We start from the raw sequence: 576,716 nt of genomic DNA on the forward strand, positions 1-576,716 counted from the left end.
TATATAAATTATTTGAGTTATTCAATATCTTTTCGTCTATCCCTCATCTCCATCATGTGTTCATCTCCGTCTGCTTTCTAGAGGTTTCAATTTCATTACTCTTTTCGGCTACTTATGGCCTGATATTCTTTGAGCCTTACCTTACTATCGTTTTCATTTATTTTGTTGTTAAAATTTGTCCACTATAACTTTTCCCATTCGTCACGATTCATTTTCAAACAAATTAAGTCAAACATAAAGTGAAACGTAGGCCGATTTGTGTAGTATATAGTATACAGTATACAAAATGTATATACACATCGACGTTCGTTCCACTTTATGTTTTGACTTAATTTGTTTCAAAATGAATCGTGACGCATGGGAAAAGTTGTAGCGGACGAACAATATCGAACATTCTACTATTTGAAGACATCTTCTCATTACGACGAATTTCAACCGTTTTTATCTTATTTCGTATTTTTTTGTCATTGGCCATACCTCTGCTCCGTATAAGTCAATGTTTTTCACGATGCTGTGAAAGATTGTTAATTTTTTGTTTTCTTGAGTGAGCACGTTATTACATATCAATACATGAAGTGCTTCTTTAGCTTGCTTCTTTCAAGCTATCTTCATTTCTATATTTCGTAGACATGTACAATCTCTTATACTATATTATCGAACCTGAATTCATATTAAAAGTCTGGTAATTCTTGACAGTCTCGTCTTCTAAGCTTAAGTTTAGTCGGAAGCTTTTACGAGTATACAAGGGTACATTATATATATTTTTTACGAGCGTGCAAAAATGTCTACTTTCGCGCACGCGTTTTAGTTTAGAAAGTTTTACTTTTCCCCACGCGTTTTACTTTTCCGCACGCGTTTAGATATTTTAATATGGCTTTAAAATAATTATAATACATGTAGTAAACTAATATTTAGATATTATTTACTATTTTATTTCAAATGTATCTTATTGTGTTCCGGTTTTAATGAAATTAACCCGACAACTCGATGAAATAAAATTATTTTGACATAATATTAGAAAGTCAAATCGGTAGACAACAGTCGTTTTGAATCATCGTCATGGAAACCAAGATCGTCGTCATGCTAACTAATTATATTGAAAATTTGGTTGTGACAACCTTGTCAAAGAATTAATTTGTGTATTTATTTTCATATTGATTAAATTAGTTGATTAAGATTTGGTCATTTTTTAAAGACTCATAGAAAAAATATTGGTCCTAACTCTTGCAGAAAGTCTCTTTTCCGCACTAGACTGCTTGCCGAACTCCCGCTTCGCGTCGTTCGGCAAACTGCACTCGCGTGCTGAAAAGTATAACTTTCTGAATTTGTTAGGAAAATAACTATTATTATTAATCTTTTTATTTATTAATATTCGTATTAAAAAATTGTATTAAGGTGATACAGTAGCGATCAACAGGTAGCAAAAACGCGTTCCAAGATTGCGGCTGTAATTTTGAATATTTTTTTCGAGATATTTGGCACACATATTCGTAATATAATAAAGAATGGCGGTACAGAGCCCAATTTGAAAATATATTAATATGTGGAAATTACTCTGTAATTAAATACAATATTAAAAAAACGAGCCTGTACCGCCATTAAGAAGAACAAAAAAATAGACTTTCTTCAAATAAATTTTTTTTATCCGATGCCTAGATTTTGTGTCATTTTGGAACTACTAATTAAATAAAAAATTTTAGTAGTTCCAAAATGACACAAAATCTAGGCATCGGATAAAAAAGTTTATTTGAAGAAAGCGTATTTTTTTGTTCTTCTTAATGGCGGTACAGGCTCGTTTTTTTAATATCATATTTAATTACAGATTTAATTTCCACATATTAATATATTTCTCAAATTGGGCTCTGTACCGCCATTCTTTATTATATTACGGATACGTGTGCCAAATATCTCAAAAAAATATTCAAAATTACTACCACAATCTTGGAACGCGTTTTCGCTACCTGTTGATCGCTACTGTTTCCTCTTAAGTTATTTTATTTTATAATGCTTTTATAACTTATAACATTTCTTTATTTTAGTGTTTTGTGACCTTATTTTTAATGTTTGTGTCATATTGTCCTACGTAGTTCTTTCTTGGGTACACTGTCATACACTTTTTCCAAATTTATGAAAGTCATCTATCTTTCAATGTTTTTCTCTTTGTTTTTCGCGATGGCTTGTCTCATAATAAATTTATGGCCGAGGTATGATCTATCTGGCATTTCGGAATCCAGATTGTCCTTCACTGTATTTTTGCATAATATGTTATCTAGGTCCCTACACATTCTCTCTCAGTATTCGCTCTTCTCCAGTCGTGTTATGTGCTTCACCTGTTTCTTATGGGTAACGCATTCATCTCGTGATTTTAAAGTGTTATCTTTAATTCAGTTATGTAATGCATCTTTTTGTTTTTTATTCAACCTATTTTGATTACATAACTCTAAATTTGTATAAGTTTTATAATATAGGCTTTCCAATTCCTCGTTACTTTGATTATTGTCTTTTTGATGTTTTTGCTTGTATTTCAATTGTCTCAATACCAAACCATAATTACTTACCCATTCTGTCTGTCTGTATATGAATTTGTGTGTTATGGGCTTGTTAGTTCTTCTCATTATTAGATCAATATCACAGGTCCACATGAATTTTGAGTCTGAGTTTTATACTTCTGATTTTGATTACTTATGCCTAACTAAAGAAAGAAAAAATATTTTTATCTAATAAATTTTGCTTTTGTACTTACCAGAACAAAAGGACACGGTAGAAACCTCTGTCAAATGCTCTGAAACTTTGGGTTCTGGTAGTCCTTGACGTGTAGAATAAAAGACTCAATGGTCCCGTAGCTCCAAAAAATTACGGTCTTGATATAAGCCTCTGAAGTTATACAGTGAGAACGTTTGAGTTGGAATAAATCAGTCATTTTCTCCAGAATGGGCGACTCTGGAGATAAATTTCGAATCAGGTCGATTGTTATTTTTAAATTATGTTTTGGCATGTATATCATACTAGTGACGTCATTCATTTGGGCGTGATGACGCAATCGATGATTTTTTTAAATAAGAATAGGGGTCGTGTGATAGCTCATTCGAAAAGTTATATAATTCTCTATTCAATAATATAAAAAATAACATAAATATTTATACAGGGTGCGCAAAAAATGTTTTTGAATTGAATTAGTTGAGATAAAAAGAAGAATGTATGTAATTTATTTAATGCAATATACATTTTACTGCTGTCAGAAAACAGAAAAAATGTTAATTTGAGAAATAAACAATGCTTCTCGCTTAAATTAAATGTTCAAACTACTAAGAGGCAGGTGGGTGGCAGTTTTAATATTGAATTTAAGCGAAAAACAATATATGTTTTCCGCAAATCGCCAGGAAATTTTGACATTCCTGTCAAAATTTCTTGAAGAAAAAGTCAGGACTTCCTTACTGTAAGGAAATGTCATTTCCTTACTGTAAGGAAATGATATTTCCGTACAGTTGTTAGTGTTCTATTTATAAGCGTCAAGTTTGACAATTCAACCTCAATACGTTTCCATAGTAACCCAAGTAATTTTATTAGGAATTTCAAAGCACCATTTATTTGGGAATAAAATTATCGCGTTTTTTTTTAATCAATCAATATCTGTCGAATTTTAAACGATTTGCGGAAAAATAGTATGTTTACCTCGTAGGAAAAGCCACATTCCTGGACTCTGTGTTGCTAAGTCTCGGCTTGCGCCTCGACTTAGCAATCTTCACAGTCGTCCAGGAATGTTAAGCTTTTCCTACCCGGTAAACAATGTACTATTATCAAATAAACATTTTTTTCTGTTTTCGGACAACAATAAAATGTATTTCGAATTAAATAAATTATATATTTTCTTCTTTTTGAATCAACTAATTTAATTAAAAAAAAAATTTTGGGCACCCTGTATAAATAATTATGTTAATGTTTATATTAACCCTTAACTGGTGACCATGCGTCTCACAGACTCCGCATGTTTATTAACGCGTCTGCGTTTCTCGCCACAAATACGTAGCAACCTGTAATTCGGTGTACCTTCCTAGCTTTTAGAGTATATTCGAATGTGTTAATGAGGGGTACCTCGCTTGTCCCGTTTTCGAAATATTTACGTCTCGGAGTCTACTAGACGCAAGGTCACTACTAGTGTTATTTTAATATGGAGAGTTTTCGTAAAGCTGTAAGAGTATTAGACGATGATTTCGAAGAAGTATGCACAAAATGGTATAATGAGGCGAACAGTGACATTACTGATGATGATGTGGAAGAAGAATATTATATAGAAAGTGATGAAATTTGTATAAATTGTACCGGGGTAGAATAGATTTTTAACGTTTTTTTGTGATTTGCAGGTTTTGTGCAGAATTGCAATTATGTTGTTTTTACAAATTTTTTATATAAAATGGACCTATTGTTAAACATACATATATTATATTTGTTTGTATATGTTTAATTTTTTTTGGAATATGACTTTATAAATTTTGTGTTATAAAACATGTTACTATTTTTTCTGTTTTTGTTATAAGTCCTACAGCTTGATTTTTTTCTTTTTGGCTAAATAAAAATGACGTTACAATATTGTTTTATTATTAAAAACTCTTTTATTGCATTTTTTAAGGGCCAGCTTGACAAAAACAGCTTTTTTTAGCCAGGAGTCTGCTAGACTCATGGTCACCATTTATGTAATTAAAAATAGGGTCACCAGTTAAGGGTTAACGAATAGAGTATGAGCTATCACACGATCCCTATTCTTATTTAAAAAATCATCGATTACGTCATCACGCCCAGATGTATGACGTCACTAGTATGATATATATGCCAAAAAATTATAATTTAAAAATAAAAATCGTCCTGATTCGGAATTTATCTCCAGAGTCGCCCATTTTTGAGAAAATGGCTAATTTATTCCAACTCCAACGTCCTCACTGTATAATTTCAGATGCTTATATCTTAAAACAATGATTTTTTGGAGCTATGGATACATTGAGTCTTTTGTTCTACACATCAAGGACTACCAGAACCCAAAGTTTCAAAACATTTGACAGAGAACCACTTCCCATATGGTTTCTACTGGGTCTTTTATACTTTTATGAAAAATCTCTATTTTTTTTATTTAAATTATTTTAAAAGTAAACAAATTTAAACTTATATAAATATTATTATTAACTTTAATTATCTTTCTCTTTAGGTACCGTCTCCTCTAAGGAGGTTGGTAACCATCACAGCTACTTTCACTTTTGAGATTGCAGCTCTGAACAAGTCGACGGAACTGCAATTATACCACTTTCTCAGATTGTTAAGCCAGGAAATAAGTCTTCTTTCGATACTTCGTTTCCCTGTATTTTTCCCTGCATTATAGTTTGTAACAACATATATTTATCCGCTCTTATAATGTGGCCGAGATACTGTAATTTTCTTATCTTAATCGTATTCATAATTTCCTTATCCTGTTTCACCTTTCTGAGGACCTCCACATTTGTTATTGTATTTACCCAACTTATTTTTAATATTCTTCGGTAGGTCCCCATTTCGAGAAGGCATTTGATAAAGTCCCACATGGAAAACTAATCGATATCCTAAAAACATCAGGACTCCATGATAAGGATATAAGACTCGTCTCAAACTTATGTCTCCAACAAAAAGCAACAGTTCGATTCGAAAATGAACTGTCCGAAATCCTCACAGTCGAAAAAGAAGTTAGACAGGGTTGCATACTGTCACCAGCATTATTTATCATATACTCTGAAAACATCTTTAGAGAAGCCTTGAACGGATCAGAAGATGGTATTGCAGTAAATGGACAACTTATAAATAATATTAGATATGCAGACGATACAGTATTGCTGACAGATAGTGCGCAGGGACTCCAAAGGATCATGGATAATGTTGTAGAAGCATGTAACAAATACGGCCTAAAACTAACTGTAAGAAGACAAAAATAATGATCATTAGTAAAAACACAAACATAAACGCCCAAATTACCGTAAACAATACACCCCCTAGAGAGAGTACAGAAAATGTGCTATCTGGGCTGCAACATTAAGAATACCTGTGATCATAGCTACGAAATAAAAACTCGTATTCTTACGAGTAATTATTATAATTCTTAGATGTTACGTCTTTGGTGTCCTCTACGGAGTTGAAAGCTGGACCCTGACAGAAGATGCCATAAAACTGTTAGAGGCGTTTGAAATGTGGTGCTACCGACGTATGTTGAGAGTCTCATACTATACACCACACAACTAATATAACTATCCTCCGGAGGCTAAGAAAAGATAAAGAAATAATTAACACCGTAAAGAACAGAAAATTGGCTTACTTCGGCCACTTATAGTAAATGGACAACTTATAAATAATATTAGATATGCAGACGATACAGTATTGCTGACAGATAGTGCGCAGGGTCTCCATAGGATCATGGATAATGTTGTAGAAGCATGTAACAAATACGGCCTAAAACTAACTGTAAGAAGACAAAAATAATGATCATTAGTAAAAACACAAACATAAACGCCCAAATTACCGTAAACAATACACCCCTAGAGAGAGTACAGAAAATATGCTATCTGGGCTGCAACATTAAGAATACCTGTGATCATAGCTACGAAATAAAAACTCGTATTCTTACGAGTAATTATTATAATTCTTAGATGTTACGTCTTTGGTGTCCTCTACGAAGTTGAAAGCTGGACCCTGACAGAAGATGCCATAAAACTGTTAGAGGCGTTTGAAATGTGGTGCTACCGACGCGACGTATGTTGAGAGTCTCATACTATACACCACACAACTAATATAACTATCCTCCGGAGGCTAAGAAAAGATAAAGAAATAATTAACACCGTAAAGAACAGAAAATTGGCTTACTTCGGCCACATTATACGTAATGAAAAATACCGACTGCTACAGTTGATTCTACAAGGCAATATTGAGTGTAGGAGAAGCCCTGTAGACGTAGACGTATATCCTGGCTAGCCAATCTTAGAAAGTAGACTGGTCTAACGTCAACTGATCTATTTCGAGCTGCCGTAAATAGAATACGATGGGCCAATGTGGTCGCCAACATCTTTAGAAGATAGGCACTTTTAGAAGAAGGTCCCCATCTCGAATGCTTTAAGTCGATCGCTTATTTCTTTCTTTGAGGTCCAGGCCTCCACCCCATGCAGCAGCACCGAAAACACATAATATGAACGTAGAATTCGTATTTTGAGTTGCAGACTGTCTCTACTGCATAAAACTCTTCTAAACTTTAATTATATTAGACGGCATATAAAAACCCGTAAATACAAATAAAACTATAAAAATGAACAGTTCTGGTATTTCTATTGTGTAAGCAAGGACTGAAATGTACCGATAGAAAAGGTTGATAAATGAAGGAATCCATAGAATGGTTAATACCTAGGAACCTGGATTTCAGACAATAATGTTAAAATAACAGAAATAAGAGCCAGTATAGAAATAACAAGAAATGCGTTCGTAAAAATGAAAACAATTATCTGCAACAAAGACCTTATATTAGAACTGAGAGTAAGAGCTTTGAGATGCTACGTGTTTTCGATACTCCAATATGGACTTGAAAACTGGAAATTGAAACAAGGACACATAAATAAGCTACAGTTATTTGAAATTGTGTGTTACAGAAGGATGCTTAGAATAGCATGGGACACAGAAGAAAACGAACACGGAAGTATTTCGAGAAATGAGCAAAGTATACGAAAGAAGAAACGCAATAAAAATAAGAAAATTACAATATCTGGGACACGTAATGAGGGGACAGCGATAGAAAATGCTAAGACTGATAATATAGTGAAATATAACAAGAGGAAGGGGTATAGGAACAAAGAGTGGGTTGTGGCTGAAAAACTTACCCATTAACGCCCAAATTATTTTATTTTTTTGGATTTTTAACGTAATTTTTTATTTCGTAATATATTTTGAGGTACAAAATGATGTCCTATCAAAGTTTTTGTTTTTTATTTTCAAGTTTTTGAAAAAACAACTGTCCTCATTTGAGGACGCTGGGCTCAAATACTATGAAATTAAAGATAAAATTTAGTTTAGCAAAACAAGTTTGTATAGTAGTTTTTCAAATTATATTCATATTATAATATATACTATGGAGTTAAAAAATGTTTATATAAATCCTGTATTTTTTTATGAAATTGTTCAAAACAAATCGACACGCAAAGCGCTGCGTTACATTTCTGGCAATATAATTGCGGTTTCGACCTACAGTTTCGATTTTGATATATTCGTTGTTTTTGTCGTTTTGCAAAAATGTGGTTTCTACTATCATATCTAATGTCTTAGAGATATTGCTTCTTGATATACTTGGAAGACTAAACGGACGACCTTTGCTTATTGTTACGTCATGTCCAATTTTTAGATATGAATAGCTTTTTGTCGCCTAAATTCTTTGATGGATATATTTTTCCCTTATGTATCATGTTGTATAGCACGCACACATTTACGATAGCCATATCTATCATTCGTGTAATAAGACACCAATACCATTTTTTTCCTCTTACAGATATATAGTGTTTTTCTTACAACCAGTCATGGCGATCCACGCCACGCGTCTATTGGAAATAGCGGATAGTTGGGAAACTTGTACTTTCTTTTTCTCCTTTTTACTCCATTGTTGAACTTGGTTGGTGAGAAAAACCGTATCATAATTGGTTCCAATAGAAACACATTTACTGTATTGTTAAAGCACCAGTCATATGCACCTCAAGACTTCTGTTCTAGGTAATTTTATTGTTTGGTAGGACATTTTGCGGTTCCGTTTTCCTATAATAATTTTCTCTAATAAATATTTTTTTCTTATCCTAGAATCGAAGAAATTAATTAGTTACTAAAAATGCCAATGTAGACTTTTTACACAAAATATATGAATTTGTTCAGCTTCCTCATTTGAGGACGCATATTACTCTCATAATTTGTTTTTACATTTTTTTACTGGGTAGTTATTTTTGTATTTTTTTGTGCAAGTTGTGGATCTAACCTAATGAAAAATACAAATTTTTGAACTTACCTTTGTATATAAAAAACTTATGCACACCGATGTAAGTATAGTTCAGTAAACTTATAAATCGCACTTTTCGCCTTGGGCTAGTATTTCGTCAACTAAAAAGAAAGCATGAATACATGCAAGTACGTCTACGGTAGTGCTGCTACTAAACCTCTGATGTAGGCAATCACAAAAGATTCACTCAGAAATTGTTTTATCCCCACCTAAACAAACCGTCCACAAACGAGGACGCTGGGCGCTAATTGGTTAAGGGACTGGTTTAAATGCAGTTCCATAGAACTCTTCAGTAGAGCGGTAGATAGAATAAAGATCGAGATGATGATATCCAACCTCCTATTGGGAGACGGCACTTAAAGAATAAGAATTATTATTTCTCCTTCTTTGTCCCTGCACATCATTGCACTTCGTTTTATTTAAACATTTCTGCTTTTGATGAGTTTCTGATAGAATTTTATGGCTTTTTCTGATAGTTGTGTCCTCGGTTGTTGTGGCAGTGGATTTGTCATCAAATTATTGTCTTTTATTTTCAACGAAAACTAGTACGGTAGTTTTTTAATCTCGATTTGTTAAGCAAAGTATAGGTTATTTATATTTGAGTTTGACACTTCGTGAATGTCAAACTAAATTTTAAATGTAAGTATTAATAAAATATCAATGACATTTGATAGTGAATTTAATTATTATATAAAATAAATAAGATGTTCAAAAATAAAATTTGAGTATATTTTAAAAGCAATAATTTATTTTTATTAACAGCTTTAAAAAGTTTATAAAAGTATGCGGCCTCCCCTTTAATGATAAATGAACTGTTCCATTTGTTATAAAATAAAAATTGTTATTATAGTCTGTTCGCTAAACTCGACACAACTGGCTAGTGATTTTAGTAGGTATTTTTTTTGTTTTTCCGAATTTTGCAAAATTGGCAAAATTACTAATTTTTTAGTATTTATTAACTATTTAGTAATTATTTTTTTTGCCAAATTGGCAAAATTATTGACTAAAATCACTAGCCAGTTATGTCTGAGTTTAGCGAACCGACTATATGAAATAATATTGTTTTGAATAAAAATTTATGGTCTGATATGTGCAATTACATCCTTCTAATGGGAAAAAATATTTGAAAATTTTTCTCAAATTATGGATACCAACAACATTTTTATTTATAACTCTTTTCTTTTTAATGTGACGAAGAAAAGTTATTCTTCATAAAAAGCTCTTCATGTTCTAATATTTATGATGCAACCATCATATATAAAATTTTATTAATTTTATACGAGGTATGTAAAAAAATATGAATTTGGATCAAGAGTCAAGTACCTTTATAGTTCATAACATTTAAATTAGAATGATATAATTGCACATTAAACCATAATTATTAATTCTAAACAACTTTTTATAATAGCAATTTTCCATATTATGAATTAAAATACGTAAATATGATTATGCTCGCATTTTCAGCTTGTTTTTTCTAACAGTAATGTCACAAACTGCATCCATTGCTTTTGTAGTTATCCTTTCCAAAGTAAAGTTGCCTATTCCAACTTGATTGCATCTTTATTTTACACTGTTTCATGTTTTATATTATTAAGAATCATATTATTAGGCTTCATCTTATTAATTTTCATATTATTTTAGAACCTGTTAAGCTTCGCTTTTTCTATTTTTTAAGGTGACTGTAGCTTCCTCCGTAGGTATGTTGGTCGTACACTAACACACCTACGGTCTGTGATATTAGGGTCTTCAAGCATTAATATACCAAATTGGTTGAGATATACAATTAAAATTTTTGAACTTGGCTGAATAAGTCAAAAATACACATTTGTGTTATTCCTTTCATCCGTACAACTGTTATTACGACCTTTCCTCTTTTTTCATTCATTTTCAGATATTTCAAGATTCCTATAATCAATAAAACCATTCATCTTGTTGAAAAGTAAAACATCAGGAATTATACGAAAATCTGAATATATTTATATATTTTATATATCACGCCAGCTCAAAACTTTAAAATATAGTTTCAAATTCGAGTTAATAAATTGATTTTCGGTATCCCGAATCTTCCATAGTATCCGATAAAAAAAGCTGCAGTGGAAGCAATTTTTCATACAGTCCCCTCGAAAAATGAACACACAAAGCGTCGAGCTGACAGTGCGTGAGAGACAAAATTTATTGTTACTAGAAAATTATTATTAAAACGAAATAAAGGAAAACGTACACAGTAAAAATACTTCTACTATTCTACTATTTTTCTCTATAGTAGTTATTAATTTTTTGTCAGTTTGTTTTAGGCGCAATATTTATTCTTCTTTACGTGTCATCTCCGCGACGAAGGTTGGCAATCATCATTGCTATTCTAACTTTTGCCGCTACAGCCAGAAAGAGTTCGGTTGGGCTGCATCCAAACCATTCTCTGAGATTTCTCAGCCAGGACCTTTTTCTTCTACCTAGAAAGATTCCTTGAATCTTTCCCTGCAATATTAATTTTAGGAGCTCATATCTATCACCACATGTTATATGACCCAAGTAATGTATTTTTATTATTTTGATTGAATCCAGTATCTCCCTGCTGGGGAAACTGATTCTATTCTTCTTAGAATTTCTTCATTGGTTATTCTGTCTGTCCAGGAGATTCTCAGCACCCTTCGATATGTGCACATTCCAAATGCTTCCAACCTATTGAGATATTGTTTATTAAGGGTCCATGTCTTCACTCCATACAAAAGAACAGAAATTACATAACATAACATTAACTCTACTATATAATATTTTTCGGTCCGGTGCTTTTTAAATGAATTTTTTTCGAATCCTGCGAAAACTGATAAATATTTTGAAAAATTTAAAGAATGAAAGATTAGATTATCACCGAGGGGCGTAAGACTTAAATGAGATATTTGAAGTTAAAAATCACACTGAATTTTCTGTGCTTTTTGACCCCTGTAACTTATTAAAATAAACATTAAAGAAGTTTTCAGAGACTTAGTTGTAAAGAAGTATTTCATTTTGCGTTGAATTTTTTTAAAAATACTACTTATATTAAATTCCATTCTACTGCATCAATTTACATGATATTTTCACGGTAAGTACGGGATAGCTCAAGAAGTCTACCCTTTATGCTATGCCGCTTTTTATCTTGGTGGTGGTTCCCACCCCTCCTAGGGGAATATTTGTTGGTCGAAATAACTACGGAAGTGGCTACAAATCCTAATTCTAAGCAAAAAGTCTTCTATATTTTTTTAACCCTAACATTTTTTGAGTTATTCTTGATTAAAAATTTGCCATTTTCATTGAAAAATGACACCTTTTCGGACAGTTGTTTGCGAACACCTTAAAAATTATGACTCTAACGAAAAAAACTGTATAAAACATTTTTGTAGCTTATGAAAAACCAAAGAGATTCATTTCTTCATAAATCTAGTTATAATACAAAAGAGATAAGGTAGGCGAAAAAAGATTTTTTGTGCATGCTCAAATCGGTATGTTCGACTTAAAATACCAGGGAAATGGTTAATTTTAGAGGTATAATGCTACCAGTAACTTTTGTAGTGCTTTAAAATACCTTTAAAACGAGCACTGTTGAATGTCGATTACATTTACACTAATGGTGCAAAAAATATTGATGACTAAGTTATTTAAGGAAAAATGAGAAGTATACTTAATCTCTACAATACATTTCCTTCTACAATACCTTTTATTATTGTTATTTATATGTTCAAAAAGTTGGACGGGTATAAAATGCATGGTTTTAAAAAAAAATAAGATCAAATTATAAAGCGCATTTAAGATTTTCTTAAAAATCATCCTTTTTTCAATGTAACTCGAAAATGATAAGAGATACGTCAAAAAGATACAGTACAAAAACGTAGGGTTTTTTTAGCTAACAATTTTGTTTTTTCTAACTATTTTTGTGGTACATGTAAAAAAGGAAGATTTTTAAGAAAATTTTAAAAAATTCTCTCTATAATTTGATCTTATTCTTTTAAATCCATGCATTTTGAACCCGTCTAACCTTTTGAACATAGAAATAACACTATAGTAAAAGGTATTATAGAAGTAAAACGATGCATTTAAATCTGGTGGATGAGGGTTAAATACACTTCGCGTTTTATCTTAAAATAGATTAGTTATAATTTTTTGCACCTTACCTGGCTTAGTTTGAATGTAACCGACATTTAAGAGTGCTTGTTTTAAAGACCTTTTCAAGTACTACAAAACGTATTCGTAGCATTATACCCCTAAAATTGACCACTTCTTTGTTATTTTTTAAGTTGAATACACCGATTTGAGCAAGCACAAAAAAAATCTTTTTTACCCACCATAATATGTCTTTTTGTACCAAAACTAAAAGATTTATAAAGAAATGCATATCTTTATAGAAACCACGAATAGGCGTAACCAGTCTCGTTAGAGGTTTTATTTCTCCGGAAATAAAACTTCGAATTGTTTTAAGCAGATGTCGCTCCGGCATCTATATCGATTTATTTGATGAAATTCGGTAAATTGGAAGGCTGGATTTGTTCCAATTCGTTCAGAGGTAGCCATATATACCCCTCTGAAGATCTCTAATGAGAGTGAAACGTACGTAGGGGCGTTTATGATCCTCTCTGAACAAACTAAAATATAAAATGAGGCGCTCAGAGCAACAGTGGGCTAACCCCAAAAACGAAGTTTTGAGATAAATGCAATCTTTCCATTCGAATTTCCATTACGCTTATGGGATGGCGCTACAAATTATATAGCACCATTTATCCAAACATAGAGGTAGGCTGTGTAGACTCTTGTTAATCCGAAGATTTTTTTTATTTCAATTAACGTGTCTCGGCTGCTGCGGCCATTGATAAAAGGAACATTACAATAACCCTAAATAATGTAAATAATGCTAATAATAAGTTAAATTTACAGTAGGTGGTATACTTTACAATGTTTAAGGAACTCTATCACATTACACAATTTGTTTTTAGAGTTTAAAATAGTACACAAATTTCCATGGATGCCATATTTGGTCCGTCCTGATGCGTAGTGGTTGCACTCCACAAGTAAGTGCAGTACACTTAATCGAGTGTTGCAGTGTTGGCAGTTCGGAGGTTCTTCGGAACCATCAAGAATCCATGGGTTAGGCGGGTGTGCCCAATTCTAAGCCTTCTGATGATGGTCTTCGGTTTTCTTTCCATTTTCACCAGTCTAGGTCCTAAAATGCTTGGTTGGATGGTCTTTAATTGGGTAGTGCACTTGCTCCACTTATTTTGTCACATTGATGGTTTTTGGTTTCAGTTGTTATGTCTTGAAACAACTGAATATTTTCATCTGTAATCCAAAGATTTAATGTTGCTACTTTTATTGATATATCAATCTAAAAATAATCAATTTGTGGCTTAGGCCATTGTTGCTCTGAGCGCCTCAAATGGCTTTTAATTTCGTTTTACAGCTAATTATTAAAAATAAAAAGAAATACTTAAAATGATTTTAAATTTTAATTGTTTTATTTTATTTTGTAAATGGAGTAAAATTTTTGAATTTTACAAATGTCTTATTACTACTGTTTGAAAAAAGCCCAGTGAAAATATACATCATTTTGAACGTGCCTCAGAACGAATAAAAACGGATTTAGGATCAATTTGGGGTGGATTTGATATGAGAATTTCTGATTAAATTGCGATTTTATGTGTCCGACAATATATATTTCGATTTTATGGAAATTAGTCGCTTTCATTTCATCTGGGATTGTTTAGACCCGATGAACTTTGAAAATATTCAAAATTGGGAAACTTTACATTAAATTTAAGGGTGCTTAACGCTATATGTATTCGCAATAATTATGAATTTTTTCCCGAATCTTACTCTCAATAAAGATTTTAAAAGAGCTTAATTTTTGAAAAAATTAATTAATTTTCGGGTATAATATCACAAGAGAGTGAGAATAAATTGAAAATAATGCGACAGTTTTTCGAAAATTTGTTGTCTGGCAATAGACACAAGAGCCCGCAGGGCTCGAGACAATGACAACAAATTTGAGTAAAAATGAAGCATTATTTTCTTACTTATTCTTACTGTCGTATGCTATTCGTAAGATTATTTTTGAATACGTATATTATGGATATTTTCTTAAATGTGACAGTTGTCAAAACTAGGAAACTGGTTGCCATTAAACAGAAACAATCTACTTAAAAAAATTCTATCTGTAATTTTCTGCAGTAGATAATTCTCAGTAGTAATTGCACAAGAGCTCTGAAATTATTGAATTTTTCCCGAGTGACACTTTGACAGTTTTAATTTCACGAGCCGAAGACGAGTGTAATTATGTCAAAGTGTCACGAGAGCAAAAATTATATATTAATTTCAGAGGTCGAGTGCAATTTGTTGCGATTATTTCATGAATAAAACTGTTCAAAACCAAAATTTTATTGTAATTTATTTATGTATGTACCATTAAACACACAGTTTTTATAAATATTTGACGATTGAAAGTCATCACTTTTATAATTTTTAAAACATTAATTGTCATTAATGTCACTGAATGTATTTTTTCGTAGCAACGAAGGGCATCTGACGTAATATACTTAACGACGGGAGATTATCAAAAATTATCGATTTAATTCAGATTTCTGTAGCTTTCTATTGGTCAGAATCTCCTATGAATGAAATAATCAGTATAATTTTAATCTGATTGGACAGAATTAAACACGTGATCAAATATCTTACTATACGATTGGAAATTAAAATCATTAAAAAATAATCGGAAGATTTATGTGCAAATTTAGTTAGTGCAAAACTTACAATGTCTCTATATTTAAAGTTTTAGAAGATATGTTCTTTATTTGTACGGGAGCAAAGTATGCTAAATTTGCAGTCACTCGAGCGTTATGGGAACCTATTGGGTTGTGATTCTTAGGTCCTAAAACTAAAAAAAGTTATGTAAAATTTTTCATTTTAGTGGAGACTTTCCATTTTTTAATTTCATGTTCCATTTCCAACAATCGTTTTTTCCGATTAAAGCGCCATCTATCCATAATTCGAAAAATGTCTCGAATAAAAATGCTTATTTTTACGTAAATAATTAAAATCTTCAATAAAATTTTGGGGTCCCCCACCTCACCTCCCCCATATCTCCTCCGTGGGGGGTCGTGTTTGGTATGGTATTCATGGACTTTTTCAGTGCGTCACAAATGATAGAAAAAAAGGTAAGCCCGCGATAATATACATTTATAACAATTATTCTAACATGACATTTTAGTTAAATCTGACAGTTGTCATATTTTATTTGCAATTTGGCATAAAAACAAATCAGTTGTGTTTATTGCATTTATAAAATGGTATTTTCTTTGATTTGTATAGTCTTATAAATTGTACAGATTGCATTCGTAGATATATTATATAATTCGTAAATAATTTTTTTTTATTATAGCGCAAACTTTATATCTATCCACAACTAGAATAAACGTTATAAATTTCGTAATCACGAACTTGCCTTTTTTCTGTCACATAAAATTTAACGCGTTAGAAAGAAAACGAAGAACAATGATGCACTGAAAGATGCCTATGAGAAAAAGAATACCATTCGATAGATTTTCTAAAAACACTTTGAAAGTTATTTTGCAGTTTTTCTATCTGATGTTCATTTTGCGAAATATCGCGGAGTTTGTATTTAAAATTTTAAATTTACCCCCCACCCCTCTCCGTGGGGATCATGTTTAGTACCATTCGATAGATTTTTAAAAAATATTGAAGACGCATTTTTTAGTTTTTCGATCTGATGTTAATTTCGCGAAATATTCGCTTTTTTTTGTGAAACTTTTTGACTCAACTATTCCCTTACGCCCCGCTGAAATCGTCAGATTTTTGAAATTAACACTCTTTTGCATGTACTTAACTTGGGTCTAGGACATTTCGCCGTCGCCGTTTCGCCGTCGCCATTTCGCCGTCGCCGTTTCGCCGTCGAGCCATTTCGCCGTCGCCTTTTCGCCGTCGAGCCATTTCGCCGTCGCCATTACTTGTATATAAGTTTTGAATGGTTTTCGAACGATTATATTTCGAACACTTTTGCATAATGAAGTTTTTTATTTTTGATACAGTAAAAACAATTGAAATTGAAATCCCTTTTCTCAATATTATTTATTTCCGGGAATCTGATAATAGTCATATTTTTAATACTGTAAATATTTTATTTTTCAGACGAAAACAATGTATAGTTGAATACGAAAATATAACTTGGTTTAACTACCAACATCAGCATTTTATTTACACTGACATTTAGTATAAAAAAAGTTAGTATGTTATCACGTTCTTACGTTAGTATTTAATTATGCTAACTAACGGGATGTTTAGGTCTCTATCACTAGCAGAGGGCAGATCATGCTATGGTGCGGAGAATTTTTGATTTGTTTTTCTGGATTATTTTTGTATTTGATTTGCTGGTACAACTCCATATTTCGATTCCGTACGTCCATGTAGGTCTGATGACTGTTTTATAAATTAGCAATTATTTATATCATTAGAAAGTTGCAATGGTGGTTTGTGGAGGGGTTGGTAAATCTGATGTGTAAAGTACATATACAAGTACAAAGTAATGGACCAAGTATACTACCTTTTGGAACTCCTGACTGAATATGGTTACGGTTTGATAGTTCAACGTCCACTTAAGTTTCAAATTTTCTTTGATTTATAAAGTAATCCTGGGTGCCATACCTTATCAAATGACTGGCTGATGTCCAGAAAGGCTGCTGTGCAATATTCTTTATTGTCCAAGTTTCTGTTATTTGATATGCGTTGGCATTGGTGAAATGTAGAATGAGCTTGTGGGGATCAAAATTGATGTTTTGGGATCCAGTTTTGGAATTCTAGATCTCTTATAATTATTTTAAGTAACAGCTGTTCAAGTAGTTTTTGATATTATGAGCAGTATACTTATTGGGCGTTATGATGAAACATCCGTTAAAGCTTTACCAGGTTTCCGTATTATAATTATTACTTGTGCTATTTTAATGATAGAATTGGAAACAAAGGAATATATATTTTTAATGCATATCTAAACGGATCGAACTTGCCGACTCATGCTAAAGAACATTAAATATGTTGTTAAATATGAATAATGACCAATCCAGCTCTCGTTTTGTTTAACGACCAGTAAGCTGCTGACGTAATATACGGTGGGCAATTTTCATAAAATCGTTTAGAAAAGCGCTCGTTAACTCTGCTCTGTAGATAATCGTGGATTATATATTCGAAACCAGATTTAAAATTAGTTTAAGCACCTTATGTGCTTCTCATAATAAAGTTGCGTAGTAAAATGAAAAAGGTCTATTTATTTCTATATTTTGTTACTTATAGGCCTGGATCCATCGTAGCAAAAAATAGTATATTAATAGCAAGCTTAAAATGTGTTAATAGCGTAACGGTATCTAGACATCCTCACAAGTTTATGATTGTGAAATCTAGCAAGTTTTTTTTTAAGTTTATGCAATAGAAAACTTTATACAGTGCTAGTCAAAAGTCCGTACCCCCCCTCTTATCTTTTGAACGGTTATAGCTATAATAGTGAAATTTGGAGGGAGGAAATAAACGGACGTAAGCTTCTTAACTAGTCATGACAGTTGACGTAACAGTGACCGATCACTTTACAGCGCCACTGTGACAGATAATTTTAAATGGGACCTTATGGCAAGTGATACCTCGTTTCAAAGGTATTGAAAATACCTATTTAGTCATACTAATTTTGTTTGAGTTTAAGCTAATTTTGATGAATAAATGAAATAAATATAAAATTGTAGTTTCGCATTTAATTAAAAAAATTCAAAATTCCGCCTATGATTACTTGTCAAAAAGGTTGACGTTGACGTAAAAACTACTAGAGAATTGAAAAACCTCATCTTTTTGACAAAAAAACCCATAGGCGGACATTTGAATTTTTATTAATTAAATGCGCAAGTACAATATTATATTTATTTACTTTTTTCACCAAAATCAAAATCAACCTAAACCCAAAAAAATTAGTATAACTGAATAGGTATTTTGAATACCTTTCAAATGAGGTATCACTTGCCATAAAGTCCCATTTAAAATTATCGGTCACAGTGGCTCTGTAACGTCATCTGTCACTATTACGCCACCTGTCATGACTAGTTAAGAAGCTTACCTCCGTTTATTTCCTCCCTCCAAATTTCACTATTATAGGTATAACCGATCAAAAGATACGAGGGGGGTACGGACTTTTGACTAGCACTGTATAATATATGAAAAAAATTTTGTCCGACAAATATTTTAATAATTTCGATATGTAGAACATGTCAAATGTCAGTAGTTATGTTGGTGGTAAATAGCAGTCTGATTCTTTTTCTGAATAATTTTTCTACGGGTAAAGGTTAAAAAGCTATTCTAATTATTTATAAGTTAACAAAAAATAGACATGTGTTTGCAAACTAATTTTACACTTTTTAAAATTACATTTTTTTAAATTAAGTTATTAGTATAAATATTCTTCTTTCATAAACTGTTCGAAGTATTACTGTAACCTCATAATTTTCTGACTTATAGTGTTGTAAAAAAAATGAATTTGGGATAAACAAATTCAATATCTTTAGAATTATTTGACTAATTGCTTTAAATTTTAAAATATAATTTAAGCACAAGAAGTCTCGGCATTGCGTGTAATAAGAATGTTCTAACTTAACTTTTACATAAGTTATGAACATTTATAAAATCTCAAAATTTATGACTTAGTTTGCAATTTCCGAAGCAAAAAATAAGGATAGACATATTCAGCGAACGCCATATTTAAGTTTTTTATATAATTTATGAGCTTCCTATTCTCTTTGTTTAGAATTCTTCACTTTTCAGTAATAGACGAAAAAAGCAAAAATTTACCGTTTATTTATCTTAATTTTTGTAACTATGTATGTAATCAACATCGGCTACAGGAAACATTATATATTATAGTCCGTCCGCTATAACTTTTCCCATGCGGTACGATTCATTTTCAGTAGTAATAACCCAAGGACATTGATAATTGTTCGAAAAAATTTTATAACAGATTTCGAAAGCTTGTTGCTTGGATACAGACCGACGCCGTAGGCGGAGGTCTGTTGCCTGTAAGCAACAAGCTTGAGAAAATTGTTAAAAAATTTTTGAGCATTTATCAATGTTCGAGGGTTATTCGGATAGAAAATTTTTTGCTGGTTATGAAAAAAAATACAGAGCAGAAACAATTTATTTAAATGTGCAATTAACAAAGGAACAATTAGAAAAATTTAATGAAGATCCAGACATGTTAGTTTCTATAACTGATGAAGATGTATTTCCACTACGCATGCTGTTAGTAATTTTATTATGATGTTCTTCGTCAATGTTCAAGTACGGTTTTATTGAGTTGGGATTGTTATGCCCCGTCATTTTTATAAGCTCTTGCTCTTGAACACCACTTTTGGCCAACCAACTGACCGCGGTCGATCTATTGGAGTGATTAGTAATTTTTTTTCCTTGGTTTTCAAGCCAATCGCTTCGGCAAACGTTTTTGTCCAATTTTGAATCATATTTTTTCCAATGGGCATATTATCATACCAATGATCATTTTCGGTTTTCCAGTAACGATTTGTTCTTAGGAATAATCTATCCGTTTTAATATTTGGGCCTCTTTTTGATAACAATTTTTTAAATAATCTGACAGGACATACGTTACTGTCGTTGTTTTCTATTAAAAATTTGCTGTCACTACACCTTCTTGAACCACCTTGGCAAGTATTAAAAATAAACATAAATACATAAACGCTTTCCATACAAATTTTTTACTGTAAACAGTATTCTTTGGTATATTTGATTCGATAATTTCATTAATATTCTCATCAGTATTACAACCAAATCGTGACATTTTGAAATATTGAATATTTGAAATGTCAAAATCGAAATGAAACGAAATGTAGGTATCCATAGCTACATGATTGAGTGAAAACAGCCCATGGGATCTGTTTTCAGTATAATGTTGGTTTTATTGGTTGTATTCAATCAGATGACCACAAATTAATTGATTTCATTGGATTTCTAATTGAGCAAAAAATTTTCAATCAAATTAAGTCAAAACAGAAAGTGAAACGTACGCCGATGTGTGTAGTATATAGTATACAGTATACAAAATTTATATACACATCGACGTTCGCTTCAATTTATATTTTGACTTAATTTGATTGAAAATGAATCGTACCGCATTGGAAAAGTTAAAGCAGACTGACATAGGTTATTAATATACAGGGTGTCCCAGACTAATTTAGCCACGCTATATCTCTTAAACGAATAGAGATTTTCCAATGGGACAAAAACTGATATATTCTACTTGTAATACACTTTAATATGTCGTAGAAAAAATCATCCCCTAAATATTCATCCCTTAGTTACAAACCCTAACTTTAATTTTTTTAATAGCACCCTGTATATTTTTTAATAATTTTGAGTGTGGTATTTTATCGTCTATTCAACACATTTTTTAAAAATAAAATCCGTTCGTAAATAACGAAGAAACTATCAGTTTATTTTTGTTAATTGTGTGTCCCAGACTAAATTATCCAGGCTATATTTCTTAAACGAATAGAGATTTTCGAATGAGACAAAAATTGATCTATTCCATTTGTAATACACTTTCATATGGCGTAGAAAAAATTCATCCAATAAATATTCATCCCTAACTTACAGGGTGATATTTAAAATAAAATAAAGTTAGGGGTTGTAACTAAGGGATGAATATTTAGGGGATAATTCTTTTCTACGCCATATTAAAGTGTATTACAAATGTAATAGATCAGTTTTTGTCCCATTCGAAAATCTCTATTCGTTTAAGAAATATAGCCTGGATAAATTAGTCTGGGACACATAATTAACAAAACTAAACTGATATTTTCTTGGTTATTTACGAACAGATTTTATTTTCAAAAAATGTGTTGAATAGACGATAGAAGACCACATCCAAAACTATAAAAAATATACAGGGTGCTATTAAAAAAATTAAAGTTAGGGGTTGTAACTAAGGGATGAATATTTAGGGGATGATTTTTTTCTACGCAATATTAAAGTGTATTACAAGTAGGATAGACCACTTTTTGTCCCATTCGAAAATCTCTATTCGTTTAAGAGATATAGCGTGGCTAAATTAGTCTGGGACACCCTGTAGATGTCCATACTACTCAAAAAATTTGGTTTCGGCCTGTGGGGGATGTGTAACGAGAAAAATCTTATTTCTCTGGACTATCGGATCTTGGAGCTTTTTCGTTCTTCAGTATGTTTTTGGCCCTCTTTCGATAGTTCTACACCAAGATAGACGAGTATATCCTCTCCATGTCCTTCCTCTTAATGTATGTTTAGTATATTTTTGAAACATTCTTGTCATGTTGGGAGCTGCTCCTCTGTCTGTAAAATGCTATTTGACTGTTGTCTATTCCTTTTCGTTTCTTCATATTGCTGTTGTTAGTATTTCCTTTTTTTCTCTCTAATTAATTTTCTTTTTTCTCGTCGTGATATTGAAGCATAATGTTTGGCTTTTTCTGTCTGTCTTGTAGTTTTTCTTTGCATACTGGTAAAGAAATTTAAAAATATATGAAACACAAAAGGAAGTATCAATAATTCACAAATGTGGTCTAGAGGTAACAAAGTACTCAAATCTAAGAATGTACCACAAAATTTATTAGATAGTAAAATATTTTTTTTTTATATGAAAACTTGCAAATTTACAATGTACTCTGTACAAAGGAGTATTAAGTAAAACTGTTAAATTATGTAATGTTTTTTAGGTGTTGCCGGCCAGTGCCGGTTTACCTTATTCACCACTGTATTCACTAACACAAATGTCACTCACACAAGTTTTCTGGCCACTGTCTCTTGAGTCTCCGAACTGGTAATGGACGATTGGAAAGCGTGGAAATCAGCTCGTTGTTGTGAATACTTCTTTTTCTATGTTTGCTCGCATGCAGTCCTATTACGTCATTTATGAATGGTATTTTTAAGTCCTCATGTAGTGTTTGGTTCGAAATATATCAGGGTTTATTTGCAACGATTCTTAAAGTTTTTGGTTGGTATGTCTGCAGAATTTTGGTGTTTGATTGTTTCGTTCATCCCCATAGTTCAATCCCGTAGGTCCATATAAGTGTTAGTAGTATTTTGTATATTGCCAGTTTGTTTTATATGGATAATTGTGATCTTCTACCAAGAAGCCAATTCATTTGTCTGGTTTTTATTTGAAGTTGTTGTTTTTAGCTTTAATGTGCGCTTTCCCTGTTAGTTTCTGATCCAGGTGAATACATAAATATTTGACTTCGGTCTTCACTGGGATAACTTGGTGGTTTATTGTAACATATGGACAATTTACATGTCTGTTCGTAAATGTTATGTGAGTCGATTTTTCGTGAATTACTTTGATTTTCCATTCTTGGAGCCAGTTTTTTAATTGAGCTAAATGTGTTTGTAGCTTGTTAGAAGCCACTACTGGATTATGGTCAAGCGCAATTATTGCTGTATCATCGACAAACGTGGCGATAGTTGTTTCGTTGGTAGTTGGTATATCAGCAGTGTATAATAAGTACAAAAATGGTCCCAAAACACTTCCTTGGGGTATCCTTGCCCTTGTGAGTTGGTAGCTTCTGTTATCTTTTTCCATTTTGACATCGAAATGTCTGTCGGAAAGGTATGATTTTAGAAGTAAGTAAATCTGACTCGGCATGTTTGTTTTTAGTTTGTATAACAGCCCTTGGTGCCAAGTTAAATATTAAAATCTTTATTGGACCCATTTCAGCTTAACATGAGCCATCATCAGTAAAATACAGGAAAATACGTCATAAAGTGACCCAACAGGAAGGAGAAAAAAGCGATTAAGCCCGGATAACAAATTGTACGTACACAATAATTTAAAATACCATTTCTTAAACCATTTTTTACATAGTATCTTTCGTATTTTTATATAGGCTTAATCGCTTCTTTCTCCTTCCTGTTGGGTCAACATGTGATGTATTTTCCCGTACTTTGCTGATGATGGCTCATGTTGATCTGGAACGCGTCCAATAAGGATTTTAATATTTAACTTTTTAATAAATTTTGCGGTACATTCTTGGAGTTAGTTACTTTGTTAAATATATGAACATATGTTAAATATATTCTGAGACGTAAACAATGCATTGATTTTTGTTTAGTTTTTTAAATGTTTCTCCCAAATTATAAAGTTGACGATGTTTTTTACATTTTATTAGAGTCTTCTCGATGATTGAAGAAAACAAAAATTAAAAGTTAAATTGATATTTTGCTCAAAACAACAAAGGATGGCCCTTTTGATGCGCTAAAAATATATCGATTCATCCCTACAAAAGGGTAAACTTTTGCATCGCGATCAACACGAACAAATTAATTTGTTGCCTTTGGCGGGCCAATTTATCAAAACCTATTTACAAATAAGCAATTAAGTTATCGTCGAAAAGGGGCGGAAAGCTGGAAACCCGGGAAATATCCTCGACGGATGTTTCCAGATTAAGTATGCGAAGTCACGCTATGTTTTTATAATTTATTACTTTCCATCGAAATATTGCAATGTAGGCTTATTCCTCAAGAAAATTCCGAAGAAAATTTCACTTTAAATGACAAATGACAAATACTACAGCAAAAGATTTTAAATTTTAATTATTTTTTTAGCATTTTAGAAATGTGTTAGTATTGAACAAAAGGTACAAATGTAAGCAAAAATATACCAACACCGGATACCAGATATACATACATGAGAGGAGAACTGGGTTTCTGAAAACTACGTAAGGCTAATGAAGGATATATATCAGGAAGCGTGCATCAAAGTATAGACCTGTATCGGATTGACCGAAAGTTTCCTCCTGACGGTTGTTTTGCGTCAAGGCTCTTCGCTGAGTCCCTACCTTTTTATTTTTGTTCTGGAGGGACTGGCAAAGAAGGTAAGGGTAAAGGTTCCTTGGTTAATGCTCTTTGCTAATGATATCGTGTTAGTAGAGGAGATGAGAGAATGGAGTAGAAGTTGGAGGATTGGAGAAGTACTAATGAAGAGGTCGAAAATGGAGCATATCGCGTTGGGAGGAACGAGAATATCTGGAGACACAGAATTGCTTGTTAAAAATAGTTAAAAACCTTGGCGAAAAATGGGACACTAGATCGAGAAATTGCCCACAAAATACTGGCTGGTTGTTTTAACTGGAAGGAGAATGAGCGGGATAAATTTTGATCGAGAAATCGAGGAAGGGATGAAAGGAAAGATATACAAGAGGGTAGTGACACCTGCGTTGGTGTACGGAGATTAAGGGCCGGTATTTCAACAGCTACTTAAGCTTTTGCTTAGCTAAGCCTGTGTCAAAAGTTAAGGAGAACCTTAAGCTGTGTGCCGTATTTCCATCATTTCCTTAACTAAACTGGCCAAGTTAATTGGTTTGGCACCTCCGAATACGTCAAAATGCCAGAACTAACTGTTCTGAGGTAAAAACCACTACTGTTGACATTTAATTTTATCTTATCATTTGTATCTGTCTCATTTTTACTTCACTTAATTTTGGGTACATGATAAATGTGTTGTCAGTATATTATTGTCTATATTTTCTCTGGTTATATGTTTTATTGTTATTTGGCATAAGCAATAGAAGATCCGTCTTTGTAATTTTGTTTATTGGATATATTCCTGAAAATGTCAAATTGGAATGTAAGTTTACTTTTGTAAAATAAATACCAAGCATTGTAGAAATAAATAATTTTCTTGTGCCTACACCTTCCAAATGGAGTAGGAATTTTATTTTAATAATCGTTCATAATTAATCCAATAATAACTGAAAAGTTGGTTTTCAAAATTACTTTATAATTATTAATCTATAGAAATAACCTCAAAAAACAGAAAACAAATTTTAAGCAAAGACTTAAACCAACTCCCGCGCGAGCTTAAAATTATTTGGTTTAAGCATATGCTTAAGCCTCAAATTGAAGTGAAAATACAGGCATATAAGCTTAACCCCAGGCTTAAAGTAAGCTTCGGCTTAAATGCGGTTGGAAATATCGGCCTTAAGTGTAGTCTATCAAGAAGATTCAGGAAAATAAGATGGAGGTAGCTGAAATGAATATGTTATAGATAGAGGATGCTGGGTAAGACTGGAAGGGACAGGATCAGGTTCGACTTGATTAGGAAAGAGCCAAAGTGATTACAGTCTCAAAACGATTCAAGAATAAAGACTTTAATGGTTCATGTCCAATAAAGTCATGTCATATATATAAATACAAAATAACTACGTGGGATAAAGTACACACAACCGAACTTATATGAAATCACCATGTATTTCAATAGTATACTGTACAACAAGACAGAAAAAAGACATATTTCTCACGAGCGCAGCACGAGCCGAGACACAAGGCGAGTGCCGCAAATCAAGCGAGAGAGAAATATGTCATTTTCTCTCGTGTTGTACACTGTACTTTTTCTATGGATGCGTTTGTGTCAAGAGTTCAAATTTCAAAATTAAATAATTTAGGTGCTTTTAGGTATATTATATGCCTAAATTGAAATAAAATACATATATACACATAGGTATTTAATATTCTTAATATTTATATACTTTATTTATTTAAAATTATAATTCACAGTTGAATGGTCTTAAAAGGTAATTTTTGATAAGTTTTGACAAGTTTGAACACATTTTATTTGACAAAAATAATTGTGTTTGTATTGGGCATGTTACCATGGAAATGGCGATCCTATGTATGTAAACCGGCGGTGAACCCGTGAGAGAAATATTTCTCACTGCAATGGCCGACTTTTCTCACTGTCTGAGAAATTGTTCGCTTTGAATGTATGTAAGTAGTGAGAGAAGTTGCACATTCTATAGCATCCATAGAAAAAGTAATATTTATTTCAAAAATTAATAACAATTTTCAATTTCATTGCAACAGAAACTACAACCGCGTTATATTGTAGTATAATCAGATAGTGCAGCAAGCACCTCTATCGGTTTCGAAACTTATTAGTCTCTCATCAGGAGGCACATATGCTGCTCTCTCTGACCAAATCAGGACAAACCCCGGCATGCAGTTACGCATTGCAACGAACGAAATGGCAGGGATGCCTTAGTGGCAAATGCTAGCAAATGACTAAGTTTTCAATGTAATAGCACATAAAATAATATTAAAAATATTACTCTACATTCCACCAGACTGAAAACAATGGGAACCTTCTCTTCTCTGGTCACATCCCGAGGCATTAGAAGCCTCGGAGGAAACAGTAGCGGCGACAGAACACAACCCTGTCTTACTCCTCTCTTTATATAAATATTCTCGGATTCTTGTTCTTCTATCTTTATATTGGCCTTTTGATTCCAATACAGATTAATCATAATTCGTAAATCTCGTCTGTCTATATCTCTGTTTTTCAATAATTCTATTAGTTTTTCATCATGTCGGACCCTGTCGAACGCTTCTTCGAAGTCGATGAAACAGGAATAAATATCCAGGTTCATATCTAAGCATCTTTGAGAGAGGACATTAAACGCAAAGAATGCCTCTCTTGTTCCAAGTCCTTTGCGGAACCCAAATTGGGTATCATCCATATCATCTTCTAGCTTTCTGTATAATCTTCCATGAATCACCTTCAGAAATATTTTGAGGTTATGGCTTATTAGTGATATTGTCCTGTAGTCCGAACAATCTTTGGCATATATATTGTTTTTGGTATTGTTACAAAGGTGGACACCAACCATTCCTGAGGGATTTTTCCGGTTTTATATACTTCATTAAACAGATCCAGTAGTACAGGTAGAGTGTTATTGTCTAATCATTTCAGTAATTCTGCAGGTATTTCGTCTAAACCTACAGTTTTTATGTTTTTTGCATTTTGTACTGGTAGTGGTCCATACAACAATAAAACAGGTAAGAGTAAACATCGAAAACCGAATCATTTGATTTCCTAACAACTACAGCAACTAATAAAAACACTATATGAATTGCAAATACTCAAACGTTTTCGACTATAAACAAAGTGTACTCAAACAAAAGCCTCAATCGTTTTGGCCAAAACAGTATATATCAAAATGCAGCTACATGCATTTAATGACATATACATGTATCAAACACAACAATACTAACCGTACTACAACACATGCACTCACTATAACATAAAATAAAAACTTTAAAAAGCAGGAGTTCGAAGCGATGCACGCAAAAAATGAAGGGAAATAATGTAACAGAGAGGTCCTGGCTGGTTTAGAATGTCGTTAATATTCACGCAAAACGTGTAGTTACGGTTAAAATGTAGTTATACTCCAGGGAAATAAGGCAAAAATATACCATGTTCGGGACACTTGACCAGCCAGGTTTCAAATGGGTTTTTTGCGTACTATATATTTGTTATAATAAATTAATTTATTTATAAGAAAATAAAACTACATATTTTTTCCAGTTGTAGGCTATTTTCAGATAAACTTAAAAGTAGAATTAGAGAGTATAGTAATAGTTTTTGTGAAGTAGTTGTTGCATAATAGAAACTAATTTCTAAATAATCTAAACAATTTTAAAATAAACATTAATTTTCAAATTTTTCTTAAGGGCGTAGTTGCAAAATTCCGCGTCGATGTGTTCTAAATCCATTCATTTTTTTCGAATGGTGAAAAAACTAATAAGTATTTTTGAAATATTTAAACACAGAATGAAAGATTGTATTATTACCGACGGCCGAAAGTCCATTAGACTAACCAAAAAGTTATTTTAAAGATATATTTGAAATTGAAAATCACACTAAATTTTCTCTCTTCTTGTTCACCCCATAACTTATGATACCGTTCTATAATAAACATTATAGAGGTTTTCAGGGAATTTCGGCCCTCAGTAATAATGCAATCATTCATTTTGCGTTTAAATTTTTTAAAAATACTTATTAGTTTTCTCAGGATTCGAAAAAAGTTAAGACAGTCGAACCCGCTTATTGGAATAGCCTTCATGACAAGCAAAATTATTCCTATACCCGGAATATTCTAATAACCGGTCATTGGTGGCTAGTAGAAACGTTTCGGTACCTCAAATTTTTGTTCCTTAAACCGGGATATTCCTATAACCGGTATTCTAATTAGCGGGTTCGACTGTACATTTAAAACATATTGGCTCGAAATTTTGCGCCTATGCCCATATTATAATATATCTTGTATATGTAATATTATAACATAATTTAATAAGGTTAAATATTAATCGCTGAGACAGACGACGGTCTCCTAAGATTAAGACACATCTTCAATACAACAGCCAAGAAATACAATATCATATAGACAAGGCGAAAATGGCGCGTTCGTTGGGAAAAATATTCCCATGAGATTTTTTTGCATAATTACATTCGTGAGACATCCCAGAATAAGGTTCAAGAAGTCGCCCACGTGAAAAGTGGGCCAAATTTTTTTTAACAATTTTTTTAATCAAATTGCAAAAATCAATACTTTTTGCCCGGACAAATTTTTGTAGGTTTTTTGGATCATTATGGATAAAAAAGGTCTCATATAATTTTTCTCTAAAGTTAATGGTTTTCGAGTTATAAACAATTTAAAATTGAAATAAAAAAAAATTGAAAAAATCTAACACATCCTCAAAGAAAAGCGTGGCGCGTGTTCATCAAATAAACGGTTTTCGCCCCACGCTTTTCTTTAACGAATCTGTTAGATTTTTTTAATTTCTTTTTATTTTTTGCTTTTTAGTTGATTTTTTTATAATATTTTTAATTTTAGTCACTAGTAACTAAAGAAAAGCGTTTCTTAAATTTTTTTTTTTTCATATTTTTTTATTTTTTACTTTTTAGTCTTACACTTTTCAATCATTAAAATATATCGTCATGTTTATTAAAATATATGTATAAAACATATATGATGCACTAACATGAAAAGTAGTCGGAATCGACCAAAATTTTGAAACTTTATTGTTTATTAACGAAGCATAACGTAAACAATTAACGTAAAAAGTGAAATTATGTATTGTTTATATCATTAGCTATACAATTTGTAAAAGTTTCAAGTTTTTACATTGTAAAAAAAAGAGAATTTAAGCGTTTTCCATTGAAATCGTTTTATTTTGTTTGAATAATTAATAAACACGAAAAATTTTTTTTATTGACTATTCCTGTATTGTTCCCGCGAATGCATATGTCTGCAAATTTTCATTCATTTGCATTGAAGAAAAGACAGTCAAATTAACGTCTAAAGATTGACGCAAACTATTGAACTAAATAAAAGCGTTTAAAAACGAAAAATGGCGATTTTCAAGGCTTAATAACTCGGTTAAAAGTTATTATTATGAAAGTCAGAAAGTGACTAATAAATCAAAGTTTAATGGCCCCCCTACAAGATCCTGAAGACATTTTTGCCATTATTTTATTACTAAGCTGTTACTTTTAAGTAATAATCTTGAGCGCCATGCACGTGATAGCCGGCCGTAAATTCTGAGTGCGAGAGAGATGCCACTCCGGAAGTCCAATTGTGCATCTTACTTGCACTCACATTTACGGCCGCCTATCTCGTGCATGGCGCTTATTATTGAGTGGCGGCGGAATATACTGGCGTCTGATCGGCCTATGGACGAGCAGTATGGCAAGGGATAAGGGCTTGCGGCTTGGTGATACTCCTCCATAGATCCCTACCGAAGGGCGTTGATGCCTGAAAACGGTGTATATAATATATGTTTTAGGATTATTTGTCAATAAGATACTACTTTTACCAAAATGAAAACAGTTTTATGCGGAAGAGAGCTAAGTTTAAATCTTAAAATTCGCCTGATGAGATGTTACGTGATGTCAGTTCTTTTCTATGGAATGGAAGCTTAGACACTGAAAAAGATCGATACAAGGAAAATAGAAGCATTCAAGATGTGGATGTACCGCAGGATACTGAGAATATCGTGGACAGAGAGAGTGACAAACATGGAAGTGTTGCGAAGGATGCAGAAAGAAAAAGAACTTGCGCTTACTATTAAAAAGTGCAAACTGCAATACTTGGGACATATAATGAGGGGACAAAAGTACCAGCTACTACAATTAATTATTCAGGGAAAAATAATAGGTAAAAGATCCATTGGCAGAAGAAAACATTCATGGTTGAAGAATTTAAGAGATTGGTACAAGGGCAGCAGCTGCCAATTATTTAGATCTACGGTATCAAAAATACGCATAGCCTTGATGATAGCCAAACTTCGGAACGAGGACGGCACCTGAAGAAGAAGAAGTCAATAAGATATGATTTTAAACAACTATCAACAGGTAATTTTCCGAAAATACATGTGAATATTTTAGTAAGTTTACATTATATGGACTAAACTGGAAAAGGCTCTCTATTCCGTTAAGTAATAATTTTTAAGACAAAACATCTTCAATTCAACGCCATTGTTATTGTATTGTTTATAGCATAGCAGTGAACCCAGTCTTCTTTCTTTTTAAAAAACTGTGCAACCATGTAACTTAATTTTCTATATTCATAAATAATACAGTGATGAGCGCGCTAATAACCGGCAAAATAACGCAATAGATGGAAAACACATTTAGTTGTGAGATAAAAAGGTATTAAACTAGCGAAGGTAGGAGATTTAGCAATAAAAACCTATAAACTTACATTATATTTATTGTTTCCCACTTTTAGACGTATCAGAGGAGTAGTAAAACTGTCAACTAACGCTGTCACTGTCACCGTAGTAGTTTCCAAACTCGTCCGATACGTCTAAAGGTGGGAAACAATAAGTAGAATGTAAATTTATAGGTTTTTATCGCTAAATCTTCTACCTCCACTAGTTTCATTTCTTTTTCTCTCACACATTAATGTGTTTTCCATCTTTTGCGTTATTTTGTCGGTTATTAGCGCGGTCATCACTGTATTATTTATGAATATAGAAAAATAAGTTACATGGTTGGCCAGTTTTTTAAAAAGGAAGAGGACTGGGTTCACTGCTATGCTCTAAACAATAACAATTGCGTTGAATAGAAGATGTATTGTCTTAAAAATTATTACTTAACGGAATGAAGCGCCTTGTCTAGTTTAGTCCATATAATGCAAACTTACTAAAATATTCACAAGTATTTTCGGTAAATTATCTGTTGATAGTATGTAGTTGTTTAAAATCATATTTTATTAACAAATTATCCTAAAACATAATATGGATAAATTATATCGTTTTTCTGACGCTTTTCCGTCTATATATATTCCATATTCTAAATTTTCCAACGACCCTTCACGGCCATCCCAGTTTTTGTTGTTGAAAGCCGTTATTCAATTGTTTTTGGATGGCCCTGTCAGCCAGCGCGCCTAAGTAGAGGGAATTGATTTAAGAGGTTGGTGACACGGGTCTGGGTAAGCAAATTGCGTATATTATTCATATGCATGTTACGTATCTATTGAACGATATTCAGGGATGTGTAAAGAAAGGTACATAATATAATTAAATACAGTGTGGGCCAAAGAAAAGGGTCCACCTCGATATGTGGCAGTATTTATTAGATTTTAAGGAAACGAAAACATAGGTCGATTTTTAATCTAAGGGGGACATATTCTTACGGTACATAAATCTGTCATTTGTCAACCCCCTCCCTTCCACTTCCTTCACCCCTTACTTTTAAATAGGAAATAGGGGTGGTGTTTGCGTGCTCATTTAAAAGGTTATTCAATTCAGTATTTAGTGATATCAATATTGACATAATTATTTATACAGGGTGTCCAAGAAAAATTATTTTGAATTAAATTAGTTGACACAAAAAGAAGAATGCATGTAATTTATTTGAGTCAAATTTTTATTTAATTTAAAAGGTTATTTAATTCTCTATTCAGTAATAAAAAAGTTAAAATGATTACTTATACAGGGTGTGCAACAAATTTTTCTTTTTTTTTGTAAATTAATTTAATAAAAAGTTTTTTTGTACACACTGTATAAAAAATTTATATTACTATTTATATTTATATTACTGAATAGACAATTAAATAACCTTTCAAATGAGCTATCACACAATACTCTTACTTAAAAAAATAATCGATTACGTCATCACGCCCAGATGGATGACGTCACTAGTATTGCATATATGCCATAAAGTCCTAATTTAAAAATAAAAATCGACCTGTCTGATGATTTCTCTTCGAATTCGCCTTTTCTCGAGAGAATGAATTAATGCAAACTCATACGTCCCCACTTATACTACAATGTCGCGTCTGCTAGATTAGCAATAAAAAACAAAGGTTTTTTTCGATATTGTATTGCAAATAAATCTTTGGGATTTTACCAATCGATGTTTAAAGAATATCTTTTCAGTTGAATGTCCGATTCAGGGTTAAAAATGGCCGATTTCGCAATTTTTAAATTTTTTAATCGCTTATATGTCAAAAACTAATAACCTAAGAGAAAAGTCACTAAAGACCTTTTCTGTTTGGAATGATTCAAAAAACCTAAAAAAAATTATTCGATGCAAACAAAATAATTTTAGGAAAAAACCCTAATCTTTCCCCTCGCCTCGCAAGGTCTTATGCTGTTCAGAATCACCTGTCACTGTACACATTTCTTCTAAATGACTTACCCAAACACATACTTATATTTAATCCTTACTGGAGATAGTTTATTTTACCCCTAAACTATGCACTTTTCGATTCACCTGGTAGATACACGTGCAGGGCTGATGCCTGCCATGTCGTGGTTTTTAACCTTGGTGTGCTATGAGTTATCACTAGGTACACAAATTCCTAGGCTTACTGGAAGACCGTTAGTCGGAGGGTTCTAGCTCTTAGACTACATATTATTCTTTTGCACAATGCACGATGTTTTCACAAACACTGATACTTTAGAAATGTATGTACGTGTTTTTTATGTAGACTACTAGATGGCACTACATATTTTTTTAAATTGAAATATTTTGTGTGTCTGTCCGCTACGAGGTTTTCAAACTTAATAAGCAAAAAGGTATTTTCCTAAAAAAATAACATACGTGGTTTTCAATTTACAACGGCGATATTGTAGCGCTGGTTGTTAATGCGCACAACTTGTGTTATGACATCTCGTATTTACAAACCGAATGATAATATTCGTGTAAACTAGGCCATAGGGCCATAGGGTGTCGGCATATTGGTATAATAAATCATCTTAGTTTATTTTACTCGTAGAGCGAAAATTACTTCACTCATTTCTATTTTAATTCAATCAAATATCAAGCGGTCTCTGATATTGCAAGCGAGATGCGTTCTGGGAATTAATTAAAGCCGATGTACAGGATGTTGAATGCAACCCTTGCGTGGACATATATGGTAATTTCCAGTTAATTAACCAATAGACAGTTGTAATTACAGCCATAGACATCTCAATTGGCGCACAATCGTTGTAGTTGCTATGCACGTAATAATTATTTTTCTTTAATCTTTATTAAATCTCTACTAATTATTTAGTACAATGTAACATTGTTCTCTTTTACTTATTACTTTATTTTATTTATAGTTTTTAGATTAACATGATTATATCTTTAATTTTGAAGTGATTTTACTTCTTATAGCTAGGTATAGCTGTATGGTTTTTTCGGATGAAAACGTTTTTTTTTACGACTACATAAAATACGTATACCGAGTGATGAATCACCAAACGGGCCATAGGAAACTCAATGGAAAATTCCTAGGTGTTGAATTTCTGCTTCCCTACTTATTTTACATCTCAAGTCATAAGATATGTCATCTTTAAAAAGCAATGTGGAATCCTATTAATTATTCTGTTTCTGTCTTCCTAATGCTATCCTTACTTCAACAGTTATATTATTATTATGGGTCAAGTGATTCCCATTTAGCTATTTTTTGTATTGCTTGAGCGATATTGTGCAATATCTTTAATCATCACAGATATAAATCTATAAATTATGTTATTAAAATTAATTTTGAAGCTTTCAATTTTTGGCATTTAATTTTTCTGGGATTCTTTAATATTATGATTCCGTTACCTACAGTGATATTTTTGTCATATACATAATTTATTTAAACATAATTTCTCCAAAAACTACCAATACAGTCAAAGTGCATTTACCCCACTACTGCTTAAGTAGATATTCCTTTTCATACTAGGATCCCAACTAAGGCCTGCCTTGTTAACCACTATAAATATTAATGCTGTTATCCTTTTTCAAAGAAACATATTAGTCCAGGAACCGAAGCTTTTCACCTCGCAATTTTTACAGAGTGGATCGATTTGCTTGAAAATTTGAGAATAAGTAGTATGTAGTCCAAGGATCAAAATCTATATGATGCCAAAAGGCGCTTTTACCATGAGGGTGGTTGCCACCCCGTCTCGTGGGTGGAAATTTTTTATTATATTTTGACCGCAAATGTTGGTAAAAACATTAATTCTAAGCAAAAAACGTTCTATACATTTTTTTGATAAAATTAAATTTTCGATATTGAATTTTTTTATTTATTGAATTTTTCGATATTTATTCGCTATTGAAAGTGTTAGTTTTATATGGAAAAAATCAAATGTTTTTAGTAAGTTTTCTGCTAATAACTCAAAAAGTTTTTGTTTTATGAAAACAACTTTTCTTAATAAAAATGTACCTTTAAAAAAATAAACAAAACGGTTTTTTAAATTTTCTATTAGACCAATAGTAATCGAGCTATACTTTATTATATGTTACCTCTTCTTCGTCAAATGCTAAATATTGTAGTTTCAAAGTCAAAAGACGGGAAAATTATCTATTTTTAGAGGATAACTTACAGAAACTAATTTAAAGCATTTAAAAAGATCTATTTGCAAAAATAAAAAGTGTCTAGCTCAAAAATTAAGTGACTTATAATGAAAAGAATGTCAGTCCCTATTTTTTCAGCGAAAAAGTGATCGGAAACAACCCCCTAATTACCACCCTAATTAAAATTAGTCATCGACCTTATTCGTTCTTCTATATTTATGTATGATTAACGGATTCTAGAAGAATAACCAACTTAGGATCATTAGTTTTAAAAAATGTATTTAAGAGCGAAAAACGAATTTCTGTAGTTTGGTAAAAAAATGACCTTTTCTTCAGAATAGAAAGAAAATTTGTTGCTTATTTAATTCTCAAGAATTTGGTTTGCAAGGATTTTTTCTACAGAAAAAAATAAGTGAGCAATTGACAATTAAAACTTGTACTAACATGCAAAAACCACCTTTACCAACCCTTTCATAGTCGCCTCTTTTTGCGACTGAGGGTTTTAAAAGGATTTAATATTAATAGCCTTATACTTATAGATCTTGTAATAGCGTACAAAATTCTTTTTTGCCAAACTTTCTAAGATAAAAAATAAAAAAGTTACGGTTAAAAAACCAATATATTGTTTTGAAAAAAAAATGGAGAAATCCCGTTGGAAGCATAGTAATGTAAGTAAATATACATACGCATACATTGATTTATGCTCGACTCATGGAACTATGTAACACATACGAATATATTTCAGCAATTAGGGGTAGTTTTCACCCTTAAAAATGACCTTTCAAAAGGTCGAAATAGTTAATAAATATAGTTAGAGTATTAGACAATCAATATGTAATGCATCTGTACAAATTTCACCCTTTTTCAGCTTTCTTATAGGTTTTAGTAATAAGGGGTAGTTCCTTAAAAAATAAAAAACGCCCTTCGTCACAATATAGATTTTGAAGTAGAGCGTATGATGAACTCAATTCCAAATTTTCATGCAAGTAGATCCATTCTGTAAAAATTGCGAGGTTTTGTCCTATTTTAAGCTTCATTACTTGGAATATGTCGTATGAGATTTGTTTAAACTTCGGATGACCAAGGGGGTAAATTTTGACCCCAATGCATGTTTTTATTTAATAAATTCAGAAATATTTCCAATTTTAAACTCATTATTTTATTTTTGACTTTTATACCATTCTAGATATTCTCATATTTTTTAATTAAAAAAATTTCCCATATTTTACGAGAAAAAAAATTTTCTGAATTTGGGGTCAAAGACGAACTTCCTTGACTTTCCATGTTACAATTTTATATTAAGTAAACACCGTCTATTGCAATATTGAAAAAAAATTGTTTAAACCTGTTGCGACGTAAGGTAGTGTAAGTGAATAATTTAAAAAATTTTAGTTTTAAGTTCAGAATGATGATTCCTGTTTTTGTTTAGTAATTAACCTTCGGATGACCAAGCGGGAGAAATTGTGACCCCAGCGTATGTTTTTCTTTAAGAAATTAAAAAGAATTTTCAATTTTTATCTCATTTTTTTATTTGACTTTAATATCATTCCAGATATCTTCATATTCCTCATATTTTGAAATAAAAAAAATTTATTATATTTTATGAATAAAAAATATATTCTGAATTTGATGTTTAGTAAAATACCATCTATTATGTGTAATTCCAAGTAGTTTTACGCTAATGGCGTCGACTTTGCAAAGTAACAAGACACTTACTCAACATATACACTACACATGACACTAATACCCATGTTGTGACTGGCTGAATGACAGAAAGTCCATGCCATAAAAAAATAAAAAGAAGCCTTCATTTTTTGTTAATTGTCATTTTTGACATTTTTGACCTGGGGTCATTAAACATTTAAATTCATTAAACTCTCATGCAAAAATCAGTCTGCTATTTGTCACCTGTCATAATTCCTGTTATTTTTGATATGTTCTACGTGTTCCACTCATTGAAATGCCAAGTTTGTGATAAATAGCAGTCTAGTTTTTGAAGGATAGTTTAATGAAAGGACCGTGATGAAAGGGTAACAAATTAATTGGAAGTTCTGTCCGACAAAATACATGGGACAGTTTCGTAGTCTGACGTTCCAAATTTTTAACCTGTTCCACAATTAAAACTTCCCCTGTTCCAGTGTTCCCATACATCAAAGTTTGTCCGAATAGACACCCTTAAGCTAATAAAAAATTTTCAGCTTGCTATTAATCAATTTTTTTTCATACGCGGGATCCAGACCTATTATCATTTATTGATACAATAGCAACATTAAAATTGCGAATACATTATTGTATTTCTTAAAACAACTTAAGTTTTTTGTCAATTGTCATTTTTATCTGGGGGTCGTTTTTTACCCCCGTTGGTCATCCGTGTAACAGAAAAAGTTTGCTCATCGGAAGGTTAATTGGAAGGCATCTTTGGACTAGAAAGGAATGATTAGCAAATAGATCTACAAATAATTTTATTACTACCTTATTTCACCAATCGGTGTACACCGTAATTAAGTAATTCCTGTCTCTATTTCTCGAAGAGTTCTTTCACAACCCTTTGTACTTTTTTGTTCGACTAAAAAATGAATTTATTTTAACGCATTTTTTAGTGACCCAGAAATGCGAAAATCGCAAGCCAGTAGATCAAGACTATAGGGTGGATAATCTAATATCTTAGAGGCTGGATGCTCTGACTTCTTCGTTGTAGATTTCCTGTTACTACTTTGGCAACATGCAGCCGAGCATTGTCGTGCTGTTTTCGTCTTATGGCTTTATGAAGCTTGTTCAAACTTCGGCCTGCAGAAAATGATAACTTGGCTGCAGAAGGTTGTACTGAACTTATTTGGTGGCAAAGACAAAGATTTCTTGGTCATCTGACAAAAATCGAGAAGTCCATTGCCCACAAACTTTGCTATAACTCAGTTTTTATAAGTAAGATACTGCAGACAGATCGTATAGGTACTGACACAAACATTTTCTAAACTTATTCTGATTAAATTCGACGATTTTCTCTAATCAATCCTTCCACTAAGCTACATTCCTTACTGTTGATACAGTACTCATATCAATGCACCTGGTCATGGCTTATCATTCCACTCCGTTTTTTCACTTCCAATTTTTAAACACCATTTCTGGACAAATGGAGATGCAAACAATGCAGATTGAAATCAGCCAATTGGCTGCAATTAAGCAGGCAAGAAAACAATGGTTAAAAGAATAATGCGCAGAAATAAATGAATACCAGAAAATACATCAGAGTTTTAAAACACATAAAAATATTAAATAATTAACTCAGATCAACAGAAAAAGAAAACCGGGAATACTAAAAGATACAGATGAAAAACTTTTGTTGAGCACTAAAGATAGTGATGATGATATTCAACCTCCGATTGGAAGACGGCAATTAACGAAGAAGAATTATTGATTGCAAACCTTCAGGATTCAAATGGATTTTTACCAACAAACACCATATTTTAGTTACAATATTAAAAATACAGGCAAATGCAAATAATATAATGAACTGATCAGTGTGGCGTTTTCAAACATACCTAACATGGCAAAAAATCAAATATGTGATTTTAATTATTTCCAAAGCTAACCTGACCAAAGATGCATTTCATTTGAACATATATGTTGAGATATTGCAGATATTTTTCAATTTGTTACACAAGTTATTTGGTCAATTCCGGAATACGTTGTAATCAATATAGTCAAGACGATAAAAATGCAGTGATGAGCGCGCTAACAACCGGCAAAATAGCGAAAAAGATGGAAAATATAAAACATTGCGAAACAAAAAGAGATGAAACTAGTGAAAATGGAAATTATCGTTATAAACCTGTAAGTTAACATTACATTACATAGTTTCCCACCTTTAGACGTAGCAGAGGAATATGACAATAACTGTCAATGTGACAGTAGAATTTTATAAAATACCCCTGTCACAGACGTCTAAAGGTGGGAAACTATGTAATGTAATGTTAATTTATACGTTTATAACGATCATTTTCATCTCCACTACTTTCATCTCTTTTTGTTTCGCAATGTATTATATTTTCCATCTTATGCGCTATTTTGCCGGTTATTAGCGCGTTTATCACGTATATTAGAACCAATAGAAAAGGCAGTTATACCTCTAATAACAGCTTTTCTCTGTCACTCTTTTAAATTAAAGGCGATTTTAACCCTTAAGTATGTACTAACATCTTAAATAAATGACGTAAACACTAACTAACCGCCTGACAGACGGGTTTAACATTTTAGTGGTAATTTTTGTTTTTGTTAAATATTTTAATGCAAAAAAATATCTCGATAACTTACTGAAAGTATTGTTTAGCTAAAAAAACATAGTAATTAATTAATCTAGTTTTTCTGTATTTATTAAAATAAAAAATATTATAACAAGAATGGAAGGATTGTTTGTGTATCTTTTTACTCCTGAAAAAAAGTGTGATAAAAATTAAACAAATTAAAGAATCTTACTAAAAATTTATAATCGAGTTAAACAAAGAGTAAGAAAAATGAAAATAAAAAGGTTTTTAACCTTTGTCTAGCGGTATAATTGTACACCGGTAACAGACGGCATAGGTACAATTGTAGCCGCGTTTAAACGACCCCTGTTATCTATCGTAAATTATTGAAATTACTGCAACAATAAACTTCGTAAGTGTCGTAAACAAATTCTAGGAAGAGCATTGTATTGTATTTTAATTGGAGACAAAATAGTAGATTTCATCCACATTTAGTTATTTGGTTTTTGTCAATACGTGTACTTATACTTAAAAATTATCATGAGTAATAATGATTATAAATTTAGTTCACCGAAATGTCGACAACAGAGATATACATAGAATAGAATCAACAAAGAAAACTTGTGAGATATGTGGAATATGGAGTCTCTGCTACTAATATGTGCAGCAATGTCTCGTGATCGTTTCTCATGCTAAGATTTATAAGATTTGACAACGAAAATACCCGCCAATATCGCAAAAAAGCCGATAAGGCTGCACTCATACGAGATACCTGGACAATCCTGAATAAAAATGTGCACCAAGACTACAAACCATCAAAATACATAACCATAGATGAACAACTGTTTCCGTCTAGAGGCCGCACACAATTTACAAAATATATATCTTGTAATCCATCAAATCCCATACAAATTCACCTTTATATTTGAAAAACAGCAAATGGTTCCCGACAATTTAATGTTGGCAAAAGAACAGTTTTGGATCTGGTCACGCCTTCTAAAGATTCTGGGCGAAATATGATCACAGATAACTTTTTACCAGTTTTGAACTAGCTAGAGAATTCATGTCACATGAAGTTAGTGGGTTCAATTAGAAAAATAAGAGATTTCTACTCATTGATATGCAAGCAAGCAAGAAAATAGCTATTTTTTCATACAATCATGAATGCTCTTATTTGTCAAAGAAAAACAAAGCAGTAGTGTTACTCTCGTCCATGCATATAACAGGACAAGTAGCCGGAAATAAGTATTAGAGTAAAACTAAAGGGATGTTGATACCATGGATAAAACGCTGGGTGAGTATACGGTCAAACGTCTAACATTGCTTTGGCTCTTGGCCTTTTTTTATAATATGATTGACGTCACTGGCCTAGCATCCTACATTATATCGAGATCGTGAGCACAATCCATTACAAAAAACAAAGGACCAACGCAAGAAGATTTTGAAGGATCTTTTTAAAGATCTTTGTCTTGCTGTAGATACTCTTGCTCAAGCATCTCACAGCATTCGTGGATACTCTCCAATAACCGGAAGTTGCCATGTTTGTCAAAACGAACGGAAAAACAACCTAAAATGAGAAAAAGTTGTGTAGTATGTTTTCTACCTATGTGCGACACACATTATTCACATGTATGTGTTGCGAAAATCCTTACTAACATTCATTTTGGTATTTTGGTTCAAATAAACTATCATTTAAATGCAAAATGTATTGATATATTATAACATTCATTTAAAAAAAATACAAGGTACAAATGTACCTATGCCGTCGTTTATGGGGGTAGGAAAAATTTAAGCCACCTGCTGGAAACGGAATAAAGATTTCTTTATTATATTTGGCTGACGTAATCTACTGGATAAATGTATAGATGTCACAAAATTTCAAGTCTCTATCTCTTTAACAAAAAAAATTATCACAATTTGAAAACTCAAAAGTTACAATTGTACCTATGCCGCCCGACGAAGTTTAAAAAATGTTAAAACAAAAAAACCTGACAGGTACTATAGTTAGTACAGTCTAGCAATGGTAGTCAGTGGCAATATTTTCATCACAAATTGATTCTACTTCGCTTATGTCGTCTTCTACCTCATCAAACCTTTTCAAAAGAGTTTCCTCAGGGTCTTTATTCCCTTATTTGATGTTTTTGGCGAACTGGGGCACATTATGTGTAATGACAAACACTAACACCCCGTCTATTAGACGGAAATCACATTTTGAGACTAAATATCTTTCGAATAACAACCCGCAGCAAATTGCCGAATTCAATACTACTAAAGAACAACCCAACTTGAAAAGTCATAAACGGGTGACCTTCAAAATTTTCTAGGAAGGGAAATATCCCACTTTTGACAAGCGATGTAGTCTGAGAGACGGGGTGTTAGTACTTAAGGGTTAAACACTTTTGGACTGAAAAGATATCTAATTTTCAAGACAACACGCCAAAAAAGGTATTTTTAGAGTTTGAATAAAAGTTAGTCATGAGATATCGTCTGATTAAATCTTTGTTTCCCGCCGTACCATAATCTGTAATATAAATAAATATTTTTTCATAATAATGAAAAGTTATAGGTATATTATTATATCTAATCATAAAATTAAGTTGAAGAATGTTTTTGAACTTACAAAGCACTCATAGACAAAAATAAAGGAAGAAAATTGGAAAAATACCGTGAATTTTGTGATTATAGTGCTGGCTTATCCAATTGAGGTATTTTTGTATGCGAATGAGTTTTTAACTTTTGTGTTCCTGGTAAGCCACTTTGTTGAAATTTTGACATATATTATAAAGTCAAATTCTATTCCAAAAAAATCATAGTTTTAAAATTTCCTTTAGTTTTTGTTTCAAAGACTGCATTTCAAAATTTATTTTTTATTTCCAATTGAACTCTATATCTCCCTGCTGCACAATTTTAAACTGACCTGATGACTGTTTGAAATTGGCCCAATTATTAAAACGCCCGAAAACGCAACTGTTTCCCACTCAATTACAGACACTTCCATAAAATTTCATCCGTCATCAATTCTTGTTTCCGAATTCATAGTCAATCCTTCATCAGGTTTAACAAATTTTTAACCCAAAATACTGAAAATTTCAAAGAAATTAATTATTACGTAATTAATAATAATTGACGAAACTAAAAGCGCATTCCAAAAATGTCCAATGCAATCGGATCTGCTTACTAGAATACCGATTATAGAAATATCCCGGATTTAGGAATATAAATTTAAGATCCCGTACTTCTTTATAAATGTATCCGTTTATAGGAATACAATTTTATAAAATAATGCCGCTTAACACGTGTTACGGGTTAAAAGTCGCTAAGCAACTAGAAACGATTCTTATAAATAAGATTGTCATAATTTTTGCTTTATTGTCACAAGTACTGGCCTAAACAATTATAAAAATCAGGCTTCTATATTGTCTTGAACATTAGCTGCTATCAAGCCATTTTTAAGTCCGAAATCATATAGAAAATCAGGCATGAAGTAGGCTTTAGGTATACATTGCTACCTGTCTAGTAAGTGTCATCTCTTTGTCTTTACCTGTCTAGTGTCATATCTTGTTCACTTTTGATTTACACTTCATGAGGACAAGTTAGTGTTGTCCTATGAAACTCCTTGAGGATATTTAATCAGAAGTAATCCAGATAACTAATTAAGAAATATTCAATTTGATGAAGTTGAAGATTGTCTTGCTCAGCAAGGATTTAAAATATCTGGATATTTAGGTCCTCAAGACCTTTCTTTTTGGCCATACGCTATCATTTCAGGCCAACAATTTTTCTTTCTCTCCAATTCATTTTGATGTTGTGAGTTTTTTTTAAACACCCTTGTCCAGGGTCGATATTTATATAACCTGTATATCTGTGAAGTATCCAAGTATATAAATGCAGTACGACATCATCCACGTGTATAACATCGACGGAAAAAACATAAGGTAGGATCAAACCAATACTTCTCTTAAAAGAACGTTGTTTTGCCTGTCTAAGCCACCACACCATACAGCAGTCTGACAAATATCTCGGTTTTGTATTTTTTTTCTTGTAAATAGTACCTAAATATAATATTACATAGTTTTAAGAATTATAATATGGGTGTACGCTGAAAAGAATATTCTTAGAGGCAAATATAAACTTTAGTTGAGCTTTTTACCTTTTCCTTTTGGTTTTTTCTTATATTTTCAATTAAGATTAATATGAATTTTTTTAGTTTTGGTTAATAAGAATAAATAGTTTGTGAATTCTCCGATTTTTTTGATTTCTTATTATTATTTTTTTTGTTTGGTAGAAAATAAAACTAGTTATTTACCTTCGCATACCTTCAATAAAAACCGGTAACATCGGCGAAGAGTAACATTTGGCGCTCCAACGTAAAATTTTTTGTTATTATTTATTTTATAAAGCATTGAGTATTATTACATATTATTATTTAACAGTTATAAAGATATACACTGCTGTACATAACTATTATTAGGCATAAAATTTCTGATTTTTGATATGGCATAGTGGCATAATAGTAATTATTGTTAGGTACATATTTCACAGATATTTTGATACACACTGCTGTACATAAATATTATTAGGCATAAAATTTTTGATTTTTGATATGGCATAGTGGCTTAATATTAATTATTATTACATATTACACAGATATTTTGATATACACTGCTGTACACAAATATTATTAGGCACAATATTTTTGATTTTTGTGCTTTGTGGACACTTTCTTGATTTCTTGCAAATAAATAGTTAATTTTATTCCTTTATTTCCAATATACAGGGTGGCTCAAAATTATTGCACCTCATAAAATATATATTGCATAGTATTTTATCGGTTTTAGTGTTCGGATTTAACCCAATAGTTGTGTATTGACTTACTACTAGCTCGCATAACTTAAAGTAGTAGTTGAAGTTATTTTTTTTGTTTTTTGTAAGCTCGCATAACTTAAAGTAGTAGTTGAAGTTATTTTTTTTTTGTTTTTTGTAACATTGGGTAAGGGTTGCGTGTTGCCATTTCACGCAAAAATATTTAAGAATAGGATACTATAATATATTGTTGAGATTTTTTTTTGTCTTTACTTTATACTTCATCTCTTATTTTATCATATTTTTTTATCTCTAACCGAGATAGGGTTTTATTTTATTCTTTTTCGGTTTACTTAATATGGAGGTTAATAGACTTTTGGATGATGAACTCAGTTATGAGTTATCAATAAGAAGTTTACCAATTGATGCAAATGTACACACGAAAAGGGCTACGTTGAGAGAAGCTCTTAAAGCAGAAAGAGAGGGACAAAGAGATTCTCCTAAGGTGGTTAATATAGACCCATCTTTTGAGTTTTCGTTGTGCTCAGGGAAACTTAGCGATCTGGAAGAAGGTATAGAACATTTTAATGAACAGAACAGAACTAATGAATTTAAAAGAATTAGTTCTCGTCTAACACATGTTAAACTTAGACTTAACAGACTTCAATGCAACGAAAAACAGGAAGCTCAAAGGAATCAACTATTAGATTGGCACAAACGGTTACTATTAGAAGTCAACAGGATTTATGAGAGCTTTGGGAAAGATAATCAAGTAGAGCACATCTCACTTTTGGATACTTCAGTTCCATTGTTGCCTGAAATTGTTCATTCCGGGTCTCATGAATGTGGTTTGGTAAATTCAGAATCCTTAGCTGAAGAGCATCCTATTGAAGCTGCACTGTTTGGAGCTACTAATAGTTCACCAACTGCAGGCAATAGAGTTTCATTCTTAAGGCAGGTTTTTGAAGAAAATCAACATGATAGCACGATACAACCACAAGTACATTCTCAAAGACGTTCTAGTTCTCAGATGGTTTTAAGCAGAATGTCAGATGGGAATCAAGAGTATATGTCCAGTGTTATAAATAGACCACTTAATTCAAGTAGAGAAATGAATTCTTCTGAAAATCACAATAGGCATACGGAACCACAAACTGATACAAGATTATCAAGGCACAATTTTAATAATGGAAGTAGTGCAACAGTACCTACAAGGGAGATTGATAATACTTTAGCTCGACATTTTAATCTGGAAACACCTTCATCTAACTTCAACAGTAAAATAATGGATTCGCTAGATTTCTTAAAGCATGATGTTCAGAACGTTGATATAAGTAGATGGAGATTACAATATGATGGAATCTCGAGCGTTACTAGTTTTCTAGAAAGAGTGGAGGAACTCAGAGTTTCAAGGGGAGTATCTAAAGAGAGACTACTTCGTTCGGCTCCAGAACTTTTTACCAAAGACGCCTTACTCTGGTACAGAATGGGAAATTTTACATCGTGGGATAATCTGGTCCAGGAACTTAGGTCTGCTTTCCAGCCCCATGACTATGAGAATTCCTTATGGGAGGAAATCCGAAGAAGAACACAGGGCTCACAGGAACGAGTTATAAACTATATTTCAGTCATGGAAAATCTATTCAAGAAACTATTGATCCCCCCTAACGAAGAAGAAAGACTGAATATCATTCGTAGGAATATGCTTCCTTATATTCAGCAGGGCTTGGCTTTAACAAAAATTAGCAACATCAGTGATCTTTGTTCATTAGCCAAGGCTATGGAAGCAATGGAAACAAGGATTCGACAATTTTGCCCTCCTCCTTCAAGCACCAGACTTTTGGTAGAACCTGAATTAGCTTATAGAAAGCCGTCAACTCCTATTTTTACGAGTCCGGTTACAACACCTGTGTTTACAGAAGAAGTTGCAAATAGCGATAAATCTGAACATTTGAATAAGGGTACATGCTTTAATTGTGGATCTGAGGGACACAAGTTTAAAAATTGTAACCAGCCTAAGAAGTTCTTCTGTTATAAATGTGGATGCAACAATGTGACAACGAAAAACTGTCCCAGATGTTCAAAAAACGCAGCTTCTCTCCCTCGGTAAGTCGGACGAGTGGAGTGGAATGTAAATCAACTCCGACAACTGATAATACAGCGGTCCTTGAATACATTTTAGCCCATGCTGAAGGTTATCAACGACCATACTTGAGTGTCTCAATTCTTGGAAAGGATATACTTGGATTATTGGATAGTGGAGCATCACGAACCATTCTTGGAAAATCTGGTTGGGATGTGTTTAAAGACATTTGCCCATTAAATGAAGATAACAAGAAATCATGTATAGTTGCTTCAGGTGATTCATGTGAAAGTATAAGATCTATTACTGTACCAGTACGGTTAAGAGATCGGGTTCGTGTTTTGAATATTCTAGTTATCCCATCCCTTGTTTCTTCGCTTATTTTAGGTATTGACTTTTGGTCAGCTATGGGGATAGTCCCAGACCTTTTTAAGGGAGAATGGTTTTTTAACCGTGAAGAAGAGTTAAATAGTGTATTAATTTCTGGAATCCAGGACTTTGATTCATTAAATAAAGAACAATGTGATCAATTACAAAAGATTGTAGATAAAGCGTTTTAGGAATGACATCTCAAGAGACAGGATGTATAAAGGGCGTGGAGCATGTGATACATACCAATTCACCACCCATTAAACAAAGGTACTACCCATTGTCACCAGCTCTACAAAAGGTAGTTAATACCGAACTGGACCAAATGTTAGAAAAAGGCATAGTAGAACCTTCAACCTCACCGTGGTCGTCGCCCATAGTCATGGTACAAAAGAATGACAAATGGAGATTTTGTGTTAACTATAGAAAGTTAAATGCGGTAAGCGTTCCGGATGCATATCCAATTCCTTATGTGTCATCTATTCTAGATAAACTTCGAGATGCACGATATTTAACTACCTTGGATGTCAAATCAGCATATTGGCAAATAAATGTAGCTATGGAATCTAGACCTTTAACTGCTTTCACAGTGCCTAATAGAGGTTTATTTCAGTTTCGTCGTATGCCTTTTGGGCTACATTCAGCTCCTGCTACATGGCAGCGTGCAATTGACAATATTTTAGGTCCCGAATTAGACAGTTATGTTTTTGTATATCTTGATGATATAATTATTTGTACATCAACGTTTGAGCAGCATTTAAAAGTTTTAGAGACAGTATTTCAGCGTTTAACCGACGCTGGTGTTACTCTTAATAGGGAGAAGTGTTTAATATGTCGTTCAGAATTGAAGTATTTAGGCTACGTAGTAAATAAATCTGGATTACTTGTCGATCCAGAAAAGGTAGAAGCAATACTGGGAATACCGACACCGAGAACTGTTCAGGCTATTCGTCGGATTGTAGGTATGGCATCATGGTATAGGAGATTTATTCCATCATTTAGTACTTTTGTCTCACCGCTTACTCAACTTACTCGAAAAAATGTACAATTCGTTTGGAATAAGACATGCGAGGACGCCCTGAATAAGGTTAAAGAATATTTAGTTTCGGCACCCATTTTGGCGTGTCCAGATTTTTCTTTACCATTTATAGTAGAGACAGATGCAAGTGAATATGGATTGGGGGCTGTTCTTTCTCAAAAACATGGAGATGAAGAACACGTCATAGCTTACTTGAGTCGATCACTGACAAAAACCGAGAGGAAGTATTCTAATACAGAAAAAGAATGTCTCGCCGTTTTATTTGCTGTAGAGAAACTAAGGCCATACTTAGAAGCTACTAAATTTGTAGTTATTACAGACCATTTTAGTTTAAAGTGGTTGTTTTCCATTAAAGACCCCATAGGCAGAATTGCTCGTTGGGCTCTGCGTTTGCAGGCATATGACTTTGAAGTCATACACCTGAAAGGAAAAGATCATCTAGTGCCTGACGCACTATCTCGTGCAGTTCCTTGCATAAATGCTTTGGATGTAGACTGTTCTACTTCTACACAGGTCAGTTTAGACCGATGGTACTTGGGTACGATTTCCAAGGTCAACAAATTTCCTAGAAACTATCCACTTTGGAGGATAGAGGGAGGAAAACTTTTGAAGAATATAAAACCGCGATACCCTGAACTAGCTTCATCAGAGTGGGTAACGGTTGTTCCAAGGGAACAAAGACTAAACCTTATAAGAGATCATCATGATCCTCCAACTTATGGACACCTTGGCGTTTCAAAAACATTTGGAAGACTTAGTCAAAAATATTATTGGCCAAAGATGCGATCAGATATAGGACGCTATATAAAGAACTGTACAACATGTCAACGGATAAAACCAGAACAGCAACGTCCTAGAGGTCAATTGTTATCTCAGCAGCCGACTGCCAGTCATCCATGGACTCTCATCAGTATAGACTTAGTTGGACCTTTACCTAGGACCACTTCAGGATTTTCGTATATTTTCACCGTGTTAGATTGCTTTTCCAAATTTATTTTAGCTTTCCCGATTAGAGCAGCGACATCAGCCAACATAGTTAAGTTGCTAGAAAATGAGGTGTTTCTAGTCTATGGTATACCAGAGAGAATTTTATTGGATAATGGAGCACAATTTCGTGGCCATATATTCCAACAACTTGTCTCAAACTATGGTATTGAATTAAAGTTTACAGCACTATACCATCCACAAGCTAATCCCGTGGAAAGAGTTCATAGAGTAATAAAAACTATGTTGACGGCCTATGTCTCTCAAAATCAAAGACACTGGGATCTTCTTTTGCCGAAGATTACATGTGCCTTGCGGTGTTCGGTTCATGAAGTCACTGGAGTGTCACCGAACCTTATTAATTTCGGTAGGGAAATCAATGTGAATGGCAATAAAAATAGACATGAGTCTGAACAAGGTCAGTATAATATCGGAACAAGGAAGGAATCTCTGGATAAACTGTTTTCTGATGTTCGGAAGAAACTTAAGTCAGCGTATGAAAAAAGTAAAGTTCCATATAATCTGCGAAGAAGAACAGAAACATATAAAGTGGGGGACATGGTTTGGAGAAGAAATTTCGTTCAGTCTGATGCTACAAGATATTTCAGCGCAAAATTGGCCCAAAAGTTTGTAGGACCATTTAGTATTAATAAAGTGGTCTCCCCATGGAGTTATGAACTTGTTGATGAAAATGGCTCTCATGCAGGAACCTGGAATGCAAAAGATTTGAAACCGGTTACTCAGGACAGTGAGGTTAAGGACATTAAGTCTAAACCTCCTGATGTGGAAGTATAGAGTTACAATGTGTTGAAAATTTTATTGTAAGATTTTGTTATCTTTACAAGTTTTTGTTTTATTTTTTTTTTTATTTTGTTTTTTTATTTTTGTTTTATTTTTATTTTGTTTTGTACCGTTAGGACTTAAAAGTTTCTTTGAAACATTTTGCAAGTAAGGGTGGGGTTGTTACGGGTTAAAAGTCGCTAAGCAACTAGAAACGATTCTTATAAATAAGATTGTCATAATTTTTGCTTTATTGTCACAAGTACTGGCCTAAACAATTATAAAAATCAGGCTTCTATATTATCTTGAACATTAGCTGCTATCAAGCCATTTTTAAGTCCGAAATCATATAGAAAATCAGGCATGAAGTAGGCTTTAGGTATACATTGCTACCTGTCTAATAAGTGTCATTTCTTTGTCTTTACCTGTCTAGTGTCATATCTTGTTCACTTTTGATTTACACTTCATGAGGACAAGTTAGTGTTGTCCTATGAAACTCCTTGAGGATATTTAATCAGAAGTAATTCAGATAACTAATTAAGAAATATTCAATTTGATGAAGTTGAAGATTGTCTTGCTCAGCAAGGATTTAAAATATCTGGATATTTAGGTCCTCAAGACCTTTCTTTTTGGCCATACGCTATCATTTCAGGCCAACAATTTTTCTTTCTCTCCAATTCATTTTGATGTTGTGAGTTTTTTTTAAACACCCTTGTCCAGGGTCGATATTTATATAACCTGGATATCTGTGAAGTATCCAAGTATATAAATGCAGTACGACATCATCCACGTGTATAACATCGACGGAAAAAACATAAGGTAGGATCAAACCAATACTTCTCTTAAAAGAACGTTGTTTTGCCTGTCTAAGCCACCACACCATACAGCAGTCTGACAAATATCTCGGTTTTGTATTTTTTTTCTTGTAAATAGTACCTAAATATAATATTACATAGTTTTAAGAATTATAATATGGGTGTACGCTGAAAAGAATATTCTTAGAGGCAAATATAAACTTTAGTTGAGCTTTTTACCTTTTCCTTTTGGTTTTTTTCTATATTTTCAATTAAGATTAATATGAATTTTTTTAGTTTTGGTTAATAAGAATAAATAGTTTGTGAATTCTCCGATTTTTTTGATTTCTTATTATTATTTTTTTTGTTTGGTAGAAAATAAAACTAGTTATTTACCTTCGCATACCTTCAATAAAAACCGGTAACATCGGCGAAGAGTAACACACGTTGACGGACAGTGCGTCAAATGTATAAGCAAGTGTTGTGACACTATATGTATTTTGCAAAGTAGAATAGGGGAAAATGCAACGTCTATTTATAGACGTTGTGTCACATTACATCAATGGAAATTAGACGTTCTGTCCGTCAACGTGTTAATAAGTAAATATTCTCTCAGCTGCGGCTGACAAATAGGCGAGCGGCACCTAACCCTAAAATGATGTTATACCGACCACAAAAATCAACTTTCAGGTGAAGGGCGATTTTTCGTCATTCTTTATGTTTTCGAGTCGTCGCTGAATCCAAATATGAAGTTTATTTTCATCTAAAATTGGTAGAACATGTTCAAAAATCAAATTTTATGCAAAAATGCGAAAAATCAATTTAATATATTTTTCAATTTTAGCTCGCTGTATCATTGGTTGCTGCAAATATTTCCTTTAGAAAATTTGATTTTATTACCTTTGAAGTATTTAGATTACAGTGATAATTATCCGATATGTTTAAACAAATTAAAAGAAGATTTGTTAAAATTTGAACATTTTATCGTCAGATTTCGTTAGTTTCAGGTTTACTTAAATGTTGGCTAACACACTTTTTATTTTATAATCTGTACCAACAAAATAATAAAGCATAAGTCATGAAGAGGTTATCTGGAAAATTTCAATTTAGAATATTGAATAGAAAAACAGTTATGTGACTTTATAGACGAGTGTCACTTCCCCACTTAAAAAACGCTTATTTCTCGAGATACTGACCATGGTGTGGTTAATGGGTAATTTTGGTCATACTTTATGTTTTTGATGGTGCTGTAAACGAAAATGAAGTTTATTTTGAATTTTGTGAGGGAACATTGTTAAAATCGCAATCTTACCCTAAAAATAAAAAAATGGAATCACGTTTTTCTTAAAAAATTACACCATTTTTTTTCTATATAACATTATCTTCTTTGTACTCTATATTTTAACATACACTTGATTAAAAAGTTAAATTTCAAATTTTGTCACACAACTTTTGCGATTAAACTTTGCAATTCAGGAATCTTCACCTTTTATTTTAAAACATTCATACCTTTTATTATAATAAGACTCTAATATTAAACAGATTCCATTGTCTTCAGAAAGGCGAGAAATACATATACAGTCGAACCCGCTTATTAGAGTACCGGTTATAGGAATATCCCAGTTAATGGAATATCAATTCGAGGTCCCGAAACGTTTCCATTTACCCTCTAATAAATTTATCCGTTTATTTGAATGTGGTTTAGTAAAGTAATACCGCATATTAGAATAATTTTCTGAGGTCAACGAATAAATTTTTACGTACAATTTCCTAAAAATTTAAAATTTGCCTGGTTTAATGATTTGTCGATAAGAGCTTCGAAAGCCTGATCTTTTGTATTATTACGGTCTGTCAGGTACCTAAAAACACTTTATTACTGTGTTATGAGTAAACGCTCCTTTCTCACAAAAAATTCAATCGCTCGCCAACAAGGTCATAAAATAATTTCATTTGTCTACAAATTTCTATAGGTACACATTGCCACCCATTTGGCTGTTTTTAGAAACAGCATTTTTCTATAATATTATTTATTACCAATAGTTGATCGTTTGTTCGGAAGTCTTTTCTAAAACCCAATTCCAATTTATTTTCTAATCGTTTTATTATTATTTCTGTAAATAGATTTTAAATTTTTTTTGACATAATAAGACCTAAAACCAGCTTGCCACCAATGATCGGTTATTAGAATATCCCGCTTATAAGAATATTTTTGCTTGGCACGAAGGCTATTCCAATAAGCGGGTTCGACTGTATACTATAAAAATTTCAGCAAAAATATTGAAAGAACATAGTTGTAGTGAGTTAAACGCAAAAAACGTAATTTCATTTTCATTTTTGGTGTAAAATTGCGATTTTTACAATGTTTCTCAACATAAACTTCAAAATAAACCTAATTTTCATTTTCAGCATCATCAAAAACATAAAGTATGACCAAAATTAGCTATTTATCGCACCACTATCTCGAGAAATAAACATTTTTTAAGTGGAGGACTGCCACTTGTCTATAAAGTAACATAACTTTTTCCTATTGCATATTTTGACTTAGTTTTTAATAAAATTTGTTCATAACTTAGGTTTTAATGTCGTGTTGGTTAAAGTTATAAACTAAAAGTTTGTCACCCAACTTTTTTAAGTACATGAAACTAACGAAATCTGACGACAAAATGTTTTAAAATTAACAACTCCTCTTATAATTTTTTTAAACATTTCGGACAAATTTGATTATTATCTAAATACATTAAAGATGATACAGTACAATTTTCAAAACGAAATGTTTACGGCGACCAAATATAGAGCGAGTTAAATTTGAAAAATCATTCACCGACATCGAAAATATAAAGGGTGACCAAAATTTGCCATTCACCTATCATGGTCGCTTTTTAGATTTCTAATCCTCAAATTACGGGTGTGTCGCTCGCCTGTAAAGAATTTATTACATTGTTATGAGTACCAATTCAAGCCGTCCCCGAAACATCCACAAGTCATAAAGTACTTTTTTGTCTATCTGAAAATTTCTATTTGCCAGCCACTTCGTTATCTGTTAATAAATTTTTAGACACAGTTAATTTAAAATTCAGTCAGTGTTTGCGAGCGAATCATGGCATGGTTAAATTTATCGTAATTTAAAAGAAGATGTTGATGTAACTGAATACGCGAAACAATTTAAGTACAGTAAAATGAAAATTGCTAAAACGTTTGAAATTCCACAAGCTCCGGTCAGCAATATTTTAAAAAACCAAGACAGTTTTATCAGAGGATGGTGAGTTAATTCAAAATGAACCCAAAAAATGAAAACGCTTTGGGAAAGATTTAGATGTCGAACATGAAAGATCAGCCGACTGTTTTACTGAGAAGATGCCCCGAGATATTCCTATCAGAGCACCATTGTCATTGCTCGTGTACTTGAAATGAAGTCTATCAAAGAAGAAATATCCAATTCACCTAGAAGTATGACCATGGCCACCAGCAAGGGGGATCAGGGAGGGTCCGCCGACCCCCTGGATAATTACAGCTTAAGATAAAACAAGGTTATTGATAAAGGACCCCGCACAAACCTTATGGAAAATAGGTCCCAGTGGATTTCGTTCATACTTTGGGAAAATACTCTTTGAAGCATCCTGATAAAAAGTTCTCATGGGCACAACTAAATCGTATGAAGGATTTTCAAGATATAGAGCTCCAAACTCGGAAAATTATAAGATTAACGGGGTATTCCAATTCCGTGAGTTACTGGTTATTTGGCAACATTTAGAAGTTTGGATCAAGGAAAAGTACTAGTAGTAAGGATTTTTTCCTGGCTATCCAATGGCGACCTTTACATTGACCTTGACCTTCAACGGACGTCATCTTCTAGAGTTTCGATGGTTTTAGGCATTAAATTGATATAAACAGATTACGCATGGGTTTTTGCTATCGCAAAACACGAATATGCCATCAGAATTGCCCTCCGGATGACGTGGTGTCCAGGGCTACTGCAACGGACGTCATCTTCTAGAGTTTCAATGGTTTTTGGCATTTAATTGGTGTAAACGAATTGCTGGAGGGATTTTTGAAGTCGCTAAACACGAATATGCCACCAGAACCAACTCTCGGAGCACCTGGTTTCCAAGGTCAATGAAAGGGGCTCCTGGAGTTTTGAGACTCTTTGGTACTACATTGATGCAAACGGATTAATTATAGGTTTTTGGTATTGCTGAACACGAATACGTGATCACATTGTGCCGTAGGCACAACGTGATTCGTGGGTGGGATCTGATAGTGTATGCATGTTCAGCAACCCCAAAAAGCTAAGAGTAATCCATTTAATTCCTCCGAAACTCCAGAATATAACCTGTCTTAGGCACCAGGTTCTTCTGTGTCTGTGCTGATCACGTATTCGTGTTCAGCAACCCCAAAAACCTATAACTAATCCGTTTGCATTAATGTAGTACCAAAGACCCTCGAAACTCCAGGAGCCCCTTTCATTGACCTTGGAAATCAGGTGCTACGGGAGTCGGTTCTGGTGGCTTATTCGTGTATAGCGACCTCAAAAAACCCTCCAGTAATTCATGGGCATCAATTAAATGCCGAAAACCATCGAAATTCTAGAAGATGACGTCCCTTGCAGAAGCCGTGGCCACCATGTCATCCAGAGGGAAATTCTGATGGCATATTCGTGTTTAGCGATCCCAAAAACCCATGAGTAATCTGTTTATATCAATTGAATGCCGAAAACCCTCGAAACTCTAGAAGATGACGTCCGTTGAAGGTCAAGGTCAAAGTAAAGTTCGCCATTGGATAGCCAGGAAAAAATCATAGACTACTAGTACTTTTCCTTGATCCAAACTTCTACATGTTGCCAAATAACCAGTAACTCACAGAATTGAAATACCCCGTGAATCTTATAATTTTCCGAGTTTGGGCCTCTATATCTTGAAAATCCTTCATACGATTGAGTTGTGCCCATGAGAACTTTTTATCAGGATGCTTCAAAGGGTATTTTCCCAAAGTATGATCGAAATCCACTGAGACCTATTTTCCATAAGGTTTGTGCGGGGTCCTTTGGTCAAGATCAAAGGAGATTAAAGTTTTTATTTACCGATTAATCTTTTTTTTTGTATTATATATGATTATTAAAATATAAATTTTTCTTGTTCTTTCATTCATTTCTATAATCGAAAAGTGACTTAAAGATTTTGGCCCATCCTAATTTTTTTTCTGGCGGCGGCCCTGATTATGACGAACGCATAGAAAATGATCCCAGCGCATTAAATCAACCCTAATGGGCGTCCCGTCCAACGAAGATTAAGAAGACATCTTTCATGTGCTCTGCTTATCAGATATTCTGATTTTTTACTTCTCCTCTCCTCCTTTCCTATCCATAGTATTGTTAGGTAGTGTAATTCTGTATAGTAGTTAAGGTTCCCAAACCCAACCTTGGATAAGTAAAATCAAACTGTCACTGGACAGTTTTCCAAAAAGAAAACAAACAAAGAAGAATTTCGTCCCGAATTTTTCATTGGCCCACAATATCATTGGTGCAATAAAAATGACATTTTTAATTAACTAATATTTGACGTTTTGAGTTTCGCTCATTAAATCGTTCTTAAAATAGAAATAGTTATTTTCCTAACTAGTGCGGAAAGTGATACTTTCACGCACGAGACTGCCGTTGGCCAGAACGACGCCATAGCTGAGTTCGGGCAAGCAGTCGAGTGCAGGGAAGGCACTTTCCGCATGAGTTAGGACCAATATTTTTTCTAGGGCCGTACGTTTGGAAAAAGCCACAAAAAATACAGTCGTATCAATTTTTATTTAGGAGTGAAAATACACAAATTAGTTCTCTGACAAGGTTGTCAAAACCAAACTTTCAATATAATGGGTTGCCACGACGACGATATTGGTTTCCATAACGACGATTTAGAACCATTGTAATTGTCTACTGATTTGACTTTTAAATATTATGTCAAAATAGTTTTATTTCATCGAATTATTGCGTTAATTTAATTAAAACATGAACAGAATAAGATACCTTTGAAATAAATTAGTAAATAATACCTAAATATTAGTTTATTGGATGTGTTATAGTATATTATAATGCCATATTAGAAGGTATTCTACTTTACTTTCACGCACGCCGTGCGGGAATGTGCAACTTTCGGAAACGAAATGTGTGCTAGAAAGTCGCTGTTTAAGCACGGCCGTAGAAAAAAGAAATTATTCTGAAAAATTCTGAAAAGATTTTAAAACATGATTTTTTAGGTTATATATTTATTTTCAAATAAATAAAAAAAATTTAACGACACATTGCTATGGTCCAGAAGATTGAGACCAATTTACAATTTAAAATATATGAATCATAAATAGGAGAGCGGGGAGAAATGAGAACCATCTAAGGAAATATTTTTATTTAAACCATAATGTTAGTCTTTAAACAAATATAGAAATTTATATAGGAAGGTTTATATGCATAGTTTTGTTATGTGTGACATTTTTAAGACAAAGCTAATTTATAATAGAATTTATTTTAAAAAATAAAAAATTAGGATTTGGCTCGCATTACCCCATCTTAATATGGGTAATGAGAGCCATCAGTTACATTAATAGTAAAATAAAGATAATTTCTAACAAAACTGAACAAAAATGATAAAAAACTCTAATTCTGCTTGTCCATTTTGTGGTGATGAAGCAAAGATCTGCGGTTTTGATTATCCTTTAGGGATTTTATCATCTTTTTGTTTGCTCCATTTGCTATCCAATTGTTTGGTATTACCACATTGTACCACCATCTTAGTATTGCACCACTTTACACTTTACATTATTACTACCACCTTGGTAAAACTATTGTATTTACCACAGTGGGATAAAAGGAACCATAGTGGTTCTCATTACTCCAAGGTGTATTTTTTTGAAAATGTTTTAAATAAAAAAACAGCATAATTTAACGAAAAATCAGATGTGATGCAATAAAACTACGCACTTTTATGAATCTACAGTGATAAACTAATTTGTATGGCTAGAACAATATTACACAATTTCACTCAACTCTAGCGAACAGTTTAAAACGAACTGATTTAAATAATCGCAATACCTAAGCCATCACAAATAAGCCATCATAACTCAAGATCAACCTTAGAGATCGTTCAGCAGATTAAGGCATTCCAATCGCTAAAAATAAGGTGGCTTCCATTACCCACTGGCACTCAATACCCTCATCTCCCCTATTTTTCATTGTTTGAAAAGAAATACATAACCTAATTTTCTACCAAAGTTGGTCTATAAGGGCAGAATATATTCTAATATACTTGGCAGGAAAAAAATAACAAAATGCACTAAAGCGATTTTCCCCATATCGGTTTTTCTATGCACTAAAATACATTTTCCGCCATAAATTCCCTCTCGCTTTTATGTGCAATTTTAGTATCGCAGGTACTAAAATAAAATGTCATAACTGTATGGACTAATGCTTTTCTTAATACCAAAACACAGTTTTAATATTCACTTTACATCGATCTAACAGCCGTATAAAAACTTTAATCTTCTTAATGGTGTTTTGCTTAGACCATCTCTTACGTAACAACAGATGATATAAAATTTATTAAGTGTAATCAATTAAGACCCCGGCTATAAAAGTCTATTTTTCGTTATATATGAATACAGCGTCCGTTTTGCAGCTTTCCGTTCCTCTTCATTATTTATCTTTGCTAAAAATAGTTTAAGCTCCATTGACCAAAAAACACTTTATCGGAGAATACATCATTTCCTAATGCAACGCTGACCTGAATTATAGAGATCTATCAAATTGCGCAATGTAATTAATATTTTTTGAGTTCTAATCAAATAATACACCATTTGTATGTTATTAAATAACTTTTTTGTCTACAGTCCGTCTAATATACTGTTATGCTCTGTATTTTCTCTCTGTTATGAGATTGATCAGCATATTATTAATTAAATTAATTAATTAGTTATTTTAAGAGCAAACAGTAGCGATCAACAGGTAGCAACAAACGCGTTCCAAGATTGCGGCTCTAATTTTGAATATTTTGTCGAGATATTTGGCACACATATTCGTAATGAATGGAATACAGAGCCCAATTTCAGAAGTATGTTAGTATGTAGAAATTACTCTATAACTAAATCAAATATTGAAAAAAGGAGCCTGTACCGCCATTAAGAAAAACAAAAAATACACTTTCTTCAAATATACTTTTTTATCCCGTGCCTAGATTTTGTGCCACATTGGAACTACTAAAAATTGATTTTTTTATAACAAGAAATCTAACGCCACTGACTTGGCAACATTTCGCGCCTATGTGTATAAAAATTATTGTTTTTGATAGTGTAAATGTCACTGTCAGTGTCGAATTATCGACGCACTGTTGCCTCACTTTTGAAAGTTCGCAGAACTTTCGCAATCTTGGACCGCGTTTGTTGCTACCTGTTGATTGCTACCGTGTGCTCTTAATTGCTACTCATGGAAACAAAAACAAAATTTAATAAAAACTTTCCAATAAAAAAATGTTCTCAGGGCTAATTGATTTTAATGTATCACCTTTAGTTTGTGGCTTCTAATATTTCTCGTTGCTTACTTTATCCAGGGCAAAGCAGGGAAAATAAATATACTCAAAATCATATAAATTTTATAAATAATATTTATCTATATACCATACCATAAATATAAGGTTCAAAATGTATGCTAAAATTTTATTCTGTTGTAAAATTTTCTTATCTAATAAATTCATCTTTAATTCTACTATCTCATTTTTTATTAACAAAATGTCATTTAAATGATTCGTTAGACTGTTCTTATTATTATAAAAAAGAAATTTATTTTCACCTTTTAAATAGATTACTTATATCTTCTATGAATTTATGAAGGAATAAATTATTTTGTAAAACTGTTAAACTGACAAAAAACAAATATGTTATATAATATACAACAACTCTCTCCTTTTCACAAATAATCTGACTAACCTTTTTTATCTTCTTTACTCCTTCTCATAGATTGTGTTGTCCTCGGTTCTCCCACACGTGCTCCTCGGATGCTGCTACAGTCTTCCTCCTCCTTCACTTTTTAAATAGATCACTTAGATCTTCTATGAATTTATGAACGAATAAATTATGCTGTAAAACTGTTCAGGTGACAAAAAACAAATATGGTATGTAATATAAAACAACTGTAACATTTTTTTTCACAAATAATCTAACAAAACTTTTCTATCTTCTTTACTTCTTCTCATGGATTGTATTGTCCTCGGTTCTCCCACAACGTGCTTCTCTGATGCTGCTGCTGTTCTTCTCCTTCAAACTGTTTCAAAAACAAAAAATAGCATTCGCTCGAAATCTCTCCTCTATTTAGTCTCCGACTCGATAGAACCAATATCAATCTTTATAATTCCAAGATTTTTCTCTCAGCTCGATATCTTGTACAAAATTGATACAAACCGGCTACTTGTTCCAGACAGAAAACTAGAATCTATTCGGACACGAGGAGATTGTACTTCTCGACTCGATCACGATTTCTTCTCAACAGGAAACTTTACACCAACGGCACTTTACACAAAATTACTATTTTTCAAACCGGACTGTTCCTTCCGATCTTCTTACACAGTAACTCTTTTTCAAAATTGGAAAGAAATCCTTTGTAAAAGGTATAAAATGTTTTTATTAAAAATTCCTTAAAAGGGCTACATCACAACAAAACGTTTTCGATTTTTATAAAAAATCATCATCAGTGTTCGATCTAAAAATAAGTATAACCGATTTAATGAATTCTTGCATTCCAGAATGCTAGAATGCTAGAATGCAAGGAAAGAGACCGGTTGGGAAGCCACGAAAGCGCTGGGAAGACACAGTAAACAGCGACGCACAAGCCCTTTTAGGTGTCCGTGTATGGAGAAGACCAGCCACAGACATGCAAGGGTGGAGGCAAAAAATAAAGGAGGCCAAGGCTCAATTTGGGCTGTAGTGCCGTAGAAGAAGAAGAAGATTTAATGAATATAAAGTTATTATTTAAATTTTGACAAAGGTTAGAGCAAGTTGGTTATACTTACAAACTGGATGCTAGCTGAGCCACAAAAGAAAAATATCTGGGTAAAAACCCTTTACATAAAATATAGATGCCTTAAAAGTGCATACTTCAATAAAAAGGCCTGTGATGGTCACATGGCAAACAGGATAATGCCCTAAGGTAAAGTATACAGGTTTCCCAACACGTGGGATCCAAATTGAGTTGATCACATTTCAATGACTCTTTTTCCTTCATCAATCTGAGAATCAACCAATCTGTTCTCCCTCCATCCGTCTCTTCGCCAATCACAAGCATTGTCTCTACACATTACATCCCTACTTTTAATTCTTAATAACAACTAGTGTTGAATACAAATTATCTGTCTTATCAAATTTCCAGGAGATATTAAAATTAAATGTGTTCTTATATCCTAGAAAAAAACGCTATATTCTAAAACTAAACAAGTTGTTTACCGTCGTTTTCTTTCTAGGAAGACATTTAGAAACATTCTATTGTCTATTCCAAAGCGACACATTAACTTTCTAAAACCGACCATAATTTAGTTCATTGTTTAATTTGTATAAGTCCGTTCGTAGAATCTTTATTACTAAACATTTCCTCTTTCCATGAAACACTGCTTACGGCTAAATTTTATTATTTACAAATTTTGGCTATATACAGAGCGGTGAAATTTTACGATCTCGTGGTCTTTGACATAAAATTAATTCTCTAAATTCTCTCCATAAAAAATTATTTAACAATACTTACCGTTGCACGTCATTATCTACGTCAGAGATCAAAGTTGACATTGTTGCCCAACTACAAAAAAATTTTAAATTCATTTTAAATCAAATATATCACATAATTTTTGCGAAGTGGATTATACAACAAAGCAAATTAATATTCAATGTAAATAAATAAAAATGTTAGAAATAGAAAACAAGAATTAAGTTATAATCTTACGTTAAACTAAATAATAAAAACAGTAAATATACTAAAACAAATATTTATACCTAGTAAAGAATAAAAACAAATCTGAGGTGTCAATACTGCAACTTTCAAATAAATGTTACCAATTTTTGCCAAAATGTCACCTTCGTTCGATTACAATTACAGTGTTTTCCGAACAAATGTGCTTTATAACAACGCTTTATAATCCATTTATACAAATTAAATGAAACATATTATTGTGTATTTCTTTAAGTTAGCATTAATAGAAATCTTCAAATATTATTTCTACGCGTATATATTAAAATATGTCCAGTGGCTGTAAGTCCAGTGTACTCTGCAAAATGATTCTAAGAAAGAACACACCTACCGCCTAAATAGTTCGTGTTGGTATCATGTGACTTCACGGGCTATGACGCGGATGACGTGCAACGGTAAGTATATTAGACGTAGTATACAGTGCGTCCATAAAGTAACGCATAAATTCATTATTTCGTAAATCGGCAACATTAACGAAAAATCCCGAAACAGGTCGATTTTTATTTTTAAATTCCGATTTTTTGGCATATATATCGTACTAGTGACGTCATCCATCTGGGCATGATGACGTAATCGATGTTTTTTTTAAATGAGAATATGGGCCATGTGATAGCTTATTTGAAAGGGTATTCAATTCTCTATTCACTAATATAAACATTGACATATTTATTTATACAAGGTGTTCAAAGAAACATTTTTTAATTAAAATAATTGAGACAAAAAGAAGAATGTATGTAATTTATTTAATTCAAAATACGTTTTACTGTTGTCATAAAACAGGAAATAAATGTTTATTTGACAAATAAATATTGTTTTTCGCACAAATTCCATGTTAAAGCTGCCACCAACCTGTCTCTTGGCAGTTTGAACATTTCGTTTAAACGAAAATCAATGTTTATTTGTCAAATAAAATTTTTTTCTCTTTACTGACAGTAGTAAAATGCATTTTGAATTAAAATGAATTACATATATTCTTCTTTTTGTCTCACTTATTTTAATTAAAAAATGGTTTTTTGAACACCCTGTACAAATAATTATGTAAATGTTTATATTATTGGATAGAGAATTGAATACCCTTTCAAATGAGCTATCACATGACCCCCGTTCCTATTTAAAAAAAATCATCGATTACATCATCACGCCCAGACGGATGACGTCACTAGTACGATATATATGCCAAAAAATCGTGATTTAAAAATAGAAATCGACCTGTTTCGGGATTTTTCCTTAAAGTCGCCGGTTTACGAAATAACGAATTTATGCGTTACTTTATGGACGCACTGTATGTATATAATTATTGCTTCTGTATAAAAGAAGAATGTATAAAACAATAATAGAAAGTATTGGGTTGTACGACGCTGAACTCTGGGAAATCAACCAAAAAAACATGTCAAAAATCAAGGCGATGGAAATGAACTATTAGAGACGATGTTGCCGACTCACTAGACTTGATAGGGTGAGAAACGAAGATATTAGGAGACAAATGGAAATCGATCTAGATATAATAGACACAATCGAAGCCAAAAGACTTAACTGGTATGGACACCTTCAGAGAATGCCTGAAAATAGATGGCAGAAAAAAATAGAAAAATGGACTCCACCCACAAGAAGAAAACGAGGTAGACCAAGACGATCCTGGAGAGAAGATGTCGAAGATGCAATGACCGCCAGAGACTTAAAAACTGAAGATTGCCTCGACAGAAATCGCTGGAGATTAGGATGCGAGAAGCGGCGACAGCTGTAGAAGACTCGCTTATTATTTATATATTATTGCTTCTGTCTCTAGATGATATATCAAATTTGAGTAATCAGGGTTTGAAAAACTAAAATGAAGGAAGGACATGACATGGCAGCTAAGAACATTTAAATATTCACTACAATGAGATAAAGTCTTAAACTTTTCTCAATTTTTTACCACTTTCCAGAAATCCAAAAGATAAGTTTGCTGCAGTTTCGCAACTTTTCATCTTCTTCTTCCACAGCTCTTTTATTTTCAGGGGTCACTGTTCCTTACTCTACTCTTCTTCGCTACTTATTTAACATTTCCCTCTCAAGTCCTCTGTCACAGAGCCCTTCCATCTTCCCCTCAGTTTTTCTCTACCTCTCTTTTCATCAACTCCTAACAACTCTATTCTTCGTCCCACATAGTTTCCATTTCTACATCTGACGTGACCAAACCATTGCAATCTCTGTTCTTGAATCTCTTTTGAGACTGTACTCATCCCAGATATTTCTCTAGTCAAGTTGTTCCTGATCGTGGCCCTTCTTAGGGATGGAAAAAACCTACCCGTTTTAACCCAAAACCGGGTTTTTTGCTTTGCAATAACCGGTTTTACCGGTTGTTTTTTTGTCCCGGTTATAACCGGTTTTTTCTTTTTAAAGTAATAACCGGTGAAAAACCGGAGAAGTTATTATACCTCTGAAAAAAATAATGAATTCGAAAAAAAGAGATTGTTTTAAATTCATTAATATTCTTGATTTTTTTAATGTTTGTATTAGGTAATGACTCTTACACTCACTGAAATATGTTTAAGAAATGTGATGCAAAATTGGGCATTTTGATGATATTGAAAATAAGCAGGTCTGTTGGATTGGAGAATCCTATTAAAAATACATATAAAGTATCAATCAGCTGTGCAGTGTCAGTAGTGTGCAGTCAAGTTAGTTATAAATGCTATACATCAGAGGTTCTCAATCTGTGGTACATGTACCACTGGTGGTACCTATCATTATTGGCGGTGGTACACAAAACACAGAAAAAATTAAAATAGTAGTACTTAGTAAGTATTGATAATACAATTTAAAACCATAGGTGGTACCAAAAATAATAAAAATAACTGTAGGTGGTACATCACTCAAAAAGGTTGAGAACCGCTGCTATACATCATCATCATCATCATTTGCCTCTACAACTCTATGTGAGTCTTGGCCGCGTTTACTATTTCCCTCCATTGTTGTCGGTCCTGAGCAGCTATTTCCCATTGCTGTACTCCCATTTTGCGTAGATCGCTGGCTACTGCGTCCTTCCATCTCTTTCTTGGGCGACCAACTGACCTTTTTCCATCGGGCCTTTCCCAGAATGTGGCGTTTAGAAGTCTTTCGTCACTTGATCTTAGTACGTGACCCGCCCACCGTATTCTGTTTGATTTAATGTAGCGAACTATGTTTTCATCTCCGTATATTGTCTGGAGTTCATCATTTTGTCTTCTTCTCCATTCTCCTGTTGTCTCTTCTCTGCAAGGCCCATAGATAGTCCGCAGTATCTTTCTTTCAAGTACCAGTAATTTTGTTGTTTCCCGCTGATTCAGAGTCCACGTTTCGCTTCCATACGTTATTGTGGGACGAATTATTGTCTTATATACTCTTATTTTTGCTGGTCTTGAGAGTATTTTTGATTTAAGTAGGGTCCTTAATGAGTAATATGCCCTGTTTCCTGCAATAATCCTGGCTGCCATGTCCTTTTCATAGTTATTTTCAGATATAATGCTATACACTATAGTCTAATTTACTTCATATTACTTTTATATTCTTATAAATAGGTATATAACTTGACTACCTTTTGTAAGTTTCAATTATTTGGTTTAGTTAGACCCAAAATATTCATTGCGTTAGTATTTTACATTATTTGAACTCTAAAATATGGCTTGCAAATTTTAGAATCCTCGAAGGTGTAACCAGAGACGGTACCCATTATTTTTAATCTGATGGAATGTAGAGTAATATTTTTAATATTATTTTATGTGCTATTAGATTGAAAACTTAGTCTTTTGCTAGCAGTTGCCGCTAGGGCATTGTTATTCATTTTTGATCTAAAATATTTGTTCTCCAATCTAATTTCTCCGCCTATATTGGAAACTGGTATCTGCTTTTAAAAATAGCTGCTGACATCCGAGTACCGAAACCAAGTACATTAGCTTGTTTCTATCTCTCTAATCAACCCTAAACATCTATCCTTGGATATGGAACATTTTGCATCCATTTTGACCCGTCGTGTTTCTTCGGGGCATCTGATCATCGCAGTTGTGGCCTTTCCCCTTTTCGTTTGTGGTTCCACGATCTCCAATGCATAATCATCTTAGTCCATCTTCCACTCTTCTGCTTTAGGGTATGTCCGGCGAACTTTTGATGACTGGTTTCTATTTTCGATCCCAATTGGCTAGTTTGAACTTCCAGTTCCACTTTCCCTATCCCACTGCGCAATACCCAATGCACGCCGACGCCGTTTATACAGTATGTCCCTGTAAGTTGTATCCATATGGAAAACTTTTTTATTATTAACTTTACGAAAAAAAGTTTTTTTATTCTTTATAAAAAGCTCTGCATGGTCCAAAACCCAAGATTCAACCATCAGATATCAAATTTTATGAATGTTATACGAGGTATGTCAAAAAGTTTGAATTTCACTCAAGAGTAAAGTAGCTTTATTTTTCACAATATTGAAAATTGCTATTATGAAAATGGTTTGGAATTAAAAACTATATTCTATTATGCAATTACATTCTTCTAATTGAAAAAAAATTTGAAAAATTATGGATAGGATAACTAACATTATTTTCATTAATTTCGTTTCTGATAATTCTTTTATTATTAATTTTACGAAAAAAAGTTATTCTTATTAAAAAGTTCTGGATGGTCTAAAACCTAAAATACAACCATCTTATATCAAATTTTATCAATTTTATACGAGGTATGCCAAAGAAGGTAAATTTAGATCAAAAGTAAAGTACCTTTATAGTTCAGAATATTTCAATTAGAAGGATATAATTACATACTGAAACAAAGTTTTTAATTCTAAATAACTTTTCATAATAACAATTTTCGATATTGTGAAAAATAAATGTATTTTACTCTTGAGCGAAATTCATATTTTTTGACATACCTCGTATAAAATTGATAAAATTTTACATAAGATGGTTGTATTTTAGGTTTTAGACTATGCAGAATTTTTTATTAAGAATCACTTTTTTCGTAAAACTAATAATAAAAGAGTTATCTGAATTAAAATAACTGAAAATAATGTTAGTTATCCATAATTTTTCAAAAAAAAATTTTTGAATTAGAAGGATATAATTGCATACTAGAATAGAGTTTTTAATTCCAAACAACTTTTCATAATAGCAATTTTCAATATTGTGAAAAATAAAGCTACTTTACTCTTGCGTGAAATTCAAACTTTTTGACATGCCTCGTATAATATTCAAAAAAATTGATATTTGATGGTTAAATCTTAGGTTATGGATCATGCAGAGCTTTTTATGAGGAATCAATTTTTTCGTAAAATTATTAACAAAAAAGTTTTCCATACGGATACAACTTACAGGGACATACTCTATATCAATTGAATATATTGGTATCGATTCGAATGGAGTATCGCATACTAAAATGCAATTTATTGTAACGTTGTAGCCTATTGGGTATTGGATGTTATTAAAAAAAACCGAAAACCGGTTTTTGGAATAACCGGTGTTTTTGACAGAAAATAACCGTTACGTTAAACCGTAAGTAAAAAAAAAACGGTATAACCAAAAACCGGTGTTTTGTCAACAGCCGCTATCCCTAGCCCTTCTAGTTTTATCCAACATCAACCGTACCATTTTGATTTCAGCTACCTCTATCTTCTTTTCTTGAATCTTTTTTACAGATCACACTTCATCGCAGTACACCAACTCAGACCAAATCACACTCTTGTATTCACTTTTCTTTCGCTCTTTCACTTCGATCAGAGAGCTTCGCGCTCATTCACTTCCAGTTAAACCAACGAGTCTGCACCCTGTGGGGAATTTCTCAATTTAGTGTTGTAATACGTCAAATTTCATCTAGTTGGAATTTTTTTTTGTATAACACCTGTACGATGCTTAATACACTGCTATCTGGTCACAAATGACCAATTATCAGTTATTCTCTGACGTAACTTAATAAACAACAAATATTTAAATCTAAGGGTTTACCCTATGGCTTACTCTTATTTTATTTACTAACTAATGCACTACAACTAACATGCAATTACATCACAGAACTATGCTCTGCTTTATAAACTAAACTAAACTGTTACACATTTACACTAACTCAAATGGTTTTGTCTTATGAGTCTTCTCTTTAGTTCAGTGTTCAAGAAGCTGGATTGCCTCGACATTCACATGACTATGCAGCCTCTGCTCGTGACATGCTACTGTTCTCTTGATTACTTTGGTTACAGTTTCCATACCCAGGTCCTTGTGGAGGTTGCTGTTACGAATATACTAAGGAGAACAATGTTCCTCAATACTTTGTTTTGTAATCTCTGGATAATATTATGTAGGTTACTAGCTTTAGTACAGCCCAAGAGTTGGCACCCATATACCCATACTGGCCTCAGTACTTATTTATAAATGGATAACTTATTATGAATGGATCATGTTTAGTTGGAAAATGAAAACAGAATTGGCAGAAGAGGTCATTATGTCAGAAAGGGATGAATATTTTGGCTGCATATGGAATGGCTCCGTTACTCAGAATTGGTGGAGATGTGGGGTGGTTCTTTACAGGATGGTGATTTACATTTTATTACTAGATTGGGGATAGATGATATATTGAAATGACAATAGAAATACTAATTAATATGAAATGACATTCGAAATACTGAATAAAATATTGGGCGCCATTATTTTACAAAGAAAATAGAAGACAAAGAAAAAACACTTTAGAAAAATAACTCAAATTAAAATTAAAACAAGACAAATATATATCACAAAATATATATAAATTTATTTAAAGATAATATATGTAAAGATAAATATAAACTACTGTAATGCATTCTTAGGGTGTGCTCACTACGGAGACCAAAGGATTGTATCCTCGCTCCGACCCTCGCTCCCTGGTATTTATATTCGTGAATTCTCGCATATAAAATAATGTATTTATTTCACATAGCGATAAAAACTATATTATCGATCGCTATGTAAAATAAATACATTATTGTAAATGCTAGAATTCACGAATATAAATACCAGGGAGCGAGGGTCGGAGCGAGGATACATTCCTTTGGTCTCCGTAGTGAGCACACCGTTACTCAGCTGATCAAAGAGAAAGGATGTCAGATAAATAATAACTAAATATTATTACACATGAATCAAATCTATTAAAAAATAAAAATAATAAAATAGAAAAATAATATGGATAGGTCTGGATCCCGCGTGTGAAAAAAAAGTTGATTAATAGCAAGCTGAAAATTTGTTAATAGCTTAAGGGTGTCTAGTCGGGCAAACTTTGATATATAGGAACACTGGAACAGGGGAAGTTTTATTGTGGAACAGGTTAAAAATTTGGAACGGTCAGACCACGAAAACGTCACATGTTGTCCGACAGAACTACCAGTTGATTTGTTACCCTTTCATTAAACTCTCATGCAAAAATCAGGCTGCTATTTATCACCAAATGGGAATTATAATGAGTGGAACACGTAGAATATGTAAAATGACAGGAATTATGACAGGTGATAAATAGCAGTCTGATTTTTGTATGAGAGTTTAATGAAAGGGTATCAAATCAATTGGAAGTTCTGTCGGACAAAATACATGTGACATTTTCGTGGTCTGACCGTTCCAAATTTTTAACCTGTTCCACAATTAAAACTTTCCCTGTTCCAGTGTTCCCATATATCAAATTTTGTCCGACTAGACACCTTTAGGCAATTAACAAATTTTCAGCTTGCTATTAATCAACTTTTTTTTTCATAAGCGGGATCCAGACCTAGGACCTATTTCTGCTTTTACAATTATAAAAGTCCGTCCAATTATTACATAATCGTCCTGTCCTTGATTCTTTGAAGATGTCCAAGTCACTTCACTAATCACTTAACTTGCCATTTAACAAAAATATAGATAGTACAATTTTGATTATCTTCATGAAAATTTCCAGCAAAATTTAAAAAGAAATACAATCGAACTTACTATGTTGGCCTTTCCACAAACTTTGCTTAACAAATTCAGATTAAGATTTGAGTTGACATTTAGGTGTGTCGGCATAAAAGAAATATTTTAAGAAGGATTATGACGTCATATTTTAGATTTTGAAGTCGGTTATCTCGAAGATGATTAGAGATATCAAAATGCCGTTTCAGATTTGGATTCAGAAGACAAAACTACGTGAGAATCCATCGGTAAATCGGGTCTAAGTATTGCAGGAGCGCCGACGCACGAACGAACTAACGAACAGACTTTGCGAATTCATAAACGAAAAGTTTTGGTTAGTCCAGGAACCGAAGATTTTCACCTCGCAGTTTTTACAAAATTGATCGATTTGCTTGAAAATTTGAGAATAAGTAGTGGATGGTCCAAGAATGAAAATCTATATGATGCCGAAAGGTGCGTTTACGATGGGGGTGGCTGCGACCCCATCTTGGGGTGAAAATTTTTTATTATGTTTTGACCGCAAAAGTTGATAAAAACCTTTATTTAGGCAAAAAATGTTCTACATATTTTTTTGATAAAATTAATATTTTTCGATTTATTCGCTATCGAAAGTGTTAGTTTTATATCGAAAAAATCAATGTTTTTCGAGATTATACTCATTTACGATTTACTCAATTTTTGCCGTAGAAAAATGCTTTTCAAACCAAGTTGTTGGGAATTAAATAACCTACAATTTCATATTTAATTTTTTTTTCGTATCTCGGATGCTAATCTTTCTATTCTGAAGAAAATGGCATTTTTTTACCAAATTACAAAAATTCGTTATTCGCTCTTAACTACAGTTTTTTAAAAAATAATTATTCTAAGCCAGTCATACTTCTGTTATCTATTACTAATACAAAAATAAAGAAGTATGGATAAGGCCAATGACTAAAAACACCGCTAACTTACATTATTATGCTTCCAATTGGATTTCTCCCTTTTTTTTTCAAAAAAATATATTGATCTTTTAACCGTAACTTTTTTATTTTTTATCCTAGAAACTTTGTTAAAACAGAATTTTGTAGGTTTCTACAATATCTATAAGGCTATTAATATTATATCTATTTAAAATCCTCAGTCACAAAAAGAGGTCACTGCAAAAGGGTTGGTAAAGGTGGTTTTTGCAGGTTATTATAAGTTTTAATTGTCAATAGTTCACTAAATTTTTGCCATAGAAAAAATTTTTGCTATCCTCGTTCTTGGGAATTAAATAAGCTACAATTTTATATTTAAATATTTTTTCATATCTCCGATGCTAATCTTTCTATTCTGAAGAAAATGGTATTTTTAACCAAACTAAAAAAATTCGTTATTCGCTTTTAACTCCATTTTTTTTAAACTGATCATTCTAAGCCGGTCTAACCTAGAACCTACTAATAATACATAAATATAGGAGACCAAATAAGGTCAATAACTAATTTTAATTAGGGTGTTAAGTAGGGGGAAGTTTCCGATAACTTTTTCGCTGAAAAAAATTGGGACTGACATTATTTTCATAATAAGTCACTTAATTTTTGCGCAAAAGACTGTTTTTTTATTTCTGTAGATAGATATTTTTAAATAATTTAAATTAGTTTGAACAAGTTATCCTCGAAAAATGCAGTTTTCCCATATTTTGAGTTTGAAACTACGATATTTAGCATTTGACGAAGAAGAGCTAACATAAAATAAAATATAACTCGATTACTATTAATCTTAAAGAAAATTAAAAAAAAAACTGTTTTGTTTATTTTTTCAAAAGGTACATTTTTGTTAAGCAAAGTTGTTTTGATAAAAAAAACTTTTTGAGTTATCAGCAGAAAACTGATTAAAAACATTGATTTTTGCGATATAAAACTAACACTTTCGATAGCGAACAAATCGAAAACTATTAACGTTATCAAAAAAATGTATAAAACGTTTTTTGCTTAGAATGAATGTTTTTACCAACTCTTGCTGTCAAAATAAAATTAAAATTTCCACCCACGAGATGGGGTGGCAACCACCCCCGTGATAAAAGCGCCTCTCGGCATGATATAGATTCTGATCCTTGGACTATCCACTATTTATCCTCAAATTTTCAACCAAATCGATTTCTTCTGTAAAAATTGCGAGGTTTCGGCCTATTTTAAGCTTCATTACTTGGACTATTTGTGTAAAACCAAATTTCTAATAATTTTGATTTACACTAAAACATCTAATCTTACTTGTTAATTTATTTTACACAAGTATGTCAAAAACAGTATATCTACGTTGTTTATTGTATGTGTATTAGTAAACGTACCACAAAACAAAGGTCAAATACGCGAAACTCACTAACTAGAGGCTCAACACTCGCTCCAGCTTTGAGAAAGTCTGAATTTAATTAAACCAAAATGAATATCGAAGTTATTAGCAGAGCGTTCTAAACTCTCGTCAATTCAACCAAAACGGTTTAACTTTATTATTATTATAGGAACAAGGTACGAAGGTTCAAGGGTGATAATAGTTACCCTATGACATCATTATAGCCCTCCGAATTCAAACCCTTGTGGTTTAATTTCGTACACCTGTCAAAGACAGTTGGTTGTGATATAAATTTTAGCCGAAAATGAAAAATGATTGGGATGTCTCGTCTGATATTCAAAACCTTCTAATTCGGGATGACTCATAAATATTTTTTTCACTTACAGATTTCACTATTTGCAATATAATTTCAATAACTACACATATAAATAAATGTCGTGATACTATATTATTAGAATTAAAATGTTTTTTTATAATTAAAATAATTTTATAAAAAAAACGTTGTTATAATGCAATTTTGTCATCAACTATTATAAATGGGAAATAAGCCACAATTTTACTAAAAAAATGATTTTATTAACGTTTCGACCTCCACATCGGATATCTTTGTCAAAATACAAAATATTAATAAATTAAACAAAAATGTTGTTGCTTCTTGTTTGTTGGTTGTTAAAAAAATTTTTTCTAATAATTTAATTTAATCTGACTCATCTATATCGGCAATTCAGACATATATTATATATTTTAAAGTGATATTGAAATGATATTGCCAATATTTATGAATTGCATTCCTGAGACGACTTTACTGAAAGATAGTTCATTCGATTACATGAAATCAACTCCAACCCAAGAATATCTGTCACAAAAAAATCATAGCATGTGATATGTCTTTAAAAAGACAACCACATGCAACGGTGGTAGTAAAATTCTCGTGCTAGAGATTCCATAGTAAATCACGAGGAAAAACCAGGAAAAAAGCTTGTGATATTATCCCACATCGTAAGTATTTGGTCTTACATTTAGTTTACTCTCAAAACTAATACCAAATTCTGACTTTAATAAATATATGTTATTTTAAATTATAAATAATATTAATAATACATAGATATATAAATAATACTAAAATATAAAATGTGTACTATACTCGATAGGTTATTGACGTACTAATCATGGTATTTTCTTTCTATTGCCTTCCTCTTTCAGTATGAATTAACACATCCTACTGCATTCTACCGAGTAATTTGCGATACATTTGGTTTTATTTAGCATAATTAGAGCCGCTTCTGTGATTTTTCTCTTTTTACCATCTGTTTCTTTCAGAACTATACTGGAATCCCTCCACTGAACTCTATGTTCATTTTCCTATGCGTGTTGACATATTTGAGTTCTATCAAACTCTCTATTTTTAATATAAGAGTGATTTTCACTTATTCTAACAGTTTTTCCTGGTTTTTCCTCGTGATTTAATATAGAATCTCTAGAATGAAAATTTTACTGTCACCGTTGCATGTGGTTGTCTTTTTAAAGACAGATCATGATTTTTTGTGACGAATATTCTTGGGTTGTTTGATTTCATGTAATCGAATGAACTATCTTTCAGTAAAGTCGTCCCAGGAACGCAACTTATAAATATTGGCAATATCATTTTAAAGTCTTCTACTTTAATGTATGATATATGTCTAAATTGCCGATGGAGATGAGTCAGATTAAATTAAATTATTAGAAGATTTTTTTACTAAGCAATAACAACTTTTTTGTTTAATTTATTAATATTTTTCATTTTGACAACGAAATCCGATGTGGACTCGAAACGTTAATAAAATCATTTTTTTAGAATAGTTAATTAGAAAAATGCCACAAGGAAATATCTTCAGAAGAACAATGTTGTCACTTATTCCCAACTAAAATAGTAAATTGATATGACAAAGTATTATTTTGTAAAATTAAAATAATAATTCTTCTGATTTATGAATTTTATTCACGTTTTAAAGATTTTTTGCAGGCACTGTATAACCCCTGCGGCTAAACAATACCATAATCTTTACTCAAAAGGGTCTACACACAATAATGATAATCTTTACAAAGTTAATAAAATGCAAAAATCAGAAAAATTATTATTTTACAAATTAATACTTTGGCATAATCAATTTACTATTTTGGTTAGGAATAAGCGCCGAAATTAAATTATTCCCAGCTAGAATATTAAATTGATATATTCTTCTTTACGTACCATCTCCGCGACAAAAGTTGGCAATCCTCATTGCTATTCTAACTTTTGACACTACAGCCCGAGAGAGTTCAGTTGAACTGCAACCAAGCCATTCTCTGAGATTTCTCAGTCAGGACATTTTTTTTCTACCTATGCTGCGCCTTCCTTGAATATTTCCCTACATTATTAATTTTAGGAGTTCATATCTGTCACCACGTGCTATTTGACCCAAGTATTTCAGTTTTCTTATTTAGATGAAATTCAGTATCTCCCTGCAGATCTCTATTCTTCTTAGTACTCCTTCATTGGTTATTCTGTCTATCCAGGAGATTCTCAGCATTCTTCGATATGTCCACATTTCAAATGCCTCCAATCTATTGAGATATTGTTTATTAAGAGTCCATGTCTCCACACCATACAAATGAACTGAAAATACATAACACTTTAGTACTTGTTTTCTAAGAGTTATGCTGAGATCTCTACTACATAATATCTGTTTCATATTATTGAGTACACTTCTAGCCTTTTCTATTCTAACTCTGATTTCTTTGGAATAACCGTTTTATGTCTAGTTGCACAAACATATCTTAGGATTAAGACGTGCCTTAAGCTCAGCTTTGTAAATATACTCGTTGCACCATTGAGTCTTAGATCAATTTTTCAGAGTGTTACTATGGATTTCCACGTGGATTGCATCTTAAACTTATTAGTTAAGACGTGGTAAGATAGACGAACCCTATCTATAAGCTGATCTGGGCTAAGTTGGAGCTTAAGATTTGTTGGTGCAACCAGGCATTAATATTTGTCCCTAAATAGTTACAGTTGTGAACTCGTTCTATGGTCTTATTATTTACGTATAGATTTATGTTTCTGATATTTTCTTTGATGAAACCATGAATTTTGTTTTCTTTGTGTTTAGTGAGAGACCAAATTCTTCACTCGTTTCAACAACCTTATCTAAAATTATTTGTAGATGTGTACTATTTTTTTCTATTACTATTATATCATCATCATATCTAATTTCAAATATGGGTAGGCCATTTATTTTTAAGCCTATCTACTTCATTATTTCACCTTCTAATGCTTTTTTGAATATTTCCTCTGAGTATGCATTAAATAGTGATGGCGATAAGACAGAGCCCTGTCTAACACGTCCTTTGACTTTTATTTTATTAGTTTTTAAATTATTTATTCTTATGACAGCTTCGTGTTCATAATACAGATTATACAGTATGGTGCAAATGAAAGGAATAAATTAATTATTTCGTAAACCGGCGACTTTAGGGAAAAATCCCGAAAGAGGTCGATTTTTATTTTTAAATTATGATATTTTGGCATAAATGTTATACTAGTGTGCCAGCTCATTTGAAAGGTTGTTCAATTCTCTATTCAGTAATGTAAGCATTTACATAATTATTTATACAGGGTGTCCAAATTTTTTTTAATTAAATTATTTGACAAAAAAAAAGAATTGTATGTAATTTATTTAATTTAAAATACATTTTACTGCTGTCAAAAACCAGACAAAAATGTTTTTATCAGAAATAAATCAAATAGTTGTTTATGTCATAAGGTATATTTAAAAAAATCCCACCCTATTTACACAACAGGTTAACCTTCAGAACGGATATACACAATTTAAATATCAGGCGCAATACTATTCTTCGTGTTCCTAGACATAACAAGGTATTAGTTCAGAGAGGTTTTTCCTACAATGTCGCAGTTTGCATTAACAAATTATTTAAATTAGATTCAGGTTTATTAACTACATCAACATCATCATTTAAAAATCGATATAAAAAGCATCTGTTAAATTTACAAAATATATGAACAACTTTTGCTTAAAGTTTTAAACGAACTACTCTCCTTTCCTTTGTCCCTTCGTTCTTTGCTCCTTTCTTCCTTCAACCTTTCCACAATTCCTAATATCTTTTTAATTATCGTTTTAATAATTATTATATTTATTGTTAGCTATGCTCTCGTTTCACTAAATACGTGTTTTAATATGGTAGGCACTGGTGGAAGAACAGAAGTGGACTGGGTAACTGGTCCACGACTGAACCAGTTGTAGCCTTTTATCCACTAACTCAATGTATGTAATTTATTGTAAGCATGTACTATGTTATTGTGGATAATAAATGTATTATTATTATTATTATTATTATCCAGATTTAGCCATACGGCTCACACTCCCTCTTAGGGGAAAATTGACTCATCCCAGATACCTACGGTATCAAAAGGATTGAGCTCTGGTGGGACTCTTTCCGTGTTATCGAGCCCTAGGTGACTTGGTATGCAGGTGTATCTCCCAAAAATTTTCGTACGCATCTGGCCGTTGCGAGTAGTACTGCTTTTTGCATGGTCTTATAAAGATGTTCATTAAGACCCAGCTTTTTTATGCTTTCGAGGAGGGTCTTCGGAATGACTTCAGTAGTAGACATAATAATCGGTATCGTCTGGGTACTTTGCATTCTCCATTGTCTCCGTATTTGAATTTCCAGATCTCTGTACTTGGCGATCTTCTCTGTAAATTTAGTACGTAGATTATTGTTGTTAGGAATCGCCACATCAATGAGGGTTGTTTGTCTCGTTAATGTTAATTTATTGACTAATACGAGATCTGGTCCATTATGCGCCACTGTTTGGTCTGTGAGCACAGTGCGGTGTTTAATATTATTATTATTATTATTATTATCTAGTGTATAAATTGCTTGATGTTCTATTCCTTTTTTTCACGATGATGGCCTTGCCTCCTGATTTAGCCCTATGATCATGTATGTTGATATCAAAGCCAGGATATTTGCTTTTCCTTGTTATTAAAAGTTTTTCTCTTGTAAAGTTATAATATCTAGTTCGAGTCTGTTGGCAAACTCGTCCAGAGTGTTGATTTTTGTTTCAGTCCTCATAAATCCTATGACCCAATCTGCAGATCATCCTCCTGGTTGAACATCACTGCTGACCAAAATTTTCCATGATCTCACGATACTAGTCATTTTCTTAAACATTCCGACAAGTTTTTCGTCTGCTCATTCAAGCTGGCGATTAAATTTGCGGTTTCGGTATGTTGCATGGCTTCGTTGGTCGTTTTCTTTGATCGTCGCTCTACTCGTTCCCTCTATATTTTTATTTATTTAGAATATTCTGAACTTTAATACCCATAGCACGTGCCATATTAGTCATTGGTACGCTCTGTATTGGGTATGAGAACTTCTCTACCCAATCTACCAGCCTGCGTTATTTGAAGACGTCTTCGAACTCACAATTTTTGGACTGACAGACAATGGGAACGGGTAGCCAAAAATTCTTATTTAAATTTCAGTGTTCAAAGAGGCAAAAATTGCTTATAATTAAAATGAATATTCTGAAACTTTTAAGAATATATTAACAATAATTGTGTTTTTGAAATGAGCCTTGAAATGAATAACTTTCCATAAAATCAGTTAAAATTTAAATTTCATAAAATAGTTTAAATTAATTTTACAATATAGCGCCCACCCGCTATTTTGAATGACTGCGTCAGTAAAATATCATAAACATCACAAGTAATTGGCTTAGTATTTACCCAAAAACATATTGATTTTAGTTAGTTATACGTTTCAAAAAATAAATTGAATGTATTAAGTGGCTACATCAGCGCGTCATCAACTTTTTTTTTCGACAGTGCGGCAACAGTGTGTCGACAGTACGTGAGCTATAACTATGCTATCAAAAACAAAGGCACAATATTGTGAAAATAATAATAGTTATTATTCTCATCGGCGCGCTAAATGTTGCCAAGTGAGTCAAGTTCGATTTCTTGTTATAGATAATCGATTTTAGTAATTCCAATGTGACACAAAATCTAGGCATGGGATAAAAAATTTATTTGAAGAAAGTGTATTTTTTTGTTTTTCTTAATGGCGGTACAGGCTTGTTTTTGTAATATTTTATGCAGCGCACTGGAATAAGTGATACCCCTCCCTACTAACTTATTTATTTTTAGCACGACAGCAAAACGCACGGACACGTCGATTTTTAAAATACTCATAGTATATTATAGCATCAATGTTTCGAACTTATTTCCTCTTCAGGTGACAGTCATAAGTTTGATTTTTTTAAATGGGAAATTATATGATGTGACACATCATTTAAAAGCTTTTGAAATACTGGTTGCAAAAATGTATAACATTTTAATAATTTTTAAGAGCGCAGGCGCAAAATTTCTGTTCTGATGCTTTTTAAATGCAATCATTTTTTCGGATCCTGAGAAAACTAATTAGTATTTTTTAAAAATGTAAACTTAAAAACTTAAAACACAGTAAATTTTAACTTTAGTGTGTTAATTTCAAATATCTCATTTCTAAATAAACTTTTTGGTTATTCTAAGGTAGTTTCCGCCCTTGATAATAATGTAATCTTTCATTCTGCGTTTCAATTTTTTAAAAATACGTATTAGTTTTCTCAGGATTCGAAAAAACTGAATGCATTTAAAAATAATTCGACCGAAATTTTGCGCCTACGTTGTCAAAATGGATTAAAGTGTACATTTTTGTAATCAGTATTTTAAAAACTTTTAAATGATGTGTCGCATGACGTACTTTCCCATTTAAAAAAATCAAAATTATGACTGTCAACTGAAGAGGGATCGCGTAAAGTTCGAAACATTGATGCTATAATATACTACGATTATTTTAAAAATCGACCTGTCCGAGCGTTTTGCTTACGTGCTAAAAATAAATAAGTTAATAGGGAGGGGTAACACCTTTTCCAGCGCACTGTATAAATAGGTATAGTCATTTCCACATACTTAATATATTTCTCAAATTGGTCTCTACCGCCATTATTTACTGTATTACATATATTATGTGTGCTAAATATCTCAACTAAATATTCAAAATTAAAGCTGCAATCTTGGAACGCGTTTTCCTCGCGCTGATGTAGCCTCTTAAACATAGACTAATTAAAATAATCGTAGTTAAACAAACATTTGGACTTCGTAAGTCATAGATTTCCACCAAACATGGTCGTAAGTAGAACCAGAAGTCAATATTTGATTTCTTCGTGTAACTTCCGGTCATAAGTTTTTAACCGGAAATGACATCAAAGCAAAACTAAATATTAGAGATGGATTTTAATACGCGTCAATTGATATATCACATATATATTTCTCTGATTATAATATCGCACTTCCGGTTACCAGGTTTTAAGTGATTTAAACACCGGAAGTATAATATATTTTTTCTCGTCTTGCTGAGATGCGTCAACGAGATGTATCGTTTTTACTGTTGCGGTGAATTTAAAATAGTAGTCCCGGTTGCAACTTAGGAACCGGAAATCCGAGTTCAAATTTCTCACCTTTAATATCTTTGGACTTGGATTAATATCTTTGGTTTATAAGCTCTCATTAGACACCTCATTTGTCATTATATTTGTTCTAACAACGGAGTAGTGGTAATTACGGACGGACAGACAGACATGGATAATTCAAGCTTTTCACATTTTAATATTGTAAGCTACTTAATTGGACAAAAAATGACAAATATCGAAAAATCGCAGGTAAAATATAGGCTATTGATTATGTTCAAAATAAGGGAGCTAAAAGGAACTACAACGTTAACAGGATTTTATTGTCTCATATGGTCAACGGACATCTATATTTGAAAAAACCGCAGAGTGCTACCATTTAAATGGGTGCGTTTTTGAGAAAGGGGTGAATTAGTCCCTAGGCACAGGGTGAATTAAGGTGAGTTCCATTCATTTTTGGTACAAACACTTCTACAGGAAAATTGTTCCAGGATAAATTTACTATCAAAATATCATATTTTAAAGTCAAAAATATTTTTTTTTACAAAAATACATTCAAAAGAAAAGCAAGAAAAAAACTCGAAAGAAAGCAATTTTGTTTTTAGCCCCATAACTTTTTTTCGCAGGGACATAGGTATAGGCATTGCTTCAGCAAAAAATAACTTCCATATTCTTTCTCTTTAAAATGAAGTCTGATAGAAGACTCTAGGATTTATAGTTTCCAAAATAGAATTTTTCAAAGTTTGCCGCTCACAGAATTTTTGAGCCATTTCCCACATTATTTCCTCAAACATTGTTCTGTAACTTTTTTCTACGCATTTCTAGGTATATGCAATGGTACATTTAGTAGAAAGAAAAGTAAATTATCTTTAACACGGTCTACAGTACAATGCCGTACGGCTATTTTTAAATAAGTTATGCTTTTTCAAGATCTTATGCTTTTAATGATTTTTGATATTTTTTATGATTATTTTTTAAATTTCTCAATATGACTTTTTTTCTTGTACATTAGGTATACACATTCTGGAATAAAAAAGCTTATTTTCTTTACTTTAAAATGGTGTATTGCAATCGCCTCTAGGACTATTTTTAAACAAGATATCTGTAGGATATCCAAGGGCATCCGTAATTTGAGAAAAAATTTAAAATTTTTTATTTTTTCAATTAGAAGAATATAATTGCATATTGTAACATAATTTTTAATTCCAACTAACTTTTCTTAATAACACTTTTCGATATTGTGAAATATAAGGGTACTTTACTCTTGAGTGAAATTCATATTTTGTAACATACCTCGTACACTCTTGATAAAATTTTATATCTGATGATTACATCTTAGGTTTTAGACTATGCAGAGAATTTTATAAGGAATAATTTTTTTCATAAAGTTAATAATAAAAAGTTTTCCATATGGTTCCAACTTAGTGTGACCTATTGCATGTGTATATGTCAAATTTTGAAAAAGCATATCTTGTTTAAAAATAGACCTAGAATTTTTTACAATACACCACTTTAAAGCAAATAAAATAAGCTTTCGTTTTTATTGCACAATGTGTATACCTAAATATACAATAAAAAAGTTATAATGAGAAATTTAAAAATAATCGTAAAATATATCAAAAATCATTAAAAGTGTAAAACTTTGAAAAACCATATCTTACTTAAAAATAGCCATACAGCCTTCTACGATAGACCATTTTAAAGGTAATTGAATTTTCTTCCTACTAAATGTAACATTGCATATACCTAAAGCTGCGTAAAAAAAGTTACAGAACAATGTTTGCGAAGTAACAAGGAAAATCGCCCAAAATTGTTGTGAGTGGCGAAATTTGAAAAATCATATTTTGGAAACTATAAATCATACAGACTTACACCAAACTCCGTTTTAAATAGCAAGTATGGAAGTTTTTTTTCTGTGAAGCAATGCCTATACCTATATCGCCGTGGAAAAAAGTTAAAGGGCAAGAAACAAAAATGCTACCTTTCGTGTTTTTTTCTTGCTTTTCTTTTGAATATATTTTTGTAAAAAAAACATTTTTGACCTTAAAATGTGATATTTAGATAGTAAATTTAACCTGGAACAATTTTCCTGTAGACATGTTTGCACCAAAGATGAATAGAACTCACTCTAATTCGCCCTGTGCCTAGGGATTAATTTACCCCTTTCTTAAAAACGCACCCCTTTAAATGGTAGCACTCCGCGGTTTTTTCATACATAGAGGTCCATTGACTCTATAAAACAATAAAACCCCGTTAACGTTGTAGTTCCTTTCTAAAATACATAATCAATAGCCTAATACCAGTATGATTATAAAACCAACTCTTTGGCCATCTCTAACTCATGCATTATTAATTATTATGGTGTCCTAGTTTTATTGTCATCGCGACAAAAATATTCGAAATTAGTCACATATTGCAGTACAGATAGTCCGATCTGAATACTATGATACGAGTATCTACATAAAATGGACGATATACTAATCAGTGAATACAGAATGATGAAACATAGAAACAAATTTATGAGAATATGGTAAATACACTCTGCCCGGCACAATAATTTTACATATGTACGGAGTATGTATGTATGTAAGTTTATGACGGTTTCCATTTTTAGCAGAAGTAATAAGATAAATTTCTGTTCTTTTTTATTGTATTACAGCCAATTGACTTATTGGAAATAACAGAAGTGTAAATAAAATTATATGCTATTTATTAAAATCCTTTAAAAAAGATATATAATTTATTAATAGATGCCCCTTAAAGGGCACATCACAAATCATTATCAGTGCTAAACAGGATGTTCACATGCTCAGCCGCCAAAATTCCATTTCAAATCACTCAATTTTGGAGCAAAAAAAATTTTGGACCTCCGATTTGTCTGAAAATTGATATATAGCTTCTACGGGACGTAAAAATAAGATATTTAAGGTCAAAAAATTTTCTTCTTCTTTTTTCTCAAAATGTTATTTTATGCGATTTTACAGTGATTTGGTGCTTATTTATACAAATTTGCATTTTCTATCGTAAAGTATCAATGGAAAACATAATATTTTAATAGAAGGGACTCAAAAATGTCATTATATGGTATTATAACAAGTTACTTTGATTCAAAACAAGCTTTTGATCAAATTTTATAGTGTAGAAAACGTTAAAATACCGTTTTTTACATTTTTCTCCATTCCCAAAATACATCATAATCGATTTGGCTGAAAATTTGCTCACAAATAGACAAAACATAGGACTTTAAGTGGTGAGAAGGATTTGAATTATATTACAATACCAAAAAAGTTACATGCAATATTATAGTCGAAAATATAGGCGTCTACTGTAAGTACAATTAACTCGAAAATATCGACCTCACGACAAAAATTGTTAAAAAGAAATTGTAATAATTGTAAATGCAATTTATTTGGAACAATTTCAGTTCCTACCATTTTTGTCGAAAATTTAAAAATGGCGGAAATATTGAGCAAAACAGGTTCTCCTTTAAAATCAAGATGGCTGCTAACGTAACGGAGGAATTCATTCGTGATTTTAAATTTAGGCTACTATTGACTCCCCTAAAGATCAGAAAAATAAAATTTTGGGCAGCTCGGCATTCAAGGTCAAATGCTATCCCGACTGGACTAATATATACTTTTGAGTCTGATATTACTGCATGTAACTTTTTTGGTATTGTAATATAATGCAAATCCTTCTAACCACTTAAAGTCCTATCTTTTGGCTATCTGTGGTCAAATTTTCAGCCAAATCGATGATAATGTATTTTTCCGCAAATCGCCAGGAAATTTTGACATTCTTGTCAAAATTTCTTGAAGAAAAAGTCAGGACTTCCTTACTGTAAGGAAATGTCATTACAGTTGTTAGTGTTCTACATAAATGATAGAAAACATTGTCAAGTTTGACAATTCAACCTCAATACGTTTCCATAGTAACCCAAATAATTTTATTACGAATTTCAAAGCACCATTTATTTGGGAATAAAATTATCGCGTTTTTTTTTTAAATCAATCAATATCTGTCGAATTTTAAACGATTTGCGGAAAAATAGTATGTTTACCTCGTAGGAAAAGCCACATTCCTGGACTCTGTGTTGCTAAGTCTCGGCTTGCGCCTCGACTTAGCAATCTTCACAGTCGTCCAGGAATGTTAAGCTTTTCCTACCCGGTAAACAATGTACTATTGGGAATGGAGAAAAATGTAAAAAACGGTATTTTAACGTTTTCTACACTATAAAATTTGGTCAAAAGCTTGTTTTGAATCAAAGTAACTTGTTATAATACCATATAATGACATTTTTGAGTCCCTTCTATTAAAATATTATTTGTTTTCCATTGATACTTTACGATAGAAAATGCAAATTTGTATAAATAAACACCAAATCACTGTAAAATCGCATAGAATAACATTTTGAGAAAAAAAGAAGAAGAAGATTTTTTGACCTTAAATATCTTCTTTTTACGTCCCGCAGAAGCTATATACCAATTTTCAGACAAATCGGAGATCCAAAATTTTTTGCCTGAGTGATTTGACATGGAATGTACCGAGGTAAAAACCCAATTTACATTGTTTTTTTTTTATATGGCTTTGGCAGTTTGCCATACAGCCAGTAACATGATCTTTTAATCTTATTAGGATCAGTAAAAAGTTTATGAATTATTTGCAATTTAATAGACTAGAATAAATAAATTTAAAGTTGGAAATCAATACAACAATTAGTGAAAAGAAGAGAAAATATATATATTGTTAAGATATGTAAAATTTGAATTAATATGGTTTCGATCTTAATATTTTAGAAAAGTTAAAACATATAATAAAAATATACCAAAATTTCATTTCGAAGAAATGAAAGTCAATTATCTTTGGATGGCCGTAGGTAAACAAAATTTAAATAGGGATTAAGTATTTTCTTTGTACAGTTAGTATGATAAGGAAGTGGTTATGTGTTTGGACAATGAGACCGGGTTAGGGAACAATTGTATTTAGAAATTTAAATGAATGTAATCTCCTTAAAAACCGATTGGCATGTAATTAGTTTTAGGAAATTTCTAATGGTAGGAAAAGTTGGTGTTGAATCTGACATTGACAATTTGGAATTTAATTTTTTGGAATCGTTGTCAGTGGACTTTAATAATTTTTTACATAATTTAATTTTACGGTAGAATAATTTTTTCAACGTTACTGTTTAGTGCTGGCCTTTAAACGAATGTGTTTCTAGACGATAGTTGTTAAATGATCGTCAAGTCGAATAGTGATGATCTCTGAGAGTCTCCTGAAGTAGTAAGGCAGATAAATGAATAGCTGTGAGTTTGTTGAAATAAGTGTCCTGACGGAGGCTCATCACGTAAAGCATTGTAAGTTATATTGTTCTACTTATATTCCAAGAGTCACCGTTGCATGCCGGAACGAGAAATAGATTCAGTTTATTGAGAGGAGAAAAGGCTAGCATTGTTTTTTGAAAGATACGTGCATCTGTAGGGGGTCATTGATGACAATAGGCTTGCAATAGTTTGTTGCGAGATTGCTGACTACATAGGGGGCTGCTAAGAGTAAATTGTAGGCGACCAGAGACAAGAATTTGGACAACTCATCATCCGAGAGACAGTTTTATTTTTTTGTAGAATTATTCATAACGCAAATTTCAATAAGTACTTTAGATAGTGGTAGGAGTATTTCAATAATCAGAATAGGAGATATTATTTTTAGAGGATATTTTGAGGGTGAATTTATTTCAATAGATGTTTTTGTACCATATATGTGTTTTATTCCGTTAGTCTTTGACCTTATTTATCATATGTAAAGCAAAGGAGATATTGAAGCACGAGAATATAAAACCCTGAGATTAGAGCATTAAATAGTGTGATTAAATCATAAGTGCATCATTAAAATTAAATTTAATTAATTAATTAATTATCTAATCAATTGCTTTGAGCACACCGATCTTTGAATATCACATTAATATATACATACACATTAACATGGGCCACACGCTTCGCGTCCAGGGGCCCATCAGAACATTATAAATAAAACATACACAGGAAAACTAGGCCACGGTAAATAGGATTAAACATATAAAGGAGAGAAAACAAAGGTAAACAGTAAAAACAAATTATTATTTTTTTTTCCAACTAAAGAAAAATATTACATTTGGCAATTTACATTGTTGATTTTAATAACATGGATGTTTTAAATTATCCTAGATTTAGCACTAGGCACCATCTGAATCCCCACACAGTTGTTACCTACCGTCCCTTATGTGAGGCCGCAGAACCTCAGGACGTGTTCAACTCAAGTGGGAAGCCAGATGGTGTTTAGTGCTAAATATTAGATAATTTCAAAAGGTGAACAGTGTGGGTGATAGAGTGTCTCCCTGTTTGACTCCCCTGTTTAATGGTACAGGGTTCGTGTATTCATTTTCATTTAGGTAGTGTGTAGCTGTAGCTTGGTTCATAGTTTCTTTTATTAAGTTAATATATCTGCTGTCTATTCTACAATTTTGCATTGCGTTTATTACGGCCGTGTGTTCTAGTGTGTCGAAAGCTTTTTCGTATTCTACAAATGCTATAAAAACTGGAAACTTGTATTCGTTACATTTTTCTATTAATATTTTTGTGGTTAACAGGTGATCGGAAGTTGAATAGCCTTTTCTAAAACCTGCCTGTTCATATGGTTGGTATTCATCGAATTTTCTTGTTAGTCGGGTAGTTATGACTTTGGTGAGTATTTTAAATAGGTGTGACAATATACTGATGGGCCTGTAGTTTTCCAACTTTCGATTATCACCTTTCTTGTGTAATAAGACTACTTTAGAATTGCTCCGGCTCTTAGGGACTTTGCCCTGGTGTAAACAACTGTCTATAAGCTTAGTTACAATTTCAATGAATTCCTTACTTCCTTCTAATATCATGTCTGTGGTAATCATAATAATATCTTCTCCTGCAGCTTTATTTCTCTTCATGTTTCCCAATGCTGTTGTTACCTCTGAAATTGTTACTTTTGGCATTATTTCCAATCCAACATTGTTTATTAATTTCCGTGCTGGTCTCATTTCATCGTCTTGTTGATGTGTTCTGTAGAGTTCCGTGTAAAATTCTTCTATTCGTTTCAGTATGTTTTCTCTAGTTGTGATTTCATTTTCGTCATTTCCCATTAATGATATTATCTGACGTCGTCCTAGTGTTGGTCTGAGACATTTCGTACTCTTATTTTTTTCAATATTTGTTGTTATTAATTTTTCTTCTTCTTTTCTTTTTTGTTTTCTGATTCTTTTTCTAATCTGCCTATTAAGTTCTCTATATTCTGCGATTCCCTTTGTGTTAGATTTATTTAAGATCTTCCTTTTTTCTATTTGTTGTAATATTTCTTTTTCTAATTCATTGTGTGTTGTTTTTGGTTTTTTCAGTTGCAGAATGCTTTTGTTCACTGTTTCGGTTATTGGGTTATTCAAATCTTCAATATCATTGAGTTTATCTGCTGAATGTTAACTTGATTTAATGCATGCATTATCTTTTTATTAAATTCACTATTTTTTTTCTTCAGATGTTCATTTGTACCTTTTTTCATGAATTCTTTTCCTTTCTAGTTTTTTGTTTATTACTAGTTTTGTTCTTATTAGTCTATGGTGGCTTCCTAGGTCAAACTGATTTAATACCGATACGTCTTTTACTAGGTTTCTATTTTTCGTTAAGATATAATCTATTTCATTCTCTGTCTTTATATCGCGGCTCATCCATGTCCATTTTCTGCTTGGTATTTTATTGAAAAAGGAGTTCATTGAGTACATGTTATGTTCATTCATGAAATTGAGAAGCATTTCTCCTCTATCGTTTCTTTTCCCGTAGCCATAATTGCCAATTAAATGTTCATAATCTTCTTCTCTTTTGCCCAATTTAGCATTAAAATCTCCTAATAATATTTCGTAGTTTGCTTTATTTGTTTCTATAGCTGCTCTTATTTCATCATAAAATATTTCTATTTTTTCTTCATCGTGGCTTTTGGTTGGGACGTATACTTGGATCACTGTCAGAGTGGTTCTTTTATTAATTCTGATGATAAGATATGCTACTCTGTCTGATATGGGTTTGAATTCTTCGTTACACTGTGTGAGGCTTTGTTTTACCAAGAATCCCACTCCAGTGTATTCGCCACCTTTATGCATAAAATGTGTGCCATTTTTTAGTATTATATACTCATCACTTTTTCTTCTGGTTTCGCATATACCCAGGATATCCCATTTTATATCCTTTAGTTCATTTTCTATTTCTGGGAATCTATTATCGTCCGTCAATGTTCGAATATTGTAAGAACATAGCCAAATTGTTTTCTTGTGGCAGCCGGATCCTGCCCAGGAATTCTTGGCAGCCCCTCTTCCGTCTGTTGTTTGATCGCTGTCTTGATCAAGACTTTGGGAAGTGCTGGGGACTGGGGGCCTTTTCTTTTTTGTGGTATCCATTGACCTGAAGGTTTGGACCCTTATCTCCTCACGCTGGTCCAGTGCGGGTTGAGGAGGGAAGGATTTGGGTAGGTTTGGGTTGGTGGGTAGGATATAGGGACTAGGATCCGCTTCTCTCCCGGAAGAGGATTGGGAGAAAAAGCCGGGCTCGCGTATGCAAGGGCAGAGGCGCATCCCTGAAGCAGACCTCTCTTTACTGGGATCGTAAAAAAAGCCTACCTGCTACCTCAGATTCTTACCTTATTATCAATTAGATCTATTATTATATTATGGTATTCTTATTGTAATATATTATAATTATATTTTAATAATTCTTACGACATTCTCGACTTAAGCTTAAGATCTGTTGGTGCAACCGGGCATTAGAGATTCATAAAATGAAAATTTTCAGATTTTAATTCCGATTATATTAAGAGACAGGCCTAATTTATACTGTTAAAAAATCAAGAGATCTGTTATGTATTTTAAACAGTACGTGTCCCTAAACTCTATATTGGCGACTCCATTTTCATAGAAATTCGCCTCATAATTCGTCGGCTAAATTTATTTTGCCACTAGGAACAAAATTTATCGATTCTGGTTTGGCAGAAAAGCAATTTGACGAAGAATTAAGGGAGATGAGGGTCTCGTTTATAAAAACCAACCAAGTGGAATCATTAAGATGCTAGTATTCCATTTTGTTTATGAGGATAGCATTCAAAGATAATAAGAAAAAATTAATCGCAGTCGTACCATCTCGATGCTTATACAATTTGGGATTCGTAATCTTTAATGATTACATTGTTTGATGTTATCAAATATATTTTGATAAAGGGGAAGGACAACATAATAATTATAAGCATATAAAAATATTATTTAAATGATTACTTTTATTAACAAGTTCCGAAAGTGATATTTTACGAGACGAGTAGGAAGTTTCCAGGGCGAGCCGTAGGCGAGTCCTGGAATCCTGCGAGTCTCGTAAAATTACTTTTGGATCGTGTTACGTACAATATTTTTTCTGTAGCCGTTTTGTATGTTAAAAAGAATATATAAGAATATAAACTTTACTTATGAACTTTTATTAAACATTTTAAAGTTACTCTCGTGAATTCAACATTGGAAAAATCTACTTATAAATATTAATAACACAATTATAACAATTATTTACATTGATATTGTTAGGAATATTAACAGAAGTGGCAGTATTGAAATTAGTGTTAGATGTGTCAGTACTTGTACCATTTTTTGAGATATTAATTTGGTTGCGGCCATTTTCAATATGTGAAGCTATGTGAACTTTAATCCTTAAAGAATTTTCTACATATCCCTCTGCTATATTAGTTGATTTCCATCTTCCTTGTCTTTTCAAGTTGGTTATAGTACCACCACTATCATCGAGTAAAGTGGCTGAGGTCCTTCGTAGAGAGTGTCCGGTTTATTCTTTGGGATGCGGTAATTTAAGAAATTCAGCAATAGTGCTGGCGATTTTTCCAAAAGTATGAATACCAATAGGTTGTATAGTACACCCTCCATTTTTGCAATATACAAATAATCTACGATGCGGTGACACAAAAGTTCTTTCGATGTTCGTTTTAGAATTAGGAATTTTAATCACTAACATGGTTATCTTATCTTCTATACCATCTAAACTCATTTTGCGAAGCTCCTCACGACGACAAGCGCCTGCCAAACTAATTAATAATGCAACCTAAAATTTATAAAAAAAAATAATAAAAAAGATAAATTAGATTTAATTATACAGTGTGTCCACGGATGGGGCGCCCAAGAGTAAAAACTTTTTTATTTTCAATTTTAGCGAAAAATGTCATTCTTGATAAAAAGTTTTGCTTGTTCTAAAACCCTATAAAATAAAATAAAATTCAAGTTTTTCAAATCCTGCTTAATTTTATAGCCAATTTTATGTAAATCCCTATAAATTTTTGAACTAAGTTCGAAATTGTAACAATAATAACTTGGGAGAACAAGCCTTTCGCTTCTCTGGATTACGAAGCCAGGCTTTGTCGTTCTCCTTAAGTCATCAAATTATTTATTAATTAAATAATTATTAATCCAATAAGTAGAGGACTTCAAGTATCTAGGATCAACAATGAATGGGCAAGGAAATATAGAACCAGAAATAAACAGCAGGGTAATGAGTGCAACAAAATTATACTATGCACTAAATAAAAGTTTTATTAGGAAGAAAGAAGTAAGCCTGAAAACAAAAATAAAATATCGCAAACTGTATACGAGCCGGTGCTACTCTACGGTAGTGAAACGTGGACAGTAAATGACAACATCCGTAGTAAAATTTAAGCATGTGAAATGCGATATTTACGTGCGGTATCCAGGGTGACCAGACGTGATCGTATAAGAAATGAAGACATACGTGAAAGGTGCGGTGTTGGAAGGACCTTAGATAGACTTGAAACGAAGCAGTTATCGTGGTTCGGACATATGGCGAGAATGAGTGAAGGTAGAACTGTAAAGAGGGTATGAAAAGCGGCATCTGACAACAAACGACGAAGAGGCAGGCCAGCAAGAACGTGGAACGCAAATATTGGAAAGGCTTGCGTAAAAAGAAATATTGGGTGGAGAGAAGCAGAAAGACTAGCTACTGACCGAAAGGCATGGAGACGTCTGATTTCTCCACTTACCTCGACACCGTAAGGTACAAGAGGACGGCTTAAGTAAGTAAGTAAGTAACGAACAAACAGTGTTAACAAAATTTTAAATCAAAAACTCCATAAGAAAGCCCTGAAATTAGTGTATCCACCACCACAGAAAGAACCCAGTACCTTCTGCTCTCTCACATATACTGGCAAGATAACAACAAAAATAGCCAGATACATAAAAAAGAAAGGAATAATACCAGCTTTCAGAATTAACAACAACTTAAGCAAATATATTAACAACAATAAAAGCCGAAAGAGAAAGCAACTACAGAGTGGTGTTTACAAACTAACTTGTGGTGACTGTCCGAAAACGTCATCGGTCAAACTTGCAGAACTTTTGACAAACGGATAGCAGAACACAAAAGGGCTTTCAACAATAGAAAAAGAGACACTTCTACATACGCACTTCACCTTCTAGATCATAATCATTCTTTCAATGAAGAGTTTCAAATTCTGCATATCCAAAATAAAGGCCTTAAGCTATCTTTTTTAGAATCTATGGAAATTAATAAACTGAAAAATACAGATTTAATTCTGAATGACCAACTCGAGACAAACAGCTCCCCACTCCTCAACCTCTTCAGTTAGAGACTTAAAAAGGCAAACACATTGTAAATTATATCACTTGAGAAAGGCACTCTGGCGAAACAGCTGTAGTCGCATAGTTGTAAATAATAAATTTTGTGGAAATATAGAAAACAAAAGTTTTCAGTGTTTTATTGTGAGATAAAATGAACTTCCATCAAGTAACGGTCGAATCCATCAATTAAGTAAGTAAGTAATCCAATAATTTTAATAATGAAATTTAACACAAGATAAATTCTTTATTGAACGCTTAATAATGTCAAAAAAAAATGGCAATTCGCAAATTATTTATCGGAGTTGACAGTTACTAAGCTACCTTGTGGCTTGGCAATACTAGATTATTGTTACGATTTCGAACTTAGTACAGAAATGTATAGTGATTTACATAAAATTAGCTAAAAAATTAAGCAGGATTTGAAAGACTTGAATTTTATTTCATTTTATGGGGTTTAGAACAAGCAAAACTTTTTATCAAAAATGACATTTTTCGCAAAAATTGAAAATAAAATAGTTTTTCCTCTTGGACAACCCAACCGTTGACACACTCTATAACCTTTCTCATTAAGTAGATCTTATCTTTAGCTTCTGATAAAAATTTATCTATTTCTTCTTTATTTAATACTTTCGATTTTTTTTTGTTTGTAGCCGATGGATTTTTTTTAAGGAAAGCAATAACTTTTGGATAGCGGCTTATATCTATATAATTTTTTATGTTAAGTATGGACTTAAGCATCGAGTTATTGCTCCAAAGACTTGATGGCTTCAAGATATTAGATTTTTCCATTAGATATGCAAGAATGACTTTTTCATTTATAGTACGTACATTTTTATCATTGCTCCATTTTTGAAATAAATCGTAGACCAATTCATACCTCTTTCTTGACTTTACCGGCAATTAATTCATAAATGCTTTAGCAGTTTCCCTAATCTCATCTGGAATAATTTCTCCTTCACTTTCACTGCTGATTTCTATTTCTTGAAATTGAAAAACGAAAAACTGAGCGACAACATTGGCGAAAACACTAACATTGATGTTAGTGTCAAAGCCGTTACCAGGACGAAAAATCGTCCCGAAACTAAAAAAAGCGTCCGGAAAGTGAAAAAATTAGTCCCGAAAGTAGCTACTTTTTGTGAAATGATACTTTCAATTTAATAAATCATACCGAAAATTTTATTTTCGGGACCGCTGTAGAAAAATACATTTTCGTGCCTTTTATTATCTAGACAAATAAAATATTTTTAGGTCTTTAAAAATTTTAAACGAAGTGTGAAAGAAAAGTCAACGAAAAATACATCCGTAGAAATGATAGGTTGTCCCAATAGCTGTATAGACTGGTGACAACATCAATTTAAAATTTCCCTACAAATACATCATGAGCTACCAAACTTTCTATTGACAGAAGCTAATTAAGCAGAAGTGTAACCTCGTGTTAGCAAACGACAATCTCAATCAGATAGGGCAACTACTGCTTCATCAATTCAGAATAGACCGGAGAATCCGACAATGTCAAAATCAAATGTGGTGTCCGTCAGGGATGTATACTACCACCGCTGCTTTTCGACATATACTCGGAGGAAATCTTTCAAGAAGCAGTGTATGGTGTGGAAGATGGAATTCGAATTAACGGATATAATGTAATAGTAACAAGATACGCAGACGACACGGTAGTATGGGCTGATAGGTTTGAAGCCCTCCAGGAATTACTGAATCGAATCATAGAAGTAAGTCAGAGATATGGCATTTCACTAAATAGTAAGAAAACAAAATGTATGATGTTCTCTAGGAAAGAACTAGTTGAATCAGTATAAACGGTCAACAAATAGAAATAGTAAAAACATACACCTACTTTGGTACGATTGTCAATGAAAATTGGGATCATTCTCTAGAAATCAAATAGTGTAGGATAGAGAAAGCAAGATGTGCATTTCAAAAATGGCTAAGCTCTTCAAATGTCATGATTCATCAACATCCATAAAAATAAATTAGGTCACTACGATGGTATATCTTTCATAAACGTTGATAAGGAATTGATTCGGGAACTCTCACAGACGCCATCTGCAAGAATGTTGATGTTTTCGAAATGTGGCTCTATCGTCGAATCATGAAGATATGTTAGTTACATCGACCACGTTACTAACCAGTTTTTTGTTGAGAATGGAAGAAGAAAAAGAGCTGTTGACAACTCGATCACATCATAAGTCACTAATCTTGCAGGGAAAATTAGAAGGAAAACGATCACTAGGAAGGCGAAGGATTGCACGGCTGAAAAATTTACGTATGTGGTTCAACACAGCAACCACAGATCGTTTCAGAGCAGCAGTGTGCAACGTACAAATGGCCATGATGGTCGAGAGCATTCGCAATGGATAAGCAATAAAAGAAGAAGAAAATCTGGGGTCCTGGAGCAGAGCAGCTAACGTGTGCCCCTTGATGTTGGATTCTTCTACTAAGTTTTACAAACTGGTTTTCTGTTATGGGGATTGCCTATCAGTCGATTTTCTGTCCTTTGTACTTGTGCATTTTCTGCAATCACGTGGAAGATAAAAATCCACAAGTCTAACACTTAGGTTGCTTGACGTTTGTTTTTTAAAGAATCAGCTATTGGGCCGAGATATTTCTTAAATTGCTTCACAGCTTTACAGCTTCATACGAGTACACCAAGGCGGCGACAATGGCGTCTTCAATAGTTCGTAGGATCCTCTCCCTAGTCGTAATGACGATCTATACTATCGTAATAACGATAATGAAGATATACATATTATTATCGAGCAAGTTCTGACATGTAGCTCTATTAAGTAAAACGAAAATTTAATCTAAATAAAAATATGTTCAAATAAATAAAAAAAACACAATCAGCTTATATCTAATATGTACAGTAAAACAAAAATTCGAATCTTAGCAAATATAGTCGACTGCGCAAGTATACCCTCTTGATATCTGCAAAAAGATGATTATCTTAAGATTATTATCTTATTACTGATAATCATTGTTGATGATAACATCAACAATGTATCGATCTACAACATTTACAACGACAGCAAGGCGACCGGAATTTACATAAAAAGCTTAAGGAGTCTGCTGGAATATACAGAAAACAAAGAGCAACTACCATAGTTATTCAGGATTACCAGATAGTGCTAGGTGAAAAAGAGAAAATTTACATATGGGAAAACTATATCCAGGAGCTCTTTTACGACGAAAGACCCATGAGTGAATTTATGCAGACGGTCTGCTGACTGGCCCTTCAATCACTAAAGAGGAGATAGAAAAGGCAATATTATATTAAAAAAACAATAAGGCATCTGAACCAGATGAAATCCCTTCACAAATAAGAGAAGCACTTAAGAGAAGCAACAGTAGCAACACAGGTGTTGGTCCAAAATTGTTACGATCAGAGAAAGGACGTGTTCCTGTACTTTTGAGATTACGAGAAAGTGTTTGATCGTGTTTAATTTCACAAGTTAATGCAGATCCCCAAGAAGCTTGATATAGACCAAAAATACATAAGATGTACTGGTATCAGGCAGCACAATTAAAAATAGAAAATTTTATATCCAAATCCATACATACAAGAAGGTGTTCGGAAAGAATGTGGGCTTTCCCCTCTTTTAGTTAACATTTATGCGGAAGCCATATTTTAAGAGTCTGTGGAAGATGCAGAGATGGGAATCAAAGTGAATGGAGTATTGATCAACAACATACGATATGCTGATGATGCTGTCTTAATTTGTGACAACAGAGCAGATCTTCAAAAACTTGTCACTATAATCGAAGAATACAGTAAGCGAATGGAATTAGAGATCAATACCAAAAAGACCAAACTCATGATCATCTCTAGAAACTTAGATGCATTTGAAAACTCCAGCATAACACTGAATACTAAGTCCATTGAAAGAGTGAGCAAATTTAAATACCTGGAAACGTGGCTTTTTGAAGACTGGGCATCGGACAGGGAAGTTTATTCGTTTCGATTTTACATTGAGGCTAAGGTTTACTAAATGCTACGTGAGGTCGGTGCTGCTATATGGCATAGAGAGCTTAACACTCACAACAAGGAATATAAACAGATTAGAAGCCTTCGAAATGTGGCTTTATCGCCATATCCTAAAGATACCATGGACGGTGAAATTCACAAATGTAGATGTCCTTAAAAGAATCAACCAAGAACGTCAGATTTCCGAAAACACTAAGAAAAGAAAAACGGCGTATTTGGATCACATCATGCGGAACGAAAAATATCAGTTCTTTCAACTTATAATCCAGGGTAAAATTGAAGGCAATAGAGGAATGCGACGCAAGCAAATGTCCTGGCTCCGAAACATAAAGCAATGGACAGGGATTAACGACATACCATTTCTGATACACATTGCAAGAAACAAAGAGTTAATGGAAAATGTGATCGCTAACATCCATTAGTGGATTTGCATCTGAAGAAGCAGAAATCTGCAAAAAACAAATATTAGCGATACTAGGATAGTTAAAAGCAACGAACGATATGTTCGTTAACGCCCAAATATCCAAAAAGACTAATCAATACTTAGTCTAGGTTACTAACGGGAAGGACGGTAAGTCTTTGATCAAAACTCAAGGACCCGGGTTAGGAGCTTTTACCAAATCATTACTCCAGCTTGAACTTCCGGAATGGTTTGCCTTTGATCAATACCCAAAAGCTCGGAGTTGATGTTCTTAATAGAGCAGTTCTGCGGTTCAAACTCTGTTCTCTGATGCTGTGAACGTTGTTATAGATTGCCATTGTTCCATATACAGCGCGCATCGATAGTATCGGTAACCGGTGTTGGTAGGAGTGTGTGCCTATAAGGGGATGGATTGGAAAGTCATCGAGAAAGTATTGGATAGTGAATTGGTGCATCAACTCTTCCAGGGCATTGGGTCCAGCAAGTCGTGCTTTCTTTACTATATGAGCTCCGTACTTTTGCTCAGATTCGTTGAAGTCTTGAATACGCACTTTTCGTTAACTCTGATATGCATAGGCACAAATATATTTTTTAATAAAACTTAACCATGGCACTTCTCTAAATTGTAAAACACGCTCGTTAAATATTATAGTAGTAGCGGAGTCAGGTATGCTAAATTTGCAGTTACTCGAGCGTCATGGGACCTATTGGGTTGTGAAGATTAGCTCCTAGTTAGAAAGTTAAATTAAGTTTTTCATTTTAGTGGGGACTTTCTATTTTTTAATTTAGTTTTCCATTTTCAACAAACGTTTTTAACGATTATAGTGCAATCTATCCATAATTCTAAAAAATGACTTCAAAAAAAGGTTCATTTTTACGTAAGGAATCCAAATCTTCAAAAAAAATGGGGACTCCTATTTAAGTTTTTCAAGTAACCCACCACCCCACCTCTAGCGGGAGGTTGTGTATGGTGTCATTCGATAGATTTTTAAAAAATATTGAATTTGTTTTTTCAGTTTTTCGATCTAATGTTCATTTCGCGAAATATCACGGGGTTCTTATTTAAAGTTTTAAAGTAACCCTCACCCCATTACGTGGGGGGTTCGTGGTTGGTATCATTCGATAGATTTTTCAAAAATATTAAATACGTATTTTTCAGTTTTTTCGGAATGATGTTCATTCCTCTAAATATTCTTTTTTTTTTGTGTGAATCATTTCTTTGCGCCAAGGACAAATCGTCAGATTTTTTAAATATTTACTGACTGTTTTGAGGACTGTTCCCATCGCTCGCCCCTCTACTAAGTGTTCATATATGGTAGGGGTACATTTACAGGGCACAAGATTTCTTCTTGTGTGATTTTCTGACGTGCTCGGTACATTTACAGGTTACAATATTTCTCCCCATGTGATTTTCTGACGTGCTCGAGTAACGCGCAAAATCCACGCTTGGGTTTCCCTACCATTACATTAAACTGCGAAAATATTTTCAGCTTGGAGTGATGTTATTTCGTTATACATAACGTTTAAATAAATAACAAGAAGTGACAATAAACAATTAATTCGTTGTAACAGTGTAATACTATTGTGTGGACACATTAACAAGTATTATTTTACCGTCAGCATGTGGTTATGGATAAGAGTAACTTAGAAGTAAAAAATTAATACGCTATATTCAATTATTAAAACGATTTTATATATTTGGCTTCGTCTTTGTCACTGTCTCCGCAAATTTTGTAATCTATTTTAAACAGAGTTCTAGGCTACCTGGGCACCTGAAATTTTCAGAATAGCTCAGAACTTGCTAACAATGCAATATTTAACTGCTACTATACGGATAAATCTTCTTCTTCTTCTTCTTCGTGTGACTAGGATTGCTTCTGTTTCTCTACCTCTTATTCTGTTTCAGTTGTTGTTGACTGTACATTGTCTTTACACCTTTTCGGCGGCCTTCCAACGGGTCTTCTGCTATACGGCTTGTTGTTTTTAAAGATGTTCGCTAATCTATATGGTTCCATTCGGTTTACATGTTCGTTCCAGTTTTTCATTATGGATAAATCGATTTTTTTAGTTTCAAACTATTTTAAAAATGTTACTTATTCAATGACATTTAGATTCAATTTTAAAGTACGTCAACAAATCGATAATTACAAATTGATGGTGGCTTAGTGGTAGAACATTAGACTGCAGATCGAGAGGTTACGAGTTCGAAACCCGGCTATTGTGTATCTTTTTTTAATTTTTAAATAAATGATTTAAAGTTAATATACTCAAAGTTCATATTTTATAAGTTAATTATTATGTATAAATATTATATATACCATTTTAAATATTTTCTTTGATTTATATGAGTTTAAATCCGCTAGAGAAAATATGCCTCTAAAATTAATAGTCGATTACAAAATTCTTTTATGGCAGAAATTGAAACAACAAAATAGTTTATAATTTTTTATTGGACCCTATAAATAACGAGAACGTTTTATTATAAAAAGTTCTTTTTTATAAAAGTGTAATTATTATAAGTGTTGTGTCTTAATTATGACATATAATATCTATATTACCAATAAATCAAATAAATCCTTCGTCATATAGCGAACGTTCATCCCCGATTTCAAAGCGGCTGCATTTTCTCAAATATAACGGCCATATTTCCACGTTCTCAACAAGTACAGCGTTGACCTTAGCCCCGGAGGTATTTGTATTTTATTTCGTCTATTTTTTAAAAGATGTAGGTGAAAGAAGAATTTCGCCGCGGGCTCGCCAGGATAAAAAAGGATACGACAGGATAAAAAAGGATCCCTCAAATGCTGGCGAGGTTAAGGAGGTCCTTTCGGACACTGATGGATAGAAAAGCAGTGACGTGCATTGTGCTACTGCATACAAGAACATTTATCTCATGTATTAAAGTATTGTGCAGAAAATATCAAAAGATGAAACATACAGTACAAATGTAATGCAGTTACAGTAATAGTCACAACAGTTAAAATAATAGTAATAACAGATTAGTAGAAGAACCAGTTAATTTAAAATGTAATGAGGATTATTCGAAAACGAAAAACAAATAATGCGTCTTAAATTAATAAGATAAGACACAAAATTTCACACTATTTTTATATAATTTCACCTAATTCTAATATGAGGTGTGTGTGTGTGTGTGTGTGTATAGTTGTTCCATTTTATCTTTGCCCGTGCGACACGAATCATTTTCAAACAAATTAAGTCATAACATAAAGTGAAACGTACGTCGATGTGTATATACATTGTGTATAATGTATACTCTATACTGTACACATCGACATACGTTTCATTTTATATTTTGATTTAATTTGTTTGACAATGAATCATGACGCATGGGCGAAGATAAAATGGAACAACTATATTATGCGTGTAAGAAAATGTAAAAAAGTCATGTCATCTAACAATATTTATGGTAGGGGAGCCCAAGCGGAGATTTTTGCAGTTACTCGAGCGCATCAGATTATCATATGGGGAGAAACCTGCTACACTGCAGATGTACCTCTACCATATATTGGCTCTTAACACAGGGGCGTTCGTTAAGGGGGGCCCGAAAAAAATCTATCCTTAAAAATACTCTAAATTGTCAGATTAACATAAGATACGTTAAGTACATGTAAAACAGTGTGTATTTCAAAAATTTGACGTATTGAGCATGGCGTAAGGAAATGGGAGGGTCAAAAAGTTTCACAAAAAAAGCGAATATTTCGCGAAATAAACGTCATATCAAAAAAAATAAAAAATACGTGACCAATATTTTTCAAAAATTTATCGAATGATACCAAACATGACCCCCACGGAGAGGGGTGGGTTGTAAATTTAAAATTTTAAATACAAATCCCGCGATATTTCGCAAAATAAACATCAGATCGAAAAACGGCAAAATACACTTATTCAATATTTTTAAAAATCTATCAAATGGTACCAAACACGACCCCCGCTGAAGTGGGGCGGGGGTTACTTTAAAATCTTAAATAGGAACCCTAAATTTTTATTGCAGATTTGGATTCTTTACGTAAAAATAAGCAACTTTTATTCGAAACATTTTTTCGATTTATGGATAGATGGCGATGTAATCGGAAAAAACAATTATTGGAAATGGAAAGTCACCACTAAAATGGAAAATTTTACTTAACTTTTTTTGGTTTAGGACCTAATAATCACAACCCAATAGGTCCCCAAAGCGCTCGAGCGACTGCAAACTTGGCATATTTTCCTCCCCTTCTATTACGTTTTAATATTCAATTAAAAAAAGCTTTTGATACCGTGGACGGTATCCGTCCGACGTTACCGACGTTGTTAAGGGCATTGGAACAAAGCCTAATAGACTATAGATACACAAGTTTGATAAAAAATATATACAGTGCTAGTCAAAAGTCTGTACCCCCCTCGTATCTTTTGAACGGTTATACCTATAATAGTGAAATTTAGAGGGAGGAAATAAACGGACGTAAGCTCCTTAACTAGTCATGACAAGTGACGTAATTATGACAAATGACTTTACAGCGCCACTGTGACAGATAATTTTAAAAGGGACCTTATGGCAAGTGATACCTCGTTTGAAAGGTATTGAAAATACCTATTCAGTCATACTGATTTTGTTTGATTTTTAGCTAATTTTGATGAATAAATGAAATAAATATAAAATTGTAGTTTCGCATTTTATTAATAAAAATTCAAAATTCCGCCTATGATTACTAGTCAAAAAGGTTGACGTTGACGTAAAAACTACTAGAGAATTGAAAAACGTCAACTTTTTTGACAAAAAAACCGTAGGCGGACATTTCAATTTTTATTAATTAAACGCGAAACTAGAATATTATATTTATTTAATTTATTCAAAAAAAAACAAAATCAACTAAAACCCAAAACAATTAGTGTGACTGAATAGGTATTTTGAATACCTTTTAAACGAGGTGTCACTTGTCATAAGGTCCCATTTAAAATTATCGGTCACAGTGGCTCTGTAACGTCATCTGTCACTATTAAGTCACCTGTCATAACTAGTTAAAAAGCTTACGTCCGTTTATTTCCCCCTCCAAATTTCACTGTTATAGGTTTAACCGTTCAAAAGATACGAGGGTGGGTATGGACTTTTGACTAGCACTGTATAAATACGCAACAGCATCGGATAAACTCCATGACTTTACCGATAAATATAGAATTGAGTGAGGAATTAGACAGCTCTGGAATATGCATTTAAAAAACCGGATTGGGCTAACAGGGGATTAAAATAAATATTGATGGTGAATATCTGAGCCACTCGCGCTTTGCAGATGACATTGTCATTATAGTCGAGAGTTTAAATGAAGCTCACAAAATGATTGAAGAACTAAACCAGGCAATATAACAAGTAGGCCTGAATATAAACGTTCAAAAAACAAAATAAATGACCAATTAAGTTCCAAGTGAAGTTATGTGAGTAGGTGGACACGGAAGTACATCAGGTTTTTAGCTATATCTATTTAGGATATGAAATTATAATATGCAAGACAATCAAACTTGTGAGGTACAGCAGCGCATAGGCTTGCGATGGGCAGCATTTGGCAAGATACGACATATTCTAAAAGGAACGCTACCGATCTGCTTAAAGAAAAAAGTTTACAACCAATACGTATTGCCGGTAATAACATGTGGTTCCGAAACCATAACTTTGACTAAACATTCTGCAAATAAATTGAGAATAACCCAAAGAAAAATGAAAAGAGCAATGATGGAAATAACAAGAAGAGAATATGGTACCAAATAGTATAGTGATTGGAACCTTTTTGTCGAAATACATATTGAGTACCACTAAAGAAGTTTTTGGGCTCAAAATATTGATAAAATATTTTATTACGCAATTAGCTATAGGTAATGCTTAATAAATAAAAAAGAACCATAAAATAGCATTTCATTACGATACTAAAATACAGGGTATAAAAAAGATAAGTTTGATTCACCATGTCAATAAGGGCGGTTCTGTATAATTTAAGATAATTTTATAATATTATGATCCTATCTATTGTGTTTGCTTACCGACAGATACAGCGATTGGTGCCATATTTGCGTTAAAACATTAAACGCAAAAATCGAGGTATTCTTGATATTTTCCAATATATACCCCTTAAAATAGAAAATAATAACTGTCTGTGGTTCTTTCAAACTGGAGTGTATTTTTAAGATGAACAAGAAAGTTTATAGCGATTTAGCTTATCTCTCGCCCTCTAATATTGTAAGCCTTTGTTTTAGCGTTCAAATCGATAAGATTCCGTGTCTTAATAGTAAACGTATTTCAATTTCGTTGTGGAAAATTTATTCTTCTGTTAAAATGTACGTTATAAAACATAGTAAATTTCTAGAAAAATATGTTTGGGTAGGTGTTTTAGGAAACCACATATTTGAGCCTGTTTTTATCAATGCTAACTTAACCTATGAAATGTATCTGGAGATGTTACAAAATGCAATTGCGCCATTAATACTTGAAATTCTGGAAGGTGGGCAATCCAGATTAATTCGGTAACTTAAAAATAGTGTGTCAACAAGATGGTGCTCCTCAATACTATTAGGTTTGTTCTAGCATCAGTTTCAAACGGTTTGAAACCATCAGAGAATAGTGGACCATCGCGAGTAGAGGAGATAGCACTGGTGACTGTATTATGCTCTCTTACTGACCAACTGTTTGCTGACGGTTTCTGACTAGTTTGACTGTTTGCTAGAACAAACCTATGATGGTGCACTAAGGCGTTACGGAGGAATATCGTGGCAGATGGAATTAATGACGAGGTTCGATATAATGCGACAAGAGTTTAATAGTGGGATGCATTACGGTCAGGAAATAAATTGAGTTCATTTTAAACAGTTAATTATAAGAACTGGTTTCCAAAACCACGTTAATCATTTATTTAATTTGTTTATCAAAATCATAACAAGTAAAAAGATAAAAAAGGAAGATATTGAACAAGTGAACAAAATGAAATATTTAGGAGTCTGGATTATTATTTAATCCGAAATCATAAATTCGATCAAAAATGGAGCAATCAAGAGCAGCCCTTTTAAAGATCAGGAATCTTCTATGTAACCAAAGACTTAATCTACAAACCCGATAACGAATGGTAAAATGTTATATCCACACTATACTCCTTTTGCATTGACTCTTAATGTTGGCTTAAAAAAGACAGAGAACTTTTGACCATTATTAAAAGGAGGAAAAGAGCACATTTGGGGCACATACTTAGAAATGATAAGTACGAGTCGGAGTAACCTAGTTGAGTCCCAGAATTTATAATCCGTCTTTCCAATAGCCGAGTTGAGTCCCGAAGATGGGTAAATTGAGTCCCGTGCCTACCTGGGGCTTAGTCGGTGTACGTAATATTTTTTAGGAATGAGAAAACAATAATTTATTTTATAACATAAAATTTTATTACAAAAATGTATACCTAAAATATTTACAGTAAACATTATAACATACATTTATATGCTAAGTAAGGTATTTAAATGCCAATCTATGTACATGTATGTTTTTGTTTTCAAATAAATGTGTAACGTAATATTCAAAAGTTCCATCTAAGTATATAAATGGTGTCCAAACCTGCTAAAAATTGTAAATTGTTGTTGCAGGAAAACATAATAATTTGGTTTTCTATGTCGTTTACCATTAGAAAATCCTCGTTTTTGTTGGTTTTCACTGGAAATGTTTTAATGTTCATGAGCTTCTTCCATACTTTCTGTCAATTTAAACAGAAGAGATCGTCGGGCGTTATAAACATATTTTTCGGACCAATTCCACATCTTTGGTAGTCAACGTACTAATATCGCCATTTCGTAATTCCTCATGCAAAATTTTCATATCACCCATTTTTATAGGTCGTTTACTGATATCTTTTACGGTCTTTCGCTTCAAGAAGTTACTTAACATTTGACAATTGAGTACATCTTCTTTTAATTCACTATGATTGTGGTCATTCATAATTTCCGTCACTAAGTTGTCCCCTTGGGTTTTAAAAATGCTTTACAATTTTCTTTCGTCTGCGCACAACAAATCCAACGCTTGCCGTGATTTTTTAAAGATTTGTGAAAACAATATTTGAAGCCAAGCCTTTCAACATAATCAATTGTTGTTTTCCTTTTTCACTAAGAACAATTATCACATAACTCATTTTGACAATCAACTAACACCGTTCGTATATGTACAGATACATCGCACTCCAATAAATATTTTGTGGTGTACATATTACTTTTTGTATTTGATTACCATTAATGCAGAACCAATAAAATACTTACAAATTAAAAAGCTATTAAAAGGTAATTAGAAGGATTACGATGCCCAGGACTCAATTCGACCATCTAAATATTTTGACCCTTCTTAATTCAGGTATACGGGACTCAATTTACCTATGCCTGTACGAGTTATTACAGCTGATTATGAAAAGTAAAATCGAAGAAAAGGGGATCCTGGTAGACAATAAATATCCTGGTTGAAAAACATTCGCGACTGGAGCGGGTTAAACACACAGACGCTTTTTTAAGAAAAGCAGAAGATATAGACACATTTGTAATGGTTATAGCCAACCTTCATTAGTGGAGTCGGTACTAGAAAAAGAAGATCAAAATCTGCTTATACCCAAACAAAGTTAATATGATTCAATAGTTATTTTCAATATATTTCAAACGAGATATCACTCGACATAAAGTCCCATTTAAAATTATCTGTCACGGTGGCGCCATCACGCCACCTATGACTCTTACGTCACCTGTTATGACTAGTTAAAAGGCCTACGTTAGATGAGCCCCCGCATACTACAACCTTTTTGTGGGGCGATAGTTGAGTTAGGTTGGACTGTTAGTGCGCATACCGAGCCAACTAAACTGTCGGGTTGGTGAAGAGAGGGCAAACTAGCAACAGCCAACCGACTATTCTCGAACGACTAAAGTTCTTATTTGACTGTTAAGTTAGTAGTCGGAAAATGCAAAAATTATCTAGAAATGTTATTATCGCTCTCATACAACGGAGGAGGAAAACCAAGAAGAGATTCCGAGAGTATTGAGTGCATCAAATTCACAGTGGAAGAAATAAAACGACGGTCGAAACTAAGAGATGTGATCCAGAAGATTGCCATGTTAAAATGAAGCTGGACAGGACACATAGGAAGAATAGAACACAACCGTTGGACGAAGCAAATTCTTGAATGGCAACCAAGGACAAGCAAAAGAAGTAGAGGCAGACTTCAAACAAGATGGACTGATGACATCAAATGAATGGCTGGTCACGAATGGATGCAAAAAATAACAAACAGAAATTAATGGATACACCTAAGGGAGACTTCCTTCTGGCGATAGATGGAATAACTGTTGATGATGCTGATGATGAATTCTCTGTAATAGATTATTTAGTCGAAAATTCTACACAATGTACTATAAATTACTTTTTTTTGCTTGAAAAATGGCTTTGGCAGAGCCAATTAGCCAGACTTGTTTGTCATTGATTGCAGATTCATAGTCATTTTCTTATTTCATAACGTAAGTACTACAATATTATTTATCGCCAACCGTCACTAAAATCATTCATCATTGTACTCATTTACCCTCACTTGCGGCAGTAAAGTAATACTTTATTGTACTGAAAGAAGAATTTTACTTTACCTGCCGCGATTAATCGAGATTGAATGTAAGTGGTCGATGGCAGTAATCGATTATTTATTTGAGTTAACCTGCAATTTGTTTACTTTAATTATTAAAAATATTGTATAAAATTTACGACATTGTTAATTAAATTTATGTCACAAAGTGAAATTTTGTAGTATTTTGTAATTATATTCATATAAAATAAATCAAAACTTTACCGATTTAGTAATTATTCAATGTTGATAACTATTAATTAAAGATCGAAAGCGGCCATCATGCAAAAGTCATATGTCATCACTGTCATGAAATTTTTATTACGTCAAAAATTTAAAACGTTCTTAAACTGTAAATTGTAAGTAAGTGTTAAAACCAATATTAAATTATGTTGGCGATAAAATTTTATATGCACCACGTCAGTAAAGACTCTTTATCGAACTCGTCTGTTATTCGCCTCTCTCTGCTGATAATATCAGACTCGTTCGATAAAGAGTAATTTTACTGACTTGGTACATAAATAACTATTTTTTGATACAACATATTATTATATTATATTTTTTTATTATATGTTTTAATTTGTGGTAGGTAATCACTTTTTTTACTTCTATTTTTTTATTTTTTATTTTTTTTTTATTTTCCTTTTTTTTGTGTCTATTTTTTTATTTATTTATTTTTTTGTTATTATTATTTTTTATATGTTCGTTTTTTATATATATTTTTTTCTTTTTAATTTTTTCAAACCAAGTTGACAAATTATTCCTAGTTTTCAACTTGTATTTACATAATTTAACATGTTTATAAATGAGATGAAGAATTTTCATATCATTTGTAAATATTAAAGTATTAAGGTTTATTGGGAAACAATATTTTAAATTTTTTAATTCCTTATAAAGGTCGTTTACGTTATTGTCGTCTGTAAATGACATTCTAATATGACATGTGTTAGATCTCCGATTTTGCCACAAGTACAATTGGGAGTATCTGCCAAGCCGATTCTATGCATGTAAGATGGAGTAAGAGCATGATTTGCTCTCAGCCGATTAATGGTCTTTATAAAATGTCTATTATATTCTGTGTAAAACCATCTTCTTGAGGATATCTTAGGGTTACAATGAGCAAAATTTGAGCAAGTATTACATTCTCTATACAATATCTGAAGCTGGAATTAAACTTTTCTTTATTTTTTCTCCGATTATATAAGCTGATTTAGCAAATTTGTCAACTATTTCATTGCCATTTATTCCCGACTGACCCTTAATCCAAGCAATTGCTACATTTACTCCTACTCCTAATTGTATAGTTTCAAACAGAGTTTTAAAAATATTCAATTCAATGTAGTTTATATGTTTGACTGTTTGAATGTTACTAAATCTGTCCACCACGCTTTTACTGTCAGTAAATATAACATAATTATTGTTAGTTGGATTCAGTAGTACATAGAGAAGAGCAAACATTACTGCTATCATTTCTGCTGTGTATCTAAATTACTTGATTACCCAAAAAAGTTGTTCGCTTTTTATCGGATAATCTTAGTCAGCTTCAGTGAACTAGTCATGCTAATTTGACCATGAAACTTTCTACAATTAACGACTGTGAATTAGACGATGCCATTTTTTCGCAAAATATTTGCACGGCACAAGTATTGGACACTGTTATATATTTAGTTGTTAATATCTAAGGCTACTAATGTCTACCGTAGTTACTAATGTTTTTTTATGTTTCTGGATTAATATAATATTGTCACTGTTATTAATTATGAATGAATAAATACTGTTAACATGTCCATTTCTTGTATATAATATTGGCGATGGGAAAGAATCCATATTGACTTCGCTGGACCAATTTGTGGTTCTCAACTATTCATTGTGGTAGATTCATATACAAAATGGGTGGAAATTATATCTACAAAGGTAACAACTAGCTCGTGGTGTATACAAATGCTAAAACAAAAAATATTTGCCACGTTCGGAAATCCATATGTGCTGGTATCTGACAACGGCCGACAATTTGTTTCAGCAGAATTTAACAAATTTCTATCCAATTGCGGTATAAACCATAGAACTATTGCTCCATATCACCCAGCAACGAACGGTCAAGCAGAACGATTTGCACAAACTATAACAAGGACTCTGCGCAGCTTAGCGGGGGAGAGCAATAGCTTAACTGATAAACTACTTAAAGTACGAACACGTTTACGTCGTACACTAGGTGTTAACGGTTTCACCCCGTATGAGCTTATGTTCGGACGAGAAATCAGAACGAATCTTCATGCAATGTTAAGAAAACCTTGCAAACACACAACTTCCTTTCCATTAGACAGGCCTACACCTGGTACGGAATTTGCATTGGGAGACAGAGTTCAGGCTAGAAAATAGTGCAGTGATCAACGATGGAAATTTGGAAAGGTAATCAGACGCATAGGTTACTTACATTATGAAATACGAACAGATGATGGTCTACTTTGGAAACGTCACGTAGATCAGCTGCTGCCAGCACCTCTAATCTTGTAGTTGGGAATTGGGGCGGAGGACTGTTATATATTTAGTAGTTAAGAACTAAGGCTACTAATGTCTACCTTAGTTACTAATGTTTTTTTATGTTTCTAGATTAATATAATACTGTCACTGTCATTAATTATAAATGAATAAATACTGTTAACATGTCCATTTCTTGTATATAATAGACACCAACACTAGAAGAGAATTGAACTATCGGCCGATAAACAATCGTCGTGTGTGCGCAAGTCCTAGTTAGCCAACACTGATTAAACTGTCGGCCGATAGTTGGCCGACAAATTAGTTTGAAGGCAATCGGAAAGCCCATCAAACTTTTTTATCGGCCGATACTGAATCGGTGTAATTTTTTCACTCCAAAGTTCGTAATAATTATAAGTATAACCGGTCAAAATATACGAGGGGGAGGTGGACCTTTGGCTAACACTGTATATTATATGTGTGTGTGTGTTATAAGTGTTTGCTGATATTTACGAGCAGATTGGTGACATATTTGCGCAAAAATCAAAGTTTTCTTAATATTTTTTCATATACACGGTGTTTCATTAACAATTGCCCATATCGTAACTGGAGAAATCTTAGCAGAAAATACGAAGATTTAACCCAAAACACTTAAATAAAATATTCTTCCTTACCGAGATACAGAGTGTTTTATTACAAATGTTCTAAAAGGATCTTAGCCCATTTTTAAAGTACCTTTTAATATTTTTTGTTCAAACTTGACACACAGTTTACACATGTTAAGATACTTTAACTAGTGTTAAAAGATAGTTTTCCGCTGTTTCCAGAGGCGTGCTGTAGGGATATATACTTACTTTTCGCCCCTTTTCCCCCTTACAATCTACGCCACTGCCGTAATAGTCATTTCAGCATGTTTTTTTGATTATTCGTTACTTTTTACGTAAATATCATACTTTTGTCTCAATGCGATTGAACAAGTAGTTTACAAGTTATTTGTATTTTAAATAAAATTATGTATTTTAAAATACCTAGTCGTATGGAATCCATTATTTTTAAACGCAAATAACTTGAAAACTACTTACTTTATCGCAATGAGACAAAAGGACGATATTTATGTAAAAAGTAACAAATAATCAAAAAGACCTGCTGAAATGATTATTACGATAGTGGCGTAGATTGTGAGGGGGGAAAAGGGGCGAAAATTAAGTATATATCCCTACGGTACGCCTCTGATAATAGGGGAAAACTATCTTTTAACACTAGTTAAAGTATCCTAGCATGTGTAAACTGTGTGCCAAGTTTCAACAAAAAATATTAAAAGGTGCTTTAACAATGGGCTAAAATCATTTTAGAACATTTGGAATAAAACACTCTGTATCTCGGTAAGGAAGAATATGTTATTTAAGTGTTTTGGGTTACATCTTCGTATTTTGTGCTAAGGTTGCTTCAGTTACGATATGGACAGTTATTAATGAAACACCCTGTAGACCCCTTAAAACAGAAAATAATTGTCTGTGGTTCTTTCAAACTGGAGTGTATTATTAAGATGAACAAGAAAGTTTATAGCGATTTAGCTTGTCTCTCGCCCGCTAATGTTGTAAGCCTTCTTTGTTTTAGCGTTCAAATAGAAAAGATTCCGCGTCTTAATAGTAAACGTGTTTCAATTTCGGTGTGGAAAATTTAATCTTCTATTTAAATTGAAACGCGCACGGTGGGGGTGAGGTGTCGAAACTTTTTAAAGTAGAAAACTTCATTTAACAAGTTTTATGATTTAGAAAGTAACTTCCGGGACGGATTTAAAGGATGCGATTTCGGGTTACTGTATTAGATTTTTCTTTGAGCTTAAATTTAAGAGACAACTGTTTTACCAGTTTTGGGCTAACACAAAAAGATCTTGAACTTTTAGAGAATTTCAAAATTACTTTTAGTATGCCGTTTAAAAAGATTATTTAGTTATGCTGCTGTCAATTATTTTGATCTCAAAGACAACTGAACTGTACATACAGGGTGTCCAATTAAGTCGAAACCATATTGGGAAACTTATTTTGGTTTTATGAAAAAAAGTTAGTGTTTATAAAATGTTTTGCATTTATTAAGGCCTAAAATACAAACAATAAATAAGCTTTTTGAGTCATATACCACGTTTGTCAAAAAATATGAACAAAAAATTCATATTTTTTAAAAAGCCGCCAAATCGAAACCAATCAATAATATACGGTTTGCGGACGACACTAATTTATTAGCGGAATGTCTTGGGGATTTTTACAACAAATGGGTGACAGAATGGTAGATGTCAGCGAAGAAAACGAACTGTTCCTAAACACAAAAAGAAGAGATAATTTATGGTAATTACAAAAACCCAACAGCGTCATGAAAGCATAACAATACATAGAGAACAAATTCAAAAAGTTGAAAAATATATATCGGTACAATAATTAATGAAAATAATGAGTACCCAGAAAAGATTAAAGCAAGAATAATACAGGCAAGAAATGCTTTCAACAAACTGAAAAACGCATTCTATAGCAGGGACCTTACAATTATATCTTTAAATATAATACCTCTGAGATGCTACATAAATACGCGTTTCCCGTATTATTTTATAAATAGGCTTTGACATCAAAGAAAGATGTTTCGGACAGACAAGAAGCCTTCCAGTTATGGGCCTACAGAAGGATATTAAGAATAATTAAAATGTCGAGGTGTTGAGAAGGATGGGAAAAGATAAAGAGGTTTTAAATACAATTAAAGTTAGGACATTGCAATATCTGGGACAGGTCATGAGCAGCGAGCGTTATTAACTTGTTTCAATTAATAATACAAGAAAGAATACAGGGTAGAAGTCGTGACAGAAGAAGCATATCCTGGTTAAAATATTTGAGAGCTTAGCTGTAGCACTTTGGTGATAGCACTTTGGTATATAGAGAGCTTTGGTATATAGCACTTTTGCTGATCTATTTATAGCAGCGGTATCGAAGGTTCGAATTGCCATAATGTTTGCCAACCTTCTTAGAGGAGATGGCATATAAGGAAGAGGTGTGAAAACCTTTTTTATTTTTAGTTTTATGAAAATAATTTATTTTTTATAAAAAGTTCTGAATTTCTTTATTCATATACGCTGTGTCAAAAATATGAATTTTATGTGAGGGAAACCATATCCACAATTCATATTTTTTGACCTACCACGTATATAACTAAAAAAAGTTATATAGTTGTTCCATCACATTTTTGCACAAACGTCATAATTCATTTGCAAACAAGTGAGATCAAAATTTTAAGTAAAACTTACATCAATATGTAATACTGTTGATCCCAAAACATTTTTTCATTTACAATATATCTGCATTTTATATCATGATTTGGGAGTGCTCGTTGTATTATAATTCAAAGTGTTTTGGTTTGTTTATTTCTATTGCATCTTTATTGTAATTTTAGTATAATATAACAAGTAATTCGTGAACAATTTCATCACATTAAAAACAAATAACACCTCTCTATTTCTTAGTTCGTTTCTGAACCCAAATTTACTATCATCTATTCCTTCTTCCAGTTTTTGACTGTAAGATGCACTATGAAAATATATTTTCCTCATACCCATAATACAATTTTCATTTCTTGGAGATCAATTTTGTTTAAAAACTTTCCTGACACTCTCCCCGATCAAATGCAAAAGCCTGCATAGCCATTCATGTTATTGTAAAAATTGGTATGATTAGTGCTGGATTGCCTGGCCTATTTAAAACAAAAACCAATTAAAAATTATTTTAAAATTAAAACCATATAATTAAGTATTACATATTACAGCAAGCAAAGTTTAATATATTATGAATGTTGTTTGACGTATACTAAATTTACAATCAAGATGCAGTAGAAATGAACAAACCAAGACACGTTAAATGCTACTAGGAGCACTTCCGAATCATGATTTACAATGTATAAACTTTGAAAATCATGATTTGGGATTTACAATGTATATACATTGTAAATTATGATCGGGAGTGCTCCTAGTAGTACAGTAGAGCGTCGATAATCAGAACCCTGGTAATCCGAACGTTCGCTAATCCGACCGCAAAAATAAAATTATAAAATAAAAAAATATGACCGCGGACCGAATTTTTGGATTTAATATGACAATATGGGCAAAATATGACCGCGGATTTTTGTTTTGTTTATGCAGAAATACATACTTATTTCTAAAAGGGGTAGTTCCCTGGGTTGGCTGTATACCTTATAGTTAAAAAAAACCGGAACATGAATTAAAACCACTTCTATGTAAAAGGTATATTTACTAAAATTTTTAAAAATCCGAATGGATTGAATAAAACGTGTTCATCAGAACGTTTTTGAACCTATCGGTTCATCATCAGTGACTTCGAGTACTTGCAAAATAGCCCCAGAACCAAACAATGGTTGTGATTATAAATCAATCTACATAGTGTTAAAATAATATTGTAAAGGCTAAACGCCAATGCTCATGGATATAACCTCTGGGAACATGGTGATACTCTACCCGAGGACCCAATCAACCATCTTAGGTCAACGATGACTACCAAGTCGGTGATACTCTACCCGAGGACCCAATCAACCATCTTATGTCAACGATGACTACCAAGTGGTAGAGTATCACCACGTTCCCAGAGGTTATATCCATGAACATCGACGTTTAGCCTTTAAAATATTATTTTAGCACTATGTAGATTTATTTATCGACTTCGAGAAGCCATTCGACCGAGTACAACATGATACACTTTTCAATTGCCTGCAGGTAGCAAGACTGCGATATAAGACTGCTGAAATACTTATATTACAATCAAGTAGCCTCTATCCAAATTGGAGACAGTCGTACTGAAAAACTGCCGATAAAACGTGGAGTACGACAAGGTTGTGTTTTATCACCCACCCTTTTTAATCTGTACTCTGAAGAAATCTTTAGGGAGGCTTTGGATGGCAGACAAGAGGGAGTAAGGCTAGACGGAGAAGTAATCAACAATATTAGATACGCTGACGATACAGCCATTCTTGCTGAAAATTTACAAGATCTTCAGACACTACTAAATCTAGTCAGTGAAGCAAGCTATCGGAGCGGCCTTAAAATCAACATTTCAAAAACAAAGTGGATGGTAGTTGGAAAGATTAATATAGATCAAGATCAGCTTTCTCTTGATGGAGAGGAGTTAGAACAGGTAAATCATTTCAAGTACCTTGGCAGCTGGTTAAATGTAAATTGTGACTCTGATGAAGAGATAATAACTAGGATCGAAATATCGCGGAAGGCTTTTATGACCTGGAAACCAGTTTTATGTAATAGAAACCTGTCGATGAATATTCGAAAGAAGGTGCTGAAATGTTATGTGTGGTCTATCCTATTGTATGGTTGTGAGACATGGACGTTAAAAACCACAATGCTAAACAAAATAGAAGCATTCGAATTGTGGTGCTAACGACGAATCCTAAAGATATCGTGGCTTTCGCACACTTCCAATGAAGGTGTTCTTCAAATGATGAATTCGGAACGTCTGGTCATAAGCATCATAAAGAGGAGAAAAACAGAATACTTCGGCCATATAATTAGAGGACCTAAATACCATCTGCTTCGCCTTATAATACAAGGAAAAGTGGAGGGAAAGAGATGGATTGGTCGAAAGAAACTTTCATGGCTGCGTAATATTAGACCATGGTGTGGCTGCACAGTAGAAGAATTATTTCGCGCAGCAGCCGATAGAGAGAGATTTCAGGAAATTGTAAACATGATGACGGCCAACGTCTGAATACAGACACGGCACCTAAAGAAGAAGAAGATTGATTTATAATCACAACCATTGTTTGGTTCTGGGGCTATTTTGCAAGTACTCGAATTCACTGATGATGGACCGCTAGGTTCGAAAACATTTAGTAAATATACCTTTTACATAGAAGTGGTTTGACTTCATGTTCCAGTTTGTTTTACATACTTATTTGTTTATTATGCAGGTGTTTTATTCCTTGTAAGTAAAACGTATGTACATAATATGTACTATGTTTATGAGCTTTGTATGTATTTTGAACATATGTTCGATAATCCGAACAATTTGATAATCCGAACTACTTCTGTACCAATTAGTTCGGATTATCTCTACTGTATTTAATATGTCTTGGTTTGTTTATTTCTGCTGGATCTTGATTGTAAATTTAGTAAAGGTAATTGCATATATTGTTTTACGTTTATATAGGTAAATAATATAAAAAGCAAAATGTAGATCATATGTATATAATATAGTATATACTATTTATATAAAATGTAGCTAGTATAGTATACCTGTAGTATTAAAATTACCTTAATATGAAGTAGGACCAGCTATCTAAGAGACTCATTATTATTCAGCTCAGCAGGTGTTGGTGGTGTGGAATTCCATAAACAAAGGATCTACCTGTATTACGAAGTGATCCCTTGTTTATGTAATTTCGCACCTCCACCAATAGCATCCTGCTGAGCTGAATATGAATGAGTCTCTAGATACCTGGTACTGGTATAACTGTCTATGATTCATTCTGCCTTACTGCTTTACAGATTTATGTTCACTGAATCCTGGTTTACATCCACTATTTTCATTTTATTATTTTTTTTAAACTAATTTAACATAAAATAGTAAAGTTCTTTGCATTTTTATACCCTTTTTTAGGGAGTATTTTAAAAAATGTTTTAAATCTATGAATTTTCATCATATCACAATTTTTAGGTACTCTTTAAGGTCATTGGTTAGACTAAACTAATTTATTTTGTGTTTTTTTTTATTTATTTGTACGTTTAAAACTTTATATAGCAAAAGTTTTGACGCAAAATTACTTGCGCAAAATTATTTCGGAGCAGTAGTAGCAAGAAATAAAGAGATAAACAACCGAAAATTTTAAATGCAGAAACTCGTAATTTAGTCAAATTTATTCGAACTACAAAACTAACCCGACGAAAACGTGACGGAGGATGTTTTATTGAGTCTTTGTCTTGAGTGGGAGCTCGCCACAACATTTGCTCTAGCTCTAATTTTATTAGCCCTCTTTTATGGCCGGGATCGTCCCAAATCCTGCCTCGGATTTTGAGCTTTTATATTATCTTTAATATGATTTATGGGCCTTTAAGTAGAAGTTGCTTACAGCGTAAGGTCCGCTTTTTCTGGATAAACGATTTGTACGGGGAATTAGAAACTTTGGTTTTAACGAAATGCGGATACTGCAAAAAAGCGTCGTAAAAACTCAAAAATTAGGATCTAAAGTAAACGGTTACATTAATACGGAAGATAAATCATACAGGTTTTCCACAAATTATTTTTACTGAAATTTTCGACATTCATTTACAGTTTTTGCATTTTAGTAGGGGAGGCAAGTATGCTAAATTTTCAGATACTCAAGCGTTATGGGGATCTACTGAGTTGTGAAGATTAGCTCCTAAAACCAAAAACAGTCTTTCCATTTTAATGGGGAAGTTTAATGGAGTTTAATGGAAGTTTTCCATTTTAGTGGGGACTTTCCATTTTTTTAACCTAATTTTTTATTTCCATATCGTTGTTTCCGAATATAGCGCCATCTATCCATAATTCGGAAAAATGTCCCGAATAAAAGTTATTTATTTTTTACGTAAGGAATCCAAATCTGCAATAAAAAATGGGGACTCCTATTTAAGATTGTCCCACCTTCGTGGGTGGTCGTGTGTGATGTCATTCGATAAATTTTTAAAAAATATTGAACACGTATTTTTCAGTTATTTGATCTGATGCTTATTTCGCGAAATATCCACGGTTCCTATTTAAAATTTTAATGTTACCCCCCACCTCTTTCTGTGGGGTGGTCGTGTTTGGTATCATTCGATAGATTTTTAATAAATATTGAACAAGTATTTTGCATCTTTCCGATCTGACGTTCATTTCTTGATATATTCGCATTTTTTGTGAAACTTTGTGACTCGCCCATATCCCTAGCCGCGCTCAAATCGTCAGGTTTTTGAAAAAAAATATACAGTTCTGTATACAGTGATGAGTGCGATAATAACCGGCAAAATAGCGCAGAAGATGGAAAACATATTAAATTGTGAGATAAAAAGAAATGAAACTAGTGGAGGTGCGAGATTTAGCGATAAAAACCTATAAACTTACATTTTATTTATTGTTTCCCACCTTTAGATATATCAGAGGAGTATGTCAACTAAAACTGTCACTGTGACGGCCAAACTCGTCCGATACGTCTAAACGTGTGGTCCTGTCGCCAGGGGGGGTACAACGGCCTCCTTAATTCAGATGGACTTACTCAAGTTTTTTTTATGTATTTTGACCCGTAGAACACGAATTTTTTGGGTAACAGTTGATCCGGATGTCGATAAGATTGTTATAGACCAAGAACTTGAGGAATCAAATAACAGCGATTTTTGGCAAAACAAAACAATATTTTGTATTTTTTGGGCCATTTTAAGTAAAAAATATTTCTACAAGTTTTTTCGTAGGATGCACAGTTTTCGAGATAAACGCGGTTGAACTTTAAAAAAATCGAAAAATTGCAATTTTTGAACCCGAATAACTTTTGATTAAAAAATAAAATAGCAAGTCTGCTTACCGCATTTGAAAGTTTAAGTCAAATTATATCGGCTTTGATTATTTGCATTGGTAAAAATTTATTTTTTTATTGTTTAACAAAGCTATAAACACGTAGGGTTTCCCGTGCTTTTACATGCGTTTTAACGCATGTAACGTAGAAATAGTCTTGATTGCACTAGTACCTATTCTACCTACTCGTTCGATTTTAAATGAGAAATCATAGAAACATCACTCACGCACTAGTTGTTTGTAGCTTTGTTTAACAATAACACAATAAATTTTTAGCAATGCAAATAATCAAAACCGACATAATTTGACTTGAACTTTCAAAGGCGCTAAGCAGAATTGCTATTTTATTTTTTAATCAAAAGTTATTCGGGTTTAAAAATTGCAGTTTTTCGATTTTTTGAAAGTTCAACCGCGTTTATCTCGAAAACTGTGCATCCTACTAAAAAACTTGTAGAAATATTTTTTGCTTAAAATGACCCAAAAAATACAAAATATTGTTTTGTTTTGCCAAAAATCGCTGTTATTTGATTCCTCAAGTTCTTGGTCTATAACAATCTTATCGACATCCGGATCAACTGTTACCCAAAAAATTCGTGTTCTACGGGTCAAAATACATAAAAAAAACTTGGGTAAGTCCATCTGAATTAACGAGGCCGTTGTACCCCCCCTGGCGACAGGACTAGTGGGAAACAATAAGTAAAATTTCCCCAACTCCACTAGTTTCATTCCTTTTTATTTCACAACTTAATGTGTTTTCCACATTTGCGTTATTTTGCCGGTTATTAGTGCGCTTATCACTGTATTGAGTATTGAGTATTGAAGTAAAGTATTGAAGCTGAGGAAGTCATTTAGAACAAATTACTTTAACTTTCCGCCTAGCTAAAATCTTATTAGTATACTTTCTGTTATATTTCAGTTTATTCAGATATTATGTTATATTTATATAAGATATTTTTGTTTATTTCCATAAATATATACATACAAACTTCTAATTCGAATTTTTAGAATTATTTTCACATTAAATTTTGTTTCAGACAACTCATCGCACCGAATATAGCACAGAAACATTATTTAGCGAATGGAGCGGAATACGAATCAAAAAGGGTAAGTTCCTGTGCAATTTATTACTGCTAAAATAAATATTTGTAGATCACTAATTTAATAGTTATTTATGTACTAAGTCAGTAAAGTGACTCTTTATCGGACGAGTCTGATTTTACGAGTAGAGCGAGACAAGAACAGACGAGTTTGCTAAAGAGTTTTTACTGACTCATACAAACTTTTATCGCAAACCATAAAAAATATTAACAAATAGTCATATTTTGTATTTTATTTTATTTTTTTTTTTTATTTTAGACGAAATAAAAATTCACATGGTAGTGATGACAGGTGACTTTTGCATCATGGCCGCTTCAGATTTTTAATCGATAGTTATCAATATTGAATAATAACTAAATCGGTAAAGTTTTGATTTGATTTATACAGGGTGTCCCGAAAAGATTGGTCATAAATTATACCACAGATTCTGGGGTCAAAAATAGGTTGATTGAACCTCACTTACCTATATACAATAGTGCACACAAAAAAAGTTACAGCCCTTTGAAGTTACAAAATGAAAATCGATTTTTTTTCATATATCGAAAACTCTCAGAGATTTTTTATTGAAAATTGACATGTGGCATTTTTACGACAGCAATATCTTAAAAAAAAAATTAAGTAAAATTTGTGCACCCCATACAAATTTTATGGGGATTTTGTTCCCTTAAACCCCCCCAAACTTTTGTGTACGTTCCAATTAAATTATTATTGTGGCACTATTAGTTAAACACATTATTTTTAAAACTTTTTTGCCTCTTAGTACTTTTTCGATAAGCCAGTGTTTATCGAGATATTTTGAATATTTGTCGAATCCACCACATATTTGTATATGGTTAAGTACGGTTATAGATACCTGTTAATAATCTGAAAATTTATTTATAATTTACATTTTTAGGTATATTTTGAAAAAGAAGCTACATCTCGATAAAAGGTGACTTATGAACAAAAGACTAAGAGACAAAAGTTTTAAAAACACTGTGTTTAACTAATGGTACCACAATAATAGTTTAATTGGAACGTACACAAACATTAGGGGGGTTTAAAGGAAAAAAACCCCCATAAAATTTTTACGTAAATATATTGAAAAAGAAGCCGCATCTCAATAAAAACTGGCTTATCGAAAAAATACTAAGAGGCAAAAAAGTTTTAAAAACGTTGTGTTTAACTAATGGTACCACAATAATGAATTAATTGGAACGTACACAAAAGTTTGGGGGGGTTTAAGGGAACAAAATCCCCATAAATTTTTTATAGGGTGGACAAATTTCACTATAATTTTGTTTTAAGATGTTCCTGACATAAGAATTATACATGTCCATTTTCAATAAAAAATCTCTAATAGTTTTCGATATATTGAAAAAAATCGATTTTCATTTTGTAACTTCAAAGGGCTGTAACTTTTTTTGTGAGCACATTTGTACTAAGGTAAGTTAGGTTCAATCGAACTATTTTTGACCCCAGAATGTGTGGTATAATTTATGACCATTCTTTTCGGGACACCCTGTATAATATAATTGGAAAATACTACAGAATTTCAATTTTTGACTTAAATTTAATTAATAATAGTATATTTTGTACAATATTTTTAATATTTAAAGTAAATAAATTTTTAGTTCATTCAAATAAATAATCGATTACTGCCATTAACCACCTATCGGTTAACGTGAATAATATTTGCGGTAGGTAAAGTTCTTCTTCTTTTAGTACTGTGTTACTTTACTGCCTCAAATGAGTACAGTAATAAATGAGTTTGGTGACGGCTGGCGATAAAAATTATTACTTCAAGATGAGTACATACAGGGTGATTGATTAGTAGGGTAAAGCTCAATAGATCCGCTATAGTAATAGATAGCAATAAAAGTTAATAACAAAACTTTTAGCCACCTTTGAGCTTCATATTACAAAATTAGTTAGAATGTTACAGGGTGTTCGATAACACAGTGGCAGACCAAACTTTTGTTTTTTTAAATGGAACACCCTATATTTTATTTTAAATTCGAAATCCTGTTAACTTCTCCATCACAAAAATATATATAAGTTTGTTATGTTATACAGGGTATTTACAAAGTTATAACCAATTTTATATGAAAATCGTAACAAGTTCAACTCCCTGTATAGATAAAAATAAGCAAAACAACAATGGTTTATTAATGCCATACTTTTTAACGTATTGTCAAAATTTTCAAGAATAATCGACATTGCTAATTTTCCTTATACCAAATACAGCGTGAGTCAAAACGCAAGTACATTATTTTCTCAGTAATTTTAAATGGAACACCCTGTATTTTTTATCGCTCTTGAAAAGTACCATTACCGTATTTTAATTTTTAGATAACATTCCCTATGTCTAAATTTATTAGTTTTCGAGATATTTTCATTTCTCAATGGACCAGTAGCGTGGCCACCCAAATAATCAGAATTTAATAAACTGGACTGATTTTTTTGGGGTTACGTTAATATTCGTAATGAAGTTTGTAAAATACCTCCAACAACAAGAGCTGAGATGAAAAATAGAATACAAAGTGTATTTCGATGTTAATTTACAGATGCTTCGTAGAGTAAGTAGCTCATTCAATGATCGTTTTTAGGCATACATAAATGTGTTAGGAGATAATTTTAAACACCATATGTAATTAAATATTAAAAATATTTTATTAAAAGTAGCTTCTAATTTTTTGAAACATGTTTTTTTGCAAAATGTATTACTAATAAATTATGTTTCGTTCTTTATTTGTTACATTGTTACATTTATATACAAAAGTAGTGTTTAATTGTCTTCACAAAATATTATATTTTATGTTTGTGTGTTTTTTTGTAAAATTTATTACTAATTTTCTTTGTTTATTTGTTGCATTTACATAAAAAATAGTTTATAATTGTTTCAAAAATGTTGCATGCAGTGTTTGTGTTTTTGTTTGTAAAATGTATTACTAATAAATTATTTTTATTTCTTTATTTGATGCAGTGTTACATTGATTACCGGATTGATAATCGGTAATCTTCAATTGTCAATTCAGTCATGGCTTACTTAAAATTTAGATAAATTTATACACCTAAAATAATTTGCTCTGAGAAATGAAAATATCTCGAAAACTAATTAATTTGGGCATAGAGAATGTTATATAAAAATTAAAGTACGGTAATGTTACTTTGCAATAATGATATAAAATACAGGGTGGTCCATTTAACATTACTGAGAAAATAATGTATTTGCATTTTGACTCACCCTGTATTTAATATAAAGAAAATTAGCAATATAAATAATTCTTAAAATTTTGACAATAAACAAAAAAAATATGGCATTAATAAACCATTGCTCTTGTGCTTATTTTTATTTATACAGGGAGTTGAACTTGTTACGATTTTCATAAAAATTGATTATAACTTTGTAAATACCCTGTATAACATTACAAACCTTTATATTTTTGTGATGGAGAAGTTAACAGGATTTCGAATATAAAATAAAATATAGGGTGTTCCATTTAAAAAAACAAAAGTTAGGTCTGCCACTGTGTCATCGAACACCCTGTAACATTCTAACTAATTTTGTAATGTGAAGCTCAAAGGTGGCTAAAATTTTTGTTATTAACTTGTATTGCTATCTATTACTATAGCGGAGCTATTGAGCTTTACCCTACTAATCAATCACCCTGTATATTTTTTCATTACATTCAGTACAGAGACATTATAGGTTTTATTTTAAAATATGTTTTAAGGGGCTTCAGTAGCGCGTCATCAAAGCGGAAAACGCGTTCCAAGATTACAGCTTTAATTTTTAAATATTTTGTCGAGATATTTGGCACACATATTCGTAATGTAGTAAGGAATGGCGGTATAGAGTCCAGTTTGAGAAACATGTTAGTATGTGGAAATGACTCTATAATTAAATACAATATTAAAAAACGAGCCTGTACCTCCATTAAGAAGAACAAAAAAATACACTTTCTTCAAATAAACTTTTTCTTCTCTCATGGCTAGATTGTGTGTCACATTGAAACTAGTTAATTTTTTTTATCTCTAACAAGAAATCGAGCATATTATAACTAATAAGTGATTAGGTAACATACAGAAATAGTCACTGTGATTTTGACAAACCTGCGCGATTCTCTTATATGTTCCGTTATCTGTATCGATATATGTTTTGTGCAGTAGTGTATTATTTTAAGAATTCGTTAGTGTTGATCCATAGGGAAGTAGTGTTTATTTATAAATAATTTATTATATTTTCGTGTAATAGAACTAAGTTGTTCGACTATTTGAAACAAGAGAGTATTGTTAATTGTGTGTTTTATTTTTTATTTTTTTTATTTATTTATTTAACGGGATGAACCCTTTTTCCTTACAAAAAATTACAATATATACATATAATTAACAAGTAAACTGTAGTCATACATTACATATTTCAAAAGTAGGTATTATTAACATCAATGTCTCAATTTCTTTAAAGTATTATTGAATGAGGATACAGATGGATTAAACAAATCAACACTATCTTGCAAATGATTGGCAGTTTTCATCATCCTTGTAATTGTCTCATTTTTACCATAATTAGTGTGATGAAACTTTATTCTAAATAGGTCAGAAGAACGTGTTCTTCTAGAATTTACATTAAAAACAATTAATTCTAGCAGTTCCGGACATTCAACCAAACCATTAAGAATTTTATGCAAAAAACGCAATTCACACTCAGATTCTCTATTTTCCAAAGTTTTCATATTAAGTTGACAAAGAATATAATTATAATCACAGTTAGTTCTATTAAAACCCATTTTATACCTGCAAATTCTTAGGAATTTATTCTGAACTCGTTCTAACTGATCAATGTACATATTATAATGAGGATACCAAATAATATTACAATATTCCAAAATGGACCGAACTAGAGAACAATACAAAATTTTAAAAGTAAATATTGAAAATTCCTGTGAGTTCCTCTGAACAAAGCCGAGCATCCTATAAGCCCGCGACGTAATATCATTAATATGCCTATCAAACATTAGTCTCTGATCAAATGTAATTCCGAGGTCTCTAATTTGATTAACTTCCGTAACTGATACGCCCTTAAGTATGTATGTTCTTTCTAACTGATGTTTAGTATTTCTAGAAAATGTAATTTTGTAGCACTTTTTAAGATTCAAATACAAGGCATTGATGTCACACCAACGAGAAAAATTATTTATGTCAGACTGAAGAGCATCCATATCCGAGGTATTTTTAATCGCTTTAAATATTTTTATGTCATCAGCAAACAACAGAAATTCACTATTATTAATTACTGATGATATATCATTCACAAAAAGATTAAATAGAAGTGGGCCTAAGTGAGAACCTTGAGGAACACCCGAGGTAACACTAATGGCTTCAGAAACAAAATCACCATATTTCACTATTTGTGAACGATCTGTTAAATAACTCCTGATCCAACCCAATAAATCATCTCCAATTCCATATCCACGAAGTTTAGCAATTAATATTTCATGATTCACCCTGTCAAATGCTTTGGCAAAATCAGCATATATGGAGTCAACTTGGTTACCCGATTCCAAAGAATCAACGATAAAGTTTGAATACAAAATAAGATTTGTACAAGTAGACTTTTTCTGACTGAAACCATGTTGTTGACCGACAATCAAATTTTTACAGTCGTAGGTTAACATCTGATTAACAAAAAAATCAAGCAACTTTGGTAGTTCAGACTGCAAACAAACCGCCCTGTAATTTTCAACATTATTATTTTTACCAGATTTAAAAATGGGCCTTAAAAAACTTACTTTCCGAAAATCAGGAAATGTAGAAGAAGTTAATGACATATTGAATAATAACTGAATAGGTTTTGCAAGAGTGAATAAACATTTTTTAATAAAATACATTGGTATGCCATCCGGACCCGCTGTCTGTTTCCACGGATTATTCTGTATCTTATCAATAATATCCTTAACACTAATTAAATAAGTATTAACATCAACATTATTTTCGTACTTAAAATCAGGAACCTGATTTATTTTTTCTTTGTTATAGACAGTCGAAAAGAACCCAGCAAATAAATTAACAATATCTAAACCATTTTCACTAGTTTCATTACCATAGCACATACTCGATGGTAGAACATGAGAGTTGCGTTTATTATTGATGTATTTCCAGAAAGAACAAGAATTTTGAAAAATGTTAGCCTCAATTTCTATTACATAACGCCTTTGTAAATACTTGCTAAGCTCTTTACACTGTTCCCTGAGACCGGAAAAAAGAAGATAGCTCTCATCATCGCCAGTCAGCTTAAATTTTTTATGTGCTTTCTTCTTCTCATATATTAAATATTTTAACTCTGATGTAAACCATTTGGGATAAGTGGATGTTTTAAATTTTTTTTGTGGTATAAACAAATCGATTAAATAAAATAAAATATCATAAAAATCTTTAACCATGTCATTAATGCTTCTGTTAAGAAATAATAAATTCCAGTCAACTTCTGCTAAATAATAATTTAAAGCAACATAATCCCCATTTTTAAAGTCAAAAAAGTATTCTTCATAATTAAGAACAGATTCATTTAAATCAACAATTACGTCAAAATTGACAGGTGTATGATGAAATCCCTCCTCAAACAACGGATCCAGAGGTACAGAAACAAATATATCAGGAATGCTAGAAAAAATTAAATCAAGAGAAACATTTCGCCGGTTAGATATCGTATTAACCTGGTATAAGTCACAAAGATTAATGGTATTACATAAGTCGTTAGCTGGGGAGTTTTGATTAGCCTGTACCGTGGTACCATAAATACTGTTACCCCAAATTACATCAGGAAAATTATAATCCCCACAAATTATTAATTTACAACCCGGAATTTTATTATATATATATTCAATGCTGTCACAGTGATCCATATATACATTCCTGTCAGATGCAGGAGGTAAATAAACACCACCAAATACGACAATTTGGCCTTGGCACTTAAGTGAAACAAACTTTTGCTCAACACTATTTTGAGGAACAAAAACTTCACACACTTCCAAATGTTTAGCAATTGCTAGTAATACTCCCCCACCACGTTGTTTAACACTAGTATTGTCATTTCTATCACTTCTAAAAATATTGAAGTCATCTAACCCCAATTCAGCATCATGGAATTCAAAATTTAACCAAGTTTCGACTAAAATAATCACAGTGTAATCGGAGCATGATACAGCCTGGCTTAAATCCTTAAGCTTTGTTCTTAAACCACCCACATTTTGAAAATACACATTTAGTATGGTTCTACCACCATTCCGACCACTTACACTACTTTTTGATTGCTATTTTTGATAATTTATCTTTTCTTTGCTCTTATTAATTTGTCGGAGATAGCTAGGACAGTTTGTATCAAATACATGATGACCTGGATCAACACCATCTATTTTCATTACATCCTTCGCATAATTACAGTTAGAACAAGAATAATTAGTACTGTTGCACTGATTTTTTTTATGTTTACCTGCACATAAAGGACATGTATCCTGTTTAGCTTGACATTTATCCAGAAAATGTCCAAATTTCCAGCACCGGAAACATCTCATAACACTTACAAATTCGAAAAATTTGTAGCTGTTCCAACCAATATGAACTCGATCTTTGTTCGAAATTAAGTAGTGAAATTCAGTAGAGGACAATTCAACAATTACATTCATACAATCATTGGTACTTTTTGTAGATTTAAATTTATGAATTATTTTAGCTTCAGAACTAATAAAATCTTTAGGTAAATTCTGAGATGTAAATTTATTAATAAAAATGTTAAGGCGGAGACAGATATCCGCGCCGCGAACTCCGCGCCGTGTGTGCGCCGCGCGTTCGTGGCGCGGTTATTGTTCGTTAAAATTTTTCATTTTGACGATCCAGAGGAAACTTACGAACGTTTAGTAATTGTAGATAATCATGTCTCTGTCCTGTACTTCTACTACATCTTATTTTGGTATTGTTCTGAAACTATTTTCTTGTGTCATCTTATGCAATTTACTATTTTATGTGGAATAAGCCACAGTTTGGGAACATTTCTGGAACTACCTTTTTCGCTTCCTGGCAACACAAATATAATGGTAGGGGAGCCCAAGCGGGGATTTTTGCAGTTACTCGAGCGCGTCAGATTATCATATGGGGAGAAACGTGGTACCCTGCAGATGTACCTCCACCATATATTGGCTCTTAACACAGGGGAGTTCGTTCAGGGGGGCCCGAAAAAAAATCTATCCTTAAAATATTCGAAATTGTCAGATTAAGATAAGGTAAGGTAAGTACATGCAAAAGAGTCTATATTTCAAAAATATGACGATTTGAGCGGGGAGTACGGAAATGGGTGAGTCAAAAAGTTTCACAAAAAAAAGCGAATATTTCGCGAAATGAACGTCAGATTGAAAAACTAAAAACTACGTGTTCAATATTTTTCAAAAATCTATCGAAAAATACCAAACTTGACCCCCCACGGAGAGGGGTGGGGGGTAAATTTAAAATTTTAAATACAAATCCCGCGATATTTCGCAAAATAAACATCATATCGAAAAACTGCAAAATACACTTTATCAATGTTTTTGAAAAATCTATCGAATGGTTCCAAACACGACCCCCACGGAGGTGAGGTGGGCGGTTACTTTAAAATCTTAAATGGTAGACCCCGTTTCTTATTGCAGATTTGGATTGTTTGTATAAAAATAAACAACTTTTATTCGAAACATTTTTTTGAATTATGGATAGATGGCGCTATAATCGGAAAAAAGATTGTTGGAAATGGAAAATTAAATTAAAAAATGGGAAGTCCCCACTAAAATGGAAAATTTTACTTAACTTTTTCGGTTTTAGGACCTAATAATCACAACCCAATAGGTCCCCAAAGCGCTCGAGTGACTGCACATTTAGCATACTTTGCTCCCCTACCATAATATATCTGCTTGTTCCTACAACCAGAAACAAAATTAGACAACTATAGGTACTTCCAAGTCATGCGATACCTTTTTCGTTTTCCGGTGACACAATTGTAATGTATCTGCTTGTTTCAACTGCATAGCTTCACTAGAAACGAAATTAGAGAACTATAGGTTCTTCCAAGCCCTGTGTTAACTTTTTCGCTTTCCGATGACCCAATTATAATATATCTGCTTGTTCCAACTCCGTTGCTTCACCAGAAGCGAAGTTAGGAAACTATAGGCTCTTCCAAGATGTGCGTTACCTTTTTCGCTTTCCGACGACACACTTATAACATATCTACTTGTTCCAACTCCGTTGCTTCACCAGAAGCGAAGTTAGGAAACTATAGGCTCTTCCAAGTTGTGCCTTACCTTTTTCGTTTTCCGGTGACCCAATTCTAATATATATGCTTGTTCCAACTACGTTGCTTCACCAGAAGCGAAGTTAGAAAACTATTGGGTCTTCCAAGTTGTGCGTTACCTTTTTGGCTTTCCGGTGACCCAATTATAATATATCTGCTTGTTCCAACTCCGTTGCTTCACCAGAAGCGGAGTTAGAAAACTATTGGGTCTTCCAAGTTGTGCGTTACCTTTTTGTCTTTCCGGTGACCCAATTATAACATATCTGCTTGTTCCAACTCAGTTGCTTCACCAGAAGCGAAGTTAGGAAACTATAGGCTCTTCCAAGATGTGCGTTACCTTTTTCGCTTTCCGGTGACACAATTATAATATATCCGCTTGTTTCAACTGCGTTGCTTAACCAGACACGAAGTTAGAAAACTATAGGTTCTCCAAGTCGTGCGTTACCTATTTCGCTTTCCGGTGACACATAATATATATCTGCTTATGAATGTTTTTTTGATATTGATAACTATTTCCGAAGTGAAAGTCGAAAGGTCAAGTAAACTTGATTTCAAACTCGAATTGTGGCTTATGCCCAAATAAAATAGTAAATATTATTTTTAATACATGTTATTTTTAGTACAACAATGAACTAACATTTTTTAAAAAGGTCCGCATGTACATTTTTTTATTTCAGCTTATATTTCCGTTCAGATCGGATTTAAGTTGTTTCTTTAAATTAAATGGTTCTTTATTGAGGATCCCACAATAATGATTTTCCACGGTAAACATCAATTTCCTTCCGACAGTTCCGACCATTCCATTACTAACAACTATTCAACTCATGCGCGCCAAAACTAACAAACCACTCGCAAACCCGTCCAAATACGTATTGCGAACCATCAAAGCGTTTGTTGAAAAACCGACAGAATTTAGATCGTGGTGCGCCGTGTGCGTGCCGTTTGTGCGTCACTTGAAAACACGTACTAATCTGACGAATACGCTGCGCACGAGCGGCTCGCACACCGAGCAGAGCGCATATGTATCTCCGCCTTTAGAGTCAACTAGATCGTCGGAGGATACATTAATTATTTTAATTTTAGGATTAGCTAATTTTCCAATTTTAATGTCGTAATCATCACCAAGTTGTTGTTCCACCGTATTCTTTAGATTTACCAAGGATTGTTTATCTTGACAGTGAATCATCAATTTGCCTTGGGTACCTTGTTTTACTTCAGTTAATGCGACATTAATGTTATTAGGATCCACTTTTTGCGAAAGAACACTTTTTGTAACAGAACTGTTTTGATTAAGGTTTTTAGGTTTTATTATCAATGGTTCAGTTTTATTCTTTTTAACTACATCAGACCATGAAGCATAACTAGGTTTATTGGATGGTAATGAATCCGAAGATTCTAATAAATTAATTAACTTACTAGTTCTTTCGATCAACTTTTCATGTTTGCTATTAGATAAATCACCTCTGCCACTAGTAAAAACCCGAACTTTGGGCAAACAATTATTGCAGAACCACATAAAATTATCAGCATCCTGTTTTAACTTAAGAAACTGATCCTTGACTTTGGCACAGTTCGTGTGATAACATTCACAACAGAAATCACATTTAACAAGCTTGGTATTAACTATAAAATTATCCGAGCATACGGCACACGACCGGCCGCCACCAGACATGACTACTGACTGTTTTACTTATAGGTAAGTATATTTTACGTAAAAATATTTCGAATTCTAATGCGAGTATATAAAGCTTAAAAGGATTTTTTATTCTAAAAATATTATCAATAGTTTAAATAAATGGGAAAAGTTCATCAAACGAAAAATAAAGTGAAATCTTCCAAAAAAAGTCCATTAAAAACGGTGCCAAAATTATGCGAAAATTGAAATTACAGCCACCATAAATTTTAATAATGTAAGTACCTATAAGAAATAATCTACTGTCATAAATAAAAAATAGTGTGAAAATTTGTTTCCCATGAAAATGAAATTAGCAATAAATCTATATTTAGGTACAGAAATCCTGACTACATTACAAATGCTACTTTTTTCAGGTAGGTAGTTATATAATATTCATTGTAATCTTTATTTTCGAACTTGCTTCAATCTGTCGTTTATTTCTTACGACTAAACTAGGTATTTGATATAAACGTTTATAGTAAAACTTATAAGTAGGGTTCGATTTATTTTATTTTGGTTTATTTTTATAAATATTTATTTACTAATAATAAAAAAGTTTTCTATTTTTCCATTTAACGCGCCTATGAGTATATTGTCCCAATATTGATCTTAGATAATGTCAAATATTGCCACTGTTGCCAAAGTATCGCAGAACTTTCGAAAAAGGGTATGATACTATCTCCCGAAATAATATTGATGACGCGCCACTGTGGCCTCTTAAATATGTGTGTTGTGAAAAAAGAATCTATTTTGTCCATTTAAATAAAAAGCTGCTGTGAGAATATTATGTAGAAAGTTGAAAATGAAATTGATCCATCTCGTCGAGAAGTTGACCTCTTTATTTGACTTAAGAAAATTACTTTTACCACGAAAAATAACAGCGATAAAATAACTAAGATCGGAAAAAGTGAGAGACAGAAACTAGTTAGCAGAATTTATAAGGAACTTTAAAAGTAGCTACGATTTGCAGCTTACTCAAAGATATATGGCAGACTGTTGTATAAAAACGGAATGAATGGGTAAAAAGTATTTTATGAAGTGAGTAAAATTTAGTAGTGTCCTAGCTGAGCGCTTTTGGCTTACCTAAAAAGTTATCTTCAGAGTCATGGTCAAATGTTTAAGTAGCACTATAAAGAAACGGATCCCATTTGTTGTATTGAAAAAAATTCCTTATGTAGTTTTTGAAAACTTGGTCGAACAATTTTTATATTTAAAAATTGTAAAAGAGGTTAAAAAACATCCAGGACAGGACATGAAACTTTCACAAAAAACACATTAACATTTTTTTAGTCATGGTAAGGTTAAAAATCTACCATCTTAATTGAAGACAACCGGCAGATCCTGCCGGGTAAATGAAATTAAAATAAATAAAAAATGTAAGGGATTAACACGTTGGCGGACAGGACGTCTACAGACGTCTAATTTCCATTATTGTAATGTGACACAATCTGAATCATTTCGCTGGTCCAGAATAAGAACGACGTAACTGCAAATTTTGTCAATTCCTGTTTATTGCGTAATTAGCTTCTAAAATACTGTATACAGATGATACAAAAGCGACAGAACTGTAACTATGTGCTGAGCCACTACAGGGTAGTTGCGTGGGTATTGAGATACGCACCATTTTACACCTTGTTTTAGATGAATAGTGACGCAACTCTAAATAGGGCTGAAAATGGGGGGACTATATTAAGATAATGAATTTCGGACCACAAGGGATGGAAATAAATGTCATCACTGTAAAAATAAACGGCATACTAAATATTTAAAAATAGTTTTTTTGTGCAAAAAAAATTTTCAGATCAAGAAGGACGTAACTGTAGATAGGGTTGAAAATAGGGGATTTAAACTAAGATAATGAAATGCGAACCAATAGGGATGAAACTAAAAGCCATCATCGTAAGAATAAACGCCATACCGATGCTCCGGACCGTTACTGTTTATTTAATCACTATTTTAAAATTTATTTAAAAATTTTTAGATGAAGAATGACGCTACTGTAAAAAGGATCGAAATGGGGGGATTAAATTAACAAAATGAAATTTGCACCAACAGGGATAAAAAGAAATGCCATCATTGTAAGAATAAACGCCATACCGATGGTCCTCAACAATTACACAGGAGTAACTCCTCATTTAATCCCTATTTGAAATATTTAAAAATGTTTTTGCTCTCCTGAGAAATTCGGCGTTTTGCAGTTACGTAATTCTTATGCCGGACCGGCGATTTACGATGTGCTGATGTTATTATGTTAATATCAGTAAAAAGTACAGAATTACAAAGAATGATGGAAGAACTAGATACAGAATCGACAAAGTTAGGACTGAAGATGAATTACAGTAAAAAAACATGGGTAATGAAGAAGAAGAACTAATAATTACAGAGGTACAAACAAGAATAGAAAAAGTAAAAAGTATACACCGTGTCTATATGTTGGAAACATATGGAAAACTTTTTTATTATTAATTTTACGAAAAAAAGTGATTTTTCATAAAAAGTTCTGCATACTCTAGAACCTATGATTCAAATCATCAGATATTAAATTTTATCAATATTATACGAAATATGTCAAAAATGTGAATTTCGTTCAAGAGTAAAGTACCTTTATTTCTCTCATGATCTAAAATTCTTATTATGAAAAGTTGTTTGGAATTAAAAACTAAGATCAAAGATGCAATTAGATGCTTCTAATTGAAAAAAATATTTTCCAAAGTTTACTAAAATTTATGGATACTCAACTTCGTTTTAATTTATTAGGTACACATAATATGATAACTCTTTTATTATTATTTTTACGAGAAAAAGGTATTCTTTATAAAAAGCCCTCTATGTCCTAAGACCTAAGATTCAACCATCAGATATCACATTTTATTAGTTTTATACGAAGTAGGTATGTCAAAAAATATGAATTTCACTCAGGAGTAAAGTACCTTTATTTTTCACAATATTGAAAATTGTTATTAAAAAAAGTTGTTTAGAATTAAAAACTATGTTTTAATATGCAGTTACATCCTTCTAATTGAAATATTGTGAAATATAAAGGTACTAGATTCATGAGCAAAATTCATATTTTTTGACACACCTCGTATAAAATTACAAAAGTTGATATATCTTGGTTGTATCTTAGATTTTAGACCATGCTGAGCTTTTTATGAATAACATTTTTCGTAAAATGAATAATAAAAGAGTTTTCATATTTGTAATAAATAAAAACGGTTTTGAGTATTCATTAAATTTGAGAAAAATTTGTAAATATTTTTTTTTTTCGATTAGAAACACGTTATTGCATATTTGATGTTAGTTTTGAATTCCAAACAACTTTTCATAACAAGAATTTTCGATATTCAGAGAAATAAAGGTACTTTAGCCTTGAACGAAATTCATAATCATTTACCTCGTGTAATATTGATAAAATTTGATATCTGATGTTTGAATCTTAGGTTTAAGAGCATGCAGAACTTTTTATGAAGAATAACTTTTTTTGTAAAATTAACAATAAAAAAGTTCCTCATATGTTTCCAACTTAAGTAGACACGCTGTGTATATGTCTAGGACATAGCACTAAATTAAGTAAATAAAATCAGACACAAGAAATAAAGAGGAGAAGAAAATTGGCCTGGGCATCATTCGGAAAACTGTCTTATGTTCTAGAGAACAGAAAATACCCTCAGTACCTAAAAACAAAAGGCTTTAATCAATGTATGTATATTAACTCTCCTCATATATGGCTCTCAGACAGGGACGTTTATAAAGTAAAATATGGAAAAAATAGACGTTTATAAAGTAAAAAAAATGAATGGCTCCATAACATAACAAAAGTGAAAGATGTCTCAACCCAAGTGCAAAAGCTTAAATGGAAGTCCGCCGGACATACCTTAAGGCAGAAGGATGAAAGATGGATTAAGACGATTATACATTGGAGACCGTGGAACCACAAACTTAAATGGGAAGGTCACAAATGCGATGGTTAAATGACCTGAAGAAACCCGCCGCGTCCGGTCAAAATGAATAAAATGAATTCAAATTGCCCTAGATAGAGAGACATGCAGGAAGGAAGAGCAGGATACTCAAGGCTGGATGTTTAGGGCTTATTAGATAGATAGATGGATACATTTTTTTTTTTGAGTGAATTTGATGGCCTTGGCCGAGCCAATTAGCCAGACATTTTGTTATTTTAAAAACAAACAAATTTGATTTTTCAATCAGAGGAATTTTTTCTGTATTTCTAACTCTAAATACATAACAAACTAACATTATTATCTACAATTATTCTCTAAATAATACTCTGTTTTGGTTGTTCATTTTTTTTTGTAAATTTTTTTTTTGTATTTTTTTGCATTTTTTTTATATTGTTAATTTGTTTTTTTTTATTAATTTTTTTTATTGTTATTTTTTATAAATTGTCTTTTTTTACTACGCTAAGACGTAAACCCGATTCATCCTCGCGAAGGTTTACACCTTCTTAGTTTTTTTTTCTTTTTTTATTTTTTCTGTTTTTTTTTTCTGTTTTTTTATTCTTTTCTTATTCTCTTTTTTTTGTTCTTTTCTTTTTTCAAATATAATATACAATAATTACTTAAATCTACAGGATTTAAAACAAAATGACAACAAAACAAACATGTTTGTTTTGTTTTAACAAACATGCCTGCTTTGTTTTAACAAAATTTCTTAAATACAGGGTAAATTTTATTGCTACAATCTATATTTACAATTTTTGATATGTTCGTAAATTGTTTTTAATATATTAATATCTTCAGAAAATATCAAATTTTTCAGGTAGACGGGAAGTGGAATTTTTAATATATTAAGATTATCATAAAATTTGTTTATATTTACTGATTGATGTGAACATTCGAGGAGAATATGTAGTAGATTACCTTCTTTTCCACACTCACAGTTAGGTGACTCTGTGAGACCCAGACTGTACATATGAAGGGGGGTAAAAGCATGATTACATCTCAATCTATTTATAACTCTTATGAAATGGCGATTTGATACAGAATGAAACCATCTTTTAATGGGAATTTCAGGTCGCATTTGTTTGTAATTACTACCAGTTCTCGTGTTTCGATAATACCTTTGCCAATTTTCTTTTTGGTGTCGTCTACTAATAATATCAATATCCGAAATGGGTAGTAAGTTCATGGGAAGTTCTTCGCCTATTTCTAGGGCGGACTTGGCTAGCCTTTCTACTATTTCGTTACCCCTAATGCCTGCGTGTCCCTTTATCGCGTGATATAATGATGTTTTTTCCTAAATTTGCAATTTTATTATAAAGAGTCATAATTTCCAGTTCTATATGATTGAGTTGTTGGTACTTATGTATGTTAGTTAGTCTATCAACGACACTCTTACTGTCTGTAAATATTATGCAGCTATAGGGTTCGTTACTAAATATGTGTCTTAAAGCAAAAAGTATCGCTATCATTTCAGCGGTGTATATCGATGATTCACAAGGCAATTTGAATAATTTTTTAAATCCACTTTGAATATTGATTATTGCACATCCTACTTTGTTTTGTACTTTGGATCCATCTGTATAGTAAAACTGATAATGTGGCCATTTATGAAGTATAAATGATTGAAAAACGGCTGGATTTAAATTAATATCCATAAAAAAAGTATTAATTTGTTTTGAGAAAATTTCTTCTAATACATGGGAATACATAGGCGAAACTTGATTTTCATAAGTATAGAAAGTACTTCGGTATTGAGATATTTTCAAGTAACTATCTACAAGAAGGGGACATTTTTTCTTTGTCCAATATTTATGAGTTAGATCTAAAATTGATAACTTATGTATATCCTGCAGATAGTTTGTATTTTTTCCTATGGTTCTAGTAATAAATTTATCACTTAAAAACTGTCGTCGAAATTCCAGGGGTGGTTCTATCGCCTCAATTTCCATTATATTAACGGGTGTAGACTTCAAATATCCAAGACAAAGTCGAAGACATTTATTTTTTGTATTTCTAATTTATTCAAATGTGTGTTTGCAGCAGTTCCATACAGATGACAACTGTAATCGAAAATAGGACGAATCATAGTACGGTAAAATAAAAGTGCTATATTTGGATCGGCACCCCAATTAGTTCTACAAAAGGCTCGTAGAATATTCATTGCATTTTCAGACATTTTTATGATATGATGCATGTGATCCTTCCATAGAAGTTTTCTATCCAAATAAGTACCGAGATATTTTATACAATTTTTAATAGGATATTGAATTTGACCTACTGCCAAATGACCTTGTGGAATTTGACGATTTCTGGAGAAAATGCAAATTTCTGTTTTAGATTCTGATATTGCTAAACCAATATTTTGATAGTAATTAAGAACAGCCTTAATTGAGACATTAAAATTATTTTTACATATATCCAATGATTTGTGGGATGTGTAAACTACTACATCATCAGCATATTGAATAATCTTTGTTGTGCTATTAATACAATTTTCTAAATCAATATTATATAAAATATATAACATTGGACTTAATATGCTACCCTGTGGTAGTCCTATATTTGTAAGACGTGGAGTGGAGATGGAATTGTTGATTTTTAAAACCGTCCATCTATTAGTGTACAGTGTCCTCAGAAATCTAGCTAAGTTGATGGGAAAACCAATGTCTACTAGTTTTTTATATATAATGTCCAAATTAACGGTATCGAATGCAGAAGAGACATCTAGAAAAGCAGCCATAGTATACGCATTATCAGTAAAGTTTATTAGTATAGATGAGACTACGGAAGTTATCGCATCTTGAGTTGATTTTGATTTTCGAAATCCATACTGAGATTTTGGTAAAATATCTTCTTGCTCTAACCAGTGTTCAATTCTATTTTTTATTAATCTTTCTAACGTCTTTAAGAAGCAAGAAGCTAGGGATATATGAACTATAAGAATTTTCTGGTTTTCCAGGTTTTTAAATAGGTATTAGAATATATTCCTTCCAACTCTCTGGAATTTGTGACGTGTCATTCCAAATTTCATTAAAAATATGTAATAACGATATTTTATATTGAAGTGGTATATGGTATATCATGGAATATGAAATATTGTCTTTACCTGGAGCACTGCTATTTTGTTGACTAAGTACTCGATCTAACTCCCACAATTTAAATGGTTGTTCTAAGCCAAACTTATCCCTTGAAACTGTTTCGCTGTATTCTGGAAAATATTGGGAAGGTACCCACTGAGGAGATATTTTATTATGAAATTCATCTAGCCAGCTTGAATTTGGATTTATTGGAAACTTGTTGGACTGTTTGCGGTTTTTAAAGGCGTTTACTTTCTTTCATATTTCACTGATTTTTAATTTGGAGTTAAGGCTTTCGCAGTACTCTATCCAATTCTGTTTTTTCTTTTGCTTAAAGAGTTTTTTTGCGACAGCATCAAGTCTCTTAAATTCAAATAAACTATTCCTTGTAGGGTTTTCTTTATATTTTCCGTATGCAATTTTACGGCTATCAGCAGCAGTTTTACAACTTTCGCACCACCATTGGTTTGAAATTTGTTTTTATGTATGACGTTAGATGAAAACTTCGGTATTGCTAAATTGGCTGCTTTATTGATGTTTGCTATACATATACAGATATAATAATTATAATTGTATAATAATTATAATGTATAATTGAGTAAATGTATGTGTTCGCGAATTCATCAAAAGTCTTAGTCCTGGGCGCAGCTCAAACGTTATACGTGCTCTGATTGAGTAATTACAATGGCCTGTCAATTGTTCAATATGTCGGTTATGGGTAAACAAATAATGTTATGTATATTATAGTGGAGTCACTGAAGGTGGACATGAGCTATTACCTCCGATTTCGTTGAACCTCCATCGATTTGCATGAAAATTGGTGAGTGGTTAGAGGATATCTCAAGGAACAAAGGTGACATGGTGCCAACTTGCGCTTTTACCCTGGGGTGTACGCCACCCCTTCTTGGGGGTAAATATTATTTTATTAAAAATAATACCATAAATCTATATAGGGACAAATTCTAAGCAAAGTTTGTTATATAAAGTTATTAAAATAAATCAAAACTTTTTGAGTTATTAAACATCAAAGATTTTAATTTGTCGTGAGAAAAATTCATGTTTTTAACCGATTTTTCATAAATAACTCAAAAACTGTAAGTTTTTAGAAAAAAGTTATGATTATCAAAGTTGAAGATAATAAAAAAAGAAATAAACTCCTTACTAAAAAAACATTTTAGTATAAATTTAAAGTGAGTTATAGGTAATTGAATGTACTTATATTTTTTTCGGCGAGTACCTAAATCCAAATATTCAAGCTTAAATAACGAGAAAATTATGCATTTTATAACATAAAGTATTAAACATTTGTCAAAGTACTTAAAATATCTATCAAATGAACCCCCGAACAAGTTGATAGCATTAAAAGTTTTGCACCAAAAATTTTTCAAATCTTATCATTTAAAAATTCGTCCAAAAAATGGTGTTTTGTTTTAATAACTTCGTCAATTTTTACGATATTAGGTTTACCTAAAAACCATTTGAAAGCTAATTTCAGGGGATAATAAACCAAGTCAAATTTGTCCTTTTAAACTTCTTACTTTTTTAAAAATAAAAGGTTAAATAGTCCCGGTTACATGGTTGTCGCAGCAAAATTTAAGTTTTAAACGTTTCTATCTCGGTTATGTTTTACCCTAGGGAAATAGTAAAAACGGTATAATATTTTTTACAGAAAAAAACAAATTTGTTTATATATAATTTTTTACGTATATTGAGTATTTTTGGAGTTATTATCAAAAGAAAATGAAAATTACAATAATTTTAAAAAATCTGATATTCTTAAATTATACCTTTTTTCAAAAATATGCATTCTAAACCGGTCAAAATTGTTGAAATCATTACTGATACAAGGAAACTGTATACAAGGAACTGTATCATTACTGATACTGATATAAGGAAATTCTAGTAAGGATTACTACAAATTTCAATTTTTGTGGAAATGGCGTATGTTTTATTTTTTCAATTTTTTCTAAAAAATTCGAAAGGGCTCTCTTATTTTCATCATAACTTGCCTAATTTTGATGATATTAACTTCTTATGGAGCTCATTTGATAGATATTCCGAAGTACTTTGATAAGTACATTGAACGTATATTTTATAAAATGCGTCATTTTCCGGTTATTTAAGCTTGGATACTTAGATTTGAGTAATCGTCTAAAAAAATATACATTAAATTACCCCTAACTCACTTTCAGTTAACATAAGTTTAGTTTTTTAAGCGATGAGTTTATTTCGTTTTTTATTAGTTTCAATTTTGGTAATTATAACTTTTTTGTAAAAACTTATAGTTTTTGAGTTATTTATGAAAAATCGGTTGAAAACATGGATTTCTCTCACGAAAAATTAAAATCTTTGATGTTTAATAACTCAAAAAGTTGTGATTTGTTTTAGTAACTTTATATAACAAATTTTGCTTAGAATTTGTCCCTCTATCGATTTATAGTATTATTTTTAATAAAATAATATTCACCCGCGAGAAGGGGTGGAATGGACCCCCAGGGTCAAAGCGCAAGTTGGCATTATGTCACCTTTGTTCCTTGAGTTATTCTCTAACCACTTACCAATTTTCATGAAAATCAATAGAGGTTCAACGAAATCGGAGGCGAAAACCTTCAGTGACTGCACTATTAGTTTTTATTGTTGTGTGGACAGAGACAAAAGCAAATTTATAATTATTGTAGTAACTTTTTAAATAGTTTTTAACAACAACAGGTACATAATTGTGAATGTTTCAGTATTATAATAAAAAATTACATAGGTACCTAATTGAAAAATGTAAAATGTACATACCTAGTAGGTAAAGCTTTAATTACCAACAACATTTCTACCAATATTTATCTAATATATTGTTTTCTTATTCTATGTTTTGTTGTATTTTAATATTTTAACTCCACAAAAACCAAACTAATTTGTAAAATTCAGAACTGTCAAAAGCTTAAAACGTTCAGTTGGTGTATCTTCTCACATGACTTATGATTTCCAACCTAACCGCCCTAATTTTCTCGGGTTCGATCCCCAATGCAAACTTTTATTTTTTTATTTTTTTTATACATTTTATAATTGCAAGTATATTTATTATATAATTTTTTTTTTCAGAAAATACGTATTTAGTTAAAGTTTTTGCCAACAATTATTGTTCAGAAATAATTTGTGGAATTTTTCAATGTGTTTGTGTGTGTTTTATTCTTTTATTTTTTTACTTTTTGGTATTGTTTAAATAAAAATTTTTGGAAAGTAGTAAGTATTAAAATTAGTTTAATATTTAAATAAAATATAGATAAATTGTTTAAATTAATTTCGTTGAAATCAAATAATAGAAGTATAACTTCTTACGCGCGTACAAAGTACACACACATTCTATTTTTGTAATAGTCTTATTAGTGGATAGGATTAATTAAAAACAGTAATTCATTAAGTAACAGAAACATCTAAGATTTTATTCTATCTTATCTAAATAATTTAAAGTAGTTTATAGAGTGTGGGTCAAAGAAAACAGTCCACCCCGATATTCGGCAGTCGTTATTAGATTTTAAGGAAATGCCGAAACAGGTTGATTTTTGATCTAAGGGAGACACATTTTTACAGTACATACATATATCTGTCATTTGGCAACCCCCTCCCTTCCACTTCCCCCACCCCTTATTTTTAAATAGGGAATAGGGTTCGTGTGCTAACTCATTTGAAAAGTTATACAATTCTCTATTCAGTATTATAAACATTAACATAATTATTTATACAGGGTGTCAAAGAAAAAATATTTTACTTAAATTAATTTACACAAAAAGAAGAATATATGTAATTTATATAATTCAAAATACATTCTATTGCTGACACAAAACATAAAAAATGTTTTTCGATAAATAAATATTGCTTTTCGCTTAATTTCAATGTTCAAGCTGCCACCCATCTGCCTCCTGATAGGTTGAATATTGAATTTAAGAAACAAACAATGTTTATTTATCAAATAAACATTATTTTCTATTTTCTGTAGTAGAATGTATTTTGAGTTAAATAAATTACATACATTCTTCTTTTTGTATCAATTAATTTAATTTAAAATAATTTTTCTTGGACACCCTGTATAAATAATTATGTCAATGTTAATTGTTACTGAATAGAGAATAGAATAACCTTTCAAATGAGCTGGCACATGACCCCTATTCCCTATTTAAAAATAAGGGGAGAGGGAAGTGGAAGGGAGGGGGTTGACAAATGACAAATGTATGCACCGTAAAAATGTGTCCCCCTTAGATCAAAAATCGACCTGTTCCGGCATTTCCTTAAAATCTAATAACTATTGCCAAATATCGAGGTGGACTCTTTCTTTGGCCCACAATGTGTATGTTTCTTATTACTTTATAATATATAAAAGCTAAAAATAATTGGCTATAACTCTTTTTTGTTTTTAATTACGCCCCACCCCCGAAACTCCCTGCAATATATTTAATCAAGAAAGTTTAATTCGGTCGAACGGATTCGATCTACTATATTTCTTTTTTGTCTTTTACTCATCCAAACCAATAAAGTATAAAATACACCCTTTTATCAGTTTAATTACTTTTTGAAACGGTTTTTCAGATAACGGCTAGAAGCCATCAGCCCTTTAGTCTTTATTTGTCAGATTAGATCATATTTTTTACTTATAGCGCCATTTAGGTGAACAAGGCTAAGTCATTAGAGGATATTACGTAGACCCGGTTCACCTGCAACGGCCCTTTTTGTAGGTAAAGGCCAGGGGTTGCCCTAATTGAATTTATGTTTATCATACGGCTATCTCTACTAATTCGCGAGTTAAGCGTAAACATCTATGAATTTTAAGGAGAAGTTAATCCGGGAAATTGACGATAAGGTGCGTGCCATTTTAATTAAGCAGTTTTCTTCGTTTGGGCCATTTGAAAAATGAACGGTAAACGGACTAATTTACCCGTGTTGGATCTAATATTTAAATTTATTCAAAACGAGGATGCGTAGCAAACAAATTTTTCTTCGTGTATAACTTATGTTGGGAATAGAGACTATTATGCTGATGACGGGTAAACAAGTAACCCTTCAGTGTACCAATTAATTTCGTTTTATAGCTTTACACGAGTAAAATTATGTTATATTAAAATATTTTATAAATTAATAATATTAATTTATTTTAAAAAAGAAGCTTAAACAGAAAGAACTTCGATTAAAGCTACATTTTCTAATCACTACATTTGTAATCGAGGTCATTTTTGAATAAGTAATAGCGACAACCTAGAAGACGGTTGGATGATGTTAAGAGGACATCTTCTTCTTCTTCTTGTTTTAATAGGACTATGACCTGTTTCTTCTGTTACAGTCTCTGCTGCGATCCAGAGATCCAGCTCTCGTACCATCGTTTTTTGGGTCTTCCTATGGGTCGCTTGGTGTTGGGCTTCTGTGTCTTCGCCCATTGCGCCATACGTTCAGGGTCCATCCGATATACGACATGCGTCGTTGTGCTCTTGTCCATCTCACTACAGTTTGAACGCCTAGCTCTCTCAATGTGTCTTCGTTTCGTATTCTGTGTCTGAGTGTAATACCTCTTATGGATCTTAGGGTTTTCATCTCTGTTGTTCTCATTATTTGTTTGGTCTTTGGTGTCTCGGCCCTTAACTCAGCTGCGTATGTTAGTACGGGTATAACACATGTCTTATAAATGCCGACTTTGCTTTCGGTGCTCATATATTAATTCCGCCAGATTGTATCCGTCAGGAAACCAGTTATTCTCGCTGCTTTCGTTGCTTGCTGTTTTATTTCTTGCCACAGATGCCAGTCGCTAGATATTTCCACACCCAAATATCTACAATCCATTACCTGTTCGATTATATGGCCGTCCACTACTAATTTACATCTAATTATTACATTATCTTGGATATTACCATCGATTGGGCAAAAAAAAGCTTAAACAGAAAGAACTTCGATTAAAGCCACATTTCCTAATAACTAGATTTATAATCGAGGTCATTTTTAAATAAGTAATAACGACAACCTAGAAGAAGGTGGCTGGATTATGTTAAGAAGATATCTTCTTCTTCTTCTTGCAATAGGACTATGTCTTGTTTCTTCTGTTACACTCTCTGCTGCGATCTAGAGCTCCAGCTCTCGTACCATCGTTTTTGTGTCTTCTTATCGGTCGCTTGGTGTTGGGCTTCTGTGTCTTCGCCCTTTGCGCCATACGCTCAGGGTTCATCTGATATACGTGGTCTCTTCACATGCGTCGTCGTGCTCTTGTCCATCTCACTACATCTTGAACGCCCAGCTCTCTAAATGTGTCTTCGTTTCGTAATCTGTGTCTGAGTGTGATACTTCTTATGGATCTTAAAGTTTTTAATTTCTGTTGTTCACATTATTTGTTTGGTCTTTGGTGTCTCGGCCCTTAACTCAGCTGCGTATGTTAGTACGGGTATAACACATGTCTTATAAATGCCGACTTTGCTTTCGGTGCTCATATATTTATTCCGCCAGATTGTATCCGTCAGGAAACCAGATATTCTCGCTGCTTTCTTTGTTTGCTGTTTTATTTCTTTCCATAGATGCCTGTCGCTAGATATTTCCACACCCAAGTATCTACAATCCATTACCTGTTCGATTATATGGCCATCCACTACTAATTTACATCTAATTGGGTTCTTGGATATTACCATCGATTGGGTTTTCTCTGTGGATAGTGTCAGGTTATATTTTCGGCGGTTATTTTAAATTTTTTAGTAGGCTTTTTTTATTTTGTAGTGCGTAAAATCACTCAGTCCCCTAATTAATCATAGAAAGTTTTTCTTTAAAAATTCTCACTTAAACTCATTTGAAGAGCATACACGCACAACATTCAACGTAATATTGTAAATATATAATCAATGCAATTATGGCAAAACCTCGCAATTTTTTCGTCCTGCATCGATTTGTACAAAAATTTGGGATTAGGCTTATTTCACCCTCTAGTTCATTTTATATATTGAGCCGTTGTACGCTTTTGTTTTTTTAAGGGTGAAACTACCTCTAAAAACTACTTGTAAAAAAGTTATAAAATAACATTTTAAACTTTCATTAGTTACATAATGATTGTTTTATGCTTTATGATATACTATCATAATATTTCAACCCTTAAAACCAACCTTGTTGGAGCTATATATAAAAAATTACTTATCCTAAAAGAATAATTTCGGTTTGCATCGAATTACATAAAAATTTGGGATTAGGATCATTTCACCATGTACTTCATATTCTATATCATGCTTAAGGGCGTCGATTACTTTTAGGGGTGTAAACTACCCGTTATTTTCAAAAATAATATAAAACCATTTTAAAGTTTATTATGGGTAAAATTTGGATTTGATTGGCTAAAAATAATGACTGTTTTATGCTTTAGGATATATCATAATATTTCAACCCTTAAAAACCACCCTTAAGAACAATATAATTTTTATAAATAGATAATTTAATAGATCTATACAGAAAAAAAGTAGAATTAAAGAATTACTTACAAAAACATTTATTTACACAAAAATACGAATTTACAAAAAGTAGAAGTACAAATACAAATAGTTTTTAAGTCATCTTCCGGTATACAAACCGGTTCTGTGGTATTATACATGCATTGAAAATGTTCCATAAGCGGTCTATTCGAATATTTCGAAAAAAAATTGTTTTATAAACATAGCTCCTTCATTTTTGGCGATAAAATGTATTTTCAAAAATTATTTTGTATGTAGGATTTTTGAATAGTTATAAGACTGTGTAAATTAGTTTGCGTAAGATCCTTTAGTTTTTAATTGGCGTGGGTTTAAAGGGCTGGAATAAGGGGGTGTTTGCTCGTAAATAAAGGTTTTAAACAGCTATATCTCGCTAACTGTTCACTGTAATGAAAATCTATGTACAATATAATTTTATCTATTAAAAAAGCTACAATCTAGTAATACATCATTTTTTTTTGTATCTCCAGTATTTTCGGAGATATTTTGAACTAAAAGGTGAAAAATACGAAGTTGCAAAAAATCAATTTTTTTTAAACTCCAATTTTTCTAAAATTTGGTCTTTTAAATAAGTCAAACTTCTTGGATGTATTACCAATATAAATTTAACAAAAAGTACAGAAAGCTGAAGACCAATTTTTAATTAAGAGGGTAGCTAGAGGGTTATTTTCACTGATTTTTTCGTAGAGAAAAGCAGGTACCGACCTTTATCTGATAATAAGTCGCTCTATTTTCATGCTAGAAATTTTTTATTATGATTTTTTGAAAGGTTTAATTGTAAGATTGAAAAAAGATAATTTAAATTTTCCTCCAAAAATGCAAAGTGTTCCCGTTATTTGGCTTTGAATATTTCAAATTATGCATTTGACGAGAAAAGCTAACTTTTTTTAACATGCCGTATCTCGGTTTGTATTGATCTTAAAGATATTATAGAAAAAGAATTTGAATTGTGCTATTAAAAGGTACAATTTTGTTATCTACAGTTTGTTTGAGTAAATGCATATTTTTTTAGGTATTTTTAAAAAACTCACTATAAAAGTCGATTTTTTCGTCGAAAAACTTTACTTTCAAGCGCGAATAACTTAAAAAATATTAGTTTTACGAAGAAAATGTAAAAAGCATTTTTTTCTTGGAATCATGTTTTACATCGATTGGCATGGTTAAAATGTAATAAAAAAACAATGTGTGTGTACTTTGTACGCACGTAAGAAGTTATACTTCTACTACATATTATGTGATTTTTAAGGCAATACCAAAAATTTTAAAAAATAAAAGAATAAAACGCACACAAACACATTTAAAAATGCCACAAAGAAAAAATGATTTCTGAACGATAATAATTGTTGGCAAAAATTTTAAATACGCATTTTCTGAAAAAAAAAATTATATAACAAATATACTTACAATCATAAAATGCATAAAAAAATAAAAACTTGCATCGGGAATCGAACCCGTGACTTTCGGGGCGCTTTGATTCGTAATCGAAGCCTAGACTCACTCGTCAATTGACATTATTTGTCATGTGGAAAAATAGGGTAACTGAACGTTTTACTGTTTGACAATTGTTTTGAATATAATTAAATTATGTAGTTTAAATTTTGTGGAAGAAAATATTAAAATATAACAAAAGAGTAAGAAAACAATATATTAGATGAAGATTGGTAGAACTTTTGTTGGTAATCAAATTAAGTATGTAAATCAAAGCATTACATACCTACTAGATAAATAAATCTACGCCAAAAAATCATAATTTAAAAATAAAAATCGGACCTAATTTGGGATTTCTCTCTAAAATCCCCATTCTTGAGAAAATAAATGTACAGTAGAGCGTCGATTATCCGAACGTCGATCAACCGAACGACCGCTTATTCGAACTATCGACTCCCGCGTCCCGCACTCGAATACCGAGCAAGCGTTAGTAATTGACGCTTAAAATATCTTCAATTTTCTTCAATATTGTATCCAAAAATAATTATGTTGTTGCAAAGACTGCAATTTTTTGTTTAGTTGCTAGTTGTCATTATCAAGATATAAATAAATATGTAGGTATATAGATATGGCTATTATTTACTAGTGGATAAATATGTATGACTATAAATATGTATCAATATATTGTAGTTCGATTATCCGAACAAATCGGTTTTCCGAACACCTATGTCCCCCAATTATTTCGGATAATCGACGCTCTACTGTATTTCAACCTAATCCAAATGTATAATTACAATATGATTATAATAAAAACTACTTACCAAATTAGAATGAGTTTTCCTGGTCCAAAATAGTCCAAAAGTCCAAAAATATAGGTATATGAAAACTATTTAAAAAGGCAGTATTACTATTAACTAACTTTTGTTTGTTGTTTCTTTTCACACAAATTTTAAAACGCAACAACCATAAATAATCAAACTACAGCTGTACACCAGCCGCCATATTGAATAATTTTTGACATGTCATTTGAACATCCAATCAGAACAAAGTTATAATGCGCATGCGCCGGGATCATAGGTTTTAACATATAAAAATTCACCCTCATATCGCCGGTAAAGAAGTAAAACTTCAAAAATTCCCACCCCCGAGATGCGGTGGCAACCACCCCCAAGGTTTTAGCGTACAACGGCATGATATAGAAAATGATCCTTGGACTATTCCTTACCTTCTGTGAAAATTTCAAGTGAATTAATGCTGGACGAAAAAATTGCGAGCTAAAATGCTTCATTTCCTCGACTAAATGTATTTTTTAATTTGATTATTATCTCTTATCTCTTACCAAAAGTTTCATCCGCTATAATACTATAATACTCATGATCTCATGTTTTAAATTATATTTTGAAATAAAATTATGAAGTAATTTGTAAACTAGGTTCTTCCATTTAGCTATAAGAATCATTTTACAGAACCATAGAGTGGGCCGGTCATTTTCAGTTTTCACTCTTATGTATTGTTGCAGTCTCCTGTTAAAAGCCATTCCCACTATTAATGTGGACGTACCCGTATTACCATTCCAATATGGAAATATAAATATAGAGGACTATAGGAATTATCACCATTTTCATTAACACAAATCCATTTTATTTTCAGGACATTGAGCACTGCTATTATCACGGGACCGTTCAGGACTATCCAGGAGCGACAGCTGCCTTTCACACTTGCAATGGTGTCAGCGGGGTTATACACGTGGGGAACGAAACTTTTGTTATTCACCCTTTTTATGGAGGAGATCTCTCGGTCAGTACTCTTCATTATTAATATTTTGCCACAAACTTTAAAAGATAGGTTATTGTAGATAATTTATTTTAACAAATTTTATTTGTGGCTTTTAGAATGCACAACCAAATTTGTATTATTTATTTATTTTCTTTTCAGTGATCGAAAAGGTCTTATAAATAAATATGTATAATGACCGTTTGCAATTAAATAATTTGTATTTTGAGAACGATATCTAAGGAGGAAATCGAAACGTTTGTTTAATGAAATTTTGTGGTTTATTTAAATTTTTCTTCTTCTAGTGCCGACCACTAAAAATGGTTATGTATTGTTCGTCAGCTATAACTTTTCCCATGCGTCACGATTCATTTTCAAATAAATTAAGTCAAATTATAAAGTGAAACGAACGTCGATATGTATATAATATATTTTGTATACTGTATACTATATACTACACACATCGGCGTACGTTCCACTTTATGTTTTGACTTAGTTTGTTTGAAAATGAATCGTGACGCATGGGAAAAGTTATAGCGGACGAACAATATATTTATTGCAGAGCGTCTGTGTGTTTAGCCCGGTCCAGTCGCGAATGTTTTTCAGTCAGAATATTTGTCGTTTCACAGGATCTCCTTTTCCTTCCACTTTACCCTTCATAATCAGCTGCAACAACTCGTACCTATCATTTCTAAGTATGTGCCGAAATATGCTGTATTTCTCATTTTAATGGTAGGCAAAAGCTCTCTGTCTCTTTCTATTATGTGTAACACCATTTCGTTCATAATATGATCGGTCCATAGTATTTTCCAAAGAATAATTTATTACCAAACGTAAAATAATTCTCGACTTGGATGAAAAAAAGGAAGAATGGACTAACTATAAAAAGAGCTCCTCCTGGATACGAGGCCATCACTTAACAGCACAAAGTATACGAATACTGGTCCTAGTATTTTAAAAGCGGAAGTAGAGAAAGCCATCAAACAGAACAAAAATGGGAAATCTCCAGGCCCTGACCAAATACCATCAGACTGGCTCAAACTTCTGGATGACGACAATGTCTCACAACTAACAAACATACATAACCATATATACGAGACTGGAATGATGCCACAGATATGGTTTGAATCTACATTTATTTCACTCCCAAAAAAACCTAATACATCATCATGTAAAGACTTTAGACTAATTAGTCTCATGAGCTACTCTCTCAAGCTACTTTTTAAGATAACTATTAATAGAATCAAGCAAACATGTGAAGAGACAATGGGAAACAAACATTTCGGTTTCAGAGAAGGATTGGGAACAAGGGAAGTTTTGTTCTCAATGTTAACATTACTTCAACGATCATGGGAAGTACAGAAACCAATTTACGTCTGCTTTATAGATTTTGAGAAGGCGTTTGATAGAGTTCAACATGATAGGTTGTTTGAATATCTAGAAATGATTGGAATAGATGATAAAGATCTGAGACTTTTACAACATCTATATTGGAATCAAGAAGCCTCTATTCTGGTAGACGGCAAAGAACTAGACAAAATTTGCATTCAAATAGTGTCAGAAAGGGTTGTGTGTTATCCCCAACTTTGTTTAACGTATACTCAGAAATAATTTTTAATGAAGCCATGGAAGGACAATGTGGAGTTCAAATCGGGGGAGAAACTATTAACAACATCAGATATGCAGACGACATCGCGATCATGGCTGAAAATATCGAAGATCTTCAATTCCTTATAGATCGAGTCACTAGAGAATGCTGCAATAACGGACTTAACATAAACGCAACAAAGGCAAAGTTACTTGTGAACCAATAACAAAAGTTAACCATTTTAAATACCTAGGATGTTGGATAAACGAGACACTAAATCCGGATGAAGAAATTAAAACTCGTATAGAAATTGCAAGAGGAGCATTTATGAAACTTAGATCTATTCTGAGCAACTCTCAGTTGAACTTACAACTAAGAATCAAGTTCCTTAAATGTTATGTGTATCCTGTATTACTATATGGATGTGAAACCTGGAGCATGAAGGTTAACATGATGAACAAATTAGAAGCCTTTGAGATGTGGTCGTATCGTAGAATGCTCAGAATATCTTGGATTCAACGCATTTCAAAGAGAGAAATCTTAAACAGAGTAGGTCAAGGCGAAGGTGATTTAACCAAGATAATAAAAAAGAGAAAACTTGAATATCTGCGGCATATAATGAGAGGTAGCAGATACAGGATGCTGCAGTTAATACTCAATGGAAAGATCGACGGAAAAAGCGGAAATTGGTCGAAAGAAATATTCATGGCTCCGAAACCTTCGTCAATGGACTGGCTTATCAGCAGATCAATTGTTACATGCCGTACAAGATCGAGAACGACATCAGCAAATTGTTATGGAAGCTACCCACGCCTAAAAATTTGGGCACGGTACTTAAAGAAGAAGATAGTATTTTCAAAATTCCACTGAAAAGTCACATCTCAAGAGCTTCAAGAGCTTCCAGCTTTCTCGTTAAACCGGGAGCAGTAGTGCTCACTACTGTCACGTAAGTAATGGCGCGTATACGTATTTAAATACGAATTTAAAACAAATTTCTATTTTAAAATATTTTTATGTGTTAAAAATATCTATTTCTAACAATTTTACAGATAATTGGCTCTCACCAAAGCCATAAATTCCAAAAAAAATAAAAAAAATCTCACGCGTTATAATATTCCTCGAGGCACTTACGAGTGAAAAGTTATGTTGCAAAATTTTTCATCAAGTTGTCACGTAAAAGGATAAAATGTGAGATTTTTTCTAACGGCGCGACTGCTCCCAGGTTAATTCAACAAATTATAGTCGAAACTTCGGCACCGTAAAGAAGAATAAAGTGGATCCATCCATAACCATCCGATATCGGATGTGCATTTTGAGTCTTCGGTTACTCAGAAATTTCCCATCTTCAAATAGCCTGCTCCTGATTGCTCTATGTTTGATCGAATTTCTGATTTTGTTTTAGGTCTTCCGTAATTCAGACTCCCAAGTACTTAATTTTATCGACTTGTTCGATATGTTCATTTTTTATCTGGATCTTTGTTATGACTTTACTCGTCTTACTGATAATTAGACTTAGGCAAATATGCAAATTGCATATTTTGCATATTATGCACAAAATTTGCAAAGATGTAAAATTTTGCATATTTATATAAAAGTGTTCTATAAAGTGCATATAATTTGAAATTTTGTTTGAAACTATTTATATTCTTGTAACAGATATCTTGGAAATCCCAAAATTTTCTTTTATAATCTCTTGGTATTCAAATTTTTGGTATCGACAGTAGTAACTTATAAAAGATATCGGCTTATAGTTTTGTCCTTGAATGTAATGGTTCCAAAATTTGCCATTTTATATCTCTAGGTAAAAATTTTTATTTTAACGGCCAATTTCACTTTTTTTGTTGAAGTCGAAAAATTGAAGCCGTCAACACCGTGTCTTTGTAGTTGTGAATGATTATTGTACTTTGAAAATGCCGAAAATAAACTGTGATATAATTTGAAAGCGCTTCTACTATTATAATACCTTACAAAGAGGTATTTATGGATATGGATAAAGTTATTTCTTATTTTGTGGCAAAACGTTATGTACCTACGTATTATTTGTTATTTTGTTTTAAATATTTACACGGTGGTACAAACATACATTTCAAAAATTAGGTTGGTTCGCAAGAAATCGATGTATTTTTTTCTTTTTTCAAGCATTTTTTAAATATCTTGAGATGAAAAAAATCTTCAAAATGCAAATCATTCAATAGTCTACTGAAAGGTCGCTATTACTTTTTTCTTGAACAATAGGATTAGTTGGCCTTTATTTTACTAAACAGAAAAACATATATATTGCACTTAATTAATTAAGTGCTTTTAATTTATGTTCATCGTACTTTTTCTTTAAATATAAAAAGAAAAGATTGAGGCCTCCTGTAAATATTTGGGAGTTCTTCCTTCTTGCGCAGTCATTTCTTGACATTTTCAAGATTATTGCACCAATTTTTATTTGATATTTTTAATTTAAATATTGTAATTGTTAAATAAAAGTTAAAATATTTTGACAATTTTAAGATTCCTACATCGATTTTTATTTAATATTTTTAAAAGCATTCGCTGCAAAACGAAAATGAGAGATATCTTACATTTCAATTCGTTCTGAGAGGAACACAAACGCCCTTAGGTACGTTTCACCCTTATTAGGGATCGTCGGAAGGGTACATATGGTTCCCTCTGTGAGGTATATACCCCCCCCCCAAAAAAAACAGCGTTTAATAATTTGTTGTTAGAACAATTCGAAATAATATCCTTATTTATTTGTTAAAATACTTAAACTTAAATATTTAACTCCATGACCTTAGTTTGTAAAACACCTAGGTACAGGTTAATTAATATTTTATTACATGGATATTTTCTAGATAAACATGCATATTTTTGCGTAAAATACTGCATATTTATACGCATATTTCATACCTTTTTATTTGCATATTTGCCTAAGTCTACTGATAACCATGGTGTCTTATGAGGTCCTGGACGGAATTCAGATCAAGTTCTCCCAGTTTTTTCGTAAATTCGCCGTCTTAATTGTTCTGCATCTTGGGCTACTCAGCCTCCATGATAAACTTTCCTGGACAGTAAAGGCCAAAAATTCTCTATTGAGCGAGAGTGTGGCAAGTTTGGATGATTCTCATTTTTGGAACAAAGGGTATATGGTGTTGTCGAAGCCAGTTTTGGGTATCTCTTGAGTAATGGCTTGATGTTAGGTCTGGCCAAAACATAATTTCGTCATTACCTAGATGTTTGTAGACAAACTGAAGTAATTTGGAAATGCAGTTAAAAATATTGCTCTGGCTATTCAAACCTTCATTCAAAGCTTCACCCCTCACTCTTCCTTCAAAAGGTCGGGATAATCCCTATTATAAATTGTTCACCAGACAAGGACTTTATCTGTAAATTTCGCCTTATGTTTGTATCTAACATTGTCATGACATTCTTCTACTACGTTGTCCGTATAAAATCCATCGTTTCCCTTCATTTCAAAATGACTCAAAGTGAAATTAGTCCATTGAAATGTAACATTTAGAGTTGCAATTCTTAGAAGAGTCAATTTTATTTTTTTGGTGTGTACGGGGGTTCAGTAGAAGCATAAGTTCAAGTTTTTGGGGTCGCCGCCTTTGTCCCCCGGTTTCCATCTTGGAAAAAGGGGTGCAAAGGGCTTTCGCGCTGTATTTACTAAACTAGCAACAATACAGAAAATTTAACTACACATAAAATGTAGCAAATTAAATTTTCTACAATTTTATATCTATTACTTTTTATCGTCAAGTGACCAACAAAAAAGTTATAAACAAAAATAAGTGAAAATTTTTTAAACAGTTTCCTTTTGGAGGTTATAACTTTTTTTCCGTTCATTTTACAACAAAATTACTTCATAGTGATTATATAGAAGATTTTTTAGCGAACAATAATTTCCACTATAAATTTGTTTAATTTTATCTAGGTTTTACAGCGCTCCAAACTTGACTAGATTCTTGAATTCTCATAAGAATACAATAAAACAAAACCTTGGGCTTACTTTTCTATCTATATATCTATTTATTATGATTTACATATTCCTATGCTATTATTAAACTATTTTTGACCCTTTTCCAGGCCACCTATGAGGTAGAGTCTGAAGGCGCCTTTTTTGTGTGGTATCCCCAATAGGCCTAATCCACGGACAATTTCTAAACAAAATAATATTATTTATTATTATATGTTGAAAAAGATCTATCATAGTTATTATTTTTTCATTTTTTTCGATGGTCCGGGCTACGAGTCAAGATCTGTATCAGTATCTGAGGTGAATTTTTGTGGTATAATGAGAGTAAAAGTTGGCATCATTGTCGGTAATTCATTTACAAATTCATTTTCTTCAATATTAATGCTGATTATGTCCACGATGTTGATGCAACTGTCACCGCCACAATAGAGGCATACTGCTGAACATTTGAGATCTTCTTTTTGGCAACCACATGCACTTCCAGTTTCCATTGCATCTGCTAAAGATGAATTTCATAAGCTCGGGGGTACTGGAGGCTTGGAAGTTTGGATTGGTATCCAAAATTTTCCATGCTTTTTCCAGCCCTAATTTTCTGGATCACAATGTTTACCGAGCCATGACTGAATCTGGTGATACACTCGGAGTCTGTGGAAATGGGCTGCATCTTGTGTTGGAGGAACTGAAAAGAAATTTAAATGCATTAAAAACGTTCGCCGACAACAGTGAGTAAAGATGGTTCGACTTTCCCACTGACAAATAATTTTCCCTAGAGGTTTCTTACAAATAAAATAGCCACCACTCATAATGCGCCCTTACAAAAAATACAAAATGCTTATTTTGTATAAATAATATAAAAATATAAATTTAATATAAAATCTAATATAAATTTAACATATAATCTCTAATCACAAAAATATAAATTTCACCCACAAGACTTTCAATAGTATGCTTATGACAACTCAATCTATAAACTCAAAATACTTTTCACAATTTTTAATACAACTGCACGTGGCCAAATAGGTAGCACAACTGTAAGAATAAGTTAAGTAGAAAGGGACCCACTACTGTGCCACGGTGCTACCTAGGATAAATTTTAATAATAAAAGTAATACCAAGCAGATATTCAGGCCGGTACGGAAGAAAAATGACGTAACTGTAAATTTTGTCTATTCCTGTTTATTGCGCAATTAACTTCTAAAATACTATGTAAAGATGATACAAAAAGACCGAACTGTAAAAATGTGCTGAGTCACTATAGGGTAGTTGCGTGGTTACAGAAATACGCGCTATGTTATACCTTGTTTCAGATGCATAATGACGCAACTGTAGATAGGACAACCTCTAAAAGGAAACTTGTTAAAAATTTTTTACTTATTTTTGTTTATATCTTTTTTGTTGGTCACTTGACGATAAAAAGTAATAGAAACAAAATTGTAGAAAATTTAATTTGTTACATTTTTATGTTTTATTAGAAGTTCCGTAGGGTTGGTAGTTTAAGAGATATAGCGCGAACCCTCTTTGCACCCCTTTTTCAAAATGGCGGCCGGGGGATAAGGGTGGTGGCCCCAAAAACTTGACCTTAAGCTTCTACTGCTCCCCCTACATATTAAAAAAATAAAATTAACTCCTCTAACAAATGCAAGGTATGGCCTAAAAAATGTAACATTTCAATGGACTAAATACTTTTCGTCATCTAAAATAATGAATTTTTCATTGGCAAAGTGTATTCGCCTCATTTGACGACAGCATGTTGGTGTACGATAGAGTTGCGCTTGAGAATATTTGGGGCACTAATGCCTGGTTGAACCAACAGATCTTAAGCTTAAAACGTGCCTTAAGCTCAGCTTACGAAAATTACGCGTTGCGCCATTGAGTCTTGGATCAATTTCCAGCTTGCCACAATGGATTGTTACGTGGATTGCCTCTTAAACTTCGTCTCAGTTAAGACGTGCTTAGATAAAAATCGCAAATTATGGTACAACGTAAGTAATACTTAAAGCGGCCCTATCTATAAGCTGAGCTGGGCTAAGCTGGAGCTTAAGATTTGTTGGTGCCATCAGGCATTACTTCTCTTTCGATATTTAAGATCATTCCTCATCAACGATCCCAATGATACCGTACTCTTAAAAGGTCTACATTGACGAGTCAATCTCCTAGTTGACATTTCAATCTGGTTTATTGCTCTTCTCACCAATATTTCTGACCTCTGTGTAGTAAACGTACGCGGTCTTCCACTTTTTGGTAGATTCAGATATGGTATACCCTGCTCGCACTCCGTTATTGTTCTATAAGTCATTCTGAGTGAAATATTTTCATTATTGAATATTAGACAGATTTCATCAAAGTACTCGCCCAACCAAATGGTAGATATTTTTTTTATTTTTAATGTATAAGAGACCTTAAAGCGAAAACTTCAAAATAAATAAATCTTAACTGACAAAGTAAACTAACTTTTGTTTTCAAGACAACTTCGTATTACAGTGGAACCCCGATAAGTCGGCCCCCGAAAACCCGGAAGTCCGGCTAACCCGGACCGATCTTCACCAGACAAACATTTCAAAAATAAAATGTACTATCCGTTGCAAGATAATTTGGATGGAATTCCCCAGATTATTTTGTGCTTGATATCGGCACAGTCTCTTAATCTGGGGAATTCCATCCGAATTATCTTGCAAGGGATAGTATGTAGGTAATATAATATTTGAGAGATAATGTGTATTTGTGTAATTTTAACTATGTATTCGGTAGTAAAAATGACTCATGGCACACGGCGGCGGCGGCAGAACGACGGTCATTGTCTCGGATTTGTCAGAAACAACAAGCCCCTGTTGAAACCAACTATCTTAGCATTGTTTAAAAAAGACTAAAAGACTACTTAAATAATTTTTTTTAAACAATGGTCTTAGTTTTCACTGTTCATAACATCGTTCCGATTGTGACTGTATTGTGTGTAGTACAGTCTTGTATTGTTTGCTTCCGTTTGCTTAGGTTTGTGTTTGCGTGTTTTTAATACTCGTAATTTAGATGTGTAGGTACTGTGCATATATATATTTCATGTTATTTCAATTATAACGGAGTTTATCTGTAAGCATACCGTATTTTATTAATTTTTACCATATTCTCCGGCTAACCCGGATTTTCAATAACCCGGATCGGTCGAGGTCCCGATTAATCCGAGTTATCGAGGTTCTACTCTATTATATTTTTGTTAAAATTAAAGCCAATGAATTTTGTGGCAAATTTTTTAGGGGACACGCTATGATAAAATTTTTTTTTATGTATACTGTAATTCTATGGTCTGTTAATCACATTTTTCAAAAATACTTATTGTAATAAAAATGACGTTAACATTTTATTTATGAAAAAGCACGTTTTGTGTCCTTTTCATAAAAAGCGCACTCCAGTGTATAAAATTCATGTTACCATTCATTCAGTTCCAATTAAAAATAATATTTTCTGTGTAAAATATTAATTATCGGATATTTTATATCCTCCATACACCATTGTCATATTTCTCTTGATGTCATGCTGTGTTTCCGTGCACTTCAAATTGCATTAAATCGGTTTTAAAAGTATTTTGATACGAAATTTTACATTAATAGCCGTTGTCGAGTTAAGTGCATTGCTTTTAACATTCAACCGTTTATTTTGATACGATGGGATACGCGAACGCATTCCACATGACTTTTATGAAGTGTGGAAAAAGAATTTAAAATTGATGAGTTACAAAAATTATATTACCCACATAATCTTATTAACATTTTAAAAATTACCTTTGATAAATATTTATCAAATGTGGCAGGGCCCCTCCTACATGTGCAAAGCGTGCAATGCAAACGGGGGTTATCCTTTAGGGGCGCCAAAAAATTGGGTCAAAAAAATTTGCAAAAAAAAATAAAAACATAAATTAATTTTAAAATACATGTAGAGAAATTAAATAGGATTAGGTATATAGGGCAGTCAATGAAGATATTTGGCTCCGAATTCCATCCTACTACATCGATTTACTTAATATTTTCACAGTGACTCTGACTAGGGAATAGCTCAAGAAACAAAGCCTACTCTATTTACTATGGCGCTTTTATCTTGGGCGGGTTCCCACTCCTTCAAGGGGATGGACAATTTTTTGGTCAAAATAACCACGGAACTGGCGACAGAACCCAACTCTAAGCAAAAACTGTTCTAGAATTTTTTTTTCGATAAGTCAATTCTTTTTGAGGTATTCGTGGTTGAAAATTGGCACTTTTCATTGAAAAATGACACCTTTTCGGAATGTTTTTTACGAATACCTTAAAAACTATTCTTCTTCTTGTAGTTCCTTCTCCTATCGGAGGTTGGCTATCATCACAGCTATCCGTACCTTATTGGCGGCTGCTCTGAAAAGATCTACTGAGTTGCAACTATACCACTCTCTTAAGTTTCTCAGCCAGGAAATTCTTCTTCTACCTTTAGATCCTTTACCCTTTATTTTACCTTGCATTATGAGCCTTAATATCTCATATTTCGCACCTCTGGTGATGTGGTCTAAATATTTTAGCTTTCTTATTTTGATGTTCTTTATCACCTCGCAATCCTTTTGCAGCCTTCTTAACACTTCTGCATTTGTAACTCGTTGGATTTATGGTATTTCCAAAATCCTTCTATAGCACCACATCTCAAAGGCTTCCAACTTCTTTAAATTTTCTACTTTTAGTGTCCAGCTTTCTACTCCATACAACAAAGTCGAGAACACGTAGCATGTAACTACAAAAAACTGTATAAAATATTTTGTTAGCGTATAAAGAAACAAAGAGATTAGTTCCTTCATAAATCCTCTGGTTATAATACAAAAAGAGATATGGTATGGTATATTCAACTTGAAATAACAAAAAAACGGTCGATTTTAGGTGTATAATTCTACCAATACCTTTTGTAGTGATTGAAAGGACCTTTAAAATGAGCAATATTAAATGTCGATTACATTCAAACTAAGCGATATGTGCTGCGAAAAATATTGATGACTAATGTATTTTAAGCAAAAATGAGAAGTATATTTAGTCCGTCATCCACCAGAATTTAGATGCATCGCTTTCTTCTACAATACCTTTTACTATTGGGTTATTTCTATGTTCAAAAAGATGCACGGGTTGAAAATGAACGGTTTTTGAAAAAAAAATAAGATCAAATTATAGATCGCAATTTTAAATTTTCTTAAAGTCTCCATTTTTCTCCATGTAACTCGAAAATGATAAGAGATACGACAAAAAGATATAGTACAAAAATGTATGGTTTTTTAAGATAAAAATTTTGTTTTAGTTTTTCATTACTGTATAAATTTTACTCATATAAATTTCAAGTTACATGGAGAAAAAGGAAAATGTTAAAAAAATTTAAAAATGCGCTCTATAATTTGATCTTATTTTTTTTTCAAAATCCATTCATTTTAAACAGGTCCAACTTTTTGAACATAGAAATGACACTATAATAAAAGATATTTTAGAAGAAAAACGATGCATTTAAATTCTAGTGGATGAGGTGTTTTTCATAAAATACATAAGTCATCAATTTTTTGCAGCATATCTCGCTTAGTTTGAATGTAATCGACATTGAATATCATTCATTTTAAAGGCCCTTTTAAGCACTAAACAAGGTATTGGTAGCACTATACACCTAAAATCAACCGTTTCTCTGTTATTTCAAGTTGAATACACCGATTTGAGCATGCACCAATTAAACAAACTCTTTTTACTTACCATATCTCTTTTTGTATTAACACTAGAGGATTTATGAAGGAACAAATTTCTTTGTTTTTTATCAGCTACAAAAATGTTTTCCATAGTTTTTTTAGTTAGATGCATAGTTTTTAAGGTATTTGCAAAAAATCGTTCGAACCGAACAGGTGTTATGTTTTAATGAAAATGGTAAACTTTTAACCACTAATAACTCAATACATATTGAGTTTTCTAAAAAAATTGAAGAACAGTTTTTGTTTAGAATTAGGTTTTCTAGCCACTTGAGTGGTTATTTTAACCAAAAAATTTCCACCCCGAGAAGGGGTGGGAACCGCCCCCAGGTCTGGTTAATCCGAAAACGTTCTGGAAATGTTGTCATCCGTTTGGATGTTTTTGAAGATTTTTTAAATAAAGCATAAAATATACCTTTGCACACACGAGTTTTTACTTCTTTGTAAGCTTTCAATCTTCTTGTAATTATAACTTGATATGCAGTTGAAATGAAAGTTTTACTGATATTCTCTATATAATATTTACATTATAATCTCACTATTATAATATTTTAATTTACAGAGTGAGTTTTATGTATGGCTACCCTTTGTTATCTTGGAAACGGTTTGTACGATTTTTAGGAATTTTGGCAAGGGTTTTTTAATACGGCCGATATTTCAGTGGTAATTACATTGTTGTCAGTACTTCCATTTTTCTGGAAATATAGTGAACTGTCATATTTCAAATGGACTACCGTGTATATTTTTTGCGATTTGAAGTTCTTAAGAAATACGAATTATATTTTATGATATATTGCCTATACCTAAATGATCTAATTTCGGAGTTATTGTTACATTTATTTTTTAAAAAAGGTTTTAAACAAATTATAAAAATCAATTTTTTCGGTGAGGGTAGACATTATTTTAGGTTCTTTGGATCGTTAGGAACAAAAAAAGTCTTTCATAATTGTTTTCTAAAGTTAATCATTTTCGAGATATATATAAGGAATTTAAAACAAAAAAAAATGAAAAATGACGATTTTCAAGGTTCAAAAAAGTGGCTAATTGGCTATGCCAAGTCCATAAAGAAAAAAAGGTATAAAAACACAAGTAAAAAATATAACTTTGTAATTACGAAATAGCTAAATTCAAGCTCAAACCTTTTCTATCAGCTGTCCATACGAATTGTTCGTACATTTTATTTTAAAACATTGTTTTTTAATTGTTAATAAAGCGCATATTATGAGACCTGCGATTGGACTGCATTAACAAAAAAAATGTTTTAAAATGAATTACATAGCCCAAAAAAGAAAGAAAATTAAAATATCTCGGACATATTACGCGTGGAGAGAGATACAGCTTGCTCCAATTGATTATGCAGGGAAATATTCAAGGAAAAGAAGCATAGGAAGACGCAGAATATCATGGCTGCGCAACCTGAGAAAATCGTACGGATGTACATCAAATGAATTTATCAGAGCAGCCGTCCCTAAAATCCGAATAGCTATGATAATTGCCGACCTCTGTCGCGGATATGGCACTTAAAGAAGAAGACATGGCCCAAATTACTTATCGGTAGATGATAAAACAAGATTTGAACTTGAATTTAAGCACTTCGTAGTTTCAAAAATAATATTTTTGAAAAGACCTTTTTTGTTCCCAATATTCAAAGAATCGACCATAATGTCTACACGCACCGAAAAAATTGATTTTTATAATTTGTTTAAAAACTTTTTTAAAAATAAATGTAGCAATTACTCCGAAATTATGGCATTTAGGTTTAGGTAATATTACATGAAAAATAATTAGTATGTCTTAGGGACTTCAAAACATACACAAAAAATATACAGGATATTGCATTTGAAATAAGAAATTTTACGAGATTTCCAGAAAAACAGAAGATCTGACAACAATGTAATTACCACTCTAATATCCGTCGCATTTGAAAACCCCCACCCACCAAAATCTATAAAAATCGTGGAAGTAATTTCCGAGATAACAGAAGGTTTCCATGCATAAAACTTATACTCTATATTACTCTGGGCTAATTAGCAAAATACAAGGAAAAGTTATTTACCAGCAATTGTATTGCTGGAATCGAATCTTATTATTGTATATATTAATAATATAGGTATGCAAAGTCCGCAGATAGTGTGCTACTTTTTTTATAAACAAAATGGCGCCCGAAAATCGGATTTTTGTCAATTTTTGCTCTATAACTCCAAAGATTTTAACTTTACACCAAAAACACCCAAATAAAAATTTACAGCAATTCAATTCTGCACAGATACTTGTTTTTCCCGATTCAGTTCGACGAAAACTTTCTCCGGAAAAAGCGGGTTTTTCCAACACAATCTTTAATTTTCAACTAAAATTTTAGATAAGTAATTTTTAATGAAAATTTAAATAACTTGGCAATATAAAAGCCCTTTTCGTGTAGATTAAAATTGCAGAAGCCCATGGAAATTGATTAAACAGTTTAGCAACAATTGAATGGTTAATTAAAAATTTACGGTCGCTATAATAACGACAATAATTATGATGCATAAGAATAACTATGATTTTTTCATAAAAAGACACAATACCCATCTAATGTACTTTACAGTATTGAAATTGGATTATTTAAGCGGCCTCAGGAATATTTTAAAATTATAAACAATTTTTTGGCTTAAAAACAAATAGAATATCTCGGGAAATATTAAACTAAATTAAATTGAGAAAACGGAATTCGAAAGACAGCGGCAGGACGCTTCTTTTAAAAGAAAAATGTTTAATTATGACGAGTGCTTCCTGAGAAACAATCGGTCAAAGTTGACCGGAATTTACGGCAAAGATATAAACAATAGGATCATAATTTTCAAAACATTACCTTTTTATTTTTGTCCTCTTTCTTCACACCAATTTTCATATCTTTAAAATGCTCATAACATATATTATTATAATAAAAACTATCGATAATACGTGTGAAAATTGCCAAAAATAGCAAAATTCCAATCAAAAATTAGGTTGGAGAAAATGTAACCCTCAAAGTTCAAAATCGGTATACGTTAAAAAATGCATTTTCTCGGCTTCCCATGGAGCAATTTCCTTCATTCTTTTTTTTTGTTCCCTAATAACTCGAGTAGAGCCATCGAACTAATGCATTATTAAATGTCAAACTTGCTTTTGTTTTGTTATAATAGATTAATTTATGTATAAGAACAGAAAACTACATATTTTTTCCAGTTGTAGGCTTTTTTTTAGATAAACTTACTACAAGTGTACCTTTTAAAGTATAAAACATAAATATTCTCATTTGGAAGCTGTATAATTATTTAAACAATTTTTATTTAAACAAATTAAAATTTTGTGTTATAATAAATAAATTAATTTATTATAACAAAACAAAAGTAAGTTTGACATTTAATAATGCGTTAGTTTGATAGCTCTACCCGAATTACTTGGGAACAAAAAAAGAATGAAGGAAATTTCTCCATGAGAAGCCGAGAAAATGCATTTTTTTAACGTATACCGATTTTGAACTTTGAGGGTTACATTTTCTTCTACCTAATTTTTGATTGGAATTTTGCTATTTTTGGCAATTTTCACACGTATTATCGATAGTTTTTATTATAATAATATATGTTATGAGTATTTTAAGGATATGAAAATTAGTATGAAGAAAGACGACAAAAATAAAAAGGTGATGGTTTGAAAATTATGATCCTATTGTTTATATCTTTGCCGTAAATTCCGGTCAAATTTGACCGATTGTATCTCAGGAACTGCTCATCATAATTAAACGTTTTTCTTTTAAAATAGGTGTCCTGCCGCTGTTTCTCGAATACCGTTTTTATAATTTAATTTAGTTTATTATTTCCCGAGATATTCTATTTGTTTATAAGCCAAAAAATTCTTTAAAATTTTAAAATATTCCTGAGGCCGCTTAAATAGTCCAATTTCAAGTCCGTAAAGTATATTAGATAGGTATAGTATCTTTTTATGAAAAAGTCATAGTTATTCTTATGCATTATAATTATTGTCGTTATTATAGCGACGGTAAATTTTTAATTAACAATTTAATTGTTGCTAAACTGTTCGTTCAATTTCCATTGGCTTCTGTAATTATAATCTATGCAAAAAGGGATTTTACATTACCAAGTTATTTAATTACTGATTAACAATTACTTATCTAAAAGTTTAGTTGAAAATTAAAGATTTTGTTGGAAAAACCCGCTTTTTCCGGGGAAAGTTTTCATCGAAGTAAATCGAAAAAAACACGTCCCTATGCAGAATTTAATTGCGGTGAATTTTTATTTTTGTATTTTTGGTGTAAAGTTAAAATCTTTGGAGTTATAGAGCAAAAATTGAAAAAAACACGATTTTCGGGCGCCATTTTGTTTATAAAAAAGTAGCACACTATCTGTGGACTTTGCATACCTATATTATTAATATATACAATCATAATATTCGATTCCAGCAATAAAATTACTGGTAAATAACTTTTCCCAAAAATGGCCTATTCTCCGATAATCAGCCCAGACTATATACAATACTAGAATATATTTTTATAAACTATACTTTATTAAAATATGTGTAGAAACTAAGTAAGATAAAGTAATATGTACGTCTCGTATCAAACCCTAACGTAGCTTTTAGCAAAAACTAGTTCATCTATTGTATCACAAACTTTAAAAAGCTTATGATTTGGAAAGCTCAATTTACCAAAGCGGCATGAACATAAAAGTTAAAATGCGCTACAGTTTTTATGGCCGAGCCGTATTTTTCTGCGGTGTCTCCTGATATCCGCTATTAATTTAACACACAAAAAGCTAATAGTGTTTGTTAGCTTCATACCACCACACATCCTCAAATTTAAGCAACGAAATCCTGCACACAACAAAAAGCAAATTCAAATTCCAACAATGCAGTTGACATTTGAATCCAGGATGGTCATCAGTTTAGTGTTCGTAATTATTCGTCACAAAGGAGGTAGGACTATTTGTTTTTACACAAGTTTCTAAGGACTCTAGATCACATCCTATTGTGCCCATCTGGCTCTAATTACGGGAACGGACGCCAGAGGTCAGCCGAAACTATTGTGCTCGAATTCCGAATAAGGTATTTTGGCGAAGCAAAAACCTCCTTGACTTATAATCGATACGAATAAATTTGACACGTTTTGTGAAGTTTATATTTTCTAATAGAAGACCAAGATTCTATAATACGAGGCAAAATAGTCGTTAGTCACTTATTATAAAATACTTATTTAAAACAAGATATTGTTTTAAATTTTAACTACCCGCGCATCAAATTATAACATAACTACACGCGTGGCGTACTTTATACTCCACAAGAAAATACACGTAAAAACAGCGGATTTGTTTATTTTTCTTTGAAAAAATACGTTTAGTTGTTTGTTATAAACTTATTCTGAATCAGTGAATACTTGGAGTTCCTTCTCAGTAAGCCAATTGGGATTTATAACTGGAATCATGGTATAACTGGATTACATGATAAATAAAATTACTAATAAAAAATTTTTTGAAATGTGATTTTTTTACAGGAGAAAAAGTATTGTTTATAAAGAAAAATATATTTTGTGTCATAATGACTAAAAAACAATTGAAATATGTACTTATATTACTACTTATATTAATATATTCGTGGCGTAAATTGTCCACCACCGGAAACAACAAATAATTAAATGTAAATTACGATCTTCCCAGAACGCCGATTATAACGTAACTAAAACCAAATTGTAAATCTCATTCCAGTGATAGGTTGGAGAGATAAACAAGGTCAAAAATTTAATTTTTAATTATATTTGCACTAGGATTCTTATATATGGCGTACAAAATACGCCAGCGCGTGTAGTTAAAGGTTAAATTACTATTGAAAGTTAATATTACTGTTAAAAACATAATAAGAAAAACATTATTTTTCTCTAAACTCCACGAAGAAAGATAGTGCAGGAAAGTTATTATTAATAAACAAAAAACATGGTACATAGAACATGGAGCATTTATTTAATGAATTGTTCCAAGATGACAGGCCAATTATACACTGTAATGGAAATCAAGAAGGACCTGACACTTTAAAATCTAAATATCTTCATACAACTAAATCAGCTAAAACCAAGAATAGTACGTTCGCTAACGGTAAAATATTTAAAAAAATATAATAAAATATATAAAAAATTGTAAAATTGAAACGGTTTTAAACCGATGTTAATGGTAAACTTCCGGGAACATGAAGAATCCCTTCACAAACACGCTCAAAACAACCATCTTGGTCTACTTTCGTCTGCCAAAAAAAAGTTCATAAACAAATTATATTTCCATAACTACACACAAAAAGCTAAAAATTGTCATTGTGTCTTAAATATTGGTAAAACAGGCCAATCCCTTAGCTTATTTCCCCATTTTTTTTTGACACATAGTAAAAAAATTGCACTATAAATATAATAATCGAAAATATTTTTAACTATTTGAAAAAAGTATATAACAGTATTTTATAAACAAATTATATTTTCATAACAATACATCAAAAAACTGAAAAGCGTTTTTACCGCATCAATATCGCTAAAATGAACCAAACCCTTAGCTTATTTCTTCATTTTTTTGACAATAAAAAACTAATAAAACTCTAGTACAACTCTAGTTAAAACTAATAAAACATAATTTCTTCATTACCTTTATTTATATCTTTCTGTATTTAGCCCCCTTTCTTATCGTGGAGAATAGCTCAGGACCAGAACGGACTATCAGAATGATCTAGAACAGCGTTTGCCAACAGGTACGTCGCGACCCGTTCGCGAGCGGATTTCAGGTGGGTCGCTGCGTGGCACCACTGTAGCTGAGTAGCTTAAAGGCCGGTTTTCTACCAGGTGCCAGTCGGACCGGTTTTCTCCCACTCGCTCTAATACTCGGACCCAATCGTTCGGTTCTTGTTCTCAGTTCAGTCTGGTTCTGGTATTTTCTCGAGTAATAACATACGAAAGTGGCTTGATATTCTTTCTAGCGTTCTTTCCGTTTAAAAACTAGTGAAGTTTTGACTACTTTTATACTATTTAACGATGGAAAACTGGCTGAAAAGTGGGTCTTGTGTTAAGAGAAAACTTCAATCTATTGACCAAGGTGATCTTATTCGTTCATCTTCTAGCAATGACGCTAAAGTGCCTCTAGTATTTCCAAATGTTAAGAAAGGGAAGAAAATGATACAAAAATATTGTCCTCAATACCTTCAATATGGTTTCACGTTCATAGGTACGGAAGAAGAAACTATAACCTAATGTAAACCTTTGTTTCGAAACCTTGGCTAAACCTTCAGCCTTTCGAAAGTATAAAGCCTTCAAACTTCATTTCAACCACATTTCAACGAGACATCTATAAACTTTAAATAAACCTATGATGTTTTTTCAAAGAACTGATTTCGATTCGGTCAAATATGGAAAATGTGGCGTCGGGACAAGTTAATAAATAAAATTACGATGGGGCAAAAATAGCGCTCCGCACACAGCAGGCGAGAACCTTATTTTGCCCAAGACAGAAATAATTTCGTCACGAATATACTGTAAAATAACACTACAATGAAACGTCAAATCAAGGAAATATCTGTTAACGTAAAGGAGAGTTTAATATCTGCTATGAAAGAAAACGACTTTTATTCTTTACAATTAGACGAGAGTACAGATATTGCTGACAAAGTTAATTTGTTATGCTTAGGTTTATTTTCAACGGATCCGTTGAAGAAGAAATGTTATTTTGCCAGATACTAAACACCACTACAACTTGTCAAGACATTTTATATTCCTTGGACAGTTTTGTTCGCGAAAATGGAACTAATTGGTCCAAATATGTCGGGCTTACAACCGACGGAGGTGACGGATGGGTCGTGAATATGAAAAAGATCAGAAGGTGGGTCGCCAAATATAAAAGGTTGGGAACGACTGATCTAGAATAATCTAGTAATTAGGCATTTACTCAACGTATTGCACCAATTATTAATTTGCTAACAACTTTTAGTGCTTGCTGCAAATAGTCAAAAAATGGCACTATAAATATAATAATCGAGAATATTTAACAATTTCAAAAAAATTATATACTAGTATTTTACAAACAAATTATATTTTCATAACGATACATCAAAAAAAAACCGAAAAGCGTTATCACCGCTTCAATATCGGTAAAAGAAACCAAACCCTTAGCTTAGTTCCTCATTTTTTTGACAATAAAAAACTAATAAAACTATAGAACATAATTTCCTCATTATCTTTATTTATCTCTTCCTGTATTCAGTCCCCTTTCTTATCGTGGAGAATAGCTCAGAACGGTCTAGAATAATCGGTATAATCCAGTTTTAATAGGCACACTGGCTTGGATCTATTGGGGAGATGGTATTAGTACAATGGAATTTCGGCTAATAGGACTTGACAATGTTTTTGATTGATTTAAAGTAAGTTGTTTAAAAAAGTTTCTATCTAGAAAGTAGTTTCGTTAGAGATTGTTAGTCACTATCGATAAAGTTTTTGTTTACCGTTGAAACTTCCATGAAAGATTGAAAATAAGTTATGATTTATTTTAAAGGGAACTGGATTAAAGTAAAGGTAAATACAATTATTTTTGTCTTCTTATCGTGTAGGTACGTCACAATATCGTAGGAAATCAATAAGTTTACAGACGTTTTTATTTCAGTGGCGGTGATTAAAGTAATTATATTAGGGTATAGTTTAGACGTAAATTTTTGTAAATCTTTTGTTTATACTGCTATACTACTGTGCTTTGAACATGCTTCCTAAAGTTAATTTCACAGGTTTTCTTCAATTATAGGACGTATCATCTCATATCTCAATGATTAGTTATTTTGGCCATAAAGTGATTAAAATGTTCTATTTTAACTACTCTTTTCGATTAGAGATAAAAATAAAGTAGCCATAAAGATTATGACTGGTGGAATATTTTTATTGCAGAGAAAAATATACTTTCTTATATATAGGAAACTATAATAAAATATAGGAAACAATAAAACTGACCTTAAAATCCTTATCACATAATGAAAATTAATGTTCTTCTTTCACTTTTTATGATCTTAATAACTGCAATCATACCGGTTTAAATCATTTTATTAACTACTATTCTGAAGATTTTTTACCCACGATCTTCTTCCTTAATCCTTGGTTTTCTAAATTTTACTTGTGCCAATATTTCTGGTTCAATTCTCATTCGTTTTATTAGTTATTATGAATCCAAGTTAGCCTAAGTTTATTGCTACAGAACTGCATTTTAATAGTTATTTATGATACAAGTGTTAAAAGTACAATTTTAACAGAAAGTTTGCAGAAAGTTTGCAGAATGAGCGAAGCGAATTCTGCAATTCACATGAGTGCCTTAAAAATGTACTTTTTAACACGTATATCATACAATATTTTTTCTACAAACTTTAAAAATTTATAAAATACAATGTTTTTGTTAATTGCTGAAACCATGAAACATATAACCCGTAAAAGGTGGAACTGGTCTAAAAATTCTTAGCGAAAATATTATACCGTTACATAAACTTGTTTTTTCCACAAACGTGTTAAAAATGCAATAATACAGTTTATATTAAATTTTATAATAGTTATTTATGATATAAGTGTTAAAAGTACACGTTTGCAGAATGAGCGATAGCGAGTTCTGCAATTCACGTGAGTGCCTTAAAAATGTACTTTTTAACACGCATCTCATACAATATTTTTTCTACAAACGTAATTACAGGACAATATCTACAAATATCTACGTCAACTTAACAAGAAAAGTTAGGTTATGTAGAGATGTTGGTGGTGGATATAAATATACAGCATATTGTTTTATTTTTTTATTATTGTTTTGTTAATTCTTTTTATTTTTGATTAATGTTCTATGTTAAAGGTATTGACTGAATTTTTTTGTTTTATAATGATAATCAAAGTTAATTGATAAACCAATGATATAAATTCAGATTAAAACAAGACATAAGTAATTTTTTGCACGGCTACCTTTGATCCAAATAATTGTGGATCGCTCGTTATGAAAGTGTGCGAAAAAGTAAACCCCATTTAAAATACATTGTTACTTCACGCCCACTTTAAATCCGTCACGCACTGTTATCTATAATGACAGTTTTCGCAAACTAAAAACTTATACATAATATGACATAGAGCAGATAAAAATAATTTTTCCCCTATTGTCCTCTATTGTCCCCTATTGTTATATAAGAGGTCATAGCATGAAGTGCTTTCATTAGCAACTGCATATTGGGTCCCACATTACAAAGTATAATTCCAATGTGCATACTAAATACAGAGATTTTCCTTCAAGCTCTGTAGGGTAGCAGGAAGATATTTCTATGGGATCTCGTCAAGGGAGAGATCTACTTCAGAAATAGCGAACCTATTAAAGCGTGCTCACGATTTTTCCTTCAAATTATTTCTCCGGGGAGAAACCATGTCGCGAGCTATAATACTCCCATTTTCATTATTTTCCCTCCACATCCTCCCCAACAAGAATATGGAGTGTAAGTTTAACAAGAAAGCTATCGGGCTAATAACTGAACGAATTAAGCGAAAATCCATTGAGAATCAACCTTGTTCCTAAACGAGGGGTCTACGGGAATCTACCATATATATATATATATATATATATATATATATATATATATATATATATATATATATATATATATATATATATATATATATATATAATATCGGTTTACAACGTTCTTCGACGTCTTCCGATTTCCAATCTCTATCGCGTTCTGTCATTCCATAGATCGTCCTCGAGTTCTCTGTCCCTGATTTCTCTATCAACTCCTTCTCTCCAACTTCTTCTAGGTCTTCCTGGTCTGCGCCTTCCTCTTGGTTGCCACTCGAGGATTTGTCTTGGTATTCTATTCTCCGGCATTCTCCTTACGTGTCCGTACCAGCTGAGTTGTTTCGTCCTGATGTCGTCAACAATAGTATGTGTAACCCCCATGATTTCTCGGACTCTCTCGTTTGTTATTCTGTCGCGTCTAGATATTCCCGCTGAACGGCGCCAGAAGTCCATTTCTGTTGCTCTAAGCATTTTCTCTGTTCTGTCTTTTAGAGGCCAAACTTCGCATCCATATATTGTGATGCTTTTTATTATAGTGTTATATATTCTTTTTTTATTCTCCTTAGAAATATTTTTATCCCACAGTACGCTGTTTAGTAAGGATATGCCTTTCCTCCCCTGTATATTTCGTTCCTTAATAGCTGCATCTAATTTTCCGTCTTAAGTGATCTTTACTCCCAGGTATTTGTAGTCTTCACATAATTTTATTTCTTGATTTTCCTCTACTCGGAGGCTATGTTGTTCTCCTCCGATACGCATGTATTCAGTTTTTTCCATATTCACTTCTAGGCCCCACTCTGTAAACTCTTCTAATAGTTTTCGCATCATGTAACTAAGATCTTCAGAGTCCTGTGCGATGATCACCTGGTCATCCGCAAAGCACAGCGTGTACAAAGTTGAGTCCGTTAGTGCTATGCCCATATTCGTACATTTTTTCTTCCATTTGTTGAGTGCTGCTTCGAGGTATATTTTGAATAGTGTTGGTGAGATACAGCAACCTTGCCTTAGTCCTTTAGTTACTGTGAATCCAGGTGTTATGAGATTTCCCGTTTTAATTCTTGTTGTTTGTTGGTAGTACAACGTTTTTACGGCTTCAACCAATTCTATATTTACATTTGTTTTCTCCAGTGCCTCCCATAATTTAACCAGCGGGACACTATCATACGCTTTTCTAAGGTCTACAAACATCAGATGGACTTCTTGGCCACGAGCAACTTTCTTTTCAATTATCTGAGTAATGGAGAAAACATGATCTATTGTAGATCGACCTGCGCGAAAACCAGCCTGTTCTTCGGCTTCCATATTTTGGTATTCTTCTTCTATTCAATTTTTAATAAGTTTTCCATATATTCTGCTGATACTACTAGTGACTGCAATTCCTCTATAGTTTTCAGGTTTTGATTTATCTCCCTTTTTGTGGATAGTGCTCAGATGTGACTCTTTCCATTCTTTAGGTATTTCATGGTTATTCAAGCATTGCTGGAAAAGTTGTCTTAGCCGCTTAATTAAAACTTTAGGTCCATATTTGATGAGTTCCGGAGCTATATTTCCTGGGCCCGGTGATTTACCATTCTTCAACTGTTTACATATGGTTTTGACTTCTCTCTCATTTACTCTGATTGGTGATCCTATCAACCTGACGCTTTGTATACCGTTGGATTGTATCTGTTTGAAGGGCTCTCTTGTCTCTGTTAGTAAATCTTCAAAGTATCTTTCCCAAGTTTGTGGTGATATGGACTGAATAATGTCTTTCTTTCTGTCGTTTCTTAAATTTTTTAATAGTTTCCAACTTTCTGAACTTTGGCTTCCACCTATGTATGTATTTAGCATGGTACACTTTTTTGTCCAGAGTTCGTTTTTCTTTTGACATATTTTTCTCCTGGCCCTCGCTTGCATTTTTTTATAATGTATTCTGTCTTCCACGTTTTTTGTGTTCAGATATTTTTGATACAATTCTCTTTGCTTTGTTATTTCCTGCGAAATATCTTGATCCCACCAATACGGTTTTCGATGTACGGTTTTTTCATATCGCCCTAGTGCTTCTAAGGCAACGGCGTGTATACATTCTTTCATGTTTTCGTATGACTGATTCACATTTCTGGTATTATCTTCCGTTTCAATTAGTTTTTCTTCCAGTCTACGTTTATATAGGTTTTTAACACTTTCTTGGTGTAAACTATTCAAATTGTATCGTACTTCTTGGAGCTGTTTATTTGAATTATTACCTTGCTGCGTTTCTTTTTCTATTTTCGGTGGAAATGAAATATCTGAACGTAGGAGATAGTGGTCACTGCCGCAAATTGGTCCTCTACATGCTCTCACATCTGTTGTTTTCAGTCGACTTTTTTGTTTAAGAATGACATAGTCTATAATTGATTTTAAGTTGCGTGTTTCCTGAGTCCACGTATATTTATGAATATTTCTATGCTGGAAATATCCATTCATTATTCTAAGTCCATTCTGGTCGCAGATATGTATTAACCTTTCTCCGTTATTGTTTGTGTTATCTTCGCCATAGCTGCCAACTACTTTGTCGTTGTTCTTTTTCCCGACTCTACTGTTGAGGTCTCCTAGGATTATTATTTCTCTGGTGTTTCCCACCTTTGTGATTTTTTCACTCAGGTGTTCGAAAAAGTTATCTTTCACATTTACAATAGCATCGTCGTTGATTGCATATACTCCCAGAATCGTCATTCTATATCCTTTTATACACATATTCATTTTTATCATTCTTTCATTGATGCCTTCCCATGATGTTCCTCTACCAACTATCCTCAAATGCCCGTGTATATGTACATACATTAATGGAGTAAATATAAATACCCACCAACATACAAACCAGGCACGGTGAAATTGAAGAAATGGAATAGTTTTACCTCTGCTAAAATAAAAGTGGACGGTTTCGTTGTGATTTAATTCGAGTCTCTTGCAATCTCTTCTTTTTCTTCTTCCTTCCTGTATGTAGGCTTTAATGCCTGTTTCTTCTTCAATATTAGCGTCCTAAATTATTTAAATTATCGCACCATTTTTTCTTGGTCTGCCAATACTTCTTCGTCCATTTGGTGACATATCTCATGCTATTCGTACTATCCAATCCGCTGCCATTCTACTAATGTGTCCGTTCCACTTCTGTTTCCGTTTTGTCACCCATCCACTTATGTCTTCTACATTGCATGATCTTCTTAGGTTTTCGCTTCTCTCCCTATCCAACAGACTTTTCCCTGATATTCGTCGGAGTATTTTCATCTCTGTTGTTTCTAGTAGTCGTCTCGTTTTAGATGTGTCAGGTCTTGTCTCCGCCGTGTATGTCAATATAAGTCTAATTGCTGCTTTATAGATTCTTGCTTTTGTGTCTTGTCTTAGGGGTTTTTTCTTCCAGATTGTGTCATTAAGGGATTCCGCCGCTTTACTTGCTTTTAAGCTTTGTTGTCGTACTTCCTCTTCAACATCTCAGTAACTGGTTTTATCTATTCCCAGATATCTAAACCTTGCTTCCTGCTTTATTATTTTCCCATCAATGTCGATTTTACATCGTAGTGGGTATTTAGATGTTGTCATACATTTGGTTTTTTCTGCTTATATTATCATATTGTATTTCTTGGCTGTTGTATTGAAGATGTGTGTTAATCTTTGGAGATCGTCTTCTGTCTCGGCGATTATTGCTACGTCGTCTGCATAACATAATATTTGGATTTCTTTGTTCCCCATTTTGTAACCATGACCTTTACGTACTGCTTCTATTATTTCGTCCATTAGTATATTAAAGAGCAGTGGGCTTAATGAGTCACCTTGTCTGACTCCACTTTGTACTGGTATAAACTGCGTTAGCTTTCCATTTATCTTTGCCTGTTTTCGATTATGAAAATAGATGTTTTCGATGGTTTGTATAATATTTATTGGTATGTTTCTTCTATAAAGTAAATGTAAGACGTTTTCGACTTGGATGCGATCAAAAGGCTTTGTCAGGTCTATAAAACATACACATGCTGGTTTATTGTACTCAATGGCCTTTTCTGTGATTTGTCTTAGTACAAATACGGCGTCTACGCAGGATTTTCCGGATCTGAATACTTGTTGTTCATCTGATAAAGTTGTTATTTTATTGATTTTGTTGGTTAGGACTTTTGTGGCCAGCTTAAATATGGTGTTCAGTAGATTTATACCTCTACAATTGTTGGGGTCTTCTTTGTCTCATTTCTTGAACATTGGTATCATTATGCTGTTTCTCCATGTGTCTGGTATCTTGCAGTGCAATATTAGTTTTTGTAAAAGTTTTGTCATCTCTACGGTTATACTTTCTCCTCCGTATTTTAGAAGCTTGTTGATTATCCCGTCTGGTCCTGGTGACTTTCTGTTTTTGAGTGAATTTATGGCTATCTCTACTTACTGAAAACTGATTTCTATTTCGTTTCTTAATTCAGGTAGGTTATTGTTTTGATTATTATTTTCCTTTCCTTTAAACAGTTCCATCAAGTATCTTTCTCATTCCCATTTCTTTTCGTTGATTTCTTATGAATCTCCATATTTGCTTTTGTGTTCCGTAGAAGTCGCTTTCCATCCTTTTTGTAAACTGTTCCCAGTGTTCGTTTTTTGATCTTCTTACCAATTGCTTTGTTTCATTTCGTATTCTTTTATAGGTGTCTCTGGATTCTGGAGTGTTTGATGTTTTATACTTCATGTAGGCCTCTCGCTTCTCTTTACATTTCTCTTTTATTTCTTTTCTGAACCATGGTGAATTGTCGTTGTTTCTTTTGTTCAGCATGACTTTGCGTTTTCCTCGAGCTTCTGTTGCTGCCCCTTCAATGTTGTTTTTAATTTTCTCCCAGTTCGCGTTTATATCTTCGATGTCGTCTATTTGTTTCAGCTGTATCTTCTGTGCTAGCCTCCTTTGGTACATTTCTCTTGTAGAATCGTTCCACAGTGATTCTACATTGAATTTTTCCTCGGTGATTTCCTGTATAAAATGTTTTGGTGTTATTTTCATTCTTATTTTTGTTAGGACTAGTTTGTGTTCACTCCCTGCGTCTGCTGAGTTTATAGTTCGGATATCTAGAATCTACTTTGGGTGGATTTTTCTATTAGGGACTATGAAGTCAATCATAGATTTGTGCCCCCTGGAGTTTTCAAAGGTATATTTATACTGAAGCTTATTGTCTAAAAATGTATTATTGATTCTCAGTTCGTTAAAAGCACAGAGATTAGCCATGAGTTCTCCATTTGCATTGGCATTGTTTTCATTGAATCCTTGTTTTACTCCTGGAACTATTTAATTTCCGATACGTACATTAAAATCACCCATAAGAATTATGCAATTATGAATATTGCAATCTCCTGACATGTATTTCTAGGTTTATCCGTTATCAATGAGGCTTTGCAAGAAGACTGAATTAAACCAAAAGACACCGACTTGTTGATAAATGTATTTAAATATTTTACCAACGTATGCTTTTATCGTCCTCTAATGAGGTAAGATGAAGTGAGTGTCGATGACGATTAAAGTAAACTGTAAACCAGAGGTATATTCATGACATCGGCCGATGCTGGAAACTTATTCCACTAAAACAGTAGCAGTTTACCCGTCTTAATCGCCATAATTTTATATTCTTCACCGAGTATAGCGTAAGACCAAATAAAAATAGGCGGTTTGGTTTTGATTTAGTTTGAATCTCTTGCCATACCCTGACATGTGTTTCTAGGTTCACCCGTTATAAAAGAGCCTTAGTAAGAAGACTGAATTGAACCAAAACGCACCGACCCATTAATAAATATATTTACGAGGAAAACGAAAAGCCCTAGATACAAAGTTTACTACTTTTTAAACAATTAGAATAATTGAAATAAAAATATAATAAACAATATTTTAAATCCAAGACTTTTCGTTAATAAACTGCTTTCTGGCTGCATCCCATATCTCCGGATTTTACAATATATAATCACATAGAGACGACGAAATAGGAGAAAGCAAATAGAGGACACTTGGGCACGTATTTACCTTCTCTTCGTCTAGGAAAAGGACCGAAAGACAGTTTCTAAATACTCACAAATTGAGTAAAAATGAAAAAGATAAAGGGTTCAAGGCAGGTTTTGTTTATATTCGATTCAGAGTTGGACTACCATCTCCATATAGTAACTATTTCAGCATCCTTATGCATCATCAGTGAAGATTATGCAGTCACAACTCTGAAGGGAATACAAACATTCTGCCTCTTTTAAAGCAAACCATCGCGATGCGATGAACCCGCCTTTTGAGACGCAATACAGCGACATCTCTCGTATTACGAGGAAAACGAAAAGCCCTAGATACAAAGTTTACTACTTTTTAAACAATTAGAATAATTGAAATAAAAATATAATAAACAATATTTTAAATCCAAGACTTTTCGTTAATAAACTGCTTTCTGGCTGCATCCCATATCTCCGGATTTTACAATATATAATCACATAGAGACGACGAAATAGGAGAAAGCAAATAGAGGACACTTAGGCCACGCATTTACCTTCTCTTCTTAGAATATATTTAAATATTCTACCAACGTATGCCTTTATCGTCCTCTAATTAGGTAAGATGAGCTGAGTGTCGATAACGTTTAAACTACACCTGCCTGTCTGCCTGAAAAGTAAAGTGTTTAATCAATGGCTCCTACCAGTGTAGACGTACGGAGGAGAAACATTCTCTTAACAAAATCTTCAGTTACCAAATTGACTCATACAGAGAAGAATGAAGTGATCCATCTGCGAGAAATAGTAAAAAACAAAGAAATCAGGAGAAGACAAGGTAACTGACATTATCGAAAGGAAAGTCAGACTAAAATGGAGACGGGTGGAAAACATAGAATCACAGATTGTCAAGGGATAAAGATATTATTGGAATAGTGACCAAGGGTAAATAAAAGATGGACTGACGATTTAGGAAGGCTAAATCAAAACTGTATAAAAGCAAGATAAAAAGTGGAATTGGAAAAACAAGGAAGAGGATTATGTTTGGAATTGAATTTTCGAGGCTGCATGATATACACACACCCAAACTTATATGGAATCACCATGTATTTCGAAGCAATATTTACTTCTTTTGAAAAAACTTGTTACTGTTGCGAAGAATAAAGGTTTTTATTGAAAATAAACAAATCGATAAGACAATAAGATAGTACAGCTCGGTACGGTATAGGTTATTTGCTTGAGTTGCAAGTTGAACGAAAATAAAGAAACTATTTTTTGCGTCCAAAAAATATGCCTCATGTGGGGTTAAAGAACTTACAATGGAGAAAGATATTGGTCTTGTGGAGAAAGTAATGTTCTCAGAGCGACAGAGCTGTAGAGCTATGCGTAACACAGAGCGTTCTGTCCAAAACATATGCTAGGTGACAGAAACTAGGAAAGCTTGAAAGTAAAGCAAGGGAAAGTCACCAAAAAGTAATAACGGCTCGCCACGATCGTTTAATTTTCCGATTAGCTGGAAAATACCCAACCATTTCTTACCTGCAGTTCAAAAGGCAGTTTTTGGAAGCTACAGGTGTAACTTTTTCAGTTGAAACGATAAGAAGAAGAGTTCGTGCCAAGAAGTATACATCAGAAGACAGTTACGAGTTCCCGAGTTATCCAGGCAGCACAAGATTGGTCGCCTAAATTGGTGTCTTCGCCACCAAAACTGGAACATTGGGAATTGATAAAATGTGCTATTTTTAGAAATAGTCAGGATTGGTGCAAAATTAGATGATCCACGAAATCGTGTAGAGGAGTGTTGGATAAAACCGGGTAGGTTGATAAAACCGGGTACCCCTTAATTCTTCTAACTGTCTGCTGCTATCTATTAGACAATGTTAAAATTAGTGTCCCTTTACCACCAACAGTCGTGTGTATTCATTTCTACCTCAGTTGAGTAATCTGTTCCGGAGCAGTAAGATCTCACCTGTTTTTTGATGCAGAAAACTCGATTTTTAAGGTAAGTTTATAGCTGTTTTCTCCTCTAATGAATAACTAATGGCCATTTCAAAATTTAATATATGTAACCTAGTATATTACCTTTATAGTGGAGTCACTGAAGGTTTTCACCTCCGATTTCGTTGAACCTCCATCGATTTTCATGAAAATTGGTGAGTAGTTAGAGGATACCTCAAGGAACAAAGGTGATATGATGCCAACTTGCGCTTTTATCCTGGGGGTGGATGCCACCCCTTCTCGGGGGTGAAAATTATTTTATTGAAAATAACCCTATGAATCGATAGAGGGACAAATTTTAAGCAAAATTTGTTACATAAAGTTATTAATATAAATCAACACTTTTTGAGTTATTAAAGACCAAAAATTTTATTTTTTCTAAAAAAAATGCATGTCTTAAATAGCTTTTTCACGTATAACTCAAAAACTATAAGCTTTTACAAAAAAGTTATAATTACTGAAATTGAAGATCATAAAAAACTCAATATATTCTTCACTTAAAGAACTAAACTAATGTTAGTTCTGTGTGAGTTATTGGCAATTGAATGTGTATTTTTTTCGACGATTACTCAAATCTAAGTATTCAAGCTTAAATAACAGGAAAACGATGCAATGTATAAAATATACCTGCTAAACATTTGTCAAAGTACTTTAGAATACCTATCAAATGAGCTTCAGAACAAGTTAATAGCGTCAAAATTAAGCAAGTTATGATGAAAATAAAAGAATACTTTCGAATTTTTTAGGAAAAAGTGAAAAATTAAACATACTTACGCCATTTCCACAAAAATTAAAATTTATAGTAATCCTTACAATAACTTCTTTATATCAGCATAAGTAATGATTTCAATAATTTTGACTGGTTGAGAATGCATATTTTTGAAAAAAAGTTTTAATTTAAAAAAATCATAATTTTTAAAATTATTGTAATTTTCATATTCATTTGGTAATAACTCCAAAAATACTCAGTATACGTAAAAAATTATATATAACCAAATTTTAGTTTTGTCCGTGTCAAATATTTTACCTGTTTCACTATTTCTATAGGGTAAAAAATAACCGAGATAGAAACGGTTAAATCTTAAATTTTGCTGTAAGAACCATGCAACCGGGGCCATTTAACCTTTTATTTTAAAAAAGTAAGGGGTGTAAAAGCATGAATTTAACGCGATTAAATAGCCCTTGGAATTATCTTTTAACCGGTTTTTAGATGAACCTGATATCATGAAAATGAACGAAGTTATTAAAAAACAAACAATAACATTTTTTGGAAAAATTTTAAAAAAATAAGTTTTGAAAAAATTTTGGATCGTAAATTTTAATGCTATCAACATGTTCGGGCGCTCATTTGATAGATATTTTTAAGAGGATCGGTACGTATTTTCGGCTGCAATGCTATTCAAATGGGGATTCATTTTTTTCGAATCCTGAGAAAACTAATAAGTATTTTTGAAAAATGTAAACGCAGAATGAAAGATCACGTTATTAGCGAGGGCCGAAAGTCCCTGAGAACTTCTATAATGTTTATTTTAATAAGTTACAGGGGTGAAAAACTAAGAGAAAATTTAGTGTGATTTTTAATTTCAAATATATCATTCAAAATAAACTTTTTATTTATTCTAAGGGACTTTCGGCCCTCGGTAATAATTTAGTCTTTCATTCTGCGTTTAAATTTTTCAAAAATATTTATTGGTTTTTTCAGGATTCGAAAAAAATAAACACAATGCCGTGGTAATATTTTCCAAACTATCTTTGTCTTACAACGCACTCAGCCGAATATAATATTGTCAGCATATATTGTCAGTCAGACACTGACAATCAGTGACAATTTTAAATATTTGACATTGCATCGGGAATATGTTAAGTTGTTGATTAAATAATATTGATGTAGAGTGTATTTGATAAATATTTGATTTAAGACGTGAACTTAATGGTAGGGGAGCAAAGTATGCTAAATGTGCAGTCACTCGAGCGCTTTGGAGACCTATTGGGTTGTGAAGAGTAGGTCCTAAAACCAAAAAAAGTTAAGTAACATTTTCCATTTTAGTGGGCGCTTACCATTTTTAAATTTAATTTTCCATTTCCAACAATCGTTTTTTCCGATTATAACGCCATCTATGCATAATTCGAAAAAATGTTTCGAATAAAAGTTACTTATTTTTTCGTAAGAAATCCAAATCTGCAATAAAAAATGGGGGCTCCTATTTAAGATTTTAAAGTAACCCCCCACCCCACCTCCGTGGGGGGTCGTGTTTGGTGCCATTCGATAGATTTTTAAAAAATATTAATTAAGTGTATTTCACAGTTTTTCGATATGATGTTCATTTCGCGAAACATCGCGAGATTCGTATTTAAAATATTAAATTTACCCCCACCCCTCTCCGTAAGAAGTCGTGTTTGGTATCATTAGATAGATTTTAAAAAAATATTGAGCACATATTTTTTACTTTTTCGGTCTGTCATTCATTTCGCGAAATATTCGCTTTTTTCTTGTGAAACTTTGGGCCACGCCCATTTCCATACGCCCGGCTCAAATCGTCAGATTTTTTAAATATACACTCTTTTGAATGTACTTAACTTACTTTATCTTAATCTGACAATTTCGAGTTTTTTTAAGGATAGATTTTTATTTTCGGGCCCCCCCTTAACGAACTCCCCTGTGTTAAGAGCCAATATATGGTAGATGTACATCTGCAAGGTACCAGGTTTCTCTCCATATGATAATCTGACGCGCTCGAGTAACTGCAAAAATCCCCGCTTGGGCTCCCCTACCATAATAAAAAGTTATTTATTGTGTATTAGTTGTGGAAGATCCAAGCAGAGAATACATCAGGATAATATATTCTGTGATCCAAGTATTTTGTTGTTAAAGATGTTCAAAATTGTAAGCGTTCCATAACAATATATTATTAAAAAATCACTTTAACACTTTTTCTCTTTTTTCGATTGAGTATTAGTCTTTGTTGTACAAATAAATTATTACAATCACTGAATACATAGTTAGTGAAAAAATTATCACATTTATTAACTGAATTAATAATTTGCAATTATAAAAATATCAATTATCCAAGAACATTCAAAACCCATCTCTTTAAATTAATGATGACATTTTCAAGTAGAATGACATTCTAGTAATGTTTACATATCCATACCAGTGTGAATTTTACTACACGTAATTTCCCGTGTAAAGACAGAAAAAGTAGGGATACACGTAAAATATTTGAGAATTATGTACCCATAGCCTTAAGTACTTTGACAAATGTTTAATAAGTTTATGTTATAAAATGCATCATTTTCCCGTTATTTCAGCTTGAATACTTAGATTTTTTTACTCGCGGAAAACAATATACATTCAATTACCTATAACTCACTTTTAGTTAACATTAAAAGGTTTTTCTAGTAAGGGGTTTATTTAGTTTTTATTGGCTTCAATTTTGGTAATAATAACTTTTTTGAAAAAACTTATAGTTTTTGAGTTATTGATGAAAAATCGGTTAAAAACATGCATTTTTCTTAAGAAAAATTAAAATCTTTGATCTTTAATAACTCAGAAAGTTTTGATTTATTTTAATAACTTCATATAACAAATTTTGCTTAGAATTTGTCCCTCTATCGAATTATGGGGTTATTTTCAATAAAATAATTTTCACCCCCGAGAAGGGGTGGCATCCACCCCCAGGGTAAAAGCGCAAGTTGGCACCATGTCACCTTTGTTCCTTGAGATATCCTCTAACCACTCACCAATTTTCATGGAAATCGATGGAGGTTCAACGAAATCGGAGGTAATAGCTCATATCCACCTTCAGTGACTGCACTATTAATTTGACCAAAAATTTTAAATATTATTTCATAACTTAAAAATTTAAATAACATTTAATTTCTTGTTTACGAGTTTGACAAAACCGGGTAGTCCGAAAATCGACAAAACCGGGTACCCGATTTTATCAGACCTGTTGTTACTTCCAGTTTCTGCAGTGGTCTTTTGCTTTTAGTTAATTACAACATGTGGCTTCTTCTGTTGAAGAAGCTAGTAAGAAAGCTAGTAGGAAAAATTAACAAAAATCTCCAGTCATATAAAAATTAAAACTAAATGAACTGGACAAAAAAAAACTTGGTAAAAAGGGCTGCACCAAAAACAAAATTTTGGAGAGTTTGAAGAAAGAAGATAATAATGACGATGCGTGTCTATATTACAATTAACTATTTTCAAATTATAATGAGAAGGAAGGCTGGATAAAATGTGTGTCTTGCACCAAATGGGCTTATGACGCCTGTAGTGCCTATGATGATGTAGATGAAGTTTTTATTTGTGACTTCTGTTCATAGATTTTCGATTTTTGTTCACATACTTTTAATAAATATTTCATTTTCTGCCCATTAGTCTTTTTACATGGTAATTAAGTTACTACCCGGTTTTATCATACCGGTTGGACAAAACCGGGTATTTTGCAATATTTTCATAAAAATAAAAAAAATTAAAAATCTAAGAATATTTGTAAAAATTGACATTGGCATATCAAACTTAAGTCACTTGAGAATATTTCAATCTGCAGTAAAAATTTGCTACTCTCACATAGCAAAAGATACAGACGGTTTTTGGAGTGGTACCCGGTTTTGTCCAACTCTCCCCTACTTAGAGGGGGAAGAAGACAAGCAAGAACGAAAACTGTCAGATCTGTTCACAAATATAGAAGGGGAAGTATAATGTCTGGAGAGGAATTGCGATCCCTAAAAAAACTCCTTTAATTTTCATCCAATCAACTTTAACTGCTCACAGGTATGTTGATAACCTGTAAGGCTCTGAAGAGATACAACAGAAAAAAATTTAATTTTCATGCATGATAATCGACCTGCATATACCATTAGAGTGACTAGAGACATCATTGAAGCAGAAGGCATCCCTTGTTGGGAGTGGACTGCTTGTTCACCCAAGCTTAACCCTATAGACTCTTTGTGGGATATGCTTAAAAGAAAAATTAGAGCTCGCCGGGATAATCCACAAAACATCGCACGGCTAGTATAAGCTGCTTTCGAAGAATGGAGCAACCTACCATAACAAAATGTTGAAATTTGATTAGGAGCGTGCCCACGCAAACTGAAGCTTGCATAGGACAAGAGGTGATAACACTGACTACCAAAAAAATTAAAAAAATATAAATAAAAACAATTTAAACAGTATTAGTTTTACATTGAAATTTTTGATTCTGTTGACTATAAAACAACTAGTTTTAATTTGTTTGTTAAATACTTTATTGTTTTATTTAATTGTTACGTATTTGTTATTAAATTGCTTTAAAATAAATTATGTTGTTTGACTTTGTGTGTTCGTTTTTTTTAAATTCGCACGAAATAATAAGAAATATCAGATGATTCCATATAAGTTTGTGTGTGTGTGTGTATATACAGGTTCCTATATGCTGATCCAATATCCATTCTATATCCAGTTAAAAAGACTTCAGTTTCACCATGGTATAAGACAACTAGTTGGTTAAATAGTATGAGGCCGTTCCAAAAAAAAATATTTAAAGAATACCCACGTGAATTAAAATTTTTTAATATTAATACAATATTGTTAATTCATTAATATCTTGGGTGGATAATTTAAGGGCTAATTAAACTAGTGAATGTAGTTTATATTTATTTCCGTTATAACAAATAAACACACAATCTAATTTTATTGGACTAATTCTATCGGACTGGCATGTATCTGATCGAGTAGCAGATCTGAATGGAGAACAGGAAAAGAAAGTGCACGAAGGGCCTCGTCTTGAGACATGTCGGTGACTGACGAGCATTGTTTAGGAAGGGTTCTGTCACACAAATTTTACCAGGGAAATGCTAAGGGTATATTCAATATTTCATTAGAATTTCCGGTCCTACTGGACCCTGCCGAAATGAACTTTCGATTGACGTTAATATCGGCCAGTGGACAATGAACATCAAGAAGATTACTATATCCTGATATTTGGTTCAATTGTATTGGGACGCTTTATTATCATGGAGACTAGATAATCTAGTCAAAATAGCGTAATCACTATACAGGGTGTTTCATTAATAATTTCAACCATTTTAACTGTGGATCCGTGAGCTCAAAATATTAGGGTTTAACCCAAATCTCTTAGTCTGAAAATGCTTCCTCTAAAGCTCTTTGAAGATTGGCGTCTTGTAATTAGTTTTTTTAATACCTCCAAAACAGTTCTATTTAGAAAAACAAAAACTGGTAGGCCTATTTATCTTCCAGAGATAAATCGATTCCATAAATTGCCAATTCTTAGTACATAGGCGTCCCTTTTGGGTAGGGTAATGGTTATTTTATCGCATAACTTTTTTGCCTTTAACCTTTAAGAAATTAAAAATTAAAGTTTTGCATTTAACAATCAAAGGGACAAAGAAATCAAAAAACATTTCAGCACAGCAATACTAAAACATAATACGACACGGAAGAAATACGAAAAACGAATAACCAGCAGACTAAATGAAGAACCAGAAACACTAGACCCGGAAGAAAAGTGGGAAAGCATAAAAGAAGCAGTTTTAAACACCAGTAAAGAAACATTAATTAAAGGTAATAGAAAACAAAAAGCAAAATAATGGTATGATAAGGAATGTCAAAAAATAGCAGAAGAAATTAAAAAAATAAGGATAAAAAACTTAAGAAATAATAGTGACATTAGCACACAAGAATATAGAGAATTGAGGAGAATTATGAAGAGAACATGCAGAAATAAAATAGGAAAATAGAACAAAGAAAAACACAAAGTGATAGAGGAAAAATTCCAAAAAAAAAAAAGGAAATAAGATCATTTTACCAGGAAACAAGAAAAACTGAAAGGGAATATCAGAAACATAACCCATATATGAAAAATGAGGAAGGAATATTAATAAATGAACCTGGGGAAATAATGAGAAATTGGCAAACTTATTTTACACAACTTCTAAACAAAAACGAAAAAGAAAGGGGAACAATCCAGGAAATTGAAGATGACCACATGGTAATAGAAACACCTACGAGGGAAGAAATTGAAAATGAAATAAGAGGGCCAAAAAACAATAAAAGCCTAGGAATAACAGAAATATCGGCGGAAATGATAAAAGCAGGATGAAAAAGACTCCACAAGGAGATACATAGCCTGATAAAAAGTATATGGGAAACAGAAAAAATGCCACGAGAATGGACCAGGGCAAGGATATGCCCCATACATAAATAAGGTGACAAAATGAGATGTGAAAATTATAGAGGTATCGCGTTGCTAGAAGTCGTGTACAAAATATTGACAAACATCATAAGGAAAAAGCTGAATCAATACACGGAAAAGATATTGGGCGAATACCAGGCAGAATTCAGAAGTAATAGGTCGACGACAGACCAAATATTTGCGTTAAAAGAAAACCAAGCTACGTGCTACGAACATGAAATAGCAGTATACGTCCTGTTGGTCGAATTTAAACAGGCCTACGTTACGGTAAAGCGGCAACAGATGTACGCACTAATGAAATAAATGGGCCTACCAAGTAAAATCGTCAGGATGGCAAAGATGACTATGGATAACTCCATAAACGAAATAGCATGGAAGGGACATAAATCAAATAATTTTGAAACAAAAGAAGGATTAAGACAAGGAGACCCACTATCAACGACTCTTTTCAATGTAATACTGGAAGGAATAATCAGAAAAAGTAAAATAAACACACAGGAAACGATTTTTAAAAATGGTCATCAATGTATAGCATTCGCAGATTATCTAACACTATAAACAAGAAGTAATAAAGAGCTAAAAAAATTAATGATCAATATAATAAAAGAAGCAAATATTTGGTCTTCTCATAAATAAGGAAAGGACAAAATACATGATAATGGGAGAAACAGATAAAGAAAAAGAATACAATTTCACATTGGACATAGGAGAAAATTCCTGCGCGTTTAAAAGAGTTTCAGAATTTACTTACCTGGGTGTAAAAGTAGATGAAAAGGGATATGGAAAAGGGGAAATAAAAGCAAGAATAGCAAAATCAAACAAAAAGTATGGAGCATTGCATCCATTAATGAAATCCAAAAATGTCTCAATAAAAACAAAAATAAGAATCTACAAAACAGTTATCAGACCTACAGCTATATATGCATGTGAAACATGGGTGCTTAAAAAATCAGAAATAGACCTTTCAGAAAGATGGGAGAGGAAAATGCAACGAGCAATATATGGAGGCGTGAAAATAGACGGTCAATGGAGAATAAGAAATAATAAGGAACTTGAAGAACTATATAATAAACCAAAAATAACGACGGCAATCAAAGCACAGAGAATCCGATACTTAGGACACATCGAAAGAATGGGAAAGGCGAGAATGCCAAAAATTACGTAATTCCAAAAATTACGTAAGCCAATACAAAAAAGAAGAATAGGAAGACCAAGAAGGAGATGGAACGACAACGTATATGAAGACTTAAAAGAAAGTAATATTGTAAACTGGAAAGAAAAACCTTTGGACAGAAAAGAATGGAAGGAAGTGGTGAAGAAATGTATGGAAAGACTATAAGGAATGTTAAGTGTAGTATTAAGTGTTTTTTATAAACAAATGTAATATTGTATATATTATAGTAGTATAGGATATAGCATTATATTATAATATGTAATAGTAATTGTAAGGAAAAATTAAATCTTTCAGCCGTAGGCCTTCACGGCCTGTTGAGCTTAATAAATAAATAATAACTTTAAAAAAATTTTGATACTGGGTTATTCAATTGTGAGGTATTCTAGTACTAAATGTTACCCTTGCTGTAAGTATACACCGTTTTCTAGAAAAATCGATTTAAAAATTTTTGATATTTTGAATTTGAAAAAAAAAAATCAAAAAAAGCTTCTTAGAAAAACGAAAACGGGTGCGTTTATTTATCTTCAAGATATGAATCAATTTCATCAATTGCGAATTTCTAGTACCGATCATCTAGTACCAAAACGTGTTCTTATTAGATCAGATTGTTATCTGACATTGCCATTATTTGTTTACAAAATTCTGGTATCAAAGGAATCTTCCATGATCGATGGTTGGCAAACATCAAGCATGATTGGGACTGGTTTTCGAGTAGAAGTTTGTAGATTTTCCTCAAACTCAAGCATAATATCTAATTTGACATCATTACTTATTGCATTGGCAGTTGCTTTTTATCTGCGTTAGCAAGTGTGTAGCAAGAGTATGTACTAAATTTTGCAAAAAATTCAAAAACCCTTAAGACATGTATAGGTATATTGTATTGAGCGTTTTTTGAACACGCCCTGATTTATTTATTATGGAATTTATTCCATTTGACTGTTCCACTCTATATTTACAGATTTATGCCCAATTAGCAATTATTTATATAACTATGTATATATAAACGGTTGTTATGCTTGTTCTCGTTATACTTTTAATTGGTCTAAATAATATAATAATGAATAAAAACGATATTAATATTTTTATAATGTTGTTGCTCATTAAAGTTATTTGATCAAAAACTTTTAATGAACATGATTTATATTACAATAATATTAAAGCGCATAGTGCGTTATTATATAATTAATACACTAGTTTGAACAAAATTACATATAGATATATTGCACATATTTAAAAGTTTGTGAAACTTAAAGTTAGTCCATCATTTTTAGGATATCACCATTGTCCAAAAAGTTTTAGTTTTTAAAGAAGTTAAGATAGAAAAAACAAACTGGTTAATATATTAATACGGTATGGGGCAAAATAAACAGTACTGAAATGCATATGCCTCTAATTTATACAGGGTGAGTCATAACTATAAAGACATAGACTAAGGACAGGTTATTTGGACCAAAATATGGCTATTGGGCCAAATATGCCTTAATAAAATGTTGCTGAGAAAAAAGATACAGGGTGTTAAAGTTAATTTTTGTTTTTCGTTTTTTGCTAATAGTTTCCCTGTATATTTATAAATTCCTATCAAAATTGGCACAGAGGCATAATCTTAGACAAGAAATAGTATTTTATCTACAATTTTACGTTTTGTCATAGAGGGCGCCACGTGGATCATTCCTGATGATCAAATTGAGTCTAAACTTTTTCTGATGAAACTTTTTAGTAATTTTTATTAGAAAATATGACGTAAACATCATTTTTACGTAAAATTGGTACTCTTGTTTAAACATGATAATTTCAACCATTTTCGATAAAAACGCAGTCGAACTGCTTAGAGTCTTAAAAAAGGATTTCAAATATTATTTCATTTATGAAAAGTATGCTTTGGACTGTCAGATAATTGTTGTTGGTAAATGTCATTTGTTCAGAGTAAATTATTTTTGATGTGACAGTATAGTGTAGTGTTGCATTTTTTAAAAGTAATCATTACTTTTTTGATTGGAATGCCTCGTCACAATCATTTCAGTTGCAACTTTGTTTAATAGTTTGGTATTTGATATCCCCTTCTGAGTTCCTGAAATCTTCAATTGCGTTTTTATCGAAAACGGTTGAAATCATCATGTTTAAACAAGAGTACCAATTTTACGTAAAAATGATGTTTACGTCATATTTTCTAATAAAAATTTCTAAAAAGTTTCATCAGAAAAAGTTTAGACTCAATTTGATCATCAGGAATGATCCACGTGGCGCCCTCTATGACAAAACGTAAAATTGTAGATAAAATATTATTTCTTGTCTAAGATTATGCCTCTGTGCCAATTTTGATAGCAATTTATAAATATACAGGGAAACTATTAGCAAAAAACGAACAACAAAAATTAACTTTAACACCCTGTATCTTTTTTCTCAGCAACATTTTATTAAGGCATATTTGGCCCAATAGCCATATTTTGGTCCAAATAACCTGTCCTTAGTCTATGTCCCTATAGTTATGACTCACCCTGTATGTGATGAAACGTATTAAGTGGTTTCCGAACGTCGTTATGACATATGTGAATGTTGTGTTAATGTTAGGGTCTTCAGAAAGGTTCTCAGTTATGCCAAAAAAAATTTTTATCGTAGAGTACTATTTTCGCTCATACGGAAAAGGTCGCGAAAACGGTTTGAGCTTAAAATTAACAAAAGTTTCAGCAGGACGGGGCAACCTGTCACATGGACAGGCAGTCTCTTCGAATACTTTGCAGTAATATGCGTACATATTATGGAGAATACTGAAGAGGGCAAAATGACATTCTGGAATTGCAGACTAGAAATTAAGATTTTTTCGTGCCAGAAGGCATCTTTTACATCTGTTTCATCGGGAACGTTGCCGTTAACAACGGTTGCAAGGTTATATCATATATCCTAAATACATAAATTATCATAAACATTTCAATATGCATTTCAGAACTGTTTATTTTACCGCATACATGCTAAAAGTTTTCTGAAACTCTATAAATTTTTTTCGTTCACCACACTGACAGAACTGAAAATACTCTTGTGCATAATGAATTTTATATTTATGTGGTAAATCTAATCTGACTTTATTTGTTTATATGTTTGATGTGTTCGGTTATTGAAGGATTTTCTTCGATAACGAGTTGTTCGGTAAAAAGTACACATTTTTCTGCATAATATGGAATTAAAAATGTTTAACTGCAATGCGTTGTCAACGATGCGATAAACCTTTGAACATCAATCTAAAATTATGTCATTAAAAATGTTCTCTCACATGATTTTTAAATTCTGTATTTTTCTTGTATTTTCTAGCTATAAAATAATAAGTGTGTGTTTTGTGTTTTATTGGCACTGGTTTTCACAACCAACTGCCCAGTCAATTTCATAATGATTTTTTAGACTATAACTTATCACTAACTCAGCGGAGTAATGTGTAGTGTGTGTGTTGAGAAGTGTTAAACACCTAATAAAAAACCCTCTTTCTGCGTTAAAAAATAGTTATTAGATTATTCTTGGATGACGAAGTTGATACTTTTGACAACCTATTTTAATTCAAAAACACACAAATAATGGAAATAATTTATCATGTTGCACTGAATGTTTAAATTTTGCTGTTGAAATGTTATGTGATACCTATAGTTGTTCCATTTTAGATTTATTTTCAAACAAGTTAAATCAAAATATCAAGTGAAACGTACACGTACGTCGATGTGTAGTATCATTAATACGTACTCTCAGTGGTAATAATTATTAGAAAAAGGCTATTATACAGTGGACGTATTTTATAAAGTTATTTTATTGAAGTGTTTAATCTTTTTTCACTATTGAGGAGATTCGTGGACTGACCATTAAACAGCTTGAACATCATACCGGCTATTACTAGTATAAAGATAAATAAAAGGTTATAAATAGATTAAAAAAAAAGTTAAACAGTAATGTTTGGATAGTAAGGAACATCCAGTGATAACTGGATAGTGCAGCTGATATGTAAAACAATTGTGCATTTAATGATAGAAGTATATGATTTGGACCACATATACTACACATATAATGGTTCAGATATAAGTTCATCTCAGATTTTGCCTTTTACAAAAATGGCGGGCATTCAAAATGGCGACTATACATATGTGACTAATAGCACGATAACTTTTGAACGAGACGGCAGATTTCAACCAAATTTGGTATGCATATTCTTTTTTTTTATGTATAAGATCGAGGTCTTGAACCGGAAGAATCGGTTAACAACATTGTTGTGTTCTTCCTGGTTTTTATGTAAAAATATGTTGTTTTTTTTTTCAATTCTTTTACCCTGTACGTATTAATTTTTCAAAAAGTTAATACCGCCATTAAAAAGAGCGTAATATTCTGAACTTTTTAGTTATGTTAATTACCATTTAATAAATGCAAAACGTATCTTCACATGTACCTATGTACGGCAGATTCGTGCAAATAATATAAAAATTATTGTGCATTTAATGGTAGAAGCATATAATTTGGATCACAAGTACTACACATATAAAGGTTCAAATTTAGATATGAGGCCATCTCATTTTTGTTTTTGTTTACAAAAATAGCGTGCATTCAGTTTTTGTTTCTTTTACAAAAATAGCGTGCATTCAAAATGGCGACTATATACAGAGAGAGTCTGTAAAGTGGAATAAATTCAATATCTCAAATACTAATTGTTTTTTTGGAAAATGCTCAGACCCGTCGATTAGTATTTCAAATTGTCCTTTTTGACATTCAATAATAATGTATACAGGGTGTCCCAATTTAGAGATATGACGTCATCGTCGATTTTCTTAAATGGCAACACTGTCATTTTGATAGCTAATTTGATAGGGTTTGCAAAGTTATACATAACTGCAAAATATCAAATTTTTATTCTCTACCATTTACAAGATAATAGAAAATAACAAAGTTATATCTGTAATTTGGAATATATTCAATAATTAAAATACTAACTGTTTTTTTGAAAAATGCTCAGACCCGTCGATTAGTATATCAAATTGTCATTTTTGACATATAATAATAATGTATACAGGGTGTCCCAATTTAGAGATATGACGTCATCGTTGATTTTCTTAAATGGCAACACTATCATTTTGATAGCTATTTTGATAGCGTGTGTAAAGTTATACACATCTGAAAAATTTCAAAATTTTATTCCCTACCATTTACAAGATAATAAAAAGTAACAAAGTTATGAAGAACAAGAAGTAATCAAATAATAATTGAATTTATTTATTTCAATTAAGCAAATGCTCATAACGTTGCCCATTGAAAATTTGACAATAATTGAGGGCAACATTATGAGTTTTTGCTTGATTTATTGAAATAATTAAATTCAATTATTAGTTGATTACTTCTTTTTCATAACTTTGTTATTTTTTATTATCATCTAAATGGTAGAGAATACAAATTTGAAATTTTGCAGTTGTGTATAACTTTACACACCCTATCAAAATAGCTATCAAAATGACAGTGTTGCCATTTAAGAAAATCAACGATGACGTCATATCTCTAAATTGGGACACCCTGTATACATTATTATTATATGTCAAAAAGGACAATTTGATATACTAATCGACGGATCTGAGCATTTTTCAAAAAAACAGTTAGTATTTTAATTATTGAATACATATATTCCAAATTACAGATATAACTTTGTTATTTTCTATTATCTTGTAAATGGTAGAGAATAAAAATTTGATATTTTGCAGTTATGTATAACTTTATAAACGCTATCAAATTAGCTATCAAAATGACAGTGTTGCCATTTAAGAAAATCGACGATGACATCATATCTCTAAATTGGGACACCCTGTATACATTATTATTGAATGTCAAAAAGGACAATTTGAAATACTAATCGACGGGTCTGAGCATTTTCCAAAAAAACAATTAGTATTTGAGATATTGAATTTATTCCACTTTACAGACTCTCTCTGTATATGTGACTAATAGCACGAAAACATTTAAAAGAGACGTCAGATTTCAACGAAATTTGGTATAAAGGTACATTTTTTTGATGAATAAGATTGAGGTCTTGAACCGAAAAATCGGTTTACCGATTAAAAACTGTCTCTTTACGTAAAAATATGTTGTTCCCTTTTCAATTCTTTCACCCTGTATATATAAATTTTTCAAAAAGGTAATACCGCCATTGAAAAGGGAGTAAAAATATTTATAAGGAAATAATTTTAACTTTTTAGTTGTGTTAATTATCATTTAATAAATGCATAACGTATTTTCACATGTACCTATTCTGTATGTAAATTTTTGTAAAAAACAAAATCTGAGATGGCCTTATATCTAAATTTGAATCTTTGTATTTGTACTATGTGTTGACCAAATTATATGATTCGACCATTAAATGCACAATAATTATTATATTATTATTTGCACGAATCTGCCGCTCATAGGTACCTACATGTGAAGATACGCTATGCATTTATTAAAGGGTAATTAATACAACTAAAGAGTTCAAAATATTTCCTGAAAAATATTTTTACGCTCTTTTCAACACCGGTATTACCTTTTTGAAAAATTAATATATACAGGGATATTTTTACAAAAAAATCAGAAAAAACACAACTTCTGGTAAACCGATTCTTCCATTTCAAGTGCTGGATCTTATATATCAAAAAAAGAACCTATATACAAAATTTGGTTGAAATCGGACTTTTCGTTCAAAAGCTATCGTGCTATTAGTCACATATGTATAGTCGCCATTTTGAATGCCCGTTTTTTTTGTAAAAGGCAAAATCTGAGATGGCCTCATATCTAAATTTGAACCTTTGTATGTGTAATGTGCTCCAAATTATATGCTTCTACCATTAAATGCACAATAATTCCTTTAATATTTGCACGAATCTTCCGCACAATGTGAAATAAGTTATGCGTTTATTACATGGTAATTAACATAACTAAAATGTTCAAAATATTTCCTAAAAAGTATTTTTACGCTCTTTGTAATGCCGGTATTAGCTTTTAAAAAAAATTAATATATACAGGGTGAAAGAATTGAAAAAAAAACAACATATTTTTACATAAAAAATCAGGAAAAACACAACTTTTGGTAAACATATTCTTTCGATTCAAAAGTTTTATCTTATACATCAAAAAAAGAACCCATATACCAAATTTGGTTGAAGTCGAACTTTTTGTTTAAAAGTTATCGAGCTATTAGTCACATATGTATAGTCGCCATTTTGAATGGCCGCCATTTTTGTAAAAGGTAAAATCTGAGATGGCCTTATATCTAATTTTTAACCTTTATATGTGTGTAGATGTGGTCCAAATTATATGCTTCTATCATTAAATGCACAATTCTTATAATACTTGCACTAATCTGCCGCACTCCTAGCTTACGTCTCTTAATGATATTTAATATAGTTTGTTGGTGTCTTATTATACCCTATTTTCTTTTAATTTGATCTAATCTGAATTAAAATATATAGTTCTCAAACGTTCACCGAACCTACTTAAAAGTGACCCAAATTACAAGCAATATCACTTTATAAGTCATAGAGTATCTACCCTATAGACCCACTCGCCCTTCATCCTGAAAACAGCCAGCTATTCCTTTCCAGCTTTAAATCTCTAATGATTTCAAAGATAATTGAACTATAAATCTTGCTGAGAATATTTATGCCTTATACCATACGTTCCAATCTACAGACGATATTTGATAAAATATTTCCATGGAAGAGCACTGTCCCTGTTTGTTCGGTAACATTTCGATTGAGAATTGCGCCGTTAGAACAAATAATGGAAGATGAGAATAGAAAAGCTGTTTTTACGGAGATCGTTTCGTTCTGCTTTTGTGCAATGTGCAAAACATTACTTTTATTTTATGGGAATTTTACCAAAATATTTTTTTCTATTTCATTGATACACCTTATGATTTAACTGCTTGATGAACCTTGAATTAAAATTAAATTATTTGATTTAAACAACTAAATAGAAGTAGGGGTCATTACTGAGAATGTATATTAAGTTATAGTTATACAGGTTGTAGCAAAAAGGTAGGTCATAAATTAAATCAATTATTTTGGAACCAAAAATAGTTCATGTTTATACAGGGTTTTTCATTGGTAAAGTAATATACGTTAACTATAGAAACAGGATACTTAGGCGGTCTCAAAAATACCATACTTAATGGGTCTTACTCCATTAATAACAAAGATACTGGGTGTTTTATCTATTTTGCCATTTTCTTAATTGGTTCATAACTTTTTGGCCACACTGTATATTTATTTTATATTTGGCACGCAAATATCATTGAAGGCGTATAATAAATTAGTTTATTTACAATTGTAAAAAATCCAGGTCCGGCTTAAAAAATATTGGAAAAATGTTCCGACCCCAAAACAACACCCTGTACATTAAATTTTTTTAAAATGGATTTTTCAGTTGAAAAGAGGATAAAAATCTAAATTCAGTGGTATACTTAGAATTTTCGGCAAAATGATTTTTCTGGTGAAATTTGGAATTTGAATTCTGAAATTAAGTGAATTGCGAGAGCTCTAAGTAGAAAAAAATTGAAATACAGCTTACAACTTGTCAACCACACCGTATATTGATTTTATATTTAACACGCGAATATTCTTTTAGGTGTCCAGTTAATTAATTTAATTACAATTATAAAAAATCCAGGTCCGGATTAAAAAATATTGTATAAATGTTCCAACAAAAAAAAACACCTTTTATATTAAATTTTTTTAAAATGGATTTTGCATTTGAAAAGAGGATGAAAAACAAAATTACAGGTATAATTTGAATTTTCGGCAAAATGATTTTTCTGGTAAAAATTTGAATTTGACTTCTGAAATTATGTAAATTGCGAAGCTCAAAGTAAAATAAATTAAAATATGACTTAATTTTTAATCTAAATTGGTAAACTATTAACATTTGCACACATAACAATAATTTTTGATGACCCCCTCTCTGGCTCAGTGGTAAGAGCGGCTACCTTTGGATCGAAAGGTTCAAATGGTCGTGAGTTCGAATCTCACCAGGGTCAGAAATTTTTCGTTTATTATAAATAAATAAATGAAAATAGTTTCTGTCCTTGTGGGATCGGTACTCACCGGAGGGGCCGCAGACGTTCGGATACAATTAGTGTCTCTTTGCAAAGACAATGACGTCGACTTTGCAATGTAACAAGACACTTACTCAACACACACAGTACACAGTACACATGACGCTAGGTACCTAACTACAAAAACTTACCGTACCTACGTATAAAAAAAAATAATTTTTTTTGGTGGTAATTTTGAATAAGTACTTTAGTTTTGAATAGTGATTATGCTGCAAATTTTCGCTGTTTTGTTATAATTTTTAGCTATTTTGTTGATTAAACTGATGTATTCTTTATTGACCCTTTGTTACGTTTAAATTTTGTGCAAAAGCACAAATATAATTTGTCATAAATATAAACTAAATGTTGACTGTACTGGCCTATCATCTTTTGTGTTATCGGTCGTAAAGGTATAATTTTATCAGTATTGCCAAATACATTTCTGGTGGTATAAAATAGTAATTAGTAACTAATTATTTATGTGTATTTGGGCCCTACCTGTAGGCAACACATATTGTTTTATATATTTAATTATTAGATATTTAAATGAGCCGCGTATATATTAGGGCCTAATTGATCTAAGCATTGGCGACACTGTGGTGGAAGCCGAAGAATTTCCTTCCGTAGAGGAGGTCCGAGGGGACATTTTGGGAATGTGTTAGTGAGACATGGTGGAAGGCAAAGTTTGAAAAGGGCGTGATAGCAAATATTCTGGATAAATCCTACCTCGTGCTGAGGGATAATATTGCACACCCCTCTATAAGGGCTACCTATTGTGTTGAGTGTTCCTAGGTGAGCCTATCCTCAAGGGATAAATTTATTTGTCGTCTCCTGCCGGTCTGATGTCCCGTTGACTATATTGGACTCCTGGACTATATGGGAATTTGGAAGTTTTCGAAGGTATTGTGAATTGTATAAAAACCCCAGTTCAATCACTGGTGTAATTTGCTGGGGTTTTTTTTTTCTGATCCGGGTTTGAAGAATTATTTTTGTGTTGGGTATGAAGAATCATTTTTATTTCCTGGTATAAAGAATTATTTCTATTTCCTGGTATGCAGAGCATTTTCTACCTATTTTTGCTGGTAGAGGAACTTGTAAGCAGAATTGTCTTTCATGGTATAGGGACTTTTCCTCTCTATAAATGGACTTTTGATTTCGTGTACGTTGATATTTCCTACTGAACATATCTTACGTGGACATGTGGAAATCCTACCGGCTTTCCGTAAAGGCCATATCGACGGCGGAGGAAGAAATGCTATGTTATTAAATTCAGATAAGTTTAGTTGTATGGTCGGACGGTAAGTTCTTATAAAATTTTTTTTTATTTACTTGCCTGGTTTCAAACAATATCTACTATTATTATTTAATATTAGGCCAGGTATTGACAACTATTTTAAATTAATTAATTGTAATTTGTGTAATTGATAGTATATTTAACCCTACATATATAACATCAAATATTTATCTTGACGGTCCCATATCTGATCAGATACGCAGGGCTTGGTATTGCGTACATCTACACCTCTTCTTAATTTTATTGTTACAGCGGAGAATAATGTTATATAATATTTATTATTGCAAAACTGACTTATGTTTACAGGTTGTTTAATTTATATTTTAATTATGCTGAAAATATGTTATGTTTTACAGGTTGTTTAATTTATATTTTTAAAATGAGGAACTTAGGTACATGTTATTGATAAATTTTATTAAAGTTTCTTTTTTTTATTTATTTTTTTGAAAAAGAGGTGCATTTGTTCGATTGGTATTTATTTATTATTTTGTTTGTTAGGACTTACCGATTCCGTTATTCCTTTCATTAATTTATTCATTTGTTTTACGTATTAGAAGAGTCAATACATGTTTGGTTTACTTTAAGGCTCGTTTTATTTCTTGTCTGTTCCTAAAATAAAACATTCATAGCCGAGGGGTAGTCCGTTGGAACGGACTGGCGCCCCTTATTATATCATATTTAGGTCTATAAAGAACTCCGACCCACTCCGCTGCCTGACAGGGTTCAGCTAGCCGGACATACCCCTATGTCCCCCCTTCTACTTGTAAGTAACTTGAAGGGTGGGGGGGTGACATTTTTGGCGCCCAACGTGGGGCCAAACAGCTTGACGCATGTTGTTGTTAGTTATCTTGACTCTTCTATGTATAATTATAATATTCATTATAGTACTCGAATGTAGTTTTGATACTTCACTTGAGTAACCCATTGTGCCAATATTTTTGTGTCTGATTTGTGTGTTGTGGATAGATTTAAGTGCTGAATGATTTGTTAGATCTTATAGACATACATCTTTACTTGTTTGTCCAAGTTTTCTGATTGATTTCTTGTTGCCCATTTTCTTAGCAATGTCAAGAAAGCTCCAAGTTAAGCGATTGAGTCAGGGTGAGCTGACTTATGAACTCAAAATTCGTGGAATTGCCACTGGTACGGTGGATAGTATGCGTAGTGAGCTATCCACTGCCCTTCGACTTGAAAGTAGTGGTGATAGTATAAAATATCCTGCTTATCCTTTTAAACCGGAAGAAGATGTTAAGGCTGTTCGTGATAAGTTACAAGTTTTGGGACCTTTGGTAGAAGCGTTTCGTGGCTCTAAAACTAGCAACGATTATTTGAAATATCAGTCAAAATTGTCTCATATCTTGAGTAGAATCGAGAACATTCCTGAGACTCAAGAAGAAAGGCCTGAATTTTTGGCTACGGCTTTTCGCCTGCTGGACTCTTTGCATCGTCAAGCAGAAGGAGACGAAAGGTTGGCTTCAGTGCCTACCCAAGTTGACTTCCTGGGTCCTAATCAAACGCAACAGTTTGCGGCAGCTATAGCTCAAACTTCGAGTCCTGTTACCCCCACTGCTCCTCAAACTTCTGCTACTTCTTCTTTTATTAAGCCTGTTCCTCCTAGTAAATGGAATCTTAAGTTTTCTGGCGATAAGAAGGGTATGTCGTTGAGTGCTTTTATCTCTCGAGTTGAAGAGCTGAGAGTGGCTAGGCATGTTTCGAAAGAAACCTTACTGGAATGTGGTATTGATTTGTTTAGTGGACGAGCTTACCAGTTTTATTTAGCATATAGGAGTCTAGTGAACAGTTGGGATGATTTTCTGGTATTGTTAAGGGAAGAATTTCTCTCCCCTAACTATAATGAGCATTTGTTTGATGAGATTCGCCGAAGGACCCAGGGTCCTGACGAATTAATGGGAATTTATTTGGCAGTGATGTCTGGGTATTTTAATAGGCTTACTTGCCCAGTCTCTGAGGATGCGAAATTAAAGATTATTTTAAGAAACATAGCCCCTTTCTATCAAGATCAGCTGGCCTTGGTGGAAATAAACTCCTTAGCTGAACTGCGGGAGTATGGTAGAAAGTTAGAGGTTAAAAAAGAGGCAATGGAAAGTTTCAGTTCTCCTGTTGGAAGAAGAAACGCCTCTATGAATTTTATGGAGCCCGACCTCGCCTATGTTGAAGTATGCTCAACAAGTAGCGGGGATACTAGTCACACAACATCTAGTAGTAGACGTTCGAATATTCTGTCTACTCCAAAACCCATTATTTGTTTTAGATGTAATCAACCTGGCCATAGGGCTGCTGGTTGTTCTGAACCGAAGGGTAAAATGTTTTGTTATAGATGTAAAAAGGAAGGGTTCACAGTGAAAACCTGTCCTGTCTGCAATAAGAAGGAAAACTAGAACCATCACACCTGAGTGATCGGATAGGGCGTGATGATGTGAGTAATTCGATCGATAAATTTAAGGTGATATTGGATTATGTGTTAGAAAATGTAGTAGGGGATGAAAGACCCTATTTAAGTATTGAAGTTTTGGGTAAGAAGATACTAGGATTGATGGATTCTGGTGCTTCCAGAACTATTATGGGTACGAAGGGACTAGCTTTTATTCAGGAGGTAGGACTGCATATGAATGCAAGCCGTACTGTCACTTGTACAGTTGCCAATGGACAACGAGTAAGCAGTGTTGGAACCGTTGAGTTACCTGTAGTATTGAGGGGTAACTTTCGGTTAATTGACGTATTGGTGATCCCAGAATTACCACATTTATTAATTTTAGGTACCGATTTTTGGCGTAGTATGGGTGTTGTGCCCGATCTTCGAAGAAATGAGTGGCATTTTTCTGATGAACCAGTGTTAATAAATACTGTTGAACAGATGCTCGGTAGAACTAAGTTGGCATCTTTAGAGAAAGATAGGTTACAAGCTGTTATTGACCGTAATGTGAAATTAATGGGTACAACCTTGGGTTGTACGGACAAAACAGAACATGTTATTGTTACAAATAGCCCACCGATTAAACAACGATATTATAGGGTTAATCCAGTAGTCCAAGCTCAAATTGATAAGGAACTTGATGAGATGCTTAGTCTAGGTGTGATAGAGTCTTCTAATAGTGCTTGGGCTTCCCCAATCCTGCTTGTTAAAAAGAAAGACGGGACTTATAGATTTTGTGTGGATTTTAGGAGGTTGAATTCTGTCACTGTTAGAGATAGCTATCCTTTACCCCAGGTGTCCGACACTCTCGATAAGCTTCGTGATGCAAGGTTTTTGTCTAGTCTTGATGTTAAATCTGCTTATTGGCAAGTGCCGGTGGCCGAATCTTCCAGACAGTATACAGCTTTCACCGTTCCCAACCGTGGACTCTTTCAGTTCAAGCGGATGCCCTTTGGACTTCATAATGCTCCTGCAACCTGGCAAAGACTAATCGACAATGTTATAGGTCATGATTTGGAACCTTACGTTTTTGTATATTTGGATGATATCGTCATTATAAGTCAGAGTTTTGAACAGCATTTAGCTACCTTAGAAGAAGTTTTTCGACGCCTTAGGGATGCTAACATAACTGTTAGCATGGATAAATGTCAATTTTGTCCTCCCGAATTGAAATATTTAGGTTATGTTGTAGATCGTAATGGTTTACATGTTGATCCTGATAAGGTAAAGGCAATGTTAGAGATTTCTGCTCCTACTAACGTGACTGAAGTTAGACGTGTTGTTGGAACCTTTTCTTGGTATAGAAGATTTGTGCCTGATTTTTCTTCTATTATTGCTCCGATTACTGCTTTACTTAAGAAAAAGGTTAAATTTGAATGGACAGATGAGTGTGATAGATCCTTTAAACGTTTGAAAGAATGTCTGATTGCTGCCCCTGTTTTGCGATGTCCCGATTACACAAAGCCGTTTGTAGTTCAAACAGATGCCTCGGGGTACGGAATTGGTGCTGTTCTTACTCAGACACATGAAGAGGGTGATTGTGTGATAGCTTACTTGAGTCGTTCTTTAACTCGTCAGGAACGCAATTATTCTACAACTGAGCGTGAATGTCTCGCAGTTTTATGGGCCGTTGAAAAACTGCGCCCTTATCTTGAAGGTGTGGCATTTAGTGTCATAACTGATCATTACAGTTTATTGTGGCTTCAGAATCTGAAGGATTTAAATGGTCGTTTGGCACGTTGGGCTGTTCGTCTTCAACAGTTTAATTTTAAGATTATCCATCGTAAGGGTAAGGACAATGTCGTTCCTGACATGTTATCTAGGTCTGTTCCTGTTGTTGATGCTTTGGAAGCTGAAGATGTTTCGGATTTTGTCGGTTTGGATTCTGATAAGTGGTATCAGAAAATGTTGTTGAGGGTTCGAGATAAGCCCTTACATTTTTGTAGTTGGAGGGAGTCAGATGGCAAGCTCTGGAAATATGTAGCTTCGCCATATCCTTCTTTGTCTCCATCTTCGGATTGTTGGAAGCTGGTCGTACCTAAAAAGGATAGGCCTCGGATTATTTCGAATTGTCATGAGCCACCCACTGCAGGACACGTTGGAGTGTTCAAAACATACTCGAAGATTGCAGAACGTTTTTATTGGCCAAAGATGAGGAGTGACGTCGCTAATTTCATTCGTCGTTGTAACATTTGTGCTGAGTATAAAGTTTCTCAAGAACGCCCTACGGACAAAATGGTTTCTCATCCCAAGGTAGGTCGTCCGTGGGAGTTAATCTCTATAGATTTAGTAGGACCTTTACCGAGGTCAAAGCAAGGTCATACTTTCATTTTGAATGTAACCGATTATTTGAGTAAATTTGTTCTTTTGTTCCCTCTTCGAAAAGCCACTGGTGATGCAGTTGTTAAGAAATTGGAGAATGACGTATTTTTGTTGTTTGGTGTTCCTAAGGTAATAATAAGCGACAACGGGCCACAATTCCATTGTACACAATTTAAAAAGCTTGCCGATGCTTATGGTTGTAAGATCAAGTTTAGTGCAAATTATCATCCTAGGGCTAACCCCACTGAGAGGATGAACCGCACTATGAAGACAATGTTGGCCATGTATGTCTCTGATAATCATCAAACGTGGGATGTAAATCTTCACAAAATTGCTTGTGCCCCTAGGACTTCTGTGCACGAAACCACTAAATTGACTCCATATTTCATTAATTTCGGAAGAGATATGAAGTTATCTGGACAAGACTATTCTAATGTTTCGGTTCCTGAAGATGGTACTCAAACAGTTAATGCTAGTCGTAATTCGTCTTTTAAACAGATGTTCACTGATGTTCGATCTCGTCTGGAAATTGCTGGAAAGAAGGCTTGTGATAGGTATAACTTGCGACGTCGTCATGTAGAATATTTTCCCCACCAACTGGTGTGGCGGAAAAATTATGCCCTCTCGGATGCCACTAGGAATTTCTCACACAAGCTGGCACCTAAGTTTCTAGGTCCGTTTTCTATAAAGAAGAAGTTGTCTCCTTGGACATATGAGTTGTGTGATGAACGTGGTCTCTATAAGGGGGTTTGGCATGTAAAAGACCTGAAACCAGGTCCGGAATTAGAGTAATTATAATGTTGGTTCTTCTTGTTAGCCATGAATTCCTTGAGGTGCATTGACCCTAGAAGCACAGATGCAGCAAGAGAGGTGATCTGGGATACTTTCGCGCTGAGGCCTAGCTGAGAGGGGTAAGACTAATTTTGAGAGAATTGAGGAAGTACTAGGCTGGCAAGAAATTTTCTACGAAAATTTCTCCGAAGTTAAGGGGGAATTGTTACGTTTAAATTTTGTGCAAAAGCACAAATATAATTTGTCATAAATATAAACTAAATGTTGACTGTACTGGCCTATCATCTTTTGTGTTATTGGTCGTAAAGGTATAATTTTATCAGTATTGCCAAATACATTTCTGGTGGTATAAAATAGTAATTAGTAACTAATTATTTATGTGTATTTGGGCCCTACCTGTAGGCAACACATATTGTTTTATATATTTAATTATTAGATATTTAAATGAGCCGCGTATATATTAGGGCCTAATTGATCTAAGCATTGGCGACACTGTGGTGGAAGCCGAAGAATTTCCTTCCGTAGAGGAGGTCCGAGGGGACATTTTGGGAATGTGTTAGTGAGACATGGTGGAAGGCAAAGTTTGAAAAGGGCGTGATAGCAAATATTCTGGATAAATCCTACCTCGTGCTGAGGGATAATATTGCACACCCCTCTATAAGGGCTACCTATTGTGTTGAGTGTTCCTAGGTGAGCCTATCCTCAAGGGATAAATTTATTTGTCGTCTCCTGCCGGTCTGATGTCCCGTTGACTATATTGGACTCCTGGACTATATGGGAATTTGGAAGTTTTCGAAGGTATTGTGAATTGTATAAAAACCCCAGTTCAATCACTGGTGTAATTTGCTGGGGTTTTTTTTTTTCTGATCCGGGTTTGAAGAATTATTTTTGTGTTGGGTATGAAGAATCATTTTTATTTCCTGGTATAAAGAATTATTTCTATTTCCTGGTATGCAGAGCATTTTCTACCTATTTTTGCTGGTAGAGGAACTTGTAAGCAGAATTGTCTTTCATGGTATAGGGACTTTTCCTCTCTATAAATGGACTTTTGATTTCGTGTACGTTGATATTTCCTACTGAACATATCTTACGTGGACATGTGGAAATCCTACCGGCTTTCCGTAAAGGCCATATCGACGGCGGAGGAAGAAATGCTATGTTATTAAATTCAGATAAGTTTAGTTGTATGGTCGGACGGTAAGTTCTTATAAAATTTTTTTTTATTTACTTGCCTGGTTTCAAACAATATCTACTATTATTATTTAATATTAGGCCAGGTATTGACAACTATTTTAAATTAATTAATTGTAATTTGTGTAATTGATAGTATATTTAACCCTACATATATAACATCAAATATTTATCTTGACGGTCCCATATCTGATCAGATACGCAGGGCTTGGTATTGCGTACATCTACACCTCTTCTTAATTTTATTGTTACAGCGGAGAATAATGTTATATAATATTTATTATTGCAAAACTGACTTATGTTTACAGGTTGTTTAATTTATATTTTAATTATGCTGAAAATATGTTATGTTTTACAGGTTGTTTAATTTATATTTTTAAAATGAGGAACTTAGGTACATGTTATTGATAAATTTTATTAAAGTTTCTTTTTTTTATTTATTTTTTTGAAAAAGAGGTGCATTTGTTCGATTGGTATTTATTTATTATTTTGTTTGTTAGGACTTACCGATTCCGTTATTCCTTTCATTAATTTATTCATTTGTTTTACGTATTAGAAGAGTCAATACATGTTTGGTTTACTTTAAGGCTCGTTTTATTTCTTGTCTGTTCCTAAAATAAAACATTCATAGCCGAGGGGTAGTCCGTTGGAACGGACTGGCGCCCCTTATTATATCATATTTAGGTCTATAAAGAACTCCGACCCACTCCGCTGCCTGACAGGGTTCAGCTAGCCGGACATACCCCTATGTCCCCCCTTCTACTTGTAAGTAACTTGAAGGGTGGGGGGGTGACACCTTTATTATTTATTCATTATTTAAAGATGAATATTCGCCAAGAACTATTTTTCAAACATAACAAAAAAACACTAAAATATTAACATTTTACCAATTTAGATTAAATAATGGTATTATTTAAAATTAAGTCGCATTTTAATTTTTTCTACAAGAGCTCTCGTAATTGACATAATTTTAGAATTCAAATTTAAAATTTTACCAGAAAAATCATTTTGTCGAAAATTCAAAGTATACCTCTAATTATGTTTTTCATCCTCTTTTCAAATGCGAAATCCATTTTAAAGAAAATTAATATACAATTTGTTTTTTGGGTCGGAATATTTACACAATATTTTTTAAACCGGACCTGGATTTTCTATAATTATAAATAAATTAATTGATTGGACACCTAAAAGAATATTCTCGTGTTAAATATAAAATCAATATACAGTGAGATTGACAAGTTGTAAGCTGTATTTCAATTTTTTTTCTACTTAGAGCTCTCGCAATTCACTTAATTTCCGAATTCAAATTCAAAATTTCACCAGAAAAATCATTTTGCCGAAAATTCAAATTATACCACTGAATTTAGTTTTTCATCCTCTTTTCAACTGAAAAATCCATTTTAAAAAAATTTAATGTACAGGGTGTTGTTTTGGGGTCGGAATATTTTTCCAATATTTTTTAATCCGGATCTGGATTTTTTACAATTGTAAATAAATTAATTTATTGTACACCTTAAATGATATTTCCGTGCCAAATATAAAATAAATACACGGTGTGGTTAAAAAGTTATGAACCAATTAAGAAAATTGCAAAATAGATAAAACACCCAGTATCTTTGTTATTAATGGAGTAAGATACATTAAGTATGGTATTTTTGAGATGTGTCCTATTTCTACAGTTAACGTATGTTACTTTCCCAATAAAACACCCTGTATAGTATATAGTAATAGTAATAGTAATAGACCATGTTTATCTAGAAAATATGCATGTAATAAAATATTAATTAACATGTACCTATGTATTTTACAAACAAAGTTCATATAATTAAATATTAAATTTTAAGTATTTTAACAAATGAAGGATATTGTTTCGAATTGTCGTAACAACAAATTATTAAATGCTGTTTTGGAGGAGTATATACCTCACAGAGGGAACCATATGTACCCCTCCGACGATTCCTAATAAGGGTGAAACGTACCTAAGGGCGTTTATGGCGCTCTCTGAATGAATTGAAATGTACGATGCCTCTCATTTTCGTTTTTCAGCGAATTCTTTTAAAAATATTAAATAAAAATCGATGTAGGAATCTTAAAATTAACAAAATATTTTAACTTTAATTTACATAACAGTTGCAATATTTAAATTAAAAGTATCCTATAAAAATTGGTGTACTAATCTTGAAAATGTCAAGACATAACTACGCAAGAAGAAAGAACCCCCAAATATTTACCGGAGGCCTCAACCTTTTCTTTTTATATTAAAAAAAATAATATGAACATAAATTAAAAGCACTTAATTAATTAAGTGCAATGTATATGTTTTTTTATCCTCATACTATAATAATATATCAATTATGATTTCACTACCTGTATCATAATGAACTTCATTATGATTCAGATTTTCATTAAGATACAGATTTTTAAGCAATAGAATCGCGATATGGCATTCGCGATAAAGGTGTCACACACACAGTGACCAATGGCGAGTCAAATACATACGCTTTGACAGTTCTCAATATGTAAACAAACTGCCAAACTGACAAACTACTTAATTTATTTGCGTTACACAATAGGGCTCTTCATTCACAGACATTGGTTTCGAGCTTCTGTCATGTGTCACATAATATTAATATAAATTAATTTTAATGGGAAATATTTCCCATTAAAAGTAATTTATTATAAAAATGCCACAAGAAAATAGCTTCAGAACAACAATAATATTAATATAGCTACGTCAAACGTTATTGATATAACCAATGATACAAAACAAAGACGTATGACGTAGATATATTAATATTATGTGACACATGACAGAAGCTCGAAACAAAGGAAAATTGATGAAAGCCCTATTAATAAATTTGAATATATTTTGTTATGAATGATCATAGAAAAAATCGTGTATACAATTTTCATTTAATTATCATTATGAAGCTCGTACTCTACACGAAACTCGCCGCTAGGCGACCCGTTTCGTATCCCTCATACTCGCTTCACAATGACCGTCATTAAATGCTCGTTGCAGAATATACTATTTTGTGTTTAGTAAAATAAAGGCCAACTAATGAGATTTTTTATCTCAAGAAATTTAAAAAATGCTTGAAAAAAGAAAAAATACATCGATTTCTTGCGAACCAGCCTTGTTTTCGCTCTTATTAAAAATTATTATAAATATATGTATATTAAATAATTTCTTAAGCCCTTTTCCTTTCATCTTTGTTTCCGTTATTCCAGGTATTTCTATTTCTTGTCTTATCATTTCTTCTACCAATTCTTCCTCTCTTCCATTGATGCTTCTCACATTTCATGTTCCCATTTTTATCTCTCCTTTTTTCTGGAATCTAGCTTTCCCCCTCTTCTTATTTTCATCCTTGTTTACCATTGCATCATCTTTTTCCCTATCGCTTTTTCCATTTATTGCCTTGGTCGTCATTGTTGTGGGTCCGGTCTCATTATTTTCTATTACTTTTTTGGAGTCCTTTCCCCGATGTTTCTGAGAAATTGTATAATTTTTTCATTATTATGGTCCCATTTCCACTCCTTCCCATTAATCTCCAGTTTCATATATCATATCTTCGTAGTATTACCTTTGTCTTTTTCTTCTTTTGTCATTTTCCTATTTGCTTGTATTTCCCTTTCCTTTCTTGTTAAATCTGATCCTATATACACCTTTTGTCCCTGTAGATTTTTCAGTTTTCCTTTGTTTTTTATTACACTTAGCTTATCCGTTAGGTTTTCCATTTCTGCTACAAAGATTTAGTCTCCGATCTTCACCGCTCCTCTCAGTTTGACCTGTAATTTCAGATTTCTTCCTATAAAGTGTTCTACTGACTCCTTTACTGGCTTTCCGTCGTTAGGATCCAGTGTTAGGCCTTTTAATACTATATTATTTCTCTGTCTTTCTTTTTTCAATTGTTCTATTCTTTTGTTTGCCATTTTTAAACTTTCTTTCAATTTTTCGTTTTTTTTTTTCTTTTAGCTCCTTAATATATTCCATCGTTTCCTATTGGTCTTTCCGTACGGTTCTTATTTCTGCCATCATTTCATCATTTTTCCACATAACTTCCCGCATCATTTTTCTGTTTTACTACATTTAATTGCGTATTTCTGTCTTCTGTGTCCAGTCAATTGTTGGCTTTTTTTGTACCGAAATAATCGTGTCATTTTTCTAGTTCCTCTGCCTCTAGACATCCACTTGTCCACTTTTGTTCTTTTGTATTTTTTGCTTAGTTAAGTTTTTTATTAGTGTAATTAAAGTTAGAATTGCTGATGATTAAATGTCGATCAAATATTCAGAAAAATTTTATTAAATGATTATGATAAAAAAACTTTCTAAATTCGATTTTTATTTTAACGAGTTTTATAAATTATTTTCGTTTTTTGTTGAAAACGTCAATATATGAGTTTTTGAAATATTTGACGTTGTTTGATTTATATTAAAATATAGCGCTCACAATAAATTGGTTGCTCAATAAGTTTACTTTTAAAATTACTAAATGCAAATGGATTTTAATCTCTCGATAGAAAGTTCGACAAAATTTAAATATTATATAAAATATTGGGTATACCAGAGGTAAACTCAAAGGAAACTTCAATGAAAATTAAAATCAAAAAATCTTCCGCAAAATTATGGCAAATACGTTGAAATACAATCCCATTCAACAATCTACGCAGGTGATTTCAATAATCCTCATTTTTATGAAATGCAAATATCGAAAAATAAATTACAATGGAGAGAACATACATAGTTGGATGGAGGCAAATAATCTAAGTCTGTCTATCATTGCGAAAGATAAGGGGTTCCTTAAAATGATCTACTTGGAATGCCGAAACAAATCCAGATTTAAACTTTGCCACTGGGGCGCCTACTACGGGGTTATTCTAATTTTAAGACAAGATCTAAGTAACTTCGCACACAGCTAGCACCTCCCCTAAATTATCAAGTTACAAAATCCCAATTACCGCTCTACTTCTAGACCAAAATGGACCTTCACAAAGGCTAACTGGGTTAAGTTCATTGACAAATTTGACAAAATTGTTAGAATAGAATAGAATAGAATAGAATAGAATAGAATAGAATAGAATAGAATAGAATAGAATAGAATAGAATAGAATAGAATAGAATAGAATAGAATAGAATAGAATAGAATAGAATAGAATAGAATAGAATAGAGTAGAGTAGAGTAGAATAGAATAGAATAGAATAGAATAGAATAGAATAGAATAGAATAGAATAGAATAGAATAGAATAGAATAGAATAGAATAGAATAGAATAGAATAGAATAGATTAGATTAGAATAGAATAGAATAGAATAGAATAGAATAGAATAGAATAGAATAGAATAGAATAGAGTAGAATAGAATAGAATATAATAGAATAGAATAGAATAGAATAGAATAGAATAGAATAGAATATAATAGAATAGAATAGAATAGAATAGAATAGAATAGAATAGAATAGAATAGAATAGAATAGAATAGAATAGAATAGAATAGAATAGAATAGAATAGAATAGAATAGAATAGAATAGAATAGAATAGAAATACGCTTTATTGTCATGGAAAATTATACCATTTTATCTAAAATACTTATAAATGGATTCCACCTAAAAGTTCTAATTGCCACAGATCTATGTAGTACCTCCAGTATAGAAACTGACAAAAACGTGTTCAATATGGTTATAGGAAGCAATACATACCGGAATGAAATCACAATCTACAGCAACTATACCAACAACTCCAAGAGAGTGATTATCCTCAAATTGTGGATAAACTTATAAAGTTACAAAGCACCACGATTTGATGGAATCCACTCAGAATTCCTGAAACAAGCAAGAATGTTGCTAAGTAAATTCTTAATAAATACTAACTATTTTATAAATTTAGAGTTACCACACTCTTCGTGAATTTCTTGTTTATTTCGTCAATTACCAATGTTAATAATTACTTAATTCATTTTTAAGGGGGCGATTCATAGCAACAAGTGATCGTGGGCGATTACTTATTGCTATGGCAACAAATGTTGAGGATGGCGAGCAGGAAAACCCTTCACCGTCGTTATTCCCACTGGTGAGTACAAATAATGAACCTGGTGCCCAGATAGAGAACAGTGACGTTACGAAAGTACAACCGGCACCTATACCTTCACCATTAACGAGTCATCAAAGTACTTCAAGAAATTGACGTAAACAGTGACCTTTATTAAAATCAGTAATGTTAAACCTATTACAGCATCCAACCAAAGGCAATATCACATTTCACCGGTGAACTCAGACCAGAGCGACTTTGATTCCGATGATTCCGACCGAGATCCGGACTTCGTTCCTGTTGTGCAAAGGAAAGACTATAGTTTGTTTCGAGGTCGAACAGTAAAACCATCAAGTAGCTCTTCCTCAAGAAGCTCTTCTTCAAGAAGCTCTTTTATTAGTAGCTCTTGGAAAATGTAGAAAACATGGCAAATTACGCGGGAAACATGGCAAACAACATACTGTGGAACCGGAGATCTATGAAGGTGTCAAAAATTTTATAAACGCTATACCACGCGTCGAATTACATTACCTCAGATCTCAAACGTCACGGGAATATATCCAGTGTGACAAGTATTCAGCTGATTTATATCGAAACTACAAAGACAAATGTACAGAAGAAAACTTCAAATTATTTGCGTCTGCAACTACTTTTAACCACATTTTTTACTAAAGATTTCAACATCTCCTTCCATACACCAAAAGAGATCAATGTGATCTTTGTGAAAATTTCAAAAATGCTGATGATGATGAAAAAACAGTATTGTTGTGACGTACGAAAACCACTTGAAAGAAAAAGAACTGTCCAGAAAGGAGAAAGAAAAAGACCAAAATGATAACATAGATTCAACAATATTCGCCGTATATGACTTGCAAGCTCTGCTGCCAGTACCAAGAAGCCAAGCTTCATTTTTTTTTATAAAAGTAGAATTAACTGTTTTAATTTTACAATGAGCGACAAAGAGTCCGCAAAGTTTTCCAAAAACTGACGTAAACCGCAAAAAAATGTAAATCAAATTGTAGTAACACAAAATATTTCATAAATAATGTCATAACTAAAAATAATATTTCATTTCCAACATTTTGCTTAGAGTAATACCGTTTTAACTCAAAATTCTTAAATAACTTCAATAACAGCATTTTTATTTAACTAAGAGTACAAAGAAACTTCCTTTAATATTAATTAGAAACACATTACGCATTAATTTTTTGTTTACCTGCAATAGGAACTGAGTAATGAGATTTTTGTTGATTTTGAAAAATCATCTTTTTTGAGTTACGACACTATTGTATTATTAGTGCGATATGTACAAAGCGTTAGATTGATTAGGTCATACAATGCAACACACAAGTTTTTAATCACAAAAGAACCCGAACCAAAATGTACGCAGTGTGAGTCAAGCTCTCGGTGCAGAGACTGCACCACATTATTACAGACTAAATCAAGTATATTCAAATGGGAAATAAGCCACAATTTTACCTAAAAATGATTTTATTAACGTTTCGACGCCCAAGTCGGGTGTCGTTGTCAAAATACAAAATAATACTAAATAAACAAAAATGTTGTTGCTTAGTAAAAAATTCTTCTAATAATTTATTTAATCTGACTCATTTATATCGGCAATTCAGACACGTATTATACATTTTAAAGTAGACGACTTTAAAATGATATTGCCAATATTGATGAGTTACGTTCCTGGGACGACTTTACTAAAAGATAGCTCATTTGATTACATGAAATCAATCCCAACTCAAGAATATCCGCCACAAAAAATCATAGCATGTGACCTGTCTTTAAAAAGACAACCAAATTCAACGGTGGCATTGAAATTCTCGCGTTAGAGATTCCATAGTAAATCACGAGGGAAAACCAGGAAAAACCTCGTGATACTATCCCGACATCGTAAGTATTTGGGTTTACATTTAGTTTACTCTCAAAAATAATACCAAATTCTGACTTAATATTTTAAATTTTAATTAATACTAAAATACTAAATATATACTAACTCGATATGTTACTGATTAACTAATTGTGGTATTTTCTTTCTATTAACTTCCTCCTTTAATATGGGTAACCACATCCTACTGCATTCTACCGAGGAATTTGCGACACAATTGGTTTAATTTAGCATAATTAGAGCCGCTTCTTTGATTTTTCTCTTTTTACTATCTGTTTCTTTTAGGACTATACTTGAATCTCTCCACTGAACTCTATGTTCATTATCCCATGCGTGTTGACATATTTGAGATCTATCAAATTCTCTATTTTTTATATAAGACTGATGTTCATTTACTCTAACGTCTAATGGTCTTGACGTTTCACCTATATAAAATTGTTCGCATTCACAAGGTATTTTATAAATACAATTCTTTGTTCTTTCTTGTTCACTGTTAGGTTTAGTCTTAGATAGAATAGATCTCAATGTGTTTGTTGTTTTGAATGTTGTTGATATGTTGAATTTATTTCCTATTGTTTTAAGTTTCTCGGATAGTCCCTTTACATATGGTATTGATATTTTCCTCGTATTATTTCTTGTGAATGTTGTAGGATCCCGTTCTAAGTTGTTCTGTTCCATTGGATCCAATCTTGACAATTCCTTATTTATAAACGATATGGGATAATTATTTTTTAATAAAACAGATGTTAACAATTGTTTTTCTTCTAAAAATGAATTTTCGTTAGAACAAGTAATTTGGGCTCTATCATATAAGGATTTAATGATTCCCTTTTTAACGTTGATGTTATGATTTGATTTGTAATTGAGATATCTGTTGGTGTGTGTTGGTTTTCTATATACTTGAGTCTCATATCCAGTATCCTTCTTTGAGACCAAAACATCGAGGAAAGGTAGGGTGTTATTGTATTCCTTTTCCATTGTAAACTTTATTGTCTCTTCTTGATCGTTTATAATATTCAGGAACGTATCCAACAATTCCGATCTATGAGGCCATATGGAAAACACATCATCTACATATCTCCACCATACTGTGGGTTTTAAATTTTGTTTAGAAATGATATTAGTTTCAAAATCCTCCATAAATATATTAGCCAATAATGGAGATAAAGAAGAGCCCATTGCGAGACCAAAATTTTGTTTATATAATAAAAAATATATATAATAAAATCATTTTTAGGTAAAATTGTGGCTTATTTCCCATTTGAATATACTTGATTATAAAAATGCCACAAGAAAATAGCTTCAGAACAACATTATTACAGACTGTCCAGTTTTCTTCGCAGCAAGAAGCAATTACGGTATTCCAACAAACTTGGAGAAAGCACTTGGTGCAAATTGTTCTGTATATATATAAATTCGGGTTCAAAACGTCCTCCGACGTTGTCCGATGCCTTGTTGCCAATATCTTCTATCGTTGCAGTTTTCATCTTCTAATCCTCGTACACTCATTGATCGTCTTACTCCTTGTATCTATGTCGTTATTGGCCTTCCTCTTTTTCTGTTTTCTGTGGGTATCCATTTCATAATTTTCTTTGGCAGTCTTTCATCCCCCATTCTCTGAACATGTCCGTACCACGTTAATTGTTTCTTCTCAATGCATTCTACAACCGTTTCCTGTAAATTCATTCTTCGCTTTACTTCCTCATTTCTAACCCGGTCCAATCTCGATGTTCTACTTGCTCTTCTTAGGGCGTCCATCTCAGTAGCTTCTATTTATCGCAAAATTGTTCTGTCGCCAATATATTAAATTACTTAAAGTTTATTAATTTTGTAAATACCTAATATCTAATATTGTAAATTAGCCTCTCGTTAATATAGGCCAGGAACCGAAGCTTTTCACCTCGCAATTTTTACAGAATGGATCGATTTGCTTGAAAATTTGAGAATAAGTAGTGGAGTAAGTGGAATAGGTAGTAGTCCAAGGATCAAAATCTATATGATTCCGAAAGCGCTTTTACCATGGGGGTGGTTGCCACCCCATCTCGGCGATGGAAATTTGTTATTATATTTTGACCGCAAAAGTTAATAAAAACATTCATTGTAAGCAAAAAATGTTCTATACATTTTTTTGATAAAATTAATAATTTTCGATTTATTCGCAATCGAAAGTGTTAGTTTTGTATAGAAAAAATCAATGTTTTTTGATATACATACTCATTTACGATTCACTCAATTTTTGCCGTAGAAAATTTTTTTTCAAACCAGGTTCTTTGGAATTATATATCCTACAATTTTATATTGAATCATTTTTTCGTATCTCCGATGCTAATCTTTTTATTCTGAAGAAAATGGCATTTTTACCAAACTACAAAAATTCGTTAATCGATTTTAACCCCAGTTTTTTTAAAACTAATTATTCTAAGCCAGTCAAACTTCTTGAATCTATTAATAATACATAAATAAATAAGAACGAATATGGCCAATGATTAAAACCACTGCTAACTTACATTATTATGCTTCCAATTGGATTTTTCTTTTTTTTTTTTTCAAAAAAATATATTGATTTTTTAACCGTAACTTTTTTATTTTTATCTTAGAAAGTTTGGTGAAAAACAGTTTTGTAGTTTTTTGCAAGATCTCTAAGACTGTTAAGATTAAATCTTTTTAAAATCCTCAGTCGCAAAAAGGGGCGACTTTGAAAGGGTTGGTAAATGTGGTTTTTGCATGTTATTACAAGTTTTAATTGTCAATAGCTCACTCAATTTTTGTCATAGAAAAAAATTTTGCAAACCGTTTTCTTGAAAATTAAGCGAGCTATAATTATATTTAAACATTTTTTCGTATCTCTGATGCTAATCTTGCTATTCTGAATAAAAGGCATTTTTTCCAAACTACAAAAATTCGTTATTCGCTTTTATTTCCATTTTTTTAATAATCCTTCTAAGCCCGTCAAACTTCTAAAACCTATTAATAATACATACATAAAAAAGACCAAATAAGGTCAATAACTAATTTTAATTAGGGTGGTGATAAGGGGGTTGCTTGCGATCACTTTTTCGCTGAAAATAATAGGGACTGACATTCTTTTCAATATAATTCACTTAATTTTTGAGCTAGAGACTTTTTTTTTATTTTTGAGATAGATATTTTTAATTACTTTAAATTGGTTTAAGCAAGTTGTGCTCGAAAAATGCATAGTGTTCCCGTGTTTTGGCTTTTAAACTACAATATTTAGCATTTGACGAAAAAGAGCCAACATATAATAAAGTATAGTTCGCTTACTATTGGTCTTAAGAAAATTTAAAAAAACGGTTTTATTTATTTTCTCAAAAGGTACATTTTTGTTAAGTAAAGTTGTTTTAATAAAACGAAAACTTTTGGAGTTATTAGCAGAAAACTTATCATATTTATTTTTTCGATATGATACTAATACTTTCGATAGCGAATAAATCGAAAACTATCAATTTTATCAAAAAAATGTGTAGAATGTTTTTTACTTGGAATGAACGTTTTTACCAACTTTTTGATTTTGATTTTGATCCTTGGACTATCTACTATTTATTCTCAAATTTTCAAGCAAATCGATCTATTCTGTAAAAATTGCGAGATTTTGTCCTATTTTAAGCTTCATTACTTGGACTAATAACCTTCGGGTTGATACGAATTTGTAAATAAAAAAAAAATTTTAAATTTAGACAACACAAATTTTTAACGGTTTTTAAATATCCAAATGACTGTTTTTAAATTAGTAAAGCATAGCGGTAAAAATGTTTCCAAATTAAAGAATGATAGTCGGAGAGATAGAAGCGGATTTTGTGCGTGATAGGTAATATGGAAAAACTATACGGGGATATGTTGAATGAGTTGTGTACATGACTTTCACCAACAGCCGGAAACCAGAGTGGGTGCCGAGGGTAGTTATAAGGGGTCAAAGTCGCGGTTTTTATTATTTTTTTGTGACGCTCATGATCGAGATAGTGCACCAAAATTTGGGAATAAGTAGGTCATGACGTAGCTAAGTAAAGTTTCTAGGGGCGGAACGCTGTGTGGCCAACAAAGGGGTAGGGGTAGGGGTGAATATAAAAAATATAAAGGGTTTTTTTCGACGTTCGTGATTGAGATAGTGGACCAAAATTTGGGAATAAGTAGACCATGACATTACTAAGTGAAATCCCTAGAGCTGGAAACCAGAGTGGGGGACGAGGGAAGTTATAAGTTGTCAAAGTCGCCGTTTTTATTATTTTTTTTTGTGACGCTTATGATCGACGTAGTGCACCAAAATTTGGGAATAAGTAGGTCATGACGTAACTAAGTAAAATCTTCAGGGCTGCGTGGCCCACAAAGGGATGGGGCGGCGGGGAATACAAAAAATATAAGGGGATTTTTGCGGCGTTTGTGATTGAGAGAGTGCACCAAAATTTGGTAATATATAGACCATAACATAACTAAGTAAAATCCTCAGAGCCGGAAACCCGAGGTGGGGGACGAGGGTAGTTATACGGGGTCAGACCGCCGTTTTTATTATTTTTTTATGCCGCTCGTGATCGAGATAGTGCACCAAAATTTGGGAATAAGTAGACCATGACTTAGCTAAGTAAAATCCCCAGAGGCGGAAACCAGAGTTGGGGATGAGGGTAGTTTTAAGGGGTCAAAGTCGCAGTGTGTATTATTTTTTGTGACCTGGCACAACATTTGTCCCCCACGCAGCGTTCCGCCCCTAGAGATTTTACTTAATTACGTCATGACCTACTTACTCCCAAATTGTGGTGCACTATCTCCCTCATGAGCGAAACAAAAAAAAATAATAAAAACCGCGAATTTTACCCCTTATAACTACCCTCGTCCACCGCTGTGGTTTCCACCTCTGGGGATATTACTTAGTTATGTCATGGTCTACTTATTCCCAAATTTTGGTGCACTATCTCAATCACGAACGTCGCAAAAACCGCTTACATTTTTTTATGTTCACCCCTGTCCCACCACTTTGTCGGCAACGCAGCGTTCCACTCCTGGAGATTTTACTTAGTTACGTCATGACCTACTTATTCCCAAATTTTGGTGCACACTCTCGATCATTAGCGTCACAAAAAAAATAATAAAAAACGGGACTTTGACCCCTTATAACTACCTTCCTCCCCCAATCTGGTTTCCGGCTCTGGGGATTTTACTTGCTTATGTCATGGTCTACTTATACCCAAATTTTGGTGCACTATCTCAAGCACGAACGTTGCAAAAAACCCCTTATATTTTTTTTATTCACCCCTACCCCCACCCCTTTGTCGGCCACGCAGTGTTGCGCTCCTAGAGATTTTACTTTGGTACGTCATGACCTACTTATTCCCAAATTTTGGTGCACTATCTCGATCATGAGCGTCACAAAAAAAATAATAAAAACCGCGATTTTGACCCCTTATAACTACCCTCGGCCCCCACTCTGGTTTCGGGCCGTTGGTGAAAGTCATGTACACAACTAATTCAACATATCCACGTATAGTTTTTTCATATTACTTATTACGCACAAAATCCGCTCCCAGCTCTTAGACTATGATATTTCGCATGGTAATCAATCTTCATTAATTACTTTCAATATAGTCTGTATTAAAAGGATAACCGAATTACGTCATTTGCATGGAAAATTCGTACGAAAATTTCTGGACGGAAATAATGCTTCCATCTATTATATATCTCATCACAGGCAGACATATGCATTCAATCAGATATCAAGATTACACATTACACATACATTCACATATTTATGATGTCCAATTTGTGTGAAGTTGTTATATTTCGTACCGGAGATTGACATTTTAATTGATAATGGCTCTGGCGAAAATTTTAATAATTTCCCACTCATGGCCAGTCGAACCTACTGGACCCTCTTTCAGATTAAGTTTCCTAATTTCCGCTAGCAATCCTGGATTGAAGTTTTGATGTGTGGCCGAAGAGATTTCTAAAGCGGTGTTGCCAAGGTAATGCTTTATTGTTTGATCGGATAAAATGTTTTGTAAGACACGTGGCTTTGATGTGAACTGGCTTTATTTTACTAAAAAATAAAAATGTGGATGTATTTTCAAAAGTAAAGGATAAAATAAGTATATAAATATTACTATTTTTCACTTGCATTTTAGTTTATTATTTAACCATATATATTTAACCATATATATATATATATATATATATATATATATATATATATATATATATATATATATATATATATATATATATATTATTTAATAATTATACGGTTACCATAAAGACACTCGTTATATCCGAGGGCATAATATATGGGCCTTGTGGCCTATAATACCCTGTTGTATAAGAAAATAAAGCAAATGTTATAGAATGAAGTTATTTTTATTTTAAATAATTTTCAAATTTGGAGAATACTTTTCGGACTAAATTTATTTAATCAGAAACGTGAAATAAACACAAAAAATAACCAAAATTAACTTACCAATTCCTGAAAGTAAGCCAAGATTGTGGTCTCATTTATTTCAGCAATTTTATTTTTTAATTTCCATTGAATAAATTTAATATCGTACAATGGCAAAGGATTGACGCGGCAATAAATTTTCTGTTGTCTTTATTAGTCCATTGAAATGTTACATTTTTAGGCCATACCTTGCATTTGTTAGAGAAGTCAATTTTATTTTTTTAATGTATAGGGGGATCAGTAGAAGCTTAAGTTCAAGTTTTTGGGGTCGCCACCCTTGTCCCCAGGCCGCCATCTTAGAAGAGGGTTGCAAAGGAGTTTCGCGTTATAACTCATAAACTACCAACCCTACGGAAAATCTAATGAAACATAAAATGTAGGAAATTAAATTTTCTACGATTTTGTTTCTATCACTTTTTATCCTAAAGTGACCAACAAAAAATATATAAAAAAACATAAGTAAAAATGTTTTAACAAGTTTCCTTTTGGATGTTATAACTTTTTTCCAGTTCATTTTACAATAAAATAACATTATATCAATTTTATAGAGAGTTTTTCAGCGAACAATTTACGATTAAAGGTGTTTAATTCTATTTATTTATCTAGGTTTTACAGCGCTCCAAACTTGACCAGTTTCTCGAATGTTCATAGGGATACAATAAATACAAAACGTTAGGCTTACTTTTCTATCTTAATATTTTTTTATTCATACAATTTATTATGATTTTAACATTCCTATGCTATTATTAACCTATTTTTGACCTTTCACCCCACTATAAAACTTACCATAAGCATATAGAAAAGCCGCAAGAAGTTGTTTGAGGACAAATTTGCCGCTCCAGAAGAAGAGTGACGCAACCACAAAATGAAAAATTCTTCAGAAGAGAATTTAAAAACGGTTTTTAAATATTTAAAATAGGGATTAAATGAAGAGTGATCGTCCGGGAGCATCGGTGTGGCGTTTGTTTTTTGACAACGATGGGTTTTATTTTTATCGATATTGGTTCGAATATCATTATCTTAATTTAATCGCCCCATTTTCAAACCTATCTACAGTTACCTCATTATGCATCTGAAACAAGGTCTAACATAGCGCGTATTTCAGTAACGACGCAACTACCCTATAGTGGCTCAGCACTCACAGTTCGGTCTTTTTGTATCATCTTTACATAGTACTTTAGAAGTTAATTGCGCAATAAACAGGAATTGACAAATTCTGCACTTACGTCATTTTTCTTCCGTACCGGACTGAATATCTGCCTGCTATTATTTTTTAAACACATTAAGATCTATTCTATCTAAAACTAAACCTAACAATGAACAAGAAAGAACAAAGAATTTTATTTATAAATTACCTTGTAAATGCGAACAATTTTATTTAGGTGAAACATCAAGACCATTAAAGGTTGGAATAAGTGAACATCAGTCTTATATTAAAAATAGAGAATTTGATATATCTCAAATATGTCAACACGCATGGGATAATGAACATAGACTTCAGTGGAGAGATTCAAGTATAATCCTGAAAGAATCAGATAGTAAAAAGAGAAAATCAAAGAAGCGTCTCTAATTATGCTAAATGAAACCAATTGTGTCGCAAATTCCTCGGTAGAATACAGTAGGATGTGGTTACCCATACTGAAAAAGGAAGTCAAAAGAAAGCAAATACCACGATTAGTAAGTCAATAACATACCGAGTTAGTACATATTTTATATTTTAGTATTACTTATTGTATATCTATGTATTATTAGTATTATTTATAATTTAAACATATTAAAGTCAGAATCTGGTATTAGTTTTTGAAAGTAAATTGTATGTAAGACCAAATACTTACGATGTCGGGATAGTATCACGAGGTTTTTTCCTGGTTTTCCCTCGTGATTTACTATGGAATCTCTAACGCGAGAATTGTACTGTCATCGTTGCATTTAGTTGTCTTTTTAAAGACAGATCACATGCTATGATTTTTTGTGACGGATATTCTTGAGTTGGGATTTATTTCATGTAATCGAATAAACTATCTTTTAGTAAAGTCGTCCCAGGAACGCAACTTATAAAGATTGGCGATATAATTTTAAAGTCTTCTACTTTAAAATGTATAATAAACTGAATTGCCAATATAAATGAGTCAGATTAAATAAATGGTTAGAAGATTTTTTTTACTTAGCAACAACATTTTTGTTTAATTTAGTAGTATTTTGTATTTTGACAACGACACCCAATTTGGGCGTCGAAACGTTAATAAAATTATGTTTCAATTTAATTGTGGCTTATTTTTCATCTAAATACTTAATCATAATTTAGTCTGTTTATGTAAACCGCTCGCCTAATGAGATTATCGATGATTTGTCCGTCGCCTTCTTTTACTCCGTTATTATTGGTATATTTTTGTTGTTGCCTTCTTTTAGTATTTATTATATCTTTAGCAACCAAAGCCTGATGCATTCTTCTAATGGGTTTTTTACACATTTTTATTCAATAAGTAGGGGGCTGCTTCTTTGACTTTTGTCTTCTTCATGTATGTTTCTTTCATGATTATTGATCTATCTTTCCATTGTACTATGTGCTTCTTATTCCAGAGCATATTATCAAAAGAATCTAATACACTATACATAAGCAATACACACACGAAGTCAGAATTGGCTAGGTTTCTTTTCATTTCGCCCTTAAAACTGTGTTAACACCCAGATTCGATTAAATTGTAAATTTGATCCTATTTTTAAGAAATTTCTTTAATAATTTTGGTTTAGTATACAGTATACTCAACAATTTATGAAAGTTTTTGAACATTACTTTTAGGTATTCTTGAGTTTTCTTTCATTGATTACATATTTGTAAACAAGTGAAATATTTGAGATTTGTTTGAATTAATTAATAAAATTGTTAATTTATAAAATAAGAGCTTTCGAACTCTGAGCTTATCAAATTATGAGATTTCTCCTAGGTTTGATTTCATCTAACTTCTTCTACACTTGGTCAAACTATAACAGTTTTGTTTTTAGAAGAATTTTGATAACTTATATACACGTTAACATTTCACTTCAATATTAATAATAGTAATTTTTTTGAAAATTTAACTTTAATATTTAGTATCTTAACTTAAAATTCATTTAACCTATACATGGCTTTTTAGTCATTTTCAATTCTTAATTAATTTTAATTATTATTTACGAATATAGAGGTCGCATAAGTTTGTGGTTCCTTCTTTATCATTTTAATAAATGACAGTCTTCCTCAATGTTCACGTGAGCTCAAAATGGTTTGACACAGCCATGTTGTCTTTTTAATATATAAAAGAATTTAGATGTGATTTTATTCATTTTAAGGGGTTGTTATACCCGATATTTGTGGCTTTTGCCCAGTATCCATGTATTTTATTGTGTCGTTTAGCAATTTCTCTTCTATGAAAGTTTTATAAGAGGACGTAAGTTTTTCACTCATTTTTTATAAAAAATCTTACCTTAAATGTCCTTTTAGGAAGCTCTGATGATGGCACGTTATGTGTTGAAAGTACTTAGCTGATAATTAAACATTTTTTACACACTATCAAAAATTTTTTGAGAACATACACCTGTTTGCCGTTTTGACCTACTTAGAAGTGTGTACAAGTCTTACAGTCTTTTCCAATATAAATATAATACTTAAACTGTCATTGAATCTCAATAGCATACGTTATTCTTCGATTTTGTATTTAAGTTACTTTAATACCTACTACGATAATTTTTGCAAAATAATAATTTTTAACAAATGGTTTACTGATTTCTGGACTTCTAAAGCACGCAACCGCAATAAAATCTGTTGAAGTACTTTTACAAAATAGGTATGTCTCTAATTTAGTATCCTAATCTTACATAAATATTTTATAAGAACTTATACCACACCCCACAGCTGCAATTTTCGACTCATATATTTTCATTTTGAATGTATTACGAAAAATGTTTCTATTAGAATAAATGGAAAAATCTTAACGTATTCAGAAGAACATTCTAATATCTTGAAATATCGTTCCTGGTGAGGTAAAAATTTGAAAAATATGTAAATCTTGACACATAAAAAAGTTCTAGAGCAGTATCTGCCTTTGAAAAGTTTATCAGTGGCCAAGTTAGAATCAATACATTTTAGGTTTGTCCAGACAGTTTTGCGATTTAAAATTTAGTCTTAAAAGCCTTTGATATTTAATACATAAATGATGTAATGCCATAATTAATATTAGCAAATAAGGGGCAAATACCAACAGTGTGAGTGTGTGAGAGCACCTGTCCCTTCTTTGTTAATATAATTTTCAGTACAGTAAACATGATCGAATAATATAAATATTCAGATGTAAAATTATATAGTAGCTGGCAGATATTAATTCCTAGGTTGCATGGATATTATTTTTATTAGTGTGAGTGTTAAATAACAGTGGTCTACATTTACAGATTAGAGTAGCTATTATGATAGATATTGATTGGTATCATTATTTTGAAAACATAGTTATTTCTGAATAGTATCACATTAGGATATTCAATTCATGATTTAATTCATAAATTAATAGGCCTGGATCCCACGTACCAAAAAAAAGTTGATTAATAGCAAGCTGAAAATTTGTTAATAGCTTAACGGTGTCTCGTCGCACAAACTTTTATGTATGAGAACACTGGAACAGTAGAAGTTTTAATTATGAAACAGGTTAAAAATTTGGAACGTCAGATTATGTCTATGTACTACAAAACGTCCCATGTATTTTGTCGGACAGAACTTCCAATTGATTTGTTAGCCTTTCATTAAACTCTCATGCAAAATCAGACTGGCATTTATCATCAACTGGGCATTTTAATAAGTCCGACACGTAGAACATGTCAAATGACAGGAATTATGACAGGTGATATATAGCAGTCTAATTTTTGCATGAGAGTTTAATGAAAGGGCAACAGATCACTTGGAAGTTCTGTCCGACAAAATACATGGGACGTTTTCGTAGTCTGACATTCTAAATATTTAACCTGTTCCACAATTAAAACTTGTCCTGTTCCAGTGTTCCCGTTCATCAAAGTTTGTCCGACTAGACACCGTTAAGCTCTTAACAATTGTTTAGCTTGCTATTAATCAACTTTTTTTGGTACGCGGTATCCAGGCCTGTAACGTCCTGATAAGGAATGAAAAAATTATCAGTAGTAATTGCACAAGAGCTCTAAAATTCTATATTAATTTTAGAGATCAAGTGCAATTTGTTGCGATTATTTCATTAATAAAACTGATCAAAACCAAAATTTTATTGTAATTTATTTATGTAAGTACAAATTATTACAACTAAACAAACAGTTGTTATAAATATTAATTTGACGGTTGAAAGTCATCACTTTTATAATTTTTAAAACATTAATTGTCATTAATGTCACTGAATATATTTTTTAGTAGCAACGAAGGGCATCTGATGTAATATACTAGACGACGGGAAATTATCAAAAATTATCGGGTATAATATCACAAGAAAGTGAGAATATATTGAAAATAATGCGACAGTTTTTCGAAAATTTGTTGTCTGGCAATTAGTCCATGTGGTGAGACCGCTCCCGTCTGAAGAAAATTTCTGATTCGGTTTCTTTGTGGATTCCTATTCAAAAATGTCTCCTTTAAACAAATCTGAAGGGTGCCGGGCGGAATCTTGGGGCAGAAATTGTTTAAACAATTTTTTTAAACAAATACAAAAGATCGTATTTTTTTGCTCTGAAACATATATTTTTATATATTTTGGGTCAATTTAAACAAGAAAGGTATCTTTTAATTTTTCGCAGAAATTGATAGTTTTGGAGTTATAGGTGATTTAAAATCCGAAAAATGCGAAAATACGCATTTTCGAGGCTTAAAAACTCATATTTAAATTAGTAATTTTGAGGTTGTCAGATACTTAGATTGAATACTGAACATGAACATTCAGCTTCAACATTCTGAAGAGTGATCGCGTCTAAGTTTAATTTATACCGTTGTTTTTTAATCGTTAAATATGCGTGTTTATGCGATTTTTGTGCCGGTGCGGCGTGCTTCATTTCAAAAATCTCCTATTTTCCTCCGAAAAATATTTTTTCTACATTATTTGTGATATTCTAAATAAAATAAGTTTCTTGCCATTTTTCTCAAAAGTTAATAGTTTTTAAGTTATAAGCTATTTAAAATCCGAAAAATGGCAAAAACCCCATTTGCGAATTTTAAATCGCTTATAACATTAAAACTATTAACTTTTGAGAAAGATGTCAAGAAACTTATTTTCTTTAGAATGTCCCAAAGAATCTAGAAAAAATATTTTTCGGAGGAAAATATTTTAAAAAAGGAGCGCGTTGCACCGGCAAAAAAATCGTATAAACACGCATAATTAACAATTAAAAAACAACGGTATAAATTAAAGTTAGACGCGATCACTCTTCAGAATCTTGAAGATGAATATTTAGTCTTCAATTTAAGTATCTGGCAACCTCAAAAATACTAATTTGAATATGAGTTTTTAAGCCTCGAAAATGCGTATTTTCGCATTTTTCAGATTTTAAATCGCCTATAACTCGAAAACTATCAATTTCTGAGAAAATTTACAAGATACCTTTCTACCTTTATTGTTCAGAATGAGCCACAAAACTCAAAAAAATATGTTCCGGAGCAAAAAACGTGATCTTTTTTATTTGTTTAAAAAAAATTGTTTAAATAATTTCTGCCCAAAAATTCCGCCCGGCACCCTTCAGATTTGTTTAAAGGGGACATTTTTGAATAGGAATCCACAAAGAAACCGAATCAGAAATTTTTCCAGACGGGAGCGGTCTCACCACATGGACTAAATAGACAAGAGAGCCCGCAGGGCTTGGGTGGCTATTACCCAATGACAACAAATTTGAGTATGAATGAAGTATTATTTTCTTATTTATTCTTACTGTCGTGTGACATTCGTAAGATTATTTTTTAATACGTATATTATGGCTATTTTCTTAAATGTGACAGTTGTCAAAACTAGGAAACTGGTTGCCATTAAACAGGAACACTCTACTTAAAAAAATTCTATCGGTAATTTTCTACAGTAGATAATTCTCAGTATAATTTTAATCTGATTGGACAGAATTGAACACGTGATCAAATGTCTTACTAGACGATTTAAAGTTAAAATCATTAAAAAATAATCGATTTAATTTAGATTTCTGTATGTCAGAATCTCATATGAATGAAATAATCAGTAGTAATTGCACAAGAGCTCTAAAATTCTATATTAATTTTAGAGATCGAGTGCAATTTGTTACGATTATTTCATGAATTAAACTGTTCAAAACCAAAATTTTATTGTAGTTTATTTATGTAAGTACAAATTAGTACAATTAAACACACAGATATTGACGGTTCAAAGTCATTACTTTTATAATTTTTAAAATATTAATTGTCATTAATGTCACTGAATGTATTTTTTCGTAGCAATGAAGGGCATCTGACGTATTATACTTGACGACGGGAAATTATCAAAAATTATCGGGTATAATATTACAAGAGAGTGAGAATAAATTGAAAATAATGCGACAGTTTTTCGAAAAATTTTTGTCTGGCAATAGACAAGAAGCCCGCAGGGCTCGAGTGGCTATTGCCCAATGACAACAAATTTGAGTAAAAATGAAGCACTATTTTCTTATTTATTTTTACTGTCGTGTGATATTCGTAAGATTATTTTTTTAATACGTGTATTATGGATATTTTCTTAAATGTGACAGTTGTCAAAACTAGGAAACTGGTTGCCATTAAACAGAAACAATCTAATTAAAAAAATTCTATCGGTAATTTTCTACAGTAGATAATTCTCAGTATAATTTTAATCTGATTGGACAGAATTAAACACGTGATCAAATATCTTACTATACGATTGGAAGTTAAAATCATTAAAAAATAATCAATTTAATTTAGATTTCTGTAGCTTTCTGTTGGTCAGAACGTCCTATGAATGAAATAATCACTAATATTAATTATCACTATTACCTGTAACTTTGAAAGAGTGGAGAGATTTTATAATACCTCGGAGCAACAATCACTGCAGATAACGATATCACGGAAGAGATTAAAGGAAGAATTCAGGCAGCAAACAGATGTATGTATAGCCTCCACAATACTATTAAATCTAAGAGCCTAACAGCATCAAAGAAATTGATTGCATCAGTATTGAACAAGTAATTTAAATGAAATAATATACTGTTCTTACGATGTCAGTTGGACCAGTATAAAAACAAAATTTGACACCGATTTTCGGCACCGGTTGTAAAACATAGGCGGCGCAATAGAAATTAATGAGTAAACTTTTATTTTTAAATTATGGTTCAATATTTGTTAAACAGTAATAATGTTGTTAACTGTTTACATTTCTTTATGAAATTGACACCAAAGATAATTAAAAATACATAATACAAATGAAATTTAACGTGCTTATTAATTTGAGAACTAAAGAAATAAGACTACACTTTGAATATACACATAAAATACATGAAAACGAACAATTCCTCTTCCAGTCGAATTGTCTAATTCATGACTAATGAAGAGATCACTTTTACTACTGTATAGTATTTTTACTACAAAAGCGATATTACGTAGGTCAAAATTTTTGACGTAAGAGAACTGTCAAAACATTAGTATGTGACTCTTCATTATATCCATGTTTATAATAAACATGGCAATAATGAAAATTCACATTCTAATGTTTTGACAGTTTTCTTACGTCAAAAATTTTGACCTACGTAATATCGCTTTTGTAGTAAAAATACTATACATAGGACATATTTTTGACAAGTTGAAATATATCACTATCCGTGTGTTCAGAACTTGATTCGACACTTGTCGTGTTTATAACTACCACACCAATATTGGAAAAGAAGTGAAAGGCGCAATTTACACAACAGTTATCAGACCAATAATGACATAAATACGCGGCAGAAACACGACTTGATACAGAAAGGACAGAAAGAATGCTAGAAACAGCAGAGATGAAAATACTTTGAAAAATCGATGGGATATGGGAAGAGGTAGAAGTGCAGATATACGACAGATATGCAAGGTGGACAACATCAATAACTGGGTAAAAAGCAGAAGAGTATAATGGAACAACTACATGAGCCAAATGACAAAAAACAAAGTAGTAAGGACGGCGAGAGACGGTTCCCCAATAGGAAGACGATCAGTTAGGTCTGTATCCCGCGTATGAAAAAAAAAGTTGATTAATAGTAAGCTGAAAATTTGTTAATTGCTTAAACGGTGTCTAGTCGGATAAACTGTGATATATGAGAACACTGTAACAGGGGCAGTTTTAATTGTGGTTAAAAATTTGGAACGTCAGACTTAAACTCTCCGAACAGAGATTAAACTCTCATGCAAAAATCAGACTGCTATTTATCAGCTGTCATAATTCCTGTCATTTGACATATTCTACATGTTCCACTCATTAAAACGCCCATTTGGTGATAAATAGTAGGCTGATTTTTGCATGAGAGTTTAATCTCTGTTCGGAGAGTTTAAGTCTGTTCTGTCGGACAAAATACATGTGCCGTTTTCGTGGTCTGGCCGTTCCAAATTTTTAACCTGTTCCACAATTAAAACTTCCCCTATTCCAGTGTTCCTATATATCAAAGTTTCTCCAACTACACACCCTTAAGCTATTAAAAAATTTTCAGCTTGCTATTAATCAACTTTTTTTTCATACGCGGGATCCAAAACTAAGTGGGAAGACCACGAAAACGATGGAATGACAACTTACTGGAGCCACATTGGAAAACAGACAGTCATGTCTACACAAGAAGAAGAAGAAGGAAAAAAAGAAGAAGACATTAATATTGGTGACAAAGCAAGATAATATTTTTATTTTACTTGAACTTGAGCTACACAATTTTTCCAAATGTCACTTTTGACTTGTAAGTATATATATTGTATTAAAACAGAAAATAGTGAAGAATTACCAAGAATGATGGAAGCACTAGATAGTGAATCGACAAAGATGGGACTGAACATCGCTTACAGTAAAACAAAAGCCATGACCAATCAACAAGGAGAACCAATAATTACAGTGGCACAAACAAGAATAAAGCAAGTAAAAGAGATATTCTAGGACAAATCACTAAATTAAATAAAAAAATCAGACCGAAGAAATAAAAAAAAATAATAAGATTGGCCTGGGCATCACTCGGAAAACTGTCTTTTATTCTAAAGAAAAAAAAATACCCCCAATACCTAAAATCAAGAGTCTTCAATCAATGTACACTCCCTCTCCTCATATATGGCTCTTAGACATGGACACATACAAAGGAAAATATGGAAAAAATAAAAATATGAAACATGAAAAATTCCATTAATTACATTATCCAATCAGCGGACTGAGCAAATTGACGTCATTAAATCTCGCATAATATGTGGGACATCCTGTATAAACAATACAGTTTCAATATAATACAATACAATAAAATTTAAAATTGATCATTAAAAGTATATAATACTTACAAATGCAATTTAATGTGCTTATTCATTTTTTAAGTACTAAAGAAATGAGACAAAAAATGTATTATAAAAATAAAATAATTGTAAGTTATGACGACGACACTGTTTATTTAGTGTTTATATTGCTTGCCGCCTTTGAAACATGAGAAGGTATTTTGACCAGATAACGATATGATTTGAGCCTAAGCACTTCCGAACAATTTGACCAATTACTCTTCAGTATTGCCCAATAAGATACGTTAGAAAGTAGTAAGCCACACCCGCGTCCATGTGGACTAATACAAGGAGTGATCAATTTTGAAGCAAGCAAATGTTTATATGGTTTATCTTTATTTCTATGCTCTTCGTAGAATTATTGACCGGACCCCAAAAATGCTTCTGGTCCAACTGACATCGTAAGAACAGTACCTTGGAATTACACTGTCCAGCTACGGAGACCTGGAGAAATAAGTGAAAAATTAAGTACAAAAAGAAATTAGACTGACACGATGCCTTAATGGCACTATATGGATAAACCGATAAAGTCAAGAATTTATAAAAGCAGTGTAAGACCAATAATGACATGTGCATCAGAAACAAAACCCGACACAGCTACAACACAAAGACTACTAGAAACGGCAAAATTGAGAGTACTGAGAAGAATTACAGGAAATACGTTAAAAGATCAAAAGAGGAGTAAAGACATTAAAAGACAATGTAACGTACAGTGTATAGAGGAATGGACGCTAAAGAGAAAGCAAAATGGATTAACCACATAAGCAGAATGGGGGAGATACTTGTGGTCACAATAGCAAAAGATAAATCACCAATCGGTAGAAAAAGTAGTATCGGCCGACCGCGCAAAAGATGGAGTGACAACCTTCCATAGAGGTATCAATCCGCCAATGAACAAGTAGAATTGCTTATAAAGAGGAGGAAGAAGAATAAATTGAGAATAAGTGTCGGTCTGAGAGGCATTTTCATGAGAGATGTCATATCCGGTATATAATAATTAATAATATTATAGACATCTTCGTCTTCAGCTCAGTATGTCTCATTTAGTAAATCCATGTTGGATCGTAGTTTAAGCCATATGATTTTGAATGTTTATTAATAACTCTTTTTGCAGCTTCTGTGGTTACTTTAGTTAATCGTTCAATTTAATTTTGTAATTTCTAGGCTATTTGGTCAGCAGTCAAAAATCCATGAGAAACCGTTGACTTTGTCCATCAGAATTCAAAAGTCCACGGTGACCATGCTGGCACCTGGACTAATAGGGATAATGATAAAATAAAACGAGTATCTTAATTACTCACGTTTATATGTCCTTACATCAACGTGGAATGAAGTAAACACTTCTGTTGTATGTAGGCATGTGAATTTATTAAAAATTCTTAAAATTTATCCACAAGGGAGTGGAAGTACAAAACGTTTTCGGTTAAACTGACCATCATCAGTGTAAACCTGGAAATAAGTGAGGTTTACACTGATGATGGTCTGTTTGAACGAAAACGTTTTGTACTTCCACTCCCTTTTGGATAAATTTTAAGAATTTATATTAAATTCATATGCCTACATACAACATTCGACGTTGTTATATTGACGGTATACAGCCAACTACAAGGTTTACCCCTTTTTAAAGCCTTTAAATGTCTTTACATGTTTACACGTTAATATCCTTCATAGGTACGCCTTAATAGGGTATCTTTAATGTTGTCCTTGTCCTGCCAAAGTAAACTTTAATGTTTACTTTGGCAGGACAAAAGTGTTAAATATGCTAAAGTGATGACAATAAATAAACCGATGCCGGATTTTCAAAAGTGAATATAAAAATTGTTTCATTATCGTTTTTATTTATTATTGTTGACATTAAGGCTGTATCCTCTTCTTTTCTATCTAACACACAGAACAAGACGCCATTTATTTACACCAAACTTCATCGTCGGACCTAAAACTATTTTATCAAGGTCCAGGAGTGGACGTAAGGTGCATGAAAACGACTAAATTGAAAAAGTTGTCTTCCACTCAGCCAACATTCTGAGAAAATCCAATTTTAGGGTAATTCGTTTCCATTTTTCGCAAGATCTTGAGTAGATTATTGATTCCTACACGTTTTACACCAATATCTGCTTAAAAAATTTCTAATATTACATAGAGGGATTAAAGATTGAGGAAATAAACTATGAGTATTCAGATATCTTATAATAAATATAAGTAAAAAATATTATGAACTTATATCATGAAATTTGTTCACAGGGCAACAATAGTTATTTATGAAACATTTCGTTGAAGTATGCTTTTTGTGACCGCACGCGATTTTCAGAGCACGAGCGACAACGGAGCGAATGCTATAAATCGCGTAAGTTCGCAAAAAGTACTTCAGGCAGAGTTCCATACAATATTTTATCTACGATAAACAAATAAAAAAATCTGTAACTCTTCGTCACTGGAATTCATTTCTATTCTAGAATTTTTAGAACTTTGACATTTAAAAATTATAACTACTTTCAAACCACAAACCTGTCAAAATTTCTGTTGTAATTCATTGCTCATAATATTGTCATCACCATGGCAACGCGAAAGTTAAGGATTGTCACCATGACAACGCGAAAGTTACAAACAGTGCGAAAAAGTAAGTCCCATTTAAAATACATTGTTACTTCCCGCACACTTTAAATCCTTCACCCACTGCTATCTATAATGACAGTTTTCACAAACTAAAAACTTATACATAATATGACATAGAGTAGATAAAATATATTTTTTCTACAACCGTGTTAAAAATGCAATTTTTAGCACTCCATACGAGCGTTAAAAATGCTAATTTAAGGCACTAGTGCTTTAAAATATTTTTAAGGCACTGCAGTTCGTATTGACCGTATAGGTAATTTTGATGTAATGTCAAAAAAATATAAAAATGGAAGGTCAGTCAAGTTCAAGTAAAAGTTTTTGTAGATATTGTCCTGTAATTACGTTTGTAGAAAAAATATTGTATGATATGCGTGTTAAAAAGTACATTTTTAAGGCACTCATGTGAATTGCAGAACTCGCAATCGCTTATTCTGCAAATTTTCACATGCGTGCCTTAAACGTGTGCTTTTAACACTTATATCATAAATAACTATTATACGATAATAAAAATTCCTTAACAAACTTTAAAAAAACCCATTACTCATTATAAAAAACTTATTGTATCTATTGTATAATTTGTGGAAATATCTGCATATTAAATTAGGAATCGAAATGTCTATCGAAAACTGAGGAGAAATATCGTGATAAAATTAACATTTTTTGCTTTTCTCTTATGTTTATTTACTTGTTCCTAAATCGCAATCAAAAAGGTTTCAAAGTTGTGCAAATTTGTACTACAAACATTTTGTTACCAAATTTGCCCGGTTTTTAACGAATTATAATAGGTCATATTAATATTTTTGGGGTTGGCATCACGCCTATTATGATAATTTGTTTTAAAATCTGCAAAAATATACTGGATGTCCGATTTAAACTAAATAAGTTATCATTATATTTGCATGTTAAGTTTCATGAAGTCTTCGCCTCATCCACTATAGCATAGATAGCCCTCCATCTTGTACGATCTTGCGCTTCCATTTCCTATTGTTGTACACTCAAAAAAATTTAGTTCGTAATATGGATTAACAATGATTATTGAATATTATTTCGTTGTAACAACAATTTAATTTTTTGTTTCAACGAACTTTTAGACATTGATCAATGTATTTGGTTATTGTCACAATGATTGAATAATAATTGTGAAAATAACTAGAGTAAATTAATTAATAACACTCAATTTATTCAGCCAATAATTTAGTTTCATATATTTAATAAATAATAATCCCTTCAGAGATGTGACTGCATAATCTTCACTGATGATGCATAAGGATGCTGAAATAGTTGCTATATGGAGATGGTAGTCCAACTCTGAATCGAATATAAACAAAACCTGCCTTGAACCCTTTTTAATCTTTTTCATTTTACTCAGTTTTTGAGTATTTAGAAACTGTCTTTCGGTTCTTTTCCTAGTCGAAGAGAAGGGAAATGCGTGGCCTAAGTGTCCTCTATTTGCTTTCTCCTATTTTCGTCGTCTCTACGTGATTATATATTGTAAAATCCGGAGATATGGGATGCAGCCAGAAAGCAGTTTATTAACGAAAAGTCTTAGATTTAAAATATTGTTTATTATATTTTTATTTCAATTATTCTAATTGTTTAAAAGGTAGTAAACTTTGTATCTGGGGCTTTTCGTTGTTTTCCTCGTAATACGAGAGATGTCGCTGATTTGCGTCTCAAAAGGTGGGTTCATTGCATCGCGATGTTTTGCCTTAAAAGAGGCAGAATGTTTATATTCCCTTCAGAGTTGTGACTGCATAATCTTCACTGATGATGCATAAGGATGCTGAAATAGTTGCTATATGGAGATGGTAGTCCAACTCTGAATCGAATATAAACAAAACCTGCCTTGAACCATTTTTAATCTTTTTCATTTTACTCAGTTTTTGAGTATTTAGAAACTGTCTTTCGGTCCTTTTCCTAGACGAAGAGAAGGTAAATGCGTGGCCTAAGTGTCCTCTATTTGCTTTCTCCTATTTTCGTCGTCTCTACGTGATTATATATTGTAAAATCCGGAGATATGGGATGCAGCCAGAAAGCAGTTTATTAACGAATATTCTTAGATTTAAAATATTGTTTATTATATTTTTATTTCAATTATTCTAATTGTTTAAAAGGTAGTAAACTTTGTATCTGGGGCTTTTCGTTGTTTTCCTCGTAATACGAGAGATGTCGCTGATTTGCGTCTCAAAAGGTGGGTTCATTGCATGGCGATGTTTTGCCTTAAAAGAGGCAGAATGTTTATATTCCCTTCAGAGTTGTGACTGCATAATCTTCACTGATGATGGATAAGGATGCTGAAATAGTTGCTATATGGAGATGGTAGTCCAACTCTGAATCGAATATAAATAAAACCTGCCTTGAACCCTTTTTAATAAATAATTGTAATTTTGGCAGCAAAACACTTTGTTGATTTCGTAGTTCATCAGCAATTACCTTCGTTTATCGTAACAACGTACAAATTTCAATAAAACAAGGTACAAATGTTGTAAATATTTGATTATTCCATAGATGTAAACTGATTGTTGTGACAACAAATGCATTAATCAATCTACTACTGCGTTTAATAATCACAATCAATGCGTTTATGGTAACAAAAAACGCAGTTGTTGAAACAATAAATGTTTTGCTTGACCATTTGAAATGTAACGGCTTTTCCTTATCGTGATACCCCGAGCTTCTCTGTGTTACGATTGTTTAAAAAAGAATTCTTTGTTAAACAATGCTGTTACCTCTGCCGAAGTGCCGAATAATTTCATTTCGTTTCCAAGTGCAGTCCGTACTGGAAGGAAGTTTTCGTGTGTCTATTATCGTATTCATTTTTTTCGAATCCTGAGAAAACTGATTAGTATTTCTGAAAAACTTAAACGCAGAATTAAATATTACAGTATTATCGAGGATCTGAAGTCCCTGACAACTTCTATAATGATTATTTTAATAAGTCACAGGGGTGAAAACGAGAAAATTTAGTATGAATTTTAATTCCAAATATACCATTAAAAAAACCTTTTTGTTTATTCTAAGAGACTTTCAGCCCACGGTAATAATGTAGTATTTTATTCTGTGCTTACGTTTTTCAAAAATACTTATTAGTTTTCTCAGGATTCCAAAAAAAATTAATGCGTTTAAAAAAAATTCGATCGAAAGTTTGCACCTGCGCTCTCAAAAAGCATTGAAGTGTTATACATTTTTGGAATCACTATTTCAAACGCTTTTAAATGAGCTGTCACATGATGTACTTTCCTATTTAAAAAAATCAAAGTTGTGACTGTCACCTGAAGAGGGATCGCGTAAAGTTCGAAACATTGATGTTATAATATACTTTGATTATTTTAAGAATCGACCTGTCCGAGAGTTTTGCTTATGTGCTAAAAATAAATAAGTTAATAAGGGGGGTAACACTTATTCCAGCGCAGTGTATAAGTGAAATCATATGAGAAATCACACAGCGTAGAGTCCATTCGGTTTAGGACGAAAAAGGGGGATTTGCAAAATTATTATTAATCAATTAATATCATACATTGAGCTAATGCATTCAGTAATTATTAATATAAAATACGTTCATAGTAGGAATGAACGAAACTGATTGTAGGAATGAATAGAATTGCTTGTAAGAATAACCGTATTTATTGTGGGAATAAACGCAGTTAATTGTAAGAATAAACGGAAATAATTGTAGAAATAAACGAAATTGATTGAATGCATGAATTAGTATACGTTATGAGAAATAACACTGTTATTGACACAACGAATAGTCTTTGTCGGTCAATTAACGACGTTGTTGTTTCAATGAATAGTGTTCGTTAACTCAGTGAAAAGTGTTCGTAATATCAATAAAGTGATATTATGGTATATATAATAAAAGTATTATATATTAATAAATGGATGTTCATCCATTCAATATACGTAATACATTGGATCAATTAACGAAAATAATGAATTGATGAACATCGCTTTGTTGTTCCAATAACACCAAAAATTGGACAAATTTTAAGTATTGCTTTTGTTGTCTGAATTAACATTTTTATTAATATTACGTACCCTTTTCGTTGAGTTTACCCCAATCCTAGATAATCATCAGTCCATCGGTCGATGAATATCCATAAAATATTTGTTACTCTTATGTCTATTTCTAGTGACTAATCTAGTGACTGAACTAATTTTCTTGCGACATTTCCATACTTATTACTTTATTTATATATCCTAAAGATTTTCACAGTTTTCACTGTAGTCCTTCACTCAACCGTTCTCTCCAGTTCTTTCTGTTTTGTCAGACCCTTTCCTGCAGATTTCTTATTTCCATTGAAAGGTTTTCAATGGAAATTTCCACTTCATCTTTGAAAGGTTTTCATCTTGGGGGTCTGCCTCTCTTCCTTCTTTCTATGAGACTCCACTCTGTTATTCCGTTTTTCCTTTTTGTCGGGTCTTGTGACATGTCCCTACCAGGTTAATCTCTTCTTTTCTATGTAATCTATTATACCTGAGTTCATTTCGATTCTTTCCTTAACCTTTGTGTTATTTATTGTATCTCTTCCTGTCAGTCTGCAGCATTTCCTTAGGAATTCGATCTCTGTTGCTCTTATTTTGTTTTTGGCTTTCTTGTCATGGTGTTATATATCCCTCTTTTTGTTTTTATCATCATCATTTAATCTTCGCTTGTCCACTGCTGGACATAGATCTCCCTCATAATTTTCCATCTATTTCGATCTTGTGCCTCTTGCATCTATTTCCTATGACCACGTGTTATAGCATCAGTCCGACGTGTTGTTGAACCATGGTTGTTTGGGTCCTGGGTAGAGTATCACCATGTTCCCAGAGGTTATATCCATGAACATCGGCGTTTAGCCTTTACAATATTATTTTAACATAATGTAGATTGATTTATAATCACAACCATTGTTTGGTTCTGGGGCTAATTTGCAAGTATTCAAATTCACTGATAATGGACAGATATGTTCGAAAACGTTCTGATGAACACATTTTATTCAATCCATTGGGATTTTTGAAAAATTTTAATAAATATACCTTAGGAGTGGTTTTACTTCATGTTCCAGTTTGTTTAACTATAAGGTATAGAGCCAACCCAGGGAACTACCCCTTTTGAGTTCTTTTTTGTTCAAATATATATTGAGCAGGCAATTATATTTACATAAGAAAATGGTTTAGATATTGTCATAATAACACACAATAAAATTATCGTGTAATTGTGAAATTTATTTTTAAATTTTCTATATTATCATTAGCTTATCTTATTAGATATTGCAATGTATCGGAACTTAATATGACTGCACAGCTTTTCTTTTTTTCAGCAGAAACATCCTCACGTGATCTTCGAAGCCCGCACAAAGGCGAGCAAAGGGTGCGCGAACTCTGGAAGTATGGAATGGAGGGTAAATCCGCACTCTGGATTTTTTCCTCATAGTTTAAGGTATGTTATTCAATAATTAGAAATGTAAAAGTACAGTAAAATGTTCTATATAAGCAATTTACTTTTGTTAATAACATTGAAAAACAAATGCAGGCAGTGTTGTCAATGTGTTTTCAATGAAGTGTTGTCATATTTGAGTTTGGAAGTCGTGGCATGATTCAAAAAATATATCATGAATTTGTTTAAATTCTGGATTTATGGTTATTATCTGTACAAACAACAGACGAGACGGAGTGGTTTTAATGTCTAAGGGGACGGGTACTTGAGGTCTACTTAATTTCACCAACCAGCAATGCTCCAAAACTACTGTATTGTATGATTGATCAAACCCATTCAGATCTTTTTCTACACGTGTCATAGTAGAATTATCCGGCGTTGGCGATGAAGGCGAAGGCTTCTAAATCTTCGGCAACATGAAATAATTGTCGTGCATTTGATATCTGAGTCCTATATCACTATGGGCCAGTGGCGTACTGGTTCCGCGAAACCAGGGCCCGGGCCCCGCAAGGGCCTGCTCTAAAGCGCATTTAGCTTCTTTTGTTTTTAATTTGGTGGGGTAATTTTGAAATACACAAATACACACTACGAAATGTAACTGCTTAATAAATTTTAATTTTTGTGTAGGTACTTATTAATAAAAACAAAGAATAACTATTCATCAAAAAATTTTAAATCAAAATTTATTAAGAAACACAGGGAACGCTTTTTTAAGGTTCCTTGCTCGTTTTACCTGCTTGCCGAAATCTTTGTTTAAAGACTAACCGCCAATGCCTGCCTACACGTGCTAACTCAAACACATGTATTCTTTATATTAGCACGATCCATGAATAAGTTTTAGGTAAACTACAAAGTTGCAGAAATTCGAAAACTGAGATATTCAATGCATGTTTTATATGGTGGGTCATAAAATAATCCCAATACAATAGGCTATATGCTCGATACTTGTGTTATACAATGTAAGTTTTTATTGGGCGGGTGGGCCCGCATTCCAAGTGGAACCAGGGCCCGCTGATCCATTGGTACGCTACTGCTATGGCCTTATATTTCTCCTTGAATGATCAGATGTCGTGTTCTATATCGATTTCCCCTCAATAAAAGTTACAGATTAGACATTTTCCGTTATCTAACAGTCTTTAGAAGTTTGCTAACTTTGTTGACCCTCCATAGTACTTTCTTATTAGTTTTCATTATCAGCTTCGGGAGTCGATATTCCTCCATTCTTTATATATGGCCATAACAACAAAGTTGTTTTTTCTGGATTTCTTCAATTATGTTTGTTTTTCTATTCATAATATTTCGTACTCGATCATTCGTTACGTATACTCCGCAGATGCAGGCTGATCATTCCAGAAGTTCATTTTCAGTGCGAGCAACTTCTGTTATGTTCGCTTATTCAGTTGCCAGATTTCACATCCATACAGTACCATGCTTTTAAATATGCTATTATATAGCTGTGTTTTCTTTTATTTTGATACGGTTTTTAACCAAAGAAGTAAGTTCAAAGCTTTTATTACCTTCGTTGCTTTCATAATTCTTTCCTCTATTTCGAATTCTGTCCTTCATTTTGTTGACTTCTCGTTCCAAATAATCAGCTTGGTTCGATAGCCATATCATCTGCTAATTTAACTCATTTTTCTCTCGTCCTACAAATATATATTTAATTTCCTCTATATTGAGGTATAGGCCACATTTTTGTATTTTCGAAACAGTCGTTTTGTATTTTCGATTTGTCTAAAATATTATATAATATTTATCTTGGGCAATCACCACCTTATCGTCAGCATAATGTAGTGTGTATAGTATTAAGTCGTCATTTAGCTGTACCCCCATGCCAAAACATGATTTCCGCCGTTTATTCAAGACCTCATATTTTAAAAAGTGTTGACGATAAGTTGAAGCTATCGAATAATCTGTTGATTTTTAAGTTTGATTGGGTGTTGTTATAGAATTTTTGCGCTACTTTTTTTAAAGTTATATTAATAGGGGATTTTTCCAGGACGTGCCATAATTTACACAGTGGCACAGTATCATTTTCCTTAGTGAGATCGACGAATAGTAGATGTGTTTCTCTGTCTCTTTTTTCTCTCCACTTTTTTCGTGGAGTTGGTTGAGCGTGAAGATGTAGTCGATGCAAGATATTCCTGCTTGGATTCCTGCTTGCTGTTCGATCTCTAAATACGCATATTCATTTTCTATTAGAGTTTTGTTAAAGTTTTTCCATATAATCCGCTAAAGGTGCTAGTTACAGTAATACAGCGATAGTTCTTGCTCTTTTCCTTGTTATCCTTTTTGTGTATTGGGGTTATCCATCCTTTTTTCCAATTTTCTGGTATGTTATCTCCATTTATGTAGTTACTGAAAATTAGGGATATTAATTTGGTCAATTTTGGAGTTTTATTTTTATCCGTTCTGCTGGGATTCTTTCTGGACCACACGCTTTTTTATTCTTTAGTAATTTTATCATTCTCTCAACGAATTCATCATTTAATTTTACCTCTTGTCCATTTAAATTGTAGTACTAAATATTTGATGTAGGTAAATAATCATTTGTCAGTCTTGCATATTATATTTTATTTGCATATAGATTATTGGATATATAGATTATTATTTGTATGAGTCTAAGAGATTATGTTATTAACGGCCGTATTAATCCTTTTTCAGAGCAAAACGAGACGTTCGTGAAGCAACAAAATATATCGAAACTGCGTTGGTCATCGATAAAGCAATGTTCGATAAGAGAAACGGAAGCACCAGAAGTGATGTCGTGCACGATTCCATCCAAGTGGCTAATATTGCTGACCTTTATTTTAGGACGTTAAATACCAGGGTATCTGTAGTTTACGTGGAAACATGGCAGGGTAAGTATTTTCCCAAATACTAAATAATATGTTATATGATCTATTAGTTTCTATATCTTAAATTTCTCCAACCGATATCTATTCGTTTCGGATATTGGTGATCATCATAGTTCATACAGAGTGGACAAAAAATCTGGAAACATTTAATTATATCTTGAATGTCATACTCAAGATCTGTTCTGCAATATGAAGATTTGAAATTGTATCTCTGTAACGTTGCCAGATGTACAGTTTTGCTGACGTCGTTAGTCACTTTGGTTTTTTGACTACAGCACACTGTATATTTTACCTTTACTGAACTCTCCACTTCAACTCCATTTCAAAGGAATATATTACTTTCAATTTTATGTACACTCCGTCTAATATACTTACCGTTGCACGTCATCCGCGGCATAGCCCGTGACGTCACATGATACCAACACGAAATATTTAGGCGGTAGATGTATTGTTTTTTAGAATCATTATGCCGAGTACACTGGAATTACAGCCACTAGACATATTTTATTATATACGCGTAGAAATAATATTTGAAGTTTTATATTAATGTTAACTTAAAGAAAAACACAATAATATGTCTCATTTAATTTGTATAAATGGACTATAAAGCGTTTTTATGAAGCACATTTGTCCCAAATGGTCTTCTTAACAGTACCTTCCTTAATTCTTGATTAGTTCTTCTTTGCCAACCGTCTGCCGTATTTTTCCCCCAAAAATAGTCCTCGAGGACTATTTTATTCTTTACTGTAAGTATTTGTTTTATTATATTTATTGATTTGATTATTTACTTTAACGTAAGATTATAACTTAATTATTGTTGTCTATTTCTAATGTTTTTATTTATTTACATTGAATATTAATTTGTTGTGTTGTATAATCCACTTTTGCAATAATCTTGTGATCGATTTGATTTAAAATGGATTCAGGATTTTTTATATTTTGGCAACTATGTCAACTTAGATGTCTGACGTAGATAATGACGTGCAACGGTAAGTATACTAGACGGACTGTAGTCAAGAACATCTTAAAAAATAAAACAAAAGCCTGGAAAAGTCTAACCGTCTCAATATATTTTCTTATTCAAACTATATACAGATACAAAGAGTAAATTTGAGTTGGAATACATTCATTTTCTCGAGAATGGGCGACTCTGCGGATAAATCCCGAAACAGGTCGATTTTTATTTTTAAATTATAATTTTTTGCCATACATATCAAACTAGTGACGTCATCCTTCTGGGCGTGATGACGTAATTGATCATTTTTTTATTAGAGAATAGGGGTCTTGTGATAGTTCATTCGAAAGGTTATTCAATTCTCTATTTAGTAATATAAACAATAATATAATTATTTATACAGGGTGTCAAATAAATTACATACATTCTTCTTCTGGTGTCAACTAGTTTAATTAAAAAAAATTGACATCCTGTATAAATTTTAATATTACTAAATAGAGAATTGAATAACCTTTTAAATGAGCTAGCATATGACCTCTATTCTCATTTAAAAAATCATAGATTACATCATCACGACCAGATGGATGACGTCACTAGCATAATATATCTGTCAAAAAATCATAATTTAAAAATAAACTCGAGCTGTTTAAGGATTTTTCCTTAAAGTCACATACTGTATATTGTTAACGAAGTTCTTTTCATGACGTTAGTTAGAATTTTTTTCATCATTACCTCACGAAACTGTAATCTACGTTCGTATTTAAATTAATTTAATTCTGGCAACAACTGGATTTTGTATAATTTAAATGAATTCTTATGTAATACAAGCTAGACTGAAGACTGACCTACATCATGTATTTGTGCAGCTCTACGGGAGTATTTATGTGGATGGTGAATGAAACTCTGCATTAAATCTAAAGCTTTATTGTAATTTAAACAGCTTCTGGTCTACCTGTTCCACCTGGATACCATCTTTTATATTTAAAATTTAAGTTTTGTGAAGAATTTTAAGAACATCATTAACAAGTTTTATGTTGAGGTTCATTCAGTGTAAATAAAATTATATAACAGGGGTGGCCAAACTGCGGCTCGCGAGCCACATGCGGCTCTTCGAAGGATTACTTGTGGCTCTTGATTATACCCCAATTATTTTTTAAATTTTGTATTAGATATGATTTAAAAAAAAATTATTATCATTGTATATGTGTTACAAAATGTCTTTTAAATTACTGACAACAAACATGAAAGACTTTGTAACAAATTCCATTTCCATACAAGAAGAGAATGAGATGTCACATCCAAAACTGCGCTAACGAACATTTAAGAGTGGCGCAATGTAAAAGTCAGTTATCAACCGAATCCAGACCGATTTTTGTATAACTCTTGCTACGGATATAATTTGTAATTTGGATTAGGTACATATTTTACATTTTAATCATTTAACTCGACTTAAAAATTTTTTTTAGAATAATAAACTAGAAAAACTTAACGAGTAGGTATATGAAAAAAAGCCGAAAGGAATATTGACCGAACTCCAAAATATATTTGAAGACTATGTTAAATCGTCTCTTCATTTTTTCCTGAATTCATTTGAAATGAGCATAGTTCATAAGGTAGATTTTTTATTATTGCCATTATATGACCCAAACAACATTTGGAGAATTAAAATTAATAGGGACGCAAGAAGATCAAGCTCGAAAATAAAACTATAAGTCGACGCCGAATACCGAATTTTTAAAATTTGTACCAGAAACCAAGTAGGCGCCCTAAAGAAGGATGCTTGTTTAATTATTTCTATATTGGGAACAACGTAGTTGTGTGGACCATTTTATTCAATTTTATAATTCGTGAAATCCTAACACCTATCAGTATTAACTAACCAGCATCTAAAAGAATTACTGAGAAGTACTGCCACATATTAATCAGCAAATTGTAAATAATTATCAAAAGAAGGAAAACAAAAATGTAATTAAGTTTTAATATTTCGTAATTTTGTTTCGGTTTTCAGTAAGAAAACGATCTGTTAAAAAAATTGTAAATAACTTTTTGCATACTTTTTGAAAACGTATTTGACTGCGGCTCGCGAAAAACTTCAACTTGTGAAAAGTGGCTCGGACTATTGCTTGGCCACCCCTTAATAATAAACCACCTAACCTGACCACCTAATATTTTGGTGTCCCGAAGAGATTGGTCATAAATTATACCACACATTCTGGGGTCAAAAATAGTTCGATTGAACCTAACTTACCTTAGTACAAATGTGTTCATAAAAAAGTTACAGCCCTTTGAAATTACAAAATGAAAATCGATTTTTTTTTTTCAATATGTCGAAAACTATTAGAGATTTTTTATTGAAAATGGACACGTATCATTCTTATGGCAGGAACATCTTTAAACAAAATTATAGTGAAATTTGTCTACCCCATAAAAAATTTATAGGGGTTTTGTTCCCTTAAACCCCCTCAAACTATTGTTTACGTTTCAAGTAATTCATTATTGATACCGTTAGTTAAACACAACGCTTTTAAAACTTTTTTACTCTTAGTATTTTTTAGATAAGCCATTTTTATCGAGATGCGGCTACTTTTTTAATACAATTTACATAATTTTATGGGGGTTTTGTTCCTTTAAACACCCCCAATGTTTGTGTACGTTCCAAATAAACTATTATTGTGGTACCATTAGTTAAACACAGTGTTTTTAAAACTTTTTTGCCTCTTAGTCTTTTTTGATAAGTCACCTTTAATCGAGATGTGGCTTCTTTTTTAAAATTTACCTGAAAATGTAAATTACAAATAAATTTTCAGATTATTCACAGGTCTTTATATAGTCTAGTAAAATAAAATTACACTACATCTAAATCTAAATGTAAATTCGTAGAGGTTGAAATAAATTTTATATCAAAGTTTAGGTGGGTACAAAAGATATTTTCAAGAAAGTATCCAAATCATACAAGCGGATCATTGTTTAAATAATTAAAAAGGGGTCACTTTTGCAAAAAAATTACTTTTTTAAATGCTGAGGTCATTCAATTACCAATGAAGGTCTATAGGATTGTTTTCTGCAAAGTTGAAGGGTAAATCTTTCACATAAGACTTACTTAATTAAATTTGACCCCCTATTTATTTAAATAATTATAAGTACATAAAACTTTAAAAACAAATTTGCAAAAAATTATTTTTAGCGTTTTACATAAGCACTATAAAATATCTTATTACAGGAGCAATGTTATCAGTATAAACTAAAAAAAATTGGTCCAAAAATATTTAATATTTTTTGAGATATTGAACTTGTTTTTAAATGTTACTCTATTTTCAATTGCAAAAACGCGGTTGTTTCCAAAGAAATATTCACCTGTATTAAATATTATTATTTTTGTTTTTATGTATATTTTCGATAAATGTATTGATAAGTTCAAATTTCAATTAAATTCCCCCTAAAATGGTATTTGAAAATTATTCAAATTTGTTTACAATTTTTTTTTTTTAATAACGTCGCGGTGATTAAATATTTTGAAATGCCGTTTCGATAATTGGGTTCCTGGGAGTTTTTCACTAATTAACAAATTTTTTTGTCTTTTTTCCTCTTTTTTTTTTTTCTTGGAGTTATATTACTACGGGCCATTTTGGGGTTAAGTTTCATTAAGAAGAATGTCGAATCTCTAAGTTGTAGATTCTAGACCAAAAAATGTTAAGATTGGTCTAAAATCACTTAAATAACATGTGGCTACTTACTGAGTTACAGGGTGTTTTATTTAAAAATTTAAGAATTATTCTTACCAAGTACTTTCAAACTATTTGACGTATTCTTATCATACTTGGCAGAAAATGTGGGTATTATACAGTCTACTAAACTGTGATAAATTAAAGTTTCTAGCTACTACCAGAGGCGTACGACAGGGGATAGTTAATGGTTGACTCTTCCCAAATTCTATGCCACTGAGGGAATTACTCTTTTAGCGAAATTTTCGATTCTCCAATACTTTCTATGTAAATACTCTTTACTGGTAACGATAAAGTCATTAGTTTTCGAGATATTGGACGTTAAAAATGAAACGGCATAGTTATTTTGATTCATTCATTCATTCATTTTAAACTTCCAATATCTCTCAAACTGATGACTTTATCGATACCAATAAAGTTATTTACATACAAAGTATTGGAGAATCGAAAAACTTCGCTAAAATAGTAATTCACTCAGTGGCGTAGAATTTGGGAAGAGTAAATCATTCACTATTCCCTGTCGTACGCCTCTGTCACTAGCTAAAAACGTTTATTAATCACAATTTAGTAGGGTGTATAATAGCCACACTTTCTGCCAAGTATGATAAGGATACGTCAAATAGTTTTAAAATACTTGGTAACAATAGTTTTTAAATTTTTAAATAAAACACCCTGCAACTCAGTACGTGACCACATTTTATTTAAGAGATTTTAGTTAAATCTTAATATTTTTAGGTCTAGAATCTACAACTCAGAGATTCGACATTCTTAATAAAATTTAACCCTAAAAGGACCAGTAGTAATATAACTTCAAGAAAAAAAAGAATAAGAAGAAACGACAAAAAAATGGTGCTAATTAGTAAAAAATTCCCAGGAACCCAATTATCGAAACATCATTTCAAAATACTTAATCCCCGCGACGTTATTAAAAAAACAAATTATAAACAAATTTGAATAATTTTCAAATGCCATTTTAGGGGGGAGTTTAATTGAAATTTGAATTTGTCAATACATTTATCGAAAATAAATATAAAAATAAAAATAATAAGATTTTAAGCAGGTAAATATTTCTTTGGCAGCAACCGCGTTTTTGTACTGGAAAATATAGTAACATTTAATAAACAAATTCAATATCTCAAAATATATTAAATATTTTCCGACCAATTTTTCTTGCTTCATACTGGTAACATAGCGCAACTTAGTCTGTAAAATAATATATTTTATAGTGCTTATTTAAAACGATAAAGATAATTTTTTGCAAATTTGTTTTTAAAGTTTTATATACAATTATTTAAATAAATAAGGGGTCAAATTTAATTTAGTAAGTCTTATGTGAAATATTTACCCTTCAACTTTGTAGAAAAAAGTTCATATACCTTCATTAACAGGTTCACTCTCCAGGTTTTAGAGTGGAAATTGCTCATAAGTCCAGTTATGTTTTGTAAAAATTGATATCTTCTGACTATAAATAAATAAATAATGTTGGAATATATATAAATATGTAATTAAAAGATATTTGTTTTAAAGCATACCACATATGGACTGTGGACTTTATAGAACAAAAATGACCAAAAGTTGTCTCGTGAGTCCACAGACCATACTCGTATATGTGGTATGTGCGTACTTTCCTCGCTTCAGGTGAACAAACGATGAGTACAGGTCGAAATCCACGTCCAAAGCCTAATATGATATTGGAATACAATAATCTAAAAAAGGTATCGATCTTTCTGACGAATTGGTTAGCTACTATTCACTAATTCGCAAGACCTTGACCTGGTACAAAAAAGTTGCTGTCGATGTTCTTTTTGGAGTGGGGTCATAAATACAGTTTATTTGTTCAATAAATTGAAGCAGCAAAATAAATGTACAATATTGTAGGCCCGCATGAGTATTGTGAAAAATCTTTTGGGTATAAACGTTGTCCAGACACCTGCCATACCTACGCCGTCCACGTCAAAAGTACAGCATTTTCTTAAATCGCTGGATAGAAAAGATGGAAAAATTAATAGACGTAGGTGTTCCGGATGCTTTGATGAATTTCGTCAAAAAGAAAAAACATCAGCAGCTGCCACTAATAAAGCCAAAATATTTCATAAATATGCAACATCTGTACCAAACCGTATTGTCTACAATGTTTCCAAATGGTACATTGAACATGTAACTTTTTTTCGATACTTTTTCTGTTTCAATAAATATTTACTTTTTATTATATTGTATATTCTTTTATCTTACTTACATATCCATTATTTAGTTCGTTAAAAGTGAAAACGCAATAAAATATAGGTGTTTAGTTTCGATATTACGTTTATCGCAATTACGATAAAATTACATATTTTATCTCTTTGTCCCAGTACTATTTATAATATACGGGATATGTTCTGTCAAGTTCACGTCTAATAAAGGTCATTCTCCTCACGTCCACTTTTATAAACAACCTGAAAATTGTATCGACGAACAGACCACGTATGGTCTGTGAACTGGTAGTGCTTTTAGTCCACAGACCATATGACGTCTGTGGACAGTGAATCTGTTAATAAGTGAATTACCTCAGCAGTTAAAAAAGTATTTTTTTTGCAAAAATGACCCCTTTTTAATTATTTAGACAATGATCCCCTTGTATGATTTGGATACTTTCTTGAAAATATCTTTTGTACCCACCTAAACTTTGATATAAAATTTGTTTTAACCTGTACGAATTTACATTTTGACTTTTTTTAATTTTATTAGGCTAATAATCGTACTTGGCCATATACAAAATGTGGTGGATTCGACAATTATTCAAGATATCTCGATAAACACTGGCTTATCCAAAAAGTACTAAGAGGCAAAATAGTTTTAAAAACATTGTATTTAACTAATGGTGCCACAATAATAATTTAACTGTAACGTACACAAAAGTGTGGGGGGGTTTAAAAGTGAACAAAACCCTCATAAAATTTTTATGGGGTGCACAAATTTCACTTTAATTTTTTTTAAGATGCTGTTGCCATGAGAATGCCACATGTCCATGTTCAATAAAAAATCTCCTAAAAGTTTTCGATATATGAAAAAAATCGATTTTCATTTTGTAACTTCAAAGGGCTGTAACTTTTTTGTGTGCATTATCGTATATAGGTGAGTGAGGTTCAATCAACCTATTTTTGACCACAGAATCTGTGGTGTAATTTATGACCAATCTTTTCGGGACACCCTGTATAATACATCATTACAAAATAACGTATTCTTTTTAGGAGCAAATCAGGCAATAATTAATCCAAACGAAGACATCGGAAAAGCTTTATCTAATTTTAACGATTACTCAGCCCGAAAACTGTTCAAAGTAGACAAAGACACCACCCAGCTACTCACTGGTGAAGTTTTTGTTGGCGGTGAAGCTGGTATGGCAGTACCTGCGACTGTTTGTACTTCTAAGTCGGTGGGAATCAGCGTAGACATCAACACGTATGAACCGCATTTGCTAGCTGGAACAATGGCACATATGATAGGTGAGTTAAATCTTTTTAAACCTAACCTTAAAAATATTTTTAATGTAAGTTTCCACCGTCGCTATTATATCATATGAGTGGAAAGCAATAGGAACTAGCACAGCAAATAGTTTAAGGAACATACAGTTGAGTCCATGGTTCTTTACCCGTACGTTATCATTTAGAGCATACGAAATAAGTCGGAAATTTACTCCACACAACAGCAACTGAGAGAAAGTGGCTACTGCTACGATCACAAGTTATATTATAAATGACGTTATTAAAGAAATATAATGTACAATGTAGTTTTGCTTTAAAACTTTGATGCAAAATTACAACTACATTTGAAGTAGCTTTATAAATTATTTTAATATACAAAGAATAAGTTTTCAATCTAATAGTACACTCTCTGATTACACCTCCAAGGCTTCTACAATTTGCAAGCCATAACGGCTGCTGAGACTAAGGAAGATGAGGGAATTTTACCTGAGCAACATTTTTGGTGTTTTTTTATGTACTATTAGATTGAAAACTTAGTTTCTTGCTAGCAGTTGCCGCTAGGGCATCCCTGCCATTTCGTTCGTTGCAATTCGTGACTGCACGTCTGGGTTTGTCCTGTTTGGGTCAGAGAGAGCAGCATATCGCACCCTCAGTACAAGACTGAGGAATCATATGAGTGGAAAGCAATAGGAACTAGCTCAGCAAATAGTTTAAGGAACATACAGTTGAGTCCATGGTTCTTTACCGGTACGTTATCAATTAGAGCATACGTAATAAGTCGGAAATTTACTCCACACAACAGCAAGTGACAGAAAGTGGCTACTGCTACGATCACAAGTTATATTATAAATGACGTTATTAAAGAAATATAATGTACAATGTAGTTTTGCTTTAAAATTTTGATGCAAAATTACAACTACATTTGAAGTAGTTTTATAAATTATTTTAATATACAAAGACTAAGTTTTCAATCTAATAGTACACTCTCTGGTTACACCTCCGAGGCTTCTACAATTTGCAAGCCATAACGGATGCTGAGACTAAGGAAGATGAGGGAATTTTACCTGAGCAACATTTTTGGTGTTTTTTATGTACTATTAGATTGAAAACTTAGTCTCTTGCTAGCAGTTGCCGCTAGGGCATCCCTGCCATTTCGTTCGTTGCAATTCGTGACTGCACGTCTGGGTTTGTCCTGTTTGGGTCAGAGAGAGCAGCATATCGCACCCTCAGTGCAAGACTGCAGTAAGTCTAAATAAGTAAGTTTCGAGATAAAGACGATTTTGTTTATTTTCGTGCTAATATTGGTGAAATAAGACACAAGTTTTAAGAAAAATTAACATTTGATTATGATTTTGCATGCTTTTCAGCCTATATTACATTAACCAAAAATAGAAATTTAAATAAAATAATATTAATGCAAAAAAAATTAGGAATTTCAAAGTTACAACACTTTTGCACGGAAAAAATTGTTAATCACTACATATTTAGTATTAAAATTTCAAAGTTACAACAGTTTGGCACGGAGAAAATTGTAAAAAGTGTAGACACATTTACTTTTACAGTAAAACCTGTGTTACCGGCCACCTGCCAACATCGGCCACCTGTACTAACGGCAAGTTTAAAAATTCCCCAAACCAATTATGTATATCTAGACTACAAAAACTGGCAATACCGGCCACCTTTCTATATCGGCCAATAGTTCTTTCATTTTTAGTGGCCGTTGCTGACATGTTTTACCGTAGTTTTTGTCCTCTTCTCGTACATCATCTTGTGCCAAAATATTTTTATAAAAACTATGGTGGGCTTCTGGTATCATACCCGAATGGCATAAGTATACCAAATCTTTCTTTTTGGCCATTTGAATTTTTGGCTGTTCTTTGGCAAGTTTTCTGAGAATAGATATTTTTGACCTCTCAGTATTGTCAATACACAAGTTTTAAGATAACTGTTTTTCCTTTCATGAGAAAAAATACTTTTTGGTCGTAAATAATTAGTCTAAAATTTATGTGGTTTTAATCCAATCTAACAAATATATGGTCAAACGACATCGCACATATCTTATGGAAAATATGTAAATATAATATCACACAAAGGACATAAAATTTACATGAATAGATTGGTCTCGAAAATCTTTGTTTTTTGACTCAGCTGTTGATGGATTACGTAGACGCGCTGTATATTAAAATTAAACACCACAGATATAGATATTAAAATAACAAATATCTTACTTTTTTCATTGCTTGTTATTGCTTGTTATCGAATCCGTTGCAATGTTCCGTGCAAAACTGTTGTAAATCTATTACATTATAGTTACAACAGTTTTGCACGGAACTTATGTTCAAAAACGCAAAATAGTTAAACTGTTGTTGTAATATTTAGCCCATTAAGCATTTGAAAGTTACTAAAGTTTTACAGGGGATAGATATGCATGTTTACAATCGAATTCTATGATTACTTCATTTTCATAAAATTTTGAGTTACTGCAGTCTTGCACTGAGGGTGCGATATGTGCCTCCTGATGGGAGACTTATAAGTTTCGAAACCGGTAGAGGTGCTTGCAGCACTCTCTGATTAAACTACAGCTCTCTGATTGTAGAATATGACGCGGCTGTAGTTTCGTGTTGCAACGAAATTGAAAATGGCTATTCATTTTTTTTATTTTAATATCATTAGTGATTAATAAGAAAAAGAGTCAATAAAGAGCAAATAAAATTCGTCCTTTTTATCGTTTGTTCCACTTTTGCGGAAACTTGAACAAGACCATTCTTTAACTGTGGGAATAAGGTTAACTTTGTATGTAAAATAATGGCAAAATAAAATACACTTCCAAAAAATTTCAAACTCCAAATTAGTTATGAAAACAGTTGTTTGTGTAATATAAATAACTTCTAAATGCAAAACAAGACAAAAACAGCAGAACATGTTCGTTCCACTCCTGTTTTCGTTTTGTTACCCATCCATTTATGTCTTCTACATTGCATGATCTTCTTATTATGTTTTCGCTTCTCTCCCTATCCAACAGACTTTTCCCTGATATTCGTCGGAGTATTTTCATCTCTGTTGTTTCTACTAGTCGTCTCGTTTTAAATGTGTCAGGTATTGTCTCCTTCGTGTATGTCAATATAGGTATAATTACTGCTTTATAGATTCTTGCTTTTGTGTTTTGTCTTAGGTGTTTGTTCTTCCAGATTGTGTCATTAAGACATCCCGCCGCTTTACTTGCTTTTAAGTTTGTTGTCGTACTTCCTCTTCAACGTCTCCATATGGTTTTTTCTGCTGATATTATCATATTGTATTTCTTGGCTGTTGTATTGAAGATGTGTGTTAATCTTTGGAGATCGTCTTCTGTCTTGGCGATTAATGTAGTGTCGTCTGCATAGCATAATATTTGGATTTCTTTGTTCCCCATTCTAAAAGATACATGTGGATGAATAACGTCGAATTATTCACAAGAGTTGTTTCATTTAGCTCCGGGTAATTACTTATTCTCTTTAATAATTTATAACATCACGATTCCAAATGTAGCGCTATAAAAACAAGTACCTAAAATGCATTGTATACATAGAATTAATAATGTTGAATTCGAATTTAATTGAAAGCAGCAAAATATTTCTACTTTATAAAGGAATTTACTCAAATGCCATAACTTTGTAACCGTTTATTTCTCCGCTGTTATTTCTTTGTTAATTAGGTACACCACAGCAGTGCTTTGTAGTCTATACACAAAATTCCTAGTTCCAACAATCGTTCAGAGATGTCATTAAAGTGGTTACCGGGTTATAAAAGGTCGCGGAAAGGAACAAACCTTTTAAGGTTCGCTTTGTGTTTTCTTTATATAGAAAATCAAACATAACAAACTGTTTTCATCTTTCATTTTTGTTATATAATGCCATTGTATTTGAGAGAACCTGTATGTTCTTTTATAATGTAGAATTTCTGTAGTATAGATAGTCCATTCACTCACGGTAAAATATTGCAAAACCTCTAAATTTTAAAGAACCTCTTGGATTGACATGTTTGACATACACATAACTAACACATCAAAGAAAAAAAGCGATAGTGGGCCGATGTGTGCTTTTGCCTTGAGGTTGAGGCCTCACCCCGTCTCAAGGGTGAAAAAAAGACGTTCAAAATTAGTCTGGAAATAGATAAACTGGTTAATTCTGAGCAACTTTTGTTTTATAGTGTTTATAGCGTTCACTAAGTTAATACTTTTCGAGTTATTTGCGAGTGAATATGTTCATTTTTCAACAAAAAAAAAATACGTTTTAAGACAGTTTTTCGCAAATAACTCAAAAATTAGGTGTTATATCAAAAAAATATTCTTATCAAAAATATAGCCTACAAAAAAGTGAAAAAAATGGTTTCCGTATACGGTCTCTAGACCCAACAGAGTTGTAGTTAAAGAAAAATAGGTTGGTATTCGTCAAAATTCAAATCAAATATTTCAACATAAAATAACCAAAAATGAAGCAATTCGTGAGAAAAACTTTTTTAAAGTGTTTAAAATCACTTTATTTTTGATTTATCAAAACGTTTGCCATATCGAAAGTAAGCAAGTTACGCTCAAAATAAACTATTTCTCTTTTTTTGGTATAAAAAATCGTGAAAATCGCCCCCTAAGTAGCATCACAAATGAAATTATTCGTTACTGCTTTACTTTACTCGTGTATGTATTGTTTTTATGATCTATAAGTTTCATAGATTCAAAGTGCTTATTTTTGAAAGGGCTGTAGTTTAAAGGGCTTGAACGAGTCACTAATCACAAGTGTATGCAAATTTTTAACAGCCATATCTTAACCAATTTATGTCGTACAGAGAAACAAAACATTCAAAATATTCAGAAAAGTAAAACCTACATTTTTTTATTCTTTGAGATTTTTGGTATCACTCATAATTTTCAAGATATTTTGAAAAAAGCATTTCTTTTCAAAATTAAAAATTTACTTTAAAACCAATTTTTTTTCAAAAATAAGATTTTTGAACCGATGAAGCTTACAGATCGTATAACAATGCATAGTTAAAACAAATTGTGAACCGGCAACGATTAATTTCATTTGAGATGCTAATTAGCGATTTTCCCGATTTTTTTTTTTTTTTTTTGAAGGCGGTCAACTTAATTTTGAGCCTAACTTGCTAACTTTTGACTCTAGAAACTTTTTTATAAAAAAACAATAAAGCTTTTTTAAAGACTTTAAAAAGTTGTCATATGTTTTCTCCAAAAAAGGCTTCATTTTTTGGTTACTTCACGTTTAAATATTCGATTTAGAATTTGACAAAGATGAACCTAACTTTCATTAGTACCGTGAGTGGCCGGCTTTAAAAAATATTTCTCAATATATTCTGACCGAATATGTTAACTATGTCAACCAAAATCAACTCAATGACCTGTGTCAAGTCAGTAACTGCTATTCGCGGTGTGCAAGTACTTGGAAGGGAGTTGAGAAACGATCGTGCGCGAATAGCGGAGAAATATTGCAACTTTCTTAAATAATTCATATTGTCAATTGAAATTGTAAAATAGACGTACATTTCATATCTACTGTCATTGAAGCAGAAAAATTATATGTTTCTCCACAATATTGGTATGATATGCAATTATTATATAAAGGTAAATTTAATTAATTGTATTTTGCTTGCAGTACTGCCTTTTAATAACTAATTTTATTTACTACATACAATTGTTTACATTTTAATAACATCACCTAAATCTTATTTTTTCTTCTTATTATTTTTTTGGACTATGGCATTGACAATTATCCAGTAACCAGGACTAATATAATTGGCCAATATTATTAAAAGTGCGAATAAAGTTGCAGAGCGTAGAAATATGAGTCGCTTTGCCGAACTTGCACTGTCCCAATACTGTATAAATAAAATAGAAAGACAGGTTTTGCTTTATTTTTAATTAACCCTCGTAAGGCGGTGCTTAGATTCTTACATAAACAATGGTGCGGGGTGCATTTGCACCCCATCTGTATATCCATTTTTTTATATGTGAACGTCGGGGAAATTGATTTGAAAGATAATAATTAGGACTTGTTTATTATATTATGAAACATAATTTTACAAAAAATGTACTCATTTCTTCTTAAAAAAATTATTATCGTTGCAAGACAAACACATGAAATTTTTCACAGAATTAGCAACACAAAGTTTTTACACACAATACAGTTATGCCGGGACTTTCGATCTTTTTTCTCTAACATAAGTAACACCGACCTAACATAAAATAATTATTAAAAAAGATAGGTGAGAAAAGCGAGGCCTAGGGTGCAGCTGCACCCCGCATCGCCTTACGAGGGTTAAAAAGATATGAAATAAAACAATATTAAGACAACAATATATTTATTAATTACTGATTAAATTTTAATTAGATATTGTTGAAATATATCAATTATTTCTCATTTGAATTATCTGTTACAGGACATAACATCGGAATGGGCCACGACGATGGTAGGGAGGAATGTTCGTGCAGAGATTGGCACGGCTGTATAATGGCGCAAGCCATCGTTGGTCAGGACAACGTCCAACCGTACAAATTTTCAGAATGCAGCAAAGAAGACTATATTGATAGGTTAAGGACTGGAAACGGAATATGCCTTTTAAATAAACCAAACGAGCTTGCGGTAAATAAAGTAATCCCTAACTGTATTAATTATTTTATTATTTCGTTCTATTATTATTTTAATGCAGTCTTGTTCAATAGTTTTCAGTTTGGTATCCAGCAAAAATGTTTCACTAGGGTTTGATACGGTACAGCGGGACGCGTAACAGGCTCCGTTTCCCACACTTTTCTATCTGTCCTGTTTTACGTCATGTCCCGCAGCTATTTTTGCTGTCCCATCCCGCGCAGGTGCCTATCGTCCTGTTTCGCAAAACTAACTTCAATTATATTTTCTAAATAAATAAATATTTTAAGCATTTATCATTAAGGAGGTCGGCACAAAATTTCGGCTCAATGCTGTTTAAAAATGCATTAATTTTTTTCGAATCCTGAGAAAACTGATAAGCATTTTTTTTTAATTTAAATGCAGAATCGAAGAAGATTACATTATTACCGAGGGCCGAATGTTCTTGAAAACGTCTATAATGTCTATTTTAATAAGTTGCAGGGGTGAACAAAAAGAGAAAATTGAGTGTGATATTTAATTTCAAATATCTCATTCTTTGTTTATTCTAAGGGACTTTCGACCCTAGGTAATAATGTAATCTTTCATTATGCGTTTAAATTTCTTAAAAATACTTATTCATTTTCTTCGGTGCCGAAATTTTGCTCCTACGCCCTTAAAATGGTTATAAGTATAGAAGATAGAAATAGTTATCGAAAGTAATCATATTAGTGTTCCAAACAATGTAAAAAATATTTTGTTTAACTTACCTTAAACCTTAAAGAATCGACTTTGCCCAATGATGATCTTTTAACAATGCACAAATCACCAAAAGAAGGAACAAGTTCCTATTATATTTTAATACTCACGATACAAAAAATTGCAACAAAACAAATAAAAATGAAATCTGATATAAATATCATTTCACCCCACCCAAGTAGGTCACATAAAAGGCAGAGTAGTTATTTTTGTGAGATTACGATTAAAATAGAAAGGCTTCACAAAAACACATCTTTATTTATTAAGAAACCTTCTTTATTTATTTTTATTTATCACGTTTACGGTTAGACTCAAAGGTATATTCACCTGGTGGTATCACCGTAAATTCGAGAGGCGGTTTGTTAGGATGACTTAAAACAAAATAATTTTTTGCATACATAATTATTGGCGTGCATCGCAATAAATCAAAAAAATCGTCCAAATAATTTTAAAATTTTCTGTTATTCTAAATATATTATGATATTAATATTATTCGTTTCGTCAATACGAATTATTAAAATAGAAAACCTTTTGATTTCTACAAATATTTTTAACAACTCATTCCCATAATAATTAAGTGTAGTTTTTGCGGCACATACAAGAAGTCCCGCGAGACAAAGCGTCAGTCCCATCCCGAGTCCTGTTCCGCAGCAAAAATCGCTGACCCGTGTCCCGTCCCGTACCGAGGGACAAAACGATAGACAAAGTGCGGGATGGGACGTCCCGCGTGCATCCCTATTTTTCACGTAAATGGATATAAAGTGAGCACATAAAGGTTAGAATAAATTAATTTTTTCGTGAATGGGCCATTTTGGAAAAAAATGCTAAAAGAAGGTCGATTTTTATATTTAAATTATGATTTTTTAGCATATATATTATACTAGTAACGTAATCCATCTGGGTGTGATGACGTAATATATGATTTTTTTTTAATGACAAGAGAGGTCGTGTGAAAAGTTTTCGTGTGAAAGGAGTTTGAAAGTTTATTCAATTCTCTATTCAATAATATAAACATTAACATAATTTAAAATACAAATATATACTATTTTTATTCAGTTGCAATGCGAAGGCAAAACTGTCTTATTTTTCACTTAGAACAAAGAGCTCAAACCAGCACTCTAAATCGACTATTTACGACTCTATTTGGAGTCATCGGCGTAGGTTTGCTGCTCACTGCCCCAAGTGACGAAGCTCCGAGAGCTTATCCCCGCATTGCAACTGACGTTTATGGAATAGGTGTCTAGCGACATCTGGCAACTAAAAGTCAAAGTTTTCAACCTAATAGAAATATTAAAAATATTCCTAAAAGATATTTAATTGAAAACTTATTGGACCATTTTCCTGGTAACACCCCCATGGCTTCTAAAAATTGCAAGCCAGATGGATGCTGAAGCGAAGAAGACAAGAGGGAATTCAAAAATTTCAATTCACGACCCCGTCTGTTCAGCTGGTAAATCCCCACGAAAAATGGACCTAGTTACTCAAAGGAGCAAAACTAATATAAAATAAAATAAAATAAAAATATATTTGCATTAGTATTTTTATATGAGTAAATTTATATTAGTTTTACTCCTTTGAGTAACTAGGTCATTTTCCGCTGGAATTTACCAGCTGAACAAACCGGGTCGTGATTTGTAAGTTTTTGAATTCCCACTTCCCATTTCTTCTTCGCTGCAGCATCCATCTGGCTTGCAATTTTTAGAAGCCATGGAGGTGTTACCAGGAAAATGGTCCAATAAGTTTTCAATTGAATATCTTTTAGGAATATTTTTAATATTTTTCATTATTATTAATATTTCTATTAGGTTGAAAACTTTGACTTCCAGTTGCCAGATGTCGCTAGACACCTACTCCATAAACGCCTGCAATGCGAGGATAAGCTCTTGGAGCTTCGTCACTTGAGGCAGAGAGCAGCAAACCTACGCCTCTCTGATGATGACTCCAAATAGAGTCGAAAATCGTCGATTTAGAGTACTGGTTTGCGCTCTCTGTTCTAAGTGAAAAATAAGACAGTTTTGCCTTAGTATTGCAACTGAATAAGAATGGTATACATTTTTATTTTATTTTATATTAGTTTTACTCCTTTGAGTAACTAGGTCCATTTTCCATTGGAATTTACCAGCTGAACAGACGGGTCGTGAATTGTAAGTTTTTGAATTCCCTCTTGTCTTCTTCGCTTCAGCATCCATCTGGCTTGCAATTTTTAGAAGCCATGGGGGTGTTACCAGAAAAATGGTCCAATAAGTTTTCAATTAAATATCTTTTAGGAATATTTTTAATATTTTTCAATATTTTTAATATTCCTGTTAGGTTGAAATCTTTGACTTTCAGTTGCCAGATGTCGCTAGACACCTACTCCATAAACGTTTGCAATGCGGGGATAAGCTCTTGGAGCTTCGTCACTTGAGGCAGAGAGCAGCAAACCAACGCCTCTCTGATGATGACTCCAAATAGAGTCGAAAATCGTCGATTTAGAGTACTGGTTTGCGCTCTCTGTTCTAAGTGAAAAATAAGACAGTTTTGCCTTCGCATTGCAACTGAATAAAAATGGTATACATTTTTATTTTATTTTTATTAGTTTTACGCCTTTGAGTAACTAGGTCCATTTTCCGTTGAAATTTACCAGCTGAACAGACGAAGTCATGAATTGTAAGTTTTTGAATTCCCTCTTGTCTTCTTCGCTTCAGCATCCATCTGGCTTGCAATTTTTAGAAGCCATGGAGGTGTTACCAGGAAAATAACTTTTCAAGTTAATATCTTTTAGGAATATTTTTAATATTTTTCAATATTTTTAATATTTCTATGAGGTTGAAAACTTTAACATGAATATAATTATTTACACAGGGTGTTCAAAAAAATGCTTTAAATAAATTAATTGAGACAAAAGGAATAATTTTTGTCTTTTATTTAATTCAAAATACATTTTACTGCAGTCAAAAACAGAAAAAAATGTTTATCTGACAAATAAATATTGTTTTTCGCTTAATTTCTCCCACCTGAATCTTGTGAGTTTAAACATTTAATTTAGGCGAAAAGCCATGTTTATTTGTGAAGTAAACATTTTTCCCTGTGTTCTAACAGCAGTAAAATGTATGTTGAATCAAATATAGGCTACTGATTATGTACTTTAGAAAGGAACTACAACGTTAACGGGGTTTTATTATTTCATATAGTCAACGGACCTCTACATATGAAAAAACCGTGGACTGCTACCACTTAAAGTGGTGCGTTTTTGAGAAAGGAGTGAATTAGTTCCTAGGCACAGGGCGAATTAGAGTGAGTTCTATGCACGTTTGGTACAAACACGTCTACAGGAAAATTATTCCAGGTTAAATTTACTATCGAAATATCACATCTTAAAGTTCAAAATATTTTTTTTTACAAAAATATATTCAAAAGAAAAGCAAGAAAAAACACGAAAGATAGCAATTTTGTTCCTTGCCCCAAAACTTTTTTCCACGGGAATACAGGTATATGCATTGCTTCACAGAAAAAATACTTCCATACTTCCTCTTTAAAATGACCTTTAATAGAAGTCTCTATAGTTTACAATTTCCAAAATATGATTTTTCAAAGTTCGCCACTCACAGCGATTTTAGGCCATTTTCCTTTTTACTTCGCAAACATTGTTCTGTAACTTTTTTTTACGCAGCTCTAGGTATATCCAATGCTAATCCATTTAATAGGAAGAATAGTCAATTACCTTTGAAATGGTATATTATAGAAGTCTATATGACCATTTTTAAGCAAGATATGGTTTTTCGAAGGTTTATACTTTTAATGATTTTTGATATATTTTACGATTATTTTTAAATTTCTCATTATAGCTTTTTTATTGTATATTTAGGTATATACATTGATCAATAAAAAAGAAAGCTTATTTTCTTTACCTTAAAATGGTGTATTGTAAACAATTCTAGGACAATTTTTAAACAAGATATGCTTTTTCCAAATGTGACATATTATATACTAATACATGCAATAGGTCCCACTAAGTTGGAACCATAAGGAAAACTTTTTTATTGCATAGTTTATGCAAACTGCATAGTTTATGCAAACTGCATAGTCTAAAACCTAAGATGCAACCATCAGGTATAACATTTTATCAATAGTGTACGAGGTATGTTAAAAAATATGAATTTCGCTCAAGAGTAAAGCACCTTTATATTTCACAATATCGAAAAGTGTTATTAAGAAAAGTTATTTGGAATTAAAAATTATGTTATAATATGCAATTATATTCTTCTAACTGAAAAAAAAAATTAAAAATTTTAAAATTTTTCTCATACTACGGATACCTTTGGATATCTTACGGATATATTGTTTAAAAATAGTCCTAGTGTTTTTTGCAATACACCATTTAAAAGTAAAGAAAATAAGCTTTTTTATTCCACAATGTATATACTTAAATTTACAATAAAAGGAAGTCATAATGAGAAATTTAAAAACTAATTATAAAAAATATCAAAAATCATTAAAAGTATAAAACCTTGAAAAAGAATAACTTGCTTAAAAATAGTCGTACAGCCTTATGCAATAAACCATTTTAAAGGTAATTGACTTCTCTCTTTCTACTAAATCTACCATTGTATATACCTAGAAATGTGTAGAAAAAAATTACAGAACAATGTTTGCGAAATCATGGGGAAAATGGGTCAAAAATGCTGTGAGCGGCGAATTTTAAAAAATTCTATTTTGGAAACTGTGAAGCCAAGAGACTTATACCGAACGTCATTTTAAAGAGGAAGGATGAAAGTTCATTTGTGCTGAAGCAATGCTTATACCTATATCCTTGTGGAAAAAGTTATGGGGCAAAACCAAAATTGCTCTCTTTCGTGTTTTTTTCTTGCTTTTCTTTTGAATATATTTTTGTAAAAAAAATACTTTTGAATTTAAAATGTGATATTTCGCTAGTAAATTTAACCTGGAACAATTTTCCTGTAGACGTGTTTGTACCAAAAGTGAATAGAACTCATCCTAATTCACCCTGTGTCTAGGGACTAATTCACCCTTTTCTCAAAAATGGTAGCACTCTGCGGTTTTTTCAAACTTAGGGGTCCATTTACCATATGAGATAATAAAATCCTGTTAACGTTGTAGTTCCTTTTAGCTCTCTTATTTTGATCATAATCAATAGCCTAATAATTCACAAACATTCTTCTCTTTGTTTCAATTAATTTAATTAAAAAAACTTTTTTAGACATCCTGTATAAATAATGACGTCAATGTTTATACTACTGAATAGAGAATTGAAAAACCTTTCAAATAAGCTGTCACACGACCCCTATTCTCGTTTAAAGAAATCATAGATTACGACATCACGCCCAGATTGATGACGTTCCTAGTATACTATATATGCCAAAAAAACATAATGTAAAAATAAATATCGACTTGTTCTGGGATGTATTTCCAAAATCGCCCATTCACGAAAAAATGAATGTATTCCAACTTTTACGTGCTCACTGTATAAAACAAATAAAATATTAGGTATATTGTTAATTAATGTTTTCAGGATCGCCGAACTTGCGGTAACAACATAGTAGAAGACGGAGAAGAATGCGACTGCGGAAGCATCGAAAACTGCCACAAAAACAATCCTTGTTGTGATCCAATCACTTGTAAACTGACCAAAGAGGCGCAATGTGCCGATGGTGTCTGCTGTGAAGACTGTCAATTAAAAGAAAGGGGTATGGTGTGTCGAGAAGCTACGAACGAATGCGACTTACCCGAGCAATGTACTGGCTTATCGGGGGAATGTCCAGTAGATATGTATAAGAAGAATGGGAGTCCTTGCGAAAGTAATACGGGTCAATGTTTCAATGGGTTGTGTCCAACTTTAAGTGTGCAATGCGAGCATATATGGGGATTAGGTAAGTTTATTTACATAATTCAATAAAAGATATGATCCTGAAAAGAATTCTCTTAATAGTGTGTATAGCAAATACTCAGTTCTATGATAGTAAAGGAGGTGTAAAGATCCATTTAGTTAGCATTGGGCACAATTTTAGACGGTTTGCAACGTTACCAGATAACTTCGTAATTCTTGAAATAGTTGTTTGTTGAATTTGCTATAATAAGAGGTGAAACATTTTGAAACGAGTAAGCGATGGACTACCACAGCTAATTGAAATAATTTTCGAAAATATTACATCAATCATCTAAGATAGCCATCGTTGCACCCTTAGCTTAGCTCAGTCACTCAGGTGTGTGTTCGTCTTGTCCTAATCTTAGAAATGAACTCTGAAAATTTAGAATGGAAGAAAACAAAACAGTATTTTTAACTAATCATGTTTATTGTTCATAAAGATATAATAAAAATATGACTTAATAAATTGCATTAACAAATATCAAATTCTTGCCAAAAACTAACAATTCTGGATTATACTTATGGCTTTTGGTAGCTGATGGTAACTTCTTAACGTCGAATGGTACTGCTGTGGTCTTCTCTTGACCTGGGCAGATGTTGTGGCCCTAGGTCAGTGTAGCGAAAGATGTTGAGTGTTGCTACAGATGGTGGTTGTTGCTGTCTGGATGTTGATCCTACTGTCTTGGCCTTAACGTGTCCATCACCGGTGACGAAGGCAGGTGGCTCCCGAAGGAAGAAAAGGTTGATCTCTTTTCAAAAAACTGTAACAATAAAACACATACCAAAAATCAAGAAGTTAATATCCAATGTGTGCCGTCTGCCATTCTAATCGTTAGAAAAAGCAGCAGATGACAAGAATAAATTAAATGAAATTTAGATGAGGAGAATAGTTAAAATTTGATTACTAAACGTCATAATATATGTAAATTAAAAAGATATTTAAAACTAAAATATCAGAACACATGTTCTGACATTGGGGTTAGGTTAGATATAAAAAAACGTTAGAAAGACTCTTAGATAGAGAAATGTAATTAATATGATAAGAATAAGAATTTATCCCAAGAAAATGAAAGTCTGGAAATAGATAGGGCCTTGTGGGCCCATATGTTTAAATAGATTTATTTTCCCTTCCATTTTGATTTTGTGTCAGCGAGTAGGGATAAAGTGTCACTTTCATGACAATGCGACGTAGGCAGTGGCGGGCATGTTCCGTATTGAAAAACAGATACTTACAGAGTAAGAATGTATGGGGTACGTTCAGTATGTTCAGTTGATGATTTAAATTAAAAGGGATTTATTAAATAGAACATGATAAAAGAGGATAATAAAAGAGGAAAATCAAAGAGGGCGCCAACGAGTTTTTAACGAAGAAAACTGGTAAAACAAATAGAAGAAAATTATTACTAATGAAATATTAAAGAAAATAAAGTAAAATAAATATTTAAAAATAAAATATCAAAGATGTGACGTTTGTAACGTTATATTTTTTTTATTAAAATGAATAACGTAGATAGGTACCGTGAAAATTTGGATTCTGAGTCCACAAGCTCGTAAAATCATATAGATACTCTCTTTTAAAATTTACGCAATATGAAGTAAAAGTAAATGAACTTCTCATTGAGTTATCCAAAGTACAAGAACGAGTAGCTGCTTTGACAGGTAAATTAATTGTATATTTATATTAAAACATGTACATTATTGTTTTGCAGACTTAAAATCAGATCTAAAACGAGGTGGTGTTATATAAAGATATGAAATATTCGAATACAAGGAAGAAGTTTACATAATATTGAATATTCATAGGTGTCAGTTTAACCAGCGTCAAAATATCGCTAAAGACGGTCGAGAGGTTGAAAATTCAAAATCCCTTAGATTATCCGTACCTAATAAACGGCAAAACAAAAGTACTTAAAAATACAGAGAGATGTATGTGATCAAGTTATATTACGGAGACAAATATAAATGATTTTCATATTAGCGAACAAGTTCCCACAAATAAAAAAATTATTAGAAATTCTTCAAACTTGGGTTTCTCTGGAAAGAACAGTCGACAATAAAAAAAATGTTTAAAGAGAAACATGAAATTAGAAATTTAAGGCTGAAATACCTGAGGAATATTAAGGAACATAGAGAAACAAATAAAAGAGTGTTTACTGACCAGACTTATTTATTAATTAATCATATTTCAAAAATCGATTAGGCAACACTGCATCAGCGACCCTCTCTCTTGTTTTCTTGTTCACGGTTTTAGATAAATGTGTTGTACTGTATAAACTTCTATAATTGTTTTTATACATGAACACAACTCGAATATCAGAATTTGAGAGCATGTGGTTTCTTTTTTCCTTCGAGTTTTTAATTAGCTTGTTTTTTCGTCAATAGCGTGTTTATTGCTACATGTTTTTCATGGGTAGCGTATTGGGCCCGGTCCTATATCTCCTTTATACATGTGATCTACCAGAATTCGATAACTACTGTTTAGCTACCTTTGCTGACGACACCGCCATATTAGCAGTAGGTAAAGATAACGTAGAAACAGCCAATAAACTACAAAATGCGATAAGCAAATTCCAAAAATGGACTAAGACGTGGAAGGTTACATTGAATGAAAGCAAATCATTACATGTTGATTTCACTAATAAAAAAATTCTGTACGCACCAATAAAAATTAGTGGACAAGTCATTCCGTATGCCAACACAGCCAAATACCTGGGCTTAACCCTAGACACGAAGCTTCGCTGGAAAGCCAATGTAAAGAAAAAGAAGGAAGAATTAAATATTAAATATACAAAATTGTACTGGCTACTGGGAAGATACTCAGGGTTGTCAACGTATAACAAAATGCTAATCTACAAACAAGTTATAAAACCAGTATGGACGTATGGTATCCAACTGTGGGGATGTATAAAAAAGACAAACTTGAAAATAATACAAACTTTTCAAAACAAAGTATTAAGGGGCATAGTTAACGCACCCTGGTACATCCGTAATGACGATATCCACAAGGATCTACGAATGGAGCCCGTCGACAAAGAAATCCGAAAACACGCAGAAAGTCATGAAAAAAGACTTCTTCTCCACGAAAATATTGAGGCCATCCAGCTCCTGGACAACTCAAACCAGAAAAGAAGACTGAAGAGGACCAAACCTCACGAGTTGGTGTAGTGTGCGACAAAGCTAATAGCGGAGCATTGCGCGACTAGTGTGTAGTGTAGTGCGTGATAAAGTGAAAAGCAGCGCTTTGTGTGATAGTGCGCAATCAAAAAGTGCGCCAGTAATAATAAAGACAACTAAGAAGACATCAAAGGGTGACTCTTAGATATTAAGTAGTTAGTAAGATAGGATAGATCAAAAGTTACTCATTGGTCAAAGACCAGATTGTAGCACTTAGCAAATAAAAAAAAATGTTTTTCATTATCTGTATATCTCTGTTATCTGGTAGTTTATGGTTCTTCCTTTCTCCTTTTTTGGCCTCTATTTCTATCATGCAAGTCGATATTCTATTTTGCGTGAATATTATTTTTTGTAAGCAAAATGAAGCATCATCTAAGCGTGATTCGACTTTCACAAAAAAAAACAATTGAAATCACCAATTTCCATTTTTTCTTTCAATCTTGCTCATTCGTTGGGTTTCCAAACCTACTGTACCTAACGCAATTTGATATCAAATATCTAAATGATTCTGCTTGTAATCGTTATCTAATAAATATTTTTTTCAGGTGGAATTGAAGCGGACTCACAGTGCTTTGAACAATTCAATTCAAAGGGATCAATCAATGGCCATTGCGGAAGTGACAGTAATGGCAGATTTGTTAAGTGTTCGTTAGATAACGTGAAATGCGGCTCGTTACAATGTCAGTTGGGAAACAGATATCCAGTAGTAGAAGGATTGGACCAACCGCAAGATCACTCTAGGACTATCATATCTATCAAAGGTCATGAATACGAATGCAAGTAAGTAGTTAAAGATTTTTTTAGTGAATGTTGTGATGGTAAAACATAGTGTGTTGTAATAATTGCATGGCTTTTTGCTACATCCGTTTTATAAAACGAAGATAACATTGTGGAAAAATACGTTCCCTTACTATTTTATTTTATCTTCCTTATTATTAGAAAACGTGTCTTAAATTTAATCAGGAAATTATTTTATATATTTTTAAGGCCGTTAATACTTAACAGAAAAATTAAATGTAATCCAGTTACTAGCAGGGTCACATATATATTTCTTAAAACCATTATTAAACAAATTAAAGAAAAACTTAGGTTCCCCAAAAATATCGACATCGATGGAACTCAAATAGAAGAGGTTGCTTCGTATAAGTATATAGGTACAGTAATTTTTGAGTCGCAAATATTTATTAGTGCATATAAGGACTATTAGAAATTGATGGAAAGTGAGGTAGAAAAAAACCGAGCAGTAATATGAAAATACTGTATTGTATGGCAGAGGACTTTAAAGAAAAAAGTTTAAGTAAAGAAGATACGGTGGACAGAAATGAGTAACGAAGGATGGTAAGGAACAAAGACTCCTGAAAAGTTAAAATCTGATGAAGAAAAAGAAGAAGATTGAGATGGAGAGTGGATTTAAATAACCGAGTAAATTAACTATGCTGTAGTTATATGGAAAAAGGTACTAAATATATTGTTTTATGTCTAAAACTATTAGTTTATATGTACTAATAAGTGTTAAACACCTTGCTATATTTTATTATGACTGTAAGTACGGTATGCTGCAAAATAAATATTGCTGAAATTCGTATACCTCCAATTTGTATATGTCAGGCGCCGACACATACTGAGCGGTTTCCGAAGGTTGTTATAACGTATGTGAATGTCGTGATAATGTTAGGTGCTCCAGAATGATTATCAGTTTTGCAGAAAAAATTTTTATGGTGTAGTACTATTTTCGATCATACGGAAAATCAACAATGGTTTCAGCAGGACGGGACAACCTGTCATACTGCCAGGGAGTCTATTCGAATACTGCGCGTAGACGAAGCAACGAAGCACTAAAAAGCCCAAAACCTAGGAATTTTGTGCAGTAAGATGAATCACCATGGAACCTTTTGCATTCGATTAGAGAGAGTGTCAGGCAACTTTGTGAACTAAATTGATCTAGGGCAAAAATTTATGTGCATAAGAAAATGCATTTTAAAAGTGCATCTCGAAGAGGTGAAAATGAAAAATTTAGAACTTGGGAAATATTGACGGAAATGAGTTGAATTTTTATACTCGGGGGTTTTGGGGATAGCTGAGCACGAATTTCATATCGGCGATGGTCTCCAAGATACCTGGTGCCCACGGTGGAACTCGTCGCCTAGAGTTTTACGTTATAATCATTAAGAATCAGTCGATATCCATTTCGAATTGGGAAAACCATTAATCTGGGGGTTTTGGGGGTCGCTTAGTACGAGTTTCATGTTGGCGATGGTCTCTAAGTTACCTGGTGCCCAGAGTGAAACTCGTCGCCTGGAGTTTTATGTTGTAACCATTCAAAACCAGTCAATAACCGTTACTCGGGGGTTTTTGGGGTCTCTGAGTACGAATTTCATGTCAGCGATGGTCTCAAAAGTACCTGGTGCCTAGGGTGGAACTCGTCGCCTGCAGTTTTATGTTATATTCATTCAAAATAAATCAATATCCATTACTTCGGTGTTTTGGGTGTCGCTAAATATATTTTTCATTAATAATTTTTCTTAAAACACTTTTATATTATGTATATCCTAAAAAATTACCTACTTAAAAATTATTTTAAAATTTTCTCGCTTTTAAAGCAGTTGTCGTTAAATTTTGACACTAATGACATTTATGAAATTTTGACATAATTGGCATTTCAAGGGTAATTAAGTTATATCAGCGATTTTTTTCTGTTTTCTGCGGTAATATTTTAATTTTTAGATTTCCAGTCTGCCTTTATATAAAAAAAACAGTGGTTTTTAGAACTCTTTAGCGACGTATTAGTATAATATAATGTTGATGGATTACCGTCGAAGGCCGATATGATCAACCAAAAAAGAAGATATATATGGTGATTTTTCTATTGACTTTCTTGGGTGTGAATCTGTCTTTTTATTTTACTGCTCCTGGTTTAAAAACAAAGCATAGTATATATGTGAATACCTCCAAGCTACACTTTTATGTAGTTCTGTTCTTTTAAACATTTTTAATTAATTATAAAAAAATATCTAAAAAGTGATACCCTATTTAAAGCAAAGTAAGTTTTTAATGTTCGTGTTTTGAAAAAGTCATATACTTTATACAGAATAAATAATTATATTATAATATCAAGCCGTTTAAGATTGATATTAAAGGAATTTTCATTATCTACAGTCTACAGCTGCGCTGTTTTATAATTTTGGTTTTCGAAATTGAGGAAGAGAGAAATTTGTGTAACTTCAAGTAGGTAAATATATTTTTTTATTTTATTTTACTTTTTTATTAATTTTTTCATTATATTATACAAATAAATTGATTATGAATACGTGCACTAACATTTAATTTAACACGTACTTTTTAGGTTATTGTATACCTACCTTGAAGACCATCGCCAACATGAAATTGGTGTCCAGCGACCCCTAAAACATTCATAGTAATGGTTATTGACTGATTTTTTATTATTATACCATAAAACTCCAGGTGACGAGTTCCACCCTGGGCACCAGGTACCTTGGAGACCATCACCGTCATGAATTTCATGTTTAGCGACCCCCAAAACTCCCCGAGTAATGGTTTTAAATGATTTGTAATAATTATAACATAAAACACCGGACGACGAGTTCTACTTTGGGCACCAGGTACCTTGGAGACCATCGAACACATGAAATTATTGTTCAGCGACCCACAAAATCCTCAAAGTAATGGTTATTGACTGATTTTGAATGAATATAACATAAAACTCCAGGCGATGAGTTCCACCCTGGGCACCAGGTACACAGGAGGCCATCACCGTCATGAAATTCGTGCTCAGCGACCCCCAAAACTCCCCGCGTAATGGTTTTAAATGATTTGGAATAATTATAACATAATACTCCAGACGACGAGCTCCACCCTGGGCACCAGGTATCTTGGAGACCATCGACCACATGAAACTCTTGTTCAGCGACCCCCAAAACCCTCAGAGTAATGGTTATTTACTGATTTTGAATGATTGTAACATAAAACTCCAGGCGACGAGTTCCACCGTGGGCACCAGGTACCTTGGAGACCATCGCCGATATGAAATTCGTGCTCAGCGATCCCCAAAACCCCCCGATTATAAACATTTAACTCATTTCCATCAATATTGCCAGAGTTCTAAATTTTTCATTTTCACCTCTTCGAGATGCACTTTTAAAATGCATTTTCTTATGCACAAAAATTTTTGCCTTAGATGAATTTAGTTCACAAAGTTGCCTGACACTCTCTCTAATCGAATGCAAAAAGTTGTATGACGATTCATCTTACTGCACAAAAGTCCTGGATTTAATGCTTAGTTGCTTCGTCTAGCGGTAATTTTGTGAGTTGCCATCTAACAGCACCAGATGCGTAAATAGGGGGAATGCTGAAGGAGTCCAACAGATCCACCGTCTGCCATTTCGAAATTGCGGACTAGATTTAAAGATTTTTTGTGTCAGAAGCAGTGGCCGATCTATAAATTTGTCTTGGGAGGGAAAATTTGACTTAGGGGAACTTTCAATGAAAAACCAACCAAAAGACATTAACAAGATAAACTCAGATCGCGTAAAAGATATTATTAATAATAATTTATAGGCATTAAGTTCGCTTAATTTTCCTAACTAGTGTGTTTATTGGGTTGAATTTTCCTTTCTGTTTTCGGTTTCATGTCAGCTAATATATTTTTATGTTGGACAATTTTTTTCTTTAATTTTGGACCGTGTTAGGAGGGGAAATTTCCTCATTTTCTCTCCCCGTAGATCTGCCAGTGGCCAAAGGGCATCTTTAACGAGGAGGATTTGTTGGGAGATCGTGCATGAATGGTAGCACCTGAGGTTGCTTTCTTAATAAGTATACTCGGCACAACGTCTAGAAATTATTTAGCTGTATTACGAAAATAGGCGTTCAACGAGGAATGTGTTTCGGGCGCTTAGAGCAAAAAAGTGTTTTCCGATGAGGCCCATTTTTGGCTTAATGAGGACGTGAATAAACAAATAGCCCGTATTTGGGTTGATGAGCAACCCAAGGAGGTTCAAGAGTTGCCAATACACTTAGAAAAACACAATGTTTGGTGTGGTTTATGGGCCAGTGTCATCGTCGGGCCATGTCATGGACCGGCCAGAATGTTACTGTGAATGGGGACCATTATCGCGTCATGATAACGGACTATTTGGTACCAGAAATTGAAGTTCGTAGTTTAAGTGACATTTGGTTCTAAAAATATGGCGCCAACTACCATACATTCCGTGAAAGCATGGCTTTACTGAGAAAACGGTTCGGTCAGCAATTTATTTCACGCTTAGGAGGGGAAATTTCCTCATTTTCTCTCCCCGTAGATCCGCCACTGGCCAAAGGGCATCTTTAACGAGGAGGATTTGTTGGGAGATCGTGCATGAATGGTAGCACCTGAGGTTGCTTTCTTAATAAGTATACTCGGCACAACGTCTAGAAATTATTTAGCTGTATTACGAAAATAGGCGTTCAATGAGGAATGTGTTTCGGGCGCTTAGAGCAAAAAAGTGTTTTCCGATGAGGCCCATTTTTGGCTTAATGAGGACGTGAATAAACAAATAGCCCGTATTTGGGTTGATGAGCAACCCAAGGAGGTTCAAGAGTTACCAATACACTCAGAAAAAATCAATGTTTGGTGTGGTTTATGGGCCGGTGTCATCGTCGGGCCATGTCATGGACCGGCCAGAATGTTACTGTGAATGGAGACCATTATCGCACCATCATAACGGACTATTTGGTACCAGAAATTGAAGTTTGTAGTTTAAGTGACATTTGGTTCTAAAAATATGGCGCCAACTGCCATAGATCCGGGGAAAGCATGGCTTTACTGAGAAAACGGTTCAGTCAGCAATTTATTTCACGCTTCGGACCAGTGACTTGGCCGCCTATATCCTGTGGCATCACACGTCTAGTCGTTTCCCTCTGGGGCTACCTTAAATCCAAAGTCTACATAAATAGACCGGCTACGATTGAAGCTTTGAAGGCCAGTATTACTCGAACCACTGGTCAAACACCAATCGAAAAGCTCGAATGCGTCATCGAGAGTTGGACCTTTAGAATGGGCCGTCTTAACCGCAGTCATGGTCAACATTTGAAACAAATTATCTTTAATAAGTAATTGTAAAAATGTTTCATTTTTATGACATTACAAATTATCAAATAAAATTCATTTTTTTCATTGTTTTTTCTTTTTTAAAAAAGTACCTCTAAATGAAGCACCCCTTAGATATACAGCGTGTCTACTTAAGTTGGAAACATATGGGAAACTTTTTTGTTATTCATTTTACGAAAAAAAGTTATTCTTTACAAAAAGTTCGGCATGCTCTAAAATCTAAAATTCAATCATCAGATATCAAATTTTGTCAATATTATACGAGGTATGTCAAAAAATATGAACTTCGTTCAAGAGTAAAGTGCCCTTATTTCTCTCAATATCGAAAATTCTTATTATGAAAAGTTGTTTGGAAATAAAAACTAGATCAAATATGAAATTACATGCTTCTAATTGGAAAAAATATTTTCCAAATTTTTCTCAAATTTATTGATACTAACCTCGTTTTTATTTATTTCACATACGATAACTCTTTTATTATTATTCTTACGAGAAAAAGGTATTCTTTATAAAAAGCTCTGTATGTCCTAAGACCGAAGATGCAACCATCAGATATCACATTTTATTAATTTTATACGAGGTGTGTCAAAAAATATGAATTTCACTCAAGAGTAAAGTACCTTTATTTTTCACAATATTGAAAACGGTTATTAAAAAAGTTGTTTAGAATTAAAAACTATGTTTCAATATGCAATTACGGCCTTCTAATTGAAATATTGTGAAATATAAAGGTACTATAAATAATCTTGAGCGAATTTCATATTTTTTGACACACCTCGTATAAAATTAATAAAAGTTGATATATCATGGCTGTGTCTTAGATTGTAGACCATGCAAAGCTTTTTATGAAGAATAACTTTTTTTCGTAAAGTGAATAATAAACGAGTTATCATATTTGTAATAATTAAAACCGATGTTGGGTATTTATAAATTTGAGAAAAAAATTTTTTTTCAGTTAGAAGCATGTAATTGCATATTTGATCTTAGTTTTTAATTCCAAACAACTTTTTATCATAAGAATTTTCGATATTGAGAGAAATAAAGGCACTTTACCCTTGACCGAAATTAATACTTTTTGACATACCTCGTATAATATTGAGAAAATTTAATATCTGAGATAGAATCTTAGGTTTTGGGGCATGCAGAACTTTTTATAAGGAATAACTTTTTTCGTAAAATTAATAATAAAAAAGTTTCCCATATGTTTCCAACTTAAGTAGACACGCTGTATAAATAATCATAAATATTTCAATATTTATTTCAGTACTGTTAATTTTGCCGCATACTGTATTTTTTGCATCCCACACTGATTATTTTCATTTTTGTTACTTTATAACCGCTCGCTAACATTTTAATGTTAAATTGGTATTGTGCCTGTGTTCACGTTTGCAACCGTAGTGTTAACCCATTTGTGATAAATACTAGATCTATTCACAGGACAACGGCTGGACGAAAGGACGTAAATAATCCGAAGACTTCCGATTTAACGTATTTGGGACTAGTCAGAGATGGTACACCGTGTGGGGAAAACCTCATTTGCCTTAACCAGACCTGCACTAGTATATTTCCTTACGTGAAACTAGAAAAATGTCCTTCGAACCAACCCATTAACGAGTGCTCTGGACATGGGGTAAGATTTGATTCTGATTTTATATCAATTAAGAAACAAATTTCACAGTAATAAACTTAAAACTGTATTGAATAATTTTTTATTTAAATTTTTTTAATAACAAATTGTTTACACGTAGGTAATCAAACTAAAAAATGAGTGTATACAGGGTGTTTCATTAATAATTGTCCATATAGTAACTGGAGAAACCTTAGCACAAAATACGAAGATTTAACCTAAAACACTTAAATAAAATGTGGTTCCCTACTGAGCTACAGGGTGTTTCATCTAAAAATTTAAAAATTATTTTTGCTCAGCATTTTAAAACTATTCTACGTATGCTTTTCATACTTGTCAGGAAGTATAGGTACTGTACAAACTACCAAACTATGTTAAACAAACGTTTCTGGCTATTACCAGAGGCGTACGACGGGGGAAAGTTAATGGTTGACCCTTTCGAAATTCTACGCCACTGGCGAAATTGCTATTTTAGTTCAATTTTTGGATTCTCCAATACTTTCTATGAAAATAATATACTCTTCATTCGTAGCGATAAAGTCATTAGTTTTCGAGATCTTTGAAGTTAAAAATGAAACGACACGGTTATTTTGATTAATGTATTGTGTCGCTTCATTTTTAATTTCAAATATCTCGAAAACTAATCATTTTATCGTTACGAATGAAGAGTATATTATTTACATAAAAAGTATTGCAAAATCAAAAAATTACACTAAAATAGCAATTTCTTCAGTGGCGTAGAATTTGGGAAGGGTCAACCAGCCACTATCCCCTGTCGTACGCCTCTGGTAGTAGCTAGAAACGTTTATTTATCTTAATTTAGTAGGGTGTACAGTACCTACACTTTCTGCCAAGCATGATAAGGATAAGCCAAATAGTTTTAAAGTACTGGGTACAAATAATTTTTAAATTTTAATCATATGAATCATATCATAAATTAATCAAAATAACTGTGCCGCTTAATATTTAACTTCAAATATCTCGAAAACTAATGACTTTATCGGTTACCCATAAAGAGTACATTATTTACGTAAAAAGTATTGGAGAATCTAAAAATTGCACTTAAATAGTAATTCCACCAGTGGCGTAGAATTTGAGAAGGGTCAACCATTCACCATCCCCTGTCGTACGCCTCTGGTAGTAGCTAGAAACATTTGTTTATCATAATTTGGTAGGGTGTCTAGTAGTCGCACTTTCTGCTAAGTATGAAAAGGATACGTCGAATAGTTTTAAAATGGTGAGCAAAAATAGTTTTTAAATTTTTAGATAAAACACCCTGTAACTCAGTAAGCAACCACATTTTATTTAAGTATTTTAGGTTAAATCTTCGTATTTTGTGCTAAGGTTTCTCCAGTTACTATATGGACAATTATTAATGAAACACCCTGTATAATACAAGCTGAGGATGTGCGATTTATCATCATCTTCTTCTTCTTAAGGTGCCTATCCGTTCCGGATGTTGGCGATCAGCATGGCTATCCTAACTTTGCTTGCTGCTATTTTGAATAGTCCAGTTGTCGATGTATTAAACCACTTTCTCAGGTTTTGAAGCCAAGATATTCTTCTTCTTCCTGGTCCTCTCTTTCCAAATACCTTGCCTTGAAAAATGAGTTGCAACAAGCAATATCTCTGTTCATTCCTCATAACGTGGCCAAGATATTCTAGTTTGCGGGACAAGATGCATCCTTGCCTCACTCCTCTATCTATGGAGACTGCCTCTGTCAATTGGTCATCCACTTTAATATTGGCAGTTTGGTTATAATACAAATTATATATGATTCTCAAATCTCTATCATCTACTCCCGCTTCTTTCAAGATGTTTATGAGTTTGTCATATTTTACTCTATCAAACGCCTTTTTATAGTCGATAAAACAAATATACACGTCACAGTCAACATCCCTGCATCTTTGTATAAGCACTTGGACAGCGAATAGAGCCTTTCGGGTTTCTAAGGCATCGCGGAATCCAAACTGCGTCCATGATACCCGTTCTTCGCATTTTTTATTATTCTGCCATGTATCACTTTCAGAAACGTTTTGAGTAGGTGGCTCATTAGGCTAATTGTTCTGTAGTCTTTACATATTTTGGCATTTACTTTTTTGGGTAAAGTTACGAAGGTCGATTTTAACCAGCTTTGGGGTATTTTTCCAGTTACGTATATTTTGTTGAATACAGTTGTTATCCATTTTATTCCTTGTTCATCCATAAGTTTTAGGAATTCTACATAAAACTGGTCAGGCCCTACAGCTTTACCATCTTTAGCTGTTTTAATAGCTGACGTGACTTCTTCAATGGTAATCGGGGGTCCTGTTTGGCATTCAGTGTCTTCAATGGTATTCTGCTTTTCATCTGCAAAAGTTACTTTCACATATTTCTTCCACGTGTCTAGTTTTTCATCCACACTTAACAGTGGTTTGCCTTGGTTATCTGTCAAACACCCAACTCTTCTAGGTTTGTATAAGCCTGCATCTTCTTTAACTTTTTCTTTGTGCATATTGAATGAATCGTGTTTATGTTGCAATTGCTGGATTTCCGCACACTGTTCTCTTAGTCGTGTATCCTTAGTTATTCTAATTACTTTTTTGATCTCTTTATCTATTCTTTTGTATAATGACATGCCCTGATCTTTGAACTTTCGCCTCTCTTCCATCATATCTAAAATCTCGTTTGTCATCCACGATTTCTTCTTTATTTTTGGTGGTTTGAGGAATTTCTCACGTATGTCTTGTCAAACTGTATGCAACTTTTCTATCTCCTGGTCCATTACATCCGATTGAATAACGGTATTCAAGTTGTTCTGTATATACCGTTTTACACTCTGTTCTGTGTTTTGATCTTTTAACAGGCTAATGCCGAATTTTGGATTGACACTACGTCTAACCTTCTTTAGCCTGAGCTTAATTTTGCCAATCAGTGGGTTATGGTCTGACTTGGTATCAGCTCCTGGGTATGTCTTGACTGATTTATGCTGTTACGGAATCTTTTATTAATCATTTAATCGATTTATCATAACGAAACCTTTATTTACAATAAAATAATATCATTTCTATATTATATATATATATTTGTATAATAATGTAAGTAGGAAATTCGATTTTTTGACTTTGAGACTGGTTATACCGAATTTGGTTTGAGATATCGAAATAGCAATATGATATATCGTAAATATGCGTTAAGTCGAAAATTCGATTTTTCCACTTTGAGGTCGGTTATCTCAAAGATTATAGGTAAGTAGGGAACATGGACTTGATCTCAATACGAAAAAAACAAAGTACATGGTGGTCAATAAGCGCAAAATATTAAATATGTGGCTTTTGGTTAACCAATTGACAGGGTAAACAGCTACACATACCTTGGTACCAACATAAACAGCGAATGGGACCACTCTAGTGAAATTAAACAACGCATAGGAAAACCAGGATCAGCATTCATAATGATGAAGTCTCTTTTCAGAAGTCACGATTTACCACTTGGTACCAAAATATCTATCATCAGATGCTATGTATTTTCTACGCTATTATACGGAGTAGAGGACTGGACAATTTCCGAAGCTTCTTTAAGAAAACTTAAAGCTTCGAGGCCTTCAAGATGTGGTAATACAGTCGCATTTTAAGTATCGAGGGTAGGCCATGTGACTAATGTTGAGGTCCTACGTATAGTGGGCAAAGAATGCGAGAATATTAACACCGTCAAAGAACTCAAACTAGAATATATTGGCCATGTTATGAGGAATTTACAGAGATATGGCTTGTTGCAACTTAATCTTCAGGGCAAGGTATTTGGACAGAGATGACCAGGGAGAAGAAGAATATCTTAGCTTCAGAACCTGAGAAAGTGGTTTAATACATCTTCAACCGGACTATTACGTAGAGCAGCAAGCTCTTACGTTTTAGACCATGCAGAGCTTTTTATGAAGAATAACTTTTTTTGTAAAATAATTAATAAAATACTTATAGTATTTGTAGTAAATGAAAAGTAACTTGGGTATCGCTAAATTGAAAAAAAACTATTTTTTGTCAATTAGGATGTTGGTCAAAGGTGAAGGATCTAGGCATATTAAAACATAGTTTTTAATTTCAAATAACTTTCCATAACAACAATTTTCAATATTTTGACAAATTAAGGTACTTTACTCTTAAGCGAAATTAATATTTTTTGACATACCTCGTATAAGATTGCTAAAATTTGATATCCGATGGTTGAATCTTAGGTTTTAGGCCATGCATAACTTTTTATAAAAAATACCTTTTTTTCGTAAAATTAATAATAAAACTTTTTCCCATATATGTGTCCAACTTAAGTATACACGCTGTATATAGACGGACGCAATGTTATAAAAGTAAATAATATAACCATCGAGATAATCTCTCTTTCAGGTTTGCACCAACCAAAATAAGTGCTACTGTGATTCCGGTTGGACCGGCACTGATTGCTCAATTCAAGCAGAAATGACTGAAACACCGCACGCTACAACCACTCCTGACCTACAACCTACAAATCTTCAAGACCAAATGCAAAAGAAAGAGACCCCCTACGGTACGTCATAGTCAATTTCTCTTTTAAATCTAATTTTTGCAGCAGAATATGTTTAAAATAGAATTGACAATATAAAAACTAAAGTATTTAAGTCTTTTAAAAGAGTAGATTACTGTATGTGTCAAAATTTAATAATCAACTAGAAAATGACAATTAATGAGCAGTAAGAGACTCATGAAGAAATTTGATCAATAAAAAATTACAAATTACATTAGTGAAAAATAAGTGCAATGGTCCACTTAACCTACAATAAAATAATATTTTGTCTGTAGACAATGATATTTTCAACCCGCAGTTATGTTAGTCATGAAATTTTCAACCCATAATAATCAATACAAACTTTGAATATTTAGTAGGTAGATAGTAAGACACATATTGATCAATTTGGATGCTCAATGTTTGTATATGATTAATTAGATACAGGTAGAAAGTACCTCGACTAACGTTGATTCTATTATTTTTATATAGAAAACAAAGACTGAAAGAGACGCAGATGCAGATCAAACTTTCTTAAAACATTCTTGAGTAAATTCATTGTATTATACTTTTTGAGCTAAATTTTAATTTCATGTTAACTTTAGTTTTGTTGTCAAACCTTTTTTAAATGTAACATTTACTAATTGGAAATAACTGAAAGAAAATATTTTCGTAACTTAATAATTCTGTAATATCTCTGTTTAATCATACTGCCACCATTAGTGGCAACTAAAAATAAATCATAAAAAACTTGTTTTCATTTTAAGCTAGTAAAAGATAATTTTTAACTGTATTTTGGAATCAACTATTTTAAATGGGAAATAAGCCACAATTTTACTAAAAAAATGATTTTATTAACGTTTCGAAGTCCAAATCGGATGCCGTTGTCAAAATACAAAATATTAATAAATCAAACAAAAATGTTGTTGCAAACAAAAATTCTTCTAAAAGATGAAGTTTTCGACCCTAATAGCATTATTAATAATAGTTAGAAAATATTAAAATATTACTAAAAGATTTTTAAATCGAAAACTTATTGGTCCATTTCCTTGGTAACACCTCCAAGGCTTCTAAAATTTGCAAGCCAAATGGATGCTGAAGCGAAGAAGACAAGAGGGAGTTCAAAAAATTTACAATTCACGGCCCCGTCTGTTCAGCTGGTAAATTCCAACAGAAAATGGACCTAGTTACTCGAAGGAGTAAAGACCAATATAAAAATAAAATAAAAATTTTATTTTTAATTGAGTTGCAATGCGAAGGCAAAACAATCTTACTTTTCAATTAGAATACGGAACAAGCCTACGTTCTTTCCAATGAGGCTCCAATAAGAGCCAAAAATCGCGTTTCAAGGGACTGGACTGCGCTCCGTGTTCTAATTGAAAAGTAAGATTGTTTTGCCTTCGCATTGCAACTGAATTAAAAATAAAATTTTTATTTTATTTTTAAAAATTCTTCTAATAATTTATTTAACCTCACTCATTTATATCGGCAATTCAGACATACATTATACATTTTAAAGTAGAAGGCTTTAAAATAATATTGCCAATATATATGAGTTGCGTTCCTGTGACGACTTTATTTTACTTTATTTTGGAAAGGCGATTGATCTAGAAGTCAAAACGTCGACACCATAAAGAAGAAAAAAACAATCTGCCCAACTTTTAATAGAATAATCTTCTATCATAAATCAGCATCTAAAAAATGCATGACAACTTCAAATACATCTCTAAAATACATAAAATACGTAACAAAAATAAGAGCAGAAAAATGAAGGGATGTCTTTCTGAGAAAATAGGGCAAAATCTTTAGCATTGAACCGAATCAAAAATCTACAACAAGGCTGTACGAGCTAGGCCAAGAAAAATAAAACCAAAAGACTATTGTAAATAATAAAAATCAAGGTATTCTCTCATTTATCTATTTTCAAGGAGATCTTATGGGTTGTTAATGTAATGTTTACCTTTATTTTGAAACCGCTAATAATTGTTTTTATATCATGTGCTAGCATATTAATAGCATCATCACTGCGTCAAAGACCAACCAGTTACTACTAACAGGTTGGTCTTAGGACCACCTAAGATTACACCTATCACTATTAGGATATTGGAGCTTGATTCGTCCCTTCCAACTAACGAAGCTATTGCAATGACCTTAACACGTTTAAAGCAGGTGGGACAAGGAAGCAGAATATGATATAAGTCAAGCGATACGCAAGAGTGAGTTAATTAAATAATAAAATATCCATTATTCTCAGAATCATTCTATAATAAGATAGGAAAATACGACACAAAGAGAAAAATAATAAAATCAATGAAAAATTGATAAATATTCGTAATATTAAAATCGCGGCCATAATTATTAAAGCCCATAGAAATGCAATCAAGAGACGCCCAAAAACAGGGTGTATGGATCATGTACACGACTATTTTAAAGCTATTGAAACTAGGAGCTGCAAAGAGAGCGAGAGAGATAAAAGGAGAGAGAAAGAGGGAGAGAAAGAGAGGGAGAGAGAGAGAGAGAGAGAGAGAGAGAGAGAGAGAGAGAGAGAGAGAGAGAGAGAGAGAGAGAGAGAGAGCTGAAACTATAAAAACATGGAGAGCTCAAATTGAACGAATTATCGAAGATTCAACCAGTGTGCATGTTAATGAAATGAAAGTCCATAACTTACAGATACAGACACAATAAAACCAAATGGAGGAAAATATCTAAGCCAGAAAGAAATATCCATCTACATTTTACTGTCAACAATCATAAAATCCGAAAAAATAAATAAATTCCGATATTTGTAAATTTCAGAAATTTGGAAAAAAGCAATAGAATGCAGTAATTTGTTTTACTGATCGTTTTTTAAATATTATTAACGAACTTAATATTCTATCAAAAAGATACTATAAAAAATTTTCTTTCAGTTATTTTGTATTTAGTAATATATGAAATTAGTACGTACACAGAGCAGCAGTATCAAAATCACTGCAACTAATACCTCAAGGAATCTAGAAACGGTAAATAACTTCAGGATGAGTTAATATTTTTATCATTGGGACTTCGGTTGTTAAATATTAAGTGGTTGTTATTATGCGATATTAAAAACATATTTTTCTTTGGTAAGATTAAAAAATGTATTTTCATTCATATGTTTATGAAAGGTTTATAAATTCCAAGTCCAATACCATCTGTTTTTATTATTTAGTCTTAATTATGTGTTGCTACAGACCGTACTTTATTAAAAATAATATTCGTATCTTGTTAAGTGTTACCAATGAGTAGAAACGCTTAAGTTAGTCTAACAATAAAACACTGAAAAACTTTGGATTTCAACACTTCCACAAAATTTATTACAAGTTAATATCACTACAGCTGTTTCGCGAAAGTGCAGTGGCGGCTCGTGGCTTTAGGGACAGGGTCGGAAAAGTTTTGTCTCCTCAGATAGGTATGTCATCTTTTTCAAAGGCTTCAATTTCATAGGAGATTTTTAGTTTTTGTTTATTTTTATTTTTTTTTCTTGTTTTTTTTTTGTTTTTTCCTATAAATTTAGAACCTAAACCTGTTTATAAATTAACTATAGTCTATGTTGTTTCGAAGTAGCAAAATAGGTTATAACGTCATTGTAAAATTTATTATTGTTTTGGAGAGATTTTAAAATATTTTTTTATTGACATTTGAGACAAGCATCATAGATAAAACTGTAGGATTGGGTAGAATGCGATCTTACTCTTCAAAAAATATGTCACGTATTTCAGCGCCACCTGGTTAATTAGAAGGGTACCATAATCTAACCTCCACGCTAGGTGCTTCAAAATACTTTAATTCAAGTGGACAATAAAGGTAAAACACAAACATCTTTTGTTTCTTAATTATTTATTTATATAATGTGACATTTTACATAGAAATATGAGTATTTAATTTGGATTAAATATATGTTTACTTGTTGAATTTTCCACCGTCTGCACAAAACAGTTGATCGGAGCCATTTAACCTAACAACAAAAAACGCAATAAAATGTGTATTTTAAACCCGTTGGATAAACTATACTCTACAGTACAATCAGAAAATCTTACCTTTAGATTAAAAAGATTAAAAAGAACAACTTTAAAAAAGTACTCGGTTTCAAAATAACAAAAATATCAAAAAACATGACTGAATAATGAATTCTTTTTATGGTGACACAAACAAACAAAATAAAACCATAATGACTGAACACAGACAGCGCAGGATTTGTCAAAAGTCATGTTCCACGGCGCTACGATGCACGAAATCAGCGCCTCGCACAGCCTCAGACGACTTAGAAGGAAACTAAATACGATTATATTTTTTACTAGAGTGCGCGGGGCATGACAAGCGACATTGTCTTTTTGTTTCTTGGTGTTTCGACAATACGTTTTGACTCTTTTGAGACAAGAGAAATATCGTTCATTTGAGGCAGAATATGCCCACATTTGAGAACAATAATTAATTTCGGGAAGTTTGTTGTACCTAATGCATTGCAGTATATAAAATTGTACATATTTTGTAACTTATCCCACCTTCCGAAAATATTTGAATCAGCATATAAAATTTCATTTTCTTATTTTATTTGATTCAAGATTGATGGATAAATTTTAATGAACTTATCTAATAGATATTTTGAAAGTTCTTGAAAGTACCTGAAAGGTAAATGACTTATGACAGTGAGTAAATAAATCGGGGGTGTAATAGTTTTAACTTTTGCCTGGAGACCATACAATTCACCGCACATCAAGGCAGCGCCGTCATAAATTTGACTTACCAATTTATTTTTGATGTCAAAAAATTTTAATCTGTCCTTTGAAACACTAAAAATATATTCTGTTTTATGGCTTCTACTCACGACTGAGAACCTTAAAAGCTCTCATAAATATTAGACCTAACGCGTGTCGAAGAACAATTGATAATTTTGATTACGAGGAAAACGAAAAGCCCTAGATACAAAGTTTACTACTTTTTAAACAATTAGAATAATTGAAATAAAAATATAATAAACAATATTTTAAATCCAAGACTTTTCGTTAATAAACTGCTTTCTGGCTGCATCCCATATCTCCGGATTTTACAATATATAATCACATAGAGACGACGAAATAGGAGAAAGCAAATAGAGGACACTTAGGCCACGCATTTACCTTCTCTTCGTCTAGGAAAAGGACCGAAAGACAGTTTCTAAATACTCACAAATTGAGTAAAAATGAAAAAGATAAAAAAGGGTTCAAGGCAGGTTTTGTTTATATTCGATTCAGAGTTGGACTACCATCTCCATATAGTAACTATTTCAGCATCCTTATGCATCATCAGTGAAGATTATGCAGTCACAACTCTGAAGGGAATACAAACATTCGGCCTCTTTTAAAGCAAACCATCGCGATGCGATGAACCCGCCTTTTGAGACGCAATACAGCGACATCTCTCGTATTACGAGGAAAACGAAAAGCCCTAGATACAAAGTTTACTACTTTTTAAACAATTAGAATAATTGAAATAAAAATATAATAAACAATATTTTAAATCCAAGACTTTTCGTTAATAAACTGCTTTCTGGCTGCATCCCATATCTCCGGATTTTACAATATATAATCACATAGAGACGACGAAATAGGAGAAAGCAAATAGAGGACACTTAGGCCACGCATTTACCTTCTCTTCGTCTAGGAAAAGGACCGAAAGACAGTTTCTAAATACTCACAAATTGAGTAAAAATGAAAAAGATAAAAAAGGGTTCAAGGCAGGTTTTGTTTATATTCGATTCAGAGTTGGACTACCATCTCCATATAGTAACTATTTCAGCATCCTTATGCATCATCAGTGAAGATTATGCAGTCACAACTCTGAAGGGAATACAAACATTCTGCCTCTTTTAAAGCAAACCATCGCGATGCGATGAACCCGCCTTTTGAGACGCAATACAGCGACATCTCTCGTATTACGAGGAAAACGAAAAGCCCTAGATACAAAGTTTACTACTTTTTAAACAATTAGAATAATTGAAATAAAAATATAATAAACAATATTTTAAATCCAAGACTTTTCGTTCATAAACTGCTTTCTGGCTGCATCCCATATCTCCGGATTTTACAATATATAATCACATAGAGACGACGAAATAGGAGAAAGCAAATAGAGGACACTTAGGCCACGCATTTACCTTCTCTTCGTCTAGGAAAAGGACCGAAAGACAGTTTCTAAATACTCACAAATTGAGTAAAAATGAAAAAGATAAAAAAGGGTTCAAGGCAGGTTTTGTTTATATTCGATTCAGAGTTGGACTACCATCTCCATATAGTAACTATTTCAGCATCCTTATGCATCATCAGTGAAGATTATGCAGTCACAACTCTGAAGGGAATACAAACATTCTGCCTCTTTTAAAGCAAACCATCGCGATGCGATGAACCCGCCTTTTGAGACGCAATACAGCGACATCTCTCGTATTACGAGGAAAACGAAAAGCCCTAGATACAAAGTTTACTACTTTTTAAACAATTAGAATAATTGAAATAAAAATATAATAAACAATATTTTAAATCCAAGACTTTTCGTTAATAAACTGCTTTCTGGCTGCATCCCATATCACCGGATTTTACAATATATAATCACATAGAGACGACGAAATAGGAGAAAGCAAATAGAGGACACTTAGGCCACGCATTTACCTTCTCTTCGTCTAGGAAAAGGACCGAAAGACAGTTTCTAAATACTCACAAATTGAGTAAAAATGAAAAAGATAAAAAAGGGTTCAAGGCAGGTTTTGTTTATATTCGATTCAGAGTTGGACTACCATCTCCATATAGTAACTATTTCAGCATCCTTATGCATCATCAGTGAATATTATGCAGTCACAACTCTGAAGGGAATACAAACATTCTGCCTCTTTTAATGCAGCCAGAAAGCAGTTTATTAACGAAAAGTCTTGGATTTAAAATATTGTTTATTATATTTTTATTTCAATTATTCTAATTGTTTAAAAAGTAGTAAACTTTGTATCTAGGGCTTTTCGTTTTCCTCGTAATACGAGAGATGTCGCTGTATTGCGTCTCAAAAGGCGGGTTCATCGCATCGCGATGGTTTGCTTTAAAAGAGGCAGAATGTTTGTATTCCCTTCAGAGTTGTGACTGCATAATCTTCACTGATAATGCATAAGGATGCTGAAATAGTTACTATATGGAGATGGTAGTCCAACTCTGAATCGAATATAAACAAAACCTGCCTTGAACCCTTTTTTATCTTGATAATTTTGAATGACATGTTACCTCTATCACTAGTTTCGTCTACTTCTACCGAAAAGAATCAAAATGTAACCACTAATTTATTTTTTCATTCTGTGCTGTTTTTGGTACGCCGCTAAATCTCTTCGAGACAGAAAGTAAATTAGAAAATTCCAGATCGTATTTGTTAAACAATTTTATTTGTTCTCTATAATTAACTTGAATTAACGAATGCTCCGATTCATCCTGTCCCTTAAATGGTAATTCCTGGCAACTTAATAAAACTGCAATATCAATAATTAAACGACGTAAAACTACTTACTTCATAGTTTCATCCCGGGCGCGCTAGCAAGGTACGTGGCCTTCCTGCAGTTTTCAGATCACCGATCGGCAGATTGGCATCCACCGGACTTGCCATTCAAATGAATACAAGGAATATATAATTGGTTGCCTATCGGCTAATATTCCATGGCTTTTATTACAAGCAAATCGTCAATCTGGGAACGGCTTGCCGAAGCGGGCCTCTCGCAATGGGGTGCATGACTTTAGGATCATTAATTTGAAAAGTCTCTTACGTATAGCACACAGGGATCACTTAACGTATCGGAGCGATCGAATTATTTTAAAAACAATGAATAAAATTTAGTCTGTATTATTATATCTCACAGATATTCTTTTATTTCACAGAAACGAATATCATCAACTCTGATTAAATTAAATATTAAAAAAAATCTATAATGTGTCCATAAATGTGTGGGACGGCACTGCCGACCCTGACGACCTTGATCAGTCGCCACTGCACTTTAGCAAAGTGCAGTGCAAAGTGATCTATTTTACTTAACTGGCTGTACTTTAAAGTCTTTTACTGAATAGGTTGAGGAGTGGAGAGCTGTTTGTCTCAAGTTGGTCATTCAGGCTTTTATCTGTATTATTTAATTTATTAATTTCCATGCATTCTAATAAAGATAGTTTAAGGCCTTTATTAGAGATACATTGAGTATGTAGAATCTGTTTCTATTATTGAAAGCACAATAATAGCTAGTGTTCCCTTTTTATTTGACTGGATAAAAGTAATTGTTTCGTTTCTGATTCGTTTATAGTAATTTTCTGTGATATTCTTTTTCTGTATAAGTATTCCGTTGATTCCATATTCAGTCCTTCAACTCTGATTTTTGTTTGTATTTTTGTTGCTCTCTTGGGTGTGAAGTATTTCAGCATGACTCTTATTTTATATAATAATAGGCTATTGTCGCTACCTATATCTGTGAGTTGAGGCACCTTATGTCGATTATTTTTTATGGATGTATTTCTGTGTTGGTTACAATCGTAGATCCCTGGTGTTCTGAAATGTATATTTGTGTTGGTCTTTATGATAAAAAAATGTGTTGTTTATTTTAGGTTTGTTATTCATGCAGAAGTGTATCATCAGTTCTCCATTTTCGTTTTTAACATTCTTATTATCTTTTTGCAAAATTCCGCGTAATATTTCGTTGCCTATTCGAGCGTTAAAATCACCCAGTATTATCATTTTTTCTCTAGTCTTATCTAGTAATTGTCATCATAAAATATTTCCTTTGCTGTTTGTGGCTTATTATTTTCTGGGCCGTATACTACGATGTTGTTCAAGTCTTCCTTCACCATTCTTATTTTTGCTATTTAATTACAATCTAATTAATTTAATTACAATCCTTTCTAATATATATTGACACTATTTGATATGTTTTTGGTATCTTTGATGTATTAGTTAGGCTACACTTTCCTTGCTCCTATTTTCTTTTGCTACTCCACTGTAGATTAGCGTATATTCGCCTTATTCTGATTGTACTTTTTCCGTTCTTTTTTGTCTCCTGTATGGCGCATATATCTATTTGTTTCTCTTTCAGCACTTAAGTTATTTCTTGTTCTCTGATATGTTGAGCGATCTGATGTTCCATGTGGTTATTTTCATCTGGGTTTTAAATGTTTTTCCCTTATGCTTATTTCTTGTCGTGGTCACATTGTTTCTTTGAGCAGTATTCCTTTTTATGATTGGTAGATTGTTGACCTTGCCAATCACCCTCCACATTTTATCCGGGCTTGGAACCGGCTGTGGTAACCGCAGAGCTAATCGATCTACCCTAATCTACCCCAAGTAGTAGCGCATAGAATATAGAGGGTGTCCCGAAAATATTGGTCATAAATTATGCCAGACATTCTGGAGTTAAACATAGTTCGATTGAAACTAACTTACCTTAGTACAAATGTGCTCATAAAAAAAGTTACAGCCCTTTGAAGTTACAAAGTGAAAATCGATTTTTTTCAATATATCGAAAATTTTCAGAGAGTTTTTATTAAAAATGGTCATGTATCATTCTCATGGGAGGAGCATCTTAAAAAAAATTAAAGAAAAATTTGTGCACCCCATAAACATTTTATGGGGGCTTTGTTCCATTAAACCCCCCCAAACTTTTGTGTACGTTCCAATTAATTTATTATTGTGGTACCATTAGTTAAACACAACGTTTTTAAAATTTTTTGGCTCTTAGTATTTTTTCTATAAGCGAGTTTTTATCGAGATGCGGCTTCTTTTTTAATATATTTACATACAAATTTTATGGGGGTTTTGTTCCTTTTAACCCCCCAAATGTTTGTGTACGTTCCAATTAAATTATGGTGGAACCATTAGTTAAACACAGTGTTTTTAAAACTTTTTGCCTTTTAATCTTTTTTTGATAAGTCACCTTTTATCGAGATATGGCTTCTTTTTCAAAATATACCTAAAAATGTGCATTATAAATAAATTTTCAGATTATAACAGGTCTCTATATTCGTACTTAAGCATATACAAATATGTAGTGGATTCGACAAATATTCAAAATATCTCGATAAACACTAGCTTATAGAAAAACTAATAGGAGGCAAAAAAGTTTTAAAAACAAGCAAGCAAGCAAGCATAGTGATTTAACCCAGCCTGAGAGACTTGCTCACCCCTAAAGAATGACATTCGGGTGATACAATTCATTGGGGCGAGGAGGATTAACTCCCGTAAGCAGGAATCACTCCACCCCGCATCAATGCTCCAGACCATCCACTTACCCCCCGATAGCACTCTGATGCGCTATAGGGGCTCTCAATCAGCAAAGTGCTTATCATATGGGAGTCTTGGGTACACGGACTCCCATATGAAATCCTACCCCGATCAATGCAGGCCAGCGTGAGGCGCTCTATTCCCGCTATCTCTAGTGACTTATCTTCGATCTGTTTTGCTTGCTCGGGCGCCGAGTCCCCGCTCTGGGCTATGTCCAGTTCGGCGACTCGGCGCTCGAGGATGTGGGCCCCTTATGCCCTTTTTTGGGTTTTGTTACTAATATTTTTTTTGTGGCTTTCGCCTATTGTTAATATTTTATTGATTTGTTTAGTGGCTGAAGCCGTTTTGAAGTTTTTTGTATATTTTTTTTTGAGGGATGTCTGAAAATTATAAAAATCAACATTAATAAATATAATGAGATGCCAAAGGTGAGCAGGTTGTCTTCTTTTGATAGAGCTACGATTATCTAGCCTTTATTATATATTTACTAATATTTGTTGTTTGGGTCTCCTATGTTTCCATCTATGGTACACATCATACCTTAATATCTCTTGCAATATCCGGTTTGGGTGGTCTTCTAGCTCAGCAAATTTTGTTCTGGCTTTTTCCTCCATAATATCCAGTACTCTTATTTGTTTTAGGTCTCTAAATAAGAACCGTTCGGCGACGTATCTGGGCACGTTTGCAGCTTCTCTGAGGCAGTTGTTGTGTGCCGCTTGTATCTTCTTTTTGTTACTTTGACTTATGTGACCCCATGCAAGAGATGCGTATGTAATTATTGGCAGTATAATGCTATTTATCAGTCTTAATTTTGTTTTCATAGCTAATTTGCTTCTTCTTCCTGTGAGTCCTCTTATTGCCGATCTGGCCGCTGCTGTTTTCTGGACTGTTGCGTTGACATGTGATGTGAATGTAAGACCTTGGTCCATTGTGACTCCTAAATATTTAACTTCGTTTTGCCATTCGATGGGTCTGTCTTGCAATGTTAGCTGTTCTTCTGGGTTATCTCTTCTCTTTTTGAAGATAACCGCTTGGGTCTTATCTGGATTTATTGCTATTTTCCATTGGATACTCCATTCTTCTATTGTATCCAATGCCGTCTGTAGATTTCTTACAGCTATATCTAGGTTCATGTGTTTTGCAGCAATTGCAGTGTCGTCTGCATAAAGGCTGATCAATGTTCCGGGTGTTCTTGGAACATCTGCTGTATATATGGTATACAGAAGGGGTGATAAAACTGCCCCCTGTGGTACTCCAGCTTCCGGCATTCCGTGTTCTGATAGAACTGGTCCTATCCGGACCCTGAACTTCCGGTCGCTTAGGTACGAGGAGATGAGTTTCGTCATGGCCCCGCTGTATCCATAATCTCTCATTTTGTATGTCAGTTTTAAAAACACTGTGTTTAATTAATAGGGCCACAATAATAATTTAATTGGAACGTACACAAAAGTTTGGGGGGTTTAAGGGAACAAAACCCCCATAAAATTTTTATGGGGTGCACAAATTTCACTTTAATTTTTTTTAAGATGCTGTTGCCATGAGAATGCCACATGTCCATTTTCAATAAAAAATCTCTAAAAGTTTTCGATATATGAAAAAAATCGATTTTCATTTTGTAACTTCAAAGGGCTGTAACTTTTTCTGTGTGCACTATTGTATATAGGTAAGTGAGGTTCAATCAACCTATTTTTCACCCCAGAAGTGATATAATTTATGACCCATCTTTTCGGGACACACCCTACTTTAAAATTTGAATTATATTATTTAATAATTGTATTCATCGTAAAAATGTTGGTAATTTCATATTTTATTCGCAAAATAACTACTTGTTTCACCACGTGCTCGGTGGTAATTGTGTATTTATATTTTTATGTTTAGAATTAAATCAATGAAGAAGCTGACTTCTCCTTATTTTGCCAACGAAAATTACCGAATAAATCTCTACATTAAAAGTGTATGCCAAATATTCCGTTTGATATTACGGTGAGTTGAGTTAGTAATTTTCAATTATTGTCAAACCATAGCCGTATTTTAAAATAATTTCAATTAGCTAGTTAGCTAACAGTGACGGTTTCCGTGAATCATTAATATTTAAACCCTTGTTATTTAATTTTAAATAATATTGTTAAATCAATTGAAATTACTGGTAATAAATTTACAGAACGCGTACGAACAAAACTGTATTATAACAGGAGATTGCAAATTGTATGGATTTTGTTTAACTTGTGGTTTATATATTAAATCGAAAATATATAAATTGATTAAGAATCAATAATTAGTTTTCCACGTAATAGATTTAATGACGTCAGTAATGTGTGGTGAATTAACACTTTGCTGAAAAATGTAGCAGAACTCTCGTTAAATTTGGTTAATTTAAAACCATATTGTACTGTAGAGCTCATCATATGTGGCAAGTTTTCTGTCGCTCTGTAAAGAAAAAAATTTGGTACTCAAAAGTAAAAAGATCCACCTTGCACACGACCTTACACACGATCTTGCTAGAGTCCTTTGTAAAAGATGTTTAAGAGTAAAAATTATGAAATTAATACCTACGTCTTGTTAAGAGCTAATGTTTTTTAATAAAATTTATTTGTTGCTTTAACCTTATAGGCCTGGATACACAGTACCAAAAAAAAGTTTATTAATAGCAAGCTGAAACCTTTGTATTTTTGGATGGCTCAGCATGTTAGGCTTGTAACACTGATGATGATCTTTTTAGATTACGAGAACGTTCTGTTGTGATATTTGTGGCCCTTTTAAGGGTTTTAAACAAATATACATTCTTCCTAAACAGCCAGCTCTAGTGACATTAACTTATAATAAATTTTTTGGAATTATTGAAAACAAAAGTTTTCAGTGTTTTATTGTTAGACTTTCAGTTATGTTTGATAAAATGTTAATTTAGGTAGCAATAAGGTATTCTTGTAATAAGAAATTTTTTGGTATACAAGTCAAGACTCAATGTTCTTTTTTGTTCAATTTGAAATAAAAAAATTCACAAAGAAGAATTTCCTGTAGCTGGCTGTATAATATTCTTTAATAATAATTATTTAATAGTAGTTGACTTTGTCTATTATTATATAAGAAAAAGTTTACAATTGTACATCGCCTCCATTTTACGAAAATGGAGGTGAATGCCCCTTTCTCCAGGGTGAAAAATATACATTCAAAATAAGTCCAGAATTGGATAAAATAAATAATTCTAAGCAACTTTTGTTCTATAGAGTTTTTCACTAAGTTAATACTTTTCGAGTTATTCACGAGTGAATATGTTCTTCTTTTACAAAGAAAACATGTTTTTGGACGGTTTTGCGCAAATAACTCAAAAAGTGAGTCTTTTATCAAAAAAAATGTATTTAGCAAAAATATAGCTTATAAAAATGAGAAAAAAATGGCGTATGCATGAAGTCTGTAGACCCAGTAGAAGCAGAGTTGTAGCTAATGAAAAGTAGGTTATCTTTCGTCAAATTCCAAGTCGAATGTTTTAACGTAAAATAACCAAAAAAAAACGGAGCACTATTCGGGGAAAACTCATTTCAACTTTTTTAAAGTGTTTAAAAAAAAGGTTTTTTTTAACTTTTTAACATTAAAATTTAGTGAGTTACGCTCAAAATATTGTTGGTCCTTTTAATTTTTCGGTAAAAGAATCGCGAAAATCACCCACTAATTAGCATGTCAAATAAAATTAATCATTACCGTTTCACAAGTTACTTTGCTTATTATGTATTCTTTATATTTATGATCTGTAAGTTTTGTCGGTTCAAAGTGTTTATTTTTGAAAAGGCTGTAGTTAAAATTGCTTGAACTAGTCACTAATCACGAGTGTATGCAAATTTTGAACAGAAATAGCATAACCAATTTTTGTCTAACAGGAAAACAAGAAATCCAAAATATTCATAAATGCAAAACAATAATTTTATTACTCTTTGAGATTTTTGTTATTACATACTAATAATTTTTAGGATATTTTGAAAAAAAAATGAAATTTTTTTTCAATATTAAAAACAAATTTTAATTTAAAATCAATTTTTTTCAAATATAAGCACTTTGAACCAGTGAAACTTGTAAAAAATATAAACAATACATAAGAAGTAAAGTAACCTGTGAAGCAGCAATGTTTAATTTTATTTGGATGCTAATTAGGGGGTGATTATCGCGATTATTTTTACCAAAAAATAAAAGGGACGAATAATATTTTGAGCTAAACTCACTTACTTTTAATGTTTAAAAAAAAAGTTAAAAAAAAATACCCTTTATTTAAATACTTTAAAAAAGTTGTAATGAGTTTTCCCCGAAAAGTAGTTATTTCACGTTGAAATATTCGATTTGAAGTTTAACGAAAAAGAACATACTTTTCATTAGCTACAACTCTGCTCTTGCTGGGTCTAAAGACTTCATTCATGCACTATTTTTTTTTTCGCTTTTTATATGCTATATTTTTGGTAAAAACCTTTGTTGTTGATAAAATACTTACTTTTTGAGTTATTCGCGAACAACCGTTCAAAAACATGTTTTTCTTTGTTAGAAATTAACACATTCACTCGCAAATAACTCGAAGATTATTACTTAGTGAAAAAACTCATAGAACAAAAGTTTAGAATTAGTCATTTTATACAATTCCGGACTTATGTTAAATATATGTGAAGGGGGTATTCCCCTCCATTTTACAAAAATGTAGATGTAGAATTGTAAACTTTTTCTTATATAATAATAGACAATTTCAACTTCCTATTCCCAAATTTTCATGCTTTATTTTTTTTGGGTCAGATTGTTCTTTAATCGGGCTAATGTGTCTGCACTTTAAAGTCTCTAAATGCATAGGTTAAGTAGTGGGGAGCTGTTTGTCTCAATTTGGTCATTCCGAATTATATCTGTATTTTTTATTTATTTATTTCCAAAGATTCTAATAATGATAATATGGCTTTTATTTTAAATATGAATAATTTTAAACTGGTCATTAAAAGAATGATTATGATCTAGAAGGTTGTAACGAAAATGAGGTTCTGTTGTGGCAGAATAGATATAGCTTTAAAGGGTAGTTACTTATTTATGGAAGTTTCCTCAAACTAGGCTAGCTGGATATTTAAGAGACTGTATCAAGTGGACTCAGGAGAGGATCAGGCCGTATTTGCACGCCCGAAATAAGACGGTACCTAATGAAGTACTGGAGTGTTAAGAAACTGAATTAAAATAAGGAAAGAAATGAAAAAAAAGGAACTACTGACCGAGAAGATATTACTGAGAACGTATAAGGGCGCCAGGGAAGAATTGAATATTTTCTTCTCCACGTGACCTATATTGCTGTACCTAACTAATACTATTAAAATGGTAGGATAATAAAACATATATGTACAACCAACAAATTTAATGAAAAAAAATACCTATAACCCCTATATACAATTTTATACAAACTAGCTAATTCCTGACGTACTAGAAGGATACGCTCTTATCGACACTGAGATTTACAGTACAAAAAAAATAAAAACAAAAATTTAATTAATTATACCAAGACAGTTATTTCGAATCACAAGTTATCTACCTAAGCAAAAATATTATATTGATATTGATCACAGTATTGGCTGACAATCCAGTATCTGACCTAAAGCGATAAACCTGAGTACAATACCTGTTAGTAATCTTCTTTTCTCCAGTGGCCATTGTTCTTCAAAAAAGTATTGGAAACCAAAAACTCTTCTCCTCAAAACACTCCACAAAACCCAAAACAAAATAACTCCTTCCAACATAAACTAATCTTCTACTAAAATATTTCAACCAAAAGGTAAATTCTTCCAATGGCCACTGGAGACTTGTTGACTCAACAAAAGACGAGATTTAAGTCCCGAACAGCTGCGGTTGCCGAAATGACAAACACGCCAGCCGGATGTCGGCATCGCCAGGCGAACCAACTTATAGACCCTGAATTCCCCAAAAGTTACCAACATCATCCAAATACTTATTAAAAATCTAGGCAATACCTACTACACGTTGACGTATATTTGGTTGCATACTTATTGGGAGTTGCTTTTCCTAATAAATATTTTGAAATGCATATTATAAAGTGACGATGAGTATCACTCATCGTTACAAGGTGAAGTGCGAATGTTTTGCTATATGTTTGGCAAAGGTACTGTCAGTTTGACCAATGCAATTTTTTGGACAGTCACCACGTGTCAAATTGTATACACCACTCTGTAAGTGCTTTTTTGGCTCCAGTTGTTGTTAACGTGCTTGCTTAAGTTGTTGTTTGTGCTGAAAGCTGATGTTATTCCCTTCTTTTCTATGTGTTTTTAATTCAGTATTCAATACAACTTAACAGTATTCATATAAATAAGAAAAAAGAAAGGAATAACACCAGTTGTTAGAACAAACAACTTAAGCAAGTACATTAAGAACAATAAGAGACAAAAAAATCAACTACAGAATGGTGTATATAAACTGACATGTGGTGACTGTCCAAAAACTTACATCGGTCAAACTGGCAGAATCTTTGACAAACTTATTACAGAACATAAAAGGACATTTAATAATAGATAAACGTATTCTACTTACGCACTTCACCTTTTAGACAATAATCATTCTTTCCCTGAACAGTTTAAAATTATTCAGATTCAAAATAAAGGCCTTAAGCTATCTTGATTAGATTCTATGAAAATGAATAGATGATTAAAAAATACAGATATAATTCTGAATGACCAACTTGAGACAAACAGCTCCACACTCTTTCACATATTCATTTAAAGACTTCATAGTGCAGACGCATGGTAAAATGCGTCACTTGGGAAAGGCCGAAACAGCTGTACTGACATTAACCAATGTTTTAGTGTTTTATTGTTAGATAAAATTAATTCCCATGTAAGTAATTGTCGAATCCATTAATAACTGAAAATATTTATAAAATAACAGCAATTTCTCAAATATGTAAAATAGTTTAAAAAAATTTAATATCGCATTAATTAACAAATCATTCGATATGTTAAACGCCTACTCCCGTGTTAGCCACTTTAAAAATGTTGTTTCACAGATGCTGATAATGCCGACAACTTAAGCACGCTAGCCATGGTGTTCATTTTGGTGGGCGTCGTTAAGGGTGTTTTCATTTGTTTCGCAATAGTGGCCGTTTGCTACAGGTATTGAGAAAAATGAACTAAAATATAAAATTATCTGTTGACCTCCTTATGATGGCAGCGATCTTAAAGTCGCGAGCTTCCTAAGCTGCTAATTAGCCGGTATTCTTGATAAACTATTGTTTGATATTTGTGAAGAATATTGAAGTTTTATATTAATAGTATTTTTTTAAATAGTACGTTAATAATTTTGGTCAATTGTAATCCACCGGATTAGTCCATTCATCACTTGTAAAAAGAGGGTAGATATTTGATCATTTAATTACGTAACTACAAGATAAGCTAGAGAGCTAAAAATTAATCCACAATAACTCACGTTCTTAACCCATATATAGTTGAAATATAAATCATATTTTATAATGTTTAAAGTCTGTACCCTAGCTTTGATTTTTAATATATGTTACGTTATTGTCGCCACTATTAAGGGATATTTTTATTCCCTAGCTTCATAAGTACCTATTTAATTGTAATCTAGTCTTCCTTTTTTACACACATAGAGAAGATGATTTGTTGCAGTAAAATTCTTATGATGGTTTTCATGATTTTTCATAAAAAAGTTTAAGATTTACCAACGATTTATTATGTAGGTTACGCCAAACAGAAATACAATTGTGTTAAGTATTGGACACCTAACTTTACTGGTTTTGCGGAATTTTAATGAATTACTGAGAGACACCCTACTCAAAAGGGCTTGAGATAGTTTTCCTTAAGAAAGTTGCAATTGATTATGTACCTATATAGAATACTATTTTACAATTACAAAAAAAATCGAGCAGTGATATATATTTTATAATATATAAATTATATTTTATAAGTGAGACTATGATCATCACATACCTTTCTTAATTATCAAAAAGATATTCCCAAAAATAAAATACAAACATTAAAAACTTTGTAAATAAAAAAGGACACATTGGAAATGTGTAATTTAAAAAAAAAATACCAATTACAAGTGAAACAGAATTTGATATCGATATTCAGCATAAACTAAATATTATAGCACGGACATTATGCAGATTTTTATCAGGATTTTTTCTCATGTTTCCTCACACGGCAATTTTAGTACTATAATTACAATGCAAGGGCGGATCCAGGACCGATTTTTGGGAGGGACCATGAACTTCTTTTTGGAGAGGGGTACCGGAGGATGTTATGATAATTTTTAAAAAAAATTGGGTTTCAATGGTGAGTTTTAAGGCACTTTTCACATACTTTTGAGTGCCATAAAGACATTCAAAACTTATGGTTATTAAAGTATTATTAAAGTCAGTAAAGATTCCTACATATTTCTTCGGATCCAAGTGCAGTTCTTTCAACAAATTTAATACTATTTTTCCCAATGCTTCTCCTGTCAGGCCTTGTTCTTTTCCTCTTTCTGATTTTCAGTAATTAGTTTTATGTTCTCATAAGCGTCAATGAACTTAACAAAGTCTTCACGAATGTTGTTATTGGGTATGTATGTATCTTAAATTTAGAGAAAGCTGTTCCACGTGGGATACGTCGGTCATTTCGTCAAAAATGACAAAGGAATAATTTTCACTTTGAACCTGATTTATTATTTGTGCAATTATGTCTTCATCACAACATGTTATTAATTATTGATTTTGACTGTTGCTACTAATGTTTGTTGCTCGGGAAGATGCTGCGGATAGGTGTTGTTTAAGAGTCTTATCTTCTGATGCGATTTTAAACCTTAACAATTCCCCTCATTGTTAGGTCCAGCATCTTCGTCTAGAAGCAGAAGGCTATCATCACGATGGCCTCTTAGAGGGTATTTTGTCGACTTAAGAACACTATAGATTCTACTATTATGGGTCATTCCACAAATATACGACTCTCTTGGATTATCGCGACAACGAATATTTTAGTGTACAACATAGGAAGTACGAAAGTAAATGGCTCTAATAATTAATTCCAATAAACAGCAATGTAATTTTCAATTTACTTTCATTCTTCTTATTTTACACAGCAAAATATTCGTTCTCGAGATAATCCAAGAGGGTCGTATATTCGTGGAATAGGGTATAGTCGTAGTCTTTCTCTATTTTCTTGTACCTATTTAGACCTCTGAGAGTCTATCTGGTTAATGACTAACTTTTGCGGGTTGCGATAACTTTGTAGAAAATCCAGCCCAACCTGAACGCACTCCTTGTGGTATGATGTTTTTTCATGGGTTTGTATGGCTTTGTCTTTCACCATGACTTTGGCGAAAGATGTTAAATGTTTCGTGACAAGACTTTGGGCTATCATCCCTTTATTGTAACCATATTTTTCGTTAGAAAAATAAAACGCAATACTTGATAAACAATCCCTTTTGACTGTGCGAAAGTACCAACCAACTCCTCTGTTCCAAGTGCTGGTGACCCAAGTAATGCTTCATTTCTTTTCTATTCTTTGTGTGTACACAATATGGAAATTGATACGATTTTGATGGCTGCCAAGGTCGTTTTAAAAACTGGCACTTTGTAAAATTATTAACATTTTGATTTGCAATTCCTATGTCATTCTTCAAGAATTTTGTTAATGCTTTTGTTCGATTCTAGTCTAGACAACATATTATTTACCTCCTGTTTTGTACAAATACATGTGTTTGAAACTAAAAACATTTGAACTGCAAATACTTGAATTTATATTTGTTTAAATTCTCGGAGGGGGCCATGGCCCCCATGGCCCCCTCCCTGGATCCGCCCTTGTTACAATGTCTAATCACATTGCTTATATAATAAAATTAATGTTAACTCATCCTATAACAGTATTCAATTAAATGTTATGTCTTACTTACTAAAAGGAAAGTATTTTTTTTTCTTTTATTTGGGGTTGCTCACTAAGCAAGATTGGAGAAACGAAAAATACGCTTCTGGTTTATTGAAGCCGTTATATGTATAATAAAATGTAATATATACTTTTTAAATAAATATAGTTTCTTCTATTAAAATGTATAATAAAATAACTCCTATCACGTCGTGTAGATACCCCATATATCCATTATAATATCATATATCCTACATTAAATCTCAATTAAAAAAAAAAAGGAAAAAGCAAAATATATTAATAAGCAAATTTATAATATTACTAAACACATCTTTGATAAACATTCTTAAAATGAAAAACATACGAATTGTTTTGTTCCGGTTGTACCGATTGTATAAGTACCCAGTATTGTTTTTGTAAAAATTGAAATGGATACTTTATGGTAATAGGATGAAGTTATTAAAAACGATATATTAATCCATAATACATCAGAAAAAATATTTATAGTAGACATTTTATGAGTATTTTTCTTGGGATAATAATATAGCGGATGAGAAAGTGGGAAGTGGGTGTTGGACACAGAGGAGTTAAGGGAAGAGCCAAGTCATTTAAATTACCGAGTTTATTCTTACTAGAACCAGATAAATATATAGCTTCAAAGTTATACTTTTAAAATATTATTTTTCTTTAATTATCAATTTTTCAAGCTGGAACTTAATGATTAACTGCTCATAATTCTGAAGCTATTTTCTTATGGCGGTTTATCTTTAACTTATTTTTATTTCAGTTGAGAGTTTGATTAATTTCATTAATTTAATAAAACCAACTTTAAATTTATAACATGTCATAATATATGCCATATAAACATGTCATATTATACAACGCGTATAAAGTTATAATATGTCATAAAAATATGAATACCATGCAACTGGTTTTTCAACACATGCAATCCATATATTACGCAACATGCAAACATATAGCACAAATTTGTGTAAACCACCACATCCAAACATGACAGTAAAATTATCTTGTTAGTAATTTCATTCGAAATCAAGAAGAAGAAATGTGAAAAAGCTAATGATACTATGCCGACAGAATAAATTTATAATTATTTTATTCTCAATATCGATATTAGACTCAATTACACTCACCGGCAAAATTAACCACCCACCTTGTATTTCTTTCTATTTGCAGAAATTGTCAAAATTGTAGGAACTGGTAGTTTTGCTCTTACCCGTCTTTTCAGTTTGTCCCAAATGTATTCATTTGAGTTAACACATTCACGGACACGCTGTCATTGTATACAAGTATTCTTATGGAGTAAATGACTTCATATGCAGTCATGACAGCGAATGTGTTAAGATCGGGAGTGTGTGCCTGATATGGTAAAACTTATTCCGACCTCATTAAGATACTCCCGGGTGGATCTTGCGGTATGTCAACGTGCATTGTCATGCATTTATTTAAAGTTTTCACTAGTGAACGCTGCGAAAAAAATGACGGTCTTGGAGAACGTCTTCCACGTATCTTTGAGCGTTCACACTGCCTCTATCGAACACAACAAAATCAGTACGAGCTTATCTGTAAGCCACTGTTTCGGTTAAAGTGCATAAGGCAAACCTTTTATTTTGACTCCTGTAGACACGCTGACGTCGATCTGGACACCATAGGGCTATTCTTTTCTCATGTGAGAACAGTATGTTCTTACATTCCGCCACAGTTCAGTCAGCATATTCTCGCTCAAAACCTAGTCTAGCTGGACGAAGGGCACTCAAATTTCTTTCTGCAAGTCTTCTTGTCAGAAATCTTCTTCTTGAAGCGATCATCCGGAATTGTAGTGCATCGATGTCGACCATGACATGGCCTGCGTGTGTATAAACCTGTCTCTGGAGATCTTCTGATAGCATCCCGTACCGTAGTTCAGTCCATAAATCCTTCGCAGATCTCAAGATGGCTGCAGTAAGAGTGGCACAATATCCCCCAATCAGTTATTCAGGATGTCATGAATGGATTGCCGAACCGGCTTTAAAAATCCTAAGGGTCGGAGGTGACAATACCCATTTTCAAAATTATGTTTGTTTTAATTTTCTTCGAAAATTTTTAAACATTTGATTTTTGCTAAGTATCCCTTGATAAACAACTTTTTTTCAATAATTTTATTGTTTTCTTTTCCTAAAACGTATTTTTCTCCGTACCTTTCCTAAAATGTGGTCCAAGATTGACAATTTCTTCAAATTGAAAGAAATACAAGGTGGGCGGTTAGTTGTGCCGGTTAGTGTATTTATACTATTACATTGCATTAATATACATATAATTTTTGATTATAAATTATGATATTTGTTTTAATATTTATAAGCTTACAAATGTTTTTTATCAACTTTGTTTTTTAATATCAGTAACCAAGTCCTACAACGAACCTGCAGCGGAATTTGCTTTATTTAATAAAATGGCCTTTTTTACTATCTATGTCTTTCAAGTATATTCATGAATCTCCCTATTGGACTCTAAGTTTATTATCACACGGAAGTTTTATGGCTTGCCGCGTATAATTTTGAATACGGCGTTGGCCACTCAAAAGAGTTTACCGTAATAGTCTTAATATTTATTAAATTTTGTAAAAATACTTAAGCGGGTTGATTTTTATTTCAAAGGGATCATCTTTTAACGACATAGTCGTCTTTCTTTTGTCAAACCCCTCCCTTCCAATGTTACAAAACCTTAATTTTAAATAGGGATTAGACAATATATTGTACATAATTTCATAGAAGAGAATCCACAGAAATTTGCAAAAAACTTAGTTGTTTGAATTCTTATTGGTATAGGTTAACAAAAATTTAAAATAAGTATTTTTAAATTTCCTTGAACATGGTCTATTCTTATCGCAGAAGGCATTGAAATTATTTCGTAAGAAGTTATATTTCTATAATATGATTTCAAGGAAAATATACTTTAAACAGTTTGTTTGCATTTTATTTACATATTAAACCAATTATAACGCTTACTACTTTCCGAAAAATTTTATTAAAACAATACCCAAAAGTAAAAAAAAATAATAGGATTTGAACCAAATTTGAACCCGGGACCTCTCGATTTGTAGCCGAATGCACGACAATGGATGGTTCAATGTAGTTTATTAAACTCTGAAATGCAACTGTACTTCCGTTGGTGGATATCTGTTTTGATATATGATTATTATTATTATTATTAATTTACAGTTTAGTTCATTTTATTTACATTACATTTTAATGAAATTTGTTGTACATGTTATAATTTTTTCCTTAATGTATTTTTGACATGACAAGAAATTTTTTTAAATTGATACTAGCAAAACATAGGAGTTACGTTTAGTTTTTGACACTTTTAGTAAACTGATATTCTTTTAAAAGAATAGAGTTAATATGGAAAATTTGTGGTACTGGAAAGGAGGGGATTGACATATGGCAGATATCTACATATTATCGTTAAAAATATACCCTTAGAAATGAAAATCGACTTGCTTTAGCATTTTCACAAACTACAATACATATTGTCAAATATCAAGGTGGACTTTTGGAGTGACCAGCCCTGTAGATAACTTTTAGTGATCTTGAGGTTTTACCAACATAAAAGTTTTAGTATTTTATTTTAGAAAAGTATTTTATGAACAAGTCCTTTGGTTTTTCTTGTTTATTGTTAGAATTAAATTTAGACAAAAGGGATGTCAATGTATTTGTTGTTAACAATGTTTTGATTATATTAAAAATATTCTGACAATAAAATCACGAATACCGGTAAATTAAAGATAAGACTGGCATCTTAAGGAGGTGCACTTCGTACGCACATTGGTGTTTGCAGCAGTGTATTTTGTATATATTGCCTTGGGTATTATTTCTTCGAATATCTTTAATAACTCTAGGTTTTGAATGAAAAATCCACAAAAAATGCCTTTGTATATGTCTCTGTATTACTGTTTTTATTTATTTTTTATGTTATTTTAGATTTATTTTTTGGATTTTTTTTATTTAAAATGTTTTAGATATTTTTGATTTATTTTTTTTATTTTAATTTTCACTACACAGTATCATTGTTTTGTTATTTTATGTTAATTGTTAGTTTTTTATATATATTTAATTTTATGTTGTATAATCTCCAAAAACTGGTTCTATAGTAAAATTGTCAACTATTTTTTATTACTTTTGGGGTTCTTCGAATTTTATTTTAATAAATATAAATAATTAAATACACGATCAAATATAAGACATTACGAAGCAATGTGCAAAACAATTAAAATATTCTTATTGTACATCAAAATTCACTTTAAAATATCTGCTTCAACTCTTCTTTCTCTTGGATCTCTTCTTGTTATAGATACAAAAATGTTTCATAATTGGGCGCACGTTATTTCTCACTGTCCATTCAATTTAATTTGCCGTGTAAGTTTTTCTTTTTTTATTACTTATTTAATTACTGTTTTCGATCCTTTTTTAATACCATTTTAGTTTTTGTACTCTAGTTGATAGTAATGTTGGTTTCTTACTACCAGGTGAAGATTATTTATGTCATTTTAATTTTTTTAAGTGTTCACACCCTTCTTATTTATAGTATTTGAATAAATTATTTGGTTTAATATCTTTGATTTTGATAGTACTTATCTTATAAACGTTTTGTAGATCTTTGCTTGAATTTATACGTATATACAGTATGTCCCTATTATTTGGAATCATATGGAAAACTTTTTTATTATTAATTTTACGAGAAAAAGTTATTCTTCATAAAAAGCTCTGCATGGTCCAAAATCTAAGATTCAACCATCAGATATCAAATTTTTTTGAATTTTATACGAGGTATGTCAAAAAATATGAATTTCGCTCAAGAGTAAAGTAGCTTTATTTTTCACAATATTGAAAATTGTTTTTATGAAAAGTTGTTTGTAATTAATAACTATATTATAATATGCAATTACATTCTTCAAATAAAAAAAATTGAAATTGTTTCTTAAATTATGGATAACCAACCTTCAGTTATTTCAATTAAAATCATACTTTTATTACCTATTAATTTTACGAAAAAATTTATTCTCTATAAAATGTTCTGCATTGTCTAAAACCGAAAATACAACCAATCATCTTATATCAAATTTTATCAATTTTATACGAGGTATGTCAAAAAATATTAATTTCGCTCAAGAGTAAAATAACTTTATTTTTCACAATATCGAAAATTGTGATTAAAAAAGTTGTTTGTAATTAAAAACTATGTTCCAATATGTAATTACATGCTTCTAATTGAAATATTCTCAACTATAAAAGTACATTAATCCTGATCGAAATTCATATTTTCTACATACTTCTTATAAAATTCATAAAATTTGATATAAGATGGTTGTATTTTAGGTTTTATGCCATGCATAACTTTTTATAAAGAATCACTTTTTTGCGTAAAATTAATAATAAAAAGTTTTCAGAATTAAAATAACTGAAAATAATGTTGGTTATCCATAATTTTTCAAAAAAAAATTTTAGTTTGAAGGATGTAGTTGCATATTAGAATATAGATTTTAATTCCAAACAACTTTTCCTAATAGCAATTTTCAATATTGTGAAAAATAAAGCTACTTTACTCTTGAGCGAAATTCATATTTTTTGACATACCTCGTATAATATTCATAAAATTTGATATCTAAAGGTTGAATCTTAGGTTTTAGACCATGCAGAGCTTTTTATAAAGAATAACTTTTTTCGTAAACTTAATAATAAAAAGTTTTCCATATGGTTCCAGCTTACAGGGACACACTGTATATTATTATATTCTATATGAAGCATTTTATACATCATCGATGTCTCCATAACAAATACAATGTGGGAGTCGGTTTATTGTTAAGGTCAGTTTTCATTTCTTGCTATTTTTCGCCTTTTATTCCATTTGGACTCGTCATATTCTTGGGTTCTCCTCCATTTTAAAGATATAAATGAATTTGTGGGGTCGCATCTCGTTCATTTTCTGTCTTCATGGCCTAGCCATCATGACTTGTTTCATTCGAGGAGCGATTCATTGTAGAAGTTGTAGTGTCCGAGTAATATTTCTTTCTTTGGAACATGCCACAAACTATTTTACCTTCAAAGCAGGCTAGACTTTCTTCGTCCATTTTCTTTGTTGTTCGTGTCTGCTATGCGTAGTTGAGGATATATTTAATACGAGTTTTATATTTCAATAGCCTGCGTTCTTCCTATGACTATATACTTATAGTTGAAAGTTTTTTAATTTAAAAATTTATTTTGAAATCTATTTTATTAATTTCTAATTTTAGATTTTTTTCTGATAGATTAGTCGGCCTAAATGTATGACATATCTGACCCCTTCAAACGTATAAATACCGACCGCTATCTACAGATATTCTGATTGCCGTATTTGTATGTAATTTGAACGTATATAATACATACTTTATATTACTTGTACTTTCCCAAAAAATTAACGCACCACATTAAAATATTAAAATATTTTATTAGCGTTAATAAAAATTCCCATTATAATGTCATATTTTGCAGGCCCCATATATAGGGCGTCCCAAAAGTAGCGGAACGGCCGAATATTTCGCGAAATGGACATCGTATCGAAAAACTGAAAAATGCGTGTTTTTCCGAAAAATTTTCCAAACTCTATCCAATGACAACATCCTCCACTCCACCCCCTGGAGGTGAGGTGCGGGGTCACTTTAAAATCTTAAATGGAAAGACCCAGTTTTTGTTACAGATTTAAATTCCTTACATAAAAGTAAGCAACTTTTATTCTAGAGATTTTTTCGAATTGTGGATAGATGGTGCTATAATCGGAAAAAACAGTTTATTGTGATAGCATAGGTAAACTATATGTAGAAACGGTCTAATATCTCAAAAAATGCACTCGCGACCCCCCCCCCCCCCACTCCACACCCTGGAAGTAGGGTGGGGGTAATTCTAAAATCTTAAATAGAAATCCGTTTTTTATTGCAGTTTTGGATTCCTCATGAAAGAATAAGTAACGTTTATTCGAAACATTTTTAAGAATTGTTGACAGATGGCGCTGATAAATCGTATTTTTCGATTATAGTGCCATCTATCAACAATTCTAAAAAATGTTTCGAATAAATTTTATTTATTTTCTCATGAGGAATCCAAATCTGCAATAAAAAAAATAAAACACAAAAAATACAAAAAATTTACTGCTTCAATTTCAAAGTGTCCACGAATTTTATTCGGCTACTGTTTAATTTTTAATGATTTTTAATTGTGTTAACTGTGAAGCGTCAATCATGCGATGAATGTGCCCAAGCTGTGATACTTTCGAAAGAACGTTGGAGTGACCAAAAAATTGGTCATCGATTTAATGTGTCTCATAAATATCCCTCTCATGGATATTAGAAAGGTTCCTCGAAACAGGGGATCATACTCGCAGATCAGGGGAAGGACGAAAGCGGGTAACTATTCAACACCCATTTTAAGAATTTCTGCTTTTCGACCACGGTTTTTAACACATGGAAGTCTACAAATTCAACCTCAAAACCACATGATATACAAATTAGTACTGGAACTGTTCGTCAGCGCCTAGGGAAAACAACTTAAGACATCGCTGGGTGCCGTCCGACGTCCTCTATTAACTGCAGAGAATTGACTGGGGAGAACACGTTTTGCCAAAGAACACGTTAATTGGTTAGAAGCTGACTGGGAACGAGTTATCTTTACTGATAAAACTCTTTTGTGTTTGTACAATAACGACAGACGTGTTCGTGTGTTGCGACGACTCAACGAACCATATGGTCATTCTAACTTCACCCACCACATCATTTGGTGGAGGATCCGTTATGGTGTAAGGTGGTATGTCTTTAACCGCACGTATGAACCTAGTGATCAAACAAAATGGTACTGTTGCAGCTGAAAGGTACATATAAATAAATAAGCCACCGCGCACCGCCTAAGAACGTTCGACAGTCGAACGTATGCGCGGTGACGGTGCGGGGTGGCTCATTTATTTCCATGTATAGCAAAATCTGCCGATTGCTCTTAGCCGAGCCGATCGCTCTATGCCGATTCAGTGTGCGGCCTGCTTAATGGTGAGCGCGCCAAAACCGGAAAGGGTAATAACGATACAGGCGCAATATCTAGATTTTAAAATAACTAAACTATGACATTATTCCACAATTAAACAGTGCCTAAAGGAACGTATTAGGCCAAAAAATATTTTCCGGTTGTTTGGGGTGTTATGGCGCTAACGAAGTCAGAGTGCGACTTGTTATTAAGACTTTTTTATATTCTAATTTACTTTTTTTTATTTTTTCTTAGAATTTTTTCTGTTATACTGCAACCTGAATGACGGTTGAGAGGTTGCTATAATTACTATGAAAATGTATAATAAATCTGGGAAAGTTTCATTTTTATTCTTTGTCTGTACAAATAAAATTGATTAATTGATGCGGTGCGTTAACTTCTTGGAGAAGTGTATTACCTTTAACCCTATAAGTCTCTTATTTGGATTGCACTTCTAAGACTGTGGAAACGTAAATTATTCAACTTCCCCTGATGTAAATCACATCGCTGTACGCTAGTACGTTTATATTAATGATGTCTCTCTTGGCATTAGCTCTGGCGTACAGTTTTTTAAGGAAATATTGAATAGGAGCATGACAAGCAGTCTCCTTGTCATTATCGAATTTGTCTGTAGAGGAATATTGACATTATATTTTGTATGCGAACTTTTTACTGTATTGTTTTAGGAGGTACTTGACGTCCACTAAGAGATCGAAAATAAGTAATACTTTTTCCTTTTCTATAAGTTGTTGGTATTTCCGCCTTTACTTAGCCATTTCAGATATATATTACTTACTTCTTCAAAAAGGAACACATATAGTAATTTCAGTTCTATAAGGATTTCCTGGCATAAAGTAATTTATAATGAATAGAAGAATATTAAGATGTAATTTGTAATATACGTCTAGAAAGTATGTGAAAATAAATTAAAAAAACTTGAACAATAACTAAATTTTAAAATATCTGAATCTTTTATGGGACATAATAAAATTCGGTAACATAACGTCTTGCAGCTATCTACATTTGAAGCTTTTACTAGATATAATAGTTATTAAAGTAGGTCATAGAAAACTTATCCTATCGTATCCCAACTAATAGCCATCGTGCTAAACGATGTTGTTTTTCCCATTTTTATAATTGTCTATACATATAAAAATATTATGTATGTATATATAAATATATCATTAAGTGTAACTACACTTTCAACGTAAATTTAAAAAGTACGGTAAATTTACTTAAAAATTTATAGATTTTTTTTTTCGAACATCATCTGCTATAAACCGATTAAATTCCAGCCAATAGGGCTTTTCATCGATTGTAATTTGTTTCGAGTTTCTGTCATGTGTCACATAATATTAATATATCTACGTCATACGTCTTTGGTTTGTATCATTGGTATATGCCAATACCGTATGACGTAGATATATTAATATTAGGTGACATGACAGAAGTTCGAAACAAATGACTGAATGCAAAGCCCTATTGGCTTATTGTTCATCTCTCATTTATTCGTGATAACCATTTTAGAGTTCTTGGAGCTTGTACTAGCTTAAACAGGTCTAGTGCATTGGTGCGATATGTTTTTGGTGTCACTTGGTAGTTTCCAAAATATTGTTGAATATTTCAGGTGTTTTGGTAAAAACTCTTCATGACACAATCCCATTTTGTGTAAGTAATTTTGACTGATACATGATCAGTAAAATATAGGAATGTGAAAAACCTACCGGATATAACCTGTTCTTTGTTACGGTTTCCTCTGTTTAAAGTAATAACCGGTGAAGAGTCGGAAAAGTTACCTCTGAAAAAAATTCAGACAAAAATGGAGAAATTTTTCTCTTCCGCGCGCGCGAACTTTAAATTTTAAGATGACCGAAAATAAAACGAGTTCGTCAAAAATGAAGATATGCGATACCAATTGGCTAGTTCCAACTTCCAGTTCCCCTTTCCCATCCCACTATGCATTACCCAATCATGTGAATCCTGAACACTCGCTTAGGCGATATGCTTAAGTAGAGAAATAATTCGTGGGGGTGATGTCAACATCAGCTTGAATTCCCAACACCTTCATATCTCAGTTTTTCTTCCTTCGTTGTCGTCCTGTACCAAGCCTGCCACGAAAGCATAAGTTCTTTGGATAAAAACGATTTCTTTTAGAACTTCGGCTTTTTATATTTTTGGAAAACATGTGAAGGTTAGCTGTGGCTAGATCCTCACATAGGAGCACCTATCATTGTGCAATACATCTTCCTGCTATGTATCAATTTCCTAAAAATGTTTAATGAATGGTTTTATACTTAAACTTTTGACTCTGATCTCGTGTTTTTAAATATCTTGTGATGCATTTGTGACGCTAATGAATTATAGACTTTTGAATACCTTCTTTACATAGGTACATGTTCTATTAAGCGTATTGTTAGAGGAAAGGATGCAAATATGGGCTACCCATTTTGTTTTTCTTTGTAAAAAAAGAATAAAAATTCTATTTTATTTCCAAAGGTACGTAAGAATACGTACATTTAGTTACTTATAACCTGCCCAAAGTCCAAATTGATTAAAAAATATACAACTGTTTTAAATGTACAAATAATGAAAAATTGTACTTTTGCGCCGTTTGAATAATGATCCTAAATATGGGCTACCCCGAAAAATGTGTCTTAAATTTGTGTGAAGTGAGATAAATATGTGACAAATATATTTTAATATCTAAAATACAAAAAGTCCATTAAATAACTCATAGGCTAAAACTATTTGCAAAAGTCACACACATAGGTATTCTTCTTTTTCGGCCCCAGCGCACTCGTTATGTGCCCAAAAATGACACATGAAGCACTTGACCGATATTTCACCAAGATTATCCTCTGAAAAAAGTGCTTCGCAAAACATACACGTTACGTCAGCTGCGTCTTTTGGAGGCTGTGTAGAAGGAAACTCATTGTAATCGCTCTCATCATCTGCAGGCACATATTCCTCCTCATCATCGCTACTAGAACCCGATTTCTTTTTTTGGTCCTTTGTGACTATGGTAACCTGCTTACGTTTTCCTTTTTTTATTTCTTTTCCTTTCCTTTTTTCTTTGCCTTTTCCTATTTCGTTTTGCCTACATTGCTACATTGTTCTAAATATGGGCCACTAGCCCATATTGTAAACACGCTTGCTTTGCACAACAAAAGAAGTTATGTCTAAAAGCAGACAATTTGAAGTAAACTCATTAGCATATATCAAAGACTAATAATAGAGCTTCAACGTGACACAGATGTTTTTTTAAAATTCGTGTTTATTTTTAAATACTGGAATTTATCAACTTACCCGAAAAAGTTTTGACACTCACACCAACCGACAAACAATTATTATAAACTGGGAAATATCTACCACAGTGGCGCCATCGCTACGGTGATAGTTTAACTTCGTCAAATACCGTTTGCAATAGTCAAAATGTAGAGATCTGCAACGAATAGCTGTGAAACCCACCTAGCCCATATTACAAAACCAGCCCATATTTGCAGCCTTTCCTCTACTATTTGTTAGTAAAGGAGCAGCAAGACAACAGACTATTTGGTGGATGAGCCCCATGTTATTTCTTTTCAAAAGAGCAGCAACACATCATGGTTATTGGTGGAGTTACCCACCATGTTATTTCTTCTGGAAAAATGTCAAAAAAGCTAAGTTCACTCTGGGCAGCTTTGGTCAGTATCTGTAGTAGTGATACAATACCTCAACTGCTTGTGATGTATGAAACCTCGTTGTACAGGGGGTAGCTCAAGAAGTAAATATTAAAAGATGCTAATAGATTACAGATATCTTACATCATTCTCACCCTCAGCTATTATAACCTGGTCGTCAGCAAAGTACATACAAATTAAAAAGTTTATCGTTATCTGTATATATGTATATGTATATTCCATGTTATAACACGTTCGTCTCTGTCGTCGTATTTCGGAATTTAAATAAAGTTATTAAAGTAATTCTGACTTAATCCTTCAGTAATTTGGAAATTCTTAATATTTTTTCTATAATAATTTTTTTGTATTATTCTTACGCTGTACTTAAGTTGCGGTCAAACGGTCGTGCACTATAATGCCGTTAACAGCTATGACGCCACTCTTATGATGCGTTTGACGGCATTTTCTTCGGCGAGTGCCGTTCGCTTGGAGGCTGGCCATCTTAGTAGCAATTTCTGATATAGAATTTATTAATATTAGAAGATTTTCTTATAAACGAAAAAGAAAACAAAGTGAAGTATTAAAGCGTATTTTAATTATGGGTAATGATAAATACATAATTAAATTAGTCTTTATTTATTGTAAAACCTGTTGTAAACTAAGAAAAAAAATTAATTATAGAAATGTATTCCTTTCTTTGGAATGGAACCCTGGATTTATTTGGAAAGGTTTTCGGGTTCCTTTTTTTCTTAGGTAGTCCTATTGCTGCCAGGCCTTGTTCTTTTGGGCGTCCTTGTTTCTTTACTGCCACTGGCATTTTAATTGTCTACAAAGGAACATCGTTCACTTGAAGAGTTTGGTGAGTAATAGGAAGTTCATTTTCTGGACTTAACTTTTGTATATTCCCCTCCACGGTATCTACCCTACTTATCTCTTGACGAACCACCTCACCACACAGCTTATTTTCACTTTCAAATAACAACTTCATCATTACTTTCAATAATATCTTGCGTGTCATTTTCAAATACACTTTCATCATTACTGTCATTAATAACTTCGTGTCATTTTCGTCTGTAGCATCTATAGGTGTAAGTAGAAGAGCAGTATCATTGGCCCACAGTGTTTTGAGAGTTTTTAATAGATAAAACATTTGCTAAAATAACATGCCCGTACGTTGTGTAGCTAAATCTATTAGTTCATTGCATAAGAAAGCACATTTTTTTTTTCTTTGTGCATAGGAACTTGGTGGTCGATACCCTTGTGTGGTCAATAATATAGACATATTATCATTAGATCTACTTGGTAACTCATATTATGTCGATTCGTTTTCTTCAGTCAAAGACGTTAATGTTCGTTGGTTATTTTTATAATAATCCATTCTCCATCTATGATTTACGATCATTTTATCAAAAAGCTCTAATTGCAAATGCCGTCTCAATGCAAAAATATGCTTGCAAAGTAAAATCAGTGAATCATAGAATATACAGTTGCACGAAGAAAGAAGTATTTGTGGAACCCTGACTATCGGTAATGATGTAATCACCGTCTGCAAAAAATGTAATATCTCTGATTTGTTTAGAATTCCGAATTTCTCTTAAAACATGCTTCGAAGCTTCACGTGTGAGCAATGTAAAATATTTTTTTTCGCCAGAATCGTTCGGAAACATGTCGACGGCTTTCTTTAAAACACCATAAACTGCCTTATGATCCCTCTCTGTCTATAAACTTGAAAGAATTGTAAACAAGCTGTTTATAAACTGTTCCAAAGGACTATTTTTGGTTATACGACAACGATGCCTTGAGTCGTACATGTACTGGGCAATCTTCTTTGAATGTCCAAGACTGTCGAATTTTTTCCCACCGCTCTTGAACTTCCTTTCACCATGATTGCATGCATAAACAAGTTGATAATAGATTAAAAAGCTTTCTATCGACCTCTTAATTCTACTGCTTGCAATAGTACGTGCATCTCGTTTCCAAAACGTTGTAAATGTACTTTCTCCAAGTTCCGAGATGGCTTTTTTTTGCATAGGCAAATGAGAAAAATGTATCGCCAACTTTTAACATCATTGACATACCAATAATTAACCTAACTAAAAGTACCAATATTTAGAAAACGAACGGACGCCCAATAATGACACTTACCTAAGTCATTCAAGTTTTCCAAATTCAAACTTATTATTCCCACAATAATTAACAATTTGGTACAAATATAACGCTTGTAACTATATACTGAGACGGGCACTATAATAAAATAAGATAGAATAAATACGGGTACTATAAATAATAGATCAAAGTAAGAATCGTCAACTCGTGCATTAACTCACCACGTGTATATATGCTGAACGCATCATACGAATGACGTCACAGCTGTTAACGGCATTATAGTGCAAGACCGTTTGACGGCAGTTTAAGTACAGCATTATTCTTATTTAAAATTTTGTGTTTAGTAAATGTTTTCATAACTCTTTTGATATTAATCAATATGTTCGAACCTGTTCTAGATTTGTTCAAAGCTGATTACATCCTATTTTCTAGACCTCTTCAAGGCCTGTTTTAGATTTGTTCTGGACCTATTATAGGCCTGTCCTAAACCTGTTCTAGACCTGTTTTAGACCTGTTCTAAACCTGCTCTAGACCTTCGCTAGATTTTTTTGGTAGACACATATAAAATTATACAACTATAAATAATAGTTTGGTATAATCTATTAGTGATGAATTTATATTCGATAAGATAACAAAAAAAATGCAACATACTTTCTAGGCGTATGGTCAAATACCATAATTTTTTTTAATTAATTACATTTTAAGATATACATTAACTTACTTATACCTGGTTGCACCAACAGATCCTAAGCTCCAGCTTAGTCCAGCTCAGCTTATAGATTATGACTGTCTAGGACTATGTCTTAAACTGAGACAGCAACTTAAGCTGAGAATAACGGGGAGTTGAGATTAACATCGGTTTAAGCTGACAATTGATCTAAGACTGAATGGTGCAACTCGTATGTCTCATAAACTGAGCTTAAGGGACGTGTTAAGCTTAAGATCTGTTGGTGCAACCAAGCACTATACTACTAAATTAACAAAGTACTATACATATAGGCATAGACCCCGCGTACTAAAAAAAAGTTGATTAAGAGCAAGCTGAAAATAAATTTGTTAATAGCTTAAGGGTGTCTAGTCGGACAAACTTTGATGGACGGGATACTGGAATAGAGAAAGTTTTAATTGCGGAACAGGTTAAAAATTTGGAACGTCATAATGCAAAAACTTGCCATGTATTTTGTCGGACAGAAATTCCAATAGATTTGTTATCCTTTCATTAAAGTCTCTTGCAAAAATCACAGTGGTATTTATCACCAACTGGGCATTTTAATAAGTCCAACACGTAGAACAAAACAAATGACAGGAATTATTACAAATTTGATGATAATAGCAGTCTGATTTTTGCATGAGAGTTTAATGAAAGGGTAACAAATCAACTGGAAGTTCTGTCTGTTAAAACTTCCCATGTTCCAGTGTTCCCATCCATCGGTTTCTCAGACTTGAGACCCTTAAGCTATTAGCAAATTTTCAGCTTGCTATTATAGACCAGGGCGCATCTGTAAAACTATTAGTACATTTGGACGTTGAGAGGTAACTCAAATTTTTTTGCAGAAATTGCTTGAAAATAGCTTAAATAATATCATTTGAGTTATCCTCCCTCTCAAAAAGGTCCGAAACATTGTTTAAATAATCAAAATGTCAAAAAATAAAGGGGAAATTCGATTTTTTTCTTCGTTTTTTGATTATAACTTTAAAAGTATTCATTTCCGAGAAAAGTTGTACTAACATAAAAGTTGCGCAATTAAATTTGCTACAATATAGAATTGATTAAATATTTAAAAAATAGTCATCCTTGTTGCAAAATAGCAATAAATGCGAAAAAACTATACAAAAACAAGAATTTGCATTTTACGTTTTTCAATCATTTATGCTTCACTTAGGACCTTCATAATTTACCCAGTAAAACTTTATGATACAGTAAATAAACACTGTAAATTTCATTAAGATCAGTTTAATAGATTTTGCAAAATAAATTTTGCAATCCAGCTTTCGCAAAAAAAATTCATTTTTTCAAAATGTTACAGGAATAAAAATATAGCAGATAGCAAGTTGAAAATTTTTTGTATATAGAAGTGTACAGTACCTTTCATTTGCAATTTGCAAAATTAAAATCGATTAACTACCACGGCGTCAGGAATTTTTTTAAATAAACATTAATTATTGGTGCTACGCGCAGGACAGCGGATACTTTGCTCCGATTGGTCATTCCAATGACCTTTGATAATGATTGATACATTTTAATTTTTACTACATTTCGATATAAATAAATAAATTTGTTTATTGTAAAATATAAACACATATTCTATCCTTTGAAATAACACTTTTTTAACAAAAATTTTCTTTTTTCATATATGTTAACTTAGAGAATAAAAGTGTATTATTTTTAAACATATACAATTATTTAAACAATATTTCACAAACAATAATAAAATTAGTTTGATTTTTGTGGAATTAAAATATTAAAATACAACAAAATATAGAGTAAGAAAATAATATATTAGATAAAGATTGGAAGAAATTTTGGTGGAAATCAACTTGTGTGAATCGAACACCGCTGTCCTGCGCGTAGCACCAAAAATTAATGTTTATTTAAAAAATTTCCTGACGCTGTGGTAATCAATCGATTTTAATTTTGCAAATTGCAAATAAAAGGCACAGTACACTTCTATAAGTAGAAAAAAATTCAACTTGCTATCTGCTTTATTATCAGTCCTGTAACATTTAAAAAAAAATGAATTTTTTTTGCGAAAGCTGGATTGCAAAATTTATTTTGAAAAATGTATTAAACCGATCTTAATGAAATTTACAGTACTACTTTAATATATCATAAAGTTTTTACGGATATAATATTAAGGTCCTATGTTTAGCAGAACTGGTTGAAAAATGTAAAATGCGAATACTTTTTTTGTATGTTTTGTTTCGCAATTATTGCTATTTTGCAACAAGGGTGACTATTTTTTAAATTTTTAACCAATTCTATATTATAGGAAATTTAATTACGCAACTTTTATGTTGATATAACTTTTCTTAAAAATGAATAGTTTTAAAGTTATTATCAAAAACCAATAAAAAAAAATCGAATTTTTCCTTCATATTTTGACATTTTGATTATTTAAACAATGTTCCGGAACATTTTAAGTGGGAGGATAACTCAAATATTATTATTTGAGTTATTTTCAAGCAATTTCTGCAAAAAAATTTGAGTCACCTTTCAACGTCCATCTCCTAACAGATGCGCCCTGGACTATTAATCCAGGCCTAATATAATATGGTACGCATTTTAATTAACCACTAAATGTTTAGCTATAATTTTGTATTTGTATTTATTTTTAGTTATTTTGTTGTTTTTTACATATTTTATTTAATATTTACATATGCAAATTTTAACTAAATTTAACAGTATAGGTACATGTGTTGGATTTTTCGTTCGATATCGCCCTTCCTGTATACATCTTTTATAGCGTTGATATGCTGTGTGTACTGTACATATTTATATTGTGGTTCACATGTGTATATAAACAATTTGTGGTAAAATTTGGCGACAACTTCAAACAAGAGCTAATTGATAGGCACAACGTTGAGCTTATAATTTGACTGGTTTCGAGTTCATTTTCACAGAGTTGCGCACATGCAAATAGGCTTTGAAATCACGAGTGCAACAAAATACTTCCCCATAATACTTTATTGAACCACTGCCGAATGTTTATGCTATATAGTTCAGACTGTATGTTCGCCCGCGTTAGGTAAATTATCTCGATTTGTTTTTTTTTGCACAAACTTACTCAAAAAGAGCTCCCGCTAACAAATCCACAGGGTGCCAGGCGGTACCGCGGTCGGAAAATTGTTAAAAAAAACAATGTTTTAAACAAATTCAAAAAATGAATTTTTTCTTTGGGTCATTTTGAGCAAAGAAGCTCGCATGTGATTTTTCTCTAAAATTGATTGTTGTCGAGTTATACGCGATTTAATATTTGAAAAACGCGAAAATGACCATTTTCAAGGCTTAATAATTCGATTAAAAATTAAAACTAAAAAAGTGACAAATTGGCCAAATCAAAGTTTTAAGTCCCCCCTACAAGAACCTGAATAAATTTTTGTCATTATTTTTTTACAAACCTGTTATTTTTAATTAATAACAATGAGCGCTAAGCAGTTAATGAGGCGAAAGTCCACGAGAGTGATGCACGATTGGACTTTCCGGCCACGGCCCGCACTTAGCGGTTATTGCTAATACTCCGTTCTTTAACGGTAAAATATTGCAAAACCTCTAAATTTTAAAGAACCGCTTGGATTGACATGAAATTTGGCATACACATAGCTAACAAGTCAAAGAAAAACAGTGATATTGTGCCGATATGTGCTTTTGCCCTGGGGGTGGTTTTCACCCCATCTTGGGGGTGAAAAAATATTCGTGCAAAGAAAGTCAGGAAATGGATAAACTGGCTAATTTTAAATAATTTTTGTTCTATAGAGTTTTTTCACTAAGTCAATCCTTTTCGAGTTATTGGGAGGTGAATATGTTCATTTTTCAACAAAATATCCACGCTTTTAGACGGTTTTTCGCAAATAACTCAAATAGTAAGTATTTTGTCGAAAAAATATTCTTAGCAAAAATATAGCCTGTAAAAAATTTAAAAAAATGGTGTATACATCACGTCTCAACACCTAGTAGAAGCAGAGTTATAGCTAATAAAAAATAGGTTCATATTCGTCAAATTCCAAATGGAATACTTTAACGTGAAATAACCAAAAATGAAGCACATTTCGGGGAAAACTCATTACAAATTATTTAAAGTGTTTAAAGAAATCTTCATTTTTGTTGTATAAAAGAAATTTCGAGCATCAAAATTAAACAAGTTACGCTCAAAATAAAGTTAGTCCCTTTTAGTTTTGGTAAAAAAATCGAGAAAGTCACCCCCTAATTAGTACCTTAAATGAACTTAATCGTTACGACTTCACAAGTTTCTTGACGCATGTATATATTGTTTATATGATCTGTAAGTTTCATCGGTTCAAAGTCCTTATTATTGAAATGGCTGTAGTTAAAAGGGGTTGAACGAGTCACTGATCACGAATGTATGCAAATTTAGAAACAACAAATCTTAATCAATTTTTGTCTAACAGAAAAACAAAAACATAAATGATATTTAGAAAAGTAAATCTGACTTTTTTTGTTTTTAGAGATTTTTGGTATCTCTAACAATTTTAAAGTTATTTAAAAAAAAGGATATGTTTCAAAATTTAAATTTATAAAATTTTTACTTTGAGACCAAATTTTTTCAAAAATATGTACTTTGAATCGATGAAACTTACAGATCATATAAACACAACATAAGTAAAATAATTTGTGGAGCGGTAGCGATTAATTTCATTTAAGTTGCTAATTAGGGGTTGGTCTTCCCGATTTTTTTTTGCAAAAACAAAAGGGACCAACCTTATTTTGGGTGTAACTTGCTTAAATTTAATGCCAGAAACTTTTTGTAAAAACAGAAATAAAGCTTTTTTAAAACACTTTAAAAAAGTTATAATGGATTTTCCCAAAAAGTGCTTAACTTTTTGTATATTTCACGTCGAAATATTCAATTTGAAATTTGGTGAATATGAATCTATTTTTCATTGGCTATAACTCTGGTTCTACGAGATCCAGAGACCTAACGCGTACACCATTTTTTTTTACTTTTTTATGAGCTATGTTTTTGCTAAGAACGTTTTTTTCGACAAAATACTTACTTTTTGAGTTATTTGCGAAAAACCGTCTAAAAGTGTAGATATTTTGTTGAAAAATGAACATATTCACTCGCAAATAACTCGAAAAGTGTTGACTTGGCGAAAAAGCTCTATAGAACAAAAGTTACTTAAAATTAGTCAGCTTACCCATTTTCGGACTTATTTTGGACATATAATTTTTCACCCCCAAATGGGTGAATATCACAATATCACTTTTTTTCTTTGACATGTAAGCTATAACCATGCCAAATTTCATGTCAATCCAAGCGGTTCTTTAAAATTTAGAGCAAAAACCGTGAAAGAATGGACTATAATAATTAAAAATATCAGCTTTGTAATAAAATAGTGACAAAGATTTCTTCAGAATCTTGTAGGGGGGCTATACACTTTGATTTGGTCACTTTGTGACTTTCTTATTAATGATAATTTTTAACCGAGTTATTAAGCCGTGAAAACTCAACAACATTCAATTTCACAGAAAAATCACAGAAGACCTTTTTTGCTCAGAATGCTACAAAGAATGTAAACCAAATTTGCCAAAGTGAAAAAATTGATTTTTTTAATTTGTTTAAAAAAATTGTTTGAACAATTTTCCAACCGCGGTACCGCCTGGCAACCTGTGGATTTGTTATAAGGGACTCTTTTTGAGTAAGGTTATATCTATAAAAATGAATCGGAATAATTTACCTGACGGGGGCTAGCATACAGCCTGGACTATGTCGAATGTTAATACTATATGAATAGCATTTAATGGTGACGAACGGTCTATTTGGTTAAAATAATAAATAAAAAACGCTGAACTTTGTTTTTGACGCCAATTATTTATGTAGCAGGGCGAGTTACACTCTATTGAGGAATTTCTTCCTACAAACGAACAACATTAAAACAATTGTTCATTTGGATTTAAGCCAAGTACTTGTAACGTTTTAAAGTCAATCAAAAACAATCAAAAATATTTCTTAGCTATTCTCTCTATTCCTAGTTGATCAGAGATATCTGCAACCATATTTTTTACTATCTTAAAGATTCTAAGTATTTCCTTGTAATTCCAGTTACGCCTTCCAGATTTTATCATAGTCCAAAGCTATCGCGAAACTTTTCATGGAATCTAAATGCAATAAATATGATAAGGTACAATGTCCATCATAACTGTCGTAGTTAGTCCTAAATTTGACATTTCTGATGAAAACGACTGCAAAAGTACGTTATTGTTAATACCTTTGTAAGAGTCGTATTACGTTTTAAAATAAAAATCGTGCAACCTTAAACTAAAAAATAGTTTCAGCAGGACGGGGCAATCTGTCAGATGGCCAAGGAGTCTTTTCAAATACTTTGCGATCATTTTTTATTTATTTTCCATACCCATCGCACTGACCAGACCTAACGCCACCTGATGCGTACATATCGTCCCTGCCATTTCCAACTATCGAATGTGAAAAGTGGTACTTTTCAGGAGAGCAAAATAACTCTTTTTTAGAGACTCCTAAATCAGCGCATTGACAAATGGGAAATTTTTTATATTTTTTGTATGTAATGTTTAATCCTTGTTAGATTGATAACAAGTTTGAACTGCTTATCATTTTTTTCTTTCCAAAAAATTACATTCGTTACTTTGCTTTTTGTATTAATCAAAGATTCGTTTCGGTCCGATGATTCAAAGTAGCGAATGTATAACAGCGAATAACTATATAATCAAATAATAAAAATCCGTAAAAATGAAATCATAAACTGCCTCACAAGAATTTCTTGGAAGCGATACTGAAACAAAATTCGTACAAATTGTAAACACGTGCATTTTATTCTTCTCAGGAGTTTAGCATTTTCGACAGTTTACAGATTATGATTGAATAACTGTTGAATAAATTACAACACAAACTAACGAATGTGACACATTCGACATTTAGCGTTGTACAAATATGCATTTAGTTATATTTATACAAAACAAAAGTATTGAATTTAACCATTTTCGTCAGTTTGCAGTCAACCAAATGAAAAAATGTTCATATTCGATGGTTCAAACAGCATATTTCCTGCGCTCCTAATCAAGCTACAAAAACGAGAATTTGCCACAATAAGTATCACGTATAATGCGAGTGCAAGGTATTGAATCTGAAAAACCCGATTTTTCGCATTCGATAATTGGAAATGGTAGGGACGATATAAGGAATTCTTAAGGAGGCAGACCGATCCTCCGCCTAACATTCCGGAATTGCGGACTAGAATTAAAGGTTTTTTCGTGCCAGAGGGCATCCTTAATATCTGTTTTATCGGGATCGTAATCGTGAATAATTCTTGGAAGGCTATATGATGTATCTTCTTCTTTACGTGTCATCTCCAATAATTTCAATGCCTCCATTCATTTCAGTAATGTTTATTTTGCCTTATACTGTATATTATCGAGACGTGCGGCTTTGCGATCCTTCAGGTGTGTTATTGCAGAATAAACTTCCTGTTGTAATATTCTTGGTCCATCATTGACCTTCTATCTCAAATGTATTATCTCTTCGGTCTTAAAATAGTTTCTCTAGGTATACTTCTCACGTTCTTATTTTATTATTTTTTTTTCAAGATTATGTTTTCATCAGAATCAGTTAGACGTATTTTCTGTCTCCAGCTTAGTCCACCTGTGAGTTCTTTAACTTTCCTATGTATATTGTGTATCTCGTACCTTGCCTGTAAAGTCTTAATTTTTTGCTTTTCTTGATTGCCTCTTCTTTCGCTTCTTTGACAAGCAATTTAAGTAAGTTTAACACTGTTTGCTGTTTTTTTAACGAGCTTTTGAACGATATAGAAATGAAAAAGTACTTGGAGAGATTTCATAACAACTGTAGAAATTTTTTAACGGCTAATATAAAATATAATGTTCTCTTATGTAGCAGAATATTCTTCAGGAAATATTTATTAAATAAAAATACATATTTTAAAAACTAACTCTTTACAAAACTAACATTTACTGTCAGATAAATATTTTATGTGAAAAGTTCTCATCCAGTCATTTTATTAGAACAACAGTGCCAAAATTATTATCAAAATCAATATAAACAAATCACGTATTCATTGTTAAATAGAAAGTAATTGTTGTTAACATATTTTTTCTATATTCAATCGAAGAAAAATATTTTTAGCATTATTAGTTATGGTTGTTTTATATTTTTTAGACTGCAGAATACAAAAAAAGATATAACTTTCTATTCAGGATATAAAACTAATTATGATACATTGCCAACTTATGACTTTTATTCTGATATCCAATTCAATTCTCTGTTAGTGCACAAAGCTTTTAAATAAAACAAGAAATAAAAATATGAAACAACGGTTGTTGTATTATAGTTGTAATTATACGTTTCCATCCGGTAACTAACATTTTACAAACAACACAATTTATACATATCATGTTAACCGAAAATAATATAACTTTTTTGTTTTATATTATAAAAAAGTACTAAAGTTTTAGCTTTTTTTCAAAAAAGACCAAGAGATCAATAGAACAATAAATATATTTTTTGATCTGATTTTAACCACAACTGAGAACATTGATCTAAAACCTACCTAAAATTATCTAAAGCTGCTGGCCTAGTTTTGGATTTTAGTGGAGTCACTGAAGGTTTACACGGAAATTTGTGAGTAGTTAGAAGATACTTCAAGGAACAAAGGTGACATGATGCCAACTTGCGCTTTTACCCTGGGGGTAGATGCCACCCCTTCTCGTGGGTGAAATTTTTTTTAATAAAAAAATACCAGATATCGACAGAGGGGCAACTTCTAAGCAAAATTTGTTATATAAAGTTATTAACATAAATTAAAACTTTTTGAGCTATTAAATATCAAAAATTTTATTTTTTCTTAAAAAAATGCATGTTTTAAAACTGTTTTTCACGTATTACTCAAAAACTATAAGCTTTAATAAAAAACCTGTTATTACCAAAATTAAAGATATTAAAAAATTTAGTACACTCCCCACTTAAAGAACTAAACTTATGTTATTTCAAAGGCAGTTATGGGTAATTGAATGTATATTTTTTTCGACGAGTACTCAAATCTAAGTATTCAAGCTTACATAACGGGAAAAGATGCATTTTATGGAATATACTTGTTAAACACTTGTCAAAGTACTTCGGAGTACCTATCAAATGAGCTCCAGTAGAAGTTAATAGCATCAAAATTAAGCAAGTTTTGATGAAAATAAAAGAACCTTTTCGATTTTTTTAGGAAAAAGTGAAAAATAAAACATACGCCATTTCCACAAAAATTAAAATTTGTAGTAATCCTCACAAGAATTTCTTTAAGTTACCATAGTTAATGATTTCAACAATTTTCACCGGTTTAGAATGCATATTTTTGAAAAAAGATACAATTTAAAAAAAATCAGAATTTTTAAAATTATCGTACTTTTAATTTTCTTTTGATAATAACTCCAAAAATACTCAATATACGTAAAAAATGATATATGACTAAATTTTTTCTGTTTCAAATACTTTAATCATTTTACTATTTCCGTAGAGTAAAAAATAACCGAGATAGAAACGTTTAAAATTTCAATGTTGCTGCTAGAACCATGTATTTAACCGAGGCCATTTAACCTTTTATTGTTAAAAAAGTGAGACATTTAAAAACCTAATTTCGACATTTTTTAATAGCTCTTGGAATCAGATTTTAATTAATTTTTAGGTGAACCTGATATCTTAAAAATTAACGGACGTATTTATAAAAAAACAATAACATTTTTTGGAAAAATTTTTAAAAGATACATTTTGAAACATTTTTGGTGCATAAATTTTAATGCTATCAACTTGTTCGAGGGCTTATTTGATAGATATTTCTATGAACTTTGACAAATATTGAATAAGTTTATGTTATAAAATGCATCATTTTGGCGGTATTTAAGCTTGAATACTTAGATTTGGGTACTCGACGAAAGAAATATACATTCAATTGCCTATAACTTACTTTTAGTTACCATAGAAAGGTTTTTGTAGTAAGGAGTTTATTTGATTTTTTATTAGCCTCAAATTATAATAACTTTTTTGTAAAAATTTATAGTTGTTAAGTTATTTATGAAAAATCGGTTAAAAACATGCATTTTTCTCACGAAAAATTATAATCTTTGATCTTTAATAACTCAAAAAGTTTTGATTTATTTTAATAACTTTATATAACAAATTTTGCTTATAATTTTTCCCTCTATAGAATTGTGGGGTTATTTTTAATAAAATAATTTTTACCCCCGAGAAGGGGTGGCATCCACCCCCAGGGTAAAAGCACCAGTTTGCACCATGTCACCTTTGTTCCTTGAGATATCATCTAACCACTCACCAATTTTCATGCAAATCGATGGAGGTTCAACGAAATCGGAGGTAATAGCTCATATCCACCTTCAGTGACTGCACTATTTATTAAAACAAGGATAAAAAATCGCTAAACGCCGTAAAAATGAGTGGCGCATACAATATTCCAGCTACAAAAGATCTTTTGTCTGATATGAATATTACGTGGCGCGAAAATGTATTTTCATTTTGATGCAAAACAAAATTCTAGTTTAATTTTAAAAGATTTTTTCACAATATTTGCTAAATTTGAAGTAAAACGCGCCACAAAATAGTAACTTTGATTAACAGTGCAAGTGTTTTTGAATAAATAAATCTTACAGGCTAATTAAACAACTTTCCTTCGAATATTTGAATACGCAATTCCTTTATGAATATAGGAAGCTATTCATTTTTATAATATACTGTATACTGGGTCTCACAAAAGTTTTAAACATAATTAAAAAATAATAATTTCGCTGTAAAACGAAACAAAGAGACGTATTATATTTCAGTTCGTTCAAAGAGTGCCATAAATACTCTTACCGGTTTCAAGCTCGTTAGCTTTCATCAGAGAGTGTATATGTTACCGGCCAAACCCGATTTCACGACAAACTAGTTTGGCCTAGGCCAAACTAGTTTATCCTATCGCGCGTAGGCCAAGCAAGTTCATCCTAGGCCAAACTAGTTTATCCTGATATAAACACGCACACTTCAGGCCAAACTAGTTTGGCCTAGGTCAAACTAGTTTATCCTGATATAATAAAGATTCACACTTCAGGATAAACTAGTACGGCCTTCTTCTTCTTCTTCTTGTAGTGCGTATCCGTTTTGGATGTTGGCGACTATCATGGCAATCTACTTTTCACACTGCTGCTCTGAAAAGACTTGTAGTGGTTGTGTTGAACCACGTACGTAGATTTTTCAGCCAGGAATCCTTCGCCTAGTACGGCCTAGCCTACACTAATTTAGCCAAGTCGAAAATAATTTGACGAACATGTAAGGACTTTTACATGCGGGGAATTCCCAAATCACGTCCTTTATAATCCAAGGATTGTACTAAAATTGACAAATTTGACCTAGGCTGTCTGTCCGTCGGTCTGTCCGACCGCGAATATAACTGCTCCATCACTATACCAGCTAGAATGACAAACTAGGTGTTAAATGAAAGCTTATAATCCAAGGATGGCACTAAAAGTTAGGAATTTGACCTAGGCTGTTTGTCCGTCGGTCCGTTCGACCGCGAATATAACTGCTCTGTCACTATACCAGGTAGAATGACAAATGAGGTGTCAAATGAAAGCGTATAATCCAAGGATGGTACTAAAGGTGAGAAACTTTAGCTAGGCTGTCTGACCGTCGGTCCGTCCGACCGCGAATATAACTGCTCCGTCACTATACCAGGTAGAATCACAAGTGAGGTGTCAAATGAAAGCTTATAATCCAAGGATGGTACTAAAAGTGAGAAATTTGACCTAGGCTGACTGTCTGTCGGTCTGTCCGACCGCGAATATAACTGCTCTGTCACTATACCAGGTAGAATGACAAATGAGGTGTCAAATGAAACCTTATAATCCAAGGATGGTATTAAAATTGAAAAAATTTACCTAGGCTGTCTGTCTGTCGGTCCGTCCGACCGCGAATATAACTGATCTGTCACTATACCAGGTAAAATGAAAAATGAGGTGTCAAATAAAAGCTTATAATCCAAGGATGTTACTAAAGGCCAAACTAGTTTGACCTGAAGTGAGCGTCTAGAACCCCAAGTCCTAGAACAAATTTCTCACCTTTAGTACCAGCTTTGGATTATAAGCTTTCATTTGACACATCATTTGTCATTAAATCTGGTATATTGATGGAAGAATTACATTCGCGGTCGGACGGACAGACGGACAGACAGCCTTGCTAAGATTTCTCACCTTTAGTAACATCCTTCGATTATAAGCTTTTATTTGACACCTCATTTGTCATTCTACCTGGTATAGTGACGAAGCAGTTATATTCGCGGTCGAACGGACCGACGGACATACAGCATAGTTCAAATTCCTTACTTTTAGTACCATCCTTGGATTATAGGCTTTCAGTTGACACCTCATTTGTCATTCTACTTGGTATAGTGACGGAGCAGTTATATTCGCGGTAGGACCCACCGAAGGACAGACAGCCTAGCTCAAATTTCTCACCTTTATTACCATCCTTGGATTATAAGCTTTCATTTATCACCTTATTTGTCATTTTACCTAGTATAGTGACGGAGCAGTTATATTCGCGGTCGGACGGACCGACGGACAGACAGCCTAGGTCAAATTTCTCACTTTTAGTACCATCCTTGGATTATCAGCTTTCATTTAACACCTAGTTTGTCATTCTAGCTGGTATAGTGATGGAGCAGTTATATTCGCGGTCGGACGGACCGACGGACAGACAGCCTAGGTCAAATTTCTCACTTTTAGTACCATCCTTGGATTATAAAGGACGTGATTTCGGAATTCCTCGCATGTAAAAGTCCTTACGTGTTCGTCAAATTACTTTCGACTCGGCTAAATTAGTGTAGGCTAGGCCGTACTAGGCGAAGGATTTCCTGGCTGAAAAATCTACGTACGTGGTTCAACACAACCACTACACACCTTTTGAGAGCAGCAGTGTGAAAAGTAGAGTTTGCTATGATGGTCGCCAATATCCGAAACGGATAGGCACTACAAGAAGAAGAAGAAGAAGGCCGTACTAGTTTGGCCTAGGTGTGCGTCTTTATATCAGGATAAACTAGTTTGGCCTAAGCCAAACTAGTTTGGCCTGAAGTGTGTTTATTTATATCAGGATAAACTAGTTTGGCCTGGGACAAACTAGTGTGGCCTACGCGCGATAGGATAAACTAGTTTGGCCTAGGCCAAACTAGTAGTTTGTCCTGAAATCGGGTTTGAAACTCGGGAAACATATATATGACTATCTTTGAACAATCTGAAATAGATCCGACTGCTAGTACCGAATTACAGCATAATAACATGATATTGATGCCCTGGCGACATCAGCATAAAACAATTTAAAGTTTTATTTTAATAAAATTAAAAATATTAAAAATAAAACTTTTATTGAGACCAATTTTCTGGTAACGCCTTCGTATTTTCTACAATTTACAAACCAAACCAATGCTGGAAACAAAGAAGGCCGCGGGAGGTCTATAAATTGCATCTCACTCAATGCCTGTCCAGCGTGGCAAAATTCCAATGAAAAATTGGGATTGCATACTCACTAGTAAAACTAATCGAAAATACTAATTTCGATGCAAAAAGAAACCAAGAGACGTCTTATGTTTCAGTTCGTTCAGAGAGTGTCATAAACACCCTTACCGGTTTCAAGCTAGTTAGCTGTCATCAGTATATAGGAATTGTATATAGGACAGTGTATATAGGAATTTAAAACAATTAAAATTTTTTGGATCGTTACAATTTGTAACCTTGAATTCTATTCCTAATCCATATTATAAATCTTAATTTATATGATCATAAATGAGTTTTTAAAAAATACAACGCCGTTGTATCACAAAAATTGTTAAAGTAGTTTTTTTCTTGTTTTGTTTGACAGTAATTCTCGTTTTACTTGCAGAATATATGACTATTACTATAACTATTATTTATATGTACGAATACCTTTCACGTGTGGCAAAATTCAATTACAAATCGCTAGGTTTAATCTATAGTACCGTTCGTACATCTTATTTAAAAAATCCATGAGGAAAATAAAATTCCTGTAGCTGGCTGTATACCATAAATCACAAAAATACGAGATACCTTGTAAAAGGTATATTTAAAATAAACGTTTTCGGATTAAAAAATCATCATCAGTGTTACTAAAAACCAAAAAATAGCATGCCTGAGCCACCAAAATGTTTTGGGTAAAAACCCTTTAAATGTTGAAAATTGTTGTAATACACTACATATTTTTAGTAATATTTAGTAATGTTGCAAATATTCCTAGGTATTACCCAGCGCAACATAGGACTCTTCCCACGTGGTTGGAATTTACAGATTGAAACCTCACTTGTTTTCAGTCCATTGTTTGAGAAGGTTTCAGTCCTTAAATTCCAACCACGTGGGAAAAGTCCTATCTTGCCCTGGGTAATATTCAAGAATATTTGCAACATCACTAAATATTATTAAAAATATGTTGTATATCACAACAATTTTCAAGATATAAAGGGCTTTTACCCAAAACATTTTGGTGGCTCAGTCATGCTATCTTTTGGCTTTTAGTAACACTGATGATGGATTTTTTAATTCGAAAACGTTCTGTGATTTAATGGATCCCTTGTTTAGGGAATTTTATGTATACCTTTTACAAAGGATCTCGTATTTTTATTATTTAAAAGTCAACATACATAGGTCAAGAAAATACTAGTTATAATTTAGTCGAAATCGTTTTAGGATTTAAGGATTTAGTTTAGGTTTAAAGATTTAAGGATAAAGTTTTAAGGATTTGTATTTGTTATGGTAAGTATTTTGGTATATTTTAAAGCAACAGGTAAAGTATTGCAATAGAGATGTAGTCTCAATATTTGAACACATTTTTAAACAATGAATACGTGATTTTAAGCCGCTTTGGCCACTGACACGAAAATCGCCTAGCAAAGTGTCTTATTTGGTGCTTTCCTTCTCTCTATGTGTCTGTCTACCGCCTGCTGTGTATGTGCATGCGATGGCTGCCCGTCACGTGACTACTCGTCGATGACGTCGACCCGACTACGGCCGATTGTCTTCGGAAAAACAGAGGACTATCACGGCTCGAACACGATCTTTCTCGTAAGCACGCTCATGTCGGTGGTAGGGGGTGTGTTCGTTGTATTTGCTACAATGGCCCTTTGCTACAGGTCAGTCGTAGTACACAAAAACTTCTCGCTCTGTCTAAGGTTAGTTCTCGCAGGCTATTGACCAGGTAGAAATCCACGTTTTTTCTCAGCATCCGTAAACCGTTTCTTTCATTTTTTTGATTATTTAAATGTTCGAAACGCTTATTGAGTTGCGTTTTTGCCGAGTATACACAGCTGATGGGATGTTAAAACTAAAAATCTTACAAATCTAAACAAAACATTTTAAAATGCAATATCCTACGCCTACGTCTTCGATAACTTCGGTATTTTACATAATATACCTTAGTATTAATTAATTATAATTTTATTTACAATTCAAATCAAAAGATTTTATTTTCAAATTTCGTCAAATAGGTGTATTAAATTAATAAACTATTTAGTAAAATATGTGAAGATGATGATTTTTAAGTTGCTGGCTGTTAAAAACGTGAGATATCAGAGATAAAATGAAAGAGAGCTAGCGCGCAACGCCACTGGTTTGACAAGATGACAGTTTTAATAACTCACATGCATCATTAAACCTTGTCAACCATGGCAAACTAGTGACGACGAACTAGCTCTCTTTCACTTCACCTCTGATACATCGCGTTTCAGCTAGCAACCCTATTTTGCAATCATTTTTCACAGACAAACTTATATCATCGTATTAGAAAAAATTGGCGTTAATTTGATATAAGAAACATGCATTTACCTCATATACGATTTTTTTAAATGAATTAATAATACTTAATTAAAACTATGTGTAGCCAATGTTAGACTTGCAATGTATTCAGCAATATTTTTTTTATTATTTTTTAATGATTTTAATTTTCAATCGTGTATTAAGATTTGTCATCACGTGTGAATGTCCAATCAGATTATTATAAAAGTGGGAATTTTCTACGTATATTATTATAGTTGGAATAATTTTTAGGTATTTTGTTTATCTTTAATTACAACGAGTTTTATAGTTTTGACAACTGTCTCATTTAAGAAAACCATAATAAACTCTTAGTTCTGCATCAAATGTCAAATTGTCACTAGGACAATACATAACGGCAATTTTAACCGGCAATTTTTTATTTTAATAAGTGAAAATTATATTTTACATTTGTTTGTGCCATTTTGATTTTCAGTCTGGAAATCGTTTTCAAAAAATATCATTTAAAAATTGTTAACGCGTAGCTATGCAAGGTGTCCCAGACTAATTTATCTACGCTATATCTCTTAAACGAATAGAGCTTTTCGAATTGGACAAAAAATGATCTATTTCTTTTCTAATACACTTTATTATGGAGTAGATAAAAGCATCCTCTAAATGATCGTCCCTTAGTTACAACCTCTAACTTTTTTAGTAGCACCCTGTAAATTTTTTTATAATTTTGCATGTGGTCTTTCATCGTCTATTCAACAAATTTTTCTAAAATAAAATTTGTTCCAAAGTAATCAAGAAAATGTCATTTTATTTTTGTTAAATTAATCAAGAAAGCCTTAAAGCTTAAAGTAACAATAAAATCAAAGCAATACAAATTACATGAAAAAAAAGTTGAAGTAACAATAATTAACTAATTAATATTATTTACATTAGATGTTCGAATTGTAGTTCACCTGCTGCAACACACATTTTTCGAATCGTGCCAATATTTCTGGTATGTAGGTAACTCAATTTGTCATTTTTCGGTTTTTCACATTTACACAAAAATGTTTCGATTGAAGGAAAAACTTGTTTCTTTTTTATATAAAGAAATGTTTTTTTTATATAAAGTCACAATATTTGAAAAACTTTTTCCGTTATTTTATATCTTGGATATTCGAAATGTGTGTTGCAGTAGGTGGACTACAATAATTCTAACATATAATGTAAATAATATTAATTAGTTAATTGGTATTTTGTTTTATTTTTTCATGTAATTTTTATTACAGTTATTTTTATTATTCCTTTAAGGTTTAAGGCTTTCTTGATTAATTTAACAAAATAAAAAATAAACTGGTATTTTCTTGATTACTTTCGAACCCATTTTAGTTTTAAAAAAAATTTTGAATAGAAGATGGAAGACCACTTCCAAAACTATAAAAAAATGTACAGGGTGCTATTAAAAAATTTAAAGTTAGTGGTTGTAACTAAGGGATGAACATTTCGGGGATGATTTTTTCTACGCCATAATAAAGTGTAACAAAAATGGAATAGATCAGTTTTTGTCCCGTTCGATAATCTCTAGTCGTTTAAGAGATATAGCGTGGATAATTTAGTCTGGGACACCCTATATATTTTTTTAAAACGATTTCTGGATCGCAAATCGAAACGTCAAAAAATATAAAATATTAATTTCATTACAATCAATTGTCGTTTAATCCCATATAATTACAATATTATCTAACTTTTTAATGACTGGTGCCCAATATTCCAGATGCTTTTAAAATTTGTAAGACTATTTGATCTAAATTGTACATATCTTTATATGAATAATACTTTTAAGGGTATAAAAAGTTTATTTCCTACGACCGACGATCCGTTTATAGGTAGCTAAAAAAACATGTTTATATAGAATGTAAGCTAGCATCAGAATTGGGATTTCCTTGATTTGCTGTGAACTGGGTGAACTGATGTTATTTAAATAAAGTTATAAACGAAGTTCAAGAAACATTATAAAAAAACGGAAGTAGCTTTTGATATTGTATAACAAAAGCAAAAACTTTTAAATATCATTTTATTCGAACCTATAACCTATTATAAGTTTTCTTTAAAAAGATTAAAAAAACTCTCAAAAAAATAAACTTACTTTATTCAAATAACCAAGAATCTACGCATTGATTGTTTTGGTTGCAATTGTAAGATTTTGGTTCTACCATCCCTTATGTATTTAAAACTGTTTTCTACTTTCTGGAATTTTCAGTTGCCTTTAAGCTCTATAGATGCCTGTAGCTGTATAATTTTGTACTCAAAAAAGTGGCCGAGTTTAAGGTTATGTTATTAAAATAACAATTATATTAATTTAAAAAATGGCAGTTATTACAAACAATAATATTTTATGGATTATGTATATATATACTTTCATATTTGAGAAAAAATATTTTGGTACGCATATATTTCTTTAATCTGTTAAAGTTCTCTGTTCCCGCTTAAAAATTTAATTTCAAAAAACTCACAAGCAATATTTTTTCTTTTTTTCTTTTTACATAACATTTCAAGGTTTAGTTGATATCTCCTCTTCTATATAAAATTGATTTTGGTATTGAGTAAAATCGTGTGTTTCGTTAAACGTTTATTAAAATTTCTATCTCTCTGACTTATATACACTTTTAAGCAGGTAATACAAATGATTTTGTAGACAATAAGTGTGCCATCATCTTTATCTTTATATTTTTGTATGTATGTATTAACTGAAGGTAAAAATGATATAGACTACAGTTCGGGTATGTATAAAATTAAAAATATTCTGAAGCTGTGTTCTTGTGGCATGTCTAAGTTAAATGTTATGTTTTTATGGAGTTATTCCACAATTGATTGTAATGAAAATTTCGTTTTTAACTGCTGTTTGAAGTTCCGATTTATATTCCGAAAATTATGTTTAAAAAAGATTATTTCAAAGATAGTTAGGACTGTTTTTATAACAAAAAGTTGTGTAGGATTATGTTTTTTTAAACTTGACAGGTTTGACTTAGATTTTGGTGGCAAATAATCGTGTTTTAGTTAAAAATTCTGTGAGTGGTGATTTTACCCTCAGCCTGATATCAAATTCTGTTTATTTTGTCTGTGTGTGTATTATTTGTTTGCGTGTTATGCGTTTGTTTATTATTTTACTAGATAATAAACTTTCTGTTAATCTGTCAATGTTGGTATATTGTTGTTACTGATATATTCTTTTGGTACGGGCAGTCACGTTATGCTGATGTGTTTGCTACATATTTTTCGTCATTAAGTAGGATGAGAGCTGCTTCTTTTGATTTTTCTCTTTTTTATGTACGTTTTTGTATGATTGTTAATGCATCTTTCCATTTTATCCTATGTTAATTGTCCCATGCATGTAAGCATACCTGTAATTTGTCTAAGTCTCTGTTTTTGATGTATTTTTCATGCTCGTTTGAAAGCACAGACTTCGACAAATCACAGATATGCAAATATTCCTGGAATAATGTACACAGAGTGCAATAGAAATATGCATCAATAAATATGATAAAATTGGACATAAAAAAAGGAAAATGAAGAAGGAGCTGTCATCCCACTAAAGAAAAAAAATGTGTAGCAAACCCATCAGAATAATGTAGCAGGCGTTGATTGAAAATACTAAAAAAGGAAGTCAGCAAGAAAAATATACCAACATAAACCGATTAATAGATAGTCCGTGACACATCGTCTACAATTACATATAGGACATAATACAACACACAATAAATAAACATACATAAACATAATACATAATCACACAAAGTACACAAACAAAAATACCCGCACATACAAAATAATAAAAATTTAATATCATCCTCAGGTAAAAACACCACCCTCAAAATTTTCAAGTAAAATAATTGCTGCTGACCCACAAGATGAAGGCAAAAAATATCCTTAATTAAAATTAACTTTTGATTATAAAAACACACAATATTTTTGAAATAATCTTTTTTCGAAACCTATTATTGGAGTGGTACTCGAAACGTCAAACAGCAGTTAAAAACGTAAAATTTTTATTGCAGGCTGTTGTATCGTAATCCCATATTATAAACATAATATTGTATAAAATTAGTTGTGGCACATGCCAAAAGTAAACTGAATTAGTCGGAAAGATAGGATTTAAAAAAAATGTAATATTTAACACAGAACAAATTATTCAGCGAAAAAATAGTCTACCGGTTTTTATATTTTATGTTCAGATTGTCGACCACAAATTTTTTTATACTCTGATAATCACCAAACTTAAATATATAACTTAATTGTTGCAATTTTCTTGTATTTATTTCGTTTGCCCACCAGGTAAATGGTATATTATTTAATATACTTTCATTATGAATTACAATATTTTATATAAGGTAATTATATGTAATGATATGTTACACCGAAAAGAAAAAGGAAATTATTGTAAGCCAAAATTGTTTAGGTAGTCTTTATATTATTTTACAAAAATATCAGAATCATATTTTTATGTTGGCAAATACCAATATATGCCGACTTGGATCTTTATTTTTTTTTGTAGTTTTTTATATGATACAAACGATATGATACAAATATTTAATTACTTAAAGCGAGATAAACATGTTTAATAATAAACTATTTGAAATAATATAAAATAGAAATAAAAACTCATAAAAACTGTAAGTAAAATATGAAAGTATAAATACAATCAACAATTTTCTGACAAATGTATTTCTCAACCTGGACACACATATTGACGATTTGATCCTTTTGGTAAGTGGTAGTGACTTTTCGTAGATTTTTAAACTACAACTTTTTTAAAATTTTTAGTTCGTGTATGGGAAAAAGTATGACACAAAGAGTGCAATAACTAAAGGTACTTTTTCTTCAACACGAACAATTTTGCTGGTTCTAAGCTTGTTTATGCTTTCTAGTTGTCTTGAAAATTGTACTTAAAAATTTAAATATGCATTAGGCAAAAAGTTTGATAAGCTATTTTTCTTACAGAATTTGCTTGAGTAGTTAAAATATTAAAAATGATTTAACAGGAAAATTGAAAATCCTGTGAGTGAAAGTTATAGAATTATCTGTTAAAACAAGAAATAATTCAAATGTGATAAGAAAACATCATAGATGGTCACTTAAATGAGTGCTCAATAATATTTTATAATATTCATTAGATTTTCTGAAAATGCTGAATCTAGTCGATTTTTTTTTAAAGGGTCATATTTGGATGATGTGGACATCTGCTATTTGTCAACTCCATCCCTTCCAGTGCCACCAACAATTAATTTTACATAGAAAATAGACATTGTGTGATAATACATCAATATTTCGGGTATTTCGCTGGAGATTTCAGGCATCCGTACTTTTTTTTCATATTTAGGATACTGTTTTCTTATGACAAACTATAAAATTAAATGTATTACCTCTCTTTAAAATTAAACGTTACGCTGATAAATTGCTAAAAGAAATTGTTATAATATGAGGCGCTCCGAGGAAAAAGGGCGAATACGCCAGTTACAGTTTTTTTTTTATTGCAATGGATAGCCTGATCATTATTCGAACAATGTACCACCATAACATGGTTTATTCGTCCTTTCTATTCAGAACTATAATAGGTTGACTTAACGGAAGCAAACTGTATGAATCTTAAAAAGTATGGTAAATGTTCCGTGGAACAACGGCGAATACGCCACCGCTACGTCGGTACACAGCTAGCCCTCCCACTTCTGTCTTGCCAAATTTCTGAATAAAATTTCCGTGATTTCCGTCTTATTTTTACCGTTTTAAGCTACAGTGTCGTTTTGCTTGTCAAAACAAGTAGTTTTTATTTTGATTAGTTTGAATAGTTTGAGTTACTTTACTAATAAAGTTAAAATTTTACTGCTACAATGTCAGAAAGCGAGTTTACAGAAGACCAAAACAAAGGCTACACTAGAAAAAGGTCGAAAACTGAAGACACGTGGCAAAAGAATGTGAATAAAGTTAAAAGAAACTCAGGTGAAGAATACAGCACCATTAAAAACAGAAAACTTGTGCCTAAGCGGACTGTGGGAAGTCCCTGTTCCTGTGGATGTTTTGAGAAAGTAGGTTTGGAGAAAATTAGTATAATTTTTAAAAACTTTTGGGAATTATCTGAGTATAACCTACAAAACGCTTACTTATCTAAAAGAGTGAAATCTGTTTCTGTCAACCGTTGTCGCATTAAAAATCGACCTAGTCGAAAGTTACGTAGTATTGAGTACAGTGTACTTTTTGAAAGCAATGAATTTAAAGTCTGCAGAAAAGCATTCTCTGCGATTCATGGTGTCACTGAAAAGAGGGTTCGAACTGTTTTGAATAAAGTATCCACAAGTGGCACTGTAGAATTGGACAGAAGAGGAAATAAAAATCCAGTTAACAAAGTAAGTGTATAAATGAAAGAAACTGTAATGTTACATGTAAATAGTTTACCCAAATGTTCAAGCCATTACAGCAGAGCAAAAAGCCCTTACCGAAAGTACCTTTCCACAGACTTAAACATAAACAAGTTGTATGACCTGTACTGTGAGTGGATGACAGAAAATCACCCTTTAATTGACCCTGTCAGCTCACGGTTCTATCGTGACACATTTAATAAAAAATTCAATATTGGTTTCAACCCTCCTAAGTCGGATACTTGTAATTTTTGTGACAAAACAGATATGGAACTTTCAAATTGTGATGATTTACAACGTAACCAATTGCAAGTTGCCAAGGAACTTCATTTAAGATGAGCCAAAGCAGTTCAAAAAATACTTAAAAGTTATAAAAGTAATAATGAAGACTCAGTTTCAGCAATTTGTATAGATCTGCAGCAAACTCTCCCTACCCCTAAACTGACGACATCTGTACAGTATTACAAAAGGAAGCTTTGGACCTACAATTTTGCAGTCCATGATGTTAAATCTGGAAAATGTGTTATGTACATGTGGAATGAAAGTACTGGAGGTCGTGGTTCATGTGAAATAGCAAGCTGCTTGTCCCATTACTTTGATTCTATGGATCATCAAGTCAAAAAAGTTGTGCTATTTAGTGACAATTGTGGGGGCCTGAACAAAAATATGAACATTGTTTTAGCTTGTTTGAAAAAAATTCATGAATTAAAATTTGATTTCATAGAACATTACTTTATGATTCCTGGACATTCATATTTACCTTGTGACAGGGATTTTGGTCACATTGAGTTAAGGCTTCGAAATATTGATGTTTATTCTGAAGACCACTATATTGACTTAATTCGTTCATCAAGGAAGTTCAGACCATTCAAAGTAGTAAAAATGACATCATCAATGTTTTTTGATTTCACTGCTCTTCAGAAGTTAATTACAAAAAGAAAATCAACTGCTAGTTTTAAAGATGGTAAAGTATTTCTTTACTCCAAGTTGTTCAAACAAGGGTTTTCCATACAACCAACGTACCAAAATGTTTTGTCCGAACAAGTTGTTTTGCAGAAAGGAAAAGTAGGAGAATATCAACGCCATTTGTTTGATTTATCTGCCGCAGTTTTGTCTCCTAAATACCAACAGCCTATAAAACTTTCAGAGGAAAAAATAAAAGACATCAAGTCACTTCTTCCATACATACCGCTTCATCATAGGAGTTTCTTTGATGAGCTGATCTCTCTCCAAGAATCACAAACCAATTTGGCAACGCTAACTGGAGAAAGTCAGGATGATGTTATGGATTTTTGCTTGAATTAATAATTTATTGTTTGGTGTTTTTTTAGTTTTAGATTTATCTTAAACAGAACAATTTTTAATTAAAAAATGTTTTTCATATCATATCCTTTGAATAAAACTTTTTTCAATATCCTGAATTATAATTTTGGTTTAGATGGGGTGATCTTATTTGCTTAACAAGCAAAACTTTTTATAAAAAAAATAGTTTTTACCTAACCGCATTACAAAATTTTGATGACGTGTATATTCGCCCTTATTGAATTAAAAACACTTTTTCAACTTTAATCGCGTTTTTCTCAAAATGCCCATTTGGCGTATTCGCCGTTTGTCCACGGAGCGCCTCATATAATGTGTTAATTAAAAATTCTTTTTGTTACATTAAAAACTAAATTGAAAGAGGTTTGTAAAAAGTTCAGCTATTTGAACTGTTTTTGGTAACGTTTAACAGCGATATAAATAGGAAGCAGCAATTTTAGGTGGTTTTAATTTGAAACCAACCTCAAGTACTAAAAATATAGCTCAAGAATCTGTTTTTTCGCGCACTACTCTTCGCAGTGTACTGCAACATTACAAATTCCATCCCTACAAAATACACTTGGTACAGTCAATAAATGAAGTTGATCCAGACGAACGACTACAGTTTTTTGAGATTGTGACTGCAAAATATATGTATGACACTGTAAGCTCACATAATTGCCACAATGGGGCTGATAAAAATCTTAAAGATTTTTACAAAACGCATACCTCATAGCCATTGAAATTAATCTTATGGGCAAGAATTTATGGGAATAGTTTTATGGAGCCATTTTTTTGTATCAAAATTTGAACGGAAAAGCATATCTAGAATTATTAGAAGCACAATTGATCCCATTTTGACAGATATCACGGAAAATATTATCAGATACTCAGGGCATGATTTGTTTTTCCAACAAGATGGCGCACCTTCACATTATAGCAAACTTAAGGCGATACCTTAACGGTTTACTAGTTTAAGAATTGCTCGAAGTGGTTTTATTAAATGGCCTGCAAGATCTCCCGATTTACTCCTCTCGACTTTTTTCTATTCGGTTATTTAAAAAGCAATATCAGTGGGTAAATCTTGAGTCCTGCTTTATCGGAGGGAGAAAAACGACGGATATTGCATGAATTTAGTCTAATAAGCCTTAAAATGGTTTAAAATATTTACTATTATTTCGAACAGCGACTTTATAATTGTTTGGACGTTGGTGGAGATCATTCTGGACATTAATTAAATAACTATATCTGACAAGGCCACTGTTTTGAATCATAAATTTATTAATTTCAAACGTAGTCCATTTTATTTACGTTGCGTTTAAAAAAGATTCCTATTAATGATACCAAGTTCGTTTTAATGTAATTATTGACGTAATGGAAAAAAATTAAAACTTACTGGCAAAATATAGTCGTTACGTTTGATTCTTGAGAGGTGGAACACTTTTAATAAATTGATATTTTTTATAAGAATAGAGTTAATATGAAAATATCGTGGATGCCTACATTCTCCAGGGAACTACCTATCTAATGATCCACAAGGAAAAAAGTTTTCCTGTAACTGGCTGTATACCATATATCACAAACAATTAAAGTAAAATCCTTTGTAAAAGGTATATAATTTATTAGAATTTCCTAAAGTGGGTACATCACATAAAAAGAACGTTTTCGATCTCATAACAGATCACCATTAGTGCTGAACCTAAAATAAGTATAACCTAATAAGTTAAAGCAAATTTAAAATGTTGACTAAGGTTGAAAAAAAAGGTTTAGGTTATACTCGTAGGAAGCTAACATGCTAAGCCACCCAGATTGAAAATATTTGGGTGATACCCCTTTAAAATCAAACAGTCATGGAAATATTGACTAGAACTGTTGTAAGTAACATGTATGTCGTAAATATTACATGATTAGGCCCCGGGCATTATTTGACCCCCACTTAAGAGGAACATGTTTAACCTCTGAACGCGTTCAACTCAAGTGAGGGTCGTCAAATAGTGCCAGGGGCCTAATGATGTAATATTTACAGGATCCATGTTACTTATAACAATATTACTCAATGTTCCCATGAATGTATAATTTTAAAGGGTTTTCACCAAAGTATTTTCAATTTTGCTGGCTTAGTATGTGAGCATCTTTTGAGTATAACCTAAACCTTTTTTTCAACCTTAGTCAATATTTTAAATTTTGCTTTAACTTATCAGGTTATACTTATTTTAGGTTCAGCACTGATGATGATCTGTAATCGAATCGAACACGTTCTGCATACGTGATGTAGCCCTTTTTAAGGAATTTTAATAAATTTTATACCTACCTTTTATAAAGGATTTTACTTAAATAAAACGGGATAATTCCCGAGTATAACGGGATAATACACCAGGGAGTGTTTTACTTCACGTTAAGTGATTTATCTTCAATTTTTGTATCTAATGATGTGCCACACATGGTATATGTATTACCTATTTAAAATTAAAAGTTTGTGGTACTGGAACGTAAAGGTTGATAAATGACAGTTAATATCGTTAAAAGATGTCCTTTTGGAATAAAAATCGAACTGTTTTAGCATTTTCACAAAATCGAATGAATATTACGAATATCAGTGTTTACTCTCGTACATGACCAACCCTGTTTATTGTCAAAACTAATTATAATTTCTTGTTTTCATCTGCTTTTTCGGAGAATATTAATCTAATGCTAGACACACACGTCCGACATGCATTACGTCCACACACTTGACATAATGTTTTTAACTGTTCTGCTTTTAATTGTTCGAGTACGGTGACGTAAAATTTTTAGCAAACTAAGTTCTCAATACAATAGTACAGAAAAGGACCATAAATATCGTTCTCATACCACTAGATTGACAACAGAGGGAAACTCTCTGGTTACTACATTCGCAACTTTCAAAAATTATAAGCCATACGGGTGCCGAGACGAATATTAAGATGAGGGAATTTTAAATAATTCACGTCCCATCTGCTCATCGTGGTAAAAATCCAACGAGAAGGTTTCCTAATTACTCCACGAAAAAAAATAATAAAAAATGTATAAACATTTTCAATTTCTTTGCAACCTGAAAATTCAGCAGCATTATACTCTAGTCAAATCGGAGAGTGCAGGACGAGTTTATACCGATTTCGGGGCTTTTTTGCCCCTCATCAGTAGTCCCATATCCTCTTCTCTCCAATTCAACCAGGTACCTCGATCTGTGCCTTCCCAGATTGCAAAGAAAGAAATGTCACCGATATCGTAGCGACCTTTGCTAAGAAACAAACTAAGTTCTCAATCCAGTTAGGTTAATTGGTTTGTCAGTTACAGAGAAAAATCAAAATTGACATATTTGAGACAATATATATCGTTGTTCTATGTATTTGTGCAGAAGATTGCGACGTTGCCAAACTATTATTTCGGAATAAAGTGGGAATACTTATTTCTAACTTATACCGAGTTTATTAGTAACAATTTATTTTACTATATCTACCTCATACTTAGGATAACTATTCTAGATATAAATCTGAATAACCTTAGAATACGAGTGTTTTATTAGTAACAGTGTTATTCTTTAACAATATCGCTGTAGTTGTTGCTGGACAGGAAAATCGTCATTGTATACCGGGTGTACCAATCGGACTCAGTTTTTTTCTCAAAGTTCGCAACACCCTGTGGAATATTTTAGCACAAATAAAATACTAAAATTTAAACACAACTAAGTTTTAGGTTTTCTTAACATTTTGTTTTTTGATTCATTCGCTTATATTGGAAAATAAAAAAGTTAGGCACTTTAACAACTAGCCATGTTTTACGTCAATAAATCCATATTTTCTACTTAGTTTAACAAATAAGCCTAAAGTAGGCTATGATAAATTACAATTTGATAAATGTCAAATTGTCAACAGTCAAAAAGTGTCTGGTTTGTGGTAAAAATTAGTGTATTTATTATTTAAATCCGTAATTCTTTTTGTTAACTGGTGGAAATGGAACTCGCTACAAGGAATTTGACTCGCGATGAGTGTTTTCAAGCAGTGACTTTGGATAGCAAAGTACTTAGCTACCATGCTATCGGCTCCGTATATTGGTAACAACTTTTTGCTAATGCATGATACTGCAACACCTCACGTTGCACAAACTGTAACCGAAATATACAACAGGTAAATCTATTTACTTTAGAATTGGCCACCGCCTAGTCCAGATCTTAATCCAATCGAACATTTGTGGAACATAATCGGCAGAAGACTACGACAGCGTTTGGCACCTCCTAGAACCTTACAAGAGGTAGAAACAGTAGCTCCCAAGATTTGGAATGATATTTTTTAAGACCAAATAGCAAACATCATTTGTAATAAAAACTTAAAAAAAAACGGTATAATTGGTGCACCCGGTATAAAATGACAACTAACCTGTCTAAGTACATTACTATTACGGGAATATTGTTATAGAATAAATCTGTAACATATTAAAGAAATCGCTCAAATCGGACAAGATGTTCAGGAAATTCGAGACATCAAAAATGTCCCATTTTTAAGGTGGTGCGTAAATTTTACTGTTTAGTGTATAATATGTTATACAGATATGATTAATAAATTATTGAAAAAAATAATTTAAGGCCGTATAAAAGCAAAATATCCATGGCAAAAGACAATTATTTATCTATATACACTGCGCGTCATAGAAAACGGGCACCCTAAAAAATGGGTTATTTTTGAGGTCGCGTATCTCCTGAACCTGTTGTCCGATTTAGGTGATTTTTTTAATATGTTATAGCCTTATTCTTTGTCAATATCACTGAAATATTGTTGCTAAACAGGTAAATTTTCATTGTATACCGGGTGTACGAATCAAACTGTGTTTATTTCTCAAAGTTCGCAACACCCTGTGGAATATTCTAGCATTTACAAAATACTGAAATTAAAATTTAACTATAGCCTCTGTTCTAACCAGGGGCTTTGGCTCATGCGCACTGGTTCCTGCACTTTTTAACCGTGAATGGTTGTAAATCATTCAGCCTGTGGTTAGAGCAAGGGGACAGTTCCTATGGTTCAAATACTACGAAATACTACCACAGGAAACTGTAAACTCTTTAATGTTAAAGGGAAATCAACATTGAACATAAATAAACAATACTCTGCGAGAGAATTATACTCTACAATAGTTTGTTATTGTTAAACAAAGGGTTGAGAAATACATGGTGTGAGCGGCGAGAATAACTACACTACTTACGAACATGAGAGAGAGTGTTAGCAACAAATTCGTTGTGGCTAGGCGTCAGAATCTTGCACATACTCTTCTATTTACACTAGAGTGGGGCACTGCACTTTCATACACTTTACTGTTTTTTGACAACAGAGATACTAAATATAATAAATTGTTTGTAGGTACAGAGCCCTTGAGAGAGTTGGCATCATAGCTTACGCGAGCCAATAGTGCCTAAAACGATCGGCGCTACACTAGGTACATACTTAAACGGTGTCTAATTTGCTACTGGTGACTTACTAAAAAGAACTACCGGTGGTTCGAGGGGGCGAAGGGGAAAACTACAAGAAATGTGTTGTTTTGGCATAGCAACAGCAACAGCTGAGCTCAAGTTTTGGGAATCAGTGGCTCGGGCCACAACTATTTATCTGTGTTCCATCAGCGGCGTGGGGAGTTATTTTTTCTCGCTGTGCACAGTTTAAATGCAATTTGAACATTCTGCCACCACCGGAAAAGCGGCCATCCATGTACAAGGCGGAGAAGACTACACTACGCGACAAACGACAACACGATACCTAACAATTTTACATATATGCATATGTATATAACGCAGCTGGTTTAATTTGATGAGGCGACCATGTCATCTGAAGGGAGGGGGCAAACTTTTGTGATGGACCTGGTATATTCACCATTTGTCGTTTTAAGACGTACGACTCTAACCTTACCGTCTTTCCCTGGTATTACCTCTAATACCCTAGCTAGAGGCCACTTTAATGGAGGCGTGTCTTCATTTTTTATTAAAACAACTTGATCTACTTTCAGATCTGTTTGTGGGCGTAACCACTTTGGGCGTTGCTGCAACCTGTTAAGATAATCTTTTGTCCACCTTTTCCAGAATATTTGCTGTGCCTTAGTGCACCTTTGCCAAGATGTGAGTTTATTGTCTAATTGTTCTGAAATATCTTTGTCGGGATACGCGGTTACTGGACCACCAATGAGGAAGTGCCCAGGTGTGAGTGGCTGCAAGTCGGAGGCGTCATTTGATATTGGAGATAGAGGTCTAGAGTTCAATATTGCTTCAACCTGTGCTAATATTGTGTAGAGTTCTTCAAAGGTATAACTAGAGTTACCTAGGATTCTTTGTAAATGGTATTTTACACTTTTGATGGAAGCTTCCCAAAGCCCACCGAAGTGAGGAGCCCTAGGGGGAATGAACTGCCATTGCGTTTCATTCTGCGATAAATATTCTCTAATTGCGTCATAATTACTTTGGGTTTTGAAAAAATCATAGAGTTCTTTCAGTTGATTTCTTGCCCCTTGAAAGTTCGAACCATTATCGCTAAATATTTTGGAAGGGTTACCTCTACGAGCTATGAATCTTTTGAGAGTCGCTAAGAATGCCTCTGTGGTGAGATTGGAGATAAGTTCTACATGTACCGCTTTCGTGACCATGCAGACAAAAACTGCGATGTAACATTTCGTTACTGGGACTTTTCTCAATTTTGAAGATTTTACGAGGTAGGGTCCTCCAAAGTCGACACCTACTTTGAAAAATGGGCGGGATGCACAAATCCTTTCTTTGGGGAGATCTGACATAATCTGTTCAGCTACTTTTGCGTTGAACCTGTGACAAATAGTACAAGAGTGGATAATGCGTTTAATTTCTCTGAGAGCATTGAGTGGCCAATATCTGAGTCGGAGATTTGAGAGTGTATTTTGCGGTCCTGCATGCCGCAAACGAATGTGTTCTTTTTTGATCATGAGTGTGACAACGTGAGCTTTGGAGGGGAGCAATAGCGGAAATTTTTGATCGAAGGGTATCTCAGCGTTAGCGAGCCTGCCGCCTACGCGGAGGAAACTAGAAGAGTCGAGAAAAGGATTCAAACTTAATAACTGCTTATTTGACAAGGGGCGATTTGCGGAGATTTCTGCAATTTCTTTTGCAAAATAATGCGATTGTATGGCTTTTACTATGCGATCATGCGCTTCAGAGAGTTCAGAGGTGGAGAGCGGTTCAGAATTTTTCTCTTTATTTTTCAGTACTTGAGTGAATCTTAATACGTACCCCACTGTACGTTGAAGGGTGGAAAACTTAGAAAAACGAGAGAACAGAGATAGCCAAAAATTTTCAGGCTGAACAAGAGTAGTAAGAACAACTTTCTTTTCTTCGGGTAATTTGAGAGAGGGTGGGGGTAGGTTATTTACTTGCGGCGTTTCAAAGTCTGGGTTTCGTATGAATTCTGGGCCATGGAACCAAATTTCAAAATTACTAGGTTGAAATGAGCCTCTAGACAGCATGTCGGCTGCATTATCTGGGGATGAAACGTGCCGCCACTGGAACGTTTCACACTGACTCTGTATTTGACTAACACGATTAGCTACAAACGTGTTCCATCTACTTGGGTGAGAATTTATCCAATGTAAAGCAATAGTGGAATCAGTCCACAAATTTACTGAGGGCGGAGATCATTTTCAAATATACTTAAAATTTTTGTAGTCAACTTCGCGAGGAGCAACATGGCACATAACTCTAGTTTGGGGATAGTGATTATTTTCTTGAGAGGGCATACACGACTTTTACTGGAAATTAAGTTACATGAAATACTATTATCTGAGTATTTAACTCTGAGATACAAAGCACACCCATACGCTGATGAGCTGCTGTCAGCGAATCCATGAATTTCAATACGAGAGACATCTTTACTAACTTGCAATTGTCTAGGGATGACGAGATTTTTTAACTGGAGGAGATTTGACACAAAATCTTGCCAATATTCAAGAATAGCGGAGTCACAGATGGGAGTGTCCCAATCAATTTTTTGCAGCCAAAGTTTCTGCATAAGGATTTTTCCATTTACTATGACTGGATTTACTAGACCTAGGGGATCATATGAGGAGCTAATTATCGACAAAACTTTTCTTTTCGTGAGAGGAGTGACTTCTAGAGCAGTGGGGACAGAGATTTTAAATTCATCGGTAGCGGGGTTCCATTTGATGCCTAAAACTTTGCAGGGTAAGTCATCTAAATTTAAATCTTTTTCTTGGGGGTCAGAGTGAGAGATTTTTTGCAACATCTCTATTGAATTGCTGCACCATTTGTGTAATTGAAAACCAGAGTTAGCGAGGGCGGAGTTTAACTGAGTGTACAAAATTTCTAATTCAGAGAGAGAGTGCGCTCCACACAAAATATCGTCAACATACGTTTGGTAGAGGAGCGCATGAGAAGCAAGAGGGAGATTAGTGTTTTTCTGTGCGATGTCCTTTAAAACTCGACAAGATAAGTAGGGAGCAAAAGTTTGACCAAATGACACGGTTAAGAGTTCAAGACATTCCAGTTGATCTGAAGGGGAGTTGCGCCAAAGTATGTTCTGCAAAAAATTTTGTGTGGGGTCTGTTTTGATTTGCCTAAACATTTGACGTATGTCAGCGGTGAGTGCGAGGGGGAAAAGACGAAATCTTAAGAGAATGTCATACAGATCTGGTTGGACCTGATAACCTTTAAGTGCTATATCATTGAAAGAGAGCTTCGAGCTGCTGGGACAAGAGAAATCGTACACGACTCGAGTTTTTGTCGTAACGTGGTCGCTTCTAATGACGGCCAGGTGGGGAACGAAATACTTGTTCTGCGAGAGCGAATTCGTAAGGGTTAGGGGTATGGGTCGAGCGTGACCTTGAGCTACATAATCATTAATAAATTCTTGATAATCTTTCAACAGATTGGGGTTTTTCTGAAGTTTGTTTTCTAGCGATAAGAAACGCCTCTTTGCGATAGAAAAGGAGTCACCTAGCTTGAGGTATTCGTCGGGGGTTTTAAAGGGCATTTTTACAACGTAAGTGCCATTTTCTAAAATTTTAGTACTGGAGGTGAACAAATTTTCAACAATTTCATTTTCAGGTGCGGAGTGGGAGGAAGTGTCAAGGATTTCTTCTTGGTTCCAGAATCTATTTAAGAGAGTATCTAGTCATAAATTTTCTTCATTATGTTCGAGGGAGAGAGCGTCAGAGATACCTGTAAACGCGTAAACTTTTTCTTTGGGGGTATTTTGGAGACAATGTTGGGGGACATTACCAGAGATCACCCAACCCAAATGTGTATTAATTAACGATGGGAGTCCTTTACCTAAATGTAACAACCCATGAGATAATAGCGAGTAATAAATTTCAGCGCCTCCTAAAATTTGAATCTCGGACGGCACTGCAAATGTGCTATCAGCTAAGCAACTGATTAAATGTGCAGGTATATTTAATTTTGCGGGGTTTATACTATACTGTGGCAGACGTTGTGAAATGGTATCGATAACAGAGCAATCAATAACAAAATTCCTTTTATTAACTTTTGAATTAATTTCCAGCTTAACTTTTTCGCGAGAGATTAGCGTTTCTTGTCCGGATAAGCCGGACACATGCAAATTTTGTGTTTCAGAGGGTAATCCTAATTGTTCAGCCAACTTTGTTGTTACAAAACTATTTTGAGAGCCGTTGTCTAATAACATTTTAACAGTCATGGGTTGACCGTTGTGAGAGAAAACTACCACTTCAGCTGTGGCTAGCAAAACTTGCGATTCCTGATTTCTATTTTGTGTAACTGCGTTGTGCGAGCTCGCGTAAGAGACATCGGTTTGTGACCTATAATTTCCACGATTTACATGGTTACCTGCTTGGGGGGCTTGGTTTGGACGCTCTTGTGCGTCTGGCGTAGTACTTTGACGCGAATGTGCGTCCTGTTGCGAATAGCGGCGTGTGCGAGAGTCCGGAGTATGATTCCTTGAATTATCGTGGTAAGAATTATTTTGCCGTATATTAGAGTGCTGTGGGTGAGTGTGATTATTATTCGTATGATAAGTTTGGGAGCGCGGCGCATATTGAGTGTTGGAGTTTGCCTGTGAGTCTAAGTGAATCAAAGTGTGATGCTTTTGGCGACAAATAGAACAACTTATTGTTGACCGGCAATCCTTGATTGAGTGCTGATAACCTAAACAATTGAAACACAGCTTTTTCTGTTTCACACTATTAAATCTTTCGCGAGGAGGGAGAGCGGTAAATCTAGCGCAAGAATAAATTCTATGAGCACCGTTGCAAATCACACAAGTAGCGTTAAAATTCGGAGAACTGGGGCGTGAGTGGGGGCGGTTTCGTGGCGAGGGGGGGCGAGCATTAGATTCACAACTTGCATGCAAGTTAACCTTAGGTTTGAACGCGACCGTTTTATTTTCTTGTACATTGTGCTTTTTCTCATTAGCGTTTTCAAAACTGGACAAATTTTCTAAAATAACGCAACGTTTATCTATAAAATCAAAAAATTCTTTAAGAGTGGGGATTTAGCAGTTTTGCGTTCTTCTTCAAAGGACTTTCGCGAGTTTGCATCTAATTTTTGTTCAAACAGAAATACTAAAAGAGCCTCTGTCAAAACTTTATCGGTGAGATTTAGATTATTGAGACATTCGATATCCTTGCGCAGCGATGAGGCAAACTCTCTCAAAACCTCAGAGTTACACTTATTAATTTGGGGGAAATGTACAATATTTGACAAATATTCGTTTACTACAATAGATTTGTTCTCATACCGGTCTCTCAATGTCTTAAGTGCAACTGCGTAATTAGAATCTGTAACTTTTAAAGTATCAATTAACTTAAGGGCGGATCCCTTTACTAAGGTACGTAAATAATAGAGCCTCTCAGCATCTTTAAGCCGAGAGTTACTGCCAATTAAAGCTTCGAAAATATCTATAAAGCCTCCCCATTCGGAAGGGCGTGAACCGTCAAAACTTCCGAGCTTAATGTCAGGTAACTTAACATTACTATGTAAATCTTGAGAGACAGGTACAGAACTATTATTGCGTATGGGGGTAGAGCTACTAGAGGGGGACAATTTTTTAATTGAATCTTTCAGCGCGGCGATACTAATAACAAACATTTCTTCCGTTACCTCCCTTTCTTCAGAATCTGTTAAATTGTCATTTTCTGCTACTAAAATCTCTATCGAGTCTTGTGCGATTGAGTACTTATCAAAATATTTCTCTACAATGTCTAACTTTGCTTCAAAAATTGAAATCGACTTAGTACCCTGTGATTTTTTATTAATCCAATCCTGAACGCGAGTTACCTGCCCTTTGGCAGCTGTCCTGTTATTACATAGCGATTTGTAATCCATTATTTAACTTTTATATGAGCAAAATACAAATTTTCATCAATTTACTTCCTAAGAGATTTGAGTTATGCACTAAAAACAAGGTCGTAGAAAAAACTATGTTAAATACGCGTGTATGCTGAACTGAGTAAACCGACAAAAAAAACTTTTTATACTAGCGATACCTGTTATACATATCACCTTTTTCATGTATCTAAATACTTATACCTACCTATTTACATACAACATAAAAAAAAATCATATATCTTAATCAGCGTAAAACGAATAAAATGCATCATAAACTGTAACAATTACGAGTTACACCCTGTAAATCCTAAAATGTTTTCATATATTTATACACCTAAACTCGAAAAATTAATATTATAACTCATCATCATTGTGAGATTAAAATCAGTTTTAACTATTTCTACTTTAAAAATTATGAAGAAAAAACCTGTCTGTAGTCCACTTGTCGGGTCGGGGTTTCAACTGCTAGATTGCTTGCGGTGTTGCCGTCGCTTCAAAACTTTCTTGAGAGCCTTGAAGCTTTCTTGATTGGAGCGTTGGCGGTGTTGATTCGTCTGCGATTCTTTTGTTACCGAAGAACTTGTATTCACGCGCTAGCGATTCTGCCCGGGCGCGAGTTGGTTTAACCGGAGACAATGTCTTTAAATAGGAGACTTATTACACTTTATTGTCTATGCGTGCTTAGAGAGAGAGAGAGAGAGAGAGAGAGAGAGAGAGAGTCCGAACGGACTCCAAACAATCTTAAGAGATAGAGTGAGCTTGTGATGCGGGAAGGACCTTTGATGCCCTTAAGAATGGCTTTAGGATACTATCCAAAGGGGTGGAATGTGGGTGTAAGAGCAAATACATCAACTAAGGTCAGCCAAGGGCTGAAATACTAAAATTAATAGGCTACGAAGGGCCATTTACCCTTTGAAGGCTCGAAGGACCATTTGTTCTAACCAGGGGCTTTGGCTCATGCGCACTGGTTCCTGCACTTTTTAACCGTGAATGGTTGTAAATCATTCAGCCTGTGGTTAGAGCAAGGGGACAGTTCCTATGGTTCAAATACTACGAAATAATACCACAGGAAACTGTAAACTCTTTAATGTTAAAGGGAAATCAACATTGAACATAAATAAACAATACTCTGCGAGAGAATTATACTCTACAATAGTTTGTTATTGTTAAACAAAGGGTTGAGAAATACATGGTGTGAGCGGCGAGAATAACTACACTACTTACGAACATGAGAGAGAGTGTTAGCAACAAATTCGTTGTGGCTAGGCGTCAGAATCTTGCACATACTCTTCTATTTACACTAGAGTGGGGCACTGCACTTTCATACACTTTACTGTTTTTTGACAACAGAGATACTAAATATAATAAATTGTTTGTAGGTACAGAGCCCTTGAGAGAGTTGGCATCATAGCTTACGCGAGCCAATAGTGCCTAAAACGATCGGCGCTACACTAGGTACATACTTAAACGGTGTCTAATTTGCTACTGGTGACTTACTAAAAAGAACTACCGGTGGTTCGAGGGGGCGAAGGGGAAAACTACAAGAAATGTGTTGTTTTGGCATAGCAACAGCAACAGCTGAGCTCAAGTTTTGGGAATCAGTGGCTCGGGCCACAACTATTTATCTGTGTTCCATCAGCGGCGTGGGGAGTTATTTTTTCTCGCTGTGCACAGTTTAAATGCAATTTGAACAGCCTCAGGTTTTCTTAACATTCTGTTTTTTGATTCATTCGCTTATTTTGGATAATAAAAAACTTATGTACTTTAACAACTAGTCATGTTCTTCATCAGTATAGGTTGTTTGTAAATAAGTGCGACAAACTTTAAGTGGCAATTCTGCATGAAAAGTTAATGACCGTTTGCTTTATAAACTTATGTCCGCAAATGCTTCGTTTATGAGATACGGGATGCTGATTTTTTTTTACAAACTGACGATTTATTTTATTGCCCTAAAACCGGTTGAGATATGCAAATGAAATTTGGTAGGTTTTAAGAGATAGTTATTGCGAATTTTTGACTTGCAATTAAGAATTTTATATTCACTATTGGCGTGCATATGATCGGTCATATTACCCGTATGCACGCCAATGGTGAATATAAGATTCTTAATTGTATGTCAAAAAGTGTGCAATAACTACGTCTTAAAACCCACCAAATTTTAGTTCCATATCTCAACCGGTTTTAAAGCAGTAAATAAATCGTCAGTTTGTAAGAAAAAATGCAACATCCCGTATCTCGGAAACGAAGCATTTGCGGGCATACAATTATAAAGCAAACTGTCATTATTTTTAAATGCAGAAAGTTTGTCGCACTTGTTTAGAAACACCCTGTACTGAAAAAGAACATGCCTAGTTGTTAAAGTACCTATCTTTTGTATTTTCCAACATAAGCTAATGAATCAAAAAAAAAAGTGTTAAGAAAACCTGAGGCTATAGTTGGGTTTTAATTTCAGTATTTTATAAATGCTAGGATATTCCACAGGGTGTTGCGAATTTTGAGAAAAAAACACAGTTTCATTCGTACACCCGATATACAATAAAAATTCACCTGTTTAGCAAAACTATTATTACAGGAATATTGAAAAAGAATAAGGCTATAACACATTCAAAAATGGGACAATAGGTTTAGGACATACGCGACCTCAAAATTACCCATTTTTTAGGGTACCCGTTTTCTATGACGCGCAGTGTATTAAAAAAATTAAAATACAAAGTAGAAAAAAATTGATTAGTTTATTATAAGACCGGATTTGAATCCTATGGGACCCATTTTTAGATTTGTAGGTGGGATGTATTCAGAGAAGCCAAAATTCACCCTAAACTGTCCATCACGAAAAATGAGAAAATATTTATCTCAAGCACACTTTTGAAGCTTACAGAAAAATTACAGTGAATATTAGTGAATGTTGCACAAAAATGTCAATGATATAATATTGTGAAGTTAGTCATATTACGTATTTCCTATAAATGTAGCAAAATTTCAAAACTGGATTCTTCTACAAAGAAAAGGCATCTATTGAGTTTTCTAGTGCTTTTCATTGTTCATCATATTTTTGGAATACACAAGTTCTGTTAATTCTTTTTTTTTACTAGTATAAAAGAGAGGCTTTAATAGCTTGGATTTTTTGTTTGCATATTTATTTCACTCAAAAATTCATAAAATTATTAGGTTAAGTCGCTCTATATTCTTCACAGTATAATGCCTAACCCAAAATATTTGTTTATTAACGGTACAGTTTTCAAATATTGGCTGTTTACTAGAGAGCATGTAAGTTTAGAGATTTATTAGATAATAATGTATTTTCACATTTAATACTTTTATTTAAAAGTGATGTAAAAATGCCAGAAAGATAATCGGTATTTTTTTTATTTTTATGCCGATGTTAGATGTTATCAATTGGCCTGCTATGTTTTGTTTCTGATATATCAGATTGCAGTTTTCATCCAGCAGTTATACTGTATTGCATCGATGTCATGTGATAAATTCATATTTTTGTCTTTAATTTCATAAAGCCCATTTTAGCTTTTTTTCGTCTGCAAATCATTTTTTAATTTCATAACTTTCTTATCTTTAGGTTTACTGTAATTTGGTATTTACATAGAATAATTGGAAAAAAAATTTGAGAATTGGTAAAATGCTCCAATGTCGTAATATCCATATACTCATTATTGATACATGAAACTAGCAAAAAACGAAACATTGACAAAATATTGAAGACATTTATAAGGTTTTAATGTCTTTAGAAAAGTGCAGAAAATCATCGAAACAATAATGCACAGTTTATACTTGTAAAAACTGTATAGGTAATGGATAAACCATGTTCGTATACTGCAAGTTTTTCGAAATGTTTAAGTTATACTTGTTCCTGTTCCTATTATTAATTCCCAGTAGATCTGTTGAAAGTCGTTACAAACAAAAAGCAAGAGGTTAGTGTTCAGTGCAAGCTTATATTCATAGCACATATTTTCAAAACCTTTTAATCTGGGAAAACCTTTGGATTACATTCTCCTCGAATACTAAATACCTTATGAACGCATGCCATAATGCAGGTAAAAATGTAAAAATAGCTTAAGATCTTCAATACACCTATATCGATACTGAGAGCAACAAATCTGAAGGCACTAACACCGTTTTTTCTCTAAAAAGTTTGTAACCTGGAGATTCTATGGTTTATTTTGCTCCTTTGTGCTGCCCATTAGATAGTGATAAATCGGGCTATTACCCATGATTCCCACTACGGTATGGTAATATAAAGTCTCTGTAGGTTTTTGGACTATACGCTGGCCAGTAAAATTTGTTTTTTGGATATAAAGATATTTCCTCCATATATATTTTTCATTTAGTTACCTAATACAAAGAAATTATTTTGGAATCCTATTATGGATCAATTTGAATTATCATAAGTTGATTAGTTACCATGCTAGTCTAGCAGTTTGGGAAAAACAGGAAATAAAAAGGATAATGATTACATCTATTAATTATGAAAAATTTCATACATTTTCTTTATTATACCCTATTCCACGAATATACGACTGTGTTGGATTATTTCGACAACAAATATTTTATTGTGCAAAATATGAAGAACGAAAATAAATTGCAAATTACATCGCTGTTTATTGAAATAATTATTAGAGCCATTTACTTTCGTACTTCTTATGTTGCACACTGAAATATTCGTTGTCGCGATAATCCAAAACAGTCGTATGTTGGTGTAATGAACCATGCCTACCACTTAGGGTTTCACCATTATTTTAGAAAAAAAATTAAAATTATTATTTTATGTTGAAAATTACATTAATATTGTCAATCAATTTCTAATCAATTTTCTTTTAAATGAATTATCCCTCCAAAAAATAATTTAATTCTAAAAAGATGAATCATTTCAGTTAGAGAAATACATTTATCAAAAAAATTAAAAATAAACTGTAAACTTCCACAAATCAAACATTATTTAACAATGTTTTCTTTAAAAGTACAAAAATGCTACTTAATTCTATATGAAAGATCATTAACCAATTTTTAGTTGATTAAACTAAGCTTTAATTGCTAAACACACATAAACACAAATAACCACCTACGAATACCTTTTATTGTAATACACTCGAGATGCAACATTTCTGAGCACGTTACAATAAAACTACCCAAGCTATACATATTACGATCTAGTTTTTGTTTATTATTTTTAATTTATTTTTGTTTTAGCCTTTTGGCCACTTTTGTATCACAACCACATGCTCTGCAGAACAGGATTTACAATAACCGCTAACCATAGTTTTTAAAACTGTTATCAGAACTGTTATCAAAACTTCAAGTCCTGTCCTGTAACTTATGGCATTTATATATTTATATTTATAATAAAAAGGTAAAACACTGAGTTGAACGAATTGAATTTTAATGTAAAACGAGTCATAAAATGAGCATACCTACATGTTTTTTGTTCTATCTTTATTTTGAAGTATTGAATAACTATTTTAATTGTTCATACAGAAGTAAAAAACTTCGATTTTTATAATGGTATTTTAATTGTCTTATGTAGTTGAAAGACTGATAAATTTGTACACACTTGAATGAATAAAGGAAGTGAAAAAATAGTATATCAAAATGTGTAAGAAGTAATTTATTTCTTTAAATGAGAGCTTTCGACATAAACGTCATCATCCGAGCTAATGGTCACTAAGAAAATAGTACCACTACTTGAGGCATATGCGTGAGCATCTTGACAATATTAAAGTGAATTACAATGTGTAATCATGTATGCTATTGAGTTGTTTTGTTCCGTACAACCCCTAAAGAGAAGAATATTATTGTTAAATAACCTGAGGAAATGGTTCTCCACAACCACAACTAATCTATTTAAAGCAACAGTTAATAAAATATGTATAGCCAGAATGATCACCAATATTCGAAATGAATAGGCACCAAAATAAGAAGAACAACCACCAAGCAGAAAAAAAAACAGAAGAGACGGCCACATAAACGTTACAAACACATAAAAAACTTTTTTCTACGAGCGTGCAAAAATATCTACTTTCGCGCACGCATTTTAGTTTAGAAAGTTTCACTTTTCCGCACGCGTGTTACTTTTCCGCACGCGTGTTACTTTTCCGCACGCGGTTTTTACTTTTCCGCACGCGTGTTGATTTAGATATGGTAATATGGCCTTAAAGTAATTATAATACATGCAATAAACTAATATTTAGATATTATTTACTAATTTATTTCAAATATATCTTATTGTGTTCCTGTTTTAATGAAATTAACGCGACAATTCGATGAAATAAAATTGTTTTGACATAATATTCGAAAGTCAAATCGGTAGACAATAACAGTCGTTTTGAATCATCGTCATGGAAACCAAGATCTTCGTCATGCTAACTAATTATATTGAAAGTTTGGTTTTGACAACCTTGTCAAAGAATTAATTTGTGTATGTATTTTCATATGAATTAAATTAATTGATTAAGATTTGGTAATTTTTTAAAGACTCTTAGAAAAAATATTGTTCCTAACTCTTGCAGAAAGTCTCTTTTCCGCACTCGACTGCTTGCCGAACTCCCGCTTCGCGTCGTTCGGCAATCTGCAGTCGCGTGCGGAAAAGAATGACTTTATGCACTTGTCAGGGAAATAACTATTTTCATGGTGTGGATGTATCACCCAACCATTTTGGCCTAAAGAGAGACAGGTCAGTCAGTTTTCTCTCCTGGGCCAGAATGGTTGGTTGATACAGCCACTTACGTTTTCCCTATTTTTTTTTCGGTTTAGGGGTTGTACGGAGGACAAAACAACTCAATAGCATACATGATTACACATTGTAATGCATAATAATATTGTCAAGATACTCATGCATATGCCTCAAGTAGTGGTACTTTTTTCTGATTGACAATTAGCTCGGATGATGACGTTAATGTCGAAAGCGCTCAGCTAAAGAAATAGATTACTTGTTACACATTTTAATATAGTATTATTTCACTTCCTTTATTGTCTTATGTGTTAAGAGTTTCTTACAAAATATAAATAAAAGAAGATGAATAATTTGTTAATGACGTCGAATACAAGTTTATCTCAATATCCTTAATAGCGTCATCTTCTTTTATTGTTAAGGGTGGTTGGCATTGTTAACATCGTATTTAATAGGAAATATTTTGTCCCACAACGTTTTTTAGTGGAACTACAGATTATCTAACCCAATATATTGTAGTTGATCATTTGTCAAAGTTAGAGCACTGTTTGAATGGAAGTAGAGCAAAAGATTTAAATAGACCTATTATTCTATATAAATATTAATAGTATATGGAAATAATAAATGGATAATAAATTCAAAAAAATATTATATGGAAAAGGTATAAATTACACACTTGGTTTAATATTTCAATTTCCATAAACGTAATTTATATTTGGGGGGGGGGGAGTTAAGGAAAAGGGAATTTACATTTGCACCTTTATAAGCATACCTACTGAGATATGTTTCACTAAAGAATGATCTCCCACTGTTTCACCACTATTTCCTTAGTTATTAGGTTTGTTCTAGCATCAGTTTCAACCGGTTTGAAACTATCAGCGTATAGTGGACCAGCGCGTATAGAGGGGATATCACTAGTGACTGTATTCTGTTCTCTCACTGACCAACTGTTTGCTGACGGTTTCTGACTAGTTTGACTGTTTGCTAGAACAAACCTATTATAACTAAGATACGCAGCAAGTAAAGCACGCTTTTACGCGCGGATCCGATCTCTCACAACCTTAGCTTCGTATGCGCCTGTCTCTGTCTGTCACATCCGCATCAGTGTGAGCTGTGAGCCCAGTCTAGTTACTCGGTGGTCACGCGTCTTTTCTATAACATTTTGGAACGGTGACGCCCATTAAAGATCCCACCAAATGTGAAGTACGCAATGTGATTCGATCTCATTATTCGGCAAGAACTTCAACGTCTACAATGGAAAATTTCAGAACACCTTCCATACAGCCCAGATCTCGAGCTTTCCGATTACCATCTATTCCCGAGACTAAAGGAAATCTTGGATGGAAAGAGATCTGGATACAATGAAGAGCTCAAAGATGAATTGGTATTTTGACTGAGATGTTTGGTGTTAGAAGACTAAAAAAATAAAACACACAATAAATATATTGACAATCAAGAAAACTACATTGAAAAGTTTTATGTTGACACCTTTTGTTCTTTTAATTTTTTTCCCAAAGCACTTTTTACTTTTTGTTTAATTTTGTTCCCTGTAAACCGTCTTTTATGAAAGGGTCGTATTGCAGAAAATTTACAAATTTTACATCTGCCATATATTCTTGATACTCATTCAGAATTCTGAATCCCTATATTAGCTTGTAAAGGTTCAATGGATGGGTACCGACATTTGTGGTGACAATTAGGTGTCCAGAAAGTGCTTTCTGCCTGCGATCTAGTGCATAAAAGTTATGCAAACAAATTATGGTTGAAAGCTTTCTTCATGGAACATGAATTTAAATCTTAGCAAACCCGTTCATTGACGTTCTACATTTGTCATCAGTGACTTTTGTCTACGTTTCTATCTCTTAACACGTTGCCAGACAGAACGTCTAGAGACGTCTAATTTCCATTGATGTAATGTGACACAACGTCTATAGACGTTGAATTTTTCCCTATTCTACTTTGCAAAATACATATAGTGTTACAACACTTGCTTATGCATTTGACGCACTGTCCGTCAACGTGTTAATGTAGTTTTCCTCAATTCCAAGGATTTGTTTCTGCGATATTTCAGTACTCCACTTTAATTTTTCGGATAAAATGGTGCGTTTAGTTTCAAATTCAGTTTTATCTAGTGGTTTTATGCTTGTTTTGTTTGTTGAGTTATGCATCGGTTTTCTTTTTCTCTCGGCTTATTTTCCCCACTTTCATTAATGTTGTTGAGTTGTAGTATTTCAATTTTAGCAATTGTCTCTCATATTCTTTTTTGGTACAGATATTACGTGAATCTTGAAATAAGTTCTTCTATTATGTTGGACATTTGGTATTCATAATACCAATACCATATATATGGGTATTTGGGAATACCAAATACCCATGTATATGGCATTTATAGATTTTGAAAAGGCATTCGAGTCCATAGAACACTGGGGAGTGAAACAATCACTACACAATAGCAGAGTAGATTACAGGTATACAGAACTAATCTCTAATATATACAGTAAAGCCACAACTACGATCCAACTTGAACAGAATACACACTTCATACCTATCAAAAGGGGCGTTAGACAGGGAGATACGATTTCGCCGAAACTCTTCAACCAAGCACTAGAAGACATTTTCAAGAGATTACAATGGGAACAATATGGAATCATCATTAACGGCCAATACTTAAATCACCTAAGATACGCTGACGATATCGTCCTTATCGCTACAGACAAGGAACAACTACAAATAATGATACAACAACTAGACCAAGAAGCCAGTAAAGTTGGATTAAATATGAATTACAGCAAAACAAAAGTGATAACAAATCAAGAAGATGAGTTAAGAATCGTAGTTAAACAAAACCAAATAGAGGAAGTGAATGAATACATATACTTGAGACAAATAATAAAATTGAATAGAGACAACCAAACAGCAGAAATAAAGAGACGAACGAAGCTAGCGTGGGCCTCGTTTGGTTAGCTCAGCTTCATATTGAAGAATAAAAAATACCCTCAATATCTAAAAACGAAAATCTAAGACCAATGTATTCTTCCGGTCCTTACATATGGATGTCAAACATGGACGTTCACAAAAGCGAATATGGACAGAATTGCGAAAACACAAAGAGCAATGGAAAGACAAATGATCAACGTAAGACTGTCAGATAGAAAAAGGAATTCCTGGGTAAGAAATATCACAAAAGTTAAAGATGATACTCGTCAAACAGCTAAACTAAAATGGAAAATCGCCGGTTATACGATTAGACAAAAAGACGAAAGATGGAATAAAATTATTACAGAGTGGAGACCATGGACATATAAACGAAAGAGAGGGAGACCACAGATGAGATGGGTAGATGACCTAAAACACCAAGCCGGCTCAAAATGGATGCACATGGCTCAGGATAGAGAAAGATGGAGGAGCGAAGGGGAGGCCTATGTCCAATATTGGATGTCGCAAGGCTAATAGATAGATTATGTTGGACAGGAACTAAGAAAATATATTCCCAATTTCTCCAAGAGGTATTGATTTCAGAATCATTCAACATCTTCCGTCCATTGTTGGAGGTAGGTCTCTCGCATTTTTCGCCACTCTCCACGGTTCTGTGTGTCTTGTTGCCATTTCTTGGACATTCGTTTAATGTCGTCCATCCAGCGTGTTGGTGGTCGTCCTCTGCTGCGTTTGTCTTCTCTTGGGCGCCTGCCAATTGTTTTTCTGGTCCATCTTGAGTCTTTCAGTCTCGCTACGTGCCCTGCCCAATTCAATTTCAGCTTGGCTATAAGTTCGACGACATCAGTGATACCTGTTTTTTTCCTTGGGTCTTAGTTCCTTATTATGTTTTTTTGTCAATTTTTTTTTTTTTTTAGAAAGAGCTATTGATTTACTAGGCTGGATATCCCGGAAAACCAACGTTAAATTATTTACAATAATTTCTCTAACCTACCTTAAACTAACATTTTTCTAGCTTTAATGAAAATAATGTATTTCTATAATAAACATTTAAGAAATATCTTTGATTTAGCATATTTTTTACGAACTAGTAGTCCGTTTTTTAACGGTAAAATATTGCAAAACCTCTAAATTTTAAAGAACCGCTTGGATTGACATGAAATTTGCCATACACATAGCTAACAAGTCAAAGAAAAAAAGTAATATTGTGCCGATATGTGCTTTTGCCCTGGGGGTGGTTTTCACCCTCTCTTGGGGGTGAAAAAATAGTCGTCCAAAGTAAGTCAGGAAATGGATAAACTGGCTAATTTTAAGTAACTTTTGTTCCATAGAGTTTTTTCACCAAGTCGATACTTTTCGAGTTATTTGGCAGTGAATATGTTCATTTTTTTCAACAAAATAACCACGCTTTTAGACGGTTTTTCGTAAATAATTCAAATAGTAAGTATTTTGTCGAAAAAACATTTTTAGCAAAAATATAGCCTGTAAAAAATTTAAAAAAAATGGTGTATATAGCACGTCTCTATACCTAGTAGAAGCAGAGTTATAGCTAATGAAAAATAGGTTCATATTCGTCAAATTCCAAATGAAATATTTTAACGTGAAATAACCAAAAATGAAGCACATTTCGGGGAAAACTCATTACAACTTATTTAAAGTGTTTAAAAAAAGCTTCATTTTTGTTTTAAAAAAAAATTTCTAGCATCAAAAGTAAACAAGTTACACTCAAAATAAAGTAAGTCTTATTTTGTTTTGGTAAAAAAATCGAGAAAATCACCCCCTAAATCTTAAATGAACTTAATCGTTACGACTTTACAAGTTTCTTGACTCGTGTATGTATTGTTTATATGATCTGTAAGTTTCATCTGTTCAAAGTCCTTATTATTGAAATGGCTGCAGTTAAAAGGGGTTGAACGAGTCACTGATCATGAATATATGCAAATTTAGAAACACCAAATCTTAATCAATTTTTGTCTAACAGAAAAACAAAAAAATACGTGATATTCAGAAAACCAATGCTGACTTTTTTGTTGTTAGAGATTTTTGGTATCTCTAACAATTTTTAAGTTATTTTGAAAAAAAGCATATTTTTCAAAATTAAAATTTTTAAAAATTTTATTTTGAAACCAAATTTTTTCAAAAATAAGCACTTTGAATCGATGAAACTTACGAATCACATAAACACAACATAAGTAAAATAATTTGTGGAGCGGTAACGATTAATGTAATTTAAGTTGCTAATTAGGGGGTGGTCTTCCCGATTTTTTTTGCAACAACAAAAGGGACCAACTTTATTTTGAGCGTAACTTGCTTAAATTTAATGTTAGAAGCTTTTTGTAAAAACAGAAATAAATATTTTTTAAACACTTTAAAAAAGTTATAATGGGTTTTCCCCAAAAAGTGCTTAATTTTTTGGATATTTCACGACGAAATATTCTATTTGAAATTTGGTGAATATGAATCTATTTTTCATTGGCTGTAACTCTGGTTCTACGAGATACAGAGACCTAACGCGTACACCATTTTTTACTTTTTTATAGGCTATGTTTTTGCTAACAACGTTTTTTTCGACAAAATACTTACTTTTTGAGTTATTTCCTAAAAACCATCTAAAAATGTGGTTATTTTGTTGAAAAATGAACATATTCACTCGCAAATAACTCGAAAAGTGTTGCCTTGGCGAAAAAGCTCTATAGAACAAAAGCTACTTAAAATTAGTCAGTTTACCCATTGCCGGACTTATTTTGGACATATATTTTTTCACCCCCAAAAGGGGGTGAAAGTCACCCCCAGGGCAAAAGCACACATCGGCACAATATCACTGTTTTTCTTTGACATGTAAGCTGTACGTGTGCCAAATATCATGTCAATCCAAGCGGTTCTTTAAAATTTAGAGTAAAAACCGTGAAAGAATGTACTATAGAAAGATATATTGAAACCATATTCTACTAGTCTCATAATTTATTTCCATAATATCTACATTTTTCTCTGTTTTTCGGTTTCTTAAATAAGTTTGAAACCCGTTGCATAATGGTTCAAACATAATTTCTAGGTTAAAATGTTCTTCTGAAATTAATTATTTTTTAGTAAAACGTAATTCTGTGAGAGAGACCAAAGTTTTAACCAATATTTTTCTGATGTCTCTCCGTTAATTAAGATGCTTTATTACAATTTTGTATAAGTATCTTGACTCTTCTGATATAGCCCATTAAAACAGAATATTTCTTAATTAGTTCTTACGTATAAAATCTGCGTAACAAATAAGGTCAAAGATGCGATTTATCGTAAAATGTATACGACAAATCCATGCAAATAGGATTACTTTGTAGCAGCCATGTATTTTACTAAAAAGATTTAAAAGGCTTTACCCGAAGAAGATCTGATATTGTCACAATAATACCGGTTGTTCTCTTTTGAATACAGAAAACGAGATTCCATCTACAGGGTCGATCTTTTGAAAAAAAAGAATGCCAATATTTCAAATTAAATATATTTTGAAAAAAGAAAAACAAATGTTAATCGTCCTTATCTTGTTAACTTGTTTACTTCGGTATTTTCTTTGATCATATAAATTTATATTTATAAGATCAATATTTTTTCAATATTTTTTTCCCCACTAGATTTTTTTCTATTTGGAATACATTGAAAAAATGTATTGGAATGGCTGGTAAATGAACTCGGATTGCCCGGTGTTCGTTAAGTGGATTATAATTTTGAAGCTCGATAACTTCTAAATGGCTTACCCGATTTTGATCACTAAACAAGCGTTTAAAAGGTACTGGCAAGTAGTCTGATGTATCTAAAATCAAATATGATATCTGAAGGTATTATAGTATTCAATGAGCTTGAAAAACCTATTTTTCCCATAAGAAATTGGAACTGGTCACACTTGTGAGACCTATAAATTGAAAATTCAAATTTATTTTCCCAGATATGAGGTATATACGGTTGGACGCGTCTGGAGTTCTCCTATAAACTCTCAGATATTGTCGCAATTTGTAGATGAAAATTATATGTACCTAATTGTCTGAAAACCAAAATTTTCACAGTTTATTTGTTCAGTTTTTCCGCTAAACTTAGTCGTGATGTACGATCCTGACTACTTAGCACCGTTTGAAAGATGGACTCAAGCGTTACCGATTTGGTGTTTTTGCAGTTTTCCTATCACTCTTTGAACGTGAGAATCCAAAACATATGCCCTGTTGTATTACTATAGCTGGCTTATGGGTGGTCAAATGTCACAAACTACACCGGTTCTGAATCGGCCCGACCCCCTCTTGAAACATAAAAAAAATTCAGAACTGTGTAACTTTTCCACACACATACCCACACACACAACCAGCTACAAACATTTTCCCGTTTTTAAATAGAAGTTTAGTCAAATTTCTGAGTTCGTCCTATTCTAAATTGCTGTCTCTAAATTCCTTGTCTATGCTTTTTTCTTGACCATCTACATTTCTACATTTTTTGCGTCCCGGTAATACGGTGATTTGCTTTGACAGTATATCTTTTCTGATCCCTTGTACATAGCCGTACCATATAAGTTGTTTTGTCCTAATGTCATCTACAATTGTGTTACTTGCTTTCATTGTTTCTCTTTCATTTGTTATTCGTGCACTCCTGTATGTGGAGATGAATCTAGTGGAGATAGTAAATTTAGCGTTAAATCCGTCTAAACTTACATTATATATTTTTTTATTTAAACACAAAACCACATCAACCGCGCAGGGTTATTAGTGGATATAACAATACAAAGTATTACATTAAATAGAGTTATACAATTTGATGTCTTTTAAATATGTTAACACTGATGAAACTTTTTTGGTGAGGATTGTCTTGAAGTTATCGTCTGTGATTCTATGGGATCTTCTTTGGCTTAGCTTCTAGGTCTGTTCTTACAAAGATGGCTACTCCGCCACTTGCCTGTTGTGCTATTCTGTTTTTTGGAAAACATTGGTAGTTTTGAAGATTAATATTGGATTGCTTAAAATGAGTTTCTTGAAGACATAAGATCTTAGGGCATGTTTCATTTATTAGAAGTTTTAATTGTTCTAAATGGGTATAGAACCCATTGATATTCCACTGTAATATATAGGGGTTAGGCATTTTCGAGTTCTGACTGAGAATGTGTTTCATCGGTCTCTTCTGTGGAAGAGAAATTATTGGGGCTTAGTTTCTTTCTTAATCGAGTAATTTTGAATTGTGGGTATAGGCGTGAACAAAATTAAGGATCTGAATTAATTCGGCTGTTTCGTTCGAATAGTTTTTGAGGTTATTTTGGGATGTTTTGCGTTTAATGTGTTTTCGAGAAAGTCACATATTTCGTCGAAGTTAAGGACAAATGGTGGTGATCTGTTTGCGATTTTGTCTTTAATTGTCTCTAGGGAAAGTAAAAGTTCATCTCGAGAATTTCTTTTAGACGTTTTTGTTTTTTTCTTTGATTTCCTTGTTACTGGAGAAGTGAAGATATGAGAATCGGACTGTGTGGTATTTTCGTTGATTTCTGGAGACGATGAGATGAGTCTTTTAGATGTTTTGTGACGTTTGGAATAATTTTAGGTTGTGTTATTTCTAATGGAGTAAGATTGCTGATCTTGTTGGAAGTTGATGATGTTGGGATTTTTTAAGTGTTTGTTTCATTTGTATTATTTGTAGGTCTTGACTTGTCGTCAGTTTCTATGGTAGATTCTAATTAGTTATTAGAGACCTGTACGTCTGAGATATGATCTAATATGTTTTGGGAAGGTGCTGGGTGATCGTTAGAGGTGGATATTAAGGCTTTTCAGAAAGTTTTTGTTCTGTTTGGTTATAAGGTAGATTTGTTTTATATTGTGTGTTTTGGGAGGTTTCTGGGAGAGCTTTAGAACAGGTTGGAATAGAATTGGTTGGGTCAGGATTTGTTGTATTAGAAGTGGGTGGATTAGAATTGGTTGAGTCAAGATTGATTGCATTAGAAGTGGTAGCATTAGAAGTGATTGTATTGGCGTTGTCAGGACATTCTGTTTCCTGGTGACCAATAGTCTTGCATTTTGAACAGTTGAAGCCTTCTATAGAAAAGTATAGTCTGTAAGTGGTATTATCATGAGAGATCATGAAAGAATCGGGAATGGACATATTTTCTAAAGGTGTGATAAATGTTTGCCTTCTAAAACTCAAGACATGGCTATATTCGCTTTCAGTCATTCCTAACCTAAGAAAAGTCATTTTAGAGACGGTGTTTATACCCATTTTACGTAGTTCTTGTTCAATTAACGTGGTTGGAACAGAAGGACCAGCGTTTGATATTATCAGTCTTTGAGCTGGAGTGATAAGTCTTCTTATTTCTACTTGAGTTTCTTTTATATTGACGTATTTGTGGGAATGCAGCAATGAATCAACCATATTTTTAGAGGAAAGATATATACATATTCTATTGTTGGCTATTCTGGAAGCGAAGGATACGTTACGTGGACCAACTATTGAACCGACGGCTATGATGTACTCTTGAACTTTGGTTCCTTCAATACTAGAAATAACTATGGCTTCGTCTTTTGTTGGTTGTTTAAACGTGTTAACAACACTGGAATATGAGATGTGAGATGAAGTTTGGGTAGTGTTCATGGTGTTATTCGAAGTCATGTTTGATTAATTTTGGAGACGTTGCAAGGCCGGCCCTGTCGCCGGTTCAAAAACCGGTGTGGATCTTGGCCCAAAACTGGTCCTATTTATATTTCTTGGATATTTTATAGGTTATATTGTTATTAATATAAATATAATATGATGTGGTTTTTGGTACTCACGTCAGGTTTGCGAAGTTTACATGGTGTTTCCACTATAACAATGTGGAGGAACTAACAAAATAATTTTAAATTGTGTTTTTATCATTTAAAAACTGATAAATTTCGCAGCGGTTTACAACGTGATGTATATTATTACTGTCAGGACCGTACTCCATTATATTTATTGTTTCTCACCTTTAGACGTATCAGAGGAGTATGTCAACTAAAACTATCACTGTCACAGTGGCAGTTGTTAAACTCGTCGGATACGTCTAAAGGTGGGAAACAATAAATAGAATGTAAATTTAAATTTATAGGTTTTTATCGCTAAATTTCCCATCTTTACTAGTTTCATTTCTTTTTATCTCACATCTTAATATGTTTTCCATCTTTTGCGTTATTTTACCTTGCTTATCACTGTATAATAACCGGAAAGATAACGCAAAAGATTGAAAACAAATTATGTTGTAAAATAAAAAGAAATGAAACTAGTGGAGGTGGGAGATTTAGCGATAAAAACCTATAAACTTACATTATATTTATTGTTTCTCACCTTTAGACGTATCAGAGGAGTATGTCAACTAAAACTGTCACTGGCACAGTGGCAGTTGCTAAACTAGTCCGATGTGTCTAAAGGTTGGAAACAATAAGTAGAATGTAAATATAGGTTTTTATCGGTAAATCTCCCACCTCCATTAGTTTCATTCGTTTTTATCTCACAACTTAATGTGTTTTATGTGTTTTGCGTTAATTTGCCGGTTATTAGCGCATTATATCACTGTATACTTACCTATTATATTTCGAAAAAAAGAATATAGACGTCTGAAAAGAATATTCTGAAACACTCCGGCTATACGAATTCCTTCAAAACTGAGAAAATTGAAAACATCGATTGACCCTGTTTAATTTCTACGTTGCGTTGGAGGGAAAATCTGATTGTGCAATAAATTCCAATTAGGCACTAAGTGGGCTTGTTCCAAATAGGTGATTTTGTAAACACAAGAGCTTGAAGGGGAATATTGACTTCGTGAAATTTGAAATTAAATCGTTAGAAGCCGACCTAATTGGATATGTTTTATTTGAAATTCTTTTCATTTTACGTATACCCAGAGTGAAATGCAACATTTTCAGTTTTTTATTGGTTTATTTCAAATTAAATACAGTTAGGATAAGTACTGAGGATAAAATGAAGAGCACTTACTTTAAAAGCTTCTGTTGGGATATTTTGTTATTTCGTAATCGTCAAAATTTTTATATAAATATAAAAGTAAAGATAAATAAAAAGTAAATAATAATAAAATTTGAAAGAAGGCATATTTCTTGATAAAATCACGTATAGTACAGCGGTATCAAAAATCCAGATAACTATGGTGATTACGAATCCTTTTCAACAAGACGAGACCTAAAAAAGGAGGATAAACTATAAATCTCGCTCTTCTTCTCCTATTTTAGTGATTAATTTACTGTAAAAATTATCAAAATAAATAATTATTACGTAGATCATAGTCAATCATTGTTACACAATTCTATGAAGTTTTTGTCAATTACAAAAAAAATATATGATGTGTATCACAAACATGGAATGAAGTATGAATAACATCGATACACAAGAAACGGAGTAAACAAGATCATAATAATGTTACAGATGAATAACCGTAACGAGCATGTTAACCGACGATATAAAAGAGTGTTAAAGGATCTCATATGTGAAGAATATAATCCGTGTGAATCTGAGGAGCAAAATAAGTTCAGTGCCAGTAGATCCACAATAGACACTATTTTAGCATTACCCACGTAATAGAGAAAAGTCTCTCAGGAGCACAACAACCACATTTACTAATGGTGGATACAGTTGAGTCAGGGAATCTTTACGAAATAAGTCGATGATAAGTCGGAAATTGAAATTTACTAAACGCAACAGCAAGTCACTTATTGTCACTTGCTGTTGCGTTTAGTAAATTTTAATTTCGAACTTATCATCGACTTATTTCGTATGCTTTAAATGATGACGCACGGGTAAAGATTCCCGGAGTCAACTGTAGGTGGATTTAACGAAAGCATAATATGCTCTAGTACCCATTGGTACAATATAGTGTTAAATCTTTGTCAAAGTATAGGAATCTGTTTGAATTCCAAAAAGATTTATATCCATACTTGCTCGGTATAAAGGACCCGAGTCTGTTTCCCACAAGCCTTTCGCATGGTCTGAATTCTAATGGCGTACTCTTGTTTGACTAGGATACCTAAGTAAATATCAAATTCGTCTAAGGTAAGCGATTTTCGAGCTTTGAGATTCGGCTGGATTTTCAGCTTTTTACTTCTCAGACACACTTCTGACTTCGATTGGTCTCGATTATAACATCACACATGTATTACATATTACATCACTGAAAACACATTTGAAAGAACATACTGGGCCTGCCGTATCACGCAAGATATTATGTTTTAGTTTTCGTACTCTGGTATCACAATTGGAAGAGTTTCCCTCAACATTTTCATAATCACCAGCATTATTGTCGGTATCGATTTCAATGTGATTATCAGTGTCATCAAAAACGTTCTCCGCATTAGAAGCTTCAACTTTATCTTAAAAGTTTTTCGGAACGTAGTCCTTATCTGATTCTTGGTTTTAGATCATTTCGTCTACTTCTGCAACGGAAACATTTCAAAATGTGTATCCTTGTCGTACTTCTTGAAATATATTATAGTGGAAGATTATAGAGGCTTATAATAATTATTTATGCACCGAGGGTATTATTAAGATGATCACGACCGGAGAGCAACATAATCCAGCCAGAGGGTCTCTGGGCCTAGGGATGGATGTTGCTTGATGGGCGTAAGCATCCGGTGACTTTTATTTTTCACTTCACATAATATAAAAACTAAAATTGACACGTTTTTACTTTTTATTTTAGTGTTTGGATATTTAATATAATTAATCTTTAATTTTTGTAATTAATTTAATAATTTAATATAATTTACTATTAACTATTATATTTGGTGGGAACAAAAAATAATTTTTATTAAAAATTAAATATTTGTTTTGAAAACGATTTCCAAGGTGTAAATTGAAAGGTCAAACCTATATTAATGTGTTTTAATTAACATTGTATTTTATTCCCATTATATACAGTAGAAAATAAAACGTTTCTGTTATGTACGGATAGTATGAGAAAAGAAAATTAAAATAAAATGATATTTTGTAGCATATTTTTACTATATTATGTATATCGTTATTTAGTTTTTGATTATAACATGTTACTACTTTCAACTTGAAGTACAAAAAGCTTATTTTGTTGGTATATCGTTCAGAATATTAATATTTCGTTTCGTTTGAAAATCGACAAAGAAAATATAAACGTTCAACTCAGTTTTTTAAGGTAAACTAAATATCAATTTAATTAATTTCTAGTATATAGCTTTTAAAAATGCCAAATGAATAAACGAACTAAAATTCTTCGAATCAAAAAACCCTCAATAGAAACCCCCTCCCACCGTTTAAAAATGGGATGCTGCGGAAAATTGTAAATCTGACAATGTACGTTTGTAACCTCGCATGTTCTATCTTCTTCTAGCATATATAACTTCCTTTTTCTCTGTAGTGCATGTGGCATGCTAGTTTTAGATTTTGTTTCTGTGGAAAAGGACACCGTGTGGTTTAACAAAATTTATAATATAATTAAATAAATAAATAATATAATTCAATATAATTAATACCAAAAATGTATCTCAAATGAACGAAACTCTCACTTTGTAACCATATTTGTTAAAAAAAATCATTTGTTATCACTTTTATATCACTTTTCTTCTTGCATAAATTAAAAGTGGTAAAAAGTGTGTTACTAGTGTTTATAACTTATACTTATAGTTGGTCCAGTAGTAGTTATAGTTGGAAGACAGTGTTGATCACTGCTACTTCTGTAGGGTTGTACCTACGTGTAATGTACTAAATAAGCAAATATTGTATATTTTTATATCATTTGTTAATTGTTTGTTTTCTTTTTATAAAGAAGCTACCTCATCTTTAGCCTTACAGATATGCATCAAACAATATAGTTAAAATATTTGTATAACTAGTGTAAGTTTTCGGCCAACCTATCATGATAGAGACAACTGTTTTCACAGTTTAAATTTCTTTTAAAATGCTGCGGGACTTACACCATAAAGTAAAAAAAACTTGCATATTTGGGCACATCATTCTATAGATCTTACAAAATTATGTCTTTGAAGATAGCGAAGACAATATTAAAGATAGGTACTAAAAGAAAAAATAGAGTAAGGGACAAAAGGTAAAATGAGTGAAGACCAATCAATAGACAATAAATTGATGATCTAAAATGGACAATTTTGGAGAAAAATCCCAAAAAGGTCGATTTTTATTTTTAAATTACAATTTTTTGGTATATTTTTTTAAATGGGAATAGGAGCCGTGTGATAGCTCATTTATAAGGGTGTTTAATTCTCTATTCAGTAATATAAACATTAATATCATTATTTATACAGGGTGGCCAAAAAAATAATATTTAATTAAATTAACGCAAAAGGAAGAATGTATGCAATTTATTTAAGTCAAAACACATTCTATTGCTATCAGAAAATAAAAAAAATGTTTATTTATCCAATAAACATTGTTTCTCGCTTAAATTAAATGTTCAAACTGCCAAGAGGTAGGTGGGAGGCTGTTTGTGATTTAATTTAAGCGAAAAGAAATGTTTATATTTGTAAAATAAACATTGTATTCTATTTTATGTCAGCAGTACAATGAGTTAAATAACTTACATACATTCTTCTGTTTTGCGTCAATTAATCTAATATAAAAATTACTTTTTTGGCCACCCTGTATAAATATTGATATTAATGTTACATTACTGAATAGAGAATTGAACACCCTTTCAAATGAGTTACCACATGATCCCTATTCCCATTTACAAAAATCATCGATTACGTCATCACGCCCAGATGGATGACGTCACTGGTATTAAATATATGCCAAAACATTGTAACTTGAAAATAAAAATCTACCTATTTCAGCATTTTTCTCCAAAATTATCCATTTTAGAGAAAATGAATTTGTTCCATAATTTAACCCTTCTCTGTAGGATTTGTGTTTAGCTGTATAATGGCTGTATTTTAAAAATCAATTTATTACAGATTGACATTGCAACTGAACGATCCATTACTTAAGTGTGTAGTCGGAGACGTTTTTATAACGTTTATAGAAACTAGACGAAAAATTTTATTATTTAATATACGGCCCTTACTTCCTAGATACGTCCTAGAGATTATTCTTCCAAAATGCGTATAAGAGCCCGTAAAAATATTAAGATGTTTTCGCACTTAACCAAACATTTTGAAATTAAACAATTTGGCTTTCATTTCTTTTTTAACGGTGCCATAAACATATTTTTATATTATTACACATATTCAGAGATAATATCATAAAGTGAGGGTTTCTGGGTTAGAGCCGTAAACTAATTTATTTTGCGATAGTAAATCAACCGAGATAATAAAAAAGTTTTTAAAGTATGCAAATTCGCTGGCGTCCTCTTTCCACGGAAATAAAATGTCTGCAATAAAAACATTTTTGAAGCATTTGTTTTTGGCCATGTGGAGATGTGTGCCGAGTGTTTGATGTTTACTTACCATTGTTTTATTTAACGCTACGATAAAAGAAAGGTATTTAATAAAACTCTAAAAACTAATGTTATCTTAATTTTTACAAAAATTATCACAAAAATTTGACAACTTTTATAACCAGGCTGGGTGCAGTTTAACGGAGTGTTTATACGAGGCCATATAAATAGTGCTAGTCAAAAGTTTCCTCTCCCTCCTATCTTTTCAACGATCATACTACTTATAATCATGATATTTGGAGAGGGGAAATAAACAGACGTAAGCTTCTCAAATAGTCATACCAGGTGACATAATAATGACAGATGACGTTAAAGAGCGACTTTGACCGATAATTTTAAATGTGATATTTTTCTTTTAAAAGGTATTCAAAATTCATATTCAATCATACGAATTTGTTTGGGTTTAAGTGATTATGATGAATAACTTAAATAAATGCTAAAATTATAATTTCACATTTAAGTCATAAAGATTCAAACGTCTGCCTATGGTTATTTGTCGAAAAAGTTGACGTTTTTCAATTCTCTAGTTGTTTTACGTCAACGTCATTTTTTTACAAATAACTATAACATTTGAATCTATATTACTTAAATGCGAAATTTAATTTATTCATCAAAATCAACTTAAACCGAAACTAAATTGATATGATTAAATAGGTATTTTCAATACTTTTTGAAAGAGGTATCACTTTTACAGGTATCACATAAAGTCCCATTTAAAATTATCGGTTAAATAGGCTCTGTAACGTCATCTGTCACTATTACGTCACCTGTTATTACTATTTGAGAAGCATACGTTCATTTAATTCCTTCCTATAAATTTCATTACTATTGTCATTTTCATGAACATTTTTCAGTGCGTAAGAAATGATAGGAAAAAGGGTAAGTCCGTGATAATACACATTTATGACATTTATTCTAACATGATATTTTAGTTAAATCTGACAATTGTCACATTTTATTTTCAATTTGGAATAAAAACAAATCAAATGTGTTTCTTGCATTTATAAAATGGTATTTTCTTTGATTTGTATAGTCTTATAAAGTATATAGATTATATTTTTAATATTATTATCTAATTAAAAAAATATTTTTTTTATTATGGCGCCATCTATCGACAACCAGAATAACTAGAATAAATGTTGTAAATGTCTGTAATCACGGACGTGCCTTTTTTTCTGTCACATACAATTTAATGAGTTAGAAAGAAATCGAAAAACTGTGACGCACTGAAAGATGATCATGAGAAAAAGAATATAAGTAACCGTTCAAGAGATACGAGAGGAGAGGAGACTCTTGACTAGCCCTGTATAAGAACAGAAACAGACGAGCCACTCTGCAGCGCTACTGAGTGGGGCTATAAAATGGCTTAGACAGGCGATTTTGTAGCGCCAATGATTTTGTAATGGACGCCACTAGCAGCGAGGATCGGCTACAGTGGCTGGCGCATTTCATATGACACATATAATTTAAACTAATATGTCCATTGTATTAAAAAGCACAAATAATAGGCCTGGATCCCGCGTATCAAAAGAAAGTTGTTTAATAGCAAGCTGAAAATTTGTTAATATCTTAACGGTGTCTAGTCGGACAAACTTTGATGTACGGGAACACTGGAGCAAGGGGAGTTTTAATTGTGGAACAGGTTACAGGTTTCTACGTCAGTCTACAAAAATGTCTCATGTATTATATCGGCCAGATCTTCCAATTTATTTGATTTGTTACCCTTTCATTAAACTCTTATGCAAAAATCAGACTGCTATTTACCACCAATACAAATCCTATAATTTGACATGTTCTACGTGTTGGACTTCTTAAAATGCCCAACATATTTTTCGTTCAAACATTTTTTCATATATTATAAAATATAAAGTTTGTTATTGAATAAACTTAAAAACAACCTGCTAGTTTTTACAATCGTAAACTTGTCAGGGTTACACGGTTAGAATCACATTCCACAATTAAAACTTCCCCTGTTCCAGTGTTCCCATACATCAAAGTTTGTCCGACTAGACAGCGTTATGCTGTTAACAAATTTTCAGCTTGCCATTAATTAACTTTTTTTGGTATGTGGAATCCAGGAATATAAGTTTAAATAGTTATGGTGGAAAAGTGTATTGACATTTCAATTGCAGTCGGCATTTATTTAATTTTGTAAAAATTTGGACAACATTACTTTTCTTGTTTTATTTCTAACATGTACTTTCATTAAGTATTGGTCGGATCCGTTAATTTTTTGAATTTGATCAAAATTTGTCTCCCCTCAAGAATATGCTGGTATGTACATAAACAAATGTTCTTGAAGAGTAGATATACAACGTATTAATAGAGCAGCCACACACTATTATGAAGTTTTAATTTCCCCATAGACACAGAATTCATAGAAGCTAACACATTTCACCCCATAGACACATAGATACAAAGACGGTTATTGATAGTTTGGAATGTATTCGAATTTGTTTTCAATTTTCTAATATAAAGGGTTATATAAAACGTAATGTGTTAGAAGAAGTGGGTAAAAGAAAGTTTTTGATGCTACATTTTTATTTTTTATAGAATACTGTGATATGGAAAATAATTGTTATGGTTTAGTTTGGCGTACTGTTAAACACAGAGTAATTGACAGATATTTTAATATTCTCTCTTTTAACATAATTGAACCTGATTGTAAACGACTCTTGAAAAATCCGTCTAAAAATACACACTATTTGTTGTAGATCATATTTATCTAAAACTCGTAGAGTTTAATTCAATGTCAATTTTTAAAAACGGATGCAAATATTTAATCGGAAAATAAAATTGTCAGTAATTACGTCCATGCCTTTGTTTATGTTGCTTTAAATATATTCTTATTAAAATGTTCAAGAACTTGAAGACTTTGGGGATAAACATTTCTTAATTTCCGATCTACTAACGCTGTAACGAAAGGACCAACAAAGTTTTTCATTAAAGTTTTGTTAGATAGTTGTTTAGTTTAGAAGCAATGCGAATAGCAGCTCGTTGCAGAAATTCACAAGAACGTATGGAGAAATAGTTCCAGCAATCTTCCTTATTTTGTACTTTGTGAACTAATTAAAAGCGCATATTCCAGGAAAATTGGACTTTAGAAAATCAGCAGCATATTGTGTTGGTAATCTTGTTAATTATTTTGTAGGGATTAAACATTAATAATTATTGTCTGTCCTATGTTATTCCCTTATTTTTATGCGTGTCATTGGTCATTCTCTGTAATCATACTTCTTTGTATGTAGGCTATTATAAGGTATATTATCTAGCCTTTCACCTAGATGTTTCGTCTGTATTGCGCTTCAATTAGTGTTTTTTGTTTTCTAATTTTTCTAGTAACTGAATACCTGGCAATTATTTATATAGAATATAATTTCAACTTTGATGTCCACGATAAAACGCTCACTCATTTTGGCATAGACAGTTACCAGATGCACGCTGCAATATGTTTTTCTTATAGTGCCTATCCGTTTCGGATGTTGGCAATCATCATGCCAATCTGTACTTTGAACACTGCTTCTATGATAATAAGCCACTGATTTGGGGTTGTTGTGTTGAACCACGAACATAGATGTTTCAGCCAGTAAATCCTTTGCCTCCCTGGTCCAGGTATTCCTTTTAATTTTCCCTGTAGGATTAGTTGAAGCTGCCATACTACTTGTTTTTCCTCATGATGTGACCGAGGTATTCGATTTTGACTGTTTTTATTGTGGTTAACAGCTCCTTTTCTTTTTGCATTCTCAACAAAACGCCCTGGTTAGTATTGTGATCTATAGAATCTGTATGTGAGCCAAATGAGAATTGAACGTGTCTCACAATACAACTATTTGGGAACTATAATCAATGAGTCGTGGGACAATACTTAAGAAATTAAATGTCGCATCGGAAAGGCAAAGAGTGCATTCTTGACTATGAGCTCTGTGTTCAAGAGCCATGACATCACTATAAAAACAAAAATAAGGCTCCTTAAATGTTACGTGTACTCAGTGCTTCTATACGGAGTAGATACGTGGACACTGAAGGCGGAAACTCTATCGAAACTTCAATCTTTTGAGCTATGGTTGTACAGAAGGATCCTGAATATACCATGGACAGACAAAGTCACCAATGAAGAAGTACTACGGAGGATGAACACAACCGCAGATTTAGTCAATATGGTGAAGGGCCGTAAGCTGCAGTACTTGGGGCATTTAATGAGAAATCAAGGCAGATACGAGCTACTCCAGTGCATTTTACAAAGTAAAATTGAAGGAAAATAGGCCCCAGGACGAAGAAGAATATCCTGGCTTGCTAACTTGAGAGCATGGTATAGAAAGACCTCAACACAACTATTCCGTATAGCAACTAATAAAGTCATCATAGCCAGAATGATCGCCAACGTTCGGAACGGACAGGCACCCTAAGAAGAAGAGGTATTGTGATGAGTATAAGATATTTCAGGACTCGACGATAAAGCCACATTTCGAAAGCCTGCAACATATTCATTTTTAATTACTGTATCCTCTTTTGTTTCTCTGCTTATTCGCTTAAGCAATATTTTTTCTATACAAAGTATTACTTATTATTATTACCCACCTCATGGTGTCCTTATCTTGCCAAATTACTAGTACAATTAGACACCAGTTCCTAATTTCCATGTTGTTTTAGGTAATTTTTATACAGCAGTCATTTCTTCTGAAAAGGCAAATGGTTGCGTCGAAGATATATCTTGATTTTGTCAAAAAGCTTTTATAAGGCTATTAGCATAAAGCTTTTAGTCGGATTAACCAAATTTGGTGGTCATACAAAGGGTATCTTTGATGCGATCCTCGTTCGTTCTACTTCAGACGTGGTTTGTCTTCTGATGGTGGGTGGAGCGATTCCAACTATAGGTTAAATCTCGTAGATGGGTGTTGGTTTCAAGAAACTCGATATTATACATGCTGTTTCATTAAGAGCCACGTTGATGTTTTTAAAAGAAGCAGGGTTTGTCCATACTAAAGCACCAAATTCCGCGCCGGCAAAACAAAGTGCGTCGGAGTTTGTTTTTTTGATGCTCTCCATTTTGTATTAGTTAGTCTGTGGATGATATTATTTCTTGCGCTTACTTTTTTCTTGTTCTCTTCACAGTGGTATCGGTAAGACAATTATACCTAGATGTATTCTGAGGTATTTTGGCGTCTCGTTATGGTCAGGATCTAGTATCTGGTTAAGCCATTCCGCCTCTAGCGTTAATCAAACCTGCTGTTTCTTCTTAGGGTGCCTGTCCGTTCCGAACGTTGGCGATCATTCTGGCTATGATGACTTTGTTAGTTGCTATACGGAATAGTTGTGTTGAGGTCTTTTTATACCATGCTCTCAGGTTAGCAAGCCAGGATATTCTTCTTCTTCCTGGGGCCCTTTTTCCTTCAATTTTACCTTGTAAAATGCACTGGAGTAGCTCGTATCTGCCTTGATTTCTCACTATATGCCCTAAGTACTGCAGCTTACGGCCCTTCACGATGTTGACTAAATCTGCGGTTGTGTTTATTCTCCGTAGTACTTCTTCATTGGTGACTTTGTCTGTCCATGGTATCTTCAGGATCCTTCTGTACAACCATAGCTCAAAAGCTTGAAGTTTAGATAGTTTCCGCCTTCAATGTCCACGTTTCTACTCCGTATAGAAGCACTGGGTACACGTAACATTTAAGGAGCCTTATTTTTGTTTTTAGAGTGATGTCATGGCTCTTGAACACAGAGCTCATAGTCAAGAATGCACTCTTTGCCTTTCCGATGCGACATTTAATCTCTTGAGTATTGTCCCACGACTCATTGATTATAGTTCCCAAATAGTTTTATTGTGAGACACGTTCAATTCTCATTTGGTTCACATACAGATTTACTCCAGTTATGTTTTGCTTGCTGATGATCATTAGCTTGGTTTTGCTGGTGTTTATATCTAGTCCATATGTTCTACTGGTTTCAGTTATTTTATTCATTAAGTTTTTCAGCCCTTCTATGGTATTGGAAAACACTATTGTATCATCTGCATATCGTAGGTTCCTGAGCTTGACTCCATTTATTGAGATGCCTTCATCAATATCTTTTAGAGTCTCTTCAAAAATGTCCTCTGAGTACAAGTTGAATATCAGTGGTGAAATTATGCAACCCTGTCTCACTCCCCTTCAGATTTTGAGCTGATCTGTATATTGGCGTTCATATAACGGCGTTCACAAATCCAAACTGATTGGGCGCAAATTGTTCTTCGCATTTTCGGTAAATTCTATTATGGATGACTTTTAAAAACAGCTTGAGAAGATGTCTCATTAGGCTTATGGTCCTATAGTGTTCACAAACTTTTGCTCCTGGTTTTTTAGGCAACGGTACAAACTCAGATTTGAGCCACTCTGTTGGTATTTTTCCTGCCTTGTATATGTCATTAAATACTTCAGCTATTATTTTTATTTGTGCTCCATCTAATAGCTTTAGCAATTCTGTAGGTATTTCATCAAGTCCCGATGCCTTTTCATCGTTCATTTGTCTGATGGCTGTGGTTACTTCTTCTGGTAGGATTTCGGGACCTGAATTATCTTCAATAGTGGGTTCTTTTCCTGTTCTAAAGTCGTGGAAAAGTTTCCCCAAGTATTCTTCCCATACTTTCTTTTTATCTTCTTTGGTTATGGCAAGATTTCCTTCATCATCTATTATTTTTCCGCTGCTGCGTTTTCGGAACTTTCCAGCTATTTCCTTCACCTTTCGATGGACATTGAAATTGACATATCGACTCTGATACTCCTCTATTTCTTGACATTGTTCTATTTTTTGTTTCTCTTTTGCTTCTCTTATCTTTCTTCTGACGATGGTATTTTTTCTTTTATATTCTTTGAGAGTTTCTTTGTTCTTTTTTCTCTGATCCATAAGCTCGAGTATTTCATCGGTCATCCATGATTTCCGTTTCTCTGTATCTTTCTTCAGGTGTTGTTCTTTGATTTCTCTCACTGTTTCTTGTATGATGGTTAGACTTTCATTTACAGTTCCTACATTTCTGAATTTTAGCATCTTTGTATTAAGGTTTTCACTCACCTCAGGTAAACATTGGGATCTTTCAGTTTTCTAATATCATACCTCTTGATCGACTTACTTGTAACCCTCTTCATTCTGACTTTGAAATTACCTACAACTGGTACATGATCAGAATTTATGTTTGCCCCCGGGTATGTTTTGACATATGTACAGCTGTTCCTATACCTCTTATTTACTAGTATGTAATCAATCTGATTTCTCACAATCCTTCCCACAGAATCCTGTGGAGATTTCCAGGTGTACAGTTTCCTTGGGTGTAACTTAAACCAGGTGTTCGTTATTACTAATTGATTTGCTTCCGCAAAAATTTTCCAATGTATCCCCCCGATCGTTCCGGTTTCCTAGTCCAAATAGTCCAACTGCAGATGATGTTTTGCTAGCCCCAACTTTGGCATTGAAGTCACCCATGACAATTGTTAGGTCTTGCTTTTTCAACCTTTTCGCGACTTCATCAATGCTACGGTATAGTTCTTCTACCTCTTCTTCTGTTCCTTCTGTTGTAAGTGCATACACTTGAATTATATTGATGTCCTATATTGTAACTGCTGTTTATCAAGGTGGAAAGCAAACACCTATGTTTTTGCGGGATTGGATTTTAGTAGAATTCATCATAGTATAGTTTTCTAGTAGAGTCTTCTAGAGTATTTGTCAATTTTTCTACAAATTTATTGAAGATTTTTCCCTGAGCTGGCACCGCTCCGTTAACATCGCAAATAAATTGTTTTGTTTGTTTATCGGTTGATCGATGGTAAATATGATATATGAAATCAGCGCAAATAGACTTATCTGTAGGAGACCATTTTTTATTGGTCACTTTACTGACTGCTCTTTTACTAAAGTCTTTTAAGTAGAAGAGCCTGTTTGGAGAAGGCATTCCACCAAGTGAGTTGGAAATCATTTGTTGTTTCATACCATTTTACCAGTAGCTATTGGTGGTGGACTATGTCATAAGCAGCAGTTAGGTCTATGAACTCTACGCCTGTTGTTTCTCTTCTTTTAAAACCATCTTTAATGGTTGGAATTTCGGGATCTGATACATACTTATTCTGGAACATGTTTTGTATCTGCCAGATTCTTCTCTGGTTAAAAGCCACCCCTCCAGCTTCCGTCTAGATATTGGAATTTGTAATGTACGTATGAAGCAATTCATCATTAGTACTAGTCACTAGACGGTTATTGGCCCAAAGTTCTTTATTTGTTCTTTTATCAACCTTCGCTTGAAATTATAGTTTCATACCCGATTGCTGCGTTGGAAAAACAAGTTATTGATATAAGTTTTGATGATATATGTTTAACGGGTTACCATAATGATGTCGGGTCTTGACAACGTTGTTTGGTTTCGGCGATCTAGTAAATCTAGAAAGAGTTTCATTAACGGTTTTGGTATTGTTATGAACAAATGTCAATAGAATTTTATTTTTTTTTTACATATCTACGTATATTCTATATGGATTAACCTATGTATATGTAGATTTTCTTGCCGTCTCACTATTTTGTTAAAAACTTTGCTGTATCATCAGTCCACAATTGGTGAAATTGGATCACCAATCATTATTATTTTGCTATAATTGGTTACATTCTTAGCTGTTTTTAGTGTCCATTACTTAAACGCATAGACTAGTCTAAAAAACACATTGTTTCGATAAGATACATACTTAATTTGACGTATCGTGGTTTTCACCAGGTGGTAACTAGATATCAGTATATAGCTTTACGCTGAATAGGTACATCCAGTATATGACAAGGCATAATATAACGTTATTTTAACGATGTGTTGTTCTACCTCGCTCCACAAAAATGGATAGAACTTTCTTTAAAAATTTTTTGAAATCATGGTAGGTGAGCGCAAGCGGGAATTTTTGCAGTTACTCGAGCGCATCAGATTTTCATATGGGGAGAAACCTGGTACCCCGCAGATATATCTCTAGCATGTATTGGCTCTTAACACAGGGATGTTCGTTAAGGGGGACCCGAAAAAAAATCTTACCTTAAAAATACTCGAAATTGTCAGATTAAGATAAGGTAAGTTAAGTACATGCAAAATAGTGTATTTAAAAATCTGAAGATTTGAGCGGGGCGTAAGGAAATGGGTGAGTAAAAAAGTTTCACAAAAAAAAGCGTATATTTCACGAAATGAACCTCAGAAAACTAAAAAATAAGTCTTTAATCTTTTTCAAAAATCTGTCGAATGGAACTAAACATGAACCCCCACGGAGAGGGGTGGGGGGTAAATTTAAAATTTTAAATTCAAACCCCGCTATATTTCGCAGAATGAATATCAGATCGAAAAACTGCAAAATACACTTTCAAAATATTTTTGAAAAATCTATCGAATGGTACCAAACACGACCTTTTACATTTTACGAAATGGTAAAATCTTAAATGGGACCCCCAAATTTTTATTTCAGTTTTGGATTCTTTACGTAAGAATAAGCAAATTTTATTCGAGATACTTTTTCTAATTAAGGATAGATGGCGCTATAATCGGAAAAAACGATTGTTGGAAAGGGAAATTTAAATTAAAAATGGAAAGTCCCCACTAAAATTGAAAATTTTACTTAACTTTTTTTGGTTTTACTTCCTAATAATCACAACCCAATAGGTCCTGATAACGCTCGAGTGACTGCAAATTTAGCATACTTTGCTCCCCTACCACAAAATATGTTGTGAATTATCAACCTTATGCTCTTTAAATTTCGCATAAACAGGATAAACATTTGTGATATAGCCACACAAAACTTAAAGTACTGGACACCTCGGCTTTTAGTTCTATCCTAAATTGATATACACATATCGAATTTAAGAGTACATACATACATACATAACAATTTTAATATCAAAATATTCGACTGAACTAGTATTATGCATCCACTCTTTTTAACCATTTATTCAAGTGCTCCGTACAGTTTATACCATATTGAAAACAACACAGAATACATTCCAAACAAAAATAAAATCAAATAAATTCCACGTAATACTTCTCAAATGGACCAACCGACAGAATCCAGAGGCTTTAGCTTTATCCAAAAGAACCAAAACACCACGGTAGCGCAAGGAATGATTTACCGCTAGAAGCTATAATTATTAATATGTACACCCTAAACACCAGTAAATTACATTTTTGTAACTAAATTTAAAATTCTGGTATCAATAGTAATTCGCATGGTTTTGATCAAACACTATTTTTCTGTAAAGAAAGTGTATTTAAGGTTCATGTAGCCTTGGTCTAATTATAAAAACAACACTACATATTTTATACTAGTCATGTTTATTTTTTTGGTTTGAGCAAATAGAAAGAAATAATTTACCAACCTGAGTAAAAAAACAAATGCACAATTTTGCATATTACAGTATGGAAACCTCATTATTCTACATTTTCTAGACAAACAACTTCTAGAAATTCTGCACATTTTCCGTATTTCTTGTTTTCCTTTTATTTATATATTTATTTTAAGTTTTATTTATTTTTAAATGTCTCCATAAGAAGTACTATTAACTTTACAAGTAAAAAATCGTGTAAATAAAAATATTTGGCTTCTTCTAAACAATCGTCATTTACTAAAAAGTTACTTATTTCGAATTTTATTTCGTATTTTTATGTGCAAAAAACTAGTGCATAATGCACTAATAATAATATATTATTTTAATATAAAAGTCGACATTATGCCAATCACTCCGTTAACAATTTTTAATTTCATTACTTTAAATTAAAACAATTTAAATGAAAATAATTATTTAATCAGTAGTATTTAATTAGATGTTGTTTTTTATAGATAAGCTGTTTTTTACCTTATACTGACGCATATAATTTATTAGCTTTATTGATTATTGCGGCAGTTGGCAGTTTTGTATGGCTCTTCTACTCTGGGTCGCCAGCTTTTGTCGAAAAAGATCAATTTTATACCCACAAGCTTAAACTTCTGTTGGCCGATACATTATGATATCAGTTAGTTAAAAGTTTACCAAAAATTTCCCATTGCAATTTATTTATAACAATTTTAAACACAATAAATTATATAAAAAAAGGGTTTTTGTTTCCAAACCACTTTTTTGTAATAACTTATTATTATTTTATTACGAAAGGCACCTATTTTTGTGACTCTTCGTAAAATGAATACTTTAAACGTAAAATGTATACAATCAATTAAAAATGTTAAAAAAAAAAGCCAATTTTAACGTTATTCGAGGCAATTTCGAAGTTTCAGTAGGTTGGGCATCGAATTTAAAAAAAATAAAAATTATGAGATGAAAGTCAAGTGATTTCAAAATGCGTGATTCTATTTTGATTTTATATTTCATGAGTCAGTTTAAAATATCCATAAGAAAATTGATATACCGTTGCGTTTCGGGATATATAGACTAGACGAACATCTAAAATGTTACGTTCGAAACACACTGTTTATTTCTTAGCCAGAAGCTAAACCTTATTTTGGTCCAAAGTTGCTACAACATTACAGTAAACAGTTTAACCAAAGTTTACCACGGAAACCTGTTTATTATAAACGAAAGAATAAATTGTTATCAAATAAAAAAGAAATGTTTTATTTGTTGAAAAGTTGTTATAAATAACCAGGTTCCCGTGGTAAACTTTAGGTAAATGTTTTTTCTAATATTGTAACATCACAATATTTCTATTAAAATAAGATTCATCTAGTGGGTAAGGAATAACTAATGTGTTTGGAACAATACAGTTCAGACGTTGTCAAGGCTATATAGAGTGAGGCAGATAACTGGCCTATTAGAAATATCTCGAGAACTAAAGGCAACAGAATCATGAAAATTTTAATAAAGGGATTTTGAAGGATGATCTATTAAATGAAAATATTTTCATCTCTTTGCAACTTCCGGTTATACCGGAAGTTGCTTATAACTTCGTTTTTTTTTAATGGAATACCCTGTATATTTTTACATTTCTGGGTTCTCCTCAATATCGTCTTTCTTAAAATATGAGATTTTGTAATATTATACAGGGTATTTTAAGAGATATTTAAGTTTTTTTATTAATTTCGTAGCAACATTCACACCCTGTAGAATTGTAATAGTTTGACATTAAACACTCTGCTTACGTTCAAGTGATTTTTAATATAGTCTACTATTGTTAAGAATCATTAGTATAGCTAATTTTGAAATTTTAGTATACAGGGTTGGTCGAAACTCGGAATGAATATTTTCTGAGTTTTCTTAAATGGAACACCCTGTATTTTAGTATTGTAATGAAATGATATTTCATGGTACTTTTTTATTTTATAAGTATTCCCTATGCCTAAATGTTTTAGTTTGTGAGTTATTGGTGATTCAAGCTAAACATTAATTGCAAAAAAATACGTAACATTTTATTAGGTTGGCCGTGAAAATATTCAAGCACAAATAATTTTTTAGAAATAAATACATATTAATCCAGACTGATCCTTAAAATGACAATAATGGTTTAGCTATCAAAATACCTACGTAGTTAAGATTGTTGGTGCGATTAACAATTAAGCACAAATTAAAGCAGTTAGGTATAGGTAATGCTTAAGAAATAAAAAAGTACCATAAAATATCATTTCATTACAATATTAATATACAGGGTGTTCCATTTAAGAAAACTCAGAGAATACTCATTCCGAGTTTCGACCAACCCTGTATACTAAAATGAAAACTTTATCTATACTAATAATTCTTAACAATAGTAGACTATATTAAAAATCATTTGAACGTAAGTAGAGTTTTAGATGTCAAACTACTACAATTCTACAGGGTGTGAATATTGCTACGAAATTAATAAAAAAAACGTAATTATCTTTTAAAATACCCTGTATAACCAATGAATCCAAAAATGTAAAAATATACAGGGTGTCCTATTTAAAAAAACGAAGTTATAAGCAACTTCCGGTATAACCGAAAGTAGCGAATAGATGAAAATATTTTCATTAAACAGATGACTCTTCAAAACCCCTTAATTCAAATTTTCATGATTCTGTCGCCTTTAGTTCTCGAGATATTTCTAATAGGCCCTTTGTTTGCCTCACCCAGTATACATATACCGAAACTCAACAGTATATCCATTTGTTTATTGAGTTTTCGACTGACTTATATCATATTAAATTAAAATGGAATTGCAGATTTCGAAATTAATTGACTGTCGCTTTTATTTCAAAGTTTTTTTTTTAATTCTATGTCAAACTTATTGAAAAGTGGCTTCGAAAAATACTGAAATCGGCTGTTTTTCTGCATTTTTAATGGTTTATGTGCATTTTACGCTTAAACTAAACATTTTAAGAACAAATTACGACAATAATTTTCGTCTTAGAATAACCCAGTTTATTAAAAAAAGTAGTTTTATAGCGAAAACAGCAAGTTTTTTAGTTATTTATAAATTACTCTATTTTTCTCCGTTCCACTCTCAATTCAGTAGCTGAAGTCTTTGTTTGGGTAAGAGTTCTTGTTCCATATATTAACAATATTTTTGTATGTATAATTACAGGGGGCCAGTTGTATTCCACCATTTTGTCTATTAGACTTTTAATGTTTTGAATATCGCCCTTCAGTCTTTTTGGGATCTACAGTGCCATCTGGGTTGACCAGATTCCAATTTACATATTATATTACATTTATTATATTATTATACGCTACAATATAATTAAATTTGACTTTCATTTTCCATAAGATCCCGGCACTATTACGTCTTCTCTTAAAACTCGGTTGTTTTTTATATCCTTTAATTGAATTACCTATTTCTGTTATATTGGCTACTATTTTTAATCATTTGTTCAATATCAGCGTCTTTGCTGCTGATGCAGTTCTTTTATATGCTCTGCTTGTCCTAATTTTTCAAAAGCAGTTTAAAGTTCTTCTATTATTGCTTGTGTTTTCCTTAATAGTTATTTTCCCAGCTCCATTTTTAAGTTTGTTAATTTGTCTATTTGCATTTTGTAACCATTTTCTAAACTGTTTAATTGTCTATCTCTTTTGCATAAATTTTGTTAATTACGTATCAATTACATACTTTGGAGTTGGCTTGTGTTTATACGTTACTGGTGTTTAAAATAGTCTCTTTAATCTAAAAGGACTTTAGTTATTCCATGCATTTAATCATCACACATGCTGTCATCCGTATAATTCCGTGTTAGAACGACTAATGCCTCTTTTAACTTTTTTCGTTATAATCTTCCACCAAAATTATGTAGATATAACAACATAACACTTCGTATAAGGCAAAAATACAAAAGTGAGTAAAACTAAACCTAGGAGAAATTTTATTAAACAAATTTAAAAAAACTCATCTGTAGGGCAGTCAATGAGGGTATTTGTCTGCGAATTCCATTTTACTACATCGATTTACTTGATATTTTCAGAGTAAGTAGGGAATAGCTCAAGAAACAAAGTACCCTATATGCTATGGAGCTTTTATCTTGGAGGCGGTCCCCACCCCTTTAAATGGTTGAAAAATTTGTTGGTCAAAATATCCACGGAAGTAGCTAGAGAGCCATATTCTAAGCAAAAACTATTCTATATTTTTTTTGAAAACTCAATATTCTTTTAGTTATTCGTGGTTAAAACTGGCCATTTTCATTGAAAAATGACACCTTTTCGGACGGTTTTTTGCGAATACCTTAAAAATATGCATCTAACTAAAAAAACTATACAAAACATTTTTGTAGCTTATAAAAAACAAAGAGATTCGTTCCTTCTTAAATCTTCTAGTTATAACATAAAAAGAGATATGGTACGTCAAAAAGTTTTGTTTTTTTTTTTTTGGTGCATGATCAAATCGGTGTATTCAACTTGAAATAACAGAAAAATGGTCGATTTTAGGTGTAAAATGCTATCAGTATCTTTTGTAGTACTGGAAAGGACCTTTAAAATGAGCAATATTAAATGTCGATTACATTCACACTATGCGAGATATGCTGCAAAATAAATTGATGACTAATGTATTTTAAGAAAAAATGAGAAGTATATTTAACTTTCATCCACCAGAATTTAAATGCAACGTTTTCCTTCTACAATATATTTTATTATAGTATTATTTCTATGTTAAAAAGTGGAACGGATTTAAAATAAATGGTTTTCGAAAAAAATAAGATCAAATTATAGAGTCCATTTTTAAATTTTCTTAAAAATCTTCTTCATTCTCCATGTAACTCGAAAATGATAAGAGATACGAAAAAAGATACCGAACAAAAATGTAGGGGTTTTTAGATAAAAATTTTGTTTTTGTTTTCCATTACTGTATATCTTATTATTGTCAAGTTACATGGAGAAAAAGAAAGATTTAAAAAAAAATTTAAAATGCACTCTATAATTTGATCTTATTTTTTTCAAAAACCATTAATTTTAAACCCGTCCAACTTTTTGAACATAGAAATAACACTATGGTAAAAGGTATTGTAGAAGGAAAATGATGCAGGTAAATTCTGGTGGATGAGGGGTTAAATATACTTCTCATTTTTCTAAAAATACATTAGTCATCTATTTTTTTGCAGCATATCTCGCTTTGTTTAAAAGTAGTCGACATTTATTATTGCTCATTTTAAAGGTTTTTTGAAGCACTACAAAAGGTATAAGTAGCATTATACGCCTAAAATCGACTGTTTCTCTGTTATTTCAAGTTGTATACACCGATTTGAGCATGCACCAAAAAAAATAAACTCTTATCATCTACCATATCTCTTTTTGTCTTATAATTGGAATATTTATCAGGGAACGAATCTCTTTGTTTTTTTATAAGCTTCCATAGTAATTTATGAAACAGTTCGTGAAGTATAATTTTTTGCGAACGCACGCAATTTTTAGCTATACATCGCGTAAGTTCGCAAGAAGTACTTCACGCACAGTTTCATACAATATTTTATCTAGGATAAACAAATAAAAAAACTGTAACTCTTTGTCACTGGAATTTATTTCTATTCTACAATTTTTAGAACTTTGACATTTAAAAATCCTAACTACTTTCAAACCACAAAACTGTAAAAAATTTTGTTGTAAGTCATTGCTCATATATTCATCACGATGACAACGCGAACGTTAAGGATATTTGATTATATGAAAGTGTGCCAAAAAACCCATTGAAAGTTTGCGAAAAAGGAAATCCCATTTAAAATACATTGTTACTTCACGCACACTTTAAACCCTTCACGCACTGCTATTTATAATGACAGTTTTCACAAACTAAAAACTTATACATAATATGACATAGAGTAGATAAAAATGTTTTTTTCTACAACCACTATTCAAAGTGCACTTTTCTGCACGGTTTTATGTTAGCAAACTTGATATTTTCTCACAGTATAAGATATTTGACATTAGTGTGCAGAAAAGTGACGTTTCTGTGCCGCAAAGTGACGTTTCTGTGCCGCAAAGTTCTTTTCTGCACAGTTGACTACCTCATTCTGAGTAACGTTATATTCTGTTTACATCCGTGGACTACCGCATTCTGAGTAACGTTATATTCTGGTTACATCCGTGGTTAAACTTTAGACAAATATATAACCTATAAGACAATTATTATATTTAACTATAGCATAGAAACTAAATTATGGATGTTACAACTGTTTTATTTTACAATTTTATTCTTATTAAACATTTTATAATTATCAAATAACCAATAAGGATTTAGCAACCTGTGCAAGAGACGTCGAATGAAGTAGGTTTTGTGTAAATCCGTGACTGCATAAATATAATTTCAATAATGTGTAATAATTGTTTAAATTTAAACAAATTAAGGCACTGCATTAATTTTTTAACTGATTTCTGTGCAATTTATTTAGGTATAAGGAATTTAAATTGATTAGTAGGTATTCATTAAATACAGTTTAAAATTTATCACATAGGTACCTATTATAATTAATCGTCGTTTGGAAATTGTGATTTTTATTTTTAGGAAAAACTGTGCTTGTAGAAAAAGTATAGTGTGAAACACGTGCAGAAAGGTAATTTCTCACTCGTTTGAATTGCGGCACTCGCTTGCGCTCGTACCGCAACTTTTCAAACTCGTGAGAAATTAGTACCTTTCTGCACTTGTTGCACAATATACTATTTACAGTTTTTTTAGTTAGACGCATAGTTTTTAAGGTATTCGCAAAAAAACCGTCCGAAAAGGTGTATTAAAAAAAGTATTGTTTTCAAAAAAAATTATATAACAGTTTTTGCTTATCTAGCCACTTCCGTGGTTATTTTAACCAAAAAAATTTCCATCCTCTTGAAGGGGTGGGAACCGCCCCCAAGATAAAAGCTCCATTGTATATAGGGTAAACTTTGAATTAGGAGATAAGTAGAGGCTATTCCCAAAATGTCATTAAAATCCATACAGTAGGATAGAATTCGGAGGTAATATCCTGTTCTTGCTCTCATTGACTGACGTACTGGTATCTCGGTTGAAAAGCGGTCTTTTTATGCATAAAAAACTACATATATATTATTTGTGCTAATTGTATATCCACCAACTATTTCTTTGAATTAATTTAAACATTTTGATTTTCTGTAAAGTTCATTTTATTATATTAAAATAATTAGACCAATAAAGGCTACACGAACCTTTGTAAAACTTTACCATAAAACTTAATATTAACTCGGTTTATTATATTGCCCCCTTCCTCCAAAAAATTAAATTAAAACATGGAAGGAAGACAACCGTTAGTAAATATGAAAAAGCGTACAAGCAGCCCATACCGAAAAACTACGTACTGGCAGGCAACCATTCCCAGCAAGACTGTTTAGAAAATACCGCTAAGCTCCTAACGTTAGGTCCTGGAAGTGTGACGTCCTTTGGGTAAGTTTTTCACAAGGTGTTGTCTGTCCTTGTACAATTTGTCAAGGTTTCTCATTCTTTTTTTCTTTGGACAGCTCTTTTATCATGTCTAGATATATGTGTACATATTGTGTATTTTTTGATAAATTAAAGTATGTTTTGTTCATATAAAGAATTAACAGTAATTATTCATATACTATAAAAACAATAATTGCTAATTATAATAAAAAAAAACAGTTTTTACTATTATTATAAGATTATTTAAATAAAAATTAATAAATAATTTGAGATATATTGCTTATAGTCCTGTCGCCAGTGGGGGTACAACGGCCTCCTTAATTCAGATGAACTTACCCAAGTTCTTTTTATGTATTTTGACCCGTAGAACACGAATTTTTTGGGTAACAGTTAATCCGGATGTCGATACGATTGTTATAAATAAAGAACTTGAGGAATCACATAACAGCGATTTTTCACAAAACAAAACATTTTTTTGTATTTTTTGGGTCATTCTAAGCAAAAAATGTTTTTACAAGTTTTTTCGTACGATGCATAGTTTTCGACATAAACGCGGTTGAACTTTCAAAAAATCGAAAAATTGTAATTTTTGAACCTTTTAATCAAAATAACTTTTGATTGAAAAACAAAATAGAAATTCTGCTTACCGCATTTGAAATTTCAAGTCAAATTTTATCGGTTTTGTTTATCTTCATTGCTAAAAATTAATTTTTTTATTGTTAAACAAAGCTATAAACACATAGTGCTTGAATGATGTTGTCAATGCATTTCTCGAACGAGTAGGCGCGCATACAGACCATTTCTACGTATAAAAACGCATGCATTGGGCACGGGAAACACTATGTGCTTATAGCTTTGGTTGACAATAAAAAAATTAATTTTTAGTAATGCAAATAATCAAAACCGTAGAATTTGACTTGAACTTTCAAATGCAATAAGCAGAATTGCTATTTTATTTTTTAATCAAAAGTTAGTCGGGTTCAAGAATTGCACTTTTTCGATTTTTAGAAAATTCAACCGCGTTTATCTCGAAAACTATGCATCCTACGAAAAAACTTGTAAGAACATTTTTTGCTAAGAATCACCCAAAAAATACAAAAAAATGTTTTGATTCTTCAAGTTCTTCGTTTATAACAATCTTATCGACATCGGGATCAACTGTTAGCCAAAAAATTCGTGTTCTACGGGTCAAAATACATAAAAGAATCGGACTGCTATTTATCACCAATTGGGCGTTTTAATGAGTGGAACATGTAGAATATGTCAAATGACAGGAAATATGACAGGTGATAAATAGCAGTCTGATTTTTGCATGAGAGTTTAATCTCTATTCGTAGTTTAAGTCTATTCTGTCGGACAAAATAAATGTGCCGTTTTCGTGGTCTGACCGTTCCAAATTTTTAACCTGTTCCACAATTAAAACTGCCCCTGCTCCAGTGTTCCCATATATCAAAGTTTATCCGACTAGACACCCTTAAGCTATTAACAAATTTTCAACTTGCTAGTAATCAACTTTTTTTATACGCGGGATCCAGACCTAAAAGGCCATGGTAATTCTCAGAATGTGTGGTCCTTGGGTTATCTTACTAAAAAATTGAATGTTGTAGCATTTGAAAGTATGGTATGCGATGAGGTTCATGAATTTCTTCTACGTATCGCTGAGCTATCACACTCCCTCTAACGTTATACGTATTAAGACACTGTGCATCGACAAAAACTGTAGATTTAGTATTTCACACCGTCATTTTCTGACTCAAAGTCGGCGATCATTTATATCCCTAAACAAAATGTAGATTCGTTACTATAAAAACCGTGTTCCATTTCTGGTACCAAGTTAATCTTTTTTTGCACTATTCAAGATCCAGTGTTTCAAAAACATGCCAAAACTGCAATTAAGACGATAAATTGTTATTATCAAAATAATTGGTCTAACATGTGCTGCAAATCACTGATTTGCAATAGACCTCTTAGTGAAGAAGCGGTCTTTTAGAGCCGTCACCCGAGGCAACTATCTTGACGCTCTGTTATTCTTTGGCGCCGCCCTGTCATTTGATATTCGTCGTGTTAGATCTTCTTGACACCACCCGATAATATCTTAATACACTATCTTAAGTTCTGTGAACCCTCCTATCAAACTCGCTCAGTTGATGGAAATCTGTGCGACTTCATACACTGCGCATTTTAAACGGCTTTCAAAAAACAAAGAAATGCACACCGCTAAATTTTGATTGGTTCTAAACTTCGAAGTTCTAATTTTTAGTGGTTAACCTATTAAAAAAAAATGAATTTAAAACGAAAACCTAAACTGATATGGCTTAAGTTCTAATCATTTATTGTTTTCGAAAAGAAATTTTTCCACTTCTGCGTTATTTTGCCGGTTCTTAGTTCACTCATCACTGTATATAGAAAACTATTTAAATATTGTCAAAAATTATGTTTATAGCTGCAGTATTTTTAATTATTTTACAAGGAAATGAGCTAAAGGCCCCTTTATCTTGCCTAGTTTAAACAATTATATTAAGGAAAGTTGGCCTAAATCGTAATATTTTTATGACAGTAACACGTAGTTGTATAAAAATAAAAAGTAGTTTCGAATTTCAACTAAAGATTGAAACTTTTAATTACCATTTAATTAAATTCAACAGATTTTGAAAAATTATTTTTATGTATTCTTCTTTGGTGCTTATTCGTTTCGAATATTGGCGATCATTCTGGCTATAATTATTTTAAAAATGAATAACCATTTTCAATTTCGTTGCAACACGAAACTACGGCCGCATCATTATTCCACTTCAATCAGTGAGTGCAGCAAGCACCCCTACCGGTTTCGAAACTTATTAGTATCTCATCAGGAGGCACATATGCTGCTCTCTCTGGTCCAACTAGGACAAACCCCGGCGTGTAGTCACAGATTGCAACGAACGAAATTGCAGGGATGCCCTAGCGGCAACTGCTACCAAAAAACTAAGTTTTCAATCTACTAGCACATAAATCAACACCCAAAAATATCATTCTACCTCCTACCAGACCGAAAACAATGGGAACCTTCTCTGGTAACACATCCGAGGCTTCTACAATTTGCAAGCCATAACGGATGCTGAGACTAAGGAAGATGAGGGAATTTTACAATTTATAATTCACGTCCCATCTGCTCAGCGCGGTAAAGTTCCAACGAGAATATTTCCCTTCATACTCCACACAGAGTAAACATAAATAAAAAATGAATAACCATTTTCAATTTCGCTGCAATACGAAACTACGGCCGCATTATTATTTCAGTTCAATCAGCGAGTGCAGCAAGCTCCCCTACCGGTTTTGAAACTTATTAATCTCTCATCAGGAGGCACATAATATGCTGCTCTTTCTGACCCAACTAGGACAAACCCCGACCTGCAGTCACGGATTGCAACGAACGAAATGGCAGGGATGCCCTAGCGGCAACTGCTATCAAAAAAACTAAGTTTTCAATCTAATAGCACATAAAAAAACACCCAAAATTATCATTCTACGTATGCGGCCGTAGATTCGTATTGCAACGAAATTGAAAATGGTTATTCATTTTTGATTTATATTTACTCCCATTGGAGTACGAAGGGAACCATTCTCGTTGGAACTTTACCGCGCTGAGCAAATGGGACGTGAATTATAAATTGTAAAATTCCCTCATCTTCCTTCTTTAGTCTCAGCATCCATTATGGCTTGCAAATTGTAGAAGCCTCAGAGGTGTTACCAGAGAACATTCCCATTGTTTTCGGTCTGGTAGGATGTAGAATGATATTTTTGGGTATTGTTTTATAAGCTATTATATTGAAAACTTAGTTTTTTTATAATTATTTTATTAATTGTTGCTTTAAATAGATTAGTTGTTGTCGTGGAAAACCATTTCCTCGGGTTCATTAACCATGATTTCTTCTTCTCCCAATTAATATTATTATATATGCTTTGTATTACTTTTTATATATTTATGAATTAATTATTATTAATTCAGTTAAAACACTTGATCAAAACAAAAATAATGTTAAAAGAGCTGAACACTATTCCTTTCTTAATCATTCACTTTCATTCACCTCGGCATTATTCACCACCTAATAACACGTTTAATTATTGCAATGCATAACATGTGAATACCGATATAAATTACTGTTTTATTATTATATTTTGTTATGTTATACTTACCGAAAGTGGCTTAGCTTCAATATATGAAGATAATTATCATCTGTCTGTAAGTCTGTTTGATAGGTAAAAATCTCAAACTACGATAACAGGCTACAGTTCAAGCTGTGAGTAAAATAAGGTCAATTTGATGCACTAATTAGTGACATTTTGAAACCTACTCTGTGTTATAAGGGGCGATGTTAGGGATTACTCCATAATCCTTAAAAATAAAATATGGATTGTTTGGTTCAAATTGATCAAAAGCTTAAGATACTTTATAGAATATAGCACAAACAATATGATGAAGTAACATTGGACAAACTTTAGTTTAAGCTCTTCATAAATTTAATTTCGGTCAATTGTAAATGCATAATTGGCGTTCAAATTTGAAAAACTGTACTTTATCAAAAAAGTCATAATTTTTGCGAAAATTATTGAATAATAATTTTTAAAATATCAATTTGAAAACATTTTATACTTCAATAAAATGACTCTTTTAAAACTGGATCGGTCTGTTTGTTGCTAAGATATGATAATTTGTGTATATAAAATGTTATAAGTTTATAAAGAACCTAACAAAGACCTAATTCAAGGCACATTCTCTTTTTAAAGACTAATATTTTGTCACAAAGAAAAACAAAAGGACAAAATATGTTTTTACCCCTTATTTATTACGTTAAAATATGGTTATTATTTTTAAACCCTTAGAGGGCTGTATAAACATTCTAGCAGTTTGTAAATTACAGGTTATAACTACTATCTTCAAAACCTACAACTAGAAAAAGTTTCTACGACCAACAGGAGCTGAGATAGACGTTTATTTAATTCGCTGCAACTTTATTTATATTCAGTACTCTATGAGTGTCTATGGAGCTCTATCCATATTTTCAAGAGACGTTAATAATGTTTGAAGACACTCGCTTGTTTTCATCAAAAATAAATTCTAAGTTGACCCTATCCATAGTGACGGAGTAGTCATGTGTTGGGGAAATCCCTCTCCAGCCAACTTGGCGTGCCAGAAAATAAAAATTGGAACTTCAAATCGGCGAAGCTCGGAAAAATTTATAATATCTTAGTGAGAAATGATACTCGATGAGCTCCACCGATTTGAAGTTCCGAATTCATTTTTTCTTGAAAAACGAGGCCCCTATTGGTAGTAAAAATCTTTTATTGTAGGTCTTGAAGCCAGTAATCATAATCTCTAAGCTGCAGAGTGCTGCACTATAGAGAGTGCCTCAGCTCTCAATGTGTACAAAAAAAAACACATTTTTAATGAAATAATAAAGGTTAAATACATTTTTAAGCTTTGTTTTACATAATAACATATAGTAACAAATAGACCGATGAGGTTTGCAAGATCTCATTTTGTTGGATATTGAAAGGGCCTCAATATTTATTAAATATTATTATGTAGGCATGTTTACAAAAAAATATAGACATTTTAATAAAGCATAGATTTTTAAATTTGAACGTAATTATGCAATATCAGTTGATCAAAATTGCACATCTTTTAAATTCAAGCTTACCTTTATGTACTTTTATGTTTGTATAAGTGTATTTTATCAAGTCATGTACCTGCCTTGGGTTTCGCAACAATCTATATCAGAGGTGCATATTTTACCTCATCAAAGTGTCAGAACTAAATGATAACCAAAAGTTTGCTGTTGTAGGGACTGCGGAGTTATTCCTGACATCGCCCTTTATAAAACCGAGAAGGTTTCAAAACTTCAGTAACTAATGCGCATTTTTTCTTTCATAGCTTGGACCATAAGATACGGACGAGAATGTTTCTGTTCCTTTATTCTTTATGAACATAATTTCGAATAATAATATATTCTGTTTAAAGAAAATAACTATAATCCATATTTTTTTGAATAGGTAAACTTGCCAAAATACATGTTATTTTACTTATTTCCTCAGTGTACGTAAAATATAATTTATGTCGGTTGTTAGCTTTAGTATAGTAATTTGCATTATGCCATTTTACATAGATCAAGTCATTAGCCATACTAGTCCTAGATCATGTTTCTGTCCTTTCTGTGTACTATGTGTTTGAATTTTAATTGGTAAGATATTTTTTATAGGTGTTAGTGTGTAGACATATTTCTCTAATCGTTTTTTCGTTTAGTTTTTTAGTATTAAAAATGTGCAATATATCTTATATTTCGTCACAAAATACGACGTCATGACATTTTTGATTTTATATTTAGTCTACACAAACAAACTGAATTAGAACTGTAGTAGTATTATATACAAAAGTTTATTTACAAAAGACTTCAAAATTATCTATTGTGAAAATAATGACATAAACAAATTAATAGAATGGTCTACTCCGATAGTACAAATTTGGCGTGACGTCATGAATAATGCGTGTTTGGTTTTTGACATGCTTTTATAGTTGTATGTATGTTTTAGGTTAACCACATTGGTTGCGAAACCGTTGAGCGAAATCTTGAAATAACACGTTTTACAACCATTAACCATATTGTGTTTTTGTTACCAATATTCACATATTTAGAAAAAATGCCTAAAAATGTAAGAAATGTGTAAGTTTGGTCATATATCACAAAGATATTTATTAGATATTTTTGTGTCAAATTGATGTATAAACTATTTTAAACTAGAACTACTTTACCGAAAATTAACCTTCAATGATACTTAACATTGATAAAAATCCACGAGGAAAAAGTTTTCCTGTAGTTGGCTGTATACCATATATTAGAAAAACGAATAAAATCCTTTATAAAAGGTATATTTTTAAAAACCCTAAAAAGGGCTACATCACAGTACTACTTTTCCATCGAATTATCGATCATCATCAGAGCTTACGTGAATTTAACATGCTAACCACCAAAATGCAAAAATATGTGGGTAAAAACCCTTTAAATTGATCCGTCATGGGAATATAGATGAATAATGTGAACTTAAACAAGGATGTCTAAAATATCTAATGTATTATACTCACATGTTCACATGTTTTATAAGTCAATTTTGAGCTCAATGGTACCTAGAGCATAATAATACATTGGATATTTTAGACATCCATGTTTAAGTTCACATTATTCATATATGTCCCCATGACGGATCAATTTTAAAGGGTTTTTACCCACATATTTTTGTATTTTGGTGGTTAGCTTGTTACATTCACGTAAACACTGATGATGATCGGTCATCCGATCGAAAACTACTTCTGTGATGTAGCCTTTTTAGGGATTTTAACAAATATACCTTTTATAAAGGATTTTATTCGTTTTTGTAACATTGATAACTTCTTTTTGAAAAAACTGTTAATTTTTGTATATTAAAAAAGATACATACGTAATTAATATTATGCATTAATACTTTTACTCAGAGATTGGAAAAACGTCTGGAATGGATAACCCCAGCACATGAAACCTACATTAGATTTGTTGGCGCGGTTATCTCTACAGCGAAGAAAACTATACAAGGGGATGTCGTGAATAATATGTCTCAGGATGGGATGAAAAATGAGAGAAATTGTATCAAGAATACAACGAAAGCCAAGACCGAGAAATCGCGGACAAACTACTGCACATTCTGGATGCAGCCAGACGACAAAAATGGATTAAAACTGTGGAAAATCGAGATTTTATTAAATCAAGTGGAAAAGCTTTTACGTAGAAAACTTGGTATTACCAGACACACAACTAGAGACAAATTACCAATAGTTTATAGCAGAGTGGCCCCCCACATCTAACTACTCTGACGAGTTTACTCCAGAGGAAATTACCTCAGCAATATCATAAATTATTTCATTTAAATAATTTTTAAATTATTTCAATATATCAAAATCATTTTTACTCCACTGTGGCAAATATGCTAAAAAATGGCTGGCATATTTTTATACAGATAAGTTAAAATCAGTCCCCCATTTACAAAAAAAGGTCTCCATTACAGCCATATTAAAACCAGGAAAGGCAAACGATTAGCCTCAAAACTACCGACCGTTTGCACTGCTAAGCTGTGTCTATAAACTGTTGGAACGCTTAATCTACAACAGAATGAGTAAAAACATATTTGGATTGATACCTATTAATCAAGCAGGTTTCAGGCCTAACCACAGCTGCACAGATCAGATCCTAGCCCTTACAGCACATATTGAAGCAGGTGTTCAAAGAAATCAAAAAATATACGTTGCTTTCATTGACCATTGACTTATCAGCTGCATACGAAACCCTCTTGAGACAAGGACTAACCTGCAAACTAATCCGTGCCATCCTGTGTCAAAAGGTAACTAAACTCATTGATAGCATGCTCACCGACAGTTCTTTTCAAGTCACAATAGGTAACTTTAAAAGTGTCCAAATGAAGCTCAGCAATGGACTGTCACAGGGATATGCTTTGGCACCCTTGCTGTTTAATTTATACATCGCGAACTTTCCTCGGAAAACTTCGCAGAATTTGGTTACCCGGACGATTGTCAATGATTTTATATCCAATCACATTGTTTTCTCTGTATGTATGGTATAAGAGACTTTTGTTATCCTACTCTTTAATTCCGGGATCAAGGATATTTAGAACTTAAATTAATGAATCTGATGCTAGAAATAGGTTTTGATACTATTTAATTTTGAGAATATTGTTATGTGTTCGATGTGTACAATCATGTCAAAAAAAGGGAATCTATTATTTAATTTTGTTAAGGGCATAGGTGCAAAATGTCGTCTGTCAAAATGTTCAATGTGTTTTAAGTGCATTTATTTTTTTCGAATCCTGATAAAACTAATAAATATTTTTAAAAAATTTAAACGAAGAATGAAAGACTACATTATTACCGAGGATAGAAAGTCCCTTAGAATAAATAAAAAGTTTATTTTGAATGATATATTTGAAATTAAAAATCACACTAAATTTTCTCTTAGTTTTTCACCCCTGTAACTTATTAAAATAAACATTATAGAAGTTCTCAGGGACTTTCGGCCCTCGCTAATAACGTAGTCTTTCATTCTGCGTTTAAATTTTTCAAAAATGCTTATTAGTTTTCTCAGGATTCGAAAAAAATGAATACGTTCAAAATACATTAAACATCTTGACAGGTGACATTTTGCGCCTATGCCCTTACATCTACACTAGTTTTACTTATCTATCTACAAAGGTGATATCCATACCGTTAATTTTAGTCCAGAAAGCCACTGCGCATCCGCTAGGAAAAATATTCTAATTCGGATTTTTTGCACAATCTTACTCAAAAAGGACTCCTTTTAACAAATTTGCATGTTGCCAGGACCAAAAGGTGGTCAAAAATATTTTAAACGTTTTTTTTTTTTGTTTTTTTCCTAAAATTATTTTTTTTGCATGGAAAAAAGTTTTTTTAGGTTTTTTGGATCATTCCAAACAGAAAAGGTCTTTAGTGACTTTTCTCTAAAGTTGATAGTTTTTGACATATAAGCGATTAAAAATTGAAAAATTGCGAAATTGGCCATTTTTAACTCTCAAAAACTATATGAAAAACTGAAAATTTGAATGTTGCCAAGGTAGGTGGACATTCTTTAAACATCAATTGATGAAACCCCGAAGAGTTTTTTGCAATACAATATTCCAAACTCCTTTGTTTTTTAATTGCTTATCAAGCGTGCGCGACACTATTTTCCACCGACACACAGTGGTGAATTTCGCCGAAAACCTGGCCAAAATCTAAAAATCTAAGTTTATAGGTATACCCTGAGAAATTTTATATGAACTTTGCTCTGTAGGTTTTTGAGAATCATAAACGGCCGTTAAGGGTAGAACAATACAAGCAGATCATGCATGGGCGCCCATCTAAAAATTTTTTAGGGGAGGAGCCAGACGTGAATGTGTTGCACATTACATTTTGTATACTTTGGATGACAATATATTATAGTTTAAAGCAACAGAAAAGCTAGGGGGGGCCGTGGTCATGCCCATGGACAGGCACGGATCTAGAAATTCATAATAGGGGGGTCCAGACTTACTGATCGTTTGAAAATAAGAGTTGACAGAAAAAAATAATAAATAATAAAAAAATGCTTATAGACTAAATACAATAGGGGGTCCATGGACCCGTTGACCCCCCTCTGTATCCGCGCCTGCCCATTGACATGGGCGCCTATGAGATCATATATTTATATTAGTGTAAAGTTGTGATTGAACGACAGCGGACCAAATAAAAATTAAAGTGTGTTATACAATAATATTGGGGCATTGTTTGGTTTTCATTTAGAACCATAGACGTGTATTATTTTGTTAGTTTATAGCGGATGCTATATCTGGAGGTAAGTGGAGTATTCTAATATACTTTTTAGACTTTTTTCTTCGTAAAATAGACTTTATTTACAACATGTTTGCAAATTGGCAAGAATTTTCAATTGTTTTAAGTTTTCCAAGTTTTAAAAAGGGAAAAGTAAAATGTCTACTTTCCTTAGCAAAGATATTTTGTTTAATAAATAGTTCAAAATGTATATAAATATTCCTCAAAAAATCATCTGCAGCCAAATGCATCCTTAGCGGAACTTTTCATTTTAACGAAATATAACATGCTGGAGAATTTGTACATGAAAAGACTTTAGTTTTCCAAGTTTTAAAAAGGGAAAAGTAAAATGTCTACTTTCCTTAGCAAAGATATTTTGTTTAATAAATAGTTCAAAATGTATATAAATATTCCTCAAAAAATCATCTGCAGCCAAATGCATCCTTAGCGGAACTTTTCATTTTAACGAAATATAACATGCTGGAGAATTTGTACATGAAAAGACTTTAATGTTGTATGGTCAGTTAATAAAGTAAGAACAAAATATGAAGCAACTGATCCAGTAAATTTACAGTTTTTTTACACAAGAGCCGCCGTTTTTTGTTATTTTTTTTTGCTTTCTTCTTCTTTTTCTTAATTTTTAAGTCCTTTTACTCTTATGTATAATCCTGTTTTTGCTTCCTTACTTTTATATTTTTTAATAATTTTGGTCGTGTGAGCCAAAAATTTTTATTTTAAAAAAATGAAAGGCATAAACGAAACTTTGTGTTAAGAAGCCACACATTGGCAGGTAATAATTATAATTAGTCGGATCCATTTACAAAGCAATGATGTATTAAGAGTTGACCTACCTATTTTTGGCTTCTTATATGTATAAAGTATCGTTTATGCATTTTATTTTAAAAAAAGGCAAAATTTTTGGACTCGCACGACCAAAATTATTAAAAAATATAAAAATAAGAAAGCAAAAAGATAGACCTACACATAAAGGTAAAATGAGTTAAAGATTTAAAAAAAGAAGAAGAAAGTAAAAAAATAACAAAAAACTGCGGTTCTTGTGTAAAAAAAACTGTAAATTTTCTGAATCAACTGGTTCATATTTTGTTCTTACTTTATTAACTGACCATAACATTAAAGTCTCTTAATATAGAAATTCTCCAGCATGTTACAGTTTTTTAAAATGAAGAATTCCGTTAAGTTTGCAACTTGCTGCAGATGATTTCTTGAGAAATATTTATATACACATTGAATTATTTATTAAGCAAAAAATCTTTGCTGACCAAAGCTGACTTTTTTACTTTTCCCATTTTAAAACTTGGTAAACAGAAAACGATTGAAGATTATTGCCATCATTTTGTAAATATGTTGTAAATAAAGTTTATGTTAAGAAGAAGAATCTAAAAAGTATATTGAAATACTCCACTTACCTCAAGAAATAGCATCCACTATAAAATAACAAAATAATACACGTCTATAGTTTTAAACGAAAACCTAACAATGCCTCAATTGTATAACACACTTTAATTTTATTTGGTCCGCTTTCGTTCAATCCCAACTTTACACTAATATAAATATGTGATATGCTTGTATTGTTCTACCCTCAACGGCCGTTTATGATCCTCCGAAACCTACAGAGCAAGATCCATATAAAATTTCTCGGAATATATAAACTTAAATTTTTGCATTTTGGCCAGGTTTTCGGCAAAATTCACCACTGTGCGACAGTATGGTGCAAATGAAAGGAATAAATTCGTTATTTCGTAAAGCGGCAACTTTAAGGAACAATCCCGAAACAGGTCGATTTTTATTTTTAAGTTATGATATTGTGGCATATATGGTATACTAGTGACGTCATCCGTCTGGGCGTGATGACGTAATCGATGATTTTTTTAAATGAAAATAGGGGTCGTGTGGTAGCTCATTTGAAAGGTTCTTCAATTTTCTATTCAGTAATGTAAACATTTACACAATTATTTATACAGCGTGTCCTTCTACTTCTTTTTTTGTCAAATAATTTAATTTAATAAAAATTTTTTGGACACCCTGTATAAATAATTATGTAAATGTTTAGATTACTGAATATAGAATTAAAGAACCTTTCAAATGAGCTAGCACGTGACCCCTATTCTCATTTAAAAAAATCATCGATTACGTCATCACGTCCAGATGGATGACGTCACTAGTATACCATATATGCCACAATATCATAACTTAAAAATAAAAATCGACCTGTTTCGGGATTTTTCCTTAAAGTCGCCGGTTTAGGAAATAACCAATTTATTCCTTTCATTTGCACCATACTGTCGGTGGAAAATAGTGTCGCGCACGCTTGATTAGCAATTAAAAAACAAAGGAGTTTGGAATATTGTATTGCAAAAAACTCTTCGGAGTTTCATCAATCGATGTTTAAAAAATGTCTACCTACCTTGGCAACATTCAAATTTTCAGTTTTTCATATAGTTTTTGAGGGTTAAAAATGGCCGATTTCGCAATTTTTAAATTTTTAATCGCTTATATGTCAAAAACTATCAACTTTAGAGAAAAGTCACTAAATACCTTTTCTGTTTGTAATGATCCAAAAAAACTAAAAAAACTTTTTTCCATGCAAAAAAAATAATTTTAGGAAAAAAACAAAAAAAAAACGTTTAAAAAATTTTTGACCACCTTTTGGTCCTGGCAACATGCAAATTTGTTAAAAGGAGTCCTTTTTGAGTAAGATTGTGCAAAAAATCCGAATTAGAATTTTTTTTCTAGCGGATCCGCAGTGGCTTTCTGGACTATTTACTTAAGTAACGTTTTTGAAATTTTTACTAAAAATGTTCCTTGGACGTTTTTGGTGTCACACCCTGTATACTTTGTATAGTTATAACTAGTAAACTAAAATTTTAGGGTTTTTCTATATTTTTTAAGATAGGTATATTTAATTTAGCTTATTTATTTAATTCAGAGTTTATGAGCTTTATACGTAACGACAATATCATAACTTCTCGTGGTTGCTCTAAAGGTGTAAGTCCGATCTTATGCTTATTGCAATCACTTTCAACAACATCATGCTCCTAGGGCAAATATATACTTGTGTACTTATAATATTAGCGTTGGCTGTATCCAAACCAAGTTGGTTTGTTATTGTTTATCTGAGTTGTAGACAAGTTGCAACACAGCGCAACGCAATGTTCTCTTCGGTATGTAAATAGAGAACTTTCCATGTAGACCCAAGCGAGGAGATTTTGTGAGTGGAGCGTTGGTGTTCCCGGTAAACTTCTACAAATACGAAGTCGTAAAGATTTAAGTTTAAATTGGATAGAGGTAGAACGTTGCAAATAATTATATATGCACTGTCGAGAAAATATTTGGCGCAAAGACAATGCGCACTTATAGTTCAGAGAAATAAGGAAAAAAATAGCCTGTTGGTGACACAACCCCTTCCAGGCCGAAACCAAATTTTTTGAGTAGTATGGACATCTATATTAATAACCTATACGTTTCCTGTAGCCGATTTTGATGATATACATAGTTATAAACAAATGAAAATTAAAAAACGGTAAATTTTCGCTTTTTTCGTGTATAACCAAAAAGTTAAGAATGTTAAACAAATTTGAGAGTGAGAAACTGATAAATCGTATAAAAAACTTCAATATGGCGTTCGCTGAATATGTCTATCCTTATTGGTTGCTTAGAAAATTGCAAAATAAATCATAAATTTTGAGTCTTTTTATAAATATTCATAACTTATGTAAAAATTAACTTAGAACGTTCTTATTGCACGCAATGGTGAGACTTCTGGTGCTTAAATCATACCCTAAATATCAAAGCAATTGCTCAAATAATTTAAAAGGTATTTAATTTGTTTATCCCAAATTAATTTTTTTTGCAACGCTATAAGTCAGAAAATGATGAAGCTACACTAATACTTTGGATAGTTTATGAAAGAAGAAAATTTATGCTATTAACTTAATTAAAAAAAATGACAAGAAATAATTCTAAATACCGCAAAATTATTTTGCAAAAACATGTGAATTAAAAAAGGGGGGCTAACTTCGTCCCTAATTGTCCTAGGACAAATTGTCCTAGGACTTCAAAATGTGTATAAAAATTCATTCTGTCCAAATATGAAAAAATAATTTTTCTACGGGTAACGGTTAAAAAGTTATTCTAATTGTTTTTAAGTAAGCAAAAAATCGACGTGTTTTTGCAAAATAATTTTACACTAATTAAAATTACTTTTTGTAATTTTTTTAATTAAGTCAAGAGTATAAACGTTCTTCTTCCATAAACTGTGTAAGAAGTCTTACTGTAACCTCATAATTTTCTGACTTATAGTGTTGCAAAAAAATGAATTTGGGATAAACAAATTAAATAACTTTTAAACTATTTGACCAATTGCTTTGAAATTTAAAAAATAATTTAAGCACCAGAAGTCTCAGCAATTCGTGTAATAAGAAGGTTCTAAGTTAATTTTTACATAAGTTATGAATAATTATAAAAACTCAAAATTTATGATTTATTTTGCAATTTTCTAAGCAACCAATAAGGATAGACATATTCAGCGAAAGCCATATTGAAGTTTTTTATACGATTTATCAGTTTCTCACTCTCAAATTGGTTTAAAATTCTTAACTTTTTGGTTATAGACGAAAAAAGCGAAAATTTACCGTTTTTTGATCTTCATTTGTTTATAATTATGTATATCATCAAAATCGGCTGCAGGAAACATAAAGGTTATTAATATAGATGTCCGCACTACTCAAAAATTTGGTTTCGGCCTGAATGGGGATTTGTCACGAGAAAAATCTTATTTCTCTGGACTATTAAGTCATGGAGAAGTCAGACTAACTTTTTTACTAATTCGAAAATTAGTAAAAGGTATTCTTCTTCTTCTTTTGCCCTTTAATTCGTCCAATTCTGAACATAGGCTTCCCCCAGTTTCCTCCATTCGCTTCTGTTTAGTGCTTTCTGTTTCCAGTGCGTTCCTCCTATCTTTTTAATGTCGTCTCCCCATCTCATCTGGGGTCGTCCTCTTGCTCTCTTTCCTGTCCATGGTCTCCATTGTTGTATCGTGCTATTCCACCTATTGTCCGTTTGTCTGGTGTTATGACCTGCGAAGCTCCATTTTAACCTGGTTATATGTTGACCTGCGTCTTTGACTTTTGTTCTATTTCTGACCCAGTTGTTTTGCTTTTTGTCTGTCAATTTTACTCCTAACATTGCTCTCTCCATGGCTCTTTGTGTCTTTATTATTTTATCCATGTTTGCCTTGGTCAAGGTCCATGTTTGGCATGCGTATGTGAGAATTGGGAGTATGCACTGGTCAAACACTCTTGTTGTTAAGTATTGTTGTATTTTTTTATTCTTTAGGACCCATTTTAATTTTCCAAATCCTGCCCAGGCTAATCTGACCCTTCTTTTTACCTCCGCTGTTTGGTTTTCCTTATTTATTTTTATAATCTCTCCCAAATATATTATATAATCATTAACCGCTTCTATTGTGGTGTCGTTTAGTATTACGTTTCTATTGTCTTGTGTGTTTGTCATTGCTTTTGTTTTGGCAAAATTCATTTTAAAAGGTATTAGTCTCACATATTTTTTATACTTATCAAGCAAACTGTAGTAGCTGCTAGAAATATAATAAATCACTTCTTATTTTAGTTCTATCTCCTATCGAAATTTAAAAACCAACAAAGCCATACGAACCGTATTGGTCACCGCTTTAGCAACTCCACGACAAAACTCTTACCTAAAGTTACTAAGTCAAGGCTTCTTCTTCTTCTTCTTTTTGTATAGACCTAACTATGTCTGTTTTTTCAATGTGTCTCTAGTAAGTTGTTCCATCGTTTTCGTGCTCTTCCCACTGATCGTCTTCTTATTGGAGTAACGTCTCTCGCCGTCCTTACTACGCTATTTTTTGTCATTCGGCTTATGTGGTCACTCTGTTCTAGTCTTCTCTTTCTTATTCAGTTATTAAGATTGTCCACCTTCTTATTTTTTATTGGTTATTGGGTTTTTTCAGATAAAACACGTCATCTTAAAGAATAAAATCTTATATTTTCTTTGTTTCTAAAGATATCAGGGATATTCAAAAAACAAATTTGTCACAAAACATAAGACTACAATAAAATTTCGATGTATACCCACACTTATACCTTGTCCTCCCTACAGGTTGTCTCAAAAGTAACATCAGAAAACCATATTATTTTTTCCACCCGGTATAAGTTCAAAAAAGTTTTAGTAAACATTTGCCCAAAGTGTGTAAATACCAAAGAAAATTTTAAAATAATAAAAAAAAATTAAAAGGAATCCCTTAATCTTTTCACGAAAAGATATACTATGAAAATGAGCATAATTTTAGGCGATGTATATATGGTGAGGCAGATAACTGGCCTATTAGAAATATCTCGAGAACTAAAGGCAACAGAATCATGAAAATTTTAATAAAGGGGTTTTAAGGGAGGATCTATTAAATGAAAATAATTTCTCTTTGCAACTTCCGGTTATACCTTGGTATAACTTGGTTTTTTAATAGTACACCCTGTACATTTCTACATTTTTGGATTCTCCTCAATATCTTCTTTTTTAAAATATGAGATTTTGTAATATTATACGGGGTATTTTAAAAGATATTTACGTTTTTTTAATAATTTCGTAGCAATATTCACACCCTGTAAAATTGTAATAGTTTGACATTAAAAACTCTGCTTACGTTCAAATGATTTTTAATATAGTCTATTATTGTTAAGAATCATTAGTAAAACTAATTTTGAAATTTTAGTATAGAGGGTCGGTCGAAACTCGGAATGAATATTTTCTGAGTTGTCTTAAATAGGACACCCCGTATTTTAGTATTGTAATGAAATATATCTCATAGTACTTTTTTATTTTATAAGTATTCCCTATACCTAACTGCTTTAATTTGTGAGTTATTGGTGATTCAAGCTAAACATTAATTGCAACAAAAAATACGTAAAATTTTATTAGGTTGGCCGTGAAAATATTCAATCACAAATAATTTTTCAGAAATAAATACATATTAATCCAGACTGATCCTTAAAATTACCAATAATAGTTTAGCTATCAAAATACCTACGTAGTTAAAATTGTTGGTGCGACTAACAATTAAGCACAAATTAAAGCAGCTGGGTATAGGGAATGCTTAAGAAATAAAAAAGTACCATCAAATATGATTTCATTACAATACTAAAATACAGGGTGTTCCATTTAAGAAAACTCAGAAAATACTCATTCCGAGTTTCGACCAACCCTGTATACTAAAATTAAAATTGTAGCTATACTAATGATTCTTCGCAATAGTAGACTATATTAAAAATCATTTGAACGTAAGTAGAGATTTAGTTGTCAAACTACTACAATTCTACAGGGTGTGAATGTTGCTACAAAATTAATAAAAAACGTAATTATCTTTTAAAATACCCTGTATAACATTACAAATCCTCATATTTTAAGAAAGAAGACATCGAATAGAATCCAAAAATGTAAAAATATACAGGGTGTCCCATTTAAAAAAACTAAGTTATAAGCAACTTCCGGTATAACCGAAAGTTGCAAAGAGATGAAAATATTTTCATTTAATAGATCATCCTTCAAAACCCCCGTATTCCAATTTTCATGAATCTGTTGCCTTTAGTTCTAGAGATATTTCTAATAGGCCAGTTATCTGCCTCACCCTGTATATTTCGAAACTATGTGTAGTATGCAGCCTTGTCTTGTTCCTTTAGTTGATTTGAACGCAGTTGAATATAATCCATGTACTTTAATTTTGGAAGAGTTTTGATCATACATATTTCTTATTATGTTGACTAGGTAGTTTATCGAAAGCCTTTGTGTAATTGACTAGACAAAGCAGCATTGAAAGAATGTGTTCCGCGCATTTTCTATCATCTGTCTGATATTCAATATCTGCTCACACAAACATTAAAGTTCTGTAGCCGTTAATAGTATGTATGTAGCAGGATTTTTATTGCAAGAGAAATAATGGCAATGGTTATGTAATTGCTGCACAAGGTTAGTGATGCTCTTCTATTAATAGGGATAAAGCTTGTTTCTTGTGTTTTAAGACAGATGCATCTTTTGAAATTTCTTTGTGTAATTCATAGCAGTTATTTTTCTAGGTTCCTGCTAATCTCTCTATGTCGGTTTTTCTTCATCATTATGGTCTTAAATAACTTAAAGTTGTGGCTTGAACTTTCGTGCCAAATATTTAACTTTTAAATAGTTCATAATTGGCATAGCGGCGGTTTGCACGTTGTTCCAGTTCTTGGCACACCTTATTTATTTACTTTTTTTACCTTTGATGTACAGAAATTAGTCTCACAGCAGTAAAGTCATACCTATTACAGGTAACAAAGTTGATTACAAAATAACCACCAAGATCTCATAAGGTCCTTGTTAATATTTTGTTATATTCTGATTAAAAAGGGAAATAAATTATCTTATCTTAAACCATACAGATAAACTCTGGGCCATTACATTAAGAAGAGACTTCTAAGTTCACTAAGGGTCTTATAACAGCATGATGCAATGTATGTTTGGTGGAGACTTTTACCAGCTGGTACAAGTAACAACACGGCGGACTGTACTTCTATTTATGACTGAAAATTCAGTCAAATAAATTCATTCGATCAGTGTTATGTCTGATATAAGACAAGTCGAGAAAAGTTATGACATGCTATAAATTCAATGAGACTAGTCAATTAAAAAAATTGTAAGTAACACGAAATCGTATGTACGAGTACATTTATGTACGTTGCTATTAAACCTGTGGATAAAATAGAATTTACCTTTACTGCAACAATGTGGCATTCCTAGAGCCCTGAGCATAATGAGGCAATTCCACCAGTTGACAAACCGAACCCAAATCGATAAGGAAATGATATCAGTCGAGTTTTAGAATCTGAAGACCGCCAACTAATACATTTATCTATTGATGCAAAACAAATCATTACAAATATTTTTGGAACTTTTGTTAAAAGAAATAAAAATAGTAACAAAGGCCTATAAGAAACGGTGACTTTGACTGAAAAGCTAATGTTCAGAGTCATAAAAATTATAAGTATTCATACACTAAGCGTCAAAATTAACGCACCACCGTAAAAGTGGGACATTTTTGATGTGTCGTATTTCCTAAACTTCTTGTCCGATTTGAGTGATTTTTTTAATATGTTATATCCTTATTATTCAAGAATATCGATGTGATAATATTTTTGCTAAACAGGAAAGTTTCATTGGATACCGGGTGTAACAATTATAGTCTGTTTTTCCTCAAAGTTCGGAACACCCCGTGGAATATTCCAGCGCATAAAAATATAAAACTCAACTATAGCCTTACGCTTTCTTAATATTTTTCTTTTTGATTTATTCGCTTATGTTGGATAATAAAAAAGTTAGGTACTTTAACAACTAGCAACGTTCTTCATCAATACACGGTGTTTCTAAATATGTGCGACAAACTTTAAGGGGTAATTGTGCATGAAAATAATGACCGTTTGCTTTATAGACTATGTCCGTAAATGCTTCGTTTCCGAGATACGGGATGTTGAATTTTTTCTTACAAACTGACGATTTATTTATTGCTCTAAAACCGGTTAAGGTATGCAAATGAAATTTGGTAGGTTTGAAGAGGTAGTTATTGCGCATTTTTTGTCTTACAACTAAGAATTTTATATTCACTATTGGCGTGCATACGGGTAATATGACCGGGTGATATGACCCGTATGCACGCCAATGGTGAATTTAAAATTCCTAATTGTATGCCGAAAAATGCGCAATAACTACCTCTTAAAACCTACCAAATTCCATTTGTATATCTCATCCGATTTTAGAGCAATAAATAAATCGTCAGTTTGTAAGAAAAAATTCAACATCCCGTATCTCGAAAACGAAGCATTTGTGGACATATGTTTATAGAGCAAACGGTCATTATTTTTTCATGCAGAATTACCCTTTAAAGTTTGTCGCACTTATTTAGAAACACCCTGTATTGATGAATAACGTTGCTAGATGTTAAAGTACCTAACTTTTTTATTATCCAACATAAGCGAATAAATCAAAAAGCAAAATATTTAGAAAGTCTAAGACTACAGTTGAGTTTTAATTTAAATATTTTATATACGCTGAAATATTCCACAGGGTGTTCCGAACTTTGAGAAAAAGCACACTAACATTGTTACACCCGGTATATAATGACACGTATCTATTGTTCCGAAGCTATTTTCTTGTGGCATTTTTATAATAAATTACTTTTAATGGGAAATAAGCCACAATTAAAAGTAATTTATTGACACTAATCTGTTTAACAACAGTATTATTACAACGATATTCTTGAGTAATAAAGCTATAACATACTAAAAAATCACTCAAATCTAACAACAGGTTTAGGAAATACGAGACATCAAAAATGTAACATTTTTAAGGTAGTGCGTTAATTTTGATGCTTAGTGTATTATACCAAGATTAACAAGACGGGATATCGGTATTCCTCGAAAGTTAGATCATGCATATAAATCTTATTCGTTTCAAATTTAGTTGAAAGGCTTCATGTACACAATTCTGAAATTAAATGCTTCAGATCAACTGTTATGGCAATCTATTGGATTTAGATACAAAAAGGTAGATAAAAGACAGGTACTTATGGAATCATATCATTTACGACTAATGCGAATGGAATATTCCAACAAAATTTAAGAGTATCGTTGAGAAAACAGGTCTATTATTTGTTCATATGAAACATCGTTCGACATTCGTGTTATGTCACTCAGAGGTTGGATGCTCAATCTTTCACAAACAAAGTGCATTATACTAAAAATAATAGTAGCAATATTCCCTACTAGATCAGTATACCGATAGGTTTCAAATGCCTTATCTCTATCAGCTAAAAACATCAGTATTGCATGTCTTGATTTCCATGATAATGCATTTTTCGATGTATTTAAAGACTGGTTTAAAAATAATTTAAAACTCATCATCACCCAAATAGATAGTTGTTGATAATGCATCATATAACATCAGACCATTATCGAAAACTACCATTTCAAGCAATACGAACATAACAATACAGAAATACTTATATAATAATGATATTTATTTTCACATATCTCGTAATATAATGGTGCTGCAGTTATGAATGTCACAGCAGGCGATTAAATAAAATTGTCATTTCAAGCAATACGAAAATAATAATACACAATTACTTATAAGCTTATGTTATTTGTTTTGCTGTAAATTTTACTAAGAAGGATTTATTGGATGTTTTAAAATTTTTCGCATTCAAAAAATAATACTTTGTTATAATTACGCCGATAGTGACACCATTTTAAAAACACAGTAATATGGCGAAAGTCGTAATCTTCCGATGGGCGCGCCCACCAAAGTATCTGATACAAGTATTTCTCACATAGTTAGGCTTTTTTATTAATTATTTATGATATTATTTTAAACAATAATTGAAAATAACACTAATAAACAGTAATACTAATAATAATAACACTAATATGTATTTAAATTTAATTCATAAAGAAATAAAATCATTAAAGAAGTAAACAATCATTACGTCGTAACAAGGAATTAAAAACTCAACCTAAATTCAATATCAAAATTAATAATTGTGAATAACTTTTTCAGCAGTTTAAAAATTTAATTTAAATATTGTCCTTATATTATAATTTTATTTAAATTATTTAGACTTATTTAAATAGTATTTAGCGCAAAGTGTAATACTATTTTAAGTTTACTATTTTTGTTGAAAATAAGCAACAATTTTAATTTAATATGTCAAACAAGTCAATTTTAACGTTTCAGTTCCGACTTTGCAAAGTGTTCTCAAAAAAATTTAATTTTAATACACTACGCGTTAGAGAAAACTGGTCACCCACAAAATGGGTCATTTTTTATGTCTCTAATTCCCTAAACCTGTTGTCCGATTTAAGTGATTTTTTTAATATGTTATAGCCTTATTCTTTCAAAATATTGCTGTAATAATATTGCTAGACAGGTAAATTGCCATTGTATATTGGGTGTACCAATCAAACTGTATTTTTTTCTCACAGTTCACCACTCACTGTGGAATATACAACTAATGGTCCAAGAGCTGTGAGACATTTTTGAGTAGGTATTTTAGGCAACCTGAAAAATTTTCAGGTGACTCTTCCATGATAGCCTAATACAAAAATGCCGGTCTGGCTGGAGGGTAGCGGTTATTTTCCCCAAAAATCCCCCCCAAGGTTAAACAAAAGGGTAAAAATTGTTATTACAAAAAATATCATTGACGTGACTTTAAAGTAAATTTAAATATTAAAATATAAAGAAAATAAACAGGCCAGGCGATTTGAGGGCGATTTTAACTCTGCAAGATGCTTGCATGGGCGCCCAGGATTATTTTCAGGGGATGCATCTGAACTTCAGAAGATTTCATCTGAATCTGTACATACTATTAACGAGTATAAAATATACAACTATACATGCGTAGCTATGTACATTCCTTCCGGACAGGGAGGTGCAATTGTTTTTTGTACAGGATATTTTTTAATACTAAAAATAAATATTCTAAAAAAGACAGGTTTTTTTGGTGAAATTTTCCAACTGCCAGGTGTTCAAACAAATTACCCGTGCATATAAATGAAAAGCGCTATAGGTAAGCAGCAGTGTGAGAAAGATCGTATACCAATAGCTGTTTGCGTCCTCTGTTGTAGCTAAGCGAGTCCGTTCGCTCGAGAAAAATCACGTGACCTGGCGATATCCATGTTGTTGTTTCTCGAAACGTTAGAGTAATTATTATATATTATAGTTTTTTAAGTAACTTTTTCTTAATTAAAGAAAAATAATACGTACTATACAATAGATTTTGCAAAATATAATAGAAAAAGACAAATTTATTATTATAAATATATAGGTAGAAAAGTATAAAACTATAAACTAAATTAATTCTGTGTCCGAATCTTGTACTTTTTCTTCAAACTCCTCATCTGAGCTTAAATATTCATTCTCTTCTTCTTCGTCAGACTCCCCTCGAGACTCAGATTCCTCTTCTAGATGATCTGTAAATAGTTGTAATATGTATTTAGAATTAATTAAAAATTAATTAGTGATTAATTAGTTGAGTTGCTACGTATTCTCCGTCCTTTTATACGGAGTCGAAGCCAGGACAATCACGGGCGCATCTGAAGAAAGACTTGCCGTTGTTGAGATGTGGAGTTATCGAATAATGTTAAATATATCATGGACACACGTAACAAACACGGAAACATTAAGAAAGATGAAAAAGGCAAAAGAAATACTCAATACTATGAAGGAAAGAAACATGAGCTACTTTGGTCATATACTAAGAAATAAAAAACGTGATGTGATTGGTTATATAAGTAAGAATACGTAGCAACTCAATCAATTAATCACTAATTAGTTTTTCATTAATTCGAAATACATATTACAACTATTTACAGATCAGGTAGAAGAATCTGAGTCTCGAGGGGAGTCTGACGAAGAAGAAGAGAATGTATATTTATTTTAGCTCATTTTTCTTTCCTTCATAGTGTTAAGTATTTCTTTTGCCTTTTTTATCTTTCTTAATGTTTCCCTGTTTGTTAAGTGTTGTGTCCATGACATTTTTTACATTATTCGATAACACCACATCTCAACAAAGTTTTTCTTCAGATGCGCCCGTGATGCTCCAGGCTTCGACTCCGTATAAAAGGACAGAGAATACGTAGCAACTCAATTAATTAATCACTGATTAATTTTTAATTAATTCTAAATACATATTACAACTATTTACAGATCATGTAGAAGAGGAATCTGAGTCTCGAGGGGTCTGACGAAGAAGAAAGGAATGAACATTTAAGCTCAGATGAGGAGTTTGAAGAAGAAGTACAAGATTCGGACACAGAATTAATTTATTTTATAGTTTTATACTTTTCTACCTATATATTTATAATTATAAATTTGTCTTTTTCTATCATATTTGCAAAATCTATTGTATAGTACGTATTATTTTCCTTTAAATAAGAAAAATTACTTAAAAAACTATAATATATGTATAATAATTACTCCAACGTTTCGTGGCACAACAACATGGATATCGTCAGGTCACGTGATTTTCTCGAGCGAACGGACTCGCTCAGCTACAACAGAGGACGCAAACAGCTATCGGTATACGCTCTTTCTCACACTGCTGCTTACCTATAGCGGTTTCATTTATATGCACGCGTAATTTGTTTGATCACATGGCAATTGGATAATTTCACCAAAAAATCTTGTCTTTTTTAGAATATTTATTTTTAAAATTAAAAAATACCCTGTCAAAATAACAACTGCACCTCCCTGTCCGGAGGGAATGTCCATAGCTATGCATGTATATGTATAGTTTGTATGTATAGCTATGCATTTTATACTCGTTAATAGTATGTACAGATTCAGATGAAATCTTCTGAAGTTCAGATGCACCCCCTGAAGATAATCCTAGGGCGCCCATGGAAGTATCTTGCAGAGTTAAAATCGCGCTCAAATCGCATGGTCTGTTTATTTTCTTTATATTTGAATATTTAAAATTACTTTCAAGTCATATCAATGATATTTTTGGTAATAAGAATTTTTACCCTTTTTGTAACTTTGGGGGGGATTTTTGGGGAAAATAACCGCTACCCTCCAGCCAGACCGGCATTTTTGTATTATACTATCATAGAAGAGTCACCTGAAAAATTTTCAGGTTGCCTAAAATACCTACTCAAAAATGTCTCACAGCTCTTATACTATAAGCTTTAGGTTTTCTTAACATTCACCTTTTTGATTCATTCACTTCTGTTGGTTATCTTGTCTCTATTACCTCGAATTATTACATTATGTGCATGTTGTACTAAACTGTTGTCATTGTAGATACGGATACATGTAAGTAGGGAAACCTGTTTGTATCTGTTATTAATAAATAAATAATAAAAAGGTTAGGTACTTTAACAATTACCCAGGATATTCATCAACACAGGGATCTTCTTAATAATTGCGACAAACTTTAAGGGGTAATCCTGCATGAAAAAATATTGACCGCTAGCTTTATAAACATATATCCGTAAATGCTTCGTTTCCGAGATACGGGATGTTAAATTTTTTCTTTCAAAATGACGATTTATTTATTGCTCTAAAACCGGTTGAGATATGCAAAAGAAATTTAGTGGGTTTAAGAAAGAGTTACTGTGCATTTTTTGACACGGTATTAAGAAATTTTCATTCGCCATTGGCGTGCATACGGGTAATATGTTCTAGAATACACAAAACTAAGCCTAAAAGTAGAATACACAAAAGGTATATGGTTAAATGGTTTTAATAAATATGTTTATTTCTTGATTTGGCGTATTAGTTATATTTGTAGTTCTATGAAACAATAAGCTTATTTAAGTATGTGCTTTAAATGTTTAAACAATAACAATACATACGACATACAGTAAGTATATTACACATAAACATTTATTTATAGTTTTAAAATTTTTGGTTTTTATAAAATTATTTTTAGTAGGTTCTAGATTTGATCCATTTTAGAATGTTTTGAAACTAATTCTAAAATTATATATTAACATGGCTGCAATCTATTTTTAAATAAAAAAAGGTATTTTTATAAATAATACAAACCTTTGAATATTTTATTCGCTGTACAATAGCTATGACATTTACATTATTTATTCACTGGTATTTCCTTTTTGAGTACAATTCTTAATTAATGTTGTCTAATTGCTTATTTTTCATCATGCAGTAATATTTAGAAAATTTGTGTTAGTTTTAATAGTAGTGTAAGTATGAAACTGTGTAGTGTACCATTTTGTGTCATTTTAGATATATCATCAGTAGAGGCAATGCTGTTAGTACCCAAGGTTCCCAAAAATCGTTCAGATTGCCAATAAAACCAGTTTAATAAGGATGTATTGAATAAGGATCTGATAAATTTTAAATCGATTCAATAATATACGATCGCGCTTAACCACAGGCGTTTAAAGTATAAAAGTGGCATTATTAGCTGCCTTCGGCACTAGGAATAGTGGTCTGTCCTACCTATTTTTTTAAAGCGACTTAAGGTTTTCAGTTAAGAAGTTTAATTTTTTTTGGGATACAATTTATTTATTTACATTTATACATTATACAATACATTATAAACATATGTCCAGTTTTTATACAGTGAGGACGTTTGAGTTGGAATAAATTCATTATCTCGAGAATGAGCGAATTTGGAGAAAAATCCTGAGACAGGTCGATTTTTGTTTTTAAATTATGACTTTTTTGCATATATATCATACCAGTGACGTCATCCATCTGGGCGTGATGACGTTATCGATTAATTTTTTAAATGAGAGTAGGGGTTGTGTGATAGCTCGTTTGAAAGATTATTTAATTATCTACCCAATAATATAAACACTAATACAATTATTTATACAAGGTGTACAAAAAACATTTTTTGATTTAAATTAATTTACACAAAAAGAAGAATGTAAGTAATTTATTTAATTCAAAATACGTTTTGCTTCTATCAGGAAAACAGGTAGTACTGTTTATTTCACAAATAAACATTGCTTTTCACTTAAATTGAATGTTCAAACTGCTAAGAGACAGGTGGGTGGCAGTTTTAACATTGATTAAGCGAAAAACAATGTTTATTTGTTAAATAAACATTTATTTCTGTTTTCTGACAGCACTCAAATGTAATTTGAAATAAATGGATACATACATTCTTCTTTTTTTTTCAATTAATTTTATTAAAAGAAAATAATTTTTGGACACCCTGTATAAACAATTATGTTAACGTTTTTATTACTGGATAGAGAATTAATAAACCTTTTAAATGAGCTATCACACGACCCCTACTCTTATTTAAAAAAATCATCAATTACGTCATCACGCCCAGATGGATGACGTCACTGGTATAATATATACGCCAAAAAGTCATAATTTAAAAACAAAAATCGACCTATCTCAGGATTTCTCTCCAAATTCGCCTGTTCTCGAGATAATGAATTTATTCCAACTCAAACGTCCTCACTGTATACAGGTTGTAGCAAAAATTCAGGTCATAAATTAAATCACATATTTTTTGGGACCAAAAATAGTTCGATTGAACCTAACTTGCCTTAGTACAAATGTACACATAAGAAAGTTACAGCCCTTTGAAGTTACAAGATTAAAATCGATTTTTTTCCAATATACAGGGTGTTTGGTAAAGAATGGGCCATAGCTTAACCTTAGATTCCTGAGCTTAAAATAGGTCGATTTAAGCTAACTTACCTTAGTACAAAAGTTGATATTAACCTAAATACAGGGTGTCAAAGTTAAAATTTTATTTAATTTATTTTTAAATATTTCCTGACAGGCATGGGACAACAACACGAAATTTGGTAGGTGGTGCTGGTATTGTACAATCTACTAAATTATGTAAAATAAACGTTTCTGGCTACTACCAGAGGCGTACGACGGGGAAACGTGAATGGTTGACCCTTCCCAAATTCTGCGCCACTGGTGAAATTGCTATTTTAGTGCAATTTTTTGATTCTCCAATACTTCCTATGTAAAAAATATAGTCTTCATTCGTAACGATAAAGCCATTAGTTTTCGAGATATTTGAAGCTAAAAACGAAGGAGCATAATACATTAATTAAAATAAGTGTGCCTGGACAATTCGACGTAGATCTCAGGATCGAATTGTTTTGTAATGCCCCTTTGTCCGCTTCTTCTCGATCGACGATGGTAAATAAATGTTTGAGTGTGGAGAAAAAATATGGTTTTATTGACAGCTACGTAATTACACTATAGATGATGTTCAGGTAACTTTCTGTGATAGACTGCAACCCAAAATAGTCCCCTTGGTAAATTTATAATCTCGTCAAAATATGCAATTCATCAATAAGTTGCATGACAACCGAACTACGGACCTTGCGTTTTGAAAGGTTGCAACTACAGTTTAAAGGAAGCTACTGCAAAACTTAAAGTTCAATTGGAAAATACATTATTTGGCAATTTACTAAGTTTGCAGGTTGAATGGACTCTAATTATTAAAATATTACTCGATGTTTCCCAATGTTTCAATTATACATGGTGAAACTATAAAAGTTTAGGAAGTTAAGAAAAAATGTGAGATTACAAATTAAGGGATTACTTTGAGATTGAACAGTGCCTTTTCATTTTTAACTTAAAATATCTCGAAAACTAATTACTTTATAATTACGAATGAAGAGTATATTAGATGAAGTAGTTTTCAATCCTAATAGCAATATTATTAATGTTTAAAAATATTAAAATGTTACTAAAAGATTTTTAAATTGAAAACTTATTGGTCCATTTTCTTGGTAACACCTAAAATTTGCAAGCCAGATGGATGCTGAAGAGAAGAAGACAAGAGGGAATTCAAAAACTTACAATTCACGACCCCATCTGTTCAGCTGGTAAATTCCAACAGAAAATGGACCTAGTTACTCAAAGAAGTTACGACCAATATAAAAATTTAATAAAAATTCCATTTTTATTCAGTTGCAAAGCGAAGGCAAAACAATCTTATTTCTCAATTAGAATACGGAGCGCAGTCCAGCCCTCTGAATCGACGATTTTCGACTCTTGTTGGAGTTTCATCGGAGAGAACGTAGGCCTGCTACTCCATAATCCAATTTACCAACACCGACAGTTTATCCCACACACCGCAACTGACGTGAATGGACTAGGTGACTAGCGTCATCTCGCAATTGAAAGATGAAGTAGTTTTCAATTCTAATAGCAATATTAATAATAGTTTGCTATTAATAAACTTTTTTTTGGTACGCGTGATCCAGGTCACTACAGGAAGAAATAAAACGTAGATGTGATCTAGCAAAAGTCGCCACAGCAAAAATGATCACAATATGGAAGAACTGTCAAATTTCAAGAGCGTTAAAGATGGGGTTGATCAACTGCTTAATATTCCCAATGTTTACCTACGGATGTGAATCTTGGACCGTGAGAAATTCGGAAAGAAGAAAGATAGGCGCCACTGAAATGTTCTGTTGGAGACGAATGCTACGAATTCCTTGGACCGACCATAGAACAAATAATTCAATTTAATGAGAGCTAAAAGTTAGCCAACGACTCTCCAGTAAAGTCCTTCTCCAACAATTAAAATACTTTGGACATGTTATGAGAGCAAATACAGAAAACATGGAAAGACTAAGGAAAGGTGGAAGGCCGAAGATCACGAGGAAGATCCCCAACAAGATGGATCGATCAAATTACGGGAATATGCAATAGACCTATGCATAGAGACCGACCGATTAATCGGCTTCGGCATCGGCTTCGGCCACCTTCGGCCAATATTTAAACCTTCGGCCAAAATTCGGCTTCGGCCAAAACGAAGCCGAAGGTTTCGCCGAAGGTGGAATAATAAAGTGCTCTGAGTATACTATACTAACTATACTATATAAATAATCTCTAAACAATATGCTTCGGCGAGCCTTTGATACTTTGAATAGTATTTACACCCTATTTTATACCCTAATAAACTAAAACGTTTTACAAACTTTCAGGTAGTAGGTAGGATATAAATTTTAACAATAGGCCAAGATGTCTCAAAGATCTTCATTTGAATATTTCTCACGTAGTAAAATTCTGAGAAACTATAATAGTTTTATTGTATTTGTTAAAACTCAAGATTACTGGTATTTTGACTACCTAAATATTAATGGCAAAACATCGACCATCGACTATCCCTACTATAAATGCAAATATTTAGTCACCTTCGGCTTCGGCTTCGGCTTCGGCCGAAGGTATCCTTCAGGCCGAACTTCGGCATCGGCTTCGGCTTCGGCCAAATAAATCACATTCGGTCGGTCTCTACCTATGCATGAGTTAAAAGAAATGACCAGAGGCAGAGATCTTTGGAGACGGACAATACACGACATCACGTCGACCACTACACTCCCTCCGGGGGGTCAGGATTGAAGAGAGAGAGATCCAGACCTTTTTAGTATGTACATATATTGAAAAAAATCGATTTTCATTTTGTAAATTCAAAGGGCTGTAACTTCTTTGTGTGCATATTAAATGTGCACACATGTCTTGTACTAAGGTAAGTTAGGTTCAATCGAACCGTTTTTGATCCCAGAATATGTTATTTAATTTATGACCTGCATTTTTGTTACACCCTGTATATTCTCTTGCTTATTCGGTTACTATTGCGAAGTCAGTAGGGTCGCCTGTGTATCCTTTTCGTGGGCAGTCCGGTACTGTGTGTAAGATCGTCTGTCCCGCAGAGCTGCAATATGAAGAAGGCGAGTGAAGTTTACCCTATCTGTAGAAGTAGTCGACGCATCTTCCGCAGTTTGTTCTGATTCGATTAGGTGTGTGTGTTTTGTGTTTTATTTGCACTGGTTTTCACAACCAACTGGCCAGTCAATTTCATAATTATTTATTTTTTGATATCTTATCAATAACTCAGGGGAGTAATGTGTGTTGAGTAAATGTCTTGTTACTTTGCAAAGTCGACGTCATTGTCTTTTCAAATAGACGCTAATTGTATCCGAACGTCTTCGGTCCCTCCGGTGAATACCGATCCCACAAGGACAGAAACTATTTTCATTTGTTAATTTATAATAAACGAAAAATTTCTGACCCTGGTGACATTCGAACTCACAACCATTCGGAGCTTTCGATTGAAAGGTAGGCACTCTTACCACTGAGCCACAGAGGGGGTAGATAATTCGAGGGGCTATCCAAACCTTACAGGGACGTTTAAATCCGTCTGGTATATGTGTGATATTCATTAGACTATGGTAATACGGATCAGTCCTACTTTTCCCTTATTTTCTCCAAAGAGCATTAAGTCTAAATTGCAGTGATGTAGCGCTTGAGCGGATTTCAGGGTAGGTAACCTTGATCAGCATACTGATCCAGGACTTATAGGTAATATACTTAGGACAAAAAATAATACTAAATAGAAAAATTCAAACGGAAGAAATAAAAAGAAGGGACATACGGGGGTTGAAGGAAACGAAAGAGCCGACTCACTTGCGAGAGAGGGTTCGGCTGTCCCCCTTACTGGGCCTGAGCCTGGTCTAGGGGTGACCAAATCGGCTGTCAAAGGAGCTGTTGCTAAATGGATCCTTGCGCAGCACACCCGACACTGGAACAATATTTCGGGACAGCGGCACAGCAAGTTAATGATGGGGCGGCCAAACCCCTCGTTAACCGACGAGGCCCTACGACTCGGAAGGAAAAAGCTTAGGGCGGTAACTGGCTTACTAACCGGACACTGCACCCTAAGAAAACACCTGCACAACATGGGGATCTTTCACGGAGACCCTGTTTGCAGGAGATGTGGGGAGGCAGATGAAACTGCCTCACATGTCATATTTGACTGTCCAGCCCAAACCCGATGGCGACTGCAATACGGGTTCGAAAACTCGAACCTAAGTGTCAGAAGTCAGGTAAAGAACCTAATAAAGGGTCTTGTCCTGCTAGCTGGGAGAATGGACCTCTTATAGGTAACAGACGACTTAACTTCAAGTTAAGTAATCCCGAACTCATTGGGGACAAAAACCCAATGATGGTTAACCCGAGACCGAACGGTGTGCAATAAGCCTACTCAGGCTGCAGTACGGGCCCCATGGCCACCCGGTTCGATCTAACAATCAAAAAAAAATAAAAAGAAGAAAAAAGTTAGCATATGCAGCATTCGGCAAACTGAACTATATACTCAGAAATCAACAAATTCAGGTACATCTTAGATCCAAAGTTTTTGATGCATGCAATATTACAATATTAACATAAATATGGGGCACACATAATCACGAAAAAGAATATACTCAGAGTCACTCAACACGCGATGGAAAGAGCAATGCTTGGCATACCACTTAAGGACAGGAAACAAACACCTGGATAAGGTAGAAAACCCAAAGTCAACGATGTGGTACAAAAATAAATAAAATTGAAATGGGAATACGCTGGACATTACATCGCTGCTAGCGATCTAAACAAATGGCACAGAACAATTCTAACCTGGAGACCATACCAACACAAAAGATCCAGAGGCAGACCTCCTATGAGATGGACAGATGATCTGAAACGGACTGTCGGGAAAAATTGGCTACAAGTAGCGCACAATAAAAAATAATGGAAAGGAAGACTTGAAGAAGCTTATGTTCAGATGTGGACGTGAATGGCTAAACGAAGAAGAAGAAGAACCTGGATCAGACACGGTTTTCTAAGAATATCAGGAATATCGGTGTGGACTAGAAGTTGCCTATTATTCATAATTTTGTTGTGTTCTTTAATCAATGTATGTTCGCGACGTATTTTGTGTGGAGCTATGTAACTAAGGGCAGTTAGCCTCATTGTAGGGGTGGACATAATTGTGCCTATTATCATACGCATAGCACGATTGCAGAAGGACAAGCAGGATTTAGAGCCGGAAGATCTACAGTTGATCATCTATTTGCAATCATACAGGTCATGGAAAAGGAAACAGCTGTCAACCAAGAGATTCATTTCGTATGACATACGACAGTGTCACTTTGGTGAAGTTATGGGAGGCAATGGAGAATACAAATATAAACATAGAAATCATAAAAATATTTAAAAAAATTTATAACAGCACGACCATTAAAATTAAATAAGGAAACAGACTCACCGAAGGGTTTTTGACAAATAAAGGGTTCAAACAAGAATGCTGCCTCTCTCCAACACGTTTTTAAATATATCTGGAACAAACTCTGAAAATTTAGAAAAGAAAATGCAAGAACATGGGACTCCCATTGAATGACAACACACTATATACTCTTTGTTTCGCAGACGACCAAATACTGATAACACAGGACTACGATGATATCTGTTACATGACAAGAAAGCTAATAGAATACAGGAAATGGGGACTAGAGATCAACATAGGAAAAACCAAATATATGAATATCGGTGGAACGCAGCAGGACTTGATATTAGACGGAGGAGAAACAATCAGTAAATGTAACGAATATAAATACCTGGGTATGAAAATCACGAATGATGGAACACTGGACGGAGCCATTAAAGATCGAAATATTCCGGGCAGGAAAACAATTGCGCTTCTAAACTCAGTACTTTGGGACAAACAGTTAAACAATCAAAATAAAAAAAATCTATAATGCCGTAGTGAAAAACATCATAGCATACAGATGCGAAGTATGGCTTTTGAAGGAAAAATCAAAACAAATGTTAGAGGTGACCGAAATGGATTTCTGGAGAAGAGCTGCAGGAAGATGTTGAAGAGAACATGTCACCAATGAACGGATTCGAGAAATAATGAAGGTCACACATACAATAAATGACGGAATCAACGAAATACAACTAAAATGGTTTGGTCACGTACAAAGAATGCATAAGGACAGAATCCCAAAACAAGTACAAAACTGGAAACCGCAAGGTAGAAGAAGAAGAGGTAGATGAAGAAAAAGTTGGTAGGAATCAATAAACAAAGTCATGGATGAAAGAGGTCTGCAAGCAGATCAATGTGCGGACAGAGAGGAATGGCGAACGGGTATCGGAAGACGGAGAACGTTGTAAACGGATAGTATATATGTATATATCATGCGCATAGCACGGTTTAGCCGAGTGTCAATCTGGTGTGTATGCCTGCTATTCAACTACACTGGCGCAAAGTATTCTGTCAGTGGATCTTAAGGTAGATGGTGTGAATCCCCATGTATTGCTGTAGAGTTTGTGTAGTATATTGCTACGTGTTTTTAGTTTTACTGCTGGTTTCGTGAGGTGTTCCCTCAAGGTGAGAAGTCCAAGGTATTTCGGATAGTTATTGAGTTTCATACGTTTATTATTAAATTACGCTCAGAATTCTCTGTCATAATTTACCAGTCTGTTGTTGGGATGAAAAGTTGAGACTTCAGTATAGTACATAATATAATATATGTAATCTCCATGTCTTAAAGTATTTGATGAGGATTTGTAGGTATTTCGATCGCTTTTACTTTTAATTCTATAAATAACTTCTCTGTTTCCATATTCTATTGAGAAATTGGGTTTATTCTATCAAAAAGTGGATATCACTTATAATAGTTGTTTATGTTTACAATCTGTTCTTTCTTAATTTTCATATGATTCTCCTTTTATCGGGAATTTGAGATTTTTAACGAACGAATGAATTTTGTAGGAAAATAAGCCTTTGTTAAAGTTCGGTATTGTTGAAAAATAATAAATGGAGAGGTGGTAAATGGTTTCCGGTAAACATAACCATTCACACAATTCATTCATACTCGCTCTATCAAAGGTCCGTTTAGGCTAGCGTTAAGCTCCAGAACTTCTACAAATTATTAAAAAAAAAGCTAAATAGAATATTTTGGTCATATTTTGAAAATAAAATAATATTTAAATACTCAGAAAGTAAAAAAGGTTGATAAAATTGGACTCAGAAGTACATTTTAGTTTAAAAATTAACTAGAAAAAACTCAGTAATTCGGTGGGTCTAATAACCAACTTTTAGAGAGAATGTAGTAACTTTGGCTATTAATTCCATCATCACTATTGATGCTATAGCCCTATACCCAAGTCTTTATCTTCTTAAGGCTCTTTTGCCAGCCTATTTTTGCCCAACATTTGCCACTTTACTGTACCTATTTTTTTAACACATTTGTCTAAACCATCCGTCCATCTAAGTTTTGGTCACCTCTTCATCTATTTCCCACCAATTGTGAAATAAGAATTCTTCTAGGAGTTTTGATCTGCTGTGATCTTACTAGATATTTTGCCGATTCTAGTTTTCCTATCTTTCTAATTTTCTGACAGATATGACGAATTTACTACCATATTTATATCTGTTTGTATTTGTAATATATCGTGGAGCTATACTTTCTTCTCCAAATACTGTTTTCACAGATGTCACCGACAATTTGTTTTAGGATCCTTCATTCAAATATAAGAAACTGATTTTCATCTGTCTTGGAGATGGTCCATGTTTTCGATCCATCAGAAATGGCAGTATCAAAATTTTGTCTTTTTTTCTTCTTCATATTTTTGTAGGAAATAATTCGGTTTATTCTATCATCCCAGCTCTTGTGATGTTAATGTCCAGGTGTCATACACCCTTTCCGGGGGTCTCCCTAGAAGCCTTGTTATATTCGTTTTATGCGTTTTTGCCCATTTCACTATTCTTCCCGGATCCATACTGTCGACATGGTGTCTCGATTTGCGGCGTCGTACTTATGCCTATCTCACCATATCCTAAACTTCAGTTTCTCTTAATGTATCGTTATTCCTTATTCTATCTCTGAGAGTATGGTTCTTAACCCTTTTGTTTTAGTAGTTTTCGTCAATCTCTTCTAGGCGACATTTCAGCTCTTGTTTCCCTCGCGTTAATTAGTAGTGGCCTTATACATACTTTATATATCCGCGAATTTTGGTCTTTACGTTCATATACTTGTTCCTCTAATGATGTAGCCTAAAGTATCCGGATCTTCTGGCAGCCTTCTTGACTGTCTTTTTCACTTTCTCTCCAATATATCTATCCTAATATGATACAAATATATTCCTAGATAGTTGAAATTCATGACTTTTCATATCATAAGTAGGTGCTGGAGATTATCTCTATTTTCTGCCACGATAAGTATATCATCCGCATAACGCCTGGTGTAGTTTACGCTTTTTATTATCTTATTCGTGATCCTGTTAAAAATATTTAAACTGAAGCTATCCCCCTTATAAATTCATGCTGACACGATTATTTCTTCAGTTAATCCATGTTGTTTTTAATCTGATTTTTTGCGACTGTTAAGTACTATGATTATTATATGTTAAAGTTTTTTCCTTCTGATCTGGATTATTTCTTTTAGTTGAATTCTGTCAAACGTTTTTGTCACATTCACGAAGCGCAGAAAAAGAGATTGTTAAACTTTATGGACTTCTTCTGTAGATTTCTTAATATGAATATGGCGTCGGTTTTAGATAATATATTGGTCATGAATGCTTGTTGTTTCTCTGATATACCTAAGGTGTTAATTAACTTAAATATATGTTAGACAGAGCGACACAATTTCAGTAAAGCGTTTTATAACTTCACTAGACTGTACACTTAGAACATATCATTCTGATCATAAAGGGATAAGTATGGACAACGAAAAACTGCACCACCTGAGTGCGAAAACATGTTAGAAAAACTGAAAAGAGTCTGCAGAGAAATGGATTTAAAAATATATATCCCTAAACTAAAATACATGACGAATCACGTACTGAGCAACAACTTAAAAATTTAGCTTAGTAGTAGTTTAACTCAGTAAGCGTAATTGCACACACACACCGATTTTGGACAGTTGATTTATATCGACCGTCCAATTCCAATAGTGAACCACATGTGAGAACGGGACATATTGCACACACGCCGACCACTGATCGTTGCCGGTAAAATGCCGGTGAGCAGCCGTCCGCTGCCACTGTATCAAGAAAAGTGTGCTGCAACCTGAAAAACGATTTTGAAATTATGGAGAATAAAGGAAAAATGCGTTAAATCATAGCGGCGCTTAATACGGCGATACAATACACACAGCAACAACTTGTTTAGGATTTATTATTGTTCAATAATCTCGGGTCACAACAACTGTACGAAAAGCTTGTACATATGTGAGATTGTAAAATACAATCTCTAGTTTTGATTGTGGACTGTAATTAGTGTAGGATTGTTAGGTTCAGGTTCAAGTGGAAGTATAAAGTATAAGGTTTTTTACAGACAATATTAATACGTATATAATACAAAGTCTTACCAAACTGTGATCGTTGTAGATCACTAGAGCCCTGGTCACACACGAATTGATTGTTCCGGTATCCGTCAGGTATGGCGTCACTCCCGAATTACTGTTCGTCACGTAACGTAACACGTATTGCTGTTTAGTTTCAGCCCAAAAGAAAGGCTGGACCGTCCAGACTGAAGAGAAGAGCGGTACCGACTTTTCCGTGGAACCGCTGATGAGAGAGAGAGAGTTTCTTCTGTCCCGAGTTAAAAATTGTCTGTCTGTAGGGGTAAGGGTAAAATTAGGAGGGGATAAAATGGTACTACTGAACAGGGCTGGTTTGAGATTTATTTAAATTAAGGGTTGTAATAAGAGATTTAATGCAATAAAAAATATAAGAATATTTTTTGCATGTGAAAATTGAACAACAACAAAGCAATTGATTGTTTGACTGGGAACCCCTGAGTTTGCAGGCACCTGCTAGCAGTATAATATTGGCCGATTTTATACTGACCGTCCAAAGTCGGTGTGTGTAATTAGCTTAGCAACTTAAAACTTAAAAGTAAAAATAAACAAAAAGGCCAAGTAGATATTGTTGATAACTACATATACATTGGGTACAGGTAGCATAGGCAAGGATAACTAAATAGTTGAGGTATCAAGGAGAATAGTAAATGGATGGGTAGCATATGGAGCTCTTAAAAACATTTTTAAAAACGGGACCATTTTTAAGAAGGATGGGATATTAAATGCTATGGATAATGGATAACAATAAAAGACAAAATCAGTAACGAATACCTCCTACGAAAGAGAGCCAGAGTTACAGATATTGTGGAGAGAACTTAAAGATTGAAATGGAAATGGGCTGGTCACGTGGCAAGGATGAAGGATGGAAGGCGGACACGCAAATTAACCAAATAAATAATAGAATACGATCAACGAAAACAGGAAGACCACCTACACGATGGCAATATGATCTATGTACGAAATATTGGATCCTGCACTCTGGATAAAAACAAAGGAGGTCTATGGCCTGTATAGTATATGTTCTGTATAATTAGTGTGACCAACTAGTCCGAAAAATCCGAGACATGGCCCGAAATACAAAGTCGTGTTCCGGCGTCCCGGAAAAGTCTTCCGGGTTATTCGGATTTTCAATGTTTTGGTAAAATTCTATTTTGAAATTTTGAATACGTTATTCTTTTGAGAATTCACATCAAATTGAATTGGTGGGACGAAAAAAAGTCGACAATTTCTAGAGTGTAATACTAATACCACATCCAAAACGCATGCATTTTGTATAGGGGTATTATAATTCTACGAAAACTAAAACGGTGGACCGTTTTCGTTTCTGTATTTTAATTTAATTTTAATTATTATCGAACGACGGAAAGCTAGACTTAGAAATTGCAAATAGGACAAAGAAAGCTACGAGAATATATTATGCGATTAATAATACAATACTGGGAAAACGGAAAATCAACCAGGAAACAAAATTAAATGTCATATAATATGTGACATTATATTATAATTATATTATAATACAGTAGCAACTCTTCTATATGCAAGCGAAACATGGGTTACAAATAAAAGACATGAAAGTGTCATAAATGCAGTAGAAATGAAGCAGGTGAGAAAAATAGCTGGAAAGACGAAGGTGGACAGGGAAAAGAACGAAAACATCAGAAACATGCTAAGAAAGAAACCAATAGAGAAAAAAATTGAGAAAAGAAAACTGAATTGATTTGGACATATAACTAGAATGAACGAGAACAGACTAGTAAAGAGGTGACAAATGCGAAAAGACAGGGGAGAAGAGGAAGAGGCAGACCTAGAATGTAGTGGATGCAACAAATCCAGGAAATTGGGGCCACGAGAGGGAAAACAGTGCAACATAGAAGGAAACGGCAGGAGACCAGAAGGCGTGGAAGAAATGGGTAAACGATAGATAGGTGATAGCAAAGTCCGACGCTCTTATTGGGCATAAGGTTAACGAGAAGAAGAAGAAATATTTTAATTATCGTCTTCTGAAAAAGAAAAATCCCGGATTTCAGGTATTTCCTTTCCGCCTTGTCCCGGTTTCAAATGAATTGGAGTTGGTCACACTATGTATAATAATTATTATATTATGCATCTCAAAATCAGGTGCATGCTAAGTGATGTAGTTGTTATGTAAATGTGCCAATAATAGAAAAAACGTGGCTTTGAGAGATACCGAGGGCTGCAATAACCTATTATCTCACTTTATGTTAATTTATTTAATTTCAGCACATAAAAAACGCTTGGACAGGTCGATATTTTTTAAGATAATTGTACCATGCTTCGGTATCAGTTTCGAACTTGGCATGATTACACTCTTCAGGTGAGAGTCACAGCCAATTTTTTTTAAATAATATAGTGCGTCATTTCAACTTTAAATTTTATAGAGTGCTATTAAGTCAGTATATTTTGAAACTTATTGTCATTTTTTTTTTAATTTTAAATATTTACTTATATTTTTTTACGCTTTATACTGGTTTTATTATAAAAACTTTGTCAAGACAATCTGAACGATTCCTTAAAACTCTACAGGCTCAATAAGGGCCTCTAATATCTACGTCGCCACTTTTAAAATGTAATTTTATACTATTAAATTGTTATTTGTTGTCAGTCGGGCTGATTCGCAGAGAGTTCTGTTTCGTCCTTCAAACCACATGGGAGCCGGAGGAGCTGCACATTTCCAGTAAGTACCTATATTTTATTTTTTTTAATTATTGAATATAAAAATATCTGAGCAACTTTTTTTAATTATTTTATATATATGTATCGGTTTTAGAACGTCTTTCGACGTTGTCTGATGCCTAACTTCCAAGTCCTTCTATCATCCCATTGGCCATCTCTAAGATCCCTTGTACTCATTGCTTTGGTTACCCCTTCTTTCCATGTCTTTTTGGGTCTTTATCGTTTTTTGCGGTTTGGTGGTACCCACTGTATAATCTTTTTGGGCAATCTTGTGTCTTCCATTCTTTGAAGATGACCATACCAAATCAACTGTTTCCTCTCAATATCTATTGTTAAATAACCATCTATTCCAATTCGTCGTCTTACTTCCTCATTTCGAACTCTTTCCCTACGGGATATACCTAACTATCTTCTAGACACATCCATTTCTACAGCTTCTAATTTTTTCCTGTTGTTCTCGGTTATTCTTTAAGTTTCTGATATTTCTGTTTCATAGATATTGCATTTTCGCTGTATTCCTATTTCGGAGCTCCAAAGTATTCCATTTAGGCAGCCAATTGTTCTTCTAGCTTGTGTTACCCTTTTCTTTATTTTCTCATCATCTTTTCCCGTTCTATCAAAGATTACTCCCAGGTACGTGCATTCACTACAGGATATAATTTCTTCATTATCCTCTAGTTCGGTATTGGATAACTCAGGTCCTATGTACATATTCCTCCTTTAGTTTTCTTGCCATATACTGTAGATCGTCTTAATCATTAGCTATGATGACTTGGTCATCAGCAAATTGTAGTATATAAACAAACCTCTCCGAGGTCTATACCCATACCGTGGCATTTACGTTTTCACTGGTTAATGCTTTTGCTACATATATCTTGAACAAAGGTGGTGAAATACAGCAGTCCTAGCGCAGACCCTTGTTACCGATGAACTTTTTAGATAGTGTGTTGCCAATTTTTACTTGTGATGTAGAATTTTCATATAGATTTTTTAAGGCTTTGATTAAATTGTAGCTGATTTTAGTTTCTTGTAGTGATTTCCATAATTTAGTCATAGGAACGCTGTCGTATGCTTTACGGAGGTCAAAAAACATGAGATAGGTCTTTTGATTGGTTGCTGATTTTTTTTAATTAATTGTTTTAGGAAGAAGACATTATCTGTGCACGACCTTCCAGCGCGGAAACCAGCCTGTTCTTCTTCTTCTTCTTGTTCCCTATACTCCATCTCAATGAGATTTCTAATAATGCGCCCGTACAGCCGGCTTAGTGTACTAGTTACCGATATTCCTCTGTAATTTGAGCAATCCAACTTATTTCTTTTTTATGAATGGAAGAAATATAAGCTACTTTCCATAAACTGGGTGGTGTGATACCGTTTATATATTGGTTTATTCACCAAGTAAATGCTTGAAAGAGTTTATCTGTCCCACATTTTATTAATTTGACAGGAATAATTTCTGGCACTGGAGCTCTACCATTTTTTAGTTCATTTACAGCTTTCTTCGCCATATCAACTCTCACTACTATCTCTTCGCCTTCAACGAATATTTTTGTTGGTGATTGTGTGGTAATTCGGCTCTACTTTCTGTTAGCAAACTCTCGTAGTATTCTTTCCATTTTTCTGTTGGTATTAACTGAATAGAAGTAGTATTTCTTTGGGTATTTTTTATTTTGTTTATAAATTTTTAATTATTTTACAATATAAAAAATGTATTATATAGACTGCCAAAGGTACTATCAATATTACAAAATTAACTGTCCATATTATGTATTATCACCGATACAGCACGACAAGCTGATGGAAATATTATCCAATATTGGAATAAATACCTGTGATCTAAAAATTATTAGCAATCTTTACTGGAATGAAATATCATCTACCCGGACAGAGGTGACGATATCAAAATCAAATGTAGGATCCGACAGGGGTGAATACTATCACCACTGCTGTTCAACATCTACTCTGAAGAAATCGTTCAAGAAAAAGTAGATGATGATGAAGCCGGAATTCGAATTAACGGAGAATGTATCAATAACATAATACACGCAGACGACATGGTGATATTCGCTGACAGTTCTGAAGCCCTCCAAGGTTTAATTAATAGAAACTCAAAAGTAAATCAGATATACCGACTTTCACTAAAAATTACGAAACAACAATTTGGACCAATCAGTGTGAACATTCAACAAATAGAAAGAGTAAAAACATGCACCTACCTTGGTACGAACCTCAATGAAAATTGGGACAATTCCCTAAAAATCAAATGTAGGATAAAGAAGGCAAGATCTGTAATTCAAAGAATGGCAAAGCTCTCCAAATGTCGTGATTTATCTATACCCATAAAAATCAAGTTACTACGATGTTATGTCTTTCCTATACTGTTGTACGGAGTTGCGTTGTGGACTCTAACAGTCGCCACCTGCAGTCGAATCCTGAAGATATTTTATACCAAACACGTTACTAATCAGGGTATTTTAATAAGAATATAAAAAGAAAAACAGCTGAACCAAAATAAAAATAGCCAAAATTTAATACCTCGGTCACATCATTTGGAACAGCTAGGGATATGAACTGCTGCAACTAATTTTACAAGGAAAAGTAGAAGGAAAACAAGGACCAAGAAGGCGAAGGATTTCCTGGCTGAAAACCTACGTACGTGGCTCAACACAACAACTACAAATCTTTTCAAAGTAGTAATATGCGAAGTACAGATGGCATGATGGTCGTCAACATCCAAAACGGATAGGCACTCCAAGAAAAACATTATATTATCATTATCAGTGGCACGAGAAACCTTTTGTGAATCTTGGCGTGTTCTAAGATCTTCCCCTATTTCGTTCTAGTAGAGGCTTTGCGCTTTCAGTATTGTGATTTTAAAGTTTTTATTTACGTCTTGTTTTATCTGCTCCATACATATAATTCTGGGTATTTCTTTTGGTCCTCTCGTTATGATTTTTCTGCATTATGATTTTATGATTTTCTTAGATTATCATGATTTTCTTAGAGGCTAGATCTTCATTCAGTGACCCAGCCATTGAAGTTTATAATTTTTTATAAATGTGGTGATTAGGGTGCATCGAAAAAATAAAAGTTGGAAATTTTATATGTAATAGCGTGAAAAATTTGATAGTGTTATTTTTTTAGCATATAAGTATTTTTAATTTTTTTTCTAAACGAATTATCTGCCTCCCCAATGACCTTGAATTTTATTAAATATCTGATTTTTCCGGAAATTTCAATTTAATTTATTTGGAATAAAATATGTGCTAACTCGATCTAAAATCAATTAAAGAAAACTTAAATGTTGTCAATTGCAAATTTAAACGATATTTAAAGTTTTATTTGTTTTTTTAGTCTCCCCAACCCCCTTGGAATTTCCCGCTTTGTAAGTCCGTGCGTGCGTGTAATTTTCGCTTATGTTTTTTGCGGTGCGTTACTTTGTTACTAAAAGATCTTTAAATTGAAAACTTATTGGTCCATTTCCTTGGTAACACCTCCAAGGCTTCTAAAATTTGCAAGCCAAATGGATGCTGAAGCGAAGAAAACAAGAGGGAATTCAAAAAACTTACAGTTCACGACCCCATCTGTTTAGCTGGTAAATTCCAACAGAAAATGGAAATAGTTACTCGAAGGAGTAAAGACCAATATAAAAATAAAATAAAAATTTTATTTTTAATTCAGTTGCAATGCGAAGGCAAAACAATCTTATTTTTCAATTAGAATGCGGAGCGCAGTCCAGTCCTCTGAATCGCGATTTTCGGCTCTTATTGGAGCCTCATCGGAGAGAACGTACACTTGTTCTCCATACGTCAATTGATCAGCACCAAGAGCTTTTCCCACCCATTCCAACTGAAGTGAAAATATTAGGTGACTAGCGTCATCTGGCAATTAAAAGATGAAGTTTTCGATCCTAATAGCATTATTAATAATATTTAAAAAATATTAAAATATTACTAAAAAATTTTTAAATTGAAAACTTATTGGTCCATTTCCTTGGTAACACCTCCAAGGCTTCTAAAATTTGCAATCCAAATGGATGCTGAAGCGAAGAAGCCAAGAGGGGATTCAAAAACCTTACAATTCACGACCCCGTCTGTTCAGCTGGTAAATTCCAACAGAAAATAGACCTAGTTACTCGAAGGTTATTATAATATTAATATTAATGATATTTAAAAAATATTAAAATATTACTAAAAAATTTTTAAATTGAAAACTTATTGGTCGATTTCCTTGGTAACACCTCCAAGGCTTCTAAAATTTGCAAGCCAAATGGATGCTGAAGCGAAGAAGACAAGGTGGAATTCAAAAACCTTACAATTCACGACCCCATCTGTTCAGCTGCTAAATTCCAACAGAAAATAGACCTAGTTACTCGAAGGTTATTTGGCTTGCAAATTTTAGAAGCCTTGAAGGTGTTACCAAGGAAATGGACCAATAAGTTTTCAATTTAAAAATCTTTTAGTAATATTTTGATATTTTTTGTAAATATTATTAATAATGCTATTAGGATCGAAAACTTCATCTTTTAATTGCCAGATGACGCTAGTCACCTAATATTTTCACTTCAGTTGCAATGGGTGGGAAAAGCTCTCGGTGCTGATCAATTGGGGTATGGAGAACAAGCCTACGTTCTCTCCGATGAGGCTCCAATAAGAGCCGAAAATCGCGACTCAGAGGACTGGACTGCGCTCCGCATTCTAATTGAAAAGTAAGATTGTTTTGCCTTCGCATTGCAACTGAATTAAAAATAAAATTTTTATTTTATTTTTACTTTCCTTTTGTGTTATTGTATTGTTATCAAGTAATATGTAAACCAAAACTTCATTACGTTAATATCTTTTTAGGGACCATAAAATGCAACAGTTAAAAAGAATGGGTGTTGGATCATCCGGTGAAGAAGATCAAGGACATTCTGGTATGTATAAAAATATTATTTGCGACATGTTCAATAAAACAGAGCTACCTTTTAGCTTTAATATATACAGAGTGGGACAAAAAAACAGTCCACCTCGATATTTTTACACACATTTTTACGGTACATACATCTGTCATTTGTCAACCCCCTCCCTTCCATTTCCCCCACCCCTTATTTTTAAATAGGAAATAGGAGTCGTGTGCTACCTAATTTTGAAATGTTATTATTCATTTCTCTATACAGTAATATTAACATTGACATAATTATTTATACAGGGTGTACAAGTAAAATTATTTTGAATTAAATTAATTAACAGAAACAGAAGAATGTATTCAATTTATTTAACTCAAAATACATTCTACTACTGACAGAAAACAGAGAACAATGTTTATTTGACAAGTAAATATTAATTTTCGCTTCAATTCAATGTTCAACCTATCAAGAGCCAGATGGGTGGAAGCTTGAACATTGAAATTAAGCGAAAAACAATGTTTATTTACTAAAAAAAACCTTTTTTCTGTTTTGTGACAGCAGTAGAATGTACTTTGAATTAAATAAATTGCATACATTCTTCTTTTTGTGTCAATTAATTTAATTAAAATATTTTTTCTTGGACACACTGTATAAATAATTATGTTAATGTTTATATTACTGAATAGAGAATTGAATAACCTTTTAAATGAGCTAGCACACGACCCCTATTCCCTATTTAAAAATAAGGGGTGGGGAAGTGGAACGGAGGGGGTTGACAAATGTGTGTACCGTAAAAATGTGGCCCCTTAGATCAAAAATCGACCTGTTTCGTCATTTCCGTCAAATCTAATAAATACTGCCAAATATCGAGGTGGACTCTTTTCTTTGGCCCACTCTGTATAACTTTTGTAGTTATAATGTCCTAAATTGTTCGATCTAATATAAAAAGTAGCAAATCAATATTACCATTTTCTTTAGTATTATGTTTATACGAGATTGAGTCACAATTGTTAGTATACCATTTTCTTTTCTCAGATATACAGATAAAATAATATAATATATTATAAGAAATTTCATGTCTACTGTTATGTATCTTAAAAAATATTATTTACCTCGTGAAACAACGCCATTACGTAATTCTTCTGATATAAGGTATGATCTCAGACGTCTATAAAATCTTTTACTTATTCTGTTTTGGTTTTATATTAGGTATGATTTTTCTTATCTTTTCTTCGCTCAGTGACGTTTCTTATTTTTGGTTTTAAAACGTTATCTCGTTCAGACCAGTCATGGCATCCATCTTTAATTTTTCTATTTCACGCAATTCTTAACATCTGTAACTTTTCCACAGTTGTCATATCCCTAATCAGTCCTTTCTTTTTACCTCTTTGCTGTGTTTCCCAAGAAAGTTGAATTTATTGCTGAATACAGTTAAATGAAAATATCGGCTAAAAATATTTCTATGGACACATATAAAATTAACATAAAACATTAATCAAACAATTTAGAATATGCCCTGTAGATAACCCTAAATTCTATTTTTACGAAGGCGAGGAAGAAAATCTGTCCTTTATAGACCTTCAGCACAATAGTTTGAAGCTGCCGGAGAAGAAAGGAATTCTGAAAAAGCACGATTATGGCATATTGATGATGGGGGATGGTAAGGAGAATTGGGTCAGCAGTGGTCCCAACGACGAGATTATAAGCCAAGTAGATATGTCCCAACTGGTAAGTGGACCTGGAGCGACGGAAGTGGAGAGGACGCTGAAGACACTCAACGGGTACCACGAGGACATTATAAAGGCGTTACGGAACGCTGCTTCCTCTCACAGGTGAGTATTTACATTTTCAGTACTTATCTTCTGGTGATAGTAGTAAGATTTTATTTTTATTGTATATATTGTATGAGCAATATTTCTACTTTTCGGTGAACTTTGTGGGGAGGTCCTCGGATTTTCTTCAAATTTTAGTCTGTTATGGGACCTATTGAAAAAACGTTATCCTGAGAGTTATAGCCCCCTAGGGACTTAAAGCCCTAGATAGGGCCCGTCAAAGACCCATAAAGGGTCGTTTTTACCCTATGTTTGTCAGGCTGTATATCGGCTTCCAGTTAACCGATTTTAACTCACCGAACGTCATTTTCTTTGAAATTTTAATTAGTTTTTTTTTATGACAATTTCAAGTCTCTAGTTAATAACGCCAATTTTTGGGACCATTTTAAGTAACGTTAAAAATTTCAAAAAATTTCCATTTTCAAAAATTCGTCAAAAATCTACTTCTAGGTTACCTAGAAGATTGTATCGGCCCTCAAATAAAAGGTTTGGATCTCTAATTATATAACCTGTAATATATAAAGGCTCGCTGATTGATAGAAGTAAGCCGTAAGTTGTTTGTTAAGCTGCCTCATTTGAGTAAAAAAATACTAATTTTTAGAGGGTTATATAAGGTAGGTAGAGGTTTGGTCTAAGAAAATCTCCAATAATACGTTATTGTTTATATAAAAAACTACTCCCAAAAAAATTTTTGTACAATTTAATACATACCCAAAAGGTGCCAGCACTGCGAAAATGCGTAAAAACGCGTTTTTTACAAAAATGTCCATTTCCAATCTGCTGTATCTCCGCTTCTGCTCAATGGATTTTAACTCACAAAATATTTGAAGACCATTTAATACCTTTCAACTGCCTTCCAGAAAATAAAAAATCGGATTAAAATTAGATTTTTGACAAATTTTTGAAAATATCAATTTTTTGAAATTTTTAACGTTACTTAAAATGGTCCCAAAAATCAGCGTAATTAACTAGAGACTTGAAATTGTCACTTAAAAAACTACTTAAAATTTCAAAGAAAATGAAATTCGGTAAGTTAAAATCGGTTAACTGTAAGCCGATATACATCCAACCTCTCAAATATAGGGTAAAAACGACCTTTTTGGGTTTTTGACGGGCCCTATCTATTGCTCTAAGGCACCTAGGGTGCTGTAGCTCTCAGGATAACGTTTTTTCAATAGGTTTAATAACATACTAAAATTTGAAGAAAATCCAAGGACCTCTGCCACAAAGTTCACCGAAAAGTAAAAGCATTGCTCGTTTATAATAGATCTCTTTTATACATGTCTCATATTTTGTATAGACAGTGTTTTTCACATAAAGCTATCCACCTTAAATAACTTTTGAGTCACTGATTTTTAGAAAAAATGCAAAAATACGACAAATAATACTTGAAGGGGGAGAAATTATGCCATACTAAAACTTCTCACCCCCCGTATCATTGTAATATAACTGGAAGTTCTGGTAACTGGAGTGGTTCTAATCTTCAGGTTCTTTTCAATGTTAAGTAGTTAAGGGAGAATGAAACATCTTACCTCGACGAACACCAAGTTTATTCTAATCTTTGCATTGTATTATTTGACAATCGAACTATGTTATTTTTACAAATACACGGGTTGCTTATTCAGCACCCGTGGCTCAAAGATTCGTACACTAAATATTTAAATAAACAATCAAGGTAAATGTTAGTCGATATTACACAATCTTGACCCAGTTCGATATTGGATATTTTCTACCTATTGTAATATTTATGAAAATCTTTATCTCTCTTATTCCAGGACACCATCCTTCCTCTCTTTAAGATTTTTTTTTATTATCTGATTTACGAAATGAAAAAAAATCTTAATTGGTATAAGGATAAATTTTACGGTGTGTTTACTAACAAATATTTTACACTTTCACTTCTATACGCCAATAAAACACAAACATTACCTTGAAAAATTAAACCTAAACATAAATACATATACATAATTTACAAACACAAACTTCGATAATGTAAAATATTGTCTATTCTTACATAATTCCTTTTCTTATTACTCGTGAAATTCTACACTCAGAAATTATATTTTATACTTTACTTTCTCTCAAAGATTTAAAAAGAAATTACAGCTTAAACTCTTAAAATTTAATTTACTCTCTTAATTCTTATTCTGTTACTAGACTTTTATAAGACAATTCTTTTGATGTTCTCAAATTTTTATATATTCTTCTTTTAAAAATTCTCTCTTTTTTCTTCTACTTCTTCTTCTTTTTCTTCTTGTCAGGTACATACTTCACACTAATTACATTTTTCTTTATTTTCTTTATACTTAGTACTTTCTTCATAGTGTACTATTCTTCTTCTTCTTATTCATATTTCTTCTTTATTATCATTTACTTCATATTTCATATAATATCTTCCTTCATACATATTCATATCATTTTTCATAATTATATATTTATATATCATTTACTTTAAAAATTCTTCATTTTCTAACCCTTACCTACTTGGTGGGTATTTTTCCGCAACTTTATACCCTTGACTTTGCTTCCGGTCCTTTTGCACGTCCTTAGTCGTGAGAAGGTTAGTTCCAAAAAGACAAAATGGATAGTTGTGCTTAAAAAAAATCTTTTTCTACTTCTCGCATCCCTAAATTCCTGTCTGAACCTAGTGCTCCCCCTTAGTTGAGAATAGGATTACTTCAAAACAAAAACTGGGTATGCTAAAATCTTCTGATCTTCATTTTGTACCTTTTTCTTGACAAGAGTGTGTTTTTTTTTGGTTTGTCTAGATTGTCTTAAATTAATTATGCTTTTAATATATTTAAAAAAATCAGTTATCTCAATAATTTATCATAAAACATTAAACATCATATTTGTACTAAAATTCGACCGATATTAAAAAATCGAAATCTAAAATTTTTTAAAACTAAATCAAAACAAAAAGGATTGTTATCGGTATCTAAAAACTTCAGTATTCATTAATGAAAAAATTCGAAAGAAAGTGGTAATAAAAATAGACTATATTCTGTTAAAAAATTCACCAGAAATGCTCAGCTACCATCGCTGAATACCTAATACTGGTTCTACCTAATAGCTAAGTCTGGTTCTGAGCTAAAAAATTTAAATCCTACTATTAAATCTGTCTCTGGGCTAAAAATATAATTAATCCTAATGTTTCTGTGTCTGGGCCGCGGACCCATAAAATATTTACTTAAAAAGGATTAGGAACGAAAACTTGTAAATATACGCTAAATAAATAATATGAGTTGGTGCTATCTACTAAATAATAGTTTTTTCTCACTTATTCGCGCAATTAGTCACTTTATATTATACCGTCACAACACAATAGTCTTATCTCTATTTCTCTAGTTATACCTGTTATAAAGCCTTACATAAATTATATTATTCATTCAAATATTTAAATATATTTCTAATATAAAAATTTAAAGTATATTTATATATAATATGCATATGTCTCAAAATAATGTCTCCTTAGATAGGTACTTCATTATTTTATCAATAACTTTTGTCATTCAGTATTTCATTTTTTTTTTTAACATCTTATTAACTTGTCCTTAAATTTTCGTTTTGTCAAAATATTCATAGTTTATTCCGATTGCATCTATGAATGCTGTTTGAATCTTCGTTAGTCACTGTATGGGATAATATTCTTTGTAATATTTATGAAAATCTTTATCTCTCTTATTCCAGGACACCATCCTTCCAGGACACCATTAAGAATTGCAAAATAACATTTTATTTTCGTTAACAATAAAACTTAATATCAAGTATCAATGTAGTTGATCAAAAACCATCTAAATCTAAATTATTAAATATATTTATATATATATATACTGATGTGATCTTGATTATTGATATGAGATAATATTCTTATATGTTACTTAATTTAATCAATGTATTAATACTAATCCAATTAATTAACCAGATCACATATCAATATGTTTTCAATCTCAGGGCGAATTATAAATTAATTACTTACTTTCGTGGCTTCTAAATATTTCTTAATGGTTCCTAATCGGGATAGAAAAGAAAAGAGTAAAAAAAATACACATATGGGTTACAATTATAATCAAAATATTTTTTATTTTATTTAAAAGGCAATCAATGCTTAATATTTGCTATTTCTTATTATTCTTAAACATAACATTTACAAATGGGAATCTTATTTCCTTTTGGTTTTCAATTGAAAGTTTTTATTAACATTTAACTATTAGGAGTTATTAGGAACAACTCTATTTAAGTTTGATGAAGCTTTTCTGATATTATTGATTATGTTATTCAATTTTTTATGTGGAATTTAATACGAAAAACCCATACATTCATGTCCAAACAAATGAGACTGACCTTTTCCTGGTGAACTGAAAATGTCCTCACACAAGACCCTTTCCTGCTATCCTTGGCTGCGATCAAACCTCGTCCTGGCTTCCAGTGATGTTCTCCTTTGAAAAACTAGCTCGAATAGCTCTCGTTCCTGCTTTTGTCGTGATGCTGTGTTCTACCTTTTTCGAAACTGCTATCAGCTACCGGGACACTCTTGGCTCAAGGAGGTTCTTTTACTCTCGACCTGGCCTACTTCTCGTTCCACGATAGATACTCCACACTCACGGAACTACATCGGCTTTCTCACTCTCCGTACACTACCGTCTACTACTCGACTTCACTTCTCGACAGCTCAAAACATTCTGCCCTCACTTTGTCATCCATTCCCCTACTTTCTAAATATCCCTTCCAGATTCACAAATCAATCTTCCACCACCAACTCTCATTCGTAATATTCCTCAAAACCAATTTTTAATCTTTCTAAATATGCTTAATGGATTTCAAAAGAAAATATTTAATTCCCATTCTAAAATACTTTCTAACTATTTACAAATTTTAATGACCTATTCTCTCTTTCAAATGAGTCTTATTTAGCATAGGCTAATGATCGAAACCTTCCGCGAAAAACGATAATGAACTATCATCTATTTCACTGAGTTTTATTTAGCATAGGCTAATGATCGACCTTCCGAGAAGAACGATAATGGTACGCGTCATTCACTTTGTTTATCTAAGCACATTGTTCCGAGTTTCGTACGCTTATTCTAATCACTTCTTAAAATTAAATGTAACAATTTGTTGTATACAGGTTGTTCTAAATTTATATGCCCGAGGTTGAGAAAATTAAAAATATTTTATATTAAAGTGAATTTTGTTTATAATTATCAAATTTTAATTTTTATATCAAATAGAAATATAACAATACTTAGTAAAAACTCGAAAATTTAATTGATGACCTAATTTAATAATAATTATTGCATTCCAAAATAAAAATTATTCTTATGTTAGGCTATATGCAATATATGAGAAATATTAAAGCAATAAATACAATATAGTCAAATTACTCACACATCACGTACTTTTGTCCTTGTCCACCACTGTCCATTTCGTGGATGTGCGTCCTCCTGACGCCGCGTCGGCTGGTTCCATGGTTCCAGAATTCCCAATTTTCGTCCATGTCGACGTGTCTCCAATGTCTAGTCTGGTGGGCATCGCAAATTCCATCTATCAGCTAATAATATCTATGGGGGATAGATACTTTACCCCAATTTTCTTTTTTTTCTTTCAGTTTCTCGTCGCTCCCATTGTTTTAGTTTAGATTTACTTAACTTTTTCTAACTTAAGTTTCCCTTATTTTAATTTTTCTTTTATTTTCCATCTTCTTATTTCTTAATTAACTTCTTCTTAAAATTTACACTTAACTAAGTACAATAACTACTTAACAAAGACCTTCTGGACCGCCATGTAATATACGCGGAGGTTCTGGTAACTAAAGTGGTTCTAATCTTCAGGTTCTTTTCAATGTTAAGTAGTTAAGGGAGAATGAAACATCTTACCTCGACGAACACCAAGTTTATTCTAATCTTTGCATTGTATTATTTGACAATCGAACTATGTTATTTTTACAAATACACGGGTTGCTTATTCAGCACCCGTGGCTCAAAGATTCGTACACTAAATATTTAAATAAACAATCAAGGTAAATGTTAGTCGATATTACACAATCTTGACCCAGTTCGATATTGGATATTTTCTACCTATTGTAATATTTATGAAAATCTTTATCTCTCTTATTCCAGGACATCATCACTTGATTTTATTTTAATTATTTCCACCTCTTTATTTTCCTTATTATTTTCCTCTTTGTACTGACTTCAAAAATGTATAACACATGATATTTTAAGTGATTAGTTTATGACAAAAAATTATTAGTACAAAAGCAAGAAAACTGGATTGAAAAATAATATTTTTTTAACAATTTTATTACATACAAACATTTAAAATGAAAATTTTACTACCAAAAATTTTAACAATATTTATTCAAAACGAAATTTTGAATAACTTTTGTTAAAATTTTGAATAATAATTGTTAAAATTGTTGGTAGTGAAATGTATGACATGTGATTCTAAATGTTATAAAATTGTTAAAAAAATAATTTTTATTAAATCAATTTTTTTTGATTTTGCTATTTTTCTCATAAACTAATCGCTTTAAGCATCAAGTGTTATACATTTTTGAAATCAGTACAAAGAGGAGAATCCAAATATCAAATAAAAAAGGTGGAAGTAATTTAAAAAAATAAGAGCTGATACGGGGGGTGAGAGGGTGCCTTTCCCAGCAAGTATTATTTGACGTGTTTTTGGGTTTTTTCTAAAAATTAGTGGTTCAAAAGTTATTTAAGGTGAATAGTTTTATCTGAAGAGCACTGTATATTTTTACATATTAATTTTCCTTCGTCGAATATATTTAGTCATACTATAAATAAAACATTCTCCTAATCGTTGGACTGAAAAGTTCGTAGGCCAACATAGAAAAAATATGTTTTTCTGATAAAGTTTGATTTTATTATTCAATATAGTTACTTTTGAGGGCGATACAACGATTATAGCGGTTATACAACTTTTCAATACCATTTTTATGATATATTCGGTTCGCTAAACTCAGACACAACGGGCTAGTGATTTTAGCCTGTAATTTTTTTAGTTTTTGCTAATTTTGCCAAAATTAGTAACTATTTAATAATTACTAACTATTTAGTAATTATGTTCTCGCCAATTTTACCAAATTGGCAATATTACTTACTAAAATCACTAGCCAGTTGTGTCTGAGTTTAGCGAACCGACTATACAATTTGTCTTTAGTCTCAAAATAAGCCTCAGTTTAGGCGATTACCTCTTCATTTGTGCTAAATTTCCTTCCAGTGATCATTATCTTGTCAGGGAACAGGTGGAAGTCGCTGGGAGCCATGTAGTGGCTGCTGAAGCAATTCGAAGACCAATTATGTATTCATGAAATTTTTCCATCGTTTTCATCGATTTGTGACACGGTGCGTTGTCTTGATGAAATAGCGCTTTCTTTGTTTTTAAAGGGGGCAGTTTTTTCGCGATTTCGTCCTTCAAACGCTCCAATACCGCAATGTAATAGTCGCTGTTAATGATTTTTCCCTTTTCAAGATAGTCGATGAATATTATACCATGTGCATCCCAAAATACTGATGCCATAACCTTGCCAGTCGACTCTTGCGTCTTTCCGCGCTTTGGAGTCGGTTCGTCACGTGCAGTCCACTCAGCAGACTGTTGATTGGACTCCGGTGTGAAATGATGGAGCCATGTTTCATCCATTGTAATATATCAAAGCAAAATTCGGTTTTAATACGATTGAAGAGCTTCAAACACTTCTGAGAACCATCAATTGTTGTTGTTTTTGATCGATTGTCAGTTCTCGCGGCACCCACTTTACAGAGTTTTCGCATACCCAAATATTCATGCACAATATATCCAACACGCTCCTTTGATATCGAACAACTTCACTTCACTGCGGTCATCCAAAATCATTTTGTGGGCTTTTTTGACGTTTTCGTCGCTAACAGCTTCTTTGGGGTGTTCACTGCGTGCATCGCCTTCGGTGCTCATTTCGCCTGGTTTAAACTTAACAATCGTTTTTTAACAGTTGATTTTTCTGGTGCAGAGTCCAAGTAAGTTTATCAAACCAAGCTTTGGCTTTAACAGTATTTTTTTCGCCAAAAAGCAATGCTTTAATAAGACACGAGATTCCTTTTTATCCATTTTTTTTTTAACTGACAGAACTTGATTTACTTAAAATGCTATATCTCATAAACTAATAGTTCGAGAGCTGTCAAATGTATACACGCATCTTTTGAAGATTAGTGCTGACTAAAAATTATATGGATTTAATATCAGTAGTGCCATCTATGTGTCAGCATACGAACTTTTCATCCCACTGTGGTTGAAATATTCTTCTATAAATTAAAATTAGTCTTTTTAGGGGTACATCAACTCCTAGTGGTAGCACAAGTGCATTAAGTGAAGAATTACTTAGGAGAAGCCTGGCACAATGTGCAGAAAGTTACTCAGATTATAAAAGAAGTGGAAGTAAAGAAGACGTTTGTGAGCAGCAGGTGAGAGTCAAAATAATAATTACTTCATTTAATTTTATATTATTATTTTATTAATTTATTATTTACCTAAATTTTTTGGTGTCATTTTTCATTCTCATATTTTTAATAATTTTCAAGAACTTTTAATAACCAGTTTTCCGTCTTAATGTATTTGTTTTGTTTCCTTAGATGACTGCTAATAATTGCTTCATCATCATTTTTCTCGGGACTTGTATGAGGATTTTGGGGCACTTGTGAATATTATTGAGACTATACTACGACCAATTTACGTCTTCCCCTTTCTACAGGTCCTCTATAGTCCTCATTTTCTCAGTAGTCTATTTTTTGTACACTTAAGGTCAGGTCTACTTTAACCTGATCTAGTTGATTACTAGGATGGTGTCCGTGTGCAACTTCCATCCTGCATACTTTTATGAAATTGCTATATGACTTTGTCTGTTCGTTAGAATACCTAAATTTTTTAGCCAGGTTCACCAGTTCTCTTAGGTATTTTAACGCAGTATTTCTTTCCGAATAGCATGAATCCCCTGAGCCCGGTAGTGGTGCATCTCGAGATTAGGTAGTGCAGTAGTTGCAGAACAAATCTGGCCATATTCTGATCCATTTGTAGCGCAGCCTTTTATGATTTATTCACTGACCGTGGTGTAAAAAACACTTTTCCCCAGCAGCCTGAGTACGATGTTGTTGAATGATAAAAATAAAATTAAAATGCAATCGAATGGATGGATTTTTCAACCCCAGCTGAAAGCTACGGAAGCAACTGTTCCCGCTCGAAGTAATTTTAAAATCATAGAAACATCTATTAGTCGAGGAAATGAAGCATTTTGGCTCGCATTTTTTTCGTCCAACATGGATTTACTTGAAATTTTCACAGAAGGTAGGGAATAGTCCAAGGATCATTTTCTATATAATGCCGCTGTACGCTAAAACCTTGGGGGTGGTTGCCACCCCATCTCGGGGGTGGGAATTTTTCGGTACATTTTAACCAGGGAAATAAATGTAAAAGGTAATTCTAAGAAAAAAATGTTTTTTACATTTTCTTCGTAAAACTAATATTTTTCGAGTTATTCGCGCTTGAAAGTAACAGTTTTTCGATGAAAAAATCGACTTTTTTAGAGGGTTTTTTGAGAATACCTCGAAAAATGTGCATTTAATCAAAAAAACTGTGGATACCAAAATTGTATCTTTTAGTAACCCAACCCAAATTATTTATCTCTAATATCGTTAAACAAACCGAGATACGGCATGTTAAATGTTAGCTTTTTTCGTCATATGCATAATTTGAAATATTAAAAGCCAAATAACGGAAAATCTTTGCATTTTTCGAGGAAAACTTTCGAAAAAAATAACATTTTTTCAAGAATGCAGTTAGACCTTTCAAAAAATAATAATAAAAAGTTTCGCATGAAACTTAAGTGACTTATGATCAAGAAAAGGTCGGTACCTGCTTTTCTCTATGGAAAAATCAGTGAAAACAACCCCCTAACTACCCTGCTAATTAAAAAATGGTCTTAAGCTTTCTGTAATTCCTTTTACATTTGTATTATAAATACACCCAAGAAGTCTCACCTATTTAAAAGGCCAAATTTTAGAAAAATTGGAGTTTAAACAAAAATTTATTTTTTGCAATTTCCTATTTTTCACTTTTACTTCAAAATATCTCAGAAAACACTGGAGATACGAGAAAAATTATTGATAACTAAATTATAGCTTTTTTAATAACTAAAATTCTATTGTGCATATATTTTCATTATAGTGAATAGTTAGCGAGATATAGCTGTTTAAAACCTCTATTTACGAGCAAACACCCCCTTATTCGAGCCCTTTAAACCCACCCCAATGAAAAACTAAGGAATCTTACGGAATTTAGTTTACACAGTTTTATAGCTCTTCAAAAATCCTACAAAATTGTTTTTGAAAAAAAATTTATCGCCAAAAATGAACGAGCCATGTTAATAAAAGGAATTTTTTTTTCGAAAAATTCGAATAGTCCGCTTATGGATCATTTTCAATGTATGTATAATACCACAGAACCGATTCGTATACTGGAAGATGACTAAAAAACTATTTGTATTTGTACATATTTGTAAATTCGCATTTTTGTGTAAATAAATGTTTTTGTAAATCTTTAATTCTACTTTTTTTTCTGTATACTTGAGTTGGAAACATATGGGAAACTTTTTTATTATTAATTTTACGAAAAAAAGTTATTCTTTATAAAAAGTTCTGCATGCCCCAAAACCTAAGATTCAATTATCAGATATCAAATTTTCTCAATATTATACGAGGTATGTCAAAAAATATGAATTTCGGCTAAGGGTAAAGTACCTTTATTTCTCTCAATATCGAAAATTCTTATTATGAAAAGTTGTTTGGAAATAAAAACCAAGCTCAAATATGTAATTACATGCTTCTAATTGGAAAAAAATATTTTCCAAATTTTTCTCAAATTTATTGATACTAACTTCGTTTTTATTCATTACACATACGATAACTCTTTTAATATTACTTTTACGAAAAAAAGGTATTCCTTATAAAAATCTCTGTATGTCCTAAGACCGAAGATTCAACCAACAGATTTGACATTTTATTAATTTTATACGAGTTTTGTCAAAAAATATGAATTTCACTCAAGAGTAAAGTACCTTTATTTTTCACAATATTGAAAACGGTTATTAAAAAAGTTGTTTAGAATTAAAAACTATGTGTCAATATGCAATTACATCCTTCTAATTGAAATACTGTGAAATATAAAGGTGCTATAATATTGAGCGAATTTCATATTTTTTGACACACCTCGTATAAAATTAATAAAAGTTGATATATCATGGTTGTGTCTTAGATTTTAGACCATGCAAAGTTTTTTATGAAGAATAACTTTTTTTCGTAAAATGAATAATAAACGAGTTATGATATTTGTAATAATTAAAAACGATGTTGGGTATCCATAAATTTGAGAAAAATATTTTTTTTTTCAATAAGAAGCATGTAATTGCATATTTCATCTTAGTTTTTAATTCCAAACAACTTTTTATCATAAGAATTTTCGATATTGAGGGAAATAAAGGTACTTTACCCTTAGCCGAAATTCATATTTTTTGACATACCTCGTATAATATTGAGAAAATGTGATATCTGATAATTGAATCTTAGGTTTTGGGGCATGTAGAACTTTTTATAAAGAATAACTTTTTTTCGTAAAATTAATAATAAAAAAGTTTCCCATATGTTTCCAACTCAAGTAGACACGCTGTAGATCTATTAAATTATCTACTTATAAAAATTGTAATGTTATTAATGGTGGTTTTTAAAGGTTGAAATATTATGATATTATATCCTAAAGCATAAAACAGTCATTATTTAACCAATCAAAACTAAATTTTACCCATATTAAAGTTTACAATGTTTTTATGTAATTTTTTTGACAATAACGGGTAGGTTACACCCCTAAAAATAATCAACCCCCTTAAGCATGATATGGAATATGAAGTACAGGGTAAGATGATCCTAATCACAAATTTTTATGTAAATCTATGCAAACCAAAATTATTATTTTAGGATAAGTATATTTTTTATATATATAGCTCCAACAAGGGTGGTTTTAAGAGTCGAAATATTATGATAGTATATCTTAAAGCATAAAACAATCATTATGTAACTAATTAGAACCAAATGTTGACAATATTAAAGTTTAAAATGTTATTTTATAATTTTTTAAAATTAGGGGTAGTTTCTACCCTTAAAAAACCAATAGCGTACAACGACTCAATATAGAAAATAAACTAGAGGGTGTAATGAGCCTAGTCCCAAATTTTTGTACAAATCGATGCTGGACGAAAAAATTGCGAGGTTTTGCCATTTTTTCAGCTTCATTTCCTCGACTATATCATAGATGTACACCTTCATTTCTCGGGAGCATTTTTAAAAGAATTGAGGAAAATTTACTTTACTCTTCATTCCATAGAAATGATTATGAGATTTCACAACATCCGTTATAAACTTTATTTTTTATGATATTTATATCTTTGTTATTGTTTTGCAAACAACGTTTTTCACACCTGTAAGCACAAAAATGTTTAGAAGTTTAGTTCAAATTCAGAAAAGGAAAGAGTCTATAGAAAAATATTTTAACGGACAATTAATTCGTTTTTTCGTGATAAATGTTTTTTATATACCTCTCTCAAAACTTGAGTAGAAAACTCAGTATTTTTTTAATTTCGTTTATCACTATGGATAATAGTTAAATCTAAAATTAGATTTTAATTTTTCATTAAAGTGATGTTATTTACTGACACTTACAACCTTAATATGATTTTAGATTTACATAGTGTTTTTGCCTAAGGTAAATAAATTCCTCCAGTACATCACATTGTAGGCACTTTTCAAAGCACTTGATCAAAAGGCACATTTCTTAGAATATGTAATTAGTACTATGATGAAACTATATGAATCTATAACAATAACATACATACCGGATGTCTCTCATAAAACAACAACATTCGATCAATATTCAATCTTGTTCATCAACAGGTTTCCTTTAAGCGTTATAGAATGCTTTTATATTACTTTAATTCATTTTTTATGGCAAGATTTTACCTTTGCGCCTTTTTCCGCAACGAACTAGGTACTAATTTCCTTTCTTTTGAGTTTTGCATACACTCAGTAGTCACCCAGTGCTACATTTGATGAATAACTTAGACGTAGTTGAATTTAAAAGCAATTCATCTATTTTTGTTATTGTAACAATTTATTTGTGGCATAGTAGAAGTCTGTCTGTCGAGTTGTTTCTCTCAAATATGGGAAAAGAGAATATACTAATCTTAGAAGAGTTTGATCTTTGGATTAGGTTACTACTTCTGCAAGTAATAGAGTGCGGTTGATTAGTAGAGAGCCTGCGATGACAATTTGTCATCGCACGCTCTTAACCACTGAATAATGAGAGAGCATCGACAGAGCATCGCTCGTCCTCAAAACTCTACTATTGGCCCGTTGACTTGGAAAACCCTCATTAACATTCCCAAAAACGGGTCTGACGCCCAGTCGTCGTAGAAATATAGTGCCCTAAATCTGGTAGCTCATTCTGCTTGGTATCTGCTTACTATCCGCGACTCTGGGGTGAGTTGTTAACTAGAAGCCTTTATTGATTTATTTCTAAAACCTGAAGAAACTAGCTGATATACAGAATGACTGTTAGGCGCAGAAAAATACGGTGCCACCAAACGCAATACCTTTTTGCCACCCGTGCAGTGATAAATCCTACTGTCTATTTGTCTTTTTCTTAGCTCGAACTTTTCTCGGTCTACCTCCTTTTCTCTTTCCTTCTTGTTGCCATTTTAGTATTTCTTTTGGTATTCGTTGTTCATCCATTCTTCGTGTATGTCCTAACCAGATAAGCTGTTTTGTCGATAAGTCATCCGTGACTGTTCGTTTGATTCCCATTATTTTTCTAATATTCTAATGTGTTCACTGGTAATCCTTTCTCTTCTTGATCTTCTTGCGGCTCTTTTCTAAAAATCCATTTCTGTTACTATCAGTGTTTGCCAGTGTTCTTTCTTTTAGTGGCCATACCTCACAGCTGTATAGAGCTATACTTTTCATTATAGTCTCATATATCCTCTTTTGTTTTCTTTCCTGATGGATTGGTTCCATAAAATGCTGTATAACATTGTGATGGCTTTTCTACCTGACGTATTTCCTTCCTTTGTGACACAATTTCATTGTCTTAGTGACAAATTCTGATTTTTGTAAAAAAAACTCCGCTGGTCCGAGAAATCATAATCATCATCATCAACCCGTACTCGTCCACTGCTGGACATAGGTCTCCCTCAGCTCTTTTTATCTTGCTCTGTTTTGTGCGGCTTGCATCCAGTTGCCGACAACACGCTTCAGATCGTCAGCCCATCTGGTTGGTGGTCGTCCTCTGCACCTTAGTGCTTCTTCTCGTGGTCTTCACTCGACAATGCGTTTTGTCCATCGGTTGTCTGACAATCTGGCGACGTTTCCTGCCCAATTCCACTTGAGCGACGCGATTCTTTCGACGGCGTCCGTTGTTTTTGTTCTACGGCGTATTTCTTCGTTTGGGATTCGATCCCTCAGGGAGACACCCAACATCTGGCGCTCCATAGCCCTCTGAGTTATGCGAATCTTGTTCACTACCTTTTTTGTGAGTGTTAATGTTTCGGCCCCATAAGTGAGTACAGGCAATACACACTGGTCAAAGATTTTCCTTTTCAGGCATATGGGTAAGTCCGATTTAAATACGTAGCTCAGTTTACCAAAAGTTGCCCAGGCTAATCCTATGCGACGTGGGAGCTAGCAAGTCTGGTTATCTCTTCCCAACCGAATTTCATATCCCAAGTACTTATAAGATACAGTCTTCTCAATATCCATTCATTCCATCAACAACAATATTACGATTTAGCACCAGATTAGTCATTATTTGCGTCTTGTTAATATTAATCTTTAGTCCGACCTCTAAGGAAGCCTGATATAACTTGTTCGACATTATTATTGCATCATCCATACGATTGGCTATAAGGACGATGTCATCTGCGAATCTCAAATGACTGAGCTTCTCTCCATTTATATTGATACCATATTCGTTCAGATCTGCCTTCTTAAAAGTGTGTTCTAAAAGAGTTGTGAACAGTTTTGGTGAGATGGTGTCTCCTTGCTGTACTCCTCGCGGCATACAGAATTTATTAGTTTGTTGATCAGAGAGTCTTACGCTAGCCGTTGCATTTTGGTAGATATGTTTTATCATGTTAGTGTAGCGATGGTCTATTCGGCATTCTGTCGATGTTTTTAACATTTTCTGCTGGTTTATGGTATCGAACGCTTTCTCGTAGTCCACGAATATCAGTGTCAATGGTTTGTTGTATTCCGCCGATTTCTCTATCAAGCTTTTTATTACCAGTAAGTGGTCGTTAGTGCTATATCCGGATCTAAACCCAGCTTGTTCTCTAGGCTGATATGCTGATGTCCTCCAGTCTTTTTTTGATAATTTTTGTGAAAAGTGTGATAGCAGACTGATAGGACGGTAGCTTTTTAGATCTGTTATGTCACCTTTCTTGTGCAATAAAACAATGACTGCATTGTTCCATTGGGAAGGGGTTTTTCCTTGGTAAATGCAGGCGGTGAAAAGTTTGGCCAAAACTTGGATAATTTTATTTCCACCTTGTTTGATTGCCTCGATCACTACTCCGTCATCGCCAGGGGATTTATTATTTTTCATTTCTGAAAATGTCTTTTTAACTTCGTATAGTGTTACTTCTGGCATTAATTCTGATCCCTGGTTTGTGATTTTGCGCAGGGGCTGATCTTGCCTTGCGTTGGTGCTCTCATACATTTCGCGATAAAACGATTCGACAACCTTAAGGATTTCGGCTCTATCCGTAGCAATATTTTTGTATTTGTTTCTTATTCTGTACATATTTACATATTTTTGTTGCCAATGTTATTCGTATTTCGCCGTAAAACTTTTAAACTTTTGTTTTCTTGAATTATTTGTGTTATTTCTCTTGTATTGTTTTCTCTTATATCTTTTCGGATTGATCGGTGGATATCTTTATTTAATTTCCTCAGTGTTGTATAGTTGGAGTCGTATTTTTCCGTCAGTTCTCTTCTTTTACTTAGTAACTCTTTAGTATTTTGGCTTAATTTTTCTTTATGGGTCACGACCGTCGGGCAGCACTCCCTTTCGGTTTCTTTTAGTGCCTTCGTTATGAGATTATTTGCTAGTTCGATGTCTTCTATTTTTCTAAGTCTTGTATACGTCTGTTTAGTCTATCTTCATAGAGGTCGTTGTTTTCTGGGGGAATCCATTTCTTCTTTCGTGTTTTGAAGATCATCTTTGTTCTTTCCAAGTTGACATTTAATTGTATCCTTACTCGGATTAATCTGTGGTCACTTCCTATCGAAAATTTGTTACGTACTTCAACATCTTTAATTATTTCTTTTCTATTCGTTATGATAAAATATATCTCATTTTTGACACTGCCATCTGGGCTTATCCATGTCCATTTACGCTGAGGCTTTTTATCGAAAAAAGAAATCATCATAGATAAATTTTCCTGGTGTAAGAAGTTGAGCAGTCTTTGCCCTCGTTCATTTCTTTCGCCGTACCCATACTTGCCCATTGCTACTTCTGTATCATCTTGTTTAAAGCCCATTTTCGCATTAAAGTCGCCCATAATTATTGTGTAATATGCTGGTGTAGTATGTAATGCTGTTTGTAGGTCGTCATAAAATTTTTCAATTTCTTCATCCAAGTGGCCTAGTCGTTGGAGCATATGTCTGGATTATCTTAAGGTTATATCTTGCATTTAGTTTGAAGATGGGGTAAACAATTCTGGGACTAATGCTAATAATTTTAGTTATTTTGGGCGTGCTTTCTATGTATAATGAATCCTACTCCACCATTTGAAATATCTTTTTCTCCTCTAAAATGAAATAAGTGTCCCGCTTTAAGAGTAATTTGGACTTCTCCTCTTCGTCTGATTTCGCTGAGACCGATGATATCCCATTTTATTGTTTTCAGCTCTTCCTTCAGTTCCATCATCTTCTGGTCCGATATAAGAATTCTAACATTGTATGAGGTGATATGCATTTGTCGTTCTTTGTGGTAGCCTGATCTTTTCCGGGGATTCTTAGCACCCTCTGCTCCAACCCTTTTCCACTCGCTACCTTAGCTGAGGGTGTTGGAGCCGCCGGAGACTGAGGGCTGTTCAGGGTTCAAGAAAGAATGATGCCAATTCTCGACTCCCGATGGACTGTCGGAGATTTTGTTTGACGTAGAGCATACAATGATTTCGGAGATGTGGGGTTAGGTATGGTGATCGATCGATGATAAAATACATTCGAATTCATTCAGAAAAAGAACGGTTGTTTCAGAATGTTTTGGTTCCCCTGGAACGGTTATTATTGTGTATAGAGATGGGCAACCACAGAAAACCAGTCTATTCTCCTTTTCATGAACATTTTTCAGTGCGTCACAAATTATAGAAAAAAAGGTAAGTCCGTGATAATACACATTTATGACATTTATTCTAACGTGACATTTTAGTTAAATCTGACAGTTGTCAAATTTTATTTTCAATTTGGAATAAAACCAAATCAATTGTGTCTATTGCATTTATAAAATGGTATTTTCTTTCATTTGTATAGTCTTATAAATTGTACAGATGATATTGATAATATTATTATTTTATTTAATAAATAATTCTTTTTTGATTATGGCGCCATCTATCGACAACTAGAATAATCACCGAACTAGAATAATTACCGAAGTATTCCCAGACGTGCCTTTTTTTCTGTCACATACAATTTAATGCGTTAGAGAGAAATCGAAAAACTGTGACGCACTGAAAGATGATCGTGAGAAAAAGAATACTACTGTTCCTTAAATTCTTGATTATGTGGAACTAAGATGGAATGTTTTCGAGGACATCCTAATATTCATTAGAAGTTTCATGAATTAAGAACATTTTCAGTCCGGGTGTTGGGCCTCGAATTCTTCTCAAGACGTGTTAACATGATTTTTAAAGCTATACAAGACATAATCCTGGTTGTTTCTTTTGAGATAATTAATAGATGCGGTCTTTTACTCATCTACGTTAATAATACACGTTAATAAGTACCTAATCAAACATTTACACAGTAATAAAATATATAGCTCACTTGCACAAAGTAGCTTTTATTTCCAGAAATATACCACTATTAGTCAAAAAGTAGAATATACCGGGTGTCCACTTATATTTTCCCCCATTTTTACTACCTATAACTTCTAAACGGCTCAAGATAGAAATATGCGGTTTTCGCTGAAATGTATTATTTTAGTAAAAGTTTTGCCTGAATGGATTGAATTTTTTATATCGCTTTCAAGTACGGAAACAAAAATGGCAGATTTTTAAAAAAAAAACGTTGTTGACTTTTTTTTAATGGAACACCCAGTATATTTTTTTGTACATTGAAAGAAAGGTCATTTACCTTTTCAGCAATATAAATTTTTTTAAATCGGTTGTCAAATCACTGAGTAATTAATTTTTAAAATGAGAAATGCAACATGGATATCGCATACCTAAATAACATAACTAAGCAAATTATGTTATTTAGGTATGCGATTTCCACATTGCATCTCTCATTTTAAAAGTTAATTTCTCAGTCATTTGACAACCGATTTTAAAAATTTTTATATCGCTGGATAGGTAAATGACCGTTTTTTCAAGTTTTTGGATAAATGACCATTTTTGATATCGTTTTTAAATAAAAAATGACGGATTTTTGAAAAAAAAACGTTGTTAACTTTTTTTAATAAAACACCCAGTATATTTTTTGTAACTTGAAAAAATGGTCATTTACCTATTCAGAGATATAAATTTTTTTAAAATCTGTTGTCAAATGAGTGAACAATTAATTTTTAAAATGAGAGATGCAATGTGGAAATCACATAACATAATATCAATTTGCTTAGTTCTGTTATTTAAGCATGTGATATCCACGTTGCACCTTTCATTTTAAAAATTAATTACTCAGTGATTTGACAACCGATTTTGAAAAAGTTTATATCCCTGGATAGGTAAATGACCTTTCTTTCAATTTACAAAAAAATATACTGGGTGTTCCATTTAAAAAAAGTCAACAACGTTTTTTTCAAAAACCCGCCATTTTTGTTTTCGTATTTGAAAGCGATATAAAAAATTCATTCCATTCAGACAAAACTATTACTAAAATAAAGCATTTCAGCGAAAACTGCATACTTCTATCTTCAGCCGTTTAGAAGTTATAGGCAGTTAAAATGGGGGAAAATATAAGTGGACACCCGGTAATTAACCGTTTTGTTAAAAAATGTTTAGTATACTTTAGTATAAGCTCCGTAACTATAAGCTCCGCTTCGAAATGCTACCAAGGACAGAATTATTGAATGATGACTATCTAACATCTCACAATTTAAATGTCTTCTTGTGCTCTTAATTTTGTTAACAACGTATTTTTTACTAATTTTTGTACCCGGCCTTCTTCTTTCTTCTTTCTCAAGTGCCCTGTCCATGCGAATGTTGGCTACTAACCATGATATATGAAAACGAAGATGTGACACCACGCAGCTCCTGTCAAATGTCAAGTGACGTCAATACGTGACAATCCCGAGTAATCCCGACATTTTTGTCATTTGTTGTTTGTTTCTGCTATTTATATTATACATGGTGTCCCGAAAAGATTGGTCATAAATTATACCACACATTCTGGGTCAAAAATAGTTCGATTGAACCTACCTTACCTTAGTACAAATGTGCTCATAAAAAAAGTTACAACCCTTTGAAGTTACAAAATGAAAATCATTTTTTTCAATATATCGAAAACTATTAGAGAATTTTTATTGAAAATGGGCATGTAACATTCTTATGGCAGGATCATCTTAAAACAAAATTAGAGTGAAATTTGTCCACCCCATAAAAAATTTAGGGGGATTTTGTTCCCTTAAACCCCCCAAACTTTTGTGTACATTCCAATTAATTTATTATTGTGGTACCATTAGTTAAACACAACGTTTTTAAAATTTTTTGCCTCCTAGTATTTTTTCGATAAGCCAGTTTTTATCGAGATGCTGCTTCTTTTTCAATATATTTACGTAAAAATTTTATGGGGTTTTGTTCCTTTAAACTCCCCAAATGTTTGTGTACGTTCCAATTAAACTATTATTGTGGTACCATTAGTTAAACAAAGTGTTTTTAAAATTTTACCACTTAGTCTTTTTTCCATAAGTCACCTTTTATCGAGATGTAGCTTCTTTTTCAAAATATACCTGAAAATGTAAATTATAAATAAATTTTCAGATTATTAACAGCTCTATAATCGTACTTAACCATATACATATTATATGTGGTGGATTCGACAAATATTCAAAATATCTCGATAAAAACTGGCTTATCGAAAAAGTACTAAGAGGCAAAAATGTTTTAGAAACATTGTGTTTAACTAATGGTGCCACAATAATAATTTAATTGGAACGTAGACAAAAGTTTGGGGGGTTGAAGGGAACCAAACCCCCATAAAATTTTTTTGGGGTGTCCAAATTTTACTTTAATTTTTTTTAAGATGTTGCTGCCATGAAAATGCCACATGTTTATTTTCAATAAAAAATCTCTGAGAGTTTTCGAAATATGAAAAAAAATCGATTTTCATTTTGTAACTTCAAAGGGCTGTAACTTTTTTTGTGTACACTATTGTATATAGGTAAGTGAGGTTCAATCAACCTATTTTTGACCCAGGAATCTGTGGTATAATTTATGACCAATCTTTTCGGGACATCCTGTATAACAGGTTAAACATTTGGAAAAACTGGTTGTCAGAAACGAGTTTAATTACCTCTACAATACCTCCTTATAGAAAATAATTCTAAAAATGACCATCATTATATAGCTATTTCTCAATTAGAACAAAATGAGATCGATACTAAGGTTTTTCTCATTGTATTCAGTGAATGTCATAATTACGTTAGTGTGATAATAATTTTAATGAAAGCATCACTATTTTAAGTGCACATTTGCCTATTTTATCTTCAATAAATCCATAATTCACAAAAGTTTATATCCATTACTTTATCACTACGTTTCGTAAAAAGAAATTTAACATAAATAATCCGTAATTTTGTTACCAGAATGGTTCCACTCTTCATGTTATCCATAGGTTATTTCAAATTGGCGCCGCTAACTAGTCACGTATTGACGTCATGCGCAGAACCGAACAAATTTAAAACACTTTGGTGTCATATATATGGCTACTAGCATAATAATTCGGATCTTGCTTACGGCACTTCTGAATAGTTCGACTCATGTGAGTCCGAATCACTTACGCAAATTTTGGAGGCACGATTTTCTTGCCCTGTCTGGTTCGTTTTCAACTATTATTCTCTCGATAATCAATTGAAATAAACGGCACTTACCGTATCTCAATATGTAGCTTAGATATTCAAGTTTTATTTGTTAAATTGCTCTCACAATTTCTTTTTCGTTTTCATTTCTGTGGATTACCTCTATGTTGGTGACATATTCGGTCCAGGATATACGAATAATACGTCGGCACCCCTACATTTCGAATGCGTCTAGTTTTTTCATGACCGTCTCTGTCAGCGTCTAGATCTTTGTACCATATAGTAACATTAAAAAAATGTAGCGTTTAACGCGAAGTACATTTAGAGGAAGAAAAAAATCCTTGCTTATACGGAGCTTTTCATATTGTAAATTAATGGTGTTGGTACCAAAATATACATAAGATTCTTCATTATCAAGTAATGTGTTCCTATCTGTAACTGTCAAGCAGATTGTTGCTTTTGATCATCAGCATCCAATTTGTATGCTTGAAGTTGAGGCTCAAACCAATGGTCTTAACCAAATCATTTACTATTTCCTAGCACAATGTAGATCGCCTCCATATACACGCAATTTATGCCTGGTTGTACGAACATATCTTAAGCTTAAGACATGCCGTAAGCTCAGCTTACGAAACATGTGCGTTGCACCATTGAATCTTAGATCCATTTTCAGCTTGCCACGTGTGGTAATCACATAAGAATCCAAAATTATTGTGCAGCGTAAGCGAAACTTAAGGCGGCCCTATCTATAAGCTGAGCTGAACTAAGCTGGAGCTTAAGATTTTTTAGTGCAATCAGGTATAAGACTCTAATGCCTGGTTGCAAAAACAGATCTTAAGCTTAAGACGTGCCTTAAGCTCAGCTTAGGAAACATACACGTTGCACCATTGAGTCTTAGATCAATTTGCAGCTTGCCATAATGGATTGCATAGATAAGAATCGTAAATTATGGTGCAACGTAAGTGAAACTTAAAGCGGCCCTATCTATAAACTGAGCTGGAGCTTAATATTTGATGGTACAACCAGGAATTATTTTTATTTAGGTGTAAAGTGATAAAAACAAGTCCTTTGAATCCCCCATTTTGTTCTGAATGCTTCATAACTAAATTTGAGCGTTAGTGCAGGGTAATAAGAATCTTCTCGGGACACTCAAATATCCAGGTAGCTGACTACTTTTTTAGTTATTGTAAACCTATAGGAAGGAAACCTACCTGTTTCCTGCCTAGAGTGCGCGTCCGTTTTTTAATTATTAACAATTTCGTGCAAAAATCGCGATTTTTTCGATCTTTTGCACTCCATTCAAAAGCTAAATAGTTGACAAAAAATTACAAAATAACTTTTTTAGAACATTGAAAAACCTTCAACATGCCGATTTTTGAAAGTTAAGAAGTTAATTTGTTGCTACGCAAACTGCAAAATAAGAGAAAGTCGTTATTTGTTAATAACTTTTACTAAAACTACCTTAGAACTTTAGCATTTTACCAAAAGTTGGGTATTGGGGTACTTACCAAACCCTCAAAATTTGAGACCGATCCATTAATTAGTTTAAAAGTTTTTTCTTTATCCCAGAGACCTTTATTTTGCAATAAGATGAGACAGAAAGTAAAGAAGATAGAGCAATTGTGAGTATGCCAAATGAAAAGTATAAGAGTGATAGTATCACAATGTATTAAAAAAAGATAAAAAAAAAATAATTAACATAGTCAAAAATCCTAATGCCAAATTTTTAAAAAATTTTAGTTTATAAACATTTAGAATAACTTTAAAAATGTTGTCTGTAGAAACAATTAGCCTGTGCTCATTTGGGACAAAGTTAGCCATATGTTTTTTTTTTTAATTCACAGCTAATTTGTTTATAACAATTAAGGAATCTCATTAATGCCATTTTAATAAAAAATTTGCACAAACATTATACCTTCACAGCACCCTCTACGATTTTTTAAAAATGTAGTGCAAACGATTACTAGGGGAACCTACAAATCCAGCGAGTTAAAATACCGAAAAAGCAATTTCAAACGAACATAATTTTCTGTATCTCCGGATCAACTCAATGGATTTTGATCTTTCTTTTTTTAATCTGTATGTAATTTCTACGTGCATTAAAAATATGCAATTTTTTTATAAATTTATTAATTAATAAACAGTGTAATTTGTTTAAACAATTCTTGAAAAAATATTTTTTTACAACAATCAATTTTTTTAATCAAGTATCATTAATGGTCATAGAAAAAGTTAAAGTACACTTTAATAAATATATGATTTTTATTAGATAATTATTTATTGAAGATAATTTATTTATTAAAGTATACCTTAAATTTTTCTATGATTAATAGGGATATTATGATTAAAATCATGGATTTTTGGGAAAAAATTATTTTTTTAAAAATTGTTTAAACAAATTAGACCGTTTATTAATTAATAAATGTCTAGACAAATTGCATATCTGTAATGTACAGAAAAATTACATACAAATTAAAAAGAACGATCAAAATATATTCAGTAGATCCCGAGATATAGAAAATGATGTAGTTTTAAGTTGCCTTTTTTAGTTTTTGAATTTGTCGGTTCCCAGCTACCCCTTCACTTACCACTAGTCACCAATTGAACTACATTTTTAAAAATTCGTGTAAAATGCCAGCTTTTCTAATACGTAAAATGAATTTTTCTACAAACAATATTTTTAAAGGTATTCTAAATATTTATAAACTACAAAATTTCACAAATTTGGCATTAGGATTTTTGACTATATTAGAAAATTTTTTATCGTTTTTTGGTACATTTTGATAGTATCAGTTTTCTACTTTCATTTGGCATACGTAGAATTACCCTATCTTTATTATTTTTTGTCTTATGTTATTGCAAACTAAAGGTCTCTGGGATAAACAATTAGAATATCCCTTAAAACTAATTAATGGATCGGTCTCAAATTTTTAAGGTTTGTTAAGTGCCCCAATACCCAACTTTGGGTGAAACACTATAGTTCTAAGGTAGTTTTGTAAAAGTTATTAAAAAATAACGATTTACACTTATTTTGCAGTTTGCGTAGCAACAAATTAAATTTTTAACTTTCAAAAATCGGCATTTTGAAGGTTTTTTAATGTTCTAAAAAATTAAATTTTGTAATTTTATGTCAGCTATTTAGCTTTTGAATGGGGTGCAAAAAATCGAAAAAATCGCGATTTTTTCACTAAATTGTTAATAATTAATAAACGGACGCGACTTCTAGGTAGGAAACAGGTAGGTTTTCTTGCTATAGGTCTACAATAACTAAAAAAGTAGTTAGCTACCTGGATCTTTGAGTGTCCCGAACATGGTCTATTTCTAGCTTACCCTGGATATTACCCTGGAATACGTAGGCAACTTGTCTGTAAATATTTATATATTGTAACATTATTCAGTGTAATGTACTGATATATAGGGGATCTACAGTTTAAAGCCTAATCGAAATGACTAAGTGTAAAGGAGCTATACTAGACAGACTACAACTTCGTGGTGTGTGAGGGTCTTCAAAGCGGCGACCTAAGTACTTTTGATGTTTGTTGGTAGAATCAAACTTTCATCATTCAGTACCAAAGGCAGATGCACTTACCTTTTAGCTGTCTAAGCTCTGGATTCCCAATTAATCGAAACACTTATTAATGGAGAAATAAATTTATTATTTTTTTTAATTAATTTTTGACAAATCAAACATCAAGTTTGACGAAGAAATCATACGTGAATCATTATAAATGTAAAAAATAGTAAAAGGTAAAATAAAGTAAAAAGTACAAAAACAAGTTAAAGTTTCAGTATCTTGCAGAAACTTCAATCTTTTTCTAAATGCATACGGCCTTCATTAAATAATCTCTTCGTACCTGGAAAAGTTTACATCTTGTCCTTGTATATTAAGAAATATAAATTAAGTTATTTTTTTAAACAGGTGGTGATAGAACACGAAGAAGAAGAAGACGACGAAGTCCCTCCTTGCGGCCCGATCCGCATTAGAAATCTTGAAGATTTGATTCGGCAACTCGAGCATCACTCGCGTCACATGAGCCCGAGCGGTTCCGAAGATATTCGAATGTCTGAAACCGAAGCCGACCGACATTATCGTCAAGAATCCTCCTCGGCTTGCAGCGAGAGTTCGCATCAATCACATAGGGATTCCCGCTTCGTTTATGGCCGGTATAGGTAAGTGACTTCCTTTTTTGTATAGTACAATTGTACAGAAATATCCGAAACTGCGAAGGTCACTCAGGTAGCAAATCAAGGAGAGAGCACTGTATTTTAACGCATTGATGCAAAGAATAAGCATGCATTTAAAATTCATCGTGCACGAAATCAGTGGTTTTGTGACATTACATACCAAATAATAGACCGATCAAAGAACAATCTGACCCCAAAAAAAATAAAGGAAGGATGAAAATTTGGGAATAGGTAGTTGAAATTGTCTTTTATTATATAAGAAAAAGTTTACAATTCTACATCCCCTCCATTTCACAAAAATGGAGGGGAATACCCCCCTCTCGAAGATGAAAACATACATTCAAAATAAGACCGGAATTGTATAAAATGACTAATTCTAAGCAACTTTTTTTCTATAGAGTTTTTTCACTAAGTCAATACTTTTCGAGTTATTTGCGAGTGAATATGTTCATGTTTAACAAAATAAAACATGTTTTTGGACGGTTTTTCGGAGATAACTCAAAAGGTAAGTATTGTAGCGAAAAAAAAATTTTCTTATCAAAAATATAGCCCATCAAAAATTGAAAAAAAAATGCAGTGCACATGAATTCTGTAGACCCAGTAGAAGCAGAGTTGCAGCTAATAAGAAGTAGGTTCTTCTTCGTCAAATTTCAAATCGAATATTTCAATGTGAAATAACCCAAAAATGGAGCATTCCCAAAAATCAATTTTTCAATGTGAAAAAAATTTCAATGTGAAATAAACCAAAAATGGAGGGGAAAATTCATTTTAAATTTTTAAAATGTTCAAAAAAAGGTTTATTTTTGTTTTTAAAGAAAACTTGTAACATTAAAAGTAAGTAAATTATGCTCCAAGTATTGTTGGTTCCTTTTATTTTTTGGTAAAAAAATCGCGAAAATCACCCCCTACTTAGCATCACATATACGTTTTAACATTACCACTTCACAAGTTACTTTGGCTGTGTATTATTTATATGATCTGTAAGTTTCATCGGTTCAAAGTGATTCGTTTTGAAAAAGCTGTAGTTAAAATGGCTTGAACGAGTAACTTATCACGAGTTTAGGCAAATTTTGAACAGCCATAGCATAATCAATTTTTATCTAACAAGAAAACAAAAAATCAAAAATATTCAAAAAAGCAAAACGTACATTTTATTATTCTTTGAGATTTTTGGTATTCCTAATTGTTTTTAAGTTAATTCCCTAAACAATTACGAGTTTTTTTCAAAATTAAAAAAAAATTATTTTGAACCCAATTTTTTTCAAAACTGAGCACTTTGAACTAGTGAAACTTATAGATAATATAAACAATACATAAGTAAAGTAACTTGTAAAGCGGTAACGATTAATTTTATTTGAGAAGCTAATTAAGGGGTGATTTTCGCCATTGTTTTACCCAAAAATAAAAGTGACCAACAATATTTTAAGCGTAACTCACTTACTTTTAATGTTAGAAGTTTTTTTTAAATAAAAATAATAGTATATTATTCAACGAGCATGTAATGATGGCTATTACTCACGATGATGAAGTTTGCGACACGAGCCGTAGGCGAGTGTCGTAATTCATCAGAGTGAGTAATAGCCATTACATGCAAGTAGAATACTATACTTTTTCTACGACCTTTTTTTATTTTAATTAGTAAAAAATATAATTATCAACTACTCGAGATTTAAGTTATAATCATTTACAAAAATACCTAAATGCTGTGTACCCCTTGGCTGAATAATTGGTTGCCTACTATTACCAAATTCTTATTTATTGTAAAAATACAACAAGAAATAGTCAATTCAAGTTCTATTCGTTTCTGAAAAATTATAAGCATAGATTTGTACCTACTGTCAGTAATTTTAATAAATAGGAAATGGCTATTGTCGGTGGACATATTTCATATAGTTATAATGTGTATTTACATTTAGCTATATTTAATATAATAATATAACTGTATATAATATGTTATAACACATTTAACACAATATAACTTAAAAAGTAAACACAATATTATAATAGTTATAAATTCCAATTAACACAAACAAAATGCGCTGTCACCGTCACTAAAACTAAAATAAATGATAAACGTCAAAATTTTTAGTACCTAAACAAGATATAAACGTAAAAAATATACTGACATTGTTACAGTTAAAATTCATTTAAGAATATGTAGAAGTTAATTATTGATATAAATTACAATAATTGTTGTATTAAATAAACAAGTTTTAAGTAATTTTATTTGAAGTTTTTATACGATTAATATTAAAAGTGGCATGCGCCACTTGAATCTAACTTCAGCCCGTGAGTAATGACCCGTGTGTAACTTCAGCCCGTGAGTAATGAACTGTTACTCACGGGTACAGTAATGAGTGCTATTATCTATGAAAAAATAGCGAATAATGACCATATTATTAAACGGTCGTAGAAAAACACTTTTTTTTTTGTTAAAAATGAACATATTCACTCAAAAATAACTCAAAAATTATTGACTTAGTAAAAAAAAACTCTATAGAACAAAAGTTACTTAGAATTAGTCATTTTATCCAATTCCGGACTTATTTTGAACGTATATTTTTTCACCCAGAGAAAAAATTTTTCACCCCGTATTTTCAAATTTTTGTAAAATGAAGGGGATGTAGAATTGTAAACTTTTTCTTATATAATAATAGGCAATTTCAACTACCTATTGCCAAATTTTCATCCTTCCTTTATTTTTTTGGAGGTATTCGTAAAATTTTGCGTTCCTTAATCGGGCTACAAAATCGTCGAAAAGTTGTTTATTTGGAATAAATAATATTTTTTTAATAAACACGTCGATTTTTTGCTTACTTAAAAACAATTAGAATAACCTTTTAACCGTTACCCGTAGAAAAATTGTTTTGTCATATTTAGAAAGACTGAATTTTTATACACATTTAGAAAGAAAAACAATTGTCCTAGGACAATTAGGGACGAAGTTAGCCACCCCTTTTTTAATTCACATGTTTTTGCAAAATATTTTTGCAGTATTTAGAATTATTTTTTGTCATTTCTTTTTAATTAAATTAATAGTGTAAATCTTTTTCTTTCATAAACTTTCCAAAGTATTAGTGTAACTTCATCATTTTCTGACTTATAGCGTTGCAAAAAAAAATAATTTGGGATAAACAAAGTAAATACCTTTTAAACTATTTGACCAATTGCTTTGAAATTTAGGGTATGCTTTAAGCACCAAGGGTCTGAGCATTCCGTGTAATAAGAACGTTCTAAGTTAATTTTTACATAAGTTATGAATATACAGTGGAACCCCGATAAGTCGGCCCCCGATAACCCGGAAGTCCGGCTAACCCGGACCGATTTTCATCAAATAAACATTTTGATTTTCAATATTTTGTATTTTGACAACGACCCGATTTGGGCGTCGCGAAACGGTAATAAAATTATTTTTCAATTTAATTGTGGCTTATTTCCCTTCAAAATAGTTAATTATCAGACAAACCTTTTAACAATAAGAATGTATATAATATAATATTTGAGAGATAATGTGTATGTGTGTAATTTAAACTATACGGTATTAAAAATGACTCATAGCACACGCCGCAGAAACAACAGCCACCTGTCTGTAGTACCTATTCCTTTTTATTTCAAACTGTCTTAGCATTGTTTAGGAAAGACTATTTAAAAAATTTTTTTATAAACAATGGTCTTTAGTTTTCACTGTTCTTAAATAACATTACATCGTTGTGACTGTATTGTGTGTCTTGTATTGTTCGCTTCCGTTTGCTTACGTTTGTGTTTGGTGTTTTTTTTAGTAATTTTAATGAGTAGGTACTGTGCATATTTATAAATATATTTCATGTTATTTGAATTCTAACGGAGTTTATCTGTAAGTATACCGTATTTTATTAATTTTTACCATATTCTCCGGCTATCTCGGATTTTCGATAACCCGGATCGGCCGCGGTCCCGATTAATCCGAGTTATCGAGGTTCCACTGTATATAAGAACTGAAAATTTATGATTTATTTTGCAATTTTCTAAACAACCAATAAGGATTGGCATTTTCAGCGAACGCCATATTGAAGTTTTTTATACGATTTGTGAGTTTCTCACTCTCAGATTTATTTAAAATACTTAACTTTTTGGTTATATACGAAAAAATCAAAAATTTACCGTTTTTTTATCTTCATTTGTTTATAACTATGTATATCATCAAAATCGGCTGCAGGAAACATATAAGTTATTAATATAGATGTCCATACTACTCAAAAAATTTGGTTTCGGCCTGGAGGGGGTTGTGTCACCAACAGGATATTTATTTCTCTGAACTAACAATATCAGTACAATATCGCTATTTTTGTCGAGTATCGTGAAGCTTTAGTAATGGGTCATTAAACGCATTGTCTTTTAAAAGATACAGTTTTCATTAGCAGAATATCGATGCTGTGTACGTCATGATCGATGTTATACATGATTTGTATATGCGTACTTTCCCTTCCAGCCTCATATCTTTGTTTCTCCAGATGACATACCTCAGACATCTTGATACGTAATTGGCTTTATTTGCTTGCTTTATAATGTACTTTTAACCCCAAAAACTTTTATATTAATAATTTGTACTGTAATTTACAATACTGATTTAATTTTGTTGTCCTCACAGGCAGCCATCGAGTAGGCTACCTTACCCTCACCCCCATAGTCATCACCAAGTCGAGGAGGAAAGTATATACGAAACTGCAGACCACGAAAGAGGTGCACCATGTGGTGATACTCCTGATAGTGAAAGGTAATCACTATCTATACTGTGGTGTTTTTGATATCTTCTATTTCACAGTTTACATTAAATTATGAGATTGGAGAATTTTTGCAGATTCAATTTCGATCCACAGTTGATTAAACTGTTTCATTTGTACATTGTAAACAAATTTGCTCTCTGTACTTTCATTAATTTAAGTAAACAAACTGTGGAACCAGAAATTTTTAGTGTAAGTGATATTATTTTCGTTTGAGATAACTGTATTAAAAATTTGTTTGTATATTTTTAAATAATTAGTTTAAAATAACTTAATAGTGAATGCAAAACTACTTGGTGTTATGGTATTTTAAAACGCTAATATATTTTATTAAATATCACAGCTTTGAAATATGTAATCAATATTTAAAAAAAAAGTGTCTTAATATATCTAGAGATACAACAAGCCTTAAGTAAGTTAAATGTTAAACTAAATTTCTTCACTACCTATATCTACTAGTGTTTTAACACTTGACAACACTTTAAAATAAACTATCTTTACAAACACACCAGTCATGTCGAATGATATCCGTTTGTCAAAGGCAGAACACAAAAAGGCTTTCAACAATAGAAAAACAGACACTTCTACATACGCACTTCACCTTCTAGATCATAATCATTCTTTTAATGACGAGTTTCAAATCCTGCATATTCAAAATAAAGGCCTGAATGACCAACTCGAGACAAACAGCTCCCCACTCCTCAACCTGTTCAGTTAAAGACTTTAAAGAGGCAAACACAAAGGCTAAATCACTTGAGAAAGGCACTCTGCTGAAACGGCATAATAAATTTTGTGGAAGTATAGAAAACAGACGTTTTCAGTGTTTTATTGTTAGAATTGGTCGGAGAGATAGAAGCGGATTTTGTGCGTGATAAGTAATATGGAAAAACTATACGGGGATATGTTAAACTAGTTGTGTACATGACTTTCCCCAGCGGCCGGAAACCAGAGTGGGGGACGAGGGTAGTTATAAGGTGTCAATTTCGCGGTTTTTATTATTTTTTTTTGTGACGCTCATGATCGAGATAGTGCACCAAAATTTGGAAATAAGTAGATGATGATGTAACTAAGTAAAATCTCTAGGGGCGGAACGCTGCATGGCCGACAAAGGGATGGGGGTAGGGGTAAATATAAAAAATATAAAGGGTTTTTTGCGACGTTCGTGATTGAGATAGTGCACCAAATTTTGGGAATGAGTAGACCATGACAGAACTAAGTAAAATCCCCAGAGCCGGAAACCAGAGTGGCGGAAGAGGGTAGTTGTAAGGGGTCAAAATCGCGGTTTTTGTTATTTTTTTTGTGACGCTCATGATCGAGATAGTAAACCAAAATTTGGGAGTAAGTGGATCTCACGTAACCAAGCAAAATTTCCAGGGGCGAAAACCAGAGTTGGGGATGAGGATAGTTTTAAGGGGTCAAAATCGCGGTTTGTATTATTTTTTTGTGACGCAGCACAACATTTGTCCCCCACGCAGCGTTCCGCCCATGGAGATTTTACTTAGTAATGCCATGAGCTACTTATTCCCAAATTTTGGGGCACTATCTCGATCACGAATGGCTGAAAAAACCCTTATATTTTTATACTCACTTCTGCCTACCACCCCTTTGTACCCTAAGCAGCGTTCCGCCCCTGGAGATTTTACTTAGTTACATCATGACCTACTTAATCCAAAATTTTGGTGCACTATCTCCATCATGAGCATCACAAAAATATAATAAAAACCGCGAATTTTACCCCTTATAACTACCCTCGTCCTCCACTCTGGTTTCCGGCTCTGGGGATTTTACTTAGTTATGTCATGATCTACTTATTCCCAAATTTTGGTGCCCTATCTCAATCATGAGCGTCACAAAAAAAATAATAAGAGCCGCGACTTTGACCCCTCAAAACTACCCTCCCACTCTGGTTTCCGGCTGTTGGCGAAAGTCATGCACACAAATAATTCAACATATCCCCGTATAGTTTTTTCATATTGCTTATCACGCACAAAATCCGCTCCCAGCTCTTAGACTAAATTATTATATTGTTTCTCCTTGTGCTCTGTTTCCTGTTTAAGGAAATCGGTATGATAACTTACGAGTTTTTTGGCATTTTGCTTTCGCTTTTCGTACACCTCATATAAGTAAAAATTTCTTGAGTCTTGAGTCAGCAGTAGGATTCTAGTCCTAAGAATAGTATTTTTGTCGCCTTTTTCTAACTTTGATACTTTTTGGCTACATTTCACTATCAATAAAATGGTTAGTGGATTATCCTTCGTTCCTATACATTTCATGTATATTCAACATTGACTGCAAACGGACTCAGCTATCAATTCCCCGAGACTAATTATTGATATTGACAATAATTTTAGTAATGAATATTAGTTATTAAGGTCTATTTCCAATTTATTGTTACAATTTCTAGTTATGTTTACCGTAGTATAGCTAACTATAATTAATTACCTTTACTGTTAGAATACCTAATAGAAGCAGCAACATTTCCTCATACGTTGTATCTATGAATAAGAAACCTCAAAATTAATTATTCCGCGTACACATACAAGAGAGACTTAGTTCCTAAGAGACCCTCATTCCAAACATATCTAGTAAATCGCTTATAATATAAAGCTTCACATGTAGTTCTCTTGTTCTGTTTATTTACGAAACTCCTCTGAAAAAATATAGGATGGGAGAATAAACTTTTTGAAGTTTAGCAATTCCTATTAACTTCTGTTAATTTTCTTTATTCGGTTATTGATACTTTTTTTGTATATTCATACATACTTCCTAGACCTGTCTGATAAGTACTTAGCCTACAAAAAAACGAAAAATTTGTAAAAGGGGTGATTTATTTCTGAACATGATCTTCTTTTAGCTCGAGTCACTTAACCCAGCGATGCTCTCTCTTCTTTAACCCGTTGAGTTTAGAAAAGTATGAATGAACTCCTCATTCGACTTAAATTTATACCCGTGTTGAGCTGCCCCCCCCCCACTTGCAAAAATTAAAAAACAAATAGCCCTGATTTATGAGCTATTTATGAGCTCTCATATTCCGCAAATTAAAAATTTTGAGCTCGTTCCACTAAGCAGGAATTTAATATTTTAGTGTCAGCCCCCCCCCCCCCCCCCCCACTACTTAAAAATAGGAATATTGAAACGATTTTTGCGGCAGAATAACGAGCTATTTATGAGCTCTTGAAATGATATAGTTTCGATTTTGAGCTCATCCCCTTCACCCCCAAACAACCCTTTAATTGATTTAACTTAAGAGAAAAATGCTGAGAAAACTTAAAATATATCGTATTGCGGATATAATTCCTATAGCTTATATATTCTAAGAATAAACTATTAAATCACGTGCATTTCGATTATTGAGCTACAACCCCTTCGCAAGAAAACTACCCCATCTTCCTGGCTTAAAAGAGAGTTGTACTTAAAATGCATTAAATTAATTATTTGGCGACTACATATCATTTAATAATTTATGAGCTCCCAAATTACGTGCATTTAGATCAGTAAATTGCAATTTATTTTGTATAGTGCAGTCACTGAAGGTAAAAATCAACGATTGCCTTCAATTTCGGTGAACCTTCATCGATTTTCACGAAAATTGGTCAGTGGTTAGAGGATACCTCAATAAACAAAGGTGACATAGTACCACCTTGCGCCTTTACCCTGAGGGTGGATACCGCGCCTTTTCGGGGGTGAAAATTATTTTATAAAAAATAACTGCACAAATCAATAAACGGACAAATTATAAGCAACATTTGTTATATAAAGTTATTAAAATAAGTCAATACTTTTTAAGTTATTAAAGATCAAAGATTTTAAATATTCGTGAAAAAAATGCATGTTTTGAAGCGTTTTTTGTAAATCACTGAAAAACTGTAAATTTTTACAAAAAAGGCAATAGTAGTTTAATTCGTATAGCTTATATTCTAAGAATAAACTCTTTTTCACATTTCGATTATTGAGCTACAACCCCTTCGCAAGAAAACCATCCCATATTCCCGGATTAAGAGAGAGTAGTACTTAAAATAATTTAAATTATTTATTTGGCGACTACATATCGTTTAATAATTTATGAGCTCGCAAAATATACGCATCTCAATTATTGAATTGCAATTTTCATTCTATAGTGCAGTCACTGAAGGTAAAAATCAACTATGACCTTCGATTTCGGTAAATCTCCATTCATTTTCACGAAAATTGGTGAGCGGATAGAGGATACCTCAAGAAACAAAATTAACAATAACAACTTGCATTTTAGCTTGGGGTATATGTCACCCCTTCTCGGGGGTTAAAATTACTTTATTAAAAATAACCCCACAAATCGACAGAGGGGCAAATTCTAAGCAAAATTTGTTATATAATGTTATTAAAATAAATCAATACTATTTGAGCCATTAAAGATCAAATATTTTAATTTTTGTGAAAGAAAATGCATGCTTTAAACCGATTTTTCATAATTAACTCAAAAATTGTAAGTTTTTACAAAAAGTTTTCATCGCTAAAATTGAAGCTAATAAAAAATATAATAAATTGCTTACTTAAAAATAATGTTAATTTAAAGTAAGCTATAGGTAATTAAATATATATTTTTTCTGGAGACCATTCAAATCTAAGGATTTAAGCTTAAATAACGGGAAAGAGATGCATTTTATGTAACACTTACTAAATACTTGTCAAAGTACTTAGAAATACCTATCAAATGAGCTCCAGAAAAAGTTGATATTCTTGTTCTCATGATCATTTTTCAGTGCGTCATTAATTATGACGTCATATACTGTATTGGGTGTGTCGAGACTTATTTCATGTAATTATTGACGAATCTGACAGATGCCAGAATCGTACTTTAGATGAAAAGCTTGTGGAATTAAACTAATTAGTAATTTAGTAGATTTGATTTTTACACAATATATTAACATGTAGGTATTTTTTATAAAGGAGAATAAAATTAAAAAGTAAACTATATTGTTAATTAAATTTATAAATAGGGAAACATTAAAAAATGACACAAAACTATCCATAAACTGTGTTTTTATCTTCTTCTCTAGGTGCTGTCTCCGCTTAAAAAGTTGGTAATCATCAGAGCGATCTTTATTTCTGAAACCGCGGCTCTAAATAATTCATTGTTATTACATCCAAACCAGTTCCTAAGGTTCTTCAGCCATGAGTTACGTCTCCTTACTATGGATATTTTTCTTGCATAATGACCTGGAGTATAAACTAATTTCTAACGGATTAAATTCTAAACCAAAATACAAAACTAACTTTTAACGAACTAAATTCTAAACCAAAACACAAAATAATGCACAAAAAAGTTGTGAAACACAAGGGAAGTCGAATTCGAAATTTCAAAATGACAGGTACACAAAATACTGACCTGAATAATAACCGTCACTTGATTCTTTGACACTTCTAAAAAATGGCCAAAATGGACGAAGTTTTCGTCAAATGTTCGTAATACGTGTATTTGATTGGCTAGAAAAAACGCGCATTCTAAATATCAACGAATCAAACGTAGGTTAGGAATAGACATCTTATGTATATAACCATTGTAATTCTGCATTATTTTTGTGTTTAATCACGGAGCTACTGCTTTTTCCGTCTCATCAAACTTAATGCATTAGAGAGAAATCGAAAAACTGTGACGCACTGAAAAATGATTATGAGAAAAAGAATAGCATCAAAATTTATTCTCCAAAAATTTTTCCAAAAAAATGAATTTTTTTTTGAATAACTCTGTTAATTTTTATGATATCAGGCATATCCAACTATTTGAAAGGTAATTTCAAGAGCTATAAAACTGTATTACATTTAATCTTTCAAATACTTTATTTTTTTAGGATAATAGTAAAGGGCTCCTGTTACATTGTTCTCGTAGTAAAATTTAGGCTTAAACGTTTCTATCTTCTTTATTTTGATTCATACAGAAATCAAAAAAAAGTAAAACCTTTGCTAATAAAAAAAACTCAAATTTCGTTATCTATCATTTTTTACGTGTATGAGTATTGCTGGAGTTACTCTCAAAAGAAAATAATTTACAAAAATTTTGATTTTTTTAAATAATATTTAAAATAATAACTCCAACAATACTTTACTTTAAGTACAACTCTCTCTTAAACCGGGAATATGGGATGGTTTTCTTGCGAAGAGGTTGTAGTTCAATAGTCGAAATGCGCGTGATTTAAGAGTTTATTCTTAGAATATAAGCTATTCGCGGTGTGCAAGTACTTGGAAGGGAAACGAGAAACGACCGTGCGCGAGTGGCGGAGAAATATTGCAACTATCTTAAATAATTTATATTGACGTATATTTCATACCTTCTGTCATTTAAGCAGAAAAATTATATATTGCTCCACAATATTGATATGATATGCAATTACTATATAAAGGTATTTTAATTAATTGTATTTTGCTTGCAGTACTGCCTTTTAATAACTAATTTTATTTACTACTTACAATTATTTACGTTTTCATAACATAACCTGAATCTTATTTTTTCTTCTTATTATTTTTTTGGACTATGGCCTTGACAATTATCCAGTAACCAGGACTAATATAATTGGCCAATATAATTAAAAGTGCGAATAAAAGTACAGAGCGTAGAAATAGGGGTCGCTTTGCCGAACTTGCACGGTCCCAATACGAATTAAACTACTATTAACTTTTTTGTAAAAATTTACAGTTTTTCAGTGATTTACGAAAAACCGCTTCAAAACATGCATTTTTCACGAATAATTAAAATTTTTGATCTTTAATAATTTGAAAAGTATTGACTCATTTTAATAACTTTATATAACAAATGTTGCTTATAATTTGTCCTTTTATTGATTTGTGCATTTATTTTTTATAAAATAATTTTCATCCCCAAGAAGGGGCGGTATCCACCCTCAGGGTAAAGGCGCAAGGTGGCACCATATCACCATTGTTTCTTGAGGTATCCTCTAACCAATGACCAATTTTCATGAAAATCGATGAAGGTTCACCGAAATTGAAGGTAATCGTTGATTTTTACCTTCAGTGATTGCACTATACAAAATAAATTGCAAAATACTGATCAAAATGCGCGTAATTTGGGAGCTCACAAATTATTAAATGATATGTAGTCGCCAAATAATTAATTTAATGCATTTTAAGTACAACTCTCTCTAGTTTGTTTGCGAAGGGGTTATAGCTCAATAATCGAAACCCACGTGATTTAATAGTTTATTCTTAGAATATATAAGTTATAGGAATTATATCCACAATACGATATATTTTAAGTTTTCTCAGCATTTTTCTCTTAAGTTAAATCAATTAAAGGGTTGTTTGGGGGTGAAGCGGATGAGCTCAAAAATCGAAACTATATCATTTCAAGAGCTCATAAATAGCTCGTAATTCTGCCGCAAAAATCGATTTAATATTCCTATTTTTAAGTAGTGGCTGAGTCAGCCCCCCCCCTCTAAAATATTAAATTTCTGCTCAGTGGAACGAGCTCAAAATTTTTAATTTGCGGAATATGAGAGTTCATAAGTCAGGTCTATTTGTTTTTTAATTTTTGCAAGTGGGGGGGACAGCTCAACACAGGCTAAATTTATGCCTGGCGAGTGACTTTGTCAAGTTTGGAAACAAAAAGAAATTGTACAGGGCCAAATCTGGAGAATACGGTGGATGACAGCAGTTCGTAGCCCAATTCGACCAATTAGACCGTGCTGACGGCGGAGGTGTGAGCCGGTGCTAGAGGTGGGAAAAACCTACCGGTTATAACCGAAAACCGGTTTTTTACTGCGCAATAATTGGTTTTTCCGGTTGTTTTTTTTCTCGGTTATAACCGTTTTTTTGGTTTTAAAATAATAACCGGTGAAAAACCGGATAAGTTATCTTTGGAAAAATTATGAATTCAGAAAAAAAATATGAAGGTTTTATATATGTATATTATGGGTTTCCGGTTGATAGGACAGTATTCGACTAATTCGGAGAACGTTCGCCAGGTGATGACCACTGTTTCGACCAATACTTGGTCTCTGGTGTATACCAGTAGATCCAAGTTTTGTCGATGGTTATGAAGCAACGTAGAAACTTCTTCGGCTTACGCTTAAACAGTCTCAATCACTGCTCAAAGATTTATCGTGGCTCAAAAGTTTCATCGCACTGACAGCTTTATTATACCCGATAGTTTATGCAGAATATGACCCACAAGATCCAATAAGATGTAAATTGGAGCTGGAAGGTCGGATAATAGAACAAGTGATGGAGTTTAAATACCTAGGCATCACACTATCTAGCTACGGAAGACTCGAAACAGAAGTGGAAGATCAAGTGAATAGAGCATACAGAGCCACAGATTGCCTGAGGGACACAATATGGAGAAATAAAAATATCGGAAAAGAAATGAAAGGCAGAATTTACAAAACAGGCATCAGACCAATAATGACATACGCGGTAGAAACACGACCCGACACAGAGAGGACAAAAATATTGCTCGAAACAGCGGAGATGGAAACTCTTCGAAAAATCGATGGTAAGACTCTATGGGACAGAGCTAGAAGTGCAGATATACGACGTAGATGCAAGGTGAATAACATTAATAACTGGGTAAGAAACAGAAGAATAGAATGGAAAGACCACATAAGCCGAATGACAACAAATAAAGTAGTCAGGACTGCGAGAGACGGTTTCCCAATAGGAAAACGATCAGTGGATATACCACGAAAACGATAACTTACTAAAGGTACATTGAAAAAACAGACAGAGTCATGTCTATACAAAAAGAAGAAGAATAAGATCTTTTGAGAGGCCTACTGTCCCAGCTGTCTTGCTCACTTTCAGTAAGTGGTCTGCCAATACTGTAACGTATTGGCAGACCTCCTATAGCTGTTTTCACGTTATCATTCATGGACGCCGTTTTCGGGGTACCTGGGCGTGACTTAGCAAAAACAGACGTCAGATCACCTTGAAACTTCGGTTCGGTTGAAATTTATACGTAGGTCGTCTACAAGAATGTAACACGATAGTAGATTTCTCTTGCTATAGTGCCGCCATAGGGCGATGTGGCTAAGTACTTGTTAAACCGCCTAGTAGTTTGCATTTAGTTGCACCTGTCATTCCGTCGGAATGATTGGATAGGGTAGGGAATTTTATTATTGATAGTGAAATAAATAACTGAATAAAATTTGTTTTTGATGCTTACATACAAATAATGTTTTATTCATTAAGCTGTGATATTTAGTTCAATAGATAAACATAAACAAACAAATGAAATAACTTTGCTACCAATTCATCTTGGTAGTACTGTTACTGTTCCTATTTTTTAGTGATGAATTTATTCAAGCTCAGCAGCAGCTAGCCCGGTGGGCGAGTGAGGACACGATGGGGGGTCAGCCAGGCCCCAGCGGCGGTTCCGTAAACGTAGGCAGTGCCGTTCCTCGAGAGTACTACCCTTCGCCGAGCAGTTCGACGAGCGAAGAACCGCCGAGCATTGCCAGGGCGCCGGCACCGACGCCCGGAAGCCACGTCCCCCACCCCGATCACGCGACCATCCACAGGCCGAAGAGATACCCCGAATACAAACACTGATAGTGACTCCCGAGCGCCTACGAGGCGCTATTCTCGCGTAGGCCCGATCTTGACTTAGCCACGTATACGCCCGCGAGGTATATTGACCACCGGCCGAATCTATCGTTATCGAGACGAATGGGCGCTCAATTTGCGGACACTATCATTTAGCCACAGCACGCTATATAAAGTGCTGACCTGAGTGCAGTCGATGCGAGACCGGCGAGTTACACACAATAGAATTAGGCCGGTTACACACTATCAGGCACACCTGACAGGTCTTACTCTTTAGGTGTACCTGATAGTAAGTGGCCGGACTAAGCACTGTCTGGAAACTTCGCAGCGCTACTTCCCGATACGAGTCAGATTTGTTGAATAAAAACTACCTAGGTATATTTAACATAGACTAACTAGAAGTAAATCTCATCTGACAAGATTAGATTTACTCACATGGCTCGTGATGGGAAGGATGCTGCTATTACATTCTAAACATGCTAAACTATGTGTTGGAATCTTAATGTCGTTATCTGTACATTTATTATTTCCAAAAAACACCCTTATGTATTTTTTCTACCAATTTCTATGGTTGCTTTATTTAAAGAAAATAGCAGCTAACAAAAAGAAACTATATTTAAAGCCTATCCATTTTTAAACGTAAAATTTAGTTTGCTTTAAACTATTTATATATTTGCTTGTAAGTGAGCAAAACTTGAAAGTAACATGCTTAATTATATTCTCCTAATGATAGCCGTAATCAAAGTACACCAGCCTCGCAACATCATATTAAAATGAAGATTTTAAAGAATATTCAGTACTTTAAAATGCATTCCAACTTTCTATTACTTTTGATACACCAGGAATTGTCAATAAAAAATGACAGATTATTGTTAAGAAATTTATCAAATGAACACAGTACCTAAGTATAATTTGGATAGTTTTCAATCTGGTATCTATTGAGATCATAATTATAATATGCAATATCTTAAAAAGCAAGCATGGACAGTTGTTAGGAAAACAATATCAATGAAAACCTACCAATAAGATATCAATATGTTAGCAGACTTACCTAACAAAAGAATTAAGAAAAAGTGCTTTGTATCATGTAGTTCTGCTACCCATATTACCATTTTTGTAATAAAATATAGATAACTTCATTTAAAAGCCACTTGCCGACATGGGCATCAATATTAAATCTACTGATTTTTGTCGTATTTCGACTCAAAATATTCGATGAAAATTATACAGTTGTTTCGAAATAACACAAATTGGAGAATTCTCAATTCGACAGCATAATGTGACGCATATACGTGGATAAAAATGATAATAACTGTTCACAATAAGGTTACTAGGCTGTTAATATACACTTTTTGTGCTTTTTACCGCACATTTATAACGAAAATAATGCAGTTTTTATTGTTTATTTTGATAAATCATTCTGAAGAGAAATTTTACGTTTTATTAGTTTTTTATACGTCAAGAATTGGTATAAGGCGCCGTAAGCTATAAAGATTCTAAATGCAGAATCTATTGCCTGAATAAAACTAAGTCAGCGGCAACCAAAATGTTTAAATCCAAAGAATGGTAGGGGATAAAGCGTCAATACCAAGATAAAGTTAAGAAAGTGACATGTTAGTATATTGCTGTTGTTCTTCAAAAATGACCAGCAAAGTTGCACATAAATTCTTAAAACGAAAACAGAAAAATAAACAAAATATAGCAAACAGCATAATAGAAACAAAATGATGTTAAATGGTATGTAGTGATTGCATATTTATTTAATTAACCAATAACTGTGTTATATAATCACAATTTAGCAAATAATGTTTTTTTGCTGTGATTTTTAGATTGTTTGTATCAGTGCCTGAATCATAGTTGTTAAAAATTAATCTAATTTAATTAATTAGTTTTGATGAGAAATAAGCCACAATTTTACTAAAACAATGATCTAATTTTTTTTTCTAATATAATAAATAAATGTCATTGATAATAATAACGTTCAAACTTTTTCTTCTTTAAGTTCCATGATTTATCGAAGTTTGGAAATCATCATGACAATACGCTGCCGCTCTAATAGCTCGAATCGTTCCAACTATAACATAATAAAAATCAAAAAATAAAATGCAAAGTTCGTAAAAATTACAGTATATTCCGATGTTATTCGATTTAGTCCTAGTGGGCTTCTTTAAACAACTCAAAAATCATCTCAGATTATCTGACAATATTGTTTTAATAGGCACGAACACTAATGATTTCATTCAAATGTTATCACACTTAAATCAGAATGTTACTGTTGCTGTGTGACTCCAGTATAGATTTGTCACAATCCGAATATCCTTCTCGTCAATACCTGTCTTTCGTAGAATAAAAGAGCAAGAACGTAAGTCCAATACTGCTAAAAAACCTAACATGGGGAACAAATTAATGCAGTTCAAAAATATAAATATCAGGAACAGTAATTAATGAAAATAATGAGTGAATAGAAGAGACTAAAACCAGAACAGGACCGGAAAGAAATGGTTTCACTGGATTGTGGCCTTGGACAGACATTAAATACAGATGTTTCAAATAGATTGGCAGACTTCAAATTATTGACCTATAGAAGAATATTACGAATAAGTTGGTGAATAGACTCACGAATGTCGCGGTGTTGGGAAGAATGATAAAAGAAAAAGAGGTTTTTAAATATGTAGTATTAAAATTGAAAAATAATATTAAAATTGTAAAACATGGGACACGTCATGAGGGGAGAGCATTTTAACTTGCCGCAATCAATAATATAAGGAAAAATACAGGATAATAGGATTCGTGGAAGGAGATGCTTCTCCTGGTTAAATAATTTGAGAGCTTTGTTTAACTATAATTCTACTGATCTCTTTAGAGAAGCTGTATCAAAAGTGCGAATTGCGATTATGATGACCCACCTTCTTAGAGGAGCTTGTACATGAAAAAGAAGAAGAAGAAGACCATGAAGACAAAACAGTCAAAGTTGTGATCTTTCAGAATAAGACATTCCATGAGTTAACTTACAGCTTAAAATATCGTCTTTGATTTAATTGTCAGTTTCATATTCATTCTTCTTCTTCTTCTTCTTCTTCTTCTTCTTCTTCTTCTTCTTCTTCTTCTTCTTCTTAGCCTTCTATCGTCCACGTTTGGACATAGGCCTCTCCCAACTCCTTCCATCGGTCTCTATCCTGAGCAACATATTTCCAATTTGTTCCGGCTACTTCTTTAACATCGTCAACCCACCTCATCTGTGGTCTTCCTCTCGGTCGTTTACTTTCTTAAGGTATCCAGTGTTGTATTGTTGCATTCCAACGTTGGTCTTTTTGCCTAGTAGTGTGGCCTGCGAAGCTCTATTTAAGTTTGGCAACTTTTATTGTTATATCCTCGACTTTTGTTTTTGATCTTACCCAGTCGTTCCTCTGTTTATCTGACAGTCGTATACCTAACATTTCTCTTTCTATTGCTCTATCTATTGTTGCTAGTTTCTTCATATTTGCCTTGGTTAGGATCCAGGTTTGACATCCATATGTCATGATAGGATGGATGCACTGGTTGAACACTTGCTCCTCAAGTATTGGGGTATTTTGCGGTTCTTAAGTATCAACAAATTACATTTTCAAATCCTGCCCATGCTAGGCTAGTGTTGCTCTCCTAGTCATTTCCGCACTTTGGTTCTCTGTGTCAAGTTTCAGGATTTGGCCTAGGTATATATATATTCCTGATCGGGTCACAAATGAGGAGGTCCTTAGAAGAATGGGGAAGAACCGAGAAGTAGGTATTAACCACCATCAAATCGCGAAAGTTGGAATACTTTGGACACATTCTGCGAAATGAATCCAGATATGCCCTCCTACAAGCCATCCTGCAAGGAAAAATATTTGAAAAGCAAGGTCCAGGAAAAAGAAGAACATCCTGGTTAAAGAACCTCAGAACCTGGTTCAACACAACATATATGCAGCTTTTCCGCGTTGCTGCAGATAAAGTGAAGATTGCCATGATGATCGCCAACATTCGTCACGGATAGGCACATCAAAAAGAAGAAGAAGATATATATTCATGGACTTTTTCTATCTCTGCCATTTATAGTTATACGTCTGGGGTCATCTGTGTTTGTCATTATTTTTGTTTTTCTCATGTTCATTTCTAGGCCGACGTATTGGGAGCTACCTGCGAGTTCCTCCATCATAATTTGCAGTTCCTCGAATGAGCTCGCTATAATCACAATGTCGTCAGCGAATCTGAGGTGATTTAGCTTCTTGCCTTTAACGTTAATGCCATAGATCCACAGTGACCAATTTGTCATTTTGAAGACGTCTTCTAGGGCTAGGTTGAAAAGCTTTGGTGATATTACGTCTCCTTGTCTCACGCCCCTCTTAATGGGGATGGGATTTGTATTTTCGTCTAGTTGTACTATTATAGTTGCATTTTCATATATACTATGTATTAGTTATCTATATCTCGAATCTATTCTACAATTATTAATAGCTTGTTCTATTCTTCATATTCATTAAAGCATTGAAAATATGCAGATCCATTTTTAATTGTTTAATAATAAAACTTTATGTTTAATCGCGACAATATTTTTTTGCTTTTGAACATGTTGATTGTCGCTGATGGGATTTAAACAAGAGGTTTAAAAAATCTGTTTTAAACAATATTTGCCCGTTATGCCAGCAGTATGACATACTCCGTTTGCTACATTTTTTTAATTAAAAATATAATCAACTGTATAAATATATTTTACATGACACTATAATAACATACTCAATATATGTTTCATTCTCAAATTAAATTGACTCTTTTGGATACATTTTCGGATTTATTTAAAATAAAATAATTTTATGTTCTACACTTTTTATATACAATGTGCCTACAAGATTAAAGGCTTTTTCTCTTTTTTGTTTACATCAGTAAAACACTGCATCATTTTCTAAAATTTCAATACGTTTAGTAGCAAATCAGTAATTAGCTAGATAAAAAATATTGAAGAATTGCCCTTTTACTACCATACGAACCGAAATATCACATTTTACTTCATGGAAAAATCTTGATGATATCTGCTCTTTTTGATTTACAAAAGTATGGAACGTTCTGCCAAAGTTTTATAGATATTATTTTTAAGCGTTCTCGATAAAATCGACGCTCTTGTTTATATTTTTGTATCTCAAATACTGCAAACATTATTAAGATTATAATTATTTCAAATTTCAAAAATGTTATACTTTGTTCATTTATCAATTGATTTAGGATGCCAAGCATATTTAGTTAATGTATGAAATAGTTTTAAAAAAATATAGCGTATCTGTTACTGGTAAACACAAAATCATTGAATATGGAATAAAATAGACATTAGCTATTCATATGACAGTAAAAGTACACTGTCATAAGTTAGGCGTCCATAAATTTTTTTCACGAAGGAATCCTACAAATTCTGTAATTTACATCAATTGAATTTTGAACTCATCCTGTTCAAAAATGCTTCCTGTGGGTCTATAGTTTTGTAAAAACCGGTCCTAATCACGTTTAAATTGGAATATCCAGGGACTGATTGGTTTTAAGTGTGCGGTAAAATATATTATACATTTATTTAATGTAATATACCCCATCGCGTAACTTGAATACGTTTCTTTAATTGCCATTACAAGCGGCTGTGTGAGAGATATTTTGAAATACTTTTGTTCATAACTATTCAGTTTAATAAAATTCTAAAGATCGGACGTTAGCAATGATATTGTCAAACGAAAAAGCTCTAGAAATCCTACTTCGAAAGTTGTACCAAATACTAAAGAATGGAGAAATATTAAAATTTATAATGGAACAATATGATGCTTATCAGTAAGTTTGAGTTTTAGGCAGTAAGTTTCAAATCAAAGAATTATAAATAAAAAATATCTTAATGACTAGAAGAGTCTGATAAAATCACTGCAATTAAACAAAACGTATTCATATCGTTAGATGAAGGTACATCTTAGTGGATAAATACATCAAATATTTGACTTCGAAGACAATTTATTAAAGTCTGGAGATACTTGAAATAAAGGAGTGATACGAAGATGCCTTGAATGTTTATAGCTCCCTGAGAAGCATTTTAGGACAGCACGATTACATCAAATTATACATAGAATAAACTTTTAAGGAAAAATTTTAAGAGAGATAAATGAAATAGAATATAGATGTCCATTTTATTTTACCGCTATTAATACAATTATTACGTTTTATAAGTATCATTAGTGTGTAGACATTTCCGAAATAATTTTTTACAGTTTACTTAAACAAAATAATAACGAAATAGTTATTAACCTTCTTTAAATTCATGCATTGATTATTGTTGGGCATTCTAATTTTTTGGAAATAGCTAATTATTTTCATTATTAAAGGTAGCTTGAAAAAATTCTAACAAATGATTTTAACTTTATAGGAAATATTTTTTTTATATTTATTTTTTTAATACCTAATTATATTAACAAATCATAAAACATATTTTTAACTTGTTTTTTTATTTCTAGGACAATTACATTTGATGCATTAACTACGTCGACAAAATGCCATTTAATACTTGGGATTGCCATTGCAAATGAGTTTTTAACTTCAAAATGAAATTTCAAGAAAAAATATACGGTTTATTTTTTGTCGAAATCAAGGAAATCTAAAAATCTAGAAATCTAAAAGTCTAAGAAAATCTAGTAATCTAAAAATTTGAATATAATTGAATTTAAACATATAAAACATTTACCGTTATCTTTGATGCTTTGTAGCATCATATGTGAGAACCTGGTGGGGACAAGGTTTTTCAATTAAAGGAAATTTTCTTGTCCTACGGTCGAGCCGTATGAACGACTTTTCGTAAAAACAACGATAATCATTTCACATCACGCATACACAACAAACACAAATCCTGACTCTTAAAATGCATAGGGGATTGAGAAGGAAGAAGTAGCTATAGACAAAATAGTAAAAAAAAGATATGGTAAGCTTTGAAAAAAAAACAGCGATATCTGGAATATGCGAGAACGATCGTTTACTGAAGCGTAGAACATTCATGAGAAATAATAGTATCGGGGTTTTTAACATTTACAGGATCATACAAGTTAGAGACCTTTCAATTCTGTCTTTATAGAAAGATCTTGAAAATACCTTGGACAACCCACACAGCCAACGAAATTGAGCTGAGGATAATAGGTACAGTTAGGGAGCTGTTAAAGATCACCAAAATTAGAAAAGTTAGCTACCTACGAAACATAATGAGAAAAGAAAAGTACCGCCTTGCGCAACTGATCATCCAGAGGAACATTGAAGGAAAACGGCCTCCCGGTAGGCGCCAGATTTCATGGCTTAAAAATATCACAGACTGGACCGGCCTTGATTCAACATCTTTGTTTAGAGCCGCATTGGATAGAGACATATTTGACAGTGTAATCGTTATCTTCCACTAAAGAAGGCAGCGCCACAAGAAGAAGACAGGATCATATAATAATAAAATAGCAAATCACCTTACAAGAGAAAAAAATACAACCAGTAGCAAAGATAAATATAGAATTCGTAATTGAGATGTAGTTAAAGTACTTGTGGTACATCACTATAAATGAATACAAGTCAGACATGTATTAGTCTTGGAAAACGCATAACGCATAAGGATAATACCTTTGATTTCAGATATAGTTTAAATATTTATTCGTTTCTGTTATTGCAAAATATAAATTTCTGTAACTGTTAAAGCGTTTGTTAGAAACTTGAGCCACTTTTAAATATTTTTAAAATACATAGCTTTATACACAAGGTACCAGGATTGTGTCACGAATGAAATCAAAAAGTACTCATATAGCAAATAAAGTTATAACCTATTTTATAAATAATCATTCGAAATGGAGCGCTCAATTCGTCTCGTAGTTTTTAGACAACGTATTCGATTTCGAACAAATTAGCACTATGTACATATTTAGGTTGTTGAAAGTGTCCAGTTGAAGGATGAGTGTTGGTTAAGGTTAAAATCAAATTCTAAATTAGTTCGGAAAGTAAGTTAGTATTGGAGATAAGATTGAAAAAAGATTGTAAAAAGGGATGAGTGTCAAATTTTTAGAAAAAATCAAATTTTAAAACGAAATTTATATACTTTATTTAGCAACAGAGTAGAATATCCCTGTGCAATATTTTTTTCGCTGTTAACCCAGAAAGTACTGGCATTATGGTGTTGGTCTATGAGCCTTCATGTTAACATGCAAATTTTTCACTGGTGGTTATTTTTTACAGTAAATATGATGTATTTATTGAATAAACTAGAAAGTGAAGAACAAAACAGTGAAAAAACGTTGTAACTAGAATGATGATGGCTTTAATATGAGTCTTGCTCACATATTGTATAAGAGAGTTCATTATTCTTTGATTCCAAATGAGTCAACAAAAATTTTGTTACGAGATCAAACTTATAATTCTGAAGTGGTCTAAGTCAATTACAGCAAAAAATTTTTAGCTAATTATATCTGTAGATTCTCGAGACTGATGATCAACAAAACAGTGATTTCTAATCCGCATATGTTTTTATGAAAAAGACTCTTCCTACATATAACACAATAGTGAAAGACATGTCTTAACGGGACAATTCGTAACCACACAAATTGGTAACGGAAAATTCGTAACGACGACAGTTCCAAGCATCAACAGTCCGTAACTATAACTGTTCGCAACAATATAACTCGTAACGCCAAAATGAATCATTCTGTTTATTTTTGTTGACATAGAAACCAATTTTTATTACAGATGTAATTGAAATTACGTTTATCATCTTAACAATCCATCATCAGGTAAAACATTTTTAACACAATTCATATTTGGTGGAAAGATATATTATGTATCTTAAAAATTGTGTCATAAAATAAATATATAATTTACCTGTAGTTTACTACTAAAATAAACAGTAGTTTATTTAACCTAACTATTTAACCTGATATTTTAAGTAATAAAGGAGGACAAACAAAAACATTATTACAGATCAACTTCAACTAGTAGCATATGCAGATGATCTAGTCATAAAAGTGAAAACGAGGATAACACCAATAAAAGCAGTTGAAAATTGGATAAGGAAGTAAAGAGAATAGGGCTAAAGATAAACCAGCACAAAACAAAATACATGACGAATAGGAGGAACGACATAACGACTCAGAAATATTTAATAACACATAACCATAAATTTTAAACTGTTTCCGCTTTTAACTACATTCTTGCGAGTAACAATAGGAAAAACCGGAAAATAGAGAACACGGGAAAGAATTCTGAAAGGCAAAATAACATATGGAAGGAATAAGAAAGTCTAAGTAAGAAAATAAAAATGGACCTATATAAGATCTTAATAAGATCTGTTGTTAGATATGGGATGAAAACAACGACGATTAACAAGAAAAAGGGAGACAGCTTTCTAAAATTTGAAAGAAAAATAATGAAAGCAATACTGGGCCAGAATGTAACAAGAGAGGGAGAAATAAGAATAGAAGCAAATGCCGAAATTGAAGAAGAATTAAAGAGAGAAAATAGAGTCAGAAAAACTGGAGAGTTCAGTGTGACGACAGGAAAAAATGGAAAATAGTCACGACATCTGAAAAGACACACAACAAGCTAAAATTGAAAGAGGAGTAATTCACCTCACCCAAGAATAGGATTTTGAATGCCATAGCGTTAGCTATAAACCCTATGGATTGTAATGCTTAATGAATGAATGAGCGAACAGTGATTTTTTCACAGTAAACAGTAACTTTGAAAGTGATTATTACAGATAAAATTTTGAAATAATGTTTTTGAGTTGTCATATTAACAAAAATAGATGCAAAATACGTGTGAAGTATATTTAAAAAGAAGTGGTCTTAAAAAAATACTACTACTTTTAGTGTGGGAAGTATGCAAAATACATTCATCGTATATATTGAGGAATGCTAAATTTGTGCAATTTGCTAAGTTATAATTATGAACTCTCAATGTTACAAATTGTCATCGGCGTCGTTACAAATTGATGGTCTTACGGATTGTTCGTTACCATTTTCGGGGTTACGAATTGTTGCGTTACGAGATGCCATGGAACCACCAATACCAAAGCAACTCTTCCGCTCAGCTTAACCTTCTTATCAAATTCTTCATGTTGTATTGTATCAAAAGCATTTCTATGTCCAATAAATCAAGTAAATTACTTAGTCTAGAATACTTCTTACATTTTCTGTAGCTCTTTGATGATATTAATTTAATCCAAATATATTAGATGAAGTGATTACTCCTACCATGTTCTTTAATTTGCTAGAAGTGAGAAAATCATTTAGCGTGAATATAATTTTTAATTATTGTCAAATTCACCTATTATTAAAAAAATAATAATAAAATCCTGGATACATGATATAATTTATTTAAAAATCCGTTAAAGAGCTACATCACACAACTTTTAACGGGTTTTTAATATGCTTGAGCCACCAAAATATGTGGGTGAAAACCCTTTAAATTGTTGTACAATTATACAGGGTGTTCCGAAAAGATTGGTCGTAAATTATACCACAGATTTTGGGGTCAAAAATAGGTTGATTGAACCTCACTTACCTATATACAATAGTGCACACAAAAAAAGTTACAGCCCTTTGAAGTTACAAAATAAAAATCGATTTTTTTTCATATATCGAAAACTCTTAGATATTTTTTTATTGAAAATGGACATGTGACATTCTTATGGCAGCAAGATCTTAAAAAAAATTAAAATGAAATTTGTGCACCCCATAAAAATTTTATGGGGGTTTTGTTCCCTTAAACCCCCCAAACTTTTGTGTACGTTCCAATTAAATTATTATTGTGGCACCATTAGTTAAACACAATGTTTTAAAACTTTTTATCTTCTAGTACTTTTTCGATAAGCCAGTGTTTATCGAGATATTTTGAATAATTTTCGAATCCACCACATATTTGTATATGGTTAAGTACGATTATAGACACTTGTTAATAATCTGAAAATATATTTATAATTTACATTTTTAGGTGTATTTTGAAAAAGAAGCCACATCTCGATAAAAGGTGACTTATCAAAAAAGACTAAGAGGCAAAAAAGTTTTAGAAACACTGTGTTTAACTAATCGTACCACAATAATAGTGTAATTGGAACGTACACATACATTTGGGGGGTTTAAAGGAACAAAACTCCCATAAAATTTTTATGTAATAATATTACAAAAGAAGCCTCATCTCGATAAAAACTGGCTAATCGAAAAAATACTAGGAGGTAAAAAAGTTTTAAAAACGTTGTGTTTAACTAATGGTTCCACAATAATGAATTAATTGGAACGTACACAAAAGTTTGGGGGGGGGGGGGTTGAAAAGAACAAAACCTCAATAAATTTTTTATGGGGTGGACAAATGTCACTATAATTTTGTTTTAATATGTTCCTGCCATAATAATGATACATGTCTATTTTCAATAGAAAATCTCTAATAGTTTTCGATATATATTGAAAAAAATCGATTTTTATTTTGTAAATTCAAAGGGCTGTAACTTTTTTTATGATCACATTTGTACTAAGGTAAGTTTGGTTCAATCAAACTATTTTTGGCCCCAGAATGTGCGGTATAATTTATGACCAATCTTCGGGACACCCTGTATAAAGTTTACATGGTTATAAAACACTGAACATTGTTAGATAAAATGAACTTCCATCAAGTAATGGTCGAATCCATCAATTGCTACATGGTTATGTTAAATTGAATCTGATGTTTAAAATCATCCTAGATTTAATATCAGTCAACACAGCAGTCCCCACACAACACGTGGGTTACTTGTCCAGAAGATAGATCCTCACATTAGGGACTGCAAGTAGCATCTACAGTCCATAATCTGTGGAACTACCTTCTGGACACGCAACCCACGTTTTGTGTGGGAAGTCCTTTGTTGCCTGATGTTAAATCTAGGATTATTTTAAATGTATTCAATTTAACATACACATGTATACTTCGTATAATAATTGTACAACATTTAAATAGTTTTCTCCCATATATTTTGGTGGTCCAAGCATGTTAAAAACATGTTACAGCACTGGTGATGAACTTTTTAGTTCGAAAACGTTCTGTAATGTAGCCCCTTAAGTAACTGTTAAATAAAATGTACCTTTTGTAAAGGATTTTACTAATGTTTTGTGATTAAAGGTATACAATCAACCACAGGAAGTTATTTTCCTTGTGGATTTCATTTATTATTATTCATGTATTATCCACTTTCTAGTTTTTCGATAAAACCAAAAGTATTTTGTAAACTTTCAATGAATACAAAGGCAATGAATTTAAGTATAGTTGTATACATTACTAATAGTTAAACTGTACTCGAATTGCTCGCTCTGATCATGCAGCAGTACCTTATACTACACAACGAGTAACGAGCATAGTACGACCACAAGCGAACAAAGAGTGCCAAAATTCTAAAAAATTTGTAATAGAATTGCTACACAAGTTATACTTTTAATTTTTTACTTCAAATCATTTTTTAACCAACGCATTTGAGTTGTTATTACATAAACTGGAATAAACGTATTGTTGTTTAAGTTCTGTTCAATTTGTTTTGTTTTAACATACTTTTTTGTAATGATATCACATCGATTGTAATGGTGGTATTCTAAAACTTTGACACACATAGAAACCCGCCCCCATATGGGGGCCCAGACGTTCGAAATTATGCGTGCCAGGTAAAAGAATTTGAGACAAGACTGATGATCGACCTCGCTAGCCGGTACGAAACGAACATAAGTGTGTGTGTTTAAAAAAGTGTTAAGTGTTGTGCAGTCGAAACACTGCGACTGACTAATAAAAAATAGTTGTTGACATAATAAAAACAATTGACGCAAACGATGCGCAACGAGACTAGTGGGAGCAGATCGCTCTCCTCCTGTACTGCGCACCAATATGTGATACGCGTGTCATGTCATAGCACACTTGAAGAAGAATAAGGATGTAGCTTCGAAGAAAATTATTTGAACAGTATTTTTGAGTTATAGTCCATTCCAGTCTAATCGTACACTACTCCGCCCTTTTTGAAATTATTAACTAGTTAAGTATTTGTTGTCATCTGTTTAAAATTTAATTTTTTTTTATTTTAAAGTCAAAATATTTGTTATCACTTCCATTTAGGAGTTGGTGTTTAAGACAACTTGTAGGTGGTTGTTCCATAATAGTCTCATATAAATTTATGGAAAATTATATTACTCATAATACATTATGTAAATAAAAAGTTAAATTAATCATTCACATTAATTATATTAAAATCTTCTTAAATGGTCGTTTGGAAGGTGTTGTTGACATCAAAACGTTCTTTAAGAGATTAGTAGAAAACTCCCGCAATGTTTTATGTTTTTTTAAATTCTCACTTTTTCTTCTATTTCTAGTGTGTTCCTCCTATCTTTATAATATCATCTCCCCATCTCATCTGGTTCGTCCTCTTGCTCTCTTTCCTGCCCATGGTCTCCCTTGTTGTATCGTGGTATTCCACCTATTGTCCCTTTGTCTGGCGTTATGACCCGCGAAACTCCATTTTAACCTGGCTATAAGTTGTCCTGCGTCTTTGACTTTTGTTTTATTTCTTATCCACTTGTTTGGCTTTTTGTTTTTAAGTTTACTCCTAACATTGCTCTCTCCATGGCTCTTTGTGTCTTCATTATTTTATCCATGTTATTGGATATATATGTTAGTTTATCGATATTAGTATTTAAAAAATTGTATTTAAGAAAGAAAGCACAAAACTGAAGCGAATGGATGAAACTGGGGGAGGCGTATGTTCAAAATTGGATGAACTAAAGGGCAAAAGAGAAGAAGTATCAAAGTTATTTTAAGGATACAAGTACCAATCATCTTAGTTGGTTATACGAGAGACTCCAGAGAGATTTTATGATTAAGTGTTTTAGCCATGTTGACTCAATTGTGACCATTCTTTTACTAAATTTCTATTTTGTGGGAAAGTTGTTGATCACAGGGGAGGTTTGTGAAAATATTGGGTAGCAAATTCAGTCGAAATCAGTATTCGTTTTTAAGATATTTATTTTAGAACCTAAGCATACAAAAGATAAGATAATTAGCGTTAATTACTTAATATAAGAAGAGGACATCTCGATTAACTCGCCAGAGGCAAGGACATGTGAGGAATTAGGATCACGTCTCGTATGAGATGGGTAAATGAAACGTCGAAATCGCTCAGCACGCCAAGTCGACGGGGCTCGAAAGGGTTTGGGAATATGGTCGGGATATACTTAACTCGCCCGTTACACCGAGAATAATCAAATGGCTTCCCGTTTCGTCTTTTATATTACCAAAGACGGTATAAAAACATATTTTGTTTAATTCATTGGCGCACTCTAGACGATCAAATTATATTATCGTCACATATTTTTATCCACTATAAACTCGTCCTCGGGCAAAACCTGTGCCGTAGAACATCACCACTTTCCTCCATTCCTCAACCGTCATCATCACATCCACTTTATTGCAAATTATTCTCACTGCGTTATTTCAGTATTTTACTGTCCCTCTCTTTATGTCTACCACCAATTTCCCTTCTCTTTTCCATTTATCACCGATACCGATAAATGTCTTTGTGAAGAATTACGTTAAAGTTAATCTGAGGTAGTTGTGAACCAGCCTGAGGCTATTTGTTAGTTGTGGAACTTTTGCCATCTACATATTTGGTGATTTTTTGGTATTTAGCTAAGTCGCCTGGTATAACTGAATGTAAATTAATGTAAATATTATATAGAAGGGAATAGCAGTTGAAATTATGTTATCACCATTGGAGCTACAGCCTGAAAAGATGACCTTCTCATCTGAGTGTTTCTATTCCTGTGAGAGATATTCATCTGTCACATGTGTGTTCCATTCAGATTAACAGTACTTATGTTAAAAATAGTTGATAAGGAGGGCTGTTCCTATTTTATATGGAAAGTACGTGTGCCAGATAGTTTTAAGATGTTTTAAAAGATAAATACAAATTTAGTTTCGATCGCACATTTTCAGAGCATCAATTTGCATTCAGTAGCATCTATTCCGTCTAAGTTTGTTTTTATTGTCTTTGGTGAACCCATCCTCGTAATCGTTTTGTGTAATGCTTTAACAGTACTTTTGTAAATATTTTTTTTTATTTGCTTTTGCCAGAGAAAAGAGTGTAATGCTCATGCCATTGCCCTTTTAAAATTACCCCCAAGTAATTGTAGGTTTATACCTTTAATATTTTCATTTTCTACATTTAAATTGGGTGGTTCATCATTGCCCACTAATAGATATTCAAATATTGCCATATTTATTTTTAGACTCAGAAGGACATTCAATAACCTTTTAATTTCTTTATCATATCTAAGATCGTCTTCATCTTCCCAGGTCGTCTACAAAGAAGATTGTAAAAAGCTCCTGTTATTCCACCATTATTCACACCTGTGAACTTATCACGCTATCACGTGCATTTTCAAAGCCTATTAAGGCTATTACATGAGTTTCCAATATCTCTCAAATAATTTTAATCTGCGAAGTAGATTAAACAGTTTTTTGAATTATATTTTATTGGATCTGGATGTTTTCCACCTGAAGATTAGATTGAATGGGCCTGAAGATTTTTTTAATTTAAATTCACAGATAAGTCATGTAGCAGATCTATTCTTCTGGAATTTTTTTGAAGTTTCAACACCTTTCAAATAATCTGCAAAGCATTCGAAACAGTTTATGTGAGCTATATTTCGTTAGCTCTGGACATATTGGCACTGTGTTATTAGTTTAAGCAACGCCAAATAATGCTAACAATTTTTTGCTTTTAAGGATAACATTCTGTATTATTATTTTATATGGATAACGAATTTATACTTTTAGTTTTCAGGTTTAATAGAGTATTTAATTTATTAAAAAATTAATCTTTGACACCGTTAGATTGAAATGGATATTGAAATGGATATGGGCTATAACATCAAAATTTATAATTTGTATTGCTTTTGTACAGACGAACAGTAACTAAGTGTAATAAGGTAAGCTAAAATCATCTTCTTTGAGTAGTTATGATGACGTGCGCCTAGTAGCGCATGCATAATTCTAAATTCGTGGAGTATCTACGTAATGTAGACTAGTCACATTCTAAATGTAGTAATGTCAATGGAAAGGCCAAGAGATATGTCTTAAAATATGAAGCACTGCTGCCCACTCGTACCATAGTTAATATGTTAATCTAAAATGTCACATTTTAAAATATACTCTTGGTACTCTGTTGACGAGATATATTCCATCCACGCTGTTTTGACAACTCTAAATTATGAACATGTCATAACGTTTTGAATGAAACGACTTTCTAAAACATCAGTTATGTTACAAGTCGGTCTATTTTTTTTATAGCTACCCGTTACTTCAGACAGTTTTATAACGGAGAAAATTAACTTAAAAATATTATTTTATTTACACATCACTTACATAACATTAGATTTTAATACGATATACAGGGTATTAGTAAATAAGTATGAAAAATTTTAAGGGCTAATTCGACATGAAAAATAATGCCGGTTTGCTCTATAAACATATGTCCGCAAATGCTTCGTTTCCGATATACGGGGTGTTAATATTTTATTTCAAACTGCCAATTTATTTATTGCTCTAAGACCAGTTGAGATATGAAAAAGAAATTTCGTTAGTTTTAGAAGGAAGTTATTTAGCATTTTTTGACATATAATTAAGAATTTTGTATTCATCATTGGCGCGCCTACGGGTAATGGTCTGAATTTTTTAAAGAAAAAAATATTACGCCACTGAGGTATTTCGAATTAAAAATTATTTTTAAATTCCACGTCTAATTTGTTATAAAAAACCTTTCTTTCCTTTTTTTCATATGGTGCACCGTTTTTATGCAGAAAAATAAAATATCTTAACGCGTATTTTTCATTTTTTAATATCAAGAAATGTCCAATATTATAATTTTAAACTGGAACAATAACAGAAAATATTATTAATAAGATTTTAACTAGGTGCATAGCTACAACAAATGTTAAAAATGACCTCCTTTAGAGGTTACAGAAGAATTTTATATTCATCATTGGCGCGCGTACGGGTAATGGTCTGAATGTTTTTAAGAGAAAAATAGTACGCCACTGAGATATGTCAAATTAAAAATCATTTTTGAATTTCTGGTTTAATTTACGACAAATAATCTCCCTTGCCTTTTTTCATATGCGGCGCCGTTTTTATTCAAAAAAATAAAACATCTTAACGTTTACAAAGTATCTGAACTAAGTTTCTATGCATATGGAAACTACCTCAAATACTTTGTAAGCGTTCAGATGTCTTATTTTTTTGTATAAAAACGGCGCCTTATATGAAAAAAAGGCAAGAAAGATTTTTTGTCGTAAATTGAACGAGGAATTCAAAAATTATTTTTAGTTTGACATATCTCAGTGGCGTACTATTTTTTTCTTAAAAAAATGCAGACCATTACACGTACGCTCGCCAATGATGAATATAAAATTCTTCTTTTACCTGTAAAGGAGATCATTTTAAACATTTCTTGCAGCTTTGCACCTAGTTTAAATCTTATTAGTAATATTTTCTGTTATTGTTCTAGTTTAGTATTATTATATTGGATAGTTCTTGATAATATATTAAGAAATAAAAAATACCCGCCAAGATGTTTTATTTTTCTGCATAAAAACGGTGCACCATATGAAAAAAAGTCAGGAAAGGTTTTTTATTAAAAATTAAACGTGGAATTTAAAAATAATTTTTATTTTGAAATATCTCGGTGGCGTATTATTTTTTTCTTTAAAAAAATTCAGACTATCACCCGTATGCGCGCCAATGATGAATACAAAATTCTTAGTTGTATGTCAAAAAATGCGCAATAACTACCTCCTAAAACTCACCAAATTTCATTTTCATAGCTCAACTGGTCTTAGAGCAATAAATGAATTGGCAGTTTGAAATAAAAATTTCAACACCCCTTATCTCGGAAACGAAGCATTTGCGGACATATATTTATAGAGCAAACCGGCATTATTTTTTCATGTAGAACTAGCCCTTAAAATGTTTCATACTTATTTACTAACACCCTGTATAGCTGATATTTAAGGTTTATGTTTGAAACATACATAATTTATTATTTATACCAAGAGAAGACTACTTTCAGTAGAGTCACAAAATCGCATATAGTTTACGTTTATTTCTAATTCATGTATTACTAAGAACCTGAAGTGCATTTTAATTGTCATGAGAGTAGACACTATGAATGTTATACCATTTAAACAATGATAATAAGGAATTTAGCATGAATATAAAGAATGTAGTAATATCAAACGAACCAAGGAGGTACAAACTTAATATTGAAAACCAAAGGACATGTAACGAAAGTTACGTACCTTGGTATAAAGTTATCAAATAGGTACCAACAATAGTAGTAAGAAAAGATTAAGAGAAAAAGTGACAAAAGCATGAACACCGGGATGTCCTAACTGCACAATGTGGATAAACAAACACCTGAAAATAGAAACAGGGACGTGCTTATTTTTATCTTCTTGTAGTATCTACACATTGGCGACCATAATGGCAATCTGTACTTTTCATAATAATCCTCTGAAAAGATTTGTAATTGATTTGAACCACGTACGTAGATTTTCCAGCCAGGAAATCCTTTTCTTCGTTTTTCTTCTACGTTTTCCTATAATATTAGTTGCAGCAATCCATATATTTCGCTGTTCCTTATGATGTGATCTATCTATTCGATTTTGGACGTTTTTATTGTGGTTAACTACTTTTTCTTTTTGTATTCTTAATAAGACGTCGTGATTAGTAATGTGGTCGATATAAGATATCTTCAGGATTCGACGATAAAACCACATTTTGAAAGTCTCAATTTTCTTCTAGGTAGCGTGTGTGAGAGTGACTCAACTCCTTACAACAGTATAGGAAAAATATAACATAGTAGTTACCTGATTTTTATGGGTAATGCTAAATTATGGCATTTGAATAGCTTAGCCATTTTTGGAAAAGCAGATCTTGCTATCTCTATTCTACATTTAATTTCTAGGGAATGGTCCCATATTTCATTAACGTTCGCAGCAAGGTAGATGTATGATTTTATTCTTTCTATTCCTTGACCGCTCAGACTGATTCGTCGAAAGAAAATTATTTAAGAAATGTGAAGAGGTCAGTGTCTGGAGTTAGTTTGGTTTTAAAAATTGACTTGGCATGAGAAAAGCGATCTTTAGTATGCAAACATTAATTCAAACTTGTTTGATCAAAGAAAGAATATTTTATCTTAACTTAAAATACGAACTAATGATAAAATATATACAAAAGTTGGGATTGGATACAAGGATATAAGAGTTATCGCCAATTTGTATTGGAACTAGCCAGCAACAAAATGTCTTCATAATATCAACGAAACGGGAGATTTCTCAATAAAAAAGGGAGTAAGTCAAGATTGTATACTTTCTCCAAGGTTCTTTCCAAGACTAATAAGGCTATGAAAATAAACGGAATATTTATTAACAAAATCAGGTATGCCGATCACACAGCGATAGTGGCAAATAACATCGAAGATCTTCCATACCTTTTAAGTTACTCTTGGAACTGAGGCCTTCTGTTTAAAAATAAATATAAAGAAGACAAAAACAATGATGATACGAAGAAATAAACACTCAAACGTGTAGCTTGAAAACAAATCGAACAAGTCAGTTGGGTTGACTGCTAAATGAGAGTTGGGAAATAAAGAGCAGAGTAAAACAAACCAGAAATGCTTTTTTGAAATTTTGTAAATTTCTGACTGATCGTAAGTTTGGATTTCAAAGTTTGGACAAGACTACTTTTGGTACTGCCTATTTAGTGCACATATTGTAACGACAATGATATAGTTTCAGCAGTTAGTACTCGAAAGTAAGATAGAGGGTACGAGAGGTCTAGGGCGTAATAGGATGCCATCATCATCATCATCATCATCATCATCATCAATGGCACTACAACTCTTCGTGAGTCTTTGCCGCGTTTACTATTGCCTTCCATGTGTGTCGGTCCTGTGCCACTAATTCCCATTGTCGCACTTCCATGTTCTCCAGATCTTCTTTGACTGCATCTTTTCACCTTTTTCTAGGCCGCTCTACAGACCTTCTTCCATCTGGCCTTTTCCAGAACACATTGTTTATAAGGCGATTGTCGTTACTGCGTATCACATGCCCTGCCATCTGAGTCTATTGGCCTTTATATATCTGACTATATTTTCTTTTCCGAATAGAAACTCTAGCTCGTTATTGTATCTGCGCCTCCATTCGTTTGTAACGCTATCTCTGCAAAGGCCATATATCATTCAAAGGATTTTACGTTCCCACACCAGCAATTTATTTACTCCTCTTTTTGTTAGCGTCCATGTTTCGCTTCATGTACTTACTACGGTAAGTAATTTCATTTTGACTAATATCTCACCTGATAAGACAATGTACGATGGACGACCATGCAAAAATGCACGAGACCTTAAGAAAACGAACTAGAAAAATATTGAGTCAGACTGAACCTCTTTATCATCTCCTGAGTCTTGTTCATTGTTGGTGAAGATATTATTGTTTTTTTTTTGGTACCTATGTCATCAAAAGTCAAATTATCAATTATTTAAGCGTTCTTTCTGAGAAAGGGAGAGAGGTATTTTACGTTCCTATTTACTATTGGATGCTATCAAAAACAAAAATTGAAAAGCAAAGCAAAAATATTAAAAAAAAAAGGCAAATAACTGCCTGTATAATTGGCAAACAAAATCCTTGCTATAACTGAAAAAATCCTTCTCGTCGCCCTACGGTACATTGGATTTCACGCCATGTTATACTATTCTATAAAAATTTAATAAATATCTCATATTCAGAGTCAATACCTATTGGTAAGTCCTTAAATGTCTTTTAACAACAAAAAATTACTAAGTAACTATTTCAAATCTCACTCTATACACGAACATACCAATGTTATTAGATAAAATATCGACATTAACGGTATTACCAACATAATTATTATCCAGGGATCCAGGCCTATTATAGGCCTGGATCCCGCGTATATAAAAAAAAGTTGATTAATAGCAAGCTGAAAATTTGTTAATAGCTTAAGGGTGTCTAGTCGGACAAACTTTCATATATATGGGAACACTGGAACAGGGGAAGTTTTAATTGTGGAACAGGTTACAAATTTGGAACGGTCATACCACGAAAACGTCACATGTATTTTGTCCGACAGAACTTCCAATTGATTTGTTACCCTTTCATTAAACTCTAATGCAAAAATCAGACTGCCATTTATCACCAAATGGGCATTTTAATGAGTGGAACACGTAGAACATGTCAAATGACAGGAATTATGACAGGTGATAAATAGCAGCCTGATTTTTGCATGGGAGTTTAATGAAAGGGTAACAAATCAATTGGAAGTTCTGTCGGACAAAATACATGTGACGTTTTCGTGGTATGACCGTTCCAAATTTTTAACCTGTTTCACAATTAAAACTTCCCCTGTTCCAGTGTTCCCATATATCAAAGTTTTTCCGACTAGACACCCTTAAGCTATTAACAAATTTTCAGCTTGCTGATCAATCACCTTTTTTTTCATACGCGGGATCCAGACCTATAAAATTTATTATAAATATTAAACCTGAAAATACTTTTAAAAAGTATTATCAAAAAAAATAAAAAAATTTGACCTAACTTTTTTTCCTTCTCAATAGCTTGAAGAGACTTTATCTTATTCATGACGATATTTATTTAGAATTAAGGATATCATGCATAATTGCAAAAGAAAATTATATCTAAAATTAATATAGAAAATCCTAAATTAATCGTACCATTACCTACTTGTTTAATTTTACTAAAACTGACGAAATTTTGTAATCAACGACAAGTTGAGACTATCAAAATCGTTAGAGATATTCAAAATTATACTCAAAGAACGAAATAGTTGGTAGTGAATTGTTTGCATGAAATGTTACTTATTGCTTACTAAAATAATAGTACAATTATAAAATTATAGAACTATACACGTAAATTTATAGTATAATTTTACACGTCACTGAAAATTACTAATCTTTCTCCTCAAATTCCATAATAATCAACGAACTTCGAAATGAATCACTGAAAACTATTTCGTTCTTTGACTTTAGTAATTTATGTCATGACAAGGTCTATGGCAAAATGTTGAAAACTTGTAAGATTCTAATTCTGAATAATCGTACTGTTTTCATTGTTAAATCATTTCTGTTATCGTATCTACCTTTCAGACTCCAAATATGGGTCTCAGGTATAATATGCAGCTACAGTATGTATGTTTCAAAGTGTTTTACCTTAAATAAACGCAATCTCCCATGTTACGTTGTTTTCTGTATCAATTACTAAAAGAAGTTCTTATTTATAACTTAGAGTTGTAACTTATACATAACTTTTGGAGTATTTATAAAATTTTTAATAAACATGTGACTAGTCTAATATTTAAACAGTCCCGATTCTGCCTTAGTTGTAAGCGGTTTGGTTTTCCTGGCTAATGTGATTTATTTCAACTTAGTTTTGTGCAGGAATTTGATATTTACTTTGTAATTTTATTTTTATCTGTGTCAACAAACTAAAGAAAAGTTTTTGCACATTATCTGAATGGAGTTCCTTCAAATGTGTTTTTAAGTATTTTAATATTAAAAATTTGTGAATGTTGTTATTACGAAATATTTTTGGTGCCAACAAAATATGACAGTGTTTAAAGATTTTATTTTAACTGTATATACATTTCATATTGGTATATCATAATAAAATGTATTTTCAGTTTTTGCTAACTCATTTTTCTTTAAAAATCTTCAACTAAAGAGTTATGTCTTGTTTTTCTAATAGATCTACCATTTTAAGGTTCCTTATGACTACACTTTTCACGTAAAGTAATTTATATTTTGCAATCTCCTTTTCTTAAATAACTTGTATGACTTCTTCTTCTTCCTACGAAGATTAATGATTCAATGTGAAATGGAAGCGTTGGAAACTGCTCCACGAGAGATTTCTACGGATAAGCGGTCAAACCATCTCTTCAGATCCTTCAGCTGTTAGTTCTGACGTTTTCCTACTGATCTGTAGCCCTATTATTTATCTTCTAATATGATTCTGAGTAATCCATACCTTCCACCTCTCAACACATGATACAACATTGGTAACTTTTTACGTCCGTTGAATTGTCAGCGTCTCTCTGTAAATATGCGTCTGAAAGCATCTATTTTTTTTTTCTGGCGTTTATGAGAAAATTTAATAATCAAGAAAATTCAAGAAAATTCAATACACAATATTAGTGATAGTTTTATTGCTGGTAATCGATTTGGGCTACCGGTTTCGGGAGATAGTCCATGTGGTGAGACCGCTCCCGTCTGAAAAACATTTCTAATTCAGTTTCTCTGCGGATTCATATTCAGAAATGTCCCCTTTAAACAAATCTGAAGGGTGCCAGACGGAATTTTTATGCAGAAATTGTTTAAACAATTTTTTTAAACAAATACATAATATCACCTTTTATTGCTCCAAAAAATATATTTTTAGGTTTTTTGAGTCATTCTGAACAAGAAAGGTATCTTGTGATTTTTCTCAAAAATTGACAGTTTTCGAGTTATAGGCGATTTAAAATCTAAAAAATTGGAAAATGCGCAATTTCGAGGCTTAAAAACTCATATTTAAATTAGTACTTTTAATGGTACCAATAACTCGAATTAAAGTTTAAACATTTCTTTTCAAGATTCCAAAGAGTGATCGGGTCTAGCTTTAATTTAGACCGTAGTTTTTTAATTGTTAATTATGCATGTCCATCCGATTTTTTGGCCGGTGCGGCGCGCTCTATTTCAAAAATCTTCTATTTTTCCCCGAAAAATATTTTTTCTAGATTCTTTGGAATATTCTAAATAAAATAAGTTTTTTGATATTTTTCCCAAAAGTTACTAGTTTTAAAGTTATAAGCGATTTAAAATGCGAAAATGTGTTTTTTTGGCATTTTTCGGATTTTAAATCGCTTATAACTTTAAAACTATTAACTTTTGAGAAAAATGTCAAGCAACTTATTGTATTTAGAATATCCCAAAGAATCTAGAAACAACATTTTTTCGGAGGAAAATAAGAGATTTTTAAAAATAGTGCGCGCCGCACCGGCAGAAAGACCGGATGGACACGCATAATTAACAATTAAAAAACTACGGTCTAAATTGAAGTTGGACCCGATCACTCTTCGGAATCTTGAAAAGGAATGTTTAAGCTTTAATCCAAGTTATTGGTACCCTTCGAAATACTAATTTAAATATGAGTTTTTAAGCCTCGAAAATGCGTATTTTCGCATTTTTTAGATTATAAATCGCCGATAACTCGAAAACTGTCAATTTTTGGGAAAAATCGCAAGATACCTTTCCTATTTAGAATGGCCCGAAAAACCTAGAAATATATTTTTTAGAGCAAAAAAGGTGATCTTATGTATTTGTTTAAAAAAATTGTTTAAACAATTTCTGCCCAAAAATTCCGTCCGGCACCTTTCAGATTTGTTTAAAGGGGACATTTTTGAATATGAATCCGCAAAGAAACCGAATTAGAAATGTTTTTCAGGCGGGAGTGGTCTTACCACATGGACTAAGATAAAATATGTGTCCCATCATCAGGCCAACAATACAAAAATGTTTGTTTGACAGAAAAAAGCTTTTTTATATTTTTGTCTGTTTGCTAATACAGTACGAATTTTTCCTTTAATTTTTCCTCTTTTATTTATTAACTTCAATATATATTTTTTTTGATCAGAGATATTAATTTATTGTTTATGTATTAACTGATATATGAGACCGAAACACCAACACCAAAACACATAATAAAGCAAACACCCGTAGGGAGAAGGTCAAAGGGAAGACCCAAACTTAGATACATGGAACAAGTGGAACAAGATCTGAAAACACTTGAGATTACCCACTGGAAGAACAAAGCAAGGAACAGAACAGAATGGCGGAAAATCCTAGAACAAGCCAGGACCCAAAAAAGGTTGTCGAGCTACTGATGATGATAATTAACTGATATATTATAAGTTATTTATTTCTGCTTTTATGTCATTATTTTTTTCTGATGGAAATAATGTTGTTTGTCATATAAAGCTGTTCTGATTTGATTTATTTCGTTTGGTGAATTTTTTTGAGTTTAAAATTAATATTGCCAGAAGATATGATGCAAATACTAGCTTATGCTCGGAAAACCCAATATTTTAATGATGAATTCAAGAATATAACTCTAGTAAAAAAGAAGCCTACCGGAAAATGCCTACCAGATAAATACATATAGAGAGCCTTAATGAAGAAAAAGGATTTTATACGAAACTTGACCCTAATATAAAATATATGAATATAATGAACCTGTTAAAGTCTGAACGTAAAGCTATTAACCCTAGAAGGACCAAGGAGGGTTAAAACGTATCCTCAACATTGCATTACATCCGATTTTCTAAATACCTTTGTTCCTAAAAATCTCAATTAATTAGTACTTGTCGGCGTACTACTGTCCTATTAGATGGCATAATTAGCATTTCTATAATTTAATTATTTCCCGATACTTTTATAAAAACTTGACAGTGGATTATAAATAATCCCAAAATGGAAAGGGACGATATCATTCACGTCTCAAATTAGCAAAATCTAAAATAAAAAGGCCAATAGGTGGACAAAAACAACCATAGTTTGTTCAAAATTCAAGTATGTATGCGGTAAGCACAGCAATGAGTCAAAAAGGTTTCTGTATCCTACGATGATGCCAATTCCACTGAAGCCGAAGACTCCGGGTTAATCATAAATTTGTATCTTGTAACTGTTCCGTTAACGTCTAGGAATAATAAAAAAAGTGTTATTTTTGAATTAGTTTAAATTGTTCACGTTTTTGATTAATTTATGTGTGGACATTTAGTAACCCTCCTTGGTCCTCGGTCTTTCTAATAAAAGGTTGGTCCTGCAAGGGTTAATGACCAGGAAAGTCTTTTTAAGTCGATGGGTGGAACATTTTAGTCAGAGACTCAATATAGAGGAAAAATAACAAAACATTTAAGACAAAAGAGATGAGATCATCAAAATAGACGAAACAAATCATAGGAATAAAGAGCCACTAACTAATATTGATGTTGAAGAAGCTGTTAAAAAAATAATCAGAAAGAAATTGGTCAGAATAGATAAGCATAATAGAGATTTATATTTATAAAAGAACGCATAATTGCACAATACATAAGAAAGGTCATTTTCCAAACTACAGAGAAATTACGGTTTTAAATACAGCGTACAAAATATTTCCCAATGTACTGTGTCACTGTATGGTACTATACACTCAACCAAACTTATATGGAATCATCTGATATTTTTTATTATTTTAAGAGAATTAAAGCTAAAATTATTTTTCTTCACTGCACCTCTCCAGAGCCTAACTAGAGGTTATAGTACCAAATCAAGATACCTGCGAGCTACTAAAGTTGGTTAGATGAAAATTAAAGGATTTTTTGTACCGATCATAATTTTTCCCTAGAACATGACCCTTTCTCCTTTATATTTGTAAACAAATCTGACAGTTTCCGTTCTTGCTTGTCTTCCTCGTCGTCTAAGTTCACGAATTCGTTAATCATTTGATTTTATATATCCTACTTTTGTTTGAAAATAGCACACTTTTCCAATTTCCAATGTTCCAGTCTTGCTGTTGAAAACACCAATTTACGTGATCAATCTTTTGCTACCTGGTTAACTCGGGATCTCGTAACATTCTCCTGCTATGTAGTTCTTGGGCAGGACAAACATTCTTCTTATCGGTTCAACTAAAATACTTACTAATCCACAAGGAAGAATTTCCTGTAGCTGGCTGTATACCATTAGTTACAAGTAAAATTTAATAAAAAATTTTGGTCCTGGTAAAAGGTATATTATTTTAAAAAATCCTATAGGGCTACAAACATCGAACAAAACGTTTTCGCTCTAAAAAGAGCATCATCAGTGTTGCAAGAACATGGTGAGCCAACCAAAAAATACGAAGGTCAAAGCCTTTCAAAAATGGACTAAAAGTCACATCAAAATGCTAACATAGCAAATTCCAAAGGATGGATATAATCCCTAAGGATACGGCCCTAGGATAACATATGACTCCCACACGTTGTAAGTGGGTCAAAGGTAACAAATTAGGTCATTATGTTACAAGAGCTGACAGGCAACATTGAGTTTTCTGTTGTTAACATTGAGTTGCCTGTCAGCTCTTGTAATATAATGACCTAATTTGTTACCTTTGACCCACTTACAACGTGTGGGAGTCATATGTTATCCTAGGGCCGTATCCTTAGGGATTATATCCATCCTTTGGAATTTGCTATGTTAGCATTTTGATGTGACTTTTAGTCCATTTTTGAAAGGCTTTGACCTTCGTATTTTTTGGTTGGCTCACCATGTTCTTGCAACACTGATGATGCTCTTTTTAGAGCGAAAACGTTTTGTTCGATGTTTGTAGCCCTATAGGGCTTTTTAAAATAATATACCTTTTACCAGGACCAAAATGTTTTATTAAATTTTACTTAAAATACTTACAACTCTAGCTTCCAAAAGCTGCAGATTTGACATACATAGTAATTCCATATATGTTTGGCTGAGTGTAAGCAGAAGATGCAGACTAGGTTCAAATGAGGTAAGTCGACAATTATTCAGAGTTCTACCGTCAAATAAATTTTAGAGAAAAACACTAAGTATGGCATAGATACTAGCCACATATGGATCAATCATTACAACCCAACCTACGAATCGGTACATAGAGGAGAGATGTTTAGCGAATACCAAATCAGTTGGTAATGTTAACATAAATAACCCTAGTTGAATACCAGTAAACATCAATAAAACGCAATACATCAAGAAAGTACAATGAATACGCAACCGCAAATCATAAGACCATTTATTGAAGAAAACGTCATTTAGACAGTTTGTATAACTGAGAGCAATTGTAAACATTACAAAACGCTGAACTTGTGCGGCCAACTGATGCCATTTTTAGGGTCAATTTATTTTTCAAATCCTCCAATATACAAAAAAATACAAAGATACAGCTTTATAAAACAATAATATGCTGAGTCCCTATATACGGATCATGGCTATATCAAAAAACAATGAAAACAGTTTAGAATGTTTTGTGATGTACCTATATATTTACACTGAGGAGCATTAATTTACTAAGCGGTAAATGCTGGTTACTAACCAAATGGGAGAAAAATAACTTAAAATAATCTGCTATGCGGACGATGCAATACAAATCTCTCAAAGTGAAGATGATTTACAACGTATGCTGCACCAATTCAACATAATCGCCAGAAAATTTAACATGCTAATTTCCTCAAAAAACACAAAATGCATGGTTATAACAGCAGATCCAATAAGATGTAAATTGGAGCTGGAAAGTCAGATAATAGAACAAGTGATGGAGTTTAAATACCTAGGCATCATACTATCTAGCTACGGAAGACTCGAAACAGAAGTGGAAGATCAAGTGAATAGAGCAAACAGAGCCGCAGGTTGCCTGAATGACACAATATAGAGAAATGAAAATATCGGAAAAGAAATGAAAGGCAGAATTTACAAAACAGTCATCAGACCAATAATGATATACGCGGCAGCAACACGACCCGACACAGAGAGGACAAAAAGATTGCTCGAAACAGCGAAGATGAAAACCCTTCGAAAAATCGATGGTAAGACTCTATGGGACAGAGCTAGAAATACAAATATACGATGGAGATGCAAGGTGGATAACATTAATAACTGGGTAAGGAACAGAAGAATAGAATGGAATGACCACATAAGCCGAATGACAACAAATAGGGTAGTCAGGACAGCGAGAGACGGTTCCCCAATAGGAAGACGATCAGTGGGAACACCACGAAAACGATGGAACGACAACTTACTAGAGGCACATTGAAAACACAGACAGAGTCATGTCTATACAAAAAGAAGAAGAAGAAGAAGAAGAAGAAGCGAATGCTGGTGGTATGTGAAGGAGACCAAACAACTTCGAACAGGAACCAGATAGCATTAAAAAAAAAGAGTACGTCTATGGGGGGCAAAATATGTAATGCTGATGGAGCAAAATGATCCAGTAAGCAAAATATATAATAATAGGCCTATTGGGCAGAGAAGACGTGGAAGAATCAAAAAAATGTTGATTGATAACATCAAAGAAAATATGAGAAATATGGAAGTATATGATCTTCAGAGAAAGGCAGGAATAGGATAGGGAAGAATAGAAGAAAATTATTGAAGATTCTAGGACCAACATAGGGTTGTAAAATCCTAATGATTATGATGACTGCCGACGAGTGGCTTATTGTCCGACTTGATATTGAAGTCAATAATTTTTTACCCATGTTTTCGAATATTTTAATATTTTATTGTTTAAACTTTACAATATCTAACTTCTTATTCCTAGTACGTTATCTCGTGATAAACTTTTATATAATTTTCTTCGTAGGAATTTTAAAAAGGTGTTGGTAAATACTCCATTTCGGTGCAAATATGATTAGTCCATCCCCTTTCTGATTTTGCTCTCCTAAACTCCATCGCTTTATTACTGCTTACCCTTTATCGGAATAAAAGCATAATTAACGATAATGAATAAAATTGACAACGAAATATTGGGCAAATAATGGAAAAATTTATTCTGTAACTGATGGGATAATTTTATTATTTTTTAATCACAATGTTCTTTCATTATTGCTACCAAAACTTTTCAAAAATCACCCCAATGGCACTGTAGAAAATGTATATGTATAAAGACTGTTGACAGCATGTGGCATCAAATATTGCATATTGTTGAAATTCATCGGATATGGAATTTATGGAGAAACTGCAAAAACGACCATCAGCTCACTAATTACATTTAAAAAATTATGTTTTGCTTTTTCTTCCACATAACATCATTCGTTTTTATCATTCCAAATTCAATGGAATTCTTCTCCAAATTACTTATAGTGACTTTTTGTTTATATATCTATATAAATGTCTATAAAAAACGAATTTTGTTGTTTATTTTAAGAAAGTTTTAAACATCTATGGGTAAAAATAGTCTCATCACTGTACCCCGCATTTGGCCAAGAAAACAAACTAAGCTCACTACGTTATTACGAAATCTTTCGGTGACGAAACGATTTTTTATTGTAGTTTGTAAGTTAGTTACAAATTCTATATAGAAATAAAAGTTCACTGTGCCGTATTATGGCCTAAACATTTGTCATCACCCCAGGAAATACTTTTTGTTAAACGATAAGAGAGTTTTTAAGTTAGGAATGTACCAAAGATCGAATTGGAGCTGAAGAAATATATCGTTCTTTTGAATTGATTGTAAAAAAAATCTTAATTGAATAATAATCGAAATGTTCATTTTCAAAGAGTTCATACTTGTATTAGGTAAAAAAAAATTACGTTTTTTTAAGTGCGATTAAAGAGTTACAGAAAGTTACATAGGTAATCTCTTAGTTCGTTCAAATCAATTAGCATGATATCTAATACACACCTGTCAATTTTGCCGATAGAAGTTTTTCTTTTGAAAATTAAATGGCTTTTTTCATTAAGGGTACCAGCTTATTGGAATAATCGCACGATAAAACACTGTTGGATTGCATTAAAATAATATCAATATTATTTATTGAATATTTAGGTATTATTTAATTATTTAGAATAAATATTCCAAATTACAGAAATTTAAGCAGAAATAGTGCAACTCCACCCAAATAAAATTAATAAGATATAATCAATTGTGCTTAATTATTTAAAAGAACTTATTTGCCTCCATTTTTCTATTTTTTTTTTGGCTATCTACTTTCAGGAATTCTCTGAAGGTGTCCGTACCAGTTGAGTCTTTTGGCTTTGATTGTGTCTATTATATCTAGATCGATTTCCATTTCTCTCCTATCTTCGTTTCTCACCCTATCAAGTCTAGTGTTAGCAACATCCGGCAACATCCTCTCCAATAGTTCATTTCCATGGCCTAAACTTTTCATTTATTTCTTTGGTGTATTTCCCAGAGGTCGGCGCCGTACAACCCAATACTTTCTATTATTGTTTTGTATAATTATAGGAGGTAAATTATTTTAGCAAAATCTCTAAAATAGAAAATTTCAGTTTATGCTAGCGATCAACAGGTAGCGAAAACGCTTTCCAAGATTGCGGCTGTAATTTTGAATATTTTTTCGAGATATTTGGCACACGTATTCGTAACATAATAAAGAATGGCGGTACAGAGCTCAATTTGAAAAATATATTATTATGTGAAAATTGCTCTGTAATTAAATAAAATATTAAAAAAACGAGCCTGTACCGCCATTAATAAGAACAAAAAAATACACTTTCTTCAAATAAACTTTCTTATCCGATGCCTAGATTTTGTGTCATTTTGGAACTACTAAAATTTTTTATTTCATTAGTAGTTCCAAAATGACACAAAATCTAGGCATCGGATAAAAAAGTTTATTTGAAGAAAGTGTATTCTTTTTTTCTTCTTAATGGCGGTACAGGCTCGTTTTTTTAATATTGTATTTAATAACAGAGTAATTTCCACATATTAATATATTTTTCAAATTGGGCTCTGTACCGCCATTCTTTATTATATTACAAATAGGTGTGCCAAATATCTCAAAAAATATTCAAAATTACAGCCGCAATCTTGGAACGCGTTTTAGCTACCTGTTGATCGCTACTGTATCACCTTAAAACATATTTTTAGAAAAGCTAATTCTCAAAAAATCCAGAATTCAGATTACCCTTGAGGCAATCTTTATCTGCTCTTGAGGCAATATCACCACCAATAACCAAAAAGCACAACAATGAGTTGTTATGCAATATTAAAAAGACAATCGCTCGATTTAAAAATAATAGCAGTGACTTGGTCTTTATCTGGGTAAAAGGGCATGCCGGAATCAAAGAAAATTAGATAGTAGATGAAATGGCAAAGAATTCAGCAACTTTAAATGAAATAGTAGATTTAACAATCTCCAGCGATTACATTCCAGAATTGCATAAAAAATTAAGAAAGAAATGGGAAACTGTTTGGCTTAAAATTGTACAAACTTCTATTTGTACTATCACGTTACTCGATTTTAATCCACATCCCTAAGTCGCTTAAGATTAAACCATGGCAATTTTCCTGCACATTTAGCTAAAATAGGAATGCGTATCAACTCTCTCTCTTCATGTGATAACTACTCTACTGCAGATTTAAATCATATAATCTTTAATTGTGAACTTAATAAATACCATACGAAAGCACTAATTGCTAGACTTCAGGAGTAGAATGTAAGTTTACCGCTGAATATTTTACACCTACTAAGCTTCAACACCAAAACTATTAATGATATTATCATACAATTTCTTAAAGATTCTAAAATAAAAATTTAATATGACATCTTCAATCTTCAACTTCCAAATAGCTGTGGCAAAAAGTTCATTTAATGCCATCCCCTCTTTGTGAACACACACACCATCCTGCTGCGACGTCATGTGGTAGTAATTTGGAGGTTTCAGTTCAGTATCAAAAAGTAAATCTCCGTGACTTCTTTTTGTTTTTAGTAAAGCTGTAAAAAATTATCTATGAACAGTATTTTTCTATTTCATTACCAATTTCTATTAATCTATATTCTTATTTCTATTATTTATTACAACATAGTTAAATTCAATGAAGGTATTTATAGGCCTTGGGCCCGCATATACAATTATTATTTATGACCACACCGTTGAAACTTTTTGTACTTGTTATTTGGGTGGAGTCGGACAAATTTTGAGCTTGGCGCATTATGGTAGTGGGGCGTTTGTCTGTCAAGCGGTGACGAAGTTGTCAATTTTATGCAAGAAAAAAATTTATTACCACATTGGTCATTCTATTTTAATCAATGGATTTTATCATATAAACAACGAAAACAATTTTGTCGGACAAAAATATTGGGGCATATGACGCGTCGGACACGCTAAATATGTCAAATTTATGAAAATAATAAATTTATTACCACATCGATAATTTTAACGGTATCTATCATAAAACCTTTTTACAATAATGTGGTAACCTTGTCGGACAATTTTCACGGGGCATATGCGCAGTCGGACGCGCCGAATATGTCAATTTCCTGAAAATTTTTTATTTATTACCACAGATGTCATTTTTATTTTGTACTGTTCTTTTACATGTGTAACGCATATTGGATCACTTGTCGGACAAAAATAATGGGGCGATTTGGTACAATTAAAAGAAAAAGTAATTTTTATGCATACAGGGTGTTTGGTAAAGAATGGGCCATAGCTTAACCTCAGGTTCCTGAGGTTAAAATAGGCCGATTGAAGCTAACTTACCTTAGTACAAAGTTTATAATAGCCGAGATACAGGGTGTCAAAATCAAACTTTTTTTTTATTTATTATTGAATATTTCCTGATAGGTATGAGATAACAACATGAAATTTTATATCTGGGGGTTTCTTGAGTCGAGAAATCTAAATTCCTTACCAAAAATTATGCATTGCCCAGAGGGCGCCACATATGCCTTTCAGCACTCATTTATTACGTTCAATTTTTTTTATCCCACACTCTGTATAATTTTGACATTAAAATTTTTATTTTCCTATTAGTTTTACTTAAAAAAGGTATACTTCTTTCATCTTCCTAAACTCAACCGTTTTCGAGATAAACGCATTTTAAATATGCGATACACCATCATTTTTAGCATAATATCATTGTAGTTACACCCAAAAATTAACTTAAAATTTATGAAAATAATAAATTTATTACCACATGGATAATTTTAACGGTATCTACCATAAAACCTTTTTACAATAATGTGGTAACCTTGTCGGACAATTTTCACGGGGCATATGCGCAGTCGGACGCGCCGAAGATGTCAATTTCCTGAAAATTTTTTATTTATTACCACAGATGTTATTTTTATTTTGTACTGTTTTTTTACATGTGTAATGCATATTGGACCCACTTGTCAGACAAAAATAATGGGGCGTTTTGGTACAATTTAAAAAAAATAATTTTTATACATTTTTGACCTCATATTAAATTACGTATTTTTCGGCTCATATTACCCGTATGCGCGCCAATGGTGAATATTAAATTCTTAACTGTAGTTAAAAAATGTGCAATAACTACCTCTTAAAACCCACCAAATTTCATTTGCATATCTCAACTGGTTTTAAAGCAATAAATAAATCGTCAGTTTGTCAGAAAAACTTCAACACCCCCTATCTCGGAAACGATGCATTTGTGGACATACGTTTTTCTCGTAAAGCAAACTGACTTTATTTTGTCATGCACAATTACTCCTTATTGCCATACTTATTTAAAAACACACTTTGTCTATGAAAAACATGGCTAGTTTTTAAAGTCCTTAACTTTTTTATTATCCAACATAAACGAATGAATGAAAAAACTGAATGTTGAGAAGGAATGAGGCTATAGTTAGGTTTTAATTTTAGTATTTTATAGATGCTAGAATATTCCACGGGGTGATGCGAACTTTGAGAAAAAACACAGTTTGATTCATACACTAGCTTTGCAATAAAAATTATGTGTGTACCGACAATATTACTACAGGGATATTGCTAAAGAATAAGGCGCTAATGTTACGAAAAAATCACTTAAATCGGACAAGAGGTTTATAAAATACAAACCATCAAAAATAACCCATTTTAAAGGTGGTTGATTAATTTTGGTCCAGAGTGTACATATACAGGGTGTTTGGTAAAGAATGGGTCATAGCTTAACCTTAGATTCCTGAGGTTAAAATAGGTCGATATAAGCTAACTTACCTTAGTACGAAAGTTGATAATAACCGAAATACAAGGTGATAAAGTTAAACTTTTATTTTATTTATTCTTGAATATTTCCTAACAGGCATGGGATAATAAAACGAAATTCGGTAAGCAGGGGTTTTTCGGGAAGATAAATCTAAATTTGCCACCAAAAATGATATATTATCCAGAGGACGCCACATACGCCTTTCAGCGCTCATTTAATAGGATCAATTGTTTTATTTCTCACTCTACATACCTTTTGAATCAACACTTTTATTCTCTTAACATTTATACTTAAAAAAGGTTACTATATTCATCTCGTTAAACTCAACCGTTTTCGAGATAAACGCATTTTAAGTCTGCGAGGCAATATAATTTTTTGCAAAATTGTGATCTGATATTTGCTTACATACTCCTTGAACAACGACAAACATCGTTCTGTAGTTTTTTTTTCCAATTAAAAAAAATTTCCGACACAAGTATCAGGTTATAAGTAGTTATATTCTAAATCAAAAAATCTAAGTGTCCGACAAAAATATTGGGTCAAATCCAAAGTCGGACAAAAAATTTAATTTTTATTAATAAAATGTCTATTAAAAAATACTGAGTTCGTGCAACCCTTACCTTTAAAACCATTTTTCCGACAACATTAGTAGGTTATAAGTAATTATATTCTTAATAAAAAAATCAAAGTGTCGGACAAAAATATTGGGGCAACTCGACAGTCGGACAAAAAATTTAATTTTTATTAGTAAAGTATACTTTCAAATTATGCTGGGTTCGTGCATCCCTTATCTTTATAACCATTTTTCCGACAAATGTAGTAGGTTACAAGTAATTATATTCTTAAACAAAAAATGTAATTGTCTGACAAAAATGTTGGGGCAAACGAACAGAAAACTTAATTCTTTTAGGCTATCGACGAGGAGGTATTATCAAAAAAAAAATTTAAAACAGTGTTTCTCGGTTACTTTTGAACCGATTTAGCTGAAAATTGGTACACACGCTAAGTAAAGCATTTAAAAGGGTATGACGTAGATCGGAACCCAAAATTTTCTTAAAAAATTTTCCGACAAGAAGGAAAATTTTAGAAAAATTGCGATCTGATAATTTTTGTACATACTCCTTGAACAACGACAAACATCGTTCTGTATTTTTTTCTCGAATTAAAAAAAAATTTTTAGCACATGTATCAGGTTATAAGTAGTTATATTCCAAATCAAAAAATGTAAGTGCCCGACCTAAATAGTGGGGCACATCCAAAGTCGGACAAAAAATTTAATTTTTATTAATATACTTTTAAACTATTCTGGGTTCGTGCATCCCTTATCTTTACAACCATTTTTCCGACAAAAGTAGTAGGATACAAGTAATTATACTCTTAAACAAAAAATTTAATTGTCTGACAAAAATGTTGGGGCAAACGAACAGAAAACTTAATTCTTTTAGGCTATGGACGAGGAGGTATTATCCAAAAACATTTTAAAACAGTTTTTCTCGGTTATTTTTGAATCGATTTAGCTGAAAATTGGTACACACACTAAGTAAAACATTTAAAAGGGTATGACGTAGAGTTGTACCCAAAATTTTCCCAAAAAAATTTCGGACAAGAGGGAAAATTTTAGAAAAATTGTGATCTGATATTTGCGTACATACTCCTTGAACAACGACAAATATGGTTCTGTAGTTTTTTTTCTCGAAATAAAAAAAATTTCCGACACAAGTATCAGGTTATAAGTAGTTATATTCCAAATCAAAAAATCTAAGTGTCCGACAAAAATATTGGGGCAAATCCAAAGTCGGACAAAAAATTTAATTTTTATTGATAAACCATACTTTTAAATTATGCTGGGTTCGTGTATCCCTTATCTTTACAACCATTTTTCCGACAAAGGTAGTAAGTTACAAGTAATTATATTCTTAAACAAAAAATGTAATTGTTTGACAAAAATCTTGGGGCAAACGAACAGAAAACTTAATTCTTTTAGGCTATCGACGAGAAAGTAATATCAAAAAATTTTAAAAGAGTTTTCTCGGTTATTTTTGAATCGATTTAGCTCAAAATTGGTACACACATTAAGTAAAACATTTAAAAGGGTATGACGTAGAGCTGTACCCAAAATTTTCTTAAAAAATTTTCCGACAAGAGGGAAAATTTAAGAAAAATTGTGATCTGATATTTGCTTACATACTATTTGAGCAACCACAAACATCGTTCTGTAGTTTTTTTTCTTGAAAAAAAAAATTTCCGACACAAGTATCAGGTTATAAGTAGTTATATTCCAAATCAAAAAATCTAAGTGTCCGACAAAAATATTGGGGCAAATCCAAAGTCGGATAAAAAATTTAATGTTTATTAATAAACTATAATAAATATTAATAACTATAATAAATGATTGTGAGTAAGTCTGTGTTTCATTACTACATTTAATGAACTATAATTTTAAATCATGCTGGGTTCGTGCATCGCTTATATATTTACAACCATTTTTCCGACAAAGTAGTAAGTTACAAAGTAGTAAGTTAGTAAGTTTTCTGTTCGTTTGCCCCAAGATTTTTGTCAACCAATTACATTTTTTGTTTAAGAATATAATTACTTGTAACTTACTACCTTTGTCGGAAAAATGGTTGTAAAGATAAGGGATACACGAACCCAGCATAATTTAAAAGTATAGTTTATCAATAAAAATTAAATTTTTTGTCTGACTTTGGATTTGCCCCAATATTTTTGTCGGACACTTAGATTTTTTTATTTGGAATATAACTACTTATAACCTGATACTGGTGTCGGAAATTTTTTTTTATTTCGAGAAAAAAAAACTACAGAACGATATTTGTCGTTGTTCAAGGAGTATGTACGCAAATATCAGATCACAATTTTTCTAAAATTTTCCCTCTTGTCCGAAATTTTTTTGGGAAAATTTTGGGTACAGCTCTACGGCATACCCTTTTAAATGTTTTACTTAGTGTGTGTACCAATTTTCAGCTAAATCGATTCAAAAATAACCGAGAAAAACTGTTTTAAAATATTTTTGGATAATACCTCCTCGTCCATAGCCTAAAAGAATTAAGTTTCCTGTTCGTTTGCCCCAACATTTTTTTCAGACAATTAAATTTTTTGTTTAAGAGTATAATTACTTGTATCCTACTACTTTTGTCGGAAAAATGGTTGTAAAGATAAGGGATGCACGAACCCAGAATAGTTTAAAAGTATAGTTTATTAATAAAAATTAAATTTTTTGTCCGACTTTGGATGTGCCCCACTATTTATGTCGGGCACTTAGATTTTTTGATTTGGAATATAACTACTTATAACCTGATACATGTGCTGATATTTTTTTTTAATTCGAGAAAAAATACAGAACGATGTTTGTCGTTGTTCAAGGAGTATGTACACAAATTATCAGATCACAATTTTTCTAAAATTTTCCCTCTTGTCGGAAAATTTTTTAAGAAAATTTTGGGTTCCGATCTACGTCATACCCTTTTAAATGCTTTACTTAGCGTGTGTACTAATTTTCAGCTAAATCGATTCAAAAGTAACCGAGAAACACTGTTTTAAATTTTTTTTTTGATAATGCCTCCTCGTCGATAGCCTAAAAGAAATAAGTTTTCTGTTCGTTTGCCCCAACATTTTTGTCACACAATTACATTTTTTGTTTAAGAATATAACTACTTGTAACCTACTACTTTTGTCGGAAAAATGGTTGTAAAGATAAGGGATGCACGAACCCAGCATAATTTGAAAGTATACTTTACTAATAAAAATTAAATTTTTTGTCCGACTGTCGAATTGCCCCAATATTTTTGTCCGACACTTTGAGTTTTTGATTAAGAATATAATTACTTATAACCTACTAATGTTGTCGGAAAAATGGTTTTAAAGGTAAGGGTTGCACGAACCCAGTATTGTTTAAAAGACAGTTTATTAATAAAAATTAAATTTTTTGTCCGACTTTGGATTTGACCCAATATTTTTGTCGGACACTTAGATTTTTTGATTTGGAATATAACTACTTATAACCTGATACTGGTGTCGGAAATTTTTTTTTTATTTCGAGAAAAAAAACTACAGAACGATATTTGTCGTTGTTCAAGGAGTATGTACGCAAATATCAGATCACAATTTTTCTAAAATTTTCCCTCTTGTCCGAAATTTTTTTGGGAAAATTTTGGGTACAGCTCTACGGCATACCCTTTTAAATGTTTTACTTAGTGTGTGTACCAATTTTCAGCTAAATCGATTCAAAAATAACCGAGAAAAACCTTTTTAAAATATTTTTGGATAATACCTCCTCGTCCATAGCCTAAAAGAATTAAGTTTCCTGTTCGTTTGCCCCAACATTTTTTTCAGACAATTAAATTTTTTGTTTAAGAGTATAATTACTTGTATCCTACTACTTTTGTCGGAAAAATGGTTGTAAAGATAAGGGATGCACGAACCCAGAATAGTTTAAAAGTATAGTTTATTAATAAAAATTAAATTTTTTGTCCGACTTTGGATGTGCCCCACTATTTATGTCGGGCACTTAGATTTTTTGATTTGGAATATAACTAATTATAACCTGATACATGTGCTGATATTTTTTTTTAATTCGAGAAAAAATACAGAACGATGTTTGTCGTTGTTCAAGGAGTATGTACACAAATTATCAGATCACAATTTTTCTAAAATTTTCCCTCTTGTCGGAAAATTTTTTAAGAAAATTTTGGGTTCCGATCTACGTCATACCCTTTTAAATGCTTTACTTAGCGTGTGTACTAATTTTCAGCTAAATCGATTCAAAAGTAACCGAGAAACACTGTTTTAAATTTTTTTTTTTGATAATGCCTCCTCGTCGATAGCCTAAAAGAAATAAGTTTTCTGTTCGTTTGTCCCAACATTTTTGTCACACAATTACATTTTTTGTTTAAGAATATAACTACTTGTAACCTACTACTTTTGTCGGAAAAATGGTTGTAAAGATAAGGGATGCACGAACCCAGCATAATTTGAAAGTATACTTTACTAATAAAAATTAAATTTTTTGTCCGACTGTCGAATTGCCCCAATATTTTTGTCCGACACTTTGATTTTTTGATTAAGAATATAATTACTTATAACCTACTAATGTTGTCGGAAAAATGGTTTTAAAGGTAAGGGTTGCACGAACCCAGTATTGTTTAAAAGACAGTTTATTAATAAAAATTAAATTTTTTGTCCGACTTTGGATTTGACCCAATATTTTTGTCGGACACTTAGATTTTTTGATTTGGAATATAACTACTTATAACCTGATACTTGTGTCGGCAATTTTTTTTAATTGAAAAAAAAAACTACAGAAGGATGTTTGTCGTTGTTCAAGGAGTATGTAAGCAAATATCAGATCACAATTTTTCTAAAATTTTCCCTCTTGTCGGAAAATTTTTTAAGAAAATTTTGGGTACAGCTCTACGTTATACCCTTTTAAATATTTTACTTAGTGTGTGTACCAATTTTGAGCTAAATCTATTCAAAAATAACCGAGATAACTCTTTTAAAATTTTTTGATATTACTTTCTCGTCGATAGCATAAAAGAATTAAGTTTTCTGTTCGTTTGCCCCAAGATTTTTGTCAAACAATTACATTTTTTGTTTAAGAATATAATTACTTGTAGCTTACTACCTTTGTCGGAAAAATGGTTGTAAAAATAAGGGATACACGAACCCAGCATAATTTAAAAGTATAGTTTATCAATAAATCTCGTTGATAGCCTAAAAGAATTTTTCTGTTCGTTTGCCCCAACATTTTTGTCAGACAATTACATTTTTTGTTTAAGAATATAATTACTTGTAACCTACTACTTTTGTCGGAAAAATGGTTGTAAAGATAAGGGATGCACGAACCCAGCATAATTTGAAAGTATACTTTACTAATAAAAATTAAATTTTTTGTCCGACTGTCGAGTAGCCCCAATATTTTTGTCCGACACTTTGATTTTTTGATTAAGAATATAATTACTTATAACCTACTAATGTTGTCGGAAAAATGGTTTTAAAGGTAAGGGTTGCACGAACCCAGTATTTTTTAAAAGACAGTTTATTAATAAAAATTAAATTTTTTGTCCGACTTTGGATTTGACCCAATATTTTTGTCGGACACTTAGATTTTTTGATTTAGAATATAACTACTTATAACCTGATACTTGTGTCGGAAATTTTTTTTAATTGGAAAAAAAACTACAGAACGATGTTTGTCGTTGTTCAAGGAGTATGTACGCAAATATCAGATCACAATTTTTCTAAAATTTTCCCTCTTGTCCGAAATTTTTTTGGAAAAATTTTGGGTACAGCTCTACGTCATACCTTTTTAAATGTTTTACTTAGTGTGTGTACCAATATTCAGCTAAATCGATTCAAAAATAACCGAGAAAAACTGTTTTAAATTTTTTTTTTGATAATACCTCCTCGTCGATAGCCTAAAAGAATTAAGTTTTCTGTTCGTTTGCCCCAACATTTTTGTCAGACAATTACATTTTTTGTTTAAGAATATAATTACTTGTAACCTACTACTTTTGTCGGAAAAATGGTTGTAAAGATAAGGGATGCACGAACCCAGCATAATTTGAAAGTATACTTTACTAATAAAAATTAAATTTTTTGTCCGACTGTCGAGTTGCCCCAATATTTTTGTCCGACACTTTGATTTTTTGATTAAGAATATAATTACTTATAACCTACTAATGTTGTCGGAAAAATGGTTGTAAATAAAAAAATTTCAGGAAATTGACATCTTCGGCGCGTCCGACTGCGCATATGCCCCGTGAAAATTGTCCGACAAGGTTACCACATTATTGTAAAAATGTTTTATGGTAGATACCGTTAAAATTATCCATGTGGTAATAAATTTATTATTTTCATAAATTTGACATATTTAGCGTGTCCGACGCGTCATATGCCCCAATATTTTTGTCCGACAAAATTGTTTTCGTTGTTTATATGATAAAATCCATTGATTAAAATAGAATGACCAATGTGGTAATAAATTTTTTTCTTGCATAAAATTGACAACTTCGTCACCGCTTGACAGACAAACGCCCCACTACCATAATGCGCCAAGCTCAAAATTTGTCCGACTCCACCCAAATAACAAGTACAAAAAGTTTCAACGGTGTGGTCATAAATAATAATTGTATATGCGGGCCCAAGGTCTATTAACTTCAAGATGTATTTCTAAGCTCAGAATGGTACATTCTTAACTGATTCGTTTTGTTACAAGTTAAATATAAAATATTTAAAAATTTTACGTTTGAAATTTTCATAACTTTTAAAAATATACATACAATAACTATGTTATAAATTGTACGAGGTGTTTTGAGTTTTCATCTCAGATCTATTGCTTGGATACAAACAATATAATGTTCATTTAAATTTTTTGGTACATTTAAAAAAATGCCAGTATATAAACCAGTTACTAAATATTAACAGTGATATTTTCATTTTTCTTTAAACATAATAAAGTACTTCGAACATTTGTTTATTTAATTACAATTACCAGAGTTACATGGATACACACTAAATCTCACTTCTGATGTTGTATTTAATATTGTAATATCTTCTTTGTATTTTTTATTTTTACTCCTACTGTTTTAACAGTCATTTGCTTTTACCAATTTATCTTCAACTCGTATATTAATATTGTTGAACTCAGTTTTTTTAGTTGATTTCGAACGGTAAGAGACTTTTCTATAAAGCTTTCTCTTAAACGTTGTTATACTGAAATATATGCGTGACTCTCCTGTCATTAATTGAGTATCTGGATCGAAGACAGTTCGAAAAATATTTTTGGAATCCCAAAAAACTCACAACATTTTCGTTTCAAACGATTTTTTAATTCCTTTGATCACGGGAGAACAAGTTTTATTCAATGTTTGGACTATTAGTGCAATCACTGAAGGTTTTCACCTCCGATTTCGTTGAACCTCCATCGATTAGATGGTAGAGGTTCCTAGTAGTTAGAGGATACCTCAAGGAACAAAAGTGACATGATGCCAACTTACGCTTTTACCCTGGGGGTGGATGCCACCCCTTCTCGAGGGTGAAAATTATTTAATTAAAAATAATACCATAAATCGATAGAGGGACAAATTCTAAGCAAAATTTGTTATATAAAGTTATTAACATAAATCAATACTTTTGAGTTATTAAAGATCAAAGATTTTATTTTTTCGTAAAAAAATGCATGTTTTAAAGCTGTTTTTCACGTATAACTCAAAAACTATTAGTTTTTTCAAAAAAGTTATTATTACCAAAATTAAAGATAATAAAAAATTGAATACATTTTTCTACTAAAGAACTACACTCATGGTAATTCAAAGTGAGTTATGGGTAATTGAATGTATATTTTTTTCGACGAGTACTCAAATCTAAGTATTCAAGCTTAAATAACGGGAAAACCATGCAATGTATAAAATATTCCTGCTAAACGTTTGCCAAAGTACTTCGAAATACCTATCAAATGAGCTTCAGAACAAGGTAATAGCGTCAACATTAAGCAAGTTATAATGAAAATAAAAGAACGTTTCGAATTTTTTAGGAAAAAATGAAAAATAAAACATACGCCATTTCCACAAAAATTAAAATTTATAGTAATCCTTAGAATAACTTCTTTATATTAGTATAAGTAAGGTTTTCGATCATTTTGACCGGTTTAGAATGCATATTTTTGAAAAAAAAAGATATAATTTAAAAATATCATAATTTGTAAAATTATTGTAATTCTCATTTTCTTTTGATAATAACTCCAAAAATACTCAATATACGAAAGAAATTGTATATAACCAAATTCTAGTTTTTTCTGTGCCAAATATTTTACCTGTTCTACTATTTTTATAGGGTAAAAAATAACCGAGATAGAAACGTTTAAATCTTAAATTTGGCTGTGGGAACCATGCAACCGGGATCATTTAACCTTTTATTTTTAAAAAAGTAAGGGGTTCAAAAGATTAAGTTCAACGTGATTAAATAGCACTTGGAATTAGCATTCAAACAGTTTTTAATTGAACTTGATATCGTAAACACGAACGGAGTTATTAAAAAAAAACAATGACATTTTTTGAAAAAAATTTTAAAAGATAGATTTAAAAAAAATTTTGTAGCATAAATTTTAACGCTATCAACATGTTCGGGGGCTCATTTAACAGATATTTTTAAGTACACAAATGTTTCATAAGTTTATGTTATAAAATGCATGAATTTCCCCTTATTTTAGCTTGAATACTTTTTACTCGCCGAAAAAAATATACATTCAATTACCTATAACTCACTTTTATTTAACATTAAAAGGTAAGGGGTTTATTTCATTTTTTATTAGCTTCAATTTTGATAATAATAACTTTTTTGTAAAACTTACACTTTTTGAGGTATTGATTAAAAAATTGGTTAAAAACATGCATTTTTCTCAAGAAAAATTAAAATTTTTGATCTTTAATAACTCAAAAATTTTTTATTTATTTTAATAACTTTATATAACAAATTTTGCTTGAAATTTGTCCCTCTATCGAATTATGGGGTTATTTTTAATAAAATAATTTTTACTCCCGAGAAGGGGTGGCATCCACCCCCAGGGTAAGAGCGCAAGTTGGCACCATGTCACCTTTGTTCCTTGAGATATCCTCTAACCACTCACCAATTTTCATGCAAATCGATGGAGGTTCAACGAAATCGGAGGTAATAGCTCATATCCACATTCAGTGACTCCACTATATTGTTTTTATTGGAATGTAAAATTGTAAGCTTACGTTTTATCAACTGAACAAATTAATGCAGATACATTACAACTGGCATGGGCCAAATTAAAATGGGAAAAAATGTGTCAGACATTTTAGTATTCACACATATTATACAATCAAGTAAACAATAGCTACTGATTTAGCGGGTCTCACATATCCCTAATAGATGAAATTTTCTTCGGTGGTTGCTGTGTTTGAACCTGCTTTAAAATTATCTTCAGGATCCTCGATGTACATATATTCAGCCACATTTAAATATTTTACTGTTGAAAACAAAGCATCAGAGCTTAGATATCTAAATTTCGCTAAATTGTTGTAAGCGATAAACATCTCTGGTTTTTTTTCTTGATTCTAAAGTCATTTTCCTTCTCTAACTCTTGGTTTTTGGACATTTACACCAAACGCATAACATTGTTTTAAGTTATTAAGCCATCATATTCGATTTCTGTCTGGGCTTCTTGCTCTTCTTTACTTCACTAGGTGTTAAGAAAGCACCACACTCTCGCGAAGTCAGAAGTACCCGTCACTACACACTTGTTCAACTTTGCGAGGAACACATTTACGCGGGGCCATACCGACTTCGGTCCTTTGACTCGGTCGCAAAAACCGCCACAGAATGGAAGTAGGCCGAAGCGAAGTGAAGTGGCATGCAGTACCTTTCTACGCTCTCATACTCGCTGAACTTCGATCGACTTAGCGAGTAGTATAGTGGACGTGTAAACCGTCCAGTAGTATAGTTGACGCGAGTAGTATAATGGACGTTTTTAACGTCCACTATACTACTCTCTATTACAACTATTCAGAGCAGCAGCCAACAAGGTGACCATAGCCATTATGATATCCAACCTCCGCTAGGAGATGGAACTTTAAGAAGGAGATACTACTCTCTAAGTCGATCGAAGTTCAGCAGAGAGTGTAGACAGGTACTTCATGCCATATTCATGCGAGTTCGCTTCGCTTCGGCCTACTTTCATTCTGTGGCGGTTTTTGCGACCGAGTCAAAGGAATCTAAGTCGGTATCATCCCGCGTGAATGTGTTCCCCGGGAAGTTGAACGAGTGTTCAACTTTCCCGAAGTTACTTCGCGAGAGTGTGGTGCTTGCTTAACAAACAGTACTTTTCGAAGTGCCTCAATATATACGCAAAATATGTTGATTTTCCGAGTACTTGATGAAAGTGAGCAACTTTTTATAGTCTCTTGTCTTATTACTTGTTTTACTAGTGTACATCTGCCTGATCAGGCCGGAGGTTTCATTAGTTAGTTAGCAGAGTTTCGTTCAGACCACGTAACAAATGACCATTTGCAGTGCCTTTAATTTCTAGTTCAAAATAATGACAGTTATTATTTTCCCCCATAAATCTGAAAATTCCGACCGCACAAAAAAATTGTAATGAAAGAAATTATAGAAAATCACATTTTCAACAATTTTAGTGCGTATACTTTTTGTCGATAAGTTGAAAATGACTGAGATATTAGGCAAAAACAGTTCCCGTTTGAAATGAAAATGACGGCTAACGCAACGGAGGAATTCAGTCGAGATTTTAAATTTACACTACTATTGGCCCTCCCTCTTTAGATTAGAAAAATAAAATTTGGGCAGCTCGGCATGCAAGGTTAGGCCTGTTATTCTTCGTTTCATGAGCATTTTTCAGTTCGTCACAAATGATAGAAAAAAAGGTAAGTCCGTGATAATATACATTTTAGTGACATGACATTTTAGTTAAATCTGACAACTGTCACATTTTATTTGCAATTTGGCATAAAAACAAATCAATTGTGTTTATTGCATTTATAAAATGGTATTTTTTTGATTTGTATTGTCTTATAAATTGTACAGATTATATTCGTAGATATATTATTATAATTCGTAAATAATTTTTTTTCGATTATAGCGCCATTTATTGACAACTAGAATAAATGTTATAAATGTCACCGACGAAATGTAATTACCGACATGATTTTTTTTCTGTCACATACAATTTAATGCGTTAGAAAGAAATCGAAAAACTGTGACGCACTGAAAGATGCTCATGAGAAAAAGAATATTCGTCTAACTCGACTGGACTATCCCTGCTATTTTTGTTATCTACCACATACGGAAATTGTTTTAAGGAAAAAAGTTTCTCGTCAAAATGAATTGATACTTATGAAAAATTAGCTTGTTAGTAGTAAATGGAGAAAATGGGCCTGGGATCCGTGACTATTAACTAGTTCAGAGATTAAAATAACTGTCGTAAATATTAACTTTAAACAAATACCAAAAACAGATAGTTTGTTGAGATGTTGAATTATCTGAATTTTGGAATTGAGTTTGAATATTATTCCTTGTGTAAATTGAAAATCCGAGCAATCGGTCCAGATCGTTAAATTCAAAACACCCCGTACCGATTAGCCGATTTATTTAAAATAAAAAAAATGTACAGTACCTTTTTAATGTCTGTGGTGGGCATTTACATTCACACATTTGCATTTTTTTAATCAAAATTTGTAGATAGAGCTTAGGTGTAAATGGTTTTTGTATGTCAATATTAAAATCTGATGCTCAATATTACATAATAATTTATATTGACTGTTATTAAACTAAAGCTAGATATATTGATTTTTAAAAAATGTATGATGTTATAAAGATATACATAGTGAAAGTACGAAAAGTAGGTATTCTATTCAAAGAATTCGTACAGAATTCAAAGTTTTTCACAATATCTAGGCTATTAGTAAACCTAGTGTAACGAATTAGTGCAACTATAATATATCTTACAAATAAAAAATTGGTAAAATTGACAGTAAGCAAAAAAGTAAGCAAAACCAAATGTTTTATTACCCGGTGAGGCCTCAATAATATATAACGTTTATAAGAAACACCGTTGGGTGTTACACTTAATCATATTTTGTCTTCCTTGTATTATGTTTATTAGTTATACAGTGAGCACGTAAAGGTTGGATTAAATTCATTTTCTCGAGAATGGACGATTTTGGAAAAAAAATCCTAAAACAGGTCAATTTTTATTTTTAAATTGCGACTTTTTGGCATATATATCATACTAGTGACGTCACTCATCTGTACGTGATGACGTCATCGATGATTTTTTAAATGAGAATAGGGGTCGTGTGATAGCCCATTTGAAAAGTAATTCAATTCTCTATTCAGTAATATAAACATTAACATAATTATTTACACAGGGTGTCCAAAAAAATTTTTATTGGTTTAAATTTATTGACATAAAAAGAAGAATGTATGTAATTTATTTAATTCAAAATACATTTAACTGCTCTCAGAAAACAGAAAAAAATGGTTATTGAATTAAATGTTTAAACTGTCACGAGGCTGGTGGGTGGCTGCTTTAATATTGAATTTAAGCAAAAAACGATATTTATCTGCCAAATACCTAAACATTTTTTCCTGTTTTCTGATATTAGTAAAATGAATTTTGAATTAAATAAATTACACATTCTTCTTTTTGTCAATAAATTTAATTCAAAAAAATTTTTTTAGACGCCCTGTATAAATAATTATGTTGATGTTTATATTACTGAATACAGAATTGAATTACCTTTCAAATGAGCTTTAACACGATCCCTCTTTTCATTTAAAAAAATCATCGATGACGTCTTCACGCCCACATGGATGAAGTAAGTCACTAGTATAATATATGTCAAAAAGTCGTAATTTAAAAATAAAAATTGACCTGTTTTAGGATTTTTTTTCCAAAATCGTCCATTCTCGAGAAAATGAATTTATTCCAACCTTTACGTGCTCACTGTATAACCCCATGTTCTCCAAGTAAAAGTGAATGGGAGAATAACCTTGAAAATATCAAGGTTCAACTTGGGCTGTAGTAGCAATGGAGTTAATATTATTACGTATATTTGTTAAGCGAAAAATTAAAAAAAAAAACAAAAGTATATTAATGAAAATAATAGTTAAGATAAAAAAGGAACTTCGCACATATGTGGTATTAAAGGAATTATTAAGTTTCTGCGCAAATCGACTTCCTCAATAATTTACGATTAAATATATTTACTGAAAATTAGATATTTAATTGGAACTCCTAGATAAACGATTGAGTAGAGCAGTCAGTATCGAAGAAAAACATTACTTTTCATTTCATTCCATACCAATTTTACAAGCTTTCTCTTAGCATCACAAATGATGTTCAAAATCGATTAGAAACATGCCGACGTGAGTTTAATTCGATCGAAATATTTTGTGTTTTGTTTCAATAAAATTTTGTTTTATGTGGTAACCAACGTTCTGAAAGGACATGGTACATGAAGAAAAAGGACAGACATAAATGCCAAGATTTATTTATAAGGCAGCAGTAAGGCTGATTATGGCCTACATTATAGAATCAAAACCGGATACAAAGAAAACAATAAGTTAAACAAAAACTTATGCAACGAATACAGTCAGAGTTAGCAGAGAGAAAGCACTACTGGATAGATAGTTTAACGGAGTTTATAGGCAAAGGTGTAGCATAGACAACATGAAAAAAGGGATAGTAGATGATGGTAATTATACGCTTGTAGGTATTTCGCATGTGAAAAATTGAACACCATATTTAGTTTGATTTGAAAATATGAAGACTGCATCAACAGATATGTTTACACATTCGGAGATAAATATAGGCACGATTATCTATTACCAATTTATATCGTAATAGAATATGACATGTATTATTAAAGGAAATAGCGAGAAAGGCTCTAGAAAAAACTTTTAAAATTCCATAGCACATTTTACCACTCAATAAATAAATTTAACTACACAATATTTTTTTGTATAAAAAGATACAATCGTCATTTCACTTACAGAGATTGAGGAAAGATTGCTTACCATTTACATTTTTGTTGTAAACTAGAAGTCAAACAATTAGGAATGCACGTCATAGATTAAATGACATCATAACCCACCGGTACACACACACACTTTAACGGTAAACAAATTCAACAAATTTTTCCGTGTATTATTAGTTTTTTCGCTACCGTCAAGTTTGGCAGGACAGCGCTGTTGCCAAATAAAAAACACATATTTATTTACCAAAGCTGCTACTGCCTACACTGTTTCTCTTTGTCTTAAAGAATGTGAAACAAAGATATCTTTACTATGAGTGACAAACTGACATTGTCCGATATCAAGATGTTTGTTTATTTATTTATTTTTTTCTTCTTCTTTTATGGCCTTTGTGAGCTGAGCCCATTTAGCCAGCAACATTTCTTAAAATTAACGCCTAATTAAACCTACCATACAACAAGACCAATCAAGGATAGGGCAGGGAAAGTGAAATTGGTGAAAAAATAAACTGTTGTTTATTTTTATATAAAAATATAAACTAAATAAATAAAATATAAGACGAAGTAGTTTTCAATCCTAATAGTAAATTATTAATATTGAAAATATTAAAAATATTACTAAAAGATTTTTAAATTGAAAACTTATTGATACACTTTCCTGGTGACACCTCCAAGACTTCTACAATTTGCAAGTCAAATGGATGCTGCAGTGAAGACGAGAGGGAAGGAATTCTACACTATGCAATTCACATCCCCCGTCTGCAGCTGGTAAAGTTCCAACGGAACGGTATACATTTTTATTTTAAATAAAATATAATTTGAAAACAACAATTTGACTTTATATGTAACCTACAATATTATGACAGACGTTAGTTACCATTTACCATCTCACCAAATATAATAATGACGTCATATATAATCGTCACTACTTCTAGCCAATAAAATGCTCGATGTAATAGGAATGGCATGTCAAAAAAATCTGATTATTCCCTACTTATTTTTTCAAATTTAGAATTTGGCAATAAGGGAAAAATTACGTGCATTCCCTATTGTTTGACCTCAAGTTTACATAGGAGTACAGAGATGATTTTGTAGAGATTTATAAAACTGAGTAAATATAAATGCTAAAGCTTTGGCAAATAGTATTACCGAGTTCCCAAGTAAGTTATGGTACTTAAAACAAAATGTATTATTGAGGATCATGGGCCATGGCATACTATTGATTTGGAACCAGTTTCCCAATAAAATTGTTTAGTTATATTTCGATAATAGCAAATAATAACATTAAACGCAAAACAACAATGTTTATTTACCAGTAAACATAAGTTTTCGAAGAGAATACGTACTTTTTCGACAAAAATAAGTAAATTGTAAAAAAAGTTCAACCTTGGCGATGGTAACGATTTTGTACATTCCATTACAATAATCATTTTTGTCAAGTGTAGGTAATATTTAAGAAAAAAAAACTATTTACTCCATGGAAGTTGAAAGCTGATGTATCCCACAATTTTCAATAAGCACTAATGCCGTCTTGCAACATTCGATACGTCTCCCTTGTATTTATTTCTATTTGTTTTTGTAGCAAGTAGAAACACATATCAATAAAGGATCGTTCAGACGAGGATGTTCAGACGTTCAGATGTCGAGGAAACAGACAGTGTCACTTACATCGGCTGTATCAATAATATTTGATATTTGATGACGTAGCACTAAGTTTTTATACAGATGATGTCACAACATTCTTCGTATGAAAACGGTGTGCTCCACTCGGAAAATAGGATTGGCTTTGTTTAAAAGATTTTGTATATTCCAAGCTTTGTTTGCCAGTTTTCTTTTACCAGAAGGTAAGAAACTTATATTTCGGTGTGTTTTCACAGTGCAGTCAACGTTAAAAGGGCTATTCATTTCCGTCATTTTTCTCGTACACTTGACATATGGCGTACAATATATACGTCATACGTCATGGGTATATATATAAAGACGTATGAAGTATGTATATCGTACATCATAATATGTCAAGTGTGACATGTCATGTACGTCATATTTTACACTTGACCTATGTCGTACAATATAACATACGATGCCATACGTCATTGGTATATCCCAATAATATATACCAAAGACCTATGAAGTAATATTGTACGTCATAGTATCACGTGTACGAGAAAAAATGGCGGATGAATAGACCTATTGATAGAACAAGTTTTTTTAGAGCATTGTACATAAATTGTGGAAGTTTGAAATTTGAAAGTCGCGATGTTTCAACTGTGTCATCACTATTGCTGCTCATTCGTCACGAAAATTCGGTTCCGCTACATTACTACCACTATCTGAACGAGCCTTTATACGTTAAACTATGAGTTGCTTGCGTTGAGTTTTAATAAATGTATATATAGAGGTATATACAGGGTATAACTATTAGCTTATAACAACAGTTATGTAATGCTGTATTTAAACAAAGGCAGGTAGTTTCCTCTGGCCAATAATGACTAAATTAACGTGTTGCTTTTTGAACTCTTGTTTTCATAGGACTATTTGAAATTAACTAGAACTTAAAATAAATAGTAGGTCGATATAAATATTTTTCTCTTTTTTAAAATCACACAGGTTTTTCTTCTGTTACATACTTTTGTTTTCTTTTAACTTTTAAACAATATCAATGAGTATATCAAAATTCTGTTTATACTTCTGTTTTCTTTTCAACCATATCAATGAGTATATCAAAATTGTCTATTTGTTTTCTCCCAATCTTCTTGTTCTTTGTTATATAATCAAATAATGAACTTCTTCTTCTTCTTATGCAATCCACTAATGGATGTTCGCGATCACGTTTGACCATTTTTCTCTATCCCTTGCAGTATGTATTAGGTCTCCTATGTTTTTTAGTCCTGTCCATTGTTTGACATTACGGAGCCATGACATTTTCTTCCTGCCCACTCCACTTCTTCCTTCAATCTTTCCTTCAATTAAGGTTTGCAGAAACTGGTATCTTTCATTTCTAATTAGGTGCCCCAGGTATGCCGTTTTTCTCTGTTTAATTGTGCACATCAGTTGTCGTTCTGTACCAATTCCTCTCAGGATTTCTTCATTTGTTATTCTTGCGGTCCAGGGAACTTTAAGGATTCGTCGATAGATCCACATCTCAAATGCCTCTAGCTTAGTCATTGTGTTTATTTTTAAAGTCCATCCTTCCATGCCATATAGGAGCACCGACCATATATAGCATTTTGTGAATCTTAGTCTTAGGTTTAGGACAAAGTCAGAGTTCGTAAAGACGTTTCTGAATTTCATGAATGCACTTCTCGCTCTTTCTCTCCGACATTTAATTTCCATATCCGACATCCAGTCTTCACATAGCCAGGTATTTAAACTTTCTTACGCGCTCTACATCTTGGTTGTTATATGCTAGTCTTGAATTTTGATGTTGACATAATTGACGGCTAATTATAAGGAACTTCGTCTTTTTTATGTTGATGCTAAGTCCCATGTTCTCGCTATGCTCTCCAATTTTATTAAGGTTTTGGAGGTCTTCTATATTGTCTGCTATTAAGACCGAGTCATCCGCATATCGTATATTATTGACCCAGGTACCATTTACTTTGATGCCGCTTTCGCATTCCTCAAGAGCTTCCTGGAAAATACTTTCTGAATATAGATTGAACAGTAGTGGGGAGAGAATGCATCCCTGTCTTACACCTCTGAGAATTTTTTGAGCTTGCGTTGTTTCATTATCCACCTTGACGACAGCTGTTTGATTCCAGTAAAGAGCCTCTATGGAACGAATGTCTTTTTGATCTATGTCGAGTTGTTTTAGTATATGTACTAGTTTATGATGTTGTACTCGATCGAAGGCTTTTTCATAATCTATAAAACACATCATTACATATTTCCTTTGATCGTAGCAGTTCTGAGCTAGCACTTGGGTTGCAACTAGTGCTTCCCTCGTTAATAATGAACAGTCGTCACTTTTATTTTAATATTTAAAGTTAGGTAATACATAACATTAATTTTTAATAAATTATCAGGAAAACTTAATATTCTTTTAAAGAGTAGGTACATTGAACAGTATAATGACGTAAGTCTGGTAAATTTTAAACAAGAAATAATGCCCAATAGAATTTCGGATGCAACAAAACTAAAAATACTAAAAGTATTTTAGGTACTACGAGGAACTGAGGAACCTAAGGTAAAAATCTTCTATTTCCTGTTGTTTTTTTGGTGTTTCGATGGCTTGTTATTACCTCGCAAACTTCCTATGTTACATAATATATATTATATAACTGATTATTTATCAATCTCCCTTAGAAAAGTTGAAATAGGGGAATATTTTTTGTGATTTTCACTTTCACTTTATTTTGTGATGAGTTGTAATAACAGTAATGGGTTATCTTCAATGTGGATTAACCAGAATTCTGAGGTGGAAATCAAAACCTCAAAATAAAAAATGTGTTTTTAACTGAAATTGCGATTAATTTCCATGAGAAGTAATAGATAAATTATACGAGTATCCGAAATTCAAGACTAAGATAAGAAAAAAAATAAGTAAGTACCCAAGTTGGAAAAACGATTATGATTTACAAAAAATGAGTACATGTAAGAAAAACTTCTACCAGTGTCTTAGCTACAAAATACACATAAAGTGTAGCTTATTATATGTTGTGCTGTATTTGACATTCTTTCTTCTCATTCCTTTTGTTGCCTTGAAATTCCGTTAAATTGTTCTTTATCGGAATATTTGTACATGCTGCCGCTCAAAAAGACCAACTGAATCAGATTTCACAAAACTTTATTCATCTTTTGTTGTCTTAAAACCAAGTTCACGCCTGATTTCAGAGTAGACAAAACAGTCTTGAAATATCTAGACCGCAGGGTAATCTTTACCTAATACTGATTAGTTTTTTGCTTGTATTTTTAATAAACAGATTATCAATCTTTTTTATTTTTATTTAACAGAGACATCAGATTTTTAATAAACAGAGACATCAATTGGTTGTCTTCCTTTATATTATTTACTTCCATCTTATCTCATAATTTTTTATATCAGAACATAAAAATTTTGTTGATGTTGTTTTATTTTGATTTCTACCTTATTTTCAAATTAAAAAAGAGAAAAATTGATCAAAGTTATAAGAAAATTAGTAACAAATTACTCAAATGTGATAACAAAGAATCAGACAAAAATTCACGAAAATGTGAAATAGTTCCTATAGTTGATAAAAGTTTTAAATTAATCAGTAAATAAAAATGTGTTTAAAAATATTTATTATTTAGCTGAGATTCTTCCTTACTATGATAACTGCTGGCCAATATCTACAAAGGAATTACCAGAAATAAAGAACGCACTAATTAAATGTTTTCCATGTAGTTCCATATTTCCAAATATTCTTAGAAGGGAAATCAGGAATTTCTTGGAAGGAATTTCTCTTATAAAACTGAAAAGGATTAGCTAGCTGAGATCGTTGCAGGATCAGGTTGGACTTCTGTGTGTAAGTGAAACACCAATCCTTAAATATACAGCTTTATTTAGCACTAGTCCGGAAGTGTTAATACAGTTTTGACGTATAGAGTATTTACTCTCTCAAAAGTTTAATAATAATTGCTCGTATAGTAAGGCTACATGTTGACTAAAGCACAGAATAAATAACCACATTTATTCTGTGGTTTTTACTCGTATTTATTCTGTGACTGAAGTAATGAATCTGAATGAATAAATGCCAATGAATAATGAACACTCTTTCTTAGGGGCAATACGTTTATAAAAACGAGTTTCTGGGTCAACTCTTACACGCGTCAATTTATTATTAATCCAAAAGAACAAAGGATTAGGTACTTTGCTTGGCAATAGTAATGCAATCATACAATAAATTAAACAAAATCAGGGCACACACGCCAGCGTGCAATAACAAAACTTTGTTAATATACTATAAAGGGCGTTAAATACGAGTATATTGTTTAATTATGAAAATAAGTATTACACGGCAGAATATATAAAAAATAAGAAGAACACAAGTATCATGGACGCAGTTTTTTTTGATAAAGTAAAACATGATATACTTATAAAAATCTTGAAAAAAGTGGGATTAGATGATAGAGGCTTGAGAATAATATATAATTTATATTACAACCAAACTGCCAATATTACAGTGGATGACCAATTGACAGAGGCAGTCTCCATAGATAGAGGAGTAAGGTAAGGATGCAGTCTGTCCCCGGTATTGTTTAATATACATATTATACTCTGAATATATCTTCGAGCAAGCGCTGGGAGAACTGCAGGAAGGTTTATTAGTCAACTGAATTCGTCTAAACAACATTAGAGATCCCGACGACGCGTAGTAATTTTTGCAGATAGTCTAGATGGTTTGCAAATAATAATGTCGCGCATAGTGAGTAAGCGCGAAATATTAAATACACAGCTTTTGGTTAACCAACAACCAATTGACAGAGTGAACAGCTACACATACCTTGGTACCAACATAAACAGCCAATGGGCCCACTCAAATGAAATAAAATAACGCATAGGAAAAGCGAAGTCAGCGTTCATAACGATGAAGCTTTTCAGAAGTCACGATTTACCATCTGTTGCCAAAATCTCTATCATCAGATGTTATGTATTTTTTACGTAATTATACCGAGTAGAGGCTTGGACACTTTCCGAAGCTTCCTTTATAAAACTCTACGCATTCGAGATGTGGTGTTACAGACGCATGTTAAGAATTTCGTGGGTGGATCCTATGACTCATGTTGATGTCCTACGTAGAATAGGCAAGGAATGCGAGATAATTAACACCATCAAATAGAGTCATCTTGTATATCTTGGCCATGTTATGAGGAATTAACAGAGATATGGCTTGTTGCAACTCATTCTTCAGGGCAAGGTATTTGGAAAGAGAGGACCAGGGAGAAAAATATCTTGGCTTCAAAACCTGAAAAAGTGGTTTAAGACATCGACAACCGGACTATTCAGAATAGCAGCAATCAAATTTAGGATAACCATGCTGATCGCCAACATCCGGAATGGATAGGCACCGTAAGAAGAAGAAGAAGAAGAAGAAGATTAAAATATGAAATCTGAATATTTGAGATTAAACAAACGGGTTGTACTACAATCAATTTGGTACATCTTCCATTCCTTCTTAATACCCAATACTGGATATGATATTACAGTGTAAATTTGAAGAAGTTTTGAGATAATAAGAATAAAAGAAGGTGAACAAATTTTACATTTTACAAAAATAACAAAATTCATACCTTCAAAAAGGTAGAAATCGTTATCAAATAAATATTTTTAGGACAAAGTAACTAAAAAACTGTATCGTTTTCTAAAAATAGTCATCTATCTACAAATAAAACTAACACTATCCACAGATGAGAGAAAATACCTAGCGTATTTCGTCTTAGCAAAGACGAGAGGATTAATTATTAATCAGAATAAAACAAAATACCTAATAAGCACACAAGAGACAATGTAAACAGAATAACAGAAATAAAGATAGGTGAAAATACATTCCAGACGGTAGATTGCTTCAAATACCTAGGGATTATGGTGGACGGCAAAAATTGAAGGAGTATAGAGAAAAACAAAAGAATTAAAGCAGGTAATAGTGTATATTGGAAATATCACCGACTACTTATGGACAAAAGCCTGAGCAAAAAATCAAAATCAAAAATATACATTAGATCAGTGATAGCCTATGGAGCTGTACATTACGAAAAAAGACGAAGAAGAGTTAAGGATAATTGAGAGAAAAATTATGAGAAGAATTCATGGCCCATTATAGACAGAAACAGGGGAATATAGAAAGCTGATGTAACATGAAATAATAAATATAACTAAATGAAATGCATTAAAGCACAAAGTCTCAGATGATTTTGGCACACACAAAGAAGAGGGGTAGAAGGACTGATCAGGAAGGTATTGAACTGGAAACCAGTAAAAAAAATAGACCAAAAATAAGATGGGAAGATCAAGTATAAAACGATATAATATCAAAGATGAAAATTGTGTACTGGAGAGAAAAGATTCAGAACCGGAGAGAGTGGAACAAGATTCTAGATAAGGCAAAAAAATATCACAACCTACGAACGACGACCAAACGAAATCTGCGGACTCATCCACCGCGTGAAATGGATGAAAAGAGCTCATAGTATTTGAGCGACCTATACCCTAACAAGAGTGAACGGTCCATATAACCTACCTTGAAATTTTTTTAATACAAACGCAATGTTAGAAATACTAAATATAAGTGGTATGAAGAGCTTTTTTCACCAATTCATTCAAATACTAATGGATCATTGTACCTTTTTATGTAATTTATGGAAAGTATTAACAAAATACTGATTTATTATACAATAGAACCAAATAGTCAGAACCTTGATTAGACCCGTGGTAACCTATGGTTGTGAAACCTGGGTAATGACGAAAAAAGATGGACATTCGAGAGAAAGATATTGAGAAAAGTATATGGCCCGGTGCAAGAGGAAAACGGCACATGGAGAATCAGGAGAAACGACGAGGTTAATGAACTGAATGAAGGGTATGACATTGTAAGATTTGTGAAAGTCAAAGGCTGTCATGGCTGGGACATATTCAGCGACAAGAAGATAGAAAAACGACAAAGAAGATATTACAGTGGAAGCCGGTAGGGAGGCGAAAAAAAGGAAGGCACAGGACGAGATGGTTGGATGACGTAGAAGACGACCCGAAAACCATGAATATAAGACAATGGAGGAGAATGGCACAAGAGAGTTCTGAATGGAAGGACATAGACAGACAGGCAAAAACCCATCCAGGGTTATGATGCCAAAAGAGAAGAAGAAGAAGAAGAAGAAGAAGAAAAAGAAGAAGATGAAGAAGAAGAAGAAGAAGAAGAAGAATAAGAAGAAAAAGTAGATTAACACAATACTTTCCAAATACAAAATAAATAGTAGAATCAGAAACAAACATCGCAGATCAACTTCAGAGCATAACTAGAAATATAACGCTGCTGTTCGCATTTTTTTAAATGAAATGAAGCTATATAAATATTAAGGTAAATGCAAAATACAGGGTGTAACAAAAAGGTAGGTCATAAATTAAATGACATATTCTGGAACCACAAATAGTGCGATTGGACCTAACTTACCTCAGTACAAATTTGCGCATAAAAAAGTTACAGCCCTTTAAAGTTACAAAATGAAAATAAATTTTTTCGAATATATCGAAAACTATTAGAAATTTTATATTGAAAATATATGTGTGGCTTTATTATGGTAGGAATATCTTAAAAACATATTAGTGAAATTTGCGCACCCCATCAAAATTGTTTGGGGGTTTAAGGGAACAAATACCCCTTCACCCAAATATTAGTGTACGTTTTAATTAAATTATTATTGTGGTACGATTAGTTAAGCACAATGTTTTTAAAATTTGTTTGCTTTTTAATACTTTTTCGATAAGCCAGTTTTTATAGATATTTTAAACATTAGCAAAATCCACCACATAGTTGTAAATAGTTAAGTAAGATTATAGAGACCTGGCAATAATATGAAAATTTCTTTTTATAATTTACATTTTTTTAGTTAATAAATTACTACTCGAAAATTTTTAAACATATTAGAGAGAAGTCGCGTCTCAATAAAAACTGGCTCATCAAAAAAGTACTAAGAGCCAAAAACGTTTTAAAAACATTGTGTTTCACAATAAGAATTTAATTGGAACGTACGCAAACATTTGGGGGGTTTAAGGCAACAAAACCCCCATAAAGTTTTAATGAGGTGCACAAATTTCACTATTACTTTTAAGATGTTCCTACCATAAGAAAGCCAGATGCCAATTTTCAATATAAAATCTTTAACAGTTTTAGATATATTGGAAAAAGTCGATTTTCATTTTATAATTTCAAAGGGCTGTATTTTTAGTCCCAGAATATGTAATTTAATTTATGACCTACCATTTTGTTACACCCTGTATATAATATTTTTACCGAAAACTTTTATTTGCAGAATTAAAAATAGTTTAATTAGAGTTAAATTTAATAATTGTCTTTGTCTGGTTCTTTGGATTCCATTTTCCTATTTAAAAATATTTTTTTGAATTCGAATGTCGCAAAACGGCCCTATATAAGGCTCCCACCACGGCAATACAATTCTAAATGCTCATTTTAGAGGAGAGTTATTCGCAGTACATATGAACATAGTTCAAGTAGTATGCAAGTGTATATACAGAGTGTATGGTAAATTATATAAGTTATTAAGAGACTATACTCTGTTGCAAAGTGGAGTAAAAAATAGGTAAATGTCCGATTGTTTCGAAAAAATATCAATTTTCTTGAGTTCATGTTGATAATTTGTTATAAATAAAGGTATCCAGTAATCAGAATTGTTTTTATTTTGTACCTAAATTAAACCTATTGCCACAACAAAATAAGATAGATAGCAGTAGGAAATATCGATCAAAAAATGGAGAAAAGAAAACAATTATAGCACGAATGAAAGATTTACTATTAGTAGTAACAATACCAAAAATAAAACTTTATTAGAACTAATCTTCTGGTTACACCATTCGTGGCTTCTATAATTTGCAAGCCAACAAATTGCAGGAGCTATCAGGTTGCCACTCCATCTCACTTCCAGTCTGACCAGCACGGTAACATTCCCACAAATATTAGTTCCCAATAATCAGATTAGGAGTAGAACTAATAAAAATAATAATCATTTCGTTGTGAAGCGAAAAAAGAGCTGTCTTATTTTAGTTAGTTCAGATATCGCCAAAAGCACCCTAACTAGTTTCAACCCTTCTTAGGGTTTCATCAGAGAGTGCATATTTGATTCTCTCTGAACCACTAAAATTCGGGCTGTCGGTATCGGCCCACAACGAAATAACATGATGGCATGGATGCCGTGGCGGCATCTGCTAAAGACGAATGAAAGTTTACTTCTAATTACACCATTCGTAGCTTCTAAAATTTGCAAGCCAACGAACTACCGGAGCTAAGAAGGCCGAGGGAATTCTATCAAGTTGAATCTCACTTCCCGCCTGTCCAGTACGGTAATATTCCAACAAATATTAGTTTAGTATGGTATAGTTAGACCCAAACCCAGACATCAAAAGTGAAAGTTATCCTCCAACACCAAATTGTTCTATATGGTCCACATAATGTTCAGAAAAAAGTCACACCATTTTGAGCGTCGGGTTTGGGGGGAGAGGGGGGAGAAATCGGTAAATTCGTAGTTTTTTACGTGTTTCGTCAATATTTCTAAAACTACGCGGTTTAGCATAAACAACCTTTTATACAAAAATATTCTACATTAAATTTGAAATAAAAAAGGTCCTATGCATAATCCTTCTAAAATGAAGAGTTCCAAAGTTACGGAGGTAGTATAGTATAATTGGTCCAAAAAAAGGCCTAACCCAGACATCCAAAGTAAAAGTTTTCCTTGAACACCAAATTGTTCTATATGGTCCACATATTGTTCAGTAAAAAGTTACACTATTTTGAGCGTCCGGTTAGGGGGGGAAGTGGGGGGAGAAGTCGGTAAATTAGTAGTTTTTTTAAGTTTTTCGTCAATATTTCTAAAACTATGCTTTAGCGTAAGGAATGTTCTATATAAAAATGTTCTACATAAAATTTAAAACAAAAAAGGTTCTATACATAATTGTTATAAAATCAAGGGTTCCAGAGTTACGGAGGGTGAAAAGTGGAGGTTTTCGATACTTTTTATATTTACCGATTTCTCCCCCCTCTCCCCCCCCCCCCCCCAAACCCGACGCTCAAAATGGTGTGACTTTTTTCTGAACATTATGTGGACCATATAGAACAATTTGGTGTTGGAGGATAACTTTCACTTTGGATGTCTGGGTTTTTGGTATAGTTATATCATAAATATTGCCCAAAAAATATAAAAAGTATCGAAAACCTCGACTTTTCACCCTCCGTAACTCTGGAACCGTTGATTTTATGACAGTTATGTATAGAACATTTTTTGTTTTAAATTCCATGTAGAATATTTTTGTATATAACATTGTTTACGCTAAAGCATAGTTTTAGAAATATTGACGAAAAACGTAAAAAAACTACTAATTTACCGGCTTCTCTCCCATCTCCCTCCCAAACCGGACGCTCAAAATGGTGTAACTTTTTACTGAACAATATGTGGCCCATATAGAACATTTTGGTATTGGAGGAAAACTTTTACTTTGGATGTTTGGGTTAGGATGTTTTTTGGACCAGTTATACTATACTACCTCCGTAACTTTGGAACCATTCATTTTAGAAAGATTATGCATAGGGCCTTTTTTATTTAAAATTCAATGTAGAACAATTTTGTATAGAAGGTTGTTCATGCTAAACTGCATAGTTTTATAAATATTGGCGAAAAACTTAAAAAACTACGATTTTACCGATTTCTCCCCCCTCTCCACCCCAAACCCGACGCTCAAAATGGTGTGACTTTTTTCTGGACATTGTGTGGACCATATAGAACAATTTGGTGTTGAAGGATAACTTTCACTTTGGATGTCTGGGTTATGCCATCTTTTGGATCAACTATACTATACTAGTTCCCAATACTCAGATTAGGAGTAGAACTAATAAAAATAATAATTAATCATTTCGTTGTGAAGCGAAACAAGAGCCGTCTTATTTCCGAAAGTCGAAAGACTAAATACGAAATCCACGAAATACTTACACATAAAAAGAATATCAGAGAAGATTGCTGGGAATAAAATATGTATTAGAAAACGATAACATCGGGGAAACATAGCAAAAACTCAATGGTTTAGAGAAAAAGTGAAGATAAAATATGAAGAAAAGAAGACAGTCTTTTTGCAATACACAACAAACTAAACCCAACAGTCACATAACTACTACAAACGAATCAGAAACGAAACGAATACATCAGTCAAACAAATAAAAAAGAAACACTGGTAGAGCTTCTCAAAACAGATGAAACACGACTCCTACTAAATAGTCCAGAAAGCCACTGCGCATCCGCTAGGAAAAATTTTCTAATTCGGATTTTTTGCACCATCTTACTCAAAAAGGACCCCTTTTAACAAATGTGCATGTTGCCAGGACCAAAAGTTGGTCAAAAGTTTTTTAAACGTTTTTTTTTTGTTTTTTTTTTTTTCTACAATTATTTTTTTGCATGGAGCCAACTTTTTTTAGGTTTTTTGGATCATTCCAAACAGAAAAGGTCTTCAGTGACTTTTCTGTAAAGTTGATAGTTTTTGACATATAAGCGATTAAAAATTGAAAAATTGCGAAATCGGCCATTTTTAACCCTCAAAAACTATGTGAAAAGCTGAAAATTTGAATGTTGCCAAGGTAGATATATATTCTATAAACATCGATTGATGAAATCCCGAAGAGTTTTTTGCAATACAATATTTAAAACTCCTTTGTTTTTTAATTGCTAATTAAGCATGCGCGACACTATTTTCCACCGTTGGATGTGTATGCAGTATGGTGCAAATGAAAGGAATAAATTCGCTATTTCATAAACCAGCGACTTGAAGGAAAAATCTCGAAACAGGTCGATTTTTATTTTTAAGTTATGATATTGTGACATATATGGTATACTAGTGACGTCATCCATCTGGGCGTGATGACGTAATCGATGATTTTTTTAAATGAGAATAGGGGTCGTGTGCTAGCTCATTTGACAGGTTCCTCAATTCTCTATTCAGTAATATAAACATTTACATAATTATTTATACAGGGTGTCCAATAATTTAATTTTTTTGTCCATTTGCCAAATTACTTATTTTAATAAAAATTTTTTGGACACCCTGTATAAACAATTATGTACATGTTTATATTACTGAATAGAGAATTGAGGAACCTTTCAAATGAGCCAGCACGCGACCCGTATTCTCATTTTAAAAAATCATCGATTACGTCATCACGCCCAGATGGATGACGTCACTAGTATACTATATATGCCACAATATCATAACTTAAAAATAAAAACCGACATGTTTTGGAATTTTTCCTTAATGTCACCGGTTTACGAAATAACGAATTTATTCCTTTCATTTGCACCATACTGTAAACACATGCAACGGTGGATAATAGTGTCGCGCACGCTTGATTGGCAATTAAAAAACAAATGGGTTTTTGATATTGTATTGCAAAAAACTCTTCGGGATTTCATCAATCGATATTTAAAGAATATCTACTTACTTTGGCAACATTTAAATTTTCAGTTTTTCACATAGTTTTTGAGGGTTAAAAATGGCCGATTTCGAAATTTTTCAATTTTTAATCGCTTATATGTCAAAAACTATCAACTTTAGAGAAAAGTCACTAAAGACGTTTTCTGCTTGGAATGATCCAAAAAACCTAAAAAAATAATATAAAAAAAATAATAAAAACCTAAAAAATTATTCCATGCAAAAAAAATAATTTTAGGAAAAAAACAAAAAAAAAAACGTTTAAAAAATTTTTAACCAACTTTTCATCCTGGCAACATGCAAATTTGTTAAAAGGGGTCCTTTTTGAGTAAGATTGTGCAAAAAATCCGAATTAGAATATTTTTCCTAGCGGATGTGCAGTGGCTTTCTGGACTAAAACAGAAAAGGAGTATGGAGATTGATCAAAAGACAAAGAAAAGAGATGAACGCATTAGTAAAAACGAAACACATTCAGAAGGAAACAAGGGCAGGGTAGTTCCTATCTCTATTTGCTAAAGCCGACGATAATGAAATACCAACACCTGAAATTATGACAGAGGAAGCGAAGTAAAGAAAACATTAAGGAAATTAAAAAATCGGAAATCACCAGGAGAGGACATAATATCGAACAAACTCCTAAAGTACGGACGATAAGATCTTACTAAACAACTATTAAAACTAATACAAAAAGTAATAGACCAAAACCGAGTACCATATGAATTGAGGTCAAGTATACTAATATCATACTTCACTTAAAAAAAAAGAGACAAATCGGACCCGGAAAATTACAGAGAAATAACTTAGTAAACACAACGTTAAAATTAACATCCAAAGTGATAGTGATAACAAACAAACTGAATGAAATTATAACATTAGCAGAAAAACAACAAGGTTTTAAGTCATGAAGAACATCTTCTTCAGGTGCCGTCCTCGTTCCGAAGTTTGGCCATCATCAAGGCTATGCGTATTTTTGATACCGTAGATCTAAATAATTGGCAGCTGCTGCACTTGTACCAATCTCTTAAATTCTTCAACCATGAATGTTTTCTTCTGTCAATGGATCTTTTACCTATTATTTTTCCCTGAATAATTAATTGTAGTAGCTGGTACTTTTGTCCCCTCATTATATGTCCCAAGTATTGCAGTTTGCGCTTTTTAATAGTAAGCGCAAGTTCTTTTTCTTTCTGCATCCTTCGCAACACTTCCATGTTTGTCACTCTCTCTGTCCACGATATTCTCAGTATCCTACGGTACATCCACATCTCGAATGCTTCTATTTTCCTTGTATCCATCTTTTTCAATGTCCAAGCTTCCATTCCATAGAAAAGAACTGACAGCACGTAACATCTCATGAGGCGAATTTTAAGATTTAAACTTAGCTCTCTTCCGCATAAAACTGTTTTCATTTTGGTAAAAGTAGCTCTAGCTTTTTCTATTCTGATCTTGATCTCTTCAGAGTTGTCGTTGTTTTCATTAATAACAGTTCCCAGGTAATTATATTTTCTATCACGCTCAATTCTTTGATCATGTACGGTTATGTCAGAAAAATTTTGTGGGAGATTTCGACACCATCATTATTTTTGTTTTTTTGATGTTAAGTGATAAACCGAACTTTTCGTTGCACTCTACTATTCTGTTTATCAGGTTTGAAGATCTTCCGGGGTTTCTGCTATTAATACTGTGTCATCAGCAACCCTGGAAAAAATGCATCAAAAAAATGTAAAAAATGCGCATTTTAATGCAATTGATTTGTGATAAATATGCAAGAGCCTTTATGAAAAATGCAATATTAAAATGCAACACTATTAATCCTCAATTTATATTTATATGATGTTGGAATAATAACATTTAAACACAATATTTAGTTTTTATCCACAAATGTTTAATACTTGTCACTTTCGGCATTTTGGCGAAAAAATTATTCGTTGCTCAATTTAAACTATAATTCAAAAATAATACGCAACAATGCACTGCGAATCAAAACACGAAATGAACTTCAGCTTTTATAAACAAATATTAAAATCTAAATTTCTGTACCTGCTTATTCCCCTACAAAGAGCAAACAGGTTTTTACAACCTATGTCAACTAATTGTTGTCCTACCAACTAAGTTATATTAAGGATTAGTCGGCTTAGTCCCAAAAATAGATAACAGAATAAAAATATTACTGATTTAAACATTTTTCTTAAGAAATGGATTATACAGTTATTGAATTTAGGACTGATAGTTTTTTTAAATGGAAGTGAAAGTGAACCTTTGAGATTGAAAATATCGAATTAATGCAACTTTTCTGAATTTATCAAGAAGAAATGCACAATGTTTAAAATGTTTGAAAAAATGCAACATTTTCTAATTTATCAAAAAAATGCAATATATGCAAAAAATGCAGATTGCATTTAATCCGGTCCTTGGTCATCAGCGTTGAAGAACATGCATCGACGCTATCTTTATAATGAGGCAAGTTCAAGAGCAATCGTTAAAATACAACGCACCAGTATATTTATTTTGTGGATCCTAAGAAAGCATTTGTCATATTAAATTCTTAATTATATGTCAAAAAATGTGCAATACCTACATCTTCAAACCCACCAAATTTCATTTGCATATCTGAACCGGTTTTAGAGCAATAAATAAATCGTCAGTTTGTAAGAAAAATTTCAACGTCCCGTATTTCGGAAACGAAGCATTTGAGGACATATGTTTATAAAGCAAACTGTCATTATTTTTTCATGCAGATTTACCCCTTAAAGTTTGCCATACTTATTTAAAAGCACCCCGTATTGATGAAAAATACTAACGGGGTGTTTTTAAATAAGTATGGCAAACTTTAAGGGCTAAATCTGCATGAAAAAATAATGACAGTTTGCTTTACAAACATTAACTGTTGAAAAAGACTAAGTTTTCACTCTAATGGCATATAACATATCCCACCAGAATGAAAACAATGGGAACCTTCTCTGGTTACACCTCCGAGGCTTCTACAATTTGCAAGCCATACGGATGCTGAGACTAAGGAAGATGAGGGAATTCTACAATTTACAATTCACGTCACATCTGCTCAGCGCGGTAAAGTTCCAACGAGACTGGTTCCCTTCATACTCCACACAGAGTAAATGTAAATCAAAAATGAATAACCATTTTCAATTTCGTTGCAAAACGAAAATACAGCCGAACCATATTCCAGTCCAATCAGAGAGTGCTGCAAGCACCTCTACCGGTTTCGAAACTTATTAGTCTCTCATCAGGAGGCACATATGCTGCTCTCCCTGATCCAACCAAAACAAACCCCAGCGTGCAGTCCCGAATTGCAACGAACGAAATGGCATAGATGCCCTAGCGGCAACTGCTAGCAAAAGACTAAGTTTTCACTCTAATGGCATATAACATATCCCACCAGAATGAAAACAATGGGAACCTTCTCTGGTTACACCTCCGAGGCTTCTACAATTTGCAAGCCATACGGATGCTGAGACTAAGGAAGATGAGGGAATTCTACAATTTACAATTCACGTCACATCTGCTCAGCGCGGTAAAGTTCCAACGAGACTGGTTCCCTTCATACTCCACACAGAGTAAATGTAAATCAAAAATGAATAACCATTTTCAATTTCGTTGCAAAACGAAAATACAGCCGAACCATATTCCAGTCCAATCAGAGAGTGCTGCAAGCACCTCTACCGGTTTCGAAACTTATTAGTCTCTCATCAGGAGGCACATATGCTGCTCTCCCTGATCCAACCAAAACAAACCCCAGCGTGCAGTCCCGAATTGCAACGAACGAAATGGCATAGATGCCCTAGCGGCAACTGCTAGCAAAAGACTAAGTTTTCACTCTAATGGCATATAACATATCCCACCAGAATGAAAACAATGGGAACCTTCTCTGGTTACACCTCCGAGGCTTCTACAATTTGCAAGCCATACGGATGCTGAGACTAAGGAAGATGAGGGAATTCTACAATTTACAATTCACGTCACATCTGCTCAGCGCGGTAAAGTTCCAACGAGACTGGTTCCCTTCATACTCCACACAGAGTAAATGTAAATCAAAAATGAATAACCATTTTCAATTTCGTTGCAAAACGAAAATACAGCCGAACCATATTCCAGTCCAATCAGAGAGTGCTGCAAGCACCTCTACCGGTTTCGAAACTTATTAGTCTCTCATCAGGAGGCACATATGCTGCTCTCCCTGATCCAACCAAAACAAACCCCAGCGTGCAGTCCCGAATTGCAACGAACGAAATGGCATAGATGCCCTAGCGGCAACTGCTAGCAAAAGACTAAGTTTTCACTCTAATGGCATATAACATATCCCACCAGAATGAAAACAATGGGAACCTTCTCTGGTTACACCTCCGAGGCTTCTACAATTTGCAAGCCATACGGATGCTGAGACTAAGGAAGATGAGGGAATTCTACAATTTACAATTCACGTCACATCTGCTCAGCGCGGTAAAGTTCCAACGAGACTGGTTCCCTTCATACTCCACACAGAGTAAATGTAAATCAAAAATGAATAACCATTTTCAATTTCGTTGCAAAACGAAAATACAGCCGAACCATATTCCAGTCCAATCAGAGAGTGCTGCAAGCACCTCTACCGGTTTCGAAACTTATTAGTCTCTCATCAGGAGGCACATATGCTGCTCTCCCTGATCCAACCAAAACAAACCCCAGCGTGCAGTCCCGAATTGCAACGAACGAAATGGCATAGATGCCCTAGCGGCAACTGCTAGCAAAAGACTAAGTTTTCACTCTAATGGCATATAACATATCCCACCAGAATGAAAACAATGGGAACCTTCTCTGGTTACACCTCCGAGGCTTCTACAATTTGCAAGCCATACGGATGCTGAGACTAAGGAAGATGAGGGAATTCTACAATTTACAATTCACGTCACATCTGCTCAGCGCGGTAAAGTTCCAACGAGACTGGTTCCCTTCATACTCCACACAGAGTAAATGTAAATCAAAAATGAATAACCATTTTCAATTTCGTTGCAAAACGAAAATACAGCCGAACCATATTCCAGTCCAATCAGAGAGTGCTGCAAGCACCTCTACCGGTTTCGAAACTTATTAGTCTCTCATCAGGAGGCACATATGCTGCTCTCCCTGATCCAACCAAAACAAACCCCAGCGTGCAGTCCCGAATTGCAACGAACGAAATGGCATAGATGCCCTAGCGGCAACTGCTAGCAAAAGACTAAGTTTTCACTCTAATGGCATATAACATATCCCACCAGAATGAAAACAATGGGAACCTTCTCTGGTTACACCTCCGAGGCTTCTACAATTTGCAAGCCATACGGATGCTGAGACTAAGGAAGATGAGGGAATTCTACAATTTACAATTCACGTCACATCTGCTCAGCGCGGTAAAGTTCCAACGAGACTGGTTCCCTTCATACTCCACACAGAGTAAATGTAAATCAAAAATGAATAACCATTTTCAATTTCGTTGCAAAACGAAAATACAGCCGAACCATATTCCAGTCCAATCAGAGAGTGCTGCAAGCACCTCTACCGGTTTCGAAACTTATTAGTCTCTCATCAGGAGGCACATATGCTGCTCTCCCTGATCCAACCAAAACAAACCCCAGCGTGCAGTCCCGAATTGCAACGAACGAAATGGCATAGATGCCCTAGCGGCAACTGCTAGCAAAAGACTAAGTTTTCACTCTAATGGCATATAACATATCCCACCAGAATGAAAACAATGGGAACCTTCTCTGGTTACACCTCCGAGGCTTCTACAATTTGCAAGCCATACGGATGCTGAGACTAAGGAAGATGAGGGAATTCTACAATTTACAATTCACGTCACATCTGCTCAGCGCGGTAAAGTTCCAACGAGACTGGTTCCCTTCATACTCCACACAGAGTAAATGTAAATCAAAAATGAATAACCATTTTCAATTTCGTTGCAAAACGAAAATACAGCCGAACCATATTCCAGTCCAATCAGAGAGTGCTGCAAGCACCTCTACCGGTTTCGAAACTTATTAGTCTCTCATCAGGAGGCACATATGCTGCTCTCCCTGATCCAACCAAAACAAACCCCAGCGTGCAGTCCCGAATTGCAACGAACGAAATGGCATAGATGCCCTAGCGGCAACTGCTAGCAAAAGACTAAGTTTTCACTCTAATGGCATATAACATATCCCACCAGAATGAAAACAATAGAGGTGTAACCAGAGAAGGTTCCCATTGTTTTCATTCTGGTGGGATATGTTATATGCCATTAGAGTGAAAACTTAGTCTTTTGCTAGCAGTTGCCGCTAGGGCATCTATGCCATTTCGTTCGTTGCAATTCGGGACTGCACGCTGGGGTTTGTTTTGGTTGGATCAGGGAGAGCAGCATATGTGCCTCCTGATGAGAGACTAATAAGTTTCGAAACCGGTAGAGGTGCTTGCAGCACTCTCTGATTGGACTGGAATATGGTTCGGCTGTATTTTCGTTTTGCAACGAAATTGAAAATGGTTATTCATTTTTGATTTACATTTACTCTGTGTGGAGTATGAAGGGAACCAGTCTCGTTGGAACTTTACCGCGCTGAGCAGATGTGACGTGAATTGTAAATTGTAGAATTCCCTCATCTTCCTTAGTCTCAGCATCCGTATGGCTTGCAAATTGTAGAAGCCTCGGAGGTGTAACCAGAGAAGGTTCCCATTGTTTTCATTCTGGTGGGATATGTTATATGCCATTAGAGTGAAAACTTAGTCTTTTGCTAGCAGTTGCCGCTAGGGCATCTATGCCATTTCGTTCGTTGCAATTCGGGACTGCACGCTGGGGTTTGTTTTGGTTGGATCAGGGAGAGCAGCATATGTGCCTCCTGATGAGAGACTAATAAGTTTCGAAACCGGTAGAGGTGCTTGCAGCACTCTCTGATTGGACTGGAATATGGTTCGGCTGTATTTTCGTTTTGCAACGAAATTGAAAATGGTTATTCATTTTTGATTTACATTTACTCTGTGTGGAGTATGAAGGGAACCAGTCTCGTTGGAACTTTACCGCGCTGAGCAGATGTGACGTGAATTGTAAATTGTAGAATTCCCTCATCTTCCTTAGTCTCAGCATCCGTATGGCTTGCAAATTGTAGAAGCCTCGGAGGTGTAACCAGAGAAGGTTCCCATTGTTTTCATTCTGGTGGGATATGTTATATGCCATTAGAGTGAAAACTTAGTCTTTTGCTAGCAGTTGCCGCTAGGGCATCTATGCCATTTCGTTCGTTGCAATTCGGGACTGCACGCTGGGGTTTGTTTTGGTTGGATCAGGGAGAGCAGCATATGTGCCTCCTGATGAGAGACTAATAAGTTTCGAAACCGGTAGAGGTGCTTGCAGCACTCTCTGATTGGACTGGAATATGGTTCGGCTGTATTTTCGTTTTGCAACGAAATTGAAAATGGTTATTCATTTTTGATTTACATTTACTCTGTGTGGAGTATGAAGGGAACCAGTCTCGTTGGAACTTTACCGCGCTGAGCAGATGTGACGTGAATTGTAAATTGTAGAATTCCCTCATCTTCCTTAGTCTCAGCATCCGTATGGCTTGCAAATTGTAGAAGCCTCGGAGGTGTAACCAGAGAAGGTTCCCATTGTTTTCATTCTGGTGGGATATGTTATATGCCATTAGAGTGAAAACTTAGTCTTTTGCTAGCAGTTGCCGCTAGGGCATCTATGCCATTTCGTTCGTTGCAATTCGGGACTGCACGCTGGGGTTTGTTTTGGTTGGATCAGGGAGAGCAGCATATGTGCCTCCTGATGAGAGACTAATAAGTTTCGAAACCGGTAGAGGTGCTTGCAGCACTCTCTGATTGGACTGGAATATGGTTCGGCTGTATTTTCGTTTTGCAACGAAATTGAAAATGGTTATTCATTTTTGATTTACATTTACTCTGTGTGGAGTATGAAGGGAACCAGTCTCGTTGGAACTTTACCGCGCTGAGCAGATGTGACGTGAATTGTAAATTGTAGAATTCCCTCATCTTCCTTAGTCTCAGCATCCGTATGGCTTGCAAATTGTAGAAGCCTCGGAGGTGTAACCAGAGAAGGTTCCCATTGTTTTCATTCTGGTGGGATATGTTATATGCCATTAGAGTGAAAACTTAGTCTTTTGCTAGCAGTTGCCGCTAGGGCATCTATGCCATTTCGTTCGTTGCAATTCGGGACTGCACGCTGGGGTTTGTTTTGGTTGGATCAGGGAGAGCAGCATATGTGCCTCCTGATGAGAGACTAATAAGTTTCGAAACCGGTAGAGGTGCTTGCAGCACTCTCTGATTGGACTGGAATATGGTTCGGCTGTATTTTCGTTTTGCAACGAAATTGAAAATGGTTATTCATTTTTGATTTACATTTACTCTGTGTGGAGTATGAAGGGAACCAGTCTCGTTGGAACTTTACCGCGCTGAGCAGATGTGACGTGAATTGTAAATTGTAGAATTCCCTCATCTTCCTTAGTCTCAGCATCCGTATGGCTTGCAAATTGTAGAAGCCTCGGAGGTGTAACCAGAGAAGGTTCCCATTGTTTTCATTCTGGTGGGATATGTTATATGCCATTAGAGTGAAAACTTAGTCTTTTGCTAGCAGTTGCCGCTAGGGCATCTATGCCATTTCGTTCGTTGCAATTCGGGACTGCACGCTGGGGTTTGTTTTGGTTGGATCAGGGAGAGCAGCATATGTGCCTCCTGATGAGAGACTAATAAGTTTCGAAACCGGTAGAGGTGCTTGCAGCACTCTCTGATTGGACTGGAATATGGTTCGGCTGTATTTTCGTTTTGCAACGAAATTGAAAATGGTTATTCATTTTTGATTTACATTTACTCTGTGTGGAGTATGAAGGGAACCAGTCTCGTTGGAACTTTACCGCGCTGAGCAGATGTGACGTGAATTGTAAATTGTAGAATTCCCTCATCTTCCTTAGTCTCAGCATCCGTATGGCTTGCAAATTGTAGAAGCCTCGGAGGTGTAACCAGAGAAGGTTCCCATTGTTTTCATTCTGGTGGGATATGTTATATGCCATTAGAGTGAAAACTTAGTCTTTTGCTAGCAGTTGCCGCTAGGGCATCTATGCCATTTCGTTCGTTGCAATTCGGGACTGCACGCTGGGGTTTGTTTTGGTTGGATCAGGGAGAGCAGCATATGTGCCTCCTGATGAGAGACTAATAAGTTTCGAAACCGGTAGAGGTGCTTGCAGCACTCTCTGATTGGACTGGAATATGGTTCGGCTGTATTTTCGTTTTGCAACGAAATTGAAAATGGTTATTCATTTTTGATTAACTGTTGAATTCAAATATTCTTCTTGCATAGTTATTTCACTTTATGATGAAAACCCAATAAATGCAAATTTTGAGTTATTTCTCTTTTTGAATAAGGGAGCGATATTATGCCCTCAAATGCTTCGTTTCCGAAATATGGGACGTTGAAATTTTTCTTACAAACTGGCGATTTATTTATTGCTCTAAAACCGGTTCAGATATGCAAATGAAATTTGATGGGTTTGAAGATGTAGGTATTGCACATTTTTTGACATATAATTAAGAATTTAAGATTCACCATTGGCGCGCATATGGGTAATATGGGCCGTCCTATTACCCGTATGCGCGCCAATGGTGAATATTAAATTCTTAATTGTATGTCAAAAAATGTGCAATAACTATATTTTAAAACCCACCAAATTGCATTTGCATATCTCAACCGGTTTTAAAGAAATTATTAATCGTCAGTTTGCAAGAAAAATTTCAACACCCTCTATATCGGAAACGAAGCATTTGCGGACATACGTTTATAAAACAAACTGTCATTATTTTTTTAAGCAGAATTACTCCTTAAAGTTTGCCATACTTATTTAAAAACACCCTGTATTAATTAAAAACATGGCTAGTTGTTAAAGTACCTAACTTTCTTATTATCCAATATAAGCGAATAAATCAAAAAATCAGAATGTTGAGAAAACATGAGGCTATAGTTGAGTTTTAATTTCAGTATATTACAAGTGCTAGAATATTTCACAGGGTGATGCGAACTTTGAGAAAAAAAACACAGTTTGATTCTTACACCCGGTATAATGAAAATTTACCTGTTTAGCAATTATGTTATTATAGCGATATTGTTAAAGAATAAAGCTATAACGTATTAACAAAATCACTTAAATCGGACAACAGGTTTAGGAATCTACAGGTAGGTCTGGTCCACTGCATGCTCCTCGTCGTTTTCTCACATCGGAGATACTATTGGCTGCCTTTTTGTCTATCAGCACATGGTCGATTTAATTGGTTGTGGTTTTTTTTCCCTGTAGCCTATTAAAATAGACATTATAGAAGTTTTCAGGGACTTTCGGCCCTCGGTAATAATGTAGTCTCTCATTCTGCGTTTAAATTTTTCAAAAAAATTTATTAGTTTTTTAGGATTTGAAAAAAATAAAACATTTAATTAGCATTGGAGCCGAAAGTGTGCGCCTATCACCTTAACTTGAAAAAACTTTAATATTAGCGAATCTAAAGAAACCAAACACACTCACACACACAGACACACATACACAGAAAACTATACAACCTTATAACTTTATAACACTTTTGTATAAAAAATGATAGTAATATAATAGTTTTTTATTTCAGTATAATCTTAGCATAATCGTCTTTTTCGTAGTTAAATATAACTGATTCAATTTTAACCCCTGTAAGAGTTTCTTCAATTGATTTTGAAAAACTTTCGAGTTCCGCTTTTCGGCAACTTGGAACATACAGCTGATTTTCAATAAGCATAAACGCTCCCTTTTTGGCAACATTATTAATGAGTTCCCCATCGAATAATTTCAGGTAGGTACTTCCAAAATAAATAACGTCAAAAAAATTTTGATATTCTTGTTTATGTTTAAACTGATGCAACATAGAAGCGGATGTTAAGGTTATCTTGTCTTCAAGTTTTAAATGTGTCTTCGTCGGTCTTGGAATAAAGTCTAATCCCGTATTATCGATCACCAGATTCTCTTCCTTCATGACTACATTACCCATAAGTGAATCGTTAGTTTTCTTGTGATTATATTCCTTTTTGTGTTCAATTTCGTAGAAAATTTGCTTTAAATTTCTCTCTGTAACATCAGTAGCTCTGTAATGGTTTTGGCCGTAGACTGATTTTAAAAATGTTTCATCCTCGCAAGTCAAACCAAAGCTGATGAATGGTCCAGTTTGCATATCACCTTAAAAAACAAGATATATTTATTTATTATTTTAATTTTGCACGCCAGGTCAGTGCCGGATTTACCACTAGGCCGACTAGGCCGCGGCCTAGGGCCGCAAGCAAAAGGGGGCCGCAGCGTTTTGTAAAAAAACGTTTTTGGTAAAAGAATTGAACGTTTTATTCTCCAAAATTAATTAATAATTACCTCTACTGTAAATCGAGTACATTACTTTTGTATATAAACAATACAATCTTGTGCTTTATGCTTTAATTACATAATCGTGAAATTATCGGGGGCTTCTCGGGGTAATTTGGCCTAGGGCCGCAAGTACCCTAAATCCGGCACTGCGCCAGGTTAATTAAATTAGAAATTATATTAGTTTAAAAAATGTACCTAATTGTTAGGAATATAATCTTTATGGTAAACACGAACAATAAAAAGAGAAAAAACAGAGTAATTCTTAAATATTAAGTATCTACACCGAGAGAACAATTTCTTTTCTCCTAAAACACCGATTTCTTTGAGCAATATTTCTTAAAAGTTAACATATCCTATTAACTTAAACATACCGGTTCACATATAAAGAAACGAAATTTTTAGACACAACTCAATAATTTCTTACAGATAATTTCTTCAATACTAAGAAATGCATTAATGATTACATTTAATTTTCTTATCCTAAAGTTTTTATTTCTTAAATTGAAAACTACAAATATTTTGCAGTATAAAAAATATAATTTTAAGTTATTGCATATTTATATTTGTGAACAAGAAATTTTCTTGCAATCAAATAAATATTCTAAACCGCAAGAAATAATTCTTCAGAAATACCCTCTGTAGTAACTGTGGTTATAAAATAAAAACTTTGTCATTAATGCCGAAATATTACCTGCAAAGAGATTTTCTTCCACAAAAGAATTGCGCAGATTAACTATTTATGATTTAGTCGTCAGTGTTTGTCAAGATGGCGTGATATGTTCATGTTCATATAGATGGATTTTTGATTTATTGGTGTTCTTTAAAAATTAAAGGATATTTTGAAGGTACGTACATATATAGGTATTAAATAAAAGTAAATTGAGTAATTTAAGATGTAATAATAATATTGTTGCGTATCCGAATGGTTATAAAAGAAAAATAATAGTATCTTTATATGCTTTTTAGGTATAATGATGGACAACTCTGAAATAAAGGAGCATATTATTCTAACTGGGAAATAAGCCACAATTTAAAGCTGGGACAGAATGATATAATATATAGCTTCAGAACAATATTAAGAAAGGAGTTATTAACCAACTGCGGGGCCTTCCAGAAATGGTAGAACTTCCTACATGTAAGTACCTTTTTAAAAATGTGTATACTTTTGTATTAACTATAATAGGTTTTTTAAATGTATCGTCTTCTATAAAAATATACAATACAACGCTATATCAAACATGGCGGGTGCAACGCTGATAATGTTTTCTGTTAATTTATTTGAGATAAAGAAATCAGTTAGTCTAAAAGAAATATATGTTTATGGCTAAGAAATGTTATTGCCGAAAACCGTGAATTAGTTAATATGTATTAAATGACTTAGATGTAAACTAATAATATTTTCCCGTAATAAAATTTCTTAATGATTAGGTATGCTGTCTCTTTTAGATTATAAAAATAAAGAAAATTACATATTATTATGTCTGCTTACATTGGTTGTATTTTCCCTCTTGTTTTAGCTAAATAATGTTTATTGTGTGACTTAATATTATACAGATAAATAATTAATATTTCATTAACATAAATAAAAAAATAAACAAATATGTGTATAGGTTAAATAATGCCATGTTTGAACTAAATATGATTGATTTAATTATTAGTATTAATAGTTCTTATGTGGGGCGGTGTATTTGTTTTTTTTTTTGTATTTCCTAAATTTGTCAAAATAAATATCTATATCTTTATAAGAAAATTTTATTAAAGTAAGTTTACTCTTTCTACGTAACGATTTTGTTTTAGTGAATTGCTGATATACAAAGTGCTAGTAACAAAAGAAGGAAACTTTGAGGAATTTGAATTTGCTTCTCCATCCTTTTATTTTTGTGTAGAAGCCAGTGGTTTAAGAGTGGAGAAAATATTTGTATGTAATAATAACATTTTATATCTTGTTTTTATTAATAAATAATGATTTTACCTTAACACAATGATTTATTTTGCCGTATGTAATATAACTTTATTTTCAAGAAATATTAACTTAACTCTAAATACACGTTTATCTCTGCAAAATATATGTCTTAACATTAAATACATTAATTATTAATAGTAAGATAATAATATTCCTTACTAAGAAATATTATTGCTCAGAAAGAATAGTTTTGTAATGTGTAGAAAATATATTTTTATGACTAATAAAATTAATTAACATCAAGTGTAATTTCTTTCTGATAAATGGGTTTGAAGTTTGCCAGAAAGTGATAGTTCAATCATGTTTAAGATATATTTCTTTGTCTATAGTAGAATTTATTTGAAATGTTTTAGAAAATTATATCTTACATACAAAGATATATTTCTTAGGCAATATGCCAAGTCGATCTTTTTTAAATATTAATAAAGTTTCTTTATGTCAAGAATTTTTTTCTCTCGGTGTAATGGTAAGTAGGTCTTAAGAATTTTGTTCGATTCGCGCAGATCTTTGCTGTCGTATACCTTTTTTAGATCAACAATGAGCCAGAAGTATTATAAAAAAATCTGTTTTATGATCTACAATCTACAATAAGCCAATTGACTGCGGCAGAATCAGTTTACATAACAGACGGTTAAAAGAAGAAATGATTACGAAGTGTGGAACGTACTTGTAGAGTACGAGCTTCATAATGATAATTAAATGCAAGTTGTATAGACGATTTTTTCTATGATCATTCACAACAAAAAATATATTCAAATTTATTAATTTTATAACGCAAACAATTTAAGTAGTTTGTCAGTTTTTTTACATATTGAGAACTGTCAACTTGTTTGTATTTGACCTTCATCGCGACGTCATGACGGCATTTCCGTCAAATAAGTAATACTTCATTGTACTTCATTCTGCTTCCATCTTGAAAAAATTTAGAACCTTAACAGGCACTCAAATTTATCTATTTGGTCCTTTGTTAAGTGTGTAGTTATATGTTAATTTAAGTTGTCCCCAAACTCTTTCATATTAAATGGCATTCGAGGATAATACCTTCTCTTTATTGACGAAATGCTCCTGAAGATGCTCTAGATAGCGAAAGTATACTTGGGCAAGGCTAAATAAATTCAGTGGTCGATATCTGCCTTTGCCTTTGTAAAAAAAATAAAATAATGACTGGAGACGTGCGTCTCACTCGAACTTTCTCGTGCGCTTCAGATCGCACGGAACGAGAGTTGTACAAGACGAGAAGATTTGCAATCCTAAACGCTCCGTGTACGGAGCTCAATGCCACAACGAAGGAACTTGAGTGACGGGTAGAGATCTACGCGCACCGAGAGAAAAAAATTCTTGACATAAAGAAACTTTATTAATATTTAAGAAAGATCGACTTGGCATATTTCCTAAGAAATATATCTTTGTATGTAAGATATAATTTTCTAAAATATTTCAAATAAATTCTACTATAGCCAAAGAAATATATCTTAAACATGATTCAACCATCACTTTCTGGCAAACTTCAAACCCATTTATCAGAAAGAAATTACACTTGATGTTAATTAACTTTATTAGTCATAAAAATATATTTTCTACACATTACAAAACTATTCTTTCTGAGCAATAATATTTATTAGTAAGGAATATTATTATTTTACTATTAATAATTAATGTATTTAATGTTAAGAAATATATTTCGCAGAGATAGACGTATATTTAGAGTTAAGTTAATATTTCTTGAAAATAAAGTGATATTACATAGGTTTACGGCGAAATAAATCATTGTGTTAAGGTAAAATCATTATTTTATTAATAAAACAAGATATAAAATGTTATTATTACATACAAATATTTTCTCCACTCTTAAACCACTGGCTTCTACACAACAATAAAAGGATGGAGAGGCAAATCTAACTTCCTCAAATTTTCTTTCTTTTGTTAATAGCACTTTGTATATCAGCAATTCACTAAAACAAAATCGTTATGTAGAAAGAGTAAACTTTAATAAACTTTTTTTATAAAGATATAGATATTTATTTTGACAAGTTTAGGAAATACAAAAAAAACGAATACACGGCCCCACATAAGAACTATTAATACTAATAATAATCAATCATATTTAGTTCAACCATGGCATTATTTAACATACACATCTTTGTTTATTTTTTTCTTTTTGTTAATGAAATATTAATTATTTATCTGTATAATATTAAGTCACACAATAAACATTGTTTAGCTAAAACAAGAGGGAAAATTCAACCAATGTAAAACATTGAAGCAGACATAATAATATGTAATTTTCTTAATTGTTATAATCTAAAAGAGACAGCATACCTAATCATTAAGAAATTTTATTACGGGAAAGTATTATTAGTTTACATCTAAGTCATTTAATACATATTAACTAATTCACGGTTTTCGGCAATAACATTTCTTAACCATAAACATATATTTCTTTTAGACTAACTGATTTCTTTATCTCAAATAAATAAACGGAACACATTCTCAGCGTTGCACCCGCCATGTTTGATATAGCGGTGTATTGTATATTTTTATAGAAGACGATACATTCAAGAAACCTATTATACTTAGTTGATACATAAGTATACACATTTTTAAAAATGTACTTACATGTATGAAGTTCTACCATTTCTGGAAGGCCCCGCAGTTGGTTAATAACTCCTTTCTTAATATTGTTCTGAAGCTATATATTATATCATTCTGTCCCAGCTTTAAATTGTGGCATATTTCCCAGTTAGAATAATAAGCTCCTTTATTTCAGAGTCATCCATCATTATACCTAAAAGCATATAAAGATACTATTATGTTTCTTTTTTAACCATTCGGATACGAAACAATATTATTATTACATCTTAAATTACTCAATTTACTTTTATTAGTTTTATTTAATACCTATAATGTACGTACCTTCAAAATATCCGTTAATTTTTAAAGAACACCAATAAATAAACATCCATCTATATGAACATGAACCATCGAGATAGGAGTGGAACTCCCCTCCTATCTCGATGACATGAACATATCACGCCATCTTGACAAACACTGACGACTAAATCATAAATAGTTAATCTGCGCAATTCTTTTGTGGAAGAAAATCTCTTTGCAAGTAACATTTCGGCATTACTGACAAAGTTTTTATTTTATAACCACAGTTACTACAGAGGGTATTTCTGAAGAATTATTTCTTGTGGTTTAAAATATTTATTTGATTGCAAGAAAATTTCTTGTTCACAAATATAAATATGAATTAACTCAACATTATATTTCTTATACTGCAAAATATTTGTAGTTTTCAATTTAAGAAATAAAAACTTTAGGATAAGAAAATTAAATATAACCATTAATGCATTTCTTAGTATTGAAGAAATTATCTGTAAGAAATTATTGAGTTGTATTTAAAAAACTCGTTTCTTTATATGTGAACCGGTTTGTTTAAGTTAATAGGATATGTTAACTTTTAAGAATTATTGCTCAAAGAAATCGGTGTTTTAGGAGAAAAGAAATTGTTCTCTCGGTGCGGTTGGAATCGAGTCGATTACTTCGAGCGTCGCTCCATGTGCGGACGGCCTAAGACTCGAATTACTCGAAAGCAATAATGTCACTTTGCGCTTGTAATATATACAACATTTTTTTTACAATCACTTAATAAAATTAAACTATTTTTAAATTATTAACTTTATTGTAACTATTTTATATCTGTCATTATAATGTCATAACATTAACTTTTATATCTTTCAGTTTGAATGTTCAACGTGTTTGTATTTTATGGTTGTACGGTTACTACGGACGACGAGCCTAAAATCAAACTTTACGCGCTAGAGCGATGAAGTGACGATACTCAGTAAACGTCAACTTTTCGTTGCCATTGACAAGCGAAAAAGTCTTCTTTATCAAGTGATTGTAGAAAATAGTTATTTATGGAACAGTTCGTGAAGTATGCTTTTTGCGAACGCACGCGATGTTTAGAGCAAAGTTTAGAGCTATACATCACATAAGTTTGCAAAAAGTACTTCACGCACAGTGTAACTGTAACTCTTTGTCACTGGAATTCATTTCTATTCTACAAACTTTCGTTCAAACTTTGGGAAAATACTCTTTGAAGCATCCTGATAAAAAGTTCTCATGGGCACAACTCAATCGTATGAATAGTCCAGAGAAATAAGGTTTTTCTCGTGACACATCCCCCTCCAGGCCGAAACCAAATTTTTTGAGTAGTATGGACATCTATATTATTAACCTATATGTTTCCTGCAGCCGATTTTGATGATATACATAGTTATAAACAAATGAAGATCGAAAAACGGTAAATTATCGCTTTTTTCGTCTATTACCAAAAAGTTAAGCACTTTAAACAAATTTGAGAGTAAGAAACTCATAAATCGTATAAAAAACTTCAATATGGCATTCGCTGAATATGTCCAACCTTATTGGTTGCTTAGAAAATTGCTAAATAAATCATAAATATTGAGTTTTTATAAATATTCGTAACTTAGGTAAAAATTTACTTAGAATCTTCTTATTATGCGGAATGCCGAGACTTCTTGTACTTAAATTATATTTTAAATTTCAAAGCAATTGGTCAAATAGTTTAAAAGTTATTTAATTTATTTTTCCCAAATTCATTTTTTTGCAACACTATAAGTCAGAAAATTATGAGGTTACAATAATACTTCGGACAGTTTATGAAAGAAGAATATTTATACTATTACCTTGATTAAAAATAAATGACAAAAAATAATTTTAAACAGTGTAAAATTATTTTGCAAAAACATGTCCATTTTTTGCTTACTTATTAACAATTAGAATAACTTTTTAACCGTTACCCGTAGAAAAATTATTTTTTCATATTTAGAAAGACTGAATTTTTATACACATTTAGAAAGAAAGACAATTGTTCTAGGACATTTAGAGACAAAGTTAGCCCCCCCATTTTTTTAATTCACATGTTTTTGCAAAATTATTTTGCAATATCTATAATTATTTTATGTCATTTTTTTTTAAATTAAATTAATACTGTAAATTTTCTTCTTTCATAAACTATCCAAAATATTACTGTAACTTCATCATTTTCTGACTTACAGTGTTGCAAAAAAAATTAATTTTGGATAAACAAATTAAATAACTTTTAAACTATTTGACCAATTGCTTTGGAATTTAGGGTGTAATTTAAGCACCATAAGTCTCAGCATGGTATGTAATAAGAAGGTTCTAAGTTAATTTTTACATAAGTTATGAATATTTATAAAAACTCAAAATTTATGATTTATTTGGCAATTTTCTAAGTAACCAATAAGGATAGACATATTCAGCGAACGCCATATTGAAGTTTTTTATACGGTTTATGAGTTTATTACTCTCAAATTTGTTTAAAATGCCCAATTTTTTAGTAAGAGACGAAAAAAGCGAAAATTTACCGTTTTTTGATCTTCATTTGTTTATAACTATGTATATCATCAAAATCGGCTGCAGGAAACATATAGGTTATTATTATAGATGACCATATTACTCGAAAAATTTGGTTTCAGCCTGGAGGGGGATGTGTCACCAACACGATATTTTTTTTCCTTATTTCTCTGAACTAGAAGGATTTTCAAGATATAGAGGCCCAAACTCGAAAAATTATAAGATTTACGGGGTATTCCAATTCCGTGAGTTACTGGTTATTTGGCAACATGTAGAAGTTTGGATCAAGGAAAAGTACTAGTAGTCTAGGATTTTTTCCTGGCTATCCAATGGAGACCTTTACTTTGACCTTGACGTTCAACGGACGTCATCTTCTAGAGTTTCGAGCGTTTTCGGCATTAAATTGATATAAACAGATTACTCATGGATTTTTGAGATCGCTAAACACGAATATGCCATCAGAATTGACCTCCGTATGACGTGGTGGCCAGGGTCACTGCAGGGGACGTCATCTTCTAGAGTTTCGATGGTTTTCGGCATTTAATTGATGCAAATGAATTACTGGAGGGTTTTTGAGGTCGCTATACACGAATATGCCACCCGAACCGACTCTCTGAGCACCTGATTTCCAAGGTCAATGAAAGGGGCTCTTGGAGTTTCGAGGGTCTTTGGTACTACATTAATGCAAACGGATTAGTTATAGGTTTTTGGGGTTGCTCAACACGAATGCGTGATGGACACAGACACAGGAACACCTGGTGCCTAAGACAGGTTATCTTCTGGAGTTTCGGAGGAATAAAATGGATTACTCTTAGGTTTTTGGGGTTGCCGAACATGCATACATGCATACTACCGAACATGCACTATGGCACGTCATCTTCTGGAGTTTAGAGGGCTTTCAGCATTAAATTGATGAAAACGTGTCCCAGAAAAATTCCAGAAGATGACGTGACTTAGGCACCACGTACCCTGGTGTCTGTTCTGATGGCGTATTTGTGTTTACCAGCCCCAAAAACTAATGAGTAATACCCATCTGCATCAATTTAATGCCGAAACCTGTGGAAACTCCAGAAGAAGACCTGCCTTAGATACCAGGTGCTCCGTGGATCGAATTCACGTTCAGCAGCCCCAAAAACCTGTGAGTAATCAGTTTACATTAAATTAGTACCGAAAGCTCTAGAATCTCCAAAGCATGACGTGCCTTTGGCACCAGGTACTCCGATGTCTGTTATGATGGGGTATTCGTGTTCAGCAACTCCAAAAACCTATGTTTAATCCGTTTGCATCAATGTAGTGCCAAAGACTCTCGAAGCTCCAGGAGCCCCTTTCATTGACCTTGGAAACCAGGTGCTCTGGGAGTCGATTCTGGTGACATATTTGTGTTTAGCGACCTCAAAAAACCCAAAGACCCATGAGTAATCTGTTTATATCAATTTAATGCCGAAAACCCTCGAAACTCTAGAAGATGACGTCCGTTGAAGGTCCAGGTCAAAGTAAAGGTCGCCATTGGATAGCCAGGAAAAAATCCTCGACTACTAGTACTTTTCCTTGATCCAAACTTCTACATGTTGCCAGATAACCAGTAACTCACGGAATTGGAATACCCCGTAAATCTTATAATTTTCCGAGTTTGGGACTCTATATCTTGAAAATCCTTCATACGATTGAGTTGTGCCCATGAGAACTTTTTATCAGGATGCTTCAAAGAGTATTTTCCCAAAGTATGAACGAAATCCACTGGGACCTATTTTCCATAAGGTTTGTGCGGGGTCCTTTTAGAAATTTGACATTTAAAACTTCTAACTTCTTTCAAACCACCACAAAACTGTCAAAACTTTTATTGTAATTTATTGCTCACATGTCATCACCATGACAACGCGAGAGTTAAGGATATTTGATTATATGAAGTATGCCAAAAAACAGTGCGAAAAAGTAAATCCCATTTAAAATACATTGTTACTTCACGCACACTTTAAATCCTTCACGCACTGCTATCTATAATGACAGTTTTCACAAACTAAAAACTTATACATAATATGAGATAGAGTAGATAAAGATCATTATGATACAGGTAGTGAAATCATAATTGATATACTATATGAGAATAGAAAAATGATTAATGATTGAATGAATAAAAACTTTTATTTATAATAGCTATTTAAAGTGGGTCATATTGATAACAAAGGGAATCTAAACTTAATAAAGTTAAGAACTATAAAAAATGACCAAGCAATTTTAAGGGAAATCCTGAAAGTAACAAATGGTAAAAAGAGAAAAATCAGAGAAGCGGCTCTAATTATGTGAAATGAAATCAATTGCGTCGCAAATTTCTGGACATAATGTTTTGAGAACTGGTTACCCATATTCAAAGAGGAAATTAATAGAAAGAAAATACCACTATTGGTAAGTTGATAACATATCGAGGATACATCATTTATGTTTTAAAATAATGTACCTACATATAAGATCTGAGTTTGATGTTAATATTGAAAGTAAACTAAATATAATGTATAAGATTCATATAAATGAATTATTACTTACCTAAATATCCGTGATGTACAAAATTTGCACCATTTGGCACCACTGCACAGACTAACGATCTATTTGGCTTCGAGACTTCTGACTCCAACCAAGAAAACGATATACCACTGGCTCTAAAATTTCTATATTCTTGATTGCAGATCTGTCTTGCACCAACATCATGAAGTCTCATATGCAAATCCCAATCAAAAGCTCCAATTTTAGAGTCATACCGAACTCCTAAAGTTCTTCTAAGTCGTCTATCCCAAGAGAGGCAAATGTCGAACTCGTCTTTAGAGCTCCAGAACTTTAGTAAAGTCTCTAAGTAGTCCCTCTCCTTATATTTGACATTAAGTGAAAGAAAATCCATCATTGTTTTTAAATAATTGTAGTTTGTTATCATTTTTAACAAATCTATTGCTGTTGTTTGCAAAAACTTAGCTACAGAAGGTCTAATCAAAGTATTCCCATATATTTCCATAAATATTTTAGTTTTCTGAGATAACCCAACGGTTTGCTGTGGTTGTAGAGCTATATTTAATAATAACATCTGTCTTGCAATTACTTCTAAACATGCTTCCACCAAAATAAAGTTTATTTTGACATTTTTGTGTTTGTACTTACAAGCTTCTGTTTTTAGCACATGTCTACAATCAGCTCCGCCAACAATAAGAATATTTATTGTTTCTGGGATATTGTGTTTTAATAATTCGTATTCTTCCAAAATGTCGAGTGCTGGAGTTGTGCCCCAAAACATTTTTAATGTTTACTATTTGTAACTTATATATTGATCAAACTAGATCATCTATTACTGTGGTAACGAAGCCTGGCAGGTAAAGGGTAACTTCAATGGTGTTTTTTTAGTTTTATTATATAATATTATTGGTTTGCACATTCTAGATTTTGTTTTAGAGTTTTTCTAAGAAATCTAAATCTATAAGTTTTAATACGTTAAAATTTGGCAACAAGGATTAAGATAAAACAAAATTTTCGAAATTAGTTTTGATTAAGGTGTAAAATCGGTGATGTTTGTATCAATTTTGTGTACTATGGAGTATGCAATAATATATTTTTATTTATTATAGTATACAATAAATATAATTATATATTTATTAGGATTTCTCAATCACGCCGAATTAAAAAAAATTGCGAAACCAAGAACATTGCAAAAGACACCGCACACATTTTTGATAATAGACGAAGCAAGAAAGCACTGAACCTCCAAAAAAAAAACGACAAGAAGGATCTTCATTCTTTTTGAATTCGATTCGTGAATGCGCCAGAAACTTTGTGACCCATAGCCATAAAATAATATTAAAAAACTACATTTGTTCACATAAAAAATGCATTCTTAAAGTGCATCTCAAACAGACAATAAAAAAAATTTGTTACTCGGGGGTTTTTGGGTCGCTGAAAACGAATATGACGTCGTAAGTGATCTCCGTAGTACATGGTGCCCAACGTATCTACTGTTTACCTCGTCTTCTGGAGTTTTCGGTAAGTTCATTAAAAATTACTCAAAAATAATTACTCGGAGATTTTTGGGGTCGCTGACGACGAATATGATATCGGAAGTGATCACTGGACTACCTGGTGCGCAGGGTACCCACTGTTTACCTCTTCTTCTGGAGTTTTTGATAATTTTGATAACGAATTAGTCAAAACTTGATACTTGGGGGATTTTGTGCTCTCTGAGAACGTATTTAATATTGAAAACGATCTTCTGAGCAACCTCTATGTCTATGTTTCATTTATATCTTTAAAAAATAACCCATTTTTTTTTAATTTGGCGTTTTAAATGCTGTTGGTAGCATTGATGAATATTTATAAAATCGATGGTACCACTGCTTATGAAAAGAAAGAGAGAATAGAGAAAGTAAAAATACGATATCCCGCTTAAAATATACCCCTCTGTGTCTTGGTGCTCTGGAAAAGGGCCAAAGTCAATATTTTACTTTTTTGTACAGCTTTATTTAAAATTTAATATTGACAAAACAAAACGCGAAAAATTGACATTGGCTATTTTAACACCAAGGTACAGTATGTACGAGGCACTCTTTAGATATTTTTTAATGTCATCTTCTTTTTCAGCAGCCCAAAAACCCCCAAGTAATTATTTTTGACTATTTTTTATGACTTTGCTGGAAACTCCAGAAAACGAGGTAAACAGCAGGTACTCTGGACACCAGGTACTCCGAAAATCACATCTGACGTCATATTCGTTTTCAGCGACCCCAAAAACCCCGAAGTAATTATTTTCGACTAATTTTTTAATGAATTTGCCGAAGACTCCAGAAGACGAGGTGGACAGTAGGTACCCTGGGCACCAGGTACTCCGGAGATCACTTCCAACCTCATTTTCGTCTGCAGCGATCCCAGAAACCCCTTAGTAACAAAATTGAACTCATTTCCGCCGATAATTGACGAGTTCTGAATTTTTTTTATTTTCTATTTGAGATGCACTTTAAGAATGCATCTTTTGTATGCACAAATGCAGTTTTTCATTATTATCTCATGGCTATGAGAAAATGCGACAAGAATGGGCAATCTACCAACAGATATGAATATGTTTGTAGCAAGTACTAAATTTCGGCACAAGCTAGAGCATCAAATAACATGGCTTATTCCAGGAAGAAATACAGGAAACCAAATTGACCATGTCCTAATAAATAAAAAGAGAATAAGAATGATCCAAGATGTAAGGTCATATCGAGGTGCGGATGTGGGATCTGATCACTTACTTGTAATAGCAAAGCTTAAGCTAAGAATTATAGATATGGATAAAAAAGAAAACAAAAGGAAAAGATGGAAAATAGAAGAGTTAAAAACAAAGAAACGGCAATATCAACAAGAAATGGGAAAACAACTGTTGGAAAATATAGAAAATGAAAACATTGCAACAGACTGGGAAAATATACGAAGAAGTATAGAAAACACAGCAAATACAGTGCTAGGAAGAAAATATTTCGAGAAAAGGAATGACTGGCTCGACAATAAATGCGAAGAAATATTAAAGAAGAAAAATCAGCAAGGCTCAAATGGTTAAGAACTGGAGTCACAGATGATTACAGAATATACCAAAAAATCAAAGGAGATACCACAAAACTAATAAATCACAAAAAGGTGAGGTGGATTGAAGAAACCATGGATGCATTGGAAAAAGATTTAAAAAACAACGGCAAGCTGTATAAATATATTAACAAGCAAAATAAAAAAGTAAATATGGCAACAATAGAAAAGAAAGAATGGCGAAATTATTTCAAGAATCTCTTAACACAAGAAAACATACAAGCAAATGAAGCAAAAGAAAATGAAGTTTTGGAAATAACAGAACGAGAACGGCTTGAACAAAACATACCATCGGCAGAGGAATTTAACGAAGTGATAAGCCAACTAAAACGAAATAAAGCATGGGGAACAGACTGTTTAGTTAATGAGCTGATTAATTATGGAGGTACAGCCATACAGCAAAGATTGTATAACCTGATTAAACAGATTTGGATAAAAGAATCAATGCCTAAAGAATGGGAAAAAGGGTTAGTTGTTCCGATATTTAAAAAAGGAAACCCAAAAGTTTGTGAAAACTACAGAGGTATTCATCATTCCCTAATTGCATTTCTCCACACAATTCTATCTTGGGTCATATCAATGTTAATCCCCTTTACCAATATGTCCTGCCTTATCGTCTCCCCCCAGGTCTTCTTTGGTCTTCCTCTCCTACTCCTTCCAGGAATCTGCACTTCAGCTATTCTTCGTATTGGGTGATTAACGTCTCGACGTTGAACATGACCAAACCATCTTAACCTATGCTCTCTCATGTTGGCATTAATTGGTGCCACACCTAGACTTCCCCTAATATACTCATTTCTAATTTTATCCTTCTTTGTCACTCCACTCATCCATCTAAGCATTCTCATTTCCGCCACATGCATTCGTTGTTCCTCTTTCTTTTTCACTGCCCAACATTCAGTTCCGTGCATCATAGCCGGTCTTATGGCTGTTTTATAGAATTTTCCCTTCAGCTTCATTGGAATTTTTCTGTCACACAACACACCACTCGCTTCTTTCCACTTCATCCATCCAGCCCTAATTCTACTGCATGCATTTCCATCTATTTCTCCATTACTCTATAATACCGATCCTAGGTACTTAAAACTATTGCTTTTCACAATCATTTCACCATCCAAAGTTACCATTTTATTTGTAGTAACTCCATCTTTAAATGAACATTCCAAATACTTTGTTTTTGTCCTTCTAAGTTTTAAACCTTTTTCCTCCAGAGCTTGTCTCCACTGTTCCAGTTTTTGTTCTTTCACTATTTCCCATTAACACTACATCATCAGCATACATTAGGCACCATGGAATACTACCCTGTAGTTTCGCTGTTATCTGGTCCAAAACTAATGAAAATAGTGCTAGAAAACTACAGAGGTATTACTCTTCTAATGTGGTTTATAAGATTTTGACCACAATGATAAATAAACGATTGATGGAGCATACAGATATAAAAATTGGGGATTATCAAAATGGTTTCAGGAAAGGAAGTTTTACCGTAGATGCCATACACATAGTGACTCAGACAGTCGAGAAATTCTATGAATATGACATGTGGCTGCATATCCTTTTTATTGACTTCAAGCAAGCATTTGACAGTATTAAGAGACAAAAAGTAGTAAACGATAAGAAGAACATAGAAGTACCTGGAAAGATAATAAGACTCGTGGAAATGGCGATGAAAGAATCAAAGGCATCCGTATTAACGCAGGAAGGAACAACAGAAGAATTCGAATACAATGCAGGAGTAATAGGTCTGGATCCCGCGTATGAATAAAAAGTTAATTAATAGCATGCTCAAAATTTGTTAATAGCTTAAGGTTGTCTAGTCGGACAAACTTTGATATATGGGAACACTGGAAGAGGGAAAGTTTTAATTGTGGAACAGGTTAAAAATTTGGAACGGTCACACCACGAAAACGGCACATGTATTTTGTCCGACAGAACAGACTTAAACTCTCCGAACAGAGATTAAACTCTCGTGTAAAAATCAGACTGCTATTTATTACCAAATGGGCGTTTTAATAAGTGGAACATGTAGAATATGTCAAATGACAGGAATTATGACAGGTCATAAATAGCAGTCTGATTTTTGCATGAGAGTTTAATCTCTGTTCGGAGAGTTTAAGTCTGTTCTGTCGGACAAAATAAATGTGCCGTTTTCGTGGTCTGACCGTTCCAAATTTTTAATCTGTTCCACAGTTACAATGCCTCTGTTACAATGTTCCCATATATCAAAGTTTATCTATTAGACTAGACACCCTTAAGCTATTAACAAATTTTCAGCTTGCTAGTAATCAACTTTTTTTTTCATACGCGGGATCCAGACCTATAAGACAAGGAGATGGGCTGTCAACTACGCTCTTTAACATAACTTTAGACACCATAATTAAGACGTGCAAACTCAATGAGATGATCACCAACAATTCAGCCCAGATAGTAGCATATGCTGATGACCTAGCGGATGACCAGACAAATTGAAATGGAAGCGGTGAACAGAGGCTTAAGAATAAATGAAGAGAAAACTAAACAAATGAAAATAGAGGGGAAAAACACAGATACAGAGGAAAGAAATATAAAATCGGGAATTATAATTTTGAAATAGTCAGTAATTTTCAATACCTAGGAGTCACAATTAACAACAAAAATTAAAGAAATATAGAAATTACCAACAGAATACAAGCGGGTCATGGAGCATAAATACAAAAGTATTTTAAAGAACAAAGCAATCAGCAGGGTTACGATAATCCGAGTATAGAGAACAGCAATTCGAACAGTGGTGATATATGGGGCAGAAACCATGAGCCTAACAAAGAGGGAAGAAGAAATGTTAAAAATATTTAAAAGAACAATGGTAAAAGAATTTATGGACCAATGAAAATAGTGCACGGATATTATGAGAGGCTCTTGAATATAGAAATAAAAGACATACAAGGAGGCGAGGATATAGTGAAAGCTATAAAAACCCAGCGACTACGGTGGTATGGACACTTAAGAAGAATGGGAGAAGAAAAAGATGTAAGGAAAGTTACAATGTGGAACCCAAATATAACAAGGGCGAAAGGAAGACCAAAAATTAGGTGGGAAGACCAGGTATTGGAGGACATAAAAAGATTGAAAGTTCCAAGATGGAGACAGAAAATACAGGACCGGGATATATGGAGGAAAATAACAGAGGACGCTAAGAGGAACCCTAGATTAGAGTAGTTAACTGGAGAGAAGAAAGAATATGGAGTGACTCACCACAATAAATGAATCAATGAGCTCAATAAAAGTGGCTCCAATTCCGCACGGAGTGTATAGCCTGTATATATCTCATGGGTATGGGTCACAAAGTTTCCTGGCGCTTTCACGAATTGAATTCAAAACAAATTATTCAGATCCGTCATGTTGTTTTTTTTTTCGGGGGTAAGGCCGATTTTAGTGCTTTATTGCCTCGCCTATAATAAAATAATAAAATGTCACTCAAGTGCAATAAAATCAACTTAAATAGGTTCGTCTATAAATTGCAATCATTTCATTTCATGGTGCCGACTCTGAATTACTTTATAAGATAAGAATAAGCCTCTGCCTTAATATCTGCAGAAAGATTTATGAACTGACGAATCACAAAATCTATTTTCTCTCTATAACTCATTTGCACACGCATTTCATTGTAGATTCGTTTATATCGATTTACGCAATTATTAATCAAAATTCAGAGTTAGCGCAATGATATGAAATGATTGTTTCATTTATAAACAAGTAATTTTGCAAGATTGAAGAAAAGAAAAAATAAAACGTAACAAGTAATCCAGAAACGCTATAAAATTATTTATCTTCAGTTGAATTTGCTTATAGCTGCCCCCATACTGTATACGAGTTTAGAAGCCTAAAACAATAAATATGTGTAAGCTGCTGTATATAAAAAATTATTATTCAATATATTCATTAATAACCTAATGCTAACTGATGTAAACGGGGAATACTTATAAATGCAGCACGACTAAACAACATACTACGATGACATTTTAACTTTTGCAAATAATCTGGAAGGTCTAGTCCAGAGTAATAAGGATTTTCTCGGGACACTTAAAGATCCAGATAGCTGACTACTTTTTTAGTTATTGTAGACCTATAGGAACAAAACCTACCTGTTTCCTGCCTAGAGTTCGCGTTCGTTTTTTAATTATTAACAATTCAGTGCAAAAATCGCGATTTTTTAGATCGCGATTTCAGGGATTTTTTTCAGGGTTTGTTAAGTACCTACCATACCAAACTTTGGGTGAAACACTAAAGTTCTGAGTCCAAAGCACGCCAAATAGAATTCTATTTTGCTGACGTCACAAAATAGAATTTGATATTGGGAGAATCTACGGTTGCTAGGCAACGTGACGTCACTAAAATAGAATTCTATTTGGCGTGCTCTGGGCCCTGAAGTAATTTTAGTAAAAGTTATTAACAAACAACGATTTTCATTTATTTTGCAGTTTGAGTAGCAACAAATTAACTTTTTAATTTTCAAAAATCGGCATTTTGAAGGTTTTTTAATGTTCTAAAAAATTAAATTTTGTAATTTTATGTCAACTATTTAGATTTTGAATGGGGTGCAAAAAATCGAAAAAATCGCGATTTTTGCACTAAATTGTTAATAATTAAAAAACCGACGCGAACTCTAGGCAGTAAACAGGTAGATTTTCTTCCTATAGGTCTATAATAACTAAAAAAATAGTCAGCTACCTGGATCTTTGAGTGTCCCGAACATGGTCTACTTCTAGCTTATAACCCTGGAGTAGTCTGCAGACGCTTCTCTCGCAGAAATAAGCAAGATGTTTGGGCTTGGCCTATCCTTGTATTTTATGCTTAAATGGTATCTAATGGAGGCATTTTACGAATTTCACCCAAACGTTCATTCGGTATGATGCGTTAGAGATAGACTTTGTGAATTGAAACTAATAGAGTAGACTATTACTTGATAGTCTAAGATCCGATATAAGGTCGAACTGCATTGATCTGTTTAATGGAAAAAAAATTATTTTATATGAAAATTAGTATGTTAAATATTATAAAAAACAAGGGGTGCCTGATATTCTGGGTGGGTGATTATTCTTAATGGGTTTTGTGTTTTATTAGTGATAAAAAATATATGGGTTTATTTTATGCTCGTTATTTTAACTGGAACGAAAGTTCTGCGTATTATCATTGTATTTATTATATTTCTTTTTCAATACTAGTTATTTATTTATTTAGGAACTATGATGGGTATTTTGTCAGGAGCAGCGTGCTCATTTTATTTGTTATATTTAATAGATTTCATACAGTTTTTTTGTGTTGTTATTTTAGATATCAGGTACTTTTATGAAAAAATTTTCTTTTGCTTTCTTTAACGCTAATTCATTATGTAATAAATTTAACGAATTTAAATCTTATGTTTTAAGAGAGGAATATGATGTAATAGGTATTGGGGAAGCTTGGTTTAATCAGAATATTACTGATCATTTTGTGCACATTGACGGATTCAACCTTATAAGAAATGACCGAATTACAAGAGGGGAGGAACTGCAATATACATTCGATCTTAACTTAATTATAATATTCTTTGTGATTTCACTAATACAGATTCTGTTGAACAATTTTGGATTAGTTTCAAATTACATAATACAAAATACGCATTTGGAAATATATATAGACCCCCGGATAAAAATATAAATGATTTTTTAAGCGACTTTGAAGAAAATTTAGCTGAAATTTTCACACAGTTTGATGAAATAATTTGTGGAGGGGACATAAATATTGACATGTTAAAGGGGCCGTCCTGCAATAACGTAACAAAGTTTATTAACATTACAGAAATATTTAATCTGCAACAAATAATTAATGAACCTACTCGAATCACAGCTACTGGTGAATCACTTATTGATGTCATTTTAATTTCAAATCAAAACAATTCTTACATTCATGGTAATAAAGAACTATTTACTACTTCTGATCATCAGTTAGTATTTTGTGCATTAAATTTTGATATCAGTAATAAAGAAAATGTTATATATACAAGAAATTTAACTAACATAGATAAAAATTTATTGGAAGATTTTTTATATTCGTCTCCTTTCGAAGAAATATTTCGGTTAGAAAATATTAATGATAAAGTTTCTCTTTTTAATCAGTTAATGGTAAATATTTTTGATACATTAGCTCCTATTAGAAAAAGAAAAAACAAAAAAATAAATCCTCCATGGCTTACAGATAACATAAAATTATTGATAAAGCTGAGAGATAAAGAAAGCTCTTTCTAAATACCGAACAAAAAACGTCCAGCTCATTACCAGTATTACAAAGATTTGAAGAATTTCACTACTGTTGCAATAAGAAACGAAAAAAGGGGGTATTTTAATTTTTGTTTGAATACTTATGGTAGAAATAGTAAACAAATGTGGCAACAAATCAGAAAGTTGGATATTCGTTCGAAACCGGCAAATAGAGAAATACCGCAAAATTTAGATAATCCTAATAATATAAATAATCATTCTCTTTTAGTAACTGGTAATATGACTGAGCCAGATCAGAACTTATTACTTTTCTATAATAATAATTTAAAGACAAATTTTAATGAATTATTGAATTTCATCACAATTAATACAAATACTGTGTATAAATATTTACTAGAAATTAAAACTAAAGCAGTGGGAGTCGACGAATTACAAATTGACATGCTTTTGCTATGTTGCCCATACATTTTACCATTCATAACTAATATTGTTAATACCTGTATTGAATTATCAGTTTTTCCCGATGATTGGAAAATATCAAAAGTTATTCCTTTGCCTAAGAAATCCAACATAACTAGTATGAGTGAACTCAGACCTATTTCCATTTTATCTGTGTTGTCGAAAGTTTTAGAAAAAATAATAAAAAATCAAATTGAACAACAAACAAGTCAATATGATATTTTACCAACTAGTCAGTCAGGCTTTCGGCGGGGCTACAGCTGTGCAACAGCGCTATTGGAAGTTACCGATGACATATTTCGAGACATAGATAAGGGAAATTCTAGTATACTAATACTTGTGGATTATACAAAAGCTTTTGATACAATAAATCATCAGTTATTATTCAATATTTTGCATTATGTGGGGTTCTCTCCAAATGCTATTAAATTTATTAAACATTATCTTACTAACAGATCTCAGTTTGTGGAAACAAGTTCGGGAATATCTAATAAAAAAAATATATTTTGTGGTGTGCCCCAAGGTTCAGTTTTGGGACCGGTTTTATTTTGTCTATATGCAAGTAACGTATCTACTGTTTTAGAAAATTGTAAAGCTTACATTTATGGAGATGATACTCAGATAAAAATTAGTATAACCGAGTTCGATAGTATTATCACAAATGAACGTATTAATACAGAATTGTCAAAACTCGTAAACTTTTCAAAAAGACATCAGTTAATCATAAATTCCACTAAAACTCAAATGTTAGTGTTCGGAAAAAACAAAGACGTCATTTCAGAGCAACTATCAGTCTCAATTGATGGTGTTGATGTATTATCTGTTAATGTGGCACGAAATTTAGGTTTAGAATTAGATACAGATCTCAAATTTGGCAGTCATGTGAATAAGTGCATTAAACGGGCTTATACCAATCTAAAAATGCTTTTTCCGCATCGTCACATTTTAGATCAAAAGACAAAAATTTTATTGTGTGATACAATGGTCATCAGTCACTTTATTTATTGTGATACAGTATATGGTCCGTGCCTTGACAATATAGAAACAACACGTATTCAAAGGGCTCAAAACTCTTGTCTCCGGTACATCTACGGTATCAGAAAATTCGAAAGAATTAGCCATAAACTGATTGAAGCTAAATGGTTAAATATGAAGAGTAGAAGAGAGTTACATTTGACCACATTGTATCATAGGATAATATTATATAAGTCTCCACCATATTTATACAATAAAATTACGTTTCGCAGTGATGTGCACAACATACATACTCGTTTCAGAGGCCAAATATCACCACCTGCTCACCGAACTACTAAATTTCAAGGATCATTCACATATATGATTTTTAAAATATATAACCAAGTACCCCAACATCTAAAATGTCTACCAATAAGTACGTTTAAGACTAAGTACAAAAGTATTTTACAAGAAAGTAAATAGTAATTCTTTTTCTTTGTATTTTTTTTCTTTTTAATGTCATATATCATTTGTTTTTGTTTATAGTAATGAAGGGATGACACTTCATTGTATCAGCCTAGCTGTTTGTCATCTCTTTTTTGCAGAAATGTATTATTAAATTTAATATGTAAGTATTATAATGTATTGTTACATATCATGCTGCAAATAAAAACATATTATTAAAACATATTATTATATAATCCTGTTCTGACTATAATTAATTAATAATTAAAAAATGATTTTTTTCTATAAATTTGACTGACGTGTTTAACAAAAAAAATTAACGCTATCGGTAAGTGCAAAGCCTATAGGATATGTAAAAATAGGGGTGCCTGTAAAAAGCCTGTTTTAAATGGGGGTTGCCTAATTTTTAAAATTTTACAGCGTCTACTTATGAATAATTGAACATGTGTAAAAATTTGTTATTACTAATTTTACGAAAAAAAGTTATTCTTTATAAAAAGTTCTGCATGATAAATCCTATGATTCAACCATCAGATGTCAAATTTTGTCAATCTTATACGAGTTATGTCAAAAAATGTTAATTTCGGTCAATAGTGACTTCGGCCTTTCAAAAAATTGTTATTATGAAACAGTATTAATAATCAAAAAATATGTATTAGTGCGGAATTACATCATTATAATTAAAAAAAATTTGCAAATTTTCTGAAATTAGATTCTAAATTCCATTTTTATTTCTTACAAGTAGGATAACTCTTTTATTATCAATTTTGCGAAAAAAAAAAGCAATTGTTCATAAAGAGCTTTGAATTGTCTAAAACCTAAGGTGCAGTCATCATCAATTTTATAAGTATTATACGGGGTATGTCAAAAAATATTAATTTCGCTCGGGAAAAAAGTTATTCAGCATTAAAAATATGTTGCAATATAGAATTATATCCTTAAAATTGGAATATTCTGAAATATAAAAGTATGAAACAACTCTTGAGCGAAATTCATTGGCAAAATTGGCAAAAAAGGAAAATCACTGCCAAAAGCTCGCAATATATGTAGGTAATTAAATAATCACAAGTACTATGAAATATCCAATAATTTGGAAATATATTTATATTAGATTAATTAAAAAAAACTGTAAACATTAAATATTGAAATATATTATAATATATTTTTCAATACAAATCCGAAGATCGGTCAGGAATTTAGACATTTTTGACAACTTTTTTGAAAGAAACGTTCGATATTTCCATATATTTAGCTGTTGCCTGGAAACGAAAAATATCTGTATGGAAATCTTATTTCTTTACTGCAAGGAATAGTATACTGTACAACAAATGAGAAAAACGACATATTTCTCAAGAGCGCAGACATTTGTTGGCACGAGCCGAGGCACTAGGCGAGGGCCGCAAATCAAGCGAGGGAGAAATATGTAATTTTCTCATGTGTTGTACACTGTACTTTTTCTATGGATGCGGTTTTGTCAAGAGTTCAAACTTCAAAATTTAATAGTTTAGGTGCTTTTAGGTATATTATATGCATAAATTGAAATAAAATCATCACATTTCCGAGTTACTGTAGCCTTCTTTCTTTAATTGTAAATTCAACTTCCTTCTCTTTACCTATTTTTCTCAGTACTTCATTGTCCGTAACTCTATCTACCCAGGAAACCCTCACAATTCTTCTATAGGTCCACATTTCAAAGGCGTTAAGTCGTCTCATTGTCTCCACATTTAACGTCCATGGTCCATAACTTATGGTTTTGAATAATAAAATTCTTGTACTGAATAAAATATCTTTAATAATTATTTTCTATTTTTTAATTTGAAATTTTTGACAACTGACATTGTTCATTTATATTTACATCCTTAAAAAAGATAAACGTTTCAAGTAACTATGTGTTGCTTTTTATAATTTAAATGGTTGCAATTTATAACGACATTTAAATGGTTTATTTATAATGAATAATATATAATATATTTAAATATTTAATGTTTACAGTTTTTTATATTAATCTAATATAAATAAGTTTCCAAGTTATTGGATATTTCATAGTACTTGTAATTGTATATACATATATTGCGAGTTTTTGGCAGTGATTTTCGCTTTTTGAAAATTTTGCCAAGTTTGCCGATTTTGCCAATGAATTTCGCTTAAGAGATTTTTTATACCTTCATATATTTCAGAATATTTCAACTTATAAGGATATTCTTCTATATTGCAACATATATTTAATACTGAATAACTTTTCTCCGGAGCGAAATTCAATTTTTTTTTATATACCTCGTATAAAGTATATAAAATTGACGATGGCTGCACCTTAGGTTTTAGACAATTCAAAGCTATTTATGAACAATTGCTTTTTTTTCGCAAAATTGATAATAAAAGAGTTATCCTACTTGTAAGAAATAAAAATGAAGTTTAGAAATCTAATTTCAGAAAAATTTGCAATTTTTTTTTTATTATAATGATGTAATTGCGCACTAAAACATATTTTTTTATTATTAATACCGTTTTATAATAACAATTTTCGAAAGGCCGGAGTCACTCTTGGCCGAAATTAACATTTTTTGACATAACTCGTATAAGATTGACAAAATTTGACATCTGATGGTTGAATCATAGGATTTACATCTTGCAGAACTTTTTATAAAGAATAACTTTTTTTCGTAAAATATATAATAACAAAGTTTTACACATGTTCAATTATCCATAAGTAGAAGCTGTAAAATTTTAAAAATTAGGCAACCCTCATTTAGAACAGGCTTTTTACAGGCACCCCTTTTTTTACATATCCTATAGGCTTTGCACTTACCGATAGTGTTAATTTTTTTTGTTAAACACGTCAGTCAAATTTATAAAAAAAATCATTTTTTAATTATTAATTAATTATAGTCAGAACAGGATTATATCAGACACCCCTTGTTTTTTATAATGTTTAACATACTAATTTACATATACAATAATTTTTTTCCATTAAACAGATCGGTGCAGTTCGACCTTATATCGTATCCTCTACTATGAGTAGACTACTTTAGACAAGTTCGTGATTATAATGTTGATAGTAAAGTGAAAGTGTAAAAGCACTTACGTCTGTTATAAAGTTATGATTGAGCGGAAAGAGATTGTAGCATGTTAATTCCCATGGTTGAGCTGCACCATACATTATAATAATTAACATGCGTTGGTTTTGAATGTTCCAATATATCCATGGGGTTTCATAAAGCAAATCAAAAAGTCTACTACTCTAAAATATTAAAGTTATGTTAACAATGTAATATAATAATATAAAGTATGCAATGATTATCCTAATTAAGAGCGTAGGCGCAAAATTTCGGACTAATGCTTTTTAACTGCATGCATGCCAAAAGTCCCTAAAAATTTCTATAATATTTATTTTAATAAGTTCTTCTTCTTCACGTGCCATATCAGAATTATCCGACGTTGGCGATCAAAATTGCGAAGGCTTCTCGATTTTCTGCAATATGGAATAATTGTCCTGCATTTGATATCTGAGTCCATTCACGAATGTTTTTTAACCAAGAAACGTGCTTTCTTCCTGCACCTCTACGGCCCTATATTTTGCCTTTTAGGGTCAGTTCTAATATTTTATATCGACTTCTCCCCACTATATGTCCCAGATACGACATTTTTCGATGTTCAACAGTCTTTATCAAATTCTGTGCCTTTTTCTTAATATACTGGCTTATTAGGTAAAATGTGTTCAATATTTTGAAAATCAACTACGCCACCAAATATTGTATAATAGTTTTTGTGTTCAATGAAATAAGGCTTTCTTAAAAGCATTATAAGTTTATAAATGTTATGTATATGTAGAATGTGGAATACGTGTACAAATAATCTAAATTTAAATATCTACTATTAAACTTACCACATCTGTAATTCTTTGACTATTGGTGCTTAATTCTAGAACAATGGCTACCACAATAACAAGCGCAATGCCCATTCTAATATTGTAAGCTGGATTAGCATTCTGTAAAGAAATAATTATAATATAGAGCCCTCAAAAAATAACGTGAATAAGGTTTGCAGTGAATTCCATTATTTATAATGATTGCTGGTAGTTTTAGTACGTTAACTTATATTTATTACAGAGCAATGGAGAATTAGAGAGGATATTATTAAACACTACATATAAAATTTTGGCAAACATACTCAACATGAGACTTAAATCATGCTCTGAACGAATATCAGGAGAACACCAAAACGAGTTCAGACCGGGAAGATCGACAATTAATTCAAGTCAAGTCAAGTCAAGTCAAGTCAAATTTATTCATCACATGCGACATTATACAAAGTTGTACATGTATGAGACAAGTCAAAGTTACAGACATATAATGTACATATTAAAAGTACATAAATTAATAAATACGACAAAACATACTTAAAAGTTATTTTTAGAATATGGCTCTAGCTCACAAATGTATTGATGTACACACCTCCGAATGTTTGGCTGATGTAAATTCATTCGTATATCTATTGGCAATTTGTTAAAGAAACTTATGGCTGCATAATGTGTGCTACCTTCCAACAAAACAGAACGATTTTGTGGAAGCATAAAGTGATTGTCTCTGAATCTTGTTGAATAAACATGGTTAAATTGAAATTTATTGAATTCATAAATTTTGCAATGTAAATACATTATACACGAAAATATATACAGACCAGGAATTGTAAGAATATTATTTTGTCTAAAGATACCTCTACAAGAATCTCTAAATTTCATTTTATATATTATTCTAATAGCTCTTTTCTGAAGTACGAATATCTGCTCTAATTCAGAGGTACAACCCCAGACTTCAATGCCATATTTTGCTATTGAGTAAAAATGGGCAAAGTATACTGTTTTTAATACTGATGTATTAAAGAGACGTGAAATAATTCTCAATGCATAACATGCGCTACTTAATCTGGATTTCAAATTAGAAATGTGGTTTGACCATTTAAAATTACTGTCTAACAGGACCCCCAGCAACTTCGTGCAGTCTGTTTTATCTATTGCTGCTTGTATAGTGGCTTGATGGTTTAATAAATTATTTGACGTGAAAATCATATACTTTGATTTCTCTTCATTCAAAACTAGTTTGTTGGATAAGAAATAACTGTTGATGGTGGATAGTATCTGTGTAGTTTTATTTTGCAACTTTTGATGGGATGTTGCTGTGACTAGAATGTTGGTATCATCCGCTAACTGATGATGTTAACTCCACTCAGTGAATTAGTTATCAAAGCTATATCATTAATATATACTATAAAAAGTAGAGGACCCAATACACTACCCTGAGGGACACCATAATGGATACCCAACGTGTTTGATTCGTATTTAAGTCCATTAGATGTTATCTTTACTTTTTGTCTTCTATTTTCTAGGTAGGAAGTAAACCATTTTAGAACTACACCACGAATACCAATCCCCTCAAGTTTTATTAGCAACAAATTATGATCCAAACTATCAAAAGCCTTGGACAAATCGAGAAATAAACCACATGCCTTCTCTCGTCTGTCCAAAGCATCCAACACTAAGCTGACGAAATTTGCAAGAGCTGTAGTTGTAGACTTAGAAGATGTAAAACCATGTTGAAAATTATGCAAGACACTATGCTTTTTTAGGAATGCGTTTATTCTAGTATAAACCAGAGTTTCAATTATCTTTGAAAACACAGATAAGAGACTTATGGGACGGTAGTTGTTAAGGTCATCTTTATCACCACTTTTGAATAAAGGGATTACAATATATAGTTTAAACATACTAGGAAATATTCCTTGTTGAAAAGAGGCATTACAAATATCCGTCAGTGGATCTGCGAAAGCGTGAATGCATTGTTTTAATAACTTAGGGGAAATCTAATCAAAACCACAACTGTGTTTGGATTTAAAACTTCCGACTACACTAGTTATTTCCTGTGGGTTAGTTGGATATAAAAACATAGAACAACTATTACGGTTTTTTGATGCTGATGTAAACCCACCTATTTTAGTAGGATCCAAAGCAGCAAATAACTTTGGAGCCATTTCAACAAAATGGTGGTTAAATTTGTCTGCTAAATTATTATTATTATTATCACTAGGTACTCTTGAGTTGTTTTGTTTCCCGACTGTTAAGTTTACTAAATGCCAAATACATTTCATTTTATTTGATGATTCGTTTAACTGTCTCATGAAGTGACTACTTTTAGCTGCTTTTAATTTAATCGAATATTCTGTCCTTGCCAAATGAAGGACTGGCCTAAGATTACTATTTTGCTGACAGATCGTTTCTAAAAGTTTTAGCTGATCCCTTAAATTGTACAGTTCCTGCGTAAACCAATTCGAACGTGTACATTTTTTAGGTTTACATTTAAGTAGTAGAAAATGGGACCGAAAGTAATTTTGGATAATATTTAAAAAAGCTAATGATTTATCCTCAGCAGAAATTGTATTAAATACCTCTGACCAATTTGTTGACTCAAGGGTTTGAACAAAACGATTTATGTTCCTTTCACTATATGAACGGATGAATATATAGGCATCATTGTCTGTGTTAATGTTACATTGAAACAATTGCGCACGATGATCAGAGATAAAACCTTCCGCAACCATTGTTTTTTGTTGGTGATTTATGTTTGTAGCAATATAATCAATTTGAGTTTTACTAGTTGCAGTTGCTCTTGTATAATCATTTACAGTTACGGTTACGCCATAAGAATCTAAAACATTTACCAAGTTCTGCTTACTTAGTGAATTTGATTTGAAATCTGTATTAAAATCACCTGTTAATATTATAGCCTTACCTTCGGAGACTAGCACATCAAGTATTAGATCCAGTTTTGACATAAAAACATCAATAGAGCCACGTCCAGGCAGATAAATACACAACACAACACAATTAAAAAGGCAATAGTCTATTTCAACAGCACTCACTTCAAAATTATATTTCTCAGATTGAGAACATATATTAGAACGTTCCTTCCAAACCACACCCTCTTTCACATATATTGAAGACCCTCCATGTTCCCCTTGGTCACGGCAGAAAGATGAAGCCAGAGAAAATCCATTTATATGGTGTAGTTCTAGTTGTTTTTATATTTCCAGTGCTCAGTTAAACAGACACATACATTATGTAGACCTTCTCACTGCAGGAAAAACTCTAGTTTTTCAATACTTGTTGATACACATTGTATATTTTGATGAAGTAAGCCAAAACTTTTTTGATTGATAGTTGAAGCATTTTTACCAACTGTGTCAAAATTAGGAGAATTGAATACTTCTAACTTATACAATTTAAAACCAATCTTCTGACTAACACTTGGGATATTTAATAATGTAATATCTGGATCAAAAACTAAGCTTCTTCTGTCTGTTTTTTCTTGTGGTAAAAAAAAACGGCTTACAACAGCTCCGTGAGGCCAAACTTCGGGATTCATGGCCTTGTTGAAGTTCCCTGAACATATATTTACTTTGAACGATGAGTAAATTGTTGGATGTTTCGATTGAATCATTTCACATGTTGCTTCAGGAAAATTCACTTTAATTAACTCGTTTAGAGAGTCAGTTGTAGTTTCTTTATTAATTCTTGTAACATGTAGAGTTGAAATTTTTGGAACACCCTTAACCTCATCGCTATTTCTATTGCTACCTACTATAATTTTTCTTCGTCCGTTAAACTGATGTCGCCTACGCCTAATAGTTTTCCATTCTTGATCATTTTCTGCTTCATTTATAGGTATTTCATCTTTAGTAGGTTTTTCGTCCTCTACTAAATCAATGAACTGATCCATTTTTAATCTGCTTTGTTCAAAAAGCAAAAAAAAATTCGGTACATACAGTGGAGTAAATAATTCAAATATCGAGATAATTATGGAATAAGGAGCATCAACAAAGATAGAGAACTGCTAAAGACTGTTAAACATCGAAAAATGTCTTATCTGGGACATATAGTGAGGGGAAGTCGATATAAAATATTACAAACTGATCCTTAAAGGCAAAATAGAGGGCCGTAGAGGTGTAGGAAGAAAACAGGTTTCTTGGTTAAAAAACATTCGAGAATGGACTCAGATACCATATGCATTTAAAAAATGCATTTAACACTTATTCCATATTGCAGAATATTGAGAATCCTTCGCAATGGTGATCGCCAACGTCGGATAATTCTAATATGGGACGTGAAGAAGATCGAGAGAATACAACAAAGAAATGCACCTAATATTCATAGCTTTCAAAAACGCTTTTGATACAATAATCCGGTCAACTTAGACATCAAAATAGTTGGCAAATAACAAAAATTGCCGGAGAGCCAAATTTTGGCGGAGAACTAGAGTTTACCATAACAAATAAAGTTTTAAAAGTCCCCATCGATCCCATGTGTGCAACAAAAGTTATTCGGGGTCAAAGGTCAAAATTTGAGATTTTTTGGATTTTTCTCGAAAACGGTAAGTTTTATCAAAAAAGAACCTTAAACCAAAGTTGTAGATCTCAAAATTCTTTACAAACATAGTCCTTACAATTTTTTTCCTAAGAGTTACCATTCCTGAGATATTGCGATTTTGAAAGTTACTTTATACATTATATGCACATATAAGCCACGTATATGCATAATGTGGCATTGAAGACAAGTATAAATGCCTATTTGTGTCTCTTTTATATGTGTAATATATTATACTAGGTATTCTAAAAATATTTCTTCAAAAGATAATCAGTCCCAAACTGAATTTCCTCTATTCACGTGGCCTTGAAAAACATTTGGCTATGCCATTATTTAAAAAAGAACAGATTATCTATTGTAAACAATGGCTACAGTATTGTCCGTAGATCTTGTTCATATTATCTGTTTCTCTTAGTGCTAAAGGTTCAGTTCAAGTGAATATAAGCATGGGCGCCCATACCCATGGGCAGGTGGGGGCCGTGGCCCCCCCCTAGCCTTTCGGGTGCTTTAAACTAGGTATATATTGTCATCCAAAGAATACAAAATTGTGTAACATCTTCACGTTTGGCCCCCCCCTGAAAATTTTTATATGGGCGCCCATGAATATAAGTGCTTATTACAAGCGTCTACCATTTAGCAGACATTACGGGCTTACAGTGACAGTGGTATTTGACGGCTACAGTGACTCGACAAAGAATATTAAAGCTGCAGAACAACGTCGTCGAACTACGAAAACATCATCGGTTCCGAGATTATCTTTGATGAAAATATAACAGTTCCAGCGAATCAACAACAATTTTTCGCTAACATTAATAATAAATCTCGTTTCATTTCCATGTTAACTGACAAATTAACAGCTCCGATTATTGAAGTGAAACAAGCTAAGAATGACGCAGATGTCCTTATAATTGAGACAGCAATTGAAAAATTTAAGGCAACAAACACAACAATTGTGGTTGGTGAAGATGTTGATTTGTTAGTACTGCTTACTATAAGGACTCCCGTCTCCAGTAGATAAAGTTATTTTTTTCTGAAACCTGGAGGGGCTCAACAGCGAACAGAGATATATTTTTCGAAAAGTTTATCGGCTTATCCCAAACGCCAAAAGTACATTTTATTTTTACATGCGATAACCGGCTGCGACACTACGTCAACAATGTACAGAAGGGGCAAAACGTCAGTACTTAAATTATGTATTCGAAAAAAAAAAGATTTGACTGACTGCTGTAAACTTTTTACAGAACTTGATTCCACACCGCAAACAATAATTACGGAAGGAATTCGCTTTCCTCTTGCGGTTTATGGAGCTCAAAAAAAATTAGTTTTCTTGATAAATACCGATACTTAACTTTTGTAAAAAATACGCGAAACAAGAAACAAGTACAGCTATCATGTCTTCCTCCGACATCAGCATCTGCTTTTCAACATTTGTATCGAGTATATTATCAAGTTCAAACATGGCTAGGCAATGAACTGAATCCAGAAGACTGGGGTTGGAAGTTAATAGATAATACTCTGGAACCGATTAAAACCTTACTCCCACCTGCTCCAGAAAAACTCCTTAACACTATTTTTTGTAATTGCAAAAAAGGTTGTAGTGCCAAATCTGGACGTAAAAAAGTCAGGTTGCTGTGTTCTCCAGCGTGTACCAACTGCCAAGGTTAGTCTTGCTCAAATGTCCAGTTTAGTACAACAGAGGAAGACTCCTGTGATTTTAATGAAGATACCAATGACTCAGTCATATTTGAACAATTTTTGAACATCTAGCAAGAGGAAGAGGAAGAAGATGAAATCGAAGAAGACTTGACTGTTGAAGTAGACTTTCAAGACTATGAATCTAATTAAAATATCTAAACAAATAAAAACAATAGTTAACCTAATAATCAATATCAATATCAATAATCAATATCAATAATAAGGTAATATCTAGAACTTAACCGGTATTGTTTCCTTAAAATATCCTAAAATTATCAAAACAATTAGGAGTAGGCCTACAGGGGAAACCAAGGTAAAAAAAGGGCCGAGTACACTACCTCACAGAGGTGGTGTGGAAACGTGTGCATATCATGTATAATGTGACTCTTAGAATCTCGATATCTCAGGAATGGCAACTCTTAGGAAAAAAATAGTAAGGACTATTTTTGTAGAGAATTTTAAGGTCTACAACTTTGGTTTAAGGTTCTTTTTTGATAAAATTTACTGTTTTCGAGAAAAATCCAAAAAATCTCAAATTTTGACTTTTGACCCCGAATAACTTTTGTTGCACACATGGGATCGATGGGGACTTTAAATACTTAATTTGTTATGGTATACCCTAGCTCTCCACCAAAATTTGGCTCTCCGGCAATTTTTGTTATTTCAAATGTCTATATAGACCGGGTTACAATCAATATGACGAAAATAATGGAGGAGCTAGGGAATCTTGGAATCTCAGAAAAATTAAGCCATATATAGTCGGTTCGCTAAACTCAGACACAACTGGCTAGTGATTTTAGTAAGTAATTTTTTTTGTTGTTGGCAAATTTTGCCAAAATTGGCAAAATTACTAACTATTTAGTAATTTTTTTTGCCAATTTTACCAAATTGGCAACATTACTTACTAAAATCACTAGCCAGTTTTGTCTGAGTTTAACGAACCGACTATACTAACAGTGCGCCTTAAGAACACAGTCAAGATCAGTTCAAGGTGACCCTATCTCCCCGACACTATTTAACCTAATATTGGAAGTAATAATAAGGAAGCAAAACTTTGCAAACAAAAACATTATTACAGATCAACATCAACTAATAGTATCATGTGCAGATGATTTAGTCATTATAGCGAAGACGAAGATGACACTTATAAAAGCAGTTGAAATATTAGATAAGGAATCGAAGAAAATAGGGCAAGAGATAAACGAGCACACAACAAAATACATGACGATAGGGAAGGACGAAAAAACAACTCAGA

At 32.5% G+C, this 576,716-nt stretch overlaps 2 protein-coding genes across 2 annotated transcripts; one reads left to right on the top strand and one right to left on the bottom strand.

Moving 5' to 3' along the window:
- The first annotated feature begins 45,098 nt into the window (after positions 1-45,098).
- Positions 45,099-470,028, top strand: LOC114325931 (uncharacterized). The gene is made up of 21 exons (XM_050660141.1): positions 45,099-46,701; positions 46,923-47,142; positions 117,253-117,322; positions 145,873-146,019; positions 234,015-234,130; positions 236,792-236,988; positions 244,893-245,147; positions 251,553-251,755; positions 258,009-258,366; positions 262,082-262,316; positions 269,077-269,269; positions 273,644-273,803; positions 323,537-323,675; positions 382,954-383,100; positions 422,831-422,902; positions 427,746-427,816; positions 429,339-429,621; positions 437,948-438,080; positions 454,868-455,118; positions 459,761-459,886; positions 469,172-470,028. The coding sequence occupies exons 1-21, from the start codon at positions 45,099-45,101 to the stop codon at positions 469,431-469,433; spliced, it is 5,241 nt and encodes a 1,746-aa protein (XP_050516098.1). The 3' UTR covers positions 469,434-470,028.
- A 73,483-nt stretch (positions 470,029-543,511) lies between these two features.
- On the bottom strand, positions 543,512-554,947 carry LOC114325926 (dynein axonemal assembly factor 3 homolog). Its single transcript, XM_028274077.2, has 2 exons — positions 554,195-554,947; positions 543,512-544,101 (listed from the first exon to the last, which is right to left on the bottom strand). The coding sequence occupies exons 1-2, from the start codon at positions 554,928-554,930 to the stop codon at positions 543,512-543,514; spliced, it is 1,326 nt and encodes a 441-aa protein (XP_028129878.1). The 5' UTR covers positions 554,931-554,947.
- Between the last annotated feature and the right edge of the window lie 21,769 nt (positions 554,948-576,716).

The sequence above is a fragment of the Diabrotica virgifera genome, chromosome 1, assembly GCF_917563875.1.
Source record: "Diabrotica virgifera virgifera chromosome 1, PGI_DIABVI_V3a".
NCBI classification, from domain to species: Eukaryota; Metazoa; Arthropoda; class Insecta; order Coleoptera; family Chrysomelidae; genus Diabrotica; species Diabrotica virgifera.

Coding starts and splice junctions, on each gene's coding strand:
- LOC114325931 (XM_050660141.1), top strand. CDS start 45,099: ATGGAGGTTAATAGACTTTTGGATGATGAACTCAGTTATGAGTTATCA. Junction 117,323..145,872: donor CGGAATACGAATCAAAAAGG/GTAAGTTCCTGT, acceptor TTTTATTTTCAG/GACATTGAGCACTGCTATTA. Junction 422,903..427,745: donor GGAGGAGCTGCACATTTCCA/GTAAGTACCTAT, acceptor ATATCTTTTTAG/GGACCATAAAATGCAACAGT.
- LOC114325926 (XM_028274077.2), bottom strand. CDS start 554,930: ATGTTTTGGGGCACAACTCCAGCACTCGACATTTTGGAAGAATACGAA. Junction 544,102..554,194: donor TGTACATCACGGATATTTAG/GTAAGTAATAAT, acceptor TTGTTTTTTAAG/GTGATATGCAAACTGGACCA.